This window comes from Pleurodeles waltl, chromosome 6 (assembly GCF_031143425.1).
Source record: "Pleurodeles waltl isolate 20211129_DDA chromosome 6, aPleWal1.hap1.20221129, whole genome shotgun sequence".
Classification (NCBI taxonomy): Eukaryota; Metazoa; Chordata; class Amphibia; order Caudata; family Salamandridae; genus Pleurodeles; species Pleurodeles waltl.
This window is the reverse complement of record NC_090445.1, coordinates 876769430-877346145: the sequence shown is the minus strand read 5'-3', so window position 1 is coordinate 877346145 and position 576716 is coordinate 876769430. Positions and strand designations below refer to the sequence as shown.

Below are 576716 nucleotides of genomic sequence, written 5' to 3'. Positions count from 1 at the left end.
TGCACAACGCAACACACACCATGTCTGCATTGAAAAAAACTCCACAACACACCACATGTACACAATTGCCACATCAGGGGACAAGGCATAAACCATACAGGACCACATCGTACATCACTACAACAAACACATATCACTACAAACACAACACAATACCATGACACCTATGTCAGCTACACACACATACCTATCACACAACACAGCCCATACCCCTGGGAGACAACAGCACTGCACACAACCTCACATACTGCTAAAACAATACATGAAGCAGCAAGCAGCACACACAACAAAATACTGGCACACAACCAATGTCAGCCAGGATCAACTCAAGCCGAGGAAAAGAAATGCAGGACAAAGATGTAACCAAAACAAATGGTTGGCTTTAATACATTGCTTGTGCAAAATATATGAAAGTCCAAGGCCATTGGCCAGTCTATAAGTACAAAATGTAGTAACAAAGGAACAAAATTGTTCCCCAACTTGACTCCTGACTGCCATGTAACCTCCACAGGTAGGGGCATCAAGGGGGCAGGCATTGGGGGGAGTGGGGGGGGGGTTGGGCTTGGGCATAGCAGGGGTGGGTTTTGGTTTTGGAGGGGGGGAACCTTCTTGGGAGGTGTGGACCTGTTCCTGGCAGGGGGAAGGGCATGGGTGCTGGTAGGGGGTAGGGGAGGCCATGGCGGTGAAAGAAATGGCCTTGGTGAGGGAAGCAGATCTTTTGGGGTTGTACCAAGGGAAGTAGGGAAAAGGGCAAGGTTAGTAAGTAAAACTTTTTTAGATATACAGGGACGGTCATCAGAAGGTGTCACGGTTTCGGGCAGGTCTGATCAGGACTTTGGTTGGGGCACCTCTTGAGGTCTCCGAATAGCCTAAAGAGGTAGTATACTGGGGCAGAAGAGCAGCTAAAGGCATACACGGAAAGGACAGCTATGGACAGGCACAGGAAAGTAAAAGCAGAGCAACCCTTGTGTGAACAAACATGAAACAGATTACTAATGGACAAACACGCTGGGGTTGTACACAGAGTAAGGCGTAGACCCTCTCACAGTAACAGGGAATGTCAACGCCTCTGTGCAGTTTGCTCTTACAGATAGTCACCCTGCCAGCCCCATAGAAAGGAGGCAGCAGAAGTGATTCTGTCTCTGGACCCTAGAGCACAAACAAGGAAAGTACTTACATACACAAGACACACTCTTGTGGGTCCAGCTGGAAACACAGTGGCGATTCCTGAGAAAACAGCAATAGCACACTGTCACTGTTAGGCATGAAAAACAACATATAACACTCGACAAGGATGGGGGCTGGAATTGCCTCCTGGAAACCAGGAGCCAACCCCAGCACAAAGGAGAACACTTATACACTAGTGAACACTGATAGAACACTTACCAGACACAAAATACCAAGAAGAAATGGAAACAGAAGGGAACAAACTAAGAGGCAGAGGCAAGAACTGGGAACAGGCTCAGGCTGAAGCAAAGGCAGGACTAGGACTTGAAAACAGGGTGCAAACTTCTGGCTGGAACAAACAGAGATAGGACTGGGAAACTGAGAGCAGGCTCTGGCTGGAACAGGCAAGGACAGGGCTGGAGTACAGGGAGTAGAAATGAGCAGTAAACAGGACTGGGAAACAGAGAGCAGGTTCAGGCTGAAACAAGGCAGGAGCAGGGTAGAGAAACAGGGAGCAGGCTCTGGAAGAAACAAACAGGTACAAGGCTAAGAGATAGGGAGCAGTCTCTGGCTGGAACAATCAGGAGCAGGGCAGAGAAACAGGAAACAGGATCAAGCTGGAACAGAACAGGACTGGAAAAAAACTGGAACACCATCCGGTAAGGGGTCTGTAACACAAAGGAATCAAACTCCAATGCACAATGGGGATCTTGAGGAAATGGCTGCTTATAAGGAGTTCCAAGCTGGGCTGCACAGGAGAGGTCTCAGGTGTGTGTAATTTCAGACACTTGCGTGTCCTGGAGGAGAGGATCCGGTGAAAAGGAGCAATTGGACTTCTCTCATAGAAAACAATGGGAAAGAGAATCCAGGTTTTCCTGACTACCAGGCTGTACATTATGGGAGTTGCAGTCCCAGGAAGCAAATGTAGTACTACAAAAGTATACCATGGCTGAAGGAGAAACAAACCGGAGTCAGCAAGGGACTCTAGATAACTGTTCAAGGTGATTCCCAGGCTTCCGATAGTCCCCGTACAGCGCCCCCTAGAGATGGGATGACAGAGCCGTAACAGAAGGGGGTTTTGGTGTAGAGGGTGAGGGAGTGTTTGTCTCAGGTTTATGTGTGGTGTCTTGGGTGCATGTTTGTGGGTGGTGTGCTTTTGTGTGGTGTGTGTCTATTGGGTGAGTGAGTGAGGGTATTTATGTGTCTTGGGCTGAAGGAGGGTGGAGGTGCTGGGGGATGCAATGGATTCCCATTGTAAGGTAGCTTGCTAATTACAAAGGCCCAATCAATGCCACACAAATACCTTACCCGAATGTCATGTATCAGGCAATAACATATGTTGCCAAGTAAAGGCAGGCAACCCTGGTACAAACAAGCCATTCCTTCATCAAGTGACATAGATTCAACCATATCACTGTGGCACATACCATCATATGACACATCAATATGTCACACCTGCCAAATATTAGTCAAGGAGGTAGTACACATGTCACACATCGATTGTGATGTAGCAAGAAGTGACAATGGACTCGGGTCCAATCTATCTAGGATAAATGTCTCCAGAAGACCATCAATATTGGTCATGTAGGGAGCAAGTAAGCTCCCCCCAATGTCCCACACACTTATAGAAGTTTACTATTTTGTGTACATACGAAATAGACTACTGTACTGTGCAGGAAGGAGTTAAACAGACTTTGCGAACATTAACATGAGTAAACTGTTTTGTCACAGAATGAGAAGCAACATCACTACCCACACATCAGACATGGCAAGCATGGCATCTGTCTCTGGAGGATTCCCAGAAGCAAAGCATAAGTGATGCAAACATAACTGGTACACCAACCATGATGCAAGCCAACAGTCAGGCAACACTTGCCAACCTACACACAGGTGTTTATGAACTGCCACAACTGCACTAAATACGTTTATCATCAAACATGAACTTCCCAAACACCCTGGCCTCATGTGTCATATCATTCATAGCTACAGCAGGTACACATGATAAACTCCAACAGTGAGACATGATTTTTGTTTTCAGAATACTCATGAGGTTGACACAGTACTGTCTGGACCATAGCTGTGAGTGGACAATCATTGACTATGTGTCATACACACATAAGTATACCATGGGCAAAATATGGGACACGTTTCGGCTATCAGGACTTCAGAATGGCAATCACATGCTTGCATCTGATACCAACATATGTGTCCCAGTGAAAATGTAGCATATGCACACTGGTATCCAACATGCATATTGTCAACTCTGATGGGACATCACACATGTCAATGTACATTCCTCACTTACCAAGGGGAATTACCTTGCAACAGGTGTGAAGATGTTAGCTATGTATGTCATGTGACATTGCTGATGAATACCACTGCATCACATAATACTGTGACACATCAGAAACCAACAAACACTAGAGATGACTTGCTCCTGCCTGACTTAAAATCACACATAGACATACACCCGGTACATGTCAGAGAACAGAGAGCCTGCATCTACCCACCTTTCTGCTGTGACATTAGGGATGAGTGATCTGTTGGTGGGAACTAACCACCGACCAATGCTGCAGTGAATGCTGATTACTGAAACAGAAAACATGGTCATACGTGCTCCATTCTATGCTAAAGGACTGAGGGGTCCCCATAGTTGAGTACCATGTCTCAAAACAAAATGAATGTGCACACCTGTTGCTAATACATGACCCATGTAAACCAATGTGAGCACATAAGATCTGTGACACATGACACTTCCCACATTGTCAGAGCTAGCACTCTGTCTCTCACTCAATCACCTGGTAAAGGGGCAAACATGAGTTAGGTCTGTACTTACCCCCTTTTGGCTGCTGTGCTGCCCTCATCTGCCCATCCAACTCTGGGTAGGCCACCGCCAAGATGTGGGCCATTAGTAGGGTCATGGTCCGATGGGCACCCCGTCCTCGTTGGGAGGACAGCCCCAGCTGGGCCTCTGATATTCCAGGCCCAGCGTCTCAGGTCCTCCCACCCCTTCTGACAGTGAGCGCTCTGCCAGCTGTGAACCCCTATGGTCTGCACCTTCTTGGTGATGGCACACCAAATCCCCTTCTTCTGATGGGAGTTTACCTGCATGGATACAAAGAAAAGAAAGAAAATCATGTCCACAAGGCCCACACAAGAACAGGCAGAGTTAAGTACAAGTCAGTCCAACAAACCAATGACAACCTGCCTTGACCATCCGGTCCATCTATCGTACATAGCAGACATTGGATAGAGGGACATTACTGCTAACACTCCCCACAAGAGTACACATCACAACCACCAGCTCAGCCCCTGCATCGACCAGGTACTAGAGCAGTGTGTTTTGTGTGACATCTGTCACAGCTCTCCACCATGCCCCCAATGCCATGACAATGGGGTACACTGGGCATAGTCTGAAGTCGATGAGCCTCAGTAGTGAGGCAAGATTGTTAACCTTCACATGCTGTTTATGGATACAGAGTGTGGCTACAGGCTCACACTTGCAGTGCAAATGCTATTCAATTACAATCCACATGTTTACAGAAAGTGCCAATTGAAAGGAAACTTTCTCTGCAGGCAGACCAGACAAATCAACACAAAATACCATGTCCCAAAAGTTTACATGCACCACAGTACTTCATGTATCCCATAGCCTATTCCCAATGGCAGTCAACGTGCAGAGGTTAGGGCCATGGAACGCCATCAGCTGGCTTCAGTACAACACTATAACAATTGTACATGTGGCGACAAATGTATGTGCAGATACAAGAAAGGGAACAAGTATGGTGAGAAACCGGCAAACAACATGCATCATTTGATGAATGGATTTACCTGGTGATGCCTGGCATCACACCTCAGCTAGCCATGTGCAACAGTCACAAGGTGGGTCAGGGAACACTCATTGCACCCTCTCCACAATGTTCAGGACTCTAAACCTGTTACTTCGCATAGGTAGATGCCCAAGAACTCAACCATTTGAGTACACAGATAGCACCTACAGGGCTTTGAGGACACAGTCTGACGTATTGCCCATAGGCCTAGACTAATTAAATCAAAGCTTAGAGCTACAGAAACATATGTGCAAATGGTGCTCTTACCCGCTTCTCTGGTTCACCATAGAGTTGTCCATACAGGTGTAGTACCTCCTCCACAAGCTTCTCCAGCTCTTCTGGTGAGAAGGCAGGGGACCTATCACCTGCAGGATGTGTCATGATTGCTCCAAGAGGGAGTAAACAGCAGCTCAGGTTGTAGAGATCTTGCTGGCAGCAGTGTCAGGAGTCATGTGAGAGATTAATCAGGAGATGGCGGTCACGCCTGCCACGTACATGACTGTCACCACAGGAGGATACTGGCATTGGCCCAAGACCGCCACAAGCAGCAATGTATTCCAGTGGCAATGTCTACTGCGGTAGCATCTGCCTACCGCCATGACGACTTCCACTGGCGGCTGCTTCCTATTGTCCAGTGGAATAGGTCAGGCAGTCACCATTTTAAAACCGTTCGATGGTTAGAAAAATGTATTTTTGATGGCCATAATATGGGAAACATTGCTACAGCATATTCGTCAGTGCTGGCATCGTCCAAATATGTATATTTGTCCTGATTGAAGGAACATTTTATCATGTTGTCCTGCTGAGTTTCAGAATTCTTTGGTCGCACAGTCACCACCCTCTCAGCCATGGGCAAAAATGTTTTTTGGGCTTTTAATCACAGGCATTGTTTGATGCCAGTATCACACAGTCTCGCTGACACATCAGTTTACACATATACATATCTTACTTATGGCAAGGGATTGATATGTAACTAATGTACCAATTTACCATTGGTATGTGCTGTGTATCATGTTTTCATTGTGTAAAATGGCATGTCAAAATGTTTATGTGACATATACAGTGTCACTTATAAGGAACACAATGAGTGATTGATATTCTTCCTTATTTTCTCTCACATAGTTACCCTGGAATTAGAAGGGTCAGACACCCTCCTGTGTACCACCCACTAGCAGACTTGCAGACCATGGAGAATAGACAAGTAATTCAAATTTACTGCCTGGATAGGCAGACAATCAAGGATCTCTGTCGTCAGTTGGAGCCAGATCTGCTGCCTGCCATCAGTCATCCAAATAGCATACCACCCATTGTACAAGTGATGTCAGTGCTGCACTTCCTGGTCACAGGCTCCTTCTAAAATACAGTGGCTCTAACTGCACAGATGCCCCAGCCTATGTTCAGTCTGGTCTTGAAGGATGAATTGTCTGCAATGTTGAAACACCTGGTTAGCTACATATGATTTCCACAATGTGAGGATTTTGCCCATGTGAAGGCAGAGTTCTATGGTTTGGCACATATCCCTCATGTAGTGGGAGCCATTGATGGTACACATGGAGCCTTGGTTCCCACACATGGCAATGAACAGGTCTATCATAACAGGAAGAACTACCAGTCCATAAATGTCCAAGTAGTCTGTTTGGCGGACCACTACATTTCCCAAGTATGTGCACGGTATCCAGTTTCAGTCTGTGACGCCTTCATCATGCGGAACAGCGATATCCCACAGTTGATGACACAACAGTACCCAGAGAGGGCCTGGCTGGTTGGTACGTGACATATCTTGTGTGTTTGTATGCTATGTCAGCTGCCAAATGTGATGAAGCCCTGGACTCATGTCTGCACACATGTCACAATTCCTTACAGGGGACTCTGCCTATCCAAACCGTCCCTGGTTGTTGACACCAGTCAGGAACCCAACCATGCCAGGGAAAGTCCGCTTCAAAAGGGCCCATGGAAGGACACGGTGTGTCGTGGAGCTGACTTTTGTGCTCCTGAAAGCAGGATTCTGCAGCATCGATAGGTCTGGTGTAGCCCTCCTCCACTCACCCGCTAAACTTTGTCAGAACATTGTGGGCTGCTACATGCTCCACAACCTTGCCCTGAGGCGACAGATCCCATACATCCCAGATGAGGGAGAGCTAGCAGTTCCACCGGGTGAGAATGCAGAAATGCCAAGTGAGGATGACAATGATGAAGATGAAGGTAGAGACATGGGAAGATCTTATCAATCAGTACTTCATCCTGGTGTAAGTATGGGATGGTCTCTCATTTCACTGACTCCATGGGGTAGTGTGGGGGGTCAGGATGGTTGAGGAGGGTCTCTGTGGTGACCATCAGACAGGTCATATGATTCTTTGCAGTACATAGCTCAGGTTTTCAGGCAAGTTTAGATTTGGAGTTGTAACTCTTGTGAGGAACTCCGTTTGGGGCAGTAAAAATGCACAATCTGAGAAACGACAATATATTGAACAGGCGTTTCTGGCTCATGGAAGACTTTGCCTGCCTAAACTCCTTGTTTTCCACTTTTTCCTTCCAGGTCTCTTCACAATGCCATCCTCATGTGAACATGTCTGAGTTGTGTCAATGGCAGGTGGCTTTAACTGGTATGACATGAGGTAGAAATAGATTTCTCCAGGTCATTGTTACATATTTTTGGGGTGTATTAGATCCATGCCCAGGCTGTCAGGACAGTGGGATGGCAGAGATCTGTGCTAAACAATATACGTGTTTGCCGTGGTATGTGGGTCCAATGGTGTCATGTATGTGATCATGTGTCTTTGACACAGGTCAACCTGTGCAATCCATTCACTCAACCTTCACATTGTATTAACCATGACCATGCTTGACTTGTATGTAGCTTTCATTGTGTTCCCTCATTGCAGACCACTGTGCATATGTGTCAACACTGACATAGGTGATGAACATGCCTATAGATGCCTGACCTTTGTAATTTGAAGTCTTTCTGATTAGGATCTGTATTGTGGGGTATGTTGATTTAGTAGGCATGGTATGGGTATGTGCTAAGAGTTTAGCTGATGACAATTTCCACCAATCTGTTAAGCTATTCGGAGAGACACAGTCGGACAGTTCCATTACTACAGTGGTCATCAGGATGTTACTTACGGACACCTAGGCAGAACCTATAATTGTTTAGACCTACTTGACAATGAGAGTCCTGACATTTGGTCAGCTTATGCACTGCACAATGTAATAAACAGAGATTGGTGATTGTCCACTTGTGCCATTGTTTTGGCAGTGAACCCCAGCATGACACTACCTGTGACATGCACCTCCTCACATTTTCTTCCCATGAGTTAATCATGTGCATGAAACTTATTTATGATTAATCTACACACATAGATAAAAAATGGCAATCATACATAGATAATGTATTAGTTGTGTTTATTGTCATGTGCTCAGGAGAATAGGATGTATGTGAGCCAAGAAATTATGTTCAGACAGTGAAGCAATCAGTCATGGTGGATATCATCATTTGAGTAGCTGCCACAACATTTAAAGTCCCAAGTCCAATGTCCTACAATCCAGGGAAATTGGAAAGTGATTGCAATTAAGTCAACAGGGTGCATCAGAGGCACAAAAAAAGGGAATCTATCAGTTGGGGGTTACTTCCTGGCAGTGGTTGTTGTCTTGTCATCTGCACCTCCTGGTTGTTTGGGTGGACCTCCACGCTTGCAGGGGGGTTCTTCAGCCATAGAGGCATGGGGGATTGAGGCATATCTTTTCCCTGGCCGAGCCTCCATTCAACTAGCTGCCACAGATGTTGAAGGGGCTGGAGTAACTTAGCCATTGCAAGGGATCTGGTGTTGTGGATGTTCCCTGCTCAGGGTGATGTTGATGTCTCTCAGCACCCCTGTTACAGAGACCAGGTGGGCATTAAGGGCCTCCCACTGTTGCATGACTTCCTGGTAGTTGTCCCTCTGTAGCTGCTTGAACTCCCCCATCATGGCAAGTACCTGGCCCATCATGCCTTGGTATTTTTGGTAGGCTCCCAAGACTTGGGAGATGGTGTCCTGGCCATAAGTATCCCTAGCAGCCTCATGCCCCTGGCCCACACCACCCCTCCCACACACCCTACCACCATGTGCCTGCATCCTTGGCACAGTTTTCCCACTGCCACAGGTGACGGGTCCATCATTGTCAAAGATTTTGAGTTGTGACTCCGGTACCTGGGCTGGAGGGGCACATGATGGTTGTTACTGTCTTTGGGACACAGGTCTGGTGGCAACTTGTTGCCTAGGATGTAGATGCAACAGGGCTGGGAGGAGTCGATGTGGGCAGGGTGAGACTGACAATTGTCATCTGACCAGATTGCCCAGATGGACCAGAGCCGTCCTCAATGTCCACATATCCAAGGGTGCTCTCCACACTGAGGGCTTCATCCAGGGGGGAAGTGGCTGTCTCAGGAGTGCTTTCCATTGCCCCAGTGGCAGGTAGACCTGTTGAAGATGGGAAGCAGGCAGTTACAAGTTGTTATGTGACATATAGCACAGAAACGGACATGTAGATATGCTTTGGGCCATGTACAGATTGGCTTTGCTTGATCCCCTTATATGACAGTGACACCTGCTATCAATTATGTAGGGCTGACTTCGGGGTACAGACAATTCCTTTTTAAGTCACCTTGTTACAGGATGTCAGAGTATCTTGGCACTTGGGTGTCTGTCATTGACTCATATCTTGGAAGCAGTGAAGAATAATATGTTTCATGGTACCTCCCAATCGGCAATACTTCATTATTGAGTTAACAGATAGCTGCACAATGTCATGAGGCCATTGACCTGGCCCTCAGATTTGGAGTAACCAGTCTACCTGGCCATATGTGATGGGTTACATCAAGTACAGCACACTGCATATATGTGAGATCCCCCCAGTTGAGTGAGTCCAATAGGTGATAAGAGGTAGGAGGGACAGAGTAGCAGAGAACACAGTTGCAGCTGTGTGTGGGGGGTATGTCAGTGGCAGCTGTACTTGGCTTTCCTGTCAATTTCTATCCTATGGCAACAGACTATAGTGTTGTTATCCCCCTATGTGAGTACAGTTCTATAGGTGACAGGAGGTAGAAGGGGCAGTTTAGTAGAGGACACAGTTGTAGCTGTGTGTTAGTGTTATGGTACTAGCAGATGTTCATTTCATTGCTGACATTCCCATAGACTGTTCAATTGTGGAGCATTCAGGTGAGTATATTCTATTGTTCAGTTTACATGCAAAGCTATATTCAATATTGTACTCTGTTCTGGTGTTCCTAATGCTAGAACAGTGCCTGCTGGGAGTTGCACTTCTGTCAGTCCCTGTACTTTCGACACCATACACAGATACTGTGCCCCCAGGTGAGTTAACTTCACATGTGAGATGCCATTCAGGGGTATGTGGACAGCTGGACACAGGGGTGGTGAGTGGGTTGACTGTTAAGGTGGCAAAAGGTGATCAGTGAGCATGCATGACAATACATTTTGGTGGCTTTATTGGTATAGTGTCTTCCCCGACTCCTCTCCCCCAGGTATTCCTATCAAGCCCTCAGGTTCAGAATGGCCAAGACCTTCTCCTCCCATGATGTGAATTGTGGGGGTGGAGGTGGGGGACCACCACCAGTATTGGGGACCTCCAGCTGGTGCCTAGATAACCTCAAACGTACCTTCACCCTGAGCTCATTCCACCTCTTCCTGATGTCGTCCCTTGTGCTTGGGTACCTGTCTACGGAATTCACCCTGTCGGCTACTCTTTGCTATGTTTCCATTTTCCTTACAATTGTGGTCTGATGGACTTGGGCTCCAAATGGGTGTGGCTCTACTCTGATAATTTCATCCACCATGACTCTTAACTCGCCAACTGTGAAACGGTGATGTTTTTGTGTGACATGGTTCTGGTGGACAACACAAAAAAAGGATGATGGGGTGTAGGTGCTATGTGCTGAGAGGGTGACAGTTAGTAAATTATGTTTAGAGGTGCTATTTTGAGAAGGTGGGTGTGTTGTACAGGTGTGGAATAGTTGTTATGTGAAAGTTGGAGGAGTGCCTAATTTATGGTACTATGGGGGTCATTCTGACTTTGGCGGGCGGCGGAGGCCGTCCGCCAAAGTCCCGCCGTCAGAATACCGCTGCGCGGTCAAAAGACCGCCGCAGTAATTCTGAGTTTCCCGCTGGGCTGGCGGGCGACCGCCAGAAGGCCGTCCGCCAGCCCAGCGGGAAACCCCCTTCCATGAGGATGCCGGCTCCGAAGGGAGCCGGCGGAGTGGAAGGGGTGCGACGGGTGCAGTTGCACCCGTCGCGATTTTCAGTGTCTGCTTGGCAGACACTGAAAATCTTGGTGGGGCCCTGTTAGGGGGCCCCTGCAGTGCCCATGCCATTGGCAGGGGCCCCACGACACCCGTTACCGCCAGCCAGGTTCTGGCAGTCAAAACCGCCAGAACCAGGCTGGCGGTAAGGGGGTCGGAATCCCTATGGCGGCGCTGCCTGCAGCGCCGCCATGGAGGATTCCCTAGGGCAGCGGGAAAACAAAAATGTTTTTTGGGCTTTTAATCACAGGCATTGTTTGATGCCAGAATCACACATTCTCGCTGATGCATCAGTTTATACATATACATATCTTAATTATGGCAAGGGGATGATATGTAACTAATGTGCCAATTTTTCATTGGTATGTGCTGTGTTTAATGTTTTCATTGTGTCACATGGCATGTCACAATGGTTGTGTGACATGCAGTGTCACTTATAAGGAACACAATGAGTGATTGACATACTTTCTTATTTTCTCTCACGTAGTTTCCCGGGGAATGAGAAGGGTCAGACACCCTCCTGTGTACCACGCACTAGCAGACTTATAGACCATGGAGAATAGACAAGTCATTCAAATTTTCTGCATGGATAGGCAGACAATCAAGGATCTCTGTCGTCAGTTGGAGCCAGATCTGATGCCTGCCATCAGTCATCCAAATAGCATACCACCCATTGTACAAGTGATGTCGGTGCTGCATTTCCTGGCAACAGGCTCCTTCTAAAATACAGTGGCTCTAACTGCACAGATGCCCCAGCCTATGTTCAGTCTGGTCTTGAAGGATGAATTGTCTGCAATGTAGAAACACCTGGATAGCTACATATGATTTCCACAACGTGAGGATTTTGCCCATGTGAAGGTAGAGTTCTATGGTTTGGCACATATCCCTCATGTAGTGGGAGCCATTGATGGTACACATGGACCCTTGGTTCCCCCACATGGCAATGAACAGGTCTATCAGAACAGGAAGAACTACCAGTCCATAAATGTCCAAGTAGTCTGTTTGGCGGACTACTACATTTCCCAAGTATGTGCGTGGTATCCAGGTTCAGTCTGTGACACCTTCATCATGCGGAACAGCGATATCCCACAGTTGATGATACAACAGTACCCAGAGAAGGCCTGGCTGGTTGGTACGTAACATATGTCATGTGTGTCTGTATGCTATGTCAGCTGCCAAATGTGATGATGCCCTGGACTCATGTTTGCACACATGTCACAATTCCTTACAGGGGACTCTGCCTACCCAAACCGTCTCTGGTTGTTGACACCAGTCAGGGACCCAACCATGCCTGGGAAAGCCTGCTTCAAAAGGGCCCATGGAAGGACACAGTGTGTCGTGGAGCTGGCTTTTGGGCTCCTGATAGCAGGATTCTACAGCATCAATAGGTCTGGTGGAGCCCTCCTCTACTCACCCGCTAATGTTTGTCAGAACATTGTGGCCTGCTGCATGCCCATACATCCCAGATGAGGGAGAGCTAGCAGTTCCACCGGGTGAGAATGCAGAAATCCCAAGTGAGGATGACAGTGATGAAGATGAAGGTAGAGAAATGGGACAAAGTCATCAATCAGCACTTCATCTTAGTGTAAGTATGTGATGGTCTGTAATTTCACTGACTCCATGGGGTAGTGTGGGGATCAGGTTTCAGGCAGGTTTAGACTTGGAGTTGTACCTCTTGTGAGGAACTCCTTCGTTTGGGGCAGTAAAAATGCACAATCTGAGAAACTACAATATATTGAACAGACGTGTCTGGCTCATGGAAGCCTTTGCCTGCCTAAACTCGTTGGTTTCCACTTTTTCCTTCCAGGTCTCTTCACAATGCCATCCTCATGTGGACATTTCTGAGTTGTGTCAATTGCAGGTGGCTTTAACTGGTATGACCTGAGGTAGAAATAGATTTATCCAGGTACAGTGTTACATATTTTTGGGGTGTGTGAGATCCATGCCCAGGCTGTCAGAACAGTGGGATGGTAGAGATCTGTGCTATACAATAGACCTGTTTGCCAGGGTATGCGGGTCCAATGGTGTCATGTGTGTGATCATGTGTCTTTGACACATGTCAACCTGTGCAATCCATTCACTCAATCTTCACATTGTATTGACCATGACCCTGCTTGACTTGTATGTAGCTGTGTAAGGAAATGCCTCCTTGGCATGGTTGCCCCCTGACTTTTTGCCTTTGCTGATGCTATGTTTACAATTGAAAGTGTGCTGAGGCCTGCTAACCAGGCCCCAGCACCAGTGTTCTTTCCCTAACCTGTACTTTTGTATCCACAATTGGCAGACCCTGGCATCCAGATAAGTCCCTTGTAACTGGTACTTCTAGTACCAAGGGCCCTGATGCCAAGGAAGGTCTCTAAGGGCTGCAGCATGTCTTATGCCACCCTGGAGACCTCTCACTCAGCACAGACACACTGCTTGCCAGCTTGTGTGTGCTAGTGAGGACAAAACGAGTAAGTCGACATGACACTCCCCTCAGGGTGCCATGCCAGCCTCTCACTGCCTATGCAGTATAGGTAAGACACCCCTCTAGCAGGCCTTACAGCCCTAAGGCAGGGTGCACTATACCATAGGTGAGGGTACCAGTGCATGAGCATGGTACCCCTACAGTGTCTAAACAAAACCTTAGACATTGTAAGTGCAGGGTAGCCATAAGAGTATATGGTCTGGGAGTCTGTCTAACACGAACTCCACAGCACCATAATGGCTACACTGAAAACTGGGAAGTTTGGTATCAAACTTCTCAGCACAATAAATGCACACTGATGCCAGTGTACATTTTATTGTAAAATACACCACAGAGGGCACCTTAGAGGTGCCCCCTGAAACTTAACCGACTGTCTGTGTAGGCTGACTAGTTCCAGCAGCCTGCCACACCAGAGACATGTTGCTGGCCCCATGGGGAGAGTGCCTTTGTCACTCTGAGGCCAGTAACAAAGCCTGCACTGGGTGGAGATGCTAACACCTCCCCCAGGCAGGAGCTGTGACACCTGGCGGTGAGCCTCAAAGGCTCACCCCTTTGTCACAGCCCAGCAGGGCACTCCAGCTTAGTGGAGTTGCCCGCCCCCTCCGGCCACGGCCCCCACTTTTGGCGGCAAGGCTGGAGGGAACAAAGAAAGCAACAAGGAGGAGTCACTGGCCAGTCAGGACAGCCCCTAAGGTGTCCTGAGCTGAGGTGACTCTGACTTTTAGAAATCCTCCATCTTGCAGATGGAGGATTCCCCCAATAGGGTTAGGATTGTGACCCCCTCCCCTTGGGAGGAGGCACAAAGAGGGTGTACCCACCCTCAGGGCTAGTAGCCATTGGCTACTAACCCCCCAGACCTAAACACGCCCTTAAATTTAGTATTTAAGGGCTACCCTGAACCCTAGAAAATTAGATTCCTGCAACTACAAGAAGAAGGACTGCCTAGCTGAAAACCCCTGCAGAGGAAGACCAGAAGACGACAACTGCCTTGGCCCCAGAGACTCACCGGCCTGTCTCCTGCCTTCCAAAGATCCTGCTCCAGCAACGCCTTCCAAAGGGACCAGCGACCTCGACATCCTCTGAGGACTGCCCCTGCTTCGAAAAGACAAGAAACTCCCGAGGACAGCGGACCTGCTCCAAGAAAGGCTGCAACTTTGTTTCCAGCAGCTTTGAAAGAACCCTGCAAGCTCCCCGCAAGAAGCGTGAGACTTGCAACACTGCACCCGGCGACCCCGACTCGGCTGGTGGAGATCCAACACCTCAGGAGGGACCCCAGGACTACTCTGATACTGTGAGTACCAAAACCTGTCCCCCCTGAGCCCCCACAGCGCCGCCTGCAGAGGGAATCCCGAGGCTTCCCCTGACCGCGACTCTTTGAATCCTAAGTCCCGACGCCTGGGAGAGACCCTGCACCCGCAGCCCCCAGGACCTGAAGGACCGGACTTTCACTGGAGAAGTGACCCCCAGGAGTCCCTCTCCCTTGCCCAAGTGGAGGTTTCCCCGAGGAATCCCCCCCTTGCCTGCCTGCAGCGCTGAAGAGATCCCGAGATCTCTCATAGACTAACATTGCGAACCCGACGCTTGTTTCTACACTGCACCCGGCCGCCCCCGCGCTGCTGAGGGTGAAATTTCTGTGTGGGCTTGTGTCCCCCCCGGTGCCCTACAAAACCCCCCTGGTCTGCCCTCCGAAGACGCGGGTACTTACCTGCAAGCAGACCGGAACCGGGGCACCCCCTTCTCTCCATTCTAGCCTATGTGTTTTGGGCACCACTTTGAACTCTGCACCTGACCGGCCCTGAGCTGCTGGTGTGGTGAATTTGGGGTTGCTCTGAACCCCCAACGGTGGGCTACCTTGGACCAAGAACTGAACCCTGTAAGTGTCTTACTTACCTGGTAAAACTAACAAATACTTACCTCCCCTAGGAACTGTGAAAATTGCAGTGTGTCCACTTTTAAAACAGCTATTTTTCAATAACTTGTAAAGTATACATGCAATTTTTATGCTTTAAAGTTCCTAAAGTACTTACCTGCAATACCTTTTCGAATGAGATATTACATGTAGAATTTGAACCTGTGGTTCTTAAAATAAACTAAGAAAAGATATTTTTCTACACAAAACCTATTGGCTGGATTTGTCTCTGAGTGTGTGTACCTCATTTATTGTCTATGTGTATGTACAACAAATGCTTAACACTACTCCTTGGATAAGCCTACTGCTCGACCACACTACCACAAAATAGAGCATTAGTATTATCTATTTTTACCACTATTTTACCTCTAAGGGGAACCCTTGGACTCTGTGCATGCTATTCCTTACTTTGAAATAGCACATACAGAGCCAACTTCCTACAAGCTGTCATTGTGTTCCCTCATTGCAGACCACTGTGCATATTTGTCAGCACTGACATCAATCAATCAATTATTTGTAAAGCGCACTACATACCCGTGAGGGTTTCAAGGCGCTGTGGGGGGGGGGGAGTGCTGCTACTGCTCGAAGAGCCAGGTCTTGAGGAGTCTTCTGAAGGAGAGCAGGTCCTGGGTCTGTCTTAGGTCAGACGGGAGGGTGTTCCAGGTCTTAGCGGCGAGGTACGAGAACGATCTGCCGTAGGAAGATTTGCGCCGGATGCGGGGGATGGAGGTGAGGGTGAGGTTGGCAGAGCGGAGTTGCCGGTGGGGGTGTAGAAGCTGAGTCTGCTGTTCAGGTATGTTGGTCCGGTGTTGTGGAGTGCCTTGTGTGCGTGGGTGAGGAGCTTGAAGGTGATCCTCTTTTCGACAGGGAGCCAGTGAAGGTCTCTTAGGTGGGGGGTGATGTGGCTGTAGCGAGGGATGTTGAGGATGAGTCTGGCGGAGGAGTTCTGGATGCATTGTAGGCACTGTAGGTGTTTGGATGTGATGCCGGCGTAGAGGACGTTGCAGTAGTCGAGTCTGCTGCTGACGAGGGCCTGGGTTACTGTTTTTCTTGTTTCTGTTGGGATCCATTTGTAGACTCTGCGAAGCATGCAGAGGGTGTTGTAGCAGGAGGAGGAGACGGCGTTGACCTGCTTTGACATAGAGAGGGATGAGTCGAGGGTGAAGCTGAGGTTTCGTGCGCTGTCGGTGGGTGTCGGTGGGGGACCCAACGAGGCCGGCCACCATGAGTTGTCCCAGGCGGAGGGGGTGGGACCAAGGATGAGGACCTTTGTTTTGTTCGAGTTCAGTTTTAGCCTGCTGTCTCTCATCCAGTCGGCGATGGCTTTCAGTCCTTCGTGGAGGTTGGTTTTGGCTGTGCGAGGGTCCTTGGTGAGGGAAAGGATAGGCATAGGAGATGATGTTGAGGTTGTGCTGACGGGCCACCTGTGCGAGGGGGGCCATGTAGATGTTGAACAGCGTCGGGCTGAGGGATAAGCCCTGGGGTACGCCGCAGATGATGTTGAAGGCCTTGGATTGGAACGGGGGAGGCGGACTCTTTGGGTTCTGCCGTGGAGGAAGGATGCTGTCCATTCGAGGGCCTGGTCTTGGATTCCTGCTTCGCGGCGGCGGGCTTTCAGGGTATGGTGACAGACAGTGTCAAAGGCAGCCGAGAGGTCTAGGAGGATGAGGGCTGATGTTTCTCCGTTGTCTAGGTGGCTCCTGATGTCGTCTGTGGCTGTGAGGAGGGCGGTTTTGGTGCTGTGGTTATGCCTGAAGCCGGACTGGTAGGGGTCAAGGATGTTGTTGTCTTCGAGGTACCGAATGAGCTGAGTGTTGACGATTTTCTCAATTACTTTTGCCGGGAAGGGGAGCAGGGAGATGGGCCGGAAGTTTTTTAGGTCCGTGGGATCCGCTTTTGGTTTCTTGAGAAGAGCGTTGATTTCGGGGTGTTTCCAGCTTTCCGGGAATCTTGCAGTTTCGAAGGAGATGTTGATGACTTTCCGTAGGTGTGGAGCGATGGCGGTGTCTGCTTTGTTAAAGATGTGGTGAGGGCAAGGGTCTGATGGTGATCCGGAGTGGATAGAGTTCATGGTCTTGCGGGTTTCATCGTCACTGATGCTGGTCCAGGAGGTCAGTCGGCTGGAGCGGGTAGAGTTCGTGGAGGGCGGAATAGGAGTGTCCAAGGTATGGAGGGAGTTTAAGCTGTTGTGGATGTCAGTGATTTTCTGGTGGAAGGCGATTGCTAGGGCGTCGCATAGTTCTTGGGAGGGGGTAATGTCGTTGACGGTGGCGCTTGGGCTGGAGAGTTCTTTTACGATGTTGAAAAGTTCTTTGCAGTCGTGGGCGTTGTTTTCTAGGCGGGTTTTGAAGGAGGATCTTTTTGCTAGCCTGATGAGTTGGTGGTGTTTGCGTGTAGCATCCTTGAGTGCCGTTTGGTTGGTTGGAGTGCGTTCGAATAGCCATATGTGCTTGAGTTTCCGGCAGTGGCGTTTGGAGGCTTGGACATCGTCGGTGAACCAGGTGGCTTTTTTGTTGACGTGGTTGTTGGAGGGTTTGCTGAGTGGAGCAAGGTGGTTGGTGCAGTCGGTGATCCATAGCTTGAGGTTGTGTGCGCCAGTGTCAGGGTCGGTGGGGTTAGTGGGCGGTTTCTGGGCTAGGGCGTTGGTTTGTTGATCTTCGGTGATTTTGCCCCATCGTCGGTGTGGTGGTTGTTCGGTGAGGTGGTGTTCTGTTTGTTTCTTGAAAATATATATAGACATAGGTGATGAACATGCCTATACATGCCTGACCTTTGTAAGTGGAAGTCTTTCTTATTAGAGTCTGTATTATGGCGTATGTTGATTTGGTAGGCATGGTATGGGTATGTGCTAAGAGTTTAGCTGATGACAATTTCCACCAATCTGTTAAGCTATTCGGAGAGACACAGTCGGACAGTTCCATTACTACAGTGGTCATCAGGATGTTACTTACTGACACCTAGGCAGAACCTATAATTGTTTAGACCTACTTGACAATGAGAGTCCTGACATTTGGTCAGCCTATGCACTGCACATGGTGATAAACAGAGATTGGTGACTGTCCACTTGTGCCATTGTTTTGGTAGTGAACCCCAGCATGACACTACCTGTGACATGCCCTTCCTCACATTTTTTTCCTATGAATTAATCATGCTCATGAAACATATTTATGATTAAACTACACACACAGATGAAAAACTGGCAATCAAACATAGATAATGTATTAGTTGTGTTATTGTCATGTGCTCAGGAGAATAGGATGTATGTGAGCCAAAAAAATTATGTTTAGACAGTGAAGGGATCAGTCATGGTGGATGTCATCATTTGAGTAGCTACCACAACATTTAAAGTCCAAAGTCCAGTGTCCTACAATCCAGGGAACGTGGAAAGTGATTGCAATTAAGTCAACAGGGTGCATCAGAGGCACAAAAAATGGGAATCTTTCAGTTGGGGGTTACTTCCTGGTAGTGGTTGTTGTCTTGTCATCTGCACCTCCTGGTTGTTTGGGTGGACCTCCACGCTTGCAGGGGGGTTCTTCAGCCACAGAGGCATGGGGGACTGAGGCATATCTTTTCCCTGGCAGGGCCTCCATTCAACTGGCTGCCACAGATGTTGAAGGGGCTGGTGTAACTTGGCCAAAACAATGGGTCTGGTGTTGTGGATGTTCCCTGCTCAGGGTGATGTTGATATCTCTCAGCACCCCTGCTGGGGAGACCAGGTGGGCATTAAGGGACTCCCACTATTGCATGAAGTCCTGGTAGTTGTCCCTCTGCAGCTGCTTGAACTCCCCCATCATGGCAAGTACCTGACCCATCATGCCTTGGGATTGTTGGTTGGCTCCCAAGACTTGGGAGATGGTGTCCTGCCCATAAATATCCCTAGTAGCCTCATGCCCCTGGCCCTCATCACCCCTCCCACACACCCTACCACCATGTGCCTGTCACCTTGGCACTGCCACTGGTGCCGGGTCCATCATTGTCAAGGATTTTGAGTTGTGACTCCGGTACCTGGGCTGGAGAGGCACATGATGGCTGTTACTGTCCTTGGGACACAGGTTTGGGGGAAACTTATTGCCTAGGATGTATATGCAACAGGGCTGGGGGGAGCCGATGCGGGCAGGGTGAGACTGACAGTTGTTGTCTGACCAGGTTGCCCAGATGGACCAGAGCTGTCCTCAATGTCCACACATCCAAGGGTGCTCGCCACACTGAGGGCTTCATCCAGGGGTGGGAGTGGCTGTCTCAGGTGTGCTTTCCATTGTCTCAGTGGCAGGTAGAACTGTTGAAGATGGGAAACAGACAGTTACAAGTTGTTATGTGACATGTAGCACAAAAACTGACATGTAGATATGCTTTGGGCCATGTACAGATTGGCTTTGATTGATCCCCTTATATGACAGTGACACCTGCTCTCAATTATCTAGGGCTGACTTCGGGGTACAGACAATTCCTTTTTAAGTCACCTTGTTACAGGATGTCAGAGTATCTTGGCACTTGGATGTCTGTTCATTGACTCATATCTTGGCAGCAGTGAAGAATAATATTTTCATGGTACCTCCCAATCGGCAATACCTCATTATTGAGTTAACAGATAGCTGCACAATGTCACGTGGCCACTGACCTGGCCATCAGATTTAGAGTAACCATTCTACCTGGCCATATGGGACGGTTACACCAAGTACAGCACACTGCATATATGTGAGACCCCCCCAGATGAGTGAGTCCAATAGGTGATGAGAGGTAGGAGGGACAGAGTAACAGAGAACACAGTTGCAGCTGTGTGTGGGGGGTATGTCAGTGGCAGCTGTCCTTAGCTTTCCTGTCAATTGCTATCCCATGGCACCAGACTATAATGTTGCTATCCCACTATGTGAGTACAGTTCTATAGGTGACAGGAGGTAGAAGGGACAGTTTAGTAAAGGACACAGTTGTAGCTGTGTGTTAGCGTTATGGTACTAGCAGATGTTCATTTCATTGCTGACATTCCCACAGACTGTACATTGTACATGGAGCATTCAGGTGAGTATACTCCTTTGTTCAGTTTACATGCAGTGCTATTTTCAATATGGTACACTGTTCTGGTGTTCTTAATGGTAGAACAGTGCTTGCTGGGAGTTGTACTGCTGTCAGTCCCTGTACTTCCGACACCATACACAGATACTGTGCCCCCAGGTGAGTTAACTTCACATGTGAGATGCCATACAGGGGTATGCGGGCAGCTGGACACAGGGGTGGTGAGTGGGTTGACTGTCAAGGTGGCAAAAGGTGATCAGTGAGCATGCATGACAATCCATTTTGGTGGTTTTATTGGTATAGTGACTTACCCAACTCCTCTCCCTCAGGTATTCCCATCAAGCCCTCAGAATGTAGAATGGCCAAGACCTTCTCCTCCCATGATTTGAATTGTTGGGGTGGAGGTGGGGGACTACCACCAGTCTTGAGGACCACTAGCTGGTACCTAGATGACCTCTAACGTACCTTCACCCTGAGCTCATTCCACTTCTTCCTGATGTCGTCCCTTGTGCGCGGGTACCTGTCTACGGAATTCACTGTGTTGACTACTCTTTGCTATGTTTCCATTTTCCTCACAATTGTGGTCTGCTGGACTTGAAAGTGTGGCTCTACTCTGATAATTTCATCCACCCTGGCTCTCAACTCGCCATCTGTGAAACGGTGATGTGTTTGTGTGACATGGTTCTGGTGGACAACACAAAAAAGGATGATGGGGTGTAGGTGCTATGTGGTGAGAGGGTGACGGTTAGTAAATTATGTTTAGAAGTACTATTTTGTGAGGTGGGTGTGTTGTGTGGGTGTGGAGTAGTTGCTATATGAAAGTTGGAGGAATGCCTAATCTATGGTACTGTGTATCTGATTTTAGGCTCTGGCGTCTATGTGTGGCGTTGTACATTCAAAGGATTGTGGTGTGTAAAGATGTGTGTTTTATAGTGCAGTTTGTAGGTGTGTCTGGTGTGTGAATGTGTGTCAGCTGTGTGTATTTTGAATCCATCCAATGTGGTGTTATGTATTACTGTGGTGACCGATGCGGTTTGCGCTGCCATTTGAAGACCTTCCATGGAAGAATCGCCATTGTGATTTGTGAGTTGTAATAGGTTCAGTGGTTGGTTGACGGGCTGGCTGTGCTGGTGGTCGGACAGCCTATTTCCTGCCCTCCAGAGCCCTGGCGGTGTCAAGATTTTGGCAGTCCTGGCCATTCAACTCATAATACGGCAGCCTGTGAGACCGCCAACATGGCAGTCTTTTGGTGGCCGCCACCATGGCATTCTGGTTGTGAGACCGCCAAAGTCGTATTGAGGCCCATAGCCTCAAATATGCGATTGGGGGCATGAGGCCTGGATAGTTTCCTAGATGATAACCAAGTTATGGTTCATGATGTAGTTGTAGTTTTGCTTTTATGCCCTACACCCTCGCCAAGAACATAACCAGCATTCCATATTGGACCTAAGAACAGGTTTCAACATTTATTATGTGATGTTACAAACTATATACCAAATTAATTAGAGAAGGTATGAGGAAAGCTTTGGGTTAAATCACAAAATATTTTCCTATGCTATTCTCCAAAAAGTAGGTTTTATGAATATACAAATGTTAACAAACAGAGCAGTTTGAGTACAAACATTAAACAGGGAATGATGGGTGTAAATTTGAAGTTCAATATTTTACTTATGGCAAAACTGAACGCAGAGTAGTTTCTTAGATATTGGTATAAATTAGTGATGTATATATTGATTATTAAAACTAAATAATGTATTTAAATGTGGAAATCCTGAGTGATCCTCTTGCTGCATAATGCATCTGAGTCCCATTAATATGTCACAGTGCATGAGGGGCTATAGCATAATGCAGGCACTAAAGTATAAGATAAACCACTGCCTTTCATTAGTTACATCATGAATACCCAAAGACATACAACATGTAATATAACTAATGTGATTTCACTGGCTACACCACCAAATTAAACAGAGTAAAACATGCATATAATAGCACACTGATTATTTTTGTGTGACACATGTTACTGATGGGAATCCGCTGGCCTGCTGCACCTTGCTTGTCACCGTTCCTAGCCTCAATTTGCAGCAATTCACAGGAAGTCACAAAATGCAGTCTGATTGATTAATATTTATTAGACATGTTATTCTTGGCCCTGTGCAACTTGAACATTTCTGATGTGAAATATTAGTACATAGGTCTCATTGCTCATTACATCCCCCTTCTCATACCGGTCGGTGTGGAATATGCACATGCCTGCTGTACGAACAGGGACAGTGCATCAGGCTTGTAAAGAGTATAGGCCCTCATTACGAGCCTGGCGGTCGGTGATAAAGTGGCGGTAATATCGCCAACAGGCTGGCGGTAACTACCGCCAAATTATAACCATGGTGGTGATATCTCCGATAGACAGCCAATGTACCACACCGACCGCCAGGGCGGAAACAACAGGCGCCACGGCGGTAGCCGCCTACAGCCAGGTGGAAGACAAAGTACCGCCCACCATATTAAGACCCTGCAATCCGCCACATTTTCCGGGGCGGTACCAAAGCCATCAAAAGCCTGGCGGAAACAGAGCACAAAAGTCAAAGGACTCACCATTTGAGACACAGGGAAGACAGAACCATCCCGCCATGGAACCAGAACTGCAAGTTTTCCCGATGATCTTCTACACTATGCCCCACCTGGAATACTAACGCCGGCGACGTCGCCTAGCACACAAGGGAGAGGGGGAAGGAAAAGTGAGTGAAAAACACACGCACAACACACACCCGACACACACACACCACACACACAACCATATGCATTACAAAAACAATTTGATCCTGAAAATCTGCAGAATAATGCGAAGGCAACAGGAATTTCTGAAAATGAATGTAATCAGTTCAACAATAAATTCAACAATCCTATTTACACATTAAATAGATCTGTACACATATATAAAAAAGGGACACTACCCAGTCCATAGTTCACAGGGCCCACATGACCACAGGGCAAAGTCCAAGGGCCCAATCGTATCCTGGCCCAATATGGAGAGAAAACTGCAGGGGCATTAGTTGGCAAATAGGCAGGCACCTCGGGGGGAGGGGAGGCACCTCAGCCGGATGCGGAAACAAGCCCAATGGGTCTGTAGGAGGCAACATGCCCTGGGCTTGGTCCTGGGGAGTGCAAGGCCACAGTCTCTCGAGTGGGTGACTTGCTCGCTGGTTCTGGAGGAGGCAACGTGCCCTGTGCTTGGTCCTGGGGAGTGCAAGGCCACAGTCTCTCGAGTGGGTGAATACCCCACTGGTTCTGGACGGGGCAGGCCGCACAGCAGCCCCTGGAGGCTTGACTATATGGCGTCCGCTGGAAGTGATGGCTGAACTCTGGTGGTTGTTGTGGGAGGCTCCAGCTCAGTCCTTACACCCTCCGATGGCTGCACTGTGGTGGTGGTTCTGGGAGGCTCCTGCTCAGCCCCTGCACTCTCTAATGGCTGCACACCCACGGCTGGTGGTGGGGACTCTCTGTCAGCTGCTGGTGCAGGCTCCTTCCCCTTTTTTGTGGCTGGTGCAGGCTCCTTCCCCTTCAGTATTTGTGGCCTGGAATCCTTCCCACCATGAGTAGGTGCTGCTACTATTGGGTCTGTGGACTGTATGGCTGAGGTGCTTGGCTGGGTCCTTGCTACCCTGCCCATACGTGCAAGACGGGGGTGGGAGGGTAGGGAAGAGGTCAATCTGGGAAAGGAAAAACTTTTTTGGGGGAAGAGGGAGGATTAATGGGAGTGGAGGTTGAGGGAGTGGCTGTTGGAGATGTTTGTCTGCTGGATTTGGATGCAGGTGCATGGGCTGTATGCTGTTGTGAGGTGGATTTCTGTTGGGTGTCTGAGTGCTTGCGTTTGTGTACTTTAGGAGGGGGGACAGGCACGGTGGGAGAGGACACAGGGGACGTGTGCATGAACGTTGTGGAGGTGTCTGCCAGTGAGGTGTGTGTTCTGCTTGGTGTGGTGATGATGCTGGCAGTGGATGATGATGTAGTGCATGCAGGTGTGAGTGTGGACATAACTGGATGGGAGGTGGATGACGAGGAGGAGGGGGAGACAGTGGAAATAGTGGATGTTGTTGTGTCTGCAAAGGAATGGTGTTTGTGTGAGTGCCTGTGGGATGAAGTGTGGTGCTTGTGTTTGCCTGTTATACTCTTGGGTGTTGTCTTGTGTGCATGTTCGTCTGGCTGTGTGCTTGGGATGGGTTGGAGTGGAGGAGAATGGGACTGGGAAGTGGAAGTTGGAGGGGGGACGGTTGAAACAGGGACAATGGCTGCCATCAGAGAGAATGCCAGAGCCTGAATTGATCTCTGTTGGGCCGCCAATCCACTGTGAATGCCCTCCAGGAATGCATTAGATTGCTGCATCTGGGCTGCCAGCCCCTGGATGGCATTCACAATGGTTGACTGACCTACAAAGATGGATCTCAGGAGGTCAATAGCCTCCTCACTCAGGCAGCAGGGCTCACTGGGGCATGGCCTGAGGTGCCTGGGGCGAAGGAGATGCCCACCCTCCTGGGTGAGCGGGCACTGGCAACTCGATGAGGGGCTTCTGGGAGGGCAGTGCTGGTACGGGGGTGGCGGCTGTACCTGCAGCTGGGTTGGTCACAGAGGTGTCCACCACCACCAGGGAGCTCCCATCGGAGGAGGTATCAGAGTCTGTGTTGTCCCCTCCAGTCTGCGCCGTGGTGCTCCCCTCGCCCTCCATCCCACTGGTGCCCTCCGCGTCGGTGGACTCTGCCTCCAGGGTCCTGTGGGATGAGCTCCCTCTGTCGCCATTGCCTCTGCTCCTCCGTCAGGTGATGCTAATGCACATAAGCACAGGATGACAAAACAAAGAAAGGGGGGGAGAGAGTCAAAGGATACACAGGGTCAATGACTGCACCACCACCACCGTTGGCGTACACAGCACCCTCACACACAGGGAACAGGCCTACGCACTATGCATTGCACTACCAGTGAAATGGCTACTCAACAAGGAATGAGGAGGGGTACACAACACCAACTGCAGCACACCTGGGACCCACACAGCCCTGACCAGTAGTGAATACTAACAAGCTAGGTAAGCAGTATTTCCCCTTCAAACCTTTAGCCACCAGAGGGCCTATGCTGCTGCTTCTGGCCTGGCCTATGGGCACCCACTGGCACACAACCACCACCCGGACACCACCCCTTCAGCCGTGAGCTTCAATGATGGCCACTGTACTCACCCCTTTGAAGCTGCTGTGATGTCCTCAAGAGCACATCCAGCTCAGCATAGGCCACCACCAGTATGCGGGCCATCAGGGGGCTCAGGGTCCGACGGATACCCTTTCCTCATTGGGACGCCATCCACAGCTGGGCATCCGCGGTCTTCCGTGCCCAGTGTCTCAGGTCCTACCAACGTTTGTGACAGTGGATGCTCCACCTGCCATAGACCCCCAGGGTCTGCACATCCTTGGCGAAAGCACCCCATATACCCTTCTTTTGATGGGCACTGACCTGCAGAGGCAATACAGACAGGAGAACACCATTAGACAAACAGTCCAGCCAGTAACACAAATGGCCCACCATACCGTTTCCATCACCATTGGCACACACATGCCCAGCACACAACGTGTACACCGCCAAGAGGACATCCACCCACCCCCCCTTACACAAGGCCTTCACACACAACTCCATGCATTCATGCCACATGCATTGTGCCCACAGTGTACTTACCTGTTGGTCTGGAGGCCCATACAGCAGTCCATACTGGGGTAGGACCCCATCCACCAGTTGCTCCACCTCCTCAGAAGTGAAGGCTGGGGCCCTTTCCCCGGTCACAACGGCCATGGTAGGTTCCAAACACAGGTCACAGCAGCACATGCAGTGTAGGTCTGCTCCTATGGAAGGTCAGGAAAAAGTGATGAATATGATAGAAAATGGCGGTCACATCTGCGACGGTGCATATTGTCATCGCCGGCGTAGATCACCATTGGCCACTGTACCCTATAGGGCCCAATTATAACCAATGAGGAATTGCAGGGCTTTTCCCAACCGCCTACCACCACAGCGCACAACGTCAGTGGCATTACCTCACCTCCACCTGTCCCTCTACACAGGAGAGGCGGACGCCATTTCGGTGGGGGGGGGGCAGTCTTATGGTTTAATGCTGCATCACAGGACAAACAGGCACATACTTCACAATTTACACTGTCTCGTAACATGTTTGTAGATTGCGGACTGCTGTTGTGTCTCCATTGTTCAGTTTGTGACAGCCTCCTCACTCTTTTGTCCCTTAGATACCTATCACTGTGGATGAATGGGAGATGGAGACATACCCCTGTGTACAGACCCCTGGTGGACTTGGCTACACTGGAGGACAGGCACATTATCCTCACCTATAGACTGGACTGGGCCACAGTCACAGAGCTGTGTTCCCAATTGGAGCCAGACCTGATATCTGCTATCCGTCACCCCACTGGGATCCCACCTCTTGTGCAAGTGCTATCAGTTCTCCATTTCCTGGCAACTGGTTCTTTCCAAGTTACAGTGGGCTTGGCAGCAGAAATAACACAGCCAATGTTCTCAATAGTGCTGACAAGAGTGTTGTCTGCCCCGATAAAACACATGTGCAGCTACATTGTATTCCCCCAGGTTGAGGATTTGGCCACTGTGAAGGCCGGATTCTATGCAATGGAACATATCCCCAATATAGCTGGTGCGATTGACGGAACACATATTGCATTTGTTTCCCCCCCACCAGAATGAACAAGTTTTCAGGAATCGTAAGAGTTTCCACTCCATGAAAGTGCAGATGGTGTGCTTGGCGGACCAGTACATCTCACACGTCTATGCTAAGTATCCTGGGTCCGTGCATGATGCCTTTGTCCTGAGGAATAGCAGCATCCCAAATGTGATGTCCCAACTACAGAGGCACAGGGTGTGGCTAATAGGTAAACACTGGTTCCCACCCAGTATATGTTGGTGTATGCCTATGGTGTTGGCCATATACAATAGTGTGTGGCTAAATGTTGTCCCTCAATATTTGCAGGTGACTCTAGTTACCCAAACCTATCATGGCTGCTGACCTCTGTGAGGAATGCCAGGACAAGGGATGAAGAACGTTATAATGAGGCACACAGGCGAACTAGAAGGATCACTGAAAGGACTTTTGGCCTCCTGAAGGCCAGGTTCCGGTGCCTCCATCTGACAGGTAGATCCCTGTGCTACTCACCCAAGAAGGTCTGCCAAATGGTAGTGGCATGCTGCATGTTGTACAATCTGGCCCTCAGACGACATGCACCTTTTCTGCAGGAGGAGGAGACTGGAGATGCTCCTGTGACAGCAGTGGACCCTGTGGACAGTGAGGATGAGAAGGAAGAGGATGAGGATGTGGACAACAGAACATCTGTGATCAGTCAGTACTTCCAATGACACACAGGTGAGACAGTGCAACTTTACATTTCAATGACTTGGGTTGTATTCTGTGTGGCATTGGCATGCTGGTATTTCCCACTTCTTTGCCCACTTACTATTACCTCTAGATATTCAGTTTGCAGATGTTGGTGATTTGATAAATACTCCTGGTGGGATCAGCCAGCTACAGGTCATTAACTCTATGCTTATCCTACATACAGTTCATTTGCAATGGTTGTAGCTGTTTCAATAAATCCATATTTGAAATACATGACATACTCGAAGTCAATTTTTATCAAAGGGTGTTTATTGTAGTGCTAATATATAGAGGGGAAAGTGCAATGGGATGGGGTGATGATGGAGGAAATCCAGGGGATTGTTCTAGTCTGTTTGTAGCACAGGTGCATTGTCCAAGGGGACATAGGAAGGGGAGCAATGGCAGTTCAAGGTGGACAAGGTGACTGAGTGGGACACAAGGAGGACAATCAGCAGAGTCTCATTTCCTGGTGGTGGTCTTGGCAAGTGTCTCCGGCTTCTGTCTGGATCGCAGGGAACATTTGTGGGTGTTTCACCTTCTGCAGGGGGAGGCGTGCTGGTGGCCTGTTGGTCCTGTGGCAGGACCTCCTGGCCACTAGCGGAAGTGGAGGGCTGTTCGGATGACTGGCTAGTGGCAGGGGCCTGCTGGTGTGACACTGCCTCCCTCATAATGTTGGCCATGTCTGCCAGCACTCCTGCTATGGAGATCAGGGTGTTGTTGATGGCCTGCAAGTCTTCCCTGATCCCCTGATACTGTCCCTCCTGCAGCCGCCTGTTCTCCTGCACGTTGTCTAGGATCTGGCCCGTCGTGTCCTAGGAATGTTGATAGGCTCCCAGGATCTCAGAGTTCGCATCATGGAGAGTCTGTTCCCTAGTCCTGTCCTCCCGCTGGTGCACAGCAGTCCTCCCAGTGTCCCTGGTGGCCTCTGTCTCTGTCCCCTGAACTGTGTGCCCACTGCCACTGACCCCAGGTCCCTGATTGTCATGTGTGTGAGGTATAGCCTGGGGTCCCTGTACAGGTGTGCACATTGCTGATTGGCCTGTCCTGGGGACAGAGGTTTGGGGACGCTGGGTGGGTGCTGTGATGTTGGTTCCTGATGGGGGAGGCTCTGTGGTGGTCTGTGACTGGGCTTGGGAGACCGGCTGTCCAGTGGTCCCTGATTGGCCAGGTAGATCGTCCAGATCCTGAAAACCTGAGTTACTGTTCTCACTGTGGGTCTCTTCTGTTGGGGGACTGGATAGTGATGGCACCTCCTCTCCAGTGAGATTGGCAGGGGTACTTGTGGGGATGTAAATTATGTATTATGCTTCATGTGTATGACATGTTGTACATCCCTGGCTTCCCCTCTATGGTTGGTGTTGCCCTGCCAGCTTTTAGTTGTGTATGTTGGTGTATTGTGGGATTGTCAGTTTCCCTATGCTGTGCATGCTTTCGTGATTAGTTTCCATGCAGGGTTGTGAGGGGTGTCCATGCATTGGTAGAGCATGCAGAGCTTGGCACTGGGATTAGTGTGATGTGATGGTGGGGTGTGTGGGATGGAGTGTAGTGATGAAAGTGAGGGTGAGAGTATGTGATGGCATGCAGGTATGGGGGATGATAATTGTTGAAAGTTGACTTACCAGAGTCCAGTCCTCCTCCGACTCTGGCCAGGCCCTCAGGATGCACTATTGCCAGTACCTGCTCCTCCCATGCTGTGAGCTGTGGGGGAGGAGGTGGAGGTCTACCACCAGTCCTCTGTATAGCGAGCTGGTATCTTGCTGCTGTCGAAGGTACCTTCCCCCGTAGGTCGTTCCACCTCTTCCTGATGTCGTCCCTTGTTCTGGGGTGCTGTCCCACGGGGTGACCCTGTCCATGATTCTCTGCCATAGCTTCATCTTCCTAGCTATTGATATTTGCTGCACCTGTGCTCCAAAGAGCTGTGGCTCTACCCTGATGGTTCCCTCCACCATGACCCTTAACTCCTCCTCAGTGAAACGGGGGTGCCTTTGTGGTGCCTTTGTGGTGCTATGTGTGTTATGTGATGTGTGTTGGTGAGGGTGTGTTGGGTAATGTACTGGGGTGTTTGATGTGGAGTGCGTGAGGGGTGTATGGGTGTGAGTGGTGTGTGTGTCTAGTTGTCGCAGTGGTTGTGGTGTCAGTTTTGTGCCAATGATTTGTATTCATAAGGGGTTGTGGGTAATGTGGGTGTGTGTTTTATAGTGGTGTGGGTGTGGTGTGTGTATGGGTGTCAGGTGTGTGTTGTTTGAATTGTCCAACGTAGTCTTGTTTTGTATGTGGGTGTCCATTGTGAGCGCAGTGGTATGTACAGCCAATGGTTTACCGCCGTTGAATGTCCGCTGTGGTGATTTGTGGGTCATAATGTGATAGGTGTTGTTCTGTTGCCGTAACGGTGTGGGTTTTGGGACCGCCAGTTTATCACTGACCTTTGGTCTGGCGGATTGTGTATGTGGCTGTATTCTGTCTGATTGGTGTGTGTGTGTGTCTTAATATAGTGAACGGATATCTGCCATGGCGGCGGTAAGTTGGTGCCCGTCAGTGTGGCGGTAAGCGGGAATTACCGCCTGTGTCGTAATGAGGGCCATAATGTCTAGGAATGGAGGTATTTGTACCAACATGAATAAATGGTAACTTACAGAGACTCCAGTGGCTGCACTCCTTCCATGAACTAATTATGCCTTTTCTAGGTATTTTGGTGATCTGTTCTGAAATCATCCTTTCAGGTCTATAAAACGATGGCTGTTGCCAGCAGGCTGCTATAGGGCAGAGACCCAGGGGTGACTACTCCTCTTCCATACCTATTACAGAAGATTAATTTGTTAAGTAGTTAACGGCAGTCCCTATCTCACCTGCCATGATACCAAGGGTAGACACACAGCTTAGTTCGAATGAGAAATATTTGCACAAAAAACATTTAATATTCTGGCCTTCACTCTGGTTCTACTCTGGAGCAACTCTCTGCATAGAAGTTCTTATAAAACGTCCAAACAAGCATACATCTACGGAAATTCACGCAGCTATGCGCCCCGTAGTTTGAAATCTAAAGGTAACACTTCCCCCACTACTGTAGCTAACTGTTTTTAGGACCCTTTATGGAAAATAATTAAACCATTCAAGGTTCTTAGAATGTCTGTACTCCGCTCAAAGGCTGATCAAAGTCTCCCCTTGATAAGAAAGTTGCTGACCTATCCTGGTCATGTGAGCAGAGCGCATTGAACCATGTTTAAAAGCCGTGCAGCTGCATGGACTCTTACACACCAGCTTTAGGTGTGTTTGGTTGCCAGTGACAACCTGGTGGGAGGCTGTGCCATGGACCATGATGATCAGCTGCAGTATCACTCCTGAAAGCAGAAATGTGATTGTGCTGATGGTAGTCTCCCAGCCACAGAAAGTAATTGCCCTCATGTAGGGGCAGTCAGATGCTTCTATTTTGTAGCTGGTTGCTGGGTGAAAAAATAGAATGCTAGTCCATGTGAATAAATGGGATCGTGGTCCTTATATTTTTAATAAAGAATGATATGTTCATGTTGGCCTAACGCAGGATGTATTATGTTTAGTTGTGGTTTTGTTTGTAGCCGTTTGCATTACACTGCTGAGACAATTTTGAATTTGCATTTGAAATATTGTTGAATTGACACGTCACAGCTAAGAGTATGAAATGTCATTACAGTGACAGGGCTCCTAAATGTATTTCTGCTGCACATTTGCCCACTGCATTGTAATATATGACGGTGGTGTGTTTCGAAATAACTGTATTTCAGTGTGTAAATCCTTGTAGAAAGAGCAGGGATACTTGCGACATTAGATTAACTCAAGACTTCTGTAAAATATTGCTGCATTCCCACTGGTAAGTGAGCAGGAAGACTCTAGGGCCCTTCAGCCAACAATTCTCTTGGTCTATATTACATTTTTATTAAAATATGCCTAGTTGTGTCAGATGTATAATAAAGTGGAAGGAGCAGAGTGATATAATGCGCGCAGAATCCCTCCTGGGGCTTGCTGGGTCTAGAAGTATGCTCTTTGTTTGAAGACTGTGATAGACAGATGCACAAGTCACCAGATTATGAAAAAAATCTCTGCCTCTCTGGAGGGGTGTCAATATCAAGTTTTCCTATCTATCTGACGCAGCTCGAATGAGGCAATGTACCAAAGTGTGCCAAGCTCAGCAGAAGTCTGATTACGGTTTTCTGAGTTTATTATGAGTAGGAATTTTTTGATTCTCAGAACTTAATGAAATCTTCATGTCTTAGCTTGAGCTGTCAGGTTTCAGCTAAGGCTGGTGAGTGTACCCATCTGTACAATGAAAGAATGTCGGCCTCCTTCGGAGTAGAGCGAGGCCCAGTGACTGCTTCAGTGGGTGAAAACCGTTTGCACTCCGTTATCGGGTCTTTTCTCGCACCTGATTCCCACTTTGGCCCCAACAATGGGGTACAAAGGCTAAAATGGTATTTCCAAACATTTATATCCGCACAGCCCTAAGTAGCAGTAGGTCCGAAAATTCCGACCTCTTTGGAAATCTCTGTTTGTACAGGAGTCGGAATATGAGTGATGAGGAATTTATCACACATAATAATTATTGTGTGCAATAAAGTCCGCATCCACAGTCACATTTTGTTAGGCCAAACCTGTAGTACTTTAACAGTGTGGAAATTCAACCTAAATACAATGCATTTTCTGGTGCAGTTAGTAAATGTAAAGTAATGCAGCACAGTGCGTTGCCTTGTGTTACTTTGGGTTGGGTAGGCATTACATGGGTGAAGCAAGGGCGTTCCCATTCACCCACCCATTTATTTTGATGCAAACACAAATTTACTGAGACTTGTAACCCTGGGTTTGTGCCAAAACGGTACACCTACCTGCAGGTGAAACAAGGAGAAATATCTTTATTTATCCTACTTACTCCCTCTTTTCATGTCTGCAGCACACACAGAAAGAGGAATATGCATCTAAGGTATGCCTTCCTGCACCGAAACAATCCTGCTTCTAACAGGCACCTTTCTGTTGGACCTAGGTAGCGCACATTGCATCAGTGCAAGGAGAGAGCAGAAATGCTGCAGAGCTTTGTAAACATGGATCATTTCTGATCTCTTCTTTTCAGACAACACAGTACAGCAAGTTCCCTTGCTGTGCTGTGCTGTGCTGTGCTGTGCTGCATGGAATAATAATAATGCCCCTTTGTACTTAACTGTCCATTAGCTCCAATTAGGGGAACAAGAGACCCCGACAGTAAGATAAGATGGACGCCTTAGTGCATGGCTCTGCCAGCTGGAGTCTTTTATCCATTTATAATCCTTGCATTGCTAGGGCATCGAGGCTTTCTCGGAGACGCCTTCATGAGTCCTGCTGCCCTGCACCTGGGATAATATAAATTTTCCTTCATGGACTTGATTTGCACTTATCTCCAGAGAGGAACAACTTGTGGCCTGGTTCCTGGCACGGATTACTGCTGCTGACGAGCTTCGTGGACGCCAATGAGAGCAGGCTGCTCGAGGAATGCAGTGGTTAAATTAGGCACCACCATGTATTAGGGACAGCGAGCCAAGGAATGCAGAGGGACCTCATGAGACCCAGTGAACTGTGTGCTTTCTGTTGACCTCCCCCTGGAGACGACAATGGACCTGGCACATGAGTGGTTGGGAGCCGCTGGACCACGGGGGGTGAGTGAGCTGCGAGGGGGAGGGCCATGTTTGGTGTACACGGCTCTGTGCCCCGCCGTGCAGCCTGCAGCTAGGAGTGATTGACGGGAGATGATGAACCCAAGGAGTGCCGTTTATGGCCTGCAGACTTGAGACTTAGAAGGAGTGAGGAAGGCATCGGTGGGGGGGCACGGAGGGAGTTGGGGCTCCCTAAGCCAAGACCTTCACTGCCTGATTGCTGCCGGGATTTGACCCTTGGAGCATACTTTGATGGTGGGCCCCTGGTTGCACGGGTGGCGGCTCCCAGTGCTACCTCTGTAACTGAGTGTCTAGGACATTGCTACTACGGCCTATTGGAGAACACCCTGGAAGGTAGCACCACGGAGGCCGAGGCTGCCCTACACATCGTAAGGCAGTGAGAGTGACACCTCTATCTTGCTCCTCCACCATGCACCTGGCTGCTGCACTTGTCCGTGTCTTTAGGAGTGATCCCAGACTCCTGAGGAAACTTCTAGTCGGGGTGGATGTGAATCATATGCTCTTGGCTGCCAACAAAACGTACAAACTGATCTCAGGCTCCTCTCAGATGGACTCATTTCCCATCCTGGGGACCTGCCGATAGACATCTGAGGGTGCTCGGGCCCAAAACACCCTACTGGAACTGTGAACTGGGCACCAGAGGTCAGCTGGGCCTGCTCATGCCCCCTGTGGTGGTGTCACCCAGGTGAGGCGGGGCCCAACCCTGGCGCTGTTGGACCCCCAGGTGAATCTGGGCACAACTGCCCCTCCGAGACTGGATGACTTTCAGCTGCCCTAGTTAGATTGGTGTCAATCTGCCCCCTCGCTGAAGATCGACGACCCGGGTCTGAACATGTCCCCCATTTATTCCTCCTGGAGTGAGGCGGGACCCTTGAGGACCACGGAACAGCTCTGGACCGATCTACTGTGAGCACTCTGGCTAGCTCCTGAAACATGGAGTATGTTACTGGAGATAACATGGGAAACACGATCCTAAGCAGGTCAAACTCCCATTCGAACAACGTAGACAAACAAGAGCAATGGACTTGCTCTCTAGGAACTCACAATTGAGTCAAGGGAATGGCCAGGACCATTCCCTGGAACCAGACATTCACACTATATTAATAGACCTTAAGCATAGCCTCACCACGATCAACAGCAAAATAGACCTGCTGATTGACAGATTTGATTGTCTGAAAGACAAGGTTGACAAGCACAAAGAAAGACCTTGAGTTCCGCACTTCGGAAATTGAAAATTTACACAAGTCAGCCAGTGAAAAGTTGTACCAGATGGAAAGAGTCTTGGAGGAAATTCCTAATAAGAATGAAGACCTAGAGGCACGCTTGAGGATGAATAACCTGTGTATCCTTGGAGTACCAGAGTCGATGGAGATAGTTTGCATGGAGGATTACGTAGAAAAGATGCTTCACATATTGTTTGAGGACACTCTCCCCATGTGTATAGTCGAGCGAGCACACCGGTTGATGGGACAGAGGGGTTACACATACCCTTCGGCATGTGATATGAGGGAAATAGGGGTTTTGGGTTGGGGGAGTATATTAATACTCAGGTACTGATTTTAATACCAGAGTATTAATTTATAATATTATTCATAATACTTTTAAGGTAGTTTAAAACATTTTTGTGGTGTCTTGTGCTCCTAAAATTAAAAGAAAAAAAAGAAAAAGAAATGCACAACCATTACTGCATAAAATAATATATTTATTTATATGTATTTAAATAAATGTTTAAATAAATGTTATAAACATTTAAAATAGTCATTTGATCAAATGTTTAACAATGATAGATAAATCTGAAAAAAAAATATTAAAATATTTCAGTGCCTAAAGTAAAAAAAAATATATATACTTTTTTTTAACCTTTTTAACATGTTTTGAAACAATTTTTGAAGTACTTTCCCATGGTTTCCTATTGAAGTCAATGGGAGAAATAGTACTTTATTAGTTTTTACTGTTATGCTTGGCGTTCTCGGTTTCGCATCTTTTTCTACAGTCAGTGGAGAGTCGCTGTCAAGATCGGAAGCAAGGAAGAGCTGCTCTCAGGTAAGACAAATTTAATGTATTAAATTGTGTTTATAGGTGGCATACTTTATCATATGGAGAGTAGGGGAAGGTAGTTAGATGTTTCTTCGCAGTAAATTGTATGTTTTGAACATTTTAACCACTTTTTTATTCCTATACAGGTAGAGATTGTAGAACCATGTCAGGATGATTGTTTCTTTTCAACACTGGTTTAAAAACAATATGTTACAAAATTATGTTACAAGGCAGAATAGGAATTCTTTTATACCAATTTAAATAAAAGCAATTTCTTTTCAACTTTTCCGACATTTATTTATCACTATATGTAGTAATGACGGTACTCACAGCACATGGGAGAATGAAGAAAATGGATGTCATGGATCGGCTAATGGATATTTTTAAGTTTTTTTATTATTTTTGGGTGATATTTGTTTATGTAGCATATCTTGTTGATGGATTACTTTGTGCCTCACTATGAGTTTGGCGGTTCCACCACGGGACCACCAAACTCACATGAAAGATGCCACCACCATAGCAGTGATTTTCCCCCCGCACGTATTACAATGTTCCAGCTGGGCTGACTGGCGGGAACTTTGTAATATGTGTTCCTGCCGGGCTGACCGGCGGGAACAGCATTAGGATATTTGTCTCAGCTCCTCTAAGGGAGCCCAGGTCAATATCCTAACACTCCAGCACCCTCGGAATGCACAATGTCTGCAAAGAAGACAGTACGCATTCCGACGGTGCCGGGCGGGGGGGAGCCCTGTACTGCCCATCCCATGGGCATGGGCAGTCCAGGGCCCCCCTTTTCCCCTGGCCATGGTTGTAATTGGCCAGAGTTGCATCGGTCTGACTGTCAGGTCAAGTGACAGACCTCAGACAGGTCCTCAGACCGCCACACTCATAATGAGGCCCTTTGTTTTTTGCTTTTTGGAACATTGCTAAAATGAGCATGGATGAATGTTTTTCGAGTGGATCATCAATTTATGGAATGGAGTCACGTTTTTTTTTTTTTTTTTTTTTTAAACACCTGTTTTTCGGGAATTCTTTTTTAGGGGTTGGCATTTTTGGATTATACAGGAATTTTTCCATCTGTTCCACTGTTGGAAAAGAAGAGAACGCCAATCTGCATTTTTTTATACGTTTTATTATGGGAATTGGGATGCTTTATTGAATATGTGTTTTGAATTTTGGATTATTGGAGTGCTCAAGACTCTTGGTGAAAGGAGGATTTTACAAAAATGCCTAGAGTTGAAGAAAGAAGACATCTTCAGGTAAGAATCCCAACATTCCTTTAATTGCAAAAAAATAGTTTAAAAAATGCCAAGCACATTGTTTTAAAAATAGGTAAAACAGGCAAGTAACTTAGAACAGGTGTTAGTGCTTATTAGAAATGTAGTGTGCGTGCAATATTGTCCAGGTAGTCTGAAGCCATCATCAATGAATGTTGTTGAATTTGGCCCAAAAGTCGTTCTGACATTTCTTTTGTTTTTCTTAAACACATAGGTTGAGACTACCTGTCAATTATTTGCCTATTCTCATTTCTTGGACACTTTGGGGGTCATTAGGAGTTTGGCAGCTGGAAACATCCGTCTGCCAAACTCCTGAAAAGGAAACCGCCATGGTGTTGGCAGTCTCCCACCGGTTCCATTACAATAATTGAGAAGGTGGCAATGCTACCGCACACAAAGTGCACTAGCACCCTTGAAATGCACACTGTCTACAGAGCAGACAGTGTGCATTTCAAGGGTGCTGGGCAGCGGGACCACTGGACTCACCATGCCATTGGTATGGGCAGTGCAGGGGCCCACCTGTGGCCCCATGCACTTGTTCTCCGCCAGCCTTTTCATGGTAATCAGACCGCAATGAAAAGGCTGGCGGAGAACAAGGTTGTAATCAGCATGGCGGTGCTGATGTCAGCGCCACCATGACTGATTGGAACCATGACTGCTGTCATCCTGTTGGGATCACTGATTCTGGCAGAGGCAGCGGTCTTTTGGTGGTCTGATCGCAGACTCTTAATTTGACAGTTGGACTGTCAAAGCTGCAATGGTCCGGATCGCCACCATGAATCTGGCGGTCTAGTGACTGCCAGACTCGTGAAAAGGCACTTTCCTCCTTTTTCAAAAGTTCCAAAAAAGTTAAGGTTTACTGATTGATTTGTTGAAGGAGTTGTGCCATCCCTCAATGACATTATTAGTCTTTCCACCACCCTCTAAGCAGGCCATGTAACAGGTCCACCACTCTATAGGGTACGTTGGCTTCCTCCTGTGACCTGACCTACTTAGATGGCCAATGCATGTGTCCTCAAAATAATTTAGTAAAGGTGCCAATTTGTCTTTGTTTTGTGAAAAACACTCTGATTCAGTAATTTAAGTGTAGAATTCAGCCACACAATCAGGAGGTACAAAGCATAATGCAGGTAGTTTCTTTCATTCTTAAGGGAGTTTACTGTCTGATGTGTGGTCCTAAACTAAGGATGTTTTTTTTATTTTTCTCCAATATGCCTGTGAAAAGTGGAAAAACATCCTTGAATTTGGGTATCAGGATATAATTTAGTAATTGTGTTACTCATTGGTAATTCAAAATCACTAATCACTTTTCTAGGACTTTTATTGAGTGTTTTTGATTTTACCATATGTTGAGGTATGCTTCTCAGGGAGTAAAATGTACACTAAAGGTACTGTTGTGTTATTGATATTGGCATGAATTGGGTATATTTGGCAAAATGGATGGGGTGTTGATTTGAAGGTCCCATCCATCATCCAAATATCACTATTCTCCAAAGTTACTAGGCTATGGGGGGAGCTAAAGATTAGTATCCTTTTTTGGGATTTTTTGTTGTCATGTAAAAGGAAGGTTTCATTAGTAAAGGTTACAGTTAATGCAGGAGGAATGTTAATGTCTGAGTAGGTTTAGGGTGTTACACGCCACGGGTTACTTGCCTGTTTTTGTCTAATTCTTCTGAGATTAGAAATTGTGAGCATACAACTAGCTATATGTACAGAAATGTTTTGGGACACCTCCCTCAAAACTGAGCCACAGAGTTCATTGGAGGTGGATGCTAGTGTTTTTAATTGTTGGATATTCTCTCTAACTTCAATCTCGATTGCAGAGGCAGAGTAGTTATGCTCGGTGGTCTTTTATACAGTCACCAAGAGTAACTTCTCTTCCTGTGCAATGGAATGAAAAAAACTCCACTCATCTCCAATGACTCCTGCACTCAGTTAATTTATCCTTACAATAAAGGTAGCCACCATACTTTAGGAATTGACTTCCTCTCAGGGATTTCACAAAGCTGGACTGCTTTCTTGATGCCATTCTGTATATGTATGTTGAGAGACAGAAAAGAAGAAAGGTTTTGTGACCTGTATAAAGAAAGTTTTTGTGAATTAATGCAACACTGTCTATTTTCTTTTTCAACTCTTTTTCTTTTGATTTTATTGCTGAACTCTGTTTGATAAAATTGTGTTAAAAGATAACAACTGTGAAAAGAAATGTATTAGTTATTTTTTAAGAGTGTTGTTCTGAAATATTTTACCTTTGTTTGTTCTTTGGTCCGCAATTTCTAGGTTTTGGAGTTGAGGGGATTTCTTTAATTCGTTTTTGTCTTTTGATAGATCTGTAAATAAACAGTGACAAGAGGAGGAGGTTCCAATATTTTTTGTGCTTTTTAAACATATGGTTTTGTTGCTCCCTTTATACCTGTCAAAAAAAGAATTTATTTTGAAAGGTTATTATCATACTTTTTATTGCCTGCGATAGACTTTTGTTTTCTTATTTAGTTAATTTGAGTAATGAGAAATGTTTGTTCTTTTTTCTATCTCTGGTTCCTGTAAAATAATTTTGATTAGTTTAGTTTTCATAAGGGTTTTGAAATATGTTTTATTCTTTAAGGTTTTTCTGGTTTCATCAACTGGTGGTTCTGATGGTTTTTGAACAGGTATTGGATTGTAATCTTCCTCTAAGATTATGAAATTGTTAGGTTTATAAAAAAAAAAAAAATCTCATTATGCTTTACTCTATATGTTTTGCTTTTCTATTTTTAAGTGCTGTTAAGCAACCTTTATTTTTGAATGCACCCAATCGAGTAAGATTAGTAAATTTGCCTCCCAGCACTGACCAGCACCTTCCCTGAGGCAAAGATCTGGGGGAGTTAGATTTGTAATTTTGCCCTCCAGCACTGACCAGCACCTTCCCTGAGGCAAGCACCCAGCAGAGCTATATTAGTAATTCCTCCCCCCCCAGCACTGACCAGCACCTTCCCTGAGGCAAGCACCCAGTGAAGTTAGATTAGTAATTTTGCCCCGTGCAGTGGCCAGTACCTTCTCTGAGTCAACCACTTGGCAGAGTGAGATTATTTAGTTCCCCCCCCCACCCCAGCAGTGACCAGCACCTTCCCTGAGGCAAGCACCTGGTGGAGTTTTATAAAAAAATGTGCTTCCTAGCACTGACCAGACCCTTCCCTGAGGCAAACACCCGGCAGACTTACATTAGTAATTTTGCCCCTCAGCAGTGACCAGCCCCTTCCCTGAGCACCCGGTGGAGTTAGATTAGTAAATATGCCCCCAGCACTGACCAGCACCTTCCCTGAGGCAAGCACCTGGTGGAGTTGGATTAATAAATTTGCTTCCCAGCACTGACCAGACCCTTCCCTGAGGCAAGCACCCGGCAGACTTACATAAGTAACTTTGCCCCCCAGCACTGACCAGTACCTTCCCTGAGGCACAACCTGGCAGAGTTAGATTAATAATTTTGCCCCTCAGCAGTGACCACCCCCTTCCCTGAGCACCCGGAGGAGTTAGATTAGTAAATCTGCCCCTAGCACTGACCATCACCTTCCCTGAGGCAAGTACTTGGCAGAGTTAGAGTAGTAATTTTGCCCCACCACTGACCAGCACCTTTCCTGAGGGAAGCACCCAGCGGAGTTCAATTATTAATTTTGCCTCCCAGCACTATGCTGTACCTTTTCTGAGGTGAACTATTTTTTTTTAAATAAATAAAATGGGAAGAAATGTTAATTACAGACACTTAGGGCCTCATTTCGAGCTTGGGGGACGGGAAACCCCGTCTGCCAAACACCAGACAGGGTGGCCGCCGTCTCCGTTGTGTCCACCCCACCGGACCTATTAGGAGTTTCCCGCTAGGCCTAGCTGGAAACAGGCTACAGCATTGTCTCCGGCTTGTAATCGAGCCAGTGGCAATGCTGTAGCCCCCAGGGTGCACCAGCATCCTCACAATGTTCACTCTCTTCAAGGAAGACAATCAAATCAAATCATTAGCATTTATAAAGCGCGCTACTCACCCGTGCGGGTCTCAAGGCGCTAGGGACAAAGGGGGTGGTTATCGCTGCTCGAACAGCCAGGTCTTTAGGAGTCTCCGGAAAGCGGAGTGGTCCTGGGTGGTCCTGAGGCTGGTGGGGAGGGAGTTCCAGGTCTTGGCCGCCAGGAAGGAGAAAGATCTCCCACCCGCTGTGGAGCGTCGGATGCGAGGGACGGCGGCGAGTGCGAGGCCAGAGGAGCGGAGGGGGCGGGTGGGGACGTAGAAGTTGAGGCGTCTGTTGAGGTATTCTGGTCCCTTGTCGTGGAGGGCTTTGTGTGCGTGGGTGAGAAGTCGGAAGGTGATCCTTTTGCTGACTGGGAGCCAATGCAGGTGTCTCAGGTGTGCGGAGATGTGGCTGTTGCGGGGTACGTCGAGGATGAGGCGGGCTGAGGCGTTTTGAATGCGTTGCAGGCGATTTTGGAGTTTGGCGGTGGTCCCAGCGTAGAGGGTGTTGCCGTAGTCCAGGCGGCTCGTGACGAGGGCGTGGGTCACGGTTTTTCTGGTGTCGGCGGGGATCCAGCGGAAGATCTTGCGGAGCATGCGGAGGGTGAGGAAGCAGGCGGAGGACACAGCGTTGACTTGCTTGGTCATGGTGAGAAGGGGGTCCAAGATGAAGCCGAGGTTGCGGGCGTGGTCTGCGGGGGTCGGTGCGGTGCCGAGGGCCGTGGGCCACCAGGAGTCGTCCCAGGCGGACGGGGTGTTGCCGAGGATGAGGACTTCAGTTTTTTCAGAGTTCAGCTTTAGGCGGCTGAGCCTCATCCAATCTGAGACGTCCTTCATACCCTCTTGTAGGTTGGTCTTGGCGCTGGCGGGGTCCTTGGTGAGGGAGAGTATAAGTTGGGTGTCGTCGGCGTAGGAGGTGATGATGATGTCGTGCTTGCGTACGATGTTAGCGAGGGGGCTCATGTAGACATTGAAGAGTGTCGGGCTGAGTGATGAGCCTTGAGGTACGCCGCAGATGATCTCAGTGGGTTCTGAGCGAAACGGAGGGAGGTAGACTCTTTGGGAGCGGTTTACGAGGAAGGAGGCGATCCAGTCCAGGGCCTGGTCTTGGATCCCGGTGGAGCGGAGGCGGGTGATTAGGGTGCGGTGACAGACGGTGTCAAAGGCAGCCGAGAGGTCGAGAAGAATGAGGGCGACTGTTTCACCATTGTCCATCAGGGTTCTGATGTCGTCTGTGACTGAGATGAGGGCGGTTTCAGTGCTGTGGTTGGTTCGGAATCCGGTCTGTGAGGGGTCGAGCAGGTTGTTGTCTTCCAGGAAGGTGGTCAGCTGTTTGTTGACGGTCTTCTCTATTACTTTGGCTGGGAAAGGCAGAAGGGAGATGGGGCGGCAGTTTTTCAGGTCGCTCGGGTCAGCCGTAGGTTTCTTTAGTAGGGCGTTGACTTCGGCGTGTTTCCAGCATTCGGGGAAGGTAGCAGAAGAAAAAGAAGAGTTGATGACGGTCTGGAGGTGCGGGGCGATGATGTTGTCGGCTTTGTTAAAGATGAAGTGCGGGCAGGGGTCCGAAGGGGCGCCGGAGTGGATAGAGTTCATGATGGATTTGGTTTCTTCCGTGCTGATGTGGGTCCAGTTGTTGAGGGTGATGGTCGGGGATGTGGCTTCGGTTGTGTTAGGTTGGGTCTGGTGTCCGAAGCTGTCGTGGAGGTCGCTGATCTTGCGATGGAAGAAAGTGGCGAGGGATTCGCATAGATCCTGTGAGGGCGTGACGGCGTTGGCGTTGGCGCTGGGGTTGGAGAACTCCTTGACGATGCTGAAGAGTTCTCTGCTGTTGTGGCTGTTTTTGTCCAGTCTGTCGGTGAAAAAATTCCTTTTGGCAGTGCGGATCAGGTGGTGGTGTTTGCGGGTAGCGTTCTTGAGGGCGGTCATGTTGTCAGCGGTGCGGTCCTTGCGCCAGGCTTTCTCAAGTGCGCGACAAGTTTTCTTTGATTCTTTGAGGGTGTCAGAGAACCAGAGGGGTTTCTTGGTGTTGTTCTGTCGCTGCGAGCGTTTGAGGGGAGCAAGGTTGTCTGCGCAGTTGGAGATCCAGTTTGTGAGGTTGAGGGCTGCGACGTTGGGGTCGGTGGTGAGGGTGGGTTGGTTGGCGGCGAGTGCGGCGAAGAGTTGCTCTTCAGGGATCTTGTTCCACTGTCGGCGAGGGATGGGTTGAGTGCGGAGGTGGCGGGTCTCGCGTCGGAATGTGAAGTGGACGCAGCTGTGGTCGGTCCAATGAAGGGCGGAGGCGTGGCTGAAGAAGACGTGTTTGCTGGCGGAGAAGATAGGGTTGAGTGTGTGTCCGGCGATGTGGGTGGCAGTGTTCACCAGTTGTTTGAGGCCGAGGTTGGCGAGGTTGTCGAGCAGGGTGGTGGTGTTGGGGTCGTTGTTTTGTTCCAGATGGAAGTTGAGGTCGCCTAGGAGGATGTAGTCCGGTGAGGCGAGGGCGTGCGGGGAGATGAAGTCGGCGATGGTGTCGCTGAAAGGGGCGCGAGGTCCGGGAGGACGGTAGACGAGGGATCCTCTGAGGGTGGTCCTCGGGTCGGTGCGAATCTGAAAATGCAGGTGTTCTGCGGCAAGAGGGGAGTCTTCAGTGGAGGTGGTGACGCTGATGGAGTCTTTGAAGACAATGGCGATACCTCCTCCTACTTGGTTGGTACGGTCTTTCCTGGAGATCTTGTAGCCTTCGGGGATGGCGGTGGCGATGTCTGGAGCAGAGGAGGCGTTCATCCAGGTCTCCGTGATGAAGGCGACGTCCGGTGCTGTGGAGTCTAGGAGGTCCCAGAGTTCAACGGCGTGTTTGTGAACGGAGCGAGCGTTGACTAGGATGCACTTGAGGTGGTTGATGGCGCGTGTGCTTGTGGTCGTAGTTGTTGCGTGGTGGAAGATGCGTTTGCAGGAGTTGCAGGAGAAGGGTCCATGGGTGCGTTTGGGGTGAGCTTGGAAGCAGGTGTTGGAGCGTCCTGGGTTGAGGGCATGGAGGGTGGTGGGGTCATAGCAGATCATCGGGGCTTGGGAGCGCTGGGGACCAGGGGTCATGGCGCTGGGCGCGGGCCAGGCGCGGACGGGCGCAGACGGGCTTGCCTCTGGCGCGCCAGCGGCGCACCCGCTGCGCAGTCGCGCAGCGGCCGCCATATGAGGTAGGAGGGGGGGGAGGGGTCAGCTGGGGGCGAATGGGAGCTGGGGGGCGGGGGCGTGCAGGAGGTCGCGGCGGGAAAGCGCGAGGGAGGGGGGGGACAGGTAGAGTGAGAAGAGCTGGGGGAGGGGGGTTTAAGGGTGGAGGGGGGAGAGTGTTAGGAGGTTTAGGAGATTAGGGAGAAAGATAGGTGTAGGGTTGTGAAGATAGGGGAGGGGGGTTGTAGAGGTGGGTGAGGGTGAGAGGTAGAGTGAGGGGATAGGAAGATAGGTAATAGAGGGGGTGGCGGGAGGGGGGGAGAGATAGAGAAATAGGTAGAGAGAAAAGGTAGATAGAGAAATCGATAGATAGGGAAAAAGATAGAGAGATAGGAAGATAGGAGGAGGTGGAGAGTGAGGGAGTTGGATAGTGGGATAGAGAGATGGAGAGATAGGTAGATAGGAGGAGTGAGGGAGGGAGGTAGAAAGTGAATGGGTTAGATAGGGGAGATAGAGGGGGGGATGCGAGTGGGGGAGGGGGATGAGGCAGGAGGGCAGGCGGGGGTAGAAGAGGACGGAGGAGGCAGAAGAGCCGAAGGCAGAAGACAAGAAGACAAGAAGAAAAGAAGAACAGAAGAACAGAAGAAAAGAAGAACAGAAGAGCAGAAGACCGGAAGGACTGAAGACCGGAAGAGCAGAAGACCGGAAGAGCAGAAGACACACAGAAGAACACAGAAGAACACAGAAGAACAGAGAGGAGTACAGAAGAACAGAGAAGAATACAGAAGAACACAGAGGAAGACAGAAGAAGACAGAGGAAGACAGAAGAACAGAGAAGAATACAGAAGAACACAGAGGGAGACAGAAGAACAATGAACATTGTGACTGTGCTGGGCATGGGGGCCACTGCACCTCCGATGCCAGGTGCATGGGCAGTGCAGGGGCCCCACTGTGGCCCCCTGCACCTGTTCTCTACCTGCATTTTCATGGCAGTGTTACTGCCATGAAAAGGCTGGGGGGGAACAAGGCCATAATCCTCAGGGCAGTGCTTCATGCATTGCTGCCCTGGAGGATTTCGATCTCTGCCACCACAAGGCTGTGGGGATCATGGATCCTGGTGGTGCTGGCGGAACCCTGGTGAACTGACCACTGTGGTCTTAATGTGGTTGTTGGACTGCCACAACAGCAGCAATCTTGTCCACCACTGTGCAGCCTTGAACCAGACCCGTGGTGAGGAGACCGCCGTCAAGGTGGTAGTCTCTCCACTGGCCCTATTATGACTTTCCCAGTGGGCTGACTGGCAGGAACCAAGATTTCCCCCTGTCACCTCAGGGGGAAAGGTGCAGCAACATGGTGGCCAACTCATAATAGAGCCGGCAGAAATGCTACCACAAGCATGGGGCACCAGCACCCTCGAAACGTACACTTTCTGAACAGCAGACAGTGCACAATTCAAGGGTGCTGGGCAGGGGGACCCCTGCACTGCCCATGCCATTGGTATGGACAGTACAGGCCCCCCCCTGCCCTTGTTCTCCAACAGCCTTTACTTTATGGATGAACTGCCATGTAAAGGCTGGCAGAGAACAAGGTTGTAATCAGCAGGGCAGCGATGACTTCAGCGCTGCCCTGGCTGATTACAAACTGCATCGCCATCTTCCCGTCAGGATTGGAGAGCCTGGCGGGATGGCGGTAGATTGGCGGATCTGCCTGCCAACCTCGTAATTTGGCGTTAGGACCGCCACAACCTCAGCGGTCCGACCGCCAGTCTGGTGTTGACCGCCAGACTCACAATAAGGCCCTTTCATTGGTTTGTTTTCAGGAAAAACTGGTAACTTTAAGGTAACCAATAGTCTGTCCAAAATCTATGAATAATTTGAAAAAATAAAATTGATACATATTTTGGGGGTTATTTACTAAGGCCCTGATTACAAGTTTGGCGGTCTCGTGACAGCCATGTTGGCGGTGGTTGTATGACCACCAACAGGCTGGCGGAGCAGACCGATGTAATATGAGTTTTGAGGCTGAGGAAAAAGAAGACTGTCAGTGCACCACCGCCACCACCAGGCAGCACAGACCACCGAGGTCTTCTGGAGGCATAAACAGGCCAGCAGAGACCATGTTTTCACCAGACATATTATGGCATTGCACACCGCCAATGTGACTGCCGCAGTCCAACCACCACGTACCAGAAGGAGAAAGCGAGCAGTTTCAAAGAAGACACTCACCTGCAGACAGCAATTCATGTCAGGAGCAGCCATGGAGCCATTTCTTAACATCATGCCTCTGCTCCTGCTTGCCAAAAGACAAGGGGTGCAACGCCGACATGGATGACACCAAACGTGAGTACACACCCACCTGTATTAATAACATGTATAACATTGTTTTACCGCTACCAAACACATTATGGGGGAAGAAAGCCAAGGCCAGTAACTACACCTATCTTTCCAGCCACACACACTTGCATACTGCAACTCAAACACACACACATTCACAACATGCACACTTCAGCCAGAACAAACACACACTGCAAGGCAATACCACACATATATATGCATGGATACACAACACCGGCTCAAGGACATAGAAGGCTATAAAAATATACACTCACAGCAACAACACAACCAATGTACAAATACAAAATAATTCCACAAACTGGCACCCAACACTAGCCAGGGACCTCCCACACATACAACACACAAGTACATCCATTTGCCATGGCACACACACAACACCACCATCAAACAACCCTGCTATCTACAGACACATCTCACACACACAAACAACAATGGACCAACAATGCCAGGCCCAAAGCATACAGAGACAATTTGACAAAAGACACAGATCACATCACCACAATAACACAACAGCAGCACAGCTGCGATGGGAGCAGCAGGACCATACCTAGAAGGAGGCTGCATTGGGACACAAATCTTGTTGAACAAGGCACCCAACTACATGTGCCCAGCAGTTGCACACAATTGAATGTCAGGGACAAGCAATACCAATAACAATTGACTTGCACAGTCACACAATGGGGGAAGGGCACGGCAACAAAGCACACAATACTCACACTCCATGGGACATACCCCTACACCAACCACCTGCAAGGGACACACACCTACATGGTCACATGTGCACTCAAACGCAAAGCAACCTACCAGAACTTAACACACTCCAGGTCTGCACTGGCAAAACACAAGAACACACACACTACATGTAGACCTTAGGCATATCAGGGGACAAGTCATTCAACATACATGCCCACACCACACAACACAAAAAGATACACATACCATTTCAAACACAACACAATGCCACGACACCAACATTGCAACAACATACACATACCCATCATACAACACACACCCTTACCTTGGGGGACAACAGCACTGCACACAAACTCCCTTGCTGCAAAAAACACCACATTGACCCCACAATGTCATGACTTGAGTGCTTCTTACCACTATAATCAGCCAGTCTCTGGGCACCACTTCGTTTCTTGCTTGTTCTGGATTGACCAAGGTAGGGGCGACCCTTTCCAGTAGCCACGGTTCCGCTGATAATAAAACACCAAGCAGGCCGTAACTTCCAGAAGGAGTCCCATTGGAGAAAACCCAACGTGGGAAAAACCTCAGAATCAAGGACTCCTGAAAAAGAAGAACAAAAGCACAAAAAGAACTCGAACAAGCTGCAGGCAGAAAAAGAACAGGAAAAATCCAAAATCACAGGATACGGGAGCGAGGAGCACAACCACGAAGGAAGTGTTTGCAACGCAAGGAACAGAAAACCAACTTGTGCTTGTATACTGAAAAACAGGAAGTGACATGCAGGAAATATTGAAGACACCATCTTGGATTGGGAAAGACCACATTCAGGTGAATGAAAAAATAACCATAGTATAGAAAGGTAGTGAGCAGAGCATGCAGGGAAAGGAACACAGACTCTTGGGAAGAAGAAACATGGCTAAGGCAAGGAAAAGAAAAGAAAAGAAAAAAGAGGAAAACAACAAGAACAGGTAAGCAACTTAAGAGGGCAAAGAGCAGGGGCAGCATAAACAGTGCCCAAAGGGATCGTTTAACCAAAAAGCGGACCGCGGCAGAAACAGCCGTCCGAGACGCAGACCGCCAATCTGACCGCGCCCCGTAAGTGAGGTGCTGCCGGTCTTCGCGGCGTCACACACAGTAAACCAAAAACTCAAAAAGGCAATGAATCAGTCATAGTGGGTGTAATCATTGGAGTAGTTACCACAACATTTAAAGTCCAAAGTCCAGTGTCCTACTATCCTGGAAAATGGTTAGTGTGTGAAGAACAGTCAACAGAGTGATTCTATGGCACACAAAGGGAATCCATCAGAAAGGGGTCACTTCCTGGCAGTGGTTGAGGTCTTGGCATCTGCATCATCTGGTTGTCTGGGTGGATGGCCTCGCTTGTGGAGGGTTCTTCAGCTACAGAGGCAGGGGTGTCTGAGGCAGGTCCTTCAGCTGGCTGGGCCTCCCTTCCTCTGGCTACCACTGAGGTCGAAGGGGCAGATGCTACTAGGCCAATGTCTGGTGTTGTCCTTGATCCCTGCTTATGGTGGTGTTCATGTCCCTCATCACCTCTGTTAGGGTGGCCAAGGAGGCATTGTGGGCATCCCAATGTTGCAATATTTCATGATGGTAATCCCTCTGCAGCTGCTTGATCTCCCTGAGTTCAATGAGTACCTGGCCCATCACACCGTGGGATTGCTGGTAGGCTCCCAAAACTTGGGTGATGGGAGTCTGGCCATTACCATCCCCAGCAGCCTCATTCCGCTGGCCCACACCGTCCCTCCCAAACACCCTACCCCCAAATGCCTGCACCCCTGGCACAGTTTGGCCCCCACCACTGGGTCAGGGTCCATCATTGTCAGAGCTATCTAGTTGTAACACAGGTACCTCGACTGAGGGGCACAAGATTGTTGAATCAGTTCTCTGGACCCAGGTTTGGGGGCAAATAGTTGCCTGATATGTTGATGCCACAGGGTTGGGAGGAGTCAATGTGGTCAGGGTGAGACTGTCAGGTGTCATCTGACTAGGTTCCCCAGATGGGCCAGCGCCGTCCTCAACATCCACATGTTCAGGAGGGGTATCCTCACTGAGGGCTTGATCCATGGGAGGGAGCAGCAATGTCTTGATAGGTGTCTGTGTACACAGTGGCAGGTTGACCTGTTGGAGTGAGAGGCAGTATATTTCAGTTTGTATTGTGACATGTACCACCAACAGTTCAGTGACATTTGACTAAGGCCATGTACATATTGGCTTTGCATTTTTCCCATATTTGAGAGGCACACCTGCTATCATCTGTAAAGACCTGACGACCTGAGTATCTTGGTACTTAGATGTCTGTTCATGGACTCCTACCTTTCCAGAAGTCAAGTCAAAACATTGGATGCGCATGATGTGGCTTAGGTCATCCCAAAACCTAGTGGACTGTTATGCAGGCAGACCTAGATCCTTGTAGTTGTATATCTTAGTTGTCATGCTGTGTCGGTAAGAACACCCACACTGTCACGCCCTCAACATTATGACCCACGAATAACAACAGCAGACATTCAACAGCGGTAAATCATTGGTGGTACACACCGGTGCGGTCGGAATAGCCACCCAAAAACAATCCAACACAATATTGGCCAATACCAAAAACACACACCTGACACTAATACACACACCACACCCACCCACCCACAGCACTATAAAACACCCCCCCACATTACCCACATCCCTTTATGAACACGAAAAATAGCCAAGAGACAGACTCGCAAATCACAGACACAACTACACACCACTATCACCCAGCCATCCATCATGCATCCCACACCCCACCACATTAGTCAACACCCACTGCACAACACTCATGTCCCCACAAAGGCACCCCCGTTTCACTGATGAGGAGTAGCGGGTCCTGGTGGAGGAAATAGTCAGGGTAGAGCCACAGCTGTTTGGAGCACAGGTACAGCAAATATCCATTGCAAGGAAGATGGAGCAATGACAGAGAATTGTGTAGTGGGTGAATGCTGTGGGACAGCATCCACGAACAAGGGACGACATCAGGAAGAGGTGGAAGGCCTGCGGGGGAAGGTATGTTCCATGGCAGCAAGGCACCAGCTCACCATCCAGAGGACTGGCAGTGGACCCCCACCTCCTCCCCCACAACTGACAGCATGGGAGGAGCAAGTCTTGGCAATACTGCATCCTGAGGGACTCACTGGAGTTGCCGGAGGACTGGACACTGGTGAGTCAAGATTTACTACCTATCACCCCCTCCATAGCTGCATGTCATCTCACCCTGACTCCCAACACTCCACTCCATCCCACAGAGTGCACCTCAACATATGACTAACCCCAATGCCAAACCCCGCATGCCATACCCACTGCATGTACAGCCCTCCCGGCCCTGCATGTACAACCACCACCTATGCATGCACAGCATGGAGAACTAACAATCCCACAATACATCACCATACACAAAGGGGGCAGGGCAACAGCAACAATATAGGGGAAGCTAGGGATGTAGAATATGTCACAGACATGATGCATAATACATCACTTACGTCCCTGCAGGTGCGCCATGGGGAACTGACTGTCCTGGAGGCACTCACTAATGTCCTGGGGGCCTACCGAAAATCCCAGGACAAGGTGGGCCAGATTCTTGACATTCTACAGGAAAACCAGCGGCTGCAGGAAGTACAACATCATGAGATCAGGAAAGATTTGCAGACCCTCAAAACCACCCTGGTCTCCATAGCAGGGGTTCTGGTTGATATGGCCAACATCATGAGGGAATATACAACAAACCAGCAGGCCCTTTCCACTAGCCAGTCAACTGAACTGCCCACCACATCTGCTGCAGCTAGAGGACAGGAGGCCCTGCCAGAGGACCCACAAGCCACCAGCACCCCTCCCCCTGCAGAAGGTGAACCACCCCATACATGTTCCCTCTGACCCAAACAGATGCCAGAGACAATTGACAAGACCAAAACCACCACCAGGAAATGAGACCCTCCTGAATGTCCCCCCGGTGTCCCACCCTGTCACCTTGTCCACTTTGAACTGCCTCTGCTCCCCTTCCTATGGCCCCTTGGATACAGGGCCTGCACCTGTGCTACAAACAGACTGGACCAATACCCTGGACTTACCTCTACTATCACCCCATTCCATTGCACTATTCCGTCTATACATTTCACTAGAATAAACACCCTTGAACACAACTTGAGTGATAGTGCTTTATGTGATGAAATTCTGCAATTATGGTAACAGTTACATCTTGTGCAAATGACCTGAACACTGTGATAGCGCACAAATAATGACTTGTAGCTGTCTGTAGTCATCACATCAGTACACAGTTATTATAACACCAACATCTGCAAAGTGAGAAGGCATAGGTGACAGTCATTTGAGATGCAAAGGAAGTGAATGCCATCCTGCTACAGTCACACTGAAAACATAAATAATCAGAGGAATAGTCAGTTCCATTGTCTCACCTGTGTGTCATTGGAAGTACTGATGTATTACTGATATTCTGTTGTCCACATCCTCATCCTCTGCCTTCTCATCCTCCCTGTCCACTGCTGCCACAGGGGCATTTCCAATCTCCTCCTCCTGCAGATAAGGCACGTGTTGTCTGAGGGCCAGGTTGTGCAAGATGCAGCATGCTACAACTATCTGCCATACCTTCCAGGGGAGTAGCACAGGGATCCACCTGTCAGAGGGAGGCATCTGAACCTGGCCTTCAGGACGCCGAAGGTACGTTCTATGATCCGCCTGGTTCCCCCATGTGCATCATTATACCGATTCTCAGCCCCTGTCCTGGCATTCCTCACAGGGGTCAGGAGCCACAATAGGTTTGGCTAGCCAGAGTCACCTGCAAGTATTGAGGGACAAACATTAGCCTGACACAATGGTATGGGGGATAACTCCTGAAGGCATACACTGACATACATTGGGTGGGGACTCTGACTCACCTATTATCCACACCCTTTGCCTCTGTAGTTGTGCCATCACATTTGGGATGCTGCTATTCCTCAGGACAAAGGTATCTTGCACTAGACCCAGGATACTTGGCAGTGACGTGGGATATGTACTGGTCCGCCAGGCACACCATTTGCACATTGAATGAGTGGAAACTCTTCAGATTCCTGAACACCCGTTCATTGTGCCGGGGGGACGACAAACACAATATGTGTTCTGTCAATCTTCGCAAGAATATTTATTATATGTCCCATTGCATAGAATCCTGCCTTCACAGTGGCCAAATCTTCCACTTGAGGGAACACAACCATTACTGCATAAAATAATATATTTATTTATATATATTTAAATAAAGGTTTAAATAAATGTTATAAACATTTAAAATAGTCATTTGATCAAATGTTTAACAATGATAGATAAATCTGAAAAAAAAATATTAAAATATTTCAGTGCCTAAAGTTAAAAAAAAATATATATACTTTTTTTTAACCTTTTTAACATGTTTTGAAACAATTTTTGAAGTACTTTCCCATGGTTTCCTATTGAAGTCAATGGGAGAAATAGTACTTTATTAGTTTTTACTGTTATGCTTGGCGTTCTCGGTTTCGCATCTTTTTCTACAGTCAGTGGAGAGTCGCTGTCAAGATCGGAAGCAAGGAAGAGCTGCTCTCAGGTAAGACAAATTTAATGTATTAAATTGTGTTTATAGGTGGCATACTTTATCATATGGAGAGTAGGGGAAGGTAGTTAGATGTTTCTTCGCAGTAAATTGTATGTTTTGAACATTTTAACCACTTTTTTATTCCTATACAGGTAGAGATTGTAGAACCATGTCAGGATGATTGTTTCTTTTCAACACTGGTTTAAAAAAAATATGTTACAAAATTATGTTACAAGGCAGAATAGGAATTCTTTTATACCAATTTAAATAAAAGCAATTTGTTTTCAACTTTTCTGACATTTATTTATCAATATATGCAGTAATGACGGTACTCACAGCACATGGGAGAATGAAGAAAATGGATGTCATGGATCGGCTAATGGATATTTTAAGTTTTTTTATTATTTTTGGGTAATATTTGTTTATGTAGCATATCTTGTTGATGGATTACTTTGTGCCTCATTATGAGTTTGGCGGTTCCACCACGGGACCACCAAACTCACATGAAAGATGCCACCACCATAGCAGTGATTTTCCCCCCGCACGTATTACAATGTTCCAGCTGGGCTGACTGGCGGGAACTTTGTAATCTGTGTTCCTGCCGGGCTGACCGGCGGGAACAGCATTAGGATATTTGTCTCAGCTCCTCTAAGGGAGCCCAGGCCAATATCCTAACACTCCAGCACCCTCGGAATGCACAATGTCTGCAAAGAAGACAGTACGCATTCCGACGGTGCGGGGTGGGGGGGAGCCCTGTACTGCCCATCCCATGGGCATGGGCAGTCCAGGGCCCCCCTTTTCCCCTGGCCATGGTTGTAATTGGCCAGAGTTGCATCGGTCTGACTGTCAGGTCAAGTGACAGACCTCAGACAGGTCCTCAGACCGCCACACTCATAATGAGGCCCTTTGTTTTTTGCTTTTTGGAACATTGCTAAAATGAGCATGGATGAATGTTTTTCGAGTGGATCATCAATTTATGGAATGGAGTCACGTTTTTTTTGTTTGTTTTTTTTTAAACACCTGTTTTTCGGGAATTCTTTTTTAGGGGTTGGCATTTTTGGATTATACAGGAATTTTTCCATCTGTTCCACTGTTGGAAAAGAAGAGAACGCCAATCTGCATTTTTTTATAAGTTTTATTATGGGAATTGGGATGCTTTATTGAATATGTGTTTTGAATTTTGGATTATTGGAGTGCTCAAGACTCTTGGAGAAAGAAGAAAGAAGAGTTCTTCAGGTAAGAATCCCAACATTCCTTTAATTGCAAAAAAATAGTTTAAAAAATGCCAAGCACATTGTTTTAAAAATAGGTAAAACAGGCAAGTAACTTAGAACAGGTGTTAGTGCTTATTAGAAATGTAGTGTGCGTGCAATATTGTCCAGGTAGTCTGAAGCCATCATCAATGAATGTTGTTGAATTTGGCCCAAAAGTCGTTCTGACATTTCTTTTGTTTTTCTTAAACACATAGGTTGAGACTACCTGTCAATTATTTGCCTATTCTCATTTCTTGGACACTTTGGGGGTCATTAGGAGTTTGGCAGCTGGAAACATCCGTCTGCCAAACTCCTGAAAAGGAAACCGCCATGGTGTTGGCAGTCTCCCACCGGTTCCATTACAATAATTGAGAAGGTGGCAATGCTACCGCACACAAAGTGCACTAGCACCCTTGAAATGCACACTGTCTACAGAGCAGACCGTGTGCATTTCAAGGGTGCCGGGCAGCGGGACCACTGGACTCACCATGCCATTGGTATGGGCAGTGCAGGGGCCCACCTGTGGCCCCATGCACTTGTTCTCCGCCAGCCTTTTCATGGCAATCAGACCGCAATGAAAAGGCTGGCGGAGAACAAGGTTGTAATCAGCATGGCGGTGCTGATGTCAGCGCCACCATGACTGATTGGAACCATGACTGCTGTCATCCTGTCGGGATCACTGATTCTGGCAGAGGCAGCGGTCTTTTGGTGGTCTGATCGCAGACTCTTAATTTGACAGTTGGACTGTCAAAGCTGCAATGGTCCGGATCGCCACCATGAATCTGGCGGTCTAGTGACTGCCAGACTCGTGAAAAGGCACTTTCCTCCTTTTTCAAAAGTTCCAAAAAAGTTAAGGTTTACTGATTGATTTGTTGAAGGAGTTGTGCCATCCCTCAATGACATTATTAGTCTTTCCACCACCCTCTAAGCAGGTCATGTAACAGGTCCACCACTCTATAGGGTACGTTGGCTTCCTCCTGTGACCTGACCTACTTAGATGGCCAATGCATGTGTCCTCAAAATAATTTAGTAAAGGTGCCAATTTGTCTTTGTTTTGTGAAAAACACTCTGATTCAGTAATTTAAGTGTAGAATTCAGCCACACAATCAGGAGGTACAAAGCATAATGCAGGTAGTTTCTTTAATTCTTACGGGAGTTTACTGTCTGATGTGTGGTCCTAAACTAAGGATGTTTTTTTTATTTTTCTCCAATATGCCTGTGAAAAGTGGAAAAACATCCTTGAATTTGGGTATCAGGATATAATTTAGTAATTGTGTTACTCATTGGTAATTCAAAATCACTAATCACTTTTCTAGGACTTTTATTGAGTGTTTTTGATTTTACCATATGTTGAGGTATGCTTCTCAGGGAGTAAAATGTACACTAAAGGTACTGTTGTGTTATTGATATTGGCATGAATTGTGTATATTTGGCAAAATGGATGGGGTGTTGATTTGAAGGTCCCATCCATCATCCAAATATCACTATTCTCCACAGTTACTAGGCTATGGGGGGAGCTAAAGATTAGTATCCTTTTTTGGGATTTTTTGTTGTCATGTAAAAGGAAGGTTTCATTAGTAAAGGTTACAGTTAATGCAGGAGGAATGTTAATGTCTGAGTAGGTTTAGGGTGTTACACGCCAGAGGTTACTTGCCTGTTTTTGTCTAATTCTTCTGAGATTAGAAATTGTGAGCATACAACTAGCTATATGTACAGAAATGTTTTGGGACACCTCCCTCAAAACTGAGCCACAGAGTTCATTGGAGGTGGATGCTAGTGTTTTTAATTGTTGGATATTCTCTCTAACTTCAATCTCCATTGCAGAGGCAGAGTAGTTATGCTCGGTGGTCTTTTATACAGTCACCAAGAGTAACTTCTCTGCCTGTGCAATGGAATGAAAAAAACTCCACTCATCTCCAATGACTCCTGCACTCAGTTAATTTATCCTTACAATAAAGGTAGCCACCATACTTTAGGAATTGACTTCCTCTCAGGGATTTCACAAAGCTGGCCTGCTTTCTTGATGCCATTCTGTATATGTAAGTTGAGAGACAGAAAAGAAGAAAGGTTTTTAATGTGTTCGTTTTGTGACCTGTATAAAGAAAGTTTTTGTGAATTAATGCAACACTGTCTATTTTCTTTTTCAACTCTTTTTCTTTTGATTTTATTGCTGAACTCTGTTTGATAAAATTGTGTTAAAAGATAACAACTGTGAAAAGAAATGTATTAGTTATTTTTTAAGAGTGTTGTTCTGAAATATTTTACCTTTGTTTGTTCTTTGGTCCGCAATTTCTAGGTTTTGGAGTTGAGGGGATTTCTTTAATTCGTTTTTGTCTTTTGATAGATCTGTAAATAAACAGTGACAAGAGGAGGAGGTTCCAATATTTTTTGTGCTTTTTAAACATATGGTTTTGTTGCTCCCTTTATACCTGTCAAAAAAAGAATTTATTTTGAAAGGTTATTATCATACTTTTTATTGCCTGCGATAGACTTTTGTTTTCTTATTTAGTTAATTTGAGTAATGAGAAATGTTTGTTCTTTTTTCTATCTCTGGTTCCTGTAAAATAATTTTGATTAGTTTAGTTTTCATAAGGGTTTTGAAATATGTTTTATTCCTTAAGGTTTTTCTGGTTTCATCAACTGGTGGTTCTGATGGTTTTTGAACAGGTATTGGATTGTAATCTTCCTCTAAGATTATGAAATTGTTAGGTTTATAAAAAAAAAAAATCTCATTATGCTTTACTCTATATGTTTTGCTTTTCTATTTTTAAGTGCTGTTAAGCAACCTTTATTTTTGAATGCACCCAATCGAGTAAGATTAGTAAATTTGCCTCCCAGCACTGACCAGCACCTTCCCTGAGGCAAAGATCTGGGGGAGTTAGATTTGTAATTTTGCCCTCCAGCACTGACCGGCACCTTCCCTGAGGCAAGCACCCAGCAGAGCTATATTAGTAATTCCTCCCCCCCAGCACTGACCAGCACCTTCCCTGAGGCAAGCACCCAGTGAAGTTAGATTAGTAATTTTGCCCCGTGCAGTGGCCAGTACCTTCTCTGAGTCAACCACTTGGCAGAGTGAGATTATTTAGTTCCCCCCCCACCCCAGCAGTGACCAGCACCTTCCCTGAGGCAAGCACCTGGTGGAGTTTCATAAAAAAATGTGCTTCCTAGCACTGACCAGACCCTTCCCTGAGGCAAACACCCGGCAGACTTACATTAGTAATTTTGCCCCTCAGCAGTGACCAGCCCCTTCCCTAAGCACCCGGTGGAGTTAGATTAGTAAATATGCCCCCAGCACTGACCAGCACCTTCCCTGAGGCAAGCACCTGGTGGAGTTGGATTAATAAATTTGCTTCCCAGCACTGACCAGACCCTTCCCTGAGGCAAGCACCCGGCAGACTTACATAAGTAACTTTGCCCCCCAGCACTGACCAGTACCTTCCCTGAGGCACAACCTGGCAGAGTTAGATTAATAATTTTGCCCCTCATCAGTGACCACCCCCTTCCCTGAGCACCCGGAGGAGTTAGATTAGTAAATATGCCCCTAGCACTGACCATCACCTTCCCTGAGGCAAGTACTTGGCAGAGTTAGAGTAGTAATTTTGCCCCACCACTGACCAGCACCTTTCCTGAGGGAAGCACCCAGGGGAGTTCAATTATTAATTTTGCCTCCCAGCACTATGCTGTACCTTTTCTGAGGTGAACTATTTTTTTTAAAATGGGAAGAAATGTTAATTACAGACACTTAGGGCCTCATTTCGAGCTTGGGGGACGGGAAACCCCGTCTGCCAAACACCAGACGCCGCCGTCTCCGTTGTGTCCACCCCACCGGACCTATTAGGAGTTTCCCGCTAGGCCTAGCTGGAAACAGGCTACAGCATTGTCTCCGGCTTGTAATCGAGCCAGTGGCAATGCTGTAGCCCCCAGGGTGCACCAGCATCCTCACAATGTTCACTCTCTTCAAGGAAGACAATGAACATTGTGACTGTGCTGGGCATTTGGGCCACTGCACCTCCGATGCCAAGTGCATGGGCAGTGCAGGGGCCCCACTGTGGCCCCCTGCACCTGTTCTCTACCTGCATTTTCATGGCAGTGTTACTGCCATGAAAAGGCTTGGGGGGAACAAGGCCATAATCCTCAGGGCAGTGCTTCATGCATTGCTGCCCTGGAGGATTTCGATCTCCGCCACCACAAGGCTGTGGGGATCATGGATCCTGGTGGTGCTGGCGGAACCCTGGTGAACTGACCACTGTGGTCTTAATGTGGTTGTTGGACTGCCACAACAGCAGCAATCTTGTCCACCACCGTGCAGCCTTGAACCAGACCCGTGGTGAGGAGACCGCCGTCAAGGTGGTAGTCTCTCCACTGGCCCTATTATGACTTTCCCAGTGGGCTGACTGGCAGGAACCAAGATTTCCCCCTGTCACCTCAGGGGGAAAGGTGCAGCAACATGGTGGCCAACTCATAATAGAGCCGGCAGAAATGCTACCACAAGCAGGGGGCACCAGCACCCTCGAAACGTACACTTTCTGAACAGCAGACAGTGCACAATTCAAGGGTGCTGGGCAGGGGGACCCCTGCACTGCCCATGCCATTGGTATGGACAGTACAGGGCCCCCCCTGCCCTTGTTCTCCAACAGCCTTTTCTTTATGGATGAACTGCCATTTAAAGGCTGGCAGAGAACAACGTTGTAATCAGCAGGGCAGCGATGACTTCAGCGCTGCCCTGGCTGATTACAAACTGCATCGCCATCTTCCCGTCAGGATTGGAGAGCCTGGCGGGATGGCGGTAGATTGGCGGATCTGCCTGCCAACCTCGTAATTTGGTGTTAGGACCGCCACAACCTCAGCGGTCCGACCGCCAGTCTGGTGTTGACCGCCAGACTCACAATAAGGCCCTTTCATTGGTTTGTTTTCAGGAAAAACTGGTAACTTTAAGGTAACCAATAGTCTGTCCAAAATCTATGAATAATTTGAAAAAATAAAATTGATACATATTTTGGGGGTTATTTACTAAGGCCCTGATTACAAGTTTGGCGGTCTCGTGACAGCCATGTTGGCGGTGGTTGTATGACCACCAACAGGCTGGCGGAGCAGACCGATGTAATATGAGTTTTGAGGCTGAGGAAAAAGAAGACTGTCAGTGCACCACCGCCACCACCAGGCAGCACAGACCACCAAGGTCTTCTGGAGGCATAAACAGGCCAGCAGAGACCATGTTTTCACCAGACATATTATGGCATTGCACACCGCCAATGTGACTGCCGCAGTCCAACCACCACGTACCAGAAGGAGAAAGCGAGCAGTTTCAAAGAAGACACTCACCTGCAGACAGCAATTCATGTCAGGAGCAGCCATGGAGCCATTTCTTAACATCATGCCTCTGCTCCTGCTTGCCAAAAGACAAGGGGTGCAACGCCGACATGGATGACACCAAACGTGAGTACACACCCACCTGTATTAATAACATGTATAACATTGTTTTACCGCTACCAAACACATTATGGGGGAAGAAAGCCAAGGCCAGTAACTACACCTATCTTTCCAGCCACACACACTTGCATACTGCAACTCAAACACACACACATTCACAACATGCACACTTCAGCCAGAACAAACACACACTGCAAGGCAATACCACACATATATATGCATGGATACACAACACCGGCTCAAGGACATAGAAGGCTGTAAACATATACACTCACAGCAACAACACAACCAATGTACAAATACAAAATAATTCCACAAACTGGCACCCAACACTAGCCAGGGACCTCCCACACATACAGGTACACACACACAAGTACATCCATTTGCCATGGCACACACACAACACCACCATCAAACAACCCTGCTATCTACAGACACATCTCACACACACAAACAACAATGGACCAACAATGCCAGGCCCAAAGCATACAGAGACAATTTGACAAAAGACACAGATCACATCACCACAATAACACAACAGCAGCACAGCTGCGATGGGAGCAGCAGGACCATACCTAGAAGGAGGCTGCATTGGGACACAAATCTTGTTGAACAAGGCACCCAACTACATGTGCCCAGCAGTTGCACACAATTGAATGTCAGGGACAAGCAATACCAATAACAATTGACTTGCACAGTCACACAATGGGGGAAGGGCACGGCAACAAAGCACACAATACTCACACTCCATGGGACATACCCCTACACCAACCACCTGCAAGGGACACACACCTACATGGTCACATGTGCACTCAAACGCAAAGCAACCTACCAGAACTTAACACACTCCAGGTCTGCACTGGCAAAACACAAGAACACACACACTACATGTAGACCTTAGCCATATCAGGGGACAAGTCATTCAACATACATGCCCACACCACACAACACAAAAAGATACACATACCATTTCAAACACAACACAATGCCACGACACCAACATTGCAACAACATACACATACCCATCATACAACACACACCCTTACCTTGGGGGACAACAGCACTGCACACAAACTCCCTTGCTGCAAAAAACACCACATTGACCCCACAATGTCATGACTTGAGTGCTTCTTACCGCTATAATCAGCCAGTCTCTGGGCACCACTTCGTTTCTTGCTTGTTCTGGATTGACCAAGGTAGGGGCGACCCTTTCCAGTAGCCACGGTTCCGCTGATAATAAAACACCAAGCAGGCCGTAACTTCCAGAAGGAGTCCCATTGGAGAAAACCCAACGTGGGAAAAACCTCAGAATCAAGGACTCCTGAAAAAGAAGAACAAAAGCACAAAAAGAACTCGAACAAGCTGCAGGCAGAAAAAGAACAGGAAAAATCCAAAATCACAGGATACGGGAGCGAGGAGCACAACCACGAAGGAAGTGTTTGCAACGCAAGGAACAGAAAACCAACTTGTGCTTGTATACTGAAAAACAGGAAGTGACATGCAGGAAATATTGAAGACACCATCTTGGATTGGGAAAGACCACATTCAGGTGAATGAAAAAATAACCATAGTATAGAAAGGTAGTGATCAGAGCATGCAGGGAAAGGAACACAGACTCTTGGGAAGAAGAAACATGGCTAAAGCAAGGAAAAGAAAAGAAAAAAGAGGAAAACTACAAGAACAGGTAAGCAACTTAAGAGGGCAAAGAGCAGGGGCAGCATAAACAGTGCCCAAAGGGATCGTTTAACCAAAAAGCGGACCGCAGCAGAAACAGCCGTCCGAGACGCAGACCGCCAATCTGACCGCGCCCCGTAAGTGAGGCGCTGCTGGTCTTCGCGGCGTCACACACAGTAAACCAAAAACTCAAAAAGGCAATGAATCAGTCATAGTGGGTGTAATCATTGGAGTAGTTACCACAACATTTAAAGTCCAAAACCAGTGTCCTACTATCCTGGAAAATGGTTAGTGTGTGAAGAACAGTCAACAGAGTGATTCTATGGCACACAAAGGGAATCCATCAGAAAGGGGTCACTTCCTGGCAGTGGTTGAGGTCTTGGCATCTGCATCATCTGGTTGTCTGGGTGGATGGCCTCGCTTGTGGGGGGTTCTTCAGCTACAGAGGCAGGGGTGTCTGAGGCAGGTCCTTCAGCTGGCTGGGCCTCCCTTCCTCTGGCTACCACTGAGGTCGAAGGGGCAGATGCTACTAGGCCAATGTCTGGTGTTGTCCTTGATCCCTGCTTATGGTGGTGTTCATGTCCCTCATCACCTCTGTTAGGGTGGCCAAGGAGGCATTGTGGGCATCCCAATGTTGCAATATTTCATGATGGTAATCCCTCTGCAGCTGCCTGATCTCCCTGAGTTCAATGAGTACCTGGCCCATCACACCGTGGGATTGCTGGTAGGCTCCCAAAACTTGGGTGATGGGAGTCTGGCCATTACCATCCCCAGCAGCCTCATTCCGCTGGCCCACACCGTCCCTCCCAAACACCCTACCCCCACATGCCTGCACCCCTGGCACAGTTTGGCCCCCACCACTGGGTCAAGGTCCATCATTGTCAGAGCTATCTAGTTGTAACACAGGTACCTCGACTGAGGGGCACAAGATTGTTGAATCAGTTCTCTGGACCCAGGTTTGGGGGCAAATAGTTGCCTGATATGTTGATGCCACAGGGTTGGGAGGAGTCAATGTGGTCAGGGTGAGACTGTCAGGTGTCATCTGACTAGGTTCCCCAGATGGGCCAGCGCCGTCCTCAACATCCACATGTTCAGGAGGGGTATCCTCACTGAGGGCTTGATCCATGGGAGGGAGCAGCAATGTCTTGATAGGTGTCTGTGTACACAGTGGCAGGTTGACCTGTTGGAGTGAGAGTCAGTATATTTCAGTTTGTATTGTGACATGTACCACCAACAGTTCAGTGACATTTGACTAAGGCCATGTACATATTGGCTTTGCATTTTTCCCATATTTGAGAGGCACACCTGCTATCATCTGTGAAGACCTGACGACCTGAGTATCTTGGTACTTAGATGTCTGTTCATGGACTCCTACCTTTCCAGAAGTCAAGTCAAAACATTGGATGCGCATGATGTGGCTTAGGTCATCCCAAAACCTAGTGGACTGTTATGCAGGCAGACCTAGATCCTTGTAGTTGTATATCTTAGTTGTCATGCTGTGTCGGTAAGAACACCCACACTGTCACGCCCTCAACATTATGACCCACGAATAACAACAGCAGACATTCAACAGCGGTAAATCATTGGTGGTACACACCGGTGCGGTCGGAATAGCCACCCAAAAACAATCCAACACAATATTGGCCAATACCAAAAACACACACCTGACACTAATACACACACCACACCCACCCACCCACAGCACTATAAAACACCCCCCCACATTACCCACATCCCTTTATGAACACGAAAAATAGCCAAGAGACAGACTCGCAAATCACAGACACAACTACACACCACTATCACCCAGCCATCCATCATGCATCCCACACCCCACCACATTAGTCAACACCCACTGCACAACACTCATGTCCCCACAAAGGCACCCCCGTTTCACTGATGAGGAGTAGCGGGTCCTGGTGGAGGAAATAGTCAGGGTAGAGCCACAGCTGTTTGGAGCACAGGTGCAGCAAATATCCATTGCAAGTAAGATGGAGCAATGACAGAGAATTGTGTAGTGGGTGAATGCTGTGGGACAGCATCCACGAACAAGGGACGACATCAGGAAGAGGTGGAAGGCCTGCGGGGTAAGGTATGTTCCATGGCAGCAAAGCACCAGCTCACCATCCAGAGGACTGGCAGTGGACCCCCACCTCCTCCCCCACAACTGACAGCATGGGAGGAGCAAGTCTTGGCAATACTGCATCCTGAGGGACTCACTGGAGTTGCCGGAGGACTGGACACTGGTGAGTCAAGATTTACTACCTATCACCCCCTCCATAGCTGCATGTCATCTCACCCTGACTCCCAACACTCCACTCCATCCCACAGAGTGCACCTCAACATATGACTAACCCCAATGCCAAACCCCGCATGCCATACCCACTGCATGTACAGCCCTCCCAGCCCTGCATGTACAACCACCACCTATGCATGCACAGCATGGAGAACTAACAATCCCACAATACATCACCATACACAAAGGGGGCAGGGCAACAGCAACAATATAGGGGAAGCTAGGGATGTAGAATATGTCACAGACATGATGCATAATACATCACTTACGTCCCTGCAGGTGCGCCATGGGGAACTGACTGTCCTGGAGGCACTCACTAATGTCCTGGGGGCCTACCGAAAATCCCAGGACAAGGTGGGCCAGATTCTTGACATTCTACAGGAAAACCAGCGGCTGCAGGAGGTACAACATCATGAGATCAGGAAAGATTTGCAGACCCTCAAAACCACCCTGGTCTCCATAGCAGGGGTTCTGGTTGATATGGCCAACATCATGAGGGAATATACAACAAACCAGCAGGCCCTTTCCACTAGCCAGTCAACTGAACTGCCCGCCACATCTGCTGCAGCTAGAGGACAGGAGGCCCTGCCAGAGGACCCACAAGCCACCAGCACCCCTCCCCCTGCAGAAGGTGAACCACCCCATACATATTCCCTCTGACCCAAACAGATGCCAGAGACAATTGACAAGACCAAAACCACCACCAGGAAATGAGACCCTCCTGAATGTCCCCCCGGTGTCCCACCCTGTCACCTTGTCCACTTTGAACTGCCTTTGCTCCCCTTCCTATGGCCCCTTGGATACAGGACCTGCACCTATGCTACAAACAGACTGGACCAATACCCTGGACTTACCTCTACTATCACCCCATTCCATTGCACTATTCCGTCTATACATTTCACTAGAATAAACACCCTTGAACACAACTTGAGTGATAGTGCTTTATGTGATGAAATTCTGCAATTATGGTAACAGTTACATCTTGTGCAAATGACCTGTACACTGTGATAGCGCACAAATAATGACTTGTAGCTGTCTGTAGTCATCACATCAGTACACAGTTATTATAACACCAACATCTGCAAAGTGAGAAGGCATAGGTGACAGTCATTTGAGATGCAAAGGAAGTGAATGCCATCCTGCTACAGTCACACTGAAAACATAAATAATCCGAGGAATAGTCAGTTCCATTGTCTCACCTGTGTGTCATTGGAAGTACTGATGTATTACTGATATTCTGTTGTCCACATCCTCATCCTCTGTCTTCTCATCCTCCCTGTCCACTGCTGCCACAGGGGCATTTCCAATCTCCTCCTCCTGCAGATAAGGCACGTGTTGTCTGAGGGCCAGGTTGTGCAAGATGCAGCATGCTACAACTATCTGCCATACCTTCCAGGGGAGTAGCACAGGGATCCACCTGTCAGAGGGAGGCATCTGAACCTGGCCTTCAGGACGCCGAAGGTACGTTCTATGATCCGCCTGGTTCCCCCATGTGCATCATTATACCGATTCTCAGCCCCTGTCCTAGCATTCCTCACAGGGGTCAGGAGCCACAATAGGTTTGGCTAGCCAGAGTCACCTGCAAGTATTGAGGGACAAACATTAGCCTGACACAATGGTATGGGGGATAACTCCTGAAGGCATACACTGACATACATTGGGTGGGGACTCTGACTCACCTATTATCCACACCCTTTGCCTCTGTAGTTGTGCCATCACATTTGGGATGCTGCTATTCCTCAGGACAAAGGTATCATGCACTAGACCCAGGATACTTGGCAGTGACGTGGGATATGTACTGGTCCGCCAGGCACACCATTTGCACATTGAATGAGTGGAAACTCTTCAGATTCCTGAACACCCGTTCATTGTGCCGGGGGGACGACAAACACAATATGTGTTCTGTCAATCTTCCCAAGAATATTTATTATATGTCCCATTGCATAGAATCCTGCCTTCACAGTGGCCAAATCTTCCACTTGAGGGAACGCTATGTAGCTGCACATGTGTCTGAGCAAGGCAAACAAAACCCTTGCCAGTACGATTGAGAACATTGGCTGTGACATTCCTGCTGCCAAGCCCACTGTCACTTGGAAAGAACCAGTTGCCAGGAAATGGAGCACTGATAGAATTTGCACAAGAGGGGGGATCCCAGTGGGAGGACGGACAGCGGATATCTGATCAGGCTCCAATTGTGCACACAGCTCTGTGATTGTGGCCATGTCCAGTCTATAGGTGAGTATTATGTGCCTGTCCTTGAGTGTAGCCAAGTCCACAAGGGGTCTGTACACAAGGTCTTGTCTCCTCCTCCCATTCCTCTGCAGTGGTAGGTATCTAAGGGAGAGTGAGTAGGGTGTCACAAATTGAACAATGGAACCACCACCTCAGTGTACATAGAGCATTTATGTGATGGGACAATGTGAATTGCAATGTATGTGCAATTTACAGCAATGACGCAGTTTCTAATTTCTGAATGTTGTCCACTACCATAATATGGCGACTGCCTGTCCTGTAAGTATGGACAGGTGGAAGTGAGGTAACTCCGCCGACGTTGGGCATCATGGCAGAAGGCGGTCTTGCACCGCCGTGCTATTCCTCATTGGCTAAAATGGGGCTGTATGAAGTACAGTGGCAAATGAGGATCACCAGTGGCGGTGACGGTGTACACCGCCGTGGACGTGACCGCCATTTTTTGTGTAAAACCTCACTTGTTTCCTGACTTTCCACAGGACAACACCTCCACTGCGTGTGATGCTGTGACCTGTGTCTGGATCCTGCCATGGCTCGGGTGAACGAGGAAAGGTCCCCTGCCTTCACTTCGGAGGAGTTAGAACGCTTGGTGGATGGGGTCCTATCCCTGTATGGACAGCTGTATGGGCCTCCAGACCAACAAGTGAGTACACCATGGGCACGATCCATGTGACAAGGCTGCATGGAGATTTGTGTGCTAGCAGCGTTTCAGTTGGGTGGGGGGGGGGGTGTCTGGTGGTAGTGTACATGTGGGCTCTGGGTGATGTTTGTGCCAATGGAGATGGAAATGGTATTTGTAGGCCATATGTGTGACAGGCTGCATTGTATGACTAATGGTGTCCTCCTGTCTGTATTACCTCTGCAGGTCAGCGCCCATCAGAAGAAGGGATTGTGGCGTGCCATCGCCAAGGTCGTGCGGACCTTGGGGGTCTATAGCAGGCGGAGCACCCACTGTAGGAAAAGGTGGGAGGACCTGTGACGCTGGGCCCGGAAGACCGCTGAGGCCCAGCTGGGGAAGGAATCCCAACAAGGGGAGAGCGCTTGGGAACCTGACCCCCCTGATGGCCCGCATACTGGCGGTAGCCTTCCCAGAGCTGGAGGGGCGGTTGAGGGTAGCACAGCAGCCACAAGGGGGTGAGTACAGTGAGCGGCCAACAATTATTGTGGGGTGGCATGGGATCCTGGTGGTGGTTTCAGTTAGTGGGTGCCCCTTAATGCCAGCTCAGCCATTGCTGTGTGATCCAGCTCAAGGTAAATGGGTGTAGAGCAAAATCTAGTAACCTAGCTAGGTTGCATTCCATGTCAGACAGGGCTTAGTGGGTCCCAGGAGGGGTGCAGTTGGCGGTGGTTGGTTCTCATCTTGTTGTGGCTCCTAGCCAATGGAATGCCAGTGCGATGTATAGTGCACAATCCTGATCCCTGTGTTGATGTTATTGTGTATGCTAACTGTGGAGTTGGTGCTGTAATTGACCGAGTGCTATCTTTCTCTCTCTCTCCCCCTATTTTCTTCTGTCATCCTGTTCATGTGTGCATTAGCATGATATGGGGGAGGAGCAGGGGCACAGGCGACTGAGGGAGCTGCATCCCACAGGACAGTGGAGGCAGAGTCCACCAACGCTGAGGTGACCAGTGGGACGGAGGGCGAGGGGAGCACCACCGTGGAGAGAGAAGGTGACAACACTGGCTTTGATTCCTCCTCCGATGGAAACTCCCTGGTGGTGGCGGACACCTCTGAACCACCCCAGCTACAGGTACAGCCACCACCCCCGTACCAGCACTGCCCTCCCAGTAGCCCCCCACTGAGTTGCCCGTGCCCGCTCACCCAGGAGGGTGGGCATATCCTTCGCCCCAGGCACCTCAGGCCCTGCCCCAGTGAGCCCTGGTGCCCTCAGTGAGGAGGCTATTGACCTCCTGAGATCCATCTCTGTAGGGAAATCTACCATTGTGAATGCCACTGAGGGGCTGGCATCCCAGATGCAGCAATGCAATGCATACTTGGAGGAAATCCACGGTGGGCTAGCGGCCCTACATAGATCGTTTCAGGCTCAGGAGGCCTCTCTAATGGCAGCCAGTGTCCCTGTTCCTACTTCCCCCCCTCCAACTACCACTTCCCAGTCCCAGTCTCCTCAACCCCAGCCCATCCCAGGCACAGATACAGACAAGCATGCACACAAAACATCACACAAGAGTAGCACAGTCAAACACATGCAGCACACTTCAGGCCACAAGCACTCACACAAACAACAGACAGTTGCACACACAACCACTTCCACTGCCTCCACTGTCTTCCTCTCCTCCTCCTCTACCTCCCTCACAGCCACATCCGCACTCACACCTGCATGCATCGCATCAACAGCCACCACCACCAGCACCACATCAAGCAGCACAAACACCTCACTTGCAGACACCTCGACAACACCCATCCACGCATCCCCTTTGTAATCTCCCACTGTGTCTGCCCCCCTCCTGAGGGACACAAACACACACACTCAGACACCCAACAGCCATCCACCTCACACACGCACACTGTCCATGCACCTGCACCGAAGTCCCAAGTCCAGCAGACGTACACCTCCGACAACCACTCCCTCAACCTCCACTCCCATCCCACCTCCCACATCCCACCCCAACACCCCTAAGAAGCTTTTTCTTGCACGTCTTGACCTCTTCCCTTCCCCTCCACCCTCCATCCTGCCCGTAAGATCAGGGTCCCAGCGACCCAGCCAAGCACCTCAGCCAAACAGTCTGCCACTGCTCCCATTAAATCATCAGCTGGTGGCACAAAGGAGCCCCAGAGTGTGACGGCTGCCACTCCTACTGAGAGCACACCTCTGGCTCAGAAAGGGATGACTAGGGTGGTGAAAAGCAAGGGACAGGAGACAAGGACTGTGGAGCGAACTCCTAGTCCTAGAGGCAAGGACACAAGTGACATGTCAAAGGCCAAGGGGACCCGTCACAAGAGGGGACACATGGATCCCCCTCCACCACCAAAGATTGCCAAAGATCCCCCTCCATCAGCAAAGAAAGGGAAGGTTCCCACTCAACCACCAATGAAAGGAAAGCTTCCCACTCAACCACCAATGAAAGGAAGGGTTCCCACTCAACCCTCAACCACCAATGAAAGGGAAGGTTCCCACTCAACCACTAATGAAAAGCAAGGGGCCCACTCCACAAGCAGAGGGCAAGGAGCCCCCACCTCCAGCACAGGCACAGCAGCCCTCACCACCAGCTGAGGCACAGGAGCCTTCACCTCCAGCACAGGCACAGCAGTCCTCGCCTCGAACACAGGCACAGCAGCCCTCACCTACAGTTGAGGCACACGAGCCCTCACCTCCAACACAGGCACAGCAGCCCTCACCTCCAGCTGAGGCACAGGAACCCTCACCTCCAGCTGAGGAACAGGAGCCCTCACCTCCAGCAGAGGACATGTAGGCCACCCTCCAGGAACTGTTGTACAAGGAGCATGCTCCAGAACTAATGGACAAGTTCCCCACTTCAGAGACTGTGGCCTTGCACTCCCCACCAAAAACAGATGGGCATGGAGCCCCCACGTCAGCTGAGGTGCCCCCCGGCACCTTCCCCCCTGAGGAGCATGCCTATTTCCAACATGATGCCTCTGAACAGTGGATTCCAGAGTGAGTCAGGAGTCAAGTTGGGCCTTGGACTGTGCTGTGTGGCCATGTGGCCCTTTTGTACTTTGGACTGGCCATTGGCCCTTCTGGACATTGTCACCTGCATTTATATTCGAATGGACAGTATGGTGGTTGTTGGCATCAGATTAAAGTGTTTGCTGATAATCATTTTGGTCCTTGTTTCCTCTGCAGCTGGTTCTGTGTATGGTGTGTGCGTGAATGGTGTGTGTTGTGCATGCGTGTGTCAATCTCTTTTTCCTCCCTCCCTCTCCTGTGTGCTAGGTGGCTGTACTCACTGTCGTCATCTTCGTCACCATTGGTGTTCCAGGAGGGCCATGGCGCAGAAGAGCATCGGGAAGACTTGCAGTTCCGGTTCCATGGCGGCGGCGGAGTCCTCTGTGTACTTGTTGGTGAGTCTTTCGTTTTCTGTGTTCTGTTTTGGCCAGGCTTTTGATTTTTGATGGCGTTGGTACTGCCCCAGAAATCCTGGCGGTTTGGTGTGTCATAATATGGTTGGTGTCACCTTGTCTTCCACCTGGCTGTTGATGGCTACCGCTGTGATCAGTGGTACATTGGCTGTCTATGGGAGGGATCACCTCCATGGTCATAATTTGGCGGTAATTACCGCCAGCCTGTTGTCAGTATTACCGCCACTTTAACAGTCATCGCATAGTATACCATGATCTGTATGTTGGCCATCTCAGGTAGGTAACCTGCATTTGTAATTTAACAGACAGCAGCACAATGTCATTGTAGACAGTGTCCTGGTTATTGGAGTTAGGGTACTGTTCCTCCTAGGATTTACAGGCATGTTACACCAAGTTCTATACGCAGCATAAATATGTCATCCTCTCAGGTTACTAGACTTTCATAGTGAGTTGATGTAATTGGATGTTAGTACAGATGCACAGTGAGCATGTCATTTTGCATTGAGTAGACAGTGCCTGCTGACCTTGGCATTTGTGTGTCCTAGCCACTCTTTATCCAGTTAATATCCCCAGGGGTGAGTGCATGGCAAAGGCTGAGTAGAGGGAGAATGGTACTAGTAGCAGTGCACACAGTATTGGCTGAGTGGATTGACATTACCAGTGCCTGCTGATCTTGGCATTGCTGTCTTAGCCTGTCCTAGCCACACCCTATCCAGTTAATATCACCATGGGTGGGTACATGGCAAAGGGTGAGTAGAGGGGGAATTGTCCTAGTAGCAGTGCACACAGTATTGGCTGAGTGGGTTGACATTACCAGTGCCTTCTGACCTTGGCATTGCTGTCTTGACCTGGCACTTTAAGTATTTGCATAGATTGTACCATTCTCCTGAGCAGCTGTTCCAAATGGGGTTGATTGATGATGCATGCTGCTTGCACTGTGCAGTCCCCATATGTGAAGGGTGTCCCCTCAGTTGCTCCCAAAATGATAGCCATGCTTCTATTGCTAGTGAAGCATCAGGCTGCAATGCACTGGAACTGGTGCCTGCGGGGACCAGCAGACAGCCTATTGGGAACTGATGCCGGTGTGGTCCAGCTCTCAGGATATTGGATCTCTGTTGGTACACTACCTGCACGCAGAAGAGGTGGTGGACGAGAACGACACTACCTGCCAGGTAACTCAGACTCCCTAACGCACTTAATCTGATTACCTTCCCCCACTTTCCTTCCTCCCTTCCCAGTTGTATGGCAGACACATGTCGACATGGGTTTACATTTTGTATTGATCCCCTGCTTGGTACCTCTTGGGCCCATATAAGATGTATTTGTACTCCTTCTTACTGTATGCACAACAATATCAATAACAACAAAAAAATCTTTTAAACAACTGTCCATTAGCTGCAATTGAAAGAAATTTGTTACTGACTAGAGACTTTTAATTGCAAAAAGTGAAATTAAAAAGAAGGTATTTTGCCAGAAGATCATTGAAATCAGCAGATGTTGAAGTTTGAAAAACAATAAAAAAATATTGTTCATGTCCATGCAAGGAATAGAAACATTCTTTAGCGGGTAAAAGAGATTCTTTTGATTGGTGATTCTATAACTACTTTTGGCAAGAGTGCCCCTGGGTGTCTAGCATTATAACAGACCCGTCCGCTGAACTTCCGACACAGCGACTGCCGCCATACTGGCTACCTCTCCACCAGGCCCATTACGTCTTTCCTGCTGGGCTAACAGGCGGAAACCAAGGTTTCTGCCCATCAGCCCAGCAGGAAATTGGAGGCAGCATTGTCACCAGCTCATAATCCGCCAAACCCGTGATCAGGCCCTAAAACTTTTTAAGTGAGGTATCTGGAGATGTAGGCATAATGTCAGCATAAGTCAAGAAGATTTGGCCTTTTTTCCAGTCGGGCATTTAAGTGTGCTAAGACATAAGCAAGGAACTCTCACCCCAGGCACCACGGTACAGACTTCTAGTGCTTTAGCCCTTTCTATCCTTGTAGCAGTGCTCAGGAGAGCCAGCAGTTTTCTACCCAGATGAAGGCAGCGCATGATAAAGGTTGTGAACGTGTTGGAAGTACCTTTGTGGTGTTAGGTAGGCATAGGGTGCAGAATTATCTCACTTTTACCACACATTTGGATAAAGGACATGTCAGCAACAGAAAGAAGGTTCACAGGGGCGCACACATGCCTTACCTTAGTCTGTTTTTTGCTTGAGGTCTGGTGCCTGGGTCATGTGTTGCAAACCCTGCTCAAGGATAGTGACCAAAGTGAGGCAAGAAATGTTTTTCAAGGCACAGAAGGCAGCAAGGTAAAATTGTTCTGGGCAAGGCTTGCTAAATGTCCATGGAGGAGTGTGTAATTGTCATGACAGTCTGGGCCAGTGAAAATACAATTAAATTCTCCTTGTAAAGCAAGCAGTTTGGTGTGATATAATAATTTGAACAATAGGTTGTACCACAGAGGCAGATCTATGTTATATTGCTAACATTAGAAATAGCCTAATACTGGCACCCTCTCACTGAATCTGGCTCCCTTATGCATCATGTTTCATAGAAGACAGATTTACATGTGTTATAATCACAGCTCCTTCTGCCAAGGCAATGTGAAATCTTGCAATGCACTTACATATAGTGGTGTGTAAAGTAGCAAAGTTGACAGACTTCTAACGTTGTAGAATAATTTTAAGCAAAACGCTTTTCAGGATAAATGACATGTGGGAAGCTTTAGTGGCCCTTCATGATGTTGGGTAACCATTCTAATTGTCTCCCAGAACAGCATGTCGACTTCTATCATTCTGCAACTGTTTGCTGTCCCCTACTTCAAGACTCCTCATATGCAAAATCCGCAATTGAGAGTCTTACTTCCTGTACCTTCATTTAACCAAAGCAGTCGACCCCTTCAGGCAGCTTCAACCTTGGCTAAGACATTTCCATCCATGATTTCATGCTTCAGAATGTCTCAACCACAGGACACCCTGTGGTAAGAAATGGTCGCCACTAATGTCTGGGCATCTTAAACTTCAGCTTGAAGCTGGAAGAGCATTTTTTAATTGACAAATTATTAAGTGTAGAATTAAAAGTGTAGAAATAACATGTGGGCCTGAAAAACAAGAAAGATATGCTTTTCTTTTCTGTGCTATCTTAGCAGGTGAAAAAGCACAAGGCAACAATGGGCCTGATTCCGAGTTTGGTGGTCCACGGACCTCCATGGCGGCAGCGGCGGTCCAGCCACAGTTGATCTAGTGGTCCGACTGCCATATTACAAGTATGGCGGTCGCACTAACAGAAGACCGGCAGTTGTACGCCGGCACAGGCAGGACAGACCGCCACTGTCACGAGGAAGCACAAACAGGCCTGCAGAGCCTGTGTTGCCGCCAGACTCATTACGAGGTTGCACACTGCTACTGTGACCATGGCGATCCAACCACCACGCATCAGAAGGCAGAAACAGATAGTATAAAGGGAGACACTAACCTGTAGGCAGACCTACATGTCGGGTGCCGCCATGGAGCCCTTCACAAACATCATGCCGCTGCTCCTGCTCATCCAAAGACAACAAAATCCACACCACAGTGGACACCAACAACTGTAAGTACACACCTACCTGTATCATGAACCTTCAAAACAGCGTGTTGTGCCTGCTTACACATTGGGGGGCACACCACAGGCAGCAGGTACACATCTCAAACCACACCCACCCACAAACATACATCGACACGCACACAGTCACTATACACCCCCTTTGGGCAGCACACACACACTGCCCCTCAACACTATACAAATGCACACGGCCACACAGCTCAGGCACAGGGACAATGAAGGCAACACAACATTGTAATACCACTGGCCAGGGACTGTTCACACATACAGCACACATATGTCTCGAAGTGGCAAGAAATACAAACAACACCGCCATGAAACAACCCTGCAATGGACACACACATCACAGCACAATGGAAACGCAATGGCATGCACCAAACACAGAGACACACATACATAAAGAAAACATGACAATTATACCTGCACAAATGGGGACTGGGCAGCTGGGACACACATGTAAAGGGACTGCACTGGGACAAACATCACTTCGAACAGGCTCCTCAAACAACGTGTGCACAGGAAATGACCCTACATGGGTCACAGGGACAAACAATAATAAACCCAAATGTCATGCACATATGCACAATGGGGATGGGAAAGTCAAGAAAGCACATACAACGCCTACTGCATGGGACATACCCCTACAGGAACTAGCTGCAAGAGACACACACCTAAATGGACACATGCACAGGCAAATTCAAAAACAGCAAGCAAAGCTGAACACACTCCATGTCTGCGCAAACAAAACTCAAAATGACACACATCAGATACATACAGAAGCCATATCAGAGGGAAAGGTCAAACACCATACATGCTCACATTGTACAACACAAAAATAAATACTTACCATACCAAATACTACACAATGCCACGACACCAACATTGCATTGACACACAAATACCTATACACACAACATATACCCTTCTCTCGGGCTACACCAGCACTGCCCACAAACTCACATACTGCAAAGAACAGCTCATGGAGCAGCAAGCAGGCCCAAACACACTCAACTGCAGGTACACAGCACAAATTAATCAGGAACAACATAATGGTGTTAAAGGAATTGCAGGACAAATGTGTACCAAAAAAAACTGTTTGAGTTTATTAACTTATAAAGTTCTTGAAGTCCAAAGGCCATTTGCCAGTCCCAAAAAAATTCAAATACAGCTCAGTGTTGTACATAAACTTGACTCCCAACTGCCATGGAACCTCCACAGGGATGGGCACCAAGGGGCCAAGCAGGCACGTCAGGAATTATCCGGGGGCGGTGGAGGATCAGATTTGAGAGGGAGGGGTTTGGGCTTGGGGGAGGACTTCTTAGGAGGGGTAGGATTCTTCTTGGGAGGGGTGGGCTTCTTCTTGGCAGGGGGAGGGGTATGGGTGTGTGCAGGGTGGGCAGGGGAGGCCTTGGAGTTCGAAGGGATGGACTTGGAGCTGGGTGGGGTCCTTCAGGGTGTGGTCTGGGGGGAGGGTAAACAGGGGTAAGGTCAAGCTCACAGAGGAACAGTTTTTGGGCACCCGGGGATGGTCATCAGAAGGGGGTCGGGATTTGGAGGTTGAGGAAGTGGTTGTCTGATGTGTAGGTGTGGATGTTGTGGGTGTGTGCTTATGCGAGGTATGCTTGTGTGTGGTGGGTGTCTGTTGGGTGGGTGAGTAAGGACGTTTATGTCTCTTGGGATTAGGGAGGGTGAGGTGCTGGGGGATGCCATGGTAGGCGGATGGGTGTCTGTTGGGGAGGTGACTTCAGGTATGGTGGATATGGTGGATGTATGTGTGTCTGTAGCTGTGGTGTTTGCGTGTGTGCTGCTTGTGGTGGATGTCTGTGGGTCTGCTGGGGTGGAGTCTGCAGGTAGGATGGGTGTGGTGGCTGTGTCAGTGACTGTTTTGGTGGTGTCTGTAGGTATGCTTGATGTCATGTGTGTGATGACGTGGGTGGTGGGAGTGTCAAGGGAAGTTGTGACTGTTGTCGTGTCTGTAGGTGGATGTTGTTTGTGTGCGTGCCGGTGTGTCTTGTGGTGCTTGTGTTTGTGTGCGCTCCATTTGTCTGCTGAAGTGGATGTATACAGATCTGTATGTGTGCTTTGGGTACGTAGGGGTAGGGGGCAGTTGGACTGGAGAAGAGGGAGGTGGAGGGGGGACGGAAGGTGGAGGGTGACTGTCTGCTGTCAGTGTGAAGGCCAGAACCTGAAAAGGTCTCTGTAGGCCAGCCATCGCACCATTAATGCCTTCCAGGAACAGGTTGGTTTGTTGCAGTTGCGTCACCAGTCTGTGGATGGCATTCACAATGGCTGACTGACCCACAGAGATACTTTTCAGGAGGTCAATAGCTTCCTCACTGAGGGCAGCAGGGGTAATAAGGGCTGGGGCGCAGGTGCCTGTGGCAAAGTAGACGCACACCTTCTTGGGTGAGCGGGCATAGCCAACTGGATGGAGACCAACAGGGAGGGCGGTGATAGAATGGGGGTGGGGGTATGAACAAAGATGGTGCTTGGGGATGCCCTGATGGATCCGCCACCACTAGGGACTGGCCATTGGAGGAGGAATCCGAAGATGATGATAATGCAGATCCGGTCCCCCCCGTGACACTCCCCTCGCCCTCTGGGCCACTGGGTCCCTAAGTGCTAGTAGTCTCTTGACCCGAGGTCCCGTGGCCAGATGCATCCCCACTTGGCTCGGCCCCATCTCCCAGCAAAACTACTCATCTAAGTGGTGCATAATTGTGCCATGACATATGGATGCATGTGATCTGGATTTACTACTGTGGCCCACAGTACAATCAGGACAACTACAATTGTATGGGTGAAGTCTTGGAACCACACTAACCATACAACAACTAGGAGTTTTCTTTGTCCTCAAAGTTGTCCCACATGCAGCAGACTTCAGTCATCTAATGGCAAACAAGAGTATCCTATTGTGAATTCCATTCCCACATACCCCACACAAGGACTTGCCCACATCTATTTGGCAAATACATAATGAACCTACAATTATAAATGAGGCCCTGAAATCCTGCTATGTGGATACCAAAAGTTCTATATCCTGGAGTATGACATGGAAATAACCATATCATACAAGATACATTTCAACAATGTACAATTCAACAAGTGACATCAGTCACAATAGATTCAAGGAGTCGTATCAATGTAACTCAGATGGGACTCACATGTGGCATTGAAAGTAACATCTGTTGATGTCAGGTTCAATTTGTCAGGGAGAGATGTCCCCAGACTAAACAAAACAAGGATTTTGCAAAACCCAGCATAGTCACCACTAATGTCTGACACCCATTACAAATGACATCCTCTCAGGGTTTCTGTAGTAGACATCTGTCATGTGCATGTTGGGGAGACACAGAACTTTAACAGATCATTACAAGGCCCTCAACCTGTTGCCCAATGAACACCAACAACACTAACCACATCTTGTAAATCCCAATTCTGGTGTCAGTCTGTGGATAAGTGCCTCTACCCAAACACATGTGATGTAAACATCACTGCAACTCACTCCATAATACATGCCAACAGTTGGGGCCCAATCCTCAATCATTACACATATGCAGTACACTTTTACACATGATTCCACATCAAGGGCATAGATAAACACAAAGTCGTTCCACACTCTGGGCCTACCTGTCATCTCCCTCATAGCTACTGCAGTTCTATATGCCAAATTACATACTATGACACATGAAGGTATATGTCAGACAATGAACAATGGTGACACACTCCTGTCACCACATGAAATGGATGTCTATTGTAGATTTACTATACCAGTGACAGTTTCCCACGTAGATATATGTGAGGGATTACAGACATCATCCCATTAACATAGGTAGAACATGCATGAAACTGCAGCATAGAAATGTTTCCCAAAGGAAAAGGGACACATGCTGACACGTAGGCACAAGGAGTGTTGGCAACAGTGATGACACATCATTCATGTCAATAGACATTCCCCACTTACCAAGGGAAATGAGTTTGCTACAGCTGCAAACAAATATCTATAAAAGCCATGTCATATGTATGATGGACACCTACATATCACAGACTGCAGTGAGGCATCAGCCCCCATCATGCACAGAAGAAAACTAGCTCCTGGGTGGCAGATGTCTATATACACAGATGCCCAGACACATGGCAGAGTACAGTGATCCACAACCTACTGACCTTTGGCCTGTACATATAGGTAGAGTGATCTGTTGGATAGAAATTAGACCCACTGAATCAACAATCAGTAAATGAATGCTCTCTGCACACAGCCACTTGTGCTCCCTGCTGAGCAAATGGTCTGAGGGTTCCCCACAGTTTTGTCCTAGATCCCAGGTCCAAAAGAAAAAAGCACACCAGTTTGGTACACATGACATGTCAACACAAAGAATCTCCCATCTCATATGTGGCACATGACTCATCCCTCATTGTCAGGGGGAACAGTCAGTACCTCACTCAATCACCTGGCAATGGCACAGGCAGGAATTTGCCGTTTACTCACCCCCTTGTGGCTGCTGTGCTGCCCTAAAATGCCCATCCAGCTCCGGGTAGGCCACCACCAGAATGCAGGCCATTAGGGGGGTCATGGTCCTACCGGCACCCCGCCCACGTTGGGAGGACAACCCCAGCTAGGCTTCTGTGATCTTCCGCCCATCGTCTCAGACCCTCCCACTTCTTGTGACAGTGTGCATTCTGCCAGCTGTGAATTTCCAGGGTCCACACCCTCTTGGCAATGGCTCTCCAAATCCCTATCTTCTGATGGGCGTTGACCTGCATGGATGCAAAAGACAGGAGAAAGAAATTATGTCAACAAGTCCCATCCAAAATTGCTGAGTCACATATTTCAGTATACCAAGATGAGAACTTCCTGTCTTGCCCATACTGCCCAAGTGTGGCACATAGCAGTCAATGAATACAGGGAGATGACTACAAACACTCCCTAATATGCAGCCCTACCCACCACCCGGCTCAGGCCTTGCACTGACTAGGTAGGTCTGACATCTGACATCTGACATTTTATGAGACATAATCTAGCAATCTGACAGAGATCAGAAACACTATTAGACACATCACATGTATGTGGCTTCTGCAAGGTAAACTCCTTAGCCATGAATGCAGCAAAACACTCACAATCGGTAAGAATGATCCTCTGCATAAAGCCCCTATTGGCTACTGCCACAGTATAAACTTTAACATCACACATGGGTAACAATGAAGGGATTGGCATGGTGGGCACAGAAACAGCCTAGCTTTTCCATGCGTGGACATGTGCAAATACAGATGCAGACTCATGCCACTTCGGTGGGTGGGGGTCTGTGTGTCTTATCATCAACACAAAACACCCTTTTTGACATATTTGTACATAATACATAGAGCACTATGGCGGTGGGTTAGCGATAGAGATGAAAGAGACACTCAGGTTCTTGATTTTATACAAGTGGTTTTATTTAAAAGTGTATAGGTGCCTTCATACAGTCTCTCTCTTTCCTTAGACGTTGCGTATCTACTTGGTCTTCTTTTTCTTCTAGGGTCTCCGGCGTCTGAGGATATGACTCTCGGCAGTGGTGATGTCAGGTGGACCGAAAGAAAAAAATGAACACTAGGTAAGTTGTAAGTCTGGGGATTCCTGGGATGGTGTTAGTAAGGAAGAGGGCAGAGAGAGAGAGAGTGTGATGCAGTGGGAATGGTGCTGGTCGAGGTAGTGGCCCAGAACTGGGGTAAAAGAAAAGGACTGAAATGGTGGATAGGATCCTGTCTCCACTTTCACCCTGGTGAAGTCAAACTTCCTTCCTTTATCACATATAAAGTGCCTCCGTGGTTGTGGTTAGTGCTCCCCCATTTTTTAGTTTCACCTCCCCAGTTGTCCCTCCCCAACCTCCCTCTGCTCCCTTTCTCCACGCTCCTCCCTTCCAACTAGAGTGGAAACTTTGTTTTGAGGCAGGACTGTACCTGCTGAAGCCACGCCCCTCCAGGGACGTGGCGGAATGATTGCTCCGCGGAGTCTCCTTCTCCGTCCTGGTTTTCGTTTCGGGTTTCCAAGGGTCTTGGATCCGTGTTCTCCTCCTCGTTTCCAGGCAGGACGCTTTCCGCTGCGTCTTCCTCCGCGCTCCCGACGTTCGTGGTCGCGTTCTTCTTCCTCTCAGGCGTCTGTCTCCTCTTCTTCACCAACGCGCCACACGCGTTGTCCTTCAACAGTTTTCATACCTGCAGAAACCCAGATATCCGGGTTTCTAGCAAGCGCAAGTCCTTCGTCCATGGGACCCCCGGGGCACTCTGTGTACGGACGCTTCTCCGCACATGTAGCCGGGGCTTCCGACGCCCGGCTACATCTCCCTTCCCAAGTACAGGACTGATGGAGTTCCGTTGCCCAAGGGTAATGGGAGAGATGGTCAGCAGTACATTGGTGAGTTCCAGGCATATGACATATTTGAAAGGAGAACGGTTGGAGCTCCATGAACCACCGTAGTATGCGAGAGTTCGTATACTTGTGGGCAGCTAACCAGGTGAGAGGATCATGATCGGTGTATAGGATGAATGATTGGCCTAAGAGGTAGTACTGTAGATTCTCAATGGCCCACTTAATGGCTAGACATTCCCTTTCAATTATTGGGTAATGTTGTTCCCGGGGTAACAGCTTTCTACTTATAAATACTATAGGGTGTTTATGCCCTTGGTCGTCTGCTTGTGACAGAACTGCACATAACCCTACGTCTGAGGCATCGGTTTGTAGGTTGAAGGGTTTCGTAAAGTCGGGACACTGTAAAACGGGTTCAATCATGAGGCGAGATTTTAAGTGATGGACACTAGATAGTTGTTCAGAAGTCAAGGCAGATAGTTTGGAAGGTTGGTCCTTCCGCAGAAGGTCGGTAAGAGGGGCTGCCAAGGTAGAATAGTTGGGTATGAACCGTCTGTAATAGCCTATTAAACCCAAGAAGGAACGGAGCTCTTTTTTGGTTGTTGGAATCGGGACCCGTTGGATGGACTCTACTTTATTTGTCTGTGGTCGCAGTTGACCCTTCCCTATGAAATATCCGAGATACGCGATGCCGTCATGGGCTAGGTGACATTTAGCCAGATTAGCTGTGAGGCCTGCCGCTCTTAGGACACTGAAAACGCGGTGTAAATGCAGGAGGTGGTCTTCCCACGATTCACTAAAGACCACTATGTCATCTAAATACGCTGCCGCACAATGTTGGAGGGGTGTCAAGAGATGGTCCATTAACCTTTGGAAAGTAGCAGGGGTGCCATGTAGGCCAAATGGTAGTACTGTGAACTGGTAGAGTCCTGAGGGGGTCGAGAAAGCTGTCTTTTCCCGATCTGCCGGAGCCAGTGGTATTTGCCAATATCCCTTGGTTAAATCAAGGGTTGACATAAACCGGGCTTTACCTAATTTCTAGAGGAGATCGTCTACCCGTGGGATGGGATATGTATCAAATTGGGATATAGCATTTAACCGGCGAAAGTCAATGCAAAAACGGACCGAGCCGTCTGGTTTCGGGACTAACACGATTGGTGAGCACCAGGGGCTGACAGATGGTTATATGACCTTCATTTGTAGCATGGTTTTTACTTCTTGTTCAATTAGATGTTTTCGGGCCTCTGGGATACGGTAAGGTCGGAGTCGCACGGTTTGACCCTCTGGGGTTTTAATATGATGTTGTATTAATGCTGTCTTCCCAGGGATTTCTGAAAAGAACCTGGTATGTTGAGCTAGAAGGTCATTCTATTGTCTATGTTGGTTTTCTTGTATGTGAGGATTAATCTGGGGACGGAGGGATGATGTCTCTGGTGTAGTTGGGCATAATTCAATGTCCAAGGGTTTGTCGGGGGTTACCAAGAACCCTGTGGCTACAGGGGGGACTGGAATAGTGGGTTCTTCCCATTTTTTTAATAGGTTGATATGATATATCTGCACTCATTTTGGGTTTTGTGACAATTCTATGAGATAAGAAACCGGGGAGACCGGTTTCACAACTTTATATGGACCCTGCCATTTGGCTAATAATTTATTGTCTGAACTGGGAAGTAGCAGGAGTACTTTATCGTTGGGTTGGAGTTGTCTTGTTTTTGTTCCCTGATCGTAATAACTCTTTTGTTTTTCCTGGGCTCTTTCCATGTGGTTGCGGACATCTTCCCAAACCGTCTGTAGTTGGGACCTAAGCTCCTGGATGTATTCTAACAAGGGTTTTTCTCCGCCTTCCTCTTCCTCCCATGTCTCGGCCGCCATATATAGTAAGCTACGGGGCTGTCGCCCAAAAACCAACTCGAAAGGACTATGGCCCATGGAGGCAAGTACATGGGACCTTATTGCATATAGGACCAGAGGGAGTTTTCTATCCCAGTCCCTCCCCGATTCAGAGACGGTTTTTCATAACAATGATTTTATAGTACGATTATACCTTTCGCCGAGACCGTCAGTTTGTGGATGATATACTGACGTTTTGAGCTGTTTGACCCCCAATGTTTTACAGATATGAGTCATTAAAGCGGACATGAATGGAGTACCCTGATCCGTAAAAATGTTGTTAGGAAATCCGACTCTGGAAAAAAAAACAATCATGGCCTGAGCCACATTCTTGGTCGTCATACTCGTGAGAGGTATGGCTTCGGGGTATCTGGTGGCGTAATCAACAAGAACCAGTATGTAGGTATGTCCTTTTGTGGATGGAAGGAGGGGACCTATCAGGTCCATGCCAACTAGAGAAGTGAATGTCTATTATAGGCAAAGGTTGTAAGGGTACTTTCCTCTGAGAACCGGAGTCTACTAATTTACATTTTGGGTATTGTGCACAATATCGTCGGATGTGGGCATAAACCCCCGGCCAATAAAACCATTGCAACAAGTACTCCTCTGTTTTTTCTCTCCCATAATGACCCCCCCCCGGTTGATTGTGTGCAAGATAGAGAACTTAAGTTCGGTAGGGTTCTGGTACCACTAATTGTCTCTTTTTGTGATGGTCGTGTTTGGTGATTCTGTATAGGAGATTTTTACATATAAGGAAATATGGACCTACCTCGCCAGTACTTTCCACTTTAGCTCCTCTCCAGGCGTGTTGAAGGGATGGGTCTTCCCGTTGACTGCTACGGAAAGAGGGTAAAGAGGTTGTGGTAGTGCCTAATTTCTCCCTTGTGTTCGCTTCCTCCCCTTGTGTCCAGTACAACTGTCTCTCTCGTCTCTTTTCCCTTAGTGTTGGCTTGTAACGGGGCTTTCCACTCTCTATCGGCATGTTCGAAAAGGGGGCCTCTGCCCCCCAGGACTCTAATTGGAGCCCCGCTTTTACCTTCATTAAGAGTTCTGGAAAATATATATAGTCTGTACCTATGACACACTCTTCTACCAGGCGGTCCATAATCCCCATAGGGACCTCTGCCCGTTTCCCTTCCCACTCAAGAAGAACGACAGCCAGTGGGTAGTCCTTCTTGTCCCCATGAATACAGCATATGGAAACCCGTTGGTGGGGCTGGTCTTCTGATAAATCAACTAAAACGGCTCTGAGGACTGACTGGCTACACCCCGAGTCTACCAGGGCCTTAATAGTTTCACTGTTGATCTTTATCTCCTGCATATACCTAGGATTTCCCTTCCCGGTACATAGGACCCGTCCCCGTGTCAACCCGATCTCCATGGGTTCTGTTTTGTCCTCCTTGCAAGGCCGACTGTTCGGGGAAACGAAGTGTCTTCAATCCCCTTCCGGGACAAGGGCTGGGGAGCTGTTATTGGAGGACGGACAGAGGGGCTTGTTGGTTTGGGAGGCCCACTCTTAAACTCAGTAGAGCGATGATAGGCACAGACCAGGTCAATGGCCATGGAGGTATCGACTTTAGAGTGTTGGCGAATCCAACTAGGTGTGCGAGGAGGAAGGGATTCCAAATACTGTTCCAAAAGGACCGCTTTTATGACGTCTTCCCTTTCCGTCCCTATGGGTCCTAGCCATTTAAGTCCTAAGTCCTTTACCCTATAATATAAAGTTCTAGGGTCTTCAGAAGGGGCCCACTTTATCTTGCGGAATCTTAGACGATAGTATTCGTGTCGTGTCCTACCCGTTCCAGGATACTTTTCTTGATTTCGTTGTAGGGTGTGGTTCCATCCGGGTTGGCCGCCTGATATGCAGTTTGTAGAATACCCGTCAATAAGGGAGCCACATACTGACCCCATCGCTCTTCGGGCCATTGAGCGGAGGAAGCCACCCTTTCAAAGTTTGTAAAGAACGCATCAGGGTCCTCCCCCTCTTGAAACATTTGGAGTACCGAACTCGGTACGTTGGGGTGAACCTTACTGGCGGCAATGGTGTCGATTAGCTTTTGTAAAGCTGTCTCGTGCACCAATTGATTATTCGCCATAATAGTGGCCTGACTTTTGAGTGCACCCTGGAGAGCCTCTCTATCTTCCTTGGCTTACCTTTGTTGTGCCTCCCATACAATCTGTAGGTGACGTTGGCCTTCTGCGAGTTGTTGTATCATGTCCTCTAGTGTGGGTTTCCCTTCCATGGTGTTCTGGTTTATTTGTCTTTCCATCCTCTATCGCTACTATACAAATCCCTCTTCTGACACCACTGTGGCGGTGGGATAGTGATAGAGATGAAAGAAACACTCAGGTTCTTGATTTTATACAAGTGGTTTTATTTAAAAGTGTATAGGTGCCTTCATACAGTCTCTCTCTTTCCTTAGACGTTGCGTATCTACTTGGTTTTCTTTTTCTTCTAGGGTCTCCGGCGTCTGAGGATATGACTCTCACAGTGGTGATGTCAGGTGGACCTGAAGAAAAAAATTGAACAGTAGGTAAGTTGTAAGTCTGGGGATTCCTGGGATGGTGTTAGTAAGGAAGAGGGCAGAGAGAGAGAGAGAGAGAGAGAGAGAGTGTGATGCAGTGGGAATGGTGCTGGTCGAGGTAGTGGTCCAGAACTGGAATAAAAGAAAAGGACTGAAATGGTGGATAGGATCCTGTCTCCACTTTCACCCTGGTGAAGTCAAACTTCCTTCCTTTATCACATATAAAGTGCCTCCGTGGTTGTGGTTAGTGTTCCCCCCTTTTTGAGTTCCACATCCCCAATTGTCCCTTCCCAACCTCCCTCTGCTCCCTCTCTCCACCCTCCTCCCTTCCCACTAGAGCGATCAACTTTGTTTTGAGGCAGGACTGTACCTGCTGAAGCCACGCCCCTCCAGGGATGTGGCGGAATGATTGCTCCTCGGAGTCTCCTTCTCCGTCCTGGTTCTCGTCTCAGGTTTCCAAGGGTCTTGGATCCGTGTTCTCCTCCTCGTTTCCAGGCAGGACGCTTTCCGCGGCGTCTTTCTCGTGCTCCCAACGTTCGTGGTCCCGTTCTTCTTCCTCTCTCCGGCGTCTGTCTCCTCTTCTACACCAATGCGCCGCGCGCGTTGTCCTTCAACTGTTTTCATACCTATAGAAACCCGGATATCCGGGTTTCTAGCAAGCGCAAGTCCTTCGTCCATGGGACCCCCGGGGCACTCTGTGTACGGACGCTTCTCTGCACATGTAGCCGGGGCTCCCGACGCCCGGCTACAATCACCTTCAGAATAACATGCATTACCTTCAGAATAACATAGTCATGCATTGTACATTTTCTGCAATGTGACCAGACAGCTGAGTCTCATAGCATGGGTTATCAGTAAACAACACACAGTTTACATTTATGCGATGTCAGAAACGCAATGAATCTGCACAGGACATATGTGACCTGCATGAAGGTGCCAACAGGGCTGTGAGATCAAGGGACCTGTCAAGGCTCTGAAACACACATTGACAGAGATGCCAAGTGCACTCCAGTCACAGATTGTCAGCTTTCCCCTAATACCACGTACATTTTGTCAGAGGATAGAGCCTGAATACGCTGCATATTAGCACTGAGGCAAGATTTGGCATTATGAGATGTTGTGCTGGGATACAGGGAGTGGACACAGTGCCACAGTTGCATAACAAAAGAGATTCGACACCAGCCTAGACTTGGACAAATACAGTGAGATGCATTTGACAGGCCCCAGTTTCTGCAGGCTGAGGAGCCAGAACTACATGAAACTCCATTCCCAACACTTCCATGCATGACAGTACATCATGTAGCGAACAGCCAATTGCCATTTGGTGTTTTTATGCCAACTTGAAGGCAGAGTAAGTCAGGATATGCCTTCCAAGCAAGGGCAGATGTGGTTTGAAATGTCTGTGTCCCAATACACATAGCTCACATTACACACAATTTACACATACAACATGCCTACGATTCTCATGCTGTCATTCATATACAATGTGCCCTCACATTGATGACATCCATGAGGTAAGAGGTGTCTGGGGTTGGCCGTTATGTCACCTCACCTAGTTATCTGCCTCAAACACAAGGTGAATCAGGAAACACTTAATACACACCACAATGTATCGAAACTGAACACCTGGTACTGAACACAAATACGTGCACATTGACTCCCCCATTGATGCACACTGACTGCACCTACATGGTCACACTTTAGCCTGTGAGGAGGGAATATATGTCGAAGTACAGAGAAATCTGTGTACATGAGGCACTTAACTGCTCCTCTGGTGCACTATAGAGCTGTTCATGCAGGGGTAGGATCTCAGACACCAGCTTCTCCAGCTTCTCTGGTGAGAAGGTTGGGGCCCTATTACCTGAGGCGGTACACAGCAACTCAGGTGGTGAAGGTCTTGCTGGCAGCAGCATCAGGAGTCGTAAGGGATTTTGCAGAACATGGTGGTCACGCCCAACACATATGCGGCCATCACTGCCTGCAGACATAGCCACTGGCCTACGACCGCCACTGGCATCAACGCTAACCTATCGCTGTGTCAGCTGTGGTTGTAACCGAAATGACGACTTCCGCCGGCGGTCCAGGGCGGTTTCTAATGTCCTGTGGAGTAGGTCAGGCATCCACCATTTAGAGGCCTGAAATGTGTTATATGGCTGCAGACACAGCCACTGGCCTACGACCACCACTGGCATCAACGTTAACCTATGGCTGTGTCAGCTGCAGTTGTAACCGAAATGACGACTTCCACCGGCAGTCCCGGGTGGTTTCTAATGTCCTGTGGAGTAGGTCAGGCATCCACCATTTAGAGGCCTGAAATGTCTTATATGGCTCCAACCAAAGCATCACACCTCCGAAATTGTTGGGTTTTGCATCATTAACTGCTTGTCTATTCCAGTCATGTAGCTCCTACTGCTCAGATACCATAGATGTACATTGCTAGGCATATATTGTGATTTGCATTGGGACACAGGCCCTTCCACCTTCTTCCCCCTCACAAAAGTCATTTTAATGCTTGTGACATCAAGTCACAGTCCGACAGGCATGTTTTGTTGCACAATTGATGACCATTCACATGATGTGTACACGTATGTCAAAGCAAGGGGTTGCCATGTGACTGCTTTGTGATTATCAGTTATGACGGGTACTGTGTATCATTTCAATACCTCAATACATGCTTTCTCACATTTTAACCTCATATGTGCGTGCGTTGCACCGAGGATTTTTTTAATTTAAATAACCACTGGGAGACACGTGTCTCCCCCCGCCCCCCACCCACCCCTTTGTGACATCAGTACCCAGCGATGCGCGCTGACTTTAAATCTGTTTTCCCTACCAGAGCAGGAAGTGGAGGTAAGGCCGCTTCCCGCTCCGGTGGGGAAAACGGGCCCAAACGGGCCTCCTCACCGTTCGGGAAGGCCTTGTTTGAAAGGGGAGATTCTCCCCTTTCAAACGAGACCTTGCTGAAATGGTTTCCTGGTCCTCGATCACAGCACAGCTGCGATCAAGGGCCAGGAAACCCCACTAGACACCAGGGAAATCACTTGGGGGAGTCGGCCCCTTCTGAAAACCGGTCGCCATCAACCCCCCCCGGGGCATATTGCGCCTCTCCTAGGGGTTAAATTTTATTTTTTTTAAAGGAAATTGATAGGGTGTCACCCTTGGGCAGGGAAACCCCCTGTGGAGGCAATTTTTTTTAATTAGTTGTATGGTTTCCCTAGGGGGCACTATGGCCCTCAGGGAAACCATACAGCTTTTTAAAAAATATGTAAGTCTATATATTTACAGAGATCTATATATAGACATATCTATATATTTATATAACCTATATATAGATCTATATATTTATATAGATAGATATATCTATATATATATAGATATGTATATATATAGCGATTACTGTTGTCAATGCATGTGTGGTTTCCCTGAGGGCTGCGATCGGCCCCCAGGAAAACCACACCCACATATAAAAGTGATCTATTTAAATAAAAACATATATAGATCTATATATTTATATATATATATATATATATATATATCTATTCGCCACCAGTTCTCTTGCAGTTGCAGCTTGTGTCTTCAAAATAATGCACATAGTTCAACTGACGCATTTTAACTGTAGCTTTTAGACAGCAATAAAAAACGTCAAGTAACTCTTGTCATTATGTTTCTGCTACAAAAGGATCTGAGTTTTGTCTAGTGGCAGTTTTGTTGCCATAAAGTAGCGCAGAAGGTTTATATGCCTACTGCAAAGATCAAATCTGTATTTTATGTAAATAGCTGAGTGGATTAGTAACGCCAGCCATTACCTGCCCTATCATACAAAATGAAATGTATGTGCAAGGTGGGATATGGAGAGATGAAGGACACTTTTGCTGGGTGGTAGTGAGGGAATCCAAGGAGGAGGTCACGGGAGTGGGAGCACCAATAATGATTGTTGGACTGGGTGCCAGAGGCGTTAAAGACTGTGAAGATTGGTATGTGAGAAGGTGAAGTAACAGTGTGTCTTTTTTGTTTTTTTGAGTGTCTTGAGAGAAAGTGCTGATTGAGGGAAGAAGCAAAGGTATGGTGACTGACCTTTTATTGTTGCATGCATCACACACACACACACCCACCAGCAACTTTGTGACTGTCTACATGGGCTTGTGTTTTAGAGCAAGAGTTTAGCCAGTGGCAGAGATGGCGTCTTGTTGGATGACTGCTGCTCAAGCCCTAACTCGGGTTATAGAGGACAGCTCTGACATAGGGTCAGAGACTCTGACAGCAGATACTGAGACAGCATCTGAGAGATAGAACAATGGCGCAGACTCTGGGATTGATTTTTCAGACAAATCTTCTTCCAGTGAATCAGTGGGAGGTGATGAGGACAGTCCTGCTGTCCCTTCTAAAGCACAGTCTGTGCAGTGGGACAAAAGTGGTTTAGCCCAACCCAGAGAGCAAGTGCATGTGGCGACAAGCACAGAGAGAGAGCTCTCTTGGGAGCTCCCCAATTTAGTTCAGCCCCAAATTCTACCACCCAAATCGTATTGTGGAGACATCAAAATGATCTATCACTTAACAACCTGGTTTCGTAAGGCAGGCACCTGCGTTTTTAGTCCCGGGCTTGGTGGCCATATTGGGAAACCGACCAAACCCAGGCATTTCTGGAAACTAGACAACCGAGGAAGTCCACTGAGGTGTGACTTGTGTGGATTCCCCAAAGTTTTCTTACCCAGAAATGTTGAATAAAAACTCAATTTTTTCTTGCATTTCTGTCACACAAACTACAGGAATATGCTGGGATCCAGACAATTCCTACCACCCAGTGTTTCCCCACCTGTCCTAATACAAATGCTACCTCATTTGAGTGCCTGCACCTAGTGCCTGCGTCAGGAATCGATCACCCCAGGGTCAACAGTTGTCCTCATGTAAGGACTAACATTGACGGTTGTGTGATCCATTCCTGACACGGGCACTAGGCCTACCCACACAAGTGTGGTACCATTTTTATCGGGAGACTTGGAGGAATGCTAGGTGGAAGGAAACTTGTGGCTCTTCTCAGACTCCAGAACTTTCTATCACCGAAATGTACGGAAAAAGTGTTTTTTTTTTTTTGCAAAATGTTGAGATTTGCAAAGGATTCTGGATAACAGAACCTGGTGAGAGCGCCACAAGTTACCCCATCCTGGGTTCCCCTAGGTGTCTAGTTTTCAAAAATGCACAGGTTTGATAGGCTTTCCTAGGTACCAGCTGAGCTAGAGACCAAAATCCACAGCTAGGCACTTTCCAAAAAAACACGTCCGTTTTCAATGTAAAAATGTATATGTCCATGTTGGGGCATTTCCTATTGCGGGCACTAGGCCTACCCACATAAGTGAGGTTCCATTTGTATCGGGAGACCTGGGGGAATGCTGGGTGGAAGGAAATTTGTGGCTCCTCTCAGATTCCAGAACTTTCCATCACCGAAATCTAAGGGAAAAGAGTTTTTTTGCCACATTTTGAGGTTTGCAAAGGATTCTAGGTAACAGAACCTGGTGAGATCCCCACAAGTCACCCCATTGTGAATTCCTCCAAGTGTCTAGTTTCCAAAAATATGTAGGTTTGCTAGGTTTCCCTAGGTGCCGGCTGAGCTAGAGGCCAGAATCCACAGCTAGGCACTTTCCAAAAATGTGATGTGTCCATGTTGCGTTTCCTGCCGCGGGAAATAGACCTACTCACACAAGTGAGGTACCATTTTTATCGGGAGACTTGGAGAAACACAGAATAGCAGAACAAGTGTTATTGCCCATTGTCTTTCTCTACATTTTATCCATCCAAATGTAAGACAGTGTGTAAAAAAATAAGTCTATTTGAGAAATGCACTATAATGCACATGCTAGTATGGGGACCCTAGAATTCAGAGATGTGCAAATAACCACTGCTTCTCAACACCTTATCTTGTGCACATTTTGGATATACAAATGTTTCCTTGATACCTATTTTTGACTCTTTATATTTCATCATATGAATTGCTGTATACCCGGTATACAATAAAAACCCTTTGCAAGGTGCAGTTCATTTATTGCCTCTGGGTACCTAGGGTTTTTGATGAACCTACAAGCCCTATATATCCCCACAACCAGAAGAGTCCAGCAGATGTAACAATATATTGCTTTCAAAAATCTGCCATAGCTGTAAAAAGTTATAGAAGAAAACTTGGACAGAAATGGCTCTTTTTTTATCCCAATGTTAATATGTTTTTATTTTAGCTGTTACTTTCTGCAGGAAAAACTTGAAGGATCTACACAAATGAACCCTGGTTGAATTCAGAATTTTGTTTACTTTTTAGAAATGCTTAGCTGTCCGGGATCCAGCATTGGCTTCACACCCATTTCTATCACTAACTGGAAGAAGGATGAAAGCAAAAAAAATAGTTAAAATGGGGTATGTCCCAGTAAAATGCCAAAATTGTGTTGAAAAATGTGGTTTTCTTATTCTAGTTTACCTGTTCCTGAAAGCTGGGAAGATGTTGATGTTAGCCCTACAGAGCCTTTGTTGATGCCGTTTTCAGGGGAAAAACCACATGCTTTCTTCCGCAGCTTTTTATTTCAATTTTTCCAGAAAAAAAAACAAAATTTTAGCTGTATTTTGGCTAATTTCTTAGTCTCCGCCAGGGGAACGCACAAACTCTTGGTACCTTTAGAATCCCTACGATGTTGGAAAAAAGGAGGCAAATTTGGTGTGGATAGCTTATGTGGACAAAAAGTTATGTAGGCCTAAGTGCAAACTGCCCCAAATAGCCAACAAAGGGCTCAGCACAGTGGGTGGAGGGTTGGGGGGAGGTCCAGCAGCTAAGGGGTTAACATTGACCTGCATCCTGTGTGTTGCAAGGGACACATCGAATAATAGCAATACTCATGCCTTGTCATACCTAGATATCCAAGGAGGGGAATGATCAGACAACCTCATGTCTATCGTCCACTGCCAGACCTTCAGATCATGGAAGAACACCGAATCATCCAGATCTACCGTCTGAATTGGCTAACAATTTTGGAGCAATGTTGTCTGTTGGAGCCAGATCTGATGCCTGCCATTCGTCATCCAAATAGCATTCCAACCCTTGCACAAGTTACGGCAGCTTTGCACTTTCTGGCCACAAGTTCCTTCCAAAATACAGTGGCCCTATCTGGTGGGATGTCCCAGCCTATGTTCAGTCTGCTTTTGAAGGATGTACTTTCAGCAATGTTGAAACACCTGGACAGCTATATCCGCCTTCCTCAACGTAAGGATTTGACCCATGTGAAGACTGTGTTCTATGGTTTGGAACACATCCCACATGTGGTGGGAGCCATTGATGGTACAATTGTTGCCTTGGTCCTACAACATGGCAATGAACAAGTGTACCGCAACAGAAAGAACTGCCATTCCATCAATTTCAAAGTGGTTTGTTTGCGGGATCTCTACATTTTACAAGTCTGGGCCCACTTCCCGGGTTCAGTCCATGATGCCTTCACTATGCGGAACAGCGCAATCCCCCAACTAATGTCACAACTGTACCCAGAGAGGGCCTGGCTAGTCGGTAAGTCAAATCTGTCCTGTTTGTGTGTGTGTGTGTGTGTGCATTGTCTGCTGCAATAAATTAAATGAGAGGGACTCATAGTTGCACATATGTTCCACTTCATAACAGGGGTCTCTGTATACCCAAACCCTCCATGGTTGTTGATGCCAGTTAGGAACCTAACTACGCCAGGGGAAGTCCACTTCAACGATGCCCATGGATGAACACAGCATGTCGTGGAACGGGCTTTTGGGCTCCTGAATAGCAGATTTAGGTTTCTGGACAAGACAGGTGGAGCCATCCTCTACTCACTCAAAAAAAGTGTGTAAGATTATTGTGGCCTTCTGCATGCTCTACAGCATTGCCCTGCAGAGGAATATCCCACAGATCCCAGATGAGGGTGGGCCAACAGTGGCCCGGGTGAGAATCCTGAAATGCCAAGTGAGGAAGACAGTGATGAAGAGGAAGGTGAAGACTTGGGGCAGCTCTCATCAATCACTACTTTACCTGAGTGTAAGTAAGTATTGTTATGTTGTCACTGTGAATGTATGAGGAACTGTAATTGTCAGGATGTGTGGACTAGGGTGTTTTCCTACAGATTGGAGATGTATCGCTTTGCGGTATACATCAAAGCTTTGCTTGTTGAGTTAGACTTGAACATTTCACTACCTTGATTATCTGCAGGGTTTGTGTCATTCTCATTGCAATGTAAGTGGATCCACTTATGGTTGATATGAGCTTATGGTCAAAGGTACAAATTCCCAAGCTAAATTCCTTGTAGTATTCATTATCCAGGTACCTTCAGTATGCCATCCTCATGTAGGCATTTCAGAATTGTGACATTGGCTAGTATCTGATGCTGTTCTGACATAGAAAGAGGACATGGATTGATCCAGGTAATGTTGGTCATAGGTTTAGGGTGTATGAGTCTTGTGCCAAGGCAGCTTGGACAGTGTGTGGATGGAAATCTGAATTGCAGGATACACTGGTTTGATATAGTGTGTTGGTCCAGTTGTCACATGTATGCGATCATATGGCCTTCATATATGTTCTAGTCAAGGGCAATCCGTGGATTCTACCTTCACATTGTGTTGACAATGATCCTGTATGACCTGTTTGTAGCTGTAGATGTGTTTCCTCGTTGCAGGTCAGAGTGCCCGTGCCACAACACTGACATAGGTTGTATCATACCCACAGATGTTTTGTCATTGTAATGGGATAGTCCGATGACCAGGGACTGTTGTACTGCTCTCTGTCTTTGCCATGGCTCATGCAGTGTTAGCATGGTATGTGATAAGGCTCAATCTGGTGACAAACATCCACTAATCTGTTAGCCTCTGACAAAGCCCTTTCTTCTGTGGTCTGGGGGATGGTACTTTGGCATACTTAGCCTGATTCAATATGGTTCAGACATTCTTGACTATGGCAGTCCAGACATTTTGACAGCCTATGTGCTGTACAGTGCAATACAATGCTTGATGTGACCAGACACTTGTATCATTGTGCTGCGATTAATACTTAACATAACACTACCTGTGACATATCCATCCTTCCATTACCATCTTGTATCTTCCTCAGGTGCATCACAAGGGCTTACATCTCAATATTTCAACATGTGGAACAAAAGCAAGCAGGAAAAGTTTTTCTGTTTTGGTGAGTTTTTTTTACATAGGTGCAGGACATAAAAAACGAATGCTACAGAAGATGAAAGTGAGGGGATCAGTCATGGTGGATGTAATCATATTAGTAAATGCCACAACATTTGCAGTCCAATGTCCAGTGTCCTACTGCCATGAAAGATGGAATTTGGCTGGAGAACAGTCAACAGAGTGAATAATTGGCACACAAAGGAGTGAAATCAGGTAGAGGTCACTTGCTGGCAGTGGTTGGTGTCTTGCCATCTGCACCTCCTGGAGACTTGGGAGGACGTCCCTGGTTTCAGGGGTGGGTAGGATTCTGCAGCTACAGAGACAGCGGTGTCTGCAACTTGGCTGATGGTGTCCTGGCCAGGACCCTCTGCAGTGGCCCCATGCAACAGGCCCACAACATCCCCCCAAGCACCCCACTGTCACATACCATAGCAATCCTGTCAGTGCTTGGACATCCCACACACTATACAGATATCAACCTCTGAGGTGAGTACCCTTCGAAAGGTGAGTTCAGGGACATGTGTCATTTGAGCCGAGGAAACTGTGGTGGCTGAGTGGACTGACAGTAGCAGTGCTTCCTGGCCTTAGTAGTCCTGTCATTGCTTGTACTACCCACACACTATATAAATGTAATCCTCTCAAGTGGATACACTTCACTAGGGATTTGCCAAACAAGGTAAATTTGAGTATGATACACTGTTGTGGTTTTTGGAATTGTAGAACAGTGCCTGCTGGAAATTGTAGTGCTGTCAACCCCTGTACTGCACACAATGTACACAGGTATTGTTCCCCCAAGTGATTCTACCTCACCTGTGAGAAGACAGACAGTGGTATATGGATAAGTGGACACTGGGCTGGTGTGTGGAGTGACAATAAAGGTGGTGAAAAGTGAGCAGTGAGCATGCTTGACAATATATTTTGGTGATATTTTAGTGTTGTGACTTGCCCAACCCCGCTCTCCCAGGTATTCCTGTCAAGCCCTCAGAAAGCAGGATGGCCAAGACCTTCTCCTCCCAGGATGTGAGTTGGAAAAGGGGGAGCACTACCAGTCTTCTGGACACGCAGCTAGTGCCTGGATGCCATGGAATGGACCTTCTCCCTGAGATCATTCCACCTCTTCCTGATGTTGTCCCTCATGCTCGGGGTGGGCCCTACAGTATTTACTCTTTGGACTATCCTTTGCCACTTTTCCATTTCCTAGTAGTGTGCAGGACTAATGCTCCAAATAAATGTGGCTCAACTCTTAAGATATCATCCACCATGACTCATCATCATGGAAACAGGGATTTTGCTGGGGTGACATGGTGGTACGAAGGCAATGGTTTGAAATTAACAGGTGATGGTGAATTTGTGAAACTGGGAAGTGCAAATGTATTTGCCTGGAAAAATAATTTGTAAAGGGTGTGGTATGTGATGTGGGAAAATTGCAAGGGTGCCTGTTCTAATTCTTTTTTTTTCTCTATTGTGCGCTCTGACCACAGTGTAATCTTTTGTAGATGCAAAGGATTGTGGTGTGTAAAGGGGTGTGTTTTATAGTATGCTTTGCAGGTTTGTTGAGTGTGGCAATGTGTGTCGGCTGTGTTGTTTTCAAATCCATCCAATGTAGTGATGAGTGTGACTGTGGTGACCACAAATCCCAGTAGTTCAGACCGTCATTGGTTGACTGTCATGGCTGAACCGCCACTGTGACTTTTGCTTTGTAATACGGTCAGTGGTTGGTCAAGGTGCTGGCATGGTGAGCAAAAGAGCGATGGGTTTAACCTAGAACTGTGACTGGGGGTGACTGTTTGAAAAGTTTCAGCACTCTGTCCATCATCCTTTTGTGTTGCTAAAGTTTCCTTAAGTGGCCAGGGTATGCCCAGATGTGGGTCCCTTGCTCACTCTGCCACTGGATTCCAGCTAGCCTGGCTGATGAGGGCTGATACCCTGAATCCAGTCCTAGGATGCTTGTTTCGGTCCATAGAGGCCTGGCCTGGCATTTCCAGCTAGACTGTTCTCATGGGGAACAGGGTCAAGACTGATTTACATATGTCTGGGTCCAAACTGCGGTGGGATGGTGATCCAAAGAACAATGGATTTAGCCCAGATCTGTGACTGGGGTTGAGTGTTTGAAAAGTTTCAGCACTCTGTCCATCATCCCTTTGTTTTGCCAATAACTACAATATTACCAGATGAAAATCCTGAGAGTGTTGATGCTTTTTTAAGTGCCTTGCACAATTTGTCAGCTGTTTTCCAAAACTGTTTCAGTCTATCTGCTCATGAACTTATATCTCTTTTTGTATTGGGCCTTACTGCTGACTGTTTCCCTCTGCCAGAGGAGGCAGACGAGTAGCAGATTTTTATTTTTCATCAGCTGTCCATGATGCCAGTCATAAAGCTGTGTGATACTTGTTGGAGCATTCACAGTGGTTAAAGAACATCCATAAACATATAAAGCTGTCAGATGTTGTTCCCGCTTTGGAAAAGGAGAGCTAACAAAGGTATGAGCAAGAGCGAAGGATTCTTTAACATTAATTACGAACAGTGACCATGAAAGGTCAAGTGCTTTTGCTGAAGGGTTCGTGGGATCTTTTGCTCACACTGGTACATCACACCTGGTACAGGGAGTTGTGTCCCAATTATTGGTAAAGTAAGAGTTTCTGTATCTCCATGTTTCCCAACCACCTGGTTTGCCTTTAATACAATGTAAAATACAACATTTGGCCTTACTGGTTTGAAGACTGAGTCTCAGTATTGCCAAGTAACTCCTCTATTAAAATCCCAGGTCTCTTTTGATGATGACCTGTAAGTTATGCCCTTGTTTTTCCCGCTATTAGAGACCATTAGGAGATGCAACAGATTTACAAAATAACTGACAACTTCTAGGATGGAGTTGACTAATCATCTTATTCACAGAGACAACAATTCCAAAACCAACACTTGCTCACAATCTTCGATTAACTTATTTAGAAATCAGAAATGGAGCATCAACATAGTATCAATGATTCATTTGTCTCCAAGACTGTGGGTGTAAATGGGTCTCCAGAAAAAAATGCATGATTAATGTGTGCATACTAGTCGTCACTAGTTTTGGTACAATTGCATATTTAGAGTTCTGATCTCAATCCGGACTTGACCCTAGTTTTAGATATGAATAAACCTACTTTGGATAAGAAATTATCCACTTCTACCTTAGAGGAATCCTCTTCTTTGTTATCTATGATAAGCACAGAAAATAGATCACATAACAATTCCATCAGTAAGCCTATATCTGCTGTATCTGAGTATCCTCTATTTTTCAGCAGAAGGTATAATCTACCTCTGGAACTTGAATTCAGACCTAAGGCCCCTATTGCGCAGTTTACCCAAACTAAGGGTATTTCACCACATTAGAACAAAAAGAACAAAGTCTCTGGCTCAGTGAAATCCTTAATTCATATGAAGGAAGCCAAATGAAACATTTCTTCCACTCACCTTACAAAATCAACCACCACTTTTCAGGGGGATACTCTATCTAAGACCTGTGCCACAGATAGTGGTCCCGAAAGTCTATCTAATAGGTCATCTTCAGTCTTGCCAGCAGTCATGCCTGCTGCTATTGTCCAAGACTAGAGGGCCCTCTGCGAGCAAATTACAAATTCTACAATAAGGTTCTCCGCATCATCAAACTCTTTCCTTAGAGTAGGGCAGACACAGAGGCCAGCCATGGATGCTCCATCAGGGGAACATGAATCACTCATTACAATGCTGAATGTAATTCTTAAAGATATTCAAGACATGACGCATGCTCAGATTAAGACTGCTTCACTCCTGGCCATCAAGATTGATTTGATTCATGGTAAATTAGATGAAGTATAAAACAGAACAGCAAGTCTATGATTCAGAAGATCTGCAGGAAGCTATGACTCCAGAAATGGCAACAAACACTAAAGACATGAACTGGATACTAGATAAATGTGAGGATTTTGAAAACAGACACAGAAGATCCAACTTCAGATTTGTTGGTGTGCCAGAAAACCAGTTTACTCTCAGTAATAGAGTCAGTCTTGACTCTTATTAAATCATGTATTCACTCAGATTTTCAGGGAGACTTAACTATCATCTGACTCCCATGTCCCTCTGATAATTTCAAGACCTTCCATATTAACACAAATCATTTTGGTTAATTTTTCAGATTATTTAGACAACATCCTGCATTAACATTTTAACCTAAAGAAAACAAATTTCAAGGTATTTTTCAGATCTGTGTGTAAAGACTGGAAAATGAAACAGCTGATCCCCTGATATCATAAACTAGGGGTATAAGCAATCTTTGATGTCTAACAAGCCAAACTACAGATAATGTTAAAAGAGAAAATCAAGATTCTTGCCTATACTAATGTGGCTACTCAAATTCTGAAAAACAATATCCATATTAAATGATCACCTTAATGGATAATTTAGTAGTATGCTATCATACACAAGTATGTGGGGATGGGGATGTGTGGGTCATGGCACCTTATAAGTGTTCAGATTTGGTTGCCAGGTTGCATATGCAGGCAATGCCATATGACAAATGAAGGGTGGGTTTACTGTGGCAGGAAGTGGAGCTGTCCCCTATGGAGGAATGGTTGGTACGCAATTTCACATTAATAAACAAATGAATGTTTTTCTAGAATAGACCAGTTTTCTCAAGCTAAGGAACAACGTATACCATTTTATTCCTATATTGATGGATTGTCTGATCTCCAAGTGGACACAGAGTTCATCACATATTTTTTGCTTTCAATTTTAATACAATCATTAAATGTAGTTGGCCTTTATAGTTGAAGCAAGAATAAGAGCATTGAATTCCAGTTGGTAAATCATCAGGCTGCAATATTTTACTTCACGAAACCCACATACTAGGATCTAAATTACATAAGATTGAAATATTTCAGAACTGGGCCAAATTTCGGCTGTTTTCATCTTCAAGTGTTGTACACAGAGGAGTGGCATCTATGGTTTCAGAAACAACCAGAGAAGACAGGATTCACTGAGAATTGTATAAGACATTGAATAAGTCTCTATCAACAGTTACCACTATTTTGATTGATGATCTTCTGTCAGAGGAGGCCCCCTCTCATTCCTATTTGGTAAAATAGTAAACTGTTTGAGAAAAAGGTAAAAATCCATAGGATGTTAATTCCTGTCATCCTAGAACCCTTTCTGCTTCCAACTACAAAATAATAGCTTAAAATGTAGGCAATCCAAGTTTCTACAAAACTCAAAACCAGAATCATTAAGCCCCAAACAAGTTTTTTATCGGTGGGCATTTATGTACCAATACAACTTTTTTTAATGGAGGCTATAGATTACATTACTCATAATCCCAAAATTCGAACTGTTATAGTAATGTTAAATATCGAGAACATGTGTGATCTCATTTTTTTTGGGTGTGCTTTTCACTACCCTTAGGGCCTCAATGTGAGTTTGGCGGTCCGTCGACCACCATGGCGGGGCGGCAATCCGACAGCTATCAGGTTGACGGTCGGACTGCCAGATTACGAATCAGGCAGGCCTATAGAGCAAAGACCTCCATGGTCCGCGGGACCGCAAGGAAGCACAGACTGTCGCAGTCATGAGGCAGCATGAACAGGCTGACGGAGCCTGTGTTGCTGCTGGACTTATTAGAGGTTACACAATGCCAATGTGACCATGGCAGTCCAACCACCATATCTCACAGGTGGAAGCGGACTGTATGAAGGGAGACACTCACCTGCAGACAGCCTCGCACATCTGCTGCCGCCATGGAACCCATCACACACATCCTGCCACTGTTGTTGATCATTGATGGAGCACAAAATCCACACCACAGTGGGCACAAATGGCCATAAGTACACCCACCTACCTGTGCCATTAAGCTGAACCACACATCGTTGTGCCATCATACACATCATATGGGGGTCACTCTACGGGCACCAAGTACACATCTCATCGTGTACACAGTTGAAATGATAAGGATGGACATATTCACAGTCACAATACGCCCCCTTTGGGCTGCTCAATCACGCTGCACTGCAATACTACACAAAAACACACTGCCACTAATCTCAGCCACAGGGGTACTGAAGGCCACATTGTCTCACACATCATCAACAACACACCAACATCACACATACAAATACCACTCACATACTCACATTCTTCACAGGCCATGGACTGTGGTCACATACAACACACATATGTGTGGATGTGGCATGGAGCACAAACAACACTCCCAGTAAACAGCTCTGCAATGGACACACACATCACCCACATCACATCACAATGGAAGGACAATGGCATGCACAATAGACAGAGAGACAAATGGACAAATAACACTCTGCTAACAATACCTGCACAATAGGAATGGGGGCATCAGAAGTGCTCAGGGAAGGAGGCTGCCTGGGACACATATCACTTTGCACACGCCCCTTAAAGAACATTTGCACAGGAAATGGCCCTACATGTCTCAGGGACAAACATTACTTGACCCAAATGACAATTTCATCTGTACAATGTGGAAGTGCAAGTCAACAAAACACACACAACTCCAACTGCATGGGACACACATCTACAGGAACTAGCTGTAAGGTACACACAGCTAAATGGACACATACACAGTCAAAGGCAAACAAAGTTAGCACAATTGAACACACTCTGTGTCTGCACAAACAAAACTCAAGCTGACACACATTAGATGAATCCATAACCCTGATCAGGGGAACACGTCTAACACCATCCATGCTCACAATGTTCAACACAAGATGAAATACTTACCATAACAAACAGTACACAATGCCATTACAACACCATTGCACGTGTGCCCATATATCCAAAAACTCAACAAATACCTTGTTCATGGGGGACACCAGCACTGCCCGCAAATTCAATTACTGCAAACCACAGCAAATGGATCAGCAAGCAGGCTGAACGCATACATCTGTACGCAGACAACACAAGTCACTAAGGAACAACATTATGGTAGTAGAGGAATTGCAGGACAAATGTGTACCCCAAATAAAACTTTTTGTTTTTTTTTAAATAGGGAATTTCAAAAGTCCAAGGCCATTGGCCAGTCCAATTATATGTGCACAATTGCAGTGTTGTGCCAACACTTGACTCCTAACTGCTAGGGAACCTCCACAGGAAGGGACATCAAGTGAGCAGACAGGCACCTCAGGAATCATCCTTGGGTGGGGGATTGGATTTGGGAGGGGAGTTTGGACTTGGGCTTGGGGGGTGTGGTCTTCTTTTTGGGGAGTGGTCTTCTTCGGAGGGAGAGTATGGGTGCTTGCAGGAGGGGCAGAGGAGGCCTTTGAGGTGGAAGGGAGGGTCTGGTAGATGGGTGAGGGGTTCTTGGGTTTGGGATGGGGGTGGAGGGAACAGGGGAAAAGTCCAAGTCAAACAATTAATCTTTCTTAGGGACAAGGGATAGTCAACAGAAGGGAGTCAGGATTTGGAGGTCGAGAGAGTGGTTGTCTGCTGTGTTGGTGTGGATGTCGTGGGTGCATGCTTCTTGGAGGTATGCTTGTGTTTGGTGGGTGTCTGCTGGGTGGGTGAGTGTGGGCATTTGTGTGTCTCGGGGGACTTGGAGGTGGAGATGCTGGGGATGGAGTGGTGTATGTGTGTGTGTCTGTTGGGGTGGTGACTGTGGGTATGGTGGATGTGGTGGATGTCTATGTGTCTGTTGTTCTGGTGTCTGCGGGTGTGGTGCTTGTGGTCGATGTGTGGGGGTCTGCTGGGGTGGTGTTTGCGGGTATGATGGATATGGTGGATGTGTCAGTAAGTTTTGGTGTGGTGCATCTGGGTATGCTGGATGTAATGTATGTGTGTGATGCTCAGGGTGGTCGGGGTGGCTAGGGAGGCTGTGACTGTTGTTGTGTATGTGGGTAGCTGTTGTTTGCTTGAATGCCGGTGTGTTTTGGGGTGCTTGTCTGTGTTCCTCTTGTGCGTTGATGTGGATGCGTGCGGATCTGTCTGTGTACTTTGGGTAGGTAGGTGGAAGGAGGATTTGGATTGGGAAGAGGGAGGTGGTGGGGGGATGGAAGTTGGGGGGGTGACTGGCTGGAAAGATCTCTGTAGGCCAGACATTGCACCATGAATGGCTTCCAGGAATTGTTGGAAAATGGGTCATTGGTAAGGGCAGTTAAATTCCTACACTTAGCACTAGGCCACTAACCTCCACTTAGGTCCAGTTAGGTCTCAGTAAATTAAACCCAGCTCAACCCTTGGTAGGTTGGCAACGAGCGACAAGGCTTAACTTAGGAGACAGAGTGTAAAGCATTCAAATATCACAAAACAGTAATTAAATAAAACACAGGAAACAGTTTAAAAATCCGAAATCAATTTATAAAAATAGATTATATTTTTATCTTTAAAATGACACCAAAACGAAAAGAATCGGATAAGGGGAACCCGAGATATGAATTTTTAAAGAATTCATGCTTTCTAGCGCATAGAAGCCACTTGTGCTCAAAGGGTTAAAAAAGATCACACTGGAAAGGAACAAAGTCCAGAGTTCAGGCCACCCACGAGGTAACACTGTCACATTTACTTTCAGAAGTCTTTAATTCATGAAAGTGGTCCACAGCACCAGCCAAGGGTTCAGAGGTTCTGATGTGCCTCTTGGGGTCTGGGACTACAACTCCCACAATGCACCTCTTCAACTTATGGAGTTGCTCCAAACTTCTGGATCTTCTTCCAGAGGTCCTTTTTGTGTCCTTGAAGTGTCCACAACTTGATCCAAGGTTCCAGAAGCTCTGAGTTGCTCCTTGGGAGTTGGGACTAAAATTCCCAGAATGCACCTGGTCAGAATCCTCAAATGGCCACTGGACGCTGGTCAGCTGGGCTTTGCTTGCAGGACTTGACGCAGGGGACTCTGGGCAGCTCCTTTGTACCTGTAGCAAACAGGGAGTCCCTTCTTGAAGCAGTAGAAGACAGGTAAAGTCCTTTTAGTGGTGAAGCCCAAGTGTGCAGCTGGTGCAGTCTTCCCGACTGCAGTGTCCAGGTGCAGGTCAGGGGTCCAGCAGGGCAGTCCTTCTTCTCCTGTAGTTCTTCCTTGTTGGAATCTGATAGGGATCTGAGGTGTGGGTGCAGGTCTGCCAGTTTTATACCTGCTCCTGGGTGAAAAACAGGGGGGTCCTGGTTCTCCAATCAGGTGCAGGGCCCTTTCCCCTGTGATGACCACTTCCTGGGAAGTGTGGCAAAAATCAATCCCAGGGAGCAACATCCCTCAAAAATTCATCATGGCTGGAAGTGATTTTTGGAGGTTACATCTGGCTGGGCCCATCCACTGGTGTGGCTACAAATCCTAAACACAGCCCTCTCCTGCCCTCTCCTAATCTAATCAAGGGGGCACCTAATTGTCTGGGTTTGCAGGATGTGAGGGTGTTGCTGGGTTGCTCCAAATGTCCTTCTCTGGCTTTGAAGACCAGTTTGGCAGCCCTCCCCCTTCCTGCTTCACCATCTGCTGAGGGGAGATCTACTCCCCCAAGCACATCTCTTTGTGTGGAGCCAGGCCACTTCACACCTCATCAAGGCAGCCTGGCTAGGCTGCCAGAGGCTGGCCAATCAGAGCACAGCAGCAAAAGCACTGCAGGGCTGAAGTTGGCAACTTTTCAGTAAAGTTTAAAACTCTTTACCTGAACAAGTTATATTAAATCCAACAACTGGAAGTTGTGAGATTTATTATAACAATTAATTTGATACCAAACTTTTTGTATCTGTTACTTAATGGGACTTTTAAAATAAAAATAAAGTCTTCCCATTCTAGCCTATGGAGGCCATTCACTACAATGAGGGAAAAACAAATTTGGCTGTTTTACCTCACCAGGGCTTATAAAACTATTTTTATAAGGTCCCTGCTTATAGTTACATGCCACCCAGCCCTAGGGGCACATAGGGCACACCTTAGGGGTGACTTATATGTAAAAATAAGGTAGTTTAAGACTTTGGAACTACTTTTAATTCCAAAGTCGAATTTGCACGTAACTTTAATTTAAAAGCAGCCAGAAAGACAGGCCTGCCTTTAAAATGACACTGGGCACCTCAGCAGTGCACCTATTGGTGCATTACCTATGCTGGGGTCCCTAAACCTACATGCCCTACCATATACTAGGGACTTATAGGTGGGTTGACTTAGCCAATTATAAGTAGCCTAATTTGCATACTGTGTTTCCACAGAGCACAGTCCCTGGGACTGGTTAGCAGTACCCAGGGCACCATCAGAGTCAGGAAAACACCAGCAAAAAGTGGAAAATGGGGGGAAAAAGTTAGGGGGCTTCTGCAATCAGCCCTGTTCTCTCACAGGAATGGATTAATTTGTTGAGACTGAGTTACCGATCCCTGGATGGTATTCACAATGGCTGACTGACCCACAGAGATCTTTCTCAGAGGTTAAATGGGGCCAGGGTGGAGGTCCCTGCAGCAAAGGAGATGCCCACCCTCTTGGATGAGCGGGCACCACCAACTTGATGGGGAAAGGCAATAGAACGGGGATGGCAGACAAGGATGGTACAGGGGGTTGCCCCGATGGGTCCACCACCACTAGGGAGTGTCCACTGGGGGAAGAATTGATGATAATGATGATGTTGCAGTCTCCCACACGGCACTCCCCTCACCTTCCAGGCCACTGGGTCCCTGGGTGTCGGTGGTATCTTGACCCGAGGTCCCATGGCCAGATGCTTCCCCACTCGGCTGTGCCCCATCTCTTTGCCGCTTGCCGGTGTTGATGCTGCAAATACAAAGAGGAAATAGGGTCATCAGATGTCCATCATCATACTTGAACAACAGTTCTGATTAGCAAACATTACCATGATGTCAAGTAGACCCCAACAACAAACTCCACCTAAGTGGTCCATACATGTGCCATACCATATGCTTGCATGCCATATGAATTGTAAACAGTTGACCACAGGAAAATCAGGATCTCGGAAAACTGCAATTGTATGGTTGAAGTTGTGCACTCACAATAACCATTCAACCATTAGGAGACACCATCACCCTCAAAGCATTGCCCCATGTAGCAGACCTCAGTCACCTGTTGGCATACAATAGTAGGCCAATGCAAAATGCATTTCCACAGATCCCACACAAAGTCATGCAAACATTTATTTGTCGCATACATGATGACCCAACAATAAGAAATGATTATACAAAATCATGCTATGTTAATGACAATAGTACAATAATCTGGAGAAGGTGACCTGGAAATACCTCTTTCACACTGGAAAAATATCAACAATGCACACTTCACCAAGTGATGTTTGTCCCAGTAACGTCATGGAGGTAGTATAAATGTTGCTCAGATAGGCCACGCATGTGGTATGGAAATTAACACTGTAGACATCATGCGCCATACGTCAGGGAGAGATGTCCCCAAAATCCACAACACTATGAATCAGCAAGCTCCAGGATAATCACCACTGATGTTTGACACCCCTTACAATGACATACTCTGAGTGCATCAGTAGAAGCAATTATTCCTTTTCATGTTGGAGAGAACATACATTTGCAAAAACTTGTAGCAGGCACTCAACATGTTGCCCAATGGGAAGCTACATCACTGTCCTCATTGTGGTCATGCAAACCCAGAATGTCTGTCTGTGGATGAATGCCTGAACCCGAACACATGTGATTTTAACATAACTGCAAGTCATTCCATGATGCATGCCAACAGTCAGGGCACAAACCTTACCCATTACACATGTGCAGTGCACTTTTCCATATGATGCCACATCAAGGGCATAGATATTCTCATAGTGACTCTGACCTCAAGGCCTACCTGTCATGTTCCTCATTGCTACTGCAGTTGTACATGCCAAATGACATGCTGTGATGTGTGAGGGTATGTGTCAGCCAATAAACAATGGTGACACAGTCCTGTATGTGGCACAACATAAAATGTATCCCCATTGTAAATGTACTTTTTCACAAACAGGTTTCCATACACATATATGTGAGGGAATATAGACATCCATCAATCAACATAGGTAGACCATGCATGAAACTGCAGCTTACAAATGTTTCCAAAGAGAAAGGGACACATGCTGACATGTAGGCACTAGGAATGTTGGCAACAGTGATGGCACATAGATCATGTCAATGGCCATTCCCCCCCTTACCAAGGTAACATGGTGATCTATGGCTGCATCTAAAGAACAATGTAAGCCCTGTCACATGTTTGTTGTACACCTTCACATTACAGACTGAAGTGAGGCACCAGCACCCATCATACGATGAAGAAAACTAGCTTCTGGGAGGCAGATGCCTACATACACATTTACCCAGATACACGGCAGATTACACTGATCCATCACCTGCTTACCTTTGGCCTGTAACATTTAGGAGTAGTGCTCTGTTGCATAGAAATTACACCCACAACAATGACAAACAGTACTTGATTGATCAATATACACAGCTATATGTCGTCCTTGCAGAGCAAAGGGTTTGTGGATTCCACCCAGTTGTGTCTTAGGTCCCTGGGACAATAGGCAAGGCAAATCAGTATACAGCACATGACATGGCAACACAAACAATCACTCATCCACTGTGTGACACATAGCTTATCCCTAATCATCAGGGGGAGCTGGCAGAACCTGACTTAATCACTTGGTCATGGGAGAGACAGGAATATACCTGGTACTCACCCTCTTGTGGCTGCTATGCTGCTCTCAAACACCCATCGAGCTCTAGATGGGCCACTGCCAAAAGGCAGGCTACTGGTGCGATGGGCACCTCAACCCACATTGGAGGGACAGCCCCAGCTGGCCAACCTCAGTCTTCCGGGCCCAGCGTCTCAGGTCCTCCTACCTTTTTCTGCAGTGGGCACTCCGCCGTCTGTGGACCACCTGGGTCTGCACCTTCTTGGAGATGGCTCTCCATATTCCCTTCTTTTGATTGGTGTTGACCTGCATGGATACAAAAGACAAATCAAGAGATCATGTTCACAAGTCTCATTACAAATGGTTGAGTCACATACATGTCAGTAACATCAAGCTAGAACTTTCCTATTTGTCAATACTCCCCAAGTATGACACATACAAGCCACTATGTACAGGGCCATGACTACAGACACACATTTCCCAATCTTCAGACCAACCCACCACCCTTCTCAGACCCTACAATGACTAAACAAGTATACTGACATCATGTGGGACATGCTCTAGCAACTGACTGAGATGTGAGCCACTATGTGACACATGACAACTCTGTGGCTTCTTAAGGGTAAACTCCTTAGGCATGGATGGACCAACCCATTCACACTGTGAGAATGACTCTCTGCATACAGTCCCTCCAGGCTACTGCCAAAGTTCAAACTCAAACATCACACAAGGGTAACAATGAAGGGACAGGCATGGTGGGTACAGAAAATGTCTACCCTGTCCATGTATGGACGTGTGGCCTAACAAATGCAGACTCATGCCACTTCGGGGGATGTGGTTCTGTGTTAAGTACCTGTACCACAAAACACTCTTTTGCACATACGTGATGACATCCATCAAACAAAGGCATGCATTGTACAGTTTCTACTATTTGACCAAGCTACTGAGACACATATCATGGCCTCCCAGAAATAAACACTGTGGGAATGTCATTTATGCAAAAAGCCTGCACAGGACAAATATGACCTGTGTGAAGGTGACAACAGGGCGGTGGTAGTAAGGGACCTGTCATGAGACACACATTGGCATTGATGCTAAGTGCACATGTGGTCTAGATCACTGACTCACCTCTAGACTCATTTCTAATCTAATCAAAGGAATGAGGCATTCTGGGCAGGATTTTACAGCAGAGCCTCATATTGCCAACATGACAAGATCTGCTGGGGTGCAGGGAGTGGGCACAGTGCCACAGGTGTATAGCCATAGTGACTCCACCCCAGCCTGGACTAGGGCCCATACCAGGAGATACATGTGACAGGCCATGGTCTCTGTAGGCTGATCTGACAGACCCTAAAATGACACTACATTCCCGTCTCTTCCAGGTATGACAGTACATCATGTAGACAACAGCAAATCCAAATGTGGTGTGTGCGGCAAGCTGAAAGGCATAGAGAGTCATGAAATGCCTTCTAAACAACAGTCTAGCAAGAGCAGATGTGTGAAGAAATCTCTGTGGCAACATACACATTGGTCACATTACTCACAACTGACTCATGCAACATGCATACTCAGCTCATGATGTCATGCATATACGTGTTGTCATACAAATACAACAATCATGAAAAAAGAGAGGTCAGTGGATGGCTGTAATGTCTCTTCATTTAGTTAGGTGCATCCAACACAAGGAGGATCCAGGAACCTCAAAATCACACACAAAACAATGAGAATGAACTCAACATATGGCTCTGGCCGCCAATAGCTGCACATTGACCCTCCCATTGATGCCACACAGACTTCACCTACAGGCACATGAGTAGCCAACCTGGCACACATGGCCACATTCTAGCCTGTGAGGAGGGAAAGGATGGTGAAGTACAGAGAAAACTGTGCACACGAGGTACTTACCTGCACCATAGAGCTGTCCTATCACCTGCTGGACATGGCATGACATGGCAGCAGTGTCAGAACTCAAGTGAGTGATTCAGCAGGACATGGCGGTCACGTCCACCAAGGACACGGTCATCACCTCGGCAGACACAGCCATTGGCCCGGGACAGCCACTGGCAACAACGTAAGCCTATGACGGTGTCCGCCTTGGTTGCAACCGCCTACTGCCATGACTACTTCCGCCAGTGGTTGCGGGCAGTTCCTGATGTCCAGTGGAGAAGGCCAGACAGCCGCCATTTTAGAGGCCTGAAACGCAGTATTGGTCTTTAAAAACTGCGTCACACCTCCGAGAATCTTGTTTTGAGCACACAAACATGCTTATCCTGTCTTGTCATGTAATTCTTACTACTCAGACACCACTGTACTATGTTGAAGGGCACAAATGGCAGTTTTACAGTGGGGCACAGTCCACCGCTGTCAAAGGTAATTTCTGCAGTTAGGATATCCAGTAACATTTGGAGGGGCATTTCTGATGCACTTATTTGACTTTGGTCCAGATACATGCTGTGGACATGTGTGGCAAACCAAGGTGGTCACATGCAACCCTTGTGTTATTAGCAGGTGTGATGTGTACTGGTTGCCATGTCTTACCCTTACAAAATGACTTGTCACATGTTATCATTGGCATGCATCATGTACGTAGCTGGGGATACAATGACTAATGTTAGAACTCATTTCTTGTCATATATAGGTACCCAGGCAGAGGGAGGATGTGTCAACCACCTGTCTACCATCCACTGCCAGAGTTTCAGGCCATGGAAGAATGCCATATCATCATGTACTACCGCCTGAATAGGCAAACATTTCGAGGACCTATGTCATCAGCTGGAGCCAGATCTGATGCCAGCTATTAGTTATCCAACCAGCATACCACCTATTGTACAAATCATGCCAGAATTGCACTTCCTAGCCACAGGGTCCTTCCAACATACAGTGACCCTGTCAGCTCGCTTGTCCCAACTTATGTTCAGTCTGGTTTTGAAGGATGTCATCTCAGCAGTGTTGAAACACCTGGACAGCTTCATTCAATTTCCCTGACATTAGGATTTAGCCCATGTGAAGTCTGACTTTTATGGTTTTGAACACCTCCCATATGTGGTGGGGCTATTGATGGCACACACGTTGGCTTGGTCCCACTGCATGCCAATGAACAAGTTTATTGCAACAGAAAGAACTTCCATTCCATCAACATGCAAGTTGTCTGTTTGGTGGATCTCTACATTTCACAGGTCTGTGCCCGTTATCTGGGTTCAGCCCATGATTTATTCATTATGCAGAACAGCAAAATTCCCCTGCAAATGTCATGCCTGTACCCAGAGATGGCCTGTCTGGTTGGCCACATCTGTCCTCTTTGTGTGTGTGCAATGTCTGGTGCCACAATTCTGGTAAAGGGGACTTATTGTTGCACATCTGTCCCATTTCTTAACAGGAGACTCTGCATATCCAAACTGTCCATTGGTGTTGATGCCACTAAGGAATCCAGCTATGACAGGGGAACTCCGCTTCAATGAGGCCCATGGAAGAACAAGGCGGGTAGTGGAGTGAACTTTTGGGCTCCTGAAGGCCAGATGTAGGTGACTGAACTGGACTGGACTGGACTGGACTGGACTGGTGGAGCCCTCATCTACTCAAGGAGAAAAAAGTGTGTCAGATCACTGTTGCATGCTCCATAGCATTGTCCTTTGGATGAATATCCCATACAACTCAGAGGAGGGGCAGCCCTCAGTGCCACTGGGTGAGTCTCCTGAAATGCCAAGTGAAGATGACAGTGGTGAAGAGGAAGGAGCTGACTTGTGGTAAGATCTCATCAATTCCTACTTTTCTTGAGTGTATGTATGTCATGGGACATAATCACTGTGACTGCATGAAGAACTGTAGTTGTTAGAATGTGTGTTGGAGAGTGTTTTTGCAAGAACTGAAGAGCTATTACTCTGCATTATTCAGTCAAAGGGTGCATAAAGGGTTAGACTTTGACAGATCCCCACATCATTTGTGTCGGTCTCATTGCAATGTAATTTCCTTTCCAGATGATTGCCATATGAATTGAGTAATACGATTTTATTTCAAGCCTATACTCCTTGTTTTGTCTTTGTACAAGTACCTTCACCATGACATCCTCATGTGGGCATTTCAGAGTTGTGACAATGGTAGTTATCTGATGCTGTTCAGACATAGGAAATGGACATGGATCATTCCATGTACTGTAGGTCATAGATTTGGGATGTATGAGACCTGTGCCAAGGCAGCTTGGACTGCGTTTGGGTGGAAGGTCAGAAGTGCACATTGTACTTGTTTAGTGTGCTGTGGTGGGCCGATTGCATCATGTGTGTCATCATATGGCCATGAAATATGTTGTCATCAAGAGCAAGCAGGGCATTCACCTTCACATAGGCTAAGCACTCTTCTTGTAGGACCTCTATGTAGCTCTAGATGTGTTTCATCATCACAGGCCACAGTGCCTGTGCCACAACACATATTTTTGTGTCATTCCATCAGATGCATGGTCATTGGATCATGATGTACCTGTGATCAGGGACTGTTGTACTGCCCTCTGTCTGTACCTATATATGTATGATATAGTATTTCTTTGGTGTGGTATGTGATAACGCTCACGCTGGTGTCATCATCCACTTTTGTCTATTCTACAGGACAGTGTCTGACAAGGCCCTTCCTTCCGTGGTCTGGTAGGGGAGGGTGCTGTACCTTGATCTGTGTACCTTGACACAATTTGAGTCACCCATTCTTGGCTATGACAGTATAGATATTTCGACAGCCTATGTGTTGTACAGTGGAATAAAATGTTTGGTGTTACAAGTCATTTGTACCAATGTGTTTGTGTTTGTTGGTTGTAAACCTTAGCAGGACACTGTACCTGTAACACATCCCTCCTTGCACTATGATCTGTTGTCTTTACCATTTGCTTCACATTGTCTTACATCTCTATATAGCAACATTTGAACCAGAAGCAAGCAGACAAAAACGTTGTGATAGGTGGTATTTATTGTAAATTTGTGCATAGAATAAAAATAAAGAACATGGTGGAACAGAAACATGAAGGGTTCAGTCATGGTGGATGAAATCATTGTAGTAGATGCCACAGCACTGAAATTCCAAAGTCCAGTGGATTCCTCCCATTGGAAATGGAAGGTAGTTGAGGAACAGTCAACAAAGTGAATATGTAGCACACATAGTAGATCACTTGGGAAGAGGTCACTTGGTGGTGGTAGGTATCTTATCATCCACACCTCCCAGACACTTTGCTGGGTGTCCGCACATGTGTGCGGGGTGATCTGCTGCTACAGAGGCAGGGGTGTCTTCCGCTGGCAGGGCCTCCCTTCCAGTGGCTGGCACCGATGTTGAGGTGCCAGGTGTAGACATACCAAAGGAAGGGGTGGAGTCTTGCTGTTGATGCCTGCTCTGGGTGGTGTTGATGTCCCTCAGCACCACTGTTAGGGAAACCATGTTAGTATTGTGGGCCTCCCACTGTGCACACACTTTCTGTGTGGATTCCCTCTGCAGCTGCTTTATTTCACAAAGTTAAGTTAGTACCTGGCCCATCATGCCTTGGAACTCCTGAAAGACCTCCAAGACGTTGATGATGGTGTCCTGGCCAGGAGCATCCCCAGTGACCTCACCCCACTGGCCCACAGCATCCCTCCCATGCACCCTACCCCCACAGTCCTGTGCCCTTGCTACAGGGTGCCCTCTCCCACTGGTTCCTGGACCATCATTGTCAGAGATGTTGTGGTGCGACTCAGGATCCTGGACTGAGAGACACAAGATGGTTGTCAATGTTCTAGGGGTAAAGGTTGGGGGGGGCTCATGGTTGCCCATGATGTTGAGGCAACCAGCCTGGGAGGTGTTGATGTGGCCACAGTGAGACTCACTGGTGACATCTGACTAGGTTGCCCAGATGGGCCAGATCTGTCCTCTGTGTCCAGATGTCCAGGAGTTTTGTCATCACTCAGGAATTCATTCTGGGGGTCCTAGCAGTCTCTTCAGTGGCTCCTGTGTAGCTAGTGACAGCACGACCTGTTGATGTGAAAAATACAATGTTACTGGTTGTATTGTGACACCTACCGCCAATCATTTACAATGACATTTCACAGAGACCTTGTACATTGTTGTTTAACAGGTAATCCTATTGTGACAGGTACATTTGGTAATGGTTGTTTTGACATGGCATTTGTAGAGCATGCCAGATCTCCTTGCCTGTCAGAGCTGCTGAGATGTTCAAAACATTGTCTGAGAATGTCAACTTGCCACCAGTGCAGGCCAAACAGTGGCTAGGTGAATTAGGTGTTTGGCCATTTTGAGGCCTACTTGAATGTGATACAGGCTGACCGAGAAGTTTGCAGTATATGTGACAGACGCCATCATGTGGTTAGTGCAGTGTTTATGTGTGTGCTGCCATTATTAATCTGGTTATGCCTCTTGAGGCCTTTGAAATCATTGTTTAGCACACTGGGTAAGCTGTCCTCCTGTCCTCAATGGTTTCATCTTGGGTTAGTAGGTTAAGATGGAGCTAGGTAGCCAGTTACACCTCAGAGTTCATGACCTGTATGCTGCTCACTCCCAGGGGAGTGAACCTTTTCAGGCAAGGGTATTTGATCAAGTGACCACTGGTGTGTTTTTTTGATAGTTGGAGAAACAGTGTCTCCTGGGAGTCAGAGTCATGTCACTGTCTCCACTGCACACACGTGACAATTTACTTCGTCCAAGGTGTGTAGAGTTAATTTGGAACTTCTCTGCGAGATGAATTTGGGCAAGTGAACACTGATTTTGGTTTTGGAGTATGTGAGACAGGGCCTATTGGGCTTAGCTTTTCAGTCACCCCCTCTACTTCCTGGAATGTCCCAAATGTTATCCTCCCAGGTGAATACACATCAAATGTGATTTCACAGATATGGCTATTTATGCGTATGGACCTCAAGCTTGTATCTGGAGTGTGAGCTACATAGACTCCTGGGCTTATCAGTCCTGTCACTCCGTCTACTATATACTATCCCAACAGTATCCACACATCTGAGTAAATTGACATTGAGAGTTGGGAAACTGTGCTCTTTGATCGAATGTATACTGTCCTGGTGTTTGTAGTCAGAATAAGAGTGCCTTCTGTCAGTCGCAGTCAGGAAAATCTAGGTACTTGACACACCTGATTAATGTCATCACACACGGTGAGAACACTTCATTTGAGAGTTGACAGATAGGGGTATTTAGACATGGGTACACTGAGCTGGTGCTTGGGTTTGTAGAAACAGTGCCTCTTGGGATTTGCAGCCCAGTCACTCTCTCTACTACACACACCATACAAATGTTGTTCCCCCAGGTGAGTACACTTCAATTTAGTGTTACCCCAAAAGGGTATTTGGACAGGTGCACAATGGGCTGGTGGTTGGAGTTACAGACACAATACCTGCTGAGTGTTGCAGTCAGGTCACTCACCCTACTTCACACACTGTACAAATAGTATCCTCCCAAGTGAGTAAAATGTCTTTGAGAGTTACCAACCAGGGTATTTGGGCAAGTGCACACTGGTCTGGTGTTTGGAGTTTCAGACAAAAGGCCTGCTGAGAGTTGCAGTCCTGTCAGACCCTGTAGTACACACACTATACAAATATGATCCCCCCTCCCCCAGGTGAATACACATCATTTGAAAGATTACCAAAAGGGCATTTGGACAAGAGCCAACTGTGCTGGTGATTGGAGTTACAGAAACAGTGCCTGCTGGGAGTTGCAGTCCTGACAGTCCGTCTAGTACACACACGTTACAAATGTGACCCCACCGGTGAGTATACTTCATTTGAGACTTGCCAAACAAGGATATTTGTAGCAGTGAACACTGGACTGGTGGTTGGAGTTACAGTAACAGTACCTCCTGGGACTTGCAGTCCTATTACCCTCTGTACTACGCACTATATATGTAAAAATAAACCCCAGGTAGGTACACTTCAATTGGGAGTTCACATGCAGGAGTATTTGGAGGAGAGAACACTGGGCTGGTGAATGAAGTAAAAATAAATTAAGGAAAAGGTGAGCTGTGGCATGCATGACAGCACTTTGGTGACATTTTCAGTGTTTTGACTTACCAGACTCTGCTCCCCCAGGTATTCCTGTCAAGCCCTCAGGATGCAGGATGGCCAAGACCTTCTCCTCCCAGGGACAGAGGTGTAATGGGGCAGTGTTGGGGCCACTGCCACTCTTCTTGGCCTGCAGCTGGTGCAAGGAGAGGACCTTGCCCCTGAGGTCATTCCACCTCTTCCTGAAGTCCTCCTTTGTGTGCAAGGTGGGGCCTACAGCATTGACTCTGTAAACTATCCTCTCCCACATTTCCATTTTCCTACTGAGAGGAGTGTGCTGGATTTGGGTTCCAAACAATTGTGGCTCTACTCTAATAATTTCATTCACCATGACTTTCAGCTCATCCTCTGTAAAACATGGGTTGGTGGGGCGTGACCTAGTGGTGTAAGGAAAAAATTAAGAAAAATGGGTGACAGTGGGAAACTAAACTGCAAAATGGTGTCAATGGAGTCACATGCATGCAGGGTGTGGTATGGGATGTTGAAAAAAAATGTAAGGGGTGCCTATTCTTTGGAGTTTAATTTTTTTATGCACTCTAGCTTCTGTGTCTAGCAGTGAAGATGCAGAGGATTGTGGTGTGTGAAGGGGTGTGATTTATAGTGTCCTTTGCAGATGTGTCAAGTGTGACAATGTGTGTCAGCTGTGTTGTTTTCAAATCCATCCAATGTGCCATTGTGTATTACTTTGGTGACCGTGAACCACTGTGGTTCGGACCACCATTGGCTGTCCGCCATGGATGCTCGCGACTGTGACTTTGGGCTTGTAATATGGTCAGTGATTTGTCGTGGTGCTGTCAGGGCTGGAGGTCGAACCACCTATTCCCGGGCCTGTGTGCTGCTGCCAGTCTGCCTTCTTTGGTTGGTGGTCGGTGATCCTACCTGTGTAACTCGTAATAGGGTGGTCTGGACATGGCGGTATGTCGGTTCGACTGCCAAACTCATGATGATGCCCTTAGACTTTTTTCAATTTCCACTCTCATTCATTATGTTGATTCCTAATTTATATAAGCGTTATAGTGCTCCCCTCGCAGTGACCAACAATTTACTGACCTCCAACTAAATTCTTAGGGGAACCAGACAGGGTTGCTTACTAACCTGTATTTTTATTGCCCTCTGCATTAAACTTCTCGCAATCTCTAGTTGCTTCAACCCAGATGTCTTGCCTCCAGGTTAAAAACTCCATCAAAATAAAATGTTATGTGGGTGGTATTGCATTTTTATTTAAACTCTGATAAACACACAATTCTCAAGACATTAGTAGAAATTCACCGAAATTTGGAAGCTGCAAAATACTTCATCAAAAACAGATATGCTACTGTTTAATTGCTCGAGTGACATACTTCCAAATTCATTTAAAAGAGGTCACTCACAATGTCCGAAAAGATACCTGGGAATTTATCTAACAGAAAATTATCAAGATCTCTACTCATTCAACAATCAACCCTTGATTTAGAAAATTAAACTGTTGTTCGAACATTGGAATTTGCTTTCATTAACAGTCATTGGCTCGATTGCATGATGTCAAATGGCAATTTTATAATTTCGTTTTTACCACCACACAGGAGTCTTTGTTTTAGTAAATAGAACAAATATAATATTCAAGAGGCCAATAAGAAATCTAGACAGGGAAAATCCTACCTCTGTTTATCAAAAATATTAGGAAGGCTTGCTCTACCCAATTAAAAAATTTAATATTTAGCTTAATTCACAAGCTTTCATTCCAAGTGGCCATCTCTACCTATCTATATAATAACTATTTTCTGATTCATATGTGTGACTATGTAATCCCCATCATACCATGCCCTCCATAATATTCCAAAAACCTAAATTTGTGAACTATATGACCCTGAGAACCTTTTTGGAGCCCAAAGATCAGTTTTACCATTTATGTATTGTGAAAATTAATACACAAACATAATACAACTGTGCCCAATTATTCATACTGATGACCTCATCAGTTGTCATGCATTAACAGATGAACGGATTCCATTACTTGTCGAATTTTATCACTGATAAGCAAGCTTTTGAAATGCAACGGGTCTCGTGTTTGCTCGAGTAAAAGCTATTAGTATTGTAAATTCCTAAGTAGACTTTTCTCGACACATAAATTGAAAATGAAAATTAAAACAGTTGACATAAGCGAGCTGGTGCAATTATCCATGTAACAGGGTCGATGGCAAAGGAGGTAACAAAACTGCCCCAAAGAGGGACAAACGCAAAGCATTTACCAATTATAACAAAGGATTTTTGAAAGGCAAGCCCATGAACTAGTGATAGTAATGGGCGTGTGGTGGGCATGGTTAAAAGCCCAGTGATCGATTACAACAGGCCAGAGCGCTTGGTGTTGATGTAATCGGTTGGTATAGGTATGCATGAATTGGCCTGCAATTCTCTTACCTGTTTCATTACGTGCTCTTAATGTGTCTATATTTAGATGCCACTCAAAGTATAGTTTGAACCGTTTTTCCAGTAAAAAATAATAAGAAAATAAAGATGGCCAACGCACTTAGACATCATTCTATGATGGCCACCAATCACGAACACCATTTCAGTATGTCCATTTCTGAGACCAGCCTGTTCCTGTTAAGCAATTCCTGTCGTGGGTCCATCGCATTCATGTCAGGTGGTGCCTGTTCAGAAACCAACCCCTTCCAGATAAACTGTGAGTGTATTATTGGTAAATACAGGATTTATGATAAGTGTATGAAAGCATCACATCTCTTCTGACTTGCTCCCGTTGTTTGACTTTTTCGTTTTTGAACCAGTTCTCCGGTCCTGCCATCTCTGACTGTGCTCTAGTTCTACTAGTTTATGCTCTTCTCCAATCCTGTCAGCATCAACCCTGCTCCTGCTCTGGCCTTACTTAGGAATAAAACTTCAACCTTGCAAGACCTTTCTTGTAATTGGGAACCCAGCACTGTGGATGATTTTTGTGTCTTTGACATATTTTCGCCTGTTGCTGTCAGACACTGGCTTCCAGACAGCATCGTTCTCTAAACTAAGTTACACCAGGGGCAGACACAGTGGCTTCGAAACGGATCACCCATTACTCAGAGCCTCAAAGTAAGATGTGAAGTACCCATCCCCCTGTCCGCCGTTGACAGTGTAATATTTTTTTTTGGGGGGTGAGATTGATGCATGTTGACCCTTTCAGCTTCCCAGCTTAAATTCCAGGGTTATCTTCAACATCTTCATAAATGTCCCATTGTGTCTTCACATTTATTTATCATATGGAGTATGTCAATTCGTTTGTGGTTTTTGAACTTAAATATTTTCTGTTTGAATTCCTGGAATGCTTTTTCATGATATGGAACACTTTAGATAATTGTTACGATACATTCTTCAATGAGTTACGTTGTGTATTGATTTTTGTCCCAGAGGCCCAGTAGTACTAAGAGGTGAGGCAACAGTGCTGAATCTTTTATCTGGAATATTGTTATTCTATTTAACTTCTTTTTTTAAAGGCGGATAGCTCTAACAAGATTTGAGATGGGAGAGTCCTGAGACGGAAATCTTTATTCGAGACACCTGTTGTCTTTCCCATTAAAGTCTGTATTGACAGAATCTTGTGGTACTGCTGGGGACCTTTTAAAATTCGAGAATCGAACCAAGCCTGGTTGTATTTACATTTTTAAACAAAGAAAATGGTTCTTCATATTCTATTTAAGATTTGTGGACTGGCTGACCACATTTTTTTTCTATTAGAACCTGCCCTGAACAAAACTACTTCATCATTTTTCCTGTTCGACAGTTTGGTTCCTCTCCTGATCTAACTCATCCCTTAAAATTAATTACTAAGTTAGAAGTGACATTTCAGCGAATTCTTTTTTAAGGGTTTTCTAGAAAAGTAATAAATAAGTGTTCTACCCCTGGTTGCAGTTCTAAAATTTCCATTTCATCATTAGGAGCAAGAAATGCACTTGGGAAATATGTTCTGGTGATCTGCAGTACACTGCATGCCAATCCTTGTTCAACGAACAAGGAATGTTCATGATGGACACTAGGAAGAATTTCTGATTTTCAATGTAACTGTAGTGACAATTTCTTTAGCTCCTGAGGAAGTAATGGCAGTAGGCTTGTGACATGAATTAAACTAGGGTGCATCCACCTGAAACATTTACATCTAGAGCCTTAGCAGCACCAAATGATGACACCATTGTAGACACCTCATTCTGTGGCCGACCTATGAATGATCATTATAAATGTAATTTACACTTTTCTGAGAGATGGCTTAGTGGGTTGCCTCAGGTAACTGTGGTAGGGAGATCATATTGTCCGAGCCTTAATTCATTTCTATTTGTTAATTAACCTCATGTAGTTTGAGACTATTCCTAGTAGATCAGGAATGATCTTTTACTTTTCTATGTCTTGTGCTGTTAACGTCAGACTTTGATTCTTGGAAGGTTGGGTCTCCTACGCCAGTGGTTCCCAATCGTTTGACTTCTGTGGACCTCCACTTTATCATTACTGGAACCTGGGCACTCCCACTGAATCATTGGAATCCAGGGACCCCCACTGAGTCATTACTGGAAGCTGGAGACCCAAGCCTAAACATTGTCTATGATTTGAACCACAAAACAAAACACAGAAAATCCGAAAACAAGCATTCCATCAAACAGGTACACAAATTATAACACATTTTATTTAATTTGCAAATAACATAAAAAAATATACATTTGAATTATAATGGGAAGGTTGGTGCTTTTCTAAATTAAATTGGTGCCACACATAGTCCATACTATATTCTGTTTGATGAACCTGCACTGCTCCAATTAATCAATATGAGGATACTTATTAAATTTTTTGCCTCCAATTTCAACTTCCTTGACATTTATGGTATGTTTAAAAATTTTCAATTGTACATTTAGCTACTTTATTTATATACACCTTATTAATCTGTTAATATTGTTCATTTTTCTAAGCAATCAGGGACCCCCTCAGAAGACTTTGCGGACCCCCAGGGGTCCCCAGGCCATGGGATGGGGACCACTGTCCTACGCTCTTGGCTGACCTTGTGAATTCACAGTTCACGGCCGTCAGAGCCTAAATGCTGTCCTTCAATGACAAAATGTTGCTAACCTCTGGGAATGCAGGTAAACCTTGAGGATCAATTTCACCTTCCTGGGGTCCTACAGGTACGGGCCAATTTATCTTTTTTGCTGGGCCCCATTTGGTGGACAATTTATATGTGACTTATCTGTGGATGACATGCTGAGTCAGTAAGTACTTAAAACTACTTAATCCTTCTTCCTCCTCCCATTCCTTATATAATATAGAAAAGTGCCCCATCCAAACAGGCCAGCAACATGTAGCAAAAATGCTCTAAAACATTTATTCCTTCTCCCCATCCCTTTGTCCTATGGGAGACAGAAGCCTAGGATCTTCAAAACCTACTGTAAAAGATAATGGGTAGAGAATCTAATCATGTTGCATTTTCACTTCTCTTTAGAGGTTCCTGCTCCGAGGTATCATTTCTACTGGTGCACAGTTGGGGAAGGAGATATTTCTTTGGAGTGACTCCTCTAGAGCTACCACTCCTGTTACTGCAGGTTGGCTTAACCTTCCAATGCACAAAATTGACAGCTCTGCCCTGCAAAGTCCATATTCCTGCTCCAACTCCCATTGTCTCACAGTTCCAGTCCTGCAATACCTGCATTCCTGGTGACTAGGCAAGGCACAATGTAGCTGCATCTTTCTCAATGTGTGTATACCTACATGGAGGCGAGGGGATCCATTGTCGTTCTGGCATTATTATGAGTGCAGTCATAATGTATGTCTCAGCAAAGTTGTGGGGAGAAATCTCTTACATTTTGTGGACCTGAAAGGGAGAAATGTAAAACGTCAGCTTAGTTAAAAGAGGCACTCAATTGCAGCCAGTGCTGCATTTGTGAGTTGAGATTTCTTTTGCTCCATTGTGTGTGTATTCTTCAACTGCATCATAGGTTTTTGGATCAGATCTGTATTGGTCCAGACTGGAACTTGTTGAGTTTGAGGCAAGTAGTCTTCCTGCAAAATTATGATGGACAGCTACGAAAAAAGATGCACCATCTGCATTTGGCTAACAGAAGCTCTCCTGCTGATGGGATGAACAGAGCACACAAACACAGGTGACAAAAACAAGATCATCCAACAACAAAAAAGAGAGGGGCTAAAGAAGTAAGGGAGTTTCGGAAACAAAGTCCTGGTCCTGTGTATAGTTCTCCCATCAAACATATAAATCAAAAAATATACACAGTTCCACTGCAAGAGTATGCACCTATAGTTCACAGGTTCCTGGGAGTTCAAATATTAGAAACAAGAGCCCTCACTCACCATCTGTTGACATGCTTCATCATAGGGCTGTGCTCCTCGTCAGGTCGGCACTGCAATGCCTGACGGGCCCCACAAGGTGGCTCTTTGCCGGAGATCTTTTTGTAATGGTAACCAGCCGGTCAATAAGTGTACTAGTGTGGGATTGGTATGTAAAGGAAATACTGTTAAAAATGACTAGAGGTAAAACATAATGTATTGCAATATCAGACCTCTGTCATGATTAAAAACAAGAGTCTGGGGAGAGAATAAAATAAAGTCTAAATCCCCCCCCCCCAAAAAAGGGTTGGTAGTTATCATTAAATCTCTAAATTTGGAGTATAGTGAAAGTAGGTACAAGATCCCCTGTACTACTCTTACATCATGGTCAACATGTTTCTCGCATAATAGTGTAAATGATCTGGTGCGATTCTTCAGAACCAGCACACCTAACTAATCCTTAAAAAATATATAACACGTATTCGGGGATGTCACATCTCAGGTCACTGGGGGTGTGATTCTTTTCGATATAATGGTTTGTCAATTTCGTAGAGGACCTATGACACCTGATAGTGCTACGGTGTTAATTAATTTGTGTCTTGGCCATTCTGGCAGTCATGCCTATATAACGTAAATTACAAGGACACGTAATCATATATATACAATTTGTAGTACGGCAGTTAGTATGTTTTATTAACTGTCATTTCTTTGGTTTGCCCAAGTCCAATTCTTGAGTACTGGTAGTAAGAGGGCAAACATTGCATCCACCACAAGGGTGATGCCCTCTGACCCCCAGCCAATGTCTGGTACTGGTAGACTTAGAATGCCCATATGGTGTCGGTCTAGTGTGTACCACTAGGTCCTTGATGTTCTGGGTTCTTTTAAAGGCAAATAAAGGGCGTTCTAGGGATTCCCCAGCTCTGTTCAGAATAGGCCAATATCTTTGGATGATCTTCTTGATACGGTTACTTAAAGGAGTAAAGGTGGTCACACAAGTCAATCTAGACTGTTGATCATGTGTTGTGTTTGTTAATAGAGTCTCTCTAGAAATGTTAGTGGCTCGTTTCTTGGCCCGTCTAATGATAGACTTAGGATAACTGCGTTCCTTCAATTTGCAATATAAAACATCTGCTTGTGCGTGAAAGTCAGCTGACTCTGAGCAGTTACGTCTAATTCTCAAGAATTGACCGAAAGGAAGATTACTTCTCAAGGCCTTGGGGTGGTGGCTGTCATAAAGTAAAAGGCTGTTCCTATCAGTAGGTTTGTGTAACACAGAAGAGTGTAAAACCCCGTGTAACAGTGTGATACGTAAATCAAGGAAGGACACCTCTTTGTTAGAAAAATTGGCGCTAAAATGAAGGTGGATATCCAAAGTATTAACCCAATGGGTGAAAGCTTGTGCCTGTTCTACATCGCCCTTCCATACTACCAAAATGTCATCTATATAGCAACGCCACGGTCTGATGTTGGAAAAAAAGGGTTGTGTTGGAGTAAGTATATGGCGCTGTTCAAAGGTATACATGTACAAACAGGCTAGACTTGGTGCAAAGGTGCTTCCCATGGAAGAGCCTTGTATTTGGTGATAAAGTTGGTCTTCAAATAGGAAAAAGTTTTCTTTAAGAGCCAGGCTAGCACACTGCATAATTAAACTGATAGGGGTGTTATAGGTCCAAGTCGTTGACTGGAGTATATTTTCTACTGCAGTTAGGGTGGCCTCCTGTGGTATGTTGGTGTACAGTGCCTCAACATCGAGGCATATCAACATGTCAGTAGTGCCTGTGTTGTTAATGTATTCTAGTAAGACCAAAGTGTCTTTTGAGTCTTTCAAAAAAGTCGAGGTCTTTTGGACAATAGGTTGAAAAAAGAAATCAAAAAATTTGGAAAGAGGCTCCAAAAGAGAACCTATCCCTGATACAATCGGGCGACCGTGTGGGGAGGGTGCCCTTATGGATCTTAGGGAGACAGTAAAAATAGGGTACTTTGGGATTGTTAGTATCCAAGAACTCTGCTTCTTGTTGAGTGATCCAACCAGCTGACTCCGCTTCAGTTATCATCCCACGAATCGTGCGTTGCAAGCGAGAAGTAGGGTTGGTAGATATGGGTTCATAGTATGTATTGTCATTAAGGTGGTCATTACAACCGTGGCGGTTGGTGGTAAAGCGGCGGTAAGACCGCCAACAGGCCGGTGGTAAAAAATCTGCAATTACGACCGTGGCGGAAACTGCCAACAAAGACAGCCCCTTTAACACTCTGACCGCCACGGCGGTACAGACAAACAGTGCGGCGGTCACCGCCAACAGACAGGCGGAGGACAAAGTACTGCACACAGTATCACAACCTACCAATCCGCCACCTTTTCCGGGGTGGATTCTCCACGGATAAAAACACGGCGGAAACAGGATTCCAAAGGGAAAACGCTCACCTCTACACACTCCATGAGGAACTAGGATACCATGGAGCCGGAACTCCAAATTCTCCCTGCGACAGTCTTCCTGCTCCTCTACCAGGAGCAAGAACGCCGGCGGCGAAGACCACGGTGAGTACTGCACCTACGACACAGGGAAGGGGGGAGGCAAAAAACAGGGACATGCAACACCCCCATCCACACCCTCACCCACTACAACACACACACTAATACATATTAATACATGATAGTCACACCCCCCAAACCCCCCCGAAGAATGCAAAGACAAAAGGAAATGAGTGTAACCATTGTAATATATTAAAAGCAAGTATGCAAAAATATATATATACACCAGTAACAAAATATACACCAAGCATAGTAGTCCAAGTAGTGCTCCAATTAAGTCCGTGGAGCACTGGGCCCACACGGTATGGACAAGATCCCCGACCATGACTGAGAGAACACTGCAGGGGCATCAGAGAGCAAGAAAACAGGCACCTCAGGGGGAGGGAAAGGGGGGGCACCTCAGCCGGTTGAGTGCACGACGCCAAATCCACGAGAGGGCTACATGCCCACTGCTTTATCCTGGGGAGTGCAAAGCCACGGTCTCTCAAGTCTCTACAGTGGGTGGGTTGCCCACTGTTCAATCCTGGGGAGTGCAAAGCCACAGTCTCTCAAGTCTTTACAGTGGGCGGGTTGCCCACTGTTCAATCCTGGGGAGTGCAAAGCCACAGTCTCTCAAGTCTCTACAGTGGGTGGGTTGCCCAATGTTCAATCCTGGGGAGTGCAAAGCCACAGTCTCTCAAGTGGATAACAGTCTCCACTGGTTCTGGAGGGGGACTGGTGCCCAGAGTGCTTCATCCTGCTAAGGACAGAGGTAGTGGATGGATCTCTCCACTGGTTCTGGAGGGGGCATTGTGCCCAGAGTGCTTCATCCTGCCAAGGACTGAGGTAGTGGATGTGAATCTCCACTGGTTCTGGAGGGGGCCTTGTGCCCAGAGTAATTCATCCTGCTAAGGACAGAGGTAGTGGATGGATCTCTCCACTGGTTCTGGAGGGGGCTTTGTTCCCAGAGTGCTTCATCCTGCCAAGAGGCAGTGGATGTCATTCTCCACTGGTTCTGGAGGGGGCATGGTTCCCAGAGGGCTTCATTCTGCCCGTGACGGACTCAGTAGCGTCAGTGCCTTTGGCGCTCATGGGCCAGCGTTGCTTGAGGCGGCGGTGCCCTGTTCAGCGGTGCTTGAGGCGGCGGTGCCCTGTTCAGCAGTGCTTGAGACGGCAGTGCCCTGTTCAGTGGTGCTTGAGACGGCAGTGCCCTGTTCAGCGGTGCTAGAGATGGCGGTGCCCTGTTCAGCGGTGCTTGATACGGCAGTGCCCTGTTCAGCGGTGCTTGAGATGGTGGTGCCCTGTTCAGCGGTGCTTGAGACGGCGGTGCCCTATTCAGCGGTGCTAGAGACGGCAGTGCCCTGTTCAGCGGTGCTTGAGATGCCGGTGCCCTGTTCAGCGGTGCTTGAGACGGCGGTGCCCTGTTCCGCGGTGCTTGGAGCGGCGGACTCCTTTGCAGTGACTCAGCTGCTGGCGGTCCTTCATGGCCCAGCGGTGCTTGTGCTGGCAGTCCTCTCTAGCCCAGCGGGGCTTGTGCTGGTGGTCCTCTCTGTCCCAGCGGGGCTTGTGCTGGCAGTCCTCTCTAGCCCAGCGGGGCTTGTGCTGGTGGTCCTCTCTGTCCCAGCGGGGCTTGTGTTGGCAGTCCTCTCTGTCCCAGCGGGGCTTGTGCTGACGGTCCTCTCTGTCGCAGCGGGGCTTGTGCTGGCGGTCCTCCCTAGCCCAGCGGGGCTTGTGCTGGCAGTCCTCTCTGTCCCAGCGGGGATGATGGCTGTTGCCTCCTGGTCAGCGGGGATGATGGCTGTGGCCTCCTGGTCAGCGGGAATGATGGCTGTGGCCTCCTGGTCAGCGGGGATGACGGCTGTGGCCTCCTGGGCAGTGGGTATGATGGCTGTGGCCTCCTGGGCAGCGGGGATGGCGGCTGTGGCCTCATGGGCAGGGGGGATGATGGCCGTGTCCTCCGCTGTGCTGCTCTTCCCAGACTTTCCTGGTTTCTTGTGGACCTTCCCCACCTTGGAAGGTGTCGCAGCTGACTCCACACTCCCACCGGGACCCCTGGGAGCGGCTTTGGTGGCTAGAGTCTTCCCCCTCTTCCGCCGGGCACTGGCCAACTTCTGATGCTTCACAGGTGGGGGACTGTCTGTGCTGTGGCTCCGTGCCACACTGGCTGCCCTGGTGGCCGGTGCACTCCAGATTCCGGTGACTACAGGCACCACTGGTCCCGGAGATGTTGTGGCTGAGGTGCTAGTTCGGGACCTCGGAGACGGACGGGGTGGGGGAGGTGTGGGAAAGAGGTCAAGGTTGGACAGAAAAAAGTTTTGGGGAGACACTGGGATGGGTAGCTGGAGGGGGTTTGGGAGTGGAGGAAGAGGTTGTGGTTGTAGGAGGTGTTCGTTTGCTGACTTTGGGTGAAAGTGCATGCGCTGGAGGCTGTCGTGAGGTGGACGGCTGTTGGGTGAGTGTGTGCCTGCGTTTGTGTATTTTGGGAGGTGGCGTCACAGACACGCTGGAAGAGGACACAGGGGACGTGTGAATTGTAGTGGGGGTGGTGACTGCACGTGAGCGGGGTGTGGTGGTGGGTGTGCTGGTGATGGCAGTAGTGGCTGTAGAGGTAGTGCATGCAGGTGTGAGTGTAGACAAGACTGGGAGGGAGGAGGGAGACGAGGAGGAGGGGGACACAGTGGAGGCAGTGGATGTTGTTGTGTCTGCATGTGTCTGATGCTTACGTGAGTGCCTGTGGGATGTTTGGTGCTTATGTTTGCCTGAGCTTCCCTTGTGTGTTGACGTGTGTGCATGCTGGTCTAGAGGTGTGCTTGGGATAGGCTGGGGTACAGGGGATTGGGTCTGGGTGGAGGAAGTTGGAGGGGGGAGGCTAGACACAGGGACAATGGCTGCCATCAGTGCTGAGGCCAGAGTGTGAAAAGCTCGCTGAGGGGCCGTCTGACCAGAATGAATGCCCTCCAGGAATGCATTGGTTTGTTGCAACTGCCTTTCGACACCCTGGATGGCATTCAAAATGGTAGACTGCCCAACAGTGAGGGACCTGAGGAGGTCAATGGCCTCCTCACTGAGGGCAGCAGGGCCTGAGTTGCCTGGGGAGAAGGTGATGCTCACCCTCCCGGGTGAGCGGGCACAGGGCGAAGGCTGAGGGGCTGCTGGGAGGGCGGTGCTGGAAGGGGGGATGGCGGCTGTACCTGTAGATGGGTGTGGCACAGATGTTGCCGCCACCACAAGGGAGCTCCCATCAGAGGACGAGTCTGTGTCGCTGGTCTCAGCTCCTGTCCCCGCTGTGGAGCTCCCCTCGCCCTCCTTCCCACTGGTGAAGTCCGATTCTGTAGTGTGGCCCTCCATGGCCATGTGGGATGCAGCCCCCTCGTGCTCCAGTGTCACTGCTCCTCCGCCTGATGATGCTAATGCACACAAGAACAGGGAGACCACAAAAAGGGGGGGGATGACAGAAGAAAGACATGTTGAGTGCATGCATTACCGCTACCGTTGGCGGACACGACAGACACACAAGCCCCCTGCACTACGCCACGCTTTTGGACTCCACTGTTCAATTCCTGGGAAATGGCCTACTAGGCTATGGGCGACATCTGCACACATGGATGACACAGGGGCATGACTAGGTGTACTTGGCACTCTACAGAGGTGCGGTGGGGTGCCACGTGGCCTGCCTTACAGAGGTACCTTGCCTACGGAACTCGCCCTGGCCAAGGAAAACCCACAGCCCACCTCCCCCACCCAGACCCCTCCACTGCGCGCTAAATCAGCAGGATGAGAGTGTACTCACCCTCTTGTGGCTGCTGTGATGCCCTCAAGCACCCACCCAACTCCGGGTACGCCACCGCCAGGATCCTGAACATCAGGGGGGGTCATAGTGCGACGGGCACCCCTCCCACGTTGGGAGGCCATCCCCACCTGACCCTCCGCCGTCTTCTTGCTCCAGCGGCGAATGTCCTCCCATCTTTTCCGGCAGTGGGTGCTCTGTCTGTGGTAGACCCACAGGGTCCGGACGTCCTTGGCGATGGCACGCCAAATATATTTTTTCTGGTGGGCGCTGACATACATGATTTGTACAGGGGGAAGAGAAACTTCCTCATGGACTACAGCTGTGTGACATAGGTAGGTTGACATTACAATTGAAAGAGCTTTTTGCCACAGTAATTGCAAATACACTATTCCGAAATCACAGACTGACTCCAGATTGTTTTGTGCTTTAAGGGTGTTTATTTAAGTGCTCAATATTGGAGGGGGTAGCAAAATGGTGAGGCGTGATGGTGGAGGAATGTCCATGGCAGAGTCCAGTCTATTAGTCTCACAGGTGCATTGCCCTAATGGGCATAGGAAGTGGAGCTTGGGCAGTTTAAGGATGGACAGGGTGACAAAGTGGGACAGTATGATGACATTCAGGGTGGTCTCATTTCTTGGCGGGGGTCTTGGCATCGCTCTCTGTCTTTGACCTGGATCTCAGGGACTGTTTGCAAGGTGGTTCTCCCTCTGCAGGGGGTGGGGTGCTGGTGTGGTGGTCCTGTGGCGGTGCCTCCTGTCCACTAGCGCCGGCGGAGGTGGTGGGCAGTTCATCGTCCATGCTAGTGTCAGGGGCCCCTTGTAGTGCCACAGTGTCCCTCCTGGTGTTGAGTACTTCCTTCAGCACCCCTACGATGGTGCCCAGGGTGGAATTGATGGCTCTGAGTTCCTCCCTGAAGTCTGAATACAGTTCCTCCTGCAGGCGCTGGGTCTCCTGAAACTTGGCCAGTACCGTTGCCATTGTCTCCTGGGAGTAGTGGTAGGCTCCCATGATGTTGGAGAGGGCCTGGTGGAGAGTGGGTTCCCTGGGTCTGTCCGCCCCCTGTCGCACAGCAGCCCTCCCAGTTCCCCTGTGTTCCTGGGCCTCCATCCCCTGGACCCTGTGCCCACTACCACTGCCCCCAGGTCCCTGTTGTTGTTGGGGTGGTGGGTTAGCCTGGGTTCCCTGTAGTGGTGGACACACTGCTGATTGACGTGTCCTGGGGACGGAGGTATGGGCCCGCTGGGTGGGTGCTGTGCTGGTGTTTCCAGAGGGGGGAAGGTCTGTGGTGGCCTGTGACTGGGTGAGGGGAACTGGCTGTCCAAGGTCCCCGATGGGCCCGGCTGGTCATCTAGATCCAGTTGGACAGAGGTTCTGTCATCACTGTGGGCCTCTTCTGTTGGTGGTGTGGACATGTGTGGACCCTCCTGTCTGGTAACGTTGGGTAGGGGTCCTGCAGGGGTATAAAAGAATGTTTATTACATCTGTGTGTGCCATGGTGTGCAATAGGTGGGTGACCGTGTACCCCAGTGCTTGCATTCCTGTGAGGGACCTTGTGTGATGATGGTTTAGGGAGGTGTATGGGTATGTGCAGTGGGCATGCTTCAGTGATGGGTGTCCATGCTTTGTTGTTGCATGCAGGGCTTGGTGTTAGGATGTGTGGTTTGTGATGTTGGGACATTTGTGAGGAGTTATAGTGATGGGGGTGAGGGTGGGGGTATGTGCTGGCATGCAGGTAGGGTGGGGGATGTAATAGTTAAGATTTGACTTACCAGAGTCCATTCCTCCACCTACTCCTGCAAGGCCCTCAGGATGCAGAATCGCCAACACCTGCTCATCCCATGTTGTTAGTTGTGGGGGAGGAGGTGGGGATCCGCCACCAGTCCGCTGAACCGCAAGGTGGTATCTTGAGACCATGGAACGCACCTTCCCCCGTAGGTCATTCCACCACTTCCTGATGTCCTCCTGATTTCTTGGGTGCTGTCCCACTGCATTGACCCTGTCCACTATTCTTCGCCATAGCTCCATCTTCCTAGCTCTGGAGGTGTGCTGCACCTGTGCTCCGAATAGCTGTGGCTCTACCCGGACGATTTCCTCCACCATGACCCTGAGCTCCTCCTCCGAGAACCTGGGGTGTCTTTGCTGGGCCATGGGGTGGTGTAGGTGATGTGTGGGGTGGTGTGTGGGGTGATAAGTGTGCTGATATGTAGTGGTGTGTAGTGTGAGGTGCGTAGAAGTTATGTGGGTGATGGTGTTGTGTGCCTGTGGATGCTAGTATTGTTGATGGTGGTGTCTCTCTCTGGCTTTCTCTCAGTAATTGTGGTCGTAGGGGTTTGTGGGTGATGTGGGTGTGTGTTTTATATTGTATTGGGTGTGTGGGAGTGGTGTGTGTATGTGTATCAGGTGTGTGTATTTCGACTTCTCCAATGTGGGTGTGTTTTGTATATGTGTGTGTATTTTGAGCGCAGCGGTGTGTACCGCCAATGGAATACCGCGGTTGGAAGACCGCTGGGTGGATTTGTGGGTCGTGATAGTGTGGGCGTATTTCTGTTGCCGTGACGTGGAGGATTTGTTTTCGCCAGTTTATCACTGACCTTTGGTGTGGCGGACTTGTGTGGGTTTCTGAATTTTGGCGGATTCCGTGCTGTGGGTCATAATAGCTGTGGCGGATTTCCACTGACGTGGCGGTGTGTTGCCGGTCTTCTGCACGGCGGTATGCGGCTTTTACCGCAAATGTTGTAATGACCACCTAAGTAATCTAAGGCACTCTTGTCTGCAAAACACTGTGGCAAGCACTACAATCGTGCATTCTTTGTCTGTGGGCTTGATTGTGATATCTGGGTCGTGGGATAAAGAGTGGATAGCTGCCCTTTCCAATCTCAATATATTCTAAAAAGGATGTGGAGGTCCTAGATGTTGTACTTCGTTACGCACCGCCTTTTCAAAGGTAAGTACTTCTATCGGGACCGAGGCAGAAGGGGGCATAAAAGTAGACAGATTCCTCAAATTAGTGTTGCCCCTCAAATTAAGTGGAGGGCGATCTTTAAAGAAAAAGTGTAACCAGACCTTCCGGAACAAGGCTGTAATCTCACAGTTCAATCGGAACTGATCTTCCTTCGGGGTTGATACAAAACCCAATCCTTTCTCAAGAACTGACAATTCTGATGGCGAAAGAAGAGTACCCGGTAGATTGACAACTAAGGCTTCTTTTGCGGTATTACACTGCGGCTCCTGGTTATCATTTGTGGTTCTTCCTGTGCCCAATGAACGTTTCTGCCTCTTCTTCTGTTTCTGCCTCTGCCTCTGCCCCGACCTCTTCCTAAAAAAGTATTGTAGTTGTACTGTGGCTGGGGTTGAAAAAAAGGAATTGGAACTTGTTGCCATGGCGGTATTTGTTGGTAAGGAAACGGAGGATTAAAATGTGTAGGGGGAACATAACGACTCTGATTAGATCTATGTCCCTCATCGCTACTCCATTCATCTGAACTTGAGCTGTAGAGAGACGCCTGTGGTTTACGTTGAGAGACATCAGAGTCATCTGAAGTCTCCGGGGCTCCTTCACATTGATAGTCATCTTTAGTGTAGGGATAAACCTTCTCTCTACTGAATTTCTTGATGTCTTTTTGTAATTTGTTGATCTTTTGTTGCGTTAAATATTCCTTGGTCTCATTAAGTTCTAAGTTAATCTCTGCAAGACGGGATTTAAATTGCGAGAGCTGGACCGTGGTCTTCATGGATGTTTCTATGATAGAGATCTGAATGGTGATTGCATCTGCCAAACGTTTTGAAGTATTAATGATCAAAACCAACCAGTCACAAGTGCACTTCCATGAAATCTGTGAACAATCGTTCCGGAATTGTAAATCTTGTAAAAAAAATCCTAGGGACATTGATGACAATCAAACCGTTAGGTGAGATGTTAGCCCTGAGATACTCTGTTATGATAGTGCCATGTAGAACAGTTTTGATCAATTCTTTTTTCAAACCAGATAGTTTTGCCCAATCTTCCTTAGAGCAACCAGAAAGAGCGCTACTGTCATCTCCTAATATGGATGGGGTCTGTAAAATGGCTTGTACCATATTCTCGTCAAAACTGAGACCTTGTAAGTCTGCCATAATCACCACCAGATATATTTTATCAGGGTGAATAGAAAGCCCCGCAGCTGAGCAGCTGCACAAAATCATCCAACAACAAAAAAGAGAGGGGCTAAAGAAATATGGGAGGTTCGGAAACAAAGTCCTGGTCCTGTGTATAGTGCTCCCATCAAACATATAAATCAAAAAATATACACAGTTCCACTGCAAGCGTATGTACCTATAGTTCACAGGTTCCTGGGAGTTCACATATTTGAAGCAAGAGCCCTCACTCACCATCTGGTGACATGCTTCATCATAGGGCTGTGCTCCTCGTCAGGCCGGCACTGTAATGCCTGATGGGCCCCACAAGGGGGCTCTTTGCCGGAGATCTTTTTGTAATGGTAACCAGCCGATCAATAAGTGTACTAGTGTGGGATTGGTATATAAAGGAAATACTGTTAAAAATGACTAGAGGTAAAACATAATTTATTGCGATATCCGACCGCTGTCATGATTAAAAACAGCGTGGGGAGAGAATAAAATGAACTCTAAAATCCCCCCAAAAAACAAACAAAAAGTGTTGGTAGTTATCACTAAGGGCCAGATGTAGGTACAAAAAAATTAGCGACTCGCAATTTGCGAGCATGTGCAACTCGCAATTTGCATGTCGCTAACTGGAATGCAGGTAGAATTTGCGGGGACAAATTGCGACTCGCACCCGGAGTCGCACTGCAGATAGCGAGTCTGCTGTTTGCGAGGTCGCTTTTTGCGACCGCGCAAAAGACGGACACGCAATTTGCGAGCGGGTGTCGCAAATTGCGACTGTGCTGAAAATTGAATGCAGGTGCTGCAGAACACTCCAGAAACCACTCCAGAACACTCTGGAAAACACTTCCTGGCACATGATGATGACATCACAGCCAGGAAGTTTACAAATACACCTGGGAGGAGGGAGGACCACACCCTTTTTAACTGCTGCACAGCTAACAGAGCAACAGCAACCATGGCTGACACTCCCAGAAAGAGAAAGCTGAAATTTGCAGAGAAGGAGCTGGAGGTGCTCACAGAGGAATGCTGTCAGCACCATGATGAGCTATTTGGGAAGGAAGCCCTCAATGTGCCAGACTCTGCCAAAAAACAAATTTGGCAGGAAATTCAGGAGAATGTAAACTCCCTGGGGGTCAGCCACAGGAGAGTGGATGAAATAAAGAAGAGGTGGTACGACCTCCGCTCCCGGACCAAGGAGAGGGTGGCAGAAAGGCTCCGGGAGATGAGAGGCACAGGAGGGGGACCATCATCCATACCACCACCCACACCCCTGGAGGAAAGGGTGGAGGAGACCCTGGAGCCGGAGTCAGTAACTGGATTTGGAGAACTGGACACCTCTGAGCCCAGAACATCAACCGGTGAGTACCATGTGATATGCCTGTACCCCCATCAATGCCATACCCCCACCCACCATGTACACAGGGGCATGCACAACCAAGATAGCTCCATTTCAGAGTAGCATATACCAGCATGATGCATTATGGGCAATGTACTCAAGTAGGCAGTTAATGGGCAAATGTTTATTAGGAAGTGTGCAACAGATAGTAGACACTGACAGTGTTTTCCCCATGTCCCACAGGTCTCCCACAAGACACCACCACCAGCCACAGCAGCCAGGTGCCACTGGTCAGCCAGCCCCATGAGGAGACAACAGGAGCAGACACCACTCCCACCTGCACCACCAACACCATCCCCTCTATGGCAACACCCGCTGCAACAGTGGTCTCGTAGCCTGCACCAGCAACAACCAGGAGTGCCACATCACACATCACAGGGCCTCCACCGCTGCGCAGGTGACGCAGGATGAGGAGAGCAGGGCTGCAGGCAGAGTCAGGGCTTCACTCCACCACACCGACGGAGGCACAACTGCTACGTGGTCAGCGCCTGCAGAATCAAATGTTAGGGCGGATTAGTGGGGTTCTGCAGCGCTTCGTAAGGAACAATGAAAACAGCATGCAGCAGGTTCATGCACAACTGGAGGTAATTGGCAACAACACTGGTGACCTAGCCCTGTCGATGCGTGAACTGGTGGCTGGCCTGCTTACACAGAGTGAGGGTGCGCGGCGCAGGGACCGCCAGCTTCTCCAAAGCCTGGACAGGATGGCCTCCTCTATTTGCAGACTGGCAGTGAACACTACTGGGCTGTCAAGGAGAACAGTCGGCCTCCAGGTTCAAATGGGCCACTTTGCGGGTGATGTGGCAAGGGGCCTGGGCCGGATCACCCATGTGATAGACCTCATGGAGGCACGGCATGTGTCCAGGGGTACAGGGGACACCACACAAGACAGCGAGGAGGGCTCCACTGTCAGCAGTGTCTCTGCTGGTGACACCAGGGTGCTCCGGAGTGTGATTACGAAGCAGAGCACTGCTGAGCAACCTGGTACCAGCCAGGCTGGCAGAGGCCGCCGTAGGCTGTGAACTAACCACTGTCCCTGATGTTGGGGCACATGATGGCAATGTGTCCCATGCCAGGTGGGATTTTCGAAGTCCCTGAACAGTTTTTCATAGTAAATAGTTTGTTTTTTGCACATATTAAATACATTTTTTTTTCCACTTAACAAATGGACTGTTTGGTTAATTGGTGAGTATGGTAGAAGTTGGCACGTACCTTCCAAAGTATTGGGTTGCAATGTGTTCCCGTCTCAGTCTGCCTTGATTTGCGATGCTCCTATCCCCATGATGGCGATGTGGTTGCTCTTGCTCTTCATCCTCAGAATCTGGGTCTGCAGGGGTGAGAGGTAGCCCCGTCGGGTGGCAATGTTGTGCAGGATAGCGCATGCAACAACTATTTTGAATGCCGTTATGGGGGTATACTGGAGGGCACCTCCACTTCGGTGAAGGCATCTGAACTGTGCTTTCAGCAATCCAAAGGTTCTTTCTATCAGGTTCGCGGTCCTCTTATGTGCACTGTTGTATCGCCTCTCACATTCATTGTTGGGTGTTAAGTACGGAGTCAGTATCCATGGCCGTAGTGCATATGCACTGTCACCTGTTGGGCACAAAAAGTACACTGTTAGAAAGTCCTGGTTGGTGTGCACATTGATCTGTGTGCATGTCTACAAGGTGTATGCAGCTCTACCTAGGAGGTATCCGTCTCCAAACTCCCCACGTTCCAGGAGTTGGTGTATCCCACTGTGCCTAAAAATGTAGGAGTCATGAGTACTGCCTGGAAATTTAGCTACAATGTCAGTGATGACATAATGGGCGTCACAAACAACCTGAATATTGAGTGAGTGGGTACACTTTCTATTGTGGAACAGATATTCCAGGTTAGCAGGGGGGCATATTTGAATATGTGTCCCATCTACACACCCTATGACATGGGGAAAGTTGGCAATCCGATAAAAGTCCAACTTGGTGCTGTTAATTTCTGCCTCATTCCTGGGTAGGTATATGTATTGGGACATGTGTGTGAGTAAGGCATCTAGGAATGCCCTGAGGAACCTTGATAGTGCACTTTGGGATACCCCACCTGCCACAGCAATGACCCCCTGATAGCTCCCCGGGGCCAAGAGGTGCAGTGAGCATAGCACTTGCACATGTGTAGGGATGGCGCAGCCGCGCACAGTCTGGCGTTCTAGCTGTGGTTTGAGTAAATCTATTAAATCTAGTATAGCTGCGCTGCTAAGTCTATATTTATCATAGATTTCCTCCTCAGTTTGCTAGAAAAGAGTCTGCCTTGTTCTGTAAATCTTCTCCTGTCTCTGGCTCCTCCTCCTCCTCTGCTGGGCTGCGTGGGCTCTCCTCCTCACTCCTATCAGGTATATCTCCGCCATCCTGAGTAACCCAGATGCCTTCTGGGTCTCCTTTTATACTTTGGTAATGGTTACCACCTGCTCTGAGTTAGTGGTAAATGGGACATGCAAACTGGGCTTTTTGCGACTAGTCGCAATTTGCGAGGTGCTATTGCATATGGTTTGCGACTCGCAAATTGCAACTTCCTATTTGCGGGTCGCAAAATGGGGTCGCAAATTTTGCGAGTCGTTAACGGCTCGCAACGCTTTTTGTGAGTCGGAAATGGAATTTTTACATCCCATTTCCGATTTTGCAGAGTCGCAAATAGCGATTCGGGCCATTTGCGACTCGCAAAGTTTGCTACATCTGGCCCTAAATCTCTTAATTTGGAGTATAGTGAAAGTAGGTACAGGATCCCCTGTACTACTCTTAAATCATGGTCAACATGTTTCTCGCTTAATAGTCTAAATGATCTGGTGCGATTCTTCAGGACCAATACACCTACCTAATCCTTAAAAATATATAACCCGTATTCGGGGATGTCATATTTAGCAGGAACCTAGAATATAGGACAAAAAAACATAGAACCTTTGCGCCGAGTCTAGCCTGTTTGCACATGTATACCTTTGAACAGCGTCATATACTTACTCCAACACAACCCTTTTTTTTCCAATATCAGACTGTGGCGTCGCTATATAGATAACATTTTGGTAGTATGGAAGGGCGATGTAGAACAGGCACAAGCTTTCACTCATTGGGTTAATACTTTGGATATATACCTTCATTTTAGCGCCAATTTTTCTAACAAAGAGGTGTCCTTCCTTGATTTACGTATCACACTGTTAGACGGGGTTTTACACTCTTCTTTGTTCCACAAACCTACGGATGGGAACAGCCTTTTACTTAATGACAGCCACCACTCCAAGGCCTTGAGAAGTAATCTTCCTTTCGGTCAATTCTTGAGAATCAGACGTAACTACTCAGAGTCAGCTGACTTTCACGCACAAGCAGATGTTTTATGTTGCAAATTAAAGGAACGCAATTATCCTAAGTCTATCATTAGACGGGCCAGGAAAAGAGCCAGTAACATTTCTAGAGAGACTATATTAACAAACACGACACATGATCAACAGTCTAGATTGACTTGTGTGACCACCTTTACTCCTTTAAGTAACCGTATCAAGAAGATCATCCAGAGATTTGGCCTATTCTTAACAGCGCTGGGGAATCCCTAGAACGCCCTTTATTTGCCTTTAAAAGAACCCAGAACATCAAGGACCTAGTGGTACACACTAGACCGGCACCATATGGGCATTTAACTCTACCAGCACTAGACATTGGCTGGGAGTCAGAGGGCATCACCCTTGTAGTGGATGCAATGTTTGCCCTCTTACTACTAGTACTCAAGAATTGGACTTGGGCAAACCAAAGAAATGGCAGTTAATAAAACATACTAACTGCTGTACTAAAAATTGTATATATAGGATTACGTGTCCTTGTAATTTACGTTCTATAGGCATGACTACCAGAATGGGCAAGACACGAATTAATGAACACCGTAGCACTATCAGGTACCATAGGTCCTCTACGAAATTGACAAACCATTATATCAAAAAGAATCACACCCCCAGTGACCTGAGATGGGTCATCCTGGAAACCATTAAGGATAACAGAGACTGTGCTATCCGGTTATTTGAGAAAGAACAGCGTTGGGTCTTCAGATTTAAAACACACCAAGTTGGGCTTAACGATGATATTCCTTGGACCAACTTCATCCACAGATGGGTGTATCCCCTTCGTTGTTCTCTGTATCTGTTTATTTAAAATATCCCACACTTGGTTCTAATTCCTACAAGAATGAGGTTCTCCTGATTATGGTGACTTTTGAGTTTCATTCTGGTCCTCTTGACATTGTCTAAATTATGAATACAATAACATAAGTTTTTGGACTGAGATGTTCAACCTGAATCTAAACTTTATATTTGTATTTTAGCCCTTCAGGAACTATTGGGTGCCCTGGGGTTCCTTCCTCTACAAATATGGCCTCTATCTAAATGTTGTACTTTTTTAGTGTCTATTTTCCTTTAAGCAGGTTAAGATGCGTGAGTCCTTTCTCTCCTTTTGTGAACTTTCCCCTCCTTAAGGCTCTGCCTACCAACTGAGTCCCAAAGAGCCGGGAGCATCGAGCTGGTGTAGGTGTTGCTGCAAAACGTGGACGCTTCCAAGTAAGTGCTGGAACGCATTTTCTCTGTTTGTTTTTGAGCCGGTCCCTCAGCATTTTAACAGTCGGTCTCATCTATTACAGCCGGCGATATTTTCAGAGCTACTACTCTCACGCATGCTTTCGGGTCCGCGGTACACGGTCCCGATAGTAGCATTTGGACGAGTCTTATGCTACTCTGGGGGCATTCTGCCTAGAGAGGCGTACATTCCTTCACTCCTCTCGGACCTCGGTACAAGGTCCCGATAATATTTATAACACGTGCCTTACGTTATGATGAAGGCATTTTTGCTCCGTAAGGCTGACGTTCTTTATCTCCTCCCATCAGGCTCTGTCATGAAGATTTATCTAACACAGGGCGCTGCACCAATTTTAAGAACAACATACTTGTTTGATTTAATTTGTATGTACTAGCTGCACATCGTGCTGCACCTCTTCATAGAAGGATGTTTACTTTTGGTAAATTTTTGGCTCTGTATCAAAGTACTGATATGTCTATATTGGACACTTTCCTGCACTTTTTTGGAGGGGCTATGACCAAATATATATATATATTTTTCATCAATTTGCATATTTCTCGTGGCAGGCTTTGCCCATAACAATTACACTTGGCTGACATCAACCAGACTGTTTTGTCTAGATATCCTTTATGAAATAGCTTAGGATGTACAATCTATACAATACAGACACATGACTTCCAGTAGAATGTTTCTGGTGTAACCAATAATTGACATGATAGATGCTTTTAACCTAACAGCTCTTTGTTCTACATCTATATACTTAGACCATATTGGACCACGCAAGCTTGGTGCTTTCCCCAATGGGGCCCATCCACTAATATGAGGAGGGTAAGCACATGGGGCACATTTGCCTCTCTGTATATATATTTTTTTCACACTGGCTTTTCGTGCACATCACGGAAGGGAGATTTCCCGAGTGTGCAGCTTTAATTTGTTGACACTGTGCACACAATTAAATGTTTGCTATCTGTTTACGAATTGTGTTTTTTTGCCCTATATTGTAGGTTCCTGCTAAATATGACATCCCCGAATACGGGTTATATATTTTTTAAGGATTAGGTAGGTGTACTGGTCCTGAAGAATCGCACCAGATCATTTAGACTATTAAGCGAGAAACATGTTGACCATGATTTAAGAGTAGTACAGGGGATCCTGTACCTACTTTCACTATACTCCAAATTTAGAGATTTAGGGGGTCATTACAACATTGGCGGTAAAAGGCGCTTTCTGCCGTGCAGAAGACCGCCAATACACCGCGGCGGCGGCAATCCGCCACAGCTATTATGACACACATCTTGGAATCCGCCGAAATTCAGACACCCACACAAGACCGCCACACCAAAGGTCAGTGATAAACTGGCTGAAACAAATCCTCCACCTCCACGCCAACAGAAACACGCCCATGCTATTACGACCCACGAATCCACGCAGCGGTCTTTCAACCGCGGTATTCCATTGGCGGTACACACCGCCGCGCTCAAAATACACACACATCTCCAAAACACCGCCACATTGGACAATTACAAATACACACACCTGATACACATACAAACACCACTCCCACACACCCATCACAAAATAAAACACACACCCATATCACCCACAAACCCCTACGACCAAAAATTAGAGACGAAGGCGACAGAGAGAGAGCACAGAATAGACAACCCCACTACACAGAGGCACACGCGACCATCACCCACACAACATCCACGCACAAAACACCACACACCACTACACTCACCACAACCATCACCACATACACCACCCCACACATCACCCACACCACCCCATGTCACGCCAAAGACACCCCCGCTTCTCCGAGGAGGAGCTCAGGGTCATGGTGGAGGAAATCGTCCGGGTAGAGCCACAGCTATTTGGCTCACAGGTACAGCACACATCAATAGCCAGGAAGATGGAGTTATGGCGCAGAATAGTGGACAGGGTGAACGCCGTGGGACAGCACCCAAGAAATAGGGAGGACATCAGGAAGAGGTGGAACGACCTACGGGGAAGGTGCGTTCAACGGTCTCCAGGCACAGCAACGCGGTACAGCGGACTGGCGGCGGACCCCCACCTCCTCCCCCATAACTAACAACATGGGAGGAGCAAGTCTTGACCATCATGCATCCAGAGGGCCTCGGAGGAATCGGTGGAGGATGGGACACTGGTAAGTCTCATCTTAACTATCATAGCCCCCACCCTACCTGCATGCTATCACACACCCCTACACTCACCCCCTCCCCTATCATACAACTCCTCACTAATGTACCCATGACACAAACCACCCATCCCAACACCAAGCCCTCCATGACACAACTAAGCATGGACACCCCTCACTAAAGCATGCCCACTTCACATACCCAGTACACCCCCCCAACCATCAACACATCACCCCCCACACACAGGAATGCTTGCACTGGGGTACACAAACACCCACCCATTGCACACCATTACACACACACATGCAATAATCTAGCTCTTATGCCCCTGCAGGAACCCGAAGGACCATCACCACACCAGAGGGTCCAGACAACACCACTCCACCCCCAGAAGAGGCCCACAGTGACGACAGCAGCTCTGCCCTACTGGATCCTGATGACCAGCCCGGACCATCGTGGGCCTCGGGACAGTCGGTTCCCCTTGCACAGGCACAGCCCAACACGACCTTCCACCCTCTGGTAACACCAGCACAGCACCCACCCAGCGGGCCCAAACCTCCGTACCCAGGACAGGTCAATCAGCGGTGTGTCCACCACTACAGGGCACCCAGGCTAACCCCAACAACAACAGGGACCTGGGGGCAGTGGTAGTGGGCACACGGTCCAGGGGACGGAGGCACAGGAACACAGGGGAATTGGGAGGGCTGCTGTGCGACAGGGGGCGGACAGGCCAAGGGAACCCACTCTCCACGAGGCCCTCTCCTCCATCATGGGAGCATACCACCACTCCCAGGAGACGATGGCGACGGTCCTGGACAAGTTGCAGGAGACCCTGCACCAGCAGGACGAACTGTATTTGGGGTTCAGGGAGGAGCTCAGGACCATCAGCTCCGCCCTGGGCACCATCGTAGGGGTGCTGAAAGACATACAGCAGACCTTGAGGGACACTGTGGCACTCCAAGGGGCCCCTGACACTAGCCAGGACGATGAACTGCCCACCACCTCCGCCGGCGCTAGTGGACAGGACACCCCGCCACAGGACCACCACACCAGCACCCCACCCCCTGCAGACGGACGACCACCACGCAAGCGGTCCCTGAGATCCAAGAACAGGACAGAGCAATATGGCAAGACCCCCGCCAGGAAATGAGACCACCCTGATTGTCCTCCCACTGTACCACTTTGTTACCCTGTCCATACTTAAACTGCACCAGCTCCACTTCCTATGCCCAGATGGGCAGTGCACCTGTGAGATTAATAGACTGGACTCTGCCATGGACATTCCTCCACCATCACCCATCCTCATTTTACAACCCCCTCCCATTTCTGAGCACTTCAATAAACACACTTGAAACACAAAACAATCTGGAGTCAGTCTGTGATTTAGTAAATATGTATTATCAATGACAGTGTCATAATGGGTATACCATTGTAAAGCTAACATACCTATGTCACACATCACAAGCCCTTAAAGGATGCAAGCAGTTGACACGTAGGTAACCACACCTGTGAAACCGTAATGGAAGGGTACAACTCAGTTACCAAATAGTGATTTAAATCAAGAAACAGGATAGAGGTAGACGTGTGAAAGTTAATGTAATGCAAAAAATGAAAATGCTCTCACCTGTGTCTCACTGGAAATATTGCTGTATGACTGACTCCCTGTTGTCGTTGTCTTCTTCCTCAGCTTCATCCTCATCACTGTCCACAGGCTCCACAGACTCCACAGCTGCTACAACACAGTCATCGGGTTCATCCTCCTCCAGAAAAGGCACCTGGCATCGCAAAGCCAAATTATGGAGCATGGAGCATGGAGCACGCGATGATGATGTCGCACACCTTCTTCGGTGAGTGGAATAGGGATCCACCAGTCATATGGAGGCACCTGAACCTGGCCTTCATGAAGCCGAAGGTGCGTGCGATCACCCTCCTAGTCCGCCCATGGGCCTCATTGTACCGTTCCTCTGCCCTGGTCCTGGGATTCCTCACAGGGGTCAATAGCCAGTCACTGAGCCAGGGAACATAGCATTTACCTGGGAGATGTACTGGTCTGCCAAACATACCATCTGTACATTCATCAAATGATAACTCTTCCTGTTCCTGTACATCTTCTTCACTCCTGTGGGGGGGGACCAGAGCTACATGGGTCCCATCAATGGCACCTATGACGTTGGGGATATGTCCAAGGGCATAGAAGTCACCTTTCACTGTAGGCAAATCCTCCACCTGAGGGAAAATGATGTATCTCCTTACGTGTTTCAGCAGGGCAGACAACACTCTGGACAACACGTTGGAAAACATAGGCTGGGACATCCCTGATGCCATGGCCACAGTTGTCTGAAAAGAGCCACTTGCAAGGAAATGGAGCACTGACAGCACCTGCACGTCAGGGGGGATTCCAGTCAGATGGCGGATTGGTGACATCAGGTCTGGCTCCAACTGGGTACATAGCTCCTGGATTGTGGCACGGTCAAACCGGTAGGTTACAATGACATGTCTCTCTTCCATTGTCAACAGGTCCACCAGCGGTCTGTACACCGGACGATTCCGCCATCTTCTCATATGTCCCAGCTGACGGTGCCTACGAAGGACAACAGCGAAGAACCAGTCATTATTCCTCCAGGTATGTACCCACAGTTACACACAAGACTACACCACTCACAAAACCCTTCCTGTATGTGTGTTGAGTGTAGGTCTAGCTATGTGTGACGCAGTAGTAAATGAAGCCATGTGGGCCCCTGAAATGGCGGCTGCCTGACCTCCAAACTGGGACAATGGGATTGTGGGGTAACTGCGCTGGCGTTGCACACCGTCGCGGTAGGCGGTCGTAGACCGTGGCGCAATGCTGCATTGGTTAACATTGGACCCTATGGGTCCCAGGAGCCAATGAACAGGTGCGCTGGCGGTGATGATGCGCACCGCCGCAGACGTCACCGCCACGGACGTCACCGCCATTTTCTATCTGTTCAATCACTAGATACCTGACCTGCGACAGGAGAGGACCTACACTGCAAGTGCTGCTGGGACCTCGGTCTGGAAGCGACGATGGCTACTGCGTCTGGGAAAAGGGCCCCTGCCTTCACTGCACAGGAGTTGGAGAAACTGGTAGACGGGGTCCTCCCCCAGTACTCGCTACTCTACGGTCCTCCAGACCAACAGGTTAGTACACAGGGAGCACGTTGTATGGGCTAGGCCTGGGTGGAGAGGGCTGGTTGGAAGAGGGAAGGGGGCAGAGTTCATAGAACATTAATGCATGGGAATGAATGGGCCAAATGGCCAGAGTAGGGAGGGGGCCACTAACAACAACGGTGCAGTTGGTAATGAATGTTCCTCTTCCCTTGTGCATGTCATGTAGGTCAGCGCCCACCAGAAGAGGGACATATGGCATGCCATCGCCTAGGAGGTCCGGACGCCGGGTGGCCCACCAGAGACGGGGCACCCACTGCCGTAAGAGATGGGAGGACATTCGCCGCTGCAGCAAGAAGACGGCAGAGGCTCAGCTGGGGATGGCCTCCCAAAGTGGGAGGGATGCCCGTCGCACCATGACCCCCCTGATGTTCTGGATCCTGGCGGTGGCCTACCCGGAGTTGGATGGGCGCTTGAGGGTATCACAGCAGACACAAGGGGGTGAGTACACTCTCATTCTGCGGACTTTGTGTGCAGTGGAGGTGTCTGGGTGGGGGAGGTGGGCTGTGGGTGTCCCTAGGCCAGGGCGAGTTAGGTAGGCAAGGCCCCTCTGTAATGTAGGCCATGTGGCACTCTACCCCACCTCAGCAGAGTGCCAAGTCGAGGTATAGTTGCCCCTGTGGCATCCATGTGCGCAGATGTCCACCATTGCCATATAGGGCAGATCCCAGAAATTGCATGTGCAGAGGACAGGAGCACGGCGTAATGCAGGGGGCTGCTGCGTTTGTCTTGTCCGCCAACGGTAGCGGTATGCCATGCACTAAAACTCTCTTTCTTCTGTCTCCCCCCCCCTTTTTCTGCTCTCCCTGTCCTTTTGTACATCAGCATCAACAGGCAGAGGTACAGTGGCACCGGAGCACGAGGGAGCTGCATCCCACATGGCCATGGAGGGCCACACCACGGACTCTGAATGCACCAGTGGGACGGAGGGCGAGGGGAGCTTCACGTCGGCCACCGGATCACCAAGCAGCGACACAGACTTGTTCGACGATGGGGGCTCCCTTGTGGTGGCGGCACCATCTGTGCCCCCCACCTCAACAGGTACAGCCGCCACCTCCTCTACCAGCCCCGCCCTCCAAGCAGCCCCTCAGCGTTCGCCCCGTGCCCGCTCACCCAGGAGGGTGGGCATCACCTTCGCCCCAGGCACCTCAGGCCCTGCCCCAGTCACCCCTGCTGCCCTCAGTGAGGAGGCCATTGACCTCCTCAGGTCACTCACTGTTGGGCAGTCTACCATTGTGAATGCCATCCAGAGTGTAGAACGAGAGTTGCAACACGGTAATGCATTCCTGGAGGGCATTCATTCTGGTCAGGCTGTCTTTCAGCGAACCCTGCAATCTCTGGCCTCAGCACTGATGGCAGCCATTGTCCCTGTGTCTAGCCTCCCCCCTCCAACTTCCTCCACCCAGACCCAATCTCCTGTACCCCAGCCCATCCCAAGCACACCTAAAGACCAGCATGCACACAAGTCAACACACACAAGTAGCTCAAGCAAACATAGGCACCACACACACCACAGGTACTCACGCAAGCAACACACACATACAGACACAGCAACATCCACTGCCTCCACTGTGTCCCCCTCCTCCTCTTCTCCCTCCTCCCTCCCAGTCTCGTCTACACACACACCTGCATGCACCACATCTACAGGCACCATGAATCGCACCAGGACACCCAGCACCACAAGCCGCTCACCTGCACTCACCACCTCCACTGCCATTTACACGTCCCCTGTGTCCTCTCCCAGTGTGTCTGTGACGCCCCCTCCCAAAGTACACAAACGCCGGCAATCACTCACCCAACATCCATCCACCTCACGACAGCCTCCAGTACCTGCACCTGAACCCAAATCAGCTAAAGTGATACCTCCTACAACCACCTTCTCTTCCTCCACTCCCAGACCCCCTCCAGCTACCCATCCCAGTGTTCGTCAGAAACTGTCCCTCTGTAAAATTGACCTTTTTGCCCCCACCCCTCCCCTCCAATTCATCAGTCCTGTCGTAGCGCCTCAGCCAAAAAGCCTCCAATACCAGTGGTGCCTGTTCAAGGTTTGTGGAGTACACCGGCCACCAGGGCAGGCAGTAGGACCCGGAGCCAAGGCACTGGCAGCCCACCCCCTGTAAAGGCTCTAAAATTGGAGAGTGGACGACGGGACCATGTTAAGACTCCTGGTGGGAAAACAACTGACATGGGTTCCAAGGGGATTGGAGAGTCAGCTGTGACTCCACCAAAGGTGGGGAAGGGCCAGAGGAAGTCTGCCCAGCCTGTTGTGAGTGTCACGGCGGAGAAGTGCGCCATCATTTCCAGCGTTCGAGACACAACCGCCAGCACCGTCGTCACTGGTCCAGAGACCACCGCCGGAGTCAGTGCCCAGGAGGGCCCAAGTATCGTCACTGGTCCAGAGACCACTGCCAGAGTCAGTGCCCAGGAGGGCCCAAGTATCGTCACTGGTCAGGAGACCACCGCCGGAGTCAGTGCACAGGAGGGCCCAAGTATCGTCACTGGTCAGGAGACCACCGCCACCACCGGAGTCAGTGCCCAGGAGAGCCCAAGTATCGTCACAGGTCCAGAGACCACCGCCAGAGTCACAGCCCAGGAGGGCCCAAGTATCGTCACTGGTCCAGAGACCACCGCCAGAGACACAGCCCAGGAGGACCCAAGTATCGTCACTGGTCCAGAGACCACCGCCAGAGTCACAGCCCAGGAGGACCCAAGTATCGTCACTGGTCCAGAGACCACCGCCAGAGTCACAGCCCAGGAGGGCCCAAGTATCGTCACTAGTCCGGAGACCACGCCAGAGTCACAGCCCAGGGGGGCCCAAGTATCGTCACTGGTCCAGAGACCACCGCCAGAGTCACAGCACAGGAGGGCCCAAGTATCGTCACTGGTCCAGAGACCACCGCCAGATTCACAGCCCAGGAGGGCCCCGGCTGCCACAGCCCCGCTGGGCAATGATGGAACATAATGCCACACACCAATGTCCAGTGTAGAGAACGTCATGCCACACACCAATGTCCAGTGTAGAAGACGTCATGCCACACACCAATGTCCAGTGTAGAGAACGTCATGCCACACACCAATGTCCTTATCAGAACTGCCATGTCAAAGCACCGCTGAACAGGGCAAAGACCGCCATGTCAAAGCACCGCTGAACAGACCTGAACCGCCATGTCAAAGCACCGCTGAACAGGGCAAAGACCGCCATGGCAAAGCACCGCTGAACAGGGCAAAGACCGCCATGTCAAAGCACTGCTGAACAGTCCTGAACCGCCATGGCAAAGCACTGCTGAACAGGGCAAAGACCGCCATGTCAAAGCACCGCTGAACAGTCCTGAACCGCCATGGCAAAGCACCGCTGAACAGGGCAAAGACCGCCATGGCAAAGCACTGCTGAACAGGGCAAAGACCGCCATGTCAAAGCACCGCTGAACAGGGCAAAGACCGCCATGTCAAAGCACCGCTGAACAGGGCAAAGACCGCCATGTCAAAGCACCGCTGAACAGTCCTGAACCGCCATGGCAAAGCACCGCTGAACAGGGATAAGACCGCCATGTCAAAGCACCGCTGAACAGGGCAAAGACCGCCATGTCAAAGCACCGCTGAACAGGGCAAAGACCGCCATGGCAAAGCACCGCTGAACAGGCCAAAGACCGCCATGTCAAAGCACCGCTGAACAAGGCAAAGACCGCCATGTCAAAGCACCGCTGAACAGTCCTGAACCGCCATGGCAAAGCACCGCTGAACAGGGCAAAGACCGCCATGTCAAAGCACCGCTGAACAGTCCTGAACCGCCATGGCAAAGCACCGCTGAACAGGACAAGCACAGGGTAGGAATGCATGGACCGCCACATCAGGCATCCTTATCCCATGTGCACCTGGGACAGTGACAGGACACGACCTTTCACGGGGAGACTCAGCCAGTCTGGGCACCAGTCCCCCCCAGTACCAGCAGAGACCTGCATCAACTTGAGAGACTGTGGCTTTGCACTCCCCAGGATGGCACAGTGGGCAAACCATCCACTGTAGAGACTTGAGAGACTGTGGCTTTGCACTCCCCAGGATGGCACAGTGGGCAACCCACCCACTGTAGAGACTTGAGAGACTGTGGCTTTGCACTCCCCAGGATGGCACAGTGGGCAACCCACCCACTGTAGAGACTTTAGAGACTGTGGCTTTGCACTCCCCAGGATGGCACAGTGGGCAACCCACCCACTGTAGAGACTTGAGAGACTGTGGCTTTGCACTCCCCAGGATGGCATAAATGGGCATGGAGCCCCGTCGTGGATCTGGCTTTGCAGTCATCCAGCTGAGGTGGCCCCCCTTCCCTTCCCCCTGAGGTGCCTGTAGTATTTCTATCTGATGCCCCGGCAGTGTTCTCTCCGATTGTGGTCAGGTATCGTTTGTGGGCCTCGCCCATGCATTTTTGGACTGATGGTGCATGGACATTGCTATGTACATATCTGCACTACTTCTCATATTGTATATACTTATGACTGATTTTCAAATATATATCTGTATATTTTTGTATGACATGTATATTGGCACATTACATTGTTTGATCGATTTTCGCTTTGTGTTTTCATTCTTCCGGGGGGATTGTGGGTTGTTACTGTGATTTTTTGTGAATGCATTGGTGTGTATGTTGTAATATGCAAGGGTGGGGGTGGGGGTGGGGGTGTTTGGTGGTTGTCCCCCTAACTTTTGCCTTCCCCCTCCCCCGTGTCGTATGTGCAGTACTCACCGTTGTCTTCGGCGCCTACGTAGCTGTTGGTCATAGAGGAGCAGAAACACAAGGGCAGGGAGTATTTGGAGTTCCAGCTCCATGGAGTCCTCGTTCCTCGTGGGATATGTTCAGGTGAGCGTTTTCCCATAGCAAAAGCTGTTTCCGCCGTGTTTTTATCCTCGGTGAATCCGCCCCGGAAAAGGTGGTGGATTGGCGGGTTGTAATACTGTGGGAGGTACATTGTCTCCCGCCTGTATGTTGGCGGGGACCGCCGCGCTGCTTGTCTGTACCGCCATGGCGGGCGAAGTGTTAAAGTGGCTGTCTTTGTTGGCGGTTTCCGCCACGGTCATAATTCCCTTTGTTTGTCCGCCGGCCTGTTTGCAGTATTACCGCACCTTTAACACCGTCCGCCAGGGTTGTAATGACCCCCTTAGTGATAACTACCAACACTTTTTGTTTATTGTTTTGGGGGAGATTAGACTTTATTTTATTCTCTCCCCACACTCTTGTTTTTAATCTTGACAGAGGTCGGATATCGCAATAAATTATGTTTTACCTCTAGTCATTTTTAACAGTATTTCCTTTACATATCAATCCCACACTACTACACTTATTGTCCGTCTGGTTGCCATTACAAAAAGATCTCCGGCAAAGAGCCCCCTTGTGGGGCCCGTCAGGCATTGACGAGGAGCACAGCCCTATGATGAAGCATGTCACCAGATGGTCAGTGAGGGCTCTTGCTTCAAATATTTGAACTCCCAGGAACCTGTGAACTATAGGTACATACTCTTGTAGTGGAACTGTGTATATTTTTTTGATTTAGACAAAAACAAGATTGCTTTCACCAGTGGTGGTGCATGTGCACCAAAGAAAATGGGCCCAGGTTCTTTCTGTTAGAGCAGCAAATGGCAGCCTTAATTATGGCATTGTGGTCCTTTCACATGAAAAACACTGCTAGCACTGCACCTGTTGCTCTAATCATAGCAACACCCCTGAGACTTGCTCTCCAGTCATTCATAGTCATTCCTTCTACACCTGCTGCTCTGATACCTAATGTACATCTCACAGTTTTTATAGCTTTAATCCAGGATCATGGGTCCTTAAACTGGCGAAAAACAATACCATCACCTCTATTTTAAAAACAAAACGCAGTACTTCAATGGGGTTGTATGATGGAACCACGCATGTCGGAACAACGCATGCCTTAACAACGTGGTCGGAACCATAACTGCGTCGTTTTCACGCATGCCTTTACCACGCATGCCTTTACAACAAACTTTGTTGTAAAGGCATGCCTAGTAAAGGCATGTGTGGAAACGCATGTGAAACGGCATGCATAGTTCTGTCATGCAACCCACCCCCCACCTGCCCTGAGGCCCAAAACTTCCCCCACCCCTAATACCTAAACTACCCTGACCCCTAACCTGCTCTGAGCCCTAAAAAGAAAACTATCCCAACTCCACCACCCCTGCCCCTATAGACTAAAGTACCCCGACCCCCCACTTGCCCTGAACCCTAAAATAAATAACTACCCTGGCCCCCCACCCCTGCCCCATAAAACGAAACTACTCCTACATCCCCACCCGCCCTGAGCCCTAAAGAAAAAAAAACTACCCCACCCTCACCCCACCCCGAAATGAGCCCCCCAAAAAAACTACCTCGATCCCCACCTTTGCCCCTTAAATCTAAACTACTCTGACACACCCACCTGCCCTAAGCCCTAAAACCTTCCCTTCTAAGAAGTAAACTACCCCGACCCCCCCACCCACCATAAGTCCTAAAAAAAACAACTATCCGGACCCCCTACGCATGCCCCTAAAAACTAAATTACCCTGACACACACCACCCACCCTAAAACAAAAAAGCCCAACCACCCCCACACCTGCCCCTAAAAAGTAAAGTACCCCAACAATCCCCCACCCACCCTAAGCCCTAAATCCACCCCACCGCTAAAAACTACCCACCAATCCTACCCCAACCCCTCTTACCTCACTGTATCCACTCCCGATCTTTCCTCCTCTTCTCTCCTCCCACCCTTCCTTAAACCTTACCACTCCTTTAAAAATTAACTACCCCACTCCCCACCTTAAGCCCTAAATAAAAAAGATACCCAAACCCCCCACTCCTGACTCTAAAAAAAAAACCTCTACCCCCACCCTAAACCCTTAAAAAAATACCCAAACCCCCCAACCCTTAAACAAAATAGCCCGCATCTGACACTCACCCACCCCAATCCCTTAATTCACCCCCTGCCACTGCCCCAGCCCCACTTACCTCACCGCGTCCTCTCCCAAACAACGCATGGCTTTTTCTGTGCCTTAACCCCAAAATATGTGTAGTTCAGCACATGAGTGGTTAAGGCACAGAAAAGCCTTGCGTTGTACAGGCAAGTATGGTTATGCTTGTGTGGGAAACGTCCGTGTCCTTAAGGACACGTTCTTAAGGATGTTTCACCTTCAATGGCACTTAAAAAGAGCGGAATTCTTTTAATGACATTATTAGGACAAATCGCTCGCATGGATTATAACATAGACATAAAGGGGCTTATTTACAAGCCCCGCATGCTGCTGCTGCATCACTTCTTGCGACGCACCGGCGGCTCATAGTGCAGGCCCAAATCTACAAGGCCACACAAAGCCACTTAGCATGGCTTTGTATGGCCGTGTAGATATGGGATAAGGCAGTGCAGCACACGTTACTGTAACACACATAGAAAGAGGAAAACACCTCACAGGATTGTTTTTGTGCAGGAAGGTGCCCCTTCCTGCACAAAAAGAATCCTGTCTGTGACGCAGGCATCCTTACTCAATGCTGCAAGAGTGTCTGCGTTGGGGCTGGGCAGCTCATTGTGCACCAGCAGAGGAAGAGAGGACAGAAATGCACTGTATCTTGTAGATATGACACATTTCTGCCCTTTCCCTGTGGCGCAGGGCAGCAAGGTCAGATGCTGCGCTGCCCTGCATCATGGGGCTTGTAAGTATGCCCAAAGTCTAAAGGCAAAAAGCAAATACATCAAATAAGATCAGAGGTGCCTGATGAATGCAGGTTGATCTGCTCTGAACATGGAGTTTCCAGAGCCCTCCAATCTGGCTACTTTCAGATAAATGTGGATGGTGAAGACCAGCCCACTTTTACTCAGGTACCTTCTCTCCACCAAGAGGTTCTGGAAGGGTGAGATCTATGATTTGAAAGAACCTTAGAAGGCTTTTTCTGTCTCATTTCTGGACAAATATATATTGCCTTCATAGTGTTGGTCAAAACTTTAGATATGTTTTTAAGTTGGATTCTCTGTTCCCTAGTCCACTGGATGTGTGATCACTGACACAGAGGAGGAGTCTTTGTATGACCCACGGTAAAAGTGGCTGAATAATCCATAAAGAGGGACTGTGCTGTGGCTTTCATTGCCATGCATGCCCAGATGTATTCAGCAGTTGGCACGCAATCCCTGGTGAAGGAGTTTTAGTCTTTCCTCTCTACTTTCAAGTAAGGTATGGAGTGTATGTTTCTAACTGAAATCATTATGAAACCCATTCAAGTCATATTGGACATTGCTCTTTCTCGGGGTCAGTATCTTCTGTGTCCATTAAGAAGAATTTCTGCTTGCACAGCTAAAAATCAAAAAAATACTGATGTCTTCTTGGAAACCTGAGCTGCCAGGTTACTGCTGTATACATGTTCATAGGCATAACTTGAATGTCTAATTTTAGCACATAAACTCTAAGTTGGGTGCAATCAAACACCTAGATCACCATCTTTACAAATGTGCCTGCCACTCATAGGCACTATGCGCAGACACACTATATTCACATTCAAGCTTAGTCACCGTCTGACCATACCATTATTTGTTTAGCTCTTGTTGATTTGCTTCTTGGCTTTTTTATACGCTGATCTATCTTGGATCAGAGCCCCAGTATATAGTCCACAACATCCTGCATGGGCTTCTGGGGGTTGGTGGGACAGAAAGGTCCTCTGCATGGAAACAAATGTGCACCCCTGCCCTGTGTGCCCAACTATGTTGTTGTCTGGATCCCTTTTGCTGATTTTGTTTGTCATAGGCAAACCTGGATTGTTAGAATTGGGGGTCTCTAGTTGGCAGTCAGATTACACCTTGTCCAAGTAGGGACCCTCAATCTGGGCCCTGAGACCTCACAACAGGAGGCAAGCTCAGTCAAGCCCTTGGAGGACCTTGGAAAGCAGGATGTAGAAAGCAAAGTCCAGTCCTTTCACTCCCAGGGAACAAGTAACACCAGCAGGCCAGCACAGCAAAGCAACAGGCAGGGTGGCAGGTTCTCCTCAAGCATCCAGCTCTTCTCCCTGGCAGAATGTCCTCAGTCCAGAAGTGTTCTAAAACTGTGGTGTTACCAGCCCAATAGTTATACTAATTTCTGCCTTTGAAGTAGGCACACACAACTCCTACTGCATGGGACATACCTCTACAGGAACCATTTGCAAGAGACACACACCTAAATGGACATAAGCATAGGCAAATGCAAACAAAGCTAGCACAATTCAATACACTCCATGTTTGCACATACAAAGCTCAAGATGACACACTTCACAGGAATACATAAGCCAGGTCAGGGGGACAAGTCTAACACCATACATGCTCACATTGGACATCACAATTAGAAATACTTACCATGCCAAGCAGTGCACAGTGCCATGGCGTTCACACACATACATATACACACAATTTATACCCTTCTCCTGGGAGACAACAGCACTGTACACACACAGCGCTGCTAACAACAGCTACTGGAGCAGATGCAAACACACACAACTGCAGGCACACAGTCAACGTCCATTGAGTACAACAGAAAGTTAGAAAAGGAATTGCATGAAAAAGAAGTACCCAAAACAAAACAACTGCTGGGTTTACGTATACAAACATGTAAGATTGTCCAAAGGCAATTGGCCAGTCTAATAATTTTGGTCAATAATGGCACACCTTTGTGGCCAGCTTGACTCCTGAGTGCCATGTAACCTCCACAGGAAGGGGCATCAAGGGGGCAGGCAGGCACCTTAGGGATTATCGGGAGGGAACGTCTTTGAGAGAGGCGGTTTGGGCTGGAGAGGGGTAGTCTTCTTCTTGGGAGGGGTGGGCTTCTTTTTGGGAGGGGTGGGCTTCTTTGCGGGGAGGAATGGCTACTTGCAGGTGGGGCAGGGGAGGCCTTGGAGGTGGAATGGATGGACTTGGAGCTGGGTAAGATTCTTCTAGCTGTGGTTCGGGGGGATAAACAGGGGTAAGGCCAAGGTCCCAGAGGAACACTTTTTTTTAAACACTGCGATGGTCATCAGAAGCGGGACAGGATTTGGAGGTTGAGGGAGTGGTTGTAGACTGTGTAGGTGTGAATGTCTTGGGTACGTGCTTATGGGAGGCATGCTTGTGTGTGGTGGGTGTCTGTTGGGTGGGTGTGTGATTGAGGGCATTTATGAGTCTTGGGATTAGGAGGGGTGGAGGTGCTTGGGGATGCCATTGTCTGTTGGGGTGGTGACTGCAGGTATGGTGGATGTGATGGATATTGGTGTGTCTGTAGTTATGGTGTCTGTGGGTGTGGTGCTTGTGGTGGATGTCTGAGGGTCTGCTGGGATGGTGTCTGCGGGTAGGATGGGTGTGGTGACTGTGTCAGTGGCTGTTGCAGTGATGTCTGTAGGTAGGCTTGATGTTGTGTGTGTGATGCTGTGGGTGATGGGGATGTCAGGGGCAGTTGTGAGTGTTGCTGCATCTGGATGTTGTTTGTGTACATGCTGGCGTATCTTGTGGTGCTTGTGTGTTGTGTGCGCTGCGTTTGCTTGTTGAAGTGGAGGATCTGTTTGTATGCTTTGGGTGGGTAGGGGAAGTGGGATTTGAATTGGGAAAAGGGAGGTGGAGGGGGGACAGAAGCTGTGGGATGACTAACTGCCATCAATGTGGAGGCCAGAGCCTGCAAAATCTCAATAGGCCAGACATTGCACCATGAATGTCTTCCAGGAATGCATTAATCTTTGTAGCTCACTTGCCAATCCCTGGATGGCATTCACAATGGCAGTCTGACCCACAGAGATTGTTCTCAGGAGGTCAATAGCAGGGCTGGAGCAGAGGTGCCTGCGGCAAAGGAGACGCTCATCCTCTTGGGTGAGCAGACACGGCCAACTGGGTGGGGAGCAACAGGGAGGGCAGTGATAGAACGAGGGGTGGCAGACAAGGATGGTACTGGGGAGGTCCCCGATGGGTCTGACACCACAAGGAAGTGGCCACTGGAGGAAGAATCTGATGATGAAGATGTAGATCCCATCTCCCTCGGCACACCCATCGCCCTCCAGGCCACTGGTTACACCTGTGTCAGTGGTTTCTTGACCTGAGTTTCCATGGCCAGATCCTTTCCAACTCAGCTGTGCCATGTCTCCTTTGCCTGCCTGTACTGATGCTGCAAAAAGAATGAGAAATAGGGTAATAATATATTCATGATAATACCTCAACAAATCTGATTGACAAACAATACCATCATGTCAGGTAGGCTCCATCAAAATATTTCACCAAAGTGGCACTTTCATGTGCCATAACCACATGCATGCATGCCATCTGGACTTACCAAAGTTACCCACAGGCTAATCTGGATCACAAACAACTACAAGTGCATGGCTGAAATCTTGCAACTACAATGGCCATACAACAACTAGGTGACCTCTCCATCCTCACAACTGTGCCATCTGCAGCAGACCTCAGTTCACTTGTAGCCAATCCCTTGGTAAAGTAACCTCCCATATTTCACACACAAGTTTATACACACATCTATTTTCCACATACATAATGTACTAACAATTTGAGATGATGCCAATGAAATCCATCTATCTCAGATACAAAAGTGAAATATCCTGAAGTAGTTGACATGGAAATGGAAATGGAAGATGGTAGTCACAGACCTCGGGACCCAGGTTTGGGGGTGACTGGCTACATGAGATGTTGAAGCAACAGGGCTGAGAGATGTCGATGTAGTCACCGTGAGGCTCACTGGTGTCATCTGACCAGCCTGCCCAGATGGGTCAGGACTGTCCTCAACATCCAGACGTGCAGGAGTCGTGTCCTCACTGAGGGCCTCATCCATGGGGGTAGTGGCAGTCTCTTCAGTGGGCTCGGTATTCGCAGTGGCAGCTAGCCCTGTTGATGTGAGGGATACAATGTTAAAGGTTTTATTGTGAAATCTACCTTCAATAGTGAACAGTGACATTTGGCTAAGGCCATGAACACAGTGTATTTGCAGATTTCCCTTTTGTGACAGGTACAAATGCTATCAGTTGAATTGACCTGACATTTGGGTAATATACCAAATTCCATTTCAGTCTACTGGTTTCAGAATGGCTCAGTTTAATAGCACTCATTTGTTGTCAGTAGGTGAAACTGGCTGGGCAGGATGTGGTTTAGGTCACTCTAAGACCTAGTTGACTGTTATGCAGGAAGACCCAAAACCTTGTTGTGTATGTGATAGTTGTCATCATGTGGTCAGTGCACTGTGAATGTGTCCGCTGCCAATACCATTCATATGATGCATCTTGGAGCTTTTGGTCTGTCTCAATTTGTTTTGGCACACAGGTTGAGCTGCCCTTCCTATCCACAATAATTTAATCTTGGCATAGCTGCTCAAGATGGATCTAGGTCTTTAGCCGCATCACAGAGTGTACCCTAATCTGTATCTTTGTCCCTCCCAGGTGGTTAAACGTCCTTTGTGAGTTCACAGACAAATGTGCCATGTCATACGGACACTGGCTTGGTTACTGGATTTACAGAGACTGGCCCTCCTGGGATCTACAGTCATGTTACTCCAAATACTACACACAGTATACAGATGTCATCCTCTCAGGTGAGTACACTTCAAAGGTTGAGTAGAGGTAGAATGGTCATTGGAGCAGAGGACACTGAGGTGGCTGAGTGGAGTGAGAGTAGCAGTGCCTCCTGGCCTTAGCATTCCCTTCAGTGCCTGTCTTACCTACACTGTATACAGATGGCATCCTCTCAGGTGAGTACAGTTCAAAGGCTGAGTAGAGGTAGAATGGTCATTGGAGCAGAGGACACTGTGGTGGCTGAGTGGTATGAGAGTAGCAGTGCCTCCTGGCCTAAGCATTCCTGTCAGTGCCAGTCCTACCCACACAGTATACAGATGGCATCCTCTCAGGTGTGTACATTCCAATGGGGAGGTGACAATCAAGGTCATTTCAAGTATGAGACACTGTTCAGGTTTTTGTAATGGTGGAACAGTGCCTCCTGGGAATTGTAGTGCTGTCAGCCTTTGTACTACACACACTATACAGAGTTATTGTTGCCCCATGTGAGTCTAGTTCACATGTTGGAGGCCAGACAGGGATCTGTGGTCTGATGGACACTGGGCTCTTGAGTGGTTTGACAATGAAGGTGGCAAAAGGTGATCAATGAGCATGCATGACAATACAATTTGCTTACATTTTGTTGTTGGGACTTACCCGACTCCACTTCCCCAGGTATTGCTGTCATATTCCTGTCAAGCCCTCAGGATGCACGATAGCCAAGACCTTCTTCTCCCATGATGTAAGTTGTAAGGGAGGAGGTGGAGGCCCTCCGCAAGTCTTCTGGACATGCAGCTTGTGCCTTGATGCCATGGAACGGACCTTCCCCCTGAGGTTGTTCCACCTCTTCCTGATGTCGTCCCTTTGTCTGGGGTGGGGCCTACAGCATTCACTCTGTTGATTATCATTTGCCACATTTCCATTTTCCTGGCAATAGCAGTGTGCTGGACCAGGGTTCCAAATAGATGTGGTTCTACTCTAATGATTTCATCCACCATGACTCTTAACTCATCTTCAATGAAACAGGGATCTTTCTGGGGTGACATGGTGGAAATTATAAAAAATTGGTAGGTGGTGGAAATTAAACAGGTGACGTGGAGTAAGTAGAGTAGTGAGGTAAAAATAGATGCAATAGGAGTGTGTTGAGGGTGTGGGATGTGTGCTTACTGTAAGTTTGTGGGGTGCCTATTCTATGGTTTTATCTTTCTTGATCATGTGCTCTGGCTGCAATGTTTGGTAATTTGGATGCAAAGGATTGTGTTGTGTGAAGGGGTGTGTTTTATAGTGTGCTTTGCAGGTGTGACAGGCGTGGCAATGTGTGGCAGCTGTGTTGTTTTCAAATCCATCCAATGTGGTGGTGTTTTTCCTTTGTTGACCGCGAACCGCCATTGGCGAACCACCATGGCTGACTGCCACTGCTACTTTGTACTTGTAATAGGTTCTGTGGTTGGTTAGTGAGCTGTCGATGTTGGTGGTCGGACCACCTATTTCCCGCCCTCCAAATTTCTAGTGGTGTTGGATTTTTGGCTGACTTTTGTTGGTCCTGCCTGTGTGACTAATAATACGAGGATGTATATGACCGCCAACAATCTGCAGAATGCAGCACATATGGAAAGAGGAGAAATGAAAATATTTCCCACTGTAATACCTGCTCTGGGGATTGGTGAAGCCTTGGCGCTATCCCAGGTTTCCATGATTAAGTAAATCTGGGGCAGTGACAAAATCCATGTGTATTGCGTGGGAAAATCCACTGCAACGCCCATGGAACACCTCCTTGGTGCAGAGTAGTGCAACGCAGTGACTTGCGCTACTTTGTCTTACTCGATATCTATGAGGCCATGCAAAGCCAAGCAAAGTGGCTTTGTGTTGCCTCATAGATATGGTTGAGAGGCTTGTACCACCAGAACGTCAAAAAAGTGATGCTCTGGAGGCGCAAGCCTCTCATAAATATGCCCCCATGTATATACAATAAGTATGTAGTTGTGACTTACAATTTTGTATTTACCTCCTTTACAGTTAATAGAAATTTGCAAACTAAAATACTCCAGGAGGATAGAAGGACATAGCGCAAGGCTACAAACTCTACTACCCAAAACCTTTTGCTTTATTATGAAAGCCTAAGATGCGCAGCTAAGGGGATGTTGCTTGCCAAACTGTGTAATATGTCTCATACACTTGGGCGCTAGTACTCTCCTACACTGCACAGGGCCAGACTGTTTTTGATGATGTCAGACGCACAAGGAGGAAAGGAAGTATATAGGAGAACCGTACAGTTGTAAAGGTTTGTTAAATTGGGTAGGTGTGACTTGGCACTATTGCGGTAAGATTTAAGTTTGAGTGGGTTGGCTTTACAAGCCTTGTGCTGTAGTTTAGCTAATTTGCATTCTACTTATCAGTGATTTGGAACTCTAAAATAATATACCTCCAAATTGAACTGTTGAGCTTAACCCCTTGTGTGCCATGGACGTAACCGTTATGTCTTGGCACTGACCCACGGGGGAAGCTCTAGCGCTCCCCTGTGGGTCTCCCACACCCCCAACGGGAATGGCAGCAGAAGATGTTCTGCTGCCACCCCTGACCCCACCTTGACGATCTGATGATGTCCCATACCAACAGCATCAGTTGCTGCCGGGTACACGCTGGAAGAATTTGCTTCCAGGGCGTTGTGGAGAAAGGACTTCTTTTTGATGACTGTTTCTCATGGCGGGGGGACTTTAGGGGGGAATTCAGACACAGGTGGAAAGGAAAGAGCTTTTCCTTTCCCACTGTGCCTGTTTTGAATGGATTCCTGCTCCACGATCACGGGCACAGGGAGATGTTTTTTGTTTATTTAGGGGAGCAACCCCTTAGGCTAGGGTCTCTCCCCTGGGGGCAATAATTGATCTGTGTTTCGGCACCCCTTGTGGTGCTAGATCGGCCATTTTTTGGGCCGTTCTGCCATCCAGGGGGGTCAAAAGACACAAGGCACCAGGGAGTTTGAATAATTTAATTTTAGGAGAGCGACCCCTTGGGCAAGGGTCGCTGCCCTGGGGGCAATATACTTTTTATATGTTTCGGCTCCCCCTGGGGCAGGATCGGCCATTTTTTCAGCTGATCTGGCCCCCGGGGGTCAAAACCCACTATGCTTCAGGAGTCTGTGTGTGTGTTTTTTGCTTGGTGGAGGCGGCCCCTTTGGCAAGAGTCACTCCCAAAGGGGGCACGTAGCTCTTGGCCATTTCTGCCCCTCTTGGGAGCAGATCGGCCTATTATTTTTAGGCCCATCTGCACCCAAGGGGGGCAGAAGCCACAAAGACACCAGGAATTTTTTATGTTTTTTTTTAGGTGGGGGGCAACCCCTTGGGCAAGAGTCCCCCCCGTAAGAGGGCACACAACTGTTGACCATTTCTGCTCTCCTTGGTGGAAGATTGGCCTATCTTCCCTCAAGGGGGGCAGAAACCATAAAGCCACCAGGGATTTTTTTTTTTTTTTTTTGTGGTGGGAGGGTGACCCCTTGGGCAAGGGTTACTCCCCAGAGGGGGCACACAACTGTTGTCCATTTCCCTCCCCCCCTTGGGGGCAGATCAGCGTATTTTCTTTTAGGCTCATCTGCCCCCAAGGGGGGCAGAATCCACTAAGGCACCAGGAATTATTTTGTTTTCAGTTTTCTTTGTTGGGGCGACCCCTTAGGCAAGGGTCAACCCCCAAAGGGGGCACATAACTGTTGACCATTTCTGTCCCCCTTGGGGGCAGATCGACCTATTTGTTTTAGGCCCATCTGCCTCCAAGGGGGGCAGATTCCACTAGACACAGGGGAAAATTTATAAATGTTTGGTGGTGGGTGTTTGGCGACTGGCAAAGTATTTGCATTTGTGATTATAATGTTTTATTTCTCCTTTTTTGTTCTAGTTCAAAGCTTTTGATTCCTTTGCTGTGACCCCTTGCGGTTTTGGCAGTGTTTGACCTGCAGTTTGCACAGTTGCATGTTCTGCGTAAGAACAAACTATTGACTCCAAATGAATATCGTTGCCATGCATGAATGACTTTTTTGTAAATGGTGGACTAAATGCCAGATTATAAAATTGTTGATACAAACCTTTTATTTTATAACAGGTCCAACAATGTAAGTTGCATAACTTAATCTTGTAGCTTCTGATTTAAGAAGGTAATTTTTCTAAAAGAGAGTGGGAACTAGAGAAGACACTAAAAAGTATGAAAGTGGAGTATGCTTAGCCATTGTAATATTATCTTCTTTCTTGGCATGAGAAGCAAAAAAATCAGAAATACCATAGTGAGTTGGTATTTGACACGTAAATTAAAGAAGTACTGCTAATTGATGATTTGTATTTTAGTATCTATGGCAACATTGTTATCGATGGCAATATTTACAACACAAATCAACTTGAGGATACATGAATAAGAATACATGGTCTTTAATCGAAGAAACACACTCTTAAATATTTGAGAGTTCTTGAACCCTAGTTAGGCAAACTGTGTCATTTTATTAACGATTAAAAACAAGAGATAATTTGCTAGTAATAGTGCTTAAAAATATAATTTTTTTCATACAGTTGAACTATGAGTAGACACAAGAAACCCTATTTGTATGTCTGAAATTGCTACGGACTACAAAAACTATAATATGCCCTGCAAATAGTTATAGATGTGCGTATAAGTTCTATCACCTCTTAACTTTAGTGATTTCTGAGAAAGTATAGCAAGTCTAGTTTTGAAATCAGTTCAGAATCGAGTGCCCTTAGAATCAACAAATATGCAACTGCAAGTAGAATTAACATGAGATGTTGTGATATTAGTAAAGTAAGTACTTACAATAACATTAACTTAAGAGTACCTTTCAAACTATTTATTATTTTCAGAACCCCTTTCAGAGGGCCACGGGGCACACAGGGGTTACTGGGCCCAACCATGTGGTTGAGGCCTTTTACACCTGATATCCCGGGCCCGACTTCCATGAATCCGGCTCAACTTGATGAAGTACCCCTTTTGCACTTGACTGTTAATGGTAGCTATGGTCGAGCAGTCAGAGCTCCCTCAGAGGAGATGTAAATACAGGTCAGTGAACACAACCCATAAGTCAAAGTGCAAACAGTACAAATAATAATTAAAAGTACACCAGAATACTTGTTTTGAATAGAAAACCAGTATTTAATTTCTAACTCTACGCATGCAACAATGTACGACGTTCAGAAGCAAGAACATATTCCCCCATGAGGGTGGGGCCTTATGGTTCGTCAGGCAAATGCATGTCCCACGCTCCTTCATGTAACATGTTCAGGGTTATTTCCAATTCACTGGTGGCAGCATCAGGGAATGCAAACTATTAGTTCTCCCTTTAACTCTTCAGGAATTTAGTCAAAAAGTATCTGGTGCTGAAAGACTATTAGCAGCAAGTCCCCTAGGGCCCAGTTCATGTCTTACCCCCCCTTTCACAGCACAGAAGAGTTCTGCGATGCAGCGGGTGCCCTCAATGTGCACCTACAAGTTCTGCTCAGTTCAGAGACTTCGGACAGCTCGTGGCACATGCAGCAGCAGCCGACGGCACAGATGTCGGGAAGATACGTCGACTTTGCTCAACAGGAGGTGGGGGATCCTTTCTTCAGCTCTCGACTGGAGACAGAGAGGATTCAACGTCATCCATGGTTTATCCAGCAGTAATCTGAAGTGAGTTGGGGCAGATCCCGTTCACTCTGGGTCCAACCTGTGGGTAATAGCCTCAGTCCCTCCTTCAGGTAGCGACCTGAATCCTTTGGCTTTGTTGGTACCGGCAGCCTCTCCTGGCATACAGGGTTGCCGTGGTACATGGTTTTATGGGCACATACACTTCCAGCCTCAGCACCTGGCCAAGATGGCCAAAAGTCTTGGTACTCCTTTAAATGGTACCTTACAGGTTCACTTCTCTGGCAGACAGGGTCACCGCGGTATTGCTGTACAGGTGGAGCAAGACTTGCACAGTGCTCAACACATGGGTCACTCTACGGCGGCCCCCTCCTGACATACAGGGTCACAGAAAACAGTCCTACACATAGGCGATTGCCCGATCTGTGCACAGCCAATTCCTCATCCCTTTCACAGAGATTCATCATGATAGGGCTACCCACTGGACCTTGCTCCCTCCAACACTCTCCTCTTCTTCAAAGGGCACACTGGTCTTGGTAGGCAGGCAGGCACTGGTGTTCCAAGCTCCAAGGCAGGTAGTCCTGGATTCCCTGGGTGGTGTCCTCTGACCCAGCAGGGAGACAAGCAGGCATTGGCCCTCAATCATGGCCCCAGGCAGAAGTCTTGCAGAGCTTCCTCTTCTCACACAGCCCATCAGGCTCCTTGCCAGGTGACAGATATTTTGGGACTCAACCTCCCCTTCTTGTTGTCTTTCTATAGACACCAAATGTGATTTAAGGTCTGGGTCTCTGATGTTTTATGTTGGGTTTCTGCTTCATTTGAAGTGGACAATTCTCTCTTTCTTATTTCCTCATTAAAGATGTCTGTCACAGAAGGCATGACTCTGAAGCTGATTGACCCACAACACAATTTATGGGAATGACCAGAGTTCACATCCGGATGTCATCCACAGTGATATGTGCATCAAAAGGTTAATCCCAGGCTCTCCGTCCTACTCTTTATGATTCCCTTATCAGTACCATGCCCCTTCTTGACATGTGTCCAGGCCCCATCTTTGTGACCTATAACTGAATCAAAGAGCAACCTCTTGAAGTCCAAAGGATGTCTTTCCCTTCCCTCCAGTGTGTCTCTCCCCTAGCTCTCAGGAATACAGCAATCCAGAAATCTGTATGGAGGATTCCTCTATCCCCTACCCCACATGTCTTCACCAATCAGGCCTGGGTTTCCCAACTGGGAACCCAGGGTCCTTCATATAATGCACCCTTACAGGCACATTTACTCAGTGTACACTCGCAGCACACTTACTGTCTGCCACTAATTTCTCTATGCTGCATATCCATACATGTACACATGAATCCAGTATGCTCACTCAGGGCCTCATTTACAAGCCATTTGCACCACCACTGTGTCATTTTTTTTGACGCAGCAGTGGCACTAGCAGTGCACTACACTGCTCCATAGTCACAAACTGACACATTGGGCTCAATGTGTCAGTTTGTAAAGCACTGCTTCACATTACACCTGCGCCAGGTATTATGCATGCAGGGTAGGCATTCCCGCTGGGTAAGCCACACAGAACTAATACAGTGAAATTTACAACATTTCACTGCATCATTCTGTGACTTCACTGTGTCAGAATTTTGCTGCCTGCTTAGAGCAGGTGTAAAATTGATGCAGGGCTTTTTCCTATGGTAGACTCCTAGCATTGCTGGAGTTGCGTTAGTTTGATGACACTATGCCAGCATTGCATGCGTTTAGCGCCAACAGATGCGTCAGACTTTCTGACGCATTTGTGAAAACGTGCAACACGGAGCTCTGCATTGTAAACACAGTGCATCCATAGCGTCATTAGATAATGTGCGGGAAGCGCGAGGAATCTGACGCATCGATGACGATACATCAGATTGTTGTAAATGAGGCCCTCAGTCTGCATACACTGTTCAACACTGCCTTTTTTCTATATTCTACCAGGTTGTGCTTATTTTAAAACACACAAGCTGCCTGCACACACATTCACCATGTGCCTGCTGCACAACATTTCAACCTTATGTATTGTACCTCATGCACATATACATACACCCAGTGTATGCTCTCAATGAGCATGGACTGAACAGCACTACATCTTTCATATCAAGTATTCCTCATAGGCATACATACACTCAGCATATGCATCAGTCTCACATGTACTGCACAGTACTGCTCTGTCTCTGTACTGTACCCTTTCCAGGCATACATACAACCATGCAGTCACTACTTCTGCGCTTTGCAGTTCACCTCATCTACCTGACGTATGCCAAGAGTAAGTTAAGCACATAGCAGTGGAACTTCTACAAGGTGAGTGAGCCTATAACCTTCACTCCAGTGACACGGGGTAAAAAGGTCCTTTTCACTATTATTGGTCACTACACGATATGCTGCCACCACAGTTCTCATGCTGCTTAACTCCTGGTGAAGGCGGTTCCCTTCCATCATTATGAGGGTAGCACTTTGGGCGCCCCTTCTGCCCAACAAAATTGCTACCCGTTAAACAGGCCTTTGCCATGACACACACGCATTATCTATGTTCACCTATGACAAAGTGTCACACTAGGGATCCAGACAGCAATACAGAGGGGCACTCAGGGGAGTGGTACACTTCTTTAACATGCAGAGGACCTCTCGGCCCCAGCAATTATGATCTCTAATATCTATAGTATTACCACTTGTAGACCTAATAGCGTACTGCTACTTAGCTCATAGCCCCAACATGCAGATAGCACCGAACATCTAATTCTTCTCTCAATAATTATTCAAATTTTTGTGTGATTATGCATTTTTTGCAAGAGTATAAAAATAAAAGATAATGTGGTGGAAATATGCATGGTAAAACAACAAAGAACTGGAAAAAAGAATGTAACCTATGTAGCAAGTAGCCAGTATGTTGATAAGGTAAAAAGCACAGTATTATGGAGAAACTGTTAGGAATATTCTGTTGTCTTGAATGTATTCTTATAGCCCTGACAAAAAGTTTATTTCACCATAAAACACGTGTGGGTTGTATTCCCCTAGTGACAAACTCTAGCAAATAACTTTTTTCTTGCACCTGCTGGACATTCATCTATGATTTCTGTCTATGTAAAAAAAAATATATGTTGAAACTCAAAAACTGTAGAAGAAACTGTTATTTTAATCAATAAATTTATCTTGTAAATGCAAGATTTAATGATGAATCTATGAGTCGATGAAGCGAAGATTTTTTAAGAAACATACATTCTATTAGTATATAGATAATAGATTAATCATGGTTTTATATAATTCAACCATGGTGCAAGGGTGCCTTCATTGCACTCAGGATTGCTTTTGAGCCGGAAGGGGCACTTTCCGGCACAGAAACAATCCTGAGAGGTGTTTACCTCTTTCTGTGTGTGCTGTAGATTACAGAACACATACAAAGTGGAAAAAATTAGGAGAAATAAAGACATTTTTCCTCATTACGCCTCTTCGGGGATGCATATCATTTTGACGCATTCCCAGGTTTACCTGTTCTTGTAAATCTGGGAATGCGTCAAAATCAATGGATGTTGCATTAGAACACAATTGCAACACCCATGGAAATGTCTCCCTGGCGCAGAGGAATTCGACGCAGTGATTTGCGTTGCAATACTGAAGATTTATGAAGCCACGCAGGGGCGCGCAAGGTGGCCTTGTGTGGCTTCGTAAATATAATTTTTCATTTGGGACCCCCTGCACCACGTTACAATGGGGCTCATAAATATGTCCCTAAGAGGCTCATAAATATATCGCATTGTGCAGCCAAGCACATCCACACAACTTTCAGAGGGTAATAACAGCTATATAATGGTTGCAATGCAATATAATAAGTGGATGAAAATTTGAGTTATTTTATTTTGCTAGGCTGTCAAAGGTTTTGCTGTATTTATGTTTGACGATATTCTACTCCATGCAATAAATCTTTGGAAATGGCCACAAGAACTCTAAGGTGATTCGTCAATAGGAGGATATTTGGCCTAATGACGAGAGCTCCAAATGTGGAACTTGGAATCCAGTTTCGAACAGTCTTCGGCTCAGCATCCTATGATTCTGGGCAGTGCCTAATTTGTAAATACAGAGGTGCCGGTGCTCAAAGCCCTTCTCTTAAACACGAGGCTGCTGTAATTAAATCTGTCAGCACTGAATACTGAGGCAGCGTAAATCTGAAGCCATCTCGGGACTCTTCAATCTATTTACGGCCACCCCTGCCCTTTCAGCTCATCCTGCAACTTTCTACTTTCTCCTTCTATGACGCTTTTAAGTTTTTCCACTTCCATCTTTCCCATATGTGTCTTTTTCTCGCAGCAAATGCTTGAGTCATAAGAAGAAGCTCCGGCCCTCACAAATAAGTGCCGGTGCTCAGCACCCGAAACAACAAGCACAAATTAAGCACTGATTCTGGGAAAAATCACATAATCTCTCTGTGCCTAAAAAAAAGGACACAATTAATCTGGCCTTTTGTAATGCAATTTGGTGCTTATTCCCCGGGCCGTGTTTTTGCAATATGAAATTTAAAAAAATATAAGAAAGTGAAAAAGGTTTTTTGTATCGTATGCCTTCTGTCTGAGTAGAATTTGCAGGTCTCGCACGTCTTATTCTGTAACGTTTCTGCCTTTGAAGCACTTGTGTGATGTAAAATGATAGGTCACTCCTGCAGAATATGGTCGGGGCCCTTGAGACCCACATAACTCACAGAAATGCACAGACGTTAGGTTAATTGCACCCCTGCTTTGCAGTGGCTTGTGCATACCATGCATGCCAACATTTTACAAGAAGAAAGTGGGAGATTATTTAAACATAATCGGGCGAATGTATTTCCTCCATTGACGTCTACTGAAGGAGAGAAAATTTCTTGCGGGGGAATATCCAACATAAAGACAATCGTGTCTCCCGCCTGAATAGGGTCTACTGACATGTATGGCATGCATTCCAACATTTCCAAACTGGTCAGTGGGAGATTTTGGAAAAAAATGGGGAATGTACTTTCCCCACTTGCGTATAATGAAACAGAGGCAATTTTAGGAGGGAGACACCTTAAAACCACTTTGCTATTAAAAAATGGGTTAGTCTCCGCCTCAAAAGGGGCGATTGATAAATTTGCCTGTGTCATAGCCCCTTACTTGTGGCCTCATTCTTAGAACTAGCTACACTGCTGCTGCTGCAGCTGCTTCCTTCTTCCCTCGCATTCGTTTGCACAAGGCACGTGACATGACTGCTGATATACGGTGCAGGAGCTGTTGCAAGAGGCTTAAGAAAGTTCAAAGGCTCCTGGCAGTCTGAGCCTTCACGCGCTGCAGCACAGCAGCTTTACTTGGTGTGAACTAATGATGGCTGCAGGAGGTGCTCGGTTAGTGGGGCTATGCGGACGAGAGGTCTCCAAGTTCACCTCCAGGACCCACTCCAGAGCAACAGGGCGATTGAAACTGAAGTACGATGCGGTCATCGTGGGAGGAGGTAAAACGGCAGCTTGGAATTTGTGGTGTGTAGCCGTGGGCACTGAGCATGTGAAAACATTTAGCCAAGTTGAAGCGTGAAGAGGCACTGCACAACATGTTATAGGTTTCTTGCATAAAACCCTATAATTTTAAAGTTGGCAAAGGAGACCTTAATAGTGTCGGTCGAACACCAGTTAATGCAATATATAGTAAAAAAAATCACAGTGTGCAAAAGATAAACTACCGAGCAGTGTGGGCATTCGGATATTTTTTGCAGAGTACACTGACGTGTTCCCTAACATTAGCAAACTGCAAGACAAGCTGCAATGTTAGAAGAGGGCTAGAGTGGGCTTCTAGGTTGAAGAGATCACGTTTCAAAATGTTGATGGCTGGGATTCCTCATCTTAGCCTGCCATCACCCTTTAGTGCCAGCCAGTCCTGCCCTCACAATCAATTTTGATTGATATGTTGCACATTCAAGTTTGTGTGTGTAGTGTGAACACTGAACTTATTACTAATGAATTTTATATATTATGAGTTAAGAATTTGCATTGAATTAGGCTAATAGCGAAAATAATGTGCGACTTGAGTGGCCTTCATTAAATGCGTAATGCTTTTAGTGAATGCATATTTATTATTATTAAAGGTGTATGACTACCAGAAATTAAAGTAGTGTATTATATTCATGATTTTAGGTTATGTATTTGCTTAATAACTGTAGGCATTAAGTTAGCAAGCTTTGGGCCTAGTTTACACAACCTCATATTGATCTGCAATGTCTGAATCAAAATTGTGGGAATGTATGTGCAGAGAAATAGAGATGTATTGTTGACCAAACATTTAGCAGATGTCTTTTAACTTCTTCATGAGAAGTGCTTGCTAGAACGTCTTGTACTAGAAGTTGAAACTTTGTAAAGTTTGCTGCGATGTTCCCAGGAACCAACAATGGATTCACTGACTGAAGTACAGATTGTTACAAGAAGGTTACCTGACGAGACTGACGATGGGAACAGGAGAAGAGGAGTCAATCATTGACGTGTGAAAGACAGTTTAGTTATATCTTAGATCTGGAGTTTCATTTCTGTTGGATTGACTGTAAACGTACAATTTTCTAACCAATTACAATGTGTGAAGTTCTTTAGGAGATTTTAACTTAGCCTGACTGCACTGAGGAGAGGCACGTCTTTATTATTTTGATTTTCCCATGTAAGTTCTGATTGGAGAGCTGAGCAGTTCCTGATGACTTTATTTCTAAACTTTAACTTTATAGTTTAATGGCTAATGATTAATGCTGTCCCTTAGAGATTGCTTCTTAAATGGTTCAGATTGTTTAGAGACCCCTGTGTCTGAACTATTCCCTTTCATTGTCCTTTTGCTGAAGAGGACCAGACGGATGTCCAACTGACAAAGACAATCTCAGCCTGCTGATCCATATCGAGGAGAGGTATAACAATTGCTATTGTCTTGGATGTAGGTTTTTGTTCTTCGTTTCTAAGTACCAACCGCTATTTTGTTAGAGCCATAGTTAGATATTTTTCCAAATTAACTTTGACTAAATTGTTTTTGCATGAAGCCCAGACATGCTATTCTAATCAGAAGGTTAGTTAGGGAGACACAGAAAATTTTAAAAAACTGTTATTAACAAAGAGTGTATGTTGTTCATTTGCTAATCCAGATGTATGTCATTTCTATTGCGCAGTTATTCATGCTATTAATTTGTTCTGTGATTCTCGAATGCTCAACATTTAAAGCTTTAGCTAAATTGAGAATCTTTAGAAGATTTGGTCAACCAGTGTTGTTAATGTCTGTTTACCATTTGGTTTTTAGACTAATTTACATTGTATGAACATTGTGAATCTAGGGAAATAAACATTTTACTTTACTGAAAGGTGTGGTTGTTCATGGTCAAATGGGTCATGGTGTGTGTGGTGTGTGAAGATTACTGAGTCCAGAGATATATTTGATGATGTTTATTGATTATGATGTTGTATTTCCATTGAATTTGGGACTTATGGTGGAATCACTCTAAGTGTAGTCAAAAGGTCTATCGAACCTCTAACGCATCCCTTTATAGATTAGCAATAAAGGACCAAATAAGGACAGACACGCTAACAGAAATGGTAGCAGAGTAGGATGGTTTGTCTCCTTAAGAGGCCAACATAAGGTCCTTTTCCTCCATAGATTGTGGTAGAAGAGTCGGATGGGTAGTCTCCTTAAGAGATCAAAATAATTCACAGATTTGGTAGAGAAGTTGGTAAAGATTAAGATTTCCAGATTCGATGATACAAAGAGAAACGATTATGGCCCTCATCGCGACTTAGGCGGTCTTTTCCAAAGACCGCCGAAGCTGCCGAAATACCGCCAGTGATGGTGGTCTTAAGACCACCTAATACGACTGATCTCCGAATTCCGCCCGAAATCGGGTGGAAATCCGAGACCAGTCGTGCTGGCGGTTGGCAGTGCAGAGGCGGTACTGTCATGCCAAAATGAGACCGTACACCATATAACAACTGGTAATACAGAGTGGCGGTGTCCAGATGGTGAGGAGCTGCTGGTGGTGGAAGCGATAGGACCAGTCTTCTCCCGGGCAACCTCCTCGGCAGACGAGATAAGTGAATCGTCCGACAGGGGAGGGGGCGTGCTTGTGTGTGTGCGTATCTGCGTGTGTGTCGTGCATGGAGGGAGGGTAGGTGTTTGTGGGTGCAAGTTTGTGTGTGTGAGTGATTGTGGATGGGGAGTGGGGTGAGTGAGTGTGGATGGGGTGAGGGTGAGTGAGTGTTTGTGGATGGGGTTGGGGGTGAGTGAGTGATTGTGGATTGGGGTGGTGGTAAGTGAGTATGTGGATGGGGAGGGGGTGGGTGAATGTTTGTGGATGGGTTGAGTGCGGGTGTGAGCGATTGAGTGCGAGTGCGATTGAGGGAATGGAAGGGGTGAGTGCCTGTATGTGTGTGCATGTAAGTGGACAGGGAGGGGGTGAGTGTGTAAGTGTGTAAGTGAACAGGGAGGGGGTGAGTGTTTGTGTAAGTGGACAGTGACGGGGAGAGTGTTTGTGTGAGTAAACGGGGAGAGCGGGTGAGTGCATGTATGCAGTGCAGGGGGAGGGGCGAGAATGTATGTATGCTGTGCAGGGGGAGGGGGCGACTGTATATATATGGTGCAGGGGGGAGTGAATGTATGTATGTGGTGCAGCGGGAGGGGCGTGTCAGTGTATGTATATGGTGCAGGTGGGGCTAATGTATGTATGCCATGCAGGGAGGAGTGAATGTATTTATGCGGTGCAGGGGGAGGGGGGTGTGAATGTATGTATGCGGTGCAGGGGGTAGTGAATGTATTTATGCGGTGCTGGGGGTAGTGAATGTATGTATGCAGTGCAGGGGAAGGAGTGTCTGAATGTACATATGTGGTGCAGGGGTGTGTGAATGTACGTATGCGGTGCAGGGGTAGGGGGTTGTGAATGTATGTATGCGGTGCAGGGGGGAAGGGTGGAATGAATGTATGTATGTGGTGCAGGGGGAGGAGGTGTGAATGCGTGCATAAGTGCAGTGTTTGTGTATGTATGTTAGTATGAATGGGGGTGTATGACGCAAATGTGTGGGTGAGTGGGGGTGTGTTTGTGTGGGTGCGGGTATGTGGATGTGTGTGTGTGTGAGAGTTTCCCTGCTTATTCCTGTCACCAGGGTGCAAGACCGCCAGCTTTTTCTGGCAGTGCGACCGGCAGAAAAATGCTGGTGGTCTCCCGCCTTATCACACGTTCCGCGGTGCTGGAGGTGCTCACCTCTAGCCTGGCAGAACGCGGTAATGTGGTGGGACGGGTGGAGGCTCGGCAGTTTGGCTTCGGATAAACCGCCAGACTCCTAATTTGGCAGTATTCACCACTGGCCCGTCGGCAGTGACATGCCAGACTGGCCCTGGTGGTCTTTGGACCGCCAGGGTCGTGATGAGGGCCTATGTCTCCCTAAGAATCTACTGTGACTTTCCCAGAATCTTGGAGCTTGCCAATGCTTGTTTGAGGATGTTCTTGGCATTCTAGTGACAGTGTGAATGAAGTAGGTTTTGCGCATGCACAGCTTAAGCAAATTGCAGGTGAATTGTGATGTTTGTGAATGGATAGGGAGTCTGTGTAGTCCTAATGAGGTTGGTAAAGGAGTTTGCGTACTCAGAAGTGTGAGAGTAGGGAAGTGGTCAAACTTCACATGTGTGTGGTGCTTTGTGCTAAAAAACAAATCCCCGTGGTTGTTGGTATCCAGACCCTGCATGGTCTAAGACTCCGGAGTATTAAAAAAGTGTATGAGACACTCGGTTTATGTTGTAATTTGTCTGTTTAATAGGTCAATCGGGCGTGGTTGACAAACTCAAGAGTGCGCGTTAAAGTGAGTGATAGTTTTCGACTGAGATTTGGTGAGTCCTATGTGCAATAGGAGGATTCAATGATCAGTTGAGAGCAAAACTTGCAGGTCAAATTTTGCTTGTGAGTCAGGGAAACTGAGATAGAAGGAGTATCTGTCAGAGCGAAATGGCACAGTGAAAAATCAGTAAGGTTTCTGAAGCGATTGTGTTCCCTACCTGTAGTAAACAGACACATTTGTGTATTGATTTTCATTAAGTGCTCACAATATTTCGCATTTAGTTTTGCGTGGATCTGAGTCTAGGAGAGCAAACTAAAGTGCTTTGTCAGCCGCTGTACGTGTGACTGTGACGTCATCGGAGCCGCACTGGGATAGGTTGGTTAGTGAGAAGGGTCACGAATGGATTGGTGGACAATCGTGAAGCGTAATTGGTTAGGAAGGTAGGCAAAAAGGATTTTGGGATTGAAAGTTGCTTCTTGATTAGGTTGAAAGGAGCGTAAATTACTGAGAATGACATTTTTTAAAGCTTTAAAGGGTGCCCTACTGGGAGATACGTTTATTCCAACTAGAATAGGAGAAATTACACCGCCTATATCGTATTTGAAGAACAAACAGAGGGAGACGGGAGCTTAGCATTCCTTGCCCATGGAACATTTAATTTGAGAATTTTGGAGAATTTGAGGAGGGTGCTGTATGATTTGAAACCTCCTCCGAGACCTCCATAGTTCGAAGCATTAGCTATTTGGGAACTAGTAGCCAGACAGCAACAGCAATTTAAGTTGGAGAGGAGAATGAGGAAAGCTGAGAAACTCTATCTGAGGCGAGATGGGTTAGTGAGCAGAAATTTTGGAGAACTGAGACTTTACAGGGAATTAAGTTGTTTCCTGCAATTACCAAAGAGAACATGAATGAGGCTAAAAAGAGTACTAGGAAGAGGGATTCCTATCCTTCCAGTGACAAAAAGCAGAGGTCCACGGAGTCTAGAAAGTTTTTAACTTACGATGAAGATTCAGATGAGGACAAGTTTATTTTGCAGTTACTGAGGAATCGTCCCCACCATATGCAGCACATGAGAAACTTTCAAATACCAGTGTAGACCCTACAGCTCTGACACCAAATGAATCCACACAGAGCCAGATACAGGTTAGTCATAGTGTTCCAATTGCTTCTGCGATTCAAATGCCTATGCTGCAGATTGACATACTGAGAATTTACCCAAATGTGCCTACTGTAGATACTGCAACAAACTTAGTAGTGCTGACAGGACAAATTGATCAAAAGCCAACTCTGATCCAGATAGAGTCCACACCGAATTTAATGCCTCCAATGCAAGCACTGGCAATCCTGAGATACACCCCCATAATAGGATCACAGACAGAGATGTCTGCATTGATGAGTCAGAATACAGGGATAATGTACCCGAGAGATCCAAATACCAGATCCAATCCAGATGCAGTGTCAGTATCGGTTACCATAGGTCCATTCATACCATTGTTCACCCAGGGAAATAACAGGAGCAGTGAGCAGAAAACCTTGAATCCGACAATTGATGGAGCAGATCTGTTAATTGATTTGGGTTCTTTTAGAACTCCTCCAAATAGTCAGGGGAGATTCGAGACATGTTCCAATCTAAGCATGGTAACACCAGAGACCCCGAGCCTGAAGTTACAGAAAATGCTCGCTGCAAGAAATAACAACATTTCATTACAAGGCTTAACAGCTCAGCAGTTAACTAAATGGTTAGAGAAGCTGAGTCGACCCAAGGTGATACCAGTGGTGGAAGTGCCCTGAATTTGACCAGGCTTAAGCTAGAAGCAGAGGACTTGATTGAAGGAACAATGGGGTAAACAGAATTGACTCATACAGAGAAGATGAGTTGCATTACCTGTGTAAACTGGTTACCAACAAAGCAGGAATAGAACATCAGAAATTGGCATATTTGGCAGGAAAATATGACGTAGAAATTGAAAAATAAAAGCACTTAAAGAGCAGTTACAGGTTAGAGTTTGAGAACATGAGGATACCGGGAATGAAAATTCACATTAGGGAATTAATACAGAGCATTCAAACATGGGGAGCATTAGGCAAGTGTGAAGGCAGATGGGTGAAGAAGAGAGACTAGAGGAAAAGGGATTCTGGGAATTTTACTGCAAGTGTGCAGCAGACTGAGGACCCAGTGAAAATATTATCAATGACAGAAATTCCAGGAGGAAACTTTGTCAATGTCCTTTGGAGCAGGAATGACATATTGTCATTTACAAATGATTATCCCAGGTTAACAGAGAAGCCAGTGGAAGGGTACCATCAAACAGATAGGTTTGTGTAGCTCGCAAAATGCCTGTGGGAAGATATGAACACCCTGTTAGAAACAGTAGTTCCAGCAGACTTATGGGTCGAGTGCAAAAGGAATGTAGATTGGCCTACAAGAGAACCCCAGAGAGATCCAATTACAAGTGCACCATCTCCTGACTTAATGAAATATTACTGTAAGGTGATTGAATATTTGAAAACGAGAAATTCACCCAAGAATATTGATTGGCAGAGAATAGACAGGACAGCTCAGGAAGCTAAAGAATCGATACATGCATACTATGAGAGACTGTTGCAGGCATGTAAACATTATAGTGGTACAGAGACAATTGAGACAAAAGACATGATTCATTTTGTGTTCAGATTTGTTGAGGGATTGAGACCTGAAATTAGCCAGATGATTAAGAATCATTTGATTTGTTGGCAAGCAAAGCCGATTAATGAAGTATTGTAGTATGCCAAGTACTGTAGTGACGATATTGAGTTGAAGCAAGGAAAGTTGAAGGAGAAGGCAATGGTAATGAAGATTAAAGCAGCACAAACAGGAATGCAGGAAAATTTTCTGCAGCAGCAAGGAAACATGTGGTTGCAGAACCAGGCGAAAGGTAGAGGTAGAGGTGGAATTGAAAATGTGAACCGTGGTCCTGATTTGAGTACAGTTGCTGTTCAGAGTGATGTGCAAGGAATGAAAAGATTGTTGCCATGTCACGCTTGTTGAGGCCTCGGACATTGGAAATGGAAGTGTCCGATGTTAGGTCAGGAAGGTGTCATTCAGCAGACAAACAAAATCAATTCTTTCCCAAATACGAGAGGACCAAGAATGAGAGGTCAAAATCCGAATTTCCAAAATAACGTGAACTCAATGCAAAGTTTTCAACCCATGGAACAAGTGCAAATGCTACGTTTGCAGAGGTCCCAGTCACAGCAAATGGAACCTCAATTGAAATGGTACCTAGGCAACAAATTCAAATATCTCAAGCCCAATGGAGCAGCAGCAGGTGATGCTTCCTCAGCAGGTCACAGGTCAAAGATTTAACCAGAGTAGTAACACAGTACACCAATTCCCACTGTACACTAAGGATGAAGCAAATGATGATTGGGTGAGTGAAAGTTCAGATGAGGAGGAATGCGTGTTTGCGGCTTCATTAGAAGTAGATCAGAAAGGTCTATATGTGAATGGAAAAGTGATGGGTCACAAAGTCTCATTCTTAGTCGACACAGGAGCTACATGCTCTACATTGAGGACTGCAGAAGCTCCAAACTTATCAATTTCAGGGAAGACAGTGCAGATTGTAGGAGTTGCCAATCAGTATTTGAACAATCCAGTCACAGAACCGGGTCAGATTAAAATTGGCGATTTTAAAGGATTACACAATTTTGTAGTTTGTGATTAAAGGCAAGTATCCTTACTATGGAGAGATTTGCTATGTAAGACAAGATGTTCAAATAATGGGATTGCCATTCAGACAAACAGTGATGATGAGGATGATTTGCCTGCCGAAACAGATTGTGACACAGTGAATGAGGAGTACCCTTTGATCAGTTTCTTTCCAGTCTTTACAACTTGAGCTCTTCCTTCTGACTTACAGGGAACAGTTAAAATTAAGATGTGGGATTTTACAGAAAAATACATTGGTCTAATCAAAAGAGTTGAGCCAGTTAAGGTACCAGTCAAGCCAAATGCCATTTTTCCCCAGATACCCCAATACCACCTGACACAGGACACAATTGAGGGGATTGCTCCCATAATTGCAGAATTTGTAAACCAAGGTGTTTTGAAAGAAGTACTGAGCAGCCCATGTAATTCACCGATAATGGGCTTGCGAAAGCCATGTGGGAAATTGTGGATTGTTCAGGATTTGAGGAAAGTAAACGATATTGTGATTAAATGTTGTTCAGTTCTGCCAAATCCAGCAGTGATATTGTTTTAGATCCCATGCGATGCTGAATGGTTCACCGTAGTGGATCTGTCGCATGCATTCTTTTCTGTACCTCTTCATGAGGATAGTCAATTTCTTTTCTGTTTGAAATTTTTGGATTGAGTCTAATGTTGGTGCAGAATTCCTTGAGGATTTTCAGAGTCACCATCCGTTTTCAACCAGATCCTGAAAAAGAATCTGGAGTCATTGGAAATGCCTTTCTAATCGACGTTAGTCCAGTACATTGATGATCCATTGGTTGCGTCAAAGACAAAAGAAGCATGTAAGTACAATGCTATTTCCTTATTGAATCACTTAGGGAACAACGGACATAAAGGCCCTGATTTATACTTTTTTTGCACCACATTACCGTCGTTTTTTGATGCAAAAGCGGCGCAGACTTACAAAATACAAAAAAGTATGAATCAGGGCCAAAGTGTCCCCAGCTAAATTACAATATTGTCAGAAAGAAGTGAAATACTTGGGACACCAAATAGAAAAAGGAGCTAGAAGGATTTCCAGAGAAAGAGTTACAGCCAATTAGCAGATGGATCCCACAGCTACACCAAGAGATGTCAGAATGTTTTTGGGCATGGTGAGCTATTGTCGCCAGTGGATTCTCAACTTATCAATTATTTCAAAGCCACTGCAGAAGCTGGCTCACAAAGAGGTTATTGATCCCCTAGTGTTAGATCAGGTCTGTATGAAAGCCTTTACTGAACTGAGAGAGAGTCTGTGCAAAGCCCCGGCTTTGGGAATGCTGGACTACACAAAACGCTTCATGTTGTTTTGTAATGAGCATGAGGCATGTACTTTGCTCTGGTAAACCACCCAGTAGCATATTTTTCAGCTACTTTGGACCCAGTTGCAGCAGCTTTACTTGGCGACTGTGAACAGTGGCCGCAGTTGGACTAAGCCCCACTCTCAGAGTGAGAGCATTGTGATGAGATCTCCTTTAACTGCTGTGGTCCCTCACTCCATAGCTGTTTTGCTTACCGGAATCAAGATTCAACACCTGACGAACGCCAGATTGGCGCGATATGAAACTGTCTTCCTGGGTTCTCCCAATGTAATGCTGAAAAAGGTGCTTAACCCAGCAACTTTGCATCCAAAAGAAAATATTGAGGTTGAAAAATGTAAAGAAGTTGAACATGACTGTCTGAAGGTTACTGATTTGTGCACAAAATCAAGACCTAACATTAAAGATACCCGATTGGAAGAAAATGACTAAATTATTTTTGTTGATGGTTCCTGTTTAAGAGATAACATAGAAAATTGTACCGGTTATGCTTTACATATAATTGACACATTGGAAGAGCTGAAAGTACTTCAGGAGACTGTTGATAGGGAGGAAAAGAAAAATTGGTTAAAGTTAAAATGTATTCAGCATAAGGATGATGTATGAGTGTCCGGGGAGTGACAAGTGGTTTTAACAAACAGTTTGTTGACACAAATGGCTAAATATTATCATGGTCAAGCACATGTCAGAAGGGATGCAGTGATTCGCCCCTTTAAGTAATTTTGGTTCAATCCAAAATTTAGACAGGTTGCCAAAGCAATTTGCCATTGTTGCATTATATGTCAGCAGATGAACGTGGGTAAATGGACTGTGGTCAATATAAGCCACATTGGAAGAGCAAGAGGTCAATTTAGCAGGATGCAGATGGATTTCATTGAGTGCCTGTGTGTGGAGGATTGAGATATGTCCTGGTGATTGTGTGTATCTTTTGACACTGGACTGAAGCTTACCCTACACAAAGAAATGACAGCCTCACAGTAGCAAAGTTATTGCTTAGAGAAGTGATACCTCATTTTGGTTTTCCGGTCTCTTTACAATCAGATAGGGGAAGTCATTTCAGCAATGAAGTAATTAAATTGCTATGTTCAGCTTTAAACATTGAGCGGAAGTTGCATTTTAGCTACCGCCCTGAAGCCTCAGGACTTGTTGAACAAATGAATGGTACCTTGAAGTCCAGAATTGCGAAAATGTGTGAGTTCATGAAGCTGAAATGGCCAGTCGTACTGCCGTTTGTTCTGATGAGTATGAGAAACACACCCAATAGGAAAACTTTACTATCGCCGCACAAAATCCTCATGGGCAGAGCAATGAGATGGCCAGCGGTTCCTCTTGTGAACATAACAGATGATATGGTGTTGGACTACTGCAAAGGTCTGGCTGAAGTGGTTCGCTCTTTCTCTCATCAGGTGGAAGCCACCACACAGCAACCATCTCAAGATCAAAGCCACAACCTGAGAGTGGGAGATTGGGTTGTGATAAGAAAACATGTGAGGTAGACTTGCTTGGAGCCTCGGGAAAGGCCCTTACCAAGTAGTACTGGTTACTACTGCAGCTGTGAAGTGCGCTGGAGTCCCGAATTGGATTCATGCCAGCTATACTTGGAAAGTACCCTGACCTTTGGACGATGAAGAGTACTAACAACTTTCAGGCCAACTCCAGAATTGGAGGGGGAGCAGGAGAATCAGATACTGAATCTGAGCGAACCGAAAGTGGTCCAAACACTCCTGTGAGGGTGACAGTGAACCAACCTCAACTGAGGTAGCAGGAGAGGCTAGTCAGAGGAGAGCTCTCCCAGAAGCAGACCGTCTTTAAAGACAAACAGAACAAATGACAGACCCAGAGGGGGAAGGAGTTGAGGCGGATCAAAGCCAAAAGGATCTGACTCCTCCTGAACCAGTAGAGGGTACATCAAGAGAAAACCCTGCAGAACAGAAAGAAGTTACAAGTCCAACACTGAAAAGAGCATTAACAAAAGGTCCACTGAAAGGAGATAAGTGGCCGAGATCACAAGCAAAGAGGAAAGAAGCAATTACAGTGACAACAATTGAAGAAGAAATAGACACAACAAGAAGGGAAGATTTGAGTGATGGAGAATTAAGTGGAGATCGAAGATTGAAAAGAAAGCGAATTGCAAATCGAAGGTACGCAGGTCCTGAATGGGAGTATGCAACGACAAGTGAATGGCAGAGTGAATTTTTTTTCTTTTAGTTTTGATGGAGAAATTCCAGGTCAATATTTTGGCATGTGAAAAAGATCAATGAACTGAACTTTGTAAAGTTGTAAAACTGAAAAAAGTGAAAAGGAGACAATTGAAAGTAACCAAAAGAGACTTTTGAAATAACAAGAAACAAGTGAAAAGGAGACAATTGAAAGTAACCAAAAGAGACTTTTGAAATAACCTGATATGACAAGCTGCTAAACCGATTTTGACCAATTACTGATTTTGACAAACTACCTATTTTTGACAAAAGGGTCCTGGAAGAAAGACTGAAAGCTACAAATAACTGCTAAAGAAGCTTGAATATTTTTTGTTTTGCTTTTTTTTTTTGCACAGGTAGAATTTTCTCTTCTACTTTCTGATTCTTTACAGATCATGAGTAACCAAAATCAGCAGGTTAGAAACAATAGGTGCTGTAAATACATAGGTATTGGTTTGACGATTATATGCATGATAGAGTGTTTGTTATTGATTTTGAGTATGACTTTGCTTGACAAGATTGTGGCCAACAATACCTCTGCTTTTGAGACAAATACTACACTTACGGAATTAGATATGTTTAGAATAGATGAGAAATACTTGCACGTAGACAGCAACCAAGGAGCTCTTTCTTCTAATGTTTTCTGTCGGCTATTGCTTGAGTATGTTGAGACGATGAATGCAAGGGAATGTTATGTATGCACGCAGATTCTTTCATCAGTAGAGGAAGGAAATACTTACCATAATTTGGCCCTTACTTATGGAATAAGCTGTAGTCTTACAAGCTTCTATAACCAGAAGTACATTCAGTATTTCTACGCAAACCATGGCTTAGTTTTTTCATTTATCCCTATAATTAAGTACCTGAGTAGAGTAGCTACGGAAAATAATATAGAGTTAGTGAGAGGATTCTTTGAATTTACATTGACATTTGGCACAGCTTACTCTCACAAGAACAACCTCACATGCTTGCTGACACCTATAGAAAAGAGCTTCTTAGATGAGGCTGCTGACAGGAGAAAGGCAGAGTTAGGCAAAGGGCTTAGAGAAAAGGACATTTAGAAATGATCATGCTTTTAGTAAGGCAAAGACACAAGGGAAATAAGCTTTAGATGCACAACACATAGGGAAAATTTGTGTATATAGGACTAAATCTAGTACTGACACATTGTTTGTGGGAACGAGTGAATGCAGACTTGTTTTTGTTTATGTAAATGGACGTTTATGTTAAATGGACAAGACCCAGCAATTCCAGGAGTTTATTACATCTGTGGACCAAATGCGTATTACCATCTTCCAAGAGGATGGTATGGCACATGTTACTTGGGGATAGTTTTCCCAAAGATTTTTCAACTTGAGAACCTGAATAAAGTACCCAAACTGACTGAACTACATCATGTTAGACAAAAGCGAGAATCTTATTCTGGCATAGTGGGAGATATATTTGGAGCAATGATTACCTCAGTGGGAGCTATTCTGAATTCAGTGAAAAATGTGAAAGTTGTCTACTATTGTCGATAACATGCTGACTAAATTTTCAGGAGCAATGATCCTAATGGATACAGAAATGGCTGTGGTAAGATCTCTGACTCTTCAGAACCACCTTACATGAGACATCCTTTTAGCAAAAGAGGGCAGAGTTTGTAAAATGCTAAACTTGCAACATTGTTTCACATTTATACCAAATGATAGTAAAGAAATTAGAGGCTTAATTAACAATCTAACTAATGATAGCACTGATTTGAATGAGCTGAGAGAACCTGGAGTTTGGAAAAAGTTGGCAAAGGTTTTGCTTCTGTGGGAAATTGACCTGGCAACATTGGGAAAGGGATAATTTTGAAAATAATACAGGTAATATTGATTATTGTGATTTGTGTAATGGGAACATGGGGAATTTATAAATTGTATCACGTGATTAAAATGAAGAAATTGAAAAATCATCAGAGGAGGGAAGAGATTAAAATGGAAAAGATCTTTAGGGAAAATTTGAAAAGGGATAGAAGAAATAAAAGTTTTAGGGAAAGCAAATTTTAGGTGGACAAAAATCTGTATGGAATGATGTAAAGTGTGATGACATATTTAGTCATCAGAGGAGGGATTGTAAATGCCGAATTTATTAGTAATGCATTTTAAATATTATGAGTTAAGAATTTGCATGGAATTAGGCTAATAGAGAAAATAATTTGCGACTTGGAAAATGTGCCCACTTGGGTGGCCCCCACAAAATGGGTAATACTCTTAGTGAATGCATATTAACTAATATTCAAAGTGTAAGAATAGAAGAAATTGTAGTAGTGCATTATATTAATGATTTTATGTTATGTATTTGCTTAGTAACTGTAAGTTAGGCCTTAAGTTAGCAAGGTTTGGACCTAGTTTGCGCAACCTCATATTAAGCTGCAATGTCTGAATAAAAATCATGGGCATGTATGTCCAGAGAAATAGAGATGCACACCGTGTTGACCAAACATTTACCAGATGTCTTTTAACTTTCTCATGAGAACTGCTTGCTAGAGTGTCTTGTACTAGAAGTTGAAACTTTGTAAATCTTGCTGCATGAGACAGCGATATTCCCAGGAACCAACACTGTATGCACTGATTGGAGTACAGATTGTTACAAGAAATTTACCTGCCGAGTCTGACAATGGGAACAGGAGAAGAGGAGGCAATCATCCACGTGTGAAAGACAGTTTGGTTGTATCTTAGATTTGGGGTTTATTTCTATTGGATTAACTGTAAACGTACGATTTTCTGACAAATTTCAATGTGGGGTATTCTTTAGAAGATTTTAACTTAGCCTGACTGCAGGAAGGAGAGGCACATCTTTTCTATTTTGATCTGATTGAAGAGCTGAGCAGTTCCTGATGACTTTATTTCTAAACTTTAACTTTATAGTTTAATGGCTAATGATTGATGCTGTCCCTTAGAGATTGCTTCTTAAATGGTTCAGATTGCTTGGAGACCCCTGTGCCTGAACCATTCCCTTTCATTGTCCTTTTGCTGAAGATGACCAGACGGATGTCCAACTGATGAAGAAAATCGCAACTTGCTGATCCATATTGAGGAGAGGTATTACAAATGCTATTGTCTTGGTTGTAAATTTTTGTTCTTTGTTTCTAAGTACCAACCGCTATTTTGTTAGAGCCACAGTTAGATGTTTTTCCAAATTAACTTTGACTAACTTGTTTTTGCATGAAGCCCAAGCATGCTATTCTAATCAGAAGGTTAGTAGGGAGACATAGAAAATGTTAACGAACTGTTATTAACAAAGAGTTGATGTTGTTTATTTGCTGAATCCAGATGTATGTAATTTCTATTGCACAGTTATTCTTTCTATCAATTTGTACTGTGATTCTTGAATGCCTAACGTTTAATGCTTTAGCTAAATTGAGATTCTTTGGAAGATTTGGTCAACCAGTGTTGTAATGTATGTTTATCATTTGGTTTTGAGACTAATTTATGTGATATTAGCATTATTAATCTAGGGAAATAAACATTTGAACTTTACTAAAATGTGTGGTTATTCATGGCCAAATGGGTCATGGTGTGTGAAGATTACTGAGTCCAGAGTTATATATGATGATGTTTATTGATCAGGGGTGTGGAATTTATTAAAATATTTACTTGTCCAGGGGACAGGTTGTTTCTCAAATCTACTTGTCCTGTAAAAAGATCTACTTGTCCCTTTGGTCCCATGTAGTGTGGCGCCAAATTATGGCAGCAATCTCATTATGTAAGAGCTCTGATAATAGCCTCTCTGATTATGCCAGGGCTACTACCACAGTAGGGCTTGAATACTTGCAGTTTCAATCCCTACTGTAGCAATTTCCTTATTTTGCCACCTTTCTGCAGATCTGCATACTGGGGCTGGAGGAAGCAGTAAGCAATAGTTCCAGGGCTGGAATGCCTTTGAGTCTGCAAACCTATTAACCTGCATGTTTTAAAGATTTTCACCAGCTTCTCTCTAATATTTTCCCATAATAAGAAAGGTTGGACATTTACTCCTGACAATGGCAGAATTAGAACTTCTTCCAGGGTTGGGAAGAAAGTGGCTGGAGGGAAAATGAACTTGCAAATGCTCAATGGATTTTCACATGAGCAAATCTACACATGCGTATTTACCCATGTTAAAATACAGTTCACAAATATTTTATAGGGTTACGACATATACCATGGGTGCACTTTTGTGACTTTCTTTAGGAATTTGGGGCCACATGTAGGTAGGTTCAGATTTGCGACTCGCAATTTGTGAGTCGCAAATCCGAATGTAGGATGGTGTCCCTGACAACATCTGTGATTCGCAAGGGCTTCGCAAATGCCCACCTCATGAATAATCATAAGGTGGGTTGCAATTTGCGACCTCCTTGCGAATGGTGGCCCTCACAGGGATGGTGGCCTGCTGGAGACAGCAGACCATCATGTCTGTGACTGCTTTTCAATAAAGCAGTTTTTTTTTTTGTAATGCTGCCCGTTTTCCTTAAAGGAAAACGAGATGCATTACAAAAACGAAAAATGAAACGTTTTTGTTTCATTTTTTCAGAGCAGGCAGTGGTCCACAGGGTCACTGCCTGCTCTGAAATGTTTTTTACAGTGACATTCACAATGGGGAAGGGGTCCCATAGGGACCCCTTCCCTTTTGCGAAAGTATTAGCACCCATTTGAAATGGGTGAAAACTGCGATTGGTTTCCACCCGCGTTCGCAAAACAATCCTACATTGCACTGCGAGTCACAATTACAAAGGGAACACCCCTTCCTAATTGCGAGTCGCAAACCTGTTTTGCGATTCGGTAACCAGGTTACCGAATCGCAAAACTGGGTTTGTGCATCGCAATGTGCTTTTTGCACGTCGCAAACAGCGAAAGTCGCTGTTTGTGACATGCAAAAAGCTACCTACATGTGGGTCTTGGTCCCTAATTAGGTCTGGTGTTAACAAAGACATTTTGTTTTTATTAAACTTCTATTTCTCTCTCTTTCGGCTGGCTTTACTGTGAGTGATCGCATTCTGCTCTTCCACAAGGAGCATATTGGCACACAAAGTAGTTTTGTTCAGTGTCAGGAACTACAGTGGCAAACAGTGACGTAACGAAACTGGAGGGTGCCCCGTTGCAAAGAACATGGAGGAGCCCCCTCTCCAGACTCACTCAGGGCAGATGCTGTGCTGAAGGGGCCCCCTGGAGGGTGGCTGTGGGGCCTTTGTTATGCCACTGGTGGCAACGTGTGCTTTTAGAGTTCAAAAACGTTTTTTTTTTTTTGCCAGTGTTTGTTACAATGTTGAGGGCCTGGTAGCTCCCACAACAATAAAGTGTTACAAAAGCCATGTCAAAACAAGACACGCATTGATGAAACTAAAAGACTTATACAAATATGTCAGATCAGTTGGCTTTGTCAGTGTTTGTTTATTTTCATGCTTCCCATAATCGTGTTGAAAATTGTTACACTGATTTTCCATTAGAAATATGTTTGGGAAATACTAGCATGCATCAAAACATTTTACTAAATGACACTTCATTTGCATCTAATCAGAGAGCATTCTGGGAGCATTATACTTAGCCTCATAGCCTAAACTTTTCAAACATGTGTATACACGTTTTGTTTTTTTTGTACTGGAACCAACGTCAGTAGTGAAGTGTGACCTTAAAACATTTATTTACAGCACTCACCCTAATAATGAAGGCTTTCAAATAATGAACCATAAATACAAGTTCGAACAGCATTATCTTTTGGAAACACATTACCTCAACTGCAGAGAGTTCCACTCTCTGTAGACAGGCAGCCATAGGGTTTGTGCTGCAGAGGGTTGGGCCTACTTGTCCCAAGAACAAAGTAAACATAAAGACTTGTTGCCCTTGACCCCAAACAAGATGTCCCTGGCGATAGGAATTCCACATCCCTGTTGATTATGATGTTGTATTTCAATTGAATTTGGGACTTATAGTGGAATCACTCTAAGTAGTTAAAAGGTCTATCAAATTTTTAACGCATCCCCTCATAGATCAGTAGCTACTCCAAAAGCGATTTGAATTGGTGTGAAGCATGCATTATTTTTTTGAAACATATTTTTATTGTTTTCAAAAACAAGTCATACAGTGGTTGTACATGAGCGTTGTTTCATCGACATGTATGAAGATACACAACCTATATCCTTCCATATCGTCAAAATTGTCAGAAAATTGTTTGGATCTGCAAGCCATGGGTAATAAACATCTTATACCATCACTGATGGTTCTCACAATTGGTATGACATCTTATATTCTTTACAATTAACATTATTTTTAACTGCGAACTATTAACTAGACATCTTTGTGTTCTGGTATTTTGTTCTATTACTGCGTCATTGGTTATTATCTATTGTATCTGCTTGCTAGTGCGTACAAAGTTCTATTATGTATGGCAAGGGCTCTATTGTGAAGTGCCTAGTTCTTGTTTCATTGGTTTAATGGCGCTCGCCCTCGTTATTGTCTTCCTTGTTCAATGATGTGAACGCATCTATTAATTCATCCCATTCTTGGGATATGGGGTAGTTCCTAATTCCAGCATTTTCTTCCCTTCTGAGGGCGACTCCCTCTGCACTTCCCCACTCTATCACTTCCGCCTTCCACTGATTCACCGTAAGTTAGGCCTTAAGTTAGCAAGGTTTGGACCTAGTTTGCGCAACCTCATATTAAGCTGCAATGTCTGAATAAAAATCATGGGCATGTATGTCCAGAGAAATAGAGATGCACACCGTGTTGACCAAACATTTACCAGATGTCTTTTAACTTTCTCATGAGAACTGCTTGCTAGAGTGTCTTGTACTAGAAGTTGAAACTTTGTAAATCTTGCTGCATGAGACAGCGATATTCCCAGGAACCAACACTGTATGCACTGATTGGAGTACAGATTGTTACAAGAAATTTACCTGCCGAGTCTGACAATGGGAACAGGAGAAGAGGAGGCAATCATCCACGTGTGAAAGACAGTTTGGTTGTATCTTAGATTTGGGGTTTATTTCTATTGGATTAACTGTAAACGTACGATTTTCTGACAAATTTCAATGTGGGGTATTCTTTAGAAGATTTTAACTTAGCCTGACTGCAGGAAGGAGAGGCACATCTTTTCTATTTTGATCTGATTGAAGAGCTGAGCAGTTCCTGATGACTTTATTTCTAAACTTTAACTTTATAGTTTAATGGCTAATGATTGATGCTGTCCCTTAGAGATTGCTTCTTAAATGGTTCAGATTGCTTGGAGACCCCTGTGCCTGAACCATTCCCTTTCATTGTCCTTTTGCTGAAGATGACCAGACGGATGTCCAACTGATGAAGAAAATCGCAACTTGCTGATCCATATTGAGGAGAGGTATTACAAATGCTATTGTCTTGGTTGTAAATTTTTGTTCTTTGTTTCTAAGTACCAACCGCTATTTTGTTAGAGCCACAGTTAGATGTTTTTCCAAATTAACTTTGACTAACTTGTTTTTGCATGAAGCCCAAGCATGCTATTCTAATCAGAAGGTTAGTAGGGAGACATAGAAAATGTTAACGAACTGTTATTAACAAAGAGTTGATGTTGTTTATTTGCTGAATCCAGATGTATGTAATTTCTATTGCACAGTTATTCTTTCTATCAATTTGTACTGTGATTCTTGAATGCCTAACGTTTAATGCTTTAGCTAAATTGAGATTCTTTGGAAGATTTGGTCAACCAGTGTTGTAATGTATGTTTATCATTTGGTTTTGAGACTAATTTATGTGATATTAGCATTATTAATCTAGGGAAATAAACATTTGAACTTTACTAAAATGTGTGGTTATTCATGGCCAAATGGGTCATGGTGTGTGAAGATTACTGAGTCCAGAGTTATATATGATGATGTTTATTGATCAGGGGTGTGGAATTTATTAAAATATTTACTTGTCCAGGGGACAGGTTGTTTCTCAAATCTACTTGTCCTGTAAAAAGATCTACTTGTCCCTTTGGTCCCATGTAGTGTGGCGCCAAATTATGGCAGCAATCTCATTATGTAAGAGCTCTGATAATAGCCTCTCTGATTATGCCAGGGCTACTACCACAGTAGGGCTTGAATACTTGCAGTTTCAATCCCTACTGTAGCAATTTCCTTATTTTGCCACCTTTCTGCAGATCTGCATACTGGGGCTGGAGGAAGCAGTAAGCAATAGTTCCAGGGCTGGAATGCCTTTGAGTCTGCAAACCTATTAACCTGCATGTTTTAAAGATTTTCACCAGCTTCTCTCTAATATTTTCCCATAATAAGAAAGGTTGGACATTTACTCCTGACAATGGCAGAATTAGAACTTCTTCCAGGGTTGGGAAGAAAGTGGCTGGAGGGAAAATGAACTTGCAAATGCTCAATGGATTTTCACATGAGCAAATCTACACATGCGTATTTACCCATGTTAAAATACAGTTCACAAATATTTTATAGGGTTACGACATATACCATGGGTGCACTTTTGTGACTTTCTTTAGGAATTTGGGGCCACATGTAGGTAGGTTCAGATTTGCGACTCGCAATTTGTGAGTCGCAAATCCGAATGTAGGATGGTGTCCCTGACAACATCTGTGATTCGCAAGGGCTTCGCAAATGCCCACCTCATGAATAATCATAAGGTGGGTTGCAATTTGCGACCTCCTTGCGAATGGTGGCCCTCACAGGGATGGTGGCCTGCTGGAGACAGCAGACCATCATGTCTGTGACTGCTTTTCAATAAAGCAGTTTTTTTTTTTGTAATGCTGCCCGTTTTCCTTAAAGGAAAACGAGATGCATTACAAAAACGAAAAATGAAACGTTTTTGTTTCATTTTTTCAGAGCAGGCAGTGGTCCACAGGGTCACTGCCTGCTCTGAAATGTTTTTTACAGTGACATTCACAATGGGGAAGGGGTCCCATAGGGACCCCTTCCCTTTTGCGAAAGTATTAGCACCCATTTGAAATGGGTGAAAACTGCGATTGGTTTCCACCCGCGTTCGCAAAACAATCCTACATTGCACTGCGAGTCACAATTACAAAGGGAACACCCCTTCCTAATTGCGAGTCGCAAACCTGTTTTGCGATTCGGTAACCAGGTTACCGAATCGCAAAACTGGGTTTGTGCATCGCAATGTGCTTTTTGCACGTCGCAAACAGCGAAAGTCGCTGTTTGTGACATGCAAAAAGCTACCTACATGTGGGTCTTGGTCCCTAATTAGGTCTGGTGTTAACAAAGACATTTTGTTTTTATTAAACTTCTATTTCTCTCTCTTTCGGCTGGCTTTACTGTGAGTGATCGCATTCTGCTCTTCCACAAGGAGCATATTGGCACACAAAGTAGTTTTGTTCAGTGTCAGGAACTACAGTGGCAAACAGTGACGTAACGAAACTGGAGGGTGCCCCGTTGCAAAGAACATGGAGGAGCCCCCTCTCCAGACTCACTCAGGGCAGATGCTGTGCTGAAGGGGCCCCCTGGAGGGTGGCTGTGGGGCCTTTGTTATGCCACTGGTGGCAACGTGTGCTTTTAGAGTTCAAAAACGTTTTTTTTTTTTTGCCAGTGTTTGTTACAATGTTGAGGGCCTGGTAGCTCCCACAACAATAAAGTGTTACAAAAGCCATGTCAAAACAAGACACGCATTGATGAAACTAAAAGACTTATACAAATATGTCAGATCAGTTGGCTTTGTCAGTGTTTGTTTATTTTCATGCTTCCCATAATCGTGTTGAAAATTGTTACACTGATTTTCCATTAGAAATATGTTTGGGAAATACTAGCATGCATCAAAACATTTTACTAAATGACACTTCATTTGCATCTAATCAGAGAGCATTCTGGGAGCATTATACTTAGCCTCATAGCCTAAACTTTTCAAACATGTGTATACACGTTTTGTTTTTTTTGTACTGGAACCAACGTCAGTAGTGAAGTGTGACCTTAAAACATTTATTTACAGCACTCACCCTAATAATGAAGGCTTTCAAATAATGAACCATAAATACAAGTTCGAACAGCATTATCTTTTGGAAACACATTACCTCAACTGCAGAGAGTTCCACTCTCTGTAGACAGGCAGCCATAGGGTTTGTGCTGCAGAGGGTTGGGCCTACTTGTCCCAAGAACAAAGTAAACATAAAGACTTGTTGCCCTTGACCCCAAACAAGATGTCCCTGGCGATAGGAATTCCACATCCCTGTTGATTATGATGTTGTATTTCAATTGAATTTGGGACTTATAGTGGAATCACTCTAAGTAGTTAAAAGGTCTATCAAATTTTTAACGCATCCCCTCATAGATCAGTAGCTACTCCAAAAGCGATTTGAATTGGTGTGAAGCATGCATTATTTTTTTGAAACATATTTTTATTGTTTTCAAAAACAAGTCATACAGTGGTTGTACATGAGCGTTGTTTCATCGACATGTATGAAGATACACAACCTATATCCTTCCATATCGTCAAAATTGTCAGAAAATTGTTTGGATCTGCAAGCCATGGGTAATAAACATCTTATACCATCACTGATGGTTCTCACAATTGGTATGACATCTTATATTCTTTACAATTAACATTATTTTTAACTGCGAACTATTAACTAGACATCTTTGTGTTCTGGTATTTTGTTCTATTACTGCGTCATTGGTTATTATCTATTGTATCTGCTTGCTAGTGCGTACAAAGTTCTATTATGTATGGCAAGGGCTCTATTGTGAAGTGCCTAGTTCTTGTTTCATTGGTTTAATGGCGCTCGCCCTCGTTATTGTCTTCCTTGTTCAATGATGTGAACGCATCTATTAATTCATCCCATTCTTGGGATATGGGGTAGTTCCTAATTCCAGCATTTTCTTCCCTTCTGAGGGCGACTCCCTCTGCACTTCCCCACTCTATCACTTCCGCCTTCCACTGATTCACCGTAAGTTAGGCCTTAAGTTAGCAAGGTTTGGACCTAGTTTGCGCAACCTCATATTAAGCTGCAATGTCTGAATAAAAATCATGGGCATGTATGTCCAGAGAAATAGAGATGCACACCGTGTTGACCAAACATTTACCAGATGTCTTTTAACTTTCTCATGAGAACTGCTTGCTAGAGTGTCTTGTACTAGAAGTTGAAACTTTGTAAATCTTGCTGCATGAGACAGCGATATTCCCAGGAACCAACACTGTATGCACTGATTGGAGTACAGATTGTTACAAGAAATTTACCTGCCGAGTCTGACAATGGGAACAGGAGAAGAGGAGGCAATCATCCACGTGTGAAAGACAGTTTGGTTGTATCTTAGATTTGGGGTTTATTTCTATTGGATTAACTGTAAACGTACGATTTTCTGACAAATTTCAATGTGGGGTATTCTTTAGAAGATTTTAACTTAGCCTGACTGCAGGAAGGAGAGGCACATCTTTTCTATTTTGATCTGATTGAAGAGCTGAGCAGTTCCTGATGACTTTATTTCTAAACTTTAACTTTATAGTTTAATGGCTAATGATTGATGCTGTCCCTTAGAGATTGCTTCTTAAATGGTTCAGATTGCTTGGAGACCCCTGTGCCTGAACCATTCCCTTTCATTGTCCTTTTGCTGAAGATGACCAGACGGATGTCCAACTGATGAAGAAAATCGCAACTTGCTGATCCATATTGAGGAGAGGTATTACAAATGCTATTGTCTTGGTTGTAAATTTTTGTTCTTTGTTTCTAAGTACCAACCGCTATTTTGTTAGAGCCACAGTTAGATGTTTTTCCAAATTAACTTTGACTAACTTGTTTTTGCATGAAGCCCAAGCATGCTATTCTAATCAGAAGGTTAGTAGGGAGACATAGAAAATGTTAACGAACTGTTATTAACAAAGAGTTGATGTTGTTTATTTGCTGAATCCAGATGTATGTAATTTCTATTGCACAGTTATTCTTTCTATCAATTTGTACTGTGATTCTTGAATGCCTAACGTTTAATGCTTTAGCTAAATTGAGATTCTTTGGAAGATTTGGTCAACCAGTGTTGTAATGTATGTTTATCATTTGGTTTTGAGACTAATTTATGTGATATTAGCATTATTAATCTAGGGAAATAAACATTTGAACTTTACTAAAATGTGTGGTTATTCATGGCCAAATGGGTCATGGTGTGTGAAGATTACTGAGTCCAGAGTTATATATGATGATGTTTATTGATCAGGGGTGTGGAATTTATTAAAATATTTACTTGTCCAGGGGACAGGTTGTTTCTCAAATCTACTTGTCCTGTAAAAAGATCTACTTGTCCCTTTGGTCCCATGTAGTGTGGCGCCAAATTATGGCAGCAATCTCATTATGTAAGAGCTCTGATAATAGCCTCTCTGATTATGCCAGGGCTACTACCACAGTAGGGCTTGAATACTTGCAGTTTCAATCCCTACTGTAGCAATTTCCTTATTTTGCCACCTTTCTGCAGATCTGCATACTGGGGCTGGAGGAAGCAGTAAGCAATAGTTCCAGGGCTGGAATGCCTTTGAGTCTGCAAACCTATTAACCTGCATGTTTTAAAGATTTTCACCAGCTTCTCTCTAATATTTTCCCATAATAAGAAAGGTTGGACATTTACTCCTGACAATGGCAGAATTAGAACTTCTTCCAGGGTTGGGAAGAAAGTGGCTGGAGGGAAAATGAACTTGCAAATGCTCAATGGATTTTCACATGAGCAAATCTACACATGCGTATTTACCCATGTTAAAATACAGTTCACAAATATTTTATAGGGTTACGACATATACCATGGGTGCACTTTTGTGACTTTCTTTAGGAATTTGGGGCCACATGTAGGTAGGTTCAGATTTGCGACTCGCAATTTGTGAGTCGCAAATCCGAATGTAGGATGGTGTCCCTGACAACATCTGTGATTCGCAAGGGCTTCGCAAATGCCCACCTCATGAATAATCATAAGGTGGGTTGCAATTTGCGACCTCCTTGCGAATGGTGGCCCTCACAGGGATGGTGGCCTGCTGGAGACAGCAGACCATCATGTCTGTGACTGCTTTTCAATAAAGCAGTTTTTTTTTTTGTAATGCTGCCCGTTTTCCTTAAAGGAAAACGAGATGCATTACAAAAACGAAAAATGAAACGTTTTTGTTTCATTTTTTCAGAGCAGGCAGTGGTCCACAGGGTCACTGCCTGCTCTGAAATCTTTTTTACAGTGACATTCACAATGGGGAAGGGGTCCCATAGGGACCCCTTCCCTTTTGCGAAAGTATTAGCACCCATTTGAAATGGGTGAAAACTGCGATTGGTTTCCACCCGCGTTCGCAAAACAATCCTACATTGCACTGCAAGTCACAATTACAAAGGGAACACCCCTTCCTAATTGCGAGTCGCAAACCTGTTTTGCGATTCGGTAACCAGGTTACCGAATCGCAAAACTGGGTTTGTGCATCGCAATGTGCTTTTTGCACGTCGCAAACAGCGAAAGTCGCTGTTTGTGACATGCAAAAAGCTACCTACATGTGGGTCTTGGTCCCTAATTAGGTCTGGTGTTAACAAAGACATTTTGTTTTTATTAAACTTCTATTTCTCTCTCTTTCGGCTGGCTTTACTGTGAGTGATCGCATTCTGCTCTTCCACAAGGAGCATATTGGCACACAAAGTAGTTTTGTTCAGTGTCAGGAACTACAGTGGCAAACAGTGACGTAACGAAACTGGAGGGTGCCCCGTTGCAAAGAACATGGAGGAGCCCCCTCTCCAGACTCACTCAGGGCAGATGCTGTGCTGAAGGGGCCCCCTGGAGGGTGGCTGTGGGGCCTTTGTTATGCCACTGGTGGCAACGTGTGCTTTTAGAGTTCAAAAACGTTTTTTTTTTTTTGCCAGTGTTTGTTACAATGTTGAGGGCCTGGTAGCTCCCACAACAATAAAGTGTTACAAAAGCCATGTCAAAACAAGACACGCATTGATGAAACTAAAAGACTTATACAAATATGTCAGATCAGTTGGCTTTGTCAGTGTTTGTTTATTTTCATGCTTCCCATAATCGTGTTGAAAATTGTTACACTGATTTTCCATTAGAAATATGTTTGGGAAATACTAGCATGCATCAAAACATTTTACTAAATGACACTTCATTTGCATCTAATCAGAGAGCATTCTGGGAGCATTATACTTAGCCTCATAGCCTAAACTTTTCAAACATGTGTATACACGTTTTGTTTTTTTTGTACTGGAACCAACGTCAGTAGTGAAGTGTGACCTTAAAACATTTATTTACAGCACTCACCCTAATAATGAAGGCTTTCAAATAATGAACCATAAATACAAGTTCGAACAGCATTATCTTTTGGAAACACATTACCTCAACTGCAGAGAGTTCCACTCTCTGTAGACAGGCAGCCATAGGGTTTGTGCTGCAGAGGGTTGGGCCTACTTGTCCCAAGAACAAAGTAAACATAAAGACTTGTTGCCCTTGACCCCAAACAAGATGTCCCTGGCGATAGGAATTCCACATCCCTGTTGATTATGATGTTGTATTTCAATTGAATTTGGGACTTATAGTGGAATCACTCTAAGTAGTTAAAAGGTCTATCAAATTTTTAACGCATCCCCTCATAGATCAGTAGCTACTCCAAAAGCGATTTGAATTGGTGTGAAGCATGCATTATTTTTTTGAAACATATTTTTATTGTTTTCAAAAACAAGTCATACAGTGGTTGTACATGAGCGTTGTTTCATCGACATGTATGAAGATACACAACCTATATCCTTCCATATCGTCAAAATTGTCAGAAAATTGTTTGGATCTGCAAGCCATGGGTAATAAACATCTTATACCATCACTGATGGTTCTCACAATTGGTATGACATCTTATATTCTTTACAATTAACATTATTTTTAACTGCGAACTATTAACTAGACATCTTTGTGTTCTGGTATTTTGTTCTATTACTGCGTCATTGGTTATTATCTATTGTATCTGCTTGCTAGTGCGTACAAAGTTCTATTATGTATGGCAAGGGCTCTATTGTGAAGTGCCTAGTTCTTGTTTCATTGGTTTAATGGCGCTCGCCCTCGTTATTGTCTTCCTTGTTCAATGATGTGAACGCATCTATTAATTCATCCCATTCTTGGGATATGGGGTAGTTCCTAATTCCAGCATTTTCTTCCCTTCTGAGGGCGACTCCCTCTGCACTTCCCCACTCTATCACTTCCGCCTTCCACTGATTCACCGTAGGTGCTGTTGTGGCCTTCCATCGTTTAGTCAGTAGGCGTTTGGCTAATAGAAGAGCCAGGTTTATTAATCTAGGGAGCCCTTTCTTTTTCTTGGCGCGTGGGAGCATTCCCAGTATACACACTTCCATTTTACAATATATAGCCTTCCCTGCTAGGTTGACTTGGATAGTTTAGTATAGTAGTCCACTTCTCATCTGACAACTCTCTTCCTATGTCAGTTTCCCATTTAATTTTTGGCACTGTCAGGGGTCGTGACAAGTGGGTTTTCAACCCCCTGTATAGCCATTTGATCAGGTGCGTACCTTCACCTATAGTGTATATAGAATGCACCAGTGCATGTGTAGGTGGCTCTTTGTTATTCGGGGCCAAGTGTTTTGTAACTAAGGGCCAGATGTAGGAAAAAGCCAAATTGCGACTTGCAATTTGCGAGTCCGTGCGACTCGCAAATTGCAACTCGCAATTTGGTATGCAGAAAGGTGTCTCAGACACCTGCAAGTCGCAATGGGGTCGCAAAGACCCACCTCATTAATATTAATGAGGTGGGTCGCATTTTGCGACCCCATTGCGAGTATGGGCACTCACGGGGATGGTGGCCTGCTGGAGTCAGCAGACCACCATGTCCGTGACTGATTTTTAATAAAGCAGTTTTTTTTTTCTATCTGCAGCCCGTTTTCCTTAAAGGAAAATGAGCTGCACTTAGAAAAAAACCGAAACCTTTTGTTTCGGTATTTTTCAGGGCAGGTAGAGGTCCATTGGACCACTGCCTGCTCTGAAAAATTATTTTTATTTCTAGACACAAAGGGGAAGGGGTCCCCTGGGGACCCCTTCCCATTTGCGACTGGGTTACCATCCACTTCAAGTGGATGGTAACTGTGCTCAAATGAAAATGAATTGCATTGCGAGTCGTAAATAGGAAGGGAACACCCCTTCCTATTTGCAAGTCGGAAATGCATTTTGCGAGTCGGATCCGACTCGCAAAATGCATTTCTGCATAGCAAAGAGGCTTTTGCACCTCGCAAACGGCTTTTTTCGATGTTTGCGAGGCGCAAACCCTTTGCTACATCTGGCCCATAATGCATAATATTAGCATGCAGGAAGAAAAGTGAGGATGATAAGTTGTGTTCATGAATATAGTCAGTATGTGTAAGTAAACGTTGGTCTTTAAACAATGAGCCTATTGAGTCAACTCCTTCCTGTGTCCATTTTTGCATTTGTGCAGGGGTTAAACTGCCCATGGTTACTAGCAGGCCTAACAGCAGAATATTGGGAGAGTAGGGGATCGAATCAGAGGTATATTGGAGTGCCATCTGCCAGTATTGCAGTGCTATTTTTAATAAAAGAGGAGTCCGTTCCGGGACTGGGGCTCCGGGGCACAACAAGGAGTGCAGGCTGCCTTTATCTAGCATATGTTGGTTGTATTCTATTTCTTGTAGATTCCGTCCACTCAGCCAGCATGCCAGCCACTGTAGCTGACTCGCTATGCAATAAGCTTTAAAATCTGGTGCACTCATACTTCCTTGCTCCACCGGCATCTGCAACTTGGCCAGGCTTATTCTGCGTCTCCCTTTTTCCCATATGAGTTCCAGTATCATAGAGTTAAGTAGTTTGAAGTAGGTCTCTGGCACTTTCACCGGTAAATTAGTGAAATAGTATAGCAGGCGAGGTAACCCCACCATCTTGGCTAATGCCAGTCTACCCGCAATTGAAATTGGCAGTGTTATCCAAAACTGGATCTGTGTTTTGAGTGAGGAAAGGGCTCTTTTCAGGTTACCTTCCAGGAGATCTTCTGATGTGCGATATACTTGAATACCAAGATATTGGAAAGTGTCTGTTGCTACATGTAGTTGGTGGTCTCCAAATGGTAGTGTGGTATCTCTATACGATCCATAGAAGGAGAACACTATGGATTTGTTAAAATTTATGGTTAATCCGGACAGGGGCATGAATTCTTCAAAGATACATGCGGCTGCGACAAGGTTCTGTTTAAGATCTTTTATGTATAATATAATGTCATCCTCATATAGTGAAACTACATGTTGCATATGATCTATTTCAATGCCCCACGCCCTGCCCTCCTGTCTCAGCAGTTGTGCCAGGGGTTCTATCGCTAGGACAAACAGCAAGGGGGACAAAGGACAGCCCTGCCTGGTGCCTCTATACACATGGTAAGTGTCTGATATATTTTGCCCTGTGCGTGCTGTGGCTGTTGGTGCCACATACAATAGGCGGACCCATTTAATGTAGGCTTGAAGGGCTCGGAATTTCTCCAAGACCATTATCATATATTCCCAACTTAGGGAGTCAAAGGCCTGGTGGAGGTCTAGCGAGAGGCACCCCGCGTGCGGGAACCTCCCCATTGTTGCATCCATCACCTGGTACAATCTACGCACATTTTTGGGAGGTGTTCCTAGCTGGAATAAATCCGCACTGATCCATATGTATGAGATTAGCTATCTATGGGAGGAGTCTTTGTGCTAAAATCTTTGCTAATATTTTATATTCCAGGTTTAGTAAAGATAATGGTCTGTAAGATAAGATATCAGTTGTGTCTTTACCCGGCTTCAAAAGGGATGTTACTAATGCTTGTCTAGTAGAGTCTGGAGGTCGCCCCGTCTCTAAGGACGTCTGATATAATCGTTCTAAGTGTGGAGCAAGTTGTGCACTGTGCAGTGAATAAAATTCAGCTGGGAGACCATCGGATCCCGGCGTTTTATTGCGTGCCATATTTTTAATAGTTTCCCGTATTCCCCCTGTGTAATTTGTGCCCCTAATTTCTGCCCGGCCTCTGCATCAAGTGCTGGGAGTTCTACCCTAGCCAGGAAGGTGTAAATTCTCCCCCCATCTACTGCAGGTGGGGCGGAGTATAGTGCTGTGTAATAGTCTTTAAAGGCTGTGTTAATGCCCAATTGGGTAGTTATATCACCATGATGTGTGGTTTTGATAATCAGTATGGGAGTGGGAGCCAGTTCCTCTCGTATCAGATGTGCCAGGAGTGGTCCTGCCCTATCACCTTCCCTGTGTATCCGTTCCTTGTATATAGTATAGTCGAATTGCCTCAGTTTTTCGACCAGCTGGGCGTGCTCAGTTCTAAGTTCCTGCAGTGCTTTAGTTTTAGTAGGGAGTGAGATCGACTCTTTTTCCAGGGCGCCCAACCGTTCCTCTGCTTGTGTAAGTTCCCTTACCAGCGTTTTTCACACTCCTGATACTGCTCCCATTATTACACCCCGTATCACCACTTTAAATGCCTCCCACTCTATTAGTGGGGAGGATGCCGTGCCTGTATTATTGTGGAAGGTCTCAATTGTCTGTTTTAGCTCCTCTCGTAGAGCAGTGTCTTCCAAAACCATGGACTGTAATCGCCATGTTGGGATAGGTGAGGATGTTCGCCCCCAGTTCATTGTCAGCTCTAAGGGGTTATGATCTGATAGCGTCTTCCCCAGGTATGTGGTTTTGGTCATTTGCGTCTGTAGTGACTCAGTGCAGACTATCCGATCTAGTCTCATGTGTACTTTGTAGGGATGTGAATAAAAGGAGTATTCGTTCATGTCAGTGTTTTTGGCCTGCCATATATCTGCTAGGGACCATCCCTGTAACCATCTCCGTAGTGCGTCTGCCTGTCTCTGCGCATTTGTTCCGGACAGCGGAGGGGTGTTCCGGTCCATGGTAACATCTAACACTGCATTGAAGTCTCCACCAATCACCCAGGGAATGTGTGCCCATTGTGTCAATGCTCTCGACAGGCACTCTAGAAAGGCGTCTTGTCCAGTATTTGGGGCGTATATGCTGCCTAGTACTATAGGTTTCCCATCCAAATTACCCCTAATCAAGACGAACCTGCCCTCGTCATCAATCTTAGTATCAACCATTTCTAAGGGCACCGGCCCTTATCCACACACCTGTTCCTCATGCAGACGCCGAGTATGATGTGTGAAAGATCTGGCCATGCTACTTTTTACGAAGTTTAAACGCTTCATGTGAGGTGAGATGAGTTTCTTGTAGATAAGCAACATGTATTTTGCAGCGATTTAATTGAGCCAGGATTCTGTGCCGTTTTTGAATAGCACCCATCCTCCTTACATTCCAAGTGATAATATTATATTTGTGTTGAGTAGGCATAATTGGGCGTGATTATGAGTATCGAATTCTGTTTGCGGACCCATTCCAGTTTATATTTTCTGTAGAATAGTGTATCTGATATAAATGTAGATGTCTGTCTTTGTAGAAAATAAACAAACCTATACATTAATTGAAATACCAGGTAAAGCCTAAAACAACTCTGCCAAACAGTTATGTAATACTTAATCTTGGTGCTACAACAAAAGCAATCAAGTTTTTCAGGGGGCTATGCAATGGGGTGTGGCCAAGAGGTCTGTCCCGCAGTCAGCGGGTCTGCTATTGATAATATAAGAGAGAATCGATGTATGCCAAGGAGCTCTACCGACTGAGCCCACCACAACTGGAGAGGAGCGGAGGTTCCACACATAGAAGGAAACAGGTATATTAACAATGGTAGCCTGGGGATGTGACTGTTAAAAGTCTCTAGCTAGTTGCGGAGTAACATTGGGAAACAGGGCCAAGCTCCCATCTGAGTCTGATGCTGCAGTCCTATCCACCGAAGAAGTGGCGTCGCAGGGAGAGGAGTTCATCTCCTGCAGGGAGTATGCAGATTGTAGTGCATTATTTTGTCCCTCCAAGGCCTGTCGCGGCGTTGGGCCTGCTCTTTTCCACAACATTTGGGCTTTATTCTGTTTGTCTCTGCGAGGTTGAGGAAGTTGTTTCGCATGGGGGTCGCTGCCCTGTTTTCCAGTCTGTGAGTGCGGTAAATTTTCATCAAGCCAGGTACATACCAGGTCGGGTGATTCAAAGAAGTACATTTTCTGGTGTGCGTAATGCGGAGCTTAGCTGGGAACAGCAGCGCATATTTTATTTCCATTTTGCGCAGCCTCTGTTTTATTGACTGGAAGGATGCTCTGCGTTTCTGGACCTCCAGAGTATAATCTGGATATAATGAGATTTGTGCATTGTCTATCACAATAGGGTCCATCTCTCTTGCGACCTGCAAGGCAACATCTCTATCTCTGTAGTTCAGTATCCGTGCTATTAAAGGTCTCGCTGGAGCTCCTGGAATTGGTTTTCTGCCAGGGATACGGTGCGCCCTTTCCACCACAAAGTGTACCAACAGTCTGTCCTTGGCTATGGATTGTAGCCATGTCTCTATATATCGCATTGGGTCGTTCCCTTCTTTGCCTTCGGGGAGTCCAATTATGCGTATATTATTGCGCCGCGAGTGCCCTTCTGCATCTTCAATCCTTTCTTGCAGGACTTCTACTTGCTGTTGAAGCCTTTCAATGGCAACTTTGCTCTCATTATGCATCGGGAGAATTTCTGCCATGGTTGACTCCGTTTGTTTTAGCCTATCTGAAAGCTTTGTTTGATCATCCTTCAGGATATTCAGTTCCACTGTGATCGTGCCTAATCTACTCTCTATGGCTTGTCGAGAGCCTTTGATTTCTTGTAGTATAATGTATAGCTTGTCCATATTTTCTTTTGCTGGTAGCATCAAGATTTGGTCCTGAGGAGTCGGGGTGTCTCCACTTTCCATTGATTTACCTTTTGTGCGACCCATGGCTTGGCTCCTCTGTAAGGTTATCGTTTCCACACCTCTAATCTTATTATCGTGCGAACAGTGCAGGAGGAAAAGGATATTTGGGCTGTGTGTGGGTACTGAGTGGCGGGCACCCTTGGATCGTTACTGCACTTTTAGTACCTCCTCAGATTGTCAGAGTCGTATTTCTTCCCAACGGTATTCACTGAGGGGGGGTCCTGGGGGTTCCTGGTTGGAAGCTGTATCATTCATGTAGGTTTTATTAGTGATTACCTACTGCGTGATCCAGGCTGTCACCTTCCCCTCAGTGCCATCTTCGGTAATATGGTTTTAGTTTGTTGACTCCAACGGCAGTCTGTATTTTAGGACGCACCGCTCCTCGAGTGATCAGTCCTCTCTGTGTGCTAGAGTGTTATTGCTGTGTCTCACAGTGAATCTTGTAGTGTAGTCCAAACCACTACACAGTGCAGTGTCTTTTACAGGTCGAGTATCTCAAATTTCCTGCCCCTCGTTACTGCCGGCATCGCGAAGCCGCTCGTAGAGCACACGCGGCTCTTGGGCCCGGCTGCCGCGGTGTCCCGCCACCGGGGCGGACGAGAGCGGGGGAGGGGCCGTGGGCAGCCAGGGCCGGGACCCACGACACAGCCGGTCCAGTTTCTAGCCTCTAGCCCCCGGCCGCACTGCTATTCCACCCCCCACTCACCGCCTCGCAGCCGACCACACCGCCGTCCACCTTCACGCCTCCTCTTCAGGCCCACTTCGTCTCTGCCTCACCGGGCCACGCCGAGACCCTACCGGAGGTCGGAAATTCGCTCTATCGATTCTCTGTCGTGTCCCCCAGTCCTGCGATCGCCTCCTTGCGTGTCTCCGCTCCTGATTTATGCCGGATTTTAATCTTATGGTGGGCTCGGTCGGGAGCTCCCAGTTTAAGCAACCGCCATCTTAGGCGGTTAGCCACGGCCCCCGTGTGAAGCATGTATCATGTGTGCACATCTGATTAGAACCCAGATATTATAGAAAATTTGAAGATTTTAACATTTTTCTCAAAATTTTATATTCCTCATTCTTTGTCGATTTTTGTTCAGATTCCACTTGCAGAAGGACAGGTCTTAGGTCTAGTTCTTGTTGTTGCCTGTCCATCTGAGATTCAAACCACTTGTCACACAATGACCAAGTCAGAAGATCTCAGGTACTGTCGAAAGTCTCCGACACCAACATCCTCCTGGCTTCAGGGGCTTTGGTAATACAATCTTACCCTATTTGGGCTCAGTGGTTGCTTTTGAAGCTTTTGACCTGTGCAATAATGTCCTAAACTGCTGTTGGCAATTGGTACCTATTATGTTTTTGCCCATTTTTTATAGTGATTCTGAATTTACTCTGTTTTCATTACGATCCTTTTATACCTCATTCTGAACATTAGTATCACCTTTTAGTCATTTGAGAAAATGTCACTTTTTAACAGATTTCACCTACCTCTGCATTGTTAACTGTGCCCTTCTCCATCAGACGTTACATCTCCCAGCAGAGGGATGACTTTGTAGCAAGCCTGATTCAGCTGCTTAGAAAATAATACAAAACTATTTCCAGCAGCTATCTTAGAACATGAAGCACAAAATCCCATGTACCAAAAGGTTGGAAGAAGAGCTCGAATACATCCAGTGGCCCTCCCACAGCTGCCAACCTCTTTTATTCCAGTTTTGGAGTTGCTTTGTTTCTGAATCTCCTGATTTGTTCCCATTGCTTAGATATGCCTCATTCAATGGAGATCTGATGCTTGGTGTAATTTCTCCAGTACCTGTTATATCTTTACTTGCTCTTACTTTTCACTGAATGGATTTTAAAGCCTATCCTCACTTTCAAGCATGAAAATCATTTAATTTTTTTCACTAAGACAGAGTCCTTCCAAATGCTAACAAACACTTTGAAAAGCCAGGGTATGCCCTGAAATGGGAAAGAATCAGAAAGCAATTTCTTGGACTTCCTGAGATCTGATAAAAACATGGCACTCCGTTGCATTTTTCTGTCCATCCAAGAAATCAATAATACCACCACAGAATGCAAGGTGTAGCTAGGTTATTGCTGCTGGTATTGAAGGGGGTGACTGCAGATGGTTCCTCATCCCTGGTGGTGAAAAAGGCTCTTCCTGCCAGAGCTGCTAACGCTGCTCGAGCCTGAAAATCAGTTGTGGCAGGTGAGCACCACATATGGTAAAGGCCCTAGTGGATTGCAACACAGGAATGACAGACAGTGTGGGGGCCCGCCTGACGTCCTACTTATAGAGTCGGACCTTAGGACCTAACACACAAGGTAAATAGGAAACTGACATTGTCCTGGACAATGGGGGATCCGGTAAAGGGATGGAGCTTGGGTATAGGACTGTTGAGAATGAGACGCATCAGACATGCTCTGTGTTATTGGAGAAAAGTTTTGTTAGAAATGGTGTCTTTGGTTGGCACTCAGGTTACCCCCTGTCCAAGCAAGGACCCTCTCTCTAGCCAGGGTAACTCACACACAATCCAAATTATCCTGTGCCCACCCTCTGGTAGCTTGGCACTGAGCAGTCAGGCTTAACCTAGAAGGCAATGTGTAAATTATTTGTGCAATAAATCATGCAATAACACAGTATAACACCACAAAAACACACCACACAGGTTTAGAAAAATATAGAATATTTATCTGGTTAAAACAAGGTCAAAACGATCAAGGTTTGATAAGTACAAATTGAAATATCACTTTTGGAATGATAAATAGAGTCTTTAGTTCTTTAAAAGTAATAATTGTCTCTTGCAAGCACAAAGTACCTGGTTTGTGTCTAAATTATACGCATGGGACCGCAGAGGAGGAGATGCGTGAAAAACAGGGAGGTGTGCGTTAGTTTCACCAGGCGCACACAGACGAAGCGTCAGTGCTTTTCCACGCAACAAGGGCTTCACAACGATTTCCGGTGCACAGACTTGGATCCTCTTCGGGTTGCGGGGTATTCAGATGCCCCGGGAATGATGCAGAGAAATCCTGGGCATGCAGGACAAAGTCACAGGAGCTACGTCGATCCGGTGGGCGATGCAGGGAAATTTCTGTTGCACGCCAGGCGCTGCTTCGATTCTTCTTGCAGGAAGTCGGGCTGCGTCGTTCTGGCTCGGCTATGCGCCGATACAGTGGGCCGTGCGTCGAAGTTCTATAAACAACGCTGGTGCTGCGTCGATCTCCACTTGGGAAGCCAGGCTGCGTTGTTCCAGTTTGGCGTGCAGTGATTTTTTCACTGCGATGCAGGCTGTGCGTCAAGTCCGGCAGGCTGTGCATCGATTTTCAGCACACAAGGAGTTCTTTGCAGAGAGGAGGTCTTTTTGGTCCTGAGACGTCAGAAAACAGGAGGCAAGCTCAATCCAAGCTCTTGGAGAGCACTTCTCAGTAGAGCCAGAAGGCAGCAGGGCAACAGCAAGGCAGCAGTCATTTACAGCAAAGTACAGGTAAGTCTTTTGGGCAGGCCAAGCTTGTCTTGGCAGGTTGCAGGTGGCAGGTTGCAGGTTCTGTTTCAGAGTTTCTTCCCCAGTAGGTATCTTGTCCATAAGTGTCTGGGTTGGTGGTGTCAGAGACCCGGTTTAAATACCCAAATGTGCCTTTGAATTGGGGGAGACTTCAAAGAGTGGCTTAGAAGTGCACAAGATCCCCTTTCAGTTCCATCCTGTCTGCCAGGGTCCCAGTAGGGGGTTTGGCAGTTCATTGTGTGAGGGCGGCCACTGTCCTTTCAAATTTAAGTGTCAGGCCCTCCACCTTCCCAGCCCTGGAAGACCCATTCAGTATGCAGATGTGTGCAGGTGTGACTGAGCATCCTGTGTTTGGGGTTGTCTGAGTGAAATGCACAAGGGAGCTGTCAAGTAACCTAGCCAGACATGGATTGTAAGGCACAGAAGGATTTAAGTGCAGAGAAATGCTCACTTTCTAAAAGTGCATTTCTGAAATAGTAATATTAAATCCAACTTCACCAGTCAGCAGGATTTTGTATTAACATTCTGGCCATACTAAATATGGCCCTGTTACTCCTTTCATATCAGAATCTGCCACTCAAACAGTATATGAGGGTAGTCCTAATGTTAGCCTATGAAAGGAGCAGGCCTCACAGCAGTGAAAGCGAATTTAGGAGTTTTACACTTCCAGGACATATGAACTACACAGGTATATGTCCTGCCTTTTATCTACATAGCACCCTGACCTATGCGTTACCTAGGGCCTATCCTAGGGGTGACTTATATGTAGAAAAAGGGGAGTTTAAGGCTTACCAAGTACTTTTAAATGCCAAGTCGAATTGGCAGTGAAACTGCACACACAGACCTTGCAATGGCAGGCCTGAAACATGGTTAAGGGGCTACTTATGTGGGTGGCACAATCAGTGCTGTAGGCCCACTAGTAGCATTTAATCTACAGGCCCTGCATTTTACTAGGGACTTCTAAGTAAATCAGATAAGTCAATTGGGGATGAGCCAATGTCACCAGTTTTAAGGGAGAGAGCTTATGTACTTTAGCACTGGTTAGTAGTAGTAAAGTGCGCAGAGTCCTGAAACCAGCAAAAACAGTATCAAAAAGGGGAGGGAGGCAGGCAAAAAGTTGAGGGTGACCACCCTAAGGCTGTCAGGTCTAACAGATTTCAATTAAGGAATCATGAAATCAGCCATTGAGTGCTGTATCTTTGTTGTGAGATTATTTCCCTGTCAGGACAGCTGATAACGAGGTGGCTGAATTTATGGCTGTCTGGCAAGACACCAAACCTTGTAGTGTGGCCAGACAGCCCCCAGAAGGAAGTGATATCCAGGTGGAAGACTGGCATTGCCTTTTCAATGTATGTGCAGTGTGGTGAGTCCAATCCCAGAGGCTTACCCAGCATTTGGACTCTATCTGGCCCCTCATACTTTGACAGCGGCCATCTTGGATCGGACTGACTGAATTTACCCCCATACTGGTGTCAGCCACCTTGGTTTGGGCCACGTACACCTGTTCCCTTCACTCCAGTGGTGGCCATCTTGTAGTGGGTTAAGCAATTCTTCCCACATCAATGGTGTCAGCCATATTGAATTGCACTGGTTCTGCCTGACTGAGGTGGACATCTTGGATTGGGCAACTGCCCACTGCAGCACCTTTTGGCCTTCACAGCCTTCTACAAACCAAGTATGACACAGCTGCGTTTCTGAAGCTGCCACCCCCATTTGACACTACAAAAAAGAAGAACATCAGCGCAAGATGGGCTGACTGGATTGAAAAATTTGATGACTTAATAGCCACCCTGGTAGAATACAACAAAACTAAAATGATCTGATACCTTAAGAACCTTGCAGGTGATGAAGTAAAAGAAATCCTAATGGAAGACCCTGACACCTACCAGAAAGTGAAAGACACGTTCGCCAAGAAATTCGACCCTGCCACGAACATGGGCTAAGAACGATTGATATTTAACTTTAACAAGTCCTGAGAACAACCATGACAGCCCATGGATGAATTTTTGGAGCACCTGGAAGCCCCCTCAAGCACTGCCATTTCAAAGGATTCAATAATGAGGAAGCCTTGTGACTCCAGAACATCAATGGGTGCAAACTGGAGTCATTCCTGGGAGAAACCCCCTCTTTTGACAAAATGTCAATGGCAGCACACGCTGAAGAACATGCTAATAAAACAAGCTTCCACCATGGAAGCAGGGACATCCCGAAGAGAAACAGTACTGGTCATGTAAAGTGCCCATCAGTCCTGTAGGGACAAACACAGACCCGCACCAAGTGGACCCCAGAAGACATGCTGCCACTATAATTTCTCCTACTCATGTAACAGAAAATGCCGAGCCATAGGACAGACGTGCAAGGGCGGTGGCAGAGCGAACCATTTCAAATCTTTGTGCCGGGCTCAAGACAAACAGAAGACGTGACCATCACCGACCTCAGGACAAGAAAGACGGGGAGCAAACACAGCCATAGATCAGAGGACACAGCAAAACACCATGTGCAGAGCATTGCTTCCTCATCCAGATCTCAGCCCTCCATGCCGTCCTCAGAACTGTCCACTGCATCAACAGCCACTGGGAAGGACTGATATCTTTTGATGCTGTCCATGAGCAGTCCAGTGAGCCCACAACCCTCTGTCACCCTCACAATGGGAGACTGCAAAATGGACTTAATAGTTAACAGTGGTGCCACAGTCAACATAATAAGTGAGCAAGATCTAACACACCTCCCAAATTCCCCACAAAAGTCCAAAACTCAGAAGAAGAACCACTGACAGTCTGAGGAGATGCCCCTTCCTTGCACACGAAAATTAACCACAACACTTAGACACAAGGACCTTTCTAACATGACTAAAGACATCATACTCAAAAGGTTAACATCTGCCCAGAGGGCTATGTCTGAATACTGCCATCTGCTTAGGGCTCATGGGCATGCATGCAGAAAGAGAGACAGTCAAGCATGTGAAGCTGAAAGGTCACACAGCCAAATGTCCTGTTGGCCACCGGAGAGTGAACAACCACACAATACCCTTCATTATTCATAGTAGTGCGTCCATCAGTGTCATGTCATATGATCGCTACAGTGAGCCCACACCAACTCCGAACCTTACACGCTTGGACATTGAAGACCACACGTGGACCACATACAAACCCCTACACAAATAAGGAACCTTCATAGCTAAAGTAACACATAGAGAGACCTCAACCAAAACCACCATACATGTCATGCAAGCCAAGACATCAGGGGCATGCCTCCTCAGTTTTGCCACAGATGCAGAAATGGGCCTCATTTCTGTCAACTATCATCTACAGGCCAGCCACACAGTTCTCCAGAAATTCCCTTCTCTCTTCACAGACCATGGTAAGCTAGGATGTGTTCACGTCTAGCTTCACATTAGTACAACAGTTCTTCCAGTGGTCAAATCACAGGTGAGTAGTGTTCCACTTGCAGGAAGCTGTAGAGAAAAAAATGAACAATCTCCTTCAATTTGACATCATTGAGCATTGAGCCATCCAACTGCCCCACCCCGTTGGTGTCCCCGATAGTGGTGGTACCAAAAATGGACAGAAAGGGAGAAGTGCAAATCTGTGTTGATATGTACCAAGCAAACAAAGCTATTAGCCGGGAGGCCCACTAAAGCCCCCATATTGCACGGATTATCACTTAATCGAATGGTGTGAAACTCTTCTCCAAGCTTGATCTAAACAAAGGGTATAACCTGATTGAACTAGAGGACAAAGTCAGCACATCACAGCTGTCATCACACATATGGGGCTCTTCAGATACAAGTGTCTGGATTTTGGCATTAAGTCGGCCAATGGATATTTTCCAAGATGTCATCTGATGAGTCATCCAGCCAGTGTCCAAAACGTTTAACTATAGTGACAACAGAATACTTCCACTTTCTAGTCTCCATAAACATACCCCCTGCTCTCACGATTTCACAGACAGTCATTGCCAACACGGAAGACAGAGCCCTCATGCTAGTCAAGCATCTCATTGAGACACATTTGTGGAATAACAGCAAAGTCTTGGGTGACACCTCAGAGGAGATCAAGTCTTTCCACATTGTCAAGGAGGAGCTAGCAGTCTCTCAGGAGGGACTCATACTAAGAGGGTCACAAATTATAATTCCCAAGAGCTTTCACAAACAAGTCACCGACCTTGCCCACGAAGGGCATAGGGGAATAGTTGCCACTAAGAGGGCATTATGTGAGAGACTGTGGTTCCTGAAGCTAGACTCTTTTTAGAATCTAAACTGCAAACATGCTACATGTGCACATCCCTGTCACCAAGGTCAAACCAGCTACTACTAGAGATGTCAGACCTTCCCAGGGGTTAGAGTGGCAGTTGACTTCTTTGGGCCCCTTGCCACTGGCAAATACCTAGTAGTAATAGATGAACTCTCCCAATTCCCGCTAATCAAAATGATCTCATCCACTGAGGCTGCCACGGGGATAATACCCAATAATTTTAAAGATGGGATGACATCATCCTGACCTGGGGGCGCCAGAAAACACTGAAGTCCGACAGTGAACTCCCATTCACCAGTACAGACTTTAATGATTACATGATTCTCATGGCAATCAAACATCGTTGGATCACTCCACTATAGCCACAAGCCAACAGTGTAGTCGGGTGATTTATGGGTACTCTCAAGAGGACAGTTTAGAGAGCTGCCAAGAAGGCCTGTGCTGGAGGAGGCACTGTGCAGGTCCTCCATGCATATTCCATCACCCCTCACTCGACAACGGGTGAAAACCTTGCCACTCTTATGTTTAGGAGATTCATCCAAACCAAACTTCCACAGTGGAGATCAACTCGCTCTGTAAATCCTGACCAAGTCAAAGCCAAAGATGGCAAGAAGAAAGAGAAGATGAAAGCAGACACTGACATCACGGGGCTAGTACACACCACTATGTCCAATGTCGCCAAATGGATGGTAGTCAAGCAACAACAGAAGAAAATGTCAGACACTCCATATATCATCGAATCATTCCAGGTAACGGAGCAGAAAGGACACATGGTCACCACGACATGCCCAGGGAAAATCCATCACATGGAATGCCTCACACTTTAAGGAGACCACCCTCTTGCGCAAGGATGACACCTGCAGCAGAGATGCAATGAAACCTTAGGTGCAAACAGGCTCCTCAAGTGGACTGAAACTGAACAAGATGTTTCCAGTGAAGAAGACCACTCACTCTGGCCACCACATAATGAAGCTTAGGAGGCTCATTGAGGAAATATGGCCAGCAAGCAAAAGACCAGGTACATATTTAAACCTGGGTAAGGTGTAGATTCATACTTTAGGACCTAAAGCACAGGTGAAAGAGGAGACGTGACGTGGTCAGAGCCAAGGGAGGATCGGGAAAAGAGTCAGAGCTTAGGTAGATTTCAGCTGAGGACAAGAAGTGTCAGAAGCTCTTTGTGGAATAGGAGAAAGGTTTCGAGAAAGGATTCTTGAATGCAGTCATTCAGTGCTGTGCCTTCCTTATGAAGTGCCTTCCCCGACATGACACTACCTTCAGGCTAACGCTTACTGAAGAGAGGCAATAAAGTTGCAGAGTGTACAGTAGTAGTTACCTTGCGGTTAGTGGATACGTTGCAGAAGGAAGTTGTAAGGAAATTAACCTGACCTTAACCCCAGCCCCAAACCTTATATGATCATAACACTACACATTCCTCCAAACCCAACTATTAAACTTTATGATGCACTTTCCCTCTTACCACCACTTTCTTTGGGTCTTAACCATAACCAAGGCAGCCCCAAAGTTAAACTGAACCATTAGGCCAAACCAAATCAACCCTAACCAAAGGCATGCATTTATTTCCGTTACTTTTTTCATTCTTTTTGTGGTCTAGTTTTCTTCTTTTCTATTATTGTGTCTTTTCTTTTTTGTTACTCTAACATTTTATTCATTTCAAGCTTCTGTGCTTGTTTTCTATCACATTTTGCTTAACATTTTAAAATAGGTATCTGATATTTGCAGGACATTAGTAAACTTAGCACAGAGAAGTGGGGGATGAAATTCTGCCCCTCAATCCAACAGTCACATATATAACTTTCCTGTATCAGTTTATGCTCATAAGGATATGTCAAACCCGTCCAGTACCATTCCATATCACTTTTTCTCCTCGCGATAGTAAGCATGTTAACAAGGTTTTATTTTATGACCACAAATGAGCTTGTATTTTGTGTTATCATACATACAGTCATTTTTAAGTATGCACTTCAAATTCCTTAGTAGAGGCACTGGCCAAAGTAATATAACTTCAATTTGATCAAACGTTTTCTAATTTGTGGTGGGTAGGTTGACAAGGTGGGTCTCTGTATTTTCTAGGCAGAATTCAGTATAATTATTTTTGCTTCTACTTACCTGAAACATACATGCTACATATAAGTACTCTGCTTGCAGTCTAGCAGCAGTTAGCCATACTTCGCACTAGATATTTGACAATCTCTCAGGATAATGGTAAATAGGACTGGGATCCATTTAGATCTAAGAAACTTATGGATGTATTTTGAATGGTAGTTACACCCACAGTGGAGAATGTGAGGGTGAACTCATTTTGTTCACATGCAAAGGGGGTATATATGTCAATGTACATATAAAAAAGCATTCTAAACATCATTTGTTTAAATATTAAACTGCACCAGGTATAAGGTACCTGCAATGTACAAGATGTGAAAGACCAGGAGCTATCATCATGAAGAAGGCTGTTGACTCTTGTGAGCACGTTGAGAGCATTGAAGCATGTCAGCAGTATAGAATTTCTGGGATTGTAGTTCAACCTGCCTGTTTTTTAACCTTGTGGTAAGGAGGCACTGGAATAAAATTTGCTTTAGCCTACCCTCACACAATGTTATATATATAGGTCCTAAAGGATAGCAAAGGCAGAACTTACATATGTGTTAAAGGAGGTATATCACTGCCCAACCAGTTTACCTACCACTTGGATAATACAGACATCCCTAAGGCAGAAAGTACTCGAATGTATCAAATTGCTAGATCGAGGAAACCTGTAACGAAGCATGCCACATGGCAATCTATTAACTGTGCAGGCCAGAGGACAGGATTGTTGTACCTTGTGCATGGTTATACCTGATAGGATGCCTGTTGCCTTCCTCAACATTTAAGTGGTCATTATGAACATGGCGGTCTGAACTGCCATGCCGGCGGTGGCGGTAATTACGTGGCAGAACCGCCACGTTTGAAACTTCGCCACTGCCAGGTTTCCGCCACCAGGCAGCCTGGCGGTGGCGGAGTTTCTGATCTGACTGGGCAGCGCGGCAAGCAGCGATGTCCGCCGGATAATGAGTCAGGTTCCACCAGCCTTTCCCTGTCGGTTTATACCACCAGGGAAAGCCTGGATGAAGGGGTGACTCAGGGCCACCATGTACAGCACCGTCGCTTATTTCACTGCCCGATTTACGGGCAGTGAAATGCCCAGCGGGTGCTGCTGCACCCGCTGCACTGCTACATTGCCGTTAGCTCCATTTGGAGCCGGCGTTAATGTACAGGCCCTACATCCAGCTGGGCTGGCTGGCGGAAATACTGTTTCCACCCGCCGGCCCAGCTGAATGTTCTTTATGTGGCTGGTGGTGGGTTCTGTTCGCTGGAGGTCTTCTGTTGACCGTTAGCGCCGAACTCGGTGGGTATTCTTGCCAAGTTCGTAATGAGGGCATTGGTGTCTTACTCCTGCAACACCTTTTAGTACATTTTTTGTGTGGCACTCTCTAGGTCTTTGATTCATGTAATAATTGGATGAGCACATGTGTCTCAAATGCTTTGGTAAGAATTATTACTGTTATCCCTCCATACATAAATTGTTGACATCTATTCAAGTTTTTCTAATAGTAAGCCTCACCCGGAAGATGCAGAAGATTTCCACCACAATTGTGTTGCTTCTATTTTGCAATTTTCCCCTCTCTCACAGGATCGGGTTGCCTCCCTCCTCTCATCTCTTAAATCAGGATCCCCTTTGGAACCTGCTCCTCCCTCGATACTGGCTCTAGGGGCTCCAGTCGTCGTTCCTGTTTTGACTGAACTGTTAAATTCCTCACTATCTAGGAGCACCATTCCAGATCAGTGGAAACATGCTGTAGTCAAACCCCTGCTGAAAAAAACCTGACCTGGATGCAACAGTGCTAAAAAATTATAGACCTATATCGCTACTACCATCCCCTTCTAAAATATTAGACAAACACATTAATGCTCACTCTCGATATTTCTCGAGAATAACAACATCCTTCATCCTACGCAGATAGGTTTTAGACCTTTACACACCACTGAATCCGCCTTGATCGCCGTCATGAAAGAGGCCAGGTAGCGTATGGATCAGGGGTACGCGACGGCGATTGTACTCCTTGATCTTAGTGCTGCCTTCGATACAGTAGATCACCATTTGCTGTGTCACAGGACGAAGGAGATTGGAATTGAGGGAGGCGCACTAAGCTGGCTCTCTTCGTTTCTGAAGGGATGATCATTTCAGGTTCTTGACCGTTCTTATCTTTCCAGCAGGTTTAAATGCAACTGTGGTGTGCCACAGGGCTCTTCCCCCAGTCCTACATAATTCAATACTTATATGGTCCCCCTGGCCAAGATAGTGGAGCCATTCAGACTTTCTCTAGTTTTTTATGCAGATGACACCCAGCTAGAGGTTTTGTTTTCCTCTAACTCAGGTTCTGATGGACTCTTTTTGTCTCTTTGTTTACAGGCAGTGTCATGATGGATGAATGAAAGCATGCTCCAATTAAATGGAGATAAAACAGGAGTAATGATATTGGGACAATGTCCCTGTCCGGGCACAAACCCCATGCTGCCTAGTTCCTTGGGGGAGCTACCTGCTCCTAAGAATTATATTAAAAGTTTAGGAGTCTGGCTAGATCCCCAACTTACTTTGGAACATCAAGCTAAAAAAAATCTCTGCTACTTCCTTCAGTTTAATGAGGCTTCTGGGGAAGGTTTTTGCAATACTTCTATTTTTGGCAAAAAGACTCATCATCAATGCTCTCATTATTTCTCGATTGGATTATGGTAATGAACTATTTCTTGGTTCCCCCAAATATGTTAAAAGGCAATTACAAGTGGTGCAAAAAGCTGCATCCCGCCTTCTCTTAGAAATACCTAGGCATGCCTCTGTTAAAACCGCCCTTTCCTCACTTCACTGGCTCCCAGTAGAACAGCACATAGTTTTTAATACCCTGTGCTGTATCCATAGGTCACTACATAATAGAGGTCCTCCCCTTCTAAAGACCGTCACATCTTTTAATACACACATCAGAGATCTTAGGTCTGCATCAGCAGCGCTGGCCGCTATACCCAGAGTTAAAAATCTAGATGGGGAGGTACCACGATGGCTTATCTCAGAGTTAAATTGTGGCACTCCCTCCCCCGCAGCCTTCGGTTAACCAGTCATGAACTTAATTTCCGAAAGCACAAAAAACCTGGCTGTTCTAGAATCTTTTGTTTTGCAATTAAGTTATATTTTCCTTTGGCGCTGAGAGGCCTTCGGGTAGCCAAGCGCAATATAAGCAACTTAACATAACATACATCCTGTTTACTGCAATTATTCTCAGAAGGCCTTTGGTACAGTATATTTAACATGTTTTCTCCAAAAGAATTGTACCAGAACATCACTAGTGAAAAAACTGCAGTGGATTGTGACCTCCTGATCACACCTAACGATGTGCTCTGCCACAATGTTACAAGTTGGTCTCCAAATTGTTAATGTTCTGGTCCTCATGTAAGCCATCGCTTTCTCTCCTTGAGTGCAGGTGTCAGCTAATAGCCATCACCGGCAGTACCTCCCCAATGCGTCTGTCTGCCATTGGCCGATACTGGGGGGTCATATAGGCCCCTCTGGTGCATTGCACCATTGGGAGTCCTTTATGATATGTTAAAAACTGGCTCCTCAAGGAGAGCTTCCTGACCAGCCTGAGTTTTTTCTCAGCCTTTAATGTAATGAAGAACAGTACGCAGGGCGTGCTGACATCTTTACAGGAAAGTGAAAATAAAATGAGCCTATGGGCTTATCCCAGCCCGAGCACTGATTGGGGTGTAAGTGGTATAATTGAAAAGGTGATATTCTCCCCTCTCCAATGATATCTCTACCCAGTAAATCCCTACTTGGAGATCACCACAGAAGAGCGATCCCCAAGCAGGGATCCACCCAGTAGACATGGGAGTGCGCCTTTAGGCAAGGGTGTGTGCTGTCCCTAGCACATTTGATTGCTACAGTCTTTTATAACTCCTTCCCCCCCCCCCCCCCCCCCCCCCGGAGCAAATGGGAGTAATTTCCCCTGATCTGGCCCCCGGTGAGGCCAGAAGCCCACTAAACACCAGGGGCTAAAATTAAATTGGGGCGGGACTATTATGGGCATGGTCATCCCTCCACCCCCCAAGGAAACGTACTGGCAGTCTTCTTGCTCCCCCCATGGGGGCCAGAGGAGGGTGATCACCCCTGATCTGTCCCCCAGAGGGCAGAAAGTCGACTAGACACCAGTGCTTAGTTAAAAAATATATATAGGAGTGGGGGCTGTCCCATTATGGGCATGGGCATGACCCCCAACACAATATTATGGTAGTCTTTCTGCCACTCACCCCTCCAGGGGCAGTGGAGGTGATCTCACTAGACACCAGGGATATATAATAAAAATATAGGGGTGGGGGCTACCCATCATAGGCATTGCTAAAAATGGAGATTCTTGATGGCTATGTTATGCATCTAAGCCAGGCAGAACCTACTCACTCTAGTCATGGCCAGGGAGTTACACAACCAAGATAACCCCTGCTCACCCCCTTTGTAGCTTGGCACAAGCAGTCAGGCCTATCCCAGAGGCATGTGTAAAGCGATTGCACAACACACACAACACACATGATGCAATAAATACACCACAAAGGAAACAGAAAACCAAGCTATATGAAAATAAACTGTTTTGTACAAAAAATCATTAGACCAAACACAACATGAATGTAATACCCTGCTAAACAAGCAGTTGTCAGAACATTGCTCAGTTACTAGTACTCTGCACAAGCCAGCAGTAGTCACATAAAACACATAGGTTACTGGTTATCCAGCAACATAAGCAGTAGTCAAGTTGTCATTATACCAAAGATACATATGTCATGGCAAGCACATAATCATAAATGCCACAACAACATCATGAATGCCCATAAAAATGAAACATCAGAAAGGCTCATGGCATCATTGTGAATGCACAAAACATCCAACACTCTTAAATGGCATAGGTCAGCATAATCAGATTATCAGGACTACCAAGACATCATCAAGAAATGCATATATCATAATAAACATGTTGCCATATAATGCCAAGGGGTGGGTGCCCATCATCAGCATGGCCATGCCCCCAAGACCCAACAAATTATGCTGGCAATCTTTCTGCCCTTTTAAGGTGTTGACAGGGGTGATTATCTCCAGTTGCTCCCCCACCATTTGGGGAGCAGAAAGCCCACTAGACATCAGGGCTTACATTTTAAAAAGTAGGGGTGGGGCAACCCCCCAAACATGTGTTGACAGACTTTCTGTCCCCCATCAGGGGGTGAATGAGTGAATACCCACCAATGTGCCTCTACTTCGGGGAGGGGCAGAAAGCTCCCTACACACCAGGGACTGCACTGGGTTAATAGTATCTTAACTTGCCCTTCGGGCAGATAGGTTTTTCCAAGTGGAGATGGTGCCCAAACCTGCCTCCTGGGGGTGGGGGGTAGAAATTCCACCTGAAACCACAGATTTTGCTTTTGAGGCAAAAGAAAATTGTGTGGGTGTTGCATTCTGGAATTGGGTGCACCCTACCCCAAAAAGAACAAAGCAGGCTTTTTGCTTCTCCTGGGCAGGCAGAATGTTTGCCTCCACATTGTTTCGGGGAGGGCAAAAAGGCACCATATGGCATGAATACTTAAAAAAAAAAAAAATGTTGGTGTGGGTTTGGCCTATACTAAGATCTGGCCCCACCGTCACCCCTAAAGCATCAGTCTTTCTTCTCCTCTGCAGACTAAAGAATCCCATCCCAATGGCAAGCAAGAGGACATTTGATTCTTTTGGGTGTTGTTTTTACAAGGGCAAGGAGAGTGTGGCTAGCTCCTAATACTGTCCCACTTGCAATGATCAATGGATTCACTTTCTGTGCTTGAGTAGGCTGATACCTGGGAAAACCTACCATACCTAGACAGTTCTGAAAACCAGACACCCAAACTAGACACCAGGGAAGTCCAGGACAGTGAGATTCGTGTAGATTCCACATTTTCTTACCCGCAATGCCCTTCAAACCTCAAACTGTAACTACAAACACACATTTTCCTCACATTTCTGTGAGGAAAACTTCTAGAATCTCTAGGGAGCCTCAACTTTCCTATCACCATGTGTTCCCACATGTCTCCCATTAAGATCGGTACCCCAATTGTGTGAGTGGACCACGAGACCACAACAAAAAAAGTCCCTAAAGTGCTATATGGAGAGATCAGTGACGGGGTAGCAGCAAGATTACGGTTAGTCTTAGCTGCCATTCATGGAAATCTACTAACACACATCCAAATACCACAGCTACTCCAATTGCTTATTTTTCAATGTAGTGTTTTAGGGACATTTTGTGTGGTGGTGTTGTGACTCACCAAACAAGTGGGGTACCACTCATATTGAGGCCCAGCTACTCATTTTGTGAAAAAGGGTCCGTTTTGATTGGAAACATATGATGTATCCAGGTTGTGTTATGGGCTGTTTCCTGGTGTGGGTACTAGTTCTACCTTTTCTAGGTAGGAGGAAGATTGTGGCTTCCCACAGATTTCAGAACTTTCCATCACAGAAATGTTAGGAACATTTCTTTTTATACTCAAAGTTTGAGGTTTGCAAGGAATTCTGGGTAAAAAAACCTGGTAAGAGCTGTGCAAGTCACCCCGCTCTAAGTGTCTAGTTTTCAAAATTTTGCGAGTTTCTTAACATGTTTTTATTGGTTTTTATGATACATGAACGTAGCAAAATATGCCAGCCTTCCTCATCAAAACAGGTATACTATAAAATATTTTTTGATTACTTTTTCAGCACAAAACAAAGTGACTGCATTTACCATGATGCATTTGGGCTAACGTTTTGCTGGAGTGTGAGGCAGTGTGCTCCCTTTTTTCTTTTTGTCCAATGACAGCTCCCTTGAGCTAACGAGCTGACGAGCTCTGGTGAGGCACATGTGCGCCAGTGAGTGGTACATAAACCTGAGAAGACTTTTGGCGGCATTTCAAGCAACCCCACAGACTTGGCTGCTCTCTGCTGATGACGGGCTAAACCTAGAAACACGTGTCCAGAGATACACAGCACTTGCTGCACCTACTTAGGTGAAAGACCTTTGATTACTTTTTCAACACAAAACAAAGTGACTGCATTTACCATGATGCATTGGGGCTAACGTTTTGCTGGAGTGTGAGGCAGTGTGCTCCCTTTTTTCTTTTTGTCCATAGTATAAAATACAATAACCTGGCATATGTCACAGTTAATGGAGAATAGGCCAGTTGACCTGTCATGTGGAAGAAGAACAGTGGCGGAGAGCGGTACACTTCCAGGGGGCACTGTTTGCTTGTGAAATTCAATAGTTGATTCAGATAAACAACAACAACAATAACAATAAAAAATACCTATCAAACTTTATTTTTCCAGTTGTAGCATGGTTATGCACACATAATAGGTTGTCGCATATGTCTTGTGATACGGTCAGGACTCAAGGAACCTGAGGCGGATAGGGGCATGCGCTAGAGGGAGATTATGTGAAAGTTATGTAGAGAGGGCCCTGTGGAGCCCGCAGGGGAGATTGGTTGGATGGAGGCGCTGGAAGGGGTGGTCTGCGTGGTGTGACAATGTGTCACATTATTCACACTCTGAGTGGACTGGGTGGAATTGATCGCTGATAGCAGATAATTACACAAAGCTGCCATATGTCTTTCGTTCCAGAAGATGGATGTAGAAGTGAGGCACATGGCTTGCTGGTAGTGTTGCAGTATGCTAGGCTTGCAAGCCAGTCTTTAGCAGTTGAGGGTGACTTTTCCTCCAGTGCAGACAACCTCCTGCCTGGCAAGCTGGAGGGCAATCACTGTGTATCAGTGGATGCCTTTCGGGAGGTCCTGTACATACCCCAGGAATGCAGAGAGGGGAGTCAGGTTGGGTTCCATCTCCACCATCTGGTCCAGGCAGGAAGAGACTTCTGTCCAGAAGTGCGCGATGTGTTTACAAGTCCAAGTCATATGCAGGAAGTCTGCTCCTGTGTTGTGGCATTTGGGGCACTCAGGGGATCTATTGTGATCAAATCTGTGTTGGTTGACTGGAGTTATAGATACTTGATGTAAACATTTAAAATGGATACATTTATGGTGTTGATTGGGAGATATGGAATGTGCCTGCACACAACAGGCAGTCATTATCTTAACTCTCAACTAGCAACGTAAATTGTGTTCTCAACAGCCTTCGAGTTTTAGGTTGAGGGTGGGTAGTAAAAGCAAACTTGTGATATATTCTGGACACTAATCAGGTGCCACTGGCAGCAGCTATCACAAGTGTGAGGTGTGGACTCTCATTGGGTGACAACGGATAAGATGGGATCCATTCCTGAAGCGCAATATGCACGCAATGTATTATGAACCGATCCATGGTGGTAGCAGCGGGAAAACGTACATCTGTAGAATGTGAGATAGCATGTCCATCAGGAAAAGGATTAAGCCCTGGTGTTTAGTGGGCTTTTGACCTCACCGGGGGCCCGTGTGCGTTTAACAAAGGTCTCACAGGCAATGGGTAGCCATGGGTTGTCCACCACTATCATGGAAGGTGAATAGAGTATTGAGTCCCGTAGCAGGCAAAGGGGTCTGCGCTAGGCCCAGCATGTAGTGGACAAGGTCTGTACATTGTTGGGGAGCCCCTTCTGCAAAATAGAAGCTAGAGGTACTAATGTGGCTTGGTCAATTTCTGACTTGGTATATGGGAGCCTGGCATCTGAGTGAAATCAGTGGAGCACATACTGACACTGCGCTGCTAAATAATATAGGCAGAGATGCTGTAATCTGATCCCTCCTCTCTCATATGGGAGGACTAGCACATCCCAGCTAATGTGTGGGTGTCTACCAGCCCAGACACGCTTCAATAATGAGCTTCGAAATGTGGTGAAGAAAGAATTGGTCAAGGGGATTGGGATATTTTGAAAGAGATATAAGAAGCAGAGAAGGACTACCATTTTAATAATTGCAATGCGTCCTGCCATTGACAGTGGCAGCTGAATACAAACGCTCTACCTGCATGGTCATTGCAGCCACTGCAGAGCTGTAGTTCAGGCATATTACCTGTTCTTTGTCCCAGTGTAAGTAGATACCCAAGTATTTAATTGGGCCATCACACAAGATCAGTGGATTTTCACACGGAAAAGGAGAAGTGGAGTCGGTCAGGGGAAACAGTTTGGATTTTGACCAGTTGATCATTAGTCTGAAATGGTTTGAACTGCACCACCTCTCGGAGGATGGGAACTAAGGGCCTGATTAAGAACTTGGCAGACAGATTACTCCATCACAACAGCGAGGGATATCCCATTTGCCAAAATCTAAATCCCATTGACGATAATGAGATTTAGATTTTGGTGGAAGGGAAATCCATTGCCGTTGTGATGGAGTCATCCATCCGCAGAGTTCTAAATCAGGCCCCAGGTTTTCCTCTGGGTGCTGGATAAATGAAAGAACATCATCTGCATACAGTGATATAAGTAGTGGTCCTGGGTGGAATTGGAGGCCTTGGTGCATGTGAGCCATCTGTAGGTGTCGGACGAGAGGCTCCATTGCTATGATAAAAATCAATGGGGATATTGTGCAGCCTTGTCGTGTGCCTCGGTAACAGGAAAGGTTTGAGTTAAAGAGGAGTTGGCCCTGATGCATGTCACAGGTTTAGAGTACAAGAGACTGATTAGTGAGGAAAATCTGTGGGGGAAGCCCAGTTTGCAAAGGGTGGCATTGAGAAGTGTCCACTCCTGGGAGTCGAAAGCCTTCTCAGCATCGAGAAGGGCCATCGCGGCCAGTACTTCTGGGAAAATCCTGTTGAGGACAGAGAAGACTGTGCATAGGTTTAGTGAGGTAGAGCGATGTTGGACAAACCCAGATTGAGTGGGAGACATTATGTGTTTCATCAAAAGGGGAAGACGTTAAGAAATTACCTTAACGAGTATTTTGTTAGCAAAATTTAAAAGCGGTATATAGGATGTGCATTGCTACGGGTCCTTCCCTGGTTTGAGGAGTAAGGTTATGACTGGCTCCTGGCATGTGGGAGGGAGTACCCCTGTGTTGATCGATTCCATATACATGGCCAACAACTTCAGTGCATGTATATGTTTAAAATGTTTATAGAAATCCCCGGTGAAACCGTCAGGGCCTTGGATCCAACCATGGAGTCTGTAGCCTGCACGATCTTATTGCAGATAATGGGTCCGCGGAGAAACTGCTATTGTGCTGTAGTTAGCCATACCATGGCAATCTCCTCCAAATACGCATTTTGGGCTGAGTCATCATCAGGGGTCTAGTGGTATACAGGTGTGTGTAATACCGTAAAAGGGTGTTTAGGATGTCATCACTTGAAGTTACCCTGGAACCCTTGTCAGTGTGTAGTTCAGTGATGTAACAGGTGCCCATGGGGGTGGGGTGGGGGGCAAGGAGTCTGACCATTGTACACCCCAGGGGTTCACCCTCCCCATAGCTGAGAGTTCTGGCATATTTCCCCAGGAACAGCACCTCACATTCATCCAGCTCACAGTACTCTGTAAGGAGGGCAGTGCGTTTAAGGGAATATGTGGGTTCTAGATGTTGAGGACTAGCCCAGACCAGCACAGTCAGGTCCTCCTCGATACACACCATAATACCCCAGATTGTGTGGAGATACATATACACCGAATCAGGGGTGTGGAATTCCTTTAGCCTGACACCCAGGACATATTAGAGGTCAAGGACGACAGGTTTTCATGTTTATTGAGGCAAGTAGGTCCAACCCCCAGCAGCACAAACCCTTTGGCTGCCAGTTTATGGAGCAGGGAATAGAATTGTTTTAAGTGGAAGTAATATCTGTGCCCTTATGTTAATGCTGTTCTTACTTGTATTTATGGTTCATTAATGCAGAGCCTTTATTATTAGGGTGAGCACTCTAAATAAAAATTGTATGCTGCACTGCTGACAGTGGTTCCAGTAAAAACATTGTACACACTTTATAAACTTCAACAATATGAGGCTTTGTATAATGGCCCCAGAATGATGCAAATGTTTGCAGAAGCTTGCAAGTAAGATCGATGATTCTTTGCTTTCAAAATAAAATGTTCACAAAAAAAACAACTAGGAAAAGAATGTTTTGCCAAATGACTTTGAAAGTTCAAATACCTTCTCTTTGAAGCATTATTTAGTAACATGTGTTGATGCATGCTAGTATTTTAAAAAAATAGTCATTATGGAAAAATCTGTGTAACCAGTTTCAAACAAGACTATGGGAAATTATGCAAGCAGTGCAAAGCCAATAGATACGACACTGGTGGTCAGTATTTTGGTTTTGTCAATGCATGTCTTGTTTTGACATGGCTTTTGTAAAAATGTATTGTTGTGGGAGCTTCTGGGCCCTCACCATTGTGACAGACATTGGCAAAAGCAAAATACTTTTTGGTCTCTAAAAGCACAAAATGCCACAGTAGTTCCTGACACTGATCAAAACTACTTTGTGTCCCAATATGCTCCTTATGAAAGAGCAGATTGCTATGACTCACATTGAAGCCAGCAGACACAAGGGTAAAGAGAGCAATAGAATTTTATTAAAAACAAAAGGTTTTGGTTAACGCCAGACCTAATTAGGGGCCCAATTCTTAAAGAAAGTCACAAAAGTGCACCCAGAGTAGATGTCTTTGCATTAGTGCAGATTTATGTATTTCTTGAACTCACACTAATTTCTACAAGTAGACCAGAAAACTGTACTCCTAAAATATTTTTGTGAACTCTATTTTAGCATGAGCAAATATGCATGTGTAGATTTGCTCATGTGAAAATCTGTTGAGCGTTTAAGAGTTCACTTTACCTCCAACCACTTTTTTTCCCAACCTTGTAAGACGTTTTACTTCTGCCCTTATCAGGAATATATTTCCAACCACTCTCAGTATGCTAAAATGATTTGAAAAGAGCCAGTGAAAACCTTCAAATATGCAAGTTAGGTTTATACAGATCCAAAAAGGCATTCCATCCATGGAACTATTGCTTACCGGTATCTCCAACCCTAGTATGTTGATCTGCGGAAATGTGAAAAAATACAGAAATTGCTTGTATTCCAGCTCTACTATAGTATTAGCCCTGACATAATCAGCAAGGCTATTGTCAGAGTTCTTATATTATGAGATTGCTGCCATAATTTGCCCCTGCACTACATGGCGCAGTGACTAATAGATTTTTTTTTACAGGACAATTAGATTTCTGAAGCTACTGGTCACATGGACATGTAGATATTTTAATAAATTCCATACCCCTGCCCTAATGTACACTTTAAATGCCTCCCACAGTATGGCGTGGGTGTCCACTGAGCCCTCATTCAGCCAGAAATGCCCCAGCACCGCACTTGGTAGGTCTAAGCGAAAGGGTGCATCCTGCATTGCTAATGTAGGGAACCGCCACGGTCTTTCCTGGGAAACAAAAAGTGTCACGCACTGGAGCGTGATTTGAGAGAGTGTGTGCTAAGTGGTGGACTGAGTCTAGCCACGGGCCCAACGATGCAGATATTAGGGAGTAGTCAAGGCCAGTCCAGGAATTGTGAGTGGCAGAGTAGTGAGTGTATGCTAGTGAAGCAGAGCTCTTCATGCACCAAGCGTCCTGTAGCGCAAAGACGTTGCAAAGATGTGGAGCGACCGTGGCTTGCCGGACAGGATGGTCACCGTTGTGTCGTGGGACATGTCAATAAGTATATTAATGTCTCCCCCTAAGATAAGGTGGTTAAAGTCAAGTTGTGCAATCTGGGTATTTGATGCATGAAAACATTTAGGGGAGTCTGTTTGGTGCATAGATATTTGCCAGTAATACTAAGTGGCCCGCCAGCATCCCATTCACCAAGATGTAACATCCATGTTCATCAAGGATAACAGTCTCAGGTCTGAATGGCACTTTTTTATGAATTAAAATGCAGACCCCTCTCAAGTATGTGCTGTAACGTGAAAAATAGCGGTGGGACCTCCAGTGGGAAGCAAAGTTGTGTGGCTTACCGGCTGGGAGGTGGGTCTCCTGCAGAAATGCGATGTGAGTTGCCCTTTTTGTAGTGTTTTCCCCAAATGTTTTGCCTTCTTCCTCCTATTTTTTCTGACCTGTTTTTGTTGGCTCTAGGACTCTGGGCACTTTACCACTGCTAACCAGTGCTAAAGTGCATATGCTCTCTGTCTAAAATGTATTGGTGATTAATTTCTCCATGACTGGAATTTTAGATTTACTAGTAAGTCCCTGGTGCAGTGAATGGTGTATACCTTGGGCCTGTAAATCAAATGCTACAAGTGGGGCTGAAGCACTGATTGTGCCACCCAAATGAGTAGCCCTGTAAATATGGCTCAGGCCTACCATTGCAGCATCTGTTTTGCAGTTTTAAACTGCCATTTGACCTCACAAGTGCACCCACTTTCCAGGCCTGCACCTTCCCTTTTAGAACCAGTGAGTAACCCCTAAGGTGGGTCCAAGACAGCCCACGGGCAGGCAGCAGTATATTTAAAAGGTAGGACATGTACTGGTGTGTTTTACATGTCCTAATAGTAAAATACTGCTAATTTTATTTTTCACAATTGCAAAACCTGTCTCTCCCTTACGGTAACATGGGGATTGCCTTGAAATTTCTGTTAAGTGCAATTTCCCACAGGGAGCAGATAGGGATTTTGGGGTCTCTGAAACCACAATTTAAAAATACCTCTTTTGTTGAAGTTGGTTTTTGAAATGGTAGTTTGAAAATGCCACTTTTGGAAAGTGGGCATGTTCTTGCTTAACCATTCTGTGCCTCTGCCTGTCTGCTGAATACAGGTCAGGGTCAGGATGACAGTTGGGCTGTGTTGGAGGCGTCACTTGCTGATTGGCTGAGGCAAGATCAGGGTATAAATCACTTTTAGCAATAGAGTTCACAATTTTAAGCCCAACTGTGTGTTCTCTCTAGGTAGTTACACAAAGGGAGCTGAGGTAAATCAATCAATCAATCATGGAATTTGTAAAGTGCACTATTCACCCGTGAGGGTCTCAAGGCGCTGGGTGGGTTGCTACTGCTCGAACAGCCATATCTTGAGAAGTCTCCTGAAGGTAAGTAGGTCTTTAGTCTGTTGCAGGTGAGTGGGAAGAGTGCACCACATCTTGGCAGCGAGGTAGGAGAACGATCTGCTGCCAGTGGTTGTTCTGCAGATGTGTGGGACGGTGATGAGGGTAAGGTCAGTGGAACAAAGCTGTCGGGTCAGGGTGTAGAAGGAAAACCGTCTGTAGAGGTATTCTGGTCCGGTGTTAAGCAGTGCCTTGTGAGTGTGGGTGAGGAGTTTGAACGTGATTCTCTTGTTGACGGGGAGCCAGTGTAGGTCTCTCAGGTGGGCTGTGATGTGGCAGTGGCTGGGTGTGCCCTGCATATCCTGATTGCCCATCACCAGGCTGATGGGTCTTCCTGAGCTAGAGTGGTAGGATCAGCTGACACATGTACCTGCATAGACCTGTGTCTGTCCTCAAACAAAGCAGTCACCAACCCCCTGGAGTGTGTCTGGGGCCAGGGCAGGGAAACACAGGGTCTTGTGCACCACAAATACTTCTCTTTGAAGTTTGCGTGCTTCAAAGACAGAAATGGGTACAAGTACTTGTCCTCTGACACCACATACATAGAACACTTCTGGACTGAGGACATTTTGCCATGAAGAAGAGCTGGATACTGTAGGGGGGACTGCCACTCTGCCTGTTGCTTTGTTGTGCTGGCCTGCTACTTGCTTTTTCTGTTCTAGGAGTGAAAGGGCTGGACTTTGCTTTCTACATCCTGCTTTCCAAGGTTCTCCAAGGGCTTGAACTGAGCTTGCCTCGTGTTAAGAAGTCTCAGGGCCATCAAAGACTTCATCTGCCAGGACCTGGGCTCTCTTGGTGAGAGTCCTGACTTGCCAAGGGATGCCACATCCTGTCACTGGGCCCTTAGAAGTGAGTTCTGGTGATCTTAAGGAGAAAATCCATGCATCGACTCACAGCATCACTCACATCGTCACTTTAAACCGATGCATCACTGGAAAGATCCAATGCAGTGTGTGTGCCGCCGCTGCACAATCGATGCAGCGCTTACACTGCCACTACATAATCCAGCCAACTCCTGCTTTGCCACTGTAGACCAACACAGCATGTATGAATTTTTGACCCATCGTCCATGGATGCCATTTTCTTCATCAACACTGTACTGTAGTAAGGAACCCATGCATCACCTCCTTGCGACTGAAAGGAACTGACGCATCACCTCCCCTAGCAGTAAGTAGTTGATGCATTGCTTGCTTTCCTGGTGCCCCCCCTTACCTGCACCTGTTCTCGTCTTTGACTTTTGACGCACCTAAGGTACTTTACCCTTAAACAAACGCATCCATTGATTTCCATGGACTAAACATGCTCAATCTTTTGAAAGTGAAATCTTGACTTATGAGTGTTGGGTTTTTGTCATTTTGGTCCTGTTTATACAGATAAATATGGGCTATTTTTTCTAAACTGGTGTTGTGTCCTTTTGTAGTGTTTTCATTGTGTTACTGTGTGTGCGTGTACAAATACTTTACACTTTGCTTCTGAGATAAGCTGGACTGCTCGTGCCAGGCTTCCAAAGGGGGTGAGCAGGGTTTATCTTAGCTGTGTGACTCCCTTACCCTGACTAGATTTAGGGTCCATACTTGGACAGGGTGCAAGCAACTGCCAACGAGAGACCCCATTTCTAACAGCGTGTGAGATACCGCAGGATCTGCTTACCCTTGCAGGGGTTATTGAGGCCTTGTATGTTCCATGACAGCAACATGCACGCTATAGAGTGTGAGTCAGGAGGGTGCGAAGGTTTCATCAGTATATGGACAGAGGAGAATGGGACTGTGCATATTTAAAACATAGGTGAAATTCAGTATGCATGGGAAAACATCAACAAGTAACATGATCATCATCATAAACCCATCCCCCATCCCGAGGGAGTGGCTCGCTGCACGTGATCTCGCTGGTAAACAAGCAGTCCAGGTGTGTCGTCAGCAAAAATGGACCCCCTTGGAACTGATAATGCGGCCCGCCCTAGGCAGTTTACTTGGTCTGGGACTTGTTTTAGGCCAATTAATCTTTTGACCCTGATTGGAGACACCTTAAGACGAGATAACTACTCAGCATATCAATCAATAAATCAATAGTCTCATCAATATTCACAACAGCAAATTAATCCAATTTAGTCAATGACATTAATAAGAATCAAAACTCACCATGACCTTTCAGCCATGAATAACCACACACATTTAATGAGGTTTATGAGATGTATTCCCTATTGATTACAATCTACTAGCAAGTTTATTAGTCTCAATATCAGAAAACACATCAACAATGTTATAATGTGGCAACTTGAATAAGATTTAAGCAAAGCGAAGATTATAAACATTAGAACAAAACACAGCGTCAACATGTATCTGTTTAGCAGAGTATCATTAGCGCATCTATTCAACACAGCAGAGATTCAGTCATTTTGTCTGGTTGCACCCAATATTAGTGAACTCCTTGACTAACCTCGAATTAGCATCAGCATGTTGCGCTATATGAAAAACAATTTAATAACACAAATTTTGAAAACATCTAACTATAGTCTCTGTCAAAATCAGTTGGTACCTAGAAAGGAAAGGCAAGCAGACAATTACAATTTCATTATTATATAGTTACCCTCCGTGATGGGTCAGCATACAGAATCAGTCTTCGTCCTCAGGACAGTAGTCGATTCACCATCCGCCAGGAAGGAACAGCAAAGTCTCAGAAACTAGGGCAGTAAGTTCTTCCCTCTTAAGGAGGAGAAAAAATGAATATTGGACAAGGCAAGGTGAGGATGGTTTGAAGAATCAAAGCAGCAAAGGCAAAGACGGAATGCCAGAGTAACAGCAGGGGTGTCCCTCTAATGGCCGATGTCTCCTTGTGATGCAACGTTAAATTTAAATTGCCAGACAAATTTCTAATTTCCCATTGGTCGGTACTTGGTGCACCACTATCTCTATCCAATAGTTGTGTGTTCACCTTACTAGAATTTTCACCTAAGACAGTTCTCATACAGTTCATTGGCTCCTGTGATTTACGTCTTCACCGGGTGAGATGGCAGGTAGAAAAAGTTGCACGCACAACTCCAGTCAGTAGCTCCATTGTCTTTACCAGTTCAGGCGACCTTGTACCTGTTGCGAATTACACTGTTGCATTAAACAAGAATGTCTCCTTGAGCAAGTCGGGTCTCATGAAAAAGAATTTACTATGACTACACACATCTCTAGCTTCTGGAAAAGTACAGCTTTGTGTCCTTCAGGAAGACAGCACAGTGCACGTTAGAAAACCACATTTAACACGAGACCAGGCAGCTAGGCCCAGACTCTTGCTAACTAAGGCCTAATGATTTATTCAGCAAAACCTTAACCTATAATTCTTAAATGCTAAATAGAATCATACATTAGTACATTAACAATTCATTATTAATCAATTTCGTTAGTCATTGTATACATTGGTGGCCACTCCCCGTGGGCACGTTTCAAATGCGTACATTAGAAACATATTACTGCATTTTCTATGCAGCTTGATTACACATTATTTTGCAAGTAGTTCATGTTAATCTTAATTATAAAAGCTACACTCCAACAGTATCGTGCCCCACACTGCGGCAACAAGTTCCTCTGGTGCTCAGGCCGAACCATGCCGTTCTCTGGGTGTTTCAGCTGTGTAGTATGGGTGCAGCCTCAGGGACCCTGCAAGGCCGTACAGAGGAGAAAACCGGATTCTTGCAGTAGGCCTACAAGGCAGCAGTTTCTCATGATGTGGAAATCGGAGGGCCGTGCGGGTGCGGCACCAGGATTCGGGGGTCCCCTGAGACAGCAGGGTCCTATAGGCCCAACGATGCCAGAGCGGATTGACAACCAGGTGGGTGGCACCGCAATACCTGGTAGTTGCAGAAGTTCATAAAAATAAGCTGGGAGATTGTAGGTAGCAGTGTGACATCCAGGCAAGGGAGGGAGACAGGAGGGCATCCTGGCGGGATCCGATGGGCCCACTAGCTCAGGCTCACCGCAACCCCTCCGAGCATAGACCAGGAGTGCCCTCCAACTCACTATGTTCAAATGAATCGTGTCTTCATTTCCACTTGGCCAGTGCCCAATGCACCAGGAGATTGTCGCCAATGCTCATGTGTAGTTTTGGATTATGATGCCTGTATACATGGGTTCATTTCAGTGATTCCCCGATAGGCAGCCAGAGCTTCAGTGCGGCATGGCCATCTTGGTCAGCGGCTAGGCCACGCCTTACTAAAAAAGGGCTAGCTTTTCTTAGATGCCAGGTTAGCTAGGGCCCAAACTCGACAACTAACCACTTTGCTAAAAAAAAAAAAAAGGCTAGTTTTAAGTGGATAAATGTTATGCATTTTGGGCTGTTTCTTGTTGCGGGCACTAGGCTTACCCACACATGTGAGATACCATTTTTATCAGAAGACATGTTTGTTATTACCAATTTTATTATGCTGCAATTGTGCCTTCAACAAGTAAGACAGTGTGTAAGAAAGAAGTCATTTTGAAAAATTAACTCTAAATCATATGCTAACACCATAAATTAAGAGGTGTACAAATAACCAGTGCTCATAAGCTCCACATCTTGTGCCCATTCCAGAAATACATAGATTTCCTTGCTACACCTTTTTACATCTACATATTTTACCATATGAATTGGTCTATATTCAGTAAACCATTTGTGTGAAGGAAACCATTGGATGGTGCAGCTCAGTAGTTGGCTCTGTGTACATTGGGTCCTTGGAGAACCTACAAACCCTATATATCCCCACCACCAGAAGGGTCTAGCAAACAAAATGAAAGGGTCCAGCAGACAAAATGAAAGATTACTTTTTTAAATCGGCCATTATGACAAAATGTCATGTTGCATAGAGCTGTATCACTTTCTGACAGGTATGCTCCAGAAACATACTGTTTGCTAGACGAATAAAACATGGCTCTTAATTTGTAATTTTGTTTGAAAAATGCAATAAAAAGTAATAGAGTGCATACAGGCAAGCATGCTTAAACTAATAGTGATTCATTTGAGATCATTTACCATACTCTATTATAGCAGTACAGGCTTATGAAATATGATCAGCCTGAATAAGCCAGTGCCTCTATGTGCATGCACATGCTGGTGAGTGTTACCGATGAGCACGTTGTCACAAATGGCTGTTTTTTCCTACCCATTTCCAGTATTTCTTTCTTTTTAACATTTAGTTTCTTTGAGAAACCCTTGAAGGATTTACACGCATGACCCCTTGTTGAATTGGAATTTTGTCTACTTTTTAGAAATCTGTAGCTTTTACGGACCACACATCGGTTTTCCACTGTTTTCCACCACAAACTGGAAGTAGTTTGAGAACACAAACAATAGGAAAAATAGGCTACTTCTTTCAAGAATGCCAAAATTGAGGTTAAAGAAATTAGTTTTTTATCCAGTTTTGCATGTTCCTGGGTGCTGGGAAGATGGTGTCTTTATCACAGCAAACTGTTCGTTGATGCCATTTTTAGGGGAAAAACAGACACGTTTATCCAGAGCACTTTTTCTTATTTTTCCCACACAGACCCTAGAAATGTAGCTATATTTTGCCTGTTTTCGTGGTCCCCTCCAGGAGGATCCACAAACAAAGGGTACCTTTGGGCCCAAGGATGTTGGAAAAAAAGATACAAATTTGACTTATGTGGAAAAAAGGTTATGGAGACCTGAGCACGAACTACCCCAAATAGCCAAAACATGGCTCAGCACTGGGGGAAAAGGCCCTGCAGTTAAGGGGTTATAGGCACTTGATCAGTTAACAACGTTTCAGTTATGAGAAGCAGTACCACATGATATATTATCCAAACCACTTAAATTATTAATAGTATGTTGCTTAGAGCTGTACCGCTTTCTGACAAGTATGCTTCAGAAACATATTATTTGCTAGATGAATGAAACAATGCTCTTAATTTGTAATTTTAGTTTGAAAATGCAATAAAAGATAATACAGTGCAGACAGGCAAGTATGTCTAAAAAAGACTAGTGGTGAATTTGATACCACTTACCATTAACTATTATAGTTAGCAGTATAAGCTTATAAAATATCAGCCTGAGCAAGGCATAGTGTCTTGCACATTGCTGGTGGGAGAGTCCAACACTTGTGAGCTCTTCACAACTCTACTCTCCAGTCCTGAGCTGCAAAGAGCATACACACAATGCAGAAGAGATGAGGATTGAGTTGATCAGGGCCTATCACGTTGACATTCGCTAGTGAATGAATGCAGCAGTCCTATCTACTATTCAGAGGAGAGGCCAGGTGATGATGATGAAATTTGCTGAGCGCGCGAATGCCCGAGGCATCTTGGCGTCCTTAGTAGTCATCTCTAAAGGGCTAGTTTCCAGTGTTAATAAAGAGAATCTTATTTTTTGCAGTTAGGGTAGCTGAACTCAGATGTCAGTATTTGGAGAATAAGCGAGTTTCTCATCATTAAGCCAGAGTTTATGCAGGTTTGATTTTTACAACTAAGTTCTTTGGGTACTATTTTGACCACATATTTCTTTTCTAGAGTAGGAAATACCTCCTAGTACAGTAAAACTGTGTGTTTGTTTCATGTGGCAATCTTAAAGAATGTCAAACTGGGTTTATTCTTCAAAAATCCATGATTAATCACAAGGAGGGGAGACGCCTTCTATCTGTCTGCACGAAGAACTGTACATTGCCTACCACAGGGATTTGGAAAGTAGTGTAGATACCTCCCACTGCTGCTTGCAGGGGTGAATCCTCCATTAGAGCAGAGGAGCATCGCCCGCCACCTAAAATGCCCCCAAAAGCCCCAGAGATGAAAAATTAAATGTTAGTAAATTTAATTTATTACCATTTTATTTTTCATCCACTTGTCCCGAACTGAGTGTCAGAAAGGGGCGGGCCTGCTGAGTGGCAGCAGCAGGGAGGACTGTAGGCTGCCTGGACACTTCAGTTCAAAGTGCGCATGTCCCCTTGGCTGGCTGTCTTGTGAAGGGCAGCCTGACGTGCGCACTTTGAAACCTTTCTAGTGCAGTTGTCTTAAGACAGCAGGGTTAGAGCAAGCACACTCTTCCAGTGTCCTCAGGAGCACCAAGAGAGGCCAATCCCTCCAGTCCTGGTGCTTATCTCATGCTGGCTAACAGCATGAAAGCAGCACTAGGAGTGGTTAAGGGAGATGGCTGAGGCCCGCACTGAACAGCATGTTGTAGCGATGAGGAGAATATGCAGCGAGGAGGAAGACGTGTTGTGCGAGTAAGGTAAGTGAATTTTTATTCTTATTATAGTGCATGCAACTACCTACAACCCATTTGCCGGCCCCACCACTCTCGATACACGCCAGCCTCCTCTGGCTGCATGTGTTTCCTGCACTCTACTCCAAGAGTAGATAGAATGTTTTGAATTATCAATTTGATGCAATATATCTGCAATGTGAGAAACGTATCCTGACTTAAATTATGTAACATTCAGATTCTCTTTTCTGCACCTATGTTGTGTTACTTGAGTATGCTTGGAAACATTCACTTGTTGACATATGAAGCATAATGTCGGAAATGAAATCAGGTTTTACGTAAGATTAAATATTGGTGTTGTGTACAGGGGTGTGGAATTTATTAAAATATCTACTTGTCCACAGGACAGGTTGCTTCTCAAATCTACTTGTCCTGTAAAAAGATCTACTTGTCCCTTTGGTGCCATGTAGTGTGGCACCAAATTATGGCAGCAATCTCATTATGTAAGAGCTCTGATAATAGCCTCTCTGATTATGCCAGGGCTACTACCATAGTAGGGCTTGAATACTTGCAGTTTCAATCCCTACTGTAGCAATTTCCTTATTTTTCCACCTTTCTGCAGATCTGCATACTGGGGCTGGAGGAAGCAGTAAGCAATAGTTCCAGGGCTGGAATGCCTTTGAGTCTGCAAACCTACTAACCTGCATGTTTTAAAGATCTTCACCACCTTCTCTCTAATATTTTCCCATAATACGAAAGATTGGACATTTACTCCTGACAATGGCAGAATTAGAACTTCTTCCAGGGTTGGGAAGAAAGTGGCTGGAGTGAAAATGAACTTGCAAATGCTCAATAGATTTTCACATGAGCAAATCTACACATGCGTATTTACCCATGCTACAATACAGTTCACAAATATTTTATAGGGGTACGACATATACCATGGATGCACTTTTGTGACTTTCTTTAAGAATTTTGGGCCACATGTACGTAGGTTCAGATTTGCGACCTGCAAATTGCGAGTCGCAAATTCGAATGTAGGATGGTGTCCCTGACACAATCTGTGATTCGCAAGGGCTTCGCAAATGCACACCTCATGAATAATCATGAGGTGGGTCGCAATTTGCGACCCCCTTGCGAATGGCGGCCTCACAGGGATGGTAGCCTGCTGGAGACAGCAGACCACCATGTCTGTGACTGCTTTTCAATAAAGCAGTTTTTTTGTTTTTGTAATGCAGCCCGTTTTCCTTAAAGGAAAACGAGATGCATTACAAAAACGAAAAATTAAACGTTTTAGTTTCATTTTTTCAGAGCAGGCAGTGGTCCTGCGGACCACTGCCTGCTCTGAAAAAATGTTTACAGTGACATTCACTATGGGGAAGGGGTCCCAGGGGGACCCCTTCCCTTTTGTGTAAGTGTTAGCACCCATTTGAAATGGGTGCAAACTGCGATTGGTTTGCGCCCGCGTTCGCAAAACAATCCTATATTGCACTGCGAGTCGCAATTAGGAAGGGAACACCCCTTCCTAATTGCGAGTCGCAAACCCGTTTTGCGATTCGGTAACCAGGTTACCGAATCGCAAAACTCGGTTTGTGCACCGCAATGTGCTTTTTGCACGTCGCAAACAGCGAAAGTCGCTGTTTGCGACATGCAAAAAGCTACCTACATGTGGGTCTTGGTCCCTAATTAGGTCTGGTGTTAAAGACATTTTGTTTTTATTAAACTTCTATTTCTCTCTCTTTCGGCTGGCTTTACTGTGAGTGATCGCATTCTTCTCTTCCACAAGGAGCACATTGGCACACAAAGTAGTTTTGTTCAGTGTCAGGAACTACAGTGGCAATCAGTGACGTAACGAAACTGGAGGGTGCCCCTTTGCAAAGAACATGGAGGAGCCCCCTCTCCAGACTCATTCAGGGCAGGTGCTGTGCTGAAGGGGCCCCCTGGAGGGCGGCTGCGGGGCCTTTGTTATGCCACTGGTGGCAACGTGTGTTTTTAGAGTTCAAAAACGTTTTTTTTTTTTTGCCATTGTTTGTTACAATGTTGAGGGCCTGGTAGCTCCCACAACAATAAAGTGTTACAAAAGCCATGTCAAAACAAGACACGCATTGATGAAACTAAAAGACTTATAAAAATATGTCAGATCAGTTGGCTTTGTCAGTGTTTGTTTATTTTCATGCTTCCCATAATCGTGTTGAAAATGGTTACACTGATTTTCCATTAGAAATATTTTTGGGAAATATTAGCATGCATCAAAACATTTTACTAAATGACACCTCATTTGCATCTAATCAGAGAGCGTTCTGGGAGCATTATACTTAGCCTCATAGCCTAAACTTTTCAAACATGTGTATACACGTTTTTTTTATTTGTACTGGAACCAACTTCAGTAGTGAAGTGTGACCTTAAAACATTTATTTACAGCACTCACCCTAATAATGAAGGTTTTCAAATAATGAACCATAAATACAAGTTCCAACAGGATTATCTTTTGGAAACACATTACCTCAACTGTAGAGAGTTCCACTCTCTGTAAACAGGCAGCCAAAGGGTTTGTGCTGCAGAGGGTTGGGCCTACTTGTCCCAAGGACAAAGTAAACATAAAAACTTGTTGCCCTTGACCCCAAACAAGATGCCCCGGGCGTCAGGCGATAGGAATTCCACATCCCTGTGTGTAAGATAATCTTAGGTTTAGATCTTTTAACTTTTTTGTGTTTTAGCTGTATTATTGTTTAGAAAACTGTTTTTCACGTGTTGCCTACAATGCGCAAATATGATATCAACAAAAATTGTGGTTCTTGCGGTCTACACTTGGTTTTCCAAAAATGATCTTTTTAATATATAATAGAAAATGGTGCATTTTGGTCTCTTCTGTGTTATGGGTTTGTGGATAAGATAAGGATTCCTGATGTGGATAAACAGTTAGGTTTTGTGATGGGAATGTGAGCTTTTGGTGTGTGAGATCAGTGTGTGATGTTCATAGCCCAACTTTGTTCCCTGCCTTTCTCCTGTACATCTGTCTTGGGAATAAGTCAGAGGTCTGTTTCTATCTCTGTCCTAAGGTGACTGAAACTTGGTGTGACGTCAGCCAGATGGAGGTCAGTTTTCTTGCTCCTCGTAAGGTTACTGGAGGTTTGCCACCACTTTGTCTTTTTCTTCCGTAGTTAATTTGTGGCTAAGTTGCAAGGGTATATGTAGAGCATTCTGGTTACATGGTATTGTATGCTATCATATACATTTGAGTGGTGAGATCCCACACAGACACTGTGGAGAGGATTGATAGAGTATCATGACTGTGTAAATAGTACAAGACAGATAATGTGGGATGATGTAGATTGAACAACCAGTGCTGGTGGAAGTAACTTCTGAGATTTGGAGGCATGGCTTTTGTAGCCACCTTGGCAATTAACTTAGTGCTACCATATACGTTGTGCAGAGCATTGATTTGGTTTGGTGTAGATGTGGCTCCCCACTCACAACGGTACCAAGGCAACTCTTTCCACCCCCTTGTGCTCCCTCTCATGCTGAACAAAGCCAGATCTACACTCCTAAATGCTCCTAAACACTCTAGGCTCTGAGCCCTCCAAACTCACTTTTGGCCGACTTCACTCTCCCTGCCCATCTCATGCAAGAATTAAATCTCTGCAGAGGACTTAAAAATTGCACTTCCGGTTGCAACAACAGCCGCAGCTGGTTTGTTTCAGGCAGACTCAGTATCGTGTTAGACCATCAGTAATATGGTGGCAGGGAAATAGGTACAAAGCTGCCAGCGCATCTTGAGACCGATAATGGAGTGAGGGGTGAAAGTGCCAGTGAATGGGTGGTGTAATGTGGTTAGAGGCTGGATGGTTGCTTGAAGGGGAAAAGCTGCAGGGCGCAGACTGCACCAGCAGCTATCCTGTGTAGGCTACTGCACCTACTGTGATACGCGAATCCACATGTGCTTTATGTAGTTGAAGGGTGGGGCTCTCAATGATTAAGGTAGTTGTATATGACATTTCTTGACATTAGATGACGCTAGCAATAAGTATGAAGTGCACAAGTGCATTTTACATAACAAAGCAAACATCTTTACTAACAGATTCTACTCAGTAGCAGAAGTGTGTGCTTCAGGTGATACTTCTCACAGCACATAAAGGCTTTCTGGTAAAATACTGTTTCATCCTAAATTGTTGTGGTGGTGTTGCAAGGAGTGATGTAAAATTATTCCTGGCCTCTACAGATATATATTCAAACACATGATCAGCCCATACTAAAGTGACATGGCCACACACTGGCTATTTAATCCTTAATTTAATGTACTACAGTTTTCCATATGAACTAACTGAATGACTGGATATCATTACCTAGTGAGAAAACCATATAAAAATAGAATCGTAAAACAAAACGTAATAGGTGAAATACTTGAATAAAGCTCTTTCGCTAGTCTGGGCCAAAGTAAGTCCACATCTGAGATTAAATCAGCATACAATCTATCCCATTTAGCTTTATTCAGTGAGATGCCTTACGGTATGCTCAGACATTTGTTTTATGGTGCGATGCCACAGGATTTAAGCTGGACCTTGTTAACAAGGCTCAACAAGACAAAAAGCTTGTCGAGTTGCTTTTGTTCCTCTTCAGAGGGGGAAGAGACCTGGCAGCTTGGGCAGGACATCTCCTTTAAGAGCAGCCCCCAAATGTTACTCTGTGCCACTCGTCCCATCTGTTTTTTGCACACTCTGCCACTACAGACCAATCAAATGCAAATCAGCCATGGAGCACTGCAAAATGTACTGTGATCACAAGGCATAGCGTGCTACCAATGACTTTATTCAGTTATTGTTATTCAGGCGTTGACTGCACATTGCCTATAAACGAGAACATTGTTTGCCAAAGAACATGGCCTTCGGCAATAGGAGATCAAGAATCCCTCCCGGATGTAATGGGAAATGCTACTTTCAGTCATCTCCACTAATTTTGCCTCCTTGAACCCTGGCATTCGGTCAAGTGTCTGCATATTGGTACCAGATGTAAGTGACCAGTAGGGAGACACCTGAATTCGTTTTCTGTTTTATTGTTTATTGTCTACTATTGCACATTTGATTTTTTTGTTTACCTCTCTTGAAAAAGTTTTTTTTTTCAGACAGGTTTATTGAAATTATTAAGGGAAAAACGAGTCTGTACTCGGTTGCCTGCAGTAAAAAGAACATAATAATGAAGTAGTCACGAATGTAGGACGTTAGAAAAAAATACCTTTGAATTGTTAAAAACACAATTATATTCCTCGAATACTCCCATTCATTTTAATCCTGCATCCAGTCAAGCGCTAGCCCTTGATCCCTTCAAAACGTAGCGACATGGAAATTATCGCGTGATGATTGATATGTATCATAGAAGGGCGATCAGATAATTTAACAATTGTTAAAGGGAATTCAATTTGGATAAGATAGAGAGGTTACAACATGCCACAGTGAGACACAAGCTTATACCCCTCGATCAAGGAAGCCATAGCAAGATATCCTCCTGAAATAGAGTAATGTACAAGACATGCCACTCGAATAAGGAGGGTTATTTCCACATTTTATCAACTCCTATTAGATGTGAAGTTATGCAAATGCCCCTCGGAGATGGCAGATCTGACAATCTAATATGAAGAGATGAAGGGGGTCATTCTGACCTTGGCGGTCCATGACCGCCATGGCGGAGTGCGGGGGAAGCACCGCCAACAGGCTGGCGGTGCTTCCTGGGCGATTCTGACCGCGGCGGTAAAGCCGCGGTCGGAAAAGGGGAGCTGGCGGTTTCCCGCTGGCCCAGGGAACCCGCCATGGCGGCGCTGCTTGCAGCACCGCCATGGGGATTCCGACCCCCTTCCCGCCAGCCTGTTTCTGGCGGTGTCCACCGCCAGAACCAGGATGGCGGGAACGGGTGCTGTGGTGCCCCTGGGGGCCCCTGCACTGCCCACGCCACTGGCATGGGCAGTGCAGGGGCCCCCTAACAGGGCCCCACAAAGATTTTCACTGTCTGCTGTGCAGACAGTGAAAATCGCGACGGGTGCCACTGCACCCGTCGCACCCCTTCAACTCCGCCGGCTCCATTCCGAGCCGGCTTCATTGTTGAAGGGGCTGTCCCGCTGGGCCGGCCGGTGGTCTTCTGGTGGTCGCCCACCGGCCCAGCGGGAAAGCCGGAATGGCCGCCGCGGTCTTTCGGCGGGAACCGCTTGGCGGGCGGCGACCGCCGACCGCCGCAGTCAGAATGATCGCCGAAGTGAGCTTACAGAAACACAATGGTCTCATATAGGGACAGAACTTACCAAAAACACACATAGTATCCTAGTTAGAGGGGTACATTATAAACTGCTATTTGCCATGAGCCCAAGTTGTTGGAGGGACTTCGGGACCGTGAGTGATATGATCCACATATGGTGGAACTGTTCTAAAATGAAGCCCTTCCGGAGGAAGGTACTGTTTGGCTTGTGATCTATGCTAGGCCACCCCATCCCTTAGAAATAATTATGTTTGCTTATTGGAGTGAGAACACAGGAACTGAACTGAACTGAAACAGCAGTCCAAAGGAGACAAAAGACCTGATGGAGAGTTTGGCTTGCAGGGTAAGTCAATCGGTATGGTGGAGTATTTTACTCCTGTCACATAGTAGGTCCTCCGCACTCCAAATTTAGAGATGCTGCTGGCCAGCCGGCATCTCTAAACATTAGCAGAAACTGCTGACACTGCAGTTACTTTCAAAGTATTAAAAGATTGATGTACAGTTCTGCCCGTTTTTGCAAATACAGAATTAAGGAGTCCCACACTATGGTAGTTGTGTTCCATGGTGTTGGGGTAATTTTGCAGTTTTGAGTACCTCTTAGCAGCAGTTTATACCTAATGGTAAGGGGCAATGAAAATTGGCCTTTTGACCACCCACCTTTAGTTAGGTGGGTGGTCAAATCAACAAATTTCGGAGGTTCCTTATTCCATCCAAAAATCTAAGAATTATATCAGCGACAGAGTAATCTCCATTACTGACATTCTTAAAGTCTTCCGATCTGTAAATTAGGCAGGCGGACCTACAATTTGTCAGAGAGAGTGCTCCATTGGGGTTGCGACTCAAAATCACCCCCAAAGTACAAATATGGAATTGCCTTAGGGCTGCAAAGACTACTGTCATAGTTTTTGGAAGAAGAAACACCTCCCTCCCCAGATATTGCAACACTTTATCCTCTTTGCCAAACTCTAAGACAGACCTAAAGTACTGAAATGGCATTGCCTGGGGCCACAAAGGCTACGAATGTAGTTTTGTGGAAGAAGAACCCCACATTACCCCCACATATTGCCCACTGGTATTCATGCATGCTAGAAATTGGGTTTCCACAATCTTAGTCAGGCTAAGTCACAAACACACCCTACGTTAACCTCTGCTTACCTTCTGGTAGCTTGGCACAGAGCAGTCAGGCTGAACTTAAGAGTCAATTTATTAAGTATTTGTGCAATATTTCAAACTGTAAAGCAGTTAAAACACCACACAAAAGTGATCTACACCAGGTTAGAAAAATAGATAAGATTAAAATGCAATTTAGTGCCTCACAGCAGAAGGCACCAACCAGGGACATCTGGTAGCTCTAGACCAGGTTAAATCCAGAAGTTCAGGATGATTGGGATGAAGAGTGGATCGGATTCAATCGTACATAAATCCCTCTTAAGTTTTACCTCCTCAAGAATTGGGCCAAGAGTTCCATTCACGGGGAAGAAGTTCGCTAGAATCAAAAAAAGCGTTGCTGGTGTTGGCCCTCAGGCATAAACAGTCAGCCGGGCACTGCAGCCAGGCAGGCTGGAGCCTCATGGTGGGGGACGGTGATGCTTGTTGTGCGAAGAGACAAACTACAGTAGCTTCTGCTGATTCTTCAGGCGAGTAGCGCGGTCCTAGAGCAAGCTTGTCTGTTCGCGTTCATGAAGAGCCGAAAAGCTTGCTTTCAGCAGACCGTTCTGCTTTTCGCGATTTCATGCTTTGCAAAATAAATGCGAAATTAGCAGTGAAGCCTGAACCCCCTTAATGTTTGGGACATCTGCCACAATAAAAGCACAGAAACCTTGCAGTCTCTTGAAACAGTAGCAAAGGTCAAGTTAAATTGCCTTACACCTTTCAGTACATTATCTGTTTTGTCAAAACTTATAATTCTTATAAAAATAAAAAAAAACTTGAAAGAAATTGTGGAACTTCACTTGTTAGGTAAATGAATAGGTTGACTACTGTGAGTGATTTTATTTTTTGTCAATTGACTGTATCTTCCTTTATGTAAACATTTTAATGTGTACGCTTTATAAAACAGAACTAAAATAAAATGTTGCAACTTCACTGACAATTTGTTTTTATGACAGTGCCTTATAACATAGTTCAAGTAATTTAAGTCATACAATGAAAATTGTCTAACATATTGTTTTTACTGTTTAGCATAAAGCCATATTCATTATAACAACTTTCTTATACTTGTTGTGTAATTTGTATACTGTCTGCGCCAAATTTACAAAGAATTTCTGCAACACAGCACAACAATAAAAATTGCTGTACTGCATTGCATGAAAGGGAGAAAGCATAAGAGTGCCATGAGATATAGCACTATTTTTGCCTCTCCCTGCACTGGTGCAAGAGTGTTAGTGATGTCAAGCATACGTTTTTTATTGTAATGGATCTTTCCAATGCAAAATAACTGTGCTTTGACCTTTTTTAGCACTTTGATATTTTTTTTTTTAAATGTGTCCTGTACAGAACAGAATATAAGAACATTTAGAAAAGATATGACAAAGGAAACCTTTTCTCTAACTCCTGCATCGAGGATGTGTAATTTTATTTTGCAAATGTTTTGTTAATATCAGTAGACAGGTGTTTTCGTAAAAAATCCATGGGGTTGATGGTAAGGGAATGCAGTTATTGAATGCCCCTTTGACACAAAGTCATGTAAAATTACGCTGAAGCTACTTTCCAGTGCAAAACATGGTTTGTGCTAGAAAGTAAATTCTAAAATCAACACTTTGTGCCAGGGACACAAACCATTGCAAAGTGTTAATAAATTTGGGCCTTGTAGTTAATATCTCAACTTTGTCTTTCTTTAAATTGAGGAAACCTGAGTGCTACTCTTCTGTGGTAGGAATGAGGTTGGAGCTCACATCTGGTTACATTTACAGTCTCCTCTTGCTTGTGAATAGTCATGGTAGGGGAGTGCTCGTGTGAGTGCCTGATGTGCAGGTTCCGCAGTGTACAAAACTGAGGAGCTCAGGTTTCAGTCTTTTATCTTCACTGTTCACACATTTAGGTCATACAGTGTGCATTAGGGATGGTAATTGAAAGTATTGCTTTGATTGTCCCACCCCATATTGTAGACCTATAGCCAGATAAATCTTAGGCAGCATTGGCTTGTGCTGATAAGCTAGCTGATTAAAATTAAAAGAGGGATGTCAGTAGTGCTTCATACCTCTGGTGTGCATTTTGTAATTGTTTAAGGCTTCTGTGAAGTAGCCTAGTAGGCAGCCTCCAAGTGTGCACAGATTCACTCTCCCTGCTAAGGCCTGAAAGTGTTCCATTAAGCCCTCTGTATATGGACTTAGTTTGGGTCAGCTCCATACCATATGATAAACCCATTGTCTATAATCATCTGGATCTTGTCCATGGGATTGTCTTTTTTTTTTTTTATTATTATATTTTATTAACTTTTATTATCTTACATCCGTTTACTCTCTCATGGCAACATTTTGTATTCATTGTACATTTCTCTCAGACAGTTTGTATTTACAATTCGTACTGCTTTTAATTCTCTACTCAGATCCTGAACCTCGTATGTTTCCTTAATGCTTTCATCAATCCCTGACTCTGGTGTGATTATCATATTTACATTTTGCGTTACATTACTCGCCGGCCTGTGTTGCCTTTTGGGATCCCGTAAGTCAGTGGTCAACTTAGTTCTGTTCTGACCCATAACTTGGATGAGATACTAACAATAAGGGAGAGAGAGTGAAAATGTAAAAAAGGAGAGCAACGGAGTTGAGAGGGCAAAAGAACAAAAATTAAGGTAAATAGACCAACAAACTAATGGTCAATATAGCGGCATTGTGTGGGTGGGACTTATTACTGATACCATAAGAAGGCACGGGAACATAGGAGCATGAGAGGGAGGGCCAAGCCCCGGGCGCACCAGCGTGCAGACAGGCAGGCCTCCACCTACTTTATCCCTCCCCTCTATTGGTGGTGTATAAAGTTGTTATTCGCTCGCTTCTGTACTACCTCAGTCAGTGCATTTTAATTGTGTAAGTATTCGTCTTCAGGCCCCCACTCGGGAACTTTCCCTTGTGTCAGCTTCATGGGGTGTGCTACTCATCCCTTATTTCTACCTCGGGTGCTGTTGCCCTCTTACATAGACCCTCCCAGTGTGAGACCAGGTCTTCCCATTCTGGGGCAATAGGGACCTGTCGGATTCCTCTTGCTTCTTCTGCCCTCAAAACCTGCAGTTCGTCCCTGGACCATTTCAAAATGTCACCTTTCCAGTCAGTCTGTGAGGGGCTGCTCGGGGCCTTCCAGCCCTTCGCAATTAATCTTTTATAAAGTGCCAGGGCTAAGTCAAGGAATCTCCCTCTCACCTTCCCTTGCAGCGCAGCCGCCCTAAGGCCCAGTAAGCACAGATCAGGTGTAGGCGATAATTCTATCCCTAGTAACTGGGCGAAAATGGCCATCGTCTCTCTCCAACCCGATTGAAGCTCCGGGCACCCCCACACCATATGGTCAAAGTCAGCATCTCCCCCCCCGACATCTCATACACGTCCTCGGGGTCCCCCCGTATATCCAGAACAGTCGGTGTGGCGTCAGATATGTCCTATGAAGGTAGTTGTACTGAATGTACCTTAACCGTGTGTTACACGAGACCACTCGGGGATAAGCCAGTGCTTTATTCCATTCTGAGTCAGTTAATTCCCTCCCTATCGTGTTTCCCCACCTTTCTCTCAAGGATCGTAGAGGGTCCAGCATGGCCTCCACCTGAGTCCGGTATATCCTGGCGACCGCATGGGGTTCCGACCCCGTTGTCAGCAGTAGGTGGAGCACCCCGTGCGTGGCTGGCTCTGCGTTTATCGTATCCCAATGGCTTTTCAGGGTGTGTATTATCTTAGCGAAGAGTAAGAACTGACCCCGGGGGACCCCCTCCAATAGTATGTCAGCGAATCTCTTCAGCACCCCCTCCTCGAAGAGTCCTCCCACTGTCTCAATCCCCGTGCCAGTCCAGGGGCCCAACCCCAGTTCTTCAGAATCCTTCCCCCCGGGCCCCACTACCAGTGCCGCCAACGGCAATGCTGGAGAATATGGCTGGCCCACTCCCACTCTTTTCGTGCATTTTTTCCAGCATGCCAATGCGATCTTTACCATTGCGCTGTTCTCAGGAAGGGCTATCTTCCTGCCTGCCATATGTGCCACTATCCTTGCCGTACCTATTACTCCCTGTGCAGTACAACGGTCTAGGTGTCCCTTGCCCGCTTGCCAGCCGGCCACCCACTGTAGCTGGGCCACTAGGTAGTATGCCTCGAAGTCAGGAGCGCCCATGCCGCCCATATGGGTTGGTCTACAAAGGGTCGTCAAGGCCGTTCGTCTGCGTCCGTCGTCCCACACTAGTTCCCTGAGGAGAGTATTCAGGTCGCGAAACCATGTCGGTGGGATCAGTAGTGGTAGGTTGGCGAAGTAATAGAGGAGTCGGGGAAGCATAATCATTTTGGCCAGTGCTACTCTGGCCATTATTGAAAGTTTTAGTGAACGCCAAAACCCAATAGACGATCGTAGGGATCTAAGTACCTTACCTAGGTTACCGTCTCTGAGATCGCTCATCTCGTGAAATATTTGGATACCCAGATACTTGAAGGTCCGTGGAGCCCAGCTCACATCCAGCGGGCACTCCACCGGGCGCGCGGATCCCTGCCTCATGGGAAACACGTATGTCTTGCCGCGGTTAAGGCATAGTCCCGAAACCTCCCCAAAGTCCTCCAACGCCTCCAAAGCCCAGGGAAGACCGTTAGCTCCGTCCCTGAGGTAGATCAGGATGTCATCCGCATACAGGGAGACAATATGCTTGTCCGGGCCCCATTCAATCCCCTTACCCACCGCCTCTCCCCGCAGCTGGGCCGCCAGGGGTTCAATCGCTAATGCAAACAGCAGCAGGGACAGAGGGCACCCCTGTCGGGTTCCGCGAAACACTGGGTACGCGCCCGAGATTGTCCCGCCCGCCCTCACTCTAGCCGTTGGAGACGAGTACAGCAGGTCCACCCATTTAACCCATTTCTCCCCAAGGCCCATTTTTAACATAGAAGCCCTCAGGTAGTCCCACCTAATCGAATCAAAAGCCTTTTCGAAATCCACCGCTAGAAAGACCCCGGCAGGGGGCTTCAACTCATCGGGCATGTACATTATAGAGAAAAGCCGCCTGAGGTTCAGGGAGGTGCTGCGTCCAGGGATAAAACCATTCTGGTCAGGATGTATCAATGTGGTCATGAGGGGGAGCAGCCGGTTGGCCATAATCTTGCTATCTTAAAATCACTGTTTAGCATCGATAACGGGCAGTAGTCAGTCACTGATGCTTCCCTATTGTTGGTTTTGGGGAGTGGCACTACCAGTGCCTCACGCAGTGTGTTAGGTAGTTCTCCACAATTCCACGCCTCTGCGTACATGTCCGCCAGCTCAGGAATCAGCAGGGTTTTATATTTTTTGTAGAAATCCATGGGGAGCCCGTCCGTACCAGGGTCTTCCCAGGGGCCAGTTGTGTTATTGCCTCATCTATTTCTTCCCTAGTCACTGGCCCCCCCAGGCTGTCTCTGACCACCGGGTCTAGCACTGCTAGAGGGATCTGTATTAGGAAATCATCTAGAGACCGTGTCTCCAATTCTTTCGGTCTTCTGTACAGGTACGTATAATAATCCCTGAATGCGTCATTAATAGGGCCTGGGTTAAGTCAGCGGTTCCCCCCTCTGTCCAATACATTCGTGATAGGCTCATTTCCTCTGCTCGGACGCACCAGCCATGCCAAGAGCTTCCCCGATCTGCCCTCCTCTGATTGTAGAGACGCTAGGTATCTTTGCATGTCATGGCATCTAAGCCTTTCCTCAGTTTGGGAGTGTTCTCTGCGGGCGCGGTCGTATTGTTCATCACCTTGTGTTGTTGGGCCTTGTTTCAGTTCCCCTTCGTGTATAATCTTCTCTAGGGCGGTTAGCTCCCTCTCTAGTGTATGCCTCACTCCTGCTGATTGCCCAAGGCAGAAACCCCTCGTCACCACTTTAAGCGTCTTCCATTCCACGGCCCTAGAAGAGGTGGATCCCTTGTTAGTCTCAATGTGTTCTGTCAGGTGGCAACGGAGCTCTTCCCTGTACGCCTGGTCCTCCAGTGCCGCAGGGGCCAACTTCCAAGAAGGTATAGGGGGTCTGTCCTGTGGCACCCTCAGTGTTAACAGTAGTGGGTTGTGATCTGATATTGTGCGGGCCAGGTATTCAGAGTGGGTCACGCCTCGTGCCAGACCCGCAGTGCAGACTACCCTATCAATTCTGGTGTGTACCCGATGGAGGCCTGAGTAAAATGAGTAGTCCCTAATGTCCGGGTGTCGCATCCGCCAGACATCCACTAAACCCCAGGTGCTCATCCACTCCACCAGCCTTTGAGCTATCTTAATTGATGTCGCCCCTTGTAGCGGCGGGGTGGATCTATCCATATCTATGTCCAATACTGCGTTGAAGTCCCCGCCTATTAGTACTTCCCCATTGCGTTGTCGGGTGAGGTGTCTTGATAGGCCCGTCATGAATGAAGTCTGGTCCTGATTAGGGGCATAGATGCAACCCAACCCTAATGGGGTCCCATGCAGTTTCCCCTCCAATATCACGAACCTACCATCTTTGTCTATGTTGGAAGAATCAACCGTTAGGGGGACACCCGCTCTTATCCAAATTAGTACGCCTCTTGCATAGGTTGAACATTCTGTGGCGAACACCTGCCCCCTCCATCTACGCCTTAGTTTCTCACCCTCCCCCGGTGCCAGGTGGGTCTCCTGTAGCATTGCTATCTGCACTTTCCTTCTTTTAAGGAAGGACAGGATTCTGTGTCTTTTGGCCGGAGTGCCCATCCCCCTGACATTCCAGGTTAAGAAATTGTAGTCAGCCATTTTAATCCTGTACTCTGGTGAGAACGGGCCCAGTGCACCCGGGACACCGGCCGAAGCCCCCACACACCCGCACCCCTATAGTGTACTGACGTCACCACCCATCTTGCCGACTGAACTCGTATTTGTAAACCCCAACTCCCCATCCCCAGGGCGCCTCCGGAACTGCAGGTGGCCCAGCAAACTGTGCAACAGTGCAACTTGTTCAAAAACATAACTGTCCTATTCGCCAGCCAAATCTGCAGGCGAAAGTCAAGTCTAGGGGGGTGGCCAGGTCCGGAGGGGCCACATGTTTACTCACGGTGTGCCAAGTTCCCAGGTGCTGCTACTGTTCTGGACTATCAGAGTTCGTCTGCCGTTTGAGGTGTCACTCTCGGGGCACAGGCCAAGCTCCCCGATTCTCCGGCGGAGGACATCATCGTGTCGTCAGACTCCACCTCAGAGCCATCTTGGGGGGAAGTCTCTCCACCCACTCGGGCCGCCGCCTCGAGGGCTGCCTTCCTGCCCGTTTCTCTTTGCGTTTGTGTTGGCGCTAGTTGAGGGTGATCCCTGGGTCTCTTCTCCCTCGGGGCTCGGCGGGGCCTTCCCGCACTGGATTTCCCATGGGCGGATTGATCCGTGTAGGATCCGTGCCTTTCGAGCCACTCCCATGTCTCCTCTGGGGATTGGAAAAATGTGGATTTCCCATCCATAATCACTCTTAGTCGTGCTGGGAACAGCAACGAGTACTGGATCCCTTCGTCTCGCAAGGCTCTTTTTACCGCTAAAAATGAAGCTCGTTTGTTTTGGACTTCTAGTGTAAAGTCTGGGAACAGTGTCACTTCTCCGTTTGCCACTCTGAACGGGCCCGTCTCTCTGGCTTTCTGTAGAAGGATGTCCCTGTCCCTATAGTGTAGGAGCTTAGCGATTACCGCACGGGGCGGCCTGCCAGGGGCAAGGGGCCTCGCCGGTACACAGTGCGCTCGTTCCAGTGCGTAGAAAGGAGTCAGGCATCCAGGTGCGACCACCGTGCTGAGCCACTTCTCCAGAAATTCCACCATGTTCGACCCCTCTGACCCCTCCGGAAGGCCCACCACTCGCACATTGTTCCTTCTGTTTCTTCCCTCTGCATCTTCAGCCCGTTGTTCGAGTCTTGTCACTCTGTCAGTCAGGGAAGCAAGCTCAGCCGTTGTGTCTTTCTGTCTTGGCACGATGTCTGCCAGTGAAGCTTCTGTCGCTTTGACTCTGTCCACCAGCTTATGGTGTTCCGCCCTTAGGAGCCCCACCTCAATTGCCACTTGGTTGATGATCGTGCTGCAATGTCGACTTTGTGTCCTCTATTGCTCCCAGTATCTTGTCTAGGGTGTCTTGTACTTTGGTTGGTGACTGACTCTCTGCGTCCGCCTCTTCGCCCCCAGCAGGCGTCATGTGGTCCATGGCTCTGTACTTGTGGCGGCCCTTGGGGTGCATCAGACCGGCAGGGGGGTGTACCACGGTGGGCACGGCCAGCAGTCCGGTCTTCTTCGTGCGTTCTGCTATTGGTCTGTCCCTCCGCTTTGGTCTCCAAAGGTTTAGTTCCTGTTCGCAGATATCCCCAGATCGAGTTCCAAGCGCCCCGCCGGCTAGTTCCGGCGTCCAGTCGCGGAAGCAGTGGGTTCCATGCCCGTCTACGGTTGCCGGTTGTCACCCCCTTCGATGGCGTGTCTCTTGCTCATTGCTCCTGCCGGGCGTATCCTTTTTGCAAGCAGGATCGGGCGCTCGCCTCAGCCTCCGTCCGATCGTCTCCCTGTGCAGGGCATTCGTCCGTTCCCCAGCGCTTCGTCCTTTGCTGTAGACTTGTTTAGGTTTGCGCACAGTGGCCCCATTCAGGGGTCGGTGGTGCTCCCAGGCGTTCAGCCGCTTTCTTGGTTTCTCATTTTGGGCGGACGCTTTCCCCTGTTTTGTTGAGTGGGCCTCTTTCAAAGCGGAACTTCTGTGGCCTTAGCCCCCCTTCGGGAGACCTCTTAATTGGCCCCCACAGGAGCCGGGGTGCCGCAGGTTCAATATTGCTCTCCAAAGTTCTGATCGGGCCCAGTGCGTCCCGCTCCAATCGGGGCTGGAGGCCTATGACCGTGACTGTTTCCCTGCCTCCAGGTAGGCATTGTTCTTTGGGGTGGGGCCCCTCCGTGGCCTCCCGCCCTTGCCAGGCATCTCGAGGGTCCTTACCCCGGCTGTTGGGCCCAGGCGCGGCTGCCGCCACACATGGGCTGCCCAATCCGATCCCAGGGCGGCCTGCCGCTTCACGCTAGGCCGCGGTCTCCCAAAGGGGGATGGGCCGCAAACCTCTTCCCGCGTCGGGCGGCCCGCCTCTGTCCCTCACTCACCTCCGTCCCGCGGTGAAAGATCGATCGCGTCGGCAACCCGTCGGCAGTCCGTTGCTCGCGCTCCGGTGAGAAATAGCCCGGGCTGGCGCGTTTAGTAGGATTTTTGGCGCCGGGCCCTCCGGAGCCCGAGAATTAGACGTGCACTTTGGCCACGCCCCCCATGGGATTGTCAAAGATATCTAATGTAGTTTTTTGGGAGTTAAGTAAGTGTGAAGTAGGAAATTAAATTGTGCATATCTAAAGCAGGCATTTCTTGAGACTGTGGTTATATATGCTAGTATACATCCCAATTAACTGTCCCTTTTCAAGTCTATTTCCCATTTCGCTTTCTGGTCATATAGGTTAGTTGTGGGCATGTTTATTAGGGTTTTGTAGAGCCTAATCACAGGTCTTTTCCTGTGCGCTCTTGCGTATGGGAAATGTAGTAACTCATGTTTTTTTGGGTCAGTGTCTATTCAACGCCACTCTAAATAGCCCCTTACAGTTACAGGATAGTGCATGGATGGAGGTGGCTTATCTACTTGTCAAAGGCAGGTGACATTTCATATTAAATTTCTTTCTTAACTTCTCCAAGCCATCTGGGCTACAGAGTAAAGTTGGCCCACTGCAACATCTGCTGCACAATGCTCAAGTCTGCTGAGCATTGTGCAGATATTCTTAAGATAAAGTTGGCTTCTCATGGCAGGACGCACAGTCTAGATCCTAAAGGAGGCAGATAATGTATATTTTTCTTCTCGAGGCACTGCAGCAGTTTCATGCAGGTGTCATGCTCTTCAGCCGGCCCGGATGGAAAGTAGCAACTCAGCAGCCTTATGGTCTTTCTGAAGTATTCTTTTGTGTTCTGTTTCCTCATAGTACAGACGACGTACCAAATAATGTCTTAAGTGCTTATCCTACTCCGATGGCAACATGCTTCTCATTGTCACTATACAGTTTTCCTCAGCTACAAAGCCACTTCTTACAGGTCAAATCAGTATTGACTGGTCCTGGTCATTTGTGGATTGTAGATCAAACACAATTCTCCATTTGCTGCCAACAATAATAATGGAAGATGAGGATGGGTGTGTTTCATTCAAGAAGCATGGTGCCTGAGCACTGTAAGTAAATATTGTAGAACACAAATATTGAATCCTAAGTATAGTTTACAAACATATCATCCACTGGAGTCAATAATATGTAGACCTAGTGGTACAATATCTTTATATAGGGTATTTAAGAGACAATATTTCTGTCTGTTGATATTTTGTGTAACAATATTATGGCTTACTGCCTAGAGCAAAGCAAAGGGCTAGTGACCTACCAAACCTCTGCAGGTAGAGCAAGTTTTGGGGAGGCTGGCCTGTGAATGAGAAGTGTCAAGCTGGAAATACCCAGCCTTCCCAAAGGCATGTTACCATTTTATGCACACTGTGTAGAAATGAAACCACACTGTACTCTCTCTCTTGTGTAAACCACATACAAAGTAAGACACAGTTTCCACATATGCCTCCCCCATGATGTTGTCACGTGGGTAGACAGGCTGGTTGCCACGTATATGGATCTTTGGGGATGGCTTGAGAGCAGCAGAAAAGGTATTTTGGGAGGAGAAGCTCACTGAGCTATCTCAGAAAGAATAATAAAGAATAAAAGTCACATTTCATGCACTGTATTTGCCGCAAAAATGCTGTAATAAATGCAGCTGTGTGCCGCAAAGTTTCCATTTTTATGCCTCAAAATTTGTAAATCAGTGTCACAATATCCTGGGGGAGGGGGTGGTCTGTTTCAGGAGCAGATAAAAACACTTCCAAGAGCCCAGTAACTCAGAGGCACCTCTTGGGGGTCAGTCACTTGTTGCAGATGGGTCCAGGAGTTGTAAGGAGCCTGTTATGTCCCTCGGCCTCGGATCAGAAGGTCAGCAGACTAGCCTTTGAAGTCACTCTGGGTTCCAGAGATTAAGATGAAGTGCAGGTCTAGTTCTCCTTCCCTAGGCAAGAGTACAGCAGGAAGCAGGTCAGCACGGCAGGTCAACAGTTCCTTGTAGAGCAGTAGTCCAGCAGAGTAGCAGTACGTGTAGCAGCACAGAAGTTCTTCTTCGTGACAGAGTATCCACAGGTCCAGATATGGTACTGCGTTTGTGGTTTCCTGGGTCCAGTACTTATACCCAGTTGTGCCTTTGAAGTGGGGGGACTTCAAGGAGAGGTCTTTGAAGTGAACAGAGTCCCTGTCCTGGCTCCAGGCTCACTACAGGGGGTATGCATCCCTTGGTGTGGGGACAGAACACTGCCTATTGAGGTGTGTCAGCCCATCCTGCCCAAGATGGCCTATCAGGCTGTGGATGGCCCATCAGTCACCCCTAAGTTTCCTTTGTGTGTGGCTGTCTAGAGGGATATGCACAAGCTAAGCTTTCACCCCACCCCAGACATGCATTGGAGAAAGGCAGCAGGTGACAAATGGCTAAAGTAAGAAAATTCCAACGTTCTAAAAGTGGCATTTTCAGAATTACAATTTAAAATCCAGCTTCTCCATAAGTTGTGATTTCAAATTCCAGAGACACCAAATGTGGGGTCCGATCTCTTTCAAATTAGAAACTACACTTATAAAATGTAATAAGGCAATCCCAATGTTATCCTGTGCAAGAGATAGGTCTTGCAGTAGGGAAAATTGAATGTAAGAGCTTTTCACTACCAGGACATTTAAATTTTTAAAGTACAAGTTCTACTTTTTAAATACATTGCACCCTGCCCTTGGGCTGTCTAGGGCCTACATTAGGGCTGACTTAGATGTATTAAAAAGGAAGGTGTAGGCCTGGCTAGAGGAATAGCTTGGCAGGTTCACATGGCAGTTTAAAACTGCACACAGGCTGTCCAATGGCAGGCCTGGGACGTGTTAAAGGGATACTGAAGTGGGTAGCACAATCAGTGCTGCAGGCCCACTAGTAACTTTTAATTTACAGGCCCTGGGCACATGTAGTGCAATTTGCAATTTACTAGGGACTTATTAGTAAATTAAATATGGCGATTGTGGATAAGCCAATGTTACCAAGTTTTAAGCAGAGAGCACATGCATTTACCACTGGTTACCAGTGGTAAAGTGTCCAGAATCCTAAAGCTAACAAAAATGAGGTCAGAAAAAGAGGAGGAGAAAGTCAGAAATTATGGGGGTGAACCTGCAGACAGGGCAGGTCCAACTATGCTTATGGAACATTATGGTGATGAAAAAGTTAACTTGGGGCTTATTTGAAAGTGCCAAAGATTATGAGGTAATATGGAAAACTTTAATGCAATTTTTGATGGAAGACATTACATCACTGTTGTGCTCACCAAGATTTAGGACACTGAAGTTATTTTAAAATGCTTGTGGGAAAAATACATTTACATGACATACAGACTGCCAATGGGATATTATCTTAAAGTTGTGTAATATGTTGGGAATAGGCTGATTAGTTGAGAGGATCTAAACAAGGTATGCCCTACAAGATAGAAAAGACAATGCAGTGTAGGTCCATTGAGGAAGGGGGGGGGGGTGAAACCTTACTCAAGCAGCAACCACATTTTCTGTTAGAGTGAGACATAAGCAAACCCCAAATTAACCCATGCTTATCTTTTTGCAACCTTGGCACAAAGCAGTCATGCTTAACTTAGAGGCAATGTGTAAAGTATTTATGCAGCACTTCAAACAGTTATAAAGTGACAACACAATAACAATAAATATCACACACCAGCGTAGAAAAATAGGGTAACATGTAATAAATTATTTGAGGCCAAAACGGCAAAAATCCAAATAGTAGAACCAGAGATATGCAGTTTTAAAGATTTAAGTGAAAATAGTGCCTAGAAGAACTAAGCACCACCTGTGGTTATAGGGTTGCGCCGAACTGTGACAAAGTGACAAATTCAGGCTAATCATAATGGAGTGCAGGCCAGATAAAGGAACCAAGTTATGGCTGTCGAACTAAGTACCTAAAATCCTGGTTTCGGAGCTTTGCAAGATCCTGCACCGAGGATGCATCACGAAGTGGTGGTTCCAAGGAAGCTGCAAGGCTGCGATACAGAGTCTTGCATTGTAGCGACGATGCAGTGGATGAGGGGCTTGCAGTGTGAAGGCCTGCATCAAGGATGCGTCAAACTGCTTGGTTCAGAAGAGAATGCAGTTTATGAGGCAAGGTCCGACATCAGGGATGCGTTGTGATGCTGTGGTTGGGATGCGGCTGTGAGGATTTGCTTCATGCTGCATCGGTTCTGCTGACAGAACCACAGCTAGGCTGGCAGAACACATTCCGGCCCATTTTCAAGAGTCCAGGACTGGAGTGGCATCTCTTTAGGGGTAGTGCTCACAGCAGACTCCAGGTGCTGGGTTCAAAATGGTAAGAGCCTTTTCTGTCTTTGAGGCTGTGATCAGGAGGCCAGCCATCTGGCTCTAGAAGTCAACTTGGTGGTGCTGGGATCAAGAAGCAGGTCCAGTCCTTCTTACTCGGGCAGCAGGGCAACAGGGCAACAGATTAGCAGTCCTTCTTGCAGGACAGCAAAGCAATCCTTCTGAGTCTTCCACTAGTCCAGAGGTATATTGAAGAGTTGGGTCTGAGGGTCCATTATTTATACCTGGTGCTGACTTTAAAGTATGCGAAGGCTCAGGAGGTTTCCATCCTAAGAGGTGTTTGGAATTGCCTGCCTCCCTGTCCTGGCGCCAGCTTTGTTTGGGGTCACAAAAGACTAGTGGCAAATGATTTGTCAGTGTGTGCAGACAGAGGTTTTGTGATGCGCAAGTGTGATAGATGACAGCCCCACCCCTCATCAGAGTCCCCTCATCAAGTCAGAAATGGCCCATCCTGCCAACACCTATTCACATTTTTCTCACCTTCTGGGAGCAATACACAAGTCAAAAATTAGTTTTTCGGTTACTTAAAACCATAAAAATACACAGAAAAAAGTCAAGCAAACATGCATAAAAATTTTAAAAGCATTAAAAACATAAAACAAACAACTTCAGATAATCTAAATAGGCAAGCGGAAAAAAAAGCAAAATCATGAAAAAAACGATATAACATGTATTCCATCTAAAGCGTAAACCACATTGATAATCCTACTACACACACCTCTTCCTAGATCTAGTGGCAGTCGCCATGAAACTTGCAACAAAAAAGCGCTCCAAGGGACTAATTAGCATCTGAAGATATATCAAGGTTGGTTTAGCCGGTACAAAACCCTTCCCTTTTCAAAAGGGATGAATAAAACGCCGTTTGATAAAGAGCAGTAATCATAGAAAAAATATAAAATATAGAGTGTCCTGGTAGAAAAGTTATCTCAGGTGCAGGGAACCAAGTTCTCCCCCTGCTGTCTCCCCTGGGTACAGCAAGTAACCAATATACGAAATTTAGTCTGAATTTAGGGCTAGATGTAGGAAATTCCGGCATTGTGAGTCAGAAATTGTGAGTCTGAGCGACTCGTAATTTGCGAGTCGCAATGCCGGATGCAAGATGGTGTCCCTGACACCATCTGCGAGTCCCAAGGGGGTCGCAAAGGCCCACCTCATTAATATTAATGAGGTGGGTTGCAATTTGCTACCCCCTTGCGAGTCGCAGCACTCACAGGGATGGTGGCCTGCTGAAGACAGCAGACCACCATGTCTGTGACTGCTTTTAAATAAAGCAGTTTTTTTTTTTTTTGGAAAACAAGATGCATTACAAAATGAAAAATGAAACGTTTCAGTTTCATTTTTTCAGAGCAGGCAGTGGTCCATAGGACCACTGCCTGCTCTGAAACATTTTTTCCAGGCCATTCACAAAGTGGAAGGGGTCCCATGGGGACATCTGGCCCCTAGTTATCAGGAAGCAGTGGCAAGGTAATGAGGTCTCAAGTAAATACAGTTCTATGGAAGGATAGGTTTTTAACAAGATATATGCCCTTACAATGGGTTTAGAAAGCTCCCTTGCCTCCCGCTCTGCACACAAAATAAATTAAAATTGTTTCTTCCCCAGCAAAGATCACTCTTGGTAAGCTTCTCAGGGGAGGTAAACAAATCTGGGTGACCCAATTTCTGAGCCAAGAGCTCTATGTGGTTCAACCAGGGAATACTTTTAACATGATCTAAAGAAAGACATTCTTTAAGTATTGTCTTATTAAAAGCCAAAACAGGGTTAATCCATGTCCAAATCCAAAGCAAAAGGGGAGAAACTAACACCTAGTCAAAGATATAGCCTACCCCCACTTCTTTGTGTACAATAAAAGAAGCTACGGAATTGGGGACCAACAGCAAATTCTGAAGGAGTTTATTCTCCACTATTTGTAAGTCCATGGGATCCTTATGTCCCCATATCTCACACCCATAACAGGCAATAGAGACACATTTAGCACTATATAAGTTCAGCAGGGCCCGCACTGGTTTAGCCTCCAATCTTTTGCCAAAGTCAATAACAGTCACAGCTGCTGTTGACATGGAGTTTCTTTTTGCTTTTCTTAAAAGAACCCATGACTCTCTGTCATCAAACAGGACTTCCAGGTAGCACAATGTTGGAACCCTAGCAATTGCAATGCCATCACAATATTGCCTTCTCTAGGTTCCATTTCTCTTGCCCAAAACCATAGTATGAGACTTAGAAAATTGGTACTCAAGTCCAGGGAGTTCACAAACTCTACATAAGAGTTCAATAGATGTTGAAGGCCAACTTCTGTCCAGGCAAGCAGGGCAGTATTGTCTGCATGAAGAAGTGCCGGTATAAGCTGGGTCCCTACCCGAGAAACATCTCTGCAAGCAGAACATAAAGATGGGTCCATGTCATTGATATATAATGTAAATAACAAGGGGGCCAATATATATCCCTGTCTCACATCTCTATAAATGTTAAATGAAGAAGAGAGACTCCCCGTGTAATTAAGCCTAACGTTAGCAGAAAGATCCAGGTGGAGGTCATGAAGAAAGTTTACAATATTGAGGTCCAACGCCATGCTAATCAACAGAGGCCACAGTTTGGATCTTTTCACTCTACCAAATGCAGACATTAAGTCCATGAAGGCCAGGTGGAATGAGCCTATCTGGCCACTGTATTATCATCTGAAGGTTAAGGCATTGATCTATGGTTCTTTTCCCATGCCTAAACCCAAATTGTAGGTCAGAGTTAATGTTTTGCTGCTCCAACCAATAAGTCAATCTGGCCAGATTCACTCTCCCTAGGACTTTAAACACTGAGTGGATGAGGGATATGGATCAGTAGCATTTTGGATATATGTGTGCCTCTTTCTTAAAAAATGGTATGATGACAGATTGGGACCAGGAGGATGGCACCCCCACTTTGCAGGCAGTGTTAGAGAGATGGGTAAAAATGTTTGCCCACAGGGATGGATTTGACTTATAGAGGTCTGTCGGCACTCCATCCAGGCCTGGTGCTTTATCCTTTGACATGACCATTATAGCCTCAGTCACTTCCTCCTAAAAATAAAAAAAAAATAACCACATCATGATTACCCTTCGTGAGTACCTGAGTTGACACTTGGGAGTGCTCTAGGGGGATTCCCATAAATGCCCTGGAAATGAGAAACCCATGTATCTACAGATATGGTGCAGTCTGTAGGGGAATTAGCAACCCAGCAAAAAAGGACGATTGATGATCTCCCAGAATGTAGCACTATTTATTGGAATGCCAGGACACAATAAATAGTTCCAGGCTTCCTCCTGAATATCTTTTTTTTTTACGAGCTGCTATGGTTGATTTATAGGTTTTCCTTCTCCTATCTATTGCATGCTCATCCTGGGGGCTTTGTTTAAGTGCAGACATCAACTTTTGGTGCGCTTCTGAGCACTTACTATCAAACCATCTTTCCCCTTGGCCTGCCTGCTTCATTAAGGTAGAAGCTACCTGTTGACAAATCCTCCAAAAGGCATTTAATAAGGTTTCACCAGAAATGACATTCTCCACACAGAGAGTGATTTCTTCTCTACTAACGCCAGACACAGCATTAGTGACTTGGTCCAGACTAATCTTGCTCCAATTTCAATCTACGAGCTTGGTCATGGGGAATAATGTCAGCATTTACGGGACCCAAGGGAGAACTATCGGATTCACCCACCTTCCATTTTATAGATAAAAATAGGGTGTTATAATTGTTATAATAGTGTTACTGGATCTCAAAAGAAAGGGCAAATTGTGCCAAATAAGTAGAAATAAATATATAATCAAGACAAGACTTCGCTCCCCTCCCCATAAATGAGGGGATACCCAGATCATCACCCCCCTAAGCATTGTAAATTGGCATCTGCAACCACTTCCTCTAGCAACACCCCTTGTGCCGAATGCTCAAAAGGAGGAACTAGGTAGGAACCTAAACCAGGATAGTCATAATCCTGACAACCACTTTGACATTGGAGTAAGTTAAAATCACCTAAGGTGATTACCAAATGAGGGGAGTTCTGTTTTTCCCCAAATTACTCTAAAGAACTTTTTAGAGAAAGCAAGTGCTCAATGGGCTCAATGGAGCTAACCCTAAAAAAGTCATTATAAAAATTCAAAATAAGTACATTGGGTACAACAATAAAAACTAACTGCCAAAAGGTTACGAAAGCCTGTATCCAGTTTCTGGGCGGTACATGGGACTTTAAGGGGAGCAATAGACAAAGACGCAATTTCAGCTACACCTACTCATGTGACCCAGGAGCAGGCTTCAGGCACAAATGGTATGACAAAAAACATGGCAACTTTCTAAAAGTAAACAAAAAGTGATGGATGGAATGCTTGAATTAATCTAAGCCACTGGTAATTACTCCGGCTGCATCCCAGTCCATCGATATTTTGCACACCATGCCACCTTAGTTTGGACCCAGCTATATGCAAATGGTGTGAGCATATGTTTGGTTCCCTGCCTGTGCTGTTGCGGGCAAGGAATCTCAGATTGTTCCTGCCCGGTGGGAGCAATAAAAAAACAGGGGAGTGGGTAGGGCCGCAGAGGCTTTCCATGCAACCCCTTTTGGTCAACCCCATGCCATGCACAGACCAAGGGTGCGTAACTTGGGGTTGGCTGCCCATGGGTTGAACTCAGGGCCTTGCAGCACGCCTCCTCCACAAGCCACTTTGGGCCCCAGGAACCCCATCAATGGAAGCCTTTGCTTTTTTTCTTAAGGGGAAGGAAGCATGCAACCCCCACACCCCAAGCCACTAAGGGCCACAGGGTCCCTATTATTTGGGCCTTTTATTGTACTAAGGGGACGGGGTACGCAGCCCCTCTTTCCAAGCCAATAGTACCTTGAGACCCATGCTGTAGGGCCAAAAAATATTTTTAAAGAGGAGGGGGCATGCACCCCCCCTCCAACTGCCACAAATGGGCCAAGGTACCCCGTTCTTCAGGGGTTTTGTTTTTTATAAGGATTGGGAGTGCAAAGCCCCTCTCTCCAAGCAACTTTGGACCCTAGGGACCCCATCTCCGAGGCCTTTGGGTTTTTATTAAGGGAAGTAGAGCAGGCGGCCCCTCTTCTGTAGCCTCAAAATTTGTATGAAATAAACCTCAGAAATTTCTTTAAAACACAGTTCAAGTTAACTTGTGGTTTAAAATGAAACTTAAAAACCTCAACATTTGTTAGTTATGGTTAGTTACACAAACCGAAACTCATGCCCTAATTACTAATCTGAATGTCATATGACATATTCCTGGGGGCTGACATCTTCCTATTGTGTAAAAATACATAACATAGCATATTTGCTGCATACAGAAAACCATTCCGCTACATCTTCTCAAATCCAGAAGTGAACAGTTGCCCATGCCATCCTCAAAGGTTACCCAGGGGCCAATATTGATTTTGCTAGAGAGGGTACTCTGTTGCACAAATGACAGACTTCCCTTTCTGCCAAACTGAAGGTGTGCCCACCTGATTTACTGATGGGCGGACCTTCAGTAAGTAAATGATGGAGACTACTTTGTCTCTGCTGCCTACATACCCCACTGAAGGCTCAACACAGTAAAGGCAGTCGGAAATTTGGCTATGTGTTCACCCGCCTCCTTGATTTATAGTGGGCGGACACTTGGCCAGTTTATACTTTTGCAAACTGCCATTCAAAACTTAGTGGTAAGCTTTTTAGTGACCTCCACGCCATGGAAGAAACCTCCCATGGTAAGGGTGTTTTTTTTTTTTCAAACAACAAGAACCCGCTTTGGGACTTTTTACTGAAGATAAAAAATTTTTTTTTTAAAGTGCAGTATGGCACCGTCATACAGGAACTGAGATGGTGGTTCCTGTTAATGTTAGAGATGTCTGCAGCCTGGCATACATCTCTAAATTTCACAGGTGGAGTTGCCTCGCCATGGCAGGAGTAAAGTACTCTGCTCTGGCAGTGGTACTAACACTGACTCCCAAATTGGCTCATGAGTCTCTTTGCTGAAGTATTTTTAAAACCAAAGTTCAAATCATATAGGTAGACGGGGGGACTTTAGGGGACAAATAGTTGTATAGATAGTTGGATCCAGGTTTGCGAATGCCCAAAAACAGTGGTGGTGCAACATAAAAATATTAAATTAAATACATTCTTTGGCATTAGTCAGAGAATAGATCTCAGGCCTGATATATGTTTGAATGTGGTAAATCCTAATATATATGAGCAGAGCACTGCAGGATTGTATGAGTTCAAATTAGTGTAGAAGATAAGACAGCATCCTTACTTGCAAAAAAAAGTGCTGGTCTACCATGGAGACCATCAGAATCAAGGATTCACACAAATGGTCTGCTCTTTCTGTTGAGAGATGGGTGGACCGTCATGTTTCCAACGTCCCTGCGCCCACTTGCCATGCTGGTGGAATGCCTACCTTTCACACATATTTCATGCCTAGATTCTTTAGCACTTTGTTTAGGGTTTTTTAGTTTGTGATATTCCAGCTTTTTTCATTCTGAACAGATTGATGATAAATATGCCTCTTAGAAAACATTTGAGATTGTGACGGATAGTAGAAGTGTTTGAGTTTCTTTGCTACTTCTAAATATATAGGACATTCTTTATAGTTTGGTGGACAGAATACTTCATCACAAACACAGGGGATGTCTTGTCCGCTGTATTGCAAGTTCAATATAGCCTATGGCACTTGCAATACAGAAGACAGCATATCCATGACATATTTTTTAGATAGAGTATCCATCCGCCAAACTCTAGGTAAGGCCAAAAGTCTTTAATTTCAGTTCTTGTATTGTATTTCAATGTTTTACTTTCTTGAGTGCATGAATTCAGTATTGAATTATAGTTATCGCCACCTGGAAAGACCTTTTATATCTTTATGATTGTTGATTCCTTGAAAGTTTAGATCTAAATTGTATTTGAACATTAATAGCACTTTATGTTTTATTTCCATACTGTTTCCACAGGGAGACGCAGTTTCCTTTATCACATTAACTATTGATTGTTAACTTTAAAAGACACTGTATGCATACCAAATACATAGTTCAGTTTAACAAGAGGATTTATTAATACGTGTTTGGCTGTATTTTCATATGATATTCCAAAATATATGTATCTGGTATGGTTCAACCTGCTTGTCTTCTACAACTTGCACATTTTTAATAATATGACGGCATTAAAAATTTAAAAAAAAAGCACTAAAGGCTATATGATGGGCACATTGTGGCTTTTATTTAGCGATTGCTCTGATTTATTCATTTTTTGAAGTTTCTATATTTCTTTGTTGCAGGACATAATGGGCTGGTTGCGGTATGTAATTAGATCGTTTCTATTTTTGCTTGATTTGCTTACCTCTAAATGTATTTGTTGGATGCTGTTCAGTGTGTTTAATATTTTGTAGATGAATAAATCTTTATTTATAAAAGTTAACAGTTTTAAACTTAACAACATGATTTAGCATGCTACCTGGTGATGGGGAATAAAGGCAGCTGCTTGAGTCTGGATAATTGCAGCAAGTAGAACAAAAATCTATAATAATGTGGAGGCCTTTTTACAAACCCTCCTTGCACAGTAACGACTTGTGGTAACATTCAGTTTAAAGGGAGAAAATCTAACGCGAACAATGGGGTGGCTGCTGCTGAGTTTTAGAAATTGAGTTACTGGTTCACTGGGGTGTGAGCCCTGGTCAAGCAGCATCCATAGTTCTAGTCAGGGCAAGCCACAGGCAAATCCCAAATTAACCTGTGCTCAACCCCCTGGTAGCTTGGCTCAGAGCAGTTAGGCTTAACTTAGATGCAATGTATAAAGTTAGTTGTGCAAAATTTCAGACAGTAAAACAGTGAAAATACCACACAAAAAACATCTAACACCAGGTTAGAAAAACACAGCTTAATTTAATAAATAAATCGAGAAAAAAACAACAAACATCTAATTAGTTGAAGTGGAGTTATTGACTTTTATTGTTTTTAGAGAAATAAGCACCTAAAGGCGTAAAGCACCAACTATAGATATCTGGTGATGCCAGACCGGGACAAAGTCACAAGTTCAGACTGACTGCGATGGAGCACACACAAACTATCGGGAGAGGAGGGACTGATCGAGGCATTTTGATCTCAGTGGTCAATTCCGTCTCCACGAGTTGGGCCTCCCTAGTGTGCACAATGTCAATAGATGTTATGACCCCGCAGATGTTGGCTTTGAAACCATACCAGAGCATGTGAACCGAGGTCTCTGGAAAGTCTTTTGGTCGAAGTAATCTGTGATTCCCTTTTAGATCTCAGCTGGGTCAACTGGATCTTTAAGCAAGAGTGGCGGATGCGCCAGCGCTGTCGGGCCTGCTCCTGGCCTCCATCAAGATTCCAGACTAATTCCAAATGTGCGTGATCTCAAATAGAAATATCCAAAACGAAAAAGGGACGCTAGATCATGTAAAAGGGAGTGGGTGAGAAATAAATAATCTATGCCAGGGGTCTCTAAACTTTACTGTAGTGAGAGATACTTCTTACCAGTGAAAATCAACATGAGCTACCGAAGACACTCCCATGGCCAGCTTCCTTGACTTTAAGCCTATTGTCCATAGAGCCAGATACTATGGTTTGAACAAAATACTTTGACTAGAGCACTATGACAGGGCTGCCATGTGTGTCATTGAGAGTGTGGTCTCGGAGATGTATGAACATGTGTGCATATAAATGGGATATATGTTTATGGGTAACTGAGAGCTTGTGTCATATGTACTTGCAGCACAGGACCTTTTGCTATATGTGGCAGTATAACACAAACATACAGCCATTTTTTTTTGAATGGGAGAAATTTAAAGTGCAAAAATATTCAAATGTGGAACATTTTTCTGCACTTTAAATTCCTCCCATTTAAAGTGACTCTATTTTCCAGTTATAAATATGGCACAGTGTTCTACTAGCCACTGGGAGCAACAGTCCTGCTGTTTGTAAATGCAACACTTTGAAAAAAAAATGGAGAAACTGAAAATGAAAACTTAATTATAAGGTAACTTTTTCATTTTAATATTCTCCGATTTAAAAGCATTGAGAACCATCATTTTGTTCTCACCTCCAAAATTGAGTTGACAAGGACTTTTATTTAAGAGTTAAATACTTTGTGCTTCAATTCTTCACCTGTGTGCCCTGGGTCATAAATCTGACTCCAGCACTGCTCCCTATCAGGCTCTGCTATCTGCACCCTGATGATAATAATGTAATAATGTAAAAAAACACAACTCTCTTTTAACTTTAAAAGGAAAAATGTGACCCAGTGCTTATTTAAAAAAAACTCAAGACGACGAGCTACTCCCAGGATCACCTGCCGCTGCAGAGCCTCTTATTGGAAGAGCTTAAAGGGCATTGCCCACTCCCCTCGAGGACACCAGGTGTTCCTGGGACATCTGCATCACATATGATTGAGTTTGCAGTGTGTAGGAGACTATGATGGTTTGTATATCGAGCCTGTGTGTCCAAGAAGAGGAGGATGATTCATGACGAGCTGGTGGCTGAAGGAGTGGGAGAACATCCACTCCAATATGTGTACAAGTCTAAAAAAAAACAACTAAAAAAAACAATTGTGCCCATATTGAAGTGGAGACTAGGTTGGACGCTGACCACATTTTCGGGTCAGGAAGCTAAAAATAAATGACGGTCGGAGAACCATGCTTACACTATACAAGACTTACCGAAACCCATATCTATAACTTTGGACGTGTACTGCAAGTTATTTCAGAAGTTACATCTAAGAAGATATGAGGAAAAAGTTACAGTAGGATATTCCCTCATCATTAGTATGGGTCCCTGAAGAGCTCCCTTTGTTTCGGGACGAAACGCGTTGGCTGTGTCCTTGTTCGCATTTCAAGATTATGTCCATGCTCAATACAAGCAAATAATAAAGAATGAACATTTAGTTCACATCTGCTCTGTGGTATTCTTCATTATTGACTGAATCTCTATACATTTCGGTGTTTGGAGTCCATATGGAATATCAGACCTCATGAATGTTTTTCTATTGAAAGAGATTTTTAAAAAACACTAATATGAATGCTCCTCCTTCTTCTTTGTTCCTCTACCCATGTCACTCATGGAATCCAATGAGTGTTAAAAAAAGCAACACAGCATATATGTCACCTATGTGTGTATTTATTAGAGGCCTGCCTAATACTGCGTGCGTAGCACTTGCACATACAGGCGTTCCCTCCCCTTCAACCCGCAAGCAGATCCCTTCTGTGTATCATGGTTTCTGTAACCAGAAAATTAGTACACACATTTGCGAGAAGCACATTGCTACATGCAAATATGCATGCAACCCTTTGTGAACTGTGGCCTAGCATTCCAAGTGATGAATGATGTCCTTAAGCACTTCCACACAGCTGCAAACTCCTAAATGGATTTCCTGATTATGAAGTCACATTCATTCAGGGTGTCAGAGAAAGTGTTGTGTTAAATCTAACAGCCAACGGGTGGTCTTTCCCCAAATTTTTTGCCTGCTTCCCTCCCTCCATTTTTGACCTCGCTTTTGCTGGTTTTAGGACACTGTGCATTTTACTACTGCTACCCAGTGCTAAAGTGCTTGTGCTCTCTCCCCTAAATCATGGTAACATTGGCCTAACCCTCATGGGCATTTTTTATTTGCTTATAAGTCCCTATTAAAGTGCACTAAATGTGCCTGGGGCCTGTAAGTTAAATGCTACTCGAGGACCTGCAGCACTCATTGTGCCACTCACTCCAATAGCCCCCTAACTATGGCTCAGACCTGCCATTGCAGAGCCTGTGTATGCAGTTTTACTGCCACTTTGACTTGGCATTTAAAACCCTTTGCCACGCCATAAACTCACCTTTTATTAGATATGTCACCCCAAAGGCAGGCCTTGATAGTGAAAAACTTAAAACAAAGTTTTTCACTACAGTGGGGTCCTACCCCTCTCATAGGTTAACATTGAGACTTCCTTATTACATTTTTAGGCTGTAATTCCTGATTGAGAAGGAGTCATGTTTTATACCATTGGGATGATAATGATAAACCCTATTTACTGGTAGGGTTTAACATCACTATTTTAGAAATGCCACTTTTAGAAAGTGGACATTTCCCTGCCCCTACAGCTCTGTGTGCTTGCAGACTGACTCCAGTACACATCTGGGTGGGTGACAGCCTTAGTTTGTGCTTTCCCTCTAGACAGCCACAAACACAGGAAGGATTAGGTGTGGCTGAGCGCTCATATGCATTCTGATGACTCTTCCTGGGCAGGAGGGTAGAGGAGGGCTGACACACCTGAGTAAACAGCTCCTGTCCCCACACAAAGGGAGGAATACCCACTACTGATAGTCTGGAGTCAGGGCTGAGATGAAAGTACCTGTGTGCACTTCAAAGACCCTTCTCTGAAGTATCACCCACTTCAGAGGCACAAGTAGGTATATGTACTGGGTTTCTGACCCCACCAAATCAGTACACTTCTGAACCCATGAAGACTCTGCCAGAAAGAAGGACTGTTGTGTTGCTTAAAGGACTGATAATGTACTGGATCCCTGCCTTGTTGGACTCTTGCTTTGCTGAGCTGCCCTGCTGCCTTCTGTTTACCTACCTGACTGAGAAGGACTTGATCTTCATCACTTGAACTCAGAGTGACTCCAAGGGCTTGCTGGCTTGCCTCGTTTGTCCTGAATTCTCAGGGACACAAAAGACTTCCTACCATCCTGCTACAGCCTGTGGACTGTGCCAACTGTGAATCCTGCCCTTCCAAGTGGTGCCAACCCAGTACTGCGCCCCTGGAAGTGGGTTTTCCTGGCTGCTCGTGCAATAAATCTCGCATCAGCGTCGTTGCCCTGATCAGAACCAACGCATCCCCTTCAATATCCATGCTTCACTACCTCATCACCGCTGCTCTTAGGATTTAGGACACTGCATCGCCATCGATGACAGCACGCCACTGGTGCAAGAATCAGAGCACCATATTGCTGACTGCGCGCTGCATCATCCCCTCTAAATTGCCCAGTATCAACGCATTGCCTTCATCCTACAGATCTACACTGATGCATCGCTTCAGCGCAGACCAGAACTGACGCATCAACCTCATTGTATTGTATTGTATTGTATTAGGCACTTATAGAGTGCATAGCTAACTAGGGCATCCCATTGCTATAATATACTACAGATTACACAGCAGTGTCAATGTTAAACATCTGCCATCAGAGCCAGGCGATCATTGCGCCGATTGGAGCCGGTGCATCTCAAGGAGCAAGGTACTCTTGCTCAGCGGGCCCTACATGGGTCTTGTAGCCAGCCTGCGCTCCATCGCGGTCCGCCTGAACTTTTGACTTTAGCCCGGTCTAGCGCAACCAATAGCCCCCGTTGGTGCTATCTGCTTCTAAGTACCACAGTAAAAATTAATATCTTGACTTCAATTTTGGGGATTTTTGTTGTCTTGGTTTTGTTTTGTTCATTAAATGAAACTCTATTTTCTAATCTGGTCTGGGTTATTTTTGTGTGGTGTTTTCACTGTTTTACTGTTTGAAGTATTGCACAAATACTTTACAAATTGCCATTTAAGTTAAGCCTGACTGCTCTGTGCCAAGCTACCAGAGGGTGAGCACTGGTTAAATTCTAGTGTGTATGTGACTTACCCTGACTAGGATTGTGGTTCCTGCTTGGACAGGGTGCATACTTCTGCCAACCAGCAACTCAATTTCTAACATGTTGGTTCTATCGCATTTGTTGGTAGATGTAGCGTTGTGTCACATTGTAACCAATATCCCTACATTTCCAGGCAGCGTATCTGCAGAAATCTGGAGTGAACACAGCAGTATTGGAGAGGCGTCACGTGATTGGAGGTGCTGCAGTCACTGAAGAAATAATACCAGGTATCTTACTTCACTGAACACTTGCAAAATATGTGTTTGCAAATTTTGCAGTATCCTGCTTAAAATGTCATCTCTTTCAATTCTAACGATTTTTTGCATAATTTAAGGGGACAGCATGTTAGCTGTGTGTCGAACAACATTAACAATGGCCCCCCTTCAGGATTAAAGGCAGATGTGATGTAGTGTCAGTGCATGCATATATCATGATGAGACGTGCTGTTATTGCTGCAGACAAATACCTGCAACCCTTCTCGTTCTTGAGTAACTTGTGGGTTTGCACATGGTCATCTCTAATTTGCTAGCACATATCTGTTTAACGAATCGCTCACCACGTGCCCCCATGTGCCAATCTCAATTCCATGATGAATTTCAGCATTCCCCCTTCATTTTTGACGAGCGAGGGGCCACTGATTAGGCCTTAAGTTCTCCAAGTTGGCATTGAAGCCGTATTATTTAGAAGGAAGGGAACTCTCAGTTGCTGTTCAGGGGGAGTCAGAAGGGCCGAGGTGAACACAGAAACACACTCACCCCTCTGGCGTAAACCAATCAGTATTGCTCTTTTAACTCACACCTTTAATAGATTCTGTTAAATTGTTAGGTGCTATGTTTCATGTATAGAATATCGAGGACAGATTTGTCAACACTCTCCACCACCACAAAGACTTGCACAGTGTTGATAAAGTATTTACTTTCCTACATAAAACTTGTTTTGCACTAGAACGTGGCCGTTGCTGTAGCGTAGATAACACTTTTAGCTACTTTGCTCTGCATGAAGCCAAGGGGTTTTTCCTAGCACTAGGATGTTCCCACGCTGCCACTCACGATATTTAAACAAAGTGATACTCTTTCTGAACGAAACCTATGCGAGACAAGGTGTGTGCATGGTTTAATTAAATATTGTGAGTTAAATCTAAGGAAATGTTATGTACACATTTGAAAATACGTAATTATTGTGTGTAAGTGTGTCTGCGTGTTTAAATTATAATTGTGTGGCGTTGTGCCATGGAGGCAAAGCCTGGAGCGGGTCTTGGTGGCCCTTGCCTCCCTCTATTACAGTAATTAATAGCATATTATACTTTGCACATCTGTGTATATGGTTCATGCGAAAGCTTTATTGTGGTGTGCTTGTTCAAAAGAGAAACGGTCTTTAATTCAAACTGTTATGCCAGGGTTTGCATTAGTGCAGTGGGGTAGGATCACATTAAAAGGCCTCCTGACTACTGGAGTTGTTCCCTAGTTAAAGTTATTTTAACATGCAATCTGTAAGGGAGTAACCAGTATTCATTTTAAGTCAATTTGTAACACTCTGGTAATAAAATGGAATTAGACTTTAAAGCTGAGGTGTAGGTAGGTTTACTTTAATATGTTTGTGTGCTTATCATTTAACTAAGCTGATATGATAGTTCTTTGGAAATATGCAGGTGCTGATGTTTCTATTGTAAAGGCTACATTTGAACCCTGGCATGAATTTTGCAAAGCAATACTGTTTGCATGTTCACTCGGTCTTTCATGTTTGTGCCTCAGAATACCCACACTTAATATTTACTATGCTTACATTTGCTTTTTAGCAAAATCCTTCCTTGTAAAGAGGGCAAGGCATTTCAGTGTTGAGTGGCATGATATGTGTCTGTGACCCCGCCTTAATATGCATGAGGCAATCATCCCTCTCTTTATACATTAATTTCCACAGCAATGCATTTGTGAACTATCCTAATTTTACTCTTTCTCTGTAGCCTTTGCCTGAGCATGATTTTTGTGGAACTCTGCCCCGCAGAATGCAAATTAAAATTGCGCGACAGACATTTGCTGCTCTTTTCTTGCACATTATGACTCATCATAGTTTTAAAAAATTATGTCTGAAAAATAATCACAGAAACTTAATGAAAGTCTAGAACTGAAGATGTGGCATAAATAAATCTGTTTCTTTTAGGTTTCAAATTCTCCAGAGCCTCATACCTGCTCAGCCTTCTTCGTCCGCAGATCTACAAAGACTTGGAGCTAAAGGTAGTCCTAGAATCAGTGTTTCAAACTGTAATATCCACAAGGCATATGTTTTCTTTCTGACACTATACAGCTCTTCTTGTGTAACCAGAAGGAGTCGGTGTTACCATTTTTGTTGTTACGGGTGCATGCCTGATGCACCTGCGATTGGGATCGCAAAAAAAAGCAAAAATAAATATATCAATGTATGGCATTAACCATCGGGATGCAATTTAACAGAAAGAACATATAAGCAGCCAAGGGAGGTAGCCAGAAAATGCCCCCCACTTTGAACTAAAGCTCTAATGGCACCAAGAAAGTGAAGCAACCCAGCAGAGCTTCTATCAAAGCATCTACCCATTCATCTTTTCATACTTCCATCCACCCAACAACCATCTCCATTTCACTTTTGCATTCTTTTATCCATTCAGTCTTTCACTGTTCCGTCCATCTGGTAGTCTAGGGATGCTCAAAGTATGGCCCGGACGCTGCATGCGGCTCTCCTGACCATCACATGGGGCCCAATGATCAACAGCAGCACTGGGCTGCTGTTCCCGCAACTCAGCACATACATTAAAAAGATGTTAAGTAAACTGACAACCCTTTATTTAAAGATTAATTGAAGTTGAGGAAAGGAAGCAATTGCGTTGTCCTGCACCACTTAACTTTAGGAACACCTTCATTTTCAAAGCCATCTTGCAGCAAAGTGTAAAAATATAAGGTCTCTTCGAAATTGAAAAAGTGTATTTCATTAACATGCAGAACCATTTCACCTTAGCATATCAGATTATACCAGTGCATTGAGAGTAATGTTTTTATTTCAAAGTATTTTCTTGAGCTTTCTGAAAGACAAAAAGGCAAAAATGAAACAAAGCAAAAAAGAAAGGGGTATCATAATACATCAATGGTACACACATTTTGGGGAATGCAGGTGAAGTTACTCAATATTGTATACAGGTGCATTAACCTAATTAAAGGAAAATATGGAAAAAACATAGCAAAGACTAAATCAGATCCGACATGCAATAAAAACAAAAGAAGAAATACCGTAATAAGTATTGCAGTCCTATATATAAAAGTGTGGACAAATATGTTTCGGGAATGTGTGAGAAATAATGGCGACCCAACATGGGCTGTAAGATTTTTGGTGGTTTAGTGGTAGTGTATTCCATACCGATCTAGATTGTGATCTCCAAGGGGAATTTTGCAGAGAAATGTTGTTGGCACCTCTTAGGTGAGTAATCCAGTTCAACCAAAATTTAAAGGAGAGAGCAGCAGTGCTTTTTCAATTATTGAGGATGAACTTATAGGCTGTAGATTGTCGATTGTAGATTGTAGACTGTTGAGAATGTCCAATAGAGGGTGTCATTATGGTGGTCATTCCAACCCTGGCGGTCGGTGTTAAAGCGGCGGTGCCCAGAGTGCTTCATCCTGCTAAGGACAGAGGGAGTGGATGCCTTTCTCCACTGGTTCTGGAGGGGGCTTTGTGCCCAGAGTGCGTCATCCTGCCAAGGACAGAGGGAGTGGATGCCTTTCTCCACTGGTTCTGAAGGGGGCTTTGTGCCCAGAGTGCTTCATCCTGCTAAGGACAGAGGGAGTGGATGCCTTTCTCCACTGGTTCTGGAGGGGGCTTTGTGCCCAGAGTGCTTCATCCTGCTAAGGACAGAGAGAGTGGATGCCTTTCTCCACTGGTTCTGAAGGGGGCTTTGTGCCCAGAGTGCTTCATCCTGCCAAGGACTGAGGTAGTGGATGTATCTCTCCACTGGTTCTGGAGGGGGCTTTGTACCCAGAGTTCTTCATCCTGCCAAGGACTGAGGTAGTGGATGTATTGTTCCACTTGTTCTGGAGGGGGCTTTGTGCCCAGAGTGCTTCATCCTGCTAAGGACAGAGGGAGTGGATGCCTTTCTCCACTGGTTCTGGAGGGGGCTTTGTGCCCAGAGTGCTTCATCCTGCCAAGGACTGAGGTAGTGGATGTATCTCTTCACTGGTTCTGGAGGGGGCATGGTGCCCAGAGTGCATCATTCACCCCGTGACGGTCTCAGTTGCGTCAGTGCCCTTGCCGCTCATGGGCCAGCAGTGCTTGAGATGGCGGTGCCCTGTTCAGCGGTGCTTGAGATGGAGGTGCCCTGTGCAGCGGTGCTTGAGATGGCGGTGCCCTGTTCAGCGGTGCTTGAGAGGGCGGTGCCCTGTGCAGCGGTGCTTGAGATGGCGGTGCCCTGTTCAGCGGTGCTTGAGATGGCGGTGCCCTGTGCAGCGGTGCTTGAGATGGCGGTGCCCTGTTCAGCGGTGCTTGAGAGGGCGGTGCCCTGTGCAGCGGTGCTTGAGATGGCGGTGCCCTGTTCAGCAGTGCTTGAGATGGCGGTGCCCTGTTCAGCGGTGCTTGAGATGGCGGTCTCCATTGCAGGGTCTCAGCTGCTGGCGGTCCTTCATGGCCCAGCGGGGCTTTTACTGGCGGTCCTTCATGGCCCAGCGGGGCTAGTGCTGGCGGTGACCTCCTGGCCAGGTGGGCTGGTGCTGGCGGTGGACTCCTGGGCATCTGGGCTGGTGCTGGCGGTGGCCTCCTGGGCAGGTGGGATGGTGCTGGCGGTGGCCTCCTGGGCAGCTGGGCTGGTGCTGGCGGTGGCCTCCGGGGCAGGTGGGCTGGTGCTGGCGGTGGCCTCCTGGGCAGGTGGGATGGTGCTGGATGTGGCCTCCTGGGCAGCTGGGCTGGTGCTGGCGGTGGCCTCCTGGGCAGGTGGGATGGTGCTGGATGTGGCCTCCTGGGCAGCGGGGATGATGGCGGTCTTCTCCGCCGTGCTGCTCTTCCCAGACTTGCCGGGTTTCTTGTGGCCCTTCCCCACCTTGGAAGGTGTCACAGCTGACTCCACAGCGGCTTTGGTGGCTGGAGTCTTCCCCTCTCCCGCCGGGCACTGGCCAACTTCTGATGCTTTACAGGTGGGGGACTGTCTGTTCTGTGGCTCCGTGCCACACTGGCTGCCCTGGTGGCTGGTGCACTCCAGATTCCGGTGACTACAGGCACCACTGGTCCCGGAGATGTTGTGGCTGAGGTGCTAGTTTGGGACCTATGAGATGGACGGGGTGGGGGAGGTGTGGGAAAGAGGTCAAGGTTGGACAGGAAAGGTTTTTTGGACACACTGGGACGGGTAGCTGGAGGGGGTTAGGGAGTGGAAGAAGAGGTGGTGTTTGTAGGAGGTGTACGTTTGGTGACTTTGGGTGAAGGTGCATGCGCTGGAGGCTGTCGTGAGGTGGATGGCTGTTGGGTGGGTGTGTGCCTGCGTTTGTGTATCTTGGGAAGGGGCGTCACAGACACACTGGGAGAGGACACAGGGGACGTGTGAATGGTAGTGGGGGTGGTGACTGCACGTCAGCGGGGTGTGGTGGTGGGTGTGCTGGAGAGGGACGTAGTGGCTGTAGAGGTAGTGCATGCAGGTGTGAGTGTAGACGAGACTGGGAGGGAGGAGGGACACGAGGAGGAGGGGGACACAGTGGAGGCAGTGGATGTTGGTGTGTCTGCATTTGTGTGATGCTTGCGTGAATGCCTGTGGGATGTGTGGTGCTTATGTTTGCCTGAGCTTCCCTTGGGTGTTGACGTGTGTGCATGTTGGTCTGTAGGTGTGCTTGGGATAGGCTGAGGTACAGGGGATTTGGTCGGGGTGGAGGAAGTTGGAGGGGGGAGGCTAGACACAGGGACAATGGCTGCAATCAGTGCTGAGGCCAGAGTCTGAAAAGCTTGCTGAAGGGCCGCCTGATCAGAATGAATGCCATTCAGGAATGCATTGGTTTGTTGCAACTGCCTCTCTACACCCTGGATGGCATTCAAAATGGTAGACTGCCCAACAGTGAGGGACCTGAGGAGGTCAATGGCCTCCTCACTGAGGGCAGCAGGGGTGACTGGGGCAGGGCCTGAGGTGCCTGGGGCGAAGGTGATGCCCAACCTCCTGGCTGAGCGGGCACGGGGCAAAGGCTGAGGGGCTGCTGGGAGGGCGGTGCTGTTAGGGGGGTGGCGGCTGTACCTGTAGATGCAGGGGCACAGATGTTGCCACCACCACAAGGGAGCTCCCATCAGAGGATGGGTCAGTGTCGCTGGTGTCAGCTCCTGTCCCCGCTGTGGAGCTCCCCTCGCCCTCCGTCCCACTGGTGAATTCAGACTCTGTAGTGTCTCCCTCCAGGGCCATGTGGGATGCAGCTCCCTCGTGCTCCGGTGCCACTGCTCCTCCGCCTGATGATGCTAATGCACACAAGAACAGGGAGACCACAAAAAGGGGGGGGGAAGACAGAAGAAAGACATGTTGAGTGCATGCATTACCGCTACCGTTGGCGGACACGACAGACACAGAAGCCCCCTGCACTACGCCGTGCTCTTGGGCTCCACTGTTCAATTCCTGGGAAATGGACTACACGGCTAAGGACGACATCTGCACACATAGATGACACAGGGGCATGACTAGGTGTACCTGGCACTCTACAGAGGTGGGGGGGGGCACATGGCCTGCCTTTCGGAGGGGCCTTGCCTACGGAACTCGCCCTGGCCTAGGGAAACCCACAGCCCACCTTCCCCACCCAGACCCCTCCACTGCGCGCAAAGTCAGCAGAACGAGAGTGTACTCACACCCTTGTGGCTGCTGTGATGCCCTCAAGCGCCCATCCAACTCCGGGTAGGTCACCGCCAGGATCCTGAACATCAGGGGGGGTCATGGTGCGAATGGGCACCCCTCCCACATTGGGAGGCCATCCCCAGCTGATCCTCCGCCCTCTTCTTGCTCCAGCGGCGAATGTCGTCCCATCTTTTACGGCAGTGGGTGCTCCGTCTGTGGTAGACCCCCAGGGTCCGGGCGTCCTTGGCGATGGCACGGCACATGTCTTTCTTCTGGTGGGCGCTGACCTACATGAAATGTACAGGGGAAAAAGAGAAGTTATTGCCAACTGCACCTTCAAACTGATTGGCCCCCATCCCTACCCTTGCCATGTGGCACATGCATTCACCATCTTTCATGCACGCAGCACTCTCTGCCCTTCCTTCTTACATCCAGCCCTCTCCACACAGGCATAGCCCATACAACATGCTCCCTGTGTAATTACCTGTTTGTCTGGAGGACCGTAGAGTAGCGTGTAATGGGGGAGGACCCCATCCACGAGCTTCTCCAACTCCTCCGATGTGAAGGCAGCGGCCCTTTCCCCAGACAGTCGAGCCATTGTCTCTTCCAGACCGAGGTCACAGCAGCACTTGCAGTATAGGTCCTCTCCTGTCGAAGATCAGGTATCGAGAGATTGAACAGATAGAAAATGGCGGTCACATCCGCGGCGGTGCGTACCGTCACCGCTGGCGTACATCGTCATTGGCTCCTGGGACCCATAGGTTCCAATGTTAACCAATGCAGCATTGCGCCACGGTCTTCGACCGCCTACCGCGACGGTGTACAACGCCAGCGCAGTTACCTCACATCCCATTGTCCCACTTTAGAGGTCAGGCAGCCGCCATTTAAGGGCCCCACATGGCTTCATTTCCAACTGCGTCACACATACCTAGGCCTAGACTCAACACACATACAGGCCACCTTTTGTGTATGATTGGTGTTCTGGATAAACTGTGGGTACGTACCTCTGAGTTGTTTGACTCTGTGCACGCTGTTGTCCTTCATAGGCACCGTCCGCTGGGACATGTGAGGAGATGGCGGCATCCTCCTGTGTACCGACCGTTGGTGGACCTGTCGACAATGGAGGAGCGACATTTGATTATCACATACAGGCTTGACCGTGCCACAATCCAGGAACTGTGTACCCAGTTGGAGCCAGACCTGATGTCAGCAATCCGCCATCCCACAGGAATCCCCCCTCAAGTGCAGGTGCTGTTGGTGCTCCATTTCCTTGCAAGTGGGTCTTTTCAAACAACAGTGGCCATAGCATCAGGGATGTCCCAGCCTATGTTTTCCAACGTATTATCCAGAGTGTTGTCTGCCTTTCTGAAACACATGCGGAGCTACATCGTTTTCCCTCAGGTGGAGGATTTGCCTACATTGAAAGGGGATTTCTATGCCCTGGGACACATCCCCAACATCATAGGTGCCATTGATGGGACCCATGTGGCTTTGGTCCCCACCCACAAGAGTGAACAGGTGTACAGAAACCGGAAGAGTTATCATTCTATGAATGTACAGATGGTATGTTTGGCAGACCAGTACATCTCCCATGTGAATGACAAGTTCCCTGGCTCAGTGCATGATGCCTACATCCCGTGGAATAGCAGTATCCCTTATGTGATGGGTCAACTCCAGAGGCACCATGTGTGGCTATTAGGTGAGCACCTGGAGGCAAGTCAGTGGGAATGGTTGTCTGGGTCTGGGAATATCCCTCCAGGTTAGTGTGTGTTTAACAGTTGTCCCTCACCATTTGCAGGTGACTCGGGTTAACCCAACCTGTCATGGCTACTGACCCCAGTGAGGAATCATAGGACAAGGGCAGAGGAACGCTACAATGAGGCCCATGGGCGAACTAGGAGGGTGATCGAGCGGACCTTCGGCCTCCTGAAGGCCAGGTTCAGGTACCTCCATATGACAGGTGGATCCCTATTCTACTCACCAAAGAAGGTGTGCCAGATCATCGTGGCCTGCTGAATGCTTCATAACTTGGCTTTGCGACAACAGGTGCCTTTTCTGCAGGAGGATGGTCCAGATGGCGGTGTTGTTGCAGCTGTGGAGCCTGTGGACAGTGAAGACGAGGAAGCAGAGGAAGAAGACATGAACAACAGGGACTCAGTGATCCAGCAATATTCCCAGTGAGACACAGGTAAGAGTACAGACCTGCCTACTTCATGTACTTTAACACTACTACCTCTCTACTGTGTGTCGTTTTCACCTAGTGTATGGTCACTGAGTTGTCACTTTCCCTTACGATTTCACAGATGTGGGTCCCACTGTGTGACATCTGCTTAGATTCCTCATGGACTAGAGATGTGTGACATAGGTATGTTGACATTACAATTGAAAGAGCATTTTGTCACTGTAATTGCTAATACACTGTTTAGAAATCACAGCCAGACTCCAGATTGTTTTGTGCTTTAAGTGTGTTTATATAAGTGCTCAATATTGGAGGGGGTAGTGAAATGGTGAGGGGTGAAGGCGGAGGAATGTCCATGGCAGAGTCCAGTCTATTTTTCTCACAGGTGCATTGCCCAAATGGGCATAGGAAGTGGAGCCGAGGCAGTTAAAGTATGGACAGGGTGACAAAGTGGGACAGTAGGATGACAATCAGGGTGGTCTCATTTCTTGGCGGGGGTCTTGGCATCGTGCTCTGTCTTTGTCCTGGATCTCAGGGACCGTTTGCGGGGTGGGTCTCCCTCTGCAGGGGGTGGGGTGCTGGTGTGGTGGTCCTGTGGCAGGGCGTCCTGTCCACTAGCGCCAGCGGAGGTGGTGGGCAGTTCATTGTCCATGCTAGTGTCAGGGGCCCCTTGTAGTGCCACAGTGTCCCTCCTGTTGTTGAGTACTTCCTTCAGCACCCCTACGATGGTGCCCAGGGTGGAGCTGATGGTTCTGAGTTCCTCCCTGAAGCCCACATACTGTTCCTCCTGCAGGCACTGGGTCTCCTGAAACTTGGCCAGTACCGTTGCCATCGTCTCCTGGGAGTGGTGGTATGCTCCCATGATGGAGGAGAGGGCCTCGTGGAGAGTGGGTTCCCTTGGCCTGTCCGCCCCCTGTCGCACAGCAGCCCTCCCAGTTCCCCTGTGTTCCTGGGCCTCCGTCCCCTGGACCGTGTGCCCACTACCACTGCCCCCAGGTCCCTGTTGTTGTTGGGGTGGTGGGTTATCCTGGGTTCCCTGTAGTGGTGGACACACTGCTGATTGACGTGTCCTGGGGACGGAGGTATGAGCCCGCTGGGTGGGTGCTGTGCTGGTGTTTCCAGAGGGGGGAAGGTCTGTGGTGGCCTGTGACCGGGTGGGGGGAACCGACTGTCCCGAGGTTCCCGATGGGCCGGCTGGTCATCTAGATCGAGTTGGACAGAGCTGCTGTCATCACTGTGGGCCTCTTCTGTTGGTGGTGTGGACATGTGTGGACCCTCCTGTCCGGTGATGTTGAGTAGGGGTCCTGCAGGGGTATAAAAGGAGGGTAATTATATCTGTGTGTGCCATGGTGTGCAATGGGTGGGTGACCGTGTACCCCAGTGCTTGCATTCCTGTGTGGGACCTTGTGTGAGGATGGTTTAGGGGTTTGTATGGGTATGTGCAGTGGGCATGCTTTAGTGATGGGTGTCCATGCTTTGTTGTTGCATGCAGGGCTTGGTGTTGGGATGGGTGGTTTGTGATGTTGGGACATATGTGAGGAGTTGGATTGCTGAGGGTGAGGGTGAGGGTAGGGGTATGTGATGGCATGCAGGTTGGGTTGGGGATGGAATAGTTAAGATTTGTCTTACCAGAGTCCATTCCTACACCTACTCCTGCGAGGCCCTCAGGATGCAGAATCGCCAAGAGCTGCTCCTCCCATGTTGTTAGCTGTGGGGGAGGAGGTGGGGGTCCGCTGGCAGTCCGCTGAACCGCCAGGTGGTGTCTTGAGACCACGGAACGCACCTTCCCTCATAGGTCGTTCCACCTCTTCCTGATGTCCTCCCGATTTCTTGGGTGCTGTCCCACTGCGTTGAACCTGTCCACAATTCTTCGCCATAGCTCCATCTTCCTTGCAATTGAGTTGTGCTGCACCTGTGATCCGAATAGCTGTGGTTCTACCCGGATGATTTCCTCCACCATGACCCTGAGCTCCTCCTCCGAGAACCTGGGGTGTCTTTGCCGTGCCATGGGGTGGTGTAGGTGATGTGTGGGGTGGAGTGTGTGGTGATAAGTGTGCTGATATGTAGTGGGGTGTTGTGGGAGTTCTGTGGGTGATGGTGTTATGTGCCTGTGGATGCTGTTGTTCTTGCTGGTGCTGTCTCTCTCTGGCCTTCTTTCTGAATTTTTGGTAGTAGGGGTTTGTGGGTGATGTGGGTGTGTGTTTTATATCGTAATGGGTGTGTGGGAGTGGTGTGTGTATATGTATCAGGTGTGTGTATTTCGAATTGTCCAATGTCGCTGTGTTTTGTATGTGTGTGTGTATTTTGAGCGCGGCGGTGTGTACCGCCAATGGAATACCGCGGTTGAAAGACCGCTGCGTGGATTCGTGATAGTGTGGGTGTTTTTCTGTTGGCGTGACGGTGGAGGTTTTGTTTTCGCCAGTTTATCACTGACCTTTGGTGTGGCGGACTTGTGTGGGTGTCTGAATTTTGGCGGATTCCGAAATGTGGGTCATAATAGCTGTGGCGGAATTCCGTGGCTGCGGCGGTGTGTTGGCGGTCTTCTGCATGGCTTTAAGCGGCTTTTACCGCCAATGTTGTAATGAGGGCCTATGTCTGTTTAAAAGTGCAAATCATTGCATCTGTGCTGAGACGAACCTGGCCATGATAATAACTAGACATCGAGTTTAGCAAGCAATCTGACAACACAACTTTCTCTTCATTTGAAATCCAAACATCATCTTCCTCTCTGTGAGCACAACCAGATTTTATCCAACCTCTGTGTTCTCTCTCTGTTGCTTCTTCCTGCAACCTTTTAATTTCATCCCAGGTATCAACCACTGACATCAATAAATGTTGACTTGTCTCACTGGTGTCACTTTCATTACTCTACTCTTCATAGAAGGTGATGCAATGGAATGCACAATATCTGGCAATTTGGTCAGCATAGGCATTGCCCAACATTACACAGTCATTTGATCTCTGGTGTGCCACACACTTGACATCGGCAGTCTTCTCAGGTAACTGTAAAGCATTTAACAAATCATGAATTCTTTCACCATTTTGAATAAGTGATCCGGAAGAGATCCTGAAACCTCGCTGGTGCCATAACTGCCTACAATTAACTGCTAAAATTATGGACCACACCAAATCCATACTGATTGTGAATACTGTCACTTTGAGATGTTCTGATACACAGCATGCTGATGTAAGAGCAACCAATTCAGCTTCTTGAGCAGAAACGACTCCTTGAAACCATGAGGCTTCGACCACTCCTCAGAGGGTGCAAACTGCATAACAATCTCTCACAGTACTTTCACTGTCTCTTAAACAGGAGCCATCAACAAAAACAACTTGGTCATTCTCCCCTAAAGGAGTATCCTGAATTTCAGGTTTGGGTTTGGTGCACAGTTCAGTGACATCAAGGCAGTCATGTTCCATTTCATCAACATCATCTGAATCATCAGCATTTACAGGCATTAATGTGGCGGGATTTAAGACCACACACCTCTTGACCGTTACGTTTGGGGATCCCAGGACCAGTAAATCTTAACGGTTAAGACAGGCATTAGTCAAATATTGGGTTTTGGACCTGGTTAGGAGTATTTTGATTGATTGTGGGACATAAACAGTTAAAGGATGTCCCAACACAATGCCTTTGCATTGACTGGTGCTCACACCAGCTGAAGCCATGGATTTCACACAGCCAGGCAAAGCAGCAGCGACATGATCCAATGTGGTGAAAAAATATGCCACTGGCCTCTTCGTTCCTCTATGTCACTGCGTCAACACAGAAAGAGCACAACTATCACGTTCATGACAAAACAGTGCAAAACCTTTCGTATAATCAGGCATTTCCAAAGCTGGAGTTGTACAAAAACTCTCTCTCAACTCAGCGAAAGCTTTCATGCAATCTTCATCGAAGGGGACAGGGTCTTGGAAATTACTGGAAACTTGGGAATCCATTGGTGGCAATAGCTCACCATGCCTAACAACATTCTGACATCTCCATGTGTAACTAGGGGGGGGAGGGAGTTAATTTGCATAATTGCTGGAACTCTTTCTCGAGGCACTTTCCTTGCACCTTTCTCAATTTGGTGACCAAATATTTCACTTCTTTCTGGCAATACTGTAGCTTAGCCGGGGAAACTTTGGGGGTCATTCTGACCCCGGCGGGCAGCGGTTGCCGCCCGCCTGGCGGGAACCGCCATTTGGCCGCACCTCGGTCAAAAGACTGCTGGTGCCATTCTGACCTTCCCGCTGGGCCGGTGGGCGCTACCCAAGGTAGCGCCCGCCGGCCCAGCAGGAAGGACCCTGCAACACAGAAGCCGGCTCCGAAAGGAGCCGGCGGTGTTGCAGGGGTGCGACGGGTGCAGTTGCACCCGTCGCGCTTTTCACTGTCTGCTAAGCAGACAGTGAAAAGCTTAATGGGGCCCTGTTAGGGGGCCCCTGCACTGCCCATGCCAGTGGCATGGGCAGTGCAGGGGCCCCCAGGGGCCCCTAGACACCCGTTACCGCCAGCCTCTTCCTGGCGGTGACAACCGCCAGAAACAGGCTGGCGGTAAGCGGGTCAGAATCCCCATAGCGCCGCCATGGCGGATTCGCCCAGCCGGGGGCAAACCGGCAGGAAACCGCCGGCCCCCAAGGAAGCACCGTCAGCCTGTTGGCGGTGCTTCCGACCCCCTTTGTGTCTGTTCTCACTCAAATGGTCCAGCAATGCAATTGTATCTTGCCTGCGAGCTTCACGTGTAGTAGGTGCAAGCATCAGCCCATCAATGTACTGTAATAAAGCAGACTGAAATGGCATGTTCAAGGACTCTAAATTCTTCTTCAGGATCTGATTAAAAATGGACGGTGATTCCGAAAACCCTGTAGAGTACAACACCATAAAGCGCACATGGTTGCCAAATCGGAATTCAAATAAGACCTGACTAGCCTCATGCAATGGCACTGAAAAAAATGTTTGTGACAAATCAATCTCTGAAAACCGCTTCACATGGAACCTGAAATAAGATCACTGCTGGATTGGGCACTACGGGACAACAGGATACTACAATTTAGTTCACTTTTCTCAAATCCTGAACTATTTGATATTTCCCACTTGGCATTCCCAGACCCATAATTGGTTAATTACATGGGCTCTATTAGTTTGGATTTCTATTCCTTCTTGCATACAGGTAATGGAACATTTTAATTTGCATAGCAAGTCTCTTCCTAACAGACTCACAGGACTTGCTTCACAAACCTCAAATTAGTGCAGACCCTCAAAGGTTGCAATTTTAATAGGAATGGGATCAGTAAAGGGATTCATCAAATGCTGATTTGCTACTCCTACAACCTGAACTGTCTTTCCTGAAAGGGGCACATTAGGAACTTCTGCAGATCTGACAGTGGAACGAGTTGCTCCTGTGTCAACCAAGAATGAAACATTATGACCCATGACACTCGCATTCACATAAGGACCACGCTGATCTTCCTCCAATGAGGCACCCAACACACATTTTTCCCCTTCTGAACTCTCACTCATTCATTCTTCACTCACTTCATCATCACTGAAATCAATCAAGGGGTATTGTGTGATAAACTGATTTACATTTGCATTGTTTCTTTGGCTTGTGTTCTGCAGAGGAACCATCACCTGTTGTGTGCCATCAGAGCTTGTGTTATCTGCATGTACTGTGGGACATGGATTTGTTGTTGGGGAAATTGTACTTGTTGCCGGGGAACCTGCATTTCGACTGCTCCAATAGGGACATTCATGCTTTGCTTTCGGGGTCTTTGCACTCTCTGGCTTTTGAAATTGACTGTTGTCAACCTTCTGTGCATCACCACCACCTTGCACCAAATTATTTACATTATTAAAGGGACAGTCCTGTTTCCAATGTCCGACATTGCCACATGCATGACAAGCATTTTCTTCATGTTCTGAACATCAGCCACATTGGCATTCGGATGTACTCAAGTTCCACAACCTCTACATCTGAACTGAGGCGCCAGCTTACCATGCTGTTGCATTCTTTGCATTCCTCCTACATTCACCAGTCCTTGTGTACCCTGCATCCCTACTGCTTGAGCTGATTTAATCTGCATCACCATTGCCTTTTCCTTTAACCTTTTCTTGTTCAGATGAATCTCATCACTACAGTATTTTGCGTACTGCAACACCTCATCAATCGTCTTTCCTTGCCAGCAAATCAAATGATTCTAATCATATTACTCACTTCAGGCTTCAATCCTTGAACAAAACTAAACACAAAGCCCCTCATTACGACTTTGGTGGTCTTTTCAACAGACTGCCAAAGTCACAGATGCCAGAAGACCGCTGGTGTTGGTGGTCTGAAGACCGCCATATTACGACTTCATTTGGATTGCCGCCTGGTTACAGGCAGAAATCCGACAATGTCGGCCTAGCTAACTACAAAAGAGAGGTGTTTCCCACCACCAGCACTGCCACGCCAACAGGACTCCGCCCACCGTATTACGATACGTAATATGGTTTAGCAGTTTCCTGAAGGGTGGTGCGGTGCTGGCGGTGGAAAGCGCCTAGACCCATCACCTCCCGGATGACAATCTCGCTGAGACAGGTAGGTGGACCGTCCGAAAGGGAGGCAAGGGTGTGTTGTGTGCATATGTGTGATGTGTGCGTGTATGTGTAGCGGTATGGGAGTGCGTGTGTGTATGTATGTGTGCGTGGAGGGTGTGTGTGTCTGAATGGAAGAGGAGGGGTGTATGTTGGGGTGCGAGTGAGTAGGTGTGTGTATTGGGATGCATGCTTGTAGGGGTGTTTGTGTGGGTGTGTGCGAACGAGTGGGGGTGTATGTCAGGGAGTGTGTTGGTGAGTGGGGGTGTGTGTCTGTTTACAAGCAAGTAAGGGTGGTTAGATGTGAGCGTGCGGTTGGGGGCAGTGTCTGCAAGTGTGTGGATGGATGGGGGTGTTTGCAGGTGTGTGAATGTGTGGAGGTGAGTCTGGCGGAGACAGGAATAGGGATTCCTGTCTCCAGGTGCATTACCACCAGGTTTTTCATGGTGGGGTGACTGCAGCGGAAACCCTGGCAGTTTGGCGAGTCGTAATACCGCTGGCGGTCTTACGGCTGCTGCTGGGGCAGAGGTGCTCACCACCGTCCTGGTGGTCTGACCGCCCTGGCGGTACTGGCGGCGTTGTTGCAGTTTGGCTTTGGCCAAACCGCCAGACTCATAATGCGGCCGTCTTTACCGCTGGGTCCTCAGTGGTAAGACTGCCGAACTGTTAATGAGGGCAAAATGAATCATGTCTTTCGGCTCAAAAATTTCTGTGCTACTGTATTGTCTGAATGGTTTCAGCAGTCTCTCATAAAAGGAATGAACAGACTCCTCTGTATCATGAAATCTCCTGCCAATCAATGTCTTTAGGGGACACTCTAGTTTTCAGAAACTCAATCACTTTGTAATAGTTCTTCATCACCTCTTCAGATGGTGCACCTGTTACTGCATCTCTCGCAGGCCATGCGTTGGCCAATCAATGCTCCGCTTACACTCAACTCACAAATCTGCTGGAACCACAGTCTCATATAAAGTGTTCAGATCTTCCCACAAACACTTTGCAAGCTTGAGAAACGTCTCTGTTTGATGGTACCATTCCACTGGTTTCTCCCCCAACTTTGGGTAATCATTTGTAAATAACAGTATGTTACTTTTGTTCCAATGGTCATGAACAAAATTCCCTCTTGGGATTTCTCTCATTGGCATCATTTTTATAGCTCCTTCAGCCTGCTATACATAATTTAAGATGCATTTGACTTTTTCTTCTGATCCTTTTTCTTTCCCCAGCGTCCTTCCCATTTATCTAATGCCCCCCATGTTTGTATGCTTTGAATCAACTCCTTAATAGGAATTTTCATTCCAGGTGATCTCATGTTTCCAATGTCTCTTGCATCAAATTCTAACATGTAGCTCTTCTTCATCTGTTTGATTTATTCATGTCAATTTCATATTTCTCAGGCAAATTAGTTAATTTATCATGAACCTGTCCTGCACAAAGAGTAACATTCTTGCACATGAAGCACAATTTGTTCTCATGGTAAGAATCCAATCTGTCTAATTCAAGTGTTCCCTCAATCATTTCATTTAATTCCAACTGAATCTAGCCATATTTGATGTCCTTTCTCCCTGAGGTGTATTTCCTGAAGCCAAAGTTCTGCTCAAATTATCTAACCATTCAGTCAATTGTTGGGTTTTCAATCCTTGTAAGCTAATGTTATTACGATAGGTTTGGCCACAAACAGTGGAACATTCCATGGGGGCTCTCATAATTTGCTCTTGAGTCATCACAGATGATCCCACAGAGCATGGGGGGCATGTCATATTAATTAGTGGACCAACTCCATTATGTGTCTGTTTTGAGCCAAAAGAATTCATAGGGGTCATGGCTGGCACTGTAGTGCTCAGTCTCTCCATTTCTGCATTAGTTCCAAAAGGTGAATTAATTGCCGATACTGGATTTGAAATCTGGGGACCACTCTCATTATTACCCTGGGCATACAACAGGAATACTGGACCTATTGTTACAGGAACTGTTAATGCTTCTGGTCCTGTCAAATTTGTCTGACTTTGCGGGAACATTAATCCTTTACTTTGGCCAGTTAATACTGTACCGAAAGTCTGATTTGGCTGATTCTGGGCCATTCTCTGATGGCATCACTGGGGAAAACATTGGCGCGGTCTGCCTCTTATTCACAAATTGTGCAGGTGTCTATAAATTAAGTGTGGACTCAAACTGAGTCATTCCTGCATTCTGAATTGGCTGGGGCATAGCTGGAATTGGAACATTCTGAACTGTGTTAACATTTGGAACTGTCAGATAAACTGCTGGTACCTGTGCACCATTAGCGGTAGGCACATTTGGAACTATTTGAACCTGGCTTTGTGCAACTGGAGCTGTAGCAACACTTGGGACTACATTCTGGTTTACTGACTCAACTGCATTATACAGTGGTGGATGATTCTGCAACAACTGAGTTCTAAATTCATCATCGGAATCACTCTCGACGTTTGCTACCTTTTTATTTTCACCCGAAATCTGCCCTGCATCTTCCTCAGATTTATTTTTGGCTTTGGGCATGACACTTCCATCACATTCCTGTGTGATTGCTGGAAACAACTTTACTACATGTAATGTATCTGCTTTCCACATTCTCTGCTCTGCATCCCATCAAGCTTCTGCTAGTGGTTTTCTGCTTTCCTCATTTTCCTTTTTGAATTTCTGAGCCTCTTTATGTATCGCTAATGATTCCCAAATAGCTTTGATTCATACATCACCTTCCTCCGATTCACCAAAATAATCAAATTAAAGGTTCCATAACTAGGAAATGCTAAGGTGCATTCCTGCTCAGTTGTTTTGCACCATTGATTTCCCCAAAGACATGCTGAAACTCCTCTCTCTTCTATTACCTCGAATGCTGGTGTACCCTCAGGTGGAATAGCCTCACCGTCCTTAACTGGAATAAAGACATCTCCTCTCAATGCACTCCTTAAAACACTGAAAAACTTAATTTTTACACAAATCTAATTCACAAACACAATATCTATGAAACCAGGAAGTAATTTTCAATCCCACAATCCTACTCACAAGCTTTTCTTAAACTTTAGTTGTGCAGTCTTGTCCAATAATCCGTGCACAGCTTTTTCACTGACTGACCTATCCCAGCCCAGAACAAATGATGTCACACTCACTCGGTTCAGCAGCTGCTACTCACCTTAGAACCATTTCAAACACCTCTCACGCAACCCTAAATCCAAGATATTGCACGCACAAAACCAAAACTGTTCTGTTCACTACAGGTAGAACTTTGGAATCTGTATGAAAATTTCAACTGCAGCCTTTCGTACAAACAGCTACTCTTCCGGCTGTGGCTTTCTCACAAGTGCAAGTAAGATTTGACCTGCAAACCTCACTCATTAGTACGGATCCTCCATGTGCATCCAGTATTCACCTAATAAGACACACACTCAGGGGAAATCTATTGGCGGTGTTCATAGTGCTCAACTGCCCAACACCTTACCTGCAGCCAATAAATTAACCGAGTGTCTCCATACACTTGTACAATACTCCAGAGTCTTAGGCCTTACAGGACCTGTTACCAACAACAACCACGTGGGCACTTTTTTAGCAAAAAACGCAGCATTCACTTGCAGTGGGCCAACTCCCCACTTTCTTACCTGGAGTATGCAAACTCCCTACTCAATTACCTTGGAGTACACAAACTCCCTACTCAAAACACATACCATACACTTGTAACACAACTCTGAGTTTCCATCAACCCTTATAGTACACCAAGAACAACTCACAATGTGGGCAAATTCTGACTCTCCTCCTCACAAGAAAAAACCATAACTCTGCTACCAAAAACTACTGGAGCTCTGGGGCCCCGGAAAATTCTTACTTTCCAAATCTGGGCTCAACCATCACTCGGGGGTGAGACAACATCATAAACTCTAACTCTCTGGAGATCGACTGGATCTTTGGACTTGCCGAAGAGTGTAGTATTCAGAATCGTTCAATAACAATAACAAATCAATGACATTATATCACAAACAATACTTAACGGTTTTTTAGCTGCCATATGCTACTTCTGTGCCACTAATTTATTAATAAACTTGATCTCTCTCAATGACTATGACTGATAATATGTCATCCTAGGCAGTAATCAGACATAAAGCCAGCATTTCTGTGCGTAGAGGCAAAAACAGGAACTGACATTGTGTTTATGCCATCCCGGATTTTATATATATAAATATATGTTACCTAGTGGCGGTCGTCACTGGGCAGTTATACTTAGGACCATGTTTCCATAGAAAAAGTTTTTAATTTTTTTTTTTTACTTGACTTGCCTATATCTTTGGCACTGTTTGATGAATCTTCACAACAATTTCTAAAACAAGGGTTGCAGTGATTCTCGTTGCACACAGAAAGGTTTGGGGTGATCTGTCAAGCGGAGGCCGAGAAAAAGGGGGTCAAAAAAGTTACATTTCCTATGTTCATTTCCATAGGACCTTTAGACACATCTACAGCTCGAACCACTGGATGGAGTTACACCAGATTTAGCAGAAAGCTAGCTTTCAGTATTACACCTTTGCTTATTTGGTGTAAATCCGTTCAGTAGTTTTTGAGATATGTAGGAAAATTCAAATTTTTATATCTTTGGCCGCAAAGCATTCACTAACAAAGACAACCGCATGCAGGGAAATGCAGAGCTCTGATTGACTGCCAACACTTCAAACCAGGAAGTGATGGCAGCCATCTTGGGACTCGGCTTCAGCCGAGTCTCACTAAAAAATTGACAAAAAGACAAGAGTCCAGGGCAGAGACACCCTGACCCCTTAACTCTGGTCAGGGGTTCCCAGAGGGACCCCAAGAGCAAAAAACCATTAAAAAAAATTCTTTTTATTTGCTTCGAGTTTGTGATATTCACACATTTGCAGCAACATTTATTTTAAAAAACAAGCGCAGGCTCCATCTTCTTGTTTTTTTAGAGGCCCCCGAGTGTGGCAGGTCCCGGGGGCATTAACAATTTTGAGTGGGGAGGGCCTCTGCACTCCCCCACACCCCCAGGGACCACTACCTCCCTGGGATGATTTTCACAATATATGTGGGGGAGGACGTGGGTCCCGAGGGACCACCACCTCCCTGGGGCCTTGAATCTAATATATGTGGGGGGCTTGCGGTGCCCCGGAGACCTCTACCTCCACGGGGCTTTGATTATAGTATACATGTGGGGGGCCCCTGGGGTTATCTTAATGTTAGAGGGGTGTCGCCCAGCACACTTCATGGAGCCACAGACGGCCCTGGGAACCGCCACCCCCCTGGACCGGCTCCTGCTACGTCCCAGGGTGCCCATCCCTGGGACATAGCTGTTTGCTGTGGCTTGGCTGCAGCTCTGAAGCTGCCCCCAAGCCACAACAAACACTCCACTGTTTGACAGAGTGACCTGTAAAGCATGTCCTGCTGTCAAACAGCAGAGCTTTTATCTCTGTTCCCTGCACATGTGCAGGGACAGAGATAAAAGGTTTCCTTCAGCTATTAAAGCTGCTCCCCGCTTGCGGAAGCAATGGCACTGCAAAGGAAGCCTTAATGCTTCCCCCGGTGCCGGATAGCCCATAAAAGGCATTTTGTGTAAATAAAATAAATAAATAAATGTGTTGGGACTGTGGGCGAGCCCTTAAGGGCTCCCTAATAGTCCCTGATAGCCCATTGGGGGATAAAATAAAAAGAAAAAAAAGAAGGAAAAAAAGGCAATAGCTCAGTGTGAAGATCATAGACCTTCACACTGAGTGTTTAGGGTTCGAGTACAGCTGGACTCATTTCCCTCTTCTGTTTTTTAACTACAAATCTTTAAGGCTCATACTAAAAGGTAATCTTACTCTTTTTAAATAACAAATACATTTTTTATTTTAATTTGTCCAGAAATATCTCATTCTATATTGTCATATATCAAAGCCTAAAAAACTATCTCTCTCCCTCTCCCTTTCTCTCTCTCTCTCTCTCTCTTTCAATCTTTTATCCAGTCAGACACTTATGCACCCACTCACAGACCCATTCAGGCACTCTCACACCCACAGACCCACTCAGACTCTCATGTATTCACTCACAGCCCAGTCAGACCCTCACTCACCCACTCACAGACCCACTCAGTAAGTTACGCACCCACTCACACACCCACTCACAGACCCATTGACACCCTCATGCAACCACTCACAGGCCTGTGCACACGGTGACACACCCACTAAAACAATGATGTATGCACTCTCATAGCCAGACACACGCTCTGACAGCCACTCTCGCCCTCAGATACACCCTCTTATACCTATTCTCACACCCAGAGACGTCACAGCCAACTTCTGCTGTGCACGGCCCTTTGGCATGGGGTTGGGTGGCTAGGGGGTTGGATTAACATATAGTAATGAAAATTACTATACGTAAAAAAAACCCATAGAAATTCACTGAAAAAAACAAAGGTTTTAGGGGCGTTATAGTTAGGTTCTGAATTTACTTGTACAAAACCATAGAAATTGAGCCGTTATAGTTCTTTCAAGTAACTAAAACTTGCGCCCTGAGGTAACTATAACTCGCGCCTTCACCATGCAAAGCTAAATACTCTACATATTATATCATTGATGACATCTATCCCATCTTTCATATTATCACTGCAACATGTGCAATAAAATTATTGATGAGACAACTGTGCATGGTGAGGGTGCAAGTTATAGTTATAGTTACCTTAAGGTGCGAGTTATAGTTATGTGAAAGAACTCTAACTCTAACTGCTGATTTTCTATGGTTTGGAAGAGTATATTCAAAACCTAACTATAACGTCTCTGTAACCTTTGTTTTTTTGTAGCGAATATATTTTATATATATATCTATATATGTGTGTATATATATATATATATATATATATATATATATATATATATATATATATATATAGATATATATATAGATATAGATATTGATAGATATATATAGATATATAGATATTATAATAATAGGTATATGTGTATTGATTACTGAAAAAGGCAAAGCAGGTAAAGCTTTTATTTTTCACTTGGTGCAAAATGCTAAAAAAGAAAAAAAAAGAAAAAGGGTACAAACCGTCCTTTCTCTTTTATGCTGGAAAGTGACTTAAATCGTATTCACTCATTCCCAATCGATAGTGGACTCATGTAGTTTCCATAGGTAGGGGACTGGGGACTTTTAATTATTTACTAGAAGAAAGATAAGAACACCACAGCCAATTACCAAAAGAATTGTTGGAAGCCCACCAAAAACAGTCTTAAAACAATCAGTCAACATGCCAGATCTAATTCTTTTAATGAAGTGCACAATGTCAGTTGTGTTCTATGAATGGAATATTGTGTTCACAAAGGCAGTAAAATGAGTAGGACAGTGAATGTGCAGTATTTTTTACTCTAATACAAAGCAACTTGTTTGTAAGTCAAAGGTTTATGCTGTTGGAGTTTGGAGGACGTCTTTCTGTATTATTGTCTCAAGAGGTTTGTTTAATTTATCAAGACACATATTGTCCATATCTATTTTGGGTCAAGGAACATTTTTAAGAATTCTTCCAGGGAGTGGATACAAGGTTATTCTACTACATATAGGGTTTCTGATACGGTTAACATATATTGTTGGCCACTGGTCACTCTATAAGATGTTTCATTTGTAATTAATTAATAAATAGGAACTGCTATTGCCATACCGAAGTGCGTGGTATGCTGGAATGGATTAGAAGGGGCAGCTAATAATTTTCAACTTCACACTGGCTTCAAAAGGTTACATGCTCCTTGTAGAATAATAGAATGGCAGAGGAGTGAGTGACTAGTGAATTGGAACACCTAGCTGTATTTATGAATATGGGATTGTCTTTGGTGTAATAGTAGAATTCACACATTAACCCCCACATGCCATAAACCTAGGCACGGGTTTGTGTATTTTTTCATACCGAGCCAAGGACTCATACTTCTGACACTTGTGTAAATGTAAGGTAGGGATACATAGGAAAATTACTCCAAGCAGGAGCCATGTTATATGTGAGTCTTCTGCAATGGAGAGCAGGACATTTTCTAAATCTTCAATACTTAGTAGGGTGTACATGGCTTTTTTAACCATGGTTCTTTGTGTAGAGGTCAATTGTTAGGTTCAAATATGGCACTCTTGTTTATGAGTTGCCAATGCACTTTGTTAGATTTTAAACCCAAAGTAGCTATGTAATAGCTCCCAACTGCACCTCTCCATGTTGTAAAAGACATAAATCTTCTTTCAGAAGGTCAAGGATCGATTACATTACAGTGCTTATAGTGTTCACTCATTTGGAGAGTGTTAGAATGCCACTGTCAATACTTTTAAAGGTGCTCTACATTATTTCTTTCTCTACTTCCATAATTATTTTAGTAGCTTATTATTCTGAGTATTTCTGCTCTTCATTATAAATAGCATAACCTACTGCAGATATAAAATGTTTAACTTTAGACAGTTGAGGACCCATGAGGAAATCATTAAAATCTATATTTTCAATAATTGTGTACAGGTGCTCCTTCAAAGCAGGAAGCTTTGAGTGTGGTAGCCATCACTGGCACAGCTCACCCACACTCATGTGGTAACTGTGACAGTTGTATATTCATTATACATGGATTCTGGGCGAGTAACTATGGGACCAGGTGTTTTGGAAAGAAATCTGTGCATGCATACATTAGTATCAATTGGCCATAGGACTATCCCTTCAGACTGTAACATAGTCAAATTGTAAGTATCATTCTGGATCATATAATTTAACTCACTACTTGTAATGCTTTCCTTTCTTTGGAAACTGTGTCAAAATGACCTTCGGAATCAATGGTGTTTTTAAATCTCTGTTTTTTCCAAACCCCAGACAAGTGGTCTACTGGACAGTTTTGTTTGGAAAAATAATTTCCTTGGGAATTATACATCATCAGAATTCCTTTCAGAGAGCCATGGGCATGCAAGAGCTACTAGGCAAACTCATGGTGGTTAAGGCATTTTACTCCTGATGTCCCGGCCCTGACCTATTACGGATCCCACTCAACTAGGCCAAGTACCACTTCTGCACTTGACTCAGTGGTAGTTGTGGTCGAGCAGTCAAAACTCCCTTGGGGGGGGATGCAGATATATGGCAGTGAACCTGACTTATAACTCAAAGTCCAAACAGTACAAACAATAACTCAATGTGTAACCAAATACTTGTGTTTTTCAGGAATGGGTTCAGGTTTATTCCCCATTCACTGGTGGCTGCATCAGAGAATGCAAACTATTAGGCAATACTCAAGAGTTCTCCCTTTTGACTTTTAGGAACTTAGGGGGTGATTCTGACCTCGGCGGTAAAATGCCCTTACCGCCGGTCAGAAGACCGCCATAACACCGCCGCGGCCGCGGTCAACCGCCACGGTCATTCTGACCCACAACGGCCAAACCTCCAAAAATCCGTCCTCCACTGCAGCCCGCCACATCGGCGGGCAGCGATAAACTGGAGATGACCAAACCTCCACCGTCACGCCAACAGAAATACGCCCATGCCATTACGACCCACGAATCCACACGGCGGTGATTCAAACGCGGTATTCCATTGGCGGTACACACCGCCGCGGTCAGAATACACACACATCACCAAAACACAGCCACATTGGACAATTTGAAATACACACACCTGATACACATACACACACCACTCCCACACAATCAACCAACTATAAAACACACACCCACATCACCCACAAACCCCTGCGACCATAATTACTGAGAGAAGGAGAGAGAGACACAGCAGACAATCCATAGCAAGACACACTGAGGCACACTACACCATCACACACACCACATAGTAGCACAAAGCACCACTCACCAACACACTCCTCATCACATACACCACCCCACACCTCACCCACACCACCCCATGGCACCCCAAAGGCACCCACGCTTTTCGGACCAAGAACTCCAGGTCATGGTGGAGGAAATCCTAAGAGTGGAACCCCAGCTCTTCGGCTCGCAGGTGCAGCACACCAGTATAGCCAGGAAGGCGGAGCTATGGCAGCGGATCGTGGACAGGGTCAACGCGGTGGGACAGCATCCCAGGAATAGGGAAGACATCCGCAAAAGATGGAACGACCTACGGGGGAAGGTCCGATCGATGGTCTCCAGGCACAACATCGCGGTACAGAAGACTGGCGGCGGACCCCCACCCACCCCTCCTGAATTTACATCGTGGGAGCAAGAGGTCTTGACCATCCTGCATCCTCAGGGCCTCGCAGGAGTAGCCGGAGGAATGGACTCTGGTAAGTCCCATCTCAACTACTATATCCCCCCCACCCCACCAGCATGCCAACCCACACCCCCACCCTCACCCCCAACCCCCCAGCACATATCCTCCCTGACAATGTCTCACCAGCACAACCCACCCATCCCAACACCAACTCCTGCATGCCAACACAAATCATGGGCACCCATCACCTATGCATGACCACTGCACTAACCCCTCCCCCCCACTAAATACCCTCACAACACCTCCCTCAAGGGAATGCCTGCACTGGGGAACAAGGGCACCCATAACACGCACGCTATTGCACACACAGAAACAATAACCAAACTCTCTTACCCCATGCAGGACCCGAATGACAACACACCAGCCAGGAGGGTCCAGAAGTGTCCATCCCACCACCGGAACAGGCCCACACTGAGGATAGCAGCTCTGTCGACAGTGAACCTGATGACCAGCCCGGACCATCGGGGACCTCTGGGCAGTCGGTTCCCCTCAGGCAGCCACAGGCCACACCAGACCCGACCCCCTCTGCCGACACCAGCACAGCTCCCACCCAGCGGGCCCATGCCTCTGTCTCTAGGACAGCTCAATCAGCGGTGTGTCCGCCACTACAGGGCACCCAGGCTAACCCAACACCCCAACAACAACAGGGACCTGGGGGCAGTGGGAGCGGGCACACCGGCCAGGGGACAGAGGCCGGGGGAAACCGGGCAGCTCGGAGGGCTGCTGTGCGACAGGGGGGGGAGGAGAGGCCCAGGGAACCCACTCTCCAAGAGGCCCTCACCACCATCATGGGGGCATACCACCACTCCCAAGAAACGATGGCGACGGTACTGGCCAGGTTCGCTGAGATCCAGGCACAGCAGGAAGAACGCTACATGGGGTTCAGGGAGGAGCTGAGAATCATCGGGACCGCAATGGGGACCATCGTCCTGGCCCTCCACAGGATAGAGGACGCGTTGCGGGACCATGGTGCACCACACAGGGCCCCTGTCACTAGGCCGGACCAGGAACAGCCTACCACCTCCGCCGGCGCTAGTGGACAGGAGGTCCCAACACCTCGACAGCCCCCCAGAACCCCACCTCCTGCTGAAGAACAACCACCCCGTAAGAGGAGCCTGAGACCAAAGAAAAAGACAGAGTAGGATGTCAAGACCCCCGCCAGCAGGACATACCCCCTGAACTCTTCCCACTGTCCCACATTGCCACCCTGTCCAACCATGAACTGCCTATGCTCCATCCTTCCACAGGCAAAAGAACAATGCACCTGTGAGACTGAGAACTGGACTCTGCCATGGATATTCCTCCACCCCCACCCATCACCCTTAGAATCACATGTACCGATATCTAGCACTGTAAATAAATCACATTTTGCACACTAATCTGTTTTGACTCATGCTGTCTTATTAACAAATGTATTACATATTACTGTTCAATTTCTGTTCTGTCAATTAGTCATTACAACATACCAATGTCAATACGCTGTATTTCATGGGCGAACCAAGCAGAAGTCAGGTACTGAGTCAGACAGCACTGAGAAGGGAAGGGAAAGGCAAAAATTACTGAAAACATCTGTGGGGAACTACAGAAAGTACAGATGCAGGAGGCTAGAAGCAATTGGGAAATGGCGTGGGTGATTCTTACCTGGGTGTCACTGGAAATACTGTTGTATCACTCTATCCCTATTGTCTGTGTCGTCCTCTGAGTCTTCCTCCTCTTCACTCTCCACAGGCTCCACGGCTTCTACAACACCACCATCTGGACCATCCTCCTGCAGGAAAGGCACCTGGCGTCGCAAAGCCAGGTTGTGAAGCATACAGCAGGCCACGATGATATGGCACACCTTCTTTGGTGAGTACATTAGGGATCCACCAGTCATATGCAGGCACCTAAACCTGGCCTTCAGGAGTCCAAAGGTTCGCTCAATCACCCTCCTAGTACGCCCATGGGCCTCATTGTAGCGTTCCTCTGCCCTTGTCCGGGGATTCCTTACTGGGGTCAGTAGCCACGGCAGGTTGGGGTAACCAGAGTCACCTATTAGCCACACACGTTGTCTCTGTAGCTGCTCCATCACATAGGGGATGCTGCTATTTCGCATCACATACGCGTCATGCACTGACCCTGGGAACTTGGCATTTACATGGGAGATGTACTGGTCAGCCAAACAGACCACCTGGACATTCATCGAATGATAATTTTTTCTGTTTCGGTACACCTGCTCATCGTCTTTTGGGGGTACCAAAGCCACATGGGTCCCATCAATGGCACCAATGATGTTGGGGATATGTCCAAGGGCATAGAAATCACCCTTCACTGTAGGCAAGTCACCCTCCTCGGGGAAAATGATGTAGCTCCGCATGAGTTTCATCAGGGCAGACAACACTCTGCTCAAAATCTTAGAAAACATAGGCTGAGACATTCCAGATGACATGGCCACTGTGGTCTGGAATGACCCACTGGCCAAAAAATGGAGGACTGACAAAACCTGCACCAGAGGGGGAATCCCTGTGGGTTGGCGGATGGGGGACATCAGGGCTGGCTCCAGCTGGGCACACAGTTCATGGATAGTGGCACGGTCAAGTCTGTATCGAAGTATTATATGGCGTTCTTCCATTGTCGACAGGTCCACCAGCGGTCGGTACACGGGAGGATTCCTCCTTCTCATCGCAAGTCCCAGCGGACGGTGCCTAGGAAGGACAACATGGAGCACAGAGTCAGCCAAACCACAGGTACGTACAGACAGCTTGCACAGTTAAAGAATGGCAATGGGTTGAAAGGCGTGTATGTGTGGCAATGCAAGGCCTAGGCCTGTGTGTCGCAGTCAAAATTAAGCCATGTGGGCCCTTGAAATGGCGGCTGCCTGACCTGTGAAGTGGGACAATGGGATGTGAGGTCAATGCGCTGGCGGGGCACACCGTGGCGGTAGGCGGTCGAAGACCGCGGCGCAAAGCCGCATTGGTTAACATTGAAGCCTATGGGTTTCAGGAGCCAATAACGAAGTGCGCCGGCGGTCGCGGTACGCACCGCCGCGGTACGCACCGCCGCGGACGTGACCGCCATTTTCTATCTGCTTAATCACTCGAGACCTGATCATCCACAGGAGAGGACCTATACTGCAAGTGCTGCTGTGACCTCGGTCTGGAAGATACAATGGCTGCTGCGACTGGGGAAAGGGCCCCTGCCTTCACGTCTGAAGAGTTGGAGAAGCTCGTGGATGGGGTCCTCCCCCAGTATGCGCTACTCTACGGTCCTCCAGACCAACAAGTGAGTACACCGGGTGCTAATGGAATGGGCTATGCCTGTGTGGATTGGGGTGGATGTAAGTTGGTGGGGTGGGGGGCGAATGAGGAGTGCAACGCCCGACAGATGAGAGCATGTGCCATATGGCAAAGTGGGTGGGGGGGGCCAATTACATCTAACATGCAGGTCATTGATGATTTCCTCCTTTCCACCCTGTACATGTCTAATAGGTCAGCGCCCATCAGAAGATCGAGATTTGGCGTGCCATCGCCAAGGAAGTCCGGAACTTGGGGGTCCACAACAGACAGGGCACCCACTGCCGCAAGAGGTGGGAGGACATCCGCCGCGGAACAAGGAAGACCGCAGAAACACTGCTGGGGATGGCCTCCCAACCTAGGAGGGGTGCCAGTCGCACCATGACCCCCCTGATGTCCCGGATCCTGGCGGTGGCCTACCCTGAATTGGATGGGCGCTTTAAGACATCACAGCAGACACAAGGGGGTGAGTATCAGCACATTCTCCTATCTTTCTGCGCAGTGGAGGCGTCTGGGTGGGGGAGGAGGGCTGTGGGTGACATTAGGCCAGGGCGCTTTCTGTAGTGTAGTCCTCTCCCTTAGGCATGGCCCTGTGCCCCCGGCCCCCACCTCGGTAGGGTGACAAGTACAGCCATTGAAGGTCCAGCATCTCCCATGTGCGCGTTTGACGTCTCTTGGCCTGTTGTCTTAGTCAGTAGTACTGAGTAGTGTACCCCGAATGCGCGGCTTAGTGCATTAGGCACCTGTGTCTGTCCTCTCCGCCAACGGTGTTGACATTGCTTGCACTCAACCTGGTCTTCTTTTTTCTCCCCCCACCCTTTCTCTTCATCTTCTTGTGCATTTGTGCATTAGCATCATCAGGCGGAGGAGATATGGCATCGGAGCACGAGGGAGCTGCAGGACACAAGGCCCCGGTGGGCCCAGGAACAGACACCGAGGGCACCAGTGATCCGGAGGGCGAGGGGAGCACCACGACGGGGACCGCTGGTGATAGCAGCGAAAGCGACACGTCCTCGGATGGGAGCTCCCTAGGGGTGGCGGCAACATCCGTGCCCCCCGCCTCTACAGGTACAGCCGCCACCCAGCGCACCAGCCCCGCCCTCCCAGCAGCCCCTCAGTCTTCGCTCCGTTCCGGTTCGCCCAGGAAGGCGCGCGTCTCCTTCGCCCCAGGCACCTCAGCCCCTGCCCCTGTTGCCCCTGCTGCCCTCAGTGCGGAGCTCATTGACCTGGTAAGGACGCTCATTGTTGGGCAGACGACCCTTTTGAATGCCATCCAGGGTGTGCAAAGGGAGGTGCAACAGAGCAATGCGTACCTGGAGGGCATTCATTCGGGTCAGGCTGCCCATCAACGAGCGTTCACTGCTCTGGCCTCAGCACTGACGGCAGCCATTGTCCCTGTTTCCAGCCTCCCTCTTCTGACTGCCTCCAGCCTGTCTCTGTCTCCTGTTCCTCAGCCTATCCCATCCACACCATCAGACCAGCCTGCACACACCTCAACACCCAAGAGCAGCTCATCCAAACACAAGCACTCACCCGAGCAACACCCAGATGCAGACATGCCAACAGCCACTGCCACCCCTGTGTCCCCCTCCTCCTCGTCTCCCTCCTCCCTCCCTGTGACGTCTACACTCACACCTGCATGCACCCCAACATCAGCCAGTGCTTCCATCACCACCTCACCATCCAGTACAGTCCACACTTGTGCAGTCACCACCCCCACTGCCATGTACACGTCCCCTGTGTCCTCTCCCACTGTGTCTGTCACCCCCTCTTCCAAGACACACAAACGCAGGCAGCCACCCACCCAACAGCCATCCACCTCACGACAGCCTACAGCACCAGCACCTTCACCCAATGACAGCACACCTGACTCTCCTACAACCACCTCCTCTACCTCCACTTCCATCTCCACTTCTCCTACCCTTTACCTTGGCCCTAAAAAACTTTTCCTGGCTAACCTTAACCTCTTTCCCCCCGATGAGCTCCCCCATCCATCTTCAAAGAGTCCCAAGAGCACCGCAGCCACCACCAGCCCAGCTTCGGGTGTCACTGTTGTGCCTGGGTTCTGGAGCCCACCCTTTGCCTGCAGTGACACATCGATCAGCAGCAAGGACACGTCCAGCCCCCCCCCCCGGCAAGAGGACCCGCAAAAACAAGGACCGCCGTGCGAGGACCGACAGGGCTGCCCCCAAGGAGCAATGTGCGGCCAATTCACCACCCACACCATCTAGGGGAGGCAAGGGCCCGAGAGCCCCATCAAAGGAGCGGAAGGGCAGCAGGAGCGCGGATAACGTGGACCCCACATGCCACATCCCAGCTGGGAAGGAGGACACTAAGGAGGCCAGGAGTCCGTCCCCGAAGGGTCCAGAAACGTCACGGTCTGAGGGCGACTGAGCAGGGAGTCGAGGCCAGGTCTGGCTCCCTTGACCTGCTGGATGAGCACCGCTGAACAGGGCCCGCGGTGCAGAAGAGCACCGCTGAACAGGGCCCCGCCGTGGAGAAGAGCACCGCTGAACAGGGCCCGCCGTGGAGAAGAGCACCGCTGAACAGGGCCCGCGGTGCAGAAGAGCACCGCTGAACAGGGCCCCGCCGTGGAGATAGGCACCGCTGAACAGGGCCCGCGGTGCAGAAGAGCACCGCTGAACAGGGCCCGCGGTGCAGAAGAGCAACGCTGAACAGGGCCCCGCCGTGGAGATAGGCACCGCTGAACAGGGCCCGCGGTGCAGAAGAGCACCGCTGAACAGGGCCCCGCCGTCTCAAGCAATGCTCCGCTGGGCACCGCCGTCTCAAGCACCGCTCTGCTGGGCCCTTCCTCTCAAGCACCGCTCCGCTGGGCCCCGCCATCTCAAGCACCGCTCCGCTGGGCCCCGCCATCTCAAGCACCGCTCCGCTGGGCCCCGCCGTCTCAAGCACCGCTCCGCTGGGCCCTTCCTGTCAAGCACCGCTCCTCTGGGCCCTTCTTCTCAAGCACCGCTCCGCTGGGCCCTTCCTCTCAAGCACCGCTCCGCTGGGCCCCGCCGTCTCAAGCACCGCTCCGCTGGGCCCCGCCATCTCAAGCACCGCTCCGCTGGGCCCTTCTTCTCAAGCACCGCTCCGCTGGGCCCTTCCTCTCAAGCACCGCTCCGCTGGGCCCCGCCGTCTCAAGCACCGCTCCGCTGGGCCCCGCCGTCTCAAGCACCGCTCCGCTGGGCCCTTCTTCTCAAGCACCGCTCCGCTGGGCCCTTCTTCTCAAGCACCGCTCCGCTGGGCCCTTCCTCTCAAGCACCGCTCCGCTGGGCCCCGCCGTCTCAAGCACCACTCTGCTGGGCCCCGCCGTCTCAAGCACCGCTCCGCTGGGCCCTTCCTCTCAAGCACCGCTCCGCTGGGCACCGCCGTCTCAAGCACCGCTCCGCTGGGCACCGCCGTCTCAAGCACCGCTGAACAGGGCACCGCCGTCTCAAGCACCGTTTATGGTTCACTGTGCCCACCATGCCTCCTCCTTGACCAGTGGAGACTGTCATCCACCTGATGGACTGTGGCTTTGCACTCCCCAGGATGGTCCAGTGGGCAGCCCACCCACTGTAGAGACATTGAGAGACTGTGGCTTTGCACTCCCCAGGATGGTCCAGTGGGCAGCCCACCCACTGCAGAGACTTGAGAGACTGTGGCTTTGCACTCCCCAGGATGGTCCAGTGGGCAGCCCACCCACTGTAGAGACATTGAGAGACTGTGGCTTTGAACTCCCCAGGATGGTCCAGTGGGCAATCCCCCCACTGCAGAGACTTGAGAGACTGTGGCTTTGCACTCCCCAGGATGGCCCAGTGGGCAGCCCACCCACTGTAGAGACATTGAGAGACTGTGGCTTTGCACTCCCCAGGATGGTCCAGTGGGCAATCCATCCACTGTAGAGACATTGAGAGACTGTGGCTTTGCACTCCCCAGGATGGTCCCGTGGGCATGGTGGCTCCTCGTGGATCTGGCGTCGTGGACTCATGTGGCTGTGGTGCCCCCCCCTTCCCTTCCCCCTGAGGTGCCTTTAGTTTTTACATCTGATGCCCCTGCAGTGTTCTCTCCAAAGGACTCAGGTCTCCTGTGTGGGCTTTGCCCTTGTTTCTCAAGACTTTGGCCCACGGACATGCTGAAATCGTAGGATGTGCAGGACTTGGTACTTCAGTTATACACTGATGTGTGTGTCATTAGTTTTGTTGTGGATATCTTTCATGGTTGTACGCTAATTTTCTGGAGCTTTTTGGTACATAAATATTTATTCAAAATATGATTATGTCCTAGCATTTTTCAGGGGTGTTTGGGTGGTGTCACTGTGACTTGGTGCGCTGCATTGGTGAGTACATAGTTGGGGGGGGGGGGGTCGCATATGTGTGTGCCCGTAACCTTTCGTCCTCCCCCTCCCGTGTGTCGTAGGTGCAGTACTCACCGTTGTCGTCTGCGCCGGACTTCGTACTCGTGGTAGATGAGAAGGTAGACGAGAGCAGGTAGGATGTTTAATTCGGGTTCCATGCTGTCCTCCTTCCTCCTGGAGTGCGTAGTGGTGAGCGTTTTCCCGTCCGTAGTCTGTTTCCGCCGTGTTTTTATCGGCGGTGCTCCCGCCCCGGAAAAGGTGGCGTATTGGTGAGTTGGAATAGTGTGGGCGGTACATTGTCTGCCGCCTGTCTGTTGGCGGTGACCGCCGCGCTGTTTGTTTGTACCGCCGTGGCGGTCGGAGTGTTAAGGTGGCTGTCTGTGTTGGCGGTTCCCGCCAGGGTCAGAATCCCATATTTTTTACCGCCAGCCTGTTGGCGGGTTGGCCGCCGCTTTAACACCGACCGCCAGGGTTAGAATCACCCCCTTAGTCAAAAGTGTCTATGGTGGTGCAGCACCATTTGCAGCACGTTTCCCCATGGCCCAACTGGCTTAGTTTATGTCTTACCTGTTCTAACAGCACATGAGTGCAGCAATGCAGCAGGTGCCTTCAAACATGCACATGCTCGGTCTCACCAGCACCGGTGGCACAGGCTCTCTCCTGAGCTCTGCTGCCTGAGGTGTCTCTGATGTCGGAGTAGCTCCCAGCTCATGAAGATGCTGTTCGTGTACTTTTCTCAATAGATGGGAAAGAATCCTTTCTTCAACTCCCAGCTGGAGCCAGCGAGGCGTGATGCTGTCCACAGCTCTGGCTGTTGGTGGCCGTTCCCTCGCAGTGCCGGTCCTACCTGTGGATCTTAGCCTCAAGCTATCCTTCGAGTGGCAGCTAGAATCCTTTGGCAACGTTCGTACTGGTAGCTCGTTCTGGCATGCAAGTTTGTTGTGCCATGGGGCTATAAGGCGGAGTGTCTTCCAGCACTCACACCCCGGCCCAAACAGTCACATGTCTTGACCCTTCTTGAAGTTGTGACTTTACCGGTACCCCCCTCTGACATGTGGGGTCACCAGAGTGCAACAGTATGGGCGTAGCAAGATCCGCACAGTGGTCAACACACAGCTCATTGTACGGTGTCCCTCTCCTGGCATGCAAGGGATCGATGAAAAAATCTTTCACATAGATGATGGCCCAATCGGTGCTCTGCAAAATTCTCTCACTTCACACATGGAGTCCTTATGGTAGAGATCCACACTGGACCTTGCTCCTTCCAGTGCTTTTCCCTTCCTTACAGGGCATACTGATCTTGGTAAGAAGGCAGACTGGTGCTCCAGACTCCAGGGCAGGTGGTCTTGGTTTCCCTGGATGATGTCTCTTCAGCCAGCAGGGTGACAAGCAGGCCTTGGCCCCCAGCCCTGGTCACAGGCAGAAGTGTTGCAGAGCTTCCCCTTCCCAAACAGCCCATTTGGCTGCTTGGCAGATTATAGTTTTTTAGGGATTCAACCTCTCCCTCTTATAGTCCTTTTCCAGACACCAAATTTGATTTAGGATCTGGATCGTTGACGTTTTATGTTGTGGTTCTGCTTCTTTTGAAATAGACACTTATTTTAATCTTCCTTCATGAAAGGTGCTTGTCACAACAAGCATGACTCCAAATCTGATTGCCCAAAACACAGTTCACAGGCGTGACTAGAGTTAACATTTGGATGTCAATCACAGTTATATGTGCATCAAAAAATATAATCCCAGACCTACAGCCCTACTCTTTATGATTCTCTTATAAGCCCCACCACTCTTCCTGAGATGTATCAAGACCCCCTTCCTTGTGATCTATCACTGGAACAAAGAGTAAACTTTTGAAATGTAAAGAGACTCTCTTCCTTTAACCTCCAGTGTGTCCCTCCCAGCTCACAGGAGTGCAACAATACATAAATCTGTCTGGGCAGGGCTGGGCTTCCCAATAGATAACCCAGGGTCCTCCATGCAATGTAGGATTGCAAGCACACTCAATTAGTGTACTTTCACAGCACACTTTCAGTCCAGCACTGTTTCTCCATGCATTGTACCCTTACATGTACAAACGCATCCAATACACACACTCAATCTGTACACTCTGACCATCACTGAATCTTTTCTCTCTTTAACCAGGGTGTGCTGTTTTCAAATACACACAATGTTTTTATTTATTTATCAATTTTATCAACTTACAACAATGCAACAGCTATCCCCCCAAAGCAGCACAATTCAACATATAACAGCTGTCCACAGTTAATCTCTACATACGTTTAGTATAGGGAGATCAAATAATTACACAATAATCCTTGCAGACCATTTGTTCTTCTAAGTTCCTTTCCACCATTGGATGCTGCATCCATATCAGATTATCACGGGGCAATTATATTAACCATGTTGCAATAATAACAATATGCAGCCAGTGGAGGGATATCAACAAACACACAGAAAAAAAAAAAAAAAAAAGGGAAGGAAAGGCAGGCGGTTGGAACAGGCAGTCAACAGCAAACATTCACCTTTCAGGCATAAATGCCAGCGTACCAAGGGGGGGGGCAATAGTTCAGACCGGGCTTCTTTGAGTATTTCGTTCACTCGTCCTGAGCCGCCAGGTAATTATCTAACGGGGCCCAGATATTCCTGGGTCTGGACCCTTCAGGCATCAAATTCCAGAAGACCACGAGCTGATCATGACAAAAGGCAGCATCTCGCAACCATTCTGAACGACGTGGTACTCTCTTTCCGCCCCAACATATGGCCACTCTACGCTTGGCCAACAACAACAGCAGTCCCACCAAGCGTCTATTTGTTGCCCGGATATCCTCCACGCACCCAAGCAGCGCGGTTCTAGGAGTGGTAGGAATTTCTGTATCGACCATTTCAGAGATTGCATCAAACACAGCCACCCAGAAAGCATTAATATCTGCACACTCCCATGCCAAATGTAAAAAAACAGCTTCTGGGGCCCGGCAGCGCATGCAGCACGCATCTTCACGTAGCCCCCGAGAATGGAGCCACACTGGAGTATAATATATTCTGTGCAAAAACTTAAAATGCAACAATCTGAGTCTATAATTGGGCGTCAGCGCTCTCATATGAGCACAGCAGCCACGCCACAAAGCTTCCGAAATGGGCTCACCCAAATCTGCCTCCCACGCTAATCTAGACGGCTCCCGAAAGTTACTCCCCCGCTCCTGCATGCAGTTATAGAGTCTGGTGACCAGCCCGCTGGAAGATTGCGCACAGCAAAGGACCTCCAGTGCACGGGACTCCACTGGGGCCTCAGCTGAGTTCCCCAGACGGCTCCGCAGGAAAGAGCGGACACGTATCACATACATACGCTGAAGCACCGTACATTCGCGGTCAGCCAGTATCTCGGACACGCCAAGTAAGCGACCATCCACCATCCAATCTCTCATCTCAGTCAGGCCAGCATCTCGAAGAAACCCCCGTACTCCATCGTCGCGGTGCAATTGTCCATCAGCTATCGCCATGACCGGCAAGGAGGGGGCGAATGGAATCGCAGCCCCAGACCGCCGCAGCAGTAAGCCCCACGCCCGCAGCGTGCAGGAAACCGGGTCGATCCCCCGCACCCGGGATGGAATACGCCCACCAAATGCCCTCGCCAGGTCGTCTGGCCACACAGAGTCACTCTGAGGCGCCAGGTGTGGCAGATAACGGATAGGATTTAACCAGTAATACGCAAAATGTGCCTGAGCGCATAGATAGTACAGTTCCATGTCCGGCGCAGCAAGCCCACCCAGCTCAAACGGCAACGTCAGCCTCTCCCACGAAATGCGCGCGCGGCCCGCCCATACCAGACAGATCAGAGCAGAGCGTAGGCGCCTCAGGTAATCTCTCGGAAGCGGGAGCGGAAGATTCACAAACAAGTACAAAAACTTTGGCAGAACCACCATCTTTGCAACAGCAATCCTGCCGATCAGTGACAGCGGGAGGGTACGCCAGATCTCTACCTTCCCCTCCAACCACGCCAGGGCAGCGCCATAGTTAGCACGCCACAACTCCTTCACGTCACAGCTCAGCTGTATACCTAAATAGCGCACCGGGCCCTCTGCCCACACCAGGGGGTATCGGGACTCATAACGCGGCACTCTGGGGGTCAAAGGCAACACCACGGACTTAGACCAATTAATAGTGATACCAGAGAAGGTACCAAAACGCACAATCTCATCTAACAGTGTGTCCAGATTTTGGTCAGGGTTCCGTACATATAATGCAATATCGTCAGCATATAGAGATATCAAAATTGGCCGCTGCCGAAACTGTAGGCCCATATCGTTATATTTCTGGCGGAGCCGAGCCGCCAGAGGCTCCATCGCCGCAGCAAAAAGGAGAGGGGACAACGGGCATCCCTGACGCGTGCCGCGCGCTACAGGGAAAGGGGAAGACACATTCCCATTAAGGCGCAATCTAGCCGTGGGCAACGTATACAACAATTTAATCCAACGAAGGAAGCGCGCGCTAAGTCCCACCCGTCCCAGCAAGGCAAACATATAGTCCCATGCCAAGGAATCAAACGCTTTAGCAGCGTCCAGAAAAACAGCTGCTACATTATCATCCTCTGCCAGTGTACTCGTCACCGCAAAGAAAGTGCGTAAATTATGGCCCGTAGACCTTCCCGGGACAAAACCCGACTGGTCCGGAAGTACCAAGCTAGGGAGGAGGGGCTGCAATCTTGCTGCAATCATTTTTGCAAGAATTTTATTATCAATGTTTATCATAGACAGCGGTCGGTATGAGTCGCATTGAGTCGGATCCTTGCCTGGCTTCAGGATCGTCACAATCAGAGCCTCCCTGAGCGAGGTCGGAAGGGACCCAGTCTCTAAGGCTTCTGCATATACCTCCAATAGTCGGGGAGCTAAAATATCCACATATTCTTTATAAAACGTAGAGGTTAAGCCGTCCACCCCAGGAGATTTCTCCCCGGGCATGCTACGGATAGCCGCAGCCACCTCCTCTACTGAGAATGGCTCATCCAGATATTTCCGGTGCACTTCATCAAACCATATTAACGCGATGTCCTCAAAGGGCCCTAGTGCATCAGTCCCGCTAGCGTCCGCCGGAGCCTCGTAAAGTCTTGTATAGAATTCAGTGAATACCTGCATGACTCCACCTGATCCTGACACACTCCTTCCCTCACTATACACAATCTCGGAGACAGAGTCACCGGCCCAAGGCTTGCGAAGTAGTGCCGCCAACGTGCGACCCGCCCTTTCACCTTCCCCATATTGGCGAGCTCGAGCCTCCCTCCCGAGGAAACAAATTTCTCTGAGAGAGGCCTCCTCATACTGCGATATTTCTCGACGAATCTCAGCGAGAGTTTCGTTGGACCAGTGGGATTCCAATCGTCTTTCCAACTCAGCGATCCGAGCCTCAATTTCAGCCATCTCGCGCCTCAACGTTTTTACTATGCCATGTTGTTTCGAGAGACATACCCCTCTGATAACGACTTTGAATGCCTCCCAAATAGTTCCTGGGGACCTCACCGTTCCCTGATTCTCTACAAAGTACAATCTGATCGCCTCTCGCACCTCCTCGCGGAAGGCTGAATCCCGGAGCGCCCCCCTAGGCAGACGCCACATAGCCGATCTACCAAGTTCAGTCGGTATCTCCAATTCCAAACATACCGGTGAGTGATCTGACAGCGTGCGGGGGAGGTGGTCAATTGCTCTAGTCCAAACCAAAGTATCCCCGGAGCCCAGCCAGCGGTCAATACGGGACCAGCTACCATGCACGTAGTTTAAGCATGTACCCTCTCTCGCCTCCCCATGTCGTCGCCTCCACAGGTCAACCAACGCACCATCGCGCATCACCATCTCAAGCGCTTTAGCAGCTGCAACATGCTGCATCCTGGCTAGGCTCTCTCTATCCAACCTGGCGTCCAGGACGACATTAAAATCGCCCCCCCATATCACCGCGCCAGGACCCAGCGACTCTATTAAGCGCCACAGCTCCAAAAAGAAATCTGGATCATCAACATTCGGCCCGTATACAGCAACCAGGCGGCACGCTTTGTCTAGAAGCACACCACTCATCATAACGTATCTGCCATTTGGGTCCACCAGTACCTCCTATGTGCGCCACTGCAGCCCCTTACGAATTAGGATAGCAACTCCACGGGAATAGCTCGAGTATGTGGAGCTATGTATCTCACCCACCCACCCAGATTTAAGTCTGCATATTGTGGACTTCACCAAGTGCGTCTCTTGTAGCATACACACATCAATTGCATGTCTCTTAACATAGGCAGCCACAAGGCGAGCCTTCCTGCCATCATTAAGCCCTCGCACGTTCCAAGTCAAACATTTGATCACAGACACTTCCTCACCCCTCGGTCCCATCGACAATCAGCCAGAAGCGAATTCGAAGACCAGCCACCACCCGCCTTGTATTTAACAAAGGAGCTAATAAAACATCCATACAAAGAAAGGGAAATAACACCCCGCAATCATTCAGGAGATCAACCACCCCCCACCCACACAGGTCCCCCAAATGGACCCAACCAGAATCCCACCCATCTTGGCCCCAACACCCACCCCAAGAACAAGAACAAAAATTGACAGGACCCATCCTAGGGGCAATGACCAGCCAGATACCTCTCTACTCAGTTAACACCGAAAGAGAGGGGCCCGTGGGCCAACCATTAGTCCTGAGCTGACAGGGAGCCAGGCAAAAAGCAGCCAGCGTGCTCTAGCAGTTCCAGCAATGAGTACTCAGTCAACCAGAGCATATTAGTCATTGTCACTTAAGGCAGCATCGTCGTCGTCACGTCCCCGGCGCTCCACAGCCTCCCGTCTCCTAGGTAGCTGCCGGGCAAATTTGGTCGCCTGTTTCAGGTTTGTGAAGTAGATCATCTTACCCTCATGACGCACCCTTAACTTAGCAGGGTATAGCAGAGCAAAGTTTACTCCCGCTTGTGACAACAGACGCTTAACCGGCAAAAAGGCTCGCCTCTGGGACTGCACACCAAGCGTATAGTCTGGGAAAAAATGTATTTCTCTCGTGCCAATCGGAGTACCGTGTCACTGTCACGGTAATTCAGTAGACGTGCAATAATTGGGCTTGGAGGAGTCCCAGGAGGAGGACGGGGTCCCAAGGATCTGTGAGCTCTCTCTACCACCAGCAACCGAGAGAGCTCGCCAGCAAACAACTCAGATAACATCTGCTCTATAAAGTCTTCCATTCGCCCCATGTCGGTCGCCTCCGGCAGCCCCACGATTCGTATGTTATTGCGTCGAGATCTTGATTCCAAGTCTTCGTTCTTGTTGCGTATGACCTCAAGTATTCGATCCATTCGAGCGATCTGATCTCTGTCGCCCTGGCGTGCATCCTCTATTTCAGATGTACGTGTCTCCAAAGCAGCAAATCTGGAGTCATGATCATCAACACGCGCCCTAATTCGATCAAGCTGTTCGGTAACATGGTCCAGCTTAGCATCGATGCCAGCCAAGCTGGTCTTAAGGTCTAAGAACATGGACTTCACCGATGCCACAGAACTGTCCTCTTCGCTCGGCTCCTCGCAGGACTGGGAGCCAGCAACAGCGCTCTTTTTTTTCCCACCTTCAAAGGTAAGTTTAGCCTGGCGCTGATCAGCCTTACCCATCGTTCCACACTGCGTCAGCACCTCCAACCAGACTCAGGTATGTGGAGCCAAACCAAGGGAATTCCCGGTTCCAAAAGAAACTCCTTCTGTAGCGTGACACTCACCGGGGCCCCCCGTAACAGCCACAGGGGTTATCGACTAGCGGGACCCCTGAACACCAGCCTGCCCTCACAGGCCCGATTGGCCTACGCTGCCCGGCCGGATCCTCGCCTCCCGATTTTCTCCGCAGGAGGCTGCAATCTCAGTTTTCACCGCCCTCCATCAGGTCGTACCTTTGTGTCCTCGAAATAACGGCCCAAGAGGCTCGCCCAGGTCCCGGAGCACTCCCTCACTGTGCCCAAACTGTCAGCAGCCACAGGTTCCAAAGCCCCACGCAAGAGCTCGCCTCTCCAGCCACGTCCGTATAATACCTCTAGGCAGCAGGAGAGCCACGAGGACCGTCAGTGGCTCCTCGCCCCAGCGCCACCATGCAAAGCACTCCGTGGGGCCGTAGGGCCGCGACGCGACCCCGTCGCCGAGTGGCCCCCAGGCGTCACCTCGCTTGCGGACAAACACCTCCGTGAGCGGCCGGGGGCAATGGATCCCCCCGTCCGCTTCGTGCTTCTCTAGCACAGCGCCCGGCCCTGTCCCTCAGCGGCCGGCGCAGGCTCCACCTCTGTCCGCCCGCTCCTCTTGCGTTCCGCACACGCGGGCGCACCCGGTGTGGGCCCGCCCGCATCTCCGCTCAGCTGCTGCTCTGGTCTTCGCGCCGTTCTGAGCCGCAGAAAACGGCCCAGGGGCGCTTACTATTAATGCGCGCCCAGCCGGTACCCGTCCGAACCGTCAGGTGTGTCAATAAAACGGATAAACGGCCCCGGGCCGGGCAGAGCCTCACAAGGTGACGGCCATCTTGCCCGGCGGTCAGGCCACGCCCCCAAATACACACAATGTTAGCACACACACTCACTATGTGCATGCTGCACAACACTTCACCATTCATATTCCACTCCACGCAAGCACAAATACACTCAACACATGCTTTATGCTCACATGCACTGCCCAGCCCTGTACCACTTATGTAATGTGTTTGAACTTGGTATACTTATACCCAGTACATGTACTAACCACACATGAACTTCACAGTACTGGTCCATGCTTTTACTGTACCCTTCCCAGGCACACAAACAAGCAACGAGGAGTCACTAAACCCGCACATCACATTTTATCTGATGTAGTTCAAGGGTGAGTTAATAGCACAGCAGCTGAACTTTTAAAAACAGGTGAGTGAGCCTGAAGGCCTCACTCCAGAGACACAGGGTAAGAAGGTCCTGTTCGATGCTACTGATCACTACAAGGTATGCTGTCATTACTGTCCTTGGGCTGCTTGACTCCCGGTGAAGGCGGTAGCCTTCTATATTTCTGAGGGTAGTGCTTTGTGTGCTCCTCCTGGTCCAACAAGACTGCACAATCCGTGAGACATGCCTATGTCATGGCGAACGTGCATGAATTGTATTCATCTATGACACAAAAAATCAGCATTAGGGTTCCATACAACTGTAAAGTTGGGCACCCAGGGCCGAGATATACATATTGATCACAAAGAGGATGTTTCCATTCCAACATACATGTTCCAAATAAGGCTTCTCAAACCTGAATTTGCAAATGTATTGTTCCTCCAATACTTTTCTCATCAATATTTTCTTTCTAATACTCACAGCCTTCTGTTGGAATATATCAGTTTGTGATTTGTAATCAGGTTCAATTGACTACTTTCTGCCTTTTTTGTATTACAGAAGGCTGATAGGTCTGATCTGTCAACACCGTTGCAAAGAGGGAATTTCTTTTCAAAATGTGTATGGCTATTTGTGAGCAGAAACCCTGCAAATCTCCCACTGTATGCAATTATATGTTTCTCAAGGATTACTGGTTCTGTCTGTGAAGTGATGGTCAAAGCGGTGAACACAATATATTTCTTTATGATGATTAAGGCTCAGAGTTTTCAATTTTTACTAATTTTTACAGATCAATACAGACAGAAAACATTGTATTTCCTGTCAATATTTATTTTTCAAAGCAGAAAAATACTGAAAAATTCTGCTTCATATGAGTGATGGACCATGCTGTTTTTCGTGAATTCCAGGCCAACGGCTGAGCAGATAGCCAGCATGAGGAGTTGAGAAAGAGGATGAGATTTACCTAAATAAGGCATATGTTAACGTATATATGGCGTATAATAGGTTGTAATGTTTAATTTTATTTGGCTGCTTAATTTGATAAAACACAACAGACATCAAAGTATGAGTGCATGTTCATCGATTAAATAAATGCGAAAATATACAATTTTATGGCTCCACTCATTCTCAAAACACAAAATAAATATGGATAAATACCAACAAGATGGCCAAAAGATAAATATGGACAAATACAGACAGAAATGTTAACAGAATAAATACCAAAAAAACAGTAGCCCTAATGATTATCAGCAGTTAAATAGAGTCTTCATTTTCTCATGTAGTCAATGACCTGAGAGGGAATCTTTTCCCAAACTACACCATCCAGCAAATGACATGCAGTGATGTTCAAAGCATGATGATCCCGATGTGCTCTGTGAGAAATAGATTGTGGTTGCAATTCTTGAACCACAGGAAAGGCACAGTATTATCAGGATTTTATGTCCATTTATTAACTGGAAATTTGTATCAGCATAAGGATCCATATTAAAAAGAAAAACACTCCAGGTGGAACCCAGAAGTAAGACCACAGTGCTATAAGACACTTGTTATGAAACCAGAGGTAATCAGCAAGCCGTCTGTAATCTTGAACAACTGTGGAGCGTGTTGGTATGTCACCTAATTGAAAGTCAGAATAATTTTCCTACAACATTGTTTTTTGAAATAGAGAACTTCAAGGTACGTTGGCTCAGTGGCAGTTTGTAATACTACAGCAATAGTTGAGACAGTAGGAATTGTTGAAACAGCAGCATTAGTTTCCTCCATGGAATTTGGCACTTGGTGTAAAGCTGGATACAAGCAGGCTCTACAGTCCCTTGACTGTCACTCAAGATTTTTCCATTATTGTTATCTTCTAGGTGTAGTTCCTTCGGAGTAGGGAGAGGCTGTGAGGTTCTACTCTAAAGGCAGTTTGGTGACAAGAAGGGTCTGCTGAACAGAATCGCCCCCATAATTGTTTAACATGCTTGAGGGACACCTTCCTGTTCCCCTTTGAAGCAAGCAATGAAACCAGATTTACAGTTTGTGAGCCTTCTACCCTATGAACTGGGATGATTGGTCTGTAGTATGGCCAAACACGTGTTTATCGGAATCATTACTTGAACTAGCTCCCCCTCTTTGAGGAGCCACCTCAGCAGCTTTATAAACCTTATGCTTGCTGGTGATAGAGTCAGAATACTTCAAAGTAGATAGCTTCTGTCTGATGTTTTGGACGCTCTGTAAGATATTTAAACAATTGTCCGGGCAAAATTTCTGCTTTTCCCTCACCTTTCCATAACTATCAAAATTAGTCACATATTTAGATATTTCAAAGAGTATCTCTTATAGAAGGTGGCCACTTAATACTCCTCTAGGCAAATTAATTAATTATCTCTGAACTCTGTACAGATTATCTAGCCAACTTAGTCCTGTACCTAATACCCTAGTGGTCAGGGCTTGGTTAGGCGTACCATTGGCACACTCTATTAATCACTTGATTCCGGACTGAATGGGTGCGAATATGGTAGACACACTCTCAGAGCTGACATAGCATCACTAAATGCCTTTTCTGCAAATGAGGGGCCATTTCTTGAATGAAACATATGAGGTATATCCATTGCTAATAAGCACTGCAAGTTTTTATGATCATTTGAGCTTGTGCTTCTTATGAGCTTGAGCATTTGTTTGTGGCCAAACCAACATAAATCTAGATAGTGAATCACAGCAACTAATATAAATTTATATTGGTTAACTGATATGATTGACCTGATATAACTGAGGAAAATTCCCCAAACGGGTGATTGGATATAGTAAGGGGAGGCTTCTCTGGTCTTGAGATGGGAAAATGTTTTATTTGTTGGTAAATGTTACATTGCCATACATATTTTTGGTTTGTTTAGGTAAATATGGCCACTAGTATCTTTGCTGTAGCATGGCTACTGTGGCACTCATGCCAGTGTGGGCAGACGCAAACCTCCTCATGCAAGGCTTTACTTAGGTCTAATCTAACCTTCTCATTAGGAATATGTTTATTTCCTACATCAAGTGAAGATACCATTGGATTATCATCTTGTGTCAGGGTGTAGGAGTATTTACAGGGAGAGGCGTCCTGGGATTTTCATCCTTGGCTGTTGCTTGAATTGCTGCCAAAATGCCCATGTCAATTGCTTTGCTATCCGGTTACTACAACTACTTTAAAGGCATGAACCTCTTTCTTTGTGGCTAAGCTGGCTGCATTGAATTATTTCACTTGTATTGGCCATTATGATGTGTTGAACAGGGACCAAACTAACCTTTTCTTGCAAGACAGCCAAATTTCCACCACGTTTGGTTTCTGTACAATGATGGAACTGTTTCAAAGCCCATTCGCGTGCATGTCTTTGCCTGAGATCTTCAAACACTAAGGAGGAAAATATTAACTTTATGATCTCCTCACCTTGCGGTGTATCTCTTTTGAGGATCTGAGGCTAGTCGTCGTCTGAAAGAATAATGTCATAGACATCTGAAAACTTAGGCCAGAGTACCACTTTAATTGAAAGAATAATGTCATAGACATCTGAAAACGTAGGGCAGAGTACCACTTTAATTGCATGTAGTATATCCTAGTTAAATTGTATTTTTCCATAGAGTTCACATGTCCATCTGGTGTCTCCACCTCCATAAATACGTTAGTTGGATTCACCACCAGAAACTCCTTGAGAGTCTAGTACACTTTTGTCACTTCTTCTGCTTGTTCCCCAGAAGTATCATTAGTTTTCAGTGCATGTTTTAGTTAGTCCAGCTACTCTCCTCTTTTTAAAATGGGCCTTACAGTTAGGACCTTTCTTGTCCTTCTTTACACTGACCTCAGTTTCGTGCCCTGATTCAGTTTCTGCTTGGCATACTCGTTCTTTCTGTGGTACTTGGTCAGACTAGTTGTTTCTTCGCCTTTATCGTCAGAGTTCTGAAAAGAAAAGAAAGAACACCTATCCGTATATTAATACTGGTCTGGCTTTTTGATTTTATCTCAGTCCCTCAAATTATAACCACCCCAGCTGAATTTCTGAATTGATGTGTGAATGATAATTGTGAATGATACTCAGAATGACTATGGAGACTGTTTTTAAATTCCCCTTTAATTGAGTTCCTAATTCTAGGGCTGGTGCAGGTCTGTGCTCATTTCAATCTTGTTTCAGTACATCTGGTAGTACATCTAGATAGGATATGGCATGCACAGTAGCAGATATATGCTATCCCATGTGTTGCACCAACCTCTAAAGAAAGGTTATGGTGTATACAGAGCCAATACAGGCCAGATGGCCCGGTATTAAGTAGTGGACCCAGTCTATGTGAGAAGGGGCCTCTTTTGACCTGGTTAGCCCCCTACGTTTTGCATGGAAAATGATGTGGTTTCAAACTGTGAGTGCCTGGGTCCCCTGCCAGGGCCAGATCTCTTTCCCCAGAACTGTACTATGTTTGGCACTTCAGCCACTTTTGTAAGTCCCTAGTAAATGGGACCCCTGGTATCTAGGGCATGTGTACTGAAGAGGGCCCCTCAGAGCTGCAGCACCAATTGTGCCACTATGGGAGGCCCCACATCAGCCGCTTGCAGACTGCTATTGCAAGTGCATGACAAAGTGTACCCAAAGTTGCAAACTCAACACAGCACTCAACAAAAAGTGCCATGCCCGCTAACACCACATGCAAAATAGGTAAGTGTCCCCTCTGGCAGGCCTTACAGCCCTAAGGCAGGGTGTACTATAATGCATGTGAGGGCATATGTGTGCATGAGCAAATATGCCCCACTGTGTCTTTGCTAATTCCTAGACATAGTAAGTGTGCAGGGAAGCCATAGCAAATGCATGTGCTTGACACTGGTCATTAAGAGTTCTGCAGCTACATGATGGCCTCTCTGAAGCCTGGGTTGTTTGGTATCAAACAACTCAGAATAATAAACCCACACTGATGCCAGTACTGGATTGTTTATAAAATGTACCCAGAGGGCACCTTAGAGGTGTCCCCCAGAGGGCACCTTAGAGTTGCCCCTTTCAAAACAGTTCTGGCATGGTTGCTGACTAGTCCTAACCAGCCTGCCACCACCAGACACAATTCTGGACTCCTTGCATGAGAGCCTGTGCTTTCAGGCGCCAGAACACAAAGCCTTTCCTGGGCAGGGGTGTCACACCTCCTCCCTCAGGCAGGCACCTTGCACCAGCGGTCAGCTTAAAAGGCTTTGCCGCCTTTGAAATCTGACCTCCACCTCTGCTGCTAGCAGCAGATGGCTGCCCAATGGTTTGCTCCCACTTTAGGAAGGAAAACCAGTAGAAGCCCTAGCAAGGATAGGAGGAGTGCCCATCCCCAGCCTGCATCATGCCTCTGGTGTGGCAGGTAGGGTGAGCACTCCATTTCAGTTTCCTCTATCTTGGATGGTATGAAAATAGCCAATCAGGGTTAGGGATGTAACCCCTTCTTACAGGAAGTGGTCACTTATTGGGTGTAGGCACCCTAAGGTAGGTGGCCCATTGACCACCACCAGGTACTCCCCTAATGCCCCTAAATGCAATATTCAGAGGGCATCCCTAGAACGAGACCTCAGATTGGATGGACTCAAAGAAGACCAGGACAAAGAAGACCCAAGGCACGAGAACTGAAGCCCTGCATCAGAAAGAAAAAGGCACCAATCCCTGCCTGCTGCCCCAAGGACTCGACCATCGCCACTGAGGTGTCCCCTGGAAACCTGAAAGACTCTACAAAACCACAGAGCAACTCCAGCCTTCTGAAAAGTGTCAAGAACCTTCTCAGTGTAAAGGTATCACTCTCCTGCATCCTGCAGACAAGGAACCTGCAAAGTCCGGTAAAATGACCAGCTGCTGACCAATGACCCAGACCCAGCAGCCCTGCCAAATTCCGTACAACAGCCCCTAAGGAAACGACCTGTCATCGTGCCAAGTTTGGTGGCACTTTGACTCCCCAGGGCTGTGGTGTACCACTACCTGGGATACCGGACCTCCAACGGCGGACACCCAGGAGCAAAGTCCACTCCGCACTCCCAAAAGACCAGAAGCAAGCACCAGTCGAGGGACTTCAGGTCACCCAAGAACCACCCCCCCGATTGACCCTGCTGCCCTGCTATCCACCCTCAATTTTACCTGTTCTTGACTCCAAGGACCCTTAGTTGCACAACTCCTGGCTGACCTATCTGCAGTGCACCCATAGTCCCTGTCCCTTGCATTGACCAACCAGCTGTGTTCTAGGGGTCCCTAACTCCTTGTGACCACCCTCCAAGGGGACCCAGAGGACTTTCTTTTAAGTCCAAGCTTACAGTGTGTTTCCAAGTGGTCCCCTTTCCCTTTGGGTGCTAGCTCCAAGACCTTAAACCTCTGCTCCTGCTTGAACCGAGAACCACCCAACATTCTCTGGCCGGCCCATTGAACACTTCTACATCCTCGACCTAAAAATAGAAGGTGACATTTGTGAGAGCATTGCCTGGTTTCATATGCATTTTTAAAGATTTTCCCGTTGATTCCTATGGTGCGTAATTACGCACAGAAACAGATAATTTTCTTATGTTTGAAAAATCTTAAGAAAAGGCGTACTTACTGTATATTGATGATGTTGGTCTTACAAAATTTATAAAAATCTGAAATATTTTTGTAAATTGATCATGAGTTATTCATCTGAGTGTGTCCCGATTTATTGATACCCGGAGTACAACAAATGTTCAGCACATCTGCTGGATTAGCCTAAATGCTCGCCCACACTACCACAAAAACAGAGCATTAGGTTGTCTGCTTTTTACCTCTGGATACCAAAGTGGGGTTGCTTGGACTCTCTGCGCAGTGCACGCCATTTCCTTACACTATATGGAGAGCCAGCCTTCTACAGTCTAATATTTAAGTGTGTATGTAGTAGTTGACCACCAACCCAATTCTTATGTTCTTGGTAGGTCGAATGGATCTCCAACTCACTATATGCCACATGGTAATGCTAAGCTACTTCAGCACTTGTATGTGTAAGAAGATGTGAGTAGTTGCATATAGTGCATCAAACTCCACTCTACCTATAAGGAAAGAAATGTCAATGTGTATGCAGCATGTGCATGTACAACAAATGTTACTGCACCCCTGGCATCAGGTATGCCTTGGTCTCTGAGATGTTGTTTAATTGCTACCCTTTAATTTACTCCAGTCAGAACAGGAACTGCCATTTTTCTTCAATACCCCTGAGATCAAAAATGTTGAAACCACAGAATGGAGAAAAGTCTTTCAAGAGTCAAGCTTGACAAAGTTATAGTAAACATTAATTTCCTATTTAACTTGAAGGAGGTAACCAATATTAAAATGATCATCTGTTTATTATGATTGGGTTTTTTGAGCGTTTCACCAAAATCTGCTAAAAGATTCAGATAATCCATGCCCCGCTAAGGATGCTAAAATGACATGTTCTTTCGGGGCGCCCCATCCTTGGGCAGCGGTGGTAAGATTTCTTATCTGCTGGACCAAGGAATAAGTCTGTGCCCCAATACGATTAGAAAGCTAACTGGACTGCAACACATAAAAAGCCCGCTGAACAATACTGCACGGGAAATGTACTTGGTAACGATCAGTCCCAGAAGATTGGGTCAGGGACAACGTGGAGCTCCAAACTCTCTTTCGTTATTGAATACCACACTCAAAATGGCATCTACAAACAAGAGAGGAACTTTTAAAATATTTATTTTAAAATCCTAACTTAGTGCATAAATGAGAATGATAATCACACAGAACGTTAAACGAAATACAGTGATGCATGTCATGGTCAATGAAAGCAGCAAGAATATTTCCAACATGGTTGACAAGTTCCTAGCATCCTAACAACCTAAAGCTATTTCTAGGTGATATGCTAAATGTTAGCAGAAGCAATAAATAGCAAGCCTGTGTTTCATATTTCATAAGATGGATCACGCAGCATTCCTGGTTAGCATTGGAAACGGGGGTGACGTCAAGTTTGATAGTCCTAGCGCAAAGTCCCTAAAATATGGTCAGATAGTTGGGGGTTGATAGTAGCTGATCGTGGATCTTTATATTTATAAAACATAACTACTTCCAGACACTAAGGTATCGAAAAGACTAAACAGTCATGGCAATAAATGTGTTATCGATTCACATAAACATTACATGCTCCTATTAATAGCAACTATAAAAACGTATCAAGATTTCATGACGTTTTGGCATCGTTCATGGCTGAAAACAAAAAGTATGTCATCCTAGATAGTAAGCAGACCTAATGCTACTATTACTGCAAATATCCAAGAGGTTCACACTTTCTAAAAAGAAATAAAATACCATTTAAGCAGGTATACAATAAAAATAGAAGATACAAAAACAGTAATTGTCAGGATGCTCACGACAGTTGTGAAACTATTAGTGGTAGTGGTGATGGTGGTTGTATTGGCAGTGGTAGTACTAACTTGCACTTGGGGTCAGACAGAAGATTAACAAAGCGCCTTTATTTCATCTACTTTAGTGAAACAAATGCTTTATGTTTAGAACCCTGGGGATAGAAAAGATTGATTGTGACAGAAAGTGTGATGATTCGCTGTAGGTTTGAGTTGTGAATATCCTATCTTCCATTGGAATAGAAACACTCCATAAAAGACCAAATGATAACCCAGACAGCCAGTGCTGAGAGTAAGCCTCCTCCGAGCCACATGTCCACTATATTTTAAGAACTAGCAACAAAACGTCTGTCAGACAGATAAAGAGCTCTGTAGGCAGAACTCAAGGTTGCCTGAGCACCAAAAGTGTAGAGGCACTACAAGATCAATAACATGGACTACTCCTTATAGCACTAGCCAGTGGAGTGACTAAAATAGCAAAGTTGTTTTTTTAACATTCTGAGAAATGTGTATCATTTTTAAAGCAAGAAACATGACAAGAAATGTTGTAAAATACACCATGTTTTGCCTTTATTGTTTAAATCCTTTGTGGCAATTCTGGCAAGCCCTCTTTTGCATCATTTATGTGAAATGCATTTTGGCAGCTTTAACCACAAGTGCTTTGAAACACCATTTGGCTGCATCTGTTGCTTAGATCTTGATTGGGGTGAACATATGTTGCATAGTTTTATTCACACATATTTATCTAAGAATTTCACAAGATTACGCAGAATTATGAAAGAGAAAAACAATTCTGAGATTACCACTATTTTTTAGTGCAAAACCCCCTCTTGCATCCAGAACGGACATGAGGATGCATTTTGTATTAAGAAGGAGTGCTAAATGCAACAGAACTTCAAAGCACAGAGTAATTGTGTTATAATCAGTAATTCCGCATCAAAGAGTAATGCAGAAATACCACAATTTCTCTGGGGTATTGCAATTCTGCTCTGGCTTAATCATGACACCAGTTTCTGTAAGTCTCACATAATGTCCTGTGGCCCTAAGAGTTCCATTATGCGTATTTTCACTGTTGTTATTAACAGGTTGGAAAAGGTGATGACTTGCTGTGATATTTTGAGAACTGCCCTATGTACTAATAGGTCGGTTTGCAAATTATGACCCCTTATGATTCACAGCCATTACAGGGATGGTGACTTGCTGGGGTGAACTTTTAAATAAAGCAGTTTGTTTAAAAAAAAAAAAAGCAACCCGTTTTCCTTAAAGGGGAAGAAAATAAAAAAATGTCCATTCATTTTTTAGAGGTGACAGTGCTCCGTGGGACCACGGCCTAATCTAAAAAATGTTATGTCAATATTCACAAAGAGGAGAGGGGCCCTGTGGTCTCCTTCCCATTAGCGAATGGATTACCACTACATTTCTGTAGTCTGTAAAATATTAATAATCGGTCAGTAGATTTTTGTTGCAAAACATTAATACATCCCATTCTGAGTCAGTATGTGGAAGGGACACCTAAACAATCCCCTCACAAATACAGATTTGTTATTTAGTAATAAAGCCAAATTGCTATTTGGTAGCATAGTAGCCCGTCACTTCATAAAACTCCTCCTCGCTTTGCTCTGAACCCTCCTTTTTTGTAGTAGATAGTCCCTGTCTTCCCACCGCTCCCCTGGTCCTTCCTAGAATTCCTACTAAGTAATAAACTTACATGTGTGGAGTTGTCCCCATATCAAAGGTAGTTAAGATGGAGATATCCACTCGTTGGTTTGTAAATTGGATTTTGTAGGAAGTAATACTACAGTTTGTGAATCAATCCCTCTATAAGTTAATTGAAAAAAGACATTCATAGTGCTATTCACTGAGAAACTTTCCAGAATTAGGGCGTGCTGAGAACAGGACCTCTGCAGGATGTGAAAGAAGCAGTCTGACATTTCAGTATTAACTTCATACAGTCTAGAAGAGTAGAGCTCAGAATCAAACAAATAGAAAAGCATTGTAAAGGAACGTTTAATTACATCACTGCCATCATCTTAAGAATCAATAATAGCACACTGACTAATCTATAGACGTAAATAAAACACCCTGAATAAAATATTTTTATAACCTCTAATAGCCAGTAAGAATTCAATGCTGACACTGCTGGTTAGATACTTTGTTGTTGCAAAACAATTCCTGCTCATTTAATTCGATTGGTTACTAAACCTTGTTTGGCTACTCCAGTGACTAATGAAGTTTTGGCACCATCGATACAATCTGTATCCTTTCTTCAGATCTTACTGTAACCTGCATGCTAGCAAGTGTGACGAATGTATGGCACCCGTGAATCGTTGCTTGAGATTTTCTACCAATAACTTGTTAAGTCCGCAGTGTAAGGTTCCTTATCTCCTCATGATTGTCATTCAGATTAAAGGATTCTTAAATAGAATTATTTTCTTGGCACAAAGTTTTCCCAATATCAGAGACATGAATCTTTGCAAATCATTTACTGAAGTTAGACAAAAAGAGTTGTTCTTTCTTCCTTTCACAAATCTTAATGTTTTCGTGTTTCCATTCTTTCTCCTTCCTCCATAGAAACATGGGCTAAAAGTGTATTTTCGGGATCCCCATGCGTTCACGCCACTCTTGGAGCAGGGAGTGGCGGGGAAGCCACCAAGGTCTCTCCTCCTGGGACGCAACATGGCAGAAAACCAGAGGAATATTGCTCAATTTTCTGAGAAAGATGCAAAGGTTTGCCAAGAATAACTGACTGAATGCCATTGTTTTCTTTTTTAATGGAGAATAGTTGTTATCTTGCGCTATTGTATGGCTATGTTTGAGCACAGTGAGGTACAATAAGCTGCTTCAGCAACACAGTTGTCAGTTAAGGGTACATAGGCAACATGCAAAACTCATTGAACAGAAAGGTCTGAGGTCATAAAAGAGGACAATACTGGCTACTCATTATAAAGTTAGCATATACAACTGTATTGTATTAGCACAACTACACACAAAGAATTTAGTGTTTACATGTTTACATTTTTATTTGCTTTCCAAATTCCGGTCAGTCATTTTTCTTAATTTTGTTCAACTAATAGGAGACATCTATATTTGGGCCACACAATCTGTACCATAATCTTATGGTACATTAACATTTCAGAACCCAGAGATCCCCTCTGATTTAACGATTTGAAGACGTCACTTTGGAAAATGTTTAGTCATGTGCAATATTCCTTTAGGATTTATGATATAGGCTTTTTTTCTGCTAGCACCCATCCACAGCCAACGTCTCTCCCATGATACCAGGAACTTTTGTTTGTGTGTTTATTTCCTTATTTGACACAAATAATTAGCAGTTTTTAAAATGTTGTGAGTGGACTTGATTGTAATCCCTCTATGGACTGGAGTTGAAGCTACTGTGAAAGTGATGTGGGGAGTCTGGGCCTGCATTATCACAGAATGTCCAGTCTGATCCAAGGGGACGTGTTAACCTTGATGGAGCGGTTACAAGTCAGTCCTCAGTGCTGTCTGATTCCCAGTGCGCTAGTCACGATAGCTGACGGTGCTTTGTGCTCGCCTTATGGCACGTGGATCTCTCGGAGACCTAAAATATCAGGTTTAGCCTGGATCACTAGATGGGATACCACAGGAAGATTGGTAGCATTTTGTAATCCATTCATAACATGACTAATAGATTTGTTCGTGGAATACGGAGTTAGTGATATCAGTCAAAAGTATGCCCTGCCTGCTGAAGGCCTCTTTTCACTGAAAACAATGTTGAAAGGTACTGGTGCCTTAAGGGCTCAGCATCTTCGCCCAGCTACAATTTCCCTCGCAGGGGCATGTCTCTCTGCTTGCTGCAATTGTTAATAGTCCGCGCTGAATCTTTGATTCCAGTGACCACAATCAGGGAAACACAGTTAGGATTGCTGTTTAGCAACTTTTATGCTCCCTCTGGATTATTGGATGTCAGTAGTATGCCGGAGCTAATCCCAGGGAACATTAAGAAAGTGCATATTTTGTTCTTTTGAAGGCTAGGACTATGAAGTAGAATTTTCTTTGTTGGCCAGAAGATGGAAGGTCGTACTTACTGCTGATGTGTAGGGACTGGTCGATGGACTTAACAGGCCAAGGAGCATCAGTCTATTGCTGTTCTTCAATGAGTCAACGGCTTTCTGAGGCTTCCATGGTGGCTGAAGCATTGGACCCTCTTAGCCCAGGGAATCAATTGTGTTCTGATGTCCTTTGCCCAAGTATCAGCTCTGATGCTGCCTCTTCCCAGAGTAACCTAACAGCAGCTCTACAGCTCGAAGGATCACAGGATCCGTGGCTGTTTTTCACTGTTCAAAGACATTTGAAGAGTGGGAAGGAGAATGGGAAGGTCCTCTGCATGGTTGGGTGTGAAGTTTTTGCACTGTTTGCAGACGTGATCCACACGTGAGGAATCTGCTGAAAACCTGTCAGTCCAAGTGCAAAGCCCAGACTCCCTTCCTGTGGGTCTCCCTGCCCACTCTCTTTTCTGTGAGGTGTCTGGGCAGTACCAGATATTCTAGCAGATTGAGCAACAGATCTGTTCCCTTTCCCAAGACAGATGAGGTAGTGTATGCAGGAATATGAGCCTCCACTTTCTCTACACCAAGGGGTAAGCGATATGGGACCACCGTTGATCCGTTATGTCTGGGTTCATCTTCCTCATCTCACATTGATCTGCTGTCGAGGTGGTTAGCACACAGAGACTAATAAAAAGTACGTTAGTGTTGGCCCAGTGACGTGGCTTCTATTCAATTCCAGTAGTAATAGCAAAGTGCAGTCTCCATTTTTGCTTAAGACACTCAATGATATTTACTTCTGGGCCATTAGTTGTGGACTCATTCCCCATCGTACTTAGGAAGGACCTGTAATATCAGCAGCAGTTTCTCCATTGCTATTTTATCTTTTTCCCCGGTGTGCGCGGCAGTGACCCGGGCCCCATGGCAAAAGACTTGGGGGGGTGTCCTCTGCTGCTGATTGGCAGCAGAGGACTGGAACAGTTGCTGACTGGATGCTCCAAAGTGCGCACCTCACTTTGGCTGGCTGTTTTTCACCTGCCAAAGTGACATGCACACTTTGCAGCTTTCCACTTAGCTGTCTTAAGACAGCTGGGTGGAGACCAAGCACAGGCCTCAGGCCTGAAGGAGCATTCAGCCAGCCCCATCCAATCCAGGCACTTCTGTCTTGCTGCTTAAGACCATGAAAGCAGTGTCTGGATTGGTTAGGGGAGTTCCACAGCAGACTTCAGTTTGCAGAACACCAAAGAGGGCGTGCTGCGCTCTGTAAGTACCTTTTATTTTAATTTAACATGGGGTTTTTGGAGGGAGGGGTTGTTTTATTATGGGCTCTTGGAGGAGGGGAGATCTTATCTTGGGCTTTTGAGGGAGGGGTGTTTTATTAAGGGCTTTTGGGGGAGGTGTGTTTTTTTCGTTTTTGGGAAGTGGTGGGGCACTTGCTTACCCCATCACTTTTTAAGGTTACCAGCTGCCCATGTGTAGTATACATGTATAGATGTTCGGCACTGCTCGGTCGCCTTTGTTACTGCCACCTACTGTCTCTACTCTGTGCTCTGAACAGGCATCGAGTGATCTGTGTTCATAAGACTGACGTTTATTGTCAGCAGGTAGCAGCTATGCCAGCCTGCCTCGGAATAGAGGTGCCCTGGCGATCGTATCGTCAGCTTCACTCAGCAGCCATTTTCGTCTCTGTCTTCAGTCTTTATTTCACCTCTTAAAGAACCCATAAATGCCCGTTTCGTGAACGTTACTGCATGGATCCCTAGTGCTCCAGGCAAAATAGCATTTGGGCTGCCAATGCCCTTCCCTACCTTAATACAAGGAAAGGTCGGGAAATGGCCTTATATTTTTAATCAGTATCAAGGCAGCTGTTGTTCATTGTAGGCGCCCTTGCTCTGAAATACATAATATTAAAATGTAAAATGTCAAGTGAAGGAAAAGCCTCTTGTATTGTTTTTTTACTTTGTCTGCACGCTTTCACCCAATACCTTACTAACTGAAAATAGTTTAGTGCTACTTTTAGAACAAAGTGTCCTGTACTCTGCACTACAGGCCTGCTGTATCACATGCACTTACCTTAGGCGAGTTCATGCATGGGGCCCAGCCTTACAACAGGGGGTGTTTACTCCCTGACATAATCTCTTGAAGATAAGCACTAAAACGGGCATTGGTGTTCTGTCACTTTACGATCTGAACTATATTTCTTGAAGTTACAGAAATGAGTGAGATTGGGGACAAAACGCTGACTTTGGAGTCACGATTTGAGAATTGTTGATCCGAATTATTGTCGTGTTAGTTCACTCATTGTGTAATCTTGGCCTTCATTTGCCGTTGCCCCACTTAGTAATAAACCTAACACGATTTGAAGGTTTTTGACTGGCTTTTCAGTATCACAGCAGCAGCACACTTTGATCCACTAAACCAGATTTACAGTACTCTCTGCGTGTTCACAAGAGGCTGGAATATGATAATCCGGGGCCATTTGATTAATTATTTCCAAGTTAAAACATCGAAATATTGCTGCAAACGGAACTGATTTGGCTATTAGACTACTAAAGCAAAATGGACTCTCATCAACACTACATGAAAGGCTGTATTAGACGATTGTGGGGATCTTTCACTGAGCTCTGAAAGCAGAGGACAAACATTCATGATATGATAAAATACACAAAACAATGTCGTAAATGTAAGATAAGATGAGGATTTATTGCACAATAATTTAAAGTCATAGCAATGTCGTACAATTTAAATAATAAGGTGAAAAATAAAATACCTTGTCTGAACTCTGAACCAGCGATTGTCGTGTTGTGGAGTTCATTCAATTTGACCATAGTCCAAATAATTAAAAATCAATAAAAATCCTCCAGTCATTTGGGGGTCTGCTTCACTCACTCATGGTTTCACTGCGTCCTTGCAGCTCCTGAGATTAAGACACAAAAAATAAATACTACAGAAATGTCCACAATGGGCCTGTTTTTTTGCAAATACAGATGTTATTGAGTAATAATTGACTACGTGTTTTGCATAGGCAGTATGTAGTGTCTTTTCCATCTCAAGAGTGGTCCTAGTGATAGGCCCCTAAAGGGATGGAGCAGAATCTTAATCTGAGTAGCGAGTTCTTTTTCAAGACTAAGGGGAATGTCCCAAAACATTTGACTTGCATCATTTTCATATGTGTTTATTGCCATCCAGCTGTGTATCGTATCCTAAATATGTACACCAAATGAAAAAAGGAAGTCTGAAAGGTTCCTACTGGGCGAGCCTCCCAAGATATGTCCCAGAAGTCTGATGAGATTTTCTGCTTGTGGCAGGGGACATAGAGTTGCACTCAGCAGCTTCCTCGTGGGAGGAGAACTGCTTTGAAGAAAAATGTTGAAGTCTGTAAGTGATTCACAAAGTCCACAAGGTGTAGTTGGCGCCCAAAGTGCAAAGCAGTGAACGTCATGAATCAGACAGACTGCAGAGTGCAGCAATCCAAGCAGCCCAAACCATAAAGGACAGGCGTGCGAAATTGCTGGTTTGAAACCAGAAAGATTTTCTGCAGATCCAACACGACAATAAATGCGTGTGGACACCTATGGGAAAAGTGCACAGTCCAAACAGCACATTAAGTCACTGATACAAGCCGGCTTATAGAAACCTCATGTTGCCCAGAGCCCGGAGACGTGACCTCCACAAACACCGAACACCTGTTTCCTCGGGGGCTGTGCTTCGTTCTTCTCTGCGCCATAGGGGCGCGCGGACTACAATGCAGGCATTAAATTGGATGACATTCGAGAGCATGGCCGGGGTTCTTGTTTAAGAGTCTCTTGCAGGCCTCCTTTGTGTCGGCCTAAGTGCAGCTGCGCAGGAGTTGTCTCTGCAGTTGTTGAAACAGCTTAGGATGCTTAGATTTCTGTGAGGAATCCCTTGCCTCAAGGCCACTGATAGATAATGCGCAACATATTTAACCTGCAGTTTATCCAAGGGTCTCGTATTTTGGTCTGCAGACACTGGCTTCAAGGAGGCAAATACCTGTCCAATGCAACTCCCAATTTAGGGGCCTGGGGCCTCTAAATACCTAAAATCTCTCCTCGAACATATGCATAAAGATTTTCAGCCATAAACATCAGTTATTTGCAGAGAATATCACATTTAGCCGATCGGGAATTCACAAAGGGATTCATAGCAGGTGTAAATGCATTCAATACTGTTGATTTCTCTGCCGCGAGTGTGGAGAAAGCCACAGTTAATAATCGCACTGAAGGGGAGGGAAGTGGAAGGTCCAACGCATGTTTTATCCTGGAAGTTTGGTGAACCACCCTCAAACTCACCCGTTTGTGGGTATTCATAAACTCTGATCTGACCTCTTCATATATTTTGGACTTAGTTGTGCACATATAGCGCCGCATACCACAGTGGCTGCTCCAAGGACGTGGATCTGATGCAGTAAATAGCGAGCATTGGATAGTGATACCATGTGGAGATTACAGCCATGTACAGGAACCAAAACCAAACCACTCGGACGTGCCATTCAGTCAGACCCACCACTTCGCTGATAGTAGTCCAATGTCAATTTCTTTAATCTGAGATGTTTCACAAGGTTTTTGAAGAAACCCTAAATTAGGGTAAATTCAGTAGTTTTATCCTAAAGGACCGTTCTGTCATCAGCTCCAAAGTTTCAGATGTTGTTAACTCATTACCGTGAAACAGGTTCCTAAGTTTGATGGTGCTACTCCGATTTCTGTTTTTTTTAATTGTCATTTTTATTGTGCTATTCACTTTCTAGTTACATTCCTGATCGAAGTGGGTCGGATATGCTGGCAACATGCCCTTTCTTTTATTTACCAGAATCTGCTCATTCTTGCATTTTCCTTGAGCTAGTGCATTTTTGGCAACCTAGTGCCAACACAGGCACCCTTGCAACATGGTGCAAGGGTGCCTGCGTTGTAAGCAGGATTGTTTTTGTGCAAGAAGGACACCTTCCTGCATAAGGACAATCTTGGGGGGTATTTTCCTTGTTATGTGTGTGCTGCAGAATGCAACACACATGAAAAGAGAGAAAAAACGGGCAAAATACAAATATTTCTCCTCATTACGCCTCCCCTCGAGAGGCTTAGCATTTTAACACATTCCCAGCTCTACTGCTAATGGTAAATCTGGAAATGCTCCAAACTCCATGGGTGTATGTTGGGGGATACCCACGCTCTACCCATGGAACACCTCTCTGGGGCACATTTAAGCAAGGCAGCGATTTGTTCTGCCTTGCACAACTCCAGATTTATCAAGCCATGCCGGGCCACGCAGAGTGGCTATGTGTGGCGTGATAAATCTGACTTTAGTGTTGCATCGCCCTTGTGCCCCCTTGCATGGTGCAAGGGTGACGCAACACTATGATAAGCATGCTTAATGAGTTTGTCTCTTTCTACCAAGGTTTAGAAGGTGTACACCAAGAGGAATACAAATTGGAAGAGCATCCAATTCAGAGACCTCGCTGAACAGAAGTCAAATACAATTTTATCATGTTTTTGAGCGAACTTTAGGTGGAATCTGTTGGTACTAGTGCTCTTCATCTTTACATGTACACTTACAGTCAAAGATCAACAATCACAATGTTTGGTGAGTGTGCATTGAAATGGTTCTTATAAAATGGTTTCTTCAAATGCTCTTGTGCCAGGAAGAAGGCAGTTTTAAAAAGTGTACAGAAGGACTCTACTTGTTACTCACTACCAGTGTATGCTGGTGCCAGTGCAATCACCACTTACGAGTGTATCCTGTAGAGATCACCACAGAGCATGGGGCATTGTCTGCTTCTTGCACCGGAGAGGTTCTCACCCATTGTCAGCAGTTTGTCATGCTCTCTGCTTGAGACCACACCTCTGATAATGCCCTTAACTCTCCACACCCTAAGCTCCAGTTTCAAGAGTAGATGTCTTCTGTTGGGAAGTAGTTGAGATTTCCTTCAGATTCAGGATCTTCCTCCTTGCAATCTGACAGCGATTCAGCATACAACAAGAATGAGGCCTTCATTTTACATCCAGATTTGAGTAGGTCCTTTGTGAACCCATAGACCTGTGTCCAGGACCCAAGAATATCTGCACTTAATTGTGCTGTCTTCTTTGTTTCATTGTGCTTTCCTAACTGATTAGGACGTTGTTGGGCCAGTATGGCTGAGACGGTGCGCTTGAGCGTATCACGCTTATTGCATGCATTGTCACGCATAGCAGTGTTGCACATGCGCATACACGTTTCTTGCACATCAGCTTTTGCTGACCTATTGATATCACCAACGTAATGTGTTATTCTCCTTTTTCATCTGCCACAACGTCTATGGTGATGCACAAAATTTTAATTCAAGAAGGACAAGGACTTGATGTTCATTCAGTTGTCTCTGTTGTTACACAATTTTATTTTTCCTGCAAAATCAGTCTCAAGTTAGCATTTTTGCAGCAAAAACAGAACACATCCTTATAAAGTGGGACAGTATTGTAATGCTATATTTATTTATATATGTGTATATATATATATATATATATATATATATACACACATATATATATATGTATGTATATGTGTGTATATATATATATATATATATATATATATATATATATATATATATATATATATATATATATAGACAATACTTTCTGCAATGCATCAAGCAATATCCCCACTTCCCTACCATCAGCCTTTGTTCCAAATCCATCTTCTTCAGAATCAGACTGGCAATATGAAAAGAAAGTTTTGAAGCCTATCTAGATGTGTTAGAGAGAGAAACTTTTACACACAAAAGAAATTTGCTATTTTGAGACATTTTTTAGGTCCTGAAGGCTGGAATATTCTCAAACATATTCCCAGAATAGATGTACCATTAAATGAAGGAGAAGGTGATGGAGTTATTGATGACTTTACAACAGCAACAAAATCCCTAGATACAAGGCTTAAAACATACAAGAATGTAATAATGGAAAGGCACACGTTTGACAAAAGAGTACAAATGCTGGGATCATCTGCTTCGAGTTTTGTGGGTGCTTTAAGAATACCAGCTGTATCTTGTGAATACAGATCATTCGAAGGGGAAATGATTAGAGATCAATCGGTTGAAAAAACAAATAGCAAAAAAGTTCAAGAAGCTCTATTATCTATTTACAATTTAACTTTAGAAAAAGCTGTAGAGATTGTGACCAGAATTGAAAGTACCATCTCTTACATGGAACAAATAACTGTGTCAAATGAAAATTCCAACACCAGGCTGTTTTTAGCATGAAAAGTAAATATAAGAAATACAATAAAAGGAGTGACAATGAAAAACAACTCGATAATACAAAAAACAATTGTCATGTTACAGGTGTGGAAGTACATTTCATTTAGGCAACTCAACCACATGTCCCGCCACTGATCTTTCGTGTGCCAAATGTTTAAAAAGGGATCATTTTGCCAAAGTTTGCCGATCAACAAGCAGGATGCAAACAAAGTACTGAAAATTTAACAAAACCAGGGCAAAAGAACAGGAACATTCATCAGAAGATGAAGATGAAATATTTATGTTAGAAGATAAATCTACGAAAATTGATCAAAAATATACTGTGTGGGGTGTATCTTCAAACTCACTGAAAATACTTTGTTGTTTATCACAAATCAATGGCCATGAAATCAAATTCATGGCAGATTCAGGATCACCGTTCACACTCATAAGTGAAAAAGTAAGGAAGGACACTCTCAAAGGAATCCAGTTGAACAACTCTGATATTCACCCTGTAGGTTATGGTGGAAAACCTATTGTCGTGTTGGTTGAATTGGAGGCTGGAATTAAATTCAAAGAGAATGTGACTCGAGGAGTGGTGTACGTTGCTAAAGAGGACACTTGCCTTTTAGGATGGCATGACCAAAAGAATTTGGGAGTGATACTAGATCCTAATAATCCAGATCAAGTATTACTGAAGAAAGTATATTGGAGTTTGTTCAGTGAAGGATAATATGTGGGGAAAACGTTATCCAGAAGTATTTCAAAATAACGGGATTGTTCAAGGGTTTCAGTCATGAAATAAAGCTGACAGAACATACCATTCCTGCTGTGCACAAAGTTTGTAGAGTTCTGTTAGCCTTATGTTCTGAATTAAAGGAGGGACCCACCAAGTTGTGCAACCAGAATGTGATCCAACTGATAGAATGCTCTGATTGGGGTGCACCAATAGTTATTGCACAGAAAGAGAATGGATCGATTCGGATGTGTGTGGACTCAAGAGACTTGAATGATCAGATATGGATTGATCGTCACCCTCTTCCTAACATTAACTAAATGTTGTCTTGTATGAAGGGAGGAAACATCTTCACCTTGTTGGACATGACATCAGCTTAACATCAAATCAATTTACATCTGGATTCTAGTCGCTTAACAGCATTTATAACTCCTGAAGGGATATTTCAGTTTAAGCATATGCCTTATGTGTTAGCTTCTGCTTCTGCATTTTTTCAAAGAGTGATTGAAAGCATATTCAAGGGACAAGAAGGTATAATACCTTTTCAAGACGATGTATTAGTCTTTGGGAAAGATCAGGAACAGAACAACATGATTCAAGATTACATCAAACTTTATCTATTTTAAGAGATAAAGGAGTTTCCTTGAGGGCAGAGAAATGTAAATTTAGTACTTCATTGTTAGACCTGATAGCCTTAGGGTGGTCACCTCCAACTTTTTGCCTGCCTCCCTCCACTTCTTGATACTGTTTTTGCTGGCCTTAGGACTCAGCACACTTTACCACTGCTAACCAGTGCTAAAATGCATATGCTCTCTCCCTTAAAATATGGTGACATTGGCTCATACCCAATTGGCTTATTTAATTTATGTGTAAGTCCTAGTAAAGTGTACTACATGCGCCCAGGGCCTGTAGATTAAATGCTACTAGTGTGCTGTCAGCACTGATTGTGCCACCCACATAAGTAGTCACTTAACCATGTCTCAGGCCTGCCATAGTAAGGCCTGTGTGTGCAGTTTCACTGCTACTTCGAATTGGCATTTAAAAGTACTTGCCAAGCCTTAAACTTCCCTTTTTCTACATATCAGTCACCCCTAAGGTAGGCCCTAGGTAACCCAGGGGGCAGGGTACTGTGTAGGTAAAAGGCAGGACATATACCTATGTGTTTTATATTTCCTGGTAATGGAAAACTCCTACATTTGTTTTCCACTGCTGTGAGGCCTACTCCTTTCATAGGATAACATTATGGCTACCCTCATATACTGTTTGAGTGGTAGATTCTGATCAGGAAGGGGTAGACAGGTCATATTTAGTATGGCCAGAATGGTAATACAAAATCCTGCTGACTGGTGAGCCTGAATCTTTTATGACTATTTTAGAAATGCTACTTTTAGAAAGTGAGCATTTCTCTGCACTTAAAATCCTTCTGTGTCCCAAAGCCTGTCTCCAATCCATGTCTGGGCTGGTTGAAAGGTCCCTTGTGTATTTCACCCAGACAACCACAAAAACAGGAAGCTCAGTCACACCTGCACACATCTGCATACTGAATGGGTCTTCTTGGGATGGAAGGGGGGAGGGTCGGACACTTACATTTCAAAGGACAATGGCCTGCCCTCACACAATGGACTGCCAAACCCCCTATTGGGACCCTGGCAGACAGGGTTGTACTGAAAGGGGACCTTGTGCACTTCAAAACAACTCTTTTAAGTCTCACCCTCTTCAATGGCACTTTTGGGTATATAAACTGGGTCGCTGACCCTACTAATTTAGACACTTCTTGGGTTAGACACTCTGCACCGGAAAATGCAACCTGCCAAGAGAAGCTGCCTGGCTGCCCAAAGGACTCACCTGGACTGCTTTGCTGTAAGGGACTGCTGCCTTGCTGTTGCCTTGCTGGCATCTGGCTCTGCTGAGAAGTGATCTCCAAGGGCGTGGATTCAGCTTACCTCCTGTTTCCTGAAGTCTCAGGGCCAAAAAGACTTCATCTCTGCAAAGAAATTCCTTGTGCGTGGAAAATCGATGCACAGCATGCCAGAATCGATGCACAGCCTACCCAGTGGTAAGAAGATCACTGCATCGCCGAACCGAAACGACGAATCCCGGCTCCCTGAGTGGAGATCAACGCAGCACTAGCGTTGCGACCGGAACTTCGACGCACATCCCACTGTATTGATGCATTGCCGAGCCGGATTGACGCAGCGCGACTTCCTGCGCAAAGATTTGAGGCAGCACCTGCTGTGCGACAGAAATTTCGACGCAGCACCTATGACTTCACCCTGCACGCCCAGGATTTCCACGCATCGTCCCTGGGCATCAAAAGACACCGCATCGCAAAGAGGATTCAAACCTGTGCGCCAGAATTCGATGCAAAGTCCTTGCCGTGTGGAAAAGAATTGGGTGCATCCGGAAAACCGACACACACCTACCTTTTTCCATGCATCACCTCTGCAGTTTTCGTGCGTGTAATTTTGACTCAAGCCAGGTACTTTGTGCTAGCAAGAGACAATTGTTGCTTTTAAGAAGTAAAGACTCTTCTTATCATTACAAAAGTGATATTTCAATTTGTGATTATCCAATCTGGCTCGTTTTGACCTTAATTTAATCAGATAAATATCCAAATAAACAAAAATTGTTGGTGTCTTTTTGTGGTGTTCTCACTGTGTTATTGCAAGATTCATTGCACAAATTCTTTACACATTGCCTTCTAAGTTAAGCTTGACAGCTCAGTGCCAAGGTACCAGAGGGTGGCATAGGAGAATTTGGATTGTGTGTGACTTACCCGGACTAGGATTGTGGTCCCTACTTGGACAAGGGTGTATACCTCTGCCAACTAGAGACCCCATTTCTAACATTCATGGATTGATTATTTGGGTTACAAATTGTCAGGAGAGGACATTGAACCCAAAGCAAGTTTGGTTCAAGCAATTGAAAATGTTTGTCCACCTGAGAATAAGGATCAATTAAGATCCTTTATGGGATTAATTGAGTTTTATTCCAGGTTTATTCCTAAATGCGGTGAAAAGTCATATAATTAGAGAAATTTATTTTAAAAAATGTTAAATTTGAATGGTGCAAGGAATGTAATCAAGAATTTGAATTAATCCAGGAAGAAATTGTAGAAGCTGTTCCTCTGAAACCGTTTGATACCCATGATGACAGCATCATTATGACTGATGCCAGTAACTAAGGTTTAGGTGCTGTTCTAATGCAATGTAGGAAAGGTAAGGATGAAGTCGTAGCATTTGCATCTAAAGGTTTCAGGGGTGCGGAGCTGTCCTATTGCGCTGTAGAAAGGGAAGAGTTAGCATGGTGGTGGGGCATCACACATTTTAAACCATACTTATGGGCCACTAAATTTACAGTACGAGTTGATCACAAACCTTACTATTAAGGGTGGAAAGTGTGCAACTCCTAGAATCCTCAAATGGCAGTATCGTCTCCAAGAATACAACAATTGAGTAGAATATATTCCAAGGATTAAAAATGTGTTAGCAGATTGTCTTTCTCGGATTCCATCTCAAGATATTCAAGGAAATATAGACGAAGATAATGATGATGATTCACAGTTAATATGTACTGTGGAAAGTCACTCGGAAGGTGCCTTGTCAAAAGAAGAGTGGGAATTAGCGAACAATTCTGATGAGAAAATCAAGGAATGCGAGCAATCAAAAGAAGAATCTGTGAAGAATTCTGGGGGCCAGGTTTAGATAGAAGTGTTGAGCGTGTTGTATGAACTGTGCAATTAGTGATAAGTCTCAAGTCACCATGCTTAGTGTAGTGGAAGCAGTAAAAGTACCTGATAAGGCTTGGAGCAAATTGGCAGAGGACATTATTGGTTTAATGGTTTTGGCTGGGAGTGAGGTTGAATATGGTGTATTAGTTGTGGATTGTTATAGCCGATGGCCAGAACTTAAATTTACAAAAGAGCCAAATAGTTTAAAGGTCAAGAATTTTTGTAAAATGTATTTGATAGGGAAGGCATTCCTGATGAAATTGTAACAGATAATTGTTGCCAAAGAACGCATAGATAGTAACTCACATAACAGCAAGGAACTCTTTACCATCATCAAAAAGCTCACCAAACCCAAATCCTGCAACATCGACCCCACTCACACACAAAACCTTTGCAACTCCCTCTCCAACCACTTTCACCTTAAACTTTTAGACATACACAACAGCTTCACACCACCAGCACCCACCATCGCCACCACCGACACGACCAACAACAACACACACCCCCACTCCAACCAACTGCACACCTGGGCCCCTACCAACAAAGAAGTAACCGAAAAAAACATGAACTCTATCCACCAGGCTCCCCCAAAGACCCCCGCCCCCACCCCCACCACATCTTCAACAAGGCCAGCCCAACCATCGCTCCCCAGCTTCGCGCCGTAATAAACAGCTCCTTCGACGACGCCACCTTCCCAGACTCCTGGAAGCACGCCGAAGTAACCGCACTCCTAAATAAAAACAAAGCAGACCTTGTTGACCTTATGAACTACCACCCCATTTCTCTTCTCCCCTTCCCCCCCAAGGTCGCTGAGAAGCTAGTGAACACCCGCCTGTCTCACCTCCTAGAGGAAAACAACGCACTCAACACCTCCCAGTCTGGATTCCGCAAGAACCACAGCACTGAGACCGCCCTTATCGCCTGCACTGACGACATCAGAACTAGAGTCGGCAAGGGCGAGACTATCACACTCATCCTCCTGGACCTCTCCGCAGCCTTCGACACTGTCTGCCACCAAATACTCCGTACACTCCTCTATGACGCAGGAATCTGACACAAGGCCCTGGACTTGCTCGCCTCCTTCCTCGCCGAAAGAACCCAGAAAGTTTGCCTCCGACCCTTCCAGTCCACAACTACCAAGATCATCTGCGTGGTCCCCCAAGGATCCTCCCTCAGCCTTACCCTTTTCAACATTTACCTGGCCCCGCTCGCCAACATGCTTCGCCCTCAAGGAATCACCATCATATCCTACGCAGACGACACCCAGCTCGTCATCTCCCTCACCAGGAACGCCAACACCACCAAGGCTAACCTCCACGACGGACTCCTCTACACCGCCAAATGGATGACAGCAAGACACCTCAAACTCAACTCCAACAAAACCGAAATCATCATCTTCGGCCCCAACAAAACAGTATGCGATGACTCTTGGTGGCCCACCGCCCTAGGACCACCCCCAACACCCGCCACCCACGCATGCAACCTCAGCATCATCTTAGATTCTTCTCTCTGCCGAGATGGATCCCCATAGAAACCAGGAAGATGTCACCCATGCACTCATCAGCAGCAGACTAGCCTACGGAAACGCCCTCTACGCTGGCACCACAGTCAAGCTTCAGCACAAACTCCAGCGGATCCAGAACGCAGCTGCACGTCTCACCTTGAACCTCCCACGCCATGAACACATCTCCGCCCGCCTAAGATCCTTTCACTGGCTACCCATCAGCAAAAGGATCATCTTCAAAGTCCTCATCCATGCACACAAATCCCTCCACAACACTGAACCAGCCTACCTCAATGAAAGAGTGAACTTCCACACTCCCACTCATCTCCTCCGCTCTGCTGACCTCGCCCTCGACACAGTCCCCCACATCCAACACACCACCTCTGGAGGCAGATCTTTCTCCTACCTCGCCCCAGAGACCTGGAACTCTCTCCCCACCAACCTACGCAAGACTCAGGACCTCCTGTCCTTCAGAAAACACCTCAAGGCATGGCTTTTTGAACATTAAAACGGGACCCCTCCCTATTTTATTCCCTGCCTCAGCGCCTTGAGACCCATGCGGGTGAGTAGCGCGCTTAATAAATTTTTTGATTGATTGATTGAATTTACTTCGACTCAGTTTGTTATTTTTTCAAAATTTCTAGGAATAAAACATACGAGAACTTCCTTATATCATCCTAGAAGTAACAGTTTAGTAGAAAGATTTAACAGAGTTATTAAGGAAAATGTACAATTGGCCAAGACAAACAGGTTAAATGTTAAACTTGAAACAATTGTGGGAAGTTAGAACCACTCCTAATGCAGACACAGGTGTTTCATATTTTATATTGTTAAGGGGTAGAGTTCCTGTCACCAAAATGGCAAGACAGTGGATGGGAGAATTTCCTATCTGCAAGGATAAGCGAAATGATGTTGGCAAAAAGAGATTAGAAGCTCAGAATAAATATATTGAGGAATGTAGAAGAGTAACAAAATAGATATAGGTGATTATGTAAGAGTGAAGATTCCAAGAATAATATCAAAGGGAGAATCCAAATTCTGTGCACCTAAAAAAGTAATAGAGGTCAAAAGATGTGTGGTGAAATTAGAAGGTGGTACATGGTGGAACAAGGAGAAACTGTCTAAGGTTCATATCACGAAGGAAGAGGATTGCAGTTATCAGAAGGGAAATATGCTAGAGAGGAAAATAATTTGGAAGCAAATTTCAACAAATATCCATTGCCGAAATTATCCACCAGGCATAAGATGTTACCAAACAGGTTCCAGGAATATATTCTTGATTAATTCTGTTTGATTTATTCTTGTGATGAGGAGGGCATTTAAGTACAATTATCTTTATTTTTGATTCAATCTAAATGTTGAAGCTGTTAAAAAAGGAGTGTTTTGTTGTTAGAAATTGTAGTAGATGATTTTAATCGAACAGATGAATTGTCCTCAACTAAGGATTCATATATATAATTTTGAATCGTCATAGTTATAGATTAGATTAAGGTTGTATTTTGTTGAACATTCAAGTGTAGAAAAATTTATATTTATATATATATATATATAAGGGGAAAGATGTGCTGGGCCTTTGTTAGTGTATAACTCTTAGTGCAAGCGGTGCGGGGCTCTACCACGCGGAGTAACCTAGGGGACAGAATGCCGTGACGGGGGAGAGAATGCTGGGTAGAGGAGAGAATGAGTCGGTTGGAGACGGACGGGTGAGGAATGTGAGACACTGTGGTAGGTGCTGTGTCCTGTCGAATATATTAATAAAGACCTACTTGAACTGATCCCTACATCTTTATAGGCATGAGGATCTTTATTCAGTCTCATCATTGTACCATTAATGATTTATCAGATGCAAGTAGGCATATGGACCTTAGGTGAAGTAGTATTCAAAGAAAGGAGTACACTGCAATACCCTCAGGGGCATGGGAAAAGTTTGCATATATTGCTGAAGAATTCAATGTAGACATCAGCATGCTAGGGTTAGAAACTATTTTGGGAGGCACAAATTACATCAAGGCAAGGGAGACAAAATGTTACGGGATCTTTTATATGATTGGATAATTTACAGTGGAATGAGGAGTAGGTCCCACTGTTCCAATTGTTTGCTTGCAGTTTTTATACAAATCACTGCATTTTGTTGATTATTCAGCCAAGCTGTTTTACACAGACTAGACATCGCTGTCTGCAGGAACATTATCATAGTGCTGTCTGGCATTATCATATTTGCTTGTGTATTTTCAGACCTGCCGTTGAACCTTTGGTTATTGAGCTGCCCAACCTCACCCCCACACATTCATTCACCCTACAACAATCGAGCATGCCTCCTCTCCATCCTAACTTTGAATCCCTTTGTGGAATTCTCTGAGAAAGTTCATCCAAGATTTGCAGCTGAGCTTTGAAAAAATTAACCTAGATGTAAGTCCAGTTTATGGGATGTGATAAAACTGATCCAGCTCAGGTCAGGTCAGTAACATAATGCTAAAGGGCAAGTGGTAAAGCCGTTTTCAAATAGATCTCTAACTTTCTTGAAGAGACCATACATCTGACAAATAAATAATCAAGTTTCCACCCTGGGGGAGGCACAGCATGTTCCCTTATCTCCATCTGGGATGGTCTGAAACCACAGTGGAGAAAAGCAAGATGGCAGCAGTGCTTTACTGGACCGTTCTACACAGTGTATCACTACACCTTATTTAGCACATAAAACGATACTGCCATTGAATAAACCATCTTTGACTGGATCACCTTCTACCTTATGGCTATATCATGCATTAACTCAGTACCTCCATTCACTTCCCCACCATACACAATCAATGCAGTTGTACCCCATTGGTTGATCATTTTCCTACTCCTCTTCAAAGTGTACCCAGGACTCATTGAATCGTTTCACCTCACATGTATAAGGATGTAGATCAGGGGTGTAACAAAGCGCCCCCCTATCCTGCTGCAGGAGGCTCCCCGAGCTCCAGGAAGCCCTCTCAGCACAGTACACTCTGCAGGGGCGACAGGGCCCTGACTGAGTCCAGGGAGTAGGGGGTACTTGCAGAGGGGCTAGTTAAGTTTTATTACGCCACTGATGCAGATGACGCACAGATTGTCATGAAATTGACAAATTCGAACAACCTTGGTAGCTCAAACCCAGGCCACGAACACTAGATTCCAACAAATGTATCCAAAAGAAAGATTTTAACAGGTAGAGGCTGGAAAACTATGATTCTTTAACATGCGTGCCTCGGAAAAGTAGGGCATCTGAGCTACATCTGCAGAAGTGAGAAAAGTGGGAATCACTACGAATTTAGACGAGTGATCGGAAGCGCATTTCATATTAGGAGGCTGCTGTGGCATTTTCCCCACATCCTAGATTTCTGAAGAAGAACAAGACCTTAACTGTCATGCGACAATTGTATTACATGAATAAAGTGCAAATTGGGGTCTCGATTTCAGTTAGGTGTTGCCTACAAGAAATTCACAACACTGAAACAACTCCTAAGCGTAAATATATAAGACCACTTTCCTTCCTCCCTACTCCTTTACTGGCAATAATACAGCATCACACTGTACACTAGAATACAATTATGTCACTCACAATGAAAGCATTTTCTCGCCATCACCTAATTATATAGCCATCTATAGGTCCACCGCACAACAATGTAAGCTATTACTTGAATAACTGCTTGAAAGGGGAGAAGATGAGCTGCCTACTTTGGAGCTAGGAACCAGATTCGAGTCTCGGCGTCGGTTCAACATCCTGTGATTGTTGGCCACTCACCCCGTGTCCAAAAAATTAGAAAAAAGAATTTGACCTTCTTTAATGTATCTTGTTCTCATACAAAGTGCTCCAATACCCTTAGGCCGCTCGCGCTCTATTGAACTGTAAAAACATGGTTGAGCTGTATAACATTCTCACAACATGCACCATGACAGCTGAGTGAAGTTCATTGGGTAGTTTCATAACAGCCATGAATATCAGTTTGTTACAGCCATATGTTACACATTTCTTAAAAAATGGCACAATAACGTGTTTGCATACAACAAGACACCTGAGTGAGGATTAATTTGAGTTTAGCTATTTCTTGAATAACTGCTGTGATGACTGGACTCCATAACTTTCCCACATTATGTGGCACAACAATTTGCAAAAAGTTCACATGAGTTGTCATAACTAAAAATCAATTAATTGGCAGCTTATAATATCCCTATATAACATGTTGCTGCATATATTGCATGAAATATGATTTACAAACCACAAAATAAATGTATTATAATCACAATGTGAGTAATTCTCTATGCAAGCGAAATCGCTAATGTTCTCACCATACAACGGAGTAGCATGTTACTCATCTGCAAAGTGTTTTATTTCCACATCAAGGGTATTAAACACTATATAAACACCAATAGTGTTCCCTATCACACCACTGTTAACCACTTTCATGTTAACAATTTGTCCATGTCAGCGAGTTTGGCTGATGTTCTCTGTATGTCGAGAGACTTTAACATGTAGTGGAATACCACAAATAACAGTGACACTAAGGACCTACACCATATATGACAGCTCAGAACCTAGAGCAAAAAGTCAAGTCATCTACACATGAAAAAGGCCACTTAAACGACCTTATTTTTGCTACAATTTTAGCACAGTTGGAAGGCCCACTACGTTTATATGGTCAGATCGTAATGTGGTACTCTTTCAACTAGACAGCTATTCTCAACAGAATTCAGTGGGGCGATAGTCCACAGGAAGGGCTTGGTCAAAGTTCAGGCAAGCCTCACTTACTAAAGCTCTGAGAGTCTTTCCAAAACCAGGACAGAAGTTTAATGAAGGGATAAGCCAGTTCACGAATGAATTGATGACTGAAGCCAAAAAGCCCTAGACTCTATTGCACCAATGAAAGTAAAATTTAATGGAGGAAAATACCCCTCCTTCCCCTGGTTCTCTACGGTGTTGTGAAACTAAAAGAAAAAGCATTTTAAAACACTGGAACGCATAGGGTGCACAGTGTACTAGGAGGAAGATGGAAAGGAGTATAAAGCTAAGCTGAAAACCTACAAAAAACGTTGCAGGTTAGCAAAAAAAGCAGACTGTGGCAGTAAGATTCTAGAAGCCAAAAACTCAGACCGAGCAATGTTTAAAGTGGTGAAAGTTTTAGGTTTTCCCTCTTTATCTAAAATGGAGAGGGACCCCTCCACAGAACTTTGTGATTCCCTTTCTTCCACGAAAAGATAATCAATATTAGAAAACATCTCACCAATGAAGATCCTGAGCTGGAAGCAGCAGTGGACTACTATGTACCACCACGAGTCACTATTAAGCTTTGAACCTGTAAAAGAGGAGGAAGTGTTAGATTCAATTGTAACAATTAAACACAGTTCTCTGTTAGACCCATGCCCTGCCTCTTGGATGTTTTGTCTCCGGTCATTACCAATTTGTGTAATCTGTTTATTAGATTTGCAGTCTCCCCGTACAGTGTAAGAATAATCAATTTTGGGCCATCTTAAATAAACCCTCAATAGATCCGGATGTGTTGTCTAATTGTAGACCGATTTTGACATTACCATTTATTGCCAAAGTTTTTGAAAAATATATTGATAGACCACTGAAAAATCACCTGGGGACCAATAAAATATGTGATATAGCACAAGTAGATTTTACAGCAAAGCACTCTATGTAGACTATGGCCCTCATTACGACTTCGGAGGTTTTACTAGAAGACCGCCGAAGCCGTGTGCACCACTATACCGCCAGTGCTGGCGGTATATGTGGCTCCCTATTATGACTTTTCCGTTGGGCCAGCGGAAAAGTCACTTCAACATTGCTGCCGGCTCATAATAGAGCCAGTGGCAATGTTGATGTGCAGCGGGTGCAGCAGCACCCGTCGTGCATTTCACTGCCCGAAATTCGGGAAGTGAAATGCGCGATGGGGCTGTGCCTGGGGGCCCCTGCACTGCCCATGCTAAGTGCATGGGCAGTGCAGGGGCCCCCAGGGGCACCACGAGTCCCCCTTACCGCCAGTCTTTCCATGGCGGTGTTTACCGCCATGGACAGGCTGGCGGTTGGGGACTCATAATCCCCAGGGCAGCGGTGACAGAAGCCTGGCGTTATGTTGGAGGGGCCGGCGGTATGGCCGTGGCTAATGCGCCACGGTCCTAATCCACTGGCGGTACACCACCAGCCTGTTGGTGGTGTTACCGCCGGTGTCCTGCCGGCCACCAGGGTCGTAATGAGGCCCTATGTTTGTTTCAGTCCTGGATAACTTCAGGACGTATTAGATTTAGCAGGTAGTGCAGCTTTGATCCTATTTAATTTTAGTGCTGCTTTGGATATGGTGTCTCTCGGTCTCTTACTCCACAGGTTACAGGCAACAGGAGTGCAAAGCATATCCTAGGATTGGTTTTCATCTTTTTGTCACAAACAGTGAGAATGGCATGTTTTGTCTCAAAGGAAGGAATACTACTGTGGTGGTACCACAAGGATCTCTATTGAACCCTACATTGTTCAATAGAAATATTTCCCCTGGGGCAGCACTTACTAAAGGTTTTGGTTTATCTCTCATGTCATATACAGATGATACTCACATTGTTGTCTCAGTTGTGGATGAAGTCAGAACTGCCTCAAATTTGCACAACTGCCTCATAGATGAAATGGATGAATTTCAATGCTTTCAAATTGAACAGTGCTAACACAGAACTGTTGTGCTTTGGCCAACTATCAATTATTAATACTCATAATTTATGGCCCTTTTTTCTGTGTGGCCACCCCCTACCACTGCAGGAGAAGCAAAGGTAGCAGTCTGAATTTGGATAAATAGATAAATAAGGTCTCGGCATCCTGTTTTTTATGCCTAATGGTGCTATTTAAAGTAGTCTCAATGTTGCTCAAAGAGATTCATAAAAAGGTAGTCCAAGTAACTATTCTGTCATAACTTGAATACTGCAATGCCTCATATCGGGGACTACGCATTGAGGTGATAACTTGCCTGCAGGGAATTCAAAAATGGTCAGCTAGATTGCTTGCAGGTGTGAAACGCAATGAACCTGCATCTTTTATACTGAAAGTTTCAAATTGGTTGCCTGTTGATAAAATAATTCAGTGTAAAGCTGCTTGTATGGCTTCTAAAGCCTATTATAAGCTGGGCCCGGTAATAATAAGTGAAAAATTCCAGACTTATCTTCCTTGCTGAACGTTACATTCCCCAAATGCCTTTTAATTTGCAGTTCTCCTAATAAACCGGATTCAGAAAGGAGGTAGAGCCTTCTCTTTTTTGGCTTCAAAATTATGAAATGCTCTTCCCTCTCCTTTAAGAAGGAAGCATAATCATTTAAAGTTCAGCAAATGTTTGAAAACATGGCTATTTCAATAATTCCAAGATGCGTCATTACAGAAGTCTTATACTGCCTGGACACACTTTTTTGGGTAACAGGTACACTTTATACAATCTATCATCTTCAGGTGTGCTTCATTATGGTATCTCAGAACATACATTAAGTTGAAAAATCTCTGAGTTAATCACAGTTAACATTTCTCCAGACTACACAAGTGAAGTACAAAAACAAAGATGGACCCTCCTAGCATTCAAAAAGCAAATATGCCAGACAGGCCTCCAGTACACATTCTTTTATTTTGGTAAACTCATAGTTCTGGCCCCTTGATATACCTCTGTTAAAAAAATCTGTTGGCCAGAGATTTTCATTTTCGATTTGTATTTTTGTATCACTAGAGATGTAATTTAGCTTGGGTAGACATTGCTAATCTGGGCCGATTTGTTTCTGGATGACATTTTTGAAAATGGCGAATATGTTGCATTGATTATTTAATATTTCAGCAACTATGAGACCTATATACTTAATTTTGGTGTCAAAATGTAGGTTTTAGGGTGTAAGTAGTCTTTTAGAGATAGAAAATAACTGCTCAGGGCAACCCTTCCCTCATTTTCCCAAATGGTGGCTCTATAATGATGTGTTTTAGCCATCATATTGGTAATTTATTTTCATATTTTTTTTGTTTCAAGTTTTCCGTTGATTAAAATTTGTAAACATGAGCGAAGCAGGTGGGAGCAGATAATCTTTACCTCCTGACAGAGTGTTGCTAACTACGAAATATGAGGACGCCTTCAACAAAGAAAAATGTCTCATTTGCCAAGCTAATCTGAAAGAAAAGCTAACATCAACTATGAATGGACAGAAGAGGGTTTGAGATGCTGAAGAAATATGGCAAGGTGAAGTTCACAAAAGATTGAAACTGATGGGTGAAAAGGGTCAAATATTATATCAGTGTAACAAGTGCTACAAGATGTATACAATGGAAAAAAGCCCGGAAAAAAATTGTTAAGAAAATAGCAGAAACCAGTGAATCAGAACACGAATCCGAGGCTTCTGAGAAAGCGACAACAACCAAACCCAATGCCCCTCCACTTAGAAGATCAATGGCTACCCCTTCTCCACGTCCAACAACTGATCAGAAAGCAGAGGATCTTCAATGTGTTATCTATGGGTTAGCCAGAACAAGGGCAAAAGGGACTGACAAAAGAACAAAAAACATAGTATGTGAGTCTCAAAGGGCAAAGATGTTCTTATCTGCAGTTCGTTTCTTTTAAGATGAAGTTTTCAGCCGAGTAGCTGCTCTAAACAGCGAGGTGAATGTATTTGCAGCGGATTTGTATGCCCACCCAAACTGTATGCGTGCATACATTCGAAAATATGAATGTATCATAAGCCCCCAGCAGAAATGCAACCACCAGCCTTCAGTTAAGTTTGCACTTTTTAAAAAAGGAAATAAAGTTTGAAAGCTACTCTAAGGTATGGCCCATATTGTTCAAGAACTTAACAGCAAATTGAAGGAAGCTGACCTTCGTGTTGTGTCACATGTTAAGTGGGCTGTTCGAAATGGTTCCAGTCGAGTCATTATACCATCAAATGACACAGATGTTAATATTGTGCTACTTAGATTTGTTGCAATGTCCATAAGTCACGGATTGTCAGAGTTCTGGATGCGTTTTGGAACAGAAGAGAAAAGACACTTAATCCTGCTTCATATTCTGCACAAGAAACTTGACCCAAAGATGTCCAGTGTTCGTATCAAAGCACATGTTCTTACGGGTGATGACACTATGAGCAAAATTGGAACAAAGCTTGGAGATTTAACTGCTGAACCTGTGAAATTTCTAACATGATTTGATGAGACACAAGAAGAATGTGACTCTAAAGACAAATAGAAAAATACCTTGTGTGTTTGTGGAGAACGAGTTCTGACTGTCACACAATTGACGATCTTTGGTACAGTGAGTTCAAAAGATCAGCCCTGCTAAGTGACCTTTCACCGACGTCATATTCAGTGTGTGGACACATTAAAAGAGCGTTGTACTTGATCAGAAGATATGTAAATGTTTTAGATCATGTATACGTAGAGAAAGATATGTGTGAATTTGGTTGAGAAGAAATTGATGGGGAGCTAAAACCTATGAAATTTCTAAAGCCTCTACCCACAGAACTTACATGTACATATACTTGCAAAACCTGTGCTACAAAAAGATGTTCCTGTCGATATACTCTTCTCAAATGTTCAACATTCTGCAAACGTACCACAAGCGATTGCCAAAACAAATAGATAAAGTGAACAATGAAAATGTGTCTAAAACAGGAGAGATAAACATTTATGTTTTTTCATATTCAGATTCAATGTTTGGTGTGTAGATAAAAGTATTAAAAAGTATTATTATTTGTTTCATTTTTAAAATGTCTCTTCTTCCACTAAAATAGCTGCCTTTTTGGAAAATGACAGAAGGGTTGCTCTGAGAAGTTATTTGCTGTCTCTATAACACTACCTGCCCCCCAAAAACCTATTTTTTCTACACCAAAATGAAGTATATAGGTCTCATGGTTCCTGAAATATTACATCATCACTGCAACACATCCGTCATTTTTTTAAATGTCATCCAGAAAAATTTGGCCCAGATCAGCAACGTCTACCTGAGCTAAATTCCTTCTCTAATGATCCAAAAACACAAATCAAAAATGAAAATCTCTGGACAACCATTTTCTTATGGAGGTATATCAGGTGGCTGGGATTATCAGAATTTTAACAGAAAACAAGAAACTGTTCTTCACATTGGTACCAAGTGCTTAATTGTGGTCCCAAACCCCGGAAATAAGAGTTGCAGCCAACATGAATAATCCTGCCTCTATATGGTGAACTGCAACAGACAACGGGACACCAAGTCTGCTCAGGGAAGACCCACCAAAGAACTGGTGGCAAGAGAGAGAGCACAAGTGGTGGCAGATATCCTACTTAAAACCCAGTGAAGACATACCTACATCTAAACATAAAACAGTGGCAAGTTTGTGGCACATAGATTCTTATGAATGAGACTCGGAACTAAATCGAGGTCTTGATTTAATGCCCATATTGGCCAAATCCATTATCAAAGCAGACATACAAGTACAGCATCATTATTAACATATGTTAATATGAGGACCAACAATGAATACAGAACAGAACTGTAATTGGGTGAGAGAACATGGACTGGGAAGTTGAAAGATGTTGAGCTGAACAATTAGGAGTGAAATATTGCATGGATCATGTCTCCAGTTTTAATTTTCAATATGAACCTCTGAAATGGACTGTTATATTTGTTGATCTACTTGATGTTTCTCTTTGGCTAGACAAACACTGTTCCTGTATCCTGGGAGTGGGAGTTGGGATTGTTTTTCAAATGTGCTCATGTCTAGATAATACCTGGAAAATAAGATGGGACATTGCTATGAGGAATAGAGCAAAAAATTCGCAATATGCAAAGAAGTGTAGGTCACCTGAAGAGGCTGCAGCAGACTCAAGAAGAAGCCCACTTAACAAATACAGCATTTTAACATGGTAGATATGGGGGATGGACACACCCGTAAAGAGATACAGGATCCATGCATTCTTAAAATGTAGGCAAATACATATAGCCTATCTACAGGAATCACTCTTGACAAAATACAAAATAGTATAAGTAAGCTAAAAGGTGGAGAGGCCAGCTGATGGGAACTACCTATTCCAGCTATTTCAGAGAAGTGATAATATGGATTGCTTTAATAGCTACCATTTGTATTTCATCATAAATATGTTCTGGAAGAAGGTACTTGATTAGGAATAATTGACTTTGATGGCAATTTATGCCCCTAACATTAATCATACTCCATTCATTGATGCACTTAGCCAACTTTAATACAAACCTACAATTGCGTACACAACACAGATTTAGATAAACAGACCTCAACCCCCACTGGGAACACAATATATTAGGGCAGGAACACTTTCAGAAATGGTTAAAAAGCAGACAACTGCTAGACATGTGGAGACATAGGCAGCCTGATACCAGGGAATATTCCTGCTACTTCCTTGTCTATCAGTTACACACCAGGCTCAAGTTGTCCTTATTTAATGTAGAAGTGGAGAAAAAATAATAGAGACAGCAATTTAGGATGCACTCTATCCAACCATACTCCCCTCAAGGTGAAGGTCTTGTGGGTTTGGGTGAGAGCTCTAATTCCCCACATGGAAGCTCTTTACTGAAGAACTTCTTGATGGTACATTCAGAACTACTATAGGCAAAAGTACCACTGTTAGACTTGGCCTTTTTTATAGAGTCATACCCAACCTTTTTGCCTTCCTCCTCCTATTTTTTCAGACCCTTTTTGTTGATGTTAGGACTCTGGACACTTTACCGCTGCTGATCAGTGCTAAAGTGCATGTGCTATCCCTTCTGCACTTGGTATGATTGGCTTACACCTAATTGGCACATTTAATTTACTTGTAAGTCCCTTGTACAGTGGTATCCCTTATATCCAGGGCCTGTAAATTAAATGCAACTAGTGGATCTGCAGCACAGCTTACGCCACCCACCGAAGTAGCCTTTCAACCCTGTCTCAAGCCTGCCACCACAGGGCCTGCGTGCACAATTACTGCCAGAGGGATCTGGCATCTAAATTTACTTGCCAGGCCTGGAACTCTCTTTTTAGTACATATAAGTTACCCGTAAGGTAGGCCATAGCTAGCCCTATGGGCAGGGTGCCATGTATGTAAAAGGTAGGACATATGTCCTTATGTACTACATGTCCTAGTAGTGACTAATAGCCCAAGTAGTTTCTCACTACTGTGAGCACTGCTCCTCTCTTAGGATTGCATTGGAAGTGCCCTAACATTTGTCTAAATGGTATTGTACGATCTATGCTTGGTGGCATGGTCATATTTGGTATCGTTAGAAATGCTCCTTACTGGTGTAGGAGTATTTTTTATTACCATTTATGAAAATGCCAATTTTAGAAAATGAGCATTTCTCTGTGCTTATGACCCTGGTGTTTTGCAGCTTGCCTATAATCCTCGTCTGGGGCAGAGTGACAGCTGGACTTTGTACATACTTTTCAGACAGCCTGTACACGAGGAGGGTGGAGGTCAGTCACGGCTCGTGGGTGTAAAAGGGGCAGGGCGGCATACGCGAGGGGGGAGCAAGGAGGATGGCGGGGGTAATATTAATACAATTTTAAAAATAAATAAATAAACCTACCTGAACGCCGTGCTCTGCTGCTGAACCTCCGTCTCCTTAGCATGCTGCAGGCACAGGCTCGCAGCCTGCCCGGTGGCCAATCCTGAAGGCTGCTATCCTGACGTGGCTCAGGGCATCGTCAGGATTGGCTGGGAGCGCCCAGCCGGGGCGCTGCCAGGCAGATTGGGAGCCTGTGTTGTTGGGCTGGAGAGAGCCCTGTGCACATGTGTGTTTGGCCGGCCCAAGACAGCTGGCCAAACACACATGTGCTCTGATAGGGAGTGCAGGGCACTCCCCCTCACACTCATCACCCCCATGGCCCACCCCTTTACAAAGAAACAACAATAAACACTGTTTAACAATACCAAAATGGATGTATTCCAGAAAAAAAATATCTTAATTGGAATAACGGTTCTGCCTCATTGAGGGAGCAACAGCAGTGCGCGCACTATAACTGGCTTTATCCCTTGACCTAGAGAAGTCCTTTGATATCTTGAGATAGCCATACCTCATGTTGTACTTAAAATGATGGGTCTGAGATCTATATTGTTGGAATAGATGCAGTTTCTATACACGGAACTGAAGACATAAATATGTACACCTCAGATGACCTATGAACAACTGTGTATAGGCAGAGGTACTAGACAAGGAACCAGCCATTGCCAATAGCATGCTTGCCTGATAGAGAAGTGTCTGGACTGGAAAATGAGAATGACTGAAATATGTCATATTATAATCATTGCATGCAGACAATGCTTTTATCTGTTTGTGGGAGGCTCAATATTATTTACTAGCAGTAATGGCTGTGTTAGATGAATGTTAGATGAATCTGGTGATATGTCAGGCCTGAGAATAAATTGGGCTAAATCATGCTTATTCCTGACAAATGACAGATATGGATGGCAGGGTGGCACCTATTGCTAGATTGGAATAGAGATTTGCTACTTTCAAATACCTAGGTGTGAACATTTACCAAACTGATGATCACTTAGTAAAAAGTAATTTAGGTAGGGTAATAACTGTTACACATCAATCTATTCTGTTCTGGATCAAACACCCATTCTCACTAATGGAAAGGTTGACAATAGCCAAGATTCTGTTTGTACCCAGACTACTGTATTTTTTTGGAATGCTGCCAGTGAAGTTAACTAAGGGGTTATTTGAAGACTTACATAGTGCTTCCTTCCTTTCTAATATGGAGATATTAAATAATTGAGGTACACCCGTCACCCTGAAAATTAAGATGTTCTGCTGGAATTATGGGAAAACCCAATCATAGACTGGTGAATGAGCAAAGCAACTGCACAACCACACTGAATAAATCGGAAGAGGGATTAAAATATTGGAGGTAACCTCTACGATACTTTCCAGATATGCCTCTATTGATGCTACCAGAATGTAAAAGTACATTTGCTGCACAAGACAAGCACCATGGCTAGAGGTCGGTTTGAGAACAATAGCAGGCATGTTTGAGGATGGTGTCCTACATACATACTACAACATTAGATACATGTATAGTAGAGGACAGGGTCAGTTTTTGACATACAAGCCCTCATTGTGACATTGGCAGTAAGTGCCGATTACTGCCATTCTGACTGCCGGCAACACACCGCAAACGCGGCAGTATACCGCTACCCGTATTATAACCCAAACATAGAAATCTGCCACTATACAGACACACACACAAGTCTGCCAGACCAAAGGTCAGTGATAAATTGGCGGTAGCAAAACCCACACTGTTACGCCAAAAGAACCACGCTCACAGCATTATGACCCACAAATCACCAAAAATACCCACACACTAACAAAACAACACCAAATTGGACAATTCAAACTACACACACCTCACACACATACACACACCACATCCACACACCCACACCACTATAAAAACACACACACATTACCCACAACCCTTTACCACTACAAACAATTTACAACAGAGAGAGAGACGCACCCGGAGCACCCACACAACCAGAGCCACAGAACACCATCACCCATACACCATCCACGCACCTCACAGCACACACTCCAACACATCACCCCACACACACTCACACACACCACACACACTACACCCATGGCACCACAAAGACACCCCAGGTTCTCAGAGGAGGAGCTACGGGTCATGGTTGAGGAAATCATCCAGCTATTCGGAGCACAGGTGCAGCAGACATCCATTGCAAGGAAGATGGAGCTATGGTGGAGGATCGTGGACAGGGTCAACGTTGTGGGACAGCACCCCAGAACAAGGGATGACATCAGGAAGAGGTGGAATGAACTATGGGGGATGGTGCGTTCCGTGGTTGCAAGACACCAGATAGCTGTACAGATGACTGGCGGTGGACCCCCACCTCCTCCCCCACAACTAACAACATGGGAGGAGCAAGTATTGGCAGTCATGCATCCTACAGGGCCTGGCAGGAGTAGCAGGAGGGCTGGACTCTGGTAAGTCAACTCTTTACTACTTTCACCCCCCTACCTGCATGCCATCACATACCCCCACCCTCACCCCCATCACCCCACCACCTCACATACACCCCACCATCACAACCCACCCATCCCAGCACTGCATGCAACAACAATGCATGGACACCACTCACAGCCCTGCATGGACACCCATCATCACAGCATGCACACTAGTGACAATCACTAAGCCAACCAAATAACAATTCACACAAGCCAAAGCTGCCTTGGTAATTACAACCATAGAGGGAAACATACCCATGCACAAGATGTCACATGCAGAAACAATAACACTGCATTTACATCCCCACAGGACCCCCACACAACGTCACCGGAGAAGAGGTGCCAGCAACATCCAGTTCCCCCACAGAAGAGGCCCACAGTGATGACAGCAGCTCTGCACGCCTGATCAGGATGACCAACCTGGCCCATCAGGGACCTCTGGACAGTCGTTTACCCAGACACAGTCCCATTCCACCACAGAGCCTCCCCACTCAGGAAACACCAGCACAGCTGCCACCCAGCGGGCCCATACCACTGTTCCCAGGACACATCAGTCAGCAGTGTGTCCACCACTACAGGGACCCCAGGACACCCCACAAACATAGGATGATCAGGGACCTGGGGTCAGTGGCAGTGGGCACACGGTTCAGGGGACAGAGGCACAGGACAACAGGGAAGCTGGGAGGACTGCTTTGCGACAGGGGGAGGACAGACCCAGGGAACCGACTCTCCACGAGGCACTCACCAACATCCTGGGAGCATACCACCATTCCAAGGAGACCATGGGCCAGATACTGGCCAAGTTGTAGGAGACCCAGAGGCTGCAGAAGGGACAGTACCTGGGGATCAGGGAGGACCTGAGGGACATCCACACCACCCTGGTCACCATTGCAGGGGTGCTGGCAGACATGACCAACACCATCAGTGAGGCAGTGGCACACCAACGGGCCCCTGACACTAGTCACAATGATGAACATCCTTCCACCTCCGCTGATGCTAGTGGACAGGAGGCCCCGCCACAGGAACAACAGGTCACCAGCACCCCACCCCCTGCAAACAGTCCCTGCGATCCAGGCATAAGCCAGAGAACATTGCCAAGACCCCTGCCAGGAAATAAGACTCTCCTGATTGTCACCCTTGTGTGCCACTCGGTCACCCTGTCCACCTTGAACTGCCATTGCTCCCCTTCCTATGCCCCCTTGGACAATGCACCTGGGATACCAAAAGACTGGACTCTATCCTGGACTTTCCTCCACCATCACCCAAGCCCATTGTACATCCCCATTTACTTATCAGCACTGAAATAAACACCCTTGGAAAAAACAAGTATGGAGTATGTCAAATGATTTAAGGATGTAGTTGTTTAACAATCTGTAGACATTGGAAATAGACTGTACAGTGATGTATACATAGGTATGACCTGTAATGTGCTGCAGTCAATACACCAGGAGACACAGGGGGGCACAAATATCTGCAAATAGACATGTTAAAGGGTACAATAAGTGGCCTTTTAGTGGGAACAGCAGCCAGCCAGAGAAAATTCACTTCACAAAACAGCAATGGAAGGTGAGGGTACAGTGTCTTACCTGTGTGTCACTGGAAGTACTGTTGTATTATAGTTGTTCTGTTGTCCATCCTCTTCCTCTGCCTCCTCTTTGTCACTTTCCACAGGCTCCATCGCTGCCACACGACCATCTCCAGCTTCATCCTCCTGCAGAAAAGGCACCTGGCGTCTCAAGGCTAGGTTGTGCAACATGTAACATGCAACGATGATCTGGCAGACCTTGGGTGAGTAGCACAGGGATCCACCTGTCAGATGGAGGCACCTGAACCTGGCCTTCAGGAGGCCAAAGGTGCGCTCAATGATCCTCCTTGTTAGCCCATGTGCCTCATTGTAACGTTCCTCTGCCCTTGTCCTGGCATTCCTCAATGGGGTCAGTAGCCATGAGAGGCTGGGATAACCAGAGCCACCTGCAAATATCGAGGGATACCGGTTAGCCAGACACTCACCCTTAGGGCCAACCCCACACCCATTTACCAACATACACTGAGTGGGGACCATGGGCTCCCCTATTAGCCACACTCGGTGCCTCTGGAGTTGAGCCCTCACATATGGGATGCTTTAATACCTCAGGATATTGGCATCATGCACAGACCCAGGATACTTTGCATTCACATGGGAGATGTACTGGTCCGCAGGCACACTATCTGCACATTCATAGAGTGAAAGCTCTTTTGATTTCTATACACCTGTTCATTTCTCCGGGGGGAGGGGAAGGAGGCAATATGTGTACCATCAATAGCACCAATGATGTTGGGGATATGTCCCATTGCATAGAAGTCAGCCTTCACTGTGGCCAAATCCTCCACCTGGGGGAAAACAATGTAACTGCGCATGTGTTTCATCAGGGCAGACAACACTCTGGTCAGCACGTTTGAGAACATAGGCTGTGACATCCCTGCTGCCATGGCCTCTGTCACTTGGAAGGAGCCACTTGCCAAGAAATGGAGCACTGATAGGACTTGCGCAAGAGGGGGGATCCCAGTGGGGTGACTGATAGCTGAGATCAGGTCTGGCTCCAATTGGGCACACAGCTCTTGGATCAAGTCTGTAGGTGAGGATAATGTGCCTGTCCTCCATTGTTGCCAGGTCCACCAGGGGTCTGTACACAGGGGTATGTCTCCATCTCCTATTCATGCTCAGCAGTTGAACTCTAGGGTGAAAAATGGTGAGTAGATGGTCATATTCAAACATATCCTCAGAGTAAAATGCCTTGCATGTTGTGACAGAATCAGTATGTTAATGTGTAGTCCTGTAAATGTGCCTATGTTGGCTGTGACGCAGTTAGGTGCCATGGCCTGCTCTCCTCTGAAATGGCGGTCACCTGACCTGTGTGGAGGGACAATTGGAAATGAGGTAATTCGGCTGACGTTGTGCGTTGTTGCAAGAGGCAGTAGAGGACCGCTGTGCAACACCTCATTGGTTATCATTGGGCCCTATGGGTTCCAGTAGCCAATGGTGATGTACGCCGGCGGTGACAGTACACACCGCCGCACACGTGACGCCATTTTCTATCTGTTCACTCACTTGCTACCTGACCTTCAACAGGAGAGGACCTACACTGCAAGTGCTGCTGTGACCTGTGTCTGGAAGCGACCATGGCTCGAGTGTCTGGGGAAAGGGCTCCTGCCTTCACTTCGGAGGAGTTGGAGAGACTAGTGGGTGGGGTCTTACCCCAGTACCGTTTACTTTATGGTCCTCCAGACCAACAGGTGAGTACACTGTGAGCACGATGCATGAATGCATGGAGTGCTGTGTGTGTAAGCCTCATGTAAGGGGGGGTGGCTGAGGGCTCCTGGGCAGAGTGCTACATGTATGGTGGTCAATGTCTGTGCGTAAGGGTATGGGAGGGATATGGTGGGCCATGAGAGTAACAGTCCGGACAGTATGGCTGATCCCATTTCCTATGTATCATTGTCTGCAGGTCATTGCCTATCAGAAAAAGGGTATTTGGCGTGCCATCGCCAAGGACGTGCAGACCCTGGGGGTCTTTGACAGGCGGAGCAACCACTGTCGCAAACGGTGGGAGGACCTGCGCTGCTGGGCATGGAAGACGGCGGAGGCCCAGCTGTGGATGGCCTCCCAACGAGGAAGGGGTGTCTGTCGAACCCTGACCCCCGTGATGTTCCGCATCCTGACGGTGGCCTATCTGGAGTTCGGTGGGTGCTTGAAGGCATCACAACAGCCACAAGAGGGTGAGTACAGTTTCAGAATGAGAAAATTGTGCGTGGTGGGGTGTTATCTGGGTGGGGGATGTTGGCCTGTGGGTGCCCCTAGGCCAGGACAAACTTGGCAGAGTAAGTTCCATGTTGGGCAGTCTCTGATGCACTCCAGCCCCAAATATGCTAGTGGCCATCTACTACTGGGCAGGGTCCTGTGGGTTTCAGGTGTGCTGCTATTGGCGTTAGGCATTGTACTCCATGGCCTGGTGACTAGCATTGTACCTGGTAGTGCGTGTACACCAACGGTAATGTTGTTGCTGGCATTGACCTAGTGTATCCTCTGTCTCTTCCCCCCCCCCTTTTGTTTTGTCACCCTGTCCTTGTTTGCATTAGCATCATCTGGCAGAGGAGCAGAGGCACCGGCGACGGAGGGAGCTACATCCCACATGGCCCATGAGGACGAATCCACCGACGGTGGGGGTACCGGTGGGATGGAGGGTGAGGGGAGTTCCACTGCGAAGTCTAGAGGGGACAGTTCGGACAGTGACACCTCCTCCGATGGAAACTCCCTAGTGGTGGCGTACAGCTCTGTGGCCACTACAGGTACAGCCACCACCCCCGTACCAGCACCGCCCTCCCAGCAGCCCTTCAGTGTGTTTCCCGTGCCCGCTCACCCAGGAGTGTGGCCATCTCCTTTGCCCCAGGCACCTCAGGCCCTGCCCCAGTCAGCCCTGCTGCCCTCAGTGAGGAGTCTATTGACCTCCTGCGATCCATCTCTGTCGCGCAGTCAACCATAGTGAATATCATCCAGGGATCTGGCAGGGCATTTGCAACAAACAAATGCATTCCTGGAGGGCATTAACTTTGGTGTGGCGGCCCAACAGAGATCATTCCAGGCTCTGGCCTCCTCCCTGATGGCAGCCATTGTTCCTGTCTTAAGCCTCCCCCCTCCAACTTTCTCTACCCAGTCCCATTCCCCTCAACACCAGCCTATCCCAAGCACACCATCAGACCAGCATGCACCCAAATCAACACACAGAAGTGACTCAGGCAAACACAAGCACCACACTTCATCCCACAGGCACCTCACCCAATCACCATCTAGATGCAGACACACCAACATCCACTGCCTCCACTGTTTCCCCCTCCTCTTCGTCGTCCACCTCTCTCCCAGTAGCGTCTCCACTCACACCTGCATGCACTACATCCTCATCCACTACCCTCATCACAATCACGCCTATCACTCCCCTCACTGGCAGTCACCACCCCCACATCCATGCACACGTCCCCTGTGTCCTCTCCCACTGTGTCTGTGCCCCCTCCTCCCAAAGTACACAAATGCAAGCACTCAGACACCCAACAGCCATCCACCTCACGACAGCATGCAGCCTGTGCACCTGCACCCAAACACAGCAGACAGACACCTCCTACCACCACTCCCTCTTCCTCCACTCCCAAACCTTTGCCCTCTTCCAGCCCCAGGGTCCCTAAAAAGCTTTTCCTCTCCACCCTTAACCTATTCCCTGCCCCACCCCCCTGTCCTTCACTTTGTGCCTGGGTTGTCAGGACCCAGGCTATTACCTCAGCCACCCAGTCTACGGCCACTGTCATTTCTGCAGCCACTGCAGTTGTGAGAGGCTCCGAGAAGACACCCATCCACACAGTCAGTGTGCCTGCACCAGCTGCCAAGGGCAAATAGGGACCACCAGCTGGCAAAGGCAAGGAGGCACCACCAGCTGGCAAAGGCAAGGAGGCACCACCAGCTGGAAAAAGCAAGGAGCCACTACCAGCTGGCAAAAGTAAGGAGGCACCACAAGCTGGCAAAGCAAGGAGGCACCACCAGCTGGCAAAGGCAAAGAGGCACCACCAGCTGGCAAAGTCAAGAAGGGGCCACCAGCTGCCAAGGGCAGGAAGGGACAATGACAAAGGCACAGACGCTGCAGGCAAGATGGATATGGAGCCTGGTGCTGGAGCAGCATCTGAGCAAACAACACCAGCCATAGCACTTCAGTCGTCCGAGGCTGCAAGGGAAGGGCTAGACCCTCCCTCCACCATTGCCAGCACCGCCGCCAGAACCGCCACATGCACTGCCATCAGCACCACTGGCAGCAGCTGCAGCCCCAGTGGGCAGCCGTCCGAGGCTGCAGGGGAAGGGCTGGAGCCTTCCCCCACCACTGTCAGTACTGCCACCTGCACCGCCACCAGCACCACTGCCAGCAGCAGCAGCCACAGTGGGCAGCTGTCCGAGGTTGAAGGGGAAGGGCTGGAGCCTCCCCCGCCACTAGCAGCACTGCTGCCAGCACCGCCACCTGCACCGCCACCAGCGCCACTGGCAGCAGCAGCAGCCCCAGTAGGCAGCCGTCTGAGGCTGCAGGGGAAGGGCTGGAGCCTCCCCCACCACTGGCAGCACCGCCGCCAGCCCCGCCACTGCCAACACTGAGCAGCTGTCACCGCCGGCGGGCAGTGTGTAGTCATGCCTGCATGGGGTGTAGTGCATCCTGGCCCCTGCACAAATTGTAGGTGTGACACCCAGGTGAGAGACTGTGACCTTGCACTCCCCAAGATCTGCACCACAGGGCACAAAGCCCCCTCCAGAACCAGTGGAAGAAGGCATCCACTCACCCCCTCCTTGCCAGGATGAAGCACACTGGGCACAAAACCCCCTCCAGAACCTGTGGAGAATCCATTCACTTGAGAGACTGTAGCCTTACACTCCCCAGAAACAAGCAGTGGGCAGACCACCCACTAGAGAGACTGTGGCTTTGCACTCCCCAGGACCAGGCAATGGGCAGACCACCCAACAGAGAGACTGTGGCTTTGCACTCCCCAGGACCAGGCAGTGGGCAAACCACCCACTAGAGAGACTGTGGCTTTGCACTCCACAGGACCAGGCAGTGGGCAGACCACCAACTAGAGAGACTGTGGCTTTGCACTCCCCAGGACCAAGCAGTGGGCAGACCACCCACTAGAGAGCCTGTGGCTTTTCACTCCCAAGGACCAAGCAGTGGGCAGACCACCCACTAGAGAGACTGTGGCTTTGCACTCCCCAGGACCAGGCAGTGGGCAGACCACCCACTTGAGAGACTGTGGCTTTGCATGCCCCAGGACCAAGCAGTGTGCAGACCACCCACTGGAGAGACTGTGGATTTGCACTCCCCAGGACATCGCACAGGGCATGTGGCCCCTTCCAAGAGCAATGGCGTTGTACCGTCTTCTGGCTGAGGTGCCCCCCTTCCCCTTTCCCCTGAGGTGCCTGTGTATTTTCAAGCAGATGCCCCAGCAGTGTTCTCTCCGTATTGAGGCAGAAGTCAAGTGGGGCCTTGGCCTATGTGATATGGCCCTGTGGCCCACGGACATTATGGACTGGGCAGTGTCCCTCCATTTGTATATATTGTAGATACTGTTTTGTGCTTCAAGTACGTATTTCTAGAACTTTATATTATTACACTGACTTTACTCACTTCCTTTTTTCCTTGTGTTATTCCTGAGGGGTACGGGGTGGATATGTAATAATGTTGCATCTGTTTGTGTGTACGCTGTTGGGGGTAGGGGTGTTGCTTGTGGCGTGTGTGTGTGTGTCACTCTCTCCCCCCCCCTTGTGTGCTAGGTGTGGTACTCACTGTGGTCGTCTTCACCTCCGTTGGTATTCCTTCTGTAGGAGGAGGTAAACCAGCATGGGTAGCACCTGTAGTTCGGGGTCCATGGTGTTGTGGTTCTTCCTTGAGTGTCCAGAGGTGAGTCATTTCCCTTCTGTGTACTGTTTCCGCTGTGCGTTTGATGGCGTTGATACTGCCGCGGAAAAGCTCGTGGATTGGTGTCTCGTAATACAGTGGGCGGAACCTTGTCTTCTGCCTGTCTGTTGGCAGTTACCGCTGCGGTGCTTGTTGATACCACCGTGATGGTCGGTGTGTTAAAGTGGCTGTCTGTGTGAGCGTTTTATGCCGTGGTCATAAGTGTATTTTTTTTACCGCCGGCCAGTTGGCGGTATTACTTTCGCTTTATCACCGACCGCCAGGGTTGTAATGAGGGCCATAATGTGCTTGTGAGAACAATACCACAGGTTTGGAGTCAAGATTACAACAAACCACATAAACCAATCATGCTGCAGCTTCAATTAAGCGGTGGATTGGGTAGAAAAGTGGTCACTCGTTTGTATAGCACATTCTTACCACACCACTGCCCAGACATTAAGGTATAAAGGGAAGAATGTGCTGTTCTGATGGGTACTTCTAACCACAGATTCCTCACTTTTAGAAGATTCTCCATGTGTCGGACTAGACCTGGAAGTTTGTGATAGCAGTGCTTTAACACATTCCTGGGTGGTACCACGTAACTCTGTTTTGGCTTCATTCTACCCTGGAAGTGACCAAGTAATGCTGCATGTAAGAACCTCTGCTGTACCGATGTCAGTTCCTTTTTTTCTACACCTTCAAATGTGAATCTTGAGCTCCACTTCCTCTTTCATTTGCTTGAAAGTTTTACAAATCCAAATCCAGCGTACAAGGGAGTGATGTCCCCACCTAAATCTGCAGGGTTCAAACCATGCTGTCACTATTGAAGACGAATATTAGTAACAGACCTGCATGATGTGCCGCTCCATACAACTCCAAGTTGTGTGATGAGTGTAACCATACATACCTGAATGCAACCAGGGCAGATAAAGTGAAGCTATATGTCTACTAACATTCAAATCACGGACCTCACATAAGTCCGCCTCTAAGCCGAGGGCGTGGACCCACTTGTGCTCTCAAAGTTCATCCCGCAACAGACCTTCCCAGTCAAAGCCATCTTGTAAGTCAAACCCCAGGTTGAAGAAGAAACATTAGTTTACTACTTGCTGCTGATCTCCAACTAAAAAGCTGCGCCTGATGCGCACAAGTTCCCAGGCCAATGGCAATGCCACAGCAGGTGGAGGCCTTTAAGGAGGCCAAGCTGTGTATTTTTGCCACTCTCCCTGTTCCCTCTGTTGTGCCTCAAGGCCTCAAGGACCTGCAGCGGCCTCCAATTGGGTTACAGCAAGTAGATCAGTACTTGGTGCTGTCTGAGCCCTTAGAACCTGTCTCTGACCCTGCACCATCTCTGGTGGTGACCTCCATTTTGGCTCCAAGATGTACCCAGGTCCTCTTTCATCAACTTAGGTTTTGATGTCGCTGAAGGGGGATCTGATGCTGACTCCAGGGATTTACCCTGAGCCAAATCAGTCTCATCCCCAACGGAGGTTGTGCTCCATCTCAACTCTAATGCTGCCAATGAAATATAGCGCTTCCTTTTCTGTGCTAATTAGATGTGGTGCTTGGGTTCTGGGCTTACAACTGCCCTCAGCTGACATCCTGCAACTGGGGCCTTCTTCTTCTCAGGCCTTACTCCAATTAAAGAAAACGCTCTAATTGTCACACTGATAAGCACTTGGTCTAAGTCTTGTTTTTGTCTGCCAAGTAAACAGGCAGCTGGCCAGACACCACAGACTGGTGCTTGAAGATCCTTGCCCTATGAAACATGGCCGAGAGATCTTGCCAGTGGTCCCAGAAGAGTTCAGGTCCTCGTTGGCTCAAGCCATTCAAGATGGTCAGGATGCAGCCCAATATGTTATTCCTGCTGGCCTGAGTACTGTCGACTGCTTGAAGCAAGCAGTCTGCACTAGTGTAGTGCTCTGTCGCCATGCTTGGATGCAATTCACAGGTTTTTCAGGAGATGTGCAGGCATCCCTCATGAATATGATTTTTGATTAATCTCACCTATTTGGAATAAAAAATGATTCTGCCTAAGAACACTTTAAAGAAAGTTGTGCCACAAGTTGGGTCTTTTGACCCCTCCCAGACAGTTTCTTTATCAGTGTCAGTCCCTTTGAGGTTGCTTCTGAGGCACCACCACCTATCCCTGTTACAGTCACCTTAGTCCTTTCATGGCTGGCATTGGGAATAAGGCAGGCAGCACGCAGGTCACCATGGCACTAATCTTCCCAGTCCTTCCTTCCCAGAGGCATCACTGTGCAAGTCACTTTAATTTGCCATTAGCAGTGCACAGCCACCTGTAGGAGGCAGGTTCCAAAATTGTTCCACAGGTTGGCAATCCGTTGCATCAAACAGATTGGTCTTCCAGATCATCCAGCAGGGCTGTCCTCTTCTATTACTTTCTGACCAGCTGTAGCTTCCTCCTATATTAGAGCGGCTTTTGGGGGAGCTCCTATCCATCTTACTTCAAGAGGTTCCAGCTCTAATCTCTAGAGGGGTCATCAAGAGGGTTCCCGTCTCAGAAACAGGGATGGTTGTAACTCGTGCGTCTCCCTTGTTTTGAAGAAGGGTGGAGGCCTTCATTCTATTTTAGATCATCACACTGAAATTAATTTCTGTCTATCTTGGATCCGGGCCAACGGATGATAGACTTGAACCTGCATGATGCACACTTTCATGTGCCATCTTGCAGTCCCACAAATGTTACCTGCAGTTCAAGGTTGGACAAGAGCATTTAGGTTTTCCGTGTTCCCATTTGGTCTTACAAGCCCCGATGGGGTATTCACAAAAGTGATGACGGAGGTCTCTTTATATCTTCGGAGGTAAGGGATAACAGTTTTCCCCTACCTCAATGACTGTTTTGCGGAACACCCAGGTGTGTTCGCACTGCCCATGAGTGCTGCACTGCCCATAAGGTATAATGGGAGAAAAAAGTCTTATTAGGTCTGTTTGCAGCAGTGGATTACAGAGAAGCAGCCTCATGAAATTTGGTATAATTGGATTCAGAGTGACAAACCCCCTCTAATGGTAAAGGTGGTTTTATGAATAATGCCCTGGAAATGCCACTTCTAGTCAGTGAGCATTTCTAGATTCTAAAATGCTTTCTGTATCCTGTAAATTCAGTTTCATTCGACTGGGTGCGGGGAAGAACACGTCTGTGCATTCCCTAAATGACAGCTATAAAACCTGAGCATCCACAACGACAGACTCAAGCCACTTGGGCCTGGATCAGATTGACTGAAAGAAGAGGTTTCCGACATTTGGCCTCTCGGAGCCAGAGCATAGCCCCACTAAAGAAAAGATCTACATTCCACATCCCCAGTGCAGATGGGGAGGAAATTTAGGGGAGCTATCTGTAGTTGTACCACCCCTAACTTCAAGGGCACACTTTAGTAAAACTAGGGGTACTATCCTTCAGCAAGGCACAGTTGCATCTATGGCGACACAACACTGGTTCTGCTGGACGCATGGTTCACACTGCCAGAGGAATCTGTTGTGCGCAGGAAGATAACTGTCCGAGGAAGGGATCCTGTATTGTGGCTGGCCTGAGTGATTGCTTGCTGCTGTGTCGAACCTGAGGTGTACTCTCCAAACGCAGGTTGGCCACATCCTATTCTCTGTGGAAGGCTCAGGGACTTCAAAGACCTCCTGAAAGGGATGTACATCATCTGCTGGCACCATCTGGAGAGTGGTGCCCTCTTCTGCGCCTACATCATATGCTGGACTCCACCTGGCAGCAGGGGCGTGAGTGTGGACTAAGTATTGTGTTTGGAAACTGGAGTTACCAGGTGCGGAGCCAGAAAGTACTGTCCATACTTCAGATGAGTGGCCCTTCATCGTGGGGACCACTGCAAGATGAGACATCTTGTGGTGTGAGTGGGATCACCTGTTCCGGGACCCCGCATGGCCCGCTGTTGCCAAATAAGTCGCATTTCTCTTGTGTGATCCTCGGCTGCACTCACATTGCGTGCTGTGCCCCATTAATAGGTTGCGACCATTGGAGGTAGGGGTGCAACTGGAGTTGTGCTATACACTGCCTAGTATGGTACGGCTGAACTTGAGTCAAAGTGCATGATGAGGGAGTCTGGTGCGACTAAAGTCATTACGCACCAGACGTTTTGCCTCAGTCCAGGGAGGTATGGAAACAAAGTTCCTTGTGTAACCAGATGATCCAGAACTACTCAAGTCATTGAGCATTAGACGTTGTGCCTCATTCCAGAGAAGTGTGGGATTTACTTTCTTCGTGGGAGCCTCTGTGAATGTCTGTTCAGTTCCAGTCATCACGCACCAGACTAGTGCCTCCTCCTGAAGAGGTACACATTGGGAATTGTCTTTGGAGTGATTGTATGGTCGGGGGTAATTCAGGTAATGAAACCCCTAACGTTGTGCCTCATTTTTGTGAGGGTACAGCACTGAGCACTTTCACTTGGGAGTGTAATTGTCTGGTCCAACTCAAGTCTATGGACACCTGACGCGGCACCTCTTTGTAAAAGGAGTGGGGACCTAGTAACTTGCAGTATGCAACTGGCATTGTTGAGGGAGGCTCCTCAAGTCAACATACCTCGGCGGTGCACCTCCGTTCCGGAGATGCCTAAATTATTTTGTAACACTGACTGTCTAGCAGGGCCAGGCGCTGAGGTGGCTAACAGGCAGCTCCAGTGACTCTCCCCCTGTGTGTTGCAAACCTCTGAGTGAACCTCCTACTGACATCCTAACTATCTCCTTGCTAATTGTTGCCGGATCAGCTGTAGTCTTTCCTTCCTCCGTCCCATTTTGTCCCCGGGATCCTTCGTAGTGTGACTAGGGGTCGCGAGTGACGTAGGATGCAGTGAGACATTTGTGTATGTGCACGAGCCGACTGATATCCATGGCACCGCCCAGTGGTGCAGAGTGGTTGTGCGGGAATGAGTGCGGGTGAATGCTAGGGCAGCACCGTGGTGTTGGTGGTCACTTTTTTCTGCCAGGGGATTCCTATGTTTGATTTACTAGTGCGGCTTAGGCCGCAGTGCTATGTGGAAGTGTTCCAATCCTTGTATGTACTTATTGCTGCTAGCGTTGGGAACCGGGGTGCACCCAAAATTTGTGTTACATCAAAGTTGGTAAACTCTAGGGTGGGTCTTGTGCTGACAATGTTTGGCACTGCATGAGTGCAGGGAGGGAAAATATTATTTTCTCACTTCTACACACTGTTGTTGTTGTTACACACAGTTGGGCCGAATTCTGTGAACTCTATTGCTAAACGTGATTCATGCCCAGATTTCCAGGGTACTCATGCTGTATTGACAATGTGTGTGTTGAATACAATTTTTATAAACCTACTCAGTGTGTGAAGTAACATTTGTGCCACTCAGCCTGGTTGGGGTGCGGAAGCACTGTGCCCTTGCTTTACACATTGCCTCTGTGATAAGACCGACTGCTCTGTGCCAACCTACCTAAGGGTGAGTGCAGGTTTTACAGCAAGTGTAATCACCCACCACTGATGGGAGTGGCAAGATTCCATCTGGCGGGGGCCTTGCAGTAGCCAACCAGAGCATGCAGCCTCCAACTGTGCAAACGAGTCCAAGACATTTGGGCTCTGAGCTGATGTTTTAGCTTTGGTCCTAGATCTCAGTAAGAGCAGCTCCAAGGAGTCTTCCTCTGTTAGCCTCATTCTGATCCAATTTCCTAAGTGATATATACAGGCTGTACAGTAGGATTTGAAGTTTTATTGAGCCCAGTAATGAGGAAACCTGTTGGAGGTCATCCAGGTTTCAGAGGAGACCACAAAAGATCTGCAGTGGTGGCGGCTCTACTGTAGTCTGATCGGTGGCAGAACCCTTTTGCTTCCCAACCCGTGGCTGATGGTGGTGATGGATGGATCACTGCTGGGTTGAAGAAGTCATGTGGGAGAGGTGGAGATCAGAGGACACTTGTATCTGATATTAAATGGATTCCATATCAGTCTATTGGAGTTGCATGCCGTTCGCCTGGCACTGAAGGCCTTCCTCCAAGGGGAGGCTTGTCCAGGTTCCCACAGGTACCACCACCATGTTGTACTGCAAAATGCAGTACTGAGTGGGGTCCTGTGCCAGAAAGGTTTGTGTCTTTGGAGGTGGATTGAACCTCAGGGCATCTCCCTGATTGTGAACTACCTAGTGGTTTCATTCAACAAAAGGCCAGACAAGCTCAGCCAGTGGTGCCTTGTGGATCACAAATGACAGCTGCATGCTGAGGTGGCACAGGGTGTTTTCCAGCAAGGGAGATCAACCTTGCTAGATCTTTTCACCACCATCAAGAATGCCTAATGTCCAAAATTTGCGATTTAAAATCCCCACCAAGTTCCTCCCTAGGAGATGCTTTTTGACTGGGGTAGAGCATGGGGCTCCTGAATGACTTCCCTCTTCTACCTCTCTTGCCCAGAGCTCCCATGCAACTGGGTCTAAGAAATCCTAGTGACTGCAGATTGGGCCATTAAATTGTGGTGTATTGAACTTCTCTGAGCATATGAGTCTGCCCTCCTCACATGCTACCACTTCGGGAAGATCTTCTAATGCAGCAGTAAGGCAGGATTCTCCACACAATCTACACCTTTGTTCATGGAGATTGAGCAGCAGCAGTTGATTGAGTTTGATCTGCCAACTGAAGTTGTGAATGTCATCCTGGCTACATGGCACCCACCCACAAAGTCTATATACTCCAGATGCTGGGACAAATGTGTGGCCTGGAGGGGAGTCCCCAGGACTGATATTTTGCAGGCCAAGCTGTCAGATATTTTGTTATTTGTTATGTTTTTTGCCCAGCAAGGCCGTGCAGTGGATGCTATTGACGCCTATTTTTTTGGGCCTTCCTGATCACCTCCCTTGTTCAAATTGCTTGTTGTGATGCAGTTTAATATACATGTTCCCTCCTAAACCATTTGTGCTATCATAGTAGGACCTTAATCTGGTTAAAGTCCCAAGCTAAGAAAAATAACTATGGGCCAGATGTAGCACACAGTTTGCACGTCACAAACAGCGTATTTCGCTGTTTGCAACATGCAAACTGCACTTGGCAATGCACAAAACCCCTTTTGCGATTCGGTAACCTGGTTACCGAATCACAGAACGGGTTTGCGAGTCGCAATTAGGAAGTGGAGTCCCCTTCCTAATTGCGAGTCGCAGTGCAATGCCAGATTGCTTTGTGACCGCGAACGCGGTCGCAAAGCAATCGCAGTTAGCACCCATTTCAAATGGGTGCTAACCCATTCGCAAAAGGGAAGGGGTCCCCACGGGACCCCTTCCCCTTTGTGAATGGCATTAAAAACATTTTTCCAGAGAAGGCAGTGGTCCTATGGACCACTGCCTGCTCTGAAAAAATGAAACGAAAACGTTTCATTTTTCAGTTTTGTAATGCATCTCGTTTTCCTTTAAGGAAAATGGACTGCATTAAAAAAAAAAAAAAAAAAAACACTGCTTTATTTAAAAGCAGTCACAGACATGGTGGCCTGCTGTCTCCAGCAGGCCACCATCCCTGTGAGTGCTGCGAGTCTCAAGGGGGTTGCAAATTGCGACCCACCTCATTAATTTTAATGAGGTGGGACTTTGCGCCCCCCTTGCGAGTCGCAGATGGTGTCATGGACACCATCCTACAATCTGAATTGCAACTCGCAAATTGCGAATCACAGTTTGCGGGTCACAATTGAGAATCTACTTACATCTGGCCCTATGTATCTTAGGGCCAGATGTTGAAAGCTTTTTGCATGGTGCAAACTGCGAAAATCACAGTTTGCGCCATGCAAAAAGCCTTTTGCGATGCACATTCACAATTTGCGAGTCGGTACCGACTCGCAAATTGTGAATGCAACTCGCAAATAGGAAGGGGTGTTCCCTTCCTATTTGCGACTCGCATCGCTATGCTAAATTGCTTTGTGACCGCGAATGCGGTCGCAAAGCAATTCGCAGTTACCACCAGTGTCACACTGGTGGTAACCCATTCGTAAAAGGGAAGGGGTCCCCAGGGGACCCCTTCCCCTTTGTGAATGTTGCCAATAAGGGTTTTTCAGAGCAGGCAGTGGTCCAATGGACCACTGCCTACTCTGAAAAACCGAAACCAAAAGGTTTCGTTATATTTTTTATTTTGCAACTCGTTTTCCTTTAAGGAAAACGGGCTGCAAAATAAAATAAAAAATGCTTTATTTAAAAAGCAGTCACAGACATGAAGGTCTGCTGACTTCAGCAGGCCACTATCCCTGTGAGTGCAGGGACTCGCTATGGGGTCGCAAAATGCGACCCATCTCATTAATATTAATGAGGTGGGTCTTGCCGCCCCATAGCGACTCGCAGTGGGTGTCTGAGACACCGTACTGCATCCGATTTTGCGAATCGGAAATTACTACATCTACTACATCTGGCCCTAAATTTCTTGATTTAGCATTTGATCTGGTGAAAAGATGCATCGACGTCCTGGAAGTTGTTTGCAGCCCCAAATATACACACTCGCCTTAGAGATTTGAGGAAATGTGCCTCACAAACCCGCTCACTAGGCTGCAAAAACTGAGAGGAAAGGCCCAGCATGCACGGCATGGGACACATATATCGTTGGAGGCCAAGTCTGTTCCCTTGAATAAGGCACAGAAACAGTTATTGAATTGTGTAGGTCTCTTGAGGGGGGACTTCACTGTCTATTAGTATAACCGGCTCAAGCTTAGTACATCTAGTGAAATTCCGAGACAAAATAAGACCTCTTGGTTGGCCCCTCACAATGTACCCCCCACAATGTAATACAACCCACACTACCAACGCTGACTTTCCTAGGGACGTGAGCACGTTTCCCAAGTAATGTGCAATGTTCCCAAAACTGGTTGCGTAACAGGAGATTCTGCATATGTTGCATGTTAAGTTGATTAATTATTGTACTTTTTGATTGTTGATTGCATAAGACATACCAGTAGCCCACTACCAAAAAGTTGTGTAAGTTATTTTATAGTACTGTAATTTCTTCTCTATGACGAAAGCAAATAAAGAGATACTGGTGAAAAATGAGCTAATTCATCGGCACCATGTTAGCTTGCTAGTATATTATTGAGTTAACAGGGCAAGCATATAGCACACTGATTTTGCATTATTTGTGCTGCTAAATACTGCGACGTATTTATAATACATTTCTTTTTCCTTTCAATTGTAAGATTTAGATCTGTGTTTCAGGCAAAATCAGTTAGCTCCGTTTTATACTGCATAATTATCAAATTTAGAGCAGCATCAATTTGTTTTTTTTTCTAACTGTTTACTGCTACATCAGGATTTCTACATTAAAATATCCATGGCTCACCTAAGATGGTGTATGAGCAATTCATCTGTCCCATATGGTTTCAAAATCTGTTAGCCCAATTTTTGTCCTCGTGCAAATCTCTTTCTGTGAAGTGGCTTGGATCAAAATCTATTTCTCTAGTCCACATTGCACAAGAGGCAAAGATGAAGAAAATGGATTTGGCCTGCCCTATTGCAATAGTGCCCAGTTTCTATGATGTGGGGCCAGGCCACTTACACTCACTCCATTACGCTATAATTATTGCAGTGTTTTGCAAACTGCGAGAGACAAGCATATTCTGCGAGAGACATTTACATGTAGCTTTGATCAGAGCGCCAATGGGAAGCCAGGCCTTCCGTACTGAAGGACCACTAGGCATCTGTGCAAGGAATGGTCATGAAAGTAGAACTTCCTGCTTTCACAGGTACGACCTTTATTTCGTGGTCAGCTCAAAGAGTTGAAATGCGTGCTCGATCCATAACCTTGGAACAGGGAACAAGAGCATCTGAACCGTCAGACCGGGGAAGCAAAAAAAACAGCATAGCAGTATACTTGTGAAGGCAAAAGCAGAAACTTGTAGGCCACCTCTATAGAACCACACATGGGCATGGCCAGAGACACTAGCTCGTGGAATAGGTGCAACCATGGGAGTGCTTACAAGAAATAAACATGGACAAATCAATCTACAGATAGTGCATCCTCTAAAGATACAGGTAACTGCAGCATTACACAGTGACGCAAATACACAAATATTACTTTGAGAACCCCCATGTCTATAACCTTCCCCTTATCTATGACAATCAAAGAAAAACTTTCCAACTGCAACTCCCATCTACCACTGCAATCAAGAATTTTGGACATATTCTAAAAAAAAACTAAACCACTATTTGCTCCCTTTGCCTCCTACCTTAACAGGTTACTTTGCTGGTGTACCTTTCCATATTGTCTACCATGTAGCTAGTGGGTACTTCCTTGGGTAGCCTTGTATGGGCCAATGCTGTAGTACTCCAACAGAACGATTTGAAGCTTTCTTAAACCCAGATGAAGTCCCATGAGGTATTGAGGGCCTTTTGGCTAATAAGGATCCAGGACAAGGTGGCAAACTGTCAAGATTTTACTGAACAATACCCACCCCTTCTGAAACATCTCCTGGGTGATCTGTGTAAATTCTTCTGGGACAAAATCATGGTCATTCGTAATAGAAAGACTCAATCTCTTCTATACAAGGACCGAGTGGTATTCTAGTGAAGTGTTTTTTTAGGACCTCATGTACTTAATACTCTTGGTGGATGCTTTGACCAAGATTTAGGCTGAAATGTAGAATGATTTGTTTTTGTAACTCATTGTATCTGACCAAAGAGGGTTAATAATAGGTAGGGCTGCTTTACAAAGTAATAGATGTAATTTATCTGCAGGTTAATTCACCGCTATCCTAAATATGTTATATTATCATATTTGAATAAAGTGCTTTTAGAAAAAGCTGATTTTCCCTTACCGTAGCCAGGAATAGTGGCATCTGTTTAAGTTCCAAATAGAGAATGTCGTTTGATTGTGGTGAATCAAAGTTAGTACACACATTACAAACCTGCCTCCTATGAAGGGGCAACTCTTACTGTGCCAAACACAATCAAAACTTGGCAAGAATTAATGAACGTTTTACAGAGAGATCTTTGACTCACAAGATACATGGCTTTGTGGACACCCACTAATCAAAGTCAAAAATAAGAAACTTTATTAGCATTCCTGGTTAAACTAAGATATTTCAGAAAATGTAGTAAAGAAAATTCAGTAAGAACATTTGAATGTCGTGTGTTCATAGTTCTTATTCAGTTTTAGAAAGTTTGACACCTTTTACACATGACGCAGTATACACATACGACATATTAATATAGTATCGGTGCATAACGTCCGGCCAAGACCAATGAACAATGCTATGAAAAGATCCCTTTTTACTAACAACAATTAACGAAGGAGTTCCTGTTACAAAGGCACTCCCGTATAGGATCTTGCAGTCACAACTATTATAGTGTTGCAGAGTGTCATGTTTGTAGACGTTTCAGACTCATTTGTATAAACAGAGCAAGAATAAGATGCACCTGCTGATGTATGAATGAAGCGTAGGGGCAGGAATTTGCATGGTGTCAGCCTATTTATTGTTGTAAGCCATACTTAAAGAACATTTGACTATTTTAAGATTATGGACATCCAGACAGAACGAGAAACATCCATCTACATGGAAAACCAGTGGTATCTGATCATGCATACCTTAAAGCCAAAATTTGATTTTTCCAAAGGATTCCATCTCCCTGGACTTTTGAGAGGCAAGGTATCTGAACAGGTGCACTGTATCACATAATTCCTGTGCTCGTGGTAGCGGTAATCAGGGCCACTGAAATTATGTGATTCAGCCCACATATAGGACTATTATGCATAACAACAATTTTCACATGGGGCACAGTTTTCAGTATGAAATTCATGCCTAGGGGGTGGGTTCTCCTCAATTAGTAATGACTCATACTAGAAAGATTGCTCTGGGGCTTTGATATGCCCATGTCAAATTCAGGAATCTGGTTTATTTTCCAGTGAGTAGATGGAAACCATAATGCCAAAATTGTCAACTGGCGCCTGTGTTACCATTAAGATTACAGTGATGTAATGCACATATTTCTCAATTTACGGAGCAGTGATCTGGGGATACTACCCCGCTAACCTCCTGACTCGTTAGGTCAGCGTGGTATAGTACTTTGACAGTCTTTATGGATAGGACAATAGTTTGACTGGGTCTAATACAAACAGTGGTTGATGTTAAGTATTATTTGTGTTACACTGCTTTAGGGTAACAGGTTATGAGTTTGCTTCTTGCTGCGTCGTTTTCTCAAAGTCTTTGCTAGAGCAATTCTAGTTTAATAATTTACCGGGCAAACGTGATTCCTGCGCTTGTCATAGAATGTTTACTGGTGATTCTTTAGTATTACTCCAGACTAGGCCTGTTTTACTTTCTTCTATTCTAAATGATCATTTTGAAAGACGTGCCAAACTGTTAATGTGTGTTATGAGGCATCTGTAATCTATGTGTTGTTCTAATTTCACACCGTTTAAACACTAGTCATAAATAGAATCAGGGGTATTGTTGACTGACTATTTCAATTCGGATCCTTCAGTTTAAAATCGAGCTATCGTATCGTGATAAGAATTCGAATTTAAGCTCCCGTTTTTAAACCAAGATTTCTGAAACAATGTGTTTTACTTTGCAGGCCTTTCCAGAATATGAGGACTTTATGAACCGACTAGTCTTGGCCATTGACCCGTTACTGGATTTTGCTCCCGTGGACACAGCAACAATGACCCAAGGATCGCTGCTTCAGAGACTGAGTGCACTTTCAGCACTCCGGCCTCTGCTGAAAGCAGGTAAGCTGAGTTTACAGATACCTGATTGATTTGTATAATTTATATTTTTGTTAGGGGAGTTGTAAAGTGCTAGGTACAACTTGTAGCAGTTTTTGAATAAGATTCAGGGAAACCTGCAGACAAACATTTTAGAATCTATGAGGGACCATAGTAGTTATCTGATCCTGCAGTGAAATGACGCAAGAGAAAACTAGAGTGCACACCTAGGGCCATTGTATCAATTACCACAGTACATTAGGGATGATGAATAGTTGAAAATGAAAATTAAGAAAAAGAATGTGCCTAATAACACACTCATTTGCAGTAAAGGTGTGCAACATTTCAAAGGTTTTTATAAAATTAGCAGTAGTCCTTACAAATAATATGGTTACTACTTATATTTCACACAGTTTTATGCATTCGGGGGATTACATTAATTTTTGGACTTGATTCTCCCTTTAAGTTGTTTAGAGGGGAAAATACTACCAACACCTATCTACTTTCAAAATTTGAAGTAAATTGTTTTGAAGTTATTTCAGGAGTAAATGTCACTTCAGTTGCCAACGATTATTCCCAAGGAATTGCTGCCAGTTTTCATGTAAAAACGGCAGTAGGCTTCGACACCAACAGAAGTTGGAAACTCTTCAATATAAGTCAGTATTCAGGATCAACAGATTCAGAAAAGCAGTTTATATTAATACAGTAGCAGAGGCATGTATTTGTAACCTTTTCCTGTCCTGATGTATTGTTCATCTACTTCGGGAGAGCTTGTCTACCAACAAGTTTTGCCTGCACTGCCATGCACTGCAATGCTCCCCGTCTTCAAACTTCCTCTGTCAGTTTCAACAGGAAGGGTGGTCCAGCATAAGGCCTGAGGCCCGCTTCATCTTTTCAGTACTTGGGCCCAATGTCTACATAAAGTGTAGGCAGAGTTTGACGAGCAAAATAGTTCAAAGCCTGCAGACGTGGTCGTAATAATTGATTGGTTCTGAGAAGTCACTGGTAAAGTGTCTTTGTCAAAGTGAGTATCAGATTTTGTGTTTTCCTTTTTGTCAAACAAATACTACTCCTCTCCTCAGATTCCTGAGTATTTTTCGCCTCTCTTCTTTTTGTATGCTCATTTATATACTCCTGTTTTTGGTTGGTCTTTTTGCTGGAACACATATTTTGCTTATGAGCTTGAGCTCAAGTTGAATGTGCGTGTTAAAAACCCCTGATATAACATTAGTTTTGGTCGGCACTGGTCAGGGGTGCTGTGTTGTTCTGGGTAATGAGATGTGGTATATTTGGAGACTCATGAACCTCTCGACCATGCAGTTTACTTGTGGGCATAAAAGTATGATTCTCCATTGCTTTATGTTCCAGAGTATTGTAAAAGTCATGCTTGTTGAATTGAGGTCTACTGTGCGTCTTAAACTTTTACCGTATGCCAGTAAAGTGCCATCTAGCATGAGATGACCTTGTTCTTCTTCTAAAGGGCAGTAGCCTTGTGATGGAGCAGAAAAAAGCCTGGCAGCCAGGCTACATAGTATGTGTTCTGCTATGTGGCAATTGTGGAGGTTGCTGGGAGGTGTTACAGAAATACAGGCACTTTTTCTTTGATTACCAAAAATAATTCTGGCAGAAAAGGCACTCGAATTAAGCTGCCGAAATTAAAACCTTTAGTCAAGTTATCATTGCTCATTACCCTTATTTACAAAACGTCCTCTAACAACAGAGATAATGTTTTCAGGTAATGATGTTGATTACTGGATCAGCCATTAATTGCCTGTTTACAGATGAATTCTTATTCAGAGCCCTGCACACCATTTATCAGCTGCACTTGCTGAATATTCATCACCTTTTACACAGATGCATTTCTTTGATGTAAGGGATCCTCATTATTCAAGAGGAACCGAACATAGGGGTTCTACCAAACTTTCTAGTGTTTGTTGTGGAAGGATTTATTCATTTGAATCATTTGTCGGTGTAGGTGGAACTGTAGAAATTTGTCAACCAGTTCATCGAAAACAGAAAACCACAGACATTTCAACTTTGTTGCTATGATTCCACATGGGCAGGGTTCCATATGTGTTATCATACTTCTGTAGTATCATTTTCTAATAACTCCTTAAGAGGATTTTCTATAACACTACAGAGTTCAGTGCTCAATGCAGACTTATTTTAATGCTTCTACTTCATGTCCTTCAAATCCCAGGGGAGCCCATTGTTGACATGTTGTCTTTGCTTTTGCAAACAATCTAAGATTTGTTAATACTGATTTGGGTGGCCACTGGAGCTTCTGTCTGAATCTATATCACAAGTAATGCAGACATATCACATGCAATATTACTAGTCCTGGCTTTTTGAGAACACATTTTGGGCTGAAAAAGCTACCCCTAAGAGAATTGTTTTGGATTGAGTTCTTTGATACATTGGCGCTAGATGGGCTTAATGAATATGTGCATACATATGTTTCATATGATTAATAGAGATGTGGTGGATAGAAAGGCTCATTAGTTTTATGTAGGTAATAAAAAAGAAAGTTCTAGTGATTGACTCTGGATCACATAAATATACTCAAGGATCCATGTATAAGGAACGACCAGTCTCTTCTTAGGGGAAGTGTCACAGAACAGAAACATCAGAATTTACAGCTTAAAGCAGCTTTTGACTTAAACAGTGTAGAAACTTAAGTTGGTGATATGACAATGACCAAGTAGAGGGACTGGTAGGATGTTTAGGATGCTTGAAGTACTCTAAAGGACAGCATGCTTGGAACAAGACAACATGTGTAATTAGATGTTATTTTATCTGGTAAGTTGAACATTTGATGGTCAACTTTGTGGGATAGTTTTGCCTTAGTTGTGGTTAGAAAGTAGGAGGATTAGGGTATTGTACAATCGATGTGATGAGCACCAGTTCTTAATAATTATCTTTCAGTTGTGTTGTAGACTTAAGAACGAGATCATTGTCATCATTGTTATAAATCTAGGTCCTGAAGAAGGACATGCTACACCAAAATACATTGAGCAGTGACAAACAAAAGTTTAATAATATTACATTCATTAAAAATGGTAGGATTATTGATCAAGCATTCAAGAATGACTCAAAAGTCAATTATGAATCTTTTTGAAAGAACAAAAGTAATCACTAGATTGGTTTTTGCACCGAATGTGTGTTAAGGTCATATACCCACCTCAAGAGTTGACGAGGTCTCTTCCTATTGTTTGGATCAGTATACAAATAATAAAGTCACAGCTTTGAAAAATACAAGAATAAAGAATGCTGAAATGATTAGAAGTTGTCAAATATTTCAGGAGGTTAGCACTACATGAGTCTAAGGTTTGCATCCACAGCCTCTAATAAAGTCATTAATTTCACCCTAACCATTTGAGACTAAGCCTGCAGTCAGTAGGGGCCCTGAAAGTCAATAACCCCTTGTTCTACTTTTTCTTTCAAGCTACTTGTATAGTTATTATTATTCTTTCTTTTTGAATTTGTAAGAACTTGCTAACACTAAGGCTGATAGTCCATTCATATTGGAGACACTTCCTGAACTTTTCTTATTTTGTTTTCTTTTCCAACATGGCCATGCTATATACTTCTGTACTTTTGGGGCATCAGGCCCTTTCATAATAGTAAACAGCAGTACTATGGGCAAATCTCTTGCAGAACCCATACTAATCCCATGCCATATTCAAGCACGACACTCTCTGTGCTCTTTCAGAGATGGCATAGGCACCTTGTATTCTCCTGCGCATACATATACTTCTGGTTGAGCTTGCCTCCTAGCATGCTATCACTGAACAGCCCTACCCAGAAAGTGCCTTGAATCCTACACCTCCAGTTTTTCGTCTCCAACAGGAAACAATATACACTGTTCAGCCATGATGACACAACATCTTCGAGGTCCCAGTACCATAAGGGGGCTCTTTCACTACATGACAGCCAGCTGGCTGCAGAGTTCATTATTAGGGTTGCTACAGCTCTCCAGTTCAGCAGGTTGAGATGCTTCAAGGTGTAGACATTTGATGAGCCAGTGCGTTATGGATCTGTAATCTTGGTCATGAATCGTGGACTAAACCCATTCATGGAGGTCAGGTATTCAAGACAAGGTGTAGCAACTGCTACCACACGCTTGCCCTTGCCACACATAATCTCAAGCATCTTGTGAGTAGAAGAAGGACCAGAGGATAAGCCAGTCTGCAAACCTGTGGTTTGTATTTCTTGTCCGCCCCCTACACATTCAGCACTGAAAATAAGAGACTGATGGTGATGTAAGGGTGGGACAAGACATCCACCCTGGAATGACATCAGGGGATAAAGGGGCTGTCATGTAACTTCTGCCACACCTGAAAAATTGGTGAATCATTATCAATTAACCGCCCAGTGATCTGTATACGGAAAGCTTGAGACTAGAAAAGGTGAGACCCACCAACAAAGAGTGACCTGCCAACATTATGCACTGTATAAAACACTACATGGAACGTCATATAACAATCTTGTTTTTAATTTTGCTTCCCCTGAACCATGCGTTTAATTGTCCATGTTTTTCTTTTCCTGCTTAATAGGGCTGATCCTGGGGACACAGTTTTCTCAGTCCTATGAAGTTTTAACAGGCCCAATATCCAAAGTAAGTGACACCATGCGTTCACAGTGCTATCACAGAGCTTGCTCTCCCTCCAGGAATAGAATTGTCCGCATGTACCTATGTCATAATTTCTCCTTCCTGCAGGATCTTATTGTTCGCAGACGTGAAATGTATGTTCCAAAGCCAAGACACCATGTGAGCGTATTCCCCTAAATATGTAACCTGTGGCTAAGACATGATGGAATAATGCAGCATGTGGGCATTCCTCTGTAAAGGATGATTCGCCATACATTGCACTCTTTGGCTATCATTTGAGGATTGTCAGAAGCACGCAAAACCGATGTTTAATGTGCAGTGAGCATTTTATCACGTTGCACTTCTTTGCTAATTAACCTCGTGTGCTAATACTACATTTTATACGCGCTAAGTAGTAACATTCTTTACAACATGGGGAAGCCATACTGATAGCCATCAAGTGAGGAAAGGTCAAAGAAACACGTGTTTTTCATGTTATTTCGAAGGTTTTTTACATTTGCGTCTAATCCCACGAATGTCAGGTGCAATACTGAATCACCGATCTATGGTATCATTGCAAATGTTCCGCGAAGCTCTAAATAAGACTTCCATTGTCTTCAAACTTCTTAGTCAGGGTGCAGAATAAAGAGCTTACCTCCGAGAAGAAATATTCAAAAAAAAAAACATTTGGTGTTTTCCCATTTCAGAGGAATATCAGATTAGGACAAAGAACAGAACATGACCCAAATTTACAAGTAATCACATTAAGAAACAAAAGAGTGATTCCGACAACAGGAAGGACATTTAATTTTTAGCCATGTTTAAATTGCCTGAAGTTAACTGTGACATTTTGTGTCTATTTACTTGAAGCACGGTATGTTTCAGCAAGAAATGTAATTAACTATTCTCTTTTTAAAGGGCCAGATTTATTGTTTGATAGAAAATGGTTTGCTTAGTTTTTATTTTGTGGCCAGTTTTTACAAGACTGTGCCTGAAACTAGCCAGTTTATATTTGGGAGTAAACGTTTAAGTTCAGTAGGGACGCCTCTGGATGTAGATATGGTACCCAGATGCCGACTGGTGAAGGTCATTGTGCTCATAGGACCTCAAACAGGATGACCAGATCTCGAGATAAACCGACCAGAGCATGCATGTGTGAGAAGGAAGAGCATGAGTTCAACTACCCCCTAAGGCAACCTATGTATCCCCAGATTTTCCAAACGAATCTCTAGAGTTTATTCGGTTCCCCATTCTCCAGTTAAATTCTTTAATAGTCCACCGACTCGGCACTTCAAAGAAGACGCACATAAATAGCACTAATCAAAAACATATACTTAGTAGTGAATACTGCAAAAATATGGCTTGCATGGAAGGAAGAGAGGTAGAAAAACACGGATTTTTTCTAATGGGGGATTTTTTAACTATGAACTATTTCCTCCGATTAAAAAACATATTCAAAAGAAGTAGCTGTTTATAATTCATGCTGACACATTTGCTTGCCTTATTCTCTTGTTGAGGGAAAATATTGGATTCTAGTATTAAACAAATCTTGAGAAACTATTAACAACTTAATATTTAAACAAAGATGAAATACTTAACAGTAGGTCCTTTAGCCAAAGAAATAATATAAAAACCGCTGAAGACTTTTTTGTGTCTTCTTTTGCAGTAGTATTATGCGCTGGTGGCAATTTGTTCTCACTTGCATTTTAAACCTGCTCTTGCCACCATCTAGGTTAGTGATTTAAAGATAGATGGATGGGCTACTTCGCCACAAACTTGACAGATATCATTAGAGGTGTCTTATACATGATGCTGCTTGTAACAAGGTGGAAGGGATATCTGTCAGGCTATGACGATTTTTTTTTTTTAAATCCACGTAAAGTGAAATGTATCACTCATATAAATGACAGACAGGATGTATAGAGCAGAAGGGATTTATAAACTATGCATTTGATATGTGGAAAATTAAGAAATACTAACATACAAATTAGATTTAAACAAGTTTAGCTCAATTATTTGTACAATTCTTCATATAAACCATTCTAATTGAATTATCCTGGCTTTTTTATGCAGAGAATATGGAATGGATTTGTCAACCTGTGATCCCCTTTTCTCTTCAGAAATATAAAATGAGTTAACTTTCCCTTCTTCGTTGCATCCTTTAAATAGTACAATATGTTCCCTTTTATCCCTTTTACTGCTGCTGGTGAGTTATACAATCGCTCATTCTGTGATGTGCAATATGGTTGTTGCTTCGGAATGTGTAGCATCATCATCTCTTGAAAGGGGAAGGTTTGAAGTTTCTGTCCCGGTTCAGAGGTTTTGTATATGACTTATATTGGGTTGTGCCTCACACATGCCGTATTCATGATTTACTTTCTTTCAGATTTTAAATCACTGGTTTGAGTCAGAACCGCTGAAGGCCACACTGGCTACTGATGCTGTCATTGGTGCCATGTCCAGTCCTGATACTCCAGGGAGCGGGTAAGAACTACGGACCGGGCACTACATCCAGGTTCTTGGAAGGTTTACAGTTCACAAACAAGAAGGCTAAATCCAAGGTGGCACAGACCCACATTTACTATTAAAGAGATGTAGTTATATTTTATAATAATCTGACAGATGTGCCCATATAGAGACTACAATTTCCATACTTCCCCTGGTTTGTGAGTGTCATCCCCGTCACCCTTGCAGCAGATTATCTGATAGTGGATAACTTGCAGTTCTTAAGGTTAGAGTAAATGTATTTGTAGGCGCCTTTTGAAGCATGGACACACATCCCTCAGACTTGGCGGTATCACAAGGCACCAGAGAATCCATGCAATGATGGCTTTTACTATAGACTTCCGGATAGTAAACACCGGGAGCTCTCATTTGATAGGCTGAGCGCCTGTTTCTATGTGCCTGCAATTTGTAAAGTGAATTAATTTATGCAATATTTCTAGAGTTCGGGCTTGATTTTCAGGCAGTACAACTTAAAAAGAATGATCAATATTTGTTCCTTACTCTTTCTGAGCTGTGCTTTCTAAAATAATAAGCAAGCTCAGAGAAATACCAGGTCAAGTGCATTCACTTTTCGCACTGCAGGCACACACAAACAAGCCCTTATCTGTGCTGAGCTAGCACATCACATCATAATACTCCCCTGTAGTTATTTGTTTTCAGAAATTCAGTTGGGTCCTTTTGCTTTTCAGAAAGAGTGGCAAAGAGTTCTACTGCAAGAGTTCTCCACCTCTGAAGACGCTCCCCCCTGTCTGGAATATTCATATTTAGGGGCAAGCGAACAGAACCGTAGGGACCCTTGAGCTTAAAGAAATAACATATGAAGCATGAGTGTTCATGTTGTATGTACAGTGCAAAACCTAGTTGGACAGTAGTGGACTCTATTCTTTTGTGGACTGGCAGTCGATAAAGTTGATAAAGTTTGAAAAACGTGGTCGAACACTTTTGGTTCGAAGAAGGTCCCAGCTGCAGCATTTTGGAAATGCTGCAGCCTGTTGAAGATTTTCAAGAAGCCACGTTGGGCAGTATTGTCATGGTCAAGCTGGAACTTAATAACATAATTATTTACCACTGTTTTTTGAGGGAAGAATAACAAATGAAGCATCCTTTTCCAACCCTCAAGGCGGTAGAAGCATATTCTGAATGTCACTGAGCCCAGTATGGTAAACGAAGAACTGAGTCCACAAGTTTGCTTAAATTTCTGAGCATCTCTGTGGGGTCGTCCTAGGATCCAAAGAACATGACTTGCGGCCCTGAATTTAAAAAAAATCTTGCTCACCCTCCAGTGAAATAAATTGTCTGGGAAAGAAGGAGGTTGTCAACTCCTTCTTGCTTCTGGGTGTTTAATAAAATCATCTGCATCAAGTAGAAGATACAATTGAACTCGTGTAGAAATCGAGCCAAAGGCCAAAAATACAGATTAAAGAATAGGCGAGTAAGACACAAACTTTGCTGCACTCCTTGTTTGGGTTTAGACATGAAAGGACCTCGTTCGTCTCCCTGTGCTCTATGGGATTTAAGGCTGTCCTCTGGCATCGTATTGGTTTTCTGCTTGTGGGTTTATGGGTCAATTTCTCACATACAGCATTGCTTATCCTTGCTTGAAGTATGAATACGTTTGCAAGTGACATGAGTGTGAAAATGCATTGGCAGTGTTTTTGCATACTTACTAGTGTGGCATTGTGGGTGTGCAGCACGTTAGCAGTGCCAACTCCCAGAACACTCTGTCAAAACACCTGTATTACCAATTCCAAAAACACACTAGCAATTTCGCATAATCTGTCGAAATGGCATATATTTTGTGTTGTTACGTACTATTTGCTCCTGCAGAATCCACACACCCTTATTCTGTGACTCAGGATCTATTACTTGGGAACACAGATGCATAAGTTTTGCACATATGCGGTGTCGGATTTATTTGCGCAAAATGTTTTAGAAAATGGCCTCTGCGTTTTAAATAATCTGATTTTTACTACATGCCTGTCTTAATTGCATTTTCTATTCAGAATGAGAACAATATGTGGGAAGGCATTACAGGCAAATATTTCAAAAACTGTCTTCCATGTGTTCTTACTGAACATTTACTCACACCCTTTCCAATATGCCAGCGGGCATCAGAGCCAAGCTTCTCATTAATTCATATCCCCAAAGTGCAGAGCTATTGTGACATGAATGATCAGCAGCAGTGTTTCCACTTTTGAGACGCTTCAGTTAAAATTTTGTTGTCTGCACATCCAAATAGTATAATTTCTCAACAACATAGCTGCTTATAATGTGGAAATCGTTATGGTCGAAACTCCATAACGATAAGTGCGGAATAAATAGATAATAGGAATGTGCAACCCCTCCTACCCCAACAAAACCATTCCCGCTGGTATTCCATGCGTGTTCGAACTAAGGGGCATCGAATAAAACACGCGGATCCACGTGTTCTCATATGGTTGTACATTTAAATCACATTTATAAAATGCAAAGAGTAGAAAACCCTGTGGAAGAAACTTTCCAAGCACTTCATATGTAAATGAACAGAGACATCAGACTGGCTTGGGGTAATTTCTCCCCGGTACCATGGGCCTCCCAGGGGCATCAGTCTGATATCTGACTGTGCACCTGTAAAGTGATTGTATCTTCCCCATGCCTCCCAGACATTCAGAGGCACCACCCTACTTTGTCACTGACTGTTGCCCAGCCGGATCGGCATTTCAGGTTCCCAAGCCTCTTTGTGTTGCTCCGTATTGGTGACAACAGAGAAAATAATCTGTGAAGGATGTTACATGGGCATTGAAACATTTGGCTCAAGGTCGTATAATTACAGTAATCACACTTTTTGTCACTCTCCATCTTTTATATCACACATACATTTTAAAAAGAAAGAAGTCCTTTTATTTTTTGCCTGAAGCAGGCAATTTTTAAAATAATTTTGCAGCACTCTATCCAAAGCATAGGTTCTGTAGATCAAAATGGCCTGCCTCTAAGATGGTCTTTCCACAAAGTCTCATGAAAACAGCAACAAACCACTGGCGTGTCACAAAACCTTCCGCAGCCATCTTGGGGTCAGGATGTACTGATCTCACAGTGAGAACCAAGTTGCAGATCTGCACCTTTACACTTCTTGCTCCGAGGGGCTGCCCTGCTGCTACAGCCTTGTCTTCAATGACTGATGCCTTGTTAAAGTAAGGTAAAATATGTATTTGCATTTTAGCACTTATATTTACAACTATATTTCAGTTCCTAGTTTTTTAAATGTAGAGTTTAAAAAATGTAATAAACATCTAATAAAGTGACATTGCGCACCGGCTCCACTTTGCCGTTTGCATTCTCTTGATGCATATTAGGGTTATAGTAGATGTGACTGCAGCTAGTTTTATTGTAAAGGTAGGAAACATCAGACAGCAGAGATTTAACCTGCAGTCCACATGAAACTTTTTAACTTAAAGCTAAGTTTGCCCAATAAAAGTTGTCTTTGCTGCCAGTGGTACATGCTGTGTTAAAAATCTCTTAGATAGATGCATGTATGTGGGTCATTTCTGCAATTTTTCCCAGTAAATTTAGAGCTGGATGGACTACTCCAGTTTGCAAACCAGGGAAATGCAGTTTGCACACCGGCTGTTTTGTGAATGAAAAAGTAATTTGTGATGCAGCATACGTACTAACAGGTCACATTGTCAATTGTCCTTCCAGAAGGAATCATAATACGACCTACCTAATAGATTTTACCTTTGTGAGGTTATAAGTTTGTAGGTACCCTGTGAATGGCTGTAAATGTAGGGATGGAAGTGTACAATAGACAGCAGCCCTCTGTCACTGCATCTGCATTGCCAAATGGAAAATACATGTTTAAAAAGCAGAAAGTGTACATTAAAGGCACAGACAAAAAATGAATCAAAAGCCGAGAAGTACAACAGCAGCAGAATCCTTATGAACAAGGACATCCAGAAGTATTGGGAGTGTAGTCATCCAAAAGTTTTAAAGAATGAGTTTGGTGTTGATGTGTTAATGTCTCAGAACACCAAGCTGGGGTGAAAGGTCTCCCTGGGTGTGCTGATAGCACATCTGAAATGTAGAGAGGTAAATTAAGTTCTCATCTGGGTCCTCATCACGGAAGTGGTGAATCTGCTTTAATAGCAGTGCAAGATGATTTTTTGAGAACTTCTGATGATAATACCAACTCTGTTCTTTTTCTTCTTGAATTAGCATCATCTTTTGAAACAATGCTTCGTAACGTGCTTTGGGTGAGACTTAAACATATTGGAATTGGCGGCTTAGTGCTGGAGTGGTTTACATCTTTCTTCAAAAATCTTACGCCAAGAGTAATGGTGAGCAGTTTGGGTCTTTGCCCTCTCCAATAACAAGGACCCCTTCTATCTCTTTTATTATTCAATATCTACATCTGTCCTTTAGTAGATATTCCACTGTAGAGCGATGGGTCCTTATACTCTTATGCAGATGATATTCTCCTTATCTTTAAAACATTTGGACATAATGGACCTTTTGCTGTCCTTCCAGCATGTCTACAAAACAAGTCTTGGATGAGTCACAATGACCGCAAGATTATTATGAACAAAACAAGGGTACTTATGTTAAGCAATAATTTAAATGCATGGAATTCTACCCACTGGGTTCCCAACCTGAACTCCAGGAGCAGATAACAGGTTTGGGATTAAAAATTGTTGACGCACTTAAGCTGGACTGACAAATCTCAGTTACGGCTTCCTCATGTTTCTTCTTGCTGGGTGTACTACCAAAAAGTGCTTGAAGATTGGTGGAATCCACTACTGTTATTGTTAGGCTTATTTACTGCAATGCACTTTAGTAAGGTATTCCCAAATATCACATGGAACACCCACAACTAGTTCAAAACCGAGCTTCACATTATATTCTGCAAGCTCCCCTATTCTCGAAAGTCACTCCTCTAGTACACAAACTACACCGGCTTCTGATTCATAACAGAATGCATTTTTAAATCCCTCCGTACTGTTCATAAGTGTTTATTCGATCATGCACTCGAGTTTCCTAAAGTCCATCTGATCCAATATACTTTTAGTAGACCCTTAAGATCTTTTTCAGACAATCTGCTTTGGATCTCTAGGTTTAAGAAAGCATTGAAGGTGATAGACCCTTTTTGGTCCTAGCCTGTAATTTTAGGAACCAGTTGCTTCTGGAGTTAAGGCAGACTCACCCTCTTTTGTATTTTAGGAAGAAGCTTAAAACTTCTGTTTTTTTAGCTAAATCTACTCCTTCTACACTGGCTTAAGTAGCACCATGACACCCTCAGGTGAGCAAAGCATTGTAATTTCTTTTATAATAACATAACATGATAATGAGTGTTAGACCCGACAGCCTTAGGATAGTCATACCCCAACTTTTTGCCTGCATACCTCAAGTTTTCTGACACTGTTTTTGCTGGTTTTAGGACTCTGTGCACTTTCCACTGCTAATTAGTGCTAAAGTGCATAAACTCGCTCCCTTAAAACGTGGTAGCATTGGTTCATACCCAATTGGCATATTTTATCTACTTGCAAGTCCTAGTAAAGTGCACTACATGTGCCCAGGGCCTTTAAATTGAATGCTACTAGTGGGCCTGCAGCACTGGTTATGCCACCCACATAAGTAGCCCTTAACCATGTCTCAGGCCTGCCATTGCAAGGCCTGTGTGCGCAGTTTCACTGCCACTTCAACTTGGCATTTAAAAGTACCTGCCAAGCCTTAAACTTACGCCCCCCATAAGGTGAGCCTAGGTAACCCGTAAGGCAGGGTACAGTGTAGGTAAAAGGCAGAACATATCCTGGTCCTGGTAGTAGAAAACTCCAAAATTTGTTTTCCACTACACTGACTAACACTTTCATAAACTAACATTAGGGCTACCCTCACATACTATTTGAATGTTAGATTCTGATCAGAAAGGGGTAGAGAGGTCATATTTAGTATGGCCAGAATGGTAATGGAAAATCCTACTTATTGGTGAGGTTTGATTTACTATTACTATTTTAGAAATGTCACTTTTAGAAAGTGAGCATTTCTCTGCACTTAAAATCCATCTGTGCCTTACAGCCTGTCTCTAATCCTCATCTGGGTTGGGCTGGTTGACAGCTCCCTGTTCATTTCACCTAGACAATCACAAACACAGAATACTCAGACCTGCACTCATCTGCATACTGAATGGGTCTTCCTGGGCTGTAAGGGTGGAGGGGCTCGACACGTACATTTCAAAGGCTAGTGGCCTGCCTCACACATTGGTCTGCCAAACCTCTTACTGGGCCCCTTGCAGGCAGACCTGTACTGAAAGGGGGCCTTGTGTATTTCAGAACCACTCTTTGAAGTCTCCCCCACTTCAAAGGCACTTTTGGGCGTATAACCTAGGTCTCTGACCCCAGCAACTCAGGCACTTCCTGTGACAGACACTCTGAACCAGATCCTGCAACCTGCCAAGAGGAGCTGCCTGGCTGCCCAAAGGACTCACCTGGACTGCTTTGCTGTGAAGGACTGCTGCCTTGCTGTTGCCCGGCAGCCTTGTTGGTCTCTGGCTCTGCTTAGAAGTGCTCCCCAAGGGCTTGGATTGAGCTGGCTCCTGTTCCTGAAGTATCAGGGCCAAAAAGACTTCTCCTCTTCAAGGACACTCCTTGTGTGGCGAACATCAAAGCACAGCCTGCCAGAAACAACGCACAGCTTGCCCCGTGGTGAAAGAATCACTTCATTGCCAAACCAGAATGATGCAGCCCGGCTCCCCGAGTGCAGATTGATGCAGTGCCTGCATTGCGACTGGAACTTCAATGCACAGCCACACCGGATTGACGCATCGCCGAGCCGGAACAACGCAGCCCAACTTCCTGTGTGAGGAATCAACGCAGTGCCTACGGTGCGACAGAAACTCCGGCGCATCGCCATTCTGGACCGACTCAGCACCTGTGACTTGTCCTGCACGCCCAGGATTTCAAAGCATCGTCCCTGGGCATCAAAAGACCCCCCACCGCAATGAGAATCCAAGACTGCGTGCCAGAAATCCGTGCAACACCCTTGCAGTGTGGGACGAATCGACGTATCCTCTGTGCCATGTCAAAAAATCCGACACACAACTTCCTTTTTCCACACATCTCCTCTGCGGTCTTCGTACGTGTAATTTTGGCGCATAACAGGTACTTTGTACACAGAAGAGGCATTTTCTGATTTCTAAAGACTTAAGGCTCTTCTTATCATTGCAAAAGTGATATTTCAAATTGTGCTTATCAAATCTTGATTGTTTTGACCTTAATTTACTCAGATAAATATCTTATATTTTTCTAAAGCTGTGTGGTGTATTTTTGTGGTGTTTTCACGGTGTTATTGCATGATTTATTGCACAAATACTTTACACATTGCCTTCTAAGTTAAGCCTGACTGCTCAGTGCCAAGCTACAAGAGGGTGGGCACAGGATACTTTGGATTGTGTGTGACTTACCCTGACTAGGATTGTAGTCCCTATTTGGACAAAGGTGAATATCTCTGCCAACTAGAGACCCCATTTTGAACAGTGAGTGCATCAGCAGTGGTATGGTTAACTGAGAAAATGCGTCAGTGGAGTGAAAGCAAAAAAAAGCAAAACCATAGTGCACATAAATGCTAGATGAAAGCTGCATTTGAAGAGTAACACAAAGCACACAAGTAAAAAGCAGTGCAGTCATCAAGAGCACTCATATATGTCAGAAGCTAGATGGCAGCTCGGTAGGTGGTACATCAGAGCACTCTGAACATAACATCAGTATCAGATGTATTATATATGGATGTACTTATACAGCGCAGTCTTAGCTGGGTAGCAGTAGATTGCTAAACAACAGACAACAGCCCACCGATATGACTCAAAATCATTTAGAATTAGGCAGGTTATATGCAGTTTCCTGTTGTAAACCCTTTGTAGAGAGAGGTATTTGATTCTTTAAATTTAATTACAGGAGTCTAGGGGTAGTTATTAGATCTGTTAGACCTGGCATGCTTGGCGTGGTTTCATCTTTTTGCCATCTGACCAGTGGTAAAGTGTATGTGGTCTTCCCCTAAAACATGATAACTTTGGCTTATCCACAATTGGCATATTTAATTTACTTATAAACCCCTCGGGAAAAGTGCCATGTCTGTGCCCAGGGCCTGTAAATTAAATGCTGGTGGGTGTGCAGCACTGATTGTACTAATAACTGCAGTAGTACTCAAATATGACTCAGGTCTGCCATTGCAGAGCCTGTGTGTAAGGTTTTATACTGCCATGTCGACCTGGCAAGTAAATCCACTTGATAGGCTCAAAACATCCTTCGTAATCCATATGTCACACCTAAGGTAAGCCCTAGACAGCCCCAAGGGCAGGGTGCAGTGTATTTAAAAAGTTGGACATGTACTTTTAATTCTTACCTGTCCAGGCAGTGAAAAACACTTAAATTATGTTTTCAATACTGTAAGGCCCATCTCTCCCATAGTTTAACATTGGGATTGCCTTATTACATTTTATAATTTCCAATTGGGAAGGATATGACCCCAAAGTTAGGTGTCTGTGGAATCACAATTTAAAATCACAACTTATGGTGAAGTCAGATTTTAAATTGTAATTCTGAAATTGCCACATTTAGAAAAAATCATCTAGTGCCTTCTGCCTGTCCCTGAATACACGTCTGGGGTGGGTGACAGCCTGAATGTGTGCATTTCCTCTAGACATCCACACACAAAGGGAGCCTAGGTGTGCCTGATGGGCCATCCTCATACTGGTAGGCCATTAAAATCCTGATGGGTCATCCTGTGCAGGATAGGAGAGAGGAGCTATTACTTGCACCTGAATGGACTGTGCCTGTCCCCACACAAAGATCTGCATACCCCCCTGTAGTGAGTCTGGAGCCAGGGCAGGAAAGGCCCATCACCTGCAACAAAGGGGTCTGACATCATTGCATTTGTGAATGCGCAGCTCAGAACCAACCCATCACCTACATCAACTCCACTGCTCCTTGTATTGCTCCTGGACATCGTTGCAACCCCGAAGCAAGGTACTGATTTCAGCAGGACAAGGTTAGTCCCTGTATCCAAACCACGCTCCTTTGCGGTCACCCTAATTTTTGAGATTTCAGCTGGTCTAGTGCGACTAGATAGTCCTGGTTGTCGCTTTATGCTTTTAATTACCATAGTTACAAATATTCTTTAAAAATTCATATCATGACTTCTATGTATTGGATTTTTGTTGTTTGAAACTTGTTTTGCTCATAAAATTACGCTCTATTTTTCTAATCGGTTTTGGTATATTTGTGTGTGGTGTTTTCACTGTTGTACTGTTTTAAGTGTTGCACAAATACTTTACTCATTGTCTCCTAAATTAAGCCTGCCAGTCTGTGCCAAGCTACCAGAGAGCGAGCACAGGTTAATGTTTGGGGGGTAACTTACTTACCCTGACTAAGATTGTGGTCCCTACTTGAACAGGGTGCAGACCTTTGCCAACTAGAGACCCGATTTCTAACAAGGTCAAAAAGGAGGGGTTTCCAAATTGTGGGTGCCTAGATGGAAAAGCCACGCCACCTGTTTTTTTTCTATTTTTGGCAGTGCCCTGGCTACTCATGTGTCACTATGTACCTGAGGTAGTTAGCTTCGTGGACAGGTGTGTAGGGGTGTTTTTTTATTGTCTTGTAAGTGATGCAGCTGATTTTGAGGATGAGTTTGTGGCTTTGTAGCATTTGCCTCCCTTGCTTACAAAGAGGGTTATCACTGTTATTAAGCTAATGTTGCAGCCCATTGAGAACTGGCTAACATGCTAATCACATGATCCTCTCTTTGTCTCTCCTCTTCCACGGCATTAGTTACAGCCAGCTGCAGAGATAATCGCTGGTAATTTCAATTATAAGCCGAACACTGGCTTTGCCAGTGCTTGTTATGAAAGCTCTCACTTGTGGTCGGGCCTGAAACAATTTGTCAGTGGGTCATAAATCGAGCAAATCTGTCTGCAGTATGAAAAGTCTTTACTTTTTTCTTCTCCAATGTGAGCCTAGTGTATATAGTAATAGTATTTGCAAATATACACAAACATGCTTTTATCTGGAGTAAATGTATAAATAGACACTGCCGTAACTATTGTTTAGCACTACCCTTCATGCCCGAAACGAAACCTGTTGCAAACCTACCATCTCGTGTTTAGTGACAGCCAACTTGCCTTTGCTTAGCTAAAATATGGATGTATGGCTATGTTTTTCTTTTTTTTCCTGTGGAAAATTGGTTTACGTTTCTTTCCTATCTACTGTTTCTGTGTTTTCTTCAGTCATGCAGGGATTTTTTCCTGTTACCCTTCTCCTATCTACTCAGGAAAACGTTTTAATGTTTTCTTCTTCTGTTGTGACTCAGTCACAGTGATCTCCCTCGCCAATCACAAGGTCCTCGGACCCTGGCTCTGCGATTCTTAGGGGACATTGGCACTGAGTGGTGACAGGGAGGTGTTTGGTGTGGGCAACATAAATCTAATTCAGCACACGTTTAATCTGTGTGACTAACCAATGTGGTGTTCTTCTGTAAACAATTGCTTGAGTGATGCAAGACTGTTGGTAGCAAAACAATGGAAACTAGCCTGATGTGGACATGGTCCACATAGGTACATGCGCAGCGAGAAGGACCTCGGGGTGCAAGGGGCAGGTTAAAAAAAAAATATATGTAATATTCATAGACCGCAGCACTTTGTGGGGGGCGGTTGGAGGGGTTCAGCTGTAGTCTGAAGTTAACTGCGAAGGAAGAGAGTAAAAACTGCTAACCCCACACATGGATCCGAGTGTGGTGGCTTACCTAAGTGTTTCACCACGTGACCACTCATTGCCAGCTGTAGCAACGGTCGGAAAACTGTTGTTTGATGGCTCAGCAGCTTCCGCACATTCCTGTTACCATTTATAAAAGGCATAGTTAGGCTGAAGTGTAAGGGGCAACAGCCGCACTTACTGTGTAGCCCTGATTGTCTCCTCTCCATGTGCTCTGAAGATAAGCAGGACATTATTTCTCCAAAGTGAGACACAAAACTGTCAAACACAGCTGCAGAATGAAGGACTCTCAAGATGTGTTACCACAGCCGAGTGTTACCTGCCATGATCCCGAGTACAAAAGTAGTTATTCCGTTTAAATATCTTTTCAGTACGTAAAAAAAGTGATGGGAAGAAAAAGAAGCCATGTTAGTATCTCCACCAGTTGAAGAGGCTGAGCTGCATTGCTCCTTGACGTTCACATTTGCCAACGCCATTGAAGTTGAATGTTCACTCTAACATCACTTTTAATTTCTTCAATGTAGAACCGTACAATGGGCTAGCTACTCTGTATTTTAAAGTTCGTAGTAGGAATAATGGGCCAATGCAGCAGCTATTTTTATTTGTATTTGTATTATAGCATCTGCCGACGTATATACCGGTTACTAAAGTCCCTTCTCATGGGTTATAGGCTAATGCCACAACCAAGGGCTTATAACAAGCGAGAGAGACTTTAACATCGGCTACACCCTGCGGCAGAAGGGCTAAAAAGCTGTCCCAACATTTAGCCCACTGAGTGTACAGTGTTCTAAATGAAACGGGGAAAACAGAAAAACAATCACTGGAATGTAGAAGCTGAAGGTTATACCAGGCATTATTGACCACCTGTCACCCCGTTGTCTTCAATGGCTCCCCAATATTTCAGTGTTCTCATAAAGCCTTTAGGTAAATACTTTCCCCAAAGGAAGACTGGCCAATTCAATGCTGCTTTTGTTGCTTACATCAAAAATCCCCATTAGCTATAGATACTGGTAATATTTGTAAGACCAGCATTTGTTTCTAGTTAGTTATGGTACATGTTTATCTGTCTTGTCATTCCAGGTATGTGCTGCTACACCATGTGATGGGAGAGCTGGAGGGGAAGAAGGGGTCTTGGGGCTACGTGGAAGGAGGCATGGGCGGAGTGTCGCAGGCAATAGCCAATGCCGCAGCTGAACATGGAGCAGAGATTTTCACAGACAAGGTTTGCATCTACATTCATTGGGATGAGAGAGGTTCTAGCTATTTGGAACAACATTATCTGCTGGAACTTTGATATTTATGCTTCAATTTGATACTAAGCACACTCATTTTTTCAAAGTATTTTATACAGTAATCCACAAGTCTCAGGCAAAAGTTTTATGCCTGTAAAGTCTTTAATATTTATGTACACAAACATTTCTCTTCCTTTTTAACCCAAACTATTGCATTCATTTTCGTTTTAAATGTGTCTCTAAAACGGTGCCTTATATTAATCTAATTATATATCACAGTGAAAAGTGGATTGACGCACACCCTGACATAATGTGCACTTGTTAACGAGCTTTTTAGTATGTATCACTTTTAATTTATGCCATTTTTTTTTACATCTACCCTAAGACACTCTGGGCCAGATTTACAAGGCCCTATCGCCAACGGAACGTGACTTTTTGTGACCCTGTGGTGGCGCAGTGCCCTGCACCATATTTACAAGCTGGCATTAAGACACTTTTTGTGGCTTAATGCCACCTTGTAAATACAGCCCCTTCACATGCAGCACTTTGCGTGGAAGGGGCGTGCAGTGAGTGTTGCTGTGGGCGTGCCACTGCAACACCCATTTCATTTTGACACTGCCTCAGATGTACGAGTTTTCGTAAACCTGAGGCAGCGCCAAAATCTAACTCTACCCCAAGGGTGGTGTTAGAGTGGTGCAATGAAGAGAAATACTTTCATTTCTCCTCGTTTTTTGCTTTTTCTATGTGTGCTGCATTCTGCCATTTAAGATTTTTTTTGTGCACGAAGGTGTTCCTTGCTGCACATAAACAATACCCTCCTCAACGCAGCCATCCTAGCACCATGGCGCAAGGGTGGCTGCGTTGGCACACAGCAACAAATTTAGCGCTGGCACAGGGGGATACACAGGGGTGCGCTGTATATAGTAAATACAGTGCATCCCTGCCTTTCTAAAATGACGGTCCACAGCACTGCCAAATTTAGAGCAGCACTGCGCATCATCCATTTCTAGTAAATCGGTCCCTCTGTGTTGAGGGACATATTGTTATATTATAGAGTGCTTAGAGCCTGCACATTGCTTGCCATTTGTTGGATTCCTTGTCTTTCTCACTTGCTTGCTTCCTATTTGTTAACTGTCTGGGGTTCCCTTCCTCTTCTGTGTTTATCCCGCCCCTTGAGCATGGGCCCAGTACTGTGTTCTTTCACTGCTCGCTTTTTCAGGTTCTACTTTATTCTTGTTGTTTAAGCACGCTACAGGAGTGCAAGCGTTTTTGTGCTGTCTTCCACATGTGCTTCTCTACCCCTCCACCAACTTGCTCTGTGTTCCTCTCTCTCTCTCTCACACCTGTGAGCTTCTTCCATACTCACCCAGTGGTTCCTTCTCACCTGTGTGCTTTCTTCCCGCTTCCTCCATGTTGCTGCTCTTTCACCCGTTTGATACCCGAATGCTTCTTCCCCCACACACACCTCCTCATGGTGCTTCTGCCCCTTGTCCCTATGCTGCTTTCACCCTCCACCAGCACTCCAGTGTTGCTTCACCATTTTACCCACTTAAAAAAAACACACACACACATTTATGTGTTTTTTTATTTTTTTTGCTTTTTGCTGATTTAGCTCTGATCAGTAACTAAAATGAAAAAAGCAGTCACATTAAAAGCTTTTTTTCTTAATTCTTTAGCCTCGCTGATAAGCATGGAGGATGTGTGCCACGTGGCTAAAACCTTTGGCAGAGCCAGTAGGTCCCAAAGGGGAAACCTATTGGCTTTGCCCATGCTTGTTTTAAAGTGCTTTTAGAGAATACTTGGTGTACGTCGCCCGTGTACAGCACTAGAAAATACACCGTTTGATCATGCTTACAATTAAAATACAATTATAGATTTAATTCAGATGCCTTGTATAGTTCCAACATAGTATTATTAATTTGTATCACGGTCATAGGTTGGCGCTATACAAGCAACAAAGACATTTACATACATTACATGTTAATGTTGGAAATTCTTGTGATACAATAGGATTTTTATCTGTACATGCATTATTATCATAGCAAACTTCTAAGAGGACCGCACTAATATTTAAATTGCAAGACACATTGTAAAATAATTAATAGTGATATATGCAATTTAACAGTATACGTAAATAGGCTATTGCCTTTATGTCCCATTATTTCTCAGTGACTTCTGTGTCACCAAAAAAGAGAAGAAAAAATGGAGAAGGAACAAAGAAAGATAGAGTAATTTTCTGTTCCTATAAGTTGCAACACAATCTAGTGCTTTTAATGCGTAGCGAATGCTGTAAATAAAAATGATGTACCTTCCTGCATGATTTAGTTAGAGCACCCCTAAAAGTTAATTTTAGCTAGTTACCTCACCGATGCGCAAAACTTCTGGGTGAAGTGGGAACTTCTGAGCGGTAGAAAATCCATGCACAACCGAGCTGTAAAGATCTTTCTTAGGCCAAATGTGAGGCTTGTTTCTTGGGCCATAGAGCCGCAGGAACTACCGAGATCTATGAAATGTGACAGTACTGGTGTGCACTACTAATCAGGACACTGGTACTTGAGCTGAGATCCGAAAGCATCTAGAATCTTCCTTAAGACACAAATGAGCAGCTAAGACAAGTTCAAAGACTACAGGATTGAATCTAGTCATCACAGTTCCAAAAAGGATGTGATTGTCTAGCCAAGTATTTTAATTGGTATAGCCACAGCACTTTAATAATATCTCGATGTAGGAATATATGCGTAACGAAAATGATGAACGTGAATGTCAAACAATAAAAAATATAATAATCAAAATGGGCAAGAAACTAGCAATGTACTTACAATAAAGTAATAACACCATTGACCAAGGATATAAAAGCTAATATGTACCATTTACTAGCAGTGTCGGAGTATCAACACCGAGACTTTTGAAAACCCGAAAACACAAAAAAAAGCACAATGTTGCATTGTGAAATGGTAGCATGACTAGACGGTGCTTGCAAACATGGTGGTGGTGGGTTAGACAACAGTCTGCTCCAAGCCCCACAGGGCACAAAGGGCATACTCTGGACCAGCCATACCCTTTTCCGTTCAGCTAACGCGTGAGCTCCGTAGGTGGTGAGGTCGAAGTGGGCAGGATCTGAGGGGACTCATGTCTATACTTATTTAATTTGACACTAACACCCCCCCTACTTTGTTAAAAGGCAGCTGCCCCGTGATGGTTCGTTCCTACATTTTTGATGCCTCAGCTGAAGTGGGAGGGGAAAGAGTCTCCTCTGCTGTGAAGCCGTGGAAGTGACAGACAGCCAAACAAGAAACAGGTCTTCTTGCCAGTGGGTCAGTTGGCTGAAAGAAACGTAAATGAGGCATTTGGTTAATCCTCAAATGTAAAAAATGCGTGGAAGCTGGTATTGGCTTAAATTGATGGAGTCACTTAAAAAGTATTCTTTGACGCACATATTCAGAATGTTTCTGTCACTGGCTCAGACCTGGAAAACAAAAAACACACAAGTCACTGTTCCCCACTGCACCGACCTCAGTCAGTTGTGTGGCTCTCTGTTACATGCACACAGATACCTGCAGTAATAGCATTAACCGATGGGGGTGTCACAGCGCAAAACATTTAATCTCTCACTCATTAGTGTAACTTGCATTTATTTTTCATTTTAGATATGTGTGTTATTTTATATACAGTCGATATAAGGTGAAAGACCAACAAAATAGTTACACAATAATTTGTTCATTTTAGCAGTACCTTTGATCCTACCCCCATGCTTATTGGCCCTGCCCCGAAGATAACAGTACCCATACTTTTTTAATGCACACCGCAGCTTTGACACACTCTTGCGTGTCAGTGCTTGGTTTGCGCCTGTGGTTGTCGGTGGTCTGCACTGGCACTTTTTTGCTCTGCTCTGCTAGTCATGCTGGCATTTGCTGTACACTGCTGCTGCGGCACTCGTTTCTCACGGTCAGGACACCTACCAGAGGAGACCGCTCTCTGGGGCAGAGACTCATTCCCCTCAGTGTTGGCCTGTACATTAGCTGAAAACCATTCAAACCTGCGAGGTCCTCCGGGGTGGGCCTTGAGCCGCCTCACTATAATATCCACCTCCTCATGTCGGGTAACACTTTCTCCCACCGTTGCCCCTCTCTGCTGTACCAGGGTCCCTCTATGTCCACGTCTGTCCCTCTCTGCCTCTCTATCTTTGTCTTCCTGATCTGGGTGTCATTCTCTGCCCTTGCCAGCAGGGCGTCCCTTCCCAACCATACCATGCGTCCCTCTCTAACTGCTGTTTAACTCTGCTCACCTGTGCTGATCTCTGCTCTAACGTCAGCCTCCCCAGACTGGGCTCTGTAGTACCCCAAGACCGGACAGGAAGCTTGTGTGTGCTGAGGCTGCGGTGTGCACTACAGAAGAAGCAGCTCAAGACTCTGCAGTGAGACTCCAGCACCTACCCGAGGCAGCCGCAAGACTGTTAGATGGCACTCAGCAGCACATCCTAAGCCTCTATATTAGCATGGCAGACGAAGATACCAGCTGCATGTGAGAGTTCATGAAAGCGGACCCTCTCCCATTTAAAAACTGTCACGAAGAGCACACAAGTCATTGGAGTCAGACAAAACATCTCCTGGTGAGCATAGGCAGCTGCTGAAACACTGGACTGTTGGCTCCTCTTTCTTTCTCCGACTGAAGCCGGCACGGTAACCACAAACTTGCTCAGGCTCCCAAAAAAAGGGCCCCACATTTGTGAATCATGACATCTTGTGCATGAGCACAAAACATTATTTGGGTGGAACTCTGCACAACTTCACCATACCAGTTGGTCTTTCCTCCCACTGTTGCACTTCATTTTACTTTCTCTCAGTCGCTTTCTCCCACCTAAACCAGCCCTTACCCATAAAATGTCAATCCAGTTCGCTCTCCTCCACCTCTGGTGGCAAGAGGTGCAAGTCGATAACAGCAATAGAGGTGGAAGTAGGTGGCATCAGCAGTTGCAGTGTGGCGGTGCCCGACTAAGAACAATTTTGGTCTTTGGCGCTTCCCTTTTGTTTTACAAATTGAGCACCGGTCAATATGAATAATAACATTTAACAACTCATCAACAACATCAACAGTAATAACATTTGACAACTCATCTCACTTGAAATGTAGCACTGGATTCTTGAAGGAGGCCTTTCACCTCTGGTGAGATAAAGACAACTTCTAGGTGCTTTTTGAACATCACTGGGCTCCTTGTACTGACTGACTCTGGGCTAGTATTGGAGCAGGGTCCACATCAGTAGGATGCATCAGTAAGGCAGGCACGCAGAGCTTCAGCAGGCCTGTAAACCTATTCACATCCAGAAACAAATGAGCAGCCCTCAGCTTCATATTCTGAGAGCAGCAGTGTCCAAGTAGGCCTGCACCTTATTCTATGGCCATTTCAGTTTCCACAGTTTGGGGCAGATTTATGAAAAGTGGCGCTGCACGTACTGCAGTGTCACTTTCCTTGCGCCCCTAAGCGCCCCCTAACGCCACCATGTATGCACTGTATTTAACATACTGTGCACCATGGCGGTAGTTAGGGAAACTACCGTTATAATTTTTTACACTAGTTCAGTGCTTTCCAAGACTATCATCACAAATTATGATGCTAATCCTGCAAAGCACCCAGAGGCCAATTGAAAGCAAGGGGAACCTCATTTTAACACCTGCTCTGAGCAGACGTTAAAAATCCAGGAAAAAATTATGAAAAAAAATCTTTTACATTTCTCTGCACCATTTTCTCGGCCCCCCAAGCACCGGAACATCCCCCTTGCATACATTATTCTGGTGCAGGCATAATGTGGCGCAAGAGGTTACAAAGTGGCACTATGCAAGCATTGCACCACTTTGTAAATATGGCGTGGCATCTTTCGCCTTCCAACACCACAGTAGCATAAAAAAAATATTCTAATGTGGCATTGGAATGGCGCTAGGCCCTCTTAAATCTGGGCCTTTGTGCCTTCGTCACTGACTGTGAACCTTAACTTATTGGCTCAGCCACAGATAAACGCATAGGCTGCCACCAAACAGTTGTTCAGAGAACCTGCCTGATCCACCTGCTTTCTCTGAACCCCTAATGCTTCTGGCCTGGTTTTCATTGCCCCTGGTCAGTCGACATTTAACATGGTATCCCTGTCATTGCTCCGACAGGTCCTGTGCTTAAACAGAGCATATATATTAAGGGGAAGGGTGTGCGCCCCCCTGCCCTCGCTGAGCTTTAATAGGCCTTAGGTACACCATCCCCTGGGATCAAAATTGAATTATAAGGAGAGGGGTCTGCGTGGCCCAGCTCCGTGAGCCTGGTGTGGCCCAGGGGATCCCATCCTCCGGGGCCTCTCTAAATTAACGTTGGGTGCCCTGGGGCACCCACCAAGCAAAACACACTACGAGGAGGGGTGCATGCCCACTGAGCGTCATTATGCCCTGGGCATCCCATCCCCACAGGCCAGATTCAATTAAAAAGGGGAATGGGCCATGGGTGCTTACTCCTCAAGCCTTATTAGTCCCTGGAAACCCCATCCCCCATGGCTGAATTGAGCTGAAAAAGGGAGATGGTTTTGCACCCCCCCCAAGAGCTTTCTCAGGCCCTGAGAATCCTATCCCCCATGGCAGTATTTGTTTTAAAATGGTAGGGGGCTATCTATACTTGCTTCCTCCCGGTGGGAACAATATCAGTTGTGCTTCCCTGCCCATGAAAGCAGACTTTTAAGTGGGGGTACACATAGGGCCACAAATCAAAACTGGTGGGCTCACCTACAAACTAATAACTAATATATATATATAAATATACACACACAAACACATATATAAAACCTAGTGGCGGTAGTTGTAGTTAGGACCATGTTTTCATAAAAAATGCATTTTTTGACCTGCCTATATCTTTGGCACCATTTGCTGGATCTTCACGGAATGTTCCAAAAAAAGTGTTCAGGTGGTTCTTGTTGTGCATGGAACATTTTGGGGTGATCTGTCAAGCAGGGGGTGGTGTGAGAAAAATGGGGGTCAAAAAAATTGTGCTTCTAATGTTACTTCCCATAGGACCTTTAACCACTTCTGCAGCCTGAACTGCTGGATGGAATTACACCAAATTTGGCAGAAAGCTAGATTACGGTACGCAGATTACGCTTTCACTTATTTGGTGTAAATTTGTCCAGTAATTTTTGAGATATTAAATGGAAAATTAATTTGTTTATCTACGAACACGGATCCTTCGCAATGTATTTGTGAATTATGATGAGCTCGTGCAGGGAAATGCACAGCTCTGATTGGCTTGAAACACTTCAAACCAGGAAGTGTTGGCAGCCATCTTGGGACTCTGCTTCAGCTGAGTTCCTCAAAAAAAGTATTAAAAAAGACAAGGGGCCAGGGTATAGAAACTGTGACCCCTAGCTCTGGTGCTCGGGTCCCAGATTAACCGCCCAGAGCTAAAAAGCTTTTTTTTTTAAAATGTTTGCTGCGATTCACAGCAGATCTGGTGAAAATTTAAAAAAAAGAAAAAAAAACAAGTGCAGGCTCCTGCGCTTGTTTTCTATAGAGTCACCGGGTGGGCCAGGTCCCGGGGGCATTCATTTATATATGAGGGGGGCTGGGCCCCCCTGCAGCCCCGAGGACCACCACCTTCCTGGGGGGATTTCGGTTAAATGTGCGGGGGCTGCATGGCCCATCGGCCACCCCCACAGCCCGGGGACTACCACCACCTTTCTGGTGTGGGGGGGCTGCACAACCCCCTGCAATCCAGAGGACCACTACCTCCTCAGGGGGCATTAAAGAAATTTGGTGCGGGGCGTGCATCCCACCTACAGTCCCAGGGACCAACACCTCTCTGGGGAAAACCCTAAATACAATAGAAAAGGTGTCTGTTTTGGACCCCCCACAGCCCCGGGGACCACCACCTCCCTAGGGCTGTTCTATGTTGGAGGCCCCCTTCATGGAGTCACTGATGGCCCTTGGGACCTCCCCCACCCAGTGATGGCTCCTGCTATGTCCCAGGTTGCCCACTCCTGGGACATAGCTGTTTGGTGTGGCTTGGCAGCAGCTTTGAAGCCGCTGGCAAATCACAGGAAACACTCTGTTTCATTGAAGGGAGAGCTGTTAAACAGCTCTCCCTTCATTGGAGCAGAGGTTTCCTGTGTGTGCCTGCCCACAGTGATGCAGGCAGGCACACCAAGGAAACCGCGTTCACTCTCTCTCTGTGACAGCAATGCTGGCTCCCACAGGAGGTGAGGAGCCAGCTGGGACCGTGGGGGCCTTCAGGCTCCCCCAACAGTCCCCAACATTGAGACTGGGTGCCCTGAAGATCGGCCTAGGTAGGGGGGCTCCGCTGCCCCACTGCCACCCCCCAAAAAATAAATGTTTAGGTTGGGGTTGGGCTCCGGTAGATGGGGTCCCCGAAGTGCGATTGGCCTGGGGAGGGGGCCACATGGTCGCTCTCCCCAAAATAAAAAATGAAGGCCCTCGTTACAACCCTAGGGGTCAGTGATAAAGCGGCGGTAATACCGCCAACAGGCCAGCGGTAACAAAAATGGAATTATGACCACGGCAGAAACCGCTCAGACAGACAGCCACTTTAACACACCGACCGTCAGGGCGGAATCAGCAAGCACCACAGCGGTAACCGCCAACAGCCAGGCGGAAGCCAATGTTCCACCCACTGTATTATGACCGGCCTATCCGCAACCTTTTCCGGGGCGGTACCAACAACATCAAAAACCTGTCGGAAACACTGCACAGAAGGGAAACAACTCACCATTGGAGACTCGGGGAACAACCAAGACGCCATGGAGCCTGAGCTGCATGTCTTCCCCATGCTTGTCTACCTTCTGCTACATTATGAACACCAACGCCGTCGAAGACGACCACGGTGAGTACTTCCGCCCAGCACACAAGAGAGAGGGGGAGGAAAAAGAGAGTGACACACACACAAAACTCCACACTCCCATGCCCAACACCATACACACAACCAGATGCAGCAACATAACATATTTACCCCGTACCCCTCAGGAATAATGCAAGGACAAAATGATTTGAAGGAAGTGAGTGTAATATGATAAAATACTATGAATAAGTGCATCCAAATCCAAACGTATATACATATTTACAAATGTAGGGACACTGCCCAGTCCTCAATGTCCGTGAGCCACACTGCTTGGTCCTGGGGAGTGCAAAGCCACAGCCTCTCAAATGGGTGACCACTTCCACTGGTTCTGGAGGGGGCATTGTGCCCTGTGAGCTTCACCCTTGGAAGGATGGGGTGAGTGGATGGCTTCTTCCACTGGTTCTGGCGGGGGCATTGTGCCCAGTGAGCTTTATCCTGGGAAGGATGGGGTGAGTGGATCTCATCTCTACTGGTTCTGGAGGGGGCAATGTGCCTAGTGAGCTTCATCCCGGGAAGGATGGGGTGAGTGGATGTCATCTCCACTGGTTCTGGAGAGGGCATTGTGCCCAGTGATGCAGATCTTGGGGAGTGCGAGGTCACAGTCTCTCACCTGGGTGTCACACCCACAGGATTTGCTGGTGCAAGGCCGCACAACAGCCCATGGATGCAGGACTACACATTGTCCGCCATCTGTGATGGCTGCTCAGTGGTGGCAGTGGTGGTGCTGCTGCTTGAGCTGACAGGTGTGGGGGAAGGCTCCAGCCCATCCCCTGCAGCCTCGGACAGCTGCCCACTGGGGCTGCTGCTGCTGACAATGGTGCTACTGGTTGAGCTGGCAGTGGTGGGGGGAGGCTCCAGCCCATCCCCTGCAGCCTCGGACAGCTGCCCACTGGGGCTGCTGCTGGCAGTGGTGCTACTGGTTGAGCTGGCAGTAGTGGGGGGAGGCTCCAGCCCATCACCTGCAGGCTCAGACGGCTGCCCACTGGGGCTGCTGCTGGTGGTGGTGTTGGTGGCGGTGCGGGTGGCAGTGCTGGTGGCGCTGCTGGTGGCTGTGCTGGCAGTGTTGGGGGGAGGCTCCAGTCCTTCCCATGCAGCCTCGGACAGCTGAACCACCATGGTTGGTGGTGGGGGCTCCGAATGAGTCCCAGCACCAGGCCTCCTGTTCTTCCTGCCTGCTGGTGCAGGCCCCTTGCCCTTCCTGTCAGCAGCCGGGGATTGCTCCTTGCCCTTCCCTGTAGCAGCTGGGGGTGCCTCCTTGCCCTTCCTTGAAGCAGCTGGGGGTGCCTCCTTGCCGTTCCCTGTAGCAGCTGGGGGTGCCTCCTTGCCCTTCCCTGTAGCAGCTCGGGGTGCCGCCTTGCCCTTCCGTGTAGCAGCTGGGGGTGCCTCCTTGGCCTTTCTTGAGGCAGCTGGGGGTGCCTCCTTGGCCTTCCTTGCAGCACCTGGTGCAGGCACCATTTCAATGTGGTTGCCTGGTGCCCAGTATCCTCTCCCACCTGGAGTAGCTGTAGACACTACTGTGGCCCTGGACTGGGTGGCTGAGGTGCTTGCCAGGGTTCTGACCACCCTGTCCCGACATGAAACACGGGGGGAGTGGTAGGGAAGAGGTCAACGGTGGAGAGGAAAAGCTTCTTAGGGACATTGGGACGGGAAAGGGGAGAAGGATTGGGAGAGGAGGAAGAGGAAGTGCTTGTAGGAGGTGTCTGTCTGCTGTGTTTGGGTGCAGGTGCATGGGCTGGATGCTGTTGTGAGGTGGATGGCTGTTGGGTGTCTGAGTGCTTGCGTTTGTGTACTTTGGGAAGAGGGAGCGCAGACACAGTGGGAGAGGACATAGGGGATGTGTGCATGGATGTGGGGGTGGTGCCAGTGAGGGGTGTATAGTGACAGTCGTGCTGGTGATGGTGGTAGTAGATGAGGATGTTGTGCATTCAGGTGTGAGTGGAGACGATACTGGGAGGGAGGTGGACGAGGAGGGGGCCACAGTGGAGGCAGTGGATGTTGGTATGTCTGATTCTGGATGGTGTTTGTGTGAGTGCCTGTGGGATGATGTGTGGTGCTTGAGGTTGCCTGAACCACTCATGTGTGTTGTCTTGTGTGCATGCTGGTCTGCCTGGGTACTTGGGATAGGTTGGGGTTGAGGGTAATGGGATTGGGTAGAGAAAGTTGGAGGGGGGAGGCTAGAAACAGGGACAATGGCTGCCATCAGCGAGGAGGGCAGAGCCTGGATTGATCTCTGTTGGGCCACCATGACAGTGTGAATGCCCTCCAGGAATGCATTTGTCTGTTGCATTTGGGCTGCCAGCCCCTGGATGGCATTCACAATGGTTGACTGCCCAGCAGAGATGGATCGGAGTAGGTCAATAGCCTCCTCACTCAGGGCAACAGGACTAACTGGGGCAGGATCTGAGGTGCCTGAGGCGAAGGAGATGCTCACCCTCCTGGGTGAGCGGGCACGGGAAGCATGCTGAGGGGCTGCTGGGAGGGTGGTGCTGGTACGGGGGGTGGCAGCTGTACCTGTAGTTGGATTGGGCACAGAGGTGTCCACCACCACCTGGGAGCTTCCATCGGAGGAGGTATCACTGTCCGAACTGTCCCCTCCAGTCTCCACCGTGGTGCTCTCCTCGCCCTCTGTCCCACTGGGGCCCTCACCGTCGGTGGATTCGGCATCCTAAGTCCTGTGGGATGCAACTCCCTCTGTCGCTGGTGCCTCTGCTCCTCCCCCAGATGATGCTAATGCACAGAAGGACAGGGTGGCAAAACAAATAGGGGGGGAAGAGTCAAAGGATACACTTGGTCAATGGCTGCACCAACACCATCGTTGGCGCACACACAGGGAACAGCCCTACGCACTAGGCAATGCACTACCAGTCACAATGCTATTCACCAGCCCATGAACAGGGACACCTAATGCCAATTGCAGCATACCTGAGACCCACAGATCCATGCCCAGTAGTGGATGCCTACTAGCTTGGTTGGAAGAAGTTTACATCAGAACCCTGCCCAACATGGGACCTACCCTGCAATGTCAGGCGTGACCTAGGGGCACCCACAGGCCCATATCCCCCACCTGGATACCACGCGCAAGTTGTATATTGGGGCACTGTACTCACCTCCTTGTGGCTGCTGTGATGCTCTCAAGCGCCCTTCCAGCTCCAGATAGGCCACCGCCAGTATGCAGGCCATCAGGGGGGGTCAGGGTTCGATGGGCACCCCTTCCTCGTTGGGAGGCCTTCCCCAGCTGGGCCTCTGCCATCTTCCATGCCCAGTGTCTCAGGTCCTCCCACCGTTTCCAACAGTGGGTGCTCCGCCTGCCGTAGACCCCCAGGGTTTGCACGCCTTTGGCGATGACACGCCATATACCCTTTTTTTGATGGGCACTGACCTGCAGAGAAATGGACACAGGGAAAGGTATTAGTCCGACCGTCCTGCCTGTTACACTCATGGCCCCCCATAGCCCTTCCCATCCCCTTACGCACAGACATGGCCCAGCATACATGATGCACGCTTCCCAGGGTCCATCTATCAACCCCACCCCACATGAGGTCTTCACACACACCACTCCATGCATTCATGCCCCATGCATCGTGCTTACAGTGTACTGACCTGTTGGTCTGGAGGTCCATACAGCATTCGGTACTGGGGTAGGACCCCATCCACCAGTCTCTCCAACTCTGCCACAGTGAAGGCAGGGTCCCTTTCCCCAGTGACACGAGCCATGGTTGCTTCCAGACACAGGTCACAGCAGCACATGCAGTGTAGGTCCTCTCTGGTTGAAGGTCAGGAGCAGGTGTGTGAACAGATAGAAAATGGTGGTCACGTCCGCAGCGGTGCGGACCATCACTGCCGGCGTACATCACCATTTGCCACTGTACCCCATAGGGCCCAATGATAACCTATAAGTAGTTGCACGGCGGTTCTCGACCGCCTCCTGCAACGGCGCACAACGTCAGCGGAATTACCTAATTTCCACATGTCCCCCCATACAGTACAGGCGGGCGCCATTTCAGGTGGGGGGTGCAGGCCATGGCAACTAACTCCATCACAGTACACATAAGCACCATTTGGTTTCCAACAATATACCGTAAAAATCAGAACATGCAATGAAGTGTAGTGTTTGGAAATATGAGATATTGACCAGCTGCTCACCGTTTTGCCCCATAGATTGCAACCGCTGCAGATGAATAGGAGATGGAGACATCCCACCGTGTGCAAACCCCGTGTGGACTTGGGAACAATGGAGGACAGGCACGTTATCCTCACCGATAGACTGGACCGGGTCACAATCACTGAGCTATTTGACAGATTGGAGCCTGACATAATCTCTGCTACCGGTACCACCAGCTGGATCCCCCTTTTGTGCAAGTCCTATCTGTGCTCCATTTCCTGACAACTGGCTCCTTCCAAGTGACAGTGGGCTTGGCAGCAGGAATGTCTCAGCCAATGTTCTCAATAGCGCTGACAAGGTTGTTGCCTCCCCTGATTAAACACATGCGCAGCTACATCGTTTTCCCCCAGGTGGAGGATTTAGCCACAGTTAAAAGCGGAGTTCTATGCAATGGGACATATCCCCAACATTATTGGGGCTATTGATGGTACACATATTGCATTTGTCCCCCCACCCCCAGAGAAATGAACAGGTGGTCAGAAATCGAAAGAGCTTTCACTCAATGAATGTGCAGATAATGTGCCTGGTGGACCAGTACATTTCCCATGTCAATGCAAAATATCCTGGGTCTGTACATGATGCCTTTATCCTGAGGAATAGCAGCATCCCATATGTGATGGCTGAACTCCAGAGGCACAGGGTGTGGCTAATAAGTGAGAACTGGTTCCCACCCAGTGGTTGTTGGTGTATGGGTATGGCGTGGGCCCTAAGGGTTAGTGTGTGTTTAACAGTTGTCCCTCAATATTTTCAGGTGACTTTGGTTACCCCAATCTCTCATGGCTACTGACCTCTGTGAGGAATGCCAGGACAAGGGCAGAGGAATGTTACAATGAGGCACATGGGCGAACAAGAAGAATTATAATGAAGACATTCGGCTTCCTGAAGGCCAGGTTTTGTTGCATCCATCTCACAGGTGGTTCCCTGTGCTAATCACCAAAGAAGGTCTGCCAGATCATTGTGGCATGCTGTATGTTGCATAACCTTGCCTTAAGTCGCCAGGTGCCTTTTCTGCAGGAGGATGAGGCTGGAGATTGCTGTGTGGCAGCAGTGGACCCTGTAGACAGTGAAGATGAGGAGGCAGAGGATGAGGACAACAGAAGTGCAATCATTCGTCAATACTTCCAATGACACACAGGTAAGACAGTGTAACTTAACATTTAATTGACAGTTTTGTGTTTGACATTGTCACTGGGAGGCTGATTTTGCAACTTCTCTGGACACTCACTGTACCCTTTGGCATCTCTATTTGCAGATATTTGTGCCCCACTATCGCTCCTGATCTGTTGACTGCAGCCACCTACATGTCATTCCTATGTATAGATTACTGTACAGTTGAATTGCAATGTTTAAAGGAATACATACTTAAATCATTTGACATACTCCATCCGTATTTTTTCAAAGGGTGTTTATTTAAGTGCAAATAAATAGAGGGGGATGTGCAATTGGCTGGGGTGATGGTGAAGGAAAGTTCAGGATAGAGTCCAGCCTGTGTGGATCACAGGTGCATTGTCCAAGGGGGCATAGGAAGGGGACGCAATGGCAGTTCAAGGTGGACAGGGTGACAGGGTGGTACACAGTGGTGACATTCAGGAAAGTCTTATTTCCTGGCGGGGTCTTGGCAATAGTCTCTGGCTTCTGCCTGGATCGCAGGGAATGTTTGCAGGGGGTTCTACTTCTGCAGGGGGAGGGGTGCTGGTGGTCTGTTGGTCCTGTGGCGGGGTCTCCTGTCCACTAGCGGCAGCGGATATGGAGGGCTGTTCATCGGTTTGGCTAGTGACAGGGGCCCAGTGGTGTGCTACTGCCTCCCTCTTAGCATTGGCCATGTCTGCCAGCACCCCTGCAATGGTGACCAGGGTGGTGTTGATGTCCTTCAAGTCCTCCCTGATCCCCAGGTACTGTACCTCCTGCAGCAGCTGCTTCTCTTGCGTCTTGTCCAGTACCTGGTCCAGCGTCTCCTGGGAATGTTGATATGCTCCGAGGATTGCAGTGAGTGCCTCCTGGAGAGTCGGTTCCCTGGGCCTGTCCTCCCCCTGTTGCAGAGCAGTTCTCCCAGCTTCCCTGTTGTCCTGTGCCTCTGTCCCCTGAACCGTGTGCCCACTGCCACTGACCCCAGGTCCCTGATCGCCCTGTGTTTGTGGTGTGCCCTGGTGTCCCTGTAGTAGTGGACACACTGCAGATTGACGTGTCCTGGGAACAGAGGTATGGGCCCGCTGGGTGGGTACTGTGCTGGTGTTTCCTGAGGGAGGAGGGTCTGTGGTGGTATAGGACTGTGCCTGGGTAACCGACTTTCCGTAGATGCCTGATGGACCAGGTTGGCCATCCAGATTCAGCCGTCCAGAGCTGCTGTCATCACTGTGGGCCTCTTCTGGGGGGGACTGGATGTTGCTGGCACCTCCTCTCCCGTGACGTTGGCTGCGGGACCTGTGGTGATGTAAATGCAGTGTTATTTTTTCTGCTTGTGAGATATTGTGCATGGGTGTGTTGCCCTCTATGGTTGTTGTTGCCCTGGCAGATTGGCCTTTGTGTGAGTTGTTATTTGGTGGGCTAGGTGATTATCTCTAGTGTGCATGCAGTGGTGATAGTTGCCCATGCAGGTCTGTGATGAGTGTCCATGCACTGGTGTTGCATGCAGGGCTTAGTATTGGGATGGGTGGGTTGTGATGGTGGGGTGTGTGGGAGGTGGTGAACTGATGGGAGTGAGGGTAAGGGTGGGGGTATGTGATGGCATGCAGGTAGGGGGGGTGAAAGTAGTAAAGAGTTGACTTACCAGAGTCCAGTCCTCCTCCTACTCCTGCCAGACCCTCAGGATGCATGATTGCCAAGACTTGCTCCTCCCATGTTGTTAGTTGTGGGGGAGGAGGTGGGGGTCCACCACCAGTCCTCTGTACAGCTAAATGGTGTCTTGCTGCTGTGGAACGCACCTTCCCCGTAGGTCGTTCCACCTCTTCCTGATGTCATCCCTTGTTCTGGGGTGCTGTCCCATGGTGTTGACCCTGTCCACGTTTCTCTGCCACAGCTCCATCTTCCTTGCAATGAATGTCTGCAGCACCTGTGATCCGAATAGCTGTGGCTATACCCGGATTATTTCCTCCACCATGACCCTTAGCTCCTCCTCTCAGAACCTGGGGTGTCGTTGTGGTGCCATGGGTGCAGTGTATGTGGTGTGGGTGAGGGTGTGTAGGGCGATGTATTGGAGTGTGTGATGTAAGGTGCGTGGATGGTGTATAGTTGATGGTGGTGTGTGGCTGTGGTCTTGTCTGTGGTCTTGCTATCTCTCTTGTGGCACTTGTTTTTAGTTGTATAGGGTTGTGGGTAATGTGGGTGTGTGTTTTAAAGTGGTGTGTGTGTGTGGTGTATGTATGTGTGGCAGGTGTGTGTAGTTTGAATTGTCCAATGTGGTGTTGTTTTGTTAGTGTGTGTGTATTTTGAGCATGGCGGTATGTACCGCCAATGGTTTAGCGCCATTGAATGTCCACTGTGGTGATCCATGGGTCATAATGTTGTGGGCGTAGTTCTGTTGGCGTAACGGTGTGGGTTTTGATACCCCCAGTTTATCACCGACCTTTGGGCTGGCGGACTTCTGTGTGTGGCTGTATAGTGACGGATTGCTATGTGTGTGTCATAACAAGTGTAGTGGAAATCCACCACGGCGGCGGTATGTTGGCGGCAGTCGGCATGACGTGAAGCGGAACTGACCACCAATGTCATAATGAGGGCCTAAATGTTTAGGCCAGGCCCCAGGGGATGGGATCCCCAGGGCCGAGGTCAGCCTACAGGGGGCAGACGGCCACCCTTCCCCCAAAAAAAAAATATTTACACTGGGCCCTGGGGGATGAGGTCCCCTGGGCCGATATCAGTCTGAGTAGGGGGGGGGCCTTTCGGGGTTGGATTGTTATAGGGGTTGGCCGCAGGGGCTGGCCACAGGTCAGGTCCTGCAGCCAACCGCTGCTGCGCATGGCCGAAGGCTGTGCGGAGTGTAGGGTTGGGTGGTTATAGGGGATAGTTGCAAGGACTGGCAGCAGGCCAGGCCCTGCAGCCAACTCCGGCAGTACACGGGTGAAAGCTGTATGTGGCGGTGGTTGGATTAACGTCTGGTAATGAAAATTATTATACGTCAGAAAAAATATAGAAATTAACTGAAAAATAGAGTTTACAAGGACGTTATAATTAGGAAATAGGATGTTAAAAAAAACTAGAAATTTACTGAAAAACCCAAAGGTTACAGGGACGTTATAGTCAGGCTCATATTTCAAACTTACAAAACTATAAAATATCACCTATTATAGTTAGAGTAATCTTAGGTAGCTATAACTCATGCCCTAAAGTAACTATAACTCGCACCTTCACAGTGAACTGCTTATTACCCCACAAGTTACAGCACTCATGACATCTTTGATTACATCACTGATAATATCAATGTAATATTTGCAGTAAAAAAAAATGGTGGTGGAGGAGGGTGAGTTTACATTATTGAGCAGGAAAGGGTATTGTCTGCAATTTAGGTAATGTTCAAGTCCATCTGTTAATGCTGTTCCAACTTGTATTTATTGTTCATTAATCTTTTCTTAATAGGGTGAGCACTATAAATAAATGTTGTTAGCTTGGGCTCCACTACGGACGGTGAGTCCGGTAAAACAAATGTGTACACATACATTAAAAAAGTTTAACAATATGAGGCTACATATAATGCTCCCATATTTGCAGAAGCTTGAAAGCAAGATTGATCTTGCTTTCAAAATAAAATCTTCACACAAAAATGCAACTAGAAAAAAAACGTTCTGCACAATTACTGTGAAATTTTAGCCACCATTTCTATGCAGCATCATTTAGTTGTGTTGATGCATGGCAGTAATTCTAAAAAAATATTCATAATGAAAAATCAGTGTAACCAGTTTCAACAGGATTAAGGGAAACATGAAAATATACAAGCTTTGGCAAAGTCAATAGGTTTGACATTGGTGGTCAGTCCTATTGGAAGGGCCACTGGAATTATGTGATTGTGTAGCTGAAGTGATTTTCGCATAATTATAGATTTGCCACCTTTGCCACATAATCCGTCATACGTCGCATGATCTGCAGATTTTAACAAAAAATGTGTTTCTTGCTCAACGGTTCAAAAGTTACTAAAAATGCAAAGACTTGTGTTGCCACTCTCTGGAAGACCCTTTGCAAAGTTGGATAGGTCACTTTTCCATTGCTTACTGCTATATTTGGGTGTTAAACAGTACTAATGAGGTGCAACCAGTACCAGCGAGTGTTAACACGTTTAGCAATGACAAAATAATGAAGTACTGCTATTACAAAATGTGCTGCATTATGCAGCATAATTAGCCTTTTCTTGCCACATAGTTTACTGAACCCTGCTCATAATTTGACTCGCACCTGCGTCATAATTGCAGTGGCCCTGCTTATGGCTTTGTCATTGCATGTCTTCTTTTGACATGGCTTTTGTAAAACGTTGTTGTTATGGGAGCTGTCAGGCCCTCACCATTATAACAAACACTGGCACACAGCAAAAGCACACATTGCCACAGTAATTTCTGGCACTGAACAAAACTACTTTGTGTGCTAATATACTCCTCTTGAAAGAGCAGGTTGCTATCACTCACAGTGATTTAATAAAAACAAGAAGTCTTGGTTACTGTCAGACCTAATTAGAGGCCCAATTATTAAAGAAGGTCACAAAAGTGCACTCAATGTATATGTCATTGCATTAGTGCAGATTTCCATATTTCATGAATTCACAAGAATTTACAGAAGTAGACCAGAAAATCGCACTCTTAGAAAATATTTGTAAACTGTATTTTAGCACAAATATGTGTGCATGTGTAGATTTGCTTATGCAAAAATCTGCTGAGCGCTTACAAGTTTACTTTCCCTCTGACCACTTTTTTTAATACCCTAGAAGTTGTTTTACTTCTGCACTTGTCAGGAGTACATTTCCAACCTTTCTCAGTATGGGAAAAGATTAGAGAAGAGCTGGTGAAAACCCTTAAAACATTCAGCTTAATAGGTTTGCACAGTCTCAAAGGGCATTCCAACCCTGGAACATTTGCTTACCGCTACCTCTATTACCAGTATGAAGACATGCAGAAGGTGGCACACTGAGGACATTGCTCGTATTCAAGGCCTATTATAGCATTAGCCCTGGCATAATCAGAGAGGCTAGTATCAAAGCTTTTATATAATGAGATTGCAGCCATAATTTGTTGCCGCTTTTCATGGCACCAAAGGGACAAGTAGATTTTTTCACAGGACAAGTAGTTTTATGATGCAGCCTGTCCCATGGACACGTATTTATTTTATTAAATTCCACACCCCTGTTCTCTGTCTCAGTATTCCCATTTAGGGATACACGATTAGATGTTTTCCAGCTCACGCCTAATTTTAACATACTCATAGGCAATTCATGTCATTAAATATTGCTTTATATGAGATATACCATAAATATATATGCATTTGGTGGCCCTGTGTATATGTCAATTGATGTTATTCCGCGTGGAGTACAATATTCCATATTGGTGAAATACATTTCAATAGCCATGAACAATGTTCCATATCCAATACATATAGGGCCTCATTACGAGTTTGGTGGTCCAAGGCCCGCTATGTTGGCAGTGGTGGTCAGGCCGCCAACAGGCTGGCGAAGAGAACTGCCAAATTATGACTTTGGTGGTGATGCATACAGAATCCCGCCAACGCACCAATGACATCACCAGTGCAGTCATTCTGCCGCGGAAGATTGAAGGCAAAAGTAGGCTGGCGGAGACAACGTTTTAGTCAGACCTATTACGAGGTTACACACTGGCAACATTTCCACTGTGGTAGGCCCACCATGAAAACCTAGGCGGAAACTAACTATATAAAAGAAGACACTCACCTCCAGGAAGCCATACTCGTCCAGAGCCACCATTGAACTACAACTAGATGCCATCCCTTTGCTCATGCTGGCCGATAGACAACCGAATCTTCGCCGACGACAACAGCAACCGTAAGTACACACACACACTCACCTGTTACAGTTCTATATTGTGACATTTTGTACAGTAACATAACATACCATAGGGAGGGGGCTTCGAGGGCAACACTCACACGTAACAGTACACTGACACACACACTCACATACAATAGCAAAGACACCCACGCAGACACAGCACACACACTGCAGCCAGGCACACACACACCACATGTCAAGAACACACACTTATGCACAGCAATACAGCACAGGCCCAGTCTCACACAATCACACACAACATAGCAACACGTCACAACACCATCATAAACACATTGTCAGGCACTCTCAACCAACACTGGCCAGGGACTTATCACACATATAACACAATGTATTACCAACAGGGGACAAACACACACAATTACACAATCATACAATTTAGCAATCGACACACACAGCACATCATACCTACCATACCATGCACAATGTACACACACTCACACAATCAAAGTACATAAAGTCACACACCACAACAACAAACACATTTCAACACAAACACCACACAATTCCATCACAACAACATGTCTGCAACATACACATGCCCGTCACACAACACACGCCCTATCCCTGGGGGACAAAAGCACTGCACACACCCTCACATACTGCCCAAACAATACAGGAAGCACAAGCACCACACACAAACAAATACTCACATACAACTAATGTCAAGCAGGAACAATTGAAACCTAGGAAATGAAAAGCAGGCCAAAAATGTAACCAGAAAACCAACAACTGGTTGGTCTGACTACATTCTTTTACACAACAATTAGAACATTTCAAGGCCATTGGCCAGTCCAACATAAAACAAAGTGGTCCATCAAAGGCACTATATGGTGCCCCAACTTGACTCTTGACTGCCATGTAAACTCCACAGCTAGGGGCATCAAGGGGGCAGGCAGGCACCTCAAGGATGACCTGGGAGGGGGGTATGGGGCTTAGATTTAGGATGAGGGGTTGGGCTTTGGTTTGTAAGGGGGGTTGGATTACGCTTAGGGGAGGGTTGGGTCGTCTTGGGAGGGGTAAACTTCTTGATGGGGGAGGGGCATGGGTACTGGCAGGCGTAGGAGATTGAAGGGATGGCTTTTGTGGAGGGAAACTGATCATTTAGGGGGTGTCAGGAGGAGGAGCAGTAGGGAATAGGTTAATCTTCGAGAGGAAAGCTTTTTTGCAAACACAGGGATGGTCATAACAAAAGGGTTTGGAGAGAGAGGGAGTGGTTGTATGAGATGTTGGTGTGGATGTCTTGGGGGCATGCTTGTGGGAGGTATGCTTGTGGGTGATGGGTGTCTGTTCAGTGGGTGGATGCAGGTGTTTATGTGTTTTAGGCTGGGGATAGAAGTGCTGGGGGATGCCGTGGTGGGTGGGTGGGTGGCTGTCTGTTGGGGCAGTGACAGCAGGTATGGTGGAAGTGCTACATGTAGGGTGTCAGTGGTTGTGGCGCCTCTGGGTGTGGTGACTGGGGTGGATGTCTGAGGATCTGCTGGGGTGCTGTCTGAGGGTAGGATAGGTGTGGTGGCTGGATCTGTGAATGTTGGTGAGGTGTCTGCAGGTGTGTCAGGTGTGATGCCTGTGATGCTAGGGGTAGTGGTGGTGTTAAAGTAGGATGTGAAATGATCTCTGTAGGCCAGCCAGTGCACCGTGAATGTCCTCCAGGAACACATTACTCTGTTGTATCTGAGTTGCCAGTCCCTGGATGGCATTCACGATGGTTGACTGACCCACAGAGATCACACTCAGGAGGTCAATAGCCTCCTCACAGAGGGCAGCAGGGTTAACAGGGGCTGGGGCAGAGGTGCCTACGGCAAAGGAGACGCCCAACCTCATGGGTGAGCATGCACGGCCAACGGGGTGGGGAGCTTCAGGGAAAGCGGTGATAGAAATGGGAGTCGTGCACAGGGATGGTGCTGGGGTGATCCACTGCAGGAGGATTCCGAAGATGATGAACTGGATCCAGTCTCCCCATGGCACTCCCCTCGCCCTCCGGGCCACTGGGTCCCTCAGTGTTGGTGTTCTCCTGACTGGAAGTCCCGTGGCCAGAAGCTTCCCCACTCAGCTGTGCCCCGTCTCCTTCAACTGCGGATGCTGATGCTGGGAAAGAGAAAATGAGGTAGGGTCATCACATTCTTTACATATCACTGACATCACATTGTACACATCAGTAACATCACATCTGGTTGTACAATACCCCCAGGTAGTGCCAGTTTCGTGACAACATAATGTCAAAACAAGTTACAATGTACATTCCTCAATCATAACATAGTCACACATCAGCTAAGCTATGCTAACCATTCCATGACAACATAACTTGGCCATATGATGCTGGGTCCTTATCCAAAACAACATAGTCAACCAACAGCCAAGCTATGGGAAATAGATGTGACATAGTTTTCAAAATATCACATACACAAACTAAACACATACTAACAAATTGGCCTGATGTCATGTACCAGGCAAGGAAAAATATTGTATAGTAAACACAAGACAGTATGTTGCATACAAGTTATACCCACTTCATGTCACTGAGTTTACAACCTTCACAATGGAAATCTGAAAACATGCAACTACTCTAATTGCCATAACCAAATGTTAGAAGGTGAAATAGTCAGAACACGTCACCTACACTTGTACCAATAGTGATGTAGGAAAGGATCATACAAACTTTGTGAACTAAGTCATCTAAGTCATTGTCCTCCTGAAAAGAAAGTATAGCACTCATGTAATGGCCTAAGAAGCTCAGAACATTTACTCACACACAACCACAGGTAGTATATCTACTCTTTCAGGTCAATGGATACCTGTCATGTGCATGAAGGTGACGTACAGTTCAATGTATCATGCAATAATCCCATCAATAGCCCAATGACTGAGTGGCAACATCACTATCTACACATCAGACATGACTAATCTTACATCTGTTTTGGGAAGAAATGAGAGAGACAAACCACATCTGAGGCTTCCATGACAAGTACATCAAACATGATGCAAGCCACAGGCCTGAATACACATACTATACCACTCACATGTGTATGCGAACTACCACACCTGCACCACATTAATGTCAATGCAAACAATTGGTTTCCATACAAGTACTCAAAACATATCCAAAATAGCAACAGAAGGTATGTCTTTTACCCATTACAATGTGGATTCATGACATAACCTTTCAATGTAGACATGATGTTGGCAAAAAACAGTTAAGATTGTAACTGTGAATAATATATATTGGCCTATTTACCATGCCTACAACACTATAGCTAAGGAAATAGCTGTGTAGTCACTTCCCACCTACAGAACATGAACATGGTGCTAACATTCATAGCCCTGACACCAATGTATGTGATCCAGTAGGGGTCAAGCAATACCTCCATGTTTACCAACATGTAGGATGTCCACTCAGGTGACACATTACAGAGGCCTATGTACACCCCTCACTTACCAAGGGGGTTCACCTCGTAACAGGTCTGAATACGTTTTGCAAGTATGGCATGTGAAATGTCAGATGGACATCAAAGCCTCACATGATGTTGTCACTCATCAGAAATTTTCTAAAAAGTAGGAATGACTTCAAACTGTCAGAATTTATGTTGAACATATACATGGATAAAGGGACATTGTAATGGGCAGAGGGCAAATATCTTGACAACTTACCATCATGATATTGGGAGTATTGACCAGTAGATGGGAAGGAACAACCATCAGGGTATGAAAAGCTGTATGGTGGTACACATGTGACAGTCACATGCATCATCATATGCTTCTGTACAGAGAGGACAAATTTAGCAGAGTAATATGTCCCTATACAAATTAAAATGTGCACACCTGTGTACCAATGTAATATGGGAACTGTACATCAATGTGTTCCTTGGAGATCTTTTACCCTTTGTACTTACCACATTGTCATGGCTTAGAAACTTTCACATCATACACTCACCTGGTAAAGGGATGAAAATGTGTCAAGTCTATACTTACCCCTTTGTGGCTGCTGTGCTGCCCTCAAACGCCCATACAACTCCGGGTAGGCCATTGCCAATATGCAGACAATTAGGGTGTCAAGGTCTGACGGGCACCCTGTCCTCCTTTGGAGGACATCCTCAGGTGGGCCTCTGCAGTCTTCCGAGTCCAGCGTCTCAGGTCCTTCCACCTCTTCCCACAGTGGGTGCTCCGCCGGCTGTGAACCCCCATGGGCCGCACTTTCTTGGCGATGGCACGCCAAACCCCTTTTTTTTGATGGGCATTGACCTACATGGATGACACAGACAAAAAGAGAATGTCAAGTCCACATACACAATACCAAAACAAGCAGGGTGAAAATACAAGTTAGTGCAACTAGCCATACTAAGACTGCCTTCAACTTCCCCTTCAATGAGTGATGACCATTTGCAGTCAGGCCATGTGTGATATTGAGGCATACAACATGCATATCCAGCACTAGGTGTCATCTTGAAACATGTCACCAGACCACAACCATTTCTCTAAACATGGTATATCTTTCCAAATATTTTTCACACCATCTTCAGTGATCATGTATTACAGTCTGCATTTGGGTCAAGGCACATACATCACACACTCTCTACTATGTTTTCAGGACTCATAATCTATCTGTACTCATATGCACATGCACATCTACCCACGCATTTTACCACAATCCTGCAATCCACCACATTTCCTGGACATCATCGTACACTTAACCCTTCAAACATTGCAATTGCATTGCAATGACCTGACAGGAGTAGGACCTCTTCTACAAGCTTATTAAGCTCTTCTGCATAGAAGGCAGGGGCCCTATCACCTGTAGGACGTGGCATAATTGCTCCCAGAGGCAGTACACAGTAGCTCAGGTCATGCTGGCAGCAGTGCCAGGAGTCAAATGAGAGGAGAAGAATGAGAAGATGGTCACGACCGCCTCGTAAACGACCGTCATGGCCAGTGGACATAGTCATTGACCCAACACTGCCAAAGGCAGCAAAGTGTTCCAATGGCAAAGTCCACCGTGGTTGTATCTACCTACCGTCATGACAACTTCCTCCAGTGGACTTAGGTCACTTCCTAATGTCCAGTACAGTAGGACAGGCAGGTGCCATTTTAAGGCTCACATATGAATGAAAAAAGTATTTAAAAGTTGTGTCACAATCTGTGGAACTTACCTACAACATTGTGTTCACTGCTTGCTGCGAGCAAACATGTAGAAATGTGCATGAAATATGTAGAGGATGTAAAATTGATGTGTTTAAGTAATGTAAATGTTGTAGCATAGTCAACGGAGCAAAGACAGTCTGACATATGGTATCACATAGACTGTCAGTGACATGCTTTTCCAATTCTAAAATATGATAGAGGAAAGGGGATGTGAATGCAGTAATAAGCTATTATTTACTTAGGTATGTTCAGTGTACAACGTTTAAACAGTTTCATGTGGCATTTTAGAGTATTATATGTGACATAAGTATGTTCATACTTATGATGTACAGAATGAGTGAAACACATACATTATGGTTTTCTCCCAAATAGTTTTCCTGGCATGAGAAGAGTGAGAGAACCTCCTGTGTATCGTCCACTAGCAGGCCTGCAGTCCATGGAGGGGCAATATGTGCTTCAGAATTTCTGCCTAAATAGACATACAATCGTGGATCTCTGTCGTCAGTTGGAGACAGATCTGATGCCTACCATTTGCAATCCCTATAGCATACCACCCATTGTACAAGTTATGTCAGTGCAGCACTAACTGGCCACAGGCTCCTTTCAAATTACAGTGGCCCTAACTGCAGGGATGCCTCAGCTTATGTTCAGTCCGGTATTGAAGGATGTACAGTCTGCATTGTTGAAACACCTGGACAGCTACATCAGATTTCCACAGTGTGAAGATTTGGCCCATGTAAAGGCTGATTTTTATGTCTTGGGACACATTCCACATGTGGTTGGAGCCATAGATGACACCCATGTAGCCTTGGTTCCCCCATATGCCAATGAACAGGTTTTTAGGAAAAGGACAAACTTCCACTCAATTAATGTTCAAGTGGCCCGTTTGTCGGACCTCTACATTTCACAAGTTTGTGCAAGGTACCCGGGGTCATACTTTCATCATGCAGAACATCAATATCCCACTGCTGATGACATGACAATATACTGGAAAGGGCCTGGCTGGTTGGCAAGTCACATATGTCATGTGTGGCTGTAACTTTTATCTGCTAACAACTGTGTGGATGTCCACTACTTAAGGTTGCCTTTCTAAACTCTTCTTAACAGGGGATTCAGGTTACCCCAACTGTCCCTGGTTGTTGACACCAATGAGGTACCGAAACACGCCAGGAGAAGTCCGCTTCAATGAGGCCCACAGAAGGACAAGGCGTGTCATGGAGCGGACTTTTGGGCTCCTGAAGGCAAGATTCTGCAGAGTTGATAAGTCTGGTGGAGCCCTCCTCTACTCACCCACCAAAATATGTCAAATCATTGTTGCCTGCTGCGTGCGCCATAACATCGCCCTGAGATGTCAAATCCTATCTACACCATATGAGGGGGGAGCCGGCAGTTCCAGTGGATGAGAATGCAGATTTGCCAAGTGAGGATGAGGATGATGAGGATGAAGCTGGAGGCATCAGGGCAGATCTCATCAATCAGTTCTTCACCTGACTTTAGGTATGTGATGTTATGTAATGTAAGTAACTCAGTGGGGTATTGGTGGCATTAGGGATACTTGATAAGGTTCTTAGTATGACCATTAGACAGGGCATAAGTAGCTCCAAATCCCATAACTCAGATGTTCATGCAGAATATTACATGGAGGAGTTTGCAGCTTTTTGATCACCATGGTCTAAGTTTATCACATGCACAGTCTGAGATACCATTCTATATAGGATTTTGCTGTTTAATGTTTTTGTTTCAATGTGGCCTATACCTTATGTTTGACATTTATAATTTGCAGATTCCTTCGCAAGGTTATCCGCATTTGGCAATATCAGATAGTGTCACAGGCAGGTGGGATTTGCAGACTGACAACTGAAGTGAACATGGATTGAACCAGTTGCTGTCAGGCATGAGATTTGTGTTGTGTCAGTTCTATGCCCAGACTGTCAGGAAAGTGGGATGGTAGTGCTCTATTCCGCTCAATAGACCTGCTTGGCATTGGAGGTTTGTTCAATGGTGCCATGGGTATGTTTATTTATCTCTTACACGTCATCCTATGCTATCCATACCCTCAACCATTAGAATGGTTTGTTTTGGTAATAACTAACTTCTATGTAGCTGTCACTGTGTCTCCTCACTGCAGGTCACTGGCTGGGCATTTGTATCAAGACTGACATAAGTGAGTGGCATGCCTACTGATACTGACCGTGGTAAGTGGAAGGTTTCATTACTGGGGGCATTTTTACTGACCTTTGTCTGTATCATGGAGTAGGGTCATTTGGAAGCTATGGTATGGGTATGTGATGAGGCCTTAGCTGATGATACATTGAAACAATATGTTTGCCTATTGGCATAGTGAAAGATTGACATGTCCCTAACTTCAGTAGTCTGTGGGGTGGTAGTGAGTGACACCTATACTAAAAACACTGACGTAAGCAGCAGTGCTCCACTGTGTGATCATTGGCATTCTCCCAATCTATATTTGGGGAAAGTTCAATGAATGTGATTTGAGTTGTGTCTATCATTATTTTGCAATGCAAAATCTACCCTGATTAAACAGTACATGTGAGATGGAGCATTACAAATGTCTTCCATTTGAGAGAAACTTTTTTGTGCAAGAGGTGTTATAGATGACAGTTAAATATGGTTGATAGATGACTCTCACACATGTGGTTAAGTAGTATTTATTGAGAAGTGCACAGCAAAATTAGCGAATTAGAACAAATATGACACAAAGTAAACATTGAAGGGTTCAGTTAGGGTGGATGAAATCATCAGGGTACCTCCTACAACATTTGGAGAAACAAGTCCAGTGTATTTGTACCACTGAAAATGGAGATAGGTTTCAGAAAAGTCAACAGGGTGTATCTGTGCCACACAAGGGGAACCAATCAGTAGAGGTTCACTTCCTTGCAGCGGTTTGGGTCTTGGCATCTACTCCTCCAGTATGTTTTGGTGGACGTCCACTTTTGCATCGGGGTTCTTCAGAGGCATGTCTTTCCCCTGGCAGGGCCTCCATTCCGCTAGCAGCCAAAGATGTTGAAGGGGCTGATGTCTCATGTCTAGTAGAAGGGGCCAGCTGGTGTATACAAAAATGACTCAGGGTTGTATTCATGTCTCTCAGAACCCCACTGCCTGATCCTATTGCACATCTCCATTTCAAATTGATCATCTGTCGAGCATTTCCATCTAGCCCTCAACATCTTACTATAAGGATTGCTCCATTTCAGAGCTGCTGGATGACTATTGGTTTCCTTTGTATCTGCGATGTTAGTTTATTATTAACCACATCCAATTCTACATCCAAGAAGTCACAATGAAACCTACTATATACACTCGTTAGTTGCAAAGTGAGCTCATTAGAGTATAGTTTTGTTATAAATATATATATTTATATATATATATATATATATATATATATATATATATGTATACACACACACATATCTGTTTGACAATTCTTTAAGAAAATTTCAAAACTAATTTGGCACTGAATTCAAATGTTCAGGTGTTGTCTTGAAAGTTTTGGGGTGATCTGTCATGTGGGGGCTGAGAAAAAAAGGGGGTTCCAAAACTCTTTTTTCCCATGCATTTTACGTAGGGATTTTTAGACACAACAACATCCCGAACTGCTGGATGGAATTACACCAAGTTTGACAGAATGGTACCTTTTGGTCTAGAAAGTATGCTTTTTGTTATTTGGTGTAAATTTGATATATTACTTGGTGTTTTTGAGATATTAAAGGAAAATAAATTGTAAATCCGGGCGGAGCTTAAGAACAGATCACATGGTGAAATCTGTTAGCACTTCAGTCAGGAAGTACTGGCATCCATCTTTGGACCAACATGCATGACAGCACCCTATTCAATTGCATTGTAGTGAATGGCAGGTTTTGAGGGTCGCAAAAAGGGGAACGTATAAATGGTGATAACAGATTTTAGTTAAAGTAAAAATCATTTGTTGTTGGTACCATACTAATGTTTGGAATTGTGGTGTGTTCTAAAGTGATTTTTTCTCATGATTTTCCCATAGAGGTTATGGAAGGTGCTCCAGAAGCTAAAATGAGAGACTATTTTCTGTTATTTCACACTATCTTTCTCAGCCATATGAGAATAAAGTCTGAAATTCTCAGTAAAACATTTACTTCCAAGAAGAGCAGCCTATCATTTGATTCTCTTGTGTTTTACCTCAGCCTCCCAGCATTTTTTAAAGAACAACTAGAGTGCTAACAGTTTTATTTATGAAGTAAGACCTTTATTACTAAAAGTGTGGCACACCTGAAGCCATCTTGAATGAATCAAACTGGTAAAACTTAAAACATTTAATTTAGGAATGAACAAAATGAAGGACATAATTTTTTAATAGAAATTATGCTAGTGCTGTAGTAAGAAAAATTAAAATGCTTGCAAACAAAAATCAGGACACATTTTTCATTAAAACCTTCTGACATGCATACTGAAACATTCACTTTTAACACCATCAGCAGACTGCTGAATATGGTGGTCCTGGGAACTCTGTACTCGGAGGGGCAGTTCGACTGCTACATCCTCAGCAGTCCAACCACCCAACTATGAGGATGGTGGTCAGACTGCCACAAGACCTCCGCAACCACTAGAATCTTCAATCCTGCAGTCGTGGTCAGTCCCAGTGGTGCCGATGCCAGCACCACCATGCTGATCACGACCTTCCTTTCCGCTGAGCTTTTCATGGCGTGGATCCCGCCATGAAAAGCTTGAAGGAGGGGCAGGGAAGGGGCCCGAAACAGGGCCTCACGGTGATTTTGGGCACTGGGCAGTGTTGCTTGGGGCACATGTTGTGCCTCCCTATACCTGCACTGCCGATGAACACTACTGCCATGCACAACATTGTGCAGGGCAAAAGTGCGCTCGGGGTGGATTTAGTGCTGCACGGTGGCAGCATGTGCTTCAGGCATGTGCTTCAGGCAGCATGAGCTTCAGTGACACCACCACAGACACTATCACCAGCCTGGCATTAGTGTTGTAATACAACTGTGGGGAGGCCGTCTGGTTGGCGGTGTCCTCCCGCTCGCCTATTGGCAGTTGGGTCACCAACATCATAATCAGCCCATTCATTTTTTTTGTTGTTTTACAGATTTATATAGCACAGATTAAACCCATAGCTATTCGAGTACTTTACATGAGCCTCAGTTACATTACAAAAGGACACATTTCTTTTGGTTTGAGGCATGTGGGATTAAGTAATTTGCCCAGAATCACAGGTCGTTGAGCTGACGCTGAAACTCAAATCTGGTTCCGCAGTTGCAAAGTCTGCTGCTCTGGCCGTAACGCCACATCCTTTTCTGTAAGTGTAATGTATAATCAAGTGATCAACTGCACAAAAAACATAAAGATAGCAAATAATTTAAAAGTGTTTTGCCCCTCTTTGGGAAGTCAGGAAATATGTCCTCATTTTAGCTTCTTAGAGCACTAACTATAATTGTTATGGGAATAAGACCCTCTCATTTTTAAGTCAAGTTTAGCAGGGCGTAAGTGCTGCTCTTCGACCTGTTGTAGTCTACCCTGTGGGCTTTCACCACGTCCATCACACACCCATCACTTTAATTCATTCCTGGTCCTGCCTTTCCAAATTCCCTTGATTTCCTAGGTAGATGCTTTACCTATGTCCCGCCTTGAGGCTTCTTTGTTACGCAATGCAGACTGACCATGTTACATGGATTATTGCATGATCGAGAGATACCTTAGTGTGGCGCACAATTGTTTTCTTTTACCTTGCTGCTTCACACTGTGTGGCCATATGTTATTTCTTCCTCTTCCTTGTTTTGGGCATGCCGCTGTTTCTTTGTTGTGTCTGCGCACAAAGACTGCAAGCAGGACAGGGGTTCTTTTTTTTTTTTTTTTTTTTTTTTTAAAGATTCATAGAGCGCAAACTCGATTGGAGGAGCACTAAAGTTTCATATAGCATGAACTTGATGGGAGGAGCACTTTACATGAATGTGTGAAGTTTCATTTAGCGTCACCTTGATCAGAGGAGCGCTATAAATGAGAACCACTTTACAAGTTTAGCAGTTGAAAAATATACAAACTGGAGCATTTACAAAAGAAATAAACAGAAGCACTAAAATAAGCACAGGAGGGCTTATACTACAATATTCACTGCACTCGGGAAGCTCACCTCATAAGGCTTTGCGGGACATTTCTTTTTCAGAAAATTTTGCCAATAATTCAGAAATGGGACTGTAGACGGGTCTATTCGACGCGTCTCTCACTGCACGGAGCTGGCAGCCATTGCCCCTCCTCCCAAAGCGACGAGCGCGTTCCCATGGCGACATGGGAACGCTGGAAGATGCATCGGACCCGGACTTCCGGGTCCGACCTAGAAAAGAAACAACGGACTCTCCAGGAGAAGCGGAATGCCGGGAACGAGAAGACGCGGAGAAGACGAAGGAGGAGACGCCGACCACAGAAGGACGATCGCGGAACCCAAAAGAGGAGCGGAATACCAAAGCCGAGAAGAGCGCTGGAACGGACCCAAAGAACACCCGAACCAACGCTGAGGAGCCCAGCCACGACCCTGGAGGGTCTTGGCTTCACAAGGTACGGTCCTTTATAGGACTTCAGAAAATACAGCATAAAACAGGGAAACAAGGAGGGGAAACCAGGAACAGGGAGAAGGCCAGGGAGGGGAGCGAGGGAAAGGGCACGGGGTGCACTATATCAGCACAGGGTCTATGACACAGAGAAGAGAGAGTACCATTTAAGAAATTGCACGTGTGACCCAAACCCTGCACCATTGGACACTCCCAGCCTTAATTTTTCCCCATAACCCGGTATACTGTTCCCCTTGCATGTAACTAACACCAGAACCCCAGAGAAACCCAGTTGACTTACCTGTCCTACTATTTCTTTTTCCTTTCCGGTATCCTCGGGGCAAGACGCGCGGTCAACCACCATACCTAAAAAAAGAAACAGACAAGAAAAGAAGAGACAGCTGAAAACAGGACGGAGAAGGCGCCATCAATCCGTCCTTTATTGAACTCAGTCCCATTGTTAATTTTTTTTTTTATTATTTTTTGGGTTGTCCTCACACCCAACGGCCTAAAAACTAACATAAATAAACCCAACTTACCGTATCATCGTAGTTGCGTCTTCTGTACCTAAAGTAGCCTACCACAGTGGTGTCAGAAGTGGGATGATTTTGTCCTACAAGGCTACTGAGAGGTACGGAAATAGAGGAGAAACCAACAATAGAGGACATGATAAAGCAGCTGGCGGATCGGCAGCGACATCTCCAGTTGGTCTGGGAAGCCCAGCATAGAGAGGCGAAAGAGGATAGAGAGGCCTTGCAAACGGCTTTAAAGAGTCAAGCCACAATAATGGCGAATAACCAGCTCGTTCATGAGACTGCACTGCAAAAACTAACGGACACCATAGCAGCAAGTAAGGTCCATCCCAACGTCCCGAGCTCGGTTTTACAGAAATTTCAGGAAGGAGAAGACCCCGACTCCTTCTTTACTAACTTCGAGTGGGTAGCCTCTTCGGCACAATGGTCGGAAGAACGGTGGGGACAGTATATTGCGCCACTACTAACAGGATTCCTGCAGTCTGCCTACCAGGCTGCTAACCCCGGAGGTAACACACCCTACAAAGATATTAAGCATAGCATCTTAGAACGGGTGGGACACAATGCGGAATACTACCGAATGAAATTCAGGAAAGTGAAGTAGGGGCAGAGTGAAGATCCCCGAACTTTCTATTTTAGAGTGAAAGATCTAGGATTAAAATGGTTGGGTCCTCTGGGAACGAGTAGAGAAGACGTAATAAAAACAATTATTCTCGAACAATACCTGGACTCACTCCCAAACAGCACCAGGAATTGGATTAGGCAGCACCCCAAGATCGACACAGAGGTAGCCATAGACTTAGCTTGTGCCTATCACCGATCTACAGATGTGAAATCACTAACTCCCAGACCCGCTATGAAACCACCCATGGCTCCACTTAAATATACACCTAGGCATGGTATAGAAGAAACAATGACACAGAAACAAGGGGAGGGTAGCCACTTACAGCAGCCCCAATGTTTCAGTTGTGGGGAAAGGGGTCATATCGCGAGAATGTGTCCCAGGAAACATGAAGGGTTTGAACCCATGGATATCGGGGTTACCCGGCGCAGAGTACTATGCACAGGAGGGGGCCATTATAAGTTCAGACAGGTTATACAGATCAATGGGCAACCCACTGAAGCCTTGGTGGACTCAGGCTGTAGCCAGTCCATGATAAGGAAGGATCTGGTGAAAACCTCGGAACAGGCTTCACAACAGAGCGTCACTATTTGTTGTATACATGGAGACAAGAGACAGTGGGCCAGATGTAGCAACTTGGCAATTTGCGACTTGCAAATTGCGAGTCCCTGCGACTCGCAATTTGCAAGTCGCAAATTGCTATGCAGTACGGTGTCTCAGACACCGACTGCGACTCGCAATGGGGTCGCAATGACCCACCTCATCAATATTCATGAGGTGGGTCGCAAATTGCGGCCCCATTGCGAGTATAGGCACTCGCTAACATGGAGGCCTGCTGACGTCAGCAGACCTCCATGTTCGTGACTGCTTTTTAAATAAAGCAGTTTTTTTTTTAAGTGTAGCCCGTTTTCCTTAAAGGAAAACGAGCTGCACTTAAAAAAAAACCGAAACCTTTAGTTTCTGTATTTTTTCAGGGCAGGGAGTGGTCCCTTGGACCACTCCCTGCCCTGAAAAAATATTTTTGGGTCCATTCACAAAGTGGAAGGGGTCCCATGGGGACCCCTTCCAATTTGCGAGTGGGTTACCATCCACTTGAAGTGGATGGTAACTGCGACTCCATTTGCGACCGCGTACGCGGTCGCAAATGGAATTGCATCCCACTGCGAGTCGCAAATAGGAAGGGAACACCCCTTCCTATTTGCGAGTCGGAAATGCATTTTGCGAGTCGGAGCCGACTCGCAAAATGCATTTCTGAATAGCACAGTGGCTTTTGCGCCTCGCAAACGGCGATTTTCGCCGTTTGCGAGGCGCAAACACTTTGCTACATCTGGCCCAGTATCCTCTAGGGGTGGTCAGGATAGAGTGGGACGATTACTTCGATTTCCTTCCAGTAGGAATCATGGACAAGTTGATAGAAGATTGCATTATCGGAACTGATTACATCTGGTTTTCTCAATTGTTAGAGAAGACAAAAGTACCCTGAAAAAACCCGGACTGGTGGGCAGAGGCTCCCTTCGCTACGAGTGTCATTGAGGGCCCTCCCGCTCGTATTAAACTAACACGAAAAGAGAAAAGACAAGAAAAACTAAAATATCAAGAATCACAGTGTGAACACGACTCTAGTAAAGTTATAGCCGAAGTCGGGGACGCTACTCTTTCCTTCAGGGATAGCCAACGACAGGACCCAACACTCAGCCAGGCCTGGAGAATAGCCAAAACAGAACCATCTACAGAGGTGGGTCCTTACTTCCTAGTCCAAAAAAACCTTCTATATAGAGTCACTAACACTATGAAGGGGGAAAAAAGGCAATTTGTGGTGCCAGATTCCTATCGTCAACAGGTCCTGTTTCTGGCTCATAACCAGCCAGGGGGTGGTCATTATGGCCGGGACAAGACAGAAGAGTACCTCTTACGAAAATTCTATTGGCCAGGGATTTATGCACAACTGAGACGTTATTGTATGCAGTGCCCGAGATGTCAACTGACAGAATCTGGAGTTCCTAGGAGAGCCCCATTACAACCTCTACCTATTATAGATGTTCCATTTAGCCGCATGGGCATGGACCTCGTCGGTCCTCTTATACCCTCCTCCCGAGGTCACACCTACATCTTGGTACTCGTGGACTACGCCACAAGGTACCCAGAAGCTATTCGTCTGTCTAGTATGACTACCAAAACAGTAGCTCAGGCCATGATAACAGTTTTTTCCAGAACAGGTTTTCCACAGGAGCTTCTCACCGATCAAGGCACCCCTTTCATGTCAGGCCTTATGAAACGAATATGCAAAGTATTAGGGATTAGTCAGATAAAGACTTCTGTATATCACCCCCAAACAGACGGTTTGGTGGAGCGGTATAACCGTACCATTAAAAACCCTATTGTGAAAATTAGTGAATGACTCCGGAAAGGATTGGGACCAGAAATTACCACTGGTCCTTTACGCCATCCGGACGCATGAACAATCCTCCACAGGACATAGCCCATTCAAATTAGTTTTCGGGAGACAACCACGTAATCTGGACATGGCTGTGGAAACCTGGGAAGAAGAAGCGGAGGAAGGGAAACCCCTGTTAGACTATGTCAACCAATTGAAGACCCAGTTACAGTCCATATGGGAAGATGTATGAAGTAATCTAGAAACAGCCCAAACCAACCAGAAAGCCTATTATGACCAAGGAACCAAATTACGGTCCTTCCACCCAGAGGACCAGGTTCTTATAATGCGGCCAACCTCTGAAAACAAACTGTTAGCGAGATGGCAGGGTGCATTTAAAGTAATAAAAGCCGTTAACCCCGTCACCTATCTTATTGAGGTAAATCAACATCCCAGGAAAACCCAGATTTACCATGTCAATCTGTTAAAGAAATGGGAACAGCCAGACGTTAACAGTGATCCCATCGCTACCGGGTTTCTTGTTACACCATCTACGACACTGGGATTAGAGCTATTCCCCACGACACAAATAAAAGAGGAAGCAACTCCCGAGATAAACAAATCGCTTACAAACAGGGAAAAATCACAACTGTCCACCCTCATACAGAACCACTCAGTATTCTTTTCTGAGACCCCTAGTAGGACGTCCTTAATACACCATCAAATCAAAACCCCAGAGGGAAAAATCGTCAGACTCTGTCCTTATAGAATTCCGGAAGCCCTGAAACACCTCATTGAGGAAGAAATAAAGAAAATGCTGGCGCTGGAAGTAATCGAACCCTCGATGAGTCCTTGGTGTTCCCCAGTAGTTCTTATCCCAAAACCTGATGGTTCTGTGCGCTTCTGCATCGATTTTCGCAAACTAAATGACATATCACTGTTTGACATGTATCCTATCCCTCTGGTGGACGATGTATTAGAAAGTCTAGGTAAAGCCAAATATCTGTCTACCCTCGATCTCACAAAAGGGTACTGGCAAATTCCCCTCTCAGCCGAAGACAAAGAAAAGACCGCGTTTGCAACTCCATCAGGCCTATACCACTTTTCCATCCTTCCTTTTGGGCTCCATGGGGCCCCAGCCACTTTCCAACGACTCAGGGACCGACTATTAAAACCGTTCCATGACTTTGCAGCTGCCTACCTAGATGACATAGTGATCTATAGTAATTCCTGGGAAGATCATTTATACCATCTAAATGAGGTGTTTAGAGCCCTGACCAACGCAGGGCCCACGGCAAATCCAAAAAAATGTACCCTGGGAAATACCCAGATATCCTACCTTGGGTATGTAATCAGTAACGGAACTCTGAAAACCCAACAAAGCAAAATTGAGGCTATTGCACGAGTACCTACGCCAAGGACTAAGAAAGACCTACGATCCTTTTTAGGCTTCATAGGGTACTATCGTAGGTTTATCCCACAGTACTCCACCATTGCGGCCCCCCCTTACCGACCTCCTACAAAAGCATCGTCCTTCGAAATTGGCCCCATTGTCTGTCTCTCAACTGTCCAGTTTTGAATCCTTAAAACAGATCCTTACCACCACACCCATTCTCCGGTGTCCAGATTTTTCTACCCCTTTCCATCTATATACTGACGCCTCTAATGTTGGGCTCGGTGGAGTCCTCACCCAGCCTGATTGGGAGGGTCATGTCCACCCAGTTGTTTTTATTAGCAGGAAACTCCTCCCTCGCGAGTGTCACTACCCTGCTATTGAAAAGGAGTGCCTCGCCATTAAGTGGGCTGTGGAAAACTTGCAATATTACCTTTTGGGCAGGCCTTTCGTTCTATTTACGGCATGCTCCTCTTACGTGGCTCGCCTCTCACAAAGACACGAATGCTCGTATCCTTCGCTGGTTCCTTGAGCTCCAACCTTTTTCATTTCAGGTCTGCCACGTCCCGGGTTCACAGCAGGGTCCGGCGGATTTTCTGTCTCGCTTCCCTACCTCTTCGGTCCTCTACCAGTCCCGCTCTTGGGATGGGGAGTGTAGACGGGTCTCTTCGACCGCGTCTCTCACTGCACCGAGCTGGCAGCCATTGCCCCTCCTCCCGAAGCGACGAGCGCCTTCCCATGGCGACCTGGGAATGCTGGAAGATGCATCGGACCCGGACTTCTGGGTCTGACCTAGAAAAGAAACGACGGACTCTCCAGGAGGAGTGGAATGCCGGGAACGAGAAGACGCGGAGAAGACGAAGGAGGAGACGCCGACCACAGAAGGACGATCGCGGAACCCAAAAGAGGAGCGGAATACCGAAGCCGAGAAGAGCGCTGGAACGGACCTAAAGAACACCCGAACCAACGCTGAGGAGCCCAGCCACGACCCTGGAGGGTCGTGGCTTCACAAGGTACGGTCCTTTATAGGACTTCAGAAAATACAGCATAAAACATGGAAACAAGGAGGGGAAACCAGGAACAGGGAGAAGGCCAGGGAGGGGAGCGAGGGAAAGGGCACGGGGTGCACTATATCAGCACAGGGTCTATGACACAGAGAAGAGAGAGTACCACTTAAGAAATTGCACGTGTGACCCAAACCCTGCACCATTGGACACTCCCAGCCTTAATTTTTCCCCATAACCCGTTATACTGTTCCCCTTGCATGTAACTAACACCGGAACCCCAGAGAAACCCAGTTGACTTACCTGTCCTACTATTTCTTTTTCCTTTCCCTTATCCTCGGGGCAAGACGGGCGGTCAACCACCATACCTAAAAAAAGAAATAGACAAGAAAAGAAGAGACAGCTGAAAACAGGATGGAGAAGGCGCCATCAATCCGTACTTTAGTGAACTCAGTCCCATTGTTAATTATTTTTTTTTTTTTTTTTTTTGGTTGTCCTCACACCCAACGGCCTAAAAACTAACATAAATAAACCCAACTTACCGTATCACCGTAGTTGCGACTTCTGTACCTAAAGTAGCCTACCACAGGGACCATCACCAAACCGCTCAGCACAATGTGCTCTTTCTATCCAGGCTAACTCTGGGTCCACGCCGTAGGTAGAGGGACCCCAAAATAGTAACTTCTCCCACCATTCTGTGTATTTTAACGCTCTCTCATGGCTGGAAGTTTTGTTTTGCAACTGAGTGAAGTTTGTGTTTTAAGGGCCTTATTTGAAATAGTATTGAAGTAGGCCTACTAGGCCTGAAAATGTGTAAGGTGCTACGCCTTCTAGGGGCTACATATATGGTTACTTCATTACTTTCTGGCATTCTGTTTTCATGTTGTTATGCCCTCTAGGAGCTGACTATATGGTTACACAACCATATTTCTTACAAATGTTATTTTTATAGTGGTGACCTCTAGGGGCTGTTCTGGGCATTACTGTCAAGATACTACAATATTCGCTGCACTCGGTTTGCAGGGCATTCTTTTTACAAAACATTTTTGCCCCGTAACTCACCGCATGACCTGCTCTTTCTGTCTAGGTCATCTCTGAGACCCTACACTAGGTTGGGGGGACCCCAAAATAATAATATATCAATATAATAAATAATGGCAACATTTTCATTTTTTGCTGCAGATAGAGGAAAAAGGTAAATGGAAGTGCTTTAGATATACACAGGGCCACTAGAGTTATGTAGCAGAGAGGACCAAATTGTGTGGCATGTTGACCAATTTAGGGGGCAAGAAAAGTCCAGTTATGCTTTTCCAATGCCAATAGCTCTAAGTCAAGCAAATGCAAGACTTATTGTATTGAAAATGCTTGTTATAATTCCTAAAAGAAATGCTTTAGGTATTACAGTTTTGATTATATCAAGATGCCGTCAGGCGTACCACACTTTTGTAATAAATATAGGATGTTAGCAATCTAGTTCTTCATTGGAATACTGTGGGGAGGCAGATGTCAGGGGCACGGACTTGGATAATTGAGGGCAAGGAGGAGGATGCAGAGGCAAGAAGTTGACCACGCTGGGCAGGAGGGATGGGAAGTGGCAGCGCAATGGACCATGGAGGGCAGGGGAAAGGGGGGCATGGCAACAAACTAACCATGCTGGACAAGCATGAGAGGCTGTGGCAGTATAACAGACCATTGAGGGCAGGAAGAGGCAGTGGCAATGCCAACAAACCTGATTCAGACAGGAAGCTACTGATGTTTTTAAGCCCAAAAGGGCTTTATTTGCCTCCTGCCTAAAATCTCCTGTTTTTCAATGTAAGTCAACGGGGAAAATTAATTCTGCTGTTTTTTTTTAAATCTCCCTCTTAGCAAGTTGAAAAGGTTGGCAGGTATGGTATATTGGATCACGGAGGGCAGGAGGAATGGGACAGAGGCATGTAAATGAATAACAGAGGGCAGGAGGGAGCTGGGCAGGGACACTAAACTGACCTTTCGGGGCAGGCGTCAGGGGTTGCAGCAGCACAATCCAACACACAGGTCAAGTGGGATGGCAGTACAGCACAATGGACAATAGAAAGCAATAGGGAGGGGACAAGGTCATGCACATGGACAACAGAGACCAGAGGGAAAAGAGGCAAGGGCAGCGAGCTGACCAGGCAGACAGGAGGGATAATTGCAGCATAATGAACTATGAAGGGCAAGAGGGAGGGGCAGAGGCATGTCAACAGACAGGGCAGGAGGGTAGGGGCCTGCATGTGGAAAACAGAGGGCGGGGGGAAGAGGGCAGGAGCACGAGCTGACCACGGAGAGGAGGCAGAATGGGCACTGGAAGCACAACACAACATGGAGGGCAAAGCTGAGACTATAATTGCCCTATACAAAGACAACAGAGGGAAGGTGAGAGGGGGTCAGAAGAGGCATCAACTGTCCACACAAGGCAGGTGGTAGGGGCTGTGCCAGCACAGAAGACCATGCATGGCAAGCGGTAGGGTAAGTGGGAGCACAACAGCCAGGGTGGGCAAGATGGTAGGGGCATGCACAAAGGACCATGGAAGACAGCAGGGAGGGTAGGGCCTGGACACAGACAATATAGCAGGGGAAGAGGCTTCACAACATACCACACAGGACAAGCAGGAGGAGCAGTTGCAGCACAATAGTGCACGGAGGGCAGAATAGAGATTCAGCAAAATGGACCATGGAGGACAGGGGAGAGAGTTTTGGGCATGGAACTCGGACAGGCAGGGTGGAGTCATCTGACCATATAGATAGGAGGTGCAGTGGCAGGTTCATGGAAAATGGTGGACAAAAAGGAAGGATCAGAGGCATGCACACAGACATCGAAGGACAGGTGGAAGGAAGGTAGGGGCAGCAGGGTAAGCACAAAGGGCAATGATGGGCATGGAATTTGGGCAATGAGGGAAGGATGAGTGGGAAGAGACATCAAGCTAAGTGGAGGGCAGTGGCAGCGCATCGGACCACGCAGGGCAGGAGGGAGGGGGGTTGTGCATGGGCTGGCATAACAGAGGGTAGGGAGGAGGTGTATAGGGCAGCAAGCTAACTGTTCAGGGCAGTGGCAGAACAGCAACCACACAGAGCTGTAATGAGGGAGCAGGGACATAGATTTGGCAATGGATGGTGAGGAGGGGGGCAGGAGCAGCAAGCGTGGGTGTGGGGCAGCAGAATGCCAGGCCAGGCCCTTCATCCAACCCACCCCTCCCAACATGTGTTGCGATGGGCATCTTACTTAACATTAAAGAAACCCTAGATATTCACTGAAAAAAGAAAAAGTTATAGGGACGTTCTAGTTAGTAAATAGAAGAAGAAAAAAAACTTAGAAATTGACTAAAAAAACTAATTTTATGGGGACGTTACAGTTAGATTCATATTTATATGCACAAAACCATAGAAATTCAGTGGGCACTGCTAATTACCCCAGATGTTACATCACTCATGACATCTTCCAGGACATCATTGATAATAGTACTGTAACATTTGTAGTAAAATTATTGCTGAGAAAACTGTGCATGATGAGGGCACAAGTTATACTTACCCTAGGGCAAGAGTTATAGTTATTTGAAATAACCAACTCTAACTAGAGCAGCGAAATTTCTATGGTTTTGTGCATGTAAAATCTGAACCTAACTATAGAGTCCCAGTAAGCTTTGTTTTTTTCAGTGAATAGATAGGTAGATAGACAGATAGATTTTTTTTTCATAGAAGTCTCTACTGTGTAGATATAGTTAGGGCAGACTTTTCATAGGAGGAAGGTTTTTTGTTTTACCAATATCATTGGTACTGCTTGACGAATCTTCGTAAAACTTTCCCAAAAAAAGTTAATCCTCCTCAGCTCCTTCCTGAAAATTTTTCAAGAGCTGTTACTTAGGGGCCAAGAAAAACTCAGGTGTCCCACTGTGTCATTTCCCCATGCAATTTCCGTCCCTGTAATACAAAATTTACAAGGATGTTATAGTTAGGCTCACATTTCAAATGTACAAAAACAGAGAAATTTAGCTGTTATTAGAGTTATTTCAAGTAATTACAACTCATGCCCTAAGGTAGCTACAACTCACGCCTCTGCCATGCAGTTTTCTTATCAATAATTTTACTGCATATGTTACAGTGACATCGTCAATGGTGTTATAAAAGATGTCATAAGTGCTGTATTATCTGGGGTAATTAACAGTGCAAAGCAAGGGCGCAAGTCATAGTTACTTTAGGGTTCGCTGCAGGCCCTGTGCCCAACCAGCTATAACCACCCAACCTCACACTATGGATGACCTTTGGCCTTGTGCAGTGGGGGTTGGCTACGCGACCTGTGACCAATGTCCTATAACTACACCGACCCATTGCCTTTTGGGTGGCCAGGCCCTGCGGTCAACCCCCCTTAAAGCTCCATACCCCGTGCCATGAACCGCCTCTGGCACTTCGCAGCAGGGGTTGGTCACAGGGCCTACCCCATATAATCAACCAACTCCATGCCACGCACGGCCAAAGGGGGCAACATTAAATATGTATATTTAGGAGGGCCACATGGGCATCCCCCAGGTGCCGGTAACACCACCTCCCCGAGGCAACATAATACAAAAAGTTAGGTTGGAACAAATGACCCCTTCGGGTATCACCACCTCCCCCTAATATATTAGGGGGCCACATGGACCTCCCGGGCCCTGGGGACCACCACCTTCCCAGAACTACATAATAAAACATTTTGGGTTAGTCAAATGGACCTTCCCGGGCCCCGGGGCCCGCCACCTCCTCAGGCTGCATTAAAAAAAATATAATGGGGGGCTGCACAGACCCCTCTTGCCCCAGAGACCACCACCTTCCTGGTGCCAAATCATTATTTTAAAATGGGAGGTGGGAATGTGGCACCCTCCCTAGGCCAATTTCATCCCCAGGGCCCAATCCTGAATAATGCATACATTCACCCCAGTCACAGAGCTCTGGGTTTATTTCATCATTCTTTTGCCCCAAATGCCACCCAGATGGTACACAGCCATTCGCAAATCAGTCTTGACCCTGCTCCCCAGGGGAGCAGTCCAGCCTGAGAAGCTAGGCTCATTCTTTCCTGGACTAGAAGCAGGCACACTGGGACTTGTTTCGTGGTATCACACCTCATCAGCCAGGCAAGCTTGAATCCAGTTGTACAGTGAGCAAAGGACCCACGTCTAGGCATGCCCTTGGCCCCTTAGTGCAAACTTAGAAAACACAAAAGGATGATAGACGGAGAGCTGAAACTTTTCAGACACTTACAAGAGATCTGGGTTAAAATCATTGTTCTTTTGCTCACAATACAACCCTAGTTTGGACCCAGCCATATGCCAATCAGTCTTGACCCTGCTCCCCATGGGAACAGTCCAGCCTGAACTGCCAGGCCTGGTCTCGGGGTCCTGGAGGGGGGATGGTCCGCGCACTCCCTGCCCCACTTAATATAAAATTTAGCCCAGGGAGGTGGTGGTCCCCGGGGCTTCATTAAGCCCTTGGAAGAGGGCCCGTGGTTTTGTTATATATTCTTTGTGAAATTTGTGAGTATTCGCACATTTTGCCATAAATCTTTTAAAAAATGCTTTTTTGCCCTGACGGGTTCCGAGGAGGACCCCTGGACCAAGACAGGTGGTAAGTGTAAGTGTATCCTGCCCCCTTTTATTTCCGTTTGTTTTTGAGACTCAGATGAAGCCGAGTCTCAAAATGGCTGCCAACACTTCAATGTATGGGGTCTGGAGAATGCACAAAGGGGTCATTCCTCTAAATATACAAATTTGGTTTTCTTTTAATATTTCAAAAGCTATAGAAAGGATATACACCAAATTAAATAAAAGGATGCTTTTTGGACCAAGACCTTTTTGCCAAATTTGGTATAATTCCTTCACGCGGCTCAGACTGCAGTTGTGTCTAAAATTCCTATGGGAATTAATATGGAAAAACACTTTTTTTTACCTTCCCCCCCTTCTCAGCCTGTGTTTGACAGATCACGCTGAAACTTTACATGTACAACAAGACACAATTTGACACTTTGGGCCTCATTACGAGTTTGGCAGGCGGCGGAGGCTGCCCTTCAAACTCGTTAGGTCGGAAGACTGCCAGTTCGGTGTTCCGCCCGCTGGCCCCATTATGAGTTTCCCAGTGGGCCAGAGGACGGAAACAGAATTTCTGCCCGCTGGCCCAGTGGGAAACTACCCACAACTTTGACACTGGCTCGTAATCAAGCTGGTGGCAATGTTGCAGTGCGTCTGGTGCGACAGCACCCGTTGCGCTTTTTACTGCCTGTAATTCAGGCCGTGAAAAGCGCAATGGGGCTGCCCGTGGGGGCCCTTGCACTGCCCATGCCAAGTGCATAGGCAGTGCAGGGACCCCCATGGGGCCCCTGGTATCACATCTCTGCCAACCTTTGCATGGCAATGGAACTGCCTTGCAAAAGCTGGCGGACACGGCAGTCGAAATCCCCAGGGCAGCGCTGCTTGTAGCACTGCCCTAGCGGATTAAGACCGCTGGCACTGCCAGGCTGTCGGCTGGCGAAAAAGTGGCAGTGCCGGCAGTCAGACCGTGGTGCTTTCACCACGGTCATAATGTGGCTGTCTGACTGCTGCATTAATGGCGGTCCAACCGCCACAGCGAGTCTGGCGCTCCTAGGACCTCCAGACTTGTAATGTTTGGAAAAGTTTGTGAAGATTTGTCAAACAGTGCCAAAGATACAGGCAAGTCGAAAAAACACCTTTTCCTTATAAACTAGGTCCTAACTATAACTACCTACTGGTGACCACCACCTTGTGAGTGAGGTTCTGGACAGACTACACTGTGATCAAATTTAAAAATACAAACTTTTGTCGGGGTGCTGGAATGCTTCTGGAGTCCCATGGGAGCTAGTACTGGCCCCTAGACTCATGCAGGAGTCCTGCGGGGTCTGGAAAGTAATTGAAACAAATAAGGGGAGCGGTTGATATCCATTGGGCTTGGGGGTTTGAACACAGGGGCTTTCCAGAGGCTAAGCCCTCTAGCCCACCACACAGAAGGCATGGCCCTTGGCGGAAGCGGGTTGGCATAGTTAGGTTTAGTATTTAAATCCTGCTTTACATTAAATAAACCTAGAATGTCACTAAAAAAATGAAAGTTAAAGTGACGCTATAGTTTGGTGAAAATGTCAGTTAAAACTTTGGGGCATATTTATGACAAAGTGGCGCATCAGTCTTGATGCGCCACTTCTCTTGCGTCGCCCTTGCCCCACCTAACAACACCATAGTTCTGCCATATTTACAGTACGGCGCACCATGGTGGTTGTTACCACACAGCGTCAGAATTTTTGACGCTGTTGTGGCCATTTGCTGCACTAGCATCAAAACGTTTGACGTTAGCGCAGCAAAGCCCAGGGAGGTCAATTGATTTTAATGCCTGCCTTGAGCAGGGATTAAAAGTGGCGGAAAAAATGGCGCAGTGAAATCTAGTAAATTTCACTGCACCATTTTTCAGGCCTCCCTGTGTCGGAACACCCCACTCCCCCCTTTGCAAACATTATAGCAGGAGCAGGCATAATGTGGCACAAGGGGGGGTTGCAGAGTGGCACAATGCATGTATTGTGCCACTTTGTAAATCTGCACCAGGGAAAGACCAGCTTAGCGTTAAAAAATGACGCAATGTGGCCCTATGGCAGCGCTAAGGTGACGCAAAGGGCATGTAAATATGCCGCTTAAAATTTTGAACTAAAAAAAACCACTGAAATCCACCAGTTATAGTTGAGTTAAGCAACTATAGCTTAACCCCTCACCATACACTGCGTATGACCTCACATATTACAACACTCATCATATGTTCTATGACATCATTTATAATAACACTGATGACAACCGAAATGATATTATTGATGAGATCACTGTGGAGGGCCCAAGTTATAATTACTTGAGTGAACTATAAACGGTGCATTTCAGTGTGTTTTTTGAGTTTAAAATATAAAGTTTTAATTGACATTTTCACCTAACTATAACTTTTCAGTGAACATACGTACGGTCAGATTTAAATATTTTAAGCAAGCGCCACTGCTTTGCAATGAAAATAGTTGGCAAATTAATGTGTGTGGCAAGATGTAGTGTCTGTTTTTCTTCTGTGCCGTCTCCTGGGTACATGTGCCAGTTCGGTGGTGGGGAATAAGGGAGGAAGGCAAAACAAATACATCAGGGCCATGGGTCCCATCTGGTTCCCCTCTAGAGATGCCACTGACATGTGTGTGAAACCAAGGAGTTGAACACCTTGGTAGTTTGCTGTTGGTCCTCGCAACGATGCGTTTCAAATGCCGGATTCCCATTAAATAATATTATGCAAACGACAATGGGGGCCTCTTGTGGTCACTATGATCATTTCAGTTTTATTCTCTACATTTATTGCACTGTTTGTTTAGCTTTCACTTCTGTACGTATTGCGGAATGTACAGCACAACCATTAAAATATAAACCGTTGAGGGAAAATAATTGTGTTATCATTCAGCTCACGAACACCAAAATATCCACGATAACCATTTGCAATACGCAGGCCACGTTTATTTCCCCAACACAACATTTTGTTTGGCCGAAAGATATTTCCGTAAAGAGTTGAAAATGCTACTACGAGAGGCTTACAAAAAAAAACAGCAGTGGCTAATGTTGCAAATTAAAAGCTCTTATTGTAGCATTCTGCACGTGCTTGTGTTGTGGCTTTTCATTTAGCACGGAGAAAAGATACATTTTGTGAAGTTATGAACATTAAAGCCCCAGTTTTCATCATATTTTAACATAAGAACGTAGATATTCATCATGGTAAAGAGTGTATTTTATGCATTGTGTAAGATACAGTGATGCATATAGAGAAAATAAACTATAGGCATAATTTACAAACTGCACTTTGTATAAAGTTGTGTAGTTCTACAGAAGTAGTACAAAACTTACTACAAAGTGCTATTAAGAAACTGCACTCTGTAGTAAGTTCCTATCGCCATTATTTTCTATGGGAGGATGTTCCAGTAGCAGTGGTTGGCCATGTGTAGTGCTGGACTTACAGCAAAGTTACTACAATTGTCCAGTTTGTGCATACCAAAAAGTAGTAAACTTAATCAAGAATGTAAGCCACCTTTTTTAATTAATGTGAGCAATTTGTACATGTGAAGAACTTTAAATTTGCTTGTGGAAGTTACATAATTTAAATGTACAATTTAATTTTAGAATGTGGTTTTAATTAACTATTTCACTAAACATCTTGGACTAAAGGCAAAAACAACCTGGCGCCTTCAACTCATTCACCAACCCCAAATAATGCATTCATATGACAGTGTGTCCCACGGGAGGTCTTACTGGACAGTCGTTTTTATAAAAGTACATGAATCAAGGTAAACCCCAAGATATCATCTGAATGTGTATCGACTTGCTCAAACTCACAAAGTAGTGATGCTTTAACCCGCACGTTAAAGCCTTCTGAAGGCCGATCTAAATTAGGAGCACGCACCTCATGGCTAAAAGTTTTGTATCCTAATTCCAGCTATGTTCCAGATGAGATGTGAAGTAGGCAAGACTCGCGACCTCAGTGATACACTACCAATATTAGTTAATTTAGGAGAAAGATTGGAATATAATGTTAGCAGTATAAATAATACCAAGTGTGCTGATAGTCACACTGCCTGAGGCCTTCAGGATTTCTTAAGTTCTCTTGGAGTCTATCGTTAGTCTGGTGACCTCTACATGTATTATAAAATAGTCCTTAGATGAGGTTTCTGCACCACTAACTCAAAGACGAGCCCTAGTGGGCTGCTCAGGGATACCCTAGGCAGTCAATCAACCGCCTTGAGGGGGGTTGCCTATTCCTTGGGAAGGGCTTGTATTACAGTGAGAGGTAATGATGTCAGATGGCAATGATAATGTGTGCTCTGCACCATGAGGAGGTCTTATCATAACCTTCATTTTGGACCTTACCTGCAAAAATGATCTATGCTCGAGTGAAATAAGGGCCTGGGCAAGGTTTCTGTCTGTTAATGTAACCTCTACATAGTCCCGTTTTTCCTTTGGATCAGAGTGGCGCTCAAGGTATGTGATATCTGAGTGGATGATAGAACAACACATGTGATCGTTTCTGATGCAATAAGTGACCTTATGTAATAATGAACTTCAGACTTCATAGGTGCCTTGTCTTATTTTTGGGACACAAGTCATAAATAGGGTGTTTGATCGAGTTGGTCTTATCCTGTTAGCGGTTTGCAGGGTAGGAGATATTTTGGAGAGTTGAACCCCATGTGGAAGAAATCATGCTATTCAGTTTATCTCTTCCCGACATTGGGACCAACTAAGCTATCAGGTTATTGCCCAAAGTCCCATTAAAAGTTACAAGACGCATAAATGCGGCCTCACTCTGGAACCAGGACGCTGTATATTAAATTTCGATCTAGGCAGACCAAATTCCCTTTTCAATCAAAAGTGGGCATAGATCTCTGGGAAGAAATTGTGTGCAGTTGCCTTCCCTACATATGGCATTCTTTTTATGTTTCCTTGGCCAGTCTCTGAGCTGGTGTCAGGAACATCTAGGTCGGCCCCTCCAAAGAAATTGAGAGTTTGGATAAAGCAGGATTGGTGTTTTCAGAATATTTTGTGAATAAATCTGTCAGCAGCACAGTCACAGCCAGTCTAAATTCACTTATCTCTGTTTTCATTTCTCCTATCATATTGCATTCATCAATTAGGGATATGCATAGCAAGTTAGATTTCTCACTAGGAAGGAGCAAAGTACTACCCCTCCCTAACCCCAAAACCTTAATAGCGTTGTCTACACAATACGTAGGAATAGACATAAGTGTTTCAAACCTATTAGAACAAATCACTCCTGGCTCAATGTGAGTATTATTATCAGGAGCAGACTGGAAGGGGGGGGGGGCATTTCCCATGGGCATTGGTGTGGCCAAATAGCAGGCCCTTCCCTTTTTTTTTGCGTAATTCTTTGCTATGTTTTGATGGGTTTGAACTTTCCAACAACAGTATGGGTATTTTTTCCAAGTTATCCCAGTATCCGAGTTCTCTTTGTGAAGAAGTGTCTCCACCTCCTCCATTAAAGTGTTGATAGCCTCAATTGTACAATTCTCAGAAGCGTGTTGATTTGTTTTGTTTCCATTTTGTGTGCAAGTCAGGCTAACCAACAGAATTTGTTTTTCCCATTCTCTGTTATTTCAAAGATAATTCAAACATACTAAGGGCTTATTACGAGTTTGGCAGTCGGCTTGTGGGATGAGGAGGCCGTCAACCCAGCTGCCTTCCTCCCCCTTCCAGTGCACCCTTGGAATGTGCACTGTCTACAAAGCAGACAGTGCGCATTCTGAGGTTGCTGGCCGGGGGGGGTCCCTTCTCTGCCCATGACATGGTCATGGGCAGTGCAGGGGCCCCCTGTGGTCCCCTGCACTGTTTCCACCAGCTTTCTCATGGCAGGATCCCTCTCATGAAAAAGCTGGCGGAAACTGGACTGGTGATCAGCACAGTGGCGCTAAACTCAGTGCCGCAGTGGCTGACCACAACTCCGACCACTCTCAGCGCATTGGGAACCATGTTCCTGGCGGGGACTGCAGTCCAGGTTACGGTCAGACCACCTGGAGTGCAGCAATCCAACCGCCACTGCGGCATTGGCGATCCTAGGACCGCCAATGTCATAATGAGGCCCTAAGATACAATGCAAACATACTATTAAAAGCCACACAGTATACGTATTGCAAGTTCTTCATAAATAGAGTGACAGGAAACAAATATGCCCCTAGTGATGCTCTCAGGGAGGAATCAAGAGGGGGAGTAAAAAACAGTACCTTTGTGTTTGGCACCTTCCGGAAAAGTAGAAGGTGGAGGACATTCAAATGAGAACCAAGGGGGAATGCCTTTGCCCATTCTTTGGGTGGGTTTTATGGGTGCAGAAGGACCTGCCCTTGACCAGGGCTTCGCCCACGCCACTGGGAAAATATTTGCGCTTTATAGCGCTTTTGCGGTGGGGCTGGGCTCCTCCTCCCACTCCTTCTCCTCCTTGCCAGGTGCTGGGCCTCTTTGGACTTGGAGTCCCCACACATCTTTTGAGTATTCCATACGCAATCATAGCCTATATAATGAGCCAGTTAGAGGATTTCCCGAGATGGGTACCTTGGCAGATTCTGGGGGTTCCTACAATACGTACAGCAGCTGCAATCTGAATTAGTTGTAGCCCTCTGAGAAGAGCCATGACAGTACTCAAATTGAGGACTCTAAATCAAGGCTATAAATGTTGAAACTGCTGCTCTCCTTTCATTCCTATTAAGATATTTCAAGGTCTTTTTCAGTTGTTGCAGGTAGAAAAAGCAGGCTACAGTCACAGAACTTGCCAAATGTAAGATCTTTGAGTCACAATTTAAGCCCAAAGTCCTAAGAGAGATTCCCATTTGAGAAGGCTAGAAACTCAAGGCCAAAAGGTTGGTGTGGTCCCCACCTAAAATCACCCTTGTCATACCAGATGTAAGTCATAACCAGTGGAACATCCATTCCCTGACACCTTTAATGCACTGTGAAGAAAGGGGCTCGCAATCCTTTGTCCATAGTTAGGTAGATTGCACTGAAAAGGGTAAACCACACAGTTATTCCTTGGTAGAATGGGGCACTTCAATTTTCAGATGACTCTTGCATTTGGCTTCTACTGTCCAAGGTAGGTGGCCAACTTTCATTGGACGAATTGTGATACAAAAAGCAAAGCAGAGGGTTGAAGGGGAATTTGGTGGGCAAACTGAAAAAGTTATTTCGAGGCAGGCATTATGTGGTACAGAGGTATAGAAGATGTAGGGGTTTTGTAACAGAACTTTTGATCTTCTGGAGTACGTGAAAGTGGTGTAGAAGGTTAATTCTACTCACAAAATAAAAATGTTGTATTAATCAATGCAAGAACCCACAAGAGGGAAGATGGCAGGGACCCAAAGATGGAAGGCGAGTAAGGGAATATCTATGATGAGTCTTAGAATGTGGAAGGTGGATTTTCCCGCAGACCTTTTTTGTGATTTCAGTTTGACATACTGCATTTTTTCGATTCTGATGATGAAGTTGGGAGCCCGAACAGAGAGTAGTCAGATCAGTGGAAGATCTAGTGCCACTGGACAAGATTTCATTTGTTTCCCTTTATCATTAGATGATTCATAGTCATTTGTTCTGTGACTGCAAAAAATAATTGCACTAAGGTGCATTAATTGTGGTTCAGAGACTGTTCAAGTTGACAGTGAGCTGAGTGTCATGAAAATAGCAGGCAAAAACGAATGGTGAAGAAGGGAAAGGTAGTAAGACAGATATCTAAAAGTATACATGCAGGATTAAAGTTCTATGGGACACCAGAAGTATGAAGTCAATCAGAAGTGAGATACGGAGTTTGTTAGATACGTTGAGAATGATCAGATAGAAATGAGGAAATTCAGTCCAGAGTCTTCTCCTAAATGCCTGTTTGTAAAAGGTGCTTGAGTAGATGTAGTTGAAGGTCATCACTCCTGGCAAAAAGAGAAGACTGTATCCCACACCAAACCCAGACAGAGAGGCTTGGGTGTAAACAAGAATGTTGTTGAAAACTAAATTGACTTATAGCTGTTGACATGCAGCATGAAATCCAGGAGATAGTCAAAGGAGTGTGTTGGAGGAATAGAAAGAAAGAAAGGTTGCGGGGAGGGGAACATGGGCAAAGTGTTAAAGGTTGTTCATATGGGATATGTGGTCCTCATGCCTGCTGTGACTGAAGAAAAGTCATGGCAGGGAAATGCAAGGAAAAGGGGCATGCAGAAGTCTGTGAACTGCATATGATGAGGTAAAGTCAGATGGGCTATTTTCTTTGTTTAACCTGGGAGGTGGGCGTGGGACACCTGGCAGGAGATGGTGCACCCTAGGTAGCTTAGTGATATACAGAGAAAGAGAGGCCACCCAGCAGCAGTGCAGAAGTGTAGTAAGGTGATGGCATTATGGTTTGGAGCTACTCAAAGCTGTTACCTATGTAGAGTTACTTTGTGGAACAAGGGCCGCTCCCCAGGGGGCCAAATTATTTTTAGGCCATTTCTGCCTCCCCTGGGGGGCAGAAAACCACTAGACACTAGGGATAATTTTTTTTTTTTTTAATGTATGGGGAGCGACCCCGTAGGCAAGGGTCGCTCCCGGGGGGCCAAATTATTTTTAGGCCATTTCTGCCCCCCCCCCCCCCGGGGGGCAGAAACCACAAGACACCAGGGATTTTTTTTTATACTAACGCATAAGGGGAGCGGCCCCTTTGGAAAGGGCCACTCCCCAGGGGGGGTAAAATATTTTTAGGCCTTTTCTGCCCTCCCCTTGTAGGCAGATCAGCATAAAATAATTAGGCACCTCTAGACACCAGGGACATATATATATTTTTATTTACTTTATGTTTTATGTATGGGGGCGACCCCTTAGACAAGGGTCGCACCTCTGGGGGGCAAATTGTATTTAGGCCATTTCTGCCCCAATTGGGGTCAGATCGGCCTATTTGTGTTAGGCCAATCTGCCCCCAAAGGGGGCAGAAACCTCTAGAAACCATGTATTGGTGTGTGTGTATATGTGTGTGTTTTGTTTGGGGGGGGCAGCCCCTTGGGCAAGGGTGGTGTGCTTCACATGCACCCCGCACCATTTCCTTACCCACAATGCCCTGCAAACCTGCAACTTTGCTGGAAAGCACACATTTTTCTCAAATTTTGTGATGGAACCTTCCAGAATCTGCAGGAATCCACAACATTCCTACCACCCAGCATTGTCTCATCTATACCAATAAAATGTCTGCTGCACTTGTCAGCCTAAAAATGTTTTTTTTCAAACTGCCCTTTTGGACCCACTTTGGTTCCCCCTCAATTTCAATGTATTTTTGGCTCTTCACTGTCACAAGCACTTGGCCCACCTACACAAGTGAGGTATCATTTTTACCGGGAGACTGAGGGGAATGTTAGGTGGTAGGAAATTTGTCCCGGTGCGGTGATTCCACAGGGAAATGTGGGAAAAATGCAAAATTTTAGGTTTGCTGAGAATTCTGGGTAAGAAAACATTGGGGGATCCACGCAAGTCACACCTCCTTGGACTCCCTCGGGTGTCTAGTTTTCAGAAATGTCTGGGTTTGGTAGGTTTCCGTAGATAGCTGTTGAGCCCAGGACCAAAAACGCAGGTGCCCCTCCGGCAAAAACAGGTAGTTTTCTATTTGATAATTTTGATGTGTCCAGATAGTGTTTTGGGGGCATTTCCTGTCACGGGCACTAGGCCTACCCACACAAGTGAGGTACCATTTTTATAGGGAGACTTGGGGGAACTCCGGGTGGAAGGAAATTTGTGGCTCCTCTCAGTTTCCAGAACTTTCTTTCACCAAAATGTGAGAAAAACTGTTTTTTTAGCCGAATTTTCAGGTTTGCAAAGGATTTTGGGTAACAGATCCGGGTGAGAGCCCCACAAGTCACCCCATCTTGGATTTCCCTAGGTCTCTAGTTTTCAGAAATGCACAGGCTTGGTATGTTTCCCTAGGTGCCGGCTGAGCTAGAGGCCAAAATCCACAGGTAGGCACTTTGCAAAAAACACCTCTGTTTTCTTTGAGAAAATGTGATGTATCCACTTTATGTTTTGGGGCATTTCCTGCTGCGGGCATTAGGCCTACCACACAAGTGAGGTACCATTTTTATCGGGAGACTTGGGGGAATGCTGGGTGGAAGGAAATTTGTGGCTCCTCTCAGATTCCAGAACTTTCTGTCACCGAAATGTGAGGAAAAAGTGTTTCTGTAGCCAAATTTTGAGGTTTGCAAAGGATTCTGGGTAACAGAACCTGCTGAGAGCCCCACAAGTCACCCCATCTTGGATTCCCCTAGGTGTGTAGTTTTAAAAAATGCAAAGGTTTGGTAGGTTTCCCTAGGTGCCGGCTGAGCTAGAGGGCAAAATCCACAGGTAGGCACTTTGCAGAAAACACCTCTGTTTCCTTTGGGACAATGTGATGTGTCCACGTTCTGTTTTGGGGCATTTCCTGTCGCAGTAGCTAGGCCTACCTACACAAATGAGGTACCATTTTTATTGAGAGACTTGGGGGAACATAGAATATCAAAACAAGTGTTATTGCCCCTTGACCTTCTCTACATTTTTTCCTTCCAAATATAAGACAGTGTGTAAAAAAGACGTCTATTTGAGAAATGCCCTGGAATTCACATGCTAGTATGGGCCCCCCAGGATTCAGAGATGTGAAAATAACCACTGCTCCTCAACACCTTATCTGTGCTCATTTTGGAAATACAAAGGTTTTCTTGATACCTATTTTTCACTCTTTATATTTCAGCAAATTAATTTCTGTATACCCGGTTTAGAATGAAAACCCACTGCAAGGTACAGCTCATTTATTGGCTCTGGGTACCTAGGGTTCTTGATGAACCTACAAGCCCTATATATCCCCGCAACCAGAAGAGTCCAGCAGACATAACAGTATATTGCTTCTAAAAATCTGACATTGCAGGAAAAAGTTACAGAGTAAAACATAGAGAACAATTGCTGTTTGTTTTCACCTCAATTTCAATATTTGTTTATTTCAGTTGTTATTTTCTGTAGGAAACCCTTGTAGGATCTACATAAATTACCCATTGCTGAATTCAGAATTATGTCAACTTTTCAGAAATGTTTAGGTTTCTGGGATCCAGCATTGGTTTCACACCCATTTCTCTCACTGACTGGAACGAGGCTGAAAGCACAAAAAATCGTAAAAAAGGGGTATGTCCCAGTACAATGCCACAATTGTGTTGAAAAATTGGGTTTTCTGATTCAAGTCTGCTTGTTCCTGAAAGCTGGGAAGCTGGTGATTTTAGCACTGCAAATCCCTTGTTGATGCCAATTTCAGGGAAAAAAACCACAAGCCTTCTTCTGCAGCCCTTTTTTCCCATTTTAAAAAAAAAAACGAAATGTTCACTGTATTTTGGCTAATTTCTTGGTCTCCTTCAGGGGAACCCACAAAGTCTGGGTACCTCTAGAATCCCTAGGATGTTTGAAAAAAAGGACGCAAATTTGGCGTGGGTAGCTAATGTGGACAAAAAGTTATGAGGCCCTAAGCGCGCCCTGCCCCAAATAGCCAAAAAAAGGGCCTGGCACCTGAGGGGGAAAAGTCCTGGCAGCAAAGGGGTTAAGAGACCATAGGTAAACATAAGGAACCAAGCTGACTTAATTTTTCACTACTCCTGAGTTGTGTGGCTTGCCAGTGACATCTGGCAATTTTGTGTCAATAGTGAGAAGTTACTTCTATAATAGTGATTTCCAGAGGCGTTGCCTTTCCACTGCACCTTACAACACCTTATATATTATCATCATTGGCCTCCCTAAAGAATATATCTGTTTCCAGTGATATTCTGCAGCCTTTAAAACAGTCAGCATGTTATCTGCTAGACTGTGTTTCTCCAACAAGTAGCTCAAGGGCTAGACATAGCTCTCCAGCTATCTGTAAGTAGCTCTCCTCTGTGCAGCTGAGTAAACTAAATTAGAAGCTGGCTGAATTGATATATCTATACCAGAATTGAAAAGTATGTATTGTCAGCACAAACGTGTGTATTTTCACAATTCAAAGGCTGATGTTTGGAGAAAAATGGTTGAGTTTATAACATATATTTAAAACTTATGTTTGAGTGATAAAACTCAAATGGTATTGGGAAGACTGTTACAAATAATAATTTGGTGCTGGGGCATTGCAGCTATGACTGTATGTTTTACTGATGAAGAGGCATTCCACATTGACAAAGTGATGTTTACATTACAGCTAGGAACTGTGCTGATGCTGTGAGGTGATTGTCGCTGGTAATCTTGAATATTGTGGCCAATAATGTAATCTTGTGTGATGTGGTACTATTACATTAAAATTATTAGCCTGGAGGCTTTTCACTGAACATATGTAACTCTTATTACCGAAAAGGTCGGAGACCCCTGTGCTAGACATATGATTCTTACATTGCTTCCACCTACTCATGTCACCACATCCAATACTCTCCTGCCCAGTGGGAATCCACAAACTCACTATGTAGTGTTATCAATGTAGATAAGAACACACAAATAAGATGTGTACATGCCGACTGACATGGCTTTAATTTATCCTCTCACACCACAGCTAAAGCCTTTTGCAAATACCACAAGGCCAAATTGTTTAGATGTAGCAAAATCCATAGTTCATTTAATAATTATACCATTTTGGACAGACATTCTACATATGTCTGATAGAGGAAATGCAACTCAGCAAGTTGTCAAAAACTGCTCAAGCTCAGCCACGTTTGGCAGTGGTGGCTGGTGAGGTTTGAGGGTGGTGGGGCTGGACTTGGTCCTGCGGGGGAGCGGTATAAGGGTATTAGGGGGGATTTTAGCTTTTTTACTGCCTAGCCACTGGGATAGGGGGCATTTCTTTGCATTGGGGTCCATGCCAGCCTTGCTGCCACACCGACTACTGTGGAGGATCAACATAACTAAGCTGCTGCACCAGTCATGTCTGAGACCGCCTCCCCCCATGTAAAAGGACCCCTTGTGCACTTTCTTGTGAAGCCCGAGGCTGCTGCAAACTATGCCTACAACACTTGTAGCCCAGCAGTGTGCACTTGCAGTTATGAGTGCAGCAGTGACAATTACATCCCATTGAAAAATGCACAGTGGCTCCTCTTTGGTTGTGACTGGCATTAGCTTCCGTTACAATTTTCACAAATTGCAATATAACTTCTATTAAAATAATGTTAATGTCACATTTAAATGGTATCACCAAATATCCAGTGTGTAAGAAAAACACAGTGAAATAGAGTAGAAAGGTGAAAGGCAGAGGGGACAAAGCACAATAGAGAACAAAAGCACACCATAGGAGCGGCCAGAGGGTGACAGGAAGACACCAAAGGAACAGCAGGCAGAGAAAATACTGGCTTAACCGAGAACAGCAGGAAACTCAAAGATAATGCGTGAAGCCGGTCAACCAACCCCAACTCCCGCTTGATTCCCCCAACTCTGTCAGCAGGTTTACAGATTTACAAGCGGTAGCTTCTGTCTCCCCCTTGTATGCTCTATTAATTGCTCCAAGTCCACCCCTACCTCGTCCACCCCTGGGTGCAACAGGACAGGAACATGACATGGTCAGCACCACCAGACAGATTGTACGTTGATCAGCAGGATTTTAGTGTCCTTATCACCATCTTGAAAAAGTGTGCCAGTTGCTGTTGGCACAATACAAAAGCTAGTCTATGGCTGTTGGCACAATACATACTAATTAGTACAATTATAATGTACTTAAGGCTGATTTCGTGAAGCAGGTAGTCGTTCTGCAGATGTATTCCAACCTCAATACTAAATATGAGCCATAGGTGTGCTGCAGGCAGGCCTACCGCTTGAATAAACGTCGTACTTTCTTTTAACGAGCGACCTCTGACCCTGGTTCTCAGGCAGGTCGCTCCCCTCACCGCCTCACAGCCTCCAGTGTGACCGTTCTCGCTCCTGTGCCCTGTGCTCCTGTGCCCTGACTGCCTTTTCCCGCCTCCAGTGACCTAGCGCCAGCGTCCTCTTCGTTGTGCCCGAGTGCCTGTGTCCGCTCTTTCTTCTGTACCCCGAGTGCCTGTGCCCCTGGTATTGTTCCACTGTACTTTTTACCTTTTTGCCCTTACTGTGTTCTTTTCTCTTCCAGCCTCGTCGCGTCACCCCATCGCCGCCCGTTTGTTTCCCGCCGCTACACTCCGGTAGCTCCGCCCCCTTGCTCCCCATTGGCCGCCCGCTCCCACCTCCCAGCTGCTCCTCCCTCCCTCTTCCCCTCATATGGAGACTGCGCAGCGATAGAGAGAGCGACCTCTGACCCTGGTTCTCAGGCAGGTCGCTCTCCTCACCGCCTCACCGCCTCACAGCCTCCAGTGTGACCGTTCTCGCTCCTGTGCCCTGTGCTCCTGTGCCCTGACTGCCTTTTCCCGCCTCCAGTGACCTAGCGCCAGCGTCCTCTTCGTTGTGCCCGAGTGCCTGTGTCCGCTCTTTCTTCTGTACCCGAGAGCCTGTGCCCCTCGTATTGTTCCACTGTACTTTTTACCTTTTTGCCCTTACTGCGTTCTTTTCTCTTCCAGCCTCGTCGCGTCACCCCATCGCCGCCCGTTTGTTTCCCGCCACTACACTCCGGTAGCTCCGCCCCCTTGCTCCCCATTGGCCGCCCCGCTCCCACCTCCCAGCTGCTCCTCCCTCCCTCTTCCCCTCATATGGAGGCCGCGTAGCGGGCGCGCCGCTGGCGCGCCGCTGGCGCGCCGAAGGCGCACCAAAGGCAAGCCCGTCTGCGCCCGTCCGCGTCTGGACCGCGCCCAGCGCCAGACCCCCTGGCCCCCGCCGCTGCGAGCCTACCCGCCGGATCTACGAAGCCGCCACCCTCATCGCACTCAACACCAGCCGGATCCCCGGGTGCTGCTGTTCCGCCCCAAGACGCACCCACGGACCCTTCACCTGCCAATCCTGCAAGTTCTCCTGCATCCAGACCCGTCCATTGTCCACAAGAACACCATCCGCATCACGACCAACTCCGACGACACCCTCACAGCTGCCGAACATCTCCACTTCCAGATTCACACCGACCCCAAGACCACACTCAGAGGCACCCTCATCTATAGACCCCCAGGACCCCGCACACAATTCAGCGAAGACATCGCAGACTTCATCAGCCCTCACGCCCTCTCCTCCGCTGACTACATCCTCCTAGGGGACCTCAACTTCCACCTGGAGAACAGCAACGACAACAACACCACCACCCTGCTGGACAACCTCGCCAACCTCGGACTCAAGCAACTGGTGAACACCCCCACCCACTACGCCGGACACACGCTTGACCCAGTCTTCTCCTCCAGCAAGTACATCTCCTTCAGCCACTCCACCGGACTCCACTGGACAGACCACAGCTGCGTCCACTTCAGCTTCAGAAAAACCACGACTCACCACCACCCACAACAGGCTCCCCGCAGGAGCTGGAACAAGATCACCACCGACCAGCTCTCCACATCACTGAGCCAGAACCCTCCCGCCAGCTCAGCGGACCCCAACCAAGCAGCCAACAACCTTACACAGTGGATCACCAACTGCGCTGACAACCTCGCACCTCTGAAAACCCATCCCATCAGGCCCAACAGCAAGAAAGCCTCCTGGTTCAACAACGACCTCAAGAACTCCAAGAAGAACTGCCGCACCCTTGAGAAAGCCTGGCGAAAAAACCTGACTACAGACAACATGACCACCCTCAAGTACGCGTCCCGTAAACACCACCAGCTGATCCACACCACCAAGAAGACAGCATTCAAAGAACGACTAGACAACAACGCACACAACAGCAAGGAACTCTTCAGCATCGTCAAAGAGCTCTCCAACCCCAGCGCCGGAAACAACGACATCACCCCCTCACAAGACCTCTGCGACTCACTCGCCTCGTTCTTTCACCATAAGATCACCGACATACACAACAGCTTCGGCGCACAGACCACGCACCCAACCACCAAACCGATGCCCCCCAACACCACTCTCCGCGCCTGGACCCCGGTCAGCACCGAAGACACCATCCATACGATGAACACTATCCATTCCGGATCACCAACCGACCCATGCCCCCACCATGTCTTCAACAAGGCCGACTCCGTAATCGCACCCCATCTCCGGGACATCATCAATTGCTCCTTCAACACCGCCACCTACCCGGAGAGCTGAAAGCATGCCGAACTCAGCGCCCTCCTGAAGAAACCATCAGCAGACCCCACCGACCTCAAGAACTACCGCCCCATCTCGCTCCTCCCTTTTCCTGCCAAAGTCATTGAGAAGACCGTCAACAGACAGCTGGCCGCCTTCCTCGAGAATAATGGATCCCTCGACCACTCACAGTCCGGCTTCCGAGCCAACCACAGCACCGAGACCGCCCTCATCGCAGCCACTGACGACATCCGAGCCCTGCTCGACAACGGGGAAACAGCGGCCCTCATCCTCCTGGACCTCTCCGCAGCGTTCGACACGGTCTGCCACCGCACCCTAGTGCAGCGCCTCAGCAACATTGGAATTCAAGAGAAGGCACTAGAGTGGATCATCTCGTTCCTCACCGGAAGAACCCAGAGAGTCCGCCTCCCCCCGTTCAGATCCGAGGCCACCGAAGTCATCTGCGGCGTACCACAAGGATCATCACTCAGCCCCACCCTCTTTAACGTCTACATGAGCCCCCTCGCAGCCATCGCACGCCATCACAACCTCAACATCATCTCCTACGCCGACGACACCCAGCTGATCCTCTCCCTCACCAACAACCCAGCCACCGCCAGAACCAACCTGCACGAAGGGATGAAAGACGTAGCCGAGTGGATGATGAACAGCCGCCTGAAACTGAACTCAGACAAGACGGAAGTCCTCATCCTTGGATCATCACCCTCGGCCTGGGACGACTCCTGGTGGCCCCCTGCCCTGGGCAGCGCACCCAAACCAACGGACCACGCACGCAACCTGGGCTTCATCCTGGACTCCTCCCTCTCGATGACCAGACAAGTCAACGCCGTCTCATCATCATGCTTCAACATCCTACGCATGCTCCGAAAGATCTTTCGATGGATCCCCACCGAAACCAGGAAGACGGTCACCCAGGCACTCGTCACCAGCCGACTGGACTACGGTAACACCCTCTACACTGGAACCACGGTCAAACTACAGAAAAGACTCCAACGCATCCAGAATGCCTCCGCACGCCTCATCCTTGACATCCCCCGACACAGCCACATCTCCGGACACCTGAGAGACTTGCACTGGCTCCCCGTCAGCAAGAGAATCGAGTTTCGCCTCCTCACCCACGCACACAAGGCCCTCCACGACCTGGGCCCCAGGTACCTTAACAACCGCCTGACCTTCTACACTCCCACCCGCCAGCTACGATCCACCAGCCACGCCCTCGCCGCTGTGCCACGCATTAGAAAAGCCACCATGGGAGGAAGATCCTTCTCCTACCTGGCAGCCAAGACTTGGAACTCCCTCCCCATCCACCTCCGTCTGACCCAAGACCACCTCTCCTTCAGGAAGCAACTCAAGACCTGGCTGTTTGAGCAGTAGCGGTCCCCCCTCCCCCCATCGCCTTGAGACCCTCCGGGTGAGTAGCGCGCTATACAAATTTTTTGATTGATTGATTGATTAACCGGGAAGCATGCTTGCTTGTTGAATAAAGGTAGCTTGATGAGGATATGCCGCTGGAAAATCGCCGACTGTGACTGACACACAAGAGTGGCTAGAAGCTGTCAGTGCAGCCAGGTCAGTATTAAGAGTTGTGCTTTTAATTATAATGGTGTGCTGATCTGTGACCAGCACAGAGCTCAGGAGCCCTAGCCTAACCACATGCAGGAATGGCCATTAGCACAAGAATGCCAGGTAAAAGTGCTCGAGCAGAGCCCTCGAACCACAGCACATCAACTGACATCCGCGTTGAGCTGGAAAGTGCTAATCAAGCAAAAATGGGAAAAAAACACGTTACTATAACTTGTACAAACGTGTCCAAAGTGCTCCGCACACATATTTTGATCAGGACGGGCAGCTGAAGGCTGCTGCCAGGAATCCTGTATGTAATCTTCGGGGCTCTGTGTGAAGTGAGGAATTCTTCTCAAATCCGTCGTTGTAAAATAGGAAGTGATGGGGACACTCAGACATGGACAGTTGAACTAATAAAAGATGTATTGGTAATAAAGAAGGTTTACAAGTAATAAAGGAAAGATCCCAGAACCACACAAACTTGCTGTGCGATATACAAGGACACTGCAGACTCTGCCAACTGCAGTAAATATTCAGCCATGTGTCTGAACACTCAGCCACAGACCGGAACTAAAAGGCTTCCAGCTTCAAATCATATGCGCAAAGCAGTGTTTCTCATCCACACCACAAGTTGACTTGATTTTGTGCCTTCCAGCCTGCAGCCAGTCTACCACACCCATTTCCATCTCGTCACAGGTTGTGGGTCCCACCCCATCATGTGACAATTTGGGAAAGGGTGGGGTGACAATGCTTTCCAGACCCTGATTGACGTGGAGACTTAGAGCTACAGGGCTTGCATATGAAACGCCTATGGCTAACTTTTCCTCCACGTCATCAGGGGTGGATGCTGGGCCTTGATGCTCAGTCTTTGCCGAGCTGGTGACCTCACAAGCCTCAGGGCTGTGAGACTGTCAGCCGAGCAAATACTTAGACTTTTGGCCCGCCCAGGTTGAGAAACGCTGTGAAAGAGCATGAGACACATGTCCCCACTAATATTATCGACAATCACAGCAGTAACACAGCGAGTGAGACAGAGAGTGCCCCAAAGCAATTTACAAGCGTAGATTAAACTGATTTTGTATTGCTATGTTTGCCATGTTTTAGTCTGTAAATGTAAGGAAGGTGGAGCCCCGACGCCCTTATACAGAAACCGCCACTGAAGCTTGGCATTCTGTGTCTGGTTCTGGTGGCTGGACACAGCTGTACCCTCAAAGTGGAAACAAAAAGGTGACTTCCTACCTCCTTAAGCAGTTACTGCTCACCAGTTGATCAGACTGGACAGTAGGGCTTATTCCTGGGGGTAGGGAAACAGTTACCAGTGGGAGCAGAAAAGGGACCAGTGGAATAATGAAGGAAGTAATGAGTAAGCTCTCCTCATAGTACAATGTGAGTTCATATGTTCTTGGTAATTTTCTCCTCTACCCCTTTTTTCTGCCGACTTACCAAGGGTATCACTTGATCCATAATGCATTGATGCTGATAATGTATATCCCCAGCCACAACCTCAGGGGAAGAGTGATTTATTTCTCAGTGGAATGGTTGGAGTTGACACAATGGCAGGCCAATGCAATCAGACACAGGCACGCCAAAAGGAGAGCTTCACTGGGCCGGAGTGGAAATTAGTCATAATAATGGTGGGGGAGGAGCTGGATCCAAAGTGAACTCTTCTTAAAGAGGAAGGGAAGTAAGACGGAAACTGGAAAAAGGTAAGTGCAAAATCGAAATACCCAAGGAGTCAAGGCAGGTCTGGTTGACATGAGCAGTCTTAAATCGTTGTCACCATACTGATGCTGCATTTCTGTGGTTGTGCCTCTTTATAGGCCTTTCGTTGATTGGTAAATGGTTTTAGGCGTGCTGGCTGGGTGTGTGAGAGAGTGCGTGCCCCAGCAGAGTGAGCAGCACTGTAAAAGCAGAGCTAGCTTGCCTTCTGATTCCAGCTCCATTTATGTGTTGGTGGCTCCTAGAGCTCTTTCCTGCATACACTGCAATCCTCAGAAATGGTCACAGTCTTCATTGAGCTTTTTTACGTTGATGCAGTTTCCAGAGGCCACCTCTTCTGCAGTACCTAAGCCTTTTGGGTGAGTGGATCTGTGGTGCCTGTAATGAGGGTAGGAAGAAAGAAGTCCTAACATCCTGGGAGAGGACAAACATTTGATCTAGTAATGATGTCTAAGAAGATGGTTGAGAGACAACCAGTCTTCTTATGTTAGGAGTTTGTCATTAGTGAGGAAAGGGCATTGGTCTAGTATCCCAGTAATTCATTTTAATTGGCTGGCAAGCAATTGCAAAGGTGCACACAAAGCTGAGGCTCCATGAGAACCTGCTGGGACAATAACCCAGCAAGGACCATGCAGTGTGTGCTCTTGTCTCACTTCTCTGCATACATATATTCCGGAGATTGTTTTCCTTCATCCACATAAATCTGTTTCAGGTAGAACCTGAGGGAATGCCTTTGTGCTATTGCATGTTCTATATTTCAAAACATGCATAGGCAAAAGCTCCATGGGGGGACATTTTAAGTGAGCACCAGCCTAGAGGAGGTACACGCTTAACCCCACTCACACCCTTGCATTTTTTACAAAAAAGTATGTGTAGCCTTTGAGCATCTCGTGAAGGGTTTCGGACCATTTGCAGCTAAATAAAGTGAAGAGACTGAACTGCCACCCTGTGTTTGTGTACATAACAGTCTTTTCTGCCTACACGGACTGTTACAGTAAGCCTATCTGCAGGAGTTCCCTCAGTTGTAAAATAGGGCCATTCTTTCTTCTTATATTATGCTCCCTGAACTCTGTTGATAAAACATGCCTGTGTGTTAGGAGTTGGCTGTATTTCTGAGCCTTGCCCATTTCCTCATCAGCATCACAAGTGTCACTGGATTTTCAATGGTTGATATGCAGTCTCCCTTGGATTTCAGAGACACAAATGTGGAAACGCTCTAGGTGAATTACCAAAATATTGGATTAAAAATATTGTGTGACATGACTATTGTACCACAAATAATGCGACTACTAAACTATTGTGGAACAAAATATCAAAAGCAAGAATATCGTATGTTTTTGGAATATAATATTGTTTTTATAAATATTGTTGCACATAATATTGTCCACTTTAAGATAGTGGTAATAAATGTTGTTTTTTTAAATTTCATATATACTAGTTAGTATATTATTTTAACTGCTAGAATTACTTCTATAGTTGCTATTCATTTTTTAAATATAGTTTGTAATTTTAAATGTGTCATTTTTTTGGTTTAATTTATTTATTAATTCATAACTCATAACTTAGTAACTGGTCATTAGGTTTGTAGGGGAATATGTTGGGATGTTAAATCAATTATAAATATTTTAATTTTATTGTAAATATTTGTATTGTTAAATAAATATTTTTATTGAATATGAATTATGTAAATTAATTATTTTATCTGTTTAAATGTAATTTATTTATTTTAATTCTTATTTTACTTTTTTAATTTGTTGGAAATTTATATTTTAGTAACCATTGTTGGGTTTGGAGGGGAATAGATTGAGAAGGTATTTAAATTATACTTACATTAATGTATATGTTAATTATTTTTTTTATTTAAACTTGAATATTTAATTGATTAATAATTGATTAAATTGTTTGACTTTTTTGAATATATTGAAGCTGTATTTTTATAAATTATAATCAATATTTTAATTTTGATACTTTTGTTAGTAATTCAGATTGTATTAATTAGTTGTTGGGTTTGTAGGGGACTAGGGTGAGAAGTTTATCATACTTTTTAAAAATAATTCATTATATATATTTTTGATTTTTTATTATTTTAATTGTTTGTTTTAGTTTATTTATTTTGTAATTTAGTCTTATGTGTTATAACATTTTTTTTTTTTTTAATGTTATTTCTTTACTTTAAGTAATATTTTAATTTAAAATACTGTCAACATTTTTTATTTAATTGTTTTGTGTGTTTTTGTTATTTTGGGGTTGTAGGAAAAAAAGTGAATTTAATGAAAATACTTTTTTTTCTAATTCATTTGTATTTTTTAAAGTTTATATTGTTGGCAATTTGATTTCAAATATGATTTAAAAACGTATTGTTAGGTATTTCAGAGTTTTCTAGAAAATAATTATGAGTTGGAATTCTATATCTAAATCTTATGAATTCCTACACTTTCCCCACTGTTGTTTACACTGGAGTGTGGATAGTAAATCTAACATTTTTTAAGTCTGGCACTTTCCTTACTGTTGTTTATAATGGAGTGGGAATAGTAAATTTAACCTCTCTGAAGTCCAACACTTTCCTTACTTTTGCTTTTACTCGAGTGGGAGTTGTAAACGTAACCCCTCCAAAGTCCAACACTTTCTTTACTATTGTGTGGACTGTAATTGGAATAGTCAATGTAATCCCCTCACCCCTATAAGTCCAACAAGTTTCCTATTGTTGTTCCTTTCCTTACTTTCCCTTAGGCTGCAGTGGGAATAGTAAATGTAACCGTAAGAAGTCAAACTCCCCCCCCCCCACTGTTGTGTAAATTGGAGTTAGAAAAGTAAATCAAGTCCCACAGAACGCAAAGACTTTCCCTAATGTTCTTTTTTTAAAATATTTTGTTTTATTGATGTTTATATTATTTTTAGAAAAATGTTTTCTATTTATTTTTATATTTAATATATTGTTTTCAATAATTGATATATATATTATTTATTTTTCAGATCTTGTTAATTATTTTTGTAAATGTTTTAAATTGTGAAAATATAGTTTTTGTTTAAATGTATGGATATATTATTTCTATATTTAGTGCATGTTATTAAATAAAACTATTTTATATGGTTATTTGAAATTTTTAATTAGGTTACATATTTTTGTTGGTAGTATATATGTTTTCTAATTTTCAATTTGTTTTTACTGTTGATATTTAAAATTACATTTATTTAAAAAATCGATTATTTTCTGTTGTATTTTAGGTACTTTGGGCCTCATTACGACTTTGGCGGTCTGACAGTAAAACCACAGCTGTGACTGCTGCCAAAAGACCACCATATTGGTGGTAACCTGACCGCCGTACAAAGAGTCACACTGAGAAGACTGTAAAAAAACAGCCAAATTTCTGAAACCGCCAGGACCCTGGAGGATGGAAAAAAGGCGGTGCACCATCAGAACCGCCAGCCTGACAGAAATCCACCCATTAGATTACGATCCACAAATTACGACAGAAGTTCTTCCATGGTTGAAAACCATTGGTGGTGCAAACCGCAGCGGACTCAACTCACAGCGCAATCAACACAGCACCACATTGGATAGTTTGAATAACCCACACCTGACACACATCCACATACATGACACCCCTACACACTGCACTATACAACACAGAGCTACACAACCCACTTTCCTTTACAACCTGAACGCCACACACAGCCACAGACAAGCTAATTCGGACACAGAAATAGGAAAAGCAACATTAGGCATCCAAAAGCATCTCACTACGCTCACATCACACGCCTGCACAACATACACAACACACATTTTACTACCACACACAATCATCACCCACCCACTCACATCACACCACCTACACCTCACCACTTACCTTTTACTTTAGCCTTTTTTCATTGAACACAACCACACTGTCTTCACCACCACTACTATGTCCCCACAAAAACACCCATGTTTCATGGATGAGGAGTTGTGGGTCATGGTAGATGAAATTGTCAGGGTAGAGCCACACCTGTTTGGAGCATAGGTCCATCAAACATCAATTGCCAGGAAAATGGAGTTGCAGCAAAGAATTGTCGACAGGGTCAATTCTGTAGGTAGCCACGCACAAGGTGGAACAACCTTAGGGAGAAGGTACATTCCATGGCATCCAGACACCAGCTGGCGGTACAGAAGACTGGGGGTGGCCCCCCACCTCCTCCCCCTACTTTCACATCTTTGGAGAGGAAGGTCTTGGAGATACTCCATCCTGAGGGTCTGACAGGAATACCTGGGGGAATGGAGTCTGGTAAGTCCCCACAACATTCATGTCACCCAATTGTCATGTCCTCACCACCTTAACGCACTCCAGTTCACATACCACCCACTACACCTCTGTCCAAATGTTCCAATAACCCTCCCTGGCATGCCACATGTCCACTAAACTCACCTGGCTCCCCTGCCCTTGGAAATGGCACATGAAGTACTGGTAACTCATAGCACTACAAATCCCAAAATGCAATATCCCACCATTGTGAAAATCAGAACAGTGCACAAAATGTGAGATATCATGCCTGTAAAACGAACTACCAATATAAGCCATTTTGCTTGTGCAAGTGTGAAACAGTGAATGGCAATGACAGCAATGCAATGGCCCACCCCCACAATCACCACAAGAAAAACACAGCTATAGCTGAGTGCCCAGTCACAATGCCCTTAGAATAAAGATTCATAAGATTGAAATATGTGCACCTGTGGTGGAAATCTAGATGCCGAAGTGGATGCACATGCAGTACACCCAGTTACAAGTCAATGTCTATTGCTTAGTCACATACTCTGTTACTACTCTGTCACTGTTGTGCATTGTACACCTATTTTGTCTGGCATGTATCATGTCAGACACTTCAGTGGGCAACAAAGATGAATACCCATGGCAATAATCAGAAAGCATAAGATGGTATCAGCAATCCAATCACTACCAACTTTGTTTAACAGGTAAAGGCATGGTATTTAAATTACAGAGTCTCGTGTTGTACAAAGCAAGATCGTGCAGCAGCTGTCATTGTCATTTCTGGGGATCATGTTAAGGCACTGTCTGCATCTCACACAACATAAATTATATTTAAAATATAACAGCAACTCTGTGTTCCACTTCTCCCAAAGGTTACCTAGCCAATGTCACCATGGACAGGATACCAGAGACTGCCACAACTCCTCTGGATGAAGGCCCCAGTGAGGCCAACACCCCTGGATGTATGGACACTGGAGAGGAAGCTGGGCTATCAGGGACATCTGGTCAGTCAACAACTGCCCTCACCCTGCCCCATCGACTTCTCCCAGCCCTGTTGCATCTACATCGCAGGCAACCATTCACCCACAAACCTGTGTCCCAAGGACTGTATCATCCATTGTCTGTCCCACACTACAGGTACCTGAGTGTTCTCTTGACACCCCTGACAATGCTGGACCTGCCACCACTGGGAGTAGGCACACTGTGCCAGGGGCACAGGCATGTGGGGGTAGGGTGCATGGGAGGGATGCTGTGGGCCAGCGGATAGGGCTCCAAGGGACAATACTAACCAGGAAACCATCTCCCAAGTCTTGGGAGCATACCAGAATTCCCAAGGCATGATGGGCCAGGTAATCACCATGATGGGGGAAATCCACCAGGAAGTCATGCAGCAATGGCATGCACAAAAAGCCTGCCTGGTTTAGATTGCTGGGGTGCTGAGGGACATCAACACTACCGTGAGTAGGACTGCAGCACAACATCAGGCCTCTTCCACTAGCAATGAGTCTTCAGTCCCTTCAACAACTGTGCTGCTAGTGGAATTAAGGCCCTGCCAGGGGAAGGACATGCCTCAGACACCCCACTCTCTGTAGCAGTGGAACCCCACCGCAAACGTGGATGTCCACCCAGACATCCAGGAAGAGCAGATGCCAAGACCAAACCCATTGCCAGGAAGTGAACTTGTCCTGACTTGTTCTCCTAGTGTGCCACAGATACACCCTGTTGACTGTTCTCAAAACAATCTCCGTTTTCCATGGTACAAGGACACTGGACTTATGTATCAAAATGGGGTAGCAGCTACCCTCATGATTCCAGCCATTATGACTGAACCCTTCACTGTTTATATTGTGTTTTTTGGTAAGGTACTAGTCACACACATTGTTTTACTGTTCACAATAAATCACACTTTAACAGAGGTACTGTGTATGTGTCGTTTATCAACCACGTACAACTGTGATGCATGCCAACTCTGCTATCATTATGTCCCTCTATATTGTACAAACTATGTTATGGACGTCACATGTGGACTCTTTGAGCAGAAGACTGATTACATTAGAATTCAAACATGGACAGATTCAAAAACTGTTAAATGCTACATCTACACACATTTATTGGTAAATGTAAATGTAATGCGGATTTATATAGCGCAGCTTGTCACCCGTGAGGGTGTCAAGGTGCTGTCTATGGGCATGGGGGGATTAAGTGATTTGCCCAGAATCACAGGACATTGCGCTGATGATTGAACCCAGATCGCTAGCTTCCGAGGCTCTCGCTCTGACCACTGCTCTACATCCTCTCTCTCATGGTAGATATGCAAACAGCACATAGGGTATAACTGACAGTAACATCAGGATGTTTGCTAAGGTGTCAGACACTGCTAATCCCTAGGTTATAGAAGTTAGGGACATGGCAGTCTTCCCACAAGCTAGAAGGCATAAAGATTGTTCCTTCATATTACCTGGTAAAGCCTTATCACATAAAAATTCTGTTGCTTCCTAACATACAAATCCCATGGTACAGACTGATATCAGTACTGATGTCCCCAGTCCAGGGATCGTTCACTTATTTTGGTCACATCCCTGTATGCTTGCCACTCACCTATGTCAGTCCACACAGACATGCACGTTGATCAGCAAAATAGGAACACACTGACAGCTAGGTCCAGGGTAGGTTACATAAAACATAAACCATTGTGATGGTAGAGGCTATGGTTCTATATTTTTACAAGTGCCAGACACATATGGACACACCAACTGCACAATTTGACCACCTCCAGTATCCTACAGGTTATCGTGATGGGTAAAAGCAATTCTACCCTGGTGTCCTGACAGTCTGGCCATGTTACTTACACCCCACATAATTATTGCAATCATTACCTTGTTTCAGCCATGTCCACTTCTCACATCTGCCTGCGAATCCCATCTGCAACAATGATGAGCCAAACTGGAAGTTGGCAAAGATGAGAGATAGGACTCAGCAGAAAACATTCCTCAATTCAGACAAGTCATATTCACAAGAGTGACTTTGCATGTGCATTAACAATACATGACAGTGTAGACCAGTAAGTTCTGTCCCGATATCACATTACAGTCTGCATGCCCAACTCACTCATAGGCATTTCAGCTACCTAATACCTCATAGTTGATGGTAAAAAAGGAGGTGGCATGATACCCATCAACCCTAGGTTTCTAATTGAAATCACTGCATTAGGAATACATCACATAACTTGAGTCGGTAGAAGTACTGATTGATGAGTTCTGCCCTTGAGTCTCCTGTTTTATCCTCATCTGGCTCATCAAAACTTGGCAAATCTGCATTTCCACCCACAGGTACTGCTGGCTGCTTCTCATCTGGTAGGAGTGGTATCTGACATCTCAGGGCAAGATTGTGGAGCATGCAGCAGACAACAATCATCTGACATACCTTTTTGGGTAAGCAGAGGAGGGCTCCTCCTGATCAGTCCTGGCAGTAAAATCTTGCCTTCAGGAGCCCAAAAGTCTGCTCCACAACATGCCTTGTCCTTCGTGGGCCTCACTGTAGAGGACTTCCCCTGACGTAGTTGGGTACCTCAGTGGTGTCAACAACCAAGGACGGTTAGGATAGCCAGAGTCACATGTAAGCAAATAGGTAGGAATACACAAACATACATTGAGGACATGCACAATTGTGATAGCAGGAGATAAACTTTGAAAACACACGTCAAATCAGACTTACCAACAAGCCAGACCCTCTCTGTGTTGATTTGTGTCATCAGCAATGGGATATTGCTGTTCCGCATGATGAAGGAATCATGGACCCATACTGAAAACTTTGCACTGACTTGTGAAATGTACTGGTCTGCCAAACACACAACTTGAGCGTTGTTGGAGTGATAGTTTTTCCTGTTCCCATATACCTGTTCATTGGCACTGGGGGAACCAAGGCTACATGGGTGCCATTTATGGCTCCAACCACATGTGGAATGCATCCTATTGCATACAATTCTGCCTTCACATATGCAAATTCAGCAGGTTGGGGAAACCTGATGTTCCTGTCCAGGTGTTTCAAAAATGCAGGCAGTACATCTTTCAAAACCAGACTGAACATGGGCTGAGACATCCCTGCAGTTAGGGCCACTGTATTCTGAAAACACTCATTGTCCAGGAAGTGAAGCACTGACATCACTTGAATGATGGGAGGTATGCTATAGGGATTGCGAATGGCAGGTATCAGATCAGGCTCCAACTGATCACAAAGATCCGTTATTGTATGTCTATTCAGACAATATGTCTCAATATTATGCCCCTCTTCCATGGTCTGCAGGTCTGTTAGTGGGCGGTACACTGGAGGTTGTCTTCCTCTCCTCATGCCAGGGTAACTATGTGGAAACATATGAAATTTGTATGTAACATGAACAATACACACATAATGAACATGTACATATGCAACTCACACATATCTGCAATCGAGGTTGGTAACTTCATCTGACGTTTACAGGACCGCTATGCATCCTATGACACTCCCCTTGGTGCACATGCTCCCAATTATCTAATGTAATTACATGCATATCAGTCAGTGATGGTCGGTGTTTGTAATTCCAACTGACTTAAAATGTGAAACACATGTTTGAGCACATTATCAACATTACCAGCGCACATAGTATGTTGAGAATAGGTGTACATTTGTATCAGCACATATCCCTCTGTTACAGTGATTTAACTATTCACATGCACAAATAGACCAATAAACCTGAAGGTAGTACTTATTGATATTTAACACTATATAGGGATTTGTCAATGACGCAGATTCAAAAGCTTTCCCATGCATGAAATGTGCTCAAAATAGCAGCCGCCTGATCTACTGTACTGGACATGTGGAAGTGACCTAACTCCACCAGCAGATGTTGTCATGATGGTAGGTGGGCACAACCTCCGTGTAAATTGCTATTGGAACAAATTGCTGCCTGTGGCACACTTCAACCAATGGTGATATCCACCGGCGGTGACGGTCCTGTACGTAGTGGACGTGACCGCCATTTTCTGCAGTATTGCTCACTTGACTTCTGACACTGCTGCCAGCAAGACCTCCACTACCTGAGCTGCTGTGTACTGCCTCTGGGAACTGTCATGCCACGTCCAGCAGGTGATAGGGCCCCATCCTTCACCCCTGAAGGAATGAACAAGCTTGTGGAGGAGGCCCTACCCTTGTGGGAAAAGCTATATGTTGCACCAGAGGAGCAGGTGAGTCCAGTGGTCAAACAATGTGTGTAAGTTTAGGTGTATGATGGTGTACCTGAAATGTGAAGTTGTTGATGTATGCAGATGATACATTGTGCATGAGTGTGAACTGGGAGGATGGGAATGTTTGCCTACTTGCTGTCACTTAAGTGTTCTGTCTACTTGTTGTGATATGGTGCATGTGGACCTGATTTTTTGCTTTTGTCTGTGTCATCCATGCAGATCAATGCCCATCACAAAAAGGTAATCTATTGTGCCATCGCCAAGCAAGTGCGGACCCTGGGAGTCCACAGCCCGTGGATCACCCACTGTAGGAAGCGGTGGGAGGACCTGAGACGCTGGGCCCGGAAGACTGCGGAGGCCCAACTATGGATGTCCTCCCAAAGAGGGAGGTGTGTCATGATACCCTCACCCCCATAAAGGCCTGCATTTTGGTGGTGGCCTCCACTGAGGTGGATTGGCGTTTGAGTGCAGCACAGTAGCCACAAGGGGGTAAATACAGACTTAACACATGTTTATGCTTATGCCAGTTAGGTGTATGATGATGATGTCTGAGTAGCTCAGCTGTGACAATGTGTTAAGTGGTACAGGTAAAGGGTCACCTAGGGATACATAGTACTACAGTAGTCAACTTTGATACACAGATGTGTACATAGTCTTGTGTATAGGGTCATGTTACTCACCAATGTCAAGCACATAGTATGACAGCATTTGATGATGCACATGTGATAGTGTCATATGTGTACCTCTGCACTACTCTACATATGTGTAGCCTGCAGTGGCATCCTTCCCTACCTACTGTTCCACAGTCCACGTACCCAGTTGGTAAGTAGTGGAGCTCTTTGGTCTCTGACCAGTCCTATTCCACTGGATCTAGACATATGTGCAACATAGGGTCTGTTAGATGAGTAACCGGGCCAAGTCATCCTGTGTCCTGTTTTCATTGGGAACTTCATGTGAGGCTGTCATCCCGAACAGGATTGTCACATGGCATACTTACTACACTCATTCTGAGGTGTAAGGAGGTATCCTTATTGTTATGTTTGAACTACCCATTGGCAATTGTGGTGTTTGATCAGGGTGGATAGCCTACATTGTGAAAAGCATGTTGGTAATAAAGCATTAACAGAATTAGATATTTCATTTACAAACAATTTGCACCATGTATATGGTGTAGAGAAGGTAAGTGGCAAACCTGGTGATCCATTAGGCCATGTATTTTGTCCATGCTACATAGGGCTGTACCATACCTATATGGTGCAACGTATAATCTTTTGTGCCTACATCATGTGTCAATTGTTACTCTGTGCCTATTGTTATGTTGAGGCCTCAACTTTGCCATGCTGCCTCACCTAATAGTGGCGCTGGGGTTCCATTTGACAAACACATGTTGGTTGCAATGGGATATGTTGTCAGTCAATTTACTGCGCTCTAGGTGTATGTGTCAATCAAGGTTACATTAGTTGTGGATTGTGTCAGTGTTACTTCAGTCCTGAGGTGTTAGGTTGAGGAATTCATGTTGAAGTTTATACTCAGCATGGATAGTGGAATAGTAAGTGGCCTTTATGCACATGATTGTGTCCATTGTATTGAAGGTGTTGGTATGCTCACTGTGGTTATCTGTAGGAGTATACTGTGTGCTAAGTAAGCCCCTATTACTTGACATGTAATTTTTGTATATGTGTCAATGAATAACATTAATGTGTTAGCAAACTCTTTATCACCCTTTTAAAGTAACTTTTGATAGAAGTTTGTATGACATGCTATGTTATATTATGAGGCTCAGAATTTGGGTATGCCACATGTAGTGATTTCATCTGAAGTATTTGACATTGTGAATGTTATGGACAGTGCCACATGTTCGGTATGTGATTGCAAAGCTACATGCTGTATAGTATTAGAAGTCAGATGATTTAACTTTTCCTGTAACATGACTACTGGTGATGGACGGGCAAGTGTGGATTAGGGTAAGGTATGATAATGTGTTGTCACTTAACAGCATTCTCAAAGGGTGAATGGTTGATACACAGTGATGGTCTGCATAGGAAGAGACTTTTGATGTAGCCAATTTATCTTGTGCATGAATAGTATGTGGGTCAGCTTTGATGGGATGGTGATGTAGTGGTCAGATGTGGGGATTCTGTTGTCTTATTGGATTGTTAGAATTATGTAGGTGTGACATGATGTAGGCTCAAAATATTTCCTAACTGGGGCTTGTTTAGACATAGATGTTTTGGGAATGTTGTGTATTGTGTAATGTATGTGTATGTTAAGAATGTCATGACCCTCTCTCTCTCTGTTCTCCTCATCAGCACCGGCAGGTGAAGGAGATGGGGCACAGCTGAGGTGGGAAGCTTCTGACTGCAGGACCCGGAGTGCTGATACCAAGGTACCCAGTGGCCTGGAGGGCAAGGGGAGTCCCATGGGGGAGACAGGATCCACGTCTTTATCTTCAGAATCTTCCTCCATTGGACACTCCTAGTTGGTGATGGACCCATCTGGGACCACCCCAGCACCATCTCTGTCCACCCCACCTTACTTCCACCAGCGCCCTCCCTGTAGCCCCCCACCCATTTGGCCATGCCTGCTCACCCGAGAGGGTGGGTGTCTCCTTTGCCACAGACACCTCTGCCCCTGCCAGCCCTGCTGCTCTCAGTGAGGAGGCTATTGACCTCTCAGTGGGTCAGTCAACCATAGTGAATGCCATTCAGGGACTGGCAACTTAGATCCAACAGAGTAATGCGTTCCTGGAGGGCATTCATGGTGCGCTGACTGGCCTACAGAGATCCTTTCAGGGTCTGGCCTCCACACTGATGGCAGCCAGTCTCTTCGTCTACTGTCCCCCTTCCACCTTCCTCTTTCCATTCGCAAACTCCTCTTCCCCGACCCAGCCAAAGCACACAGACAGAAAAGCATGCATCCACCTCAACATCCAACGGTAGCTCTGACAAATACAAACACCACAATACACACCACTGGCATGCACACAAGCAACATACACCTGCACACACAGTAACAGTCACAACCTGCCCTAACACCATCCCCAGCATCACAGACAGCACACCTGACACACCTGCACACACCACACAAACATTCACAGATCCAGCCAGTACACCTATCCTACCCACAGACAGCACCCCAGCAGACCCTCAGACATCCACCCCAGCCACCACACCCACAGACATGCCTACATGCAGCACATCCACCATACCTGCAGTCACTACCCCAACAGACACCCACCCACCATGGCATCCCCCAGCACCTCCACTGCCCCCCAAGACACATAGACGCCCTCACTCACCCACCCAACACACACCCAGCACCCACAAGCACACCTTGCACAAACATGCACCCAAGACATCCACACCAACACTTCTTACAACCACTCCCTCTCCCTCCACACCCAAATCCTTTTGCTATGACCATCCCTGTGTGTGTAAGAAAGCTTTCCTTTCGGACTTTGTGCTTTTCCCTACTCCTTTCCCACCCCTTGATATCCCTAAACATGTTGTGTCCCTCACGAAGTCTGGCCCTTCCACCTCCAAGTCCTCCCCTGCAGGTTCCCATGCCCCTCCCCCTGTCAAGAAGTCTACCCCACCACCTAAAAGCCAACCCTCCCCTAAACCTAAGTCCAAATTCAAACCCCACCCTCCCAAACCAGATCCCAAAGGCCACCTCCAAGACTTAAATCCAACTCCCTACCACCCCCCAAACAGATAACCCCTGAGGTGCCTCCTTGCCCCATAGATGCCCTTACCTGCGGAGGTTACATGGCAGTCAGGAGTCAAGTCTGGGGCACACATCTGTGTACTGTGTGGATACAGACTGTCAGAATTGAGGACTGGCCTATGGCCTTTGTTTTTTCCAATATTTAGCCTTCTAATAATTACTTGAATCAACCGGTTGTTGGTTTCCTGGTTACATCTTTGTCATGCATTTCTTTCCCACAGTATGGAGTTGTTCCTGGCTGACATTGGTTGTGTGTCTGTATGTGTGTGTGTGTGTGTGTGTTCTGCGTGGGCTACATGTGTTGTTTAAGTAGTATGTAGTGCTTTTGTATTAGAGTGGTAAGGTATCTGTTGTTTGATGGACATTTGTGTGTCCAAGAGGTTTTGTTGTGTTAGTGTTGTGTGTTGTTTGTGTTGAGATGTGTTTGTTGGTGTGCTGTGTGGTTTTGTGTGTTTTGACTGTGTGCGTGTTATGTGCATTAAGGTTAGATACGGTGTTCTTGGTAAGTCGATCTGTAAATCTTGTGATTGTGTATTTGTATGTAATTATTCGCCTGTTGGTGTTAGGTTGTGATGTGTTTGTGATGTGTCCCCCGGTAGTATCCCCTGTGGGTTCCTACCAGATGATTGGAGATGGTGCTGTTTTGTTGTGTTTGTGACTTGTTGTGTTGTTGTGTGATACTGTGTGAGTGTGGGCCTGTGCAGTGTTTCCTTGTGTACATGTGTGTGTTAGTCACATGTGTATATGTGTGTGTGTGTGAATTTGGTGGATGTGGCGTGTTTGTTGTGTATGTGCGAGTATGTGAGTGTGTGTAAGTGCACAGTTACGTGTGTGTGTTGCCCTCGCACCGCCTTCCCAAATGTCTGTTGTGTGAGTGTACAAAATTTGCCAATCTACCACAGTACCAGGTGAGTGTGTGTACTTACGGTTGCTGTCGTTGTCGCTACACATTCCGAAGTCTTTGGGTGAGCAGGAGCAGCAGGAAGACGTGTAGTTCTGGATCCATGGCGACTCCAGACGAGTATGGCTTCCTGAAGGTGAGTGTCTCCTTTTATGCAGTTGGTTTCCACCTGGGTTTCCATGGTGGTGTGAACACAGCGGAAACATGAGTGGTGTGCAACCTCATAATCTGTCTGGCGGAAACATGGTCTCCGCCGACCTGCAGTGGGAAAACATTGTCCATGGCGGCCAGACCGCAGTGGAAGTGCAGGCACTGCTTTGGCTGTATTCTGTACTGAATATCAGCATGGTCATAATTTGGCAGTCTTCTCCGTCAGCCTGTTGGCGGAACAACCACCAACATGACGATCCTGACACCGCCAAACTCGTAGTGGCCCTTTTAGGATACATATTCTTTAACTATAAATAGTTAAATGTTTACAATTATTTATTTAACATTATATTATTTTTAAGTAAGTAACTATTTTAAGTAAATTACTTTAAATTAGATATTAATGAATAAAACTCTTACTTGTTTCTGTTCAATATTATGTTCCACAATATTTTTGACAGAATGGGCCTGATTATGAACTTGCCAGATGGGATACTCCACCACAAACGTGACGGATACCCTGCCCGCCATTTTACATGTTCCACAGGATATAATGGAACCTGTAAAATGGCGGACAGGAAATCCGTCATGTTTTTTAGCTGAGTATCCAGTCTGTGGAGGTCGTAATCACGCCTAATGTATTGGTTGATTACTTATTCCCATTATAAGCATATGAACGTGATATTAGGGTAAACAATATTTCTGACACAATATTTGTGCCTCTTTTTATTCTTTATTTGTTTTCATGATATTCTGTTGAACTACCACGCTCTGGCTTTGAATCTACCTCATAAGCATTCAAACACAACATTCTCTAGCTATGTGACACAGCCTTAGAAATAATCTTAGTGAGTTCAATACATTATTATTACCAAAATCAAAAGCAGAATTTCTGATAGGTACATCTTCCCACATATTCCTCATCTTACAAATTTACCTCCAGTTGCTACACTAACCCCGAAAAATGTTTGCCCAGCAATAGCGATTCAGCGCTGCCAAATGGCGCCATGCTGCTTCTACTATAATCCAACCCCTTTTAATGTGACAAGATACGAGCATACTAAGTAAAAATCAGTGCACAAGCATCAGTTCCTGTTATTCTGGGCGATTTGAAATGGGTCTGAAGCTCTCTTCGTATTTTGACAATTTTCCTGAGCATTTTGACATTGAGTAGGTCAAATGTCCTCTCCAAAAATCTCAGGGTTTAAACCCTGTTGCGCATGTTGCAAGAAGATGCCCCTGTCACACTCAAATTACATCTATATGTGATGTTTAGGCATGGAACACAATGCCACAACCTGAGGCTTCCCTTCTTGTATGTGTCTGGAAGCCACCAGGGAATGAGAGGCAAGCTATTTCTGTCCAAAACCAACAGGAAAATGCCAGAGCGTTCCCCTTACCCTTCAGATAGGTTTCTGGACAATGAATCGTCTCCACAAAGAGCTTCCCACAAAAAAACAAATGCCATAGGAAGACAAAATCCACTTCTTTCTCAAGGAAAGTGTCCTTCCCCAGATGAAGAACTATTGCTGGGTGTCCGAGAAAATCTTGATGTTAAAAAAAATGGTGCTTGAGATTCCGGAACAACGGCCAACCCTGTGCAGATCAAGCACAGCCAGCTGGCAATGCTAGATTTGTTCAGGAATGTCATAGTACACTCTGAACCACTTCCTAAAGTTGAACCTGATCCTGTAGGTTTGACAACTTTGATAGCTGTGAACTCAACACCTCCTGAAGCCGCACCTCCATGGGCTCTGGCCCATTCCCTAAGAATAAATCGAAACCAACCATGGAACTGTCTCCTACATGGTCAGATCCTCCATTGGCGCCAGCATAGGAGCTGCACTCAAAGCCTTAAATTTCTGCTGAGATCTGATTGGCAAAACAGAATGGGAAGGTATGTTTTGATGGGGAACTCTTGGCAGAACACCTTCCTTTGGGTCAGAAATTTGCCAGGTTGAAGAATTGTTCGCCTCTCACTGTTACCCTTACAATGCCTCATAAGGGTTACGGCCACACATAATATAATGACTCAGATGCTCATAATCACCTTCCCTTCTATACTGCTGATGTTGACTTAGGTCTGGATTTACAAAAGGCAATCCCTTCTTCCAAAGAAATCAGTTTGTTAATGTTTGTGGGACGGAAAGCAATCCAAAGGGCTATAGATGTAAAGTCCAACATTTTGATGGAAATATCACATAAATATTCTTTTACTTTGGATCCTTTGCCCTCATTTAATGATGCTCTTCTGTCACCTCTCCTTGCTGTTAGAGAGAAACACCTCTGTGTTTGCCTCTGGGTCAGCTGGCCACAGACAATTTGCTAGGCAAAATAGATGTGCCCGTGGTAAGCCACAATTTATACTGGGTTATCCTTCACCAGAATGTGTAGTGAACTAAGCTTTCACCCAAAGATTTAGTCCAAATGCCTTTCCCACGACTTCTCTAGTTAGTCAAAAAAATGCATTTCTATAGATTGTAAAATTTCATTTCCATAGCAGCCTTGCTCATCAAACAGAAAATGTCACCTGAGTTGTGGACTGCAGTGTCTATGCCCAATGTTAGCTGGCAGACTAACATTCATCAGTCTACCAGACCACATGAAAAAGCTATTTTCCTGTCTGGTCAGTGATGGTTTGGATGCCTCCAATCCTTGAGTGTATCCTGGGGTCCGCAAATACTATTGATTGATCCATGTCATACTGCACCTCCACACTTGGATGCCTGCCACTGGCTTCTTAAGAGATGTCCTGGCAATGCTCATATACATGCCCTTTGATGACAAGTCACTGTTCAGAGAGAAAGCTCACTCCTTCCTGGAATGCTTCAAGAACCAAAGAGCTATGGCTCGCTTGCTGGGCCTAGCCACCACCGAAAGGTTGGTCCACCAGCAGTAGAGGAAGTTTCAATGCTATTCCAGAGCAGAGCTTACATGACCGAGACTACCCTCACAGCAGTTTCAGATGCCCCAACTAATGTACTGCTCCTTTGTGGCTGCAGTGGATCTAGGGGCCGTCATCACCAATAGCAGCAGGTTTTGTCCACACCATCCTCTGCCAGCTCTGCAACCTCAAAACTTTGCTGACTACCCCTTCTTATGCCACCATCTTTAGTGGAAAGGAGAACGTCCCACTTTTCCACCTATTGGGAGACAATCATAATGGAACACAGGGTCATCCAGTTCACCTGTAGGGTCTACGCTCAAGCCTTTCTGCTGCTTCCCACGGACTGTCGTCCTTCCATCAGGGTGTGCCCTCCGGCACATGCTGTGATTTTGGAGGCATAAGTGCTTGTCTTGCTGATCAAAGAGGCCATAGAGATGGATCTTTTGAAAGACAAGGGCACAGGATTCTACTCCTTTTATTTCTCCGTCCCGAGGAATGATTAGGGTCTGAGACCCGTTCTGGATCTCTGTTGTCTGAATTTGTTTATTTGGCAGCACAAATTCAAGATGCGTTTGCTGAGCGAAGTGTCCTGGCCAATACAAGTAACAGCCTGGATTCAGTACGATGGGGAGGATGCAGGGCCTGACCAGAGGCCAGACCTCAAACCCAGAGATTATTACATAAATCCAAAGGCTGTGTGAAGTGACACGGGCCTGAGTATAGTGTCCGTCCAAATGGCTTAGAGGCCGCTAGTCTGTGCGCAGCTGGTTTGGTGAGACTGGGTCTTAAGACAGGCTGTGCACCCGGATTTCACTGCATATGGCTGGAGGCTGGTTCAGGCCTCGGTGGAGACCTTCGCTGAAGACAGTGGATGAAGAGTGGTGCTGATTGGGATGCTTTCTGGTGTGCCTTTGGATGGTAGGAGCTTTTCCACATTATACGCTGGTGTTTAACACTTATTGAAGTATTTCCAAATCCTTTGACTTAACTTAGACATGACACAATCCCTAGTCGTAAAACGAAAGTCCAAGAAGAAGAATGCAATCGAACCCTCACCCTCAGAAGTAAGTGGAAACCTTCAGACATTTCACGTTTCTATTTCCTTGAGCGCTACATGATATACCCACAACTGCAAGTCCTCCAAAAACGACTCCATTGCTTTACAAGGTGGGTGTAAGTGGGTATTAGGCATTGCCTTTTCAGGAATATGTGAATGTTCTTTATTTACGTATGGTGCAGTATGTACTTATGTTGCATATAATTGCCCATGTATTTTTACCCGTGTCTGGAATTTTAACGTTTTGCCCATACGTGCATCTTTCCGACATACCTTCTGTGGATACTAGATCGATTGGCAAACTTTCCACTTTTTATGCAGGAGTTGTTTCAGGTTCATTCATTTGCAATCTAGGTGTAAAACGTGACAAGTCTTTTCTAAACTTTTGAATGAGTCCCAAACTATTCCACGTTTGTGAGTTACATTGCAGATTATTGGCAGCTCCTCTGACACTCCCTCTTTCATTAGCATACATCTCTTGAACCACACATTATAGCATCCCTGTGCACATTTTACAACTGCATACATTATGTTGTCCTATAGAGCATGCACATATGCCTTACACTTCTATACACACACTTAGCTAATACTTACAAATGCATATTTTAGCAGTGCCTGACTTTGTGATTTATGTATCGTTTGTATATGTATGTTCGAACTTTTTCAGGGGGTAAGTGTACTGAACTGTTTATTTTTATGAGTGGTAGGAGGCTTTTCCATCCGCTCATCACTTATATCTGGTTATGTTTCAGCCGGTGGATCATGTATTGGTGAGCAGTGATGGTAAAGTGCAAGGGGTCATGCTGGAAGATGGGACAGAAGTGAAAAGCAAGTTGGTCCTTTCAAATGCATCCCCTCATCAGACATTCCTTAAGCTCACGCCACAGGTGAGAAAACATGTATAAGCACCTAAGTGTAACTACATTGCTAACAGGCAAGATCTGTGCCCCACATTTCTAATGCTTGCCGCTCTTTATTGAACTGGATGAACACAAGTAACATCCAGCAGAGATCCGATGAATTGTGTTCAGTCATATTATGCGCACAGTGCATTCAACTGGAAGGAGAGTATATAAGAGACTACTCTTGCATAACAGACACTGCCTGTGGTACTGCTGTTGCAGCACAAGCACTGCCTGTAGTACTGCTGTGGCAACAAAGGCACTGCCTGAGGTACTGTTGTTGCATCAAAGGCACTGCCTGCGGTACTGCTGTTGCATCGCAGAAACTGTCTGAGGGACTGAGGTTGCATCAAATAGAATGAGGTACGGCTGTTGTATCACAGGCGCTGCATGATGGGCTGCCATTGCATCACAGAGACTATCTGAGGGACTGAGGTTGCATCAAAGAGAATGAGGTACGGCTGTTGTATCACAGGCGCTGCATGATGGACTGCCATTGCACCACAGAGACTATGTGAGGGACTGAGGTTGCATCAAAGAGAATGAGGTACGGCTGTTGTATCACAGGCGCTGCATGATGGGCTGCCATTGCATCACAGAGACTATCTGAGGGACTGAGGTTGCATCAAAGAGAATGAGGTAGGTTGCATCACAGGCACTGCCTGAGGTACTGCTCTTGCATCACAGGCACTGCCTGAGGGATTGCTTTTGCATCAAGAACACTGTCTGAGTGACTACGGTTGCATCACAGACACTGCCAGGGAAACTACTGTTACATCACAGAGACTATCTGAGGGACTAGGCTTGCATCAAAGAGACTGTCTTTGGCAATGATGTTGCATCACAGGCACTGCCTGAGGGGATGATGGTGCATCACAGGCATTGTCTGAGCTGCTGCTGTTGCATCACAGGCACTGTCTGAGGGGATGATGGTGCATCACAGGCACTGTCTGAAGGGCTGCAATTGCATCACAGAGACTATCTGAGGGACTGTGGTTGCATCTCAAAGACTGAGCTACTGCTGTTGCATCACAGGCGCTGCCTGAGATACTGCTGTTGCATCACAGGCACTGCCTGATGGATTGCTGTTGCATCACGGACACTGCCTGGGGTACTGCTGTGGCATCAAAGGCACTGACTGAGCTGCTGCTGTTGCACCACAGGCACTGTCTGAGGGGATGATGGTGCATCACAGGCACTGTCTGAAGGGCTGCAATTGCATCACAGAGACTATGTGAGGGACTGTGGTTGCATCTCAAAGACTGACGTACTGCTGTTGCATCACAGGCACTGCCTGAAGGATTGCTTTTGCATCATGGACACTGTCTGAGGGACACTGCCAGGGAGACTACTGTTACATCACAGAGACTATCTGAGGGACTAGGCTTGCATCAAAGAGACTGTCTTTGGCAATGATGTTGCATCACAGGCACTGCCTGAGGGGATGATGGTGCATCACAGGCATTGACTGAGCTACTGCTGTTGCATCACAGGCACTGCCTGAGGGGATGATGGTGCATCACAGGCATTGTCTGAAGGGCTGTAGTTGCATCACAGAGACTATCTGAGGGACTGTGGTTGCATCTCAAAGACTGAGCTACTGCTGTTGCATCACAGGCACTGCCTGAGGGGATGATGGTGCATCACAGGCATTGTCTGAAGGGCTGCAGTTGCATCACAGAGACTATCTGAGGGACTGTGGTTGCATCTCAAAGACTGAGCTACTGCTGTTGCATCACAGGCACTGCCTGACGTACTGCTGTTGCATCACAGGCACTGCCTGAAGGATTGCTTTTGCATCATGGACACTGTCTGAGGGACACTGCCAGGGAGACTACTGTTATATCACAGAGACTATCTGAGGGACTAGGCTTGCATCAAAGAGACTGTCTTTGGTACTGCTCTTGCATCACAGGCACTGCCTGAAGGATTGCCTTTGCATCACGGACACTGTCTGAGGGACTACGGTTGCATCAGAGACACTGCCAGGGAGACTACTATTACATCACAGAGACTATCTAAGGTACCTCGGTTGCGTCACGCGCACTGCCTGTGGCGCTACTGCTGTGTCACAGACAATGCCCGAGCCACTGCTGTTGCATCACAAACAGTGTCATGTATGAGGAGCGGCTGTTGAGTCTCAGACACTGAATCAGGGACTGCTGTTGCATCACAGCTACTACCTGGCGTACTGCTTTTGCATCACTGGCACTGCGTGAGAAAAAAACTGTTTCATCACAGAGATTGCTCTGGGCTGCTTTGCCCCAAATGCGCACGTAACGGAAATATACAAGTTAGTTTATTCAAGTGTACTTCTAAATGAAGGTTTGCTCTTTTTCGTGTTTTACAGCGTGAAAACTTGAAATGTTATGCTCACTGTGCTTCGTTAACATTACGAGTTAACATGTTTATTTGTGATTGGCCTAACCTGCTGTTAATGTCTGCTTCTGATCTAAAACAGAAAAACAGGGGAAACATCCGGATCCAAGAGTACTTTTAGGTGTGACTCGCATACACTCATGGGTGTATGTAGGTTGGAGATGAAAGCTTTGTGCATTGTTCTCTGAGTTTGTGATTTTTGGATGGATGTTAGTGTCAGCTGGACTACCTAATCAATCTTTTACATACTTTATTTGGTTTGGCCACAGATTTGATTTTTATATATCCTTCCGCTCAGCCCGGGGAATGACAAGAATCAATATTATGACATTTTGAACACATCTCTTTCTGGGCTCATTTCCCAGTACTTTTATAATGGGCATGATAACTCCTCATTTGAAGAACCTAGTCCTTGATCGCACATTGCTAGCCAATTATCACCCAATCACACTGTTACAAGCTGTAGCCAGGATCTTGGAGTCGTTTTTTTAGCTAATCAGCTCTGCTCATTTTTAGAGTCCAGTGAAATTTTGGATGACACTCACATGATTTTCCACTCCCTTGCCGCCAAAACTAACACTGTTAGCTGTGGCGGTCTTCGGATACTAGCTTACAATGGCCAGCTATGGGCCTGATTTTATTATATCTTTATGTGGCATTCAATACCATAGGAAATGAATTATTGGTCAATCTGTTGTGATTGGTGGGATTAAACAACAAGGTGCTACATTGGTTTAATTTAATCCCAAGTGTTAGAACCCAACAATTGTTGCTAGGGCAATTTCACTGTCTCCCAACGACATGTTCCTGTGAGGTCCCAAAGGCTCTGCGCTGTCTCCTCATCTATTTAATGTCTATATGAAATCTCCCTGGGCATCGTTTATTCCTTTGGTCTCCAAGCTAAGCCTATCCTAAACACCCTGTATTGGCTTTGTATTCACCAGCTTATTATTTTCAAACATCTTTGCATGGTCCACCAATCTCTTTACATTAAAACTCCACTCTGCCTTGCCACAAGACCTAACAGGTACTATCTAACTAGAGGACTTCATTCTTCCACCTCTGTCCGTCTGTGCACTCTTTCAGTCCATACATCTCATCTTGACAGCTAAGCTTTCATGGATCAAGCGTTGCTACTTTAAAATACTTTACCTCATGTTATCCAATTCGCTTTTAATCACCTTAATTTAAGGAAAGCCCTGAGAACCTGGCTTTTCACTTAATGAACCTTCTTGGTCTTACTCACTCTCCGGTCAGCTACCAATGCCAAGAGGCCTTTAGATGGTAACACAGTTAAGCACATTTTCTCAGGTACCTGTGGAGGTCATTTGGAAGAAAGCATCTTCAAGAAATGTGAAAAATTGTTGCTTTTCCCATCTGCACTTCTGTTGGTTCCTAAAATTTAATTTGTAAGTCAGGGGACACAGTTTATCCAGTGGCAAAGCATGGCCTCCCTGCTGTATGGAAATCCACTATAATAAAACATAAAAAAGTATACAAAGATGAGGCATATTGTGCAAAATAAACATGGATCGAAATGAAGCCCCAAGTGATTACCAGTGGCAAAGGTTAGTTTAAGCATTCCATCCTTCTCTGTTTTGTATACTTATTGGGTCACCCTAAGTGGGACAGGTATGCCCTGAAGCGAGTCCCCTGCACACTGTGCACTGTAACCAAGCTGTACCAGCAGATGAACCCATAACTAGGGTGAAAACAGTCCTGGGTCATTTGTTTCAGTTTAGGGAGGGCATGGTTTGCCAGTTCATGCTGATCTGTTCCTATTGGAGCAGGGTTAAGATTGATTTGCATTCAGCTGTGTCCAAACTGAGGTGGCATGGTGTACAAAATAACAATGGATTGAGATGTGGCTTTGAGAGATCACCAGTGGAGGAGATTATTTCCACTGTCACTGTTTTGTATACTTAGGGCCTCATCACAAGTTTGGCGGTCGGACCAACAAACTGACTGGCATGTTTACAGTCCTAAAAAGACTGCCATTTTGATGTTCTTCCAGACTGCCCTATTACAAGTCAAGCAGGTAGGACCGCCGACTGCCAATGAAAAAAGGCAGTCCGGCAGCGCCGTGGAGGCTCAGAAATAGGCGGCCTGACCTCCAGCGCTGCGACCAGCCACTGACTGTATTACAAGGCCAAAGTCACAGTGGGGACACCCATGGTGGCCAGCCACTGGCAGTCTGAAACATGGCATTTCACAGTCACCAAACTAATACGCAATGGAACATTGGATGGATTTGAAAACAACTCAGCTGACACACATTGCCACACTGGACACACCTGCAAAGGACACTATAAAACACATCTCTTCATACACCACAATCCTTTGCATTTACACTGCAAAACACTGAAGCCAGAGCACATTATTTACCACAGAGCACAGATACTAGGCACCACTTTTTTCTTACCATCTCTCCTCACACCCAGAACAAATGTTTGTCCAGTCACACCCTTTTGCACCTCCCCTCTTTAGTAGGTCACTGTCACATTTTTTTCTTTTCCACCATGTCAGTTTCTGAAAATCCAAGTTTTTCTGAGATTGAATTGAGAGTCATGGTGGATGAAATCATAAGAGTAGAGACATAATTGTTTGGGGCACATGTCCAGCACACTCCTCTCCGTAGGAAAATGGAAATGTGGGAAAGGATAGTATAACCGGGCGTCTATTGCCACGGTTACGCATTATTTCCCCGAGCCGATAAGCCAATACCCCTGGGGTACTCAAGAGCGAACCGGCATACTGGAAATGACGTCGGAGGAGGAGTTCCCGGGAGAAGAGACTGAAATAGACGTAGGACGTTGTGTTGAAGGGTCGGAGAAGCCGGAAAGAGACCTGCAAACGAAGACCGAGGAGAGGGAGACGCCAGGAGAACCGAGAGACAGAGAAACCGGAGCGAAGAAAGCCGCGAACGAGGACCGTAGGAGACTGGAGACAGGCGAACAGCTGTGCGAGGCGCCGAAGAGCTCCATGGAGACGCCGGGAAAAACGGAGGAAGCCGCCACGTCCCAGGAGGGGCGTGGCATACTCAGGTACGATCGTACCTCAAGTTTAAACTCCTACCTGAATGGTTACAGGTTGGGAAAAGGCTAGTGGGGGCTGAAGGGAGGACTGGGGAGTGGTGCTTTAAGGAAGGAGAGGTGCTTTAAGGAAAGAGAGAACAATTAACCCACGCACGAGGTGGTGTAAAGAACCACCCAGCTATAAAAGAGTACTAAGAGAGAAATAGAGAGAGAATATTCACGGGAAGGTGAAAATACTATAGATATAATTCCCATGCACAACCCTGCACCCCTACCCTCCCACTACCCTACTAACCATCTAAAAACCCTAAAGCCAAACATCTACACTTACCTGTTGTCCCGTTCTTTCTATTTTAGGGGAAACCGGTCCATCTCCACTGGGACAAAGACCAGAGCCTATTCCACCATAAGACGGACGAGGTTCCGATATCCTCCCGAGCGCCTAGAGGAAGGAAAACATCACATCACACTGGTGAACTAACTAGGAGACAAACAAGAAACCCCAGGAAAGAGATAAGAAAGAATCTGGAATACAAATAACAATAAAGAAATTATTAAAGAAACTCAGTGCCTATATAGTTATTCCAATATCCATCATGTGTAAACCTAGAACCCATTACAGATGGTTGACAGAGTCAATGCTGTAGGCACACAAAGGAGGACATTAGGAAATAGGTAGAACGACCTCGGGGCAAGGTCCATTCCCTAGTCTCCAGGCACCAGCTTCAGGCCAAGAAGACTGGCGGTGGCCCTCCCAGTACCCCATTACATCTCTTTCCCTGGGAGGAGAGGGTCTTGGCCTTTCTGAGGGCTGGCAGGAATACCTGGGGAAGTGGAGTCTGGTAAGTCACAACACGAAAAATTTCACCAAAATGCTATGTCATGCATACCTCACTTTTTGCCACTTTTACTGTCACTTCACTAGCCAGCACAGTGTTTACCTGTCCAAACACCCCTGTTTGGCAGCTCACAATTGAAGTGTACTCATCTGGGGGGATAACATTTGTATAGTGTGTGTAGTGCAGGGAATGACATGACTACAACTCCCAGGAGCCACTGTTATAATGACTCCAACCACCAGCACAGTGCCCTCTTATTCAAATACTCCTATTTGTGAACTCACAATTGAAGTGTACTCACATGGCAGAATACCATGGGCTAACTGTTGCTTAGTACAGGGAGTGACATGGCTGTAAACTCCAATAGCCCCTATTTCTCCAAAACCAAACACCAGTCCAAAAACACCTGTTAGTGAACTCTCAAATGAAGTTTACTCAACTGGGAGGATACTGTTTGTCAAATGTGTGTAGTAGAAAGAGTGACATGACTGCAAAACCCAATAGGCACTGTTTATGTAACTCCAAACACCAGCACAGTGTTCACTGACCCATATACTCTTGTTTGCCAACTCACAAATGAAGTGTACTCACCTAGGGGTACACCATTTGGATGGCGTGTGTAGTAAAGGGACTGACATGAATACAAATCCTGGAAGGCTCTGATACTGTTACCCCAACCACCAGCACAGTGTCCTCCTCTCAAAATACCCTTGTTTGGTAATTTCCAAATGAAGTTTACTCACCTGGGGGATGCCATATTTACAGTGTGTAGTAGAGGGAGTGATATGTCTGCAAATCCCAGGAGGTACTGTTTCCATAACCCCAAACACCAGCATAGTGTTACCTTTTCTAAATACCCCTGTTTGTCAACTCACAAATGAAGTGTACTCACCTGGGGGGGGGGGGGGTTGACATATGTATAGTGTGTGTAGTAGAGAGAGTGACATGACTGCAAATCCCAGGAGGCACTGTTTCCATAACCCCAAATATCAGCATAGTGTTTCCTTGTCCAAATACCCCTGTTTCTCAATTCACAAATTAAGTTTTCTTACCTGAGAGGTGACATTGGTCAAGTGTGTGAAGTTAATAGAATAACCTGACTGTAACTCACAGTAGGCACTGTTTCTCTGACTCCAAACACCAGAACAGTGTAAATTTTATAAAAGAGCCCAGTTTGGCAAATCACAACATAAGTTTAGTCTGATGTGAGGATACCATTTGTAAAGTATGTGAAGTAGAGGGAGTGATCTGACTGCTAAGCCCAGGGACTTTGTATCCCTCACTCCAGACACAAGCTCAGGGCCCAAATAGCCATGTCTGTGAAATTCCAGTTGAAGTTCACTCCCTGGGATGATACCATGTTGGAAAATGGTGGGAAGTAGAGGGAGTGACCAGAATGCAAGTCCCAATTGGCCCTGTTTACCTAACTCCAACAACAAAACCTGTATCACTTGCCCAAATCCATCTAATAGAGAACTCCCAAATAAACTCCACACACTTGGGAGGATGAAAATTTCCAATTGTGTGCAGTGGAGACAGTGGAATGACTTTACCTCCAACTCAAAAAACCTTACCAGTGGTCACTTCATTGAATACCCGTGCTTGCTAAGTCGAATTTGAGGTTTACTCATCTGGGAGTTACCAGGATATAGATCATGCCCAACTCTGAGATGCCTCTGGCTGCCTAGCTCCATCTTGACTTGCTAACCCAAGCTGTAACTACTAGGAAGAGGAAGGACGCCTTACCCAGTGTGCAAACCAATGATCCCAAAGGCCTCAAGATGCATCACCAGAATGGTATTGGCAGCAGACACATTAGCACTGCAGTAACCACATTATGACTCCTGTCACCTATACAAAATCCTGGGTCGACCTGGCCTCAAAATGGGCCCAAAACTAGCTTGCATAGCCACTGTTTAGCCTGCACTGGTGGCTAGATGACATTCTTAGGCCACCACCCTCAAGGGATAATGTTTTGTTCATCTCAGCAGCTGTTTCAGGCAAGAATATCTGTCATGCTCCACAAATCACATATCAATACAACCAATACCATGTGTACCTGTCACAATAGGATTACTCACAAATCAAATATGTACAAGGTCTTTGAGAAATGTCACTGTAATGTTTTGAAGGTAGATGTCACAATGCAACAAGTAACATTGTATATTTCACATCAACAGGTCGAGCTGCCAAAGGCCACACAGAGGCCCCAAAGAGACTGCCACTATCCCCGTGGATGAAGCCCTCAGTGATGAAGACACTTCTGGACATTTGGATGTGGTGAACGGTTCTGGCCCATCTGGGCATCCTGGTCAGAAGCCAGCAGTGAGCCTCGCTGTGGCCACATCAACACCTCCCAGCCCGGTTGCCTCTACATCACGGGCAACCATGCGCCGCCCAACCTGTGTCCTTAGCACAGTCTCAACCATCGCTTACCCCCCAGTCCATGATCCTGATCACAAAACAACACCTCTGACAATGATGGTCCAGGGACCAGTTGGAGAGGGCACCCTCTGGCAGGGGGACAGGGCTGTGGGGGTAGGGTTTGTGGGAAGGATGCTGTGGGCCACTGGGTGAGGCCACTGGGGCTGCTATTGTCCAGGACACCATCAGCCACGTCTTTAGGATCTATCAGGAGTCCCAAGGTATGATGGGCCTGGTACTTTCTGAACTCCGAGAAATGATGCAGCTTCGGAGGAACTTTCATCGGGAAATATGTGAACAGTGGGAGGTTCACAATGCCAACATGGCCTCACTAACAGGGGTTCTGAGGTACATTAACACCACCTTGAGCAGGGATCGGCAACCCCTTCCTTCGGCGCATCCACACCAGGCCCTTCATCGGTGCCAGCTACTGGAAGGGAGGCTGATGGTGTCATCAGCTTGAGCCTTATCACTTACCACACCAGAGTAATCTACCATCACATAAACCAAGGTACAGACAGAGGGCAGTGCAACATTCACTAACCACAGCCCCATCATTGTCCAACGACTATGCATCTGGTGGTATGACACAAACATATGTCAGTGTTGTGGCACAGGCATTGTGGCCTGCAATAATGAAACACATCTTCACCTACATTCGGGTCATACAAGAAGAGTGTTCAGCCACTGTGAAGGGTGAATGCCTTGCTCACAAATGACTACAGATTCCATGCCCACATGATGGCACACATGATGCAATTGACCCAACACAGCACACCAAACAAGTACAATGTTCACTTCAGACCTTCCACCCAAACAATGTTCAAGCTGCCTTGGCATAGGTCTCATACACCCCAGATATCTGACCTACGTTACCTGGGGCAATCCATGTCCACTTCCTGTGTAGGAAGAGCATCAGATAATTACCAATGTCACAGCGTTGAAATGCCCACATGAAAATGTCACGGTGAAGGTACCTGTACAAAGACAAAACAAGGAGTATGGGCTTGAAAACATGCCTATTACACAATTTACTTAGCAAGCATCTGGAAATAGAATAACATTGCAATGAGACTGTCACAAACAAAGCAGCATCATCAAGTTGGGGTATGTCAAAGGCTAACTCATCAAGCATCTTTTGACTGAATATTGCCAAGTATCAGCTCCCTAGTTGTTGCCAAAAGACTAAACTCCACACATTCTCAGACCTACTGTATATTGTACAGTGACAGTCATGACATCACTTGACATATTTACACTCATGAAAAGTAGCTGTGATGAGACCTTCCTGCAAGTCAACTCCATCCTCTTCATCACTGTCACCCTCACTTGGCATTTCAGGATTCTCAAGCGGTGGCACTGCAGGCTGCCCCTCCTCTTGGATGTATGGGATATTCCTCCGCAGGGTGATTTTGTGGAGCATGCAACATGCCATAGTGATCTGATACACTTTTCCAAGTGAGTAGAGGAGGGCTCCACCAGTCCGGTAAAGACAGCAGAATCAGGCCTTCAGGAGTCCAAAAGCCTGCTCCACTACCTGCCTTGTTCTTCCATGGGCCTCAATGAATCAGACTTCCCCTTGCGTAGTTGAATATCTTATCAACAACCAAGGACGCTTTGGATATGCAGAGTTAAGGCATGGGACAATGGTGCAACAATGAGTCACTCAGTTCATGATTGTAGCACTAGACATTGAAGACACACATTCAGGAGAGATGTGAATTACCAACCAGACAGGCTCTCTTTTGGTACAGTTGTGACATCAGCTGGGGTATGATGCTGTTCTGCATCATGAAGGAATCTTGGGCGGAAGCCAGATAACAGGCACAGACCTGTGAAATGTAGAGATCTGCCAAGCGTACAACTTTCACATTAATGTAATGGAATTCCTTTCTGTTGCGGTATACTTGTTCATTAGCCTGCCGTGGGACCCAGCCAGGCTACGTGGGATGTGTACAAAACCATACAAGTCAGATTTCCCATGGGCTAAATCCTCATGTTGGCGAACTGGATGTAGCTGTCCAGGTGTTTCAGCATTGCTGAGAAGATCCTTCAACACCAGAGTGAACATAGATTGGGTAATGCCAGCTGATAGGGTCACTGTATTTTAGAAGGACCCTGTGACCAGGATGTGCAATACTGACATGACTTGTACAATGGGTGGTATGCTGGTTGGATAACTAATAGCTGGCATCAGCTCTGGCTCCAAATTTACGACATAAGTCCACTCTTATTTACCTATTCAGACAGTAAAGAAAGATAATGTGGAATTCTTCCATGGTCTGAAGGTCTGGCAGTGGACATTAGACAGGAGGTTGTCACATTCTCCCTCTCTCTAGGTACCTATGTATGACAAGACATGATTTCTAACATTAGTCAGTGTGTCCACAGCAACATACATTGTGCATGTCAATTATATCATGTGACAAGGCATTTCTGAATGGATACACATGGCAATCAGTACACATCACAGCTGCAAATAACACAAGGGTCACATCTGACCTCCATGGTTTTCCACACGTTTCCACAACATGTATATGGACCAAACTCTAAGATGTGCAACACAACGTCCCTCGAAATGTGACTTAATATCAATACTGCCAGTGGTGGACTGTGCCTCTTTGTTAAATGCCATTTGTGCCCTGCAACATACTACACAGGTGTATGAGTAGTAGGACCTACATGACAAGGAAGAATAAGCATGACTGTGTGGTCACAAATATATTTTCGGAGGTGTGACGCAGTTTATAAAGCCCAATACAGCATTTCAGGCCACTAAAATGGCGGCTGCCTGACCTACTCCACTGGACATTAGGAACCGCCCCCAACCTCCTGCGGAAGTCATCGTGGTGGTAGGCGGTTGCAACCGTGGTGGACACACCCGTAGGCTAACGTTGTTGCCAGTGGTGGTCTCGGGCCAGTGGCCGTGTCCGCCAGCGGTGACGGCCGCGTACGTGGCGGACGTGACCACCATGTTCTGCAGATTCATTCACTTGACTACTGCCACTGCTGCCAGCAAGACCTCCACGACCTGAGACCTCCACGACCTGACCCACGGCCTGTGTACCGCCTCTGGGAGCTATCATGCCACATCCAGCAAGTGATAGGGCCCCTGCCTTCTCTCCAGAGGAGCTGGAGAGGCTAGTGACTGAGATCCTACCCCTGTATGAACAGCTCTGTGTTACAGGCTAGAATGTGGCCATATGTGACAGTTTGGCTACTCATGTGCCCGTTGTTGCAGTCTGTGTGGCATCAATGGGAGGGACAATGTGCAGGTATTGGTGGCCAGTGCCATATGTTAAATTCAGTCTCATTGTGTTGTGTGAGGTTTTTGGGCTTCTAGATCCTCTGTGTGTTGGATGCATATAACATGGTGAGGAGACATTACTGCCATCCACTGATATCTCTTTCCTCATGATTGTTGTAAATGTCCGACAACATGTATGTGCATGATAGCATGAGTTGAGTTTGTATGTTGTATGAGTCAGTTGAGAGTAATGTGAGCACTGTGTATGGTGCCACAGATTTCTGAACACATCTGCCCTTGTTAAACTGTTGTGTGGAAGGCATGTCATGTCTCACTCTGCCCTTCAGGTTGGAACACACACCACATACCAAATTGCTGTTGACCTCATGATGTATTGTCATGCATGGAAGTGATTGAAATGGAGCATCATGTAGGTTCTGTCAGACCAGCCTTCAGAGACCAGGCCTGATGCTTGTATCTCCCAGTATGGGACCTAGTCTATGCTGGGGTAGAGTCACCATGGCAATGCAACTGTGGCACTGTGCCCACTCCCTGTACCCAAGCAGATCATATCATGTGGCAAATATAATGCTTTTGTGTCAAATCCTGCCCAGAATGCCTCATTCCTTTGAGTAGATTAGGAATGGGTACAGAGGTAAGTCATTAATTTAAGCCATTTGTGTACTTAACCTCATTGTCAATGTGTGTGTGTTTGACTCATGACAGGACCCTTACTCCCACAGCTCTATTGTCACATTTCCACAGGTCATATTTGTCTTGTACAGGCTTATTGCACAAATGACAGTCCCACAGTGCAGACAGTGTGTTGATTCCTGGCAGGCCATGATATGTGACTCAGCAGCTTGTTCACATAGTAGAAACTGTACAATGCATGCCTTTGTTTGTTGGATGCCATTTCTGTAGGATGGACACATATGTCCAGAGGAGTGTTCTGTGGTACAGGTACATGGCGCAGGACCCCACCCACTGAAGTGGAATGAGTCTGCTTTCATTATTGTACATGTCCACACATGGACAGGGAAGACACTTTTTGTACCCACCATGCCTGTCCCTTCATTGTTAATCATGTGTAATGTTTGAGTTTGTACTCAGCAGTTGCCTGTAGGGACTGTATGCACTGAGCCATTCTCACAGAGTATGAATGTGTTGGTCAATTCATGACTAAGGAGTTTACCCTTCAGAAGCCACATATGTGTGATGTGTTTCATAGTGGCTCACATCACAGTACAGGTTGCTAGAGCATGGGCTACCTGATGTCAGTAAGCTTACATAGTCATCGTAGACCCTGAGCAGGGTAGTGGGTTAGTCTGCAGATGGAAGGCGTTATGTCTGTAGTCAGGTCCCTGTACTTATTGGCTTGTATGTGTCACACTTGGAGAATATTGACACATAGGAAAGTCCTAGCTTGATGTTACTGACATATGTGACTCAACCATTTGTGATGAAAATTGTGATCATGATCTCTTGATGTGTCTTTTGCATCCATGGAGGTCAACGCCCATCAAGAGAAGGGATTATGGAGAGCCATCACCCGGAAGGTGCAGACCCTGGGGGTCCTCAGCCGGCGAGCACCCATTGCAGGATAAGATGGGAGGACCCGATACGCTGGGCCTGGCAGAGAACAGCGGAGAACACTTCTTCTTGCACTGTGCATCCAAAGCCTGGAACAACCTACTCCTGCACCTCTGGACCGCACCATCACCCCAGGGATTCAGAAGAGAACTAAAGACCTAGATGTTAGAATGATAGTTCCTCCACACAGCAGAATACAGTTGCAGCACCTCAAGACCCTCACGGGTGATTTGTCATGCTCTATATATGTTTGATTGATTGATTGATTGATTTATTGACATCTGCACTGTTTTCCTCACCAGTGCTCTCACTTGACACATGATTTCTAAACATTCTCATATGACAAATTATTCATAAAGTACTCTGCAAACTCATACTCTGTTCAGTTATGAATGTGAAACTTTTGTTTGCATCTTTGATGACATTTAACACATCTGACTATATTCGAGCAAAGTAAGATGGTGCACATTACATTAACAAAGGCAGAGTTCCTGCCAAAACGCATTTGTATGTGAGTGCTGCTTGAATAAAGGATCTCTCAGGAATGTGCCCGGAGTCCGGAGTGTCTGTGGTCCTTTAAACATGGAAGGGGAAGTCGTAATAATCAGCGTCGACCGGAGGGTGCAGAGAAAAGGCACCGCTGATGGTCAGGTTGCGACTGACTTTGTTTGGATTTATATATATATATATATATTTTATTTGTTTCACTTAAAAAACCCAAAGGTTATAGTTAGGCTCACATTTTGAATGTACAAAACCATAGAAGTACACCTTTTATAGTTATCAATTATATTATTAAAAATATTCAAGTTATATACTGAAAGGTGATCTCACTCTTTTTAATTGACAAAAACATTTTCATTTTCAATTTCTCTGGAAATATCTCATTTTCAGGATATCATTCATCAACGCCTATGAAAACTCTGTCTCAATTTCTCTCTATGAAGTCTTTCTCTAAATCACTCTCTCTCTCTCAATCTCTCACTTTCTCTCTCTCAGGGCTGGGTGGTTAGGCCAGACCCTATGGCCAATCCGACTGCTGGCATTCGCGGTGCAAGGCTGGGTGTTTATTGGGGTTTGGGCACATGCCCTGTGGCCAACTGCTTCTGTGCATGGCCAAAGGCCATGCGCGGCAGTGGTTGGATTAATGTATAGTAATGAAAATTACTTTACGTTAAAAAAAATAGCAATTCACTGAAAAAAAACAAAGGTTATAGGAATGTTATAGTTGGGAAATAGAAATAAAAACATCAAAATTCACTGAAAAAAACAAAGGTTACAGAGACGTTAAATTTTAACATTTTAAACGTGTAAAACCATAGAAATTCACCAGTTATAGTTATGGGTATTGCAAGTAACTATAACTTGTGCCCTAAGGTAACTATAAATTGCACCCTCGCCATGCACTGCTAATTATCCCACAAATTACGGCACTCTTGACATCTTTGATAACATCATTGATAATATCAGTATAATATTTGCAGCAACATTTTTCAGGAAAAAACTGTGCATGGCAGGGGCGCAAATTATAGTTACTTTAGGGCACGAGTTATAGTTACTTGAGATAACTATAACTGGTGAATTTTGTAATTCTATTTCCTAACTATAACTAACGTCTTTGGTTTTTTCAATGAATATATATATATATATATATATATATATATATATATATATATATATATATATATATATATATACTTATAGGTTGTAGCCTCATTATATTCTGTTGGCCCATTCGTAAGCAGTCCCCCCATTTGTGCTTTATAGTTATAGTATACTACTCTGTACAGTTTTTCTTGCATACATTTTTTCTTCATAAATACATATATTTATGAATACCAATGTTGTTGAGTATCACTGCACCACATACCCACCATATGGCGTAATATGCATGTCAAGACTTATTTTTACATAACACACAATGTGGCTCTACATATGCAAGGACATCAATCTGAATGTATTTCAATTAATGGTATCCACAAATGTATTGCATATATTACATAGTAGTCAAATGTAAGTTCCAAGTAGACAGAGTGAGTGAGTGATTTTTCTTTTTGGAAAACAGTTGGAAGTCCTCTCACAGGCCTATCTTTTTTCAAGGCAGCACCATATTGTGTAAAGAAGCATTGAGGTGGCTGCAGGATAACTTAATTGACCCATATCTTCTAAACATGCTTCCTGGTGCATTGTTGTTCTTACAACAGAAATTGATTTGTTATTCTATATAGAAGGACCGGATTGTGAGTAGTGTTTTCCCACCCTTAAAATATGACTCTCCATTGTTGTTTCAGAAATGGCTACCAGAAGATTTAATCAAGCGCATTTCACAATTTGATACTAAATCTCCTGTAACCAAAATTAATGGTGAGTATGCTGTTATTACGGCAAAGTGAGCACAAAAAGCAGGTACGCACCTCATGCCAGCATCCGAATGTCCCTAAAGCCCATTAAAAAGTCCCAAAAAGGAAGCTGCTACAGGAGATTCTAGATATGGGAAATGCATATCAGAGCTTAGATCCACTGGGGTGGAAGTGTTTAATAGCATTAATTGAGGGTTGTAATAAGGCCAGGCTTTTGTGATATGTACTTGAAATAAAAATCTAAAAGAAATCTAGAAGATAATCATTTATAAAGTGTGTGAATCAGAGGCCTTGCATGATTTCACCCATGAAGATGGTGATTAGATCATATCTGCAGAAGAGTGTATAATGTTCAGATACAAATCATCTGTTCAAGGGTTTATAGCGCAGTTCCACCAACATCATATTTCAGCAGCCAACTTTGCACAAGCTTGAGAGGTGACTTAAACATTTACTTATAGGCACTTTATGTAAGCATCCAATCAAACAGATAGACAGTGGGCTAGTAGATAATGGACAATGTCTAAAGGTTTTAAGAGGAGCGAGGGCCTATGTTAACAATCTCTGTGAGTTCACGCATACGCCATAAGGGCATATAGCTATGTCGTACAATGGGAATTATTCATTGGGGGTTCCTCTGTGGGAGCGGAGGAGCATCGCCACCTCCCCACATTGCTGTGCAGAAAGTGCCAAAAAAAAAAATGGTAATAAAAAAACTTTTATTACCATTTTCTTTTTGACATTTCTGCCAGCAAATGGAGTGCAAGGGCAGGGCAGGGCCAGTGCGTCACTGCTGCCAATTATTGGCAGTAGAGAGGAATTACCACTTAAGTTTGAAGTGCGCATGTTGGCTTGGCCGGTTATGAAGTGCGCATGTTGGCTTGGCCGGCTACCTTGTTACTGCCAAACCGACATGCGCAATTTAATCCTCTCCAACCCAGCTGTCTTGGATAGCTAGATTGGGGAGCAGGCACAGGCCTACAGTGCCTTTTGGACCGTGGAGCTAGCCTGCTCCAGCCAATGAAGATGCTTTATTCATGCCGCTTAACAGCATGAAAACAGCATCTTGATTAGACAAGGAGGTTGGCTGTGGGCTTTGCGCTCAGAGGATGTGCTGCAGAACAACCGGGACGTGCTGCAGAACATATGTAAGGTAAGTATTTTTAATAATAATATTTATAGTAGTGTGTATGTCATTGTGTATGTTATGTGTTTTTCTTGTGTATGTGTTTTGTGCCCCTCCAATGTAATTTGCCACCAACCGGCACTGGAATTATGGAGTGTTTTTAGGAGAGAGATCTCCATGCTGTCTGGCGTTCCTTGGTCACCACATGCTGGGATTGTAGCTAGCACTAAAAACTAGTAATAAAGACAAATTTTAATATCTTGGGGTCATTATGAGTTCGGCGGACGGTTTTTACCGTCTGCCAAACTTCCGCCTGGGAGGTTGCCGCCACACAGGCTACCTCCCGCCGGCCCCATTAAGAGTTTCCTGCTAGGCTGGTGGGTGGAAACCTCGGTTTCTGCCCACCAGCCTAGTGGGAAACAGGCTACAGCATTGTCACCGGCTCATAATCGAGCCAACGGCAATGCTGTAGCCCGCAGGGTGCACCAGCACCCTCGCAATGTTCACTGTCTCCAAAGCCCCCTGCACCTGTTCTCTGCCAGCATTTTCATGGTGGTGGTACAGCCATGAAACCGCTGGCGGAGAAGGGGGTCGTAATCCCCTGGGCAGCGCTATATGCAACGCTGCCCTGGCGGATTAGGACCGCCACCTACCTCCAAACCACCAGGATCTCTGATCCTGGTGGAGCTGTTCGTTCCCTGGCAGACGTCTGCCACGGTTGTAATGTGGTACTTGTAGCACCGCATTGGCAATGCTCCGACTGCCATCCGCGAGTCCAGCAGTCTAGTGACTGACAGACTCGTAATAAGGCCCTTTGTGTTGCCTTGAAATCAAACTCTAAGTTCCCTTTTAAAATACCAGAGCTCAACACAACATCCTCAAAATGTGCCCCAAACTTTGACTGCCAAAGTGGTACTGCCAACTTGAATCATTAAGTTAATGAATGGGAAAAAGAAAATGTGATCAAAATAGCACAAAAAAAAAACCAAACACTGTGCCTGGAGTGTGCCCTTTGGTCTCTAAGGGAACTCTAACATGCATGGCACTCAGATTCATATAGCCTTTTATTCCTTTTCCTACAGCAAATATTTGTCGACATAGCACTATGGGCATATTTACGAGCCCCTACCGCCGCCATGCACTGCCTTAGTGTCATTTGTTTTTACGTGACAGTGGCGTTAAGGATGCCATTCCCCCAAACAATATTTACAAAGTGGTGCAATGCATGCATTGCACCACTTTGTAACCCCTTGCACCACATTATGCTTGCTCCAGGCCTAATGTATCCAAGGGGGGCGTTCCCCTGCAGGGAGGCCTGAAAAAATGGTGCAGAGAAATTTGCGCAAAGGCAGGCGTTAAATTGATGCTCCTGAATTGGCCTATGGGCCTTCCTGTGCTTTGCTGCACAAACGCAGCATTTTTGGTGCTAGTGCAGCAAAGCGCCACAACAGCACCAAAATGTTGACACTGTTGTTAGAGGGGGCACAGGGTGAGGCAAGAAAAGTAGCACATCGGGAACAATGCACTAATTTCTTGTAAATATGCCCCTATATTTTCAAGCGCATTTGGACTAATTAGATCATGAAAGACGATAGAAGAGATAAGAAGAACATGCATAACTAGATGTGCTTTGTAATAAAAATGTGTTTGTAAGAGAAGAGCTCAGATCTTTACAGAGAATTATGTGTGCACATGAGCTTATAAAGGAAGAGACAGCATTCTGCTGGAAGCAACTTTTATCGTACTGTAAAGGGTAAGCTATAGTTATAAACTATAAACATTGTTTATATCAAGAAAAAGTATTATCAGCAGGCCCTGTTTGTATTTGTGAAGGTGTTATTTAGGACCAGAATATCTCCTGCATGTTTTACAGACACCTTCCCCTGTGCTGAGTGCCTGATTGTTAGTATCTGGTTTCCTACTCATGTTGTATTGGTGCGAAGGCCTAGGTCCCTTGATAAGTGTGAGATTGAGGACCTGTTCTGGACCTTGAGGGGCACAGTAAGCATGCCTTCATGGATTTAGCATGTAGAGTGGTGATGACAGCGTACCATGTTTGTTGAAGCAGTAGTTGTGTTCAGACCTTTTTATTTGTGTTGCTTGAGGGGAGGCTTAGTAGTTCGCTCAGGTAAACATCCTTTATGCCGAATTTTTTATAACGAAGTCCTGATTAACGAAAGTGGAACAACGCTTTCTTTAACCACGACTTCGTTATTTTGTACCTTAACCACGCATGTCCTGAACAACGAACATGCATGGTTAAGGTACAAACAAGGGAGTCGGCTGAGGAGGACGACGCAGATGACAAGGTGACGACTCAGGTAAGTGGGGGGTTTTAGGTTTTAGTGAGGGCGTGGGGGGTCAGGGGGTTTTAGGTTTTGGGGTGGGGTTGAGGGGGTGGGGCGTTTTTGGTTTTGGGGAGGGGGTGGGGGGCGGGGGGTTTTAGGTTTTGGGGTGGGTTTGGGGGGGTGGGGCGTTTTTGGATTTGGGGAGGGGGTGGGGGGTTGGGGGTTTTAGGTTTTAGGGTGGGGTTGGGGGGGTGGGGCGTTTTTGGTTTTGTGGAGTGGGTGGGGGGTCAGGGGGTTTTAGGTTTTGGGGTGGGGTTGGGGGGGTGGGGCGTTTTTGGTTTTGGAGAGTGGGTGGGGGGTCAGGGGGTTTTAGGTTTTAGGGTGGGGTTGGGGGGGTGGGGCGTTTTTGGTTTTGTGGAGTGGGTGGGGGGGTCAGGGGGTTTTAGGTTTTGGGGTGGGGTTGGGGGGGTGGGGTGAGGGATGTAGGGTGAATGGTGCCTATTGCTAATGATTTTATCAGGAATGCCTTTACAACGAAATATCGTTGTTAAGGCATTCGTGGTAAAATCATTAGTAGTAAAGACGAGGTCGGTGTTCCGACCTCGTTGTTAAGGTTAGTAGTAGTTTAAGATTCGGTGTTCCATCATATAACCGTTCGCTCATGTAATGTTATGTTTTTGTGTGCTATCCCAGATTTCAGTACTAACATTCCAATTGTGTGTTATGTGTGTGTATATGCCTTGTTGTGCATGAGTCGTGTGTTTGAGTGCACCAGGGTAATAGAGGCTTGGGGAGTCATTTTGATGCCCTAAGCCAACATGTGCACAAGATGGAGGTGAGGTTGTTTTCCCAGACAGTAGTAGTGTATTATTGATATTCCTGAAGCGGAAGGGAGGAGACCTAGGCACTGAATTGTTGAAAGAGGAGACAGGGCTCCTTTCAGAAATTCGATTGTCATTTTGCTAAGAGGGGATGCTGAATAGCTTTACTGAGATTGCAATCTCTGTTGTTCAGAGTGGAGAGTCCTTTATGTGAGGCCATTCACTTTCCTGATCATGGCTCAATATCACTGTTGATATTCAAGTGCAGAATGCTCGTACCTCCTCATCCCTCTGTAGAGTGTGCTGCGTACTGGAGTGACCATGCATTACTTTAAACAAGTGCTGTGTCTGGAAGATGGCACATTGTTGAAAAACCAACCCGGGCAGTTCTGAGAGCACAGATAGATAATACAAATCCCTAGTCTGCTTTGACTGTATAAGAGTGAGAGCTGATGACCACCTTGTTGTTCTAGTTCCAAATTCTCTTCAAACAAGCATGGGAGTATTCTACAGAGTACTCAGATGACTGCTGTGTGACCAGAACTGGTGTCTGCCTAACAGCCTTAGAGGTATGGGGCCATCAACCAGAGTGTGACCTGGTATAAAGAGCAGGTTCAGTGCCCTGAAGAGACCGGAGGCTGACCTACTTGAGAAGAAGAGGAAGAAGTGCTCCAGCCCTCCAGGAGGGGCAACCAACCAGAACAAACGGAAGCAGCTGACTCCCCAGTTCCAAGGACTGTAATGCCCAAGCAACCCACACTGTGGCACTTCCCCAAGGTATGCTGGAGTGGGCAGTGCCACAGTGTCCCTGATGTGGCCTGCACTGTTCTATTGCCCTGAAGACAGCCTGAGCAGATTTTGCCACTATGAACTTAAACATTGTGCCGAAGGAAACCAGGCCACTGTAGATCCTGAAGCTGTGGCACACTGCAGTGTGTAGCATCTCAAAAATTTGAGTCAGTGAAAGTGCCTTCTTTTTGTAAGAGGTAAGCACTGGCCAGACCAGTGAATTGCTAAGTTCTTACTCTCTGAGCATCTAGGGCCAGATGTAGCAAAACGCCAATTTGCGAGGTGCAAAGTGCGAGTCCATGCGACTCGCAATTTGCACCTCGCAAATTGGTATGCAGTACGGTGTCTCAGACACCGACTGCAACTCGCTATGGGGTCGCAATGACCCACCTCATGAATATTCATGAGGTGGGTCGCAAATTGCGGCCCCATAGCGAGTATAGGCACTTGCAAACATGGAGGCCTGCTGTAGTCAGCAGACCTCCATGTTCGTGACTGCTTTTAAATAAAGCAGTTTTTTTTTTCTCTTTGCAGCCCGTTTTCCTTAAAGGAAAACGAGCTGCAAATAGAAAAAAATACCGAAACCTTTTGTTTCGGTTTTTTTCAGAGTAGGCAGTGGTCCATAGGACCACTGCCTGCTCTGAAAAAATAATTTTGTGAGCATTCACAAAGAGGAAGGGGTCCCGTGGGGACCCCTTCCCCTTTGCGAATGAGTTACCATCCACTTCAAGTGGATGGTAACTGCGAGTTGATTTGCGACCGCTTTCGCGGTCACAAATCAACTTAAATCGCGGTGCGAGTCGCAAATAGGAAGGGAACACCCCTTCCTATTTGCGAGTCGGAAACACATTTTGCGAGTCGGTTCCGACTCCCAAAATGTGTTTCTGCATCGCTTCAGGGCTTTTGCACCTCGCAAACGGCGTTTTTCGCCATTTGCGAGGTGCAAAAGCCTACCTACATCTGGCCCCTAGTTGCTACTCGCCATCACTACTGCTAAACATCGAGTCATGAAGTGGTTGTACCTGGCTTAGTTTTCAGAGCCATAGTAGTAGTTGAATTTTACATGCTCTGTCATTAAAAACCCCTGCATTGTCATTTTTACTATGGAAAGACTAGTAGTCCTATTGGCGAGTACAGACTTACATGCTGAAAACTCAGCAGTGTTAATTTCTTAATGGGACTATTAAACATGATACTTCAAAGTATCAAAAGAATTGTTACATTAAAACCAACTTATTGCTCAAGTCGAATTTAATGTAACTTTTGTACAAATGGCAACTTTAGTAAGTAGCCACTTCGTTGCTCAAACTTTCCAGTGACTGTTTACAGTTACTGGCCATGAGACAGTCTTCTGCCCTCCCTGGGGAAGTGTGAACAACCTTCAGGAAGGAACACAAAGGGCCTGCTGTTGGCAGAAGTGTGACTTCTCCCTGGCTGGGAGGCCAAACAGGGCGTGAGCCCAGAAGCTGAGCTTGAAAGGGAAAGCTGCCTTTGAAGGACAAATAGTGGACACGTGAGAGGAGCGGCTCTTTTGTTCTTGCACACAGGTTGCCATTGAGAACAGAGAGGGGAAACAGTTGTCACACTGGATTTTCCATGGGTGTGTAGTCCCCAGGTAGCCACTCCTCTGGGGAGGGCTTGGGAGCTCCACAAGACAAGAGAAGGATTCTGCCATTTTTGGAATGGGGAGAATTGTGCTTTCTGAGATAGTTAAATGCCACACTTCACACAAAGTCATCACTAGGCAGGAGGGGACCTGATAGCCCATTAGCTAGTAGTCGTACATCCCCTGGAGGCACTACCTGGGCATAGCAGTGACACTCCTGGCACCAAGACCTCAAACTGTATCTGTACTGGAGTGGGCCAAAGAAAAACAGCTTTGATGTTGTATGGAGCCAGGAAAGAGAAGATGCACTAAGACTGAACTGCACTTGCTGCTCCCTGGGCAAGCAAGGAGAAGACTGTGCCTGTGGTGCCCTATTGGCATCCCCAAGCATTAGACAGAAGAGGTGACTCTAAGAGTCAGTTGGCTGACTTGCTGTTACCAGCTATATGGCGACAAATGCTGAAGAAGCCTATCTTGGCAAGTCTCTAGCCAGGAAAGCCTTACCACCGCTGACTGTCAATGTGCAGCCTGGGAGACTGAGACCCAATCCTCTAAATACCTTCCCAGGTCTGTTAGATCTAGGACAGTCATAGGAGTGCAGTTTGGTCACCCAAGTGGGACGTTATCACCAGTTAAGAGGAACAGCTGGCTTTGCTGTAACCAGAGACCAGCAGGCAACTAGTTTTTGGCTGGACTTCTACTGGACCTCAAATTACACCAACACTTGTGGCCAAAGTTGTCTCACCAAGACTGTGGACCAAGGAATAGCCTCAGAAACAACCCTGTCTCCTGATCAGCCTTTCCGGTATCTACAGCATCCTGTATCTCTTCTACTAGGATCACTCCATTATAGTCTATGACGGTTTGCATATAGAGCCTGGAACTGGACTGGAGACTGCTTTGACTTTGAGGTAACTGTCCAAACAACCCTCATTGGCCTTTGTTACCTGCTCTCTGCATGAACTGGTCGGCCACGATTGGCTGGAGTAGTAGTTTATAAAGGTTTTCTAGAGTTTGCAAAGTTTGACTGTGAGCGAGGTCCAATACAATGATTTATTGTGTTGAATGAGAAAGCAGTGATTTATTGTTCCTTCAAAATTTCATATCTCTGGACCGGTGGATTTTTATCCTTGAGGTGTCATTTTAAAGATAAAAATATAACCTACTTTACAAACTGGTGTCAATTTTTTATCGAGTCTTGCTTGTTCCTTTGATAAAGGTGACTTCTCCGAGCCACAGCTACCCAGGTTTGAGCTAAAGTTTTTCAAACAAATCTAACGGGACTCAGTACAGAAAGTGAGTTTATTAGACAGTGAGGTCTCCTAACTACGCCATATAAATAACCACTCTCCTCACAACATCATGTATAGATGTAATACAAAACACAAACGTTCATACAGTTAATGATAAAACTTGATTTAATTCCGAAAATACACTTAAGTATTTAAAAAGATCAAAAACGTGGATTAAAATGCAGTTTGGCAAACAAATAATGCACATATGTGACTTGTGTTCCACATCCGTCTAGATTTCTCATTCTGTCATCGTCCACAATGCCTATATTACAGATAAAATCATTGGCTGGAGGAAGATTTCTACTCTTAAAACTAAGATAAGTTCTATAAACAGCTGGGTCTCATTTGGTACCTAAATGAAAGAGAAATTCAATAGCTGAGTCCTGCCAATGTGCAATCTCGTATCTGTTGTACAGTGATTTCTGTCATTTTGAAAACTAACGTTCTTCAACAAAATACACAATTGCTACAATTGGAAATCCAGGGAATAATTAAACAATAGAGATGTAAAATAACATACAAATTTCATTGATACGAAGCTGAAATTTCAGTTTGTATTCTGAATTTGGCCTAGGATGTAAAAGAGATCTTAGGTTGAAATAACAGAACGTGCTTTCTCCGAATTGTTGTGTATGTTTGGGTGATGTCATCTTTTGTGGTTGAGAAGTGTGTGTAAACAGCACTACTGTGACTCGAGTGGCTGTGACTCACCCTGACCTTGGCAGTAGAGGGTCCTGTGTCTGATCCATGTCATGCATATTGAGTTAACATTTTGGTAAATTGTGTTTTGTTGCTCCTGCCAACTATGCGACTCACACATCCTGCTGAAAAAATGACTTTTTGTTCTGATATTTTCCTTGACAAATGGATAACCCTTTTATTCTTTTATTTAGTGGCGGTGGATAAATTGCCTAACTTCTTGGCTGCCCCGAACACTAGTGAGGGCAGGCCGCTTGCTCATCATCAAACATCAATCCATCTGAACATCGAAGATATGAATTGCCTTACTGAAGCATTTGAAGAGGCACAAAAAGGGATAGCTTCTTCCAGGTAAAAGGAAAGGCTGTACATTTTTCTCTGCATCCTGGACCTTGTGGCTTTGGACATTACATTTCGTATGGTAAGCACGGCAGCAGAGGGCAGGTGTACACATCTTCTCCGTGTGCAGCTCCACTGCTGCAGTGTGTGATCCAACAACCTCCATCGGTGTATTAGTGGTTTCAAACTTTTAAGGGTGAGAGGTAAATTACTCACAGTCCCCACCATTGTTGGGCACCTGGAGCTTCCCCGTAAAGATGAGAGTAGTTTGCCCTGGAACTTGTAGACGCTGAGGACCACCATCAACACTGTTTATAGCTGTACCAAGCCAACACAGGCCTGCATTTTCCAAAAGACAAGGAATACTCCCAGAAGTGGTTCAGTCTGTGATAATTGACAGTGGGTGGAGGGCACCCAGAGGAGTGCAGGAGACCTTCTTGGTCTCTCCCACAAAAGGCCCAGATGGGGACAGAAAGTAATAGAACACCACTGGGATAGTGTACACCAAGCACTCATAAAGGATGTGCACTTCCAAGACACGTGTTGCTTGATGCCACGTACGCCACACATGCCAGACACCTCTCGTTTGAGAAATAACCCATTCGCATGGAAGGACTCTTGCTTGATATGCACAACGCAGTGCACACACTGCTGTTGGTGTCAAGGGCACCATTCGTGTTTATTGATTCAAATGTCTATCGCTCTAAAATTAATATATCATCTTATTGGTTTTGTTTATTTTATGGTCAATTAAGAAAGACTTCAGTCAACTCTTAAATGAGTTAAATAAGATTATATTTATGGCACTGCATCTTTATGCAATTAAGAAGCTAATTCTGTTAAACAGGCCCCAAGAGATCTTTTTCGAGGTAGCCTTCGTGTGAAAAGTGCAGTAGAGTCAAGTCATGATAAATGCATCAATATGAGCTTCTCCACAACAGAACCACTGGTTAATTGTTGTAAGAAAGCTCTTTCGCATCCCTCAAATATCAGACATTCAGAAATGCGTTCCCGCTTTTCTTCTCTTTGGCGTATTTTATTAAAAATAACGTGTTGTGCACTCTATGCATTATCTGTACATTGTCAAGGAAAGCGTTTTGCACTACCATTTAAGAACGGGTCGAGTCTGTATCTGACCTTTGTGCAAAATGCTTTTTATTGGCTTTCGGACCATACCACTCTTTTGATCTGAATTCTGTATTTGCCCAGTAGCAATGCTTTTGAAAACAGTTCGCATTTCATATAGAACTGAATGTTTCCGCGCTAATAATTCTACTTTTAACTAAAACAACTCCTCTTTTAAATGCACTTATTGCATTTGTGATAATGTTTATCATGCAGCATAAGGACAAACGTCCCTAACTGATTGTGTATCTATTCTATCCAGTCATCTTTTCCTTGCACTTGAAGTAGATGTCCCTTTGGCTAAATTTGAGGGTCGCTAGTACCAAGAGTCATCCCAGACTGCCGACCTAGTTCTCCTTTGGAACACTCATATTGCTGGTATCATTTATGTTTTTTTTAGGTGAATGACGAGCTTAATGGGGTTCTTTAGTGTTTATAATTTTTAATGAATGGTAAGGATCAGAAATATGATCTACATTTCATTTGAAATAATGGTAAGAAACGGTGGAAGGAGTGCAGAGGGATGGCTTGATCACAATCACCTAAAGTTTGCCAGTCATTATCCTTAGATGATGTCCAAAATCCGGTGCTTTTGGCAAGATTACATTAGATTGAGATTCAGGATAATGCATTGGCATGGCTCGCCTCTTTCCTAAATGATCGGTCGTTTCAGGTGATATCCCCACCTTTCACATCCACTTAGCAATTGCTGGATCATGGGGTCCAACAAGGTTCAGCCCTAAGTCCAACCCTCTGTAACATCTGTGTAAGGCCAGAAGCTGACATGGTGAAATTGTTTGGGCTATCACTAGTACCCTACGCAGATGATACCCAGCTGATTATAACCTTGTCTCCTGGAAAAGAGGAAGGCCAGCCAGTTTTAGAATGGCATTTTAGCCTTATGGATGCATTCTAACTGTTTGATGTTGAGTGGTAACAAAAGTAAATCTCTTGTGCTGGAAAAACTCTGGGCTTTAATCATCTCCCAACTTGCTTATTATTATATCTTTTATGTAGGCATCACTAGGCGCATGAACAATAGGTTGCAGATTATTCAGAATGCAGCAGCAAGATAATTATATCAGCCATCAAAAGCCTGCTCAGTTTCTCAGCATCTTCGTAATCTGCTTTGATTGCTGATGGAGAAACAGATCCAGTGGATAGCGCTGTGTAGTTCATCAAGTCATGAATAAACTGGGTGCATCCAGTCTGCGTTCCTTGCTTCAGACTTATTACCCCACTCGGACATTAAGATCAGTACATTATAATATGGCCATGGTACCCTGTATTAAACTGGCTGCAAAAGCGGGTAGACCATTTTGGGTTATAGATACACTGTTATGAAATAAGCTGCCCACGTACCTCAGGAAATTACCTAATCACGTCTTTTGTAGGAAGAAGTTGAAGATCTGGCTATTCTGAGATTTGGATGGTTATGCTATGCTATGTTACTGTAATAGCAGGTGATTGCTAGAAGCCTGAACCTGGGGTAGCCATGCGCAATATAAATCCTCATAACATAACACTACATAACACGATTGCAAACATCTTTTGTAAGATGGATACATATAAGATAGATGATAGCTTCTGCCCACAGAGAGACAACAGTAGCTTGCCATCTCTTCTCCTTTAGGTTTGATCTAGAGAAAATACACAATTTTTCCTACCAGTTTAGTCATCTTCCCAACAGTGCATTTTGAGAGTAGGGCAAGACCTACATTATCAGCACAGGAACCTTTGTCCCTACCTAGCTGTTTGAATTGCAGAGGTGATTAAACATAAACTGCTGCCCATCTGGTGAAGACAGCATGTGTAAAGTGGAATTGCTTGGAGGTACCATGAGACTGCCTTTCTGGATCTAGCTATTGGCTAACACACTAGACTGTCCTGTGCAAGGACATTATGTCTAGAAATATTATAGACATTCCCCGGCAACCTATATTTTTATTTCCCAAATATACATGAATGTACAGCTCAGAAGGTCATCTTGAAAATATATGTATCTTTTTATTGCAGTTTTGACATTCATCTTTTTCTTAAATGTTAGACTTTTCATCCTTGGCGTGGTCTCCCTTAACTTTTTGCCTCTGTTCCCCAGGTTGTTGATGTGTGCTGGACTCTGATTTTATTATGTTTGTTACTCTGGGCACTTTACCACTGCTAACCAGTGCTAAAGTGCAAGTGCTCCTGTTTAAAATATGTACGTAATTGGTTCTCCATGATTGGCATATTTGTTTTACTGTTAAGTCCCTAGTAAAGTGCACTAGAGGTGCCCAGGGCCTGTAAATCAAATGCTACTAGTGGGCCTGCAGCACTGGTTGTGCCACCCACATAAGTAGCTCTGTAATCATGTCTCAGACCTGCCACTGCAGTGTCTGTGTGTGTATTTTTACACTGTAAATTCGACTTGGCAAGTGTACCCACTTGCCAGGCCTAAACCTTCCCTTTTCTTACATGTAAGGCACCCCTAAGGTAGGCCCTAGGTAGCCCCAAGGGCAGGGTGCAGTGTATGGATAAGGTAGGACATATAGTAATGTGGTTTATATGTCCTGACAGTGAAATACTGCTAAATTCGTTTTTCACTGTTGCAAGGACTGTCTCTCTCATAGGATAATATGGGGGCTACCTTTAAATATGATTAAAGCGTAGATTCCCCTAGAGAGTAGATGGACATGTGGAGTTTGGGGTCCCTGAGCTCACAATTTAAAAATACATCTTTTAGTAAAGTTGATTTTAAGATTGTGCGTTTGAAAATGCCACTTTTAGAAAGTGAGCATTTTCTTGCTTAAACCATTCTGTGACTCTGCCTTGTTTGTGGATTCCCTGTCTGGGTCAGTTGACAGTTGGGTTGTTTTTCACCTCACACCAGACAGTGACACAAAGGGAGCTGGGGTGTAACCTGCATTTCCTGATTAGCCATCTCTGCTAGGAGGGAGGGGTGGAGTGGTCACTCTCATCTGAAAGGACTGTGCCTGCCTCTAACAATGCCGGCTCCAACCCCCTGGTGTGTGTCTGAGGCCTTGCCTGGGCAAGGCAGGATTTCACAAGTAGGTGTGAGTCCCCTTTGAAGAAAGGTGACTTCAAAGACTAAAATGGGTATAAGAAGGGCACCCAAATCTACAGACTTGAGAAACACTTCTGGAACCAAGAGGAACCTCTGCCTGGAGAAGAGCTGATAGCTGAGGAAGACGTGCTGCCCTGCCTGTGACTGTGCTTTGTGGAGCTTTCCTGCAGTGCTGCTTCTGCCAGAGTAAGAGGGCAAAGACTGGACTTTGTGTGCCTTCCATCTTGTGAAGAAATCTCCAAGGGCTTGATTTAGAGCTTGCCTCCTGTTGTTTGAAGTCTCAGGGACAGCAAAGACTTCTCTCTACCAGCACCTGGAGTCTCTGGAGAGACTCCTGCTCTGACAAGTGGTGCCCTACCCAGTCCCTGGGCCCTTGAAAGGAAAGCTGGTGGAAATCCAAGGAAATCGACTTCTGACCGACGCCACTGCTGAATCCGGTAACGCCGCCTGCACCTGATGCCGTGACCTTCGCTGGAACGCGACACTCTTCGCAGGCCCGTCGCTGCAGCAGCCCCGCTGAAGTCCGCAACTCCGTGGAAGTCGCCGCACCACGTCGTGACTGACGCCGCTTGAAGTGCACGGATTCAACGTTTTGCACAGACGCCGCGATTCCAGACTTCGCGCCTCGGCTTGTTTTCACTCTACACCAAAGGTACTGTACTTGGGGGTCTACACGACTCCGTGTCCGGCGCCGCTGGTGTCGGCTTGTTGGGAACTACTCCGTCAAGAAGCCGTGTTAACATCTCATTGAAGCATTTTTGTTTCTAAGCGCTATTTTTGAGTTTAATCTTTAAAAATTCATAACTTGACTTGTGTATGTCGGATTTTTGTCGTTTTGGTCTTGTTTTGTTTAGATAAATATTTACTATTTTTCTAAACCGGTGTTGTGTCATTTTGTAGTGTTTTCATTAAGTTACTGTGTGTGTTGGTACAAATACTTTACACCTAGCACTCTGAGGTTAAGCCTACTGCTCTGCCAAGCTACCAAGGGGGTAAGCAGGGGTTAGCTGAGGGTGATTCTCTTTTACCCTGACTAGAGTGAGGGTCCTTGCTTGAACAGGGGGTAACCTGACTGTCAACCAAAGACCCCATTTCTAACATTAAAATATTACAAATGTATCTGTCTCTACACATACATGTACAATTGTCCAGACCACTTTCATCAATTTTCCAACCACAGGTGATCCTTCCTGAGTTAGATTAGTACTGGTCTCCAGCAAATCATGAATGTAAAAAGCTCACTCACTCTGTTTTCATTCTTCGTCCTCATCATACCTCATGCATACCAGACTTTACATCGATCCACTCACCAACCTAAAACAATCCTTAATCACTTGTATCAATTACAATTTAGGTCTTGAATCTTTGGACCATTATTTATTTACTTTTTTTCAACCTAGTGAGTTTTTATACTGTTTGTTTCAACCTGATGTCAATTAATTTCCTTTTCATACATATCACCGTATTCTCATAAATTCCATATGTTGTTATGTAACAATATTGTGAGTATGATTACGTATATTTTCCTTTCAGAACAATACTGTGGCTATGATTAAGTGTCTTTTATGCATGTTTTGTCAAGAAACGCCTTCCTCAGGAATGCCACATGTTTAAGACCACCCCTGTTTCTTGTTTTTTCCCTGCCCTAGGAACTTTAATCAGAGCAGGGGGTCCTTTTTCTATAAATTGACAAAGGCATTATGTCTGTGACTTGTGTTTGTGTGATCACATCCCAGATCTTCCTGCAAATCAGACACCTGTCTACCCTCAATTATTGGCAGGATCTCTCCAGCCTGGACATAAAACTTTTGATCATTTGTCAGTGGTACCATCAGATCATGAAATATCCAGATCTGAGTGCATCAACAAGAGCTAGATCCACGACGCTGGAGACAAAGCAAGATTTCCCTATACCATAACTCTTAACTCTTCATGTGAACTCGAAAGTTTGATCATATATTTCTTGAATCTTGTCGTCTTACTTCACTGGTGATATGATTTATATTGTGATTACATTCAAATTAACTATAGAAAGTACTGTGTTTGGGGCGAATACTGTAATTCTCAATGTTGTAAAAAAATGACCAACACATCTTTAGCAGTCAGTATAACGTGGGTGCCCAGTGTTTCAATTGTATTTTTGTGTGATATTCTGTTGTTTTTTTTAATTGAGTGATTTAAATTGCTCTGGTATATTTTTAAGGTGTTATTCAAGTGATACTGTTTTTATCTAGAATATCAACTCTGAACAGTCTAGCTTTACGGCACGTGCAGTAGCAGTGTTATACAGTGCGCAGTCTCAATATTAACTTAACCTCCATTGATCTAGGGTTGATTGACAAAATTATTAGAGAGCATCAATGAGCCTTGGGAGGCTAACATCCTCTTAAAGACTGAGCATATACACCTGCCTATTTAATGGTAGAACACTTGAAGTCTCACCTTTGACTCTGGTAGGTTGGTCATGCTTCTTACAGGATCAAGGGTAGAGCCTAACATGCAGCACCTTAGCTCCTTAAGTAGATTTACAGTTATAGCCATTTCAGCTTACTCCTTTGTGAAAGAACTCTAAAAGCAGAATTAGGTTTTTGTGTTAACTCTTCCAGAGGACCAGGTTCACAGCCGGCTTGCTCACTTTGTTTCTTTGTTACCAGGCCGATGATTGAACTCTGCATCCCCTCAGTCCTTGACCCCACATTGGCCCCTCGTGGGTGCCACGTAATTTCCCTCTTTACCCAATATACGCCGTACAACCTTGCTGGAGGCAAAGAATGGGATGACCAGGAAAGGAATGCCTATGCTGACAGAGGTAAATTCTAGTAAAATGTCTCAAGTTGGCAAAACATGCTGTGTCTAAATCTTTTAATCTTGTCCTACTTCCCCTTTCACACAAGTTCACTCCATACATCTATATCCAGCTTTTTGCCTTCATTGACCACTGGATCTGTGTAATATCATGCTACACCCAGGCAACTTCTCCTCCTCCACTGTAACCTGACACTCTCCATCTACTGTCTGTCCTCCCAGAGCTATTTCCCTTTCACTCCAGCTCCAAATTTCCCTCTCACACAAAGATTAGGAATATCAAGGGTACTCGCAGCACAGACTTACATCTCACACAAAATGTTTTGATATTTTGTTATTTCTATAACGTAAAACTAGCTTTCTAGAAACCAGTACTACATTTTGCTTCAAACGTGCAAGCTTCCCTTATGCTCATCAATCAGGTTCCACCAGGCAACCTCAGTTCAAGCCTCCTCGACACACACACTGAGTCACACTACAAGAAAGGAAAAGATAGCAGCAGAGTAAATGCCCCTTACACAGCAGGTGTGTATCAGTGCTAGGTTCATTCATGCACACAGAATAGGCAAATCACTAGCTTTATCAGTGCAAACGTTCCTGGCACACACAGAACCATGAAGGCTGTGGGAGCAGCAGCAATTTAGTGGGGAGTTCCTCTTGGAAAATGAGGTGCACACCATGCTCACCACACTCGTGGCATCAACAGGCAGTGATACAGGCCCGAGTTGGAGAACTTCAGGAGCATGAATGGAACCGGCATGTTGGGACCCTTGGATGTCACCTGAATCCTGCTGACATTAAGGATGTCCCAAGAAGAGGTACAGGGTAGACCTTAGCCTGGTAGGCTTATGTGACTCAGTGCCAGATTGTGCCCCAGAAGGTGCTGTTGCAGGGAAGAGTCCAGTCATACTGACCCATCAGATGCCTCTCATGTGCGTCACATATATTTTAGCCTTGCCTCTGGCCTGGTGCTGACTCTGTCTCTCTGCTCATGTCATTGTAGCCCACCGAAGACATGCAGTCATCTAATGAAGAGTGAGCAACTCTGCCCTCACTATGCTGTACCCTACCATGGATTTAGGTAGGTATGTGCTAAAACTGTATCAAAGGCACATGACCTCTCCGTGGCCCAACAGATAATGAACAACTAGTTAGTTTTTTAATAACTCGCCCATACTGTCCCTGACCTTGGGCAGATTATATCTGCTCATTTCCTAGCCTGGTAGAGCACACATTAGTTCCTTTTCTCCTCAGGCCTCGGGTTAATGTTTTGTTGGCTGACATCCATGCACTTGATTCTGTAACCATTGAAATGTGTTTCAAAGCCCCTGTGACCATAAAGATATCAAAACTTGAAGTTATGTGTTCTCCCATACGGTGAGTGTCACACCCACCAAATATCTTGACCGTGACTCTAAAGGTGGATCCCAAGGTAGAATTGTGTTATAATTTTTTTAATTATACGTATAATCTTACAAATTATAACAATTGTGGTTATGTATCACATCCCAGGGCCCGGTCCCCATGCTTTGATTATGAGACCATTTTATATCTTGAGCTTGTCTCCCTTGAAGAGCTACCATTGCACAAACCTCTGTCTAGAAGACCCTCCCTAGTTCAAAACGTACATTGAGAAATCATGTACTAACACAATAACAACACAATAAACATATTTGCACTTGTGGAAGGTTAGGGTGGTGATGTTTTTGGAGTAATGTTTTTTGAGAATTTTTGTAAACTTAGCAACAAATGCTCTCTTTGCATCTCAGTTTTTGTTTTGTAGATTGAAGGCTGATGGATCAAGGATGTATTGGAAATGTATCTAAACCAGGCCTTGAGTTCTGGTTATTAGCTCCTGCAGTTAAAAAGTATGTTGATGGGAGCAGTGTATGTTGTTGAGTCAGGAGCTGACATATGAATGAAAACTAGGCCGATTTGTGGTCACTGATCGGTAGATCCATTATTTCTTGCTTAATTATTGTTAGACTAGACTTTTTCTAATGAGGTTTTCGTTTATGTCTTAACATCTGTCGGTAGGCTGGCGATTATTAGACAATGAAACAATGGCAGCTGTTTTGTGCATTAGATTATTGTTTGTCCTTGCTCCTGATCAGGATATTTTATTGTCTGTTTTTTTCCATACAGTAATCAAAATTGTTTCTGTACCATCCTTGTCTTCCAGGTTTAGCACTGCTGTTTTGTGCACCATCGTATTTCCTACATCTGCCTCAGCTTGCATCCCTTTCCAAACCTCTTCCTCATTATTTTGTTTAGAAAGAAATGTGTATCTAGTGTCAGTGATAAGTGATGTGCACTTCATTCATTTCCTCTACCCTCTCTCTCTTATGGCACAACACTCTCATGAACTATAATGTGATAATGACAAAAGTGTAGACCATGAGGCTTGATGAAGATGGGCTTGGGAGAACTGAAATATATGGGTATCCAAATTGTGTATCATCTAAAATAACTTTCCTACAGAGCTACTACAAACACCACTGTTGTATATGAATACAAGGTGGTAATGACGTATCCATATTTTTCCCTAGTATTTGATTGGATTGAGCAGTATGCGCCAGGCTTTAAGGCATCTGTAATAGGAAGAGACATATTAACACCACCAGACCTGGAACGTATCTTCGGGCTCACTGGAGGGGTGAGTATCTTATGCATTCTTTTCTCACACATTTGCATAAAACTATATAAACTATTAGTTTGTCATTTGATAGGATAAAACTAATTTGAACTAAAGATCATGTTGTAGAGTCAGCTATTGCTCCTCATTGGACATTTGCAGTTTGTTTTTCAGATTCACCATATTATTATTAGAGTAAACAGAAAGTTCATTGTAAATTATGCCATGACCAATGTGTTCTGAAGATGATGATTGCAATGAATATGTAATCTTTAATTCCCAGCGGACCAAGCCTTACCACCTCTGAGTTGACACAGATAAGCTTCATAAAGATCGATGGAGAGGCAGGTGGCTGCTAACCTACAAATATCAGATTAAATGCAGATGATTGCAGGGACATACGTGTAGGCCACCCTAGTCCTGAGGAGTAATACAGTATGGGATTTAAATTCTTTAAAGTAAAAAATAATCTCAAGGAGTTAGCTCAAAAGTGATCACACGTTTGTGTATAATAGGAAAGCTAACTCCAAAGAAGAAACAAGAATATGTTGGCACTCTGCATATTGGTGAAACAAATCACAGTAATGGTAGAGAAGTTCTGGAGGCCATATCTTTAGAAAAAAAGGCAGATTTGGTTTAATCTAATCAGAAGGCTGCTTCATTTAAAGCCAAGAGGGTAACTAACTAAAGAGTAGAGTAATAGAGAATGTTGTGCCACATTCAAGTAGTCGACTGGCTCTAGCGCAGTACTACAGACAAGTATTTACGTTTTAGACTGTTCCTAGAAGAAATGTTATATTCTCTGGGACTATTTCAAGGCTATCTACAGCAAAAAATGTCAAGGATGATGAATATGTTTGGTTAAATAAGTGAGAAGGCACAGCACAACATACCATCCACCAAGACGAATGTTGACTTCAACATTATGCTTTCAATAAGCAAATCAGCACTGATCTGTCTGCCCTCTTTTGCAATAAACATCTCTGATCATGCAGTGCAACTAGAATCAAAGGACATATCCAGGTGAAGTGTGCAAAGCAATGAGAACCGAAAAGTGTTCTCTCATCCCCAATACAGTAAAGAAAATGATTAGTGTGTAGATGAAAAATAACTGGCAGTGGTGTCCCAATCAGCATCAAGTGCAGAAGAATCTACCTTGAAGTCCAAGACTGAAATGCCACCAATAGAGGAGAGTGGGATGCGACCCCGGTGGAAGGCGAAACCTGACAATTGTAAATGTCCTTAAAACAACAAAGAGAGAGATGAGGTATCACACACTGAACAAGAGCTGGTTGTAACTTAGGACAAAGCAGACTGTGGTCAGAGGAACTTTAATATGTCAGGAGTTTGAATATCCCTGAATGGAGCAAAGAGACAGATGGCATCATTGTAAGATCTGGACAGGGTAACTGGTGAACATTTCTAAAGCAGAGCTGAAGTCTGGAAAGAGCAGTCTCAACCCCAATACTTCTAATCTAACTGTCTCCTTTTGCCTACCGAATAAGAAGTGGCCACGCAGTTGGCGGGGACATAAAGGCGGTCATTCCTACCCTGGCGGTCCGAGACCGCCAGGGTAGGGTACCGCGGATGCACCGCCAACAGGCTGGCGGTGCATCCAGGGCAATTCTGACCGCGGCGGTACAGCCGCGGTCAGAAACGGGAAACTGGCGGTGTCCCGCCAGTTTCCCGCTGCCCTGGGGAATCCTCCATGACGGCGCAGCTTGCTGCGCCGCCATGGGGATTCCAACCCCCATACCGCCATCCTGTTCCTGGCGGTTTCGGCCGCCAGGAACAGGATGGCAGTATGGGGTGTTGTGGGGCCCCTGGGGGCCCCTGCAGTGCCCATGCCAATGGCATGGGCACTGCAGGGGCCCCCGTAAGAGGGCCCCACTTTGAATTTCAGTGTCTGCTTAGCAGACACTGAAATTCACGACGGGTGCTACTGCACCCGTCGCACCCCTTCCACTCCGCCGGCTCCATTCAGAGCCGGCTTCCTCGTGGAAGGGTGTTTCCCACTGGGCTGGCGGGCGGCCTTTTGGCGGTCGCCCGCCAGCCCAGTGGGAAACCCAGAATGACCGCTGCGGTCTTGTGACCGCGGTACGGTCTTCTGGCGGTTCCTGCTTAAGCTTAGAATCAGGCCCAAAGTCCTTGTGCCCACGAGCCAACTCATGATCTTCTTTCACCCTTGTAGACCAGCTCAAGCCCTGTCCGAGTACAAAAAGCTCTTAATAATTTTCATTAAAAAATACTAACTTGTGCTTAATTTTCTAATTGTTCCGTAGGGAACTACTCTAAGTCTATCTATAATTAAATAACCATTTCCCTTTTTCCTTTTCTTCCTCACTCAATTTTCAGAGGGATAGTCACGTTTGACTTTAAGTACTCACTTTTGTACATTTTATTGATTTAAATGGTTTACTCTGCAGTTACTCTGATAAGTGTATATTGATTGTTTTTACTGTAAGTCATAGATTTCGCTGCACCGTAGGAATATAGGCCGAAGAGTGTTAAATAAATAGAAATCTGAAATTGGATAAAGCAGAAAACTATGGGGCATAATTAAGGGCCCCTAGAGCCTCCTTGCGCCACATTAACGTATTTTTTTGTGCCAATGTGGCCCAAAATCCTGGCGCCATATTTACAGTATGGTGCAATGTATGCATTGCAACACTTTGTGACCCTGTGCGCTACATTATGCCTGCACCAGGTATAATGTATGCAAAGAGGGCATTCCCCCGTTAGGGCATCAGAAAAAATGGCGCAAAGAAATCTAACAGTTTTCTTGGCATCATTTTTATCGGCACTTTTAACACCTTCTCAGAGCAGGTGTTAAAAGGAGGTACACCTTTGATTACTATGGGCCTCAATGAGCTTTGCAGGATTAGCGTTAACATTTTTGACGCTAATTCTGCAAAACTCCAGACTAGCGTCAACAATTCTGATGCTAACCCCCCCCCAACTAACACCATGGTGCACCGTATTTTAAAAACGGCACACACACACAAATGGTGGTGTTGGAGGGGTGCTAAGGGGGGCAAGAAAAGTGGTGCTGCACTGTGTGAAGCACTGTTTTTTCAAAATATATGTTGGATCTGTGAGTAAACAGCAGGCAGGGCATTTGCATAAGGTGTAGACTTGCTGGTTTTTGCCTGCTTTCAAATGCTATGAGTCATCTTGTGCAAAGAGGGTGGTTTCTGTAAGAAGGGGATTATGTATTGTTAAAATGTTAATTACCTTCATTTCCTATCTGTTCTTGCAGTCTACAACGATTGAGCAGGAATAGGAAGAGAACACTGCCTGACTCCCTGTAGGTATATGGGAAGGGATTTCTTCACAGGGAAAAATATTGTCCCAGTTAAGAAAAAAATGTGCGTTTGAGCCACGGGATGCCTTTTACTGATGAGGAGTTGTACTATGCATGCAACTCTGTATTTGGGAAATAAAACCTACAGAAAATATCACATTACAGTCCAGTAGTACGCCTGTGACTAGTGCAACTTTACGGGTGCACTACTGGAAATGTATATGAAGTCCCAAAACTCACTAGTCTACTACAGACCTGTGTTGGAGTATGTGTACAGGTGTAAATATTTTTTTCCTGATTTTTTTTAAAGAAACAGCAAGTTGAAATTTATTTTACGTGTGTAAAAACACGTTTTATGAATAGCAACACTGCCTTGTTTTTTTTTTATGGTGCCCCCAAAACCAGCCTTAATTTTTCGAAAATAATTCTCTCTCTCATGTGAAATAACTTGCGGAAACCGGAATTAATGTGCCATTTCCTATTTACTTATTCCAGAATCATGCCATGTTTCAACGAACAGATTCCAGCAGGAATAATCTGTGTGGAGAATAACCGGGTGCAAACCTGCACTGGTGCACTCAAAATCAGATGGTAATATCTCTTACAGAGTTATTGCTCCTTCCCACTCTGAACAGTGCTATAATTGTGACAAAAGTCATAACATGGTGAATCTACAGCCCAAAGCGCATGATGTCAGAACTAGCTTCAAATTCATTTATCCTCTATTCCATTTCATGACAAATATAATTTCACATATGTACCTTCAACCTTAAGTGAGACAGCCACGTAAAAATAACTAGTCTTAGAAATGTTTTCCCCATGTGCTTTTTGAGCACATCATAACTATGCACCACCGAGTTTTAAGAAGGTGTTTTCTGAAAGGGTGATAAGCCTAGACTTTGTGTTAATCTAATGTTTAGACTGAATACGAGTCCACAGTTATTTCAGAAAGATGGTGATTCTAGACTTTGAATCAATCAGTAGTTTGAGAATAAGTCTATCTGTGTCGTTGATTGAATGTGGACATTCGGTTTTTGCACTGTGAGCAATAAATGTTCAGATTGCTTTTTAGTGTAATTTATACCCTAAAGGACAGCCCACAAGGGTGGTGAAGTCCATGTTCTTTGCCACCATGACAAATGTATTCTGCCCTCTTGAGAGATCTTCGTCTGATAGGCAGGGATTTCTGTGCTGTGAAGTGAGCTGCCACTGTGACTGCTCTGTTCACAGCACTGAAAGTTTGCCGGATGGGCACCATTGTTAAAGGGCCCACTCAGGGTACTATTTTTAACTGACAAAATAAACCCGTAAAGCAAGAGTTTATTTTATGTACTAAAAGATTTAGTGGCCTAATGCTCAGGTGTTTTCACTCGTGTGTGGGGTGGCCCCTTGTCTGCTATCCCTCAAGGGGCAGTCAGGTGCAGGGAAAATAAGTAACGGTCGCCTCACCCCCACCCTAAATAGGGTGGAAATGCCATCACTGTGATCAGAAGCGTCTTTGGTGGGAAGGCCAACAGGTTAGAGGCGTATACTGACAGAGCCAGCTAAGTGGTGACTGGTAAGCTCACTTAGGTTTCAGGGCACTACTCCTTTGCCTACTTCCTTATTAGATTATTAGTCCCTTCTTGAAATGTCCCCTCAGCTTATATCCAGTCTGATTCTGTTCCAAAAATATGTAATCGGATAACAAATTATGAATCTCGCCAGCCCCATCTGGCTTCTTTTCTTAATTCCAGATCAGATCACCCTAGTTCTACACAGAATGATCTCTTCTCTTTTCCTCACACTTCGTTGCCTTCCTTCTAAAGCAGAATTGCACAACTCCTTAGATGAAATTCTAAACCCCGATTATTCCAAAAGCTAATCATGTTTAGCTGGCTGTGAAGCTATACATGGTGAGCAAAATAGTTGAGGAGGCCTTAGCCTTTCAGATCAGCAATATCTCTGATAGGAATCTGACGATTACGGATCTGATATTTGATTCGGGGCAGAAGTAAAAGGAATTGAATTGAGTTGGATCTTTTCATTCCTGGAGGACTGTTGCATAATGGCCCTCTCACGATCCTGCATTTTCCCATCAATGCATATAGGCTGAATGAAGAGTTTTTCACTGTTCTTGACAGTATGTGTGATTTTTTTAGTGATTTGAGGATAACACTCAACTTGGCAATAGATTCGATGCAGCTTCTGAAGAATATTGCCATTAATGTTGATAATGAAGTAAATAAAACATGGATGTACGAAAGTTGTCTCCAACTGAATTGGGCCACGACAGTGGTGATTTTGTTAGATATTAAGTTTCAACTGAGTCGCAATTTGCTCCTCTCATTTTTCTTTCGGTAAAAAATTCTCCATGGCCTATGAATTGAAGTTGTGACCATGAAATCACCATTCCTGTATGTAGTAACAAATACCCACTTCAAGTTGTTTGAGTTGTTGTTGACAGCCATTATCATTGCCCCAATACCTGTAAGAGATGCCTACATATGAAGTGCTGGCATTTCAGTTTCAAGAATGGCTACCACGTTAAAGAGCATGGGTACTGTCCCCATTCTCCATTACAAGAAAGTTGAAAGGCTACCCTTGGGAGTAAAAGGGTATTGGTTCCTCCAGGGGACTAAGGAAGTAGAAGGGTATGTTTTAAACCAAGGACCCAGTATTCATTAATATTTAAGTAGCCAGTGTCACCGGACTCCAGCCTGCTTAAAATTAATTTTATGTCTGAAAATTTCAAGATCAACACATTCACTTTAGATTAGAAATACGATCATTAACAAGTGATAAAAGTTAAAATATCTGTAGAGTAAAGGTTTGTTGCATTCAAAAGAGGAAGTGCTAATATGTATAAATAAATGTAATACATTACACGTTGAGGGAGAGCTTGACCTCCAGAGACATGCAGACATACAAATAAGACTAGAAGAAGTATGTTTTAGTTTTCTTTTACTGGAGATAATCTTCTCCATTATCGACTTCTTATGAAAGACCAACCCTTACTCCTTTAAAGTGACCTCCAAGAAAATTCGCAGGTGGGGTTTACAGAAGATTGGGGCTCTAGTCCATCCAGTTACCAAAATACAAACTATCATGTACTCCACATGTGGTAGAGACAAAGATGTCAGCTTCTAAGAGTATCGCACAAGTTAAAACTGATTTTGCAAACACATGGAGCCTCTTCCCATACAGTTCTGAAGAGGACACCTAGTTTAATGATCCAAAGATATTTTGACTTCTGCGGACGGTTTACACCATCCGCCAAAGTCCTGATAGTCAGGTTGCCACCAGTGCTGCAACCTTCCTGCTAACCCTATTATGAGTTCCCGGGTCAGCAGGCAGACATGCTAGCCCAGCGGGGAACAGCCTACAACATTGACGCTAGCTCATAATAGAGCCTGTGGCAATGCTGTAGTGCTTAGGGTTCAACAGCACCTATTGCGATGTTCACTGTCTGAAAGCTCCCTGCACCCCATCTCCACCAGCCTATACATGGCTGTGCTACTGCCATGTAAACGCTGGTGAAGAGGACATTCATAATCCCCAGGGCGGCGCTGCTTGCAGCGGCGCCCTGGTGGATTAGGACCGCCAGTCCCTCCTCTGGAGGAAAATTGGCAGTGCTGGTGGTCCGATCGCTGCACGACCACCACGGTCATAATGTGACAGTCAGACCGCCACCCTAGCAGGTCTGAAGACCGCCAGGGTCATAATCAGACCCATAATTACTGGGAGCTTGTGAAAAGCTCTCTAATCCTATTAAAAAAGATCTGAATTAAAAAAATATATATTTCTCGCTTGTCTTGAAATCACAGAATCATAATGCATGCAGAGAAACTGTGAAGCAACTTGGAGATGATACTGAGTTATTGGGAAGCATCAATCTGGGGAAACAATCATGGTCCGGCAGAAATTCCAGGACTTACTCCCTTTCAGTGCTGGACGAGGTAGCTCAGTTTCAGTGATCGAAGAACATTTGAAAATTTATATAGGTTATCCATATTTCACCATGCTGCGCTGGTCTGTGTGTCAGAGGAAGGGAAGGAATGCACCATATTGATCAATTATGGCTCATTCCTGTCCTATCCCTGCACTCGCAGTGTTTTCACAGCAGAGCCCCAATGCAGGCACCCTTGCACCATGGTACCAGGTTGCCTGTGTTATAGGCAGGGTTGGTTGTGCAGGAATGGGCACCTTCCTGCACAAAAATAACGCTGAGAGCATTTTAACCCTTTCAGTGTGTGCACATTGACAGAGGAAAAAAAGAGGAGAAATACAGATATTTCTTATGTTATGTCTGTCCTTGGGAAGCGTATCTTTTTGGCACATTCACAGGTTTACCAGGTTTGGTAAATCTGGAAATGCGTCAACAACCATGGGAGTTGCGTGAAAACGCCCACGCAAAGCCCATTGAATACCTCCCTGAAGCAAAGTAATGCAACACAGCTTTTCCGCTTTGCGGCGTTGCATTGCTTCAGATTTTTAAAGCTATTCAAAGTCATGCAAAGTGGTTAAAAAATCTGATTTAAGATTTGCTTTGCCCTTGCACCATGTTGCGTGGTACAAGAGTGACACAAGCCGGGACATAATATGGAGCTTGGTATATGCAGTTACACAAATAGAAGTTTTTAGTGCAACTCTCCCGTAATAAGCAGAAGTTTTGAGAACTGTTTGATACCCCATAGTATAACATGGATGTGTCCTATACAGCTGAAAATTAGTATAATGTTTCATATACTCTGGATTATCTTTTAATATCTCACCTTTTGATGACAGAATATATTTCATGGCAGCATGTCACTGGATCAGCTTTACTTTGGACGTCCAGCTCCCGGATACTCAAACTACAGGTCACCTGTGCAAGGGCTTTACTTATGTGGCAGTGGAACTCACCCAGGTATGTAACTCAACTTCAGATATCTTTTTCACAGGAGAGACTTTAACACATCTCTGCAACGTGCAAAGATGTTATGACTCTGATGCGACAGGCAAAGCTGAAAGATTCTGGTAAAGGTTCACTACATCCAAAGTAAAAACCAAACAGAGATGAAGTATGGGTTTACAATCACTTTTGAAGTGCAAAAATTTTGTCTAGACATATGACAAAGCCTAGTTGGCAATAATTGTTAATTAATTTAAGTGGGTATGCCAAACAATAAATCAAGATTAAAACAACTAAGTGGTGCACTTAGAAAATGCTTTTTGATCAGGTTGATTGATAAAAAGGTGTATGGGTATTAGATGCCTTTTCACAGTCTCAGAGTTCCCCTTTTTACAGTTACTGTGAAAGTAAAATAGACCATTTGTAAAGTACCTGGGGAAGAGCAGTTATCGAGTAAAGGGATCATGAAATCACCCAAAGCTTGCAGAATTGGCTCCCTTATGCCTGTATGAGTAAGGCTTAGATGAGGCTTACTAAAAATGTTGTAGTGCCGCTATCCAGCTAGAGATTTAAAAAAACTAGCTGCAGTTCTATGTTCTCTTAAAAATATTTTACAAAATGATTCTGGTGCTGTGCTTCTTGTATCCTCTTCGGTTTCATGAAAAGGAATAATGTAACCTGCCTCATGTACCCTTCAACCTTCACCTACACTAGAAGAAGTCATACACAAGCACTAAAAGCCAATAACAGTGTATTTTTTCAAGCCATCCCTCAAACTAATATTCCTGCCTCATAAAAAACATTTGAAAGGCTGCTGTTAAGATATATTGAAAGTTGTAAATGTTTATTTAAGGTAACCTTCTGCCATTAACGGCTTTGCCTAGCGTTTAACTGCGAAATTGGTCTGCTCACACACATCCTCAAATGAAACCTTTTACCCCCGAAAGGGGGAACGCAGCAGCAAGACTTATATTGAATACAAAAAATGATCTAATCTTTCCTGTTCAAATAGATTCGTGTTGCTACTTATTCCTGTCAGAGTTTAGAAAGGGTTATAGCACTGAAAACGGCCTACTTCAGGTCGTGGACAATGCACGTCACATCCTTGACTCTGGCAACTCCTGTCTCCTTGTACTTCTAGATCTCTCAGCGACATTTGATACTGTGAATCATTCAAATACTGAAATAACTCATAGGTTTTAAAAGGAGTAACCTCAAATGGTTCACCTACTATCTGAACAATTATGCATAACATTAAAATTGTCAACTCTACTTGTGGCCACACTTTAAAGTATGCTTACATAGAATCGCTTGGTTTCCTAATATCGAGCTTTGGGTTCCTCTATCATCAGTATGCACACACAATATCGGATTACCTCAAGATTTTCTCTCTGAATGATGTTCCAATCTTTGTTTAAACTCTGTAAAAGGCACCAGACTTACCACCTTCATATGACTTGAAACTTAACCCAGTAAAAAGAGAATGTCTCCTCATCTCAACCTCCCACTTATCTCATCAGATAATCCCAGCTTGTCAGCCATAAGAGTTTGTACCTCAAATTAGCAAATGTCGATAGTGTGGCAGCCGTAGCATTCATCCTGGATAGAAGACTCAATCTACAAGCATAAATCAATACAATAGTAAAAACTGCACTCTAACCACTGAGGCTTCTCTGGGGGATTCACCAGTGTACTCAAGACCAAGACATCAATACGACTGTGGAATGCCTGGTGTTATCAAGCAGGCTCAGATAACTATGTAAGTTAGAAACGTTTCTCTTGGAATCCCCAGCCTTCACGAAGTAATACACTTTGGTTCTGACCCAAAATAGTCTTGTACTCTCTTCCTCCTAGTCTCCAAACTAAAACTCTCTTGAAACCTACACGACTGAACTTAAACTTCTGTTCCAAAGATACTTTCTGATGAATCATTCCCTTTCGTCTGAACTTCCTTCTAACCCTTTCTCATTGCCTTCACACATACTGTACTATCTCCTTAACCTACCACCCAGAGTATCCCATATTAAGTATCAGGTCTTGTTACTCAGGCTGTACAGCAGTCCTCAGCTCTTTGCAATGCTCCTAGTAAGTCTGCCCTCATTCCTTTTACAAACAGCCATCCTGTAACAGATTGTAATGTATTTTCAGTCTTATCGAATTTTTCCTTCTAAGCATTTTTACCTGGTTGTTCTACCGCACCTCTTCTTTGTTCAAGGGCATCTTAATTTTTGTTTCTGATATTAGGATTTCTGACTGTCTTATCCTATCATGTCATTTATCTGTATTGGGAAGCGCACTAATGAACACAGGCCATGTTTGTGTTTGTGTCATACACAACAACAGGAATGCATACATAAATGTAAAAAATAATAATAAATAAATAAAATCTCTTAACTGGGTCTCAAGGAGAGAAGATGCATTCTTAGAAGTGCATTCGTAACCCAAAGCTCTTCATCATAACTTGCTGCCATGTCTACTAGCGAAATGAAGAATTATAGGGGAAAAAATGAATTTGAAGGAACAAAAAAATGTGCCTTCCAAAAATCCCAAAATTCAAGAAACAAAAAAGTCTCAATCAAACCTATTTTTCAGGGCTACAACAAGAATCTGTAACACCCTCATGCATGATCACACACTTACCTAAAAAGAAGACTGGGTTTATTACTGAGTCCTCTGTTTAAAAAAAAAAAAAAACTATGAAAAACCAGAGATGCAAACCCATTTTCATCATTTTTTAACACTTGTTTTCACTGTACTGATAGCTTTGAGCTAGATTGAGTGATTACATGTTGTCGTCCTATATTTATTTATCCTAGTTTCACATTTATGTCTCCTTGCTTATTATTAGTAAATTTTGACTGTCTAGCTTGTTGGTTAAAAATGATTCTTTGTATGTTTGCCTTCTTCATTGTTAACCGATTTGTTGTTGATGCTGACTTGCTCCACGTTATATAAAACTTTAAAAATGCATAAATAAAAACTGTAGTTTGATTTACACTCCTCTGAGAACAAGTCTGATGGATATGGGTGGTAAAAGTCCAAAACCGTAGTTTTAGAGAGTGAACGTGTGTTTTCATACACCCAAGGTCGACAGAGGCTGAGAGGTGTTTGTGGAGTCACCTTGTGTCCCAGTGCTGCAGCTGCTTACTTTATCAAACATGAAAAGGCATTGTGCATGCTTCTAATTTGGCCTTAGGGTGTTGTTAACCCTCCTCCCTTCTGGCATCATGTTTATTGAGAAAAGACAGACATGACAAGAAAAAAGAAGACCAGTGGGCCAAAGGAAAACATGCATGGGAGGGCTTTCAGCTAGCATGCTTCACCATCAATACATACAGGCTAAGAATGCTAGCTGATGATTATGATAACAAGGCAGATACACAGTTAAGATGCAAGGGTTTTGAGAATGGCTTCAGAATACCAGTGATAAGGCAAGTCACGTCAATGGAAACTAAGAACCTGCTTTCAGCTCTATTGCATCTAGAAACTGTGTGCAAGAAAATCCCGAAAGAGAAAGAGCTGGACAGGATAGAGTGCCTCCTCGGCCTGGAGAAGCCTGAAGGGTTAGTAATTTCCCCACTTGCGATAGTACCTAAGAAGGAACAGTGCCAGTATAGGCTAATTCACCATCTGTCATTCCCCCAAAGGAGAGTCTGTTAACGATGGGATCAACCCTGAGGATTATACATTTGGTTATGCATCAGTGGAGACCGCAATAGATCTAGTGTGCACAGCAGAGGCAGGGGTCATTGATGGCAAATGCAGATGTAGAATCCGCCTTTAGGCTGTTACCAGTACACCCTGACAGCTATCAACTTCTAGGTTTCCAATTCGATGGGGAGGCGTATTTCGATATGGCTCTTCTCATCGGGTGTTCAATCTCATGTGCGTATTTTGAGAAGTTCTCAACTTTTTTGGAATGGACCCTGCACAAAAGACACCTGAAAGGGGGCAAACTCCATTACCGAGACAATTTCCTATTCGTAGGTGAACCGATTAGTGATGAGGGCCTTTCAGAGGCAAGCAGTCGATTGGGCAGACCTCTTGCTGTAGACAAAACAGTGGAACCTACTACCAAAATTGTGTTTCTAGAGATAGAGCTGGACTCAGTGGCTGGCATCTTGGAGATTTCCAAGAACAAAGTGAAGCATTTAAGAGGCAAGATCAGGGACATGATAGGGAATATTGCCGCAAGGTTCACCCCGGTGGGGAGAGCATTCGCAAGAAGACTGAAACAACTGACCAAAGGTTTAAAGAAAAATCTCCACCACGTGAGTTTGAATGCAGGGGCAAAACAGGATCTGACGACTTGGCTATCCTTCCTGAAAGACTTCCATGGGGTACTCATATGGAGGGAAGGATAGGTCTCTAGCAAGGAGCTAGCTCTGTACACAGGCACCACAGCAGCCTGGGCTTTGTGGCAATCCTGGAAGACAAGTGGTGTGCAAAGAGGTGGCCCCTGGAGTGGGCTGCAGCAAGGTTAACAAGGAACATGTAATTTTTAGGGCTGTTCCCCATCATAGTTGCACTGACAATCTGGAGAGCAAGACTATGTAATATGAAGCTGACTCTGGTCATATAATCAAGCGTTGGTACACACCATAAACACAGGGGCGGCCAAATGTCTATTTGGCCTGAGGTTACTGAGGAGGCTGGTGCACCTGGAATTAACATCCAACCTGGATGTAAGGGCTAGGCATGTACAGGGGATCAACAATGCTCAAGCAGATGCATTCTCTCGTTTCCAGATGGAGAAGTCTAAGGAGGTGTCTCCTAAAGCAGAGAGACCCCCTTCCCAGTGGAACTGTGGTCCGTGGCATATGCGACCTGTCCCAGGTGGTGAATCCCGTATTGGCACCCAAGACAGAACAGAGGTACACCACTTATAACTGAACAGTGCAAGAAGCCACTGGGCTGCAATCCTTCAACAATATGCTGTACACAGCCCGTGCAGTGGAGCATTTGGTGAGGTGGGCATTTGACCATCACAAATCCAGATCATGGGACAGTCAAATTTGGCGGCAATAGCACACTTCTCAAAGCTGGCCACGGGGTAGATCCTTCCTCATCTCACCACTTGAAGACAGAAATAAAAAGGCTGGCAGCGCATGGAAGGGGTGAGGTTAGACAAGCAGAAGCCCATCAAGTTTAGCACCCTGAAATGCCTGCTGAAGCCTGAAACATGTAAGAATGCTTCAGAGGTCACAATGTTTAAGTCAGCATTCACCCTGGCCTTCTTCGGGGCCTTCAGGGTAAGCAAGCTAGTGGCATAATCAAAACACAAGACAGCAGGAGCCTGCTTCCATGCATGAGACGTGCAGCTAGGCCCAGGACATATGGAAGTGTTACTGAGGAGATAAAAAACTGACCAGCAGGCTAGAGGGACATTAGTAAAGCTAAAGAGGTTGTCAAGCAAGGATCTCTGCCCAGTGTACTGGATAAAGTTATATTGCGCACTCCGCCCAATGGGCAAAATTCCCACTATACAAGCACAAGAACCTAGAGTGCCAGAGCACATTTCAGCTTCGGGTAGTGTTAAAAATGGCTCTCGCAAAAGCAGGTCTGTCTGCGGCTGATTTTGGCACCCACTCTTTCTGCGTTTGGACAGCAACCACGGCAGCCAGTTGGGGGCTGTCAGAGGACAGCATCAAAGAAATAGAAAGATTGCGATCAGCAGCTTACAAGCACTATGTGAGACTCCCACAAGGAAGTGAAGCTTAGCACAGACCCCATCCCCCAAAATAAAGAAACAAAAGGATACAATAGGGTGGAAGCTTGATCACCAACCTGCCACCATTTGTCTTGGCAGGTGAGCGAAAAAAAATGGTGTGAATAGTGGGACATTCTTTCATGTGGAGAACTGAAGGATGGTGGGCCCAGGGGTGGGGGGTTGGGGTTTAGCTTCCCAGGCGGGACAACCTGAGAATAAGAAGGGCAGGGACACCTGGTATGCGCTGGAGCCAGTTAGAGGATGCATTAAATGGACAGCCTCGGGATCACCCGGAGGAGCCGGATATGTTAGTAGTGCACAAGGGGAGGGGAGGGGGGACCTGGCACATTTGGATAGAAAGGAGCTTCTGGAAAACATCAAGCATAGGCTGACTAGAACATGCAGGTTATTGGGCAACTGCACATTACTATGATCCGAAATTATGCCGGGACAGAAATGGAAGGAGTCCTGGTCCACCAACGCCTTAGAGAAATCCAGAAAAAAGCTCAATGTGGCTGTAGCAAAGTTCTGTAGGGCAAACGTTTGACAAGCTGTCAGGCATGGTCTAATCAGCTTGAGGTGCCAGGAGTATTTTGCAAGGGATGAAGGGCACCTATCGGACATAGGGCTGGAGGTGTTTTGTTCCAATCTATAGGCGGCCACGGCTTTAGCAGGTTACCAGTAAAACAAGCACAGTTTATAGGGAAATCTGCCCAAGGACGTAAGCCCTCGTGCAGCATGGCGGTGAAAGATGCAGTTTAATGGAACTTAAGGAGTTTGAAACACCACCGTGAGGTGGCAGACCTGGAACTTGCCTTGGGATGCCTCACAGCAGGGTAAGGCGGTGAGAGAGGGGAAGTGGCACAAAACACGTCATTTGCAGCACGGCCAATCCGTTGGCAGAGCACACCAAATAACCAAGGTAGCGAATGGGGCATAAAAATAAAGAGAAAGTGGAATACCCCTCCCCCACACAAATGGGGAAGCTCCAGCTCAAAGACCCCACCCATCAGCAATAAACGCTGGACTGAGGCAGACCCTGATATGACTCTAACTGCATCATAAAAGTGTCTTTATGCTTAATTAATCGATTCATTGATCTACTGGAGGGGTTTATTATTGTGATTTATGTTCAGGTGTCTATTAAGTATTTTGATTCATGGCTTACTCAATCTACTGGGGTGATTTATTATTTGATTTATACAGTAATAGTGATCTATGATGGATCAAAGTTTCAGACAAGTGTGTTGATTTATGACCCCACTAATGTGTCAAATAAAGCTGCAGCTGTTAACTTTCAACATATTCTGTGTAATATTATGCCAGGTATGAGCGAGGGTGGCTTCATGCAAAGGTTATGGCAGAGGCCTGCGTCCAAAGGGGGCATTAGGGGCCAGTACACTAAACAGCACCAAGAGTCCAGGAACAGCATTTGGGAGGGGATGAGGGACAATGGGGGATGGAAGTGGCACCCTCTTACCCCCTCAGGTGTGCAAGAAAATAGTGATGGGCAAGGGCACCAAAAACCTGTGATGTGGTGCAAAACGGCTGACCAACAGGAAGCCGATCGCGATTCAAAAGGTGCCCTCATGGCATCAGGCCTGTATTAATAGAGGGCAAATGCAGGGCCAGCCACTGTTATTTGAGCTGGGGCGGCGCCACTGGACTGCACAAGACCCACTCACACCGTACAAGTTGAGGATTGTTGCAACATCAAAATTTGAAAGAGACAGCTGAGTGGAGCTTAAGGAGTTTAAAACGCCACAGTGGGATGTCAGACCTGGCACATACCTTGGGATGCCTCACAGTAGGGGAAGGCGGTCAGAGAGGGAAAGGGGCACAAAACACATCACTCATAGTCCGGCCCGTCGGTCGGCAGAGCACACCGAATAACCAAGGTAGCAGCTTGGGACTACAAATAAAGAGATAGTGGAATACCCCTCCCCTGCACAAATGGTGAAGCTCCAGCTCAAGGACTTCAGTCATCAGCGCAAACTGCCAGATTAAGGCAGGCCCTTATATGAATCTTAATTCATTATAAAAGTGTCTACGTTTGATTTATGACTAAATTGATCTACTGGAGTGATTTATGATTTTGATTTATGTTCAGGTGTCAATAAGGTATTTTGATTTATGGCTTACTCAATTTACTGGAGTCACACATGACTTGATTTATACAGTAATGGCGATTTATGATAAATCAAAGTTACAGAAAGGTTTGTTGATTTTTGATTCCACTAATGTGTCAAGTAAAGCTGTTAACTTCCAACACGTTTGGTGTATAGAATCACATGTATGAGTGGGAGTGGCCGTGTGAACAGTTTAGTTATCTTTGAATGTTTTAATTGAGAAGGCATGAGAGAACAGTCCACCATTAACCCTTTCATTGCTTAATAAGATTTGAGTGTCACATGCTTCCTCCTAGCTTCTTCCCAGAATACACTGTGGTAGCTTCTGCTTATATTCTACTGGCCCACTACAGTAGGACAGGAAACCTTGTGTTTTCTCCACAGACATATCCTGAAAGCAAAGGGCAGTAGAGGAAGAGGAAGGGGAAGAGGAAGTGGGACCTGGGGATGCTTTTATCGCCCTATGTGAATTTTATTCATCCACCATCTTGCAACTGACATCTTTACAAACATAATTGCAATCAGCTAAGGATAGGCCTAAAGAGAGATGCAACACTAGTGAATGTGAAGTTTCCTGTGCCCAAATGGTCATGTGTTGATATTCAGTTATGCAAAGTTATCCAGATAATGTTTCTGAGCATTTCAAACTAATAAAGCCCCACAAAAGTGTTTCCCATTTACCTCAAGCCTTCAAGTAAATAAAGAGACTAGCTTATATTACCACAAGATGCAGCTACTGCATTCCAAAAAAAACTAGTGATGCTGCCACCAGCCATGACCTCAGCAGCGTAGTTTGATATGGGCTGCACCCTCAGGGTTGAGAGAGAAATGGAGGGCTGCATCCTAGGGTACACAACGGTTTTCCCATGAGGAGCAGCAGATTGGCAGTTTGTACCCCAAGGGATAGACCATGATGAATAAGGCTCTGCCGTGTACTATGAGAATAACTAAAATTTAGACCAAGCAGACATGGTGATTGAGATATTTTACGCCTTATGTTCCTGGGCCTCAACTATTATAGACCCTGAGCAACTGGGCCATATACCAGTTCGGCAATTGACTCTCAGTGGTAATTCAGGCGCTGATGCTGCAGGCACTGCCTCCGTAAGTCTTTCACTCATGGCCGGGGAGGACTGCCGTTAGGTGTCCTTGAGTTTCTCGCATGCAATATTTAAATGGCAGTTGCGGGGGGGCTTATTAATACTAGTAAGTTCCTTGTGATCCTCCCCAGATGTAGGGGTGGGGTGTGACACTGCTGCTGTTGGTTCTTAGTTGCAGCTTGTGCCCTTTCAAGTCACCACAGAGGCCTGTTTCCTCCTCTGATGATCTTGACCAGACTGTGCTCCTTCCCATGTACTGGTGCCCCCCACAATACAGTGTCACAATTCTTCCTCTATACACAGACTACAGCCTGATTGGCAGAGAGGTCATCTGCACAGCAGACCCACCTAGCATACACTGGGACTCTGGCTTAGCTCTACACATAGGCTATGACCTGATTGGCATGGCAGCAATCTTCACGGCAGCCCTACCTGACATACAAGGTTGCAGACTTACAACTTGCAAACAGGCAGTGACCCAACTTGTGCAGCAGCCACCTCCTCATACCTCACTACAAGGATCCAATCACCCAGATCCTCCACTGGACCTCGCTCCTTCCAATTTTCTCCTCTCCCTTACAGGGCACATTGGTCTTGGTAAACAGGAAGAAGCTGGTTCCCCTGGCCTAGGGGCAGGTGGTCCTGAAGTCCCTGAGTGATATCCCTTCACCCAGCTGATAGACAGGCAGGCCTTGGCCCCCAGTGCTGGTCACAGACATATGTTTTACAGAGCTTGTCCTCCTCATACAATCTGACCGGTTGCTTGACCGTTGACAATTTTGGGGCCTTCATGCTTCCCTTCTCATATTACATTTCCAGACACCAAATGTGATTTAGAATATGAGTCTTTGGCGTTTATGCTGGGGGTCTGCATCCTTTTGAAGTGCCCTCACTTCAGCCCTGCCCTTCCTCCAGAAAGCAGTTTGTCACAGCAGAAGCGAATGCAAATCTGATAGCCCCACAGCACAGGCCACAGGAATGACTAGCGGGTCAAATTTGAATGTCAGCCACAGTGATATGTGTTTCGAAAGGTTACCACAGGGCCTCGACATTACTCTTTATAATTCTCTTATCAGCCTCATCTCCTTACTGAGATGTGCCCTGTCCCCTCTCTCTGAATCAAAGAGCACCCCATGAAGTGTACTGAGGACCCTGGCTCTCCTTTCTACCAATGTGTCCAACCCAAGAGTGCAGCAGTACACAAATCTGTATGAGATTCCTCTACCTCCTCTCCTCATGTTCCTCCTTTCAGCCCTCGGTCTCCCAAAATGGAACCCTGAGTCTTCCATGTACTGTTCCATTCACATGCAAATGTGTCCCAGCACATGCATAGTGCATACAAGCACTGGATATCAGTACATATTTCATGTATTGTACCATTCCCAGGCACATGAACAAACAGCTAATGCATATAATATACATGCACTGCACAACACTGCATAGAACTCGGAGACCACCAGCAGGCCCTTCCCCCAAAACCGATTATACATAAACTAACAATCTCTATTTCGTTGGAAGAAGTTTTATTTAACTCTTTTCTTGTTAATACCATAACACATGTTAGTCATAAATCACTTCAATAAACTTAAAAACATATTTATAATAACATAACTATAACTGTATTTCTACATTTTCTGTAACCATAAATCATTGTGACAGGATCCCTTCCTGTCCTGAACCCCCCTTGGATCACACAGGTGAACTGTACCTCACCTGTATCCATCGGGGGTGGCTACCCTGACTTTAACATTCCTTGCCTACACGCTCAGGTTTCCGACCCCTCTCCAAAAACAAATCTGCCAAGGGGTGTAACGGGGCGGCCAGGAGCAGGAGCACTGTGGCCACCCCAGCGATCTGGGCTCCCTACCCCCTAATCTGGTGTGTACATCCACAGGTTGGTCCAGGACTTCAGGATCCTATTTCAGGTGTTATCCCGGGGCCCCAGCCTTGGGGACTCCTCTGATGCTTCAGGTTACTTTAGTACTTCCTCTCCCACCACGAGGGCGACCAGGGCCCTAAAGGTCCTTCGCCCTCCCCACCCGCAAACTAGTTTGCAAGCTGCAAGAGAAGAACCACATATCAGACATAAACTGGTCTGTCCCCGCATCTGACAAGTGCACCCTATCCTGATGGAGCATAACAGGACCCTTCAAAAGTTTAAGTGGAATGTTCCATAATCGTCCGGGACCCGGGCATAGTTTAGCCATCTTTGCGTTGAGCCTCCGAACTGACACGTTAATTGTTCTTGATTTGATGCCTGTGCCCCAATTGCAGCGAGGCACCATGTGAGACCAATCGAAGGCCGCGTTCTAAAATTGTTTCGACAACTTGGTGGTTTCCAAAAAGATTGTTTCCCTAACTGCCTTCGGGCCCACGCGTACTAAGTCATTGCCATCAAGATGAATAATAATGAGATCTGGGAACTGGTGTCCCTCGTATCCCCTAACCAAAGTGACAAGTTGTTGAAGCTCTGTGATTCTCATACCGTCAACCCCACACCATAGAAAGGCCACGTCTTGGCTTGCTGCCGGATTAGGCTTTCGGAGCTGATGCAACCTGTAAGCCGCCCGCCGGATGAACAAATGCCCAGACCACATGCGGCGGCATCGCACTGTAATGAAAGAAAATTGGGTGAGTAATCAGCACTTAAATTGCATATGTCGCGGAGGACTATTGATCATACCAATTCAGGCCTGATGTAACGCTTATAACAATTTGATGACCATCTCCCAATGGATTTCACCTCCGATACCGACAACCCCGCGCCGGCTGCCAATGTAGCTGCACCGATCCTGAATTAATGGGGTGAAAAACCAAGCGGGTCCACCCCTCCTGTCCTCAGGGTAACTTTTAACACCTCAGAGAATTGGTAGCGCGATAGGCATTCCCCATTCTAATGTAAGAAAAGCATAGAGGACCCCGCTAGCAGGCGGGCTGCCAAGTAAGTCCCTAAATGTCCCACGGGGAATAAAGGAGACCCATGAGCCGTGCAGAGTCTAATGTGGGAACCCCTGCTGAGCTGATCTGTTTTTGATTTGCGAAGCTGTATTATTACCACCTCTGTACTGGGACGCACATCAGCTTGCTGAAGACCGCCTGAATGGTCACTCTTGGAAGCGCCTATTAATTCACTAATGTGAAAGGTGCCATAAAAGGTCACTGAGAAAGCTGCTGCAAATAATGTAGCCTCAAAAGGTGAGGACGCCACAGAGGAGATTGAATTCAAAAGCTTCTCCAGTAAGGATGCTGTTATGGGGCGTTTAGTGTCTGACTTAGGGCCCTCTACTCTAGCCCACCCAGCCCCCGCCTGCTTAATAACAAAGGTGTTAAAATTGGCCTCTTGATTCCTGAGTTTCGTGAAAAAAACGAATGGCGGCTAGGTTAGCTTTTGCGCAGGAAACTGGTCTACCCCTGTCTCTCAAATGCTGTAAAAAGGCACAAGTCGCTTCTGCAGAAAACCAATCTGAAATGCGCTGAGACTTTAAGTAATGTCTGTATTGTTGGAAAGCCCTCTCGTATGTCCTCCTCGTACGGGAGGCTAACGATGTTGCCACTAGGGCTGGGAGAGCTGGACACCAATCTTCCACCGAGATGCTGAGAACTCCATCATCTTCTCCGCTGCCTGGGGGTGGAACCTCAGGAAATCCTGCATTAATGATCGAGATAGAGCGTCAGCCGCATTGTTATGAATCCCCGGCACATGCTTTGCACGAAAGGTAATATTTAACTTTAAGCAAGTCAACACCAGGTGCTTAAGAAGGCGGAGTACCAATCTACAGGTAGCCTTCTGTCTATTGATCGCCTCAACCACGGCCATATTGTCAGACCAGAAAACATCTGATCTGTCCTTGAATTCTTTATCCCAGATAGTGACAGTGACAATAATGGGGAACAGCTCTAGGAAATCTATATTCTTAGTAACTCCTAAAGTGACCCAATCTGTAGGGCAGTCTGCTCTGCACCGGCCAGGGCCCAGGACGGCGCCAAAGCCTACACTGCCCGCTGCATCTGTGAATAACCCCAGGGTAGGGCTGGAGACCGGAGAGAAAGACCAGATGACAGCCTCGTTAAAATTCCGTAGGAATACATCCCAAACCTTCAAATCTTCCTTAACTTCCGGTGACAGCCTAGTGTGGTAGTGTTTCTCGGTCAAGCCCACCATAGACCTATCAATGGACCTACAGAAAGGGTGAGCCATGGGAATAATCCTCAGAGCGAAATTCAGCTGACCCACCAGGACCTGCAACTGGTGCAGTGTGACCTTACTCTGCACCAACAACACCCTAATGGATTCTTTAAATACAAGTAACTTGTCAGCCGGTAAGCGGCATTCCCGGCCACTGAATCAATCTCAATCCCCAAGAAGGTAACGCAAGTAGAAGGGCCCACTGTCTTGTCTGGGGCCAGAGGGACCCCAAACTCCCTGAACATAGCCGTCAAGGCTTGCAGGGCCCACAAGCACCTCGCCGAGCTCAGGGGCCTAGTACCAAAAAATCATCCAAGTAGTGTATCATATCTTTGTGACCGGTCCGTCTGGAAAAAATCCACTGCAGAGCTGCACTAAACTGCTCAAAATAACTACAGGACACACAACAACCCATGGGCATGCACTTATCATGGAAGTAATCCCCTTTAAATTGGAATCCAAGTAAATGATAGTCATCACGGTGTACTGAGAGAAGCCTGAAGGCTGATTCAATGTCTGTTTTTGCTAACAAAGCACCATGTCCCAAAGCCCTCAATTTTTCCAAGGCCTGGTCCACAGTAGCATAGTGGACGGAGCACAGTTGAAGGTCGATAGCCTCATTCACAGATGAACCCCGGAGAGTAGACACATTATGAATTAACCTGAACTGGCCTGGCTCCTTTTTGGGGACCACTTCAAATGGGGAACAAACAAAATCTGCCGTGGGGGGAAAGGGAAAGAACCTGCTAATCTACCCAGAGCCAGCTCTTTGACAATCTTTGCAGCCACCACTCCCGGGTTCCTCAAGGCAGACACAAGGTTCTTGCAATGTTCTAAAGGGGGGACTCTGCCGGCAGGCATCCTAAAACCCTGAGATAAACCCTTAACTAGTAACTCAGCCAAATCTTTTACAGGATAATCTTGCAACCAAGGGATTAAAGCATCTATATTTATGGGTGAGGGCAAAGCAAATTTAATTACTGGGCTTACTCCCCACCCCTTGCCTTTTCCGCTGGATTTCTTGAGGCACTTAAACTCGGAGTGGGAGGGATGTCCACAAAAAGCGCAGGTATGCCTGAATTTGCACGACCGGGGGGGGCGCAGGCATATTTTCCTATTAAACACCCAACATTACCCTTTTTTTATCGCTAAAGTATTGCGAACGAAAAGGCTGCTTCCTGGGTAATTTGCTATTCACGCATTCCAGCCAAACGTTCACTTGCATCTGATCCCACCCTATTGTTGGGTCTTCCACTTTTGCCCACCTGAAGTCCCTGTCATACTCCAACCAGGAGGTCCCTCCATACATGTGATGTGCCCTTACTATTTTGTTTGCATAACAGATCATAGAGATACCTAATTCTGGTATATTTTCCAGCATGACAGACATAGATACATTGAAGCCAAACAACCAGTTGGTAATACTTTCTTCCACCCTGGGTTTCTTGTCACTAGATGATGATGCCTTCACTTCCTTATCCTTGGTTTCCACTTCCCTTCTTTTTGCCCTGATCAAAGTAAAAATATCCACAAATTCCCCCTTCCAAATTTTTTATTTTACCTCAGCACCAACATGAGCAGCGAGCTTACCTGGTCTTGACAATAGCGTGCTAGCCCGGCCTCTTCCGCTAAAGCACTACTTTCCAATGAATCGGTGCTCCGTACCACCTCCTTACTCTTTTCCACGGGACTAGGCGAAGGCAGAGTGCCCGTTGCCGGCATGACACCCGGGATCCCCGCTGCCGCTTGAAATGTGGGAACACTACGCGCCGCTGTCAATGCCTCCACTTGGCGTTTCAGCTCTGACATTGAGTTTTGCAGGCAATCATTTGCAGTCCAAGGAGTTGTAGGAGGGGGGGAGTTGTTGAGGTATTAATGTTAGCTAATAACTGAGACACCGCCAACAAAGCTTGCGTGGTCGGATCCTGCGTGGTTACCTGCGGGGTTGGGCATACCTGTGTTTGCACCACCGGGATAGGAGTGGTTAACCCTGCCACCTGCACCTGGGAAGATGTTTGAATAGCCGGCCCCACCGGCGGTACCACTAACGTTGCCAAAGATTTCCGGATGTCAGCTAATATAGCTGCCACCCCCTCAGGGGGCGCAGTGACAGCATTCTCCCCACTTGAGGGAGGCTCGCCAGTGGTAATCACTGGTGACAATAAAGTGACAGGGAGAGTGGGTTGCTCAGGGAGTGTAGTCACTGGCGGGGAAAGCAATAGTTGCTGCACGCTTGCCACCTTCCTTTTGTTTCTCCATTTTACGGTGGAAATGCTGCGGGGGGCTACATTTGACCTGCGAGGGCAACTAGTTTCTTCAATATTATCCTCAACCTCCGACGTGGCGTCCCCGCTGTCCGAATCCCCACTTCCCAGCTTCGCCAACACCAGTTTGAGAAGCTGTGACAGTTCAGGGTCCCCTCCCCTTCCTCTTACTAGCTCCCATGCAGCTGGACGCCATGAGTTGAACATACTAGGTGAATCTGAATAAAATTCACGTGCTTTTTTTTTTTTTTTTTTGGGAGAGCTTGGTGCTCACTGCGACAACTCAACTAACCAGTCAAACTTTCACCAGTTATTAACAGTGCGGCTGCAGGAATCACAAGTGCCACGGTAACAGCCCAAAACACTTAAAACAACTTGGCATTCCTTGCAAGTTTAAACCGCCCAGGGGGTCACTGTAGTAAATAAAATAAAAAAAATTAAAACCACTTGGTATTAGCTTTACAATTCGAAAGGGCCCGTGGTGTCACTGTACTAACGACAACCACTCATCTATGCAATATAATACAATGAAACTTCATAACCAATGAATGACTCCACACAGTATGCATTACAACATTCCAACCCAATTCTCCCCTGTCACCGGCTCCCCCGCTTGGTAAATGAGTAAAATGCTGGCATCAAGTTTGCAATTCACAAGGATCCAGTCGGTGCAATATACACACGACAACCGCCCAATCTTGCTTATATTAACATACAATCTCAAAAAAACTCCCCCCCCCCCGCTTGGTAAATGAGTAAAATGCTGGCATCAAGATTGCAAATTCACAAGGATCCAGTCGGTGCAATATACACACGACAACCGCCCAATCTTGCTTATATTAACATACAATCTCAAAAAAAAAAAAAAAACGGGACGCGGAAACAAGCATAAATGCTCCCTTGAAACCCTTGAACTAACTACTACAATCGTGCTCTGACCGAAAAAAGGGGAGGGGCGTCTGCCCCGGGAAAACGCTAAGCGTGAGTCGCGTAAACAAACACAAGCGCTGCCTCGGCACTGCCTTTCACAATCGAGCTCCTATAATAACGGGAGTTGGCCCCGTGAAAACCAAACCCTCAAAACCCACCGCCCTTAACTTTCCCCAACAAAGGCGAAGGGGGCGCTGGCCCCGTGCACAATCTCACTCCCTACCTACTGCCTGGTTGCCTCAGCATGAACTCCCCACCCACCAGCACCGGCTGCCTGGGCGGGCCACCAAAACCTGAATCTCCTGCCGATGAGCCACTCGGACTGGCACTCTGGTCCACACTCCCGACTCCTGCTGACGCACCGACAACTTTCCTTTCTGTTTCGTAGGCGGGAAACCGATCCTCACAGCACAATCCACCGGGGGCACCGTCCCAAGCACAGCAAATACCACGGATGCCAGGAAAAACTTCGGAAAGCTCCCAAAAAAAGAAAACTGCTCCAACCCCTTGCTCCGGCAACCACTACAACGACGATCCTCCCGGTCGATCCCACCGCTGCACCACAAAGAAGGACGAGCCTTTCTGGGGGGGCGCTTATGTAGCCCCCCACTGGCGAGCAGCAGTTCCAAACGGTCCCAGGATAGTAGCCGCAACGTGCACCGCTCTAACTACTTCCGCCCCCACACCTCACGTGGCGTGGGGGCGGAAGTACCTGGCCAGCTTGACGCACAACTAGTGCGGAGGGTACGTCCCACAGAGGCCCCGACCTCTAAGGGGCCGCGCTCCCCCCATATTTGGGGGGGTGCTTTTCCATTATCTCCCTACTGTGTCACTCACAGGCACACATATCCACAGCATGTGTACTACACACACTATACAGCACTGCATTTTCTTTGTTTTGTGCCAGTCACAGACATACATACACCCAGCACATTTGTACCACTCATGCAAAGCACAGCAATTCACACCAACCCAATGTAGGCCAAAGGTGAGTTAAGCACACAGCAGCTGAACTTTTAATAAGTGCACACGTAGTCTTCACTCCAGTGCCAAATGTAAAAAAATGCCTGTTCACTTCTACTGATTCAGTACACTGTATGCTGCCACCATCACACTTATTCTGCCTAACTCCTGGCAAAGGCTGTAGCCTCCCAACACTATGAGGGTAGTGCCTGGTTTAAAAGGACCACAATCCTTGAAACAAGCCTATGTCATGGTGCACACACATGATCCTTATTTCTTCATGACTAAAAAAATCAGTATCATGGATCCAGACATCATTACAGCTGGGGCATTCAGGGCAGAGGTGCATGTCCATCACCATGTGAGGGGCATTTCCAACCCAACAAGGCGCATAGCATATTGTCCCGAACTCAAAGAAGCTATTTGTTTTAGATGTGAAGCAAATATCATGATTGTTTACACATGCTGCTTTCCACCTCTTGGGTAATATTTTTTATTTAAACTATTATGCAACATATGCCTGATTGGAGTATGCCAAAAAGCATTCAGCATTTTTATGGGTGCCAAGACTTTGTTTCGAAGCTTGGCGGTTTCATATTTTTAATGGGGGCAGAAAGGCTTAAATAAGTAAGGCCACGTTTCTGCAATAAACACTGCACAGGCAGCCAGTCTGATACCTTATATCATTTCTAAAAGAATGTAATCATTAAACGTTTGCATTTTCTTTGTTTTCCTTTACTTTCTCGTTAATTTAGGTCTGACTGGACCGTGCAGCTCTTCGTTACCTATTGTTACCAATTATTTAGAGTATACATCAACGGGGATTTTTCCAATTTGCTGTGTCTCTTCATCTTCTATCTAGTGCTTGCATTGCAATGCTCGAGGGACTATTTTATATCTGAAAAGTACACTGAATCATGGCACATCAAATTAATATCTCTAATACGTTTTATGCAGAAAGATTTCATTTTTTGTTTTGGTTTATTACTCCTGGCGGCTTTTCTGTAATTTGTTATTCTGGACTCAAAATGCATGGCAGACATATTGGCTTTGCCAATGCTTGTATATATGTTCCCTTCTTATTATTTACTATTTCCAGCGACTCCAAATAGCATACTTAACAAGTCTGCAGGTCTCAAAATGCTGTCCAAAAATATGTACTTCCAAGATGGATAAAATAAATACTTGCTTCGGATTTAACTGATAAAATGAGTTGCTTGTGAACTATTGTGCACAGCTTTGTCTGCAGCTGGTTTCTTAAGCGTTAAATATATTTAGGTTTGAAGGCTACTTTCAAACAAAGATGCAAAAGAATAAACTGCCGACACATTACCCCAATGTTCCCCAGCTATATTCTAGTAGGCCTACCTGAGTTAGGCCCTCAAAGTCAAACCTCAGGCACATCGGAGGGGCAGTGTGTATAACCCTGACTACATATTCAGTCACGTAGCATGTGGGCGCTAGATTTCCACCACCTACCTCTCTGGAACACTAACATTCACACAAGAATTCTAAAAAAAAGGTGTTCATTGCTAATTGGCACCGAAAAAGGCACCTGGATGTTTTCAAAGTCACTGTGCTGAATCTGTCCAATGACTTAATGAGAGCTGCCAAGTGTTTCTCTTAGAAGGCCTTGCTTTGAGGTGATTTAAGCTAGAGGTGGCACATTTGGCACGGTGCTGGCCTACAGTACTTCCACACGTAGTCAGCAGGGACGATTGCACTTGAAAGGCTAAATGTGTTAGGCCCAGAATAGTATAAATCAGTTTGGCAGAATTAAAGTTGGTGTATTCGGTCACAGCGCCCCTAATGTGCTGCTGACGGGCCTCTTCCTCGCGTCCATGGGCGCACTACTGTTTCACGTTGACTTCGGGGGCAGCTGATGGCAAAAGCAGAATCGACTGAAAAGTTCTCACAACCCCTGCAGTCAGCTAACAAGTCACCCAGAATGCAAACAGATGTTCAGCTTGAAAGCTAATTCAAACATCGTCGGCTGGCTTTTCTCTCCGTCAGCGGGCGGATTCCAGACATAGCTCCTTTTCTAAATGCTAAAACTGGAGCGGGTGTTTCAGCTCAGCCAAATCCCCCTCTTTGTTGAAAGGACCGTGCGTGAACCTTGCCGGCCTGGACTGTTTTCAGAGCAGAATGTCTGAATTAGAAGGGACTGGTGCAGAACGCTGACCTTGTTTATTTACTCTGCCTTTCCTGGTTACAGCGATTGAAGCATTTAACTTGGGGAAACAAGAAACATATATGCGTCTGCTCTTTGTGCCTGGCATTTCGCTGACAGGATGATAGTCAATTACGTTAAATCATTTGTTTGTGTTTTAATGTTCAGCTTGTTGTTTACCTCCTTCGAGGCTCCAGTCCTTCACTCAGATGTGTTGGTTTCACTGAAGATTTGTGTAGCTGTTTAAACAGACGTGCTGTATGTACATAGCAGTGAGAATGTTTTCGAGGGAGTGGTTCCAGGTAGCTCAGGTTAATATAGGTGGTGCTGTGGATAGCCAGACCTATTCTCACTAAGTTAATTCATTACTTACGTACTTACTATAATACTTTATCCGACTAGTAAGGGCCATAAAAGTCACGGAAAAAAACACACAAATATTAAAAACAGAAATGAAAACGCCACAGCAAAAAGTCCTTAATACCTAGAACGTATTTTCTAAGCATTTTTTAATAACATTTAAAATCGCATGAACAACCATTTCATTACCCAACTGATGCAAATATTTAAAAGCAGCAATATGTGATTTAAAACCAAAAGACCGCAAAACAGGGCGCAAAACTGTCTTCTTTGAGCAGTGTAAAAGGTGCAAAACAACATAAAGTGCATTTTGCTCTGCTCAGCCGGAAATTCACAGTGGCAAAAAGGAAGAGATGGAAACCATGTGCCTTTATGAGGGAAAGCCACCAAAGAATGACTTGTTTGGAAACGAAATCTGGTCAATAAAAACCTATGTCTCTCATTAACAATGAGCTGCAAATAAAGTGCTTGACATGCTGGGACGTCAGGGCGGATACTCACTATATCATTGTGCAAGATAACGGCCCAAGTCCTACATCTGTTGCATAAAAGGATCCTTGATTTGTTTAGATGGAAAAAAAGTGAAACTATTGGGTTCATAGTAAAAAGCGGGTCTACCAAGGCTCTCAAAACTTGTTTTAATAAATGTCAGCCAGGGGACGTCTGAACATTCATTAAGAGTCATGCAGTCCATGATTATAGTTCTGCACAACTGCGCTTCCGGGTTAGTCCAAATCCTGTACCATAATAGCAGAGGCCGCAGCCTAACAAAATCTTCTACGCTGAATATCCCAACCTCATCATGACAAAACAGTGCAGGAGTGGACTGTGACAGCAGTCTTCTCAGGAAGTTGTTCTCCACTATTTCTAGAACTTTACAGTTAACATACCCCCAGACTCCCGCCCCAAATGCAGCCAAAGACACTAGTTAAATTTTAAAAATGGAAACAATTTCCCTTACCGGCTTATGCCCAACCACCTAGAATATGTAAAAATGGCATCTATTAACCGTTAAAACTGCATGATTCTTAAATTTACTAAAAACTTGCAATTAGAACCAACATCAAAAGGAATTCCCAGATAAGTAAAATGGGGGACATTCATGATCTCCTCTCCACCAAGTAAAAATGTTCTTGTTTTGGACGATATGGAGCCACACTTGATTTCACATAGGACTTGGAACGGTTTATTCTCAGCCCTAATCTGTCCATTAATTTATTAAAAGCATGTAACAGAAGCTGCAACGCATTTGATGTTCGGGCTATAAGAATAGCATCGTCCACGTAAAACAGGAAGGGGATTTCTCTGGAATTCAACTTAGGGATATCTTTTCCTGACCTCAACAGATAATCACTGAAAGAATGAATATAAATAAGAAATAAAAAGAGGGCCGAGACTCAGCCTAGTCTCACTCCAATAAGTGACAGAAACGTCTCAGAGAGATCCTCTCTTCTATACTATAGCGCACTCGGGCTGTGCTATGATCATGGAGCCTACACAAAACTGAGACAATGGTGCTGTCAATCCCCATCTCAGGCATAACAGACCAAAGCTTTGGGCGTTCTACTATATCAAAAGCACAAGATAGATCCATAAACGCGAGATGGACCACACCTTTCTTGACCTTGGTGTACTTCTGAATAATTAAAGAAAGTTTTAAGGCCTGATCAACAGTTCCCAGGCGTGGGCGAAAGCCAAATTGCAAATCTGACAGAGCCTGCATATCTGATGCCCAGAATTCCAATTTAGAGACTAAAACTCTACCTAAGATCTTAACCATACTGTCTAATAAAGATACAGGGTAATAACAGTGCAGTGAACTCTTGTCTCCTTTTTTAAATATGAGAACGATAATAGCCTCCTGCCAAGTTTCTACCAAAGGTCCAGTTGAAGAGTGTTTTCCACGTATAGCTGTATCCAGTGCTTATTTTTCAGGCTCTATGCTTCTGAATATTTGCCTTTCATCAGCAGAAACTAACAGGCTGGTTTAGGGTTGTTTGTGCTGAGAACACTTTAGCAGCATTTCCAAGCACCATTAAGAAACCTGGGGCCAGATGTAGCAAAGACTTTGCGACTCGCAAACGGCGAAAATCGCCGTTTGTGAGTCGCAAATGCGTCTTTGCTATGTTGAAATGCATTTTGCGAGTCAGAACCGACTCGCAAAATGCATTTCCGAGTCTCAAATAGGAAGGGGTGTTCCCTTCCTATTTGCGAGTCGCAATGGTATGCATTTTCATTTGCGACCACGATTGCGGTCGCAAATGAAAGTGCAGTTACCATCCACTTCAAGTGGATGGTAACCCAGGCGCAAACAGGAAGGGGTCCCCATGGGACCCCTTCCCCTTTGTGTCTGGCACAAAAAATAATTTTTCAGGGCAGGCAGTGGTCCAACGGACCACTACCTGCCCTGAAAAATACCGAAACTAAAGGTTTCGTTTTTTTTTTTCAAAGTGCAGCTCGTTTTCCTTTAAGGAAAATGGGTTGCACTTTGAAAAAAAAAACAGCTTTATTTAAAAGCAGTCACGGACATGGTGGTCTGCTGTCTCCAGCAGGGCACCATCGCCGTGAGTGCCCTGAATCGCTATGGGGTCGCAAATTGCGACCCAGCTCATTAATATTAATGAGGTGGGTCTTTGCGACCCCATAGCGACTCGCAGAAGGTGTCTGAGACACCTTTCTGCATTAAAAATTGTGAGTTTCAATTTGCGAGTCGCTGGGACTCACAAATTGCAAGTCGCAATTTGGAAGATTGCTACATCTGACCCCTGGTTACTCTCTGCTGATGAATCTCGCTCCCCAGTGCTACTGGAGAGCTTGCCAATGGATTTCAAATTTGTCTCCGATGCAGTCCAGTGGAGATGGAAGGACTCTTTCGAATAGCTAGTAAAAAAACCATGAGAAAATAATGGGTCAGCTGATCGAAGATGTTATTGACAGTGCTCAAACCAATAGCTGTATTTCCAGAGCAAAATAATTCAGTGACTTAAGGGAGCTGATCCAAAGCCCATTAAAGTGGAATACAATAGGTTTGCCATTCATGGTGCAAGCACTATACTTGTCAAGCCTGAAAAGGAATTCTGGTTGAAGAGGAGAAAGAACAAGTTGCCAGCCCTTATTAAGGCAGAGATTTGTCCCTGATGTCCATGAGCTCTTCTCTCAGTGCTTAAATCCTTGGTAGAACAGAACAAGTCAAACCTTTTCAGGGGAGATGTTGAGATGGGGGAAATGAGCAGTCTCTGTGAGGAAGCAGCTCATCTTTTGTGTTCTAGACAATGATAGTGCCCCTATGAGCTTGGCATAGGCACCTCTCACAGATAATAGGTCTCCTCAACACAACACACTGACCTTCTCTTCCTGACTGAAACATTGCCCAACACAGCCTCCAACCCAGACATCGTCACAGCCACCCTCCCACCTACAAAATCATGCACCAGGAATGAACCCACAAACCAGGCGGAGGACTCACAATCATCTAAACACAAGTGACTAGATAACGTCCATGAACTCAGACACCAACCTCATGGGACACCACCACTTCAAAATATGAATGGACTACCATGCCACCCTGAAGGGAACCCTCTGCTAGCATCCCCTGGGCCACGATCAGAATTCTGCAACCACACTGCATATTTCATTGCTCCCCTCTCCATCATATCAACCAACTCCATCCTCCTCAGCAACCTCAGACTTACCCAGCTCGTCCAAGGACCAACCTACACAGCAGGCCACATCCTCAACCCTATTTTATCCTCCAACAACAGAATCACTACCAGTCCCTTGAGCCCACTTACATGATCTGACCACTGCTTTTCAAGATACCTGCCCAATAAGCTACCACACAGAAAAACCCAAAGCACCATCAAGACATTGGGACAAAATATCAGAAGAAAACTGGACCAAGACTCTACAGAGGTGCCCACCAAACCACACTGGAAACCTCAATGTCGACACCAAGCTCTTCAATAATTGGCCCACCTGCTGCACCAACCACACCATTCCCACCAGAAACAAGAACTCCAGACACAACTTACAACCCAGCTGGTACATAAATGACCTCAAGGAGTCCAAGTACCACTGCAAACTATTTGAGAGAAAATAGAGACTTGGCAAAAACACCACTGCAGGATCCACATACAAAGTTTCCCTCAACCTCTACCACCAACAACTATGAGACACAAAGAAAAATGCCCTAATTTTCAGACTCAAAGCAAGCCCCAACAATGCCAAAGAAATCTTCATCATCTTCAAGGAGTTGTCTAACCCCACAGCTGCCAACAACAGCATCATCTCATCCTAGGCACTCTGCAACAGTCTCTCAGACTTCTTCTAGCAGAAGATTGCCAAGGTCTGCAAACACATTTGACCCACAGCATACTGATACAAACGCCCATCAGGACTCCTCCCTCATTGCCAAACAGCATCTTAGCAAGTGGAAGCCCCTCTGGAATGAAGACACCACTACCCTGATGAATACCATCAACTGAGGAGCTCCCTCAGACCCATGCTTCCACTTCAAATATAACCTTGGAAGAACCATCATCTCCTCTTTGCTCACTGCTATCATCAACACCTCCATAGCCACCCCCACCTTTTTGTCTTGCTGGAATAAGGCAGAAGTCAACACCCTATTGAAGAAACCAACAATGGACCTCAGCACCCTCAGTAGCTACAGACCCAGCTCACTCCTGACTTTTCCAGCTCAAGTCATGGAGAAACCATCATTACCCAACCTGCAGATCACCTAGAAATTAATCAACTCCTATCCAGCTCTCAATCTGTTTTTTGCGCTAACCACAGCTCAGAAACAGCCCTCATTACAACCATTGAAGCCATCAGAAGAATCTTTGACTGAAAAGAAACGGCCGCACTCATCCTCCCCGACCCACTCATCAGAAAGCTTAAGCACTTGGGTATCCTCAGACTGTCCCTCAAGTGGATAAACTCTTTCCTCAAGGACAGAACTCAAAAAGTTAGACTTTCCCCCTGCACCTCAGAACCCAAGAAACTTATCTGCAGAGTCCCTCAAGGATCGTTGCTCAGTCTAACAATCTCTAACGTCTACATGATGCCCCTTGTGGACATCGATAGAGCCCATAGCATCAGGATAGTATTCTACACCTATGACACACAGCTCATCCTCTCCCTTGCTGACTCAACTGGCACCTCCAAAGCAAACTTTGCCAGCTGCTTGAACAGCGTTGCTGCTTGGATGAAAAGCAGCTGCCTCCAGCTCAACACAGACAAAACCGAGTCCTTATCTTCGGCAACAACTACTCCCCCAGGACGCCTGTTGGTGGCCCTCTGGACCTGGGGCCACCACCCACCCCTACGGACCTCGGGATCATCCTGGACACCAACCTCTCTATGAGCAGACAGATCAACACCGTTGCCTCATCATGCTTCTTCATCCTGCAACTGCTACGGCAATATTTTCAAGTTTATCCCACCTAGGCCCTTGTCAAAAGTAGACTTGACATGAAATTGCCCTCTACTTCGAAATCCCACCCCATGTTCTACGCCAATACGAATCCACCCAGAACACCACTGCCAGACTCATCATGAACATCCCGCAAAAAAACCACATCTCTCCACACCTCAGTAATCTCAACCTTCTCACCCATGCCTACAAAGCTCTGCACAAAACTAGTCCAGCGTATCTCAACCACCACCTCAGCTTCTGCCAAACCACCATATACCTTCAATCTGCATCCCAGTCAGGAGCACACATCCTTTGCATATAGAAGGCCAGAAGCAGAGGACGCTCCTTCTCATACCTCACAGTCAAGACCTGGAATGACCTCCTGCAACACCTCAGAACCTTCCCCTCCCTTATTGACTTCCAACAGAACCTCAAGAAATGGCTTTTCCAGATAAAACGGGGATGATCTCCTCCTCCCTACTCAGGCCTGCTCAACTCAGTGCCCGGATACCCTCATGGGTGATTAGCTGCACTCCACAAATCCACATAACATAACAGTATGGACAAGGCAGCTGTCCCATCATACTTGAACTTGAATTCAGCCGGTTCTTCCACATTTGACAGTATAGCTCCTTCTCCTCAGATCACAGCATTAGTAGATTTTTTGGTCAGTGCTAGGGGTTATCTCTATCAAATGAAGAACTCAGCAACAAGAGTCCTGCCGCTTGTTTAACATTTCTATGTGCTCGTGCAGTTAAAGGAGATCTGAAGTAAAAGTTGGACTGAAGTTCTAATCTGTATATCAATGTTGGAACAGTTGATGTCAGGCTAACTAGCCATTCGATTACTAAGATGCAGTTGAAAATTTGCGCCATGCTTGCACCACACATTGTGGTATATGCTTGGCACAAACTACCAAGTCATAATTTTAACGTCACACAAAGCCACTTTGAGGGGCTTTAAGGGCTTTAAATTGTTTAAAAAATATGGCAAAAATAGGCAAAGCAACCCAAATCGCTGCGTTGTCTTATTCTGCCCTGGATAGACATTAAATGGGTGTTGCAGTGTGTGTTCCCATGCAACACCTGTGAATTTTGACTCATTCCCAGATTTGCAAGGACTTGGAAACCTGGGAATGCACCAAAATCTCACACCTACTGAGGAGAGACGTAACAAGGAGAAATATCTTCTTTTTGCCTCATTCTATTTCCTTTCTGTGTTTGCCACATACTGGAAAATACCTCTCAGGATTGTTTTTGTGCAGTAAGGTGTCCCTTCCTGCCCCAAAGCAATCCTGCATGCAACGCAGGCACCTTTGCACCATGGTCGCTGCTAAGCTGCCAAAAGGGCACCAGCGCAGGGGAAAAAGAACGAAATGTGCCATATTGGATAGATACAGTGCATTCCTGTCTTTTCCTTGTGACACAGGACAGCACATCAAGATGAATTTCTACACTGCCCTATGCCACCACACTCAAAATATGCCCCACAGTATGTATACACCTCTTGACACTGTGGGAGAAAGGGAAAAAGTAAAGTTCTGAGACGTTATAGGCTTTGTGGAGTTTACCAGTGGTGGGCCCAGATTAGCCCAATGCCTTCAACTGTCAGACGTGCCACGGCTTGGCAATGTAGTCAGTAGTCTCCCTTGATAAAAAAAGACACATTGTTGATTTGGACTAGCATTTCGAGATACATTAGGCACTCTCCTACGGAGCAACAAGTACAATCAGTAGGAAGCATCTCTCAAGGGATCCATGTAATTTGCTCCTGAGGAAGTCTAGGTGTTAAGGCATGACAAGTGTACTTCATGAGGGACCTCCAACTCTACTCAACATAGAACAGGCAGGGACGGACTTGGAAACTAAAGCAGCCCCCATTGGATCTATAGCGAACAAGCCTGGCTACTACAATGGGGCTCGAGGGGTTCCCCCCACCAGAAAATTTGGGGAGAATGGCAAAAATGTGCATTATACAGCATATTATTAGGTATATATTCAATTGTATTAGTTTCTAAAGCGTTGTAAATGATAACCTTACAGTGCACCAGGATACAGCAGTCTTTATTTGGGCTCTTCAATGATTCCCCTACATCACCCTCTAACATTGTCCCTCTTCCCCACACAGTCCTTCTTCCGCATGCATTTCATTTGTTTTATAGAGCCTCTCTTACCAGTTATAGGGTGCTGGAGCACTTCACATCACACAAACATACTGAGACAATGAATCAGTGTATAAAAAATGTTACATAAGACGACGGTGACTGCAAGGTGCAGTATTCACGTCATTCATACCAATAGGCATATTTTGTAAGAGTGCTTGGTCTGAGGAAGCATAACCTAAGGATTCAGAACGTAACACAGTGGTTAGGGTTGACTACTAATAGCAATTTATTTTTACCCAATCAACCCCTTTTTAGTACAATTAGGATAATCAAAGACTTGGAAAAACATAACTTTCTAACCTCTACAGTGCAGTTTGCATGCAGCTCTTTGATAGCAGTTCATAGCTCACTGTGCTAGATTATGATTGTAATTTATGAACTGCATAGTAACAAAAGGAGCTCTGTGACAAAAGTAGTATTCCACTCAGCATTGCAAATAAAAAGCTGTTCTGTGATCTGCACAGTACAAGTTCTTTGCAGCAGGCATATTAACCCTCCGCACTACCTTAGATGAGTCAAAACTGCCACCAGACAAAACTCTGATCTCTGTCCAGCAGGTACATTAACCACCAGAATTATCTTGGCACTTCTATTGTTGCCTGAAAACTGTTGGATATACAAGGAACTCTGCAGTGCTTGTAAAACTGTTGTACTGCTACAAAACCGGACCCTCTCACAAAAGCAGCCTCCCACCTTTCCAACCTCCCGGGGAAAAGCCCAATCCTGGTACGGCAGTTCAGCCTTGATAACATGGGAACACTAGCAGAGGCCACTGCCATCCAGGGAGCACATTTAAGGTCCTTGAATACTGACTATTGTGGAGATTCTTTTATAAAGATAACAAGTATTTATAATATATCTTGTGTCAATAAAATACAATCTAACAAAATCCATCTGGGTATTTGCAATGTATGCAAATACCAGCTAATTCGACAATCAACAGTTATGATTAATATAGGAAATAATGTGTAGTAAATACTAAATCCATCGTTATTGCAGTGGAATAAAGGACCATGTTTGGATTAGAATGCAGTCTCAAAGACATTTGATATGCCATGCATGAAATATAAATGGCTAATATTACTATTATTGTTAGTAGTATCAGCCGCAGTAGTCATATTAATAATACCAATTGTATTTGTATTATTAGTAATAATGTTAGTAACAGTATCAGTAGCGGTAGTGATATTAGTAATAATATTAGTAATTATTCTAATATAATAATTATTATTATCAGTAGTAGTATTATTGTATTAAAGTGTGTAGCAGAATCAGTAGCAGTGGTTGTCATAGTAGTGATATTAGGAATATCAGTAGTAGAAGCAGTTCTTCAGTTGTCACTGTGGAACTGATATTGGTAACATCTGCAGTTACCAAACATCTGGATTTAGAGGTGTGCAGTGTATATTTATTCTTGAAGACTAATTTAGTTGGAGGAGCATATCAGAATTAAATGTTTAGAGCAAAATCATTCCAATGGAGATCTCTTTAAAACTTAACAATTATTGTTCCCTTCTAGGAGGAGGAGTTATGGGAGCGTCAGGAAGAAATGCTGCAATGGTGGCCCTGAAAGATTTAAAACACCTACAGTTGTAGAGGAAAAGAGGAACTTGAAAGACACACCTTACTTTTGCTGTCTGGCACAACGACCTAAGACCAATCACTTTCAGTGGAAACTCAAGAGAAATATGGCATGCAGTAGTTTGATGGGATTGCCTTCATTTAACGTGTTTGTCTCCGAAAAAGATTACTCCCTTCATCATTACCAATACCTTTTCCCTTGCCAGATTCTCTCACGTCAAAACACTTAGGTCCCCATCACCTACCCAATACAACCCTGACAATTTTACAGAACCTTGTAAATGTTCCAGTCTTCACCCTGAATAATATCCACTAATCACCAGTGACCTTATATCATTCCTCTCAACAAAGATCAAAATCATCAGACCATCCCACCCTTCCTCATTTTGTTCACCCTTGCAAATATATTTACCCCGCCTGGTGTTTCACATCCCTGCCTTTCTTCCAGCTGCTCCAGATTAACTTGCATTTTATTTGATGTTTCACATCACCCTGTCCCCAAGTTTTGAAACTGTTTTTTTCTACTCTCCCACATCGGCAAATCTAGTACAGATTTCTCCAAACTGCCATCCTCTCCATTCTTCTGATATTTTGTAGTTGTTCCCAATTTAAAAAAAACAAAAAAACATTCTACCTATCGTTTTAGATTCACACAAAACATTTCCCTCCTGACATTCTTCTAGCAAAACTCCAGAAAGGGTACATCCTCCTACAGTACCTCACCACAATAATGGCGCCTATCAGTTCCAGACAAGCTTCTTCAGACGACTTACTTTTCACAGTCACATCTCTGATGATTATATATCCCTGATTTCAAATCACTGCCCGCCAGAGGCAACTATTGTCATCCTTCGTTAATTGTTAACCACCTTTAATACATTTGTTGATGAAATACTACCTACTTGAGAGTTAGAAACATGGGCACCACAGTATCCTGGATCATCTTTTGCCATACTATATCCTCCTGTTAGGTGTGCTAGTGCTCATCCACCAGTAGGCACATTTCGATACTGATGGTTGTCCTGACAAGCTTGTTCCTTTTCTTCCTTATCTATGTCAGAATGCACTAACATGAATTTGAGATCCAACAAGAGTGATGTACTCTCCACACTTCTCCATACTGGCAGCCAATTTATGCATTGGTGTGTGTCCCATTTCTCTGCCAGAGAGATGGTGTAAATTACGGCCCCTGCCAAATTTAGAAGTGATTGGCAAGATGCTGGCCATTTCTAAAGAATTGGTGGGAAACACCATCAGTGCAGTTCCTGTAAATGCATTTTGAACTTTGGTGCATGGCTCCGTCAACATGATGGAGCCATGCAACAAAGTTATTTTGTTTTAGGTTTGAAAAAGAAAATCCTGAAGCAGGATTATAATTTTGAAAATAAAACAGAAAATGCTTCTCTCACCATGGGAGTCCTCTCCCATAGCAAGGGGAGCATTTCCCAGTTTTCACTTCCCCTTACATTCTGGGGTTTCCTGGCGGTGACAGGCGGAAAAAAACTGACCTCTTATTCCACCCATCTAAATTAGGTGAGCTGAATAAGAGGACTGTCACTGAAAGCCCTTGCTCTAATCACAGCAAAAACGAAGTAGTCTCAGCCATGATTAATCCTTATGTCCTCCTGGATTTAAATCTGGCGGGTGGACCAAAGTCTTGGTGGCAATTAAATCAGGCCCTTTGTGAGTAATTGCATCTGTTATTTCCATGCTGAGTCCTCACAACGTATCATAAAGTTCCCACAGCATGTAAGGCTTGCAGATTCTGTAGTCTGTCTTCACTGTTGTGGAACACCCTCCCGCTCCCACTTCATGGCATTAAGGACAACAATACAATTCAGAAAGCAGTATGTCATTACCTCCCTGGTAGCATGAAACCATGTTGAAACCATGTTGAAACATCCCATTTAAAAAATAATTTAACATTGTCTATCATATCATAACTCACTGATTGACCCATCCCTACAGACAGCAAAGCATGTAGCAAACAGTATATCTCAAGGCCCTCTAAGGTTGCCTTTGCTAGGTGTTACATCTGTCCACATTCTCACCTCAATCCTTCCTTGCGCAAAGTGCCTTACTCTATTTGCTTTGCTGGTTGTAGGCTTAAGTGTAATGCTACAGGAATATCACAGCAAACATATCAACAGCTAAAATATTGCTAACGTATGTATTTATTTTTGTGTGTATATTCAATATGCTTAACGCCCGATCTACATACTTTGAAGATGTAAATCAGCATGATACCTATAAACGAAGTTACGTATTGTAATCATGTACATATATACACACACATACATATACACACACACCCACATATATACATTGATATTTTGATCAGCATTATTTGTGATATTTTTGTAGCATGATATTTAAAACTGTGATGTTATGTTCAGTTTAATTACCTAACGATACTAAATCTGAAGATAATTACATCAAAATAACAAGATTAGGAATTAAAACAGCAGGAAGGGAAAATGAACAAACACGGTTAAGATGAAAAATAATTGCAGAGAAGGAAAATTGGAGCAGTTTAAAAAGGACCATGGCTTACCAAGGTGCCTTGAGTTGTCATAAAAAAAACAAATGGGACATTCAAACCCGATAAACTGGTACTATATCCCTGTAATCAAACCTTCCACTCACAAGTGCTTACAGCCTTGCAACCTCTTACCTCGTTCGCTATGATAGCTCATGTTGCAAAAAACGTTACCTCTTAACATTCCACTGAAAAAAATGGACCTTTTGTCACAGATAAATTAAATAAATTACTTTCTGTGCAGATGGTCCCTTATTTAAGTCTCACTTAACTGCAGCAAACTCCCAATTTAACAAACAGCTCTTTTGGCACATTTGGTGATTTAATCACAATACTACTTCAGAGTACAAATTGTAGACTTAAATTGTAATTTCGACAGATCTCTGTTCTTGAATGCAACTTGCAATAAAATGCTACATACAGATTGTTTTGTCATTGTTTATACAGCTGTTCTTAAAGAAACACAGAAAATAAAACTTTATTAATATTTATTAACATGCTACTCAAGGATGACATGCCTAATGTGTAGGAAAAAGAAAATTTAATTTTTGTAACTGTGGCTGTTCTCATACCTACCCTATTTTTGGCCAATGGGACTTAAAATGGTAGCTGTCCATAAGTACGCATCCTGAGGTTTTGGCTATGTTGCTGAGTGCTTGCCCGTTCTGGCCAATAGGTTCGGGCTTGTGGTATGATTTTGTAATGTCAAAAATACTGACCCAAAACTAAACAGGAACCCATGATGCTGCATCTCCAGTAATTCTGGCATGTGTTTCAGAGGTGAATGAAACAAATGATACCAAGTTTAGAGAAACAGCTGTCTAGGAATTAGAATGAAAATTAAGTACATCCGAGCACCTTCTTAACCCTGGGGAACATTATGGGAAAGATGGCCAGAGAACATGAAAGCTCAAACAAAATTGTATCAATCAATCAATCATTGCATTTGTAGAGTGCGCTGCTCACCCGTGAGGGTCTCAAGGAGCTTGGGTGGGGGGAGGGGGGTATGCTACTGCTCGAACAGCAAGGTCTGCAAGAGTCTCTTGAAGGTCAGTAGGTCCTTGGTCTGCCATAGTTGGATGGGGAGGGTGTTCCAGGTCTTGGCAGCGAGGTGGGAGAAAGGTCTGCCGCCGGTAGTTGTCCTGTGGATGCGTGGGACGATTGCGAGGTCGGCGGAGAGGAGCTGACGGTTCGGGGTGTAGAAGGTGAGACGATCATTGAGGTATGCTGGTCCTGCGTTGTGGAGTGCTTTGTGAGGGTGGGTTAGGAGTTTGAATGTGATCCTTTTGTTGACGGGCAGCCAGTGTAGTTCTCTCAGGTATGTTGTTTGACAGAAAATAGGGAAGTACTGAGCCAGACATCTCTAATATGCAGATAGAAGAAAGATATTTTGAGTATTCAGTAGAATTCAAAGTAGCCAATAGATGTTCAGTATTACCAGGCCAGCCTTAATGTAAATAGACAAAAATAAGAAATGTCATTTCAATAGAGTGTCCTAGCTGAAAGCCTGAATGAAAGGTTGTAAATAGCTTGCCAGCAATGAGAAACAAAAAAGCCCTGATATTGTTCACAATGCTAGAGGGTAGTACTATCTAGGACTGGGAGTAACACAGCCTATCAGTATACTCACTCTTCTTTCTCTCACTGTACCTCCTAGCATCACTGGCTGATATTCAGGATAAAAAGTTTCACCAAGTAAGACTCCAACAAGAACCAGAAACAATCTCTGGTGCTCTCAATCACTATTCTTACACCTCAAATGAAGTAGAAACCACAACAGTCCCAAACTAGATCAACAAATGGAGGAACATGCTGTGGCTAGGCAAAACTGATCAGATGAGTATATAGTCATAGGTGAAGAAACAAAGGGCCATCATTAGTATTCGTGCATGCTTGCATCACTGCGTTGTGTGGAAGGGAGAGAGCAGAAATGCACCATTTCTGCTAAGAAATGGTGCACTTCTGCTCTCTCATAGCACTGGGCCACTTCAGGCAGCCTACCGCTAATGCAGGCACCCTTTGCGCCAGGGTGCAGTGGCACCTGTGTTATGAGCAGTATTGTTTTTCTGCAGGAAAGGATGTCTTCCTTCAAAAAAACAATCCTTAGAGGCATCTTCCTCTTTCTATGGTTGCTGTAGAATGCATCACACATGGAAAGAGGAAGTGGTGATGAGAAATAATTATATTTCTCCTCGTTATGCCTCTCTCGGGTAGGGGCACCATTTGGCACAAATTTACTGATTTTAGTAAATGTGGGTTTGTACATGGGTGGATGCATGAAAAGGCCCATGCTCCACCCATTTAACACCTATCCGATGCAGGATAATGTAAAGTAGCGCAAGGTGCTGTTTGTTTAACTCTGTGGCTGAAAAGAGACACAAAGCCACACAAATGTCACTTCTGTGAACACAAATAACAGGAGTAATCGTAGACGCAAAAGGACTAGGTTATAATAGGACAGTGTAAATAGTAAATGTCACTTCAGCATTTGCATTGCCTTGCATTGACTTGTGTGACACAAGGGCAGTGCAAGTGCATAGTAAATGTAGACTATAGTGGGCCCCAAGAACTGAGACTACTAGTCTGTCACATTTTTAAAGGTAGGTTAGGAGCTCAACGTTTTAATTTTTTAAGTTACAATTGTAGAGAAGTTACAGCTGTTTATAAAAACATACAACATTGTTCTTATACATAAACGTAATTAAGGATTTTTCTTCCATATATTGTAAGGGGGACTTTCATAAGGTCGCCATATTCCTGCCCATAAAAAGACCTGTTTGGCACACATTGTTGACTAAGTTTGCCACTTAATGAGCTTCTTTAATATAGATTACTTTTCCAGGAGAGGTGCTTGTCACTGCATTCTATCTTAGCAGTTATGTGTAAAGGAAAATTTGACCCTGACCTAAGCTCTCTGTATCAAAATGCAAATGACTGCCATGTGTTGTGATAAAATCTATGAAACGAGGTTTGAAAGTGATTGATGCACCATCCTGTTTGACGCAGTGCTTTAGTATTACATGTTCGTGAAAATGAAGAAGCCAAGCTGGACTTCTTTATAGGGGCGACCTAACAGAAGAAGGGCAGAATTCGTAGAACCTCCCCTAGGTTTCCTAGAGTCTCTCCCAACTCATAGAAGTGGGAGGGGAGAAACCTAGACTAATCTCAGTTGCAGAAGCTAGTAAGGGGAGAGGGAGAAACCTAGACTAATTTCAGTTCCACAATTTTACAAAACTGGGAAACAAAGCATAATAGACTCACCTTTATAATTAATTACCCTTTTGAACTAGAAACTGAATCATAGTGCTGCAATCTACAAAGGATGAGAAAATGCCAGACTTCTGACATGATTCTTCTAGGGACATTTGCCATTCACTGTTGGGTTAACATAATAAAAACTGCTAATACCACTCTTAAAGCAGAGTGCTGCTTGAAACTGAGAATGTATAATTAGAAGAATCCTACTGAGAGGATTCTAGTCTACCTAGAGAAGGACCGAGGAGCATGGTCCTTGTTTCCCCTTGAATCTCTGGACCTAAAACGTTACTTTCTGTGTCAGAGAAGCTGGGCTTTAAGAGCACTGTATCAGAATCCCTGCCTGCCATGGGACTTTTTTTCAACAACCTAGAAGATCCATGCAACAGACACAGTTGCCTAGAAGAAAACCAGCAAGAATAGTTGTAATCTTTCTTTTGTTACTTTTGACTATGGTCCTAAATGGAAGGGTGGAAAAGCCTGTTTTTCACTTCAATATGTGACCTGGTGTCTCAGACACATTTGGAGGACCAGGGAAGAAGACTTCTAGAATTCCTACGATTGGAAACCCTAGAGAGGTGTTAGGAGAACCAAACTAATTCCCGGGTGGTGTAGGAAGATTCACTATGAAGACATGGACATTTGTTCATCACCCTCTTTTTAAATCAAGACTTTGTATAGACGTGTGTGCTACTGTGTTTTGAAGAACAGCACATTCCTCCATCACTCACTTGTAGACCGGGTGCCTCTCCTGTTCCAATGCTAAAGACAGTTTGGATTATTGCTTTCAAGTGACCATTTTGAAAATCACAGCATTGATGTTTTATTTTTCACTTCCAAAAACAAAAAAAAGTTAAAAAAATTGCTTGTTGTTTTATATCCCCTGAAGCCTACATCAGATTTGTTTCATATTTTTGTCATTTTAAGCGTTGGAGTGTGTCATTCGTGATTAAGTTGCTTTGTGAAATTCATCATGTTTACTTCTTAACTGTAATCCTGTTTTGGTGTTGCTGTTAATGTGTCACACACAATTTTCTTTGTCAAAGGCTTTGCTGCTTGTATCAAGTGTTAGCTTAGGATCCCTCACAGAAACCAATTTGTAAATGCTACTAGTGGGCCTGCAGCACTGGTTGTGCCACCCACATAAGTAGCCCCTTAACCATGTCTCAGGCCTGCCATTTCAGGGTCTGTGTGTGCAGTTACACTGCCACTTCGACTTGACATTTATAAGTGCTTGCCGAGCCTTAAGCTCCCCTTTTTCTACTTATAAGTCACCCCTAAGGTAGGCCCTACGTAACCCAAAGGGCAGGGTACAGTGTAGGTAAAAGGCAGTTTTATATATCCTGGTAGTGGAAAACTCCTAAATTCGTTTTCCACTGCTGTGATGCCTTCTCCTTTCATAGGCTAACATTAGGGCTACCATCATATAGTGTTTGAGTGGTAGATTCTGACCATAAAGGAATAGACAGGTCATATTTAGTATGGCCAGAATGGTGATACAAAATCCTGCTGACTGGTGAGGTTGAATGTTATATTACTATTTTAGTAATAATACTTTTAGAAAGTGAGCATTTCTCTGCACTTAAAATCCTTCTGTGCCTTACAGCCTGTCTCCAATTACACGTCTGGGCTGTGCTGGTTGACAGCTCCCTTGTGCATTTCACCCAGGCAACCACAAACACAGGATGGTCAGTCACACCTGCCCTCTTCTGCATACTGAATGGGTCTGACTGGGCTGGAAGGGTGGAGGGCCTGACACTTATATTTCAAAGGACAGTGGCCTGCCCTCACACAATGGACTGCCAAGCCCCCTACTGGGACTCTAGCAGACAGGATTGTACTGAAAGGGGACCTTGTGCACTTCAAAACCACTCTTTGAAGTCTCCCCCACATCTAAGGCACTCTTGGGTATATAAACTGGGTCCCTGACCCTACCAACTTAGACACTTCTTGGGACAGACACTCTGCGTCAGAACCTGAAACCTGCCAAGAGATGCTTCCTGGCTACCCAAATGACTCACCTGGACTGCTTTGCTCTGAAGGACTGCTGCCTTGCTTTTGCCCTGCTGCCTTGCTGGCGCCTCTGGCTCTGCTGAGAAGTGCTCTCCAAGGGCTTGGATTGAGCTTGCCACCTGTTTCCTGAAGTCGCAGGGCCAAAAAGACTTCATCTCTGCCAAGAAACTCCTTGTCTGGTGAAAATCGACGCACAGCCTGCTGGAATCAACGCGCAGCCTGCCCAGTGGTGAGAAAATCACTGCATTGCCGAACCGGAACAACGCAGCCCTGCGCCCCGAGTAGAGATCGACACAGCGCCAGTGTTTTGACAGGAAATTCGACGCACAGCCTACCAGATCGACACATCACCAAACAGGAATTACGCACCCGACTTCCTGCATGAGGAATCGACGGACCACCTGCAGTGCGGCAGAAACTCCGACGCTTCGCCCACCAGATCGACTCAGCAACTGTGACATCACCCAGCACTCCCAGGATTTCCACGCATCGCCCCTGGGCGTCAAAAGACTCCACATCGTAAAAAGGAATTCAAGCCTGCGTGTTGAAATTCAACGCAACACCCTTGCGGCTTGGAAAAGAATTGATGCATTGTCCGTGTGCACCTGGAACCCCGACGCACACCTACCTTTTTCCACGCATCTCCTCCTCTGCGGCCATCATGCTTGTAATTTTGATGCAAACCAGGTACTTTGTGCTTACAAGAGACAATTGTTGCTTTTAGGAAATAAAGACTCTTCTGATCATTACAAAAAAGTTATATTTCCGCTTGTGATTATCAAATCTTGATTGTTTTTTACCTTCATTTGTTCAGATAAATATCTCATATTTTTCTAAAACTGTGTGGTGTATTTTTGTGGTGTTTTCACTGTGTTGTTGCATGATTTATTTCACAAATACTTTACACATGGCCTTGTAAGTTAAGCCTGACTGTTCACTGCTAAGCTACCAGAGGGTGGGCACAGGATAATTTGGATTGTGTGTGACTTATCCTGACTAGGATTGTGATCCCTATTTGGACAAAGGTGTATACCTCTGCCAACTAGAGACCCCATTTCTAGCAACCTACAAAATACAGCAACCTGAATATCAACTGCTACTATATCAAAATATATAAACACGTAAGTATAGAATTACTATTCTAAACTTCCCATCTACATTCTTTGAAAATATATATATATGTATATATATATTTATTCACTGAAAAGACCAAAGGTCACAGGGACGTTATAGTTAGGCTCACATTGTAAATGTATAAAACCATAGAAATTCACCTGTTATATCTCAAGTAACTATAACTTGTGCCCTTGCCATGCACTGCTAATTACCCCACAAATTATAGCACTCATGATATCTTTGATATCATTGATAATGTCACAGTAACATGTGCAGTAAAATTATTGACCAGATAACTGTCCATGGCAGGGGCGTGATTCATAGTTACTTTGTCTGAGTGGGTCCACGATGGATCCGGGTCCCTATACATACAAATTTGTTTTCCCCTTAATTTCTCAAAAACTACTGAACAAAATTTCACCAAATAAAAAAGAAAAGGTCACTTTCTGGACCAGGACCTACCTTTCTGCCAAATTTGGTGTAATTTCACCAAGTAGTTTTGGCGCAGTTGCTGTTCAAAATCCCAATGAAAAATGAATGGGGAAAACGTGTTTTGGGACCCCCTCCTTTTTCTTTACCCCCCTGGACAGATCACCCCAAAAATTTCCAGACAGCAGCTGACATGTCTGGCAAATGTTTTTGGAATGTTTCGTGAAGATGTGTCAAGCGGCGCCAAAGATATAGGCAAGTAAAAAAAAGTTTTTTTGTATAGAAACTAGGTCATAACTATAACTACCTAGTGGTGACTGCCACTAGGTGATAAACATCTGTGTGTGAGTACATATATACATATATATGTATATGCTCTTGTCAAAAAATTTAGATGTGGTAAATTTGCACTTACCTATATACTCTTACGTTGAAACTTGACTATACAGTGGCACCCATTTATTTGAAGTTCATATATTGTAGCATGTTGATATTAAAAACTTGGGGCCAGATTTATCAAGGTTTTGAGTCACCCTTCTGCCATGCAAAGGGGCCCAAGGGTGACACAAACCTTCAGTGAAATTTATCAAGCCACACAAGGCCACCATGTGTAGTCCTGCATGGCTTGATAAATCTGGAGTAATTCAAGGCAGCGCAAATTGCTGCCTTGAGTTACTTTGCCCCAGGGAGGCTCTCCATGGGCAGAGCGTGGGTGTTCCCACGCATCCACCCATGGATTTTGGTGCATTCCAAGATTCACCATTAGTGGTGCATCAACATGCTAGGCCTCCCCTGTGAGCAGTAACAAGGAAAAATATCTTTATTTCTCCTAGTTTTTTCCTTTCTAAATGTGCTGCATTCTGCATCACAAATAAAAAGAGGAAAATATCTCTGGGGATTGTTTTTGTGCAGGAAGATGGCCCTTCCAGCACAAAAACAATCCTGCCTACAACACAAGCATCCTTGCACCATGACACAAGGGTACTTGCATTGCGCTATCCAGCCAAAAGTGTGCCAGCGCTAATAAAGGACATAAATGTGCCCTATAATGTAGTTAAATATGGGGCATTCCTGCCCTTTCACACAGCGCAGCAAGGTGGCTTGCTGCATTGCACTGAATGAAAATATGATAAATATTGTCCTTTGTATTTTGAGAGACAACCCCAGAAAGAGCAGAGCCTGAGAACATAAAGCAGAAGGCAATGAATTTAACAAGGTGGCATAGCAAATTGGAAGGACACACCTATGAACTGGACGAGCCACAGGGATTACAGCAGTATTAGCAGTGGCAGTGACCAAAATTGACACACAAACCAAGGTGTAAACTTCACACTGTACCCACAAGATAATAAACAACAAGTATTGGCAAGGCCAATAGATCTGGCGTTTGCCGCCAGCTTTTTGGCAATACCTGTTTTGCTGTGCCATGTTTTTTGCAAAACATTAATCAGAAAGCTGCTGGACTCACATTAAACAAAAAAAATGAAATGAGAAAAGAAAGAAGAGCAATGAGAAAAGAAAGAAAAAAAGAAAGAAGAAAAAGGAAAGAAGACAAAAGAAGGAAGGAAGAAAGAAAAAGATAGAAATAAGGAATGAAAAGCAGGCAAAAAAGAAATAAAGAAGGAAAATGATGTAAAGAAGGAAAGAGTTAAAAATAACACAAAATATAAAGAAGGAAATAAAAGAAATAAAGCAAAAAAGAAAACAAAGGACAAAAGGAAAAAAGAGAGAAGGCAAAAAGAAAGAAAGTAAGAAGGAAGGAAGGCAAAAAATAAGGTAGGAAAGAAATAAGAAAAAAGTAAAGAAGGCAGGGAACAAAGATGCAAAAATATTAAAAGGAAAAAGGAAAGAAAAGGGGAAGAAGGCAGGAAAGAAAGGAAAGCAGGAAAGAAAAAGGAGAGAAGACAACAAAAGAAAAATAAGGTAACAGAAGAATGAAAGAAAAAAGGAAAGTAGGCAAAAAAGAAAACAATTAAGGAAAGAAGGAAAACAGAAGGAAAGAAAGATGAAAGAAGGAAAGAAAGCAGAAAGAGGAAAAGAAAAAGGAAATAAGGTAAAAAAAGGAAAGAAAAAAGAAAGAAGGAAAGAAAAAGCGATACAGAAAGAAGGCAAGAAGGAATCAAAGAAGAAAAGAAGGGAAAAAGAAAGGACAGAAAGAAAAAAGAAAGAAGAAAAGAAGGAAAAACAGAAGTTGGAAACAAAGAAGGTTCACAGTATAAAATATTGGATACTAAAACCCCAAGCCCACCTATGTTTAAATAAGACTGTTAAATGTATTTTGTAAATTAAACACAATAAAGTTTGGTTTTCTTCCTGGAAAATGTTTTTTTAAAAACCATTGTTGAAATCGAGTACAGGAACACAATCAGGTATGCTGTGAAATATCAGCAGTCCACTTCAAAAGGAATTTACAACAGCATTGGAAGGAGACAGGAATTGATAAAGCTTGAGTGTGTCCTGTGCTCACTTCAAGTGCATCCTACTATCACATCAGGAAACACGGGTACTGCAAGGAACTACCTTATGTGCCGATGTCCATCTTTAGAAAGAGCAAAATAAAGTTACTCCAAGGGACTCTAACCAGAGGCTTAAGTAGGCTGACCCATTACCCCATGCTGTATGCTCTAGTGGACGGACACAAAATGGCAATGGCACAACACCAGACCAATGGGTAAATAGGTGGCTGAAAGCCCCTTGAAGTAATTATATTATACATAATATTTGAGTAAAATCAAAACCAAACTGAACTGGCGCTTTGTAAGATGGTAGTGGAACAAGATGGGCATCAGCAGACATCTTACACATAGTTTTGGCTTTAGTAAGATGTTATATCCCTTCTTTAGAAATGTTTTGTAGTGAATGGAGTAGAACCCTAACTGAGGTAACCATACTTATTGCAAACACAGTTGGCTAATAAGCATGGCAAATACCACAAAAGCAGAATAATTACTAAGCTTTCAATTAGCTGTGCAAAATAAATTCACTTGTTGGAATCCCTAGGGCCCACTATTCTGATTGCTTCTCAAGAAAGCATTTTAAATATTGTCTAATTGGCTGATTTACCCTTTCACTAATTGGATTTAATAACTGCTCAATTTTGAGCTTTCAATATCCAAAATACTGAGTAAGGTAGTCCAGCAATTCAAGGTGAACTCATAATAGTTATGGTCGAAAGATCCATAAATCAACTGCTGCTATATCGTTTGTGCTGATTTCAAAAAGAGATTAGTCCATAGTAAATTTCATAAGTATAGTGGATCATGCTGTAGAATGGACAGGAAGAGGTTGCAACAGCCCTAAGTTACAGAATGACTATTTCTTAAAAGGTTGTATATGACACCTTTTATAAATCTGGAATTTGCTCTCAATCGAGGCCACCCAAATACACAAAAAAAACAATATCTGCAGTGTGGTGAATATCTGAATGTCCAACTACAGGAGCATTATAACAACCTTGGAAGACCTACGCCTGCAGTTCTTAAGAAGAAGAATATTTTCTTGTTTCTACAAAAAATACAGTGGACCTGACTGAATGCTCTTGTTCATTTTTGGGCTTTCAATTTTTGTTGTCACTAAAAGCTTCTTCGTAAAGATGTCTTATTCTTGCCATATAGCACAGTGTCATCATCAATTAAACAAGGTGTTCTTCTTTTGTGGGCTAATTATGGCACGATAAGGCATCAGCCTACTCATGCTGATTGACAGGTCAATGGGTTGTCACATAAAACTGAGAAATAGAAGAGCGTCCATCTGTCTGGTCCGTGATTTTTACACATCATTCACCTCAGGGAACCAAGATTGGTATGGTTCATCTAAGGGATAAGTTTAATTGTATCCTAATGCTAATCAGAGGTGACTGAGCCCCTCATTATGAGGTTTGGCAGTCTGAGGACTGCCACAGTGGAGGTGGCGATCGCACCGGCCCGGCGGAGAAGACGGCCATATTATGACCATGACGGTGTTCCCAAAGGAACACAGCCAATACACCACCAGTACCACCAGTGTGGATGGACCACCACAGATGGCGGCAGGCATCTCCAGTCCGGCAGGCACCATATTACAGCTGAGCATATTACAAGGTTGCACACCGCCAGGATTTCCGGGGCAGTCAGACCACCACCAAAACTTTGGCGGAAACTAACAATATAAAAGGAGACACTCCCCTTCAGGAACACAGACACGTCTGGAGCCACCATGGAACCTTAACTTTAAGGGCCATATTTATACTTTTTGACGCAAAACTGCGCTAACGCAGTTTTGCGTCAAAAAAATTAGCGCCGGCTAACGCCATTCTGAAGCGCCATGCGGGTGCCGTATTTATTCAATGACGTTAGCCGGCGTTAGCCGCCGGCGCTGCCTGGTGTGCGTGAAAAAAAATGACGTACACCAGGCAGCGCCGGCGTAGGGGAATATGGAGCTTGGGCGCCAAAAAAAGGGGGAAAGTCAGGCTGTGGCAAATTTTTCGCCTCAACCCGATTTGTGCCATTTCTTTCGACTCCCAACCCCCATTGAAATGACTCCTGTCTTAGCAAAGACAGGAGTCATGCCCCCTTGCCCAATGGCCATGCCCAGGGGACTTCTGTCCCCTGGGCATGGTCATTGGGCATAGTGGCATGTAGGGGGGCACAAATCAGGCCCCCCTATGTCACAAAAAAAAAATATATATATACTTACCTGAACTTACCTTAAGTTCCCTGGGATGGGTCCCTCCATCCTTGGGTGTCCTCCTGGTGTGGGCAAGGGTGGCAGGGGGTGTCCCTGGGGGCATGGGAGGGCACCTCTGGGCTCCTTCCGAGCCCACAGGTCCCTTAACGCCTGCCTTGTCCAGGCGCTAAAAAACGGCGCTAAAAAACGGCACAAAAGCGGCTGGATGTCATTTTTTCTGACCCGCCCACTCCCGGGCGTGAATTTTGCCCGGGAGTGTAAATACGGCGCACATGCCTCGGAGTCACTTTTTTAGACGGGAACGCCTACCTTGCATATCATTAACGCAAAGTAGGTGTCCACGCTAAAAAATGACGCAAACTCCATGGACTTTGGCGCTAGACGCGTCTAACGCCAAAGTATAAATATGGAGTTAGTTTTGCGTCGGAATTGCGTAAAAAAAAACGACGCAATTCCGGCGCAAACAGAGTATAAATATGCCCCAAAGTCTTCCCACTGCTCTTGATGGCACTGTGACTCCAGAACCAGCGACGGTGATGAAGACATCAACCTTAAGTACACTCACCTAGCACCGGAACGGCTAGAGATGGCCACACACCTGTACCAACACACACACACCAACATACAGACAAGCTACACACACCACGGCCAACATACACATCACCGCCACTGTCTAACACAATCATACACAACACCACCAAGTCACACAACAATATCACTACCGCTGGCACACAAACGCATTGGCAAGGAAGAACACTGCACACCTCCACATTACAAAACATACTGACAGCAACACGTAACAACTGCACACATCCAATCAATACTTAAACACTGCCATACAATGTGTCAGACGTCTCACCACACCCACACAACACACATGACATATCCATCACCACATACATGGATTTACACACAACAACCACACAATGCCACACAACACCATCACAACACATCACGCCAAGTATAATGCACAAGTTAGCTACACAACCCATGCTGCAACACAATCACATCACATACACATAACACACACAATCCAAAGTGCATAAATACAACACATCCATGTTGAAGGAAAGGCAGGAACAGTATGTAACCATCGAAACCAACATGCGGTTGCCCCATATATATTAGGCAGAAATACAAATCTGCCAAACTATATACGAAAAAGGCAACTGGCCCGTCCAATAGGTCCAAGTGCCCCAGGCACATATGGTACTTGCCCTTGCCCCAACTTGACTCCTGACTGCAAAGTGGTCTCCACAGGGTAGGGGCATCAGGGGGCAAACAGGTACCTCAGGGGCTGGGGGGATGGTGGTGGTGGGGGTTATGGCTTGGGAGGGGGGTCCTTGGGCTTGGGTTTTAGTTTCAGGTGGAGAGGTCTTTGGTTTCTGTTTAGTTTTTGAGGCCAGCTCCTTCACTTTGGGCTTGGGAGGGGTGACCATGGATTTGTGTGGGGGTTGATTTTTTTGCAGAGGGGGACATGGGCAACACCAGAGGTGGCAAGGGAGGTCTGGGAGGTGTAAGGGCTGGGCTCACGCTGTGTCCCTTTGGGGAACCAAAGGGTGGTAGGGAAGAGAGAAAACTCATACAGGAATGTTTTCTTAGGGACACAAGGGCAGTCATTGGAAAAGCATTTGGGAGTGGAGGGAGAGGGAGTGGTTGTGAGGTGTGTCCTGGTAGGTGTCTTGGGTGCAGGTGCATGGGTTGAAGGCATGTGTGTGCTGGGTGTCTGTTGGGTGGGTGGGTGCCAGCATATAGGGGTTTTGGAGGAGGGGGGATGAGGTGCAGGGAGTTGCCATGGTGGATGGGTGACTGTCTGTTGGGGTGGTGCCTGCAGGTAAGGTGGGTGTGCTGCATGTGGGGGTGTTGGTAGTTGTGGTGAGTGTGCATGTGGTGAATGAGGTGGATGTATGCAGGTCTGTAAATGTGGTGACTGCGGGTATGATGCGACTTGTGGCTGGATCAGTGCGTGTTGGTGTTGTGGCAGCATGTGTGAGTGGTGTAGTGTCTGTGAGGGAGGAGGTGGTGTGGAGGTCAATGTAGGTATTGGATATTGTTGTGTGTGCAGGTGGGTGTTGTCTGTGTGCATGCCGGTGGTGGGTCATATGGTGCTTGTGTTTGTCACTGCGAACTGTGTCTGTTGAGACCTTCCAGTTAGGCATTCCTCTGCTGTACCTGAGCTGCCAGTCCCTGGATGGCATTCACAATGGTTGTCTGACCCACAGAGATGGACCTCAGGAGGTCAATAGCCTCCTCACTGAGATCAGCAGGGCTGACTGGGGGAGGGCAGAGCTGCCTGCAGTGAAGGAGATGCCCACCTTCCTGGGTGAGCGGGCTTGGGCAACTGGGTGTGGAGCAACAGTGAGGGCAGTGCTGGTAAGGGGGTGGCGGACAAGGATGGTGATGGGTCCACCACTGCCAGGGAGCGTCCATGGGAGGAGGAATCCGAAGATGATGTAGATAATCCGGTCTCCCCCGTGGCACTCCCCTTGCCCTCTGTCCCACTGGTTGCCTCGGCTCCACTGGTATAAGGCTTCTGGATCACGTGGGCTGGTGCTTCCCCACTCACCAGTGCCGCTTGTCCTTCACCTGATGATGCTAATGCACACGAAGAGAGAGGAGGAGAGGGAGGGAGAGAGAGAGAGAGAGAGATAGGGTGCAAAAGGGTCAATACCTACATACCATTTACACAGATCAACATGTACATCTCTTCAAATATATTGTGGCAGGCTATACCATGAAAATGACACACCATTTCTGCAAAAACAGATTGGGTAAATCATGAGACTATGGCAAAAAACCTGATATTGTGGGAAAATATTGACTTAGTGAATTAGTCAAGGCTGAAACAGTGCATAGCAGCATTGTAATTACCAAGGCGATGTCATGCATAGCATGCAAACATTATGATTAAACTCCAGGGGACTTACCACATCCAGTACCATACCATTGTTGGAAAGGCAAGTCCACAGAATGATAGCTTCAAAAGCAGATTTTGCTGTGCCATTTGCCCACATAGAGCTACATATAGCAGAATGCCAGGGTTGTTTCCCTGCACATTTCCTATACTCTTAAGTCAACATATGTCAGCATGGTAAACTCCCATGCCCAAAATCCTGTCAAATTGAGGCCATACATGTACTTAACCCCTGATGCCGCCCCCACAATCAGTCTATGCCAGCTTTTGTACAAAATAGAGATTGCCTCAGTCATTGTAGGAGACAAATACTGGTGTGATTGCACTTACATCTCAGGTACACAGATGAAGATGGAAGAAGCTGGCCTGACACAATGTGTAGGGGGTCCACGCTCACCCAACCATGGATTATGTCAATTTGATATACACTTCCAGCATTGTATTGTCACACATAATGGATTCAGAGCCTGCCAGGGTGATCAATCACATGCACATCTGCTCACAAGTAAGCCACCAAATAAGGCCTGTCATGTGCAAGATGAGAGGTTGCACTTCCCCTCTTGTGGCTGCTGTGCTGTTCTCAAGCACTCATCAATCCCAGGGTAGGCCACCACCAATATGCGGACCATCAGGGGGGTCAGGGTTTCAGGGTTCGATGGGCACCCATCCCTCATTGGGAGGAAGTCCCCAGCTGGGCCTCTGCGGTCTTCCAGGCACAGTATCTCAGGTCCTCCCTCTGCTTTCTGCAGTGGGTGCTCTGCTGGCTATGGACCCACAGGGTCTGCATTTGCTTGGCGATGGCAAGTCAGATCACCTTCTTCTGATGGGCCCAGACCTGCATGGGTGACACAGACGGAAGGAAAAGACCATGTAGAGTGGCACCACATCAGCAGCAGTGGACTACACACATCACACACATCACATGCCCACACTGACGTGTTTTCACGCCACAATCGCATTTACTCCATGACCCCTGCATGCATCCACTCCCTGTGTGGCGTGGCAACACCTTACAGCCTCACACACACCCCTATCACACAGGACAATGGAATAGGGCTCACCTGTTCCTCTGGCGGCCCATACAGCCTTCCATACAGGGCTAGGACCCCCGTCCACAAGTTTCTCCAACTCCTCCTCAGTGAAGGCTGCGGCGCTATCACCTGCAGGACGTGGCATGATGGCTCCCAGAGACAGTAAACAGCAGCTCATGTAGTGGAGGTGTTGCTTGCACGAGTGTTAGGAGGCAAGTGAGCTAGGCAGCAGAAAATGGTGCTCACTGCCGCAACATACATGACCGTCACCACCGGCGGTGATCATCATTGGCCCCAGTCTCCCATTGGCAACAATGTTATCCAATGAGGAGTTACATGGCGGTTGCGACCACCTATCGCCATGATGACATACGCCGACGGAATTAGTTAATTTCCCTCTGTCCTGTGCATGCAGGACAGGAGGCTGACATTTTAAACACATTTTATGGCTTGTAGAGCAAAAATAAGTGTGTCATGCCAGCGTTTTGTTCATCATGCAGAGTTAGCCTATGTTTTGCTATTATGGCTGGGCCCATACATGTGCCATAAATGGCAGTGTGGTGTTAGATGTGCGGCTGTGAATTCCACTACATGTGCAACTACTTTATACCTCATTAGCGGGGTAACCATATGTGGCACTGAAATTGGTACATACATGTTTTGTTCACAGGAAATAGGCTGCTTTAACATGGAACATTACACATGGTTTGTGTGTGACATGCTGTTGGTCCAGGATAGCATACACGGTCTGTCGACGTGCCCTATATTGTATGTGTAAACTTTAGTGGGATGTCTACAGTGTTAGTTGTGTGCTGCAAGTATAGTGAACATCAATTGTACATTTTCCTCCCTATGTCCTAGATACAGTTCAATGGTGAGAATGAGAAATGCACTGGGTGACCGCCCCCTAGTTGACCTTGCTACCCTGGAGGAGAGGTACATCATACAGACCTATCGTCTAAATCATCAGACCATCATGGAGCTGTGTAATCAGTTGGAGACGGATCTATTGGCTGCCATATGTGATCCCTATAACATCCCTGCCACAGTACAGGTTTTGTTGGTGCTACACTTCCTACAGGCTCCTTCCAGATTACAGTGGGCTTGGCAGCAGGGATGTCACAGCCCGTGTTGAGTCATGTGTTGAAGGATGTACTGTGTGCTTTACTGAAACACATGAACAGCTGCATCAGGTTCACCCAACATGCCGATTTTCCCACTGTGAAGGATGACTTCTATGATATAGGACATATCCCTCATTTGATAGGAGCCATAGATGGTACCCACAAAGCTTTGGTTCCTCCCAGGGCCAATGAACAAGTGTACAGGAACAGGAAAAGTTTTTATTCCATCAATGTCCAGGTGGTGTGTCTCGCTGACCAGTATATCTCCCAAGTTATGGCCAAGTATCCTGGATCTGTGCATGACTCCTATAATTCTGAGGAACAGCAATGTCCCACACTTGATGGCACAGCTACATAGAGAGAGGGCCTGGGTAATTGATATATATGCAATATTATGTGTGCAACTGTGATATCACGTCATCCCATTCTGCCCTGTGTCTCTACCAGTAAAGTAACAGGTCCTACCTCTGTGCACACAGGTGACTCTGGCTATCCTAACCTTCATTGGCTGCTGACACCAGTGAGATATCCTACAACGGATGGGGAACACCGTTTCAATGAGGCCCACAGCAGGATGAGGCGTGTAATAGAAAGGACTTTTGGGGTACTGAAGGCCATATTCAGGTTTGTCCACGTATCTGGAGGTGCCCTGCTCTACAGTCTGCGAAAGGTCTGCTAGATCATTGTTGCCTGCTGCATGCTATACAATTTGGTCCTGAGATGTCACATAATATTACTGGTCGATGAAAAGGTGGCAGCTGGACCAGTGACTTATGATGGTGACATACGAAGTGATGATGAGTATGATGATGAAGGTGCAGCTAAGTCGAGGACTGAGCAGATCAACCAATACTTACAGTGACAATCAGGTATATCTAATGTGAATTGTATTGTCAGGTCTCTGATTTCCTATCTGCCTTCTGATATTGATCCTCCTGGTCAGTTACATCAGTGGAGGTGTACAGTGTATCTATCACTCTGTGTAGCCTGTGGTGGTAGACAGATTGCCCATCAGGTGCTCTCTTACTCATCTCAAGTCAGACATGTGTTGATAATGCAGGTTGGTAGGTTGACATCTCCTATGTACAGGCATGTGGTGTGTTCTCAGTCCTGCAAAGTATAAAGCAGATGTTTTGACAACTATAGATCGGGTAGTGTGTATTACTCCTTATCCTGACTGTTTCCATTGCCATTCATGCACACTGGCCTTTCCTAACAGTTGTAAATTGCTTTTGTTGGCTCCTCTCAGCTGTGAGCTAGCGAGCAATGCAAATGTGTTTCCGGAGATTGTGAATGTGGCATGGTATACTGTTTTCCCATACCACGTGACAAATCACACAGGGGCCGACTACAATGTACTGCATATGTGTTGTGTGTGCCAACATGACTCCTATTCTGATGGTTGTCCCTATCTTGGTCTATCTGCAGGTCACTTTAGTGGAGCTACTCTGGTGTCTGCCTGAACTAGTGGCTCCCTTGACAAATGGATTTTGGAACATGTCCGAGGTACAGTGTACAGTGAGGTACAGTGTAACCTTCTGGTGAATCCTCCTTCTCCTGTCCATGTTACAGACATATGGTAAATGTGGATTGACACAAATTATTTTCTGGTTAACACACATTGGAACATGTTACAATGAAGACACAAATGCAGTTGTTGTGTTCTATGGTGTTTATTGTGCATCTATTGTCCAATAGGTGATGAGTGGAGGCATGGTGGGTGAAATCATCAGAGTAGGTGGCCTAGCTGTAGGTAGTACTGGTCCAGTGTCCAAGGGCCAATGGAATAATAGAGACATGACATTGGCCAGTCAATAGGGTGTCTCAGTGGAACACACGGGAAAATGTTTAGCTGAGGGTCACTTCCTGGCAGTGGGTTTGGTCTTTGCATCAGCTCCTGCAGGATGCCGGGATGGACAACCACGTTTGCGGTGGGGTTCCTTAGCTACAGAGGGAGGGGTGCCAGTGGCCTGTGGTTCCTCAGGCAGGGCCTCCATCCCACTAGCTGCGGCAGATGTTGAAGACTCATTTGGTATGTGGGTAGTGGAAGGGGCCTGCTGGTAGTTGAAGGTCACTCGCAGGATGGTGGTGAGTTCCTTTAGCACCCCTGCAATGGAGGCCATGGTGGCTTTGTGAGCTTGCCACTGCTGCATGGTCTCCTGGTGGTTTTCCTTCTGCAGCCTCTGGTTTTCCTGCAAGATGGTGAGTATCTGACCCATCTTCTCCGGGGATTGCTGGTATGCTCCCAGGACTTGGGAGATGGTTTCCTGGTCAGTTGATCGCATTGGGGGGGCCATCCTCTGGCCCACAGCCTCTCTCCCATGAACCCTGCCACCCTGTGGTTGTGCCCCTGGCACGGTGTTCCCAGTTACACCAGAACCTTCATCGTCTTGGGTGTGAGGGGTCGACTCTGGTCCCTGTACTGTGGTGCACACTGCTGATTGAACAGTCCTTGGGGCACAGGTCTGGGAACGAGGGTTCGCTGTGCTGTTGATGCCACAGGGTGGGGGGATCTGATGTGGGCAGGGTGAGGGTAGTGGTGGACTGACCAGTAGTCCCAAATGGGCCATTTAAGTCGTCACTGATCAGACATTCAGAGGCTAAATCCTCACTGGGGCCTTCATCCTGGGGAGGGATGGCTGTCTCAAGCATCCTCTGCATGGTGGCAGGGGTACCTGTGGATGGAGTGAGAGAGAGTTACATAGTGGAGATGTGATTGGTATTGACATTGTGTGATGCAATCTGTGGCTTGACTTGTATCCCAGTTATGGCATTGACAGATGCAGCACTGTTGATATTGTTTGTGGGTCATGGATACAGAAATGGCTACCATGTTCTAGTCCTGATTTGTCATGTAGTGATCCTCAGTCGTAGCATGCAGTAGGTGTAGCAGGTGCATTAGTTAGCCATGCAGGAGTTGCACTGTGACATGGACATTTCAGGTTGCCATGTGGCTGGGAAGGTGCATTGTGGGAGTTGTAGTGATGGTTCTTGGTTGTGGTATCCGTGCAATGGGCAGGGATTGTGTGGGGATGGTGGCTGGGTGATGGAGTGGCATGCAGGGGAGGCCCATTTGGTGATTGGGTGGGAAGTGGAGTAGAAGATAGGTTGACTTGGGGAGTGATGGGTGGTAGGAATGCATTCTGGACAGGAGTACTTGGTGCAAGGAGAGTATTAGTGACTTACCAGAGTCCAGTCCTCCAGTTATTCCAGTCAGGCCCTCAGGATGCAGGATGTCCAAGACCTTCTCCTCCCATGATTCGAACTCTGGGGGGAGGAGGTAGGGGCCCACCGCCAGTCTTGTTGATGGCAATCTGATGTCGTGATGCCATGGAATGCACCTTTCCCCGTAGGTCACTCCAGATCTTCCTGATGTCTTCCCTCATGCGTGGATGGTTGCCCACTGAGTTGACCCTGTTGACGATCCCCTGCCATAACTCCATTTTCCTGGCTATGGATGTTTGCTGGACCTGTGCTCCTAACAGTTGTGATTCTACCCTGACAATTTCATCAACCATGACTCAACTCTTCGTCTATGAAGCGTGGGTGCTTTTAACGGGACATGGTGGTTTTGTTGTGAGTGGGAGAGGGTGTTGTGTACAAAAGAGCAGTCTAAGGTGCTTGATGGGGCAGGGTTGCTTCGTTTTGTGTGCTGGTTGTTTTGTGGTGTTTATGTGCTGTGTCGATGTGTGTATAGTGTTGTTCGTGTAGTTGTGCAGTGTGTGCTGAGTGAGATGTCTAAATGTGCCTATGGTATACAAGTACAAAGTCGTATGTTGTTGCCGCCTCGCTGTCTGTGATCATCGTTTGAGTTGCAAAGGATTGTGGATTGTGTGGGGGTGTGTTTTATAGTGGTGTGTGTAGGTGTGTCTGGGGTGTGAATGTGTGTCAGGTGTGGGGTATTCAAAGTGTCCAATGTGGTGGGGTGTTCTGGCTGAGGTGTGTTTTTCACTGCACCGGTTCACCCCGCCAATGGTTTTCCACCATCCAATGACAGCTGTGCTAATTTGTGGATCTTAATTTGGAGAGTGGAATGTGGTCGGCATGGCGAAGAAGGTGGTGGGACCGCCTATCTCTCCCATTGGTTTTCCTGGCGTTCTCGGATTTGTGGCTATATTTTGGCTGTGTGTGACTCGTAATATAGAGGGCAGGATACCCTCATCACTGGAGGTCTTTTGACACCCGCAACCGTGGTGGTCTTGTCAAAAGACCGCCATACTCATAATGAGGGCCTGAATGTAATGTCTTCTTTTCACAATTTCTTTGCAGCAGGAGTTTTTTCTCGGGCAGAAACATCTGCTTCCCAGATTAGAGTTGCTGAGCCAGTCAGGTGCCTCAATTTTTAGCAGGTCAAATGGCATTGTAGGAGCTTTGGACTCTTGCTCTTGTTGTAAAACCAATGGGAAAAGTACTGGTTTTCAAGCCAGATATGATATTTGTGAAATGATGGTTAAAAAGGACTACATATTTTCTATAGAAAGTTGCATTTGCGGTAAATCATTGTTTTCTTGTATTGTTTCTGCGAGTGGGTCACTGCAACACATCATTTTACAGTCATCCATACTTATCCCTTCGGTAGAGAAGTTATGTCCAAGAAGAGAGACTGACAACACCTCCAACATGCAATTATGTAACTCTACAAACAGTAAGGGGTGTATTTATCAAAGTAGCGCAAGGGTGACGCAAAACCTAGATGAGATTTACCAAGTCATGCAAGCCTACCTTGTGCGTTCCTGCATCTCTTGGTAAATCTGGAGTAACACAAGGCAGCACAAGGCCTTGCGTTACTCTCTGTGATGGGGGTTACATGGGTGATGGTGGTGGGTGTTATCACGCATCCACTCATGTATTCTGAGACATTCCCAGATTTACCAACACTGATAGACTTGGGAATGCATCAGAAGTGTACATCTTCCCACCAGAGGAGAAATATTTGTATTTCTTCTTGTTTCCTCTTTCTAAGTGTGGTACATTCTGTTCCATGGTGCAAGTGTGCCTGTGTTAATGCTGGGCTGCTGATTGTGAGCCAGTGCAGACAGAGGACAGGAATGCACCGTATCTTGACAGATATGACACACTCTGCCCTCCCCCTTCTATGCAGCAAATTGTCTTGTTGCATTGCTAAGTGTTTTCAGAGATTGAGCTTCACTTTCTGAATGCCATCAATATTCAAGGACAGAAATACAGAAGGTTGTCAACAAGTTAGTTATTGTTAAATGAGCACTAACCTGTCAATCTAGGTGAGCTGCAGGAATGACAGACTACCTTGTTACCCCATAGCATAGAAACCTTCCATGGGATTAAAGGGACTGCGGACAAACCTGCTATCTCACAGGGGAGCAGGAATTTGTAAAGTTGTAACACTTTGAGCTTGAAGGTTGCAATGCTATTGTGATGTCACTTCTCACAATTTTTAATTTCTTTATATGCACAGTGTCACCACTTGATTAGTTCTTGTTCCTTTACATTGAAATGGTGTCTATCAAGTACCTTCATTAGATAATAGCATTCCCCGTACTTTCAAACAATCTGTAAGCTCAAAAGCCTCTTGACCACGAAGTCCTGCTTGGTCTTTGGTCAAGACAACTAGTGATAATGCTTTGTTTTTTTATTTGCTCTCTTGCCTTATGCAGAGTAACATCACTCCTGGTCAACATTACCAAATCGTGCCCAAGATCAGTGCTTTAGTTTTTCAAAATATTTGTATTGCTTAAACATGCCTTTTTCACTAACGTTGGCCCAGATTCAACAGGGTGTAGCACTGCTCCAGAACAGGAAGTTGGCAAGCATGAGTGAGATTTGGCATCACTACAGTGATTTCTAGTCGCTAGGAGGACCTCCGGTGAGATTTTTCTAACTCAGGCAGTCACGACCGTTCATGGTCAGAAGGCTGACGCTTGAGTAGGAAATCTGCTTGAGTGGCAGCAAATTTAACTGGAGAAGCTGCGTCATCTGGCACACCACGTGGTACCTTTTGTGTTGATATTACCACGCGAAATGTGTTACTAGCACTAAATCACAGTGCAAGCAGCCTGATGTAACTATTTCCACCCACTGGCTGAACTCCGCTGAATCATGCAAAGTTTTTTTGTAACTCAGCAGAATTCCGCAAAGTCAAGGAGTTTCACCCAACCCTACTGGGATACACTTCAATGCCAGAGCCAACTTATGATCTGGCACCAAAATCATTGCCTGTCTCTTTGACATCAGCTTTGGCATCGACAACACCGGCACCAGAGGAAGTCCCCGTCCCTATACTTATATCTGAAGCCGAGCCATATTCATATTGGCCCTGACTGAGGTGACATCCCAAAGCAGTACTGATGCACTCGCCCACACTCAGACAGAACCATGCCTTTGCCTTGGAGCTGCATCCCAACGTTCCATCAATTTTTGGTTCTGACTCTGATCAGAGTAACAAGTATTTGGAGATGACAATAGGGATCAGAGGGATTATTTTCCCCAAGACTGTGATGATGCCAATTTATATATGGATTTACAGGAGGTGAGTGAATTAAGTGGTTGGATCTTTGAATGTCAGGAAGATGAACTTTGTGAGTGGCACCTGTGGAATCCGAAATGGTGTTTATACCCAAAAGAAGCATGAAGTATCTTCCAGCAATGGGAATAATCCTGGCTAGATCTTTTCATGACGGCTGACCATGGGCAATACCAAAACGTCTGCAAGCTGGAGTTCCCAACAAAGATTTCTCTCAGGGATGCATTCCAAATGGAGGAGCACAGGACTCCTGTACACCTTTCCGCCATTGCCTCTCCTGCCCGCAACCTGAAGATGATTGACTGGGTTATACACAGAACATCTCAAAATGAGCATCTGTCCTCCAACACGGCTACTGCTTCTGGAATATCTTCTGTCGCATCAGCAGGGAAGGGTCCTGCATCTGTACCTGCACAAACTGCACCTCCATGTGTGGAGATTGAGTAGCGGGGAGTTGACTGCATTCAATCTTTCCCCTGAGGTTATGGATGTCATCTTTGCCACAAAGTCTATCTATGCCAGATGCTGGGACAATTTTGTAGCCTTGAATGGCACCTAATTAACCAAGCCACTGCAGGCCAAACTTTTGGATGTCTTGTTCTTTCTTAACCCTAACTTTACAAAGACTTGCAGTGGGTACTGTTAAAGGTTATTCGCTGGCCATTTTGGCCTTTTTACATTTACCTTTCAGGCTGTCACTGTTCAAATCATCCGTTGTGATGAGGTCTCTAAGAGGTTTGACTCATTTGTTCTCCCCAAACCCTTTTTAGATGCCACATTGGCATCATCCTTTCTGGCTCCTGGGTACATTCTAAAGATGTGCTATCTGTGGTTAAATAGAGTATCCACAAGAAAGAGCATTACAAAAGGTAAGTAAGTTGTTTCATACTTCTCCCATTGTGCAGATGTCAGAAGTATGATTCGAGGACGATTTACAGGTATTTGGAGAACCAGAATCCAGGAGGATACTCAGGTAAGCTTGAAGTTACAGGAGCTAGAACCCCAACAGTCTTGAGTGGTCTAACTTCTCTAAAATGGGCTTTTGACCTATGTCAGAGTCAATTTAGTCTGACTTTCAATCAGGGGTTTAATAACTTCAACTTCTAGACCAAACTACATGTTTGCTTTTCCTGATTTCTGCTGGCACCTAGGGAATAAAACTGCTATTCAGTGGAAGGGCTATTCTGGGGTCAAATGATTGTTCTCCTTTCTGCTATCCTTGTTTTTTCCAGGGAAGCAAGTGGCTTCAGCAGAACTTGATGGTGAAAGTCTCCAGCTTTGTGGAGATCTGTCTGGCTATAGTGTTGTATAGCTATTTTTGCCATGTTTTAGACAGTTTACTTAAGCAAACAAGGCCTGCCGTCATGCACTTTAGCCCAGTTACATTTTATTCAGCATCACATTATTGTTCTAGCATTTAGCCACATTTGCAGTGTTGTTTTATTTTCTCTGTCTAATTGTTTGTTTGCCTAGGAAAGCATCACATTCTTAGCACTGCATTTATTTCACTTTGTGCTTTCCTCAAGGCTGCAGTCAGATAGGGTTGCCGGAAAAAGTGGTACGATGTGTCTCCAACATTCACAGAAACATACATATCCTTACATGGGGACCTTTTCTTAGAACATCAGTTGTATTATTATAAAACCCCTTCTCTGTCCCATACACGCCTGCCAGATTGCCATGACTGCCTTCTGATTGCTGAATGTCTTCGCTACAGCTGCTTGCTTAGACTGCCGAATCCCTAGCCTAATGGGGACTGTGTCTTTCTAGACAACAGGCTTCCTTGTTCAGGTATGGGGGATGATGTCTTCCCGGGGGGGAAACCTGAAGCCGGTTTAGGGCTTATCACGCTGTGCTCTAACATAGCTTAGGTAGGCAATGCCTATAAATATTATTCCTAGTGACAGTAAGGTGGGACTGTTTTTGTGTTTCACTCTCCTTGTCACAATTTTGCCTCTCTTGTGTTTTATCATCTTAGTTATTGCAATACATGGCTTTTTATCTAAGATGCAGTTACTTCAATGAACCTTATTGAACTATACTCTGCTTCGGTTTGTCTTTGCCTGTGTGAGACTATTGTAACTGAGAGAAAGGGATGAGATCTGATCGACCATGATTCCCCTGAGGAGTCCTCTCTGTCATGTGCCCGGTTGCCACAATCATTCCCACTCTGGGGTGGAGATGATGCGCTGCTAGTTGGCCGGAAACCCAGATTGGGCCGACAGGTGTTACATGGTGTGGAATTGTACTCAGTATTCATCCAGGTGATTCTGCTACCCAAATCCAATAGTCTCATTAGGATAATGAGAACCTACGCAGCATTGTCCCAGTGAAGCACTTCAACAATCAAACATTTTACTTTGGGTTGCACATGAAAAAGATATGGCAGCCCCTGGTTGTTTCTCCTACATTTGCTCCTGGAACACAATACAATCCTATGTTGAATGTCTGTCATAAACTCTGATGTACCTTCTAGGATTTACCTAGCTCTGCTGCTAGTTGCTTTTTTCATCACATTTAAACTAAAGAATCGAGTTTGCAAAATAATCTTAAGAAACATCACTAAACAAATACCAAGCAGCAAACTGACTCATCATCTAAGTAAAGGACAATGAATCAACACTGCCTAGTTGCTGTCTAACTTCTGATTTTAATTTATTGTAGTCTTTGGACTTTATATTCAACACCATTGTGGCATTGGGCCTACTACTTAAAGCTATAATTTGCAGCATTTTAGTTCTCTGCACTAATTCAACAATGCACGTGTTAAAGCATTCTTTGGAAGGTGCTGAACTGCATCACTAATTGATATGGACATTTGTCACATATTCAGTAAAAAGCAAGTGTTCTACCTTTTATTGACAATTTATAGTTTATGATTTTAAAGCGCTTCTAGTTTTCACTGCATAGTCATTTTTTTAAAGCATTTCCATATTCAATTTTGATCATTACATAATTAGTGCTTAAGGTATCCATGGCTTCATCAAGCAGGTGTTGTCATAAGACATCTAGGCCCTCATAACAACCTCGGCGGTCTTCCGAGAAGACCGCAGAGGCTGCGGGCGGCAGAATACCGCCAGTGCTGGTGGTATTTCTGGCTCCGTATTTCAACTTTTCCGCTGGGCCAGTGGAAAAGTCACATCAACATTGCTGCCGGCTCGTACTAGAGCCGGCGGCAATGCTGATGTGCAGCGGGTGCAGTAGCACCCATCACGCATTTCAGTTGCCGAAATTCGGGCAATGAAATGCGCCACAGGGCTATACCTGGGGGCCCCTACACTGCCCATAGAAGGTGCATGGACAGTGCAGGGGCCCCCAGGGGCACCCCAAGTCCCCCTTACCACCAGCCTTTCCATGGCGGTGTTTACTGCTGTGGTCAGGCTGGCAGTCGGGGACTCATAATCCCCAGGGCAGCGGTGCTTGCTCCACTGCCGTGGGGATTATGACCGCCAGGCAGAAGCCTGGCTGTATAGTGGAATGGCCAGCGGTATGGTCGTGGCTATTGCACCACGGTCATAATAGCTGGCGGAAAACTGCCAGCCTGTTGGCGGTGTTACCGCCAGCTTACCGCCAGCCGCCAGGGTCGTAATGAGGCCCCTAGTCTGTCAATATTTAGTTTCAAAAGGAGTAGGTTATAGATATATTTTAGTTTATGCCCTTTAAATGCCTTTACATGTTTAAAGTGGAATATTGTTCTTTGTATGCCAAACACCGAAAGGTTTCCCCCCCATGTCAAATATATACCTTAGCACAGTAACCTTATGGTAGCTAATCTCAGTGCTCTGTTTGGTGCTTAGCATGCATTTCACTCAAACCCCTGGTTTGTGTGAGGTCCCCAACCTGTCCTGTTACTTGGAGGTTTGCACCAAACATGTCCTCATTTAACTCACAGTGGACCACTGTCTATGTCATGGGGTTAGCACACAGAGTGGGGGTGGCAACATACAATGTTTTATGAATCTGTAGTTGTGACTAGAACTGTTTGTCCCTGAATTGGAAACGTTACCTGCACACTTGTGCAAATATTGGTTTCTATGCATTCACCCAGATCCTAGCACTAACAACCCCAGTGTATGTGTGCACGGAGGTGAAAGAACACCTGAGCTTTTTCCTTGCTGTTAGAACTGTTCAGGTGCCCTGCAGTGCCTGCAAACCAGCCTGAGCAGCCTGCCAACCAACCCTACAGGAGGAGTGACTATCCAGGAGTAGTGATGTACAGCATGACTCTAGCATGGTGGGTCCACCGGAAGATTGCGGGAGTCCAGTCGGAGCTTTGATCCTCAGTGGCATTCTCTGAGCTCATGTGCCAAGAAAGAACTTGTGAATAAGAGCTAAGCCTCTGCACCAGAGGAGAAGTTGCAGGGTGACCTGAACTGCTGTGGCAACAAAGAAGTTGTTGTATAACCTCAGCTGCTGTGCCCAAAAAAGAATTTGTGGGTTGGCCTTTGGCTAGCAAGTGAGATCTGTGATGGGCCTTGGCGTCCAACTGAGACCTTTTGCATGGTCACAACATCCCAAGACCAGCCTGCACTTGGCCACACCCAGTGGGTCCAAGTGGGGCTTCACCAATCTGAGAGCACTTTCTTACTCCGCCTCTGTGTGATACAGAGTCTCCCAGAACAGCCATGCCTGCCTGAAAGGCACATCCTCATTCACTCAAGGACATAGAGCAGCTGCCTCACTGGAGACATTACCTCATGAAGATGCCTTGCAAGAACTGCTAGCTCTCTCTCTCTCAGAAGTGTTCAGGTGGAGGAGAAACCTTTCTTAGTGAGGTAAAGTAAACTGTGAGAGTGGCAGTGCACCTTGATTGAAGAACCCACTTACAGAACCTCAAGCGTCCAGCCACTAAGTTGCATCAAGTCCATGTCAGATGTGTAGCAAATAGTTCCTCTGTGCATTAAAGTACTTTTCTTCTTGAAATTAAAACACTGGCTTGGACAACCATTTATTACACTATTTGTTGAGTGCTGCGTATTCCAACACTATCTCCAAGAGAAGCTTATGGCTGCTCATCATCGCTATCATTAAGAGTCAAGTATGGAAGGGGTTATACTTGGCACAGTTTGCAAAAGCATTGTAGGACACCTGAGGCAAATTACATCAACCCCCATGGTTGATGCCTAAAAATCTCTGCCTGCCACCTGGCCCCCTGAATGGGGTCTGAAAATTGGGAACAACTGGTGTGAGATCCTGCAGAAGCCTGTTCCAACTTGCAAAACTAGTGTAATAAGTCCAGCTTGTACACTTCAGAGCCTACACATTGAAATGCACATACAGAGTTAGTGGGATAGACCTTGGCATTCTGTCCATAGATCAGCTGATGGGTCTTATGTTTGGATAGAGGCTGGCAGGCTTCCAGGAGCAAAGATATGGAGCTCTTTGTGAGTTATAAAGGCGACCAGTTAGAGAACTATGGTGGACACCATGGGTGGAGGGGTGGGGCAGTATTGTAGTGTCGGGCAAACTTAGCCAGTTATCAAATGTTTTTCTCAGGCACATCCAGGGGCATATTTACAAGCATGTGCACCACCAGAGTGTCACTTTTTTTTTATGCTCCAGTGCCATAGACTCTAGTACCATATCTATGAGGCCACAAAAAGAAACCTCTGCATGGCTTTTGATGGCCTAATAGATATGGAGTAAGGCAAGGCAGCGCAAGTCGCTGTGTTGCCTTATTCTGTGTCAGGGGGTGTCCCATTGGCATTCCGGTGGGTTTTCCCAGACAACACCCATAGATTTTGGCACTGACACGTATTCACTAAATGATGTAACCCTGGGACAGTGCCAAAACCTTCGGCAAAGAAATAATCTTGCATGCAAAGCAGACACCCTTGCACCGTGGTGCAAGGGTGCCTGCGTTGGTGCTAGGCACCAAATTGTGTGCCAGCACTGGGTGAAAGGACAGGAATGAACTGTATTTCCTACATATGGTGCATTCCTGCCCTTTCACATTATGTAGGTCAGCACAGCAAAAAGACTTGTGGTTCTCCCCTACACAAATCTGTTGTAAATATGCCCCCCACTGTGTGTCACCAGATTTCCTTTCCAATGTTCTCCCAAAAGAATCACTCCAGGAGTTTTTTCCTTACGTGTTCAAAGTTTAGCTCAGACCCTGAGCTTGCAGATGGCTCTCAAGATAGATAAGGATTAGAAAGAGGGAACAAGTCTAGGGTGTATTATAGGGAGAAACTAATATTAGCTCACTAGGAAAAAAGAGGAAAAATAGAGAGGGGGAGACAGGAAGAATGGGCCAATAAGAGAAAAGGGGAGCATCAGAAGTGGTAATGGGAAAAGGAATGAAAGAGAGACGATAGTTGTAGCAAAAGTAAAGTTCAGGGAGGACGCAGAGACAGCTATAAATAGGAAAAGAGGTTCTACTTCCATTTCCACTGGTTTACCTGCCAAAGTTCCACAAGACCTTATGCAAATATATGTAAGCATCTCTTTCCTACTCTACTCTGGGTGCCTATCAAGCAGAGACATTCTTTCAAAACTCTGCTTGACTTGTAATGCCGTCAAGGACCTTAGCCCTATCTACTTGTCTAGGAAAGTTTGCCTCTAGAAGCCAGATTGAGATCTTTGCTCCCCTGGTTCTGTGTTCTTGCTAGTTCCTAAATGTCAGAGAAGTGTAATTGGAGCCTGCTTGTTCTATTACTGTAGCACTAAATTGTGAAATCACTCCCTCTCTATGTAAGTTTTGTGCTAGATTTTGCTATCTTTAGGAAGGGTTTAAAGCTTGGTTGTTTCAACAAGTATAGGTATTTTGCCTCCACCCCTCAGGTTTGTAGTGCTACAACACTCCTTTCTTGGGTTGAAGACCATTCCATTAATATCTTGTCCCTCTAGATGATTGTTATTCATCTAGAGAAACAAGAAATTAATTGAATGGTTTGTGAGCTTTGTGAACGTTTGTAGAGTTTAGACCGTAAATGTGTCAAAGACACGCACTTTGATAAGTAGTTTACCCACACGAGGTACGCTAGTCTTTTGGAGGACACAAAGGTGATTACAGTGGTCTCCTAGGAATCTTGTCTAGGTTTGGATTCCCAAAGACTGGAATTTACAATTGGGGAACCAACTTTCTCTCCTTATGCATGAGAGGGATGTGAGTTGTTATTTCTCAAATAATTATGTTGTTATTCTGTATAATTCTTTTGGAGTGTTTAATAGTGATTGCTCGAGTTCAACTAAGATTCTTTAGACGTTTTGGACAGCATACATTGTTTCTGTATTGCTATCATCTGGTTTTACATATTATTTATGTGACTTTAGCATTGTTAATATAAGGGCAATAAATGTTTAAAACTTTACCAAACTGGTGCGGTGATTCATGACCACATAGGTCATGTTAAGTGTAAATGACTGACTCCTTATTGCCTATTGTTGTTGTTTATTGCTATTGGTTCTTATTGTTTGATCTGATGATCTTATAACTCCTGTCTGAGTCAAAAGATTCAAGTCAACCACTGAGGGTAGTAGATGTCACCTCCCTCTTACATGTCACCTAAGCCTAATTTAGGAGGTCACACGCAGACAGAATTTGGTAGCAGAGTATGGTTATGTCTCAATAGGAGAGGGATCATCCATGATTCAGTCTCAGTATGAGAAAGATCATCTATGAAATTTAGTTATTTGGTTTTGCAAGTGCTTGTTTAGATGAGGTTGGTATGTTCCCAGTGTTGTTTGAGTTCTAAGCCTAGGGTTAAGCTTGCATTGCTAGAGCTAAGAATTGTGTTGAATTGTAGATGAGTGAATTGTGTCAGAAGTCGTCATACTCAAAGTGAGAGTAGCGCTGTATTGATCAAAAATTGCCCACATGGTTGTTTTTATAATGGGTCCTGTGAGTCTTAAGACTCAAGAGTATTGCATAAGTGTATGAGACACGTGTTTGATGTTGTTTACAGAGCTGTCTGCAGTGTTGGTATTGATCAACTGGGGCGTGTGCCATTGATAACACAAAGAGTAGTTGTATAGTTGTGCAGATTCCTAGTGTGTGTGTTAAGTGAGTGCTATCTTGACAGGTACTAGGTGATTTCTGCGTGCAAAAGGAGGATCTGGTATTAGTCAAAAGTGAAATTTACAGCTAAACAGCTAAAAGTTTACTTGCGCATGAAGGAAAGCAACAGTCGGAAGCGTAACCTGTACAGCTTTCAAAGCGTTTGAGTTTTGGTTATTTTTAGTGCTCCCAATATTTTGGATTTCATTTTCTGTGTGAATTGAGTTCTGAAGGGTGAGCCTCAAGGCTTTGTCAACCACTGTGTGAGTGATTGTGATATCACTAGGTCCGCACTGGGATTGGTCAGTTGGTGAAAGGAGCAGCTCACGGATTGTTGGACAACCGTGAACAGCTATTTGTTGACAGTAACAATTATTAAGGGTAAAACTGAAAATGTTCAAAGCATTAAAAAGTGCGATGAGAGGAGATGCTTTCATTCCAGTTAGAATAGGAGAAATTGCCCCACTAGAAGGTACACCTGCGTACACAGTAATTGAAGAGAAAGGTCCACCAGTATGTATTCAGTTAAACAGTAGTGAAAGATAACGTAGAAGGAAGGGTGTTTAGCTTTTCCTGCTTATGGACATTTTAAAGTGAATATATTAGAAAATCTGAGAAGAGTACTTTATGAGTTAAAGCCCCGTTCGAAACTAGCACAATTTGAAGCTGTAGCTATATGGGAGCTAGTAGTCAGACAACAAGAAAAATTAAAAGTTGAGAGACAGATGACAAAATCTGAGAAAACATTGTTACAAGACAAATGGGATAATGAGAAGATGTTTTGAGAACAGAAACCTTGCAAGGTATTGGAATTTTTCCTGCAATTTGACAAGAAAAAGGGTACAGTGTCAGACTAAAGAGAAAGAACAAGAATCCTGGAGAAACTGAGTCGAAGTCAAATGAAGCAAAAAAATCACTGACATATGACAGTGATTCAGATGATGATGAATTTACAATACAATTATTGAGAAATCATCCTTCTCCATATGCAGCAGAGGAGGCAATCAAAGTGCTAGTGCTAGTCAAAGTGCACCTCCAGTTGTAGTAACACAGAGTCAAATTCAGGTTGCAGCTAATGTTCCTACTATTACAGTAACTCATACTCCTGTGATTCAAACTGTAGCTCAGCCTGTAATATATTCTACAGTTCCTGTTGTTAGTTCTGCACTGACTATTACAGTCCCCGTGGCACCACAGATATTTCAGAAACAGTGATGGTCCAGGTGGAGTCTACACCTAATTCAATAACTCCTGTCAAAGTTGTTAATCAAGCCCAGGCAATGCCAATGTATACTCCAGTAACAGCATCACAATCGAGTTCCTCTGTACTTACAGGTCAGAGTGCTGGAATGATTTTCTAGAAAAATCTAATATTTCACAAAGTCCAGAAGCATTAACAGTTCATGTCACAATTGGTCCAGTTGTTCTATTGTATGCCCAGGGAAATAATGAGAGCAATATGCAGATTTCTAATTCAGTTAATGATACAATGTTCTCACCTTTTAATTCAAATGCAGAAATTGAGAAACTCATTGCTACTATAGGAGTTATGTCTCCCATAAATCAGACTTTTTACAAAACACGTCCGCTTATAAACGTAACTTGTCCTGTAATTTCACAAACCTTTGTGTCTCCAAATTCGGTTCCAATGTCACCTGAAAGAGTTATAGGTCCACCATATAATACTCCACAATGTGTTTCCCAAATGTGAATAATAATGTTTCCTTGCAAGGCTTGATAACCTGGCAATGAACAGAAAGGTTGGAGAAAGTGAGTGGAGCATTAGCAATGAAAACAGTGGCTGAAGGGGAAAGGACACTTAGGCCCTCATTACGAGTCTGGCAGTCCTAGCACCGCCAGACTAGTGCTGGCAGTCTGACCACTGTCAAAGTGGTGCTCTGACCACTTTGGCAGTGGTCAGACCACCACATTATGACCATAACTCTGTTTCTGCCCCCTGGTCCAATGGGAAACTCGTAAGAGGGGCCCCAAGAAGGTCATCGCACTGGCAGTGACACGACCGCAGGAGTTTGGCGGGCAGCCTTTTCTGCCGGTTAAACTCATAATGAGGGCCTTAATCTAGCAAGAATAAAATTAGAACTAAATGAAATAATTGAAAGAACAATTGATTTAAATAGAATTGATTCATATAATGAAGATGAGTTACGCTTCCTGTTTAAAGATATCACAAACAGAGCAGGACTGGCACATCAGAATCTATCACAGCTTGCAGAAAATATGAAGTACATATTGAGAAGTACAAAACATCAAAGAGGAGTTACAGATTAGAATTTGATTCAAAAGACAGTGCAAACATGAGATCTTCTGGAATGAAAATTCATATAAGAGAATTAATCAAAAGTATTCAAACATGGGGAGCATTAGATAAATGGGAAGGCAGATGGGGAAAGAAAAGAGGACAGAAGAAAAGAGATTCTGCAACTTCAAACTCTACTGACACTCACAAGATTGATAGTGCAATAAAACTATTACCAATGAGAGAGCTTCCTGGAGAGAACTATATTCATGTCCGTTGGAGTAGGAGTGATATTTTGTCATTCACAAATGATTACCTGAAATTGAGAGGGAAGCCAATGGAATGGTATCAACAGACAGACAGGTTTGTGAAACTTGCAAAATGTTTGTGGGAGAATTTAAATACTCTTTTAGAAATTGTGGTCCCAGCTAATTTATTGATTGAGTACAAGAAAAGTGTTGACTGGCCAACGAGAGAGCTTCCACGAGATCTGGTTACAGGTGCACCGTCTCCTGAAGTAATTAAAAGCTATTACACAGTGATTGAATTTTTGAAAGCGAGAATTTCCCCTGAAGGTATTGATGGCAGAGAATTGATAGGATTTCTCAGGAAGCGAAGGAGTCAATACATGCATATTATGAAAGGTTGTTGCAGGCACTCAAGCATTACAGTGGTACAGAGACCATTGAGCCGAAAGACGTGATTCATTTTGTGTTCAGGTTTGTGCAGGAGTTGAGACCTGAAGTTGGTAACATGCTTAACCCCTAGGGTGCCTTGGACGGGTGCAGGACAAGGTGACCTCGTCCAAGGCACTGGTTCCCGGGTGCCTTGGACAAGGTCACCTCGTCCTGCACCTGGGAACTGGGGGGAGCGCCCCTGTGCTCCCCACCCATCCCCCCAGGGCAGGGATGGAAGGGGAAGCCTATTATTAGGCCGATCCGCCCCTAGGGGGGGCAGAAACCTCTAGGCACCAGGGCAAATTTTATTTTTGTATTTTTTTTGTTTGTTTGTTTTTTTAGAGATGGGGAGCGACCCATTAGGCAAGGGTCGCTCCCCTTGGGGGCAAATTGTATTTAGACCATTTCTGCCCCCCTTGGGAGCAGATCGGCCGATTTTAGGGCAATCTGCCCCCAAGGGGGCTGAAACCACTAGGCACCGGGGATTTTCATTTTTGCGCCAATGTCACGCAAGGGTAGCGACCCCGTAGGTAAGGGTCGCTCCCGGGGAGGGGGTGGGGGGCAAATTTATTATAGGCCATTTCTGCCGCCCTGGGGCCGGCTGAGCTAGAGGCCAAAATCCACAGGTAGGCACTTTGCAAAAAACACCTCTGTTTTCTGTCAAAAATTGTGATGTGTCCACTTTGTGTTTTGGGGCTTTTCCTATTGTGGGCGCAAGGCCTACCCACACAAGTGAGGTATCATTTTTATCGGGAGACTTGGGGGAACGCTGGGTGGAAGTAAATTTGTGGCTCCTCTCAGATTCCAGAACTTTCTGTCACCGAAATGTGAGGAAAATGTGTTCTTTAGCCAAATTTTGAGGTTTGCAAAGGATTCTGGGTAACAGAACCTGGTCAGAGCCCCACAAGTCACCCCATCTTGGATTCCCATAGGTCTCTAGTTCTCAAAAATGCACAGGTTTAGTAGGTTTCCCTAGGTGCCGGCTGAGCTAGAGGCCAAAATCTACAGGTAGGCACTTTGCAAAAAACACCTCTGTTTTCTGTCAAAAAATGTGATGTGTCCACGTTGTGTTTTGGGGCATTTCCTGTCGCGGGCGCTAGGCCTACCCACACAACTGAGGTATCATTTTTATCGGGAGACTTGGGGGAACATAGAATAGCAAAACAAGTGTTATTGCCCCTTGTCTTTCTCTACATTTTTTCCTTCCAAATGTAGGAGAGTGTGTAAAAAAGACGTCTATTTGAGAAATGCCCTGTAATTCACATGCTAGTATGGTCACCCCGGAATTCAGAGATGTGCAAATAACCACTGCTGCTCAACACCTTATCTTGTGCCCATTTTGGAAATACAAAGGTTTTCTTGATAGCTATTTTTCACTCTTAATATTTCAGCAAATGAATTGCTGTATACCCGGTATAGAACGAAAACGTACTGCAGGGTGCAGCTCATTTATTGGCTCTGGGTACCTAGGGTTCTTGATGAACCTACGAGCCCTATATATCCCCGCAACCAGAAGAGTCCAGCAGACGTAACGGTATATTGCTTTAAAAAATCTGACATTGCAGGAGAAGTTACAGAGTAAAACGTAGAGATAAATTGCTGTTTTTTTGCACCTCAATTTCAATATTTTTCTTTTTCAGTTGTTATTTTCTGTAGGAAACCCTTGTAGGATCTACACAAATTACCCCTTGCTGAATTCAGAATTTTGTCTACTTTTCAGAAATGTTTAGGTTTCTGGGATCCAGCATTGGTTTCACGCCCATTTCTGTCACTGACTGGAAGGAGGCTGAAAGCACAATTTTTTTTAAAAATGGGGTATGTCCCAGTAGAATGCCAAATTTGTGTTAAAAATTTGGTTTTCTGATTCAAGTCTGCCTGTTCCTGAAGGCTGGGAAGCTGGTGATTTTAGCACCGCAAACCCTTTGTTGATGCCGTTTTCAGGGAAAAAAACCACAAGCCTTCTTCTGAAGCCACTTTTTCCCATTTTTAAAAAAAACAACAAAGTTTTCACTGTATTTTGGATAATTTCTTGGCCTCCTTCAGGGGAACCCACAAAGTCTGGGTACCTCTAGAATCCCTAGGATGTTGGAAAAAAAGGACGCAAATTTGGCTTGGCTAGCTTATGTGGACAAAAAGTTATGAGGGCCGAAGCGCGAACTGCCCCAAATAGCCCCAAAAAGGCCTGTCACAGGAGGGGGAAAAGGCCTGGCAGCGAAGGGGTTAAGAGTCATTTGATTTGCTGGCAAGGAAACCCAATTGATGAAGTATTGCAGTTTGCTAAATATTGCAGTGATGAAATTGACATGAACCAGAAAAGATTGAGAGAAAAAGCAATGGTGATGCAGATTAGAGCAGCACAATCAGGGATGCAGGGAGTAAGACAACAACAGGGAATCATGCAAGTGGTTCAGGATCAGGTGAGAGGAAGAGGACTTGGTGGTGGTGGAAGTGGATATCGTGTTGATCTGAATACCAATGTTAATCCAGATAATGTACAGGCAATAAAGTAAATTTTACCTTGTCACGTGTGCAGGAATTTAGGACACTGGAAGAGGGAATGTCCTTTGTTGGTGCAGGAAGGTATTGTGCAGATAAATGAATCTAATCTTTTTCCAAATTTGAGAGAA

The 576716-nt window shown here is 45.7% G+C and overlaps 1 protein-coding gene across 4 annotated transcripts; it reads left to right on the top strand.

Moving 5' to 3' along the window:
• The first annotated feature begins 165340 nt into the window (after window positions 1–165340).
• PYROXD2 (pyridine nucleotide-disulphide oxidoreductase domain 2) lies at window positions 165341–540532 on the top strand. Of its 4 annotated transcripts, none has more exons than XR_011204918.1 (16): window positions 165341–165593; window positions 257003–257022; window positions 262478–262571; window positions 264502–264575; window positions 315462–315617; window positions 365061–365214; window positions 369747–369808; window positions 372168–372265; window positions 384100–384241; window positions 465800–465934; window positions 481758–481830; window positions 490645–490801; window positions 497633–497787; window positions 498787–498864; window positions 500333–500439; window positions 508490–508505. XR_011204918.1 is itself a non-coding variant. In XM_069239654.1 (16 exons), exons 1-16 carry the CDS (start codon window positions 165464–165466, stop codon window positions 537584–537586), a joined length of 1755 nt encoding a protein of 584 aa, XP_069095755.1. In that variant the 5' UTR covers window positions 165343–165463; the 3' UTR covers window positions 537587–540532. The 4 variants fall into 4 exon arrangements, 3 of the variants coding, with proteins under 3 accessions (XP_069095757.1, XP_069095755.1, XP_069095756.1); XM_069239654.1 differs by lacking the exon at window positions 498787–498864 and adding an exon at window positions 537510–540532 and having other exon boundaries at window positions 165343–165593; window positions 508490–508610; XM_069239656.1 differs by lacking the exons at window positions 465800–465934; window positions 498787–498864 and adding an exon at window positions 537510–540532 and having other exon boundaries at window positions 165342–165593; window positions 508490–508610.
• Window positions 540533–576716: the final 36184 nt, after the last annotated feature.

What these genes read in the sequence shown, in the direction of transcription:
- PYROXD2 (XM_069239654.1), top strand. Translation starts at nt 165,464, where the DNA reads ATGATGGCTGCAGGAGGTGCTCGGTTAGTGGGGCTATGCGGACGAGAG. An exon ending in TGCGGTCATCGTGGGAGGAG is followed by an intron (nt 165,594 to 257,002) that starts GTAAAACGGCAG and finishes TCTTTGTTGCAG; the next exon opens with GACATAATGGGCTGGTTGCG. An exon ending in TTTCTGAGAAAGATGCAAAG is followed by an intron (nt 315,618 to 365,060) that starts GTTTGCCAAGAA and finishes TTTACTTTGCAG; the next exon opens with GCCTTTCCAGAATATGAGGA.